Below are 436,105 nucleotides of genomic sequence, written 5' to 3'. Positions count from 1 at the left end.
TTCTCGGCGGTTGGAGGGAAAGACCCTTCTATTTCTCTCGGCGAGAACGATTTCAATATCAGGTGATCGGTTTCGAAAAGGCCTACTGGTAATGATTTTTCAAATCAACTGCAAAAGTGTTACATAACGTTGGCTATGGTTTCAAAGAAATGAATAAAAATAGACATTATAAGACTGAGGATCATCTCAAAAGTGCAGTGTAGCTTCAAAATTGTTACTTCAGTCGTAGTATACAAAGAAGATTATAATTGCATTGTATTGGAAATGTCAATAAGATCATATCGGTGGTGCACCACCATACTGACATTGCATTTTTTTTTAAAGAAACTTTCTTTCACTCGGTGTTTGGCACTAATAGTTTGTAACATTACTACTGAGGATGCCCCGTGGAGGGATGAAACACCTGTTGAGTAATTTAACGGTGGTAGTTGTGTAATTCGTATTGTTTGCTGCATGCGCATTTATCAGCGGGCTGCCGGGCGGTGCACTTTATTGCACGACTACTGCTACATAGCAAAAGTAGCTATATATTAGCCCTTTTCTTACTTTGGATGGACTGCCGCAAAGTAACGCTTGAATCTATTAGTTATGGAAAACTTCCTTTGTTAATATTCTTAATTTTTTAATAGCGATACGACAAATGAAGACTGACTTTGTGTAATATATTTTATGGATATAAACTCATAAAAAAGGTTTTTAACCTTTTTTCTGATTCATAACTATAATTTTATTACAAAATTAGATAAATTTAGATTCTTAAAGAGAAATAAAGGATGAAATATATGGCCACTAAAATAAAACACCTTTCAAAATGTAATACTAATATAATAATAACTAATACTAAAATAAAAGTACTGACCAAAGGAACGTTATACTTAATTTATTTCATATATTTAGTCATAAATATTAAATAAAACTTTTTGTACAACAAAAAAATTAAATGGAAAGTCCTGAGAACAAATGGAGAAAAAACAACTGCTGTCAACTCTGTTCATAATACAGTTTACGTTTATATAAGCGCTGGTTTATAATAAATTGTTCACTAATAATCATTAGGCGAGTAAGAAGCAAAGAAATTAATCAACGTTGGGCGTATTTTCTTAAATAAAATAAGGACCAACCCTATAGATGTAAAGCCACAACATCTATGCTGTGCATGTAAAAATATCAACATCACGATCATTATACCAGCTATTAGACGCTCATCGCAAGGCCTTCCCTAAATGTTGTCATGATAACCGGTCTAGCACAGCTCGCATCCAGCGACTACAGTCGCAGGTATTCCTTCTTCTGTATAGATATTCTTCTACATTATTGATCCTTCTCAGGAGGGCTTACCCTCACTGCGTATACCGGCTCGTGATCGACACTTCTGATCCTTTCGGTCCCAAAGGACGTCAGTTGCACGAGCGATGTGCTTCGCCAACTACAACTTATGAAGAGCAATTCTTAGAACTACGTCGTTGAAGTTGTTTCTTCTGTAGATCTAGTTTCTGATCCGATCTCGCTTAGAAGCTCCGATTATAGCTCTCTCCATTGATCTCTGGGTGAGCTCGAGTCTTCTTATAAAGCCCATTCTAAGCAACCACGTTTTGAATGTGTAAATCATCACCGGCAACCCACACTAGTCAAAGATCTATAGGTTTTGCGGATTTTTGGAAGGTAAGATGTAGTAAAACAAACTGGATAAATTTGAAACCTCATTTATTTTATAAAAATAAATGTTTTGACGACAAATAGTTTATAATTTCGGGGTCCTTACGAATTCATCAACTCCCATGTGAGTTCGCATCAGAAATGTTTCAAGACATTGTAAAAAATTTCAGTTTTTACAAAAGTTATTATTTTTTTTTATCTTAAAACATTAACAACATTACACTTTCACATCTACATCTAATAACGGTCGATCACTTTTATCTTTACACAATATAACATGGCGTTTAACAAAATAACCGTTTACGACACAGATTATGATTTCTATACGTCTTTAATAATAGTATCGGAGACTAGGCCCATTTATGACAATATACATATCCGCAACCCATATGGGGTGCGCTGCAAACAAACACGACAATTTGCTTACAACTTTGCAATAGTCGAACGAAAAGCACTAATTTCAAAAATACAAGCAATGTTTATTATCTGGATAAATATTTCTATCATATATAAATCACATACATATACAAAAATAAAAATAAATATCTATAGAAATATATATTCTCAATGAACAAATCAAATAACATTTTTAAAAGGGCAACGAACAGAAAGATTGCAGTACTAAACTTATTACTTTAATAAATATTGAATTTCTATTTATGATATTAATGATTTAATTTTTAAATCCGAGAAAAATTAAATTGAAGGCAGGATTAAAATAAAATGAGAAAATTCTAGTAGGTGCAAGACAGCTCCCATTTCTGATGCCTTTAAGAATATATTTTTTTAAATGAAAACAATTTTAAAGAAAATTAAGATAATCATGATTCAACAAAACAATTGTCTTCCCTCTATATCTTAAAAACTTATACGTGTATAATGTATGTCAGTTACATGTATGTTTATTGTTGTTTTAATAGGTGTCCATTCATCTGTCCGTTGCTAGCGCTATTTATTTATCAAAACTAACCAAGGAAAAGAACGCGTTATGTCTATAACACCAACTTTACTTTAAAAAGAGATTTGGTACATACAAAATCTATACAATTGGAGTGAGTTTAGTCTTTATAATATATTCTATTGTTATGAATACACACAAGTCCGTATACCACGCTAATGACGAAAGCTCGTTCCAACATATTCTACATATTTACGAATATGAAATATACATAAAGTAATATCACGAACTCCATAATTATGCAAATTAAGCCTAAATACCTACGCGTTTCTCACTAAGAATCCTACACGGGCTGTGGTAAAAGATTTTTTGTTTTCATTGTAAATTTAAATATCGGTACAAATTACTCAGAAGCTTTCATGTACTAAAATTAGCTCTGAGCATATTTAACGAGCAGGGAAAGAAAACAATTTGAAACGAAGTTGGAATTTTAACATAATACTAAATTATGTCATTCTCATACATACATGCTGTGAATAGTTGTTCTAGAATTTTCGTCTATGCCTTGTGAGATTAAAATTTCTTGTCAGACTCAAAAATGGAATTATTACATCTATAATTAAAAAATTTTCTCAATCAAAATGGTTGGCTAAACAAAGCTTCGTAAATCATTTTTTAAAGTAAATAAAATATCGAAGGATACCCTGACAACAGCAACAGATAATATTTCAAAATAGGTAGACATTTACTGGCCGTTATTTGTTGGTGTTTGAGAAATATATATTTATTTGTAAACAATGGTATTTACAATTTCAATTTAAGGTTATATATCAGCTGAGGTTTAAAAGAAAATTATGCACTTTTATTACAATTTACAGAAATAATTATTTTCTGTTCTTACTCTGGTCCAGTTACTTGCGTTAATTTTTTTTTTTAGGTTTGAGTAACATAAACATTATTGTTTGTATGGTGACATTATTAGTTTTTTTATGTTGTAACGAAAAGATTTTAACGTATCAAAGAAGAAATTTCAGTAATATTTATAATTGTTCAAAGAAAGAATAGTTTAATTAGGAATATTAAGTCATCTATAGCGCGATGACTGTCGCCGCTTATTAAAAACAACAAATAATTTTAAATTTCAATTTAAATGAATGCATTTTTACTAAAATAAATTTTTGTTTTATGGGTAATAGCTTTACATAATGAACTTATTTTATTAAACGAGAATAATAGTTAGCATGTTAATGAATTAGCAATCAGCTGATATAAAACATTCTAAATTGGACTCTCTAGTTTTCGCTGGTTCGCTATGAGGCGTCTGTTTCGTGCGGGTCGGGCGGCTGCTGAGGAATGTAGTTCCATCTCGCTCGCACCTCCGAGCCTTTAGCGCTTTGCGCGGACGGAGAGGCAGAGTTGGCGGCCAGTCTCGCGCGCACCACCGCTAGATGGCGTTGGATGTAATGCTCGTGAGGTGCGAGGGCTGCGGCTCTTGTGAGGCACTCTTCGGCAACAGCCAACTTCCCCCTCTCGACTGCAACTACACAGAGATTGTGTAACGCCTGCACGTTGTCCGGTTCAAGCTCTAAGATTCGCCGGTAGCACTGAAAATTGTAATGAGAATTTACGTTTAATTATGCCAATATGTATTAAGAGATATGAAAAAAGAAAATTCTTATTATAGTATAGATGCTATTATTAAAGATACGTGAGCCCCAACTGCTAGCCCGCGAGTCCTGACCGACGACACTCACTAAGTGAGATAATCGTTTTTTTGACAGACGATTGACTTCGAGTAATGTTTATAGTGTAATGCAGTGTCAAAGACCAAATAGATTATTCCCACAGTTGTATAAAAAACCATGTAGTTTTGTCAATACAAACCTCCCATAAAAGCATTCAATATGGAATAGCCATGTAGGTTAATTGATGGCTATTTAACAGTCTTTTATTTAAATTAGGATAGGGATCCTTTGTCTCTCCTTCTGAGTTTGAGAAAATGGATGGCATATCGTTGTCATTAAACCAATAAGTTAAGTGAAGCTATCGTGTGCACTCATCCGAAGATTTCAAACTTTTAATACACATAAAAGATATTATTATTAAAATGATTCTATATCAATTTCTTCTGTTCTTTCCTTTATGTATTTTTCCATATATATACATGTAGCATAAAAATGAACTTACACTTTCGGCGGCATCCAAATCTTTTACCGAGTTAATGTAAATGTCTCCTAAGAGCACTAGAGCCTTCACGTGGTCTGGATGATGGCGAACGAGTTGCTTCAAAAACGGCGCTGCTTCTAGCGGCCTTCTGCGATCTGCTAATAGCAACGCTAAGTTAAATAGCGCCGAGCGGAAATCTGGCTTCAGGTGTACAGCGGCTCTGAACCATCGCTCTGCACATTCTGCGTCGCCTTCGTCCATGCAGACCATCCCGAGGTTGAAGTGCACGCGCTCGTTTGTTGCTGAAGATAAATAATAATAAGTATTTATTATGAGTGTACATGGATGAATGTATGTATATTAATGTGTATAATATATATAAATACATATGTTTGTATCTACATGTCAACTACCCGTTACTCGTCATTTAATTTTCTTACTATGGTTGTCTTTAAGCCTTGAATAATAAGACGCCCATTGCATTTTTTTTAGTTTTCATGTATACATTTCTTTATTTAAAAAAAAGTTTTAAGCTATATTCATAACTTCGGAGCAACGGTTTAAATGCAACAGGATTATTGTCGTTATTTTATTCCCAGCAGGTTTATAAATAGCCATATGTCTAAAATAAACATTCCATATTTCATAGCGTTCTGTATGGAAAATGGGATAGTCATTCGGTTTGCTACTTCACACTCCAGATTTGAAATAATAAACTGGAGTGTGAAGTAGTAGTTTAGATTCAGAACCTCTCTCTAGCACCTAAGGTACTCAATACCTAAAAATATTTGCCACAGCATCTCCTCTATAATAAAAAAAATCAGACGAACCTTTACAAAAAAGAAGTTGGAATGCAACCACAAATCAAGAAATATTCTAGCGTAGATTTAAGGTAACTAAGTGGTATTATTAATGCGCGAAAGATTATTGGCCAAATGACTTTATATTCGATTGGTGTCAGGCGATGTATTGTTTTAGTTATTATATTATATTTATTAAGCAGTGTAGAACAATAGCTCTATCTAGTGCAGAATAGATGAACTTAATTTGCGTTGACATCATACATTTTTTTATTTCCCTACCGTCTTTATCAAGTAGCTTAAGTAGGCGCTGCCTGGCGAGGTGCCTGAGATCAGCGGCGCCCAGCTCTTGCAACAAGATGGCGGAGTTAAGCAGCGCTTGTTCGTGTTCCGGTTCCAGCTCCAACGCTTTGTCTAAGTAAGCTAGAGCCTGAGATGCTTTGCCCTGCTCTAGCAAAACAACGCCCAGCTGAAATAAACAAAATTATTATTTTTTTGTTCATACTTTTCGTGAAATAAGTAGCGCTTATTACTACTGGCACAATATATTTTTACATTGTTTATTTTAAATTAATTATTTAAAAATGTAATTCTAGTATGTCGCTGAAACTTATATGAGTTATAAACTGTATTACAGCCGTCAGTGTCCTCTTCCTTAAACATCGATATAATGAATTTACAATTGTAAAGTATGTGATAAAAAAGAAATAACATCACCACTAGTAAAAAAACTGTATTACCACATACTCCACTAATATTTATGTTTTCGTTGTGTTTGTATAATTAAAGACTTATACTAAAGTTTCTGTGTCCAAATTTTAACTTTTTTCTTACATTTTTTTGTGCCAAGTGGGTAAATATTTAATTTGTGTAGCATTCATGCTCTGCATTACTGGCCACTACATTAATAATACTTTTATGTTAAATTATTCTTGGGCGTTCGAATTCAGATTTTAATTCGTACGCCATCACTGATGTGGTCGCTAGAATCGCGTTAAATTTGAAATTGTAAATACTCTTTGTATAAATTAAAGCACATGCAACTTCGATCATCCTAGCTCTTTCGCGCGTTTAAGGGTAAAAATTTATGTGCTCGGGTTGTAACTATCGTCCCCTAGTCGGCGTATATTTGTATTTTTATATATAAAGTAATATTGTCGGCAAGAGAAGTCTTCTGAATGGTTAAAAAATAATTCTTTTACTAGCGGTTAATGGCCGGTGTTTTGTGTTTTCTAAGTATTATAGTATTTAAATTGGTTATAACATTACATACAGGAATTTTCAAGCGCGATTAAAGACTGGCAATACTTACATTGTAATATATGTCAGGGTTGCCGCTGTCGTATAACAGCGCCCTCTCGTACACTTCCTGTGCTTCTTTAGTGCGATTTAACTTGATCAGAATGTCCCCTCTGTTTATGTAGGCTTGCGTATAATCGGCGCGCATGCTTATCGCCTGTCTATACAACATGTCCGCCTCCTCTAGTCTGGTTGCATTCTTGGAAATCAGGTTAGCGAGATTTAAAAAGACGTTGAGATGGTTCGGAGCTATTCTAGCTTGATAGGATTCCCCTGGTTTTGCTTTAGGCAGGAGGGATTTAGCTTTTACGTATGCTTCCTCGGCTTCCTGGTACCGTCCGAGGTGATTGTAAGTTCTTCCAACGTTGATATGGGCTCCAACGTCATCTGGTTGAACATTGACTGCCGTGTTAAAGAATTGTAATGCGTCTGCGTATCGGCCCTCAGCTTCTAGAGCGTGGCCCACGTTGTTGTACAGCTTAGCGTTATTTCGGTTTACCTGGAATTCGTAATTGTGTTTTTAATAATGATTGACAATTTGAAGAAGTGGCGGTGGACAGGCCATATAGCTCGCAGAACAGTTGGTTGAACGATACTGAAGAGACCTATAAAAAGCTGTAGAACACACTAAGAAAAGTCCAATAATTACCTTGAGGCCGGATGCAAAAATTGAGTATTCAGTCTTCCAATCCCAATTCCTCACATAAGTTTTAGCACTGAAAGCTAGGAGAAGAAATATAAGGGCTGCAGCTGCAAGCGTGGCTCTCTTCTTAGCGACCAATCGCCATCCGTGGGCCACCAACAGACACCAGCCCATCGATGGCATGTAAAGAACCCTTTCAGCAACAACGAATCCGACGGGGAAGAATAGATTCGACGCTGGTAGAAATGGTAGGACAAGCAATGCAAGACCCTGAAACAAATGTTCAATCAATATTAGAATCTATAAGATGCAAGTGAATTTAACAATTAACATAGTTGTAATGATTATTTAAGAGCGCCTACTAGGTATGATTTTAATATTTTTAAATTAATGCATTTTTGTGGGTCTAAAGTAAAATAGAACAGCGGCTGCAGGGACGTTAAGGTTCTGGAGTAGAGACCACGGACCGGCAAGCGAAGCGCAGGCCGTCCACCCACAAGGTCGACCGATAACTTTGTTAAGGGTATCAGAAAACGCTGGTTGCAGGTCGTTATCAACCAGTCCTATTGAAAATCTATGGGGAGATGCATACGCCTAGCAGTAGATGTCTTACGGCTGAGATGATGATTAAGATTACTTATTTCGTTCCTCCATAGTTGGCAGATTTACGTCACTGCTATCTTCGGAGTATATCGGAAGAGCGAAACTTGTGAATGTCTTTTCTACATTTTTATCGTTACTAAAATTAGTTTTTTTTTTTAACCAGAGTTTGAATGATAATGAAAAATTGAGATTTGTATATATACCATAGAGAGCGCTGAAGAGCGTGTTCTCAATGCATGTATGGCGCCAGCTATCAGAGTAGCGGCGAGTGCCAAGGTGGCCAGGTTGCGTGGGTCCCGCCAAGAGCGAAGTAAGGCCACGGTGCCCATAGTCCAGTCGCAGCACAGAGCCTCGGGTAATGTAAGGAGCCACGCATTTAGTGCTGGCAGGTAAGCGAATGTTAGTTGTCTGAAACAAGAAAAAAGCAGTGTTAATAATTAAGTTTAAATCTATTACCGCACCTCGTGTATGTCACCTTAGGGCAATGCGAGATGCCCTTGGGGAAAGGAAAGCAATCTATGGGGGAGGTCGTCGAGTAGAGCAGGTTCTACGGCTAAAATGATGATGATGATGATAATTACAAATATATTCAAATTTACATAAAAAACAAACATAGAAATATATATCACATATTTAATTTATGTACACACAATATTCAAGAACTAGTTAGTTAGTAAGAGTCATGTAGATTTTTTTTTAAATAACAGTTATAGTCCTGTTAACTACAACGTCTTCTTACGACCATAACAATGACGTCTGTCCATCATATGGGCGAGCGTTCTATGCTGCGCTTGCCTGTCCATATTTACAATATTTTTTTTATGTATAAACTGGATCAAAGCTCGATTTCAAAACCAATTTGTGTAAACAAATAAAAATCGTAGGTAGTGATAAGTCTTTACCTGGCCGGGGGTAGAGCTGCACTGGCAGGGTTGTCAAATCTCGTGAAGACTGGAAGTTGCGCTCCCATGACGTGTAGCCTTGCCGCTAGAAGTGCTAAGGTGGCACAGCATACAGTGGCAACCCTGCGGGCCGCCTCGCCACACGCGCAACCCCATCCCGATCCCTTGCCCCACGCTTCAAGCCATGACCGTCCACTTACCACTGAGCCGCGTCGCTGAAAGATATTTGGCGATATAAGTTTCTTTTTTATACATTACGAATACACCTGTTTTTAATGTTTTTTTTAAACGACAATTATTAATACCAACAATAGCATCGTGCGTCGCAAAATGCGTTGCTTACGGTAAAATGATACGTAAGATTTAAAAACGATTTAATAAAAAACGATTCAGTAAAATCTTTAATGCGTGAGTGAATGCTTGTTTGCTATCAATTAACGTTTGGTAGAGCTTATATAAAAGTCAACAGTATAGAAATAATTAATAACGTAATGATATTATAAAATAATAAATAAAAGCGTTTTAAAATTTCGAAAAATCAATTATTGTTTACTTTGTAGTGTCGCATTCCAATAAAAGAAATACATTAATTTAATTAATTTCAGAGAAATCACTTTACGCAGTCTAATTGTAAATATGTGCAAAAGCTTTATATGTTTTAGCTGATAAATTAGCTGTGTATTCTATCCTTTAAAATTTTTATGCTCTTTGTAAGTCACTAAACACCTATCATTCTGTATAAGTCAACTGTAAATTTACGTGAGAATATAAAAATGAGCTTCGAAAAAAATATTGGATGCAGATATTGGGGAGAACGGAAAGTAATGACGCTTAAGTTAAATTAATACGACTACATTTTAACTAGTTTCGTTATCTACAACCTTTTGCCATCTAGTTATACAAATTTTCAATGTAAGAGCGGTAAAGATCAATCGATTTTTCTGTAAAATATGTCGTCAGAAACAACATTACTTTCCGGTCCCCCTATGATATGAAGTTTTGCTTCCTTCTAACATTTTTATTGTGAGTTATTTTATAAACTAGAATTGTGAGAGGAGTCAAATAATGAAGAAAATTCTCAACACGTATGCGCTCGGCGTCCATTGTGATGTTTCCATTCCCTTCTAACTTTCATATTACGCTGGATCGGATAAAATTACACGCACAATAGAAAAGGGATGGAGCGTCAAACAAAGCTTTATCTTTGTCATAGCAAACGCCCTTGCCCTGGGCCTTAGGGTCAAAGTGACCAGTTCTATACACCACTTTAATGTTATGCAATTGTATGTATGCCTTTTTAATGAGTGTACGTATTGTAATAAAGTTCCACAAGATATCTTACTTCCTTTTTTTACTTTTGAGTCTACAATAGAAGTACATTAATAAATAAATATTATTTATTAATGTACTTCTATTGTAGAGAAGATTATAGAGAGTTAGTAGTTGATCGAAATGTCTGAAATTTGGTTGTTGACTCATCAGCAGGGTTGATATTACCAACTGTTGATTTTCTGACCGACTCTTCTTAATAGACAAGTATTCTAAGCCGGTGGTAGCTTAGTTACGTCCTGACTACACTGATTTTTTTACAACGATATAAATAATTAACGATTCAAAAGTGTTAAATTTGTATTTAGTTCATTAGTCTATACAATTTCAATTAAGATCAAATAACACAAATAGTTTTTACCTTCTGCGCCACAAAGAGCTCGTAAACGACGCACACAGCAGTCACTGTGATACCTTGTTCCTTGCACAGCATCGCTACTCCCACACAAGCCGTGCAAGCAGCTAGATAACGCCAATCTGGGAAAATATACAAAGGAGCTACATCTTCTTGTTTATAGCTATACAGTGCAATTGGTTAAAGGTATATAAGCGACAAAGGGGTAATCTCTGTCATTAAAAATCACCCTGTATATAGCGTTTGGCAGAACTTCGTTATCCCGGATGGTATTACTGACACGTGGTTTTAACAGAAAGTTGCCACATGTCTCTATCGATACAATGGAATTATTGCATATCAAATAGTAGTAGCCGTAACAGTTCATTTGTAACCGAAGTCGCATTACATAAGCGGAGGATATCGGTTTGACGCCAAGAACACTTCCTAAAACTAACATCTTCAATTTAGGTCGGAGATTATAACGAGTTTGCTGGTTCGAGAGAAATCGTCAGCTATCACACTTAAGTGCATCTGGCGTTACTAAAGATTTCATAACAGTTATTCCTTTTATGTTTAAAACATAAGTGAAACTCAGCTATTGTGTTAAAATATTCAGCCAGAATTCGCTTGCAGGTTTTCAAATATTGGTAATTTTCTATTGGTTTTTAGCAATTATTTTTAATTACAAAATCGCACAGTAATAACATATTGTTAGATTGTAAGTAACTAACACAATAAGAGTTTAATAAACCGTCTTTTTTCGTAAATGACATTTAAATTTTATTAGTTATATAAGGTCGACGAAAGGCGCTGGATGCAGCCCACTTCGTGCCTGTTCCAACGCTTTTTAGAAACCTTTGGAGGAGGTTTACTTACAGCAGTAGAAAGCCTAAAATTTTGAGGTTGATCTGTAAAAATATTCTAATAGACGCTATTTTAAAAATATTTTAAATATTACGATTAAGACTCAATTTAAGAGTTTTTAACACAAGAGGGCAGAGAGTAATTCTCATTATTTCGTTTATTTATGTGTATTTCTACGAATTATTAATTCCACTCAGATATATTATACTTACAAACTATATTATTATGTTAATAACGTACAATTTCAGTGACACGTTTTTCTGTTCTAACGGACCAAAAATCATTTCGACAAAGTCGGAGAGTTTAAAAATATATTTATATTTATTTGTGAATAAAATGACCTAAAACTAACTAACGACAAAAAGGATATCAGTATGTAGTTGTATGTACTATGATTCAAATGTTGACAAAATGAAAACCTCAATGTGTGCAATACAAAGATAAACAGGAAAGTATCATCAAAACACAAGTGTAGAACGATTCGTAGGAATCCCAATTATTTTCAGTTTTCTAAAAGGCCCTTTAATTGAATTCGAACTCTCGACCGCGGATTTTTGAAGCCCATCCTACCCGCGTTCCTTTGAAGGGAAAATACAAGTTAAAAGCAACTGCAAATATCCGAATACACAGGCTTAACAGGATTACGTTCTCGTTACGGGAATAGATGGCGCTTGTGTGCCCGTGTTTGTGCTTCAAGTGGAAAGTTCCGGAAGGTTTTTATGTTTGTGTTCCGAAATTGGACGAAATTAATCTTCGTGGTGGAAGTAATCACCATTTTTTATAAATTTGATAACTTTTTATAGTGCTTAGTGTTTGCTTCCTGCAAAATAGTTTCCTAATAAGAGCGTGCAGATTGTTCAACGAGTTTTCGCAAGAATTAAACCTAGACTTTTTTGATACTGTTGTATCTCACCAAAATAAATTTATTACATTATTTTTAATTCATGGGAGCTTTTTCCAAAATTATAACGTTAAAGTTATATTTCATAGACAAACTAAAAACTCTTTTTGAGTTTATACTACTAACGATAATTTTTCTTTTCCTGCTTATGATAATTAGAAAGTCAGGGTTGATAAATTTTTTGAAAATAACTTAAACTAAATTGTAGATAACAAAAACTGTATTTATATTGACGATACCAATGTATTTTTTTTACATATTTGTGAAACTTTTTAAATGGCCTTCTTATATTTATGTTATTTTATTTATATTTAATATCGCTGTAAATATATGATAAAAAAACACAAAAGTATATATTACCAGTGTATCGTCTCCTGCTTGCGGCACGGGCGTAGCAGAGCAATGCGCCGAGGAAGAAGACAGATGACAGCATTTCCGCCCTGCCGACGACACCGGTTACCTGCCACACAAATTAATCATATAAAATCACTTAGCTCAGCGACATATTGTAGTTAGATTTATCGCCGATTTCCCATTTTCCATTTAAAATAAATTTTATTCGAAGTCTTCTTTTACGTATTGACTAATTAGATCTATAAAGTGTAGGTATTGGGATGAACTATAATAACTTATTTACATTATTTTTATCAAAGGATCATTTATAGAAGAATGATATTAGACTCCAATTTGATAGAAACTTGAACCAGATTTAACTCCCGTATATTGGTATCCTTTATCTTAAAGCTATGAAAGTTTCAAACGTGCCTTGATTTTTTGTGGTCACTTTCAACGTTATTAATACAGTTGTTAAACAAATCATTCCCAAGCTTTATTATCCATTAAAAATCCTGGATTACATTTAATTACCTTCTTAGATTATAAAATAATATAAAGACACAACATGAGGATATATACCGTACACAGTACCCACAAAAGAAGTACTACCTAAATTATTAAATTACGTAAAAAGTTTGTAGAAATTCAAAATCGTTCATAATTTAGAATTTACGATAATTTGAAATGTTTTTTGAAAAAAGTTGCAGTTGCGTGATTTGAAACAAAAAAGCAAAGATATTTGCTTTAAAGAACGGTTTCGGGCACAAATTCGCCAACATAAAGGGTTTTCGATGTAGTGGACTTACACTTTGACAGCATTGGTAAATTATGTAAAATGATTTTGGAGTGGTTTTCAAGAGAATAATTTAAATTTAATAATCGCTTTACGATTTGCTTCTTTTTTGGTGTATATTTTAATTAATATTAATAAGTAATATGTGTTGCTTTACTATCAGTTTTTATCTCTATTTTATTGATGTAGAAATAGAGGCGTGATTGTTGCGCTTATGGAAATATATGTGGTTTAGATTAATTTTTATTAAGCATATCTTTTATTATGGTAACTTTTGGTTGAAGATGACAACACAGTGCAAAAGAGTCTTAGAATAACGTGTGTCTGTGTCTGAGAAAGATAATTTAAATAATATTTGAATGAGATATTTGCTATGACTTTTGTTTTCAAATCACATCCCACATATAAACGTAAACTGTAATAAGGCAGTTGTTGAATTGATATATAAATAAGATCTCTTTTGTACCACAAACTTTAAGAGCTACAAAGAAGGTTTAATTCCACTGAATGGTTAGTTAATGAAATCAATTTGTTAGTGGCTGTGCACGGCAAATCCTGTTTGTTACGGAAAATCGTAGCCATGAAATAGCGAAAGAGACGGTAGAGGTGGCGAATAAAGTCAGCGAAAATATGGGCAACAATTGTCGGCCAACGAGTCTATAATATCGCAAGATTGTTACCCTAGACCGTTCTCTTTTCCTTACGCTTTCTCGGCTCTTCATTACAAAGAGATTTGTTTCTTAAGAAAATATCGTGAGAGAAAATTAACAATCTAAATATGTAAATGGTTTATTTTTCGAAACACTTTGCGGTTTTTTGTCTACTTTTTATTTTATTCATCAAATAGCCGTTATTTTGCTACAAATGTAAAGGTATTTTATTAAAATATTTTTTGCCTGTTTCTGAATCTTTTAAAGAAAACTCATTATCAAAAACCAATGTCAATTTTTAATAACAGAACAACGAGGATTATATACGACAACACAATGAATAAACGAAAGTTTGAAATGATTAAAAATGAGTAATGATTATGAAGATATCGGAAATTTTTTATAGTGATATATCATAATGGATACTATAGTGGATTCTTTGATATAAGTGATTCTTTGATATATATGACGTGATTAGTGTAGAAAGAGCGACCATGACACATTATATCATGTCAAAAAAAATTGTAATTTTTTGAATTGATTGAAATGAAATACGTTTTAGATTTTACATTAGAGAGTCTACATTATGCTTAACCAACAATGTTAAACTACACGTATTGGTTGCAACACGCTGGGAATGTGTCAAAAACAAAACTTTCAAAACGTGTAGCGACGGGTTCAGCGGACGCATGTTAACACAGTAACAAACGACTGTTTCGTTAGCAGTGGAAATTATCTAAGTGAATGGATATTCGACGTATTTAGATAATCTAAACTATTCATACGACATTGGGTTTTTTCTTAGTGGTTAATCATGATAGACTACTCCTAGTCGTATTCCTGACTACTGAGGAACCCCATTTTATTTTGCGTTCCCCCTGTTTGGTGAGGGACTGAGACGTTACAATTTCGAGTAATATGTTTTCCAGGAGCATTTTTTTTACTAACATTTGTTTTCTTTCCTTCTTCATAGTATCTTTCATGGTTTTTGTTTCTATCATTCAACATAAATTTTTTTTCACTCCATAAGCGCTATTGTCATTCGACCATCGCCTTTCTTACATTCTTCTCCGTTACCAAAGTATCACAAATTATCTATCATATTATTTTTTTCCTAGTTTTGTGTCTTGACTTTTGTTTCTTATATTTTATTACATTCGGCACATTTTGTTACGCCATTTGTGCCAGTTTTCGATGACGTGTGTTGCTTCGGCTACTGTGCTGGTATCGCACCTGATCGGACCATCATATTTGGCTGCTGCATTTTGGTCGTCGTTCATCACTGGATAGAAGTGATGAAAAATTTTTTCAAATTGATATTGGACTAGTTTAGGTTATTTTGGTCTCGTAATACTGTCCACATCTTCATTCTTCTATACCTGTCATCTATATTACATCTTTCAATCAACTTACAATTTTTCAAGTGCCTTTGAATATCATTATACCTTGTTTGACCGCGGTTAGAGTATTGTTTATTCTTTCGATATAAATTAATCATTACGTTATTAATGTTCAGATTAACATTACTATATTCATAAAATTAATAGCTGAGTATATTTCAAGAATGTACATTTTACACGGTATGTTATCTTGTAACAAATTTGAGAAGCTTGTAAAAGACCCAATTATAATGTACAGGATTTTAAGGTGTTAATATAGCTTGAGAATACATTTCTTCGCGAATGTATTCTAAAAGTAGTTATAAAAAACCCGTCAGAATTTATTAACCCTAATGGTTAAAACTTAAAGTTGAGAAATGCCATAGGTCAGTCTGAATTTAGTTTCTATCAAATTGGGCTCTTCTAATGACCTACTTAAGTGGTCAATTTAAAATCAGTTTAAAATAGAATCGATTTAAAAATCGCTTTTAAAACTTATAACTGTTAAAGTGTTTTTCATCAAATCGATTTTCATGTCAACAACAAACATGTTCTAAATATTAGTTCCGTCCAATATAAGCGGTTGAAGCTCACTATATTTCCTACCGCTTCTGGAAACCCGTAAAAAAATAACGTACATCGATGTTCCCTAACGGCCTCTCACGACTTCATTAGGTGCAGCTTTGCAAACATGTTATGCTCGACGAGGAAATCTCTGTCGATATTTTTTAAAATATTTTCCTGATTTAAACTGCATCATATTTTCTTTTTAAAAAAATACATTATAATTTTATTCAGATTGTTTTTATTACAATCGTTATGTTTCTTACGTATTGTCTGTTAACAAATGAAATTTTTCTTTAATCACCTGATTAAGTAATATCCAATATAGTTGACGTTATATTGGTGTTTTACCACACAATACAAACTATTTTCCCTTCAATTTTGATAATACTTTCCATGTAGTAAAACCATAAATTAACATTTTTAATACAACACTTTTTGTTTATATCAAAGAAGCCATTTATTTATATAATACTAACTTTCCTACACACGCTTCGTGTAGCTTGCACTGCCTTTTGTGTGTGTAGGTATGTTATGTGCATAATAAATTTTAACATGCCAAACTAAATACCCTGGACAACTTTTATATCCTTGGTTTTAAAATATGTGTTTTTAATGCTCTCCCCCTAGGTGGTGGCATTTTATCTTAACTTCTACTAGGAGAGAAATATTTGTACCAAATTTAAAGCCTAATTAACGATTAAATATAATGATAGCGTCCTATTAAACTCTTTGGGATACTAGAGGAAACATGTAGCAAGCCTTTTTTACTTATATCTCTGCTGAATCAGCACCTCGAGGTTTGTGATATCAGATTCCTGGAGACGACTAGTCCTTTCACAGTAAATAAGCTCGATGACTCCTTCGGGAGATTGAATTCTGTTTGATTTATTTACTCAGATTGAGACTTTTTAGAATACTTAACAATTAGATCAAATTATTGTACTTATTTCTGAGCGTATATTTTAACAGATGTTAATCAGTTTTTACGTAACGTATGTATGTGAACAATTTCTTCTCTTAACAGGGTAATGGCATCTAATACCGAAGTATGTAGTTGCGTATAATTTAGTGTAGCCCGAAGGCTTTGACGGTCAATGAGACATAATGGAATTTCGATTAGATCCTTAGTGAATTAATTAGTTATGGCGATCGGTCAATTAAATATCAAGAAGCTATTATTAGGGAATTAACTGGTTGCGAATGAGATTATAAATTATTGAATAATAAACTTGTAAATTTAGTGTTCTAGGAATAGCCAAAATATAATGTACGGAATCTTAGGGCTTTTTCTTAAGATGCAACAAGGTTCAATATTATAAATAAGCTAGAATAAATTTAAAAAATAAGAAGTTTTTCGCTATAGACACCGCCGCTATGTTGTATATTTTCCTATATTCTATCTACATGTATTTGTGTTATTGTAAAAGTTAATCGGACAATCAATTCATTATTGATGTATTCATTTATGTTACATATATATGCCAGAGATGCAATAGATGTGATATAGTTTTATCAGGATATACATGTAACGTTAAGATTAATTAGTAATGTAAATACTCTAGAAAATATGTTGGTAATAAATGTATGTACGTTAATTACAGCGTGTTAGTATAAGACTATCTGCAAAGGACACGGTGTTAGCCGGCGTTTGGACACTAAGCCGCTGTCACGTTGTTAAGTCTTGAAACAAATAGGACGGCGAGTGGAAGCGGTGTTAGAATTTCGATGTGTATTACCTCGCTAATTGTAAATAAACAGTCTTCTTTGTAATAGTTTTAAAGGATAATTTATAAAGCGTTATAACAGATTTTTAATCATATCGGATCATTACTATTGTTATCGCTACTGATTTGTAGGTGTCTTATGTTAACTGGTTTACAGTTTGCAATATTAATCGAAGAAGTTGCAGAAATGTGAAGATTAAATGCTATAATAATCGATTCATTGCTTTTGTTCTCTCGAGGGTTCTATAATTAGAGAGCTAAATGCGACTCTAGTGATGAAACGGAAGGCCAGTTAATGTTGATACTTCTTGAGGTTAATAAAATGTTAAATATATTTTTTAATCAGTCGAACAGTGAATCGATTCTTTGGTGCTATTATGTGCCGAGCTACTCCATGGAACGTCTCATTATGATCTTGACAGCCTTTCAATCTAGAATAGCATCTAAGTTAGCTACACAATGCTCCTTACGAAGTCCCCGATATTCTTTATCTAGTAGTGAAGAGATCTAGTCGAGTCGTTTTAGTGTACTGTATCCTCATGTATTCAAGCTAAACACAACAGTACGTGATTTTTACTCTAATTTTGCAACAGGTGAGGTTTATACGTCGCAGAGCTTTGTACTATCGCACAGTTTGCTTGGAAACTAATAAATTAGCAGGCACTGAATGCCCGTCGGCATTGAAACGCCTTTCACAAAACACACGCCGTGCCATTGGCAACATAGCCGTCGAACACTATCGGCTCGTTGATCGATCGAAGATAAAATGTGTTTACCGGAAGTGAAGTCGACACGATAGTATTTCAGTGGGAGAATTTACCTTATCGAATTTAATAAATTCCTTCTTTGTGTATTCTCATTTTTTTCCTTCGTTGACATTAATGTAAGGCATTTTGTTGCACTTTTTATGTTTAAATTTAATTCGAAAAATAAAATTTTCGCTTTGATAACTTTATACATGTTGGTTGGAGATAGATATAAAAGTTTAAATGCGTTAAACTTTTTCTAACAAATAAGTTATACATTCAGCTCGTTCAAGCTTTTACACCTATAACATTAGTTACGAAATCACAGATACTGAACGATACGTAAAGCGATGAATAAAGTTTGTAGTAATAATAATGTAGCACACGCGTTTGTTTGAAAGCCTCGGTAGTAGGTAGTGTGAACACAGCCCGTGCCAACCGCACTCGCCCGCGAAATTAAAAGCGTCAACTCCAAACAAATTTGACGCCACATTGACAGCACGTATGATTTGTTGTTTATTACACCGCCTTTTTTTGGAAGTCATTTGCATTTTACACCGGAATATACATTATTTTCATAATTACTTTTGTACTATCTCTACGATAGACTATAGTCTTTTTTACAATACAGCGAATCATCGGTTATTAGGGTGTTTAGGCCGGTAAAATTATTCATTGCATTAAGACTAAAAATTCAAATAACAAATTACCTGTATACACTGGGCGCGTTTGTTGGATTCCACCCCATACATTTTCTGTGTGGACAGGCTCAAGTCCCTATATATAAGTTAATCGAATTATATAGTTACTGATATAGAATAGCGGATTGGCAAATTGAAGTGGCAAAGTATGTGATTTGATGAATGTTTTGTTTTTAACCAACTTAAAACAGGAGATCCGCGGGCTAAGGAATTTACGCTGGGTGGTCACATCCCATTTACATCGAAGACGTACACACGAAGAGGGACTATACCAGTGTATGTGTATAGTGAAGTGTAAGTTGTGCGAAGCGAGGACTACTCGGTGATCGGGAGCAACACGGGCCGACCCTGACCGCCCTCGCTTAAACGCGGGCTAGGCGAACGGGGCCCCTGGTGTCGTAGGTATTTGTATGAATAGTGTTCGGTGCATCGTGCCCAACGATGGGCTCGATGTGTAATGAGTATACTGACGTGGTGATGAAGTGACAATGTGCAGGTCATATAGTATGCGGAAGAGATGACTGCTGGGGCCTTAGGGTTCTGCAGTGGAGACTAAGAAGTGGCAAGCTCAGTGTAAGACATCGACCGGACATTGTTCAGGTGCACAGACCATGTCCAGGTCATCGGAAGACGCTTTTAACCAGTCCTATCGGAAAGTTGTAAATGTTCAGCAAAATAGGTCCTACAAATGAAGTGATGACATTATGAATTGATAATAAAAATTGTATATATATCTTTGATACTTCAGTCGTGTTATCTTTATTGGTGAAGGTAGATTACAATTATATTACTGGTTCGGTTTAAATTATATCATTCCCAGATTTAACGATAATTAGAGACATTATTAGGAATTATGTTTAATCTCAAACTTAGACAGAATGATTTGCTTTGTGAGAATCATTCACTTGGATCTCTCTATCCTCGCTGTTCACACAAATGTTCGGTATTCACGCTTACTTTGAAAGGTATGATATTCTGCGAATATGAATCTTTGAAGTGTTGCGAAGCTCTAAAGAGAGATTTGACAGCTCTGTATCTAATTTGTTGTGTTGAACTACTATTTGTGAAGATCAACGGTATTTCAGTACATTATATTAAATTAAATATTATACTATAAGCTATGTTCCCACGTCATATGCATGTATTCCGGTTATAATCAGTTTTTTTTAAGGGAAGACACTAGATTTAGTATTGAGATACTTACGAAGAATTTTTTTCAGTAAATATTTTTATGAACAGGTATACAACTATTTATATGAAAAAATAGTTGTAATTTTTAATAATGTTGAGATATACACACGCATGGATTATTTAGAATTTCGTGTATAACAGTGAAATAAAAACTTAGCAAAAAGGGACAAATGACACCGAACAGTGCCGGCTGAAAACAATCAAACTGGAAGTAAAACTCTGATTACAAAATGGACCAGTGTAAATGGACGTAGTACGAAAACGGGAGCGCACTCAATGGAGTCCAATAAACACAGTGCCGTGCAAAAGTTTCACAATGCTCCCCAGACTACGAAGTACACTGGTGTTGATAACCTGACCTAATTTCATACCGAGAGCTCTTCACTGAAAGAAAAATGTAAAATTAATTACTGGACGTATGTTACGTTTAATACAAATATATTATACATAAAAATACATTTTCATTATCTATCATCTGAAAATAGGAAAATATTGAAAAAAATATTTTTTATTTTGTTATCCATTTTCTATTATAGTGATTCATTTCAGCCGTAAGACACTCATTGCTAGAGACAGGCTTCGACAATAGATTCTGAAAAGGCTCGATTAGAATCATCCAGCCTCTTTAATCTTAACACAGTCGCCAATCTACCCTGAGGGCAAACAGTTTGTGATCACTCTATTATTTTTTGAATCTCTATTTATGTGTTTTATCCTAATCTATTAACATTTAAACGATTATTTTTTGTATTTTACGTCAAACGCATAATTTTCTGTAAAATATATTTAATATAATTAAAATGAGGTATGTGTATGACAAGGATTACGTTTTAATTAACCTAAAATATAATTATTTAGGAACATCGCCTAATGGCGTTATGATGAAAAAGTTAATTAATTGTTCACGTGATGAGAAAGGCCTTTGTTATTCAATTATTCGCAGGAAGTTAATAAACACTGGCGTAAAATGATTTTTTATATGAAAGAAATAAAAGCAGCGAAATGTTTTTCTTTAAGATAATTGTAAAGAATTAGTAGTATTTGTTGAATGAACAACTAACCCGCTGTGTGTCAAAACAAAAAAAAATGTTTCATGTACATTAAAAAGAATTCCGAAAAGTTTCTTTGATTAAATCGTTACCTTTTTAAATATAATTAGTTTAGATTATTATTTTGCTTGAAATGACTTTGTTTGAAATGATCTACTGTTTCACTAAAATATCAACATAATTTTTTTATTGTTAGTTATGCTATTTTGACGACTAATACTTTAAAAATATGCAGAGATTTTTTTTTAATTTTAATAGCCACGAGACTATAGATTTATTTCATTAATCATATACCTATCTTTTGTACCTTAAACATACTTTTAAGCATGACAACACAGAAAATTAAAGGTAACCCTGTTCATCACACGCATATTCTTGCATATCTTATGTCACACCAGTAATATAATATATCTCTGCGTTCTTAGTATTAATGTACACTTTAATATAGTGCAGTGTTTATTAAATACGACGTAAAACAAATATCCTAGGAATGATTTCTTTATCGACAGTATCGGTTCTCAGTAGTAACTTAATAGCAATATTTAAGTCGACTTAAATTTTAATAAAAATGGATATTCCTGTACCGAACAAATAAGGCTGTAGTTTAAATTCACAGTACTTACTCGTTAGAGGCAACAAAGAATTAGACGTTCATGCGCTCGCGCTAAATATATCCCGTCCACAAAGGAAAGCCCTGGAGATGTAATACCAACCACTGAATGTGGCTTGTTTATTTTTCTCGAGCATAACTGTTTGTAATGAAGCCGTATGTACACGTCCAAGCTGTGGGATTGCTAAGCTTTCTATTCAACAAGCGTTTAATGGAGAAAAACATTTTTATTTACGGAATATGTCCTTAATTAGCAAAAAAAAAATCAAGGAAGGGTTTTTTTTAGTGTACGTTGTTACGAACTGACCAAATTAACAAAAAAATCAAATAAAAACCTTATATGTAAACCATTACAAAACTCGATGGTATTGTAATAAGGTTTAGTTAATTGTTTATACGCACACACGAAAACGTTCTAAGTAATTAAGAGTTATTATGAATAACGAAGTTATGGTCTATAGAAAATATGAATTATTGTATAATAAACATGAACACCATCTTGAATTGCAGACACTACACGATTGACATAAATCTCAACCTTTGCACAAACTACACGCTTCGCTCTTTGTATAAACGACACGTTTTGTATGCACCACACGCTTAGCACAAACCACACGCTGCGCACAAAAAACACGCTTTGCATTAGTAACACGTTTTAAACAAACCAAAACCTTTGCACAAATCACACGTTTCGCCCAAGTAACTAAAATGCTTCAAGCAAACACTAAAAGAAATATTTTGTAATAAAGCATTTGAATCAAAAATGTTAATAAGATGTATATATAGTATATGATGTAATCGATGTGAGCAATATTTTTTTTACTTATACTTTATTTACTGCGGTACAGTTATAAAGTCACTAACCTTATTGGTCATAAAGAAATTAAACTCGACATCTTTAAAAATGTCAAGCAACATATGACTTACTTATTAATTTATCTGTTATTATTTATATGCACTGATGTGCCAATTGCTTCGATTGTTAATAACCGAAGCAAGATTATTAATAACTTTGTGATATTATGAAAGAGGTTTTGTTCTTAAGCAGACGTTGTACACACTCCTTAAACCGACACGTGGCACGTGACCGCTGTCAGTGTGCACTGCACTTTAAACTCGTAATAAGCTTACCGCCGAACACTGACATCGCATTAGGGTACAAACACCCTCCCTGTGTTTTCATCGTCCGATATCTTAAGCCCCTTATAGTTTTGTCAGTTTAGTTAGTACTTCTATAGGAACTAATTATTTATTAATTTGCATCCCTTATCGTCTTATTAAAATTCATACACTTAAATATCAGGGGACCCTTTTATCGCATTTTATGAATACAACGTCGCAGATAAATAAAAACAATTAAAACATAATAACGTTTTATGTTTTCCAATAAACTAATAATATTTGGCATTTATTATATTTTATAGCTCAAATCGTATTTTATCACCTTTTAACAATTTACGTAGAACCTTTCTTAATTCTTACATTGATAATGTTTTAAAAATATTACTTTAATGATGGTTACTAAAATATTGTCTATTTCATAAGTGTATTCTAAAATGTGTTTCTGAGTTTTACATGCCATAATAATAATATTACCCAAAATATTTACGATAACTGATTTTTCTACAAATTTCAATAATGTTTACTTACGTAATTGAAAGCAGAGGTAGAAGTAGCATGCGTGTAGTTCCATAAAACGAATTATAATTAAAACTTTGTCATTTCGTAAACAGTGTTAGACCATTATGAAAATTAATTGTGAAGCGTAATTAATTGTACACGCGCAAAGATAAGACTAGAGGTCGACGTAATTAAGACCGGGGTTACACTCGCGACGTCGTTGGTCTATGAGGAACTAATTTAACTCCGTAAAAAGTTTCGCCAGCTTCGGCTTCTCACTTCATTAACTTATGAATGCCTCAAATAGGTTTCTCTTTTCAAATTACCGTGTTTTCCTGAACTAATTAATAAAATTAAAAGAACGTGTTTTTTTTGGTCCTGATGTTTTTTCCGAGTATTTACTTTGAATAATTAATGCACCAATTTCATCAGGTTCTGTTACAGAAATATCTGTAGCAAATTCAAATAATTTTGTTATAATTTCCATTATTTATCCAAATGTGCTTAAAAACTTTTAAATATTTTACAAATTGTAATTTACTGGTATCTAATGGTTCTAGAGTTGCGACCAAGTACCGGAAAGCGAAGAGTAGGATGTCAGCATACAAGGTGGACTAGGTACAAGCTGCTTCCAACAGGTCCTATTCGACCCAGCATAATGGTCTAGCGGTCGATCTATGGCTGAAATGGTGACAACAACTAAAACTGAAATTGTGCTATTCTTGTTGAATTAAAATACATAATGCTTAAAATCATCGAGTACTATCATTTTTCAGATTAACTCAACTTGATACAAGATATATACACAACGTACTGAGATCCTTTAAGTTTTAAAAAATGTTAAATTTTTGGTAGTAAAAACAATTTTGATATAATTATAGATGCAAAAATGTAGTTTATAAAACGGTTATGATATAAAAAACTTACATTAATATTTTTTCGAAAATAATTAAGTGCAAATTTATTTAAAAAAAAAATAACAACACTTACATGTTAATGTCAGTGTTGTCACTTTTTTATGTTATGCGCCAATAGCTCACAGAATCAATTGCAGTTGCGAGTTGTTTCAAGACGTTAAGCTGCCAGTCGAGTACAAAAATATTATTTGAAATTATAGTGTATTGAAATTGTGATGTATTGAAAGTGGGTTGTAATCAACAAACAAATACTAGTGATGTCGGCAAAGCTGACATTATCCGCACTTTCTACTTTATCAGCAAGGCTAATTGTTCTTTTAAACTTAGTATATGCACATAGAACTATTAAAATGTTTTTAATAAATAAATAATCGCAGACGAAATTAAATAAATAATATTAACGAAACTCTCCTTAAAGTAAAACAGGTGATGGGTTTTTCGAATTAATTTTCACATATGTTACATGTTTTTTTTTTTAAATTAAATACGTAACATACACATGTTGTATTGTATGCGTGATGGTAGTTATGGCAACTGTCAATTTAGACTGACATTAGTGTCTGAAAGAAAAGAATGATGGCTATTCGATATTGCGTCAAAGAAAAATTGTCTGCAGGACTAAAACATGAAGCATTATCGAATTCTGGTGATACAATAGTAAATGTAAAATAAATGAGAAGTACACCTACCGTCCCACATGTAAACTTTTGTTTATTTAGACTCCATTTGCATATAAAATTTAGAAATATATGTATAGTGGTGACACTGAAAGGTGTAAGAAATGGTTAAGTTAGACAATAAGAAGACAATTGTTTTAAAAAATGTAAAATTGCATTTTTGCAAAAAAATATCTCTATAGCTTCGTATATGAATAAGTATTCTTTTTAAATCTCGACCACATAGATAAACTATTATTACATTATGTTCTAATATGTATAAGTTGAAAGTATCTAATGTTAGATAGAGCTATAAGATGGACAAGTCGATCGTCAATACTTGCTAATAATAATTGATTAAAGTAATTACATTTCTTTACTTTGGCTTTACAATAAAGTTATTTCAATAAAATATAACCTGTAAGAGGTTGTGAACGTTTTCGAGATGAAAAGGAACATGAACAGCACTCGCTACATAAATCTCCTTACTGGATTAAGGTTAAGAAGGTTTTAAGTTTTATTAAAAAGATTAGTGACAATAAATTAATCAGAGCCTATTATAAAGATATTTTATTCTTGTGTTTCTGAATGCTAGGAAGCATGTTTCTGGATTATAAAGAGCTTACGAAAGTTTTACTTAAAGTTCGCTGTACTCTTTTAGCCTTGCACTTTGATGTTGAAATATTTTTATAAAGCTTTTAGTATTTGAGATACTTTAAATTTGTTTATTCAAAGGAGTCGTGTTTTTGTCGTGTGAAAAAGTATTAATGTATTAATGAATCATTCCTTTGCTGGGAGAGGTAAAACCTGTTTATAATATAGTTTATTTTAATATATAAATTGCTTTTTTATTTATGCGCTAGTATGATAATTATTTTTAATGTGCCATACATATAGTTGATTAAATTACAAAAAAAGATTCAAATATTCGACTAGTCTTTTTTCTCTTCTGTCTTGATATACGAACATAGACATAAAGTATGTCGACGGAAACGACATTACTTTCTAGTTTCCCTAATATTTACTATATATTAATGTATGCTACATCCTGTCCAGTAAAAAATAGTTTTAGAAATAATCATTAACATAATGATCATATAGTAGGAAAAAGGGTTCGGATTACAATAAATTAAATTTAATTTTTGTTTACTGTTTGTCTCTGCATACTTCACACCGCTAGCAGTTACTTGCCTATCAAATTTCAGTAGACAACATAAATTAATGTAACATATTTCAAATTGATCACTTCATATAGGTTAAAAAAAGAGTAAAGATTTTTGTTGACAAATAACCGATTATCTGTATAATGATCAAGCTAGAAAAACATTTAATATAATAAAAAGTAGAATGTTATACAAGTCACGCGAGGTCTGTTATTAATTACGAGCTCGGACATAGGCGCACACACCGCGATATATAGCTTCTTCCGCCCCCAACAAATACGACTATACCTTGCTTCCGTGATTTAGAATATCTTCAACGGGATAGGGGCCAGCAAGTACCGCATGTTTCTGGTTGTCAGTTTATTTCGCATTGCATCCGGGCGGTATGCAAATCGGTCGACCGTAAGTTTTTGGATTTCATTTACATTGCTTCTTAATATTCTAATGTCGCGTGTCTTCGTTCTTAAGTTTTTAACATTACCTACTGTAATGTATTAGTCGTATGTTTTAATATTTTTTACAATGTTTGAAATACGTAACAAATGGCCTCTGCAGTCATTGTAAAGGTTTCTTACCCTGGCAACGGATGCTTCAGTTTTTTCTAAGCGTAACGTGAGCGTCATTTTATATAAAATATTCATTTAAATAATATGCCATGGTAAAATATGCCGTAGTTATCGAGTAGAAAAGTCTAGAAAAGACGTGATAAAGATTTAACAGAGTGTTTGGTTATAGGTATAAAAGTTTTAAAAAATTGAATTTATAGCTCGTTAATCAGCAATAACATTTGTTGCTTAACCAACCTGTTTAAAGTAATTACTTTGAAACTCTCCACTCTGCAGATAGTAAACCATAATCTATTTTAATATCTAGTAATCTACATTTTGCTTTTTCGTTTTAAATTGTAATTACTTTATTAATTATTTTTGAAATCCTTGATTTTTAGATAGGCTGTGCATTAATTAATGGCAAATGAGTTATATATTTACCCTTTTAAAACTGTTTCATATATTACCAATAAACCTGTAAGTGCTTTCATGATAAAACACTGCAGGTAGACTGTGTCTGAAACCCTTTGTTCGGGAAAATTGAAAATAACTCACTGCTTCGGTGTGTATCGGATGCACGGCGAACAAGATGGCGGCGACGAAACTTGCGAATTCCGGTAGGAACATCGCGCACACCCTGGAACAAGTACAAGTAGGTCATTCGTTGAACAGAAGGCTTTGTCAGGTAGATCTGAATTGTTGAAAGTGCTTTGCTAAGCCACGAAATGTGGTGTGGATTTATTTAAATACCTTTCAACCACATTTATACTTCTTGTGCAGTTGGTTTGTATATTTAAATAAATAAATTAATACACAACAGATAACATTAGACACTTATATTGATTTTAATGTGATCCCATTCGTCAAAAGCAAATTTAGAGTAAATATGTAACAGAGTTTGAATATTTTACGAAAAAAAATTAAGCATTACATGGCGAGTTATAACTTGTTATTTAAAAATAAAAAAGCATCTAGAATTGAATAAAATTTTTTGTCTAAATATTACACAGACTTATTTGTATCTTCGTCTACCATCGAAAACTGTGACATACTAAAACATGTTTTGCGATTTCAAATCTCGTTTGAAACCTAATGAATTCTTTAATCGACTACGATTAAGTTCTAAAGCACTTTCTCAAGTGACTACTTATTGCTTGTATTACAAATTTCAGCGGCGACAACGTGTTATAAACGAAAATTTGATTTAACAAAACTGACGAAGCACATGTGAGGAGATTAAACTCTCCATTGAATTGTTCATATTCGAAACAAATAACTTCGTTTATATATAAACTATCCCTTGTTTCGCGTTTTATCATCATCAAATTAACTCAGCCAAGAGACGTCCATTGTTGGACATATGGCTACCACGTATATTTTTAGTGTGCACGTTGGAAGCGGCTTTCATCCGAGTCTTCCGAGGCTATGCCAGTTACGTTGCGAAAGATACCCCAAACCCACTTTCGACATTGTATGTACATTTTTTGTTAATTATTTAAGTTAAAAAATTTCAAACTAAATATCAAGACGAACTTAAAAAAACTTTTGTCATCTGCCTTACAATCTAGATAAAGGGCCGTGTGACTACTTACATTTTTTTAAATAAAAATCAAGTTCTAGCAGATACAGTTTTCATCGTCAGACTATGTGCTCTTAGCTTTTAAGAGAGCCGTTGAAGAAAGTATCCGTTGTAGACAACATAATGTGCTTCGAAAATAGGTTTCAATGCATGAAACTTTGCATAGACATTAGACTTTCTTATATAAGATTAGATTAAAAAGAACCTTATTCGTAGGGACGCAAATAACTTGTATTGCTTAATAATGGAAATATGGAAAAAAAGCGAATGCGAGGCCTGACCGGTCAGATATCACAGTAGCTGTATATGTCATAATTGGCAGTTCACTTATGTGCAGCAGTATACATATGAACATCTAGCAAGGCAACGTAACCGACGAAAGCTAGTATATATATAGTATAAATATTATGAGCAAGCTTCTGTCATTTTAATGACTTACATTACTTGTCAGCATAATCCTAAATGTAACCGGACTATTCGTCCAACTGAGAATGAAGATCTACAAATCTAGTTAGGCAAAATGCATTTTGAATTCTGTTCGTGTATGTACACAGACCGCCAGCATGTTGCGATGTATGTCATAAAGTTAATTATGACGATGTGATTGTGATTAGAAGGTGTCTTCGCACTACTTTAATGGAATTAACTGCAGTTACTTTCTTACTCATGTGGTAAATTTTTATAGAATTATTATGATTACGGCGCAAAACAATTCGTGGTTCATTATTAGGTGTTATGGATACACATGACTTTTAATAAAACTTTTATCATCATCATCTTCATAATTTTAGCCATAAGACGTTCTCTCGTGGTTGGAAGCGGCCTGTATCCAATGTATTCATGCGATATTAAAAGTAGTTCACCTTGATAGGCGACCTGCGCTGAGCTTTCCGATACCTGTACTCCTCTCCAGAACCTCAAGACGCCATCAGCTGCCCATTCTGCGCATTGTGTGGTCTGCCCACTGCTACTTCAACTTGGCAGTCTATAGGGCTATGTTCATCGTCGATGACAATCGTTCGTCTACGGATCTCCTAATTTCTGATTAGATCTCGTAGAAAAATCCCGAGAATTGCCCTGTCAAGACCCATAATCAACCAAAAAAGAGTCATGTGTTACAGTTACCAGTTGAAGACATTCTTTAGATGACAATGGTTGTGCATAACGAAGTGATTGTCTGCTCGGTGAAGCTACGCCAGGGGACAATTATGATTTATTTAATTACTACCGCAAAGTTACTGTAACAATACAAAAATTATTTACTTATACTGTTATCTATTTGGTCGTCGTTATTTTATATCTAAAAATTGTGAAATCGATATAACAGATAAAAAAAATTATTAAAAAAAACATAGTGGAACTAATTTCATACATGCAAACTTTGCGCATTTACCGAGAGCTCGAGTAACGCGATAGAAACCGCAAGCATTAGTTGTAATAACTGCTCCTAACAACATCATTGGCAATAATAGAGTTCAGAAGTTTCATTATTGAACGCAGAAATGCGCCGTGTCGGTAATTTGTACCGTAGCACGTACCCTGTTGCGGGAATGGGGTGGGTAGAAACTTCTGCGGTGAGCACGTTGCAGGGCGCGCTTGCGTTTTATGTGGACAAACCTTAATGTGCTACTGTTTAGGTGTCGGCAACTGTGTGACCTTATGTGATTCTAAACTCAAATAAAAATGCAACAAAGTTGCTTTTTCATAACATTGTGTTGATAACTAAGAGACTGTGGTTATGCAGTTCGCATGTAACAGCTTAGATGTCCGTTTATTGCTTGTGTATTATTATGAAATGATAATTAAAACATTGATAACAATACTAATTAGTATCTGATTTTTTCGCTCTATGTTGTTAGTTTTCTGGAATTTTGAATTATTTGCACTCATGATCACGGCTAGGACTAATTGGAAGTCTATACGTCATAGTTATGAGAAGATAGTTCGACGAAGAAAGTAAGCGACATGGCCCAGCGGGCTGGCAACTTGAAGCAACAGTCGGCAGGTCACGAAGTTTGCAGAGCTGATGAGGGGACTTTAGATTCTGAGAAGACACCACGGAGCGGCGAGCTCAGCGCGGGACGTCCAAGTGGAGACGACCTAGTTAACGTTCTCGGTCCACCGCTTGTCGGAAAATGCTAGATGCATGGCTTCTATCGACGTACCCTTCCTATTAGATATTTAAAGAGGAGATCTACGTCCAATAGTGAACGTAATATGGCTAAAATGAAGATGTTGATAACTATTCAGAGATGTCTTCAAACTTTTTAACAATCATTGTTGGCCCGTTTCACAGTTCTCCCTTCGACTTGGGAACCCATTGATTCAAAAACCGATCTCAACTTTGCAAGTCCTCCAGATTTCTGCGTGGATCGGTTCTATGCGTAAAATCAAAGAGGTTATTATTGTTATTTACGTACACATTATTATTACAAATTCGATACGTCTTCACAGAAAGACTTAATTTTTTGAACGATTTTTAAAATTTATTCACAATAATTTGAATTTTGGGTGATTCTTAGTTATTAAGGTGACAAATGACGTTATTCAGGTTCTAGTTTATGTATCGATTTGTATAAAAAAATTTCGGAGGAAAGTTTACATAAATCGGTTGTAAAATTTAAAACATGGCTGTTATTTATGGCATATTGTCTCTCTAATCAGCCACGTTCAAAATTAAATAAATAATATTACCTTTTATTTTTCAAAATATCCTTTAATTGTATTCCATTGTAACCCATCTAAATAGCAATAATCGCTCCGTCGGTTTATCAAAAAATCAAAACCGTAAAATTGTCGATAAAATAACTAACCCATGGTGGGTTAAATTTACTATTTTTTTTTTACAATAAGCGATTTCATTATGGAGGAGGTCAATTTGATACTACTTTCAATAGGATCGAGCTCTTGACGCACGCAATATATATTTATAATGAAGTCAAAGTGTAAAAAAGTTAATAATTTTATTTCGAACTCAGTACAACTGATAATGTTATGTATAATGATGAATATAAATTAGCCGTAGAACATTTATTGAACATTATTATTTGTTCAGTTTTTAATTATTCTTTTTTTCGTGAAAAAATGTTTTATCACATTCCACGAAGTATTTAACTTTGATTTATTATAGAGTAAGAGGAACAACAAATGCGCGAGGAGCGTACATAAATCGATAGCGTTGTATATAATTAAAAAAATTGAGATGAAGTCTGAAACAATTTGTGCTGAAACAAAACTGAATGAAAATCATTTCTACCCGCATTTCAACGAAACGTAGTTTCGATTCAGTACGTGTATCACGATATTGGCAATTTGGATTTAAGTACATGGGTTTATCACGAGCAAATCCATAGATTGCTATGGATATGGTCGCTCGAATTTTTGCAATCGAATAAATGTTAACATTACCATTCGCTAGCACACGTTCGAAGTGCTATTATGTACATGATGAGGCAGGGCTGTGTTTAGTTTATAATGACACGCCTTACAAATACAGGTTAAATCCAAAATTTAAGCGTTTACTTAATAACAAGAAAATCTTATGCAAATGTAAAACCATGAAGTGAAATGTACTTTCAAATTTAAAACGAAAATTATAATAAAAATATAATAAATGCTCATTGATCATCTATTATTTTGTTAAAGACGCAAGACGTGAATATTTGTAACGAATGGAACAATTATCAAAGCATTAGGTGTTATTTTATTTGATTTTACGTTAGGTTTACTAATAAAAACATCTTGTTATTCTATATATACAGATAATTAGTTATAGATGTAAAAACTCTAATAGGGTGAAAGAATAGCTAGTAATGAATGATTGGTACACGCTATCTAAAAATTAATGGTTTCAGAATTAATAAATAAAGTAATGATAATATAGTACGAAAAAAAAGTTTAAAATTCGGATATTACACATAAAAATTAATTATTGTTTCCTATCTGTCCTTGAAAACTCTGTAAAGCCAGATGTTATTGGATTGGATTTCCTATCCAGCGACTGTAAACATTAGCAACGGCTGAGCACCAATCGCAGAAAAAGACTAAAGTTAAAAAAAATAAAAAAACCTTAGAGATTTTATTTCTATCCGACTCGTAGATAATTTCGCAAACAGAGTCGGTGCGACCGCGTCGGGAAACCGACCGAACTTTAATTCGGATAAACTTCCTCGTCGGACTCCGCCGCTGTTCTCAATTAATCCGCGCATATCCGTTGCTGAACTTGTTTAATTATTGTCATCCTACAATGACTTTTTACTATACTTATGTTTACTTACTGCTGTCCAGTAGGACAGTTAACCAATAAAGATTACTTATGACGTCTTTGAATTGTGTATTTCAGAGGAAATCCTGAACCGGCTGAACTGAAATCATGACATTATTGTAGCTGTGCCTCAAATATAGAAAAAAAATATACTCCAAGGTAAAATGTATTCAACGTAATTTTTTTATATATTTTCTTTAACATCAATTTTTTTATTTTGATATACTTTTATATTAAAACGTATTATATCTAAAAATAATGATAGTGATGGTCACTGTATAAGATAATTTAGTTTTCGAGAGGGTAAAAAGAAATGTTGGTATATAAGTAACCGGATTAACCGTAATAAAATAAAAATCAAGGTTTGGTTTTTATCAAGAAAGTTGCTAGGATCGAGGAAAAATGATTGCTAATTATTACTTCGTAAAATTTTCAACATAATCCGATACGGTCAGCATATTTTAAGCGAACGGAGGAACTTTCCGCTTGAACTTTTAGTAGCAAATGAAAATTCACGAAGACGAAACTACGTTGTAATAAAATGCAAAATTATTTTGTACAGTTTATCTTAAGTACATAGTAATAAAATTTTCGCTTACTTCAAAGATTGTTTAAATATTAAAAATTAACGTATAAAAGCAAAGCGAATTGAGGCAGAGTGTATCAATAAATTATTGGTATTATCCAGTAATTAATATTCAGATAAAAACTATTACACAACTCCAAACTACTAACTGCAATATATTAATTGATATATCAATAGTCGTAAAGTATTTAAACTAAATTACGTGGAACTACTAAATCAACGATAACACTATGGAGATTGAATAGTTCCACGCTTCATTGAGAAGGTCGATAATCTTCAATGCTTCGATGAATGGCTTTTGATTTGGCGAGATCTGAAACTACCAGCACGTCGCCATGGCAATGCGATATTAAGATAAATGATCGGCGAACTTGAACATTACAAGTTGTTCCGATAAGCTTTGGTATTCCCATCCCACTTGATATCTACGGATAGTTTGACATTAAGAGAATATTAACAAGAAAATTCCTTTGTCAGTTGTACCAATTACTAACGTTTCTTAAACTAAATAGGTTTTGTTAATAAATATATTTGAATGTATATAACATTCCTAATGTAATACTTCTCAATTACCTTCGACAATTTGAAAAAAAATGAGGCGAAATTGATTGGTCCATTTTCGACGTGGTTTTATTAGTACATAACGGAACTTAACCATTACAATTATCACTACGTGGCTTAGGCTGTACTTGATAAACCTGTTTACGATAACTTGATGAGTTTTAGAGCAGAAGACTTTTGCTTACCACATACCATTCTGTTTGCTATTGAATATGGTTGAAACCCAAAACTCCGAAAGTAATTGATCGCATCATAGATGTGGCGACTAAGGTTTAGGTAGAAGAATATTCACCGCAGTCGTATCCAGGTTGGTTATCAAAAATAGATCCGTGTCAAGTAAAAAATAAACTTGTAAACAGTCCCTTTTTTGTTCTACGAGACCCAACTAGGGTGAGAGAGATTTTTATGTGAGTTATAGACCAAGCTGTGTTTAGCGCAGCTGTAAATTGAGTGGTTTTTATTGGTTCTTAACAAACACATCTCTTCATCCACTAACATTTCTGGTTGAAATTATTTGGCTTCAGTCCGACTTGGCTTATTATTCGTTGTCTTAGTTAAGGTAAAAATATATCTACACATTCGTTGAACACTTGTAGTTCTTTTAAGTAAAACGTATTGGACGTTAAACTAATGGTGAGTTTTTTTAGTTAGTTTTACGATGTGAGCAATGATTCCGAGTTATAAACCAAATATAGGCAATCACAGGTAACAATTAGTTTTTCAAACGCACTAGAAACTACATCATCGGTATTTCAACCTTTTGAAATTGTTTTAAATAATAGAAAATGTATGAAGCGACGTTTTCATAGTATTTCAAAGAGATTTTATTACATTTTATTGAACCGTTAAAACATAACAAATCAAATTTATGCACTCTACGCTTCACAAAGGAATTCTAGATTCAGTTTTGAATTGCTTTGAAATATATTATTATTTTGACGTTAATGTACTGTAGTGTGCTGAAGCGTTATGCTTGATGCAATTTCAAAGGATCCTTTGAAGATTGTTTGACTCGACATTCAAACTGCATTCTCTGACAGATCTATGCACACTATCCTTGGTTCCGGCGAATACATCTCCATTGTGACTATATATTATGTACCTATTATGTATGCATATTATATCATATACTAAGCATTCTGTTTTGGTAATACAGAAATTTCGATTTTATGATAATCATTTTTTTTTCGTACATTTGAAATACATTTAGTTTAACTTCACAGAATACCTTTGGAATTATCGTTAGGTGATATGTACGATATATATTGATATATATAGCTAAACTAAGCTATATGTTTTTTAATACGTGGCAAGGACAAATGAAGGAAGCATAATGAATAATAATTGCTCTGCGATTTTCACATTATCTTTATCTAACAAGTTCATGTATTAAAAATATCTATTTGTTTACGGAATTCTAAGTTTTCAGATGTTATTAGAACCATGTTTTTTATTTTACTTTTATTAATATATTATGTACAAGAATTATAAGAAAATAGGAAGACAATTTTAAAAATTTATTTAGTCAATTTAAGCGCCTATGTTATATAAGTAAAGTCACTAATAATATACAATTTTAAACCGTTTAAAACTACTTAAGACCCGCCTGCAGTGCGAAAGTTGCTTTGAAATTTCGCTAGTAGTTGCATCTTGGTAAATTTTAACTAGGTATTAAAAGTTGAAAGGAAACTTACGCCATTCTACTGAAGTCTGACCGAATTCCAATTATTACCTGAGGGTACATTTTGAAATGTTCTTGCTTTAGTTTAAAATATGTTATTAATCGTACAAACATGATTTTGACAGGATTTATTTTGTAGAATATTTGTATGCTTTATCCGTGAATAATTTCAACATGTTTTATACATATTATCAACATCAAACCCTTCAGCTAACGTTTCAACATTGAATTTTTATAGTAACATATATCTTACAGGCTCGAAACCCAAATTTACAACTTAGGCACTTTGTGGAATGAAAAACAACTAAAACGCTTATTGGAAGCCGTATAACGTATATTCAAAATCGATCAGCAAAATTGGTGCTCTGACATAGATATATTCATGTTTACATGATCATTGCACGTGTTATTAAGGTATCTCGGGTATCTAAAACTGTTTACTATTCTTCGTCGATTTTTAACACTGTAATATGTTTCTAGCATGGAAGTTTTGACACGAATTAAATTTACTGGATATATGCAAATAATTATGTTCGTGAACATACACTTCTACGTATTGGATGATTAATGGAGTACTCTTAAATTCATAGACAGAACCGAAGCTAAGCACTTATTATTCACAATGAAAGTAGCTAAAAGTCATTAGGAATCAACTGGATTGAACTATGTTATAAATGTTTTTCGTTAACTTCATAAATTCGGTAAGTTTGGTAGAAGTTGTTAACTAGTAGCCTTAGTTACGCGGAGTTGTACGACGGCCTCCGCTCTTCAATTAGTGTGTCGTCCACGAGTGGGGAGGTAATAGTGGAACGCAGTATTTATAGAGTTTTTATTTATTTACTGACTTTACCGAAGTCTCGTCTTTGTGAAATCTTCACGAAGGAATCCAGTCTATTTTAGCCATTGAAAGTGATTCGTAATTATTTACTCTGTATAGGTGAGCGACGTAGTTATAATGCTACCGAAACGGCGGTACCGTGCCGTAGAAAAGCGCGGCGAGATCAGGGTCGAGAAATAAATGCCGAAAAAATATATACAAACAAGCAGGTCTTTTCTTTTTTGATTATGGTTAATTTAAATAGAGTTATTAATATTACACCAACATTTCATATTCAAATTATAAATTAAATCGACAAGAAAATTCGTATCTTCAACAATATGATACTGCATACAGAAGGAATACATCTTTTATCATTTTGAAATAATATTTCGAACTGTTAACAATCAAATTGATTATTTCTAGTAGTCTCTATCAAATGCATATTTCTTTGTTTAAATTTTAAAATTAGAACAATAATTTTAAGTAAATCTAAAAATACCTTTTAAGAGTTTTTAGTTCATTGAAATGTGTGGTACTTGGTTTGTTGAGTCATTTGTTTGGCTGATATTATAATATATACGTCAAACATTGTAAAATTTAATTGAAAAGAGCAGCTATTGAGTTTATTGCCGGTTCTTCTCAGCAGATTAGAAATCCGAGCCCATGGTAGCTTATTACCTATAATGTTAAATTGATGGACGATTCAGAAATGCATGTAAATGCCTATTTGAAAAAAATAAATCGATTTGAACTTACATCACAAGTTCGTGGAAGAAATATGTTGAGAAACAGCAGCATTTGGAAGGTTCTTTTATATTTGCGTTTGTCAGAGTGATACCTAACCACTAATGCGAAACCCATGTCACAGGGTATTATAGCGCGAGTTTAGCAGACTTAACGGTAGTTCCCCGAGAGGCCCGTGTTCGGAAATGTTACATACTTTAATGTGAGAAACATAACAGCATGTCACGTCACTGTATCAATATACAAACATGTATCACATACAGTTCTTAAGTAGGTCTAAACAGAAGTTTTTATGCTGTTCTATGTTTTTCCTGGCGCTGCATTTTTATTAAAAAAATAACTTACTTTTCAAAATAAATTTCTTGTTGAAACTACTATATTTATTAGCAAGAGTTAATACTGCAAAATGAAACATTCTCTCATTAGAGTATTATTAATATAATTTACCCCGGTAAAGATACGTTTACAAGCATCCGTCGTTACCCTAATGGGCACGCTTTCTTATTTCAATTGTTCCAGTTTACGCAATGAATTGGGAATTAAATTTTTGTATATCATTCTATGAAAATGTTCTCAGGAAAATCGACAGAAAAATGTTTGAAACAGCATTTTCTACCTACAAAATAATATAAATAATAAATTGTTACTTGCGTGTCTTTCTAAAGGAGTGGCGGAATGTAAACTTGAGCAATAAGCGAGGTCTTCGTTTTTAAAATTCGTAATAGACGCGTCCGTACTTTCTGTACAGCTTACTTAAACTGGTCAATTTCAACACGACTTTCTTACTATGACTATTCATATGACTTAATAAATCTACGAAGCGACTAATCTGTATGACGACGTTGCGTCATTATTTTACTAACGCGCAATCTATAGTATTTATATCATCACCATAATTATCATTTCTGCCATGGGCCATCTACCGCTGAACATAGGCCTCCCCCATAGATATTTAATAAGACATCTTGAACGTGGCCTGCATCCGGCATGTTCCGACTTTAACAAGACAACGACGACATTTAATAGAAAACTTTAATAAACCCATTTTCTAGTATTTAAAACGGGTATTATACGCCACTTTTAAATGTTTACAGTTTGAAATTTTGGTAAAATGTTGATATATTTTAGTCATCATCATCATAATACGTTGATAGACGCCTCCTCCAAACATCTCTACAGCCATGCGTTGCTTCATTAAAGCATATCCTCCATGAATAGTTTACCAAAATAATAATATTTAACAATAAAATTAACAAAACGTTAATTCCACTGCGTTTTTCATATAATTAATCCGAGAACAAATTAAGTTTAAATCGGTAATGTGCTTATGTTCACATATTATAGAAAGAGTAAGCTTCGAGTTTGTAGAAGACGATGGACAATCTGATTACTAGTTACATGGAGCGAGTTGATTAAATCGGGCTTATCCGAAGTTATTTGGCGTCCTTGAAGAGATAGAAGAATGTTTCGTCTTTACCGATTTCTGATATTTGGACGTCCAAGTGTATTATTACTTAAATGGTAACTAACCTAAATTAACTTAAACTGTAGCTGATATAAATAAATCACGAATTGGGAGAAGAGTGAAGAACTTCAATACAGAAAAATGGAGGTTTAAGAATACTGCTAAAAGGCAACAGTGATGCAGCTTATGTACTTTCACGATGAGAATAAGTAAAAAAGGTCTTATTTAACTTAATATTTTTTTTTGTTTAGCACATAGTTTAAAGTTATATTAATGTCGTTTTTATTTATATATTTAGTGATTATGAATATTGATTGAAGAGAAAAACTTTTTATATAAAAAATAAGAACTTTCACGTTTCCACTTAAAAAAATAAAATAAGAGAACGATATTGCAAATATCTATTATGCGGGTATGTGGCAATTCTATTCCCTGAAACCAATCAGTAAAAACTGTAGATTTCTAAAGTTTTTTTTTTATTTATTTTTGAATCAACCGATACTTGCAACGGCAACGTAGGATTGCGATTAATGGCCGGTGAAATTGGACATGGGCAATGGACGTGACCTCCCACTCGCTTTATGTGCGTCGACAGGTTTTTTTTTTTAAATATACCACTAACATTTTTTACCGGTGTTTTAACGATGCAATTGAGACATCTAAAATAAACAGGTTATTAGTTAGTAGTCTGAAATATGATCAGATCCCAAAAACAAGATTTTATTTGCCAACAATATAAACAGTGATACACAAAAAGAAAGCAATTAAAAATATAGAACTTGCAATTTATTGACTGGCAATTAAGATATACACTAGGTTAAAAAAAAATTGAAAATAAAAATCACATTGAAAACCTGACACGCATGGTATCATAAATATCAATTATATCAATAACATAATTAAGAGGCAAATAAGTTTCGTGCTCAATTATTTCTATGTAATAGGCAATCTTTTGATAGTGACGTAAAGATGTTTCCTACAAGTTTCGCTCGATGTTTTTGTTTAGGCGTATCTATTATTCTAGTTTCTATAGTGCCATTTCCACACGTCATACTCCAAATACACACAGCCCATCTATGTCAGTATTTCATCGCACGATTGTGCCCTAATGAGAATGTTACTATTGACCTGCCTATATCTTCATTTAGTAAATGTTAATTACATATAAGTGTGTAAAGCATGTTTGCATGATTTCGTTTTGTGAGTTTCAAAGAAATTACTTTATTGTTTACTGATGAAGTTAATGCTGTTATCCCTAAAGGTTTTACACCTTTATCTAACATGAATTCACGGAATAGATGGATCCGTGAACTATAATAAATTTTAATTAAGTCATTGTAGTTCAGATTCTATGATGACGCTCGCACGAAGGTGAGAGAGAAGCGCTCGTGGTGTCAGTGTGTAGTGTAGCTATTATTTTTTATCTATATACGCCACATTCGTTCGTGAGACTATGGTACGATTTAAATAATCCAATTCATTTTGCAACGGGCCCTATGGAAAACTCAAAGTTATAGTCGCTAAACGAGCCATTGAGAGAGCTACGTTCGGGATTTCTTTACGATCGAGTCAGGAATGTGATGATCCGTTAATAAAACTGGTAACCGACACAGTCTAACAGATTAGAAAGTTGAAGTCACAGTGGCCAGGCTCTATAGCAAGCTGGACAGACGGCTGTGGACTATAGATCGACAAAAGCAGCGTAGTTCGTAAAAAGCGTGGGGAGACTGGAAATATATAGCTTCCAACAGGTTCAAGTCTGTTGGCGGACATATACGCAGCAGTGAGAATCATACTGCTGAAAAGACAATACGAAAAAATACTTTTAAATATATGATATAACATAAGTAATATGACTAAAATATCTATATATGTCTGATCGATAGTTAATTATATACCAGTTAGTTACATTGAAACGTAAATTTCATAAAGCGCGCAAGTTTGTCTTGGTGAATATGTATTGAAAAGTATAAAAAAACATACTTGACGTAATACAAACAACGTTGTCACGAAATTTAATTAAAACTTCAGCAAGATATATTCAGACTTAAAATGATAGATAAATTGGATTTTGGATTAGGATTATAACATGTTAAGCGTGGGGGTTAAAATGGGCTCGTGCGAAGACATCGCGTGTTTAAAAGTAATTTCATTATAAGTTGGATGTGGGAAATTGAATGATAAATAACGTTGTTCCAAGTGTATATAGGTTTTGTTAAGACAATATACGATTTTTATCGTATATTGTGTCTTTTCAGACAGTAACCCAATGAAGTGTATTAACCGGAGTTTTAGATATAATATTACATTAACAAATGTATCTATGTTATTTTCTACATTGAACAATTTATAGTGACTACTTGAGTACATCAGAGAGGTGTGCCAGACGAGACCAATTTGATAAAAACTAAATCGTCCTTGAACTTCAAATTCGTCGAGTCGAATAGTGCCAACTAAAAACTCACCCGTTTTTTTTTGTAACCATTCTCATAAAATAAAATAATATAATATAATAAAATAATTTACTTTTCAGAGGTTTTTTAATAGTTCTGTATTGGTATATTAATTAAATTTACAGCATGATGTTTTTGAGGAATTATAATGTAGTTTATAAAGCGCGCACAGAACTCTACTAAGGAGTTATTTATTTAATGGAGTCTAGAGAAAGAATACATAATGAATATTCCCAATCGGTGAATAAAAATTGACAGTCTCTACCTCTAGCTGTTTAAATAAGAGCGTTTCCTAAACTGTAGTGCTCTAACATTTTGTATTTAATGAAGCCCGGTGTTACTGGTAGAATCACAAGCTTATGTTATGCCTAAAGATAACATTGCTACACGAAACGCTGCGCGAGAATTTGTATTTTAAATTTCCCTGAAAAAACAGTTGTAAAAGGCAATAACATAGCTTACTGTAACGTAAACGCCCGAATGTTCTCGCTACTTCGTTAGAAAAAAATATAAAAAAAGGAGTTTCACTTATTTAGATTCCTAAACTTGTAAGTTTAAAGGGTCAAACGGGTGTGGAAAAGGATTTTATATTTCATCGAGCTTTGAGCTAAAGCGTGGTTTTTATTGTTTGTTTTATATATTGTTTTACTATTAACCTCTATTATACATTTGTGGGTAGTACAAATACTTTCACAAGCCTTTCCTTGGAAATTCTCTGTGAGATAGAATTGAATGAGGAGATACTTAGACGAACGAAAGAACCCAAATAGTTTAGCGGATTCTTAAGTTGAAAGAGAGAGAGCCAAAAGCATTTAGAATGAATGGCTGCTGGGGCTTTAAGGTTTTGAAGTGGAGACCATGATCCGGAAAATACAGCGCAGTACATCTATCTACAAGTTAGACAGACGACTGTGTTAAGGTCATGAATGCAAGCCAGTTCCAGCGCTCCTGTTGGAAATATATGATGGTGGTCTAGGTCCGAAAGGAGGCGTCCCGCGGCTGAAACGATTATGATGCTGATGTATTATTAAGAATTGTATAAAAAAATATAAATTGTTATTAGTATAACAACACACCCCGCAAATAATATGCAGCGTATACCGCCAGCGGATTAAGGCGACCGGGCCAGTAATGAGAATTTGAAAATCGTTAATGGCATTAAGCTGGCAAATTGGATATTGAACAAAATCCTTACTAAGTTCACGGTGGACGCAGCAAGTATCCGTAATTAGAAGTAATTGAGGGGATCCGCCAGATGCCGCTCTGATTAAAACTGGATTACCTGAAGTATTTCTTACATCCCACCGGGATGGCGTGGGCGGTGCGGAATGAAATTGTCATTAATATGTTGTTGAATATGGCCCCGGTACCTTTGATTTTGTTATCCTAAAACAATTATTTTTGGAATGACATTATCGTACTAATCTGATAATTCGTGAGGGTAGATTCTGTTTGTCTGTAGATTTTTAAGTTCGAACATTTTTTATTAACGTAACTTATTAAATTAAAGCAATACCTAAATACATAATTTTATTGAGAATGTATTACTACTGCATATTGCAAACAATCTAAATAAAAACGTTGATATCATAGACTTTAATATTACACGCTGTCGAAAGTAAAAACAAATGTGTTTAACATGAGATGATGATGTATTCAGTAAAAGATTTCTATTAAGAAATTGAAGTTAAAAATATGAAAGTGATAAATAATATTAAACTTTATAAAATTATTACACCGGCATAGTCCCTGTGTAACCTTTCCTAATTAAACTAAAATGTCAGCGACCTAACGCACTAATGCCAGAAGGCGCTTAAAGGCCGGGGCGGGAGGAGTATACGAGGGTATAATGAAAGAACTTTATTTATATCAAAGGTTTTCCCCCGAGGAGGGAATCTTTGTCCCTAAACGTAACTCAATTGTAGGTTACGTCGTAATTAGTACGTTTCGTATATTTTGTTCCAAGGATAATTAGTTTTGTTGAACAAACATATGAGAGTTACTTTTTTAATATTTATTGTAGAATATTGGTTGCAAATATTTATTGAAAGAGTATATTTTCTAACATTTCATGTAAGACGGTAACATAAATCTTCTTAAATTATTCATAAAAACATTATAGGGTCCAGAAATTTGTATGTGTTTAGCTTTTTGGGAGACGTTGGAGGTAGGTCTCTTCCAACCGGGTATCAAGAAAGTCTATGTCCAGCATCCACTGCTACTGTTCTATGGCTGAAATGAAGATGATGAAATTGATCATGTATAAGTGATCAACATTTGCGTTAATATTATAAATGCGTTAGTTCTCATGCCTGTGCAGTACTCGTTGAATTGGCTGACTGACTTAATGGCAAAAAACGTTATTAATTAATTTAAAAGTTTTCTGGTAGAGATCGCCTGGATTGACAAGATCGCCTCTTGTAGCTCTTTATGAATTGTTTCTTATTTTTAGTTATTATCTATGGTCTACAAAAAGGTGTAAATAAATAAATCAAAAATATAAAGTTCAAATGTTACTCGTTATTCAGTTCTAAACTCTAATAATGTTGAACCTTGATTAAGATTACAAATTCGTAATATAATTAAGAGAATACTTGCCTTCATTACTCTGGTGAGCAAGAATCATTCACGATATCAATATAAGACTTCTATGAATTAAAACCACAAGTATACGTATGTATGTTTTCCTTTATTGAAATTTGGCGAGTTTGAGGCACCATCAGCTAAAATTCTACCCGCCGAAATGTTATTTGCTTATCGTTAGCTGACTTTTAATAACTTACTTGGAATTCGTACCGATAGCAAACAATTTTATTTCAAACAGCACTCTTGAAGTTAAACAATTAGGTTTGAAATGGGTTTACGTGTGTTACGGAAAACCAATCAGTAACTATATAAAACCGTCTGCGGGTTAATTTTACATAAATATTTTTAAAGTCATATAAAATCACACTATATAGCTACCTATATGATTAATAAAACTATATACCTACTTATATGATTAATAAAACGATACAGTACAAAAATCCTAATAGTTGATATCGACAGAATTTTTATACAGCCATATTTATCTAGTGCATATGAAATTTAAAGGTCTCTTAACCAAATATTTAGAGTAGAAAAAATTATGACAAAATGTATTTGCGATATATGTCAATAGATAACCTTCTTCGAGGGTATAAAAAATTTATGAGAAAAATACAATTATCCATGTACACGAGGTTATATTAGAAATAGATACAAAAAGCTAAGCAAGTTTTAGCTTTTTCTAGGATCCACCGAAATAGTAACTAGTAAAAAACTATGTTTTTCCAATTAGCAATGCTCAGATTTATCATGAAATTAATTTAAGAAGTTCATCAAATATAAACCAGTAAAAAAACTCACTTTCAGAAAAATTGCTTGGAAATTAATTGCTCTAAATAACAACAAAAGTAACAGTATTAGGGATGTACGTGAAAATGTTCACAAAAGAAAAATTCGTACTGAGTTAGTTAGACTGTACTCATATCAAAATATGACTTCCACATTCGTAGTTTAATTTTATTTTGAAGAATATCATTACATGAAAGCACTTATTGATGCCAGTTTTGAACAATTATCTTTTGATCACTATGAATGATGTCTATCCAAAGGGGACCATAATTTGAATAAATTCTTAAATAAAACTGTGATGTAAATTTATTAAAAAAAAAAAAAAATATATATATAAATCTAGCGTCAGGAAATAAAACTAACAAAATAAACCTATACTCTAAATGAAGTTCCTCTTGAACTGTGCGAGATTAAGATAGCAAATAGAAAATTGCGTATAATCCCGGTTGAGATCGCGATGGACACAATGTGTATCCGCAATTAGTAGTAACACAGATACCGCTGACTTTGGATTGATTAAAACAGGATTCAAGCCACGCCTTATCTGTAAGGACTCTTGCATAACATTCACTGTTCGGTATATATGTAACGGTGTAAAAATAACACGTCTATAAATTAGGTAATAGCTGTAATTACTTGAAATAGGAATTGGCAAGTCGCATAGCACGCAGAACAGCTGCGGGGACTACGAACAGTCAAGTGCAGTGCAAGGCGTTTTTTCACAAGGCGGGTAAAGAAACTTGTTAAAGTTGTCGGAAGACGATAAAAGCACACCGCTTCCCCAGGGTCTAAGTTATAAATCTATGAGGAGGCCTATGTCCAGTATTGGACATCCTGCGCCTAAAATGAGATGGTGAATTTGATAATATTGCTCCTAAATGAGAAATGCTTCGGATAGGGAGAATTAAGTGGAATGTGAAAGGTTCTTAATATCATCTCATCTATAACATTATTACGGCAGTTCTATAAAGAACGCGCGATCAAAAATAAACAAGATAAAACTGTACTTGATCGATATGAGAGTTTGGCTTTTAAAAAATATGATTTAACTAATCTTGTTTGATATACTAGTCACGAAAATTTTCACCTAAATCACAATCCAACTGTATTTTTTTTATCGAGAATCAGTAAATTTTTAAATAGGTGACGCAAACATTTAAAGCCCATTAATGACAAGTTTTTAATTTATATACAGTTGTAAATAAGTAATTCAAGTAAAGATAAATGCATATTGATAAAATGCTTTTCATTCTGTACAATGACATTTTAATAACCGGTATTACTGATTAAATTCTTTTCAAAGAAAATTTCATATATGGTAGAAAATTTACCCCGAAACAGTAAGCTTAAATTAAATTAATTGATAAATATTATTTCTTCTAGAAACGAAAGATGAGTACATTATACATTATATAGACAAAGTAAGAGAGATGATGGTAGAAAAATTGATGAAAAATCAAACAAAGCTGTTAAATCGTTAACAGAATGGAGGCCCCGAGTGTTAAAGAGTTTACAACTAGCTGATACGGGCGGTGCATAAAAAGTGTATGAGTTCATTTCGATCGTAAAAAGCAACAGCTTGTAATTGGTAGGCATGTAGGGGTGAATAATTAACCGGACACCGAAATCCATCTATGGAGCGTGCGGGCCATTGAGACGAACCAATCGGAAGGTATTCATTTAACTAACGAAAAAAAAACCAAGTGAATTCTTAGTAATTTAATGGCCCTTGTTTTTACATTTGCATTGTATTAAATAAAATTATTAATTAGGCGAATATAAGAGTCAAAATAAATCTATAAACTTAGTGGATAGACTCATTAGCAAAAATCGATATTTGCTGCTGCCAAAAAGCAGTTGTTGGTATACTACTAATTTATAAGTATATAAAAGGTATCGGTACGATATTTTTGGAACAATGAGTTAGAGATTTGAAATTTAGTAGAAATACTTTTTTGGACGACTAGTGGTTAACAAAGAACAGTTTTTCCCAACAAATTTTTTACCAAAAAGGTGATTGATGAGTGTTCAATAAAAGTTGCATATTTTCAAAGTATAGCTCTTATATGAATAAAACTTGAGTAGAGAGGGAATAATTTTTAGAGGGAGTAATTTTTAGATAAGGTTAAATATTGGAGAGAATGAATTTTATAAAATAAGATGAAAAATATCAGTACGGGCCACGCAAAGGCTTGGCGACAGCTAGTGATATACATATATAACTGTAAATCAGAGGGTCCAAAACTAGATAAATAAGAGAAATACGTACGCCGTACAGGATTTAGTTTATTTATGTATTTTTACAATTTTGGTTGGAATACTTTAATGAGTTGGGTGTATCTTTTACCACCAGATTAACATCTTTTGTATGTTTACATTGTTACATTGTACATTTTGATAAACATCAACTAGTTTTATGTCATAATAAAGTAAAATTTTTGATCTACTTGACCTAAACAAATTATTTTAGCGATAGTTAATTTAAGAACTATATGTTAAAAACCGTACTAAAGACAAAGAAAGTGTCAAAGACCATCGGAAATCAAAGTTTAGTGTTTAATTTTATTGTTGGAAATTTTGTACAATGAAATTGAATTGTTCTCTGTATTGAGTCAAGTCCGAATTAAGATTAATGGAAGTTGAACGAATTTACAGACGTGTGTCGCATTTGGTCTCTTTTGATTCAAATGTTCATTTAGTCAAACGTGGTCTTGTGTTTAGTGTAATAAATAAAATAGTACGTGTAGGTAGAATATGCGAAAATTTAAGGTTTTATATTTCAATCTGAACATAAATTATAAATTGGTCCCAAAGGCTACTTTCGCCAATAATATTATTTTATAAAATGCTAATGCAAAAATCTTTTTGAGGAACATAGATGCATGAAAATTGCTTTTCAAATAAGAATTTCGAAACGTTGAAATTAGGTTTAACGCATGCATGAGGCAGACAGTCGTCAAATTTAAAAGTAACTCCATTATAAGTTAGGAGTTAAATTTTTGGAGCAGCAAATATCAGGCAGCGACGTTGAGTTTCGCTTGATACACAAATGTGATTGCACTGTTCGCTTTGAGTATATTACAACTTTAGACCAGACACACGCAAACTGTTGAAGTATTTTTAATGCAGTTAGATGAGTGCACTATATTTTTAATGAAAAAGTTAAATTTAAAATTATCAATTTTATTGGAACTTATATGTCTTATAAGGTATGTACGCGTTTTATAAATAAAAAAAATACTGCATGTACTCCAAAGCTTTCATCAAAGATTCATGAAATAAAGAATAGCGCTGTAGAATCTCTAAAATGTCTTACTAAACGCTCAATAAGGAGAACGGCTATAACAGTTTGAATATTTTTTCATGTTTTTTGTGATAGAAAGAGCATATATTTTATGGAAAGAAAAAAATGAACTTGCAGGGAAAATAGTAAAAGTAATATTTTTTAACACACAAACCATAGAGTAAATAAACGTCAATCAAAACCCAAAGAATATAAGAAAAGGACCAATATTTAGGCACTTCCGCACATGCAGTGGTAGTCGTGCATCAAAGTGCACCTCCTGCTAGCCCGCTGATAAATGCGTATGCGGCAAACAATGCGAATCACACAACTGTCACCGCCAAATCACTCAACACGTGTTTCACCCATCCACGGGGCTTCTTCAGGAGTTATGTTAAAGCGATTAGTGCCAAACACAGACTGTATAAAGATATTATCTAACAGAAAATATCGTGTACTTTTATAGTATAGCATAACAATAAAATATCATTATAAATTTTATTATACTCTTGGAGGATGCGAAAAGCATTTTTTGTAACTAATCTTTTTGTATTAAGTTAATTGAAATTAGGTTAATTAGGAAAGTGATCGATTTGAAATAAGTGAATTATTTGTAATAAGTGAAGAAACAGACAGGAACAAGAATAAAATATGTAACCAATATGTTACATCCTCCTCCGTCCTTTCAGCCCGTAGACTCCCACTGTGAGGCATAGGCCTTCCCCAAAGATATCTGTAAAGGGATATACCATAATCGCCACGTTTGGCAGGCGGGTTGGCGACCACAGTGTGGTATTATCGTACGCAGAGGATGCTGCTGCCCATCCTCTAGAAATTTGTTTGTGAGGAGTGGCAATCCTATGTAAATAATGCACAAAGTGTATTATATACTTTGTGTCCATGAAGTCGAAGCCGCAACCTATGATCGTAAGTCTTAGTTAGTCTTCCACCGCTAGCTCTGTATGTTATATAATTTTTAATAAACCGTGAATATAATTCTTACGACGAATCAAATTAAGGACACAATTTTAAAAAGAGATTTTCTTATTTTACGCAAGAGAAAATAGTTATAAGCTTTTAATAAATTGCCGGTGGCTAAATGATAAGTTTTGTTTTTAATTGACATTCAATAAGACAGCTTGAGACTAATTTAGACTTGCATTCATCGAAGCCGTATTATAAAAGCGCAAAAATCGTTAATGTGATTAAAGAAGCAAATTGGATATTGAACGAGACTTGGACTAAGTCGGACGCAGCGAGAGTCCGTAATTAGCAGTAAGTGAGGGGATTTGGCGGACGACGGGTTGATTAAAGCTGGCTTAATTCAAGCAGTTTGCTTCCCGCCGCGGCTTGCACTGTCCGGGCAGGTCGACACATACATTGAAAGGTAACCACAGGTAAATAAAGGTAATCTATTTTTATTGAACTGTTTAACTTTTTAATCACTAAATAAAAAGAGTTTTACTGTTTAAGCACAGTAATGTGATTGCGTGGGTTCAATAATCTTATTTTGCTTTTTTAATTAACTATAGCGATATATAATACTAAACAAAACCTATACTGATAGTATTGAATTGAGCTCTTACGGCTGTGTATAAAAGGAGTCACATTAATTCGATATACATACTTGGCACTTGCGTATCAGATAAAGCGTTGTATTAAGAAACAATGAATATTAAAACATATATGTAACACAATCTGTTCGGGTGCACGTCTTTTTTTCTTCTTCTTTTCTTTTTTTTATTATGTTATTGTTAATATAATAGAGATAATTTAGTAGATATGATATACCGCGCCTTTGGTATGCACACGGCAAGACTGTAGGAGTATAGGCGGTTTCGTTCTATCCGCCGTCAACACAAGCGGCGGTCTTTATGCACTTTTTTCCTGGTGTTCCTCCTCGCTGAGCCTTTTTGAGTTTTGTGTACTGCAGTGTCGGCAGCATTGTGAATAAAGAACGCACTGTGAAGATTCTTTGATATTTAAAAGGATTAATATTTAGTTTTTAAAAGGCTAAAAATACAAATAAGTACTTACTTCCTGTACTTGGATTTTTGCCATGATGTGAAAATTTTTTCATCATAGTACAATTTCAATGTTATAGTAAAAACACTAATTATTTGAAACGAGCCATGAAAAATCAGGCAGCGCTTGAGCTTGGGTAGTCACCATAAAGAGGCGATTATGTGGGACATTGTCCTGAATAATTTAGCAGTTGTCTGTGTTTCCTGCTGATTGGATTATAGCGCGTTAGCAATCTAAAGTTCTTGTTTTGGTTGAGCTTTTATAGTTGACTTTGAACGCGATAATGTTTTTATTTCCCAGTAAATTTTTAGTAATAATCGTATTATTTCAAAAACTACCTCTTTTTTCAATGCCTTTGTGTTTATAATGCATTTACTTTTGTATAATACTATTACTTCACTCTAGCCTAAATTAAATACACACTTAAAGTATTGCTGTCTTAATGGAATAACAATATAGCAGCACAGGCCTCATGGCATTCGTTTGTAATCGAAGTGTCCACTACTTTTCTTTTACCTTCGCCTTACTACGTAATTTCAATGATTGGCTTACACTTTCTACTGTCTGATGGACATATTAATATTTTGAACGTCGCTTGGGGTCGTGAAATGATGACAACTGGGATATAACTAAAACAAACGCAGTAAACGCTCACAAAATTGTAGTTAAAAATTCCAAATAAACTTAATATAATTATTTTCGCTAAGTTTGATCGACCTGCAAAGGTTTTCATTTGGTTTTAAAATAAAATTAATTCTTGCACTACCAATTATAAATAATAATTTTGCTACAAACATGCTATCAACAATGTTACGATATAATCAGATTATAATATCCATAATAAAGGATACGCCATGAAAGTCTGGTCACTGACGACCTAAATATTAAAATTTGAATCATTAAAAGTAATAACAGATATAATTTGGATAATCCTTTCTTATTACGTAAATATTATAACAAGTTTCAGCGACTGTTAAAAAAACCTTGATATTTTCGGGCGATGTCAGATTAGAGAAAATAAATTGGAAATTCTTTTTGATCCATCATCTCGTTTATTAAATTTTGAATGTTAAAGAGACGCGCCCGGGTACGGTTAATGCCTACAAGGTGATTTTCTCCTTAAATTAAGATTTCTATCGCTCTTTTAATCCGCTTTCATGTTGTAACTAGATATTGATTTTTTTTAAAAGCGTTGTCACATAAAAGAGCAAAAAATTCTATTAAATAATTTGTTTTGAAAACGAATATTTACACAGTGATTGGTTATAAATGTAAAGGGTGAATGTATAGCTTATTTATTAGCAGAAGGCTTTAGAGCTTTTGCACTTATTTCCACTCAACCTGTATAAAGTGATCACTGTGTAATATTCTTTTTTCTATTCAAATGCCACAGGCTTATAACATCCGCTATTATAAATTGTGCAGGCATTAAAAACAATGACAATTTTACATAAAAACATAATATGTAAAAATATTAATTTTGTTAAAGCTTTTTACTACACTATCATTACGTTTTTTATTGTTTCTGAAACCATTAATTTTTAGATTGACATATATTAATAATAAAATAATTAACAGCAAATGAGTTATACATTCCACCCCTTTAAAGCTTTATGTTTATAACTAATCCTTCTGTAACAGCGTTTCTGAAGTTTCTTAATACACTCAGGAGGATTTTAAATTATATTAAACTATTTTTATTTCACTTTATTATCAAATGTCAAATCAAATATACTTATCAAATGCAAAACAAGCTATAAAACCAATTAGTTTAGTTTATTCTACAAACAGTTAAACATTTAATAATCTTAACAAAAGGGTTCCATGCATATCTAGTTGGTTGGTATGTAAAAGTGTAAAAGAATTATTTATTAAAAAAATATCATTGTGCTAAGTGTAGATAATCAGTGCCAGTAATTACATTTAAGTGACGAAAATATACGAAAGTAACCAACATAACCCAAGGCAAGTATAAGTAGCAGTGAGCAGGCTGCTTAGCGCGCAGAACAGAGGACTACTGGGAACTTAATGTTCTCAAATGGAGATCACAGATAGGCAGTGAAGACATCCTATATGACGGGCAGTTGACCTTGTTAACATCTTCGGGAAACGCTGGACGCTGGCTGCGGTTTTAGTGGAATCCATAGAGGAAGAGTATATCATGCAGTGGACGTCCTAAAACTAAAATGATGGCTATGAAGATATTGACGAAGAAGTTATAATTTAAAAATTAATATATTTCCAATGATTGTTACTATATACATATATCAAATAAGTACGTAAAGTCATGTATAGTAATAGAGTAAGTGCGCGGAATCGTAGGTAAATTTGCGTGTGTACTTTGCGTAAGTTTTAGTATTTTAAAGATAATAAATGGCTAAAACGAGACGCGAGATTCTTCCAACGAAAAATGGGCGAGTGTTTTAAGGAAACCAGAACTTAAAAGTCTAGAATTCACGTCATAAAATGAATATGGTGAGCTTACCTGTAATACAGCAAGGAGACGAGGGCATGCAGTAGTACATTGACGAGGTGGTATCCTGCGGGCTGTAGCCCGTGCACGGCGTAGTTCCATCTAAACGTCAGCACTGTCAACGGACGGTAAGACTTGTGAGATTGTTCCTGAAACAAATGTATTGTGTTACAAATATATATTAGATACATAATCTCAGTAGGGTTTTTCAAAAGAATTGTTTTACTACGATACAGTTTCCTGGGTATATTCTTATACCCGAACTTAAAGCGTAACAATGTCTTATGAGATCCGAATGTACAAGGGGTTCAAGTGACAACACTTGCTTTTTGATTGCAATTGGAATTTCGTTATTTACACCCTCCAACAAGGTTTACAAATATTAATATATTTTCAACAGATTCATTTTTAAAAATCAAGCGCTTTTACAACGTTGTCACCCTCATAAAGATTTCATAAAGTTATTTGAAGATTGTGACAGATAGTAATTATGATATAGATGTAATCGAATACTATAACAGAGTATAGAACATTGAGCCAGTGTTCTAAGATAAAAAGGAAGAGATCATTTGAACGCATCATAATATACGATTTAAGGTTTAAAAAATACGTTATAAGGAAAAAATATATTAGAGATATCTAAACCTTTTAATGTTTTAAAAACATAATTTAATAAAATATTTTCGACATAGATAAAATTACCAACAAGTTTAATGTAGAATAGTTACAAAATTAAACTCACAGAGAGAGACTTTTCGTTTTACATGTTTAGTTAATTAGTCTAAAAATTAAGCACTACATTTAGAGCTTTGGGGATATTTTCGTAATTAAATATAAAGTGACTTTTGCGGTTCCGTTTGACGTCGTTTTTGCATTATATATTATTAGTTACACTAACTACTGCAGTAACCAACTGACCAAAATACTTGCATGTAAGTTTTGCACTTAATAAAGAGAATTTATTACATTTTAAATAAAAGAATTTTCGGAACAGTGTATCTCCGATAATTTACGTTGTAATGGACACCGTAAGAATATTGGAGTTCTTTTTTACCAATTATTAATGCCAGATGTCTAATCAGTTTTTAATGCGGGAATATTTAAAATATTAAAGTAAAAATATCTTTTTGTAAAATAGGAATGGAATAAGCATACAAATAGCGGGTTATTCGTTATGGTTAGAACGGCAAGATACTTACAGCACAGATAAACCTGAACCATTAGCGTTAAAACCGAGCTTTTTAGAACGGGGTTAATAGTCTTTTAAGGCAATACTGTGGTATTTTTGTATTATCTTCGGCTTTCGTGAATAAAATTATCTATAATTTTCAAATAGCACGACCATATATCTATGTATACACGTATAAAAGATAAATTCTCTTGACTATATAGGTATATGCATCAAATTCACAATAATGCGCTGTTCTGAAAACAGAGATTTAATTTAAAAAAAACTTTAATTAGGGTAGGTAGGTAATAACAATGACAAATTTAATATTTTACACCCTTAACCTACCTAAAAACAAAGTAAAGACATTTAAAGTTTATTATTTAACATCTCAAATACCAACTGCTTTACCGACTGGCAACCGCAATGGACTCCCATCATAACTCCATTATTAACAGCGCCATCTATGAAGTCACAAGGTTAAACAGCCACTGCTTTATCGACATTAAATAAGCGTGGCGTGATACAACACAAAATAGAATTATTAAATAAATTAATTTCTTTACATTATATAAAAATTCGCTATAAAGGTTCCCTAGCTAAAATCTTCAGACTGGGTTCACTAATCCCTCCTCACTTTTTTAAATTTTTATTAAGCTCGCACCTTGAGTAAATCAAAAATATTATTTTTCTTCATGCAGGACATTCCTAACCGGTCTTATTGGAAATCTATGCGGGCAGGTCTATGTTCAGCAGACGACGTCCTACAGCTGAAATGATGATGATAAAAATCTTAAAGCTTACAAAAGTGATATTTTATTTTTGTTAGTTAAGACGTTAAGTATTAAGACATTAAATTAATAAATAAAATTATTATTTTGAAATATGTTTTTTTTCTGTTCTACTACCGGCCAATGATAATTGACAGTAAGAAGACTGCTGCAGTAGCCTGTATGTTAATATAATGCAGTTATTAATATATAATTACAATATCATAAGTGCGTGAAACACTACCAGATGCGCTGTGATATAATCAATAAAAAGTGTGATTTATTGCTTTGTCCGTAAACATTAGCGAATATATATTGTATTTGTATTATTTTTAAAGTTATGGCTTGTATTTTGTGAAGGATTAAATTCATCTTTTTAAATTATAACGATGATGATGTTTCGAACATGGACAACAAAATAGCCCTTATTACAATCAACGAAAAGAAACAAACATAATATAGTCTTTGAACTTTTTTAATATTACTTCGAATATTTCGACCAATGCCAAAAGCAAGAAAACAATTTCGTTACCGTCCAAATTTGTAACTTTTTTTTGTTTAAGTAACATTTTACTTTTAATAAATGAAAAAAATGTATATTGGTAAGGAATGACACATAAATAAGGGTATACCTTGTAATAATTAAAAGGCCCAGAGCTAAACAAGCGTCCGTTTACTTTGGTCCCTTTGTTTATTTGTAAATCGTGCAGTAATTACAGAGTTTACAACTTTAATGGAGAACAGATTGACCGTTGCTGGGTCCCGTGTTACCATTAAAAGTAACAAAAGTAAACACTATAGGTTACTTCCATAGTGAAATAAATATTCTTAAATACAACACAAATAATAACGTCAAAAGCCTCACGGTTTAAGCGCCTAAAATAATTAAACATAATTTTACATAGTCTATAAATAAAGAACTTAAAAGCTTTGTATTACACAGCTGAAAGACGTCCACACTAATACAATGAGGTTTTCGTAAACTATCATACAGAATTTTTACTTATTCATTCTGTTTCATATCGGATCATTTGTAGTAACTACTTGTGTACGACATGAAAAGAATGCCAGAGCTCTGTTAGATAAAAACTAGAATCAGATTGAGCTCCCCTGTTATGGCATTGTTTTATTTAAAGATACAAGAGTTCTAGACGCGCCCTGGTTTAAAAAATTCTACAATAACATTTATCGTTTTTTTGTCACTGAACTTCCCATTAGTAGAACAATTTATTATCAATGTAAAAAAGCAGAATCATAAGCATCTAAGTTGTTTCTTACTATTTTGCTTTATCTTTTGCGAGCAGAAACAATAGTAATAGAATAATAATAATAAAATTGATATATTTTATTTCCTAAAAATACAGAATTACAAAACAAGAATTAAAAATCACTCTTCACTAGGCACTACATATATTCTAATCAATTACGGAAAGGTAATATTTAAATGGACGTGCAATATTATTAGGGTTAAACTATGCTAAAAGAAGTATTAGGAAGAATCTTTGTCTCATCGTGACAAAATTGTGGCCAATCATGTATCATTTTCGCTGTTTCTTTCAGGATTTTTACGCTTTTGTAACTGAGGCAGACCAGCGAGTACGTGACCATACTCTACCACTTTAACTTCTACGTTTACCTTGTGGACAACTATGAAGGCATGCTTATGTAGCTGTGTTCAGAAAAACTGTCAGTCCAGAGAATACGTGACTGTTCTTTAGGACTTTTACCTCTTATGTCATTGACAATTATCAACTTCTTCAATTTTTTCAGCTCCTCCATGCAATATTGCTGAAGTAATTGAGGATTCTACGTAAGTAACCTGTGATTAATCGGATACTTATTTTGAGTTCTTTCCAATTGCATTCGTTGTCAAAAACTCATCTTGTATGCATCTATCCTTTGCCTTGTAACTAAAGGATCCAGGATTCGCATGTAAATATAAATATGGAGTAGAAATGAATACATCATGCTCTTGTGGGTCCTCCTGTTCCTTCATACAATCTTTTTTAGCTTTAGCTATTGTTCTACATTCGTTTATTTCGAGACTCAAGGTACAAACTATTAATAACTAATACAGACAATAAATAGCAGTGAGTAAAATGAAAAGGCAATGTACAATGAATACTATAGTTACTTTATATTCGCATAAATTGTACTAGGCTATCATAGTAGTTGTACAAGTCTCAAAATTCAACGTTCATCCTTTGATGATATGCAGATGTTAGCACAATTAGCATTGCAGCTTTCCATTAATTATGGTCAAAGCGAAGAGATTACCGGGCACTAACCGTTTGTGTTTTAAACTGGCCTCTGCGAAGCGGTTAACTGTTCCTTTATGTGTGCAATACGGTTAACTAATTTGTTACGACGCAGTAAGAGCAAAACAAAAATTTTAATGGTACTTTTTTAATATTCTCACGGCAGCGTATTTACAACATAATATATTATCTGGTATGTACACCCATAATAGGCATTTACAATATTTGCCATACCAAGAGTATAGGCAGAATTTTTTGTATCTAAATCAATGTAACGATATCATAAATTTATTATTAATAGGGAAGTATTGCTAAATCTTTGACAAAATATAAACAAAGTATTGAGAAGCCAAAGCGAGAATTTTTTACAATCAGAAATGATATTAAGACTGCAAAGATTGGCTCCGTTTCGGTTTTGAAGAGCGTTGATTTTCTACAGCTATGCTCACATGTCTTTCAATGTATTTAGGGTGGATAATATCATCTATGTATACATATAAAAGATTAATATAACTGACGTGTCAAATCAAACGGACCACATTGTAAAGATTACACCGTTGAATATTCCAGGTACAATGCATCAATTTTAACATTTAAATAAATGGTAAAAGAGCATTTCCTTTGCCTTTAATATAGGATATTGTGTAAAATCTCTTAATTATTCGTATTTCAGTAATACCATTTCCACGTATATATATATGTACGTACACCCTAAACTGCCCTCTCCTTTGTTTTTCTCATCTCTATCCAGAAATTGTCTCGTAGAGATCACCTTGAGTGATAAGACCGCCTCTTGTACCATATGAATTGTTTTTTTTACCTCTATTTATTGACTATGGTGTACAAAAAAGTGTTGATAAACAATTAAATAGACAATGATATTTAAAAAAAAATTAATCATTTTCTTCTAGTTGTACTACGATACGATCTAGTGAAAATTGACCTAAATAATACCGTAAAACTATCAAGGATGTGAATGGTGAATTAAATACCAAAGAAAGAGTTCAGATAGGAAACTATTTGTCATTGAGCCATATTAGAAATAGATTGAATAAAGGTTTTCGTACCCAACCCGTTGTTAATATGACTTACAAAAAGTCTACCACAATCTCGGCCAAAACGACTTTTGATAACGAATTGCTATCTGTGTTAAAGCAACACAAAGTAACGTAAAAGAAATTTTCTACATAGTTGCCCTCTTGTGGCTCGTAGCTACACAATAAGTGAACAAAAACTGTGATTTATACGTAAAAAGAGTAGCTTGCGCTTAATACATTGCCGCTGAGGTTTTCTCTAAAACATTGTGTTTCTACCGCGTCCACTTTTTTGTATACTCTTATCTTTTGCAAAGTAAACGTTGCACACAAAATAATGATAGCATACTTCAGCTCTGTGTTGTTGCTGCGTTTTAATAGTACGTAGTCACTGCAATGTGACAATGTGATATTTAATAAAAACAAAGTCTTCAAAAATGTAATCAAACACCATAACAATAGAACTCTGGAGCACAAACCTAAGAGACATTGAGATTAAAAAATTATTAACAAAACATTGCTGTGAGTCGAAAGCGACACTTATAGACACCCCGTGCAAGGCAAGAGCCTCCATCAAAGATATCTACGCGGGGATGTACCATATTCACCACGGTAGGTAGGCGGGTTGGTGACCGCAGTGTGATATTATGGTACGCAGTCGACGATGCTGCCCATCTTCTGGAAACTTATTTGTAAACAGTGGCAATCCTATATAATTAATGCTCAAAAGTTTTATATATACGACTGCTTTCCCGGAAATCGAACCCGAGATCTGCGATCGCAAGTCTCAATCCTCTACCGCCGGGCTACCACTACTCATGTATGAGTAAAAACTTTTATATAAAATGTACTGCATGGCCAAAGTTAGTTAATGTATAGAATTTTAATAATAGCAGTTTACAGCTAAGTAATTTTATATGTACATCTTTTTATTTTAATTGTATGTATTTTTACAAAATGTTATTACTTATATGTAATGCATCGCACGATCTGCGTTGATTTATAGATTGAGTGCTGTTAGAATATGCGAAAAAAAGATTACAGATACGAGACGTAGAAAAGAGATTTGAACATAAAAAAGATGTATTACAAGAAACAAAAATATGAAAGAAAATCATATTTTCGTCATCGGCCCGCATCCAGCGACTTCCCGTGTACTATTTATAGTCGGAAGTCGCTGAATGCGAGGATCGCAGGACCTGTCATCTAGACGATCTTTGCGGGAGGCCTATGCCTTGTAGGATTTTATCGGTTGTAAAGAAGAAGTAGGCGATGATGTTGAAAAACCCTCGTGGTAAGAGACTTACGAAATCATTACCCATATAAAATTAAATAACTGTTGCAAATATTAGACAACAAAACTTAAGAAATTTCTAAATAGAATGGCGTCATATTATCACGTGAAAGAGAGCGTTATATAAAGTTTTAGAGAGAATATAAAACAAGTGCGTTCTTATATCCACTTATTGTTATAGCGAAAGAACGGTGCAGCAGATTAGGAATATAAATTGCGAGTAGAAAGTGCAGGGAGCAACCATTTCGCGAAGATATTGGACTATGCAATTGTATAACTCGAGTTTTACGATCGACTACGTCCGCTCTCTTACAAAAATCCAAGATATCAAAGGTTCAAGACCTGACACTGCAATCACGGATGCTTTATCTACATATATAAATTAAATATATACTTTAAATGTTTAAAATAAAATTTCTTGTATAATAAAATTCGGCGGAACGTTACGACGAATTTTTTGGAGATAAATCTGTGCATTTAAATCCAAATTCACAATCTCACGAAACGTGTACTGAATTGAATCTACATTTTCATATGAGAAAACAGATGGTTTTTTTGGTTAACATTTAACTTTATTCCCACTATTAGTCTTAAATTAATTTAACTGACTACGCATAATTTATCAATTAAGTATTTAAAATTCAGAAACAAGTTTCGAGAAGATGGGCTGCAGAGCAGCGTGCTTTGCGTATTGTAATACCACACTGCGATCTCCAACCTATTTGCCAAGCGTGGCGATTATAGAATATCCCCCATAGATATCTTTGGGGGCGGTTCTACGCCTAGCTAATACTGTAATATCTAATTACAAATGTATATTAATATATAATAATAAAAATATCTAATTACAAATGTAATAACTAATTACAAAAAAATATAATAAAGCTTTATAACAATTAATAGTGACTAATTTTGAAGTACAGTAAGAGCATATTTCGAATAGTAATGCAATAGTATAATTTAAATAATAAACTCTAGAAACTTCTGGATCGAAAGACACAATTTCGTTTCTATAAATTCAGTAAGTCTTCTTTAAGAGATATTAATTATTATGTATTATAAGACAAGTGTAAATAAGTTTCTCAAGACAATGAGTATATAAATTTCATCGGCCTGGGTTGGTTAACATCGTCGAGGGATGACGGCACATATTAGACTTTATAAGACTTTTATAACGTCTGCAATGTACGTGGTGAATGTTATGAAACGTGCAATGACGCAGCACTTAATAACAATGTAATTCTGACTTAAAGGATACGAGAATTTTGACAGGGATCCCCTTTGTATTATATAATAAAACGCAACCAATATATCACTCTCAATGAAGGCGTTGACGTTTAGGTGACAGGATTTCGGACGTTTATTGAGGAAGTATAGAAAATCAATAGGTTAAACATACTGGAAATTCCTCTTACGGAAAATACTTTCTTGTGTGATTGCTACGTACTCTTGATTTGATTGACTAGTGCAAGGTAGATCTCTGTCTCACTATCCAGGTAGGTATTATAACAGCATATACATCCCCTACCAAGCATGGGGATAGTGAAGTGGTAATAATATGCTTTATAACTCGAATGCAAAATTTACTAAACAATTGAAATGCAATTTGGATATGAGCCAGAGAGATAGAAAACTACCTGTGCGAGTGAGAGAGACGAACTGCTTCTGCTTGTATGTACAAAGATAAATTAATTTAATTATAAAATTATTAATTATAAAATTAAACTCTGGTTATTAATATAATAGTTACACATTGAAGCTATCTCCTGAAAAAATACATCAGAAAAATATGGAGCCGATTATCCGATTCCTAATCTTATTAACTTATAACATATGCAATCCTCATTATCATTCAAACTTGGAATGAAATTTTTATTGATTGGTAACCTAAATACGCGACTTACAATTTTCCGGATAGCAACTGTAAGTTATATAAATGTGATGTCAAAAATTGATTATACGACGTGGCAAACAGGCATGATTAAGATCTAGAATTTTACTTAAAATCCTTAATGTTTATTTTTCATTTAGTTAAAATTTAATCAAATTAGAAAATTTCTCGCCTTTTCGAAGTTTAAAAACTTGCAAGTTTTTATCTTTTTACGACTTCATTAAAGTTAGATCAAAGTGTATAATATCATAAAAGTTTTTCGTGCATTAAAAAAATAACGAAATACCTTTTCAGTAAAAGAACGAATAAATATTATTCTTGTTTCTCATAATCTAGTCTAATTGGACCTTTCTGCATATATGCGAGTAGTCTCGAAACTTTTTATGTCACTCGTTATTAGAAAAGTCTTGTGCAACTTTTATAGTTCAATTTCTTTGTGACACAATATTATAACAGAAATTGTATTCATTTATATAATATCTATCCTCAGATGTTTCAATGTTTTTTTTTTTAATATATGTCTTAGCGTATAGATCTTTCAATGACGCTCGAAATGTAAGACAACGTTTCACTGCCGTAAGTCATCACTGGTAATACACATTGGTTCAAAACTATCTTTGAGCTCTGATTGATATTAGACGAGAATTTGTTTTACCGTTTCCCGAAGGCTGCTCAACCGACTTTCATTCGACGATTAAGCTCTTTTTAAAAAATTGGGATGTTACAGCAGAGTTAAGCAGGTCACACACACATATATATATTTATTTATTACATGAGACAATAATTTTTTGTTTAAATTAATTTGTATCCATACTAATGGCAAGCATTTGCTAAGTACGTAAATATTTAATAAGTGATTCTTAAGCGACTATCTTTCTTTTTTTATGTCCTCCGTTATTGGGGGCTTCTCGTTTCCGCATCTTATTTTTGGTACAAGGATATAAACCTTCTTATTTTCACCCTCTCCCTCTCTCACCCTTCACATATTCCCTCTTTTTTCCTATTTTATCCTTTATATATTCTATCTTTCTCACAGCATTCATTTACATTATATTCACGCATCGACTCTCATCCCTCGCCCCATTTTTTTAAAATTTATTTTCATTTACAATTGGCTATTTTTATGTTTTTTCTACAATTTTTCCATTTTGTGTTATTTTAACTTTGACTTTAAATACGCTTAGTGGCGAACGAATATAGAGAGAAAGGTAGTTCATACTGGGACATAGATAATGACAACTTTTCGTGCATGAATTAAAAATGTCATCTCAACATCAAACAAACATATTTGTAAGACCAATTGTAAAGCATTGAGTGATAGGCGCCAATAAAAATACAAATATAAACATTAGGCTTTTGTATTCGTAAAATTGTATTACAGTTCTCATGTTCCACAGGCCATAAATTTGCACAGAAGCGCTTCTCTAACTGCACTAGGAAGCTTTACGACCGTGCAATTGATTGTGGGGCCTTGCATTTATGTACAACACTGCATATGAAATTGCCATTGGCTTCAACGCGTTGTTGAAATATAAAGTATTTTATTTCGTCTTTATGCCGTCTCTTCCTACTAAATGTCGCTTCGGCTTTTGTCTTTACTGTAAGTATATGGAGTTTTTAATTTGCATCTATTACACTATTTTCATTTAAATTCCATGATGTGCTGTACGATACCATAGAAACAGCTGGCGGTATAACCAAGACGAAAATTACTCCTCGTTTAGATGATCACGTTTCTCGTCATTAAGAAAAATGATGGAATACTCAAAGAACTTTAAAGTTAAAATAGTTTTATTTATAAATGGTAGTGTAATATTATGATACAATGGTACAGGAGACGTACTGTCTCCTGTACCATTGTATCATTTGAAAAGAATTGCAGTAAATAAAAAAAAACACAACAGAAAAAAGACCTCTATAAAGTTCATAATCACATTTATAATTGTTAGTATAAAACAGATGTATGAATAATTTCATGTTAAAGTAAATACTCCACGTAAATATAAACAATCCAATTTAAAATAATGTTGTATAAATTTTTTTTATATTGACTTTAATTATTCTAGGTAAAATTCTGGTACGCAATAAAAGCTTATGCTGAAAACAATAATTTTAAATATTTCCCGTACATTTTACAGTCTGTTAACATTGATGTTTCATTTTAATGTTTGGAACTATAATATATAAAATTTACATGACTTTTTAATCATTAAAATAAATCGATTACTCTGAAATTATGTGACATTAATTAGTATTTTCTTTTAGAAAGCCAAACGCCAATAACATCTGGCAGTATAGATTCTACAGGAACTTATATTATCATTACGTTATTATTTTAGAAATCATTAACTTCTAGATAGGGTGGATCGTATATTTACTGACAGCGAGTGAGCTATACATTTACTCCTTTAAAGCCTTTACATCCATAACTAATCACTCCGTAGAGTACGCAATATAACGTATCCGTAGGAACGATAACTATAGCAGTTAAGTGTTATACTAATGTAAGATTAGTCTCATATAACACCAGTATATTGCAAACGCTGCCGTATTAGGGCACAGCTTAATTTAAATTTGTAAGCGGGACTAATACGACACGGAATTAATTTGCTCGGCGACCGCACCGAAGAGCGAGCTTCCCCGCGTCGGTGCGCTTTACTCCCGACGACGGAGCGTCTCGTAACGTACACGTTATACGGCTCCTCACAGCAATATCTTTGCGATAATATTGTTACCACCTTATACCTTTACTTTAGCTGTGTTAACGTATTATGTCTCTGAACAAATACTAATCATACTAACTTGGTCTTTAGATTCATGAAAATTTTTAAATATATTTTTTTTTGTCATTGACATACCGCATTATCACTATTTCATCCAAAGGATGTTTACAGCTGAATATAGACCTAATGATTTATATTTGAACCAGTAGGAAGTGGCTTACCTTCAGCATCTTCCTTAACAAGTTCGTTTGTACATCTCGCGGGTGGACGTACTATGCTGCACTTGCCGGTCCGTGGCATCATAAATGTCGTTTCAAACACTTTTTGCCCTTTTGTGACAATCGCAATCGGAGACGCTTAGTCTAGACCCTTTTTCAGTCTTAATAAGGTCATCTGTCTACCTCCTACGTTGTGATTGCCTATCCGTGATTTTCACTACAAAACCTTAAACGCACTATGTCGACTTTTCACTTCACCTAGCCGATCCGCGGGGTTATATCTTTTTTTTCTATATCCAATATCCTTAGCTTATATTAAATATTAACTCTGGAGCTTACCATTTTGCAATAAGTTAAAAACATAAATTTAAATACAAGATTTAAGCAATGAGATGAGACAGTAAAAAGAGATAAAATTATAATACATATAAAGTAGAGTAAAAGTAAGTAAAAATTCAAAGAGTCGTATCGTAGTCGTCGCGTGATGTATTAAGTTCTCTTCTAATAGGATCAGGAAAGTTATGGCAAGTGATATTTATTAGCGCCCGCATATTGTTGCTGGTGATAAATACGCCAACGCTATGACACCGCAGCGAAGCCACCTGTCAAGCGGTTATTGAAAGAATTGCGTGTGCCATTCTCTCCTTTATATTAATCTAAAGTTTTTCACACTACAGATGTTCTATGGTAAATTCTTTTGTATTTTTTTAAAAAAGGAAACTGCTTTCAGTAATAATTGTGAAAGCAATTATAAATAATTAATTTTATTTGGTAAACAGTAAGTAGATAATTATCATACTGGACAATTAATTGATTAATCAGTATTACAGCAACTACATACGAAATAAATATTAAAAAAGTGTAGCTTATTAAACCATTTCGTACACTCTTAGTTTATACAATAGTTATCAGTATACAAGGTGAACGGTTGTATAATTTGTTTTACACCCAATTGGTATAGTTTTTTTTTAATAAATGAGCTACACATTCACTCCTATAAAGTGTATGTAAAATAAAACGATATCTTGGGGAAATATTTTACAATAATGTTCTGTTATCATAAAGCAAACCGGTTTACGAATATATTCTTGTAAGAAATGAATATTAAGTAAAAGCTACATATAAATGTAAGTTCTTTACACAAAAATTACTTGTTAAAAATAATGTTATTTCAATGTAGTGGAAAACCTTATTTTCTGGTTCTTTTTCATATAACGTTTTGTTTTCGGTTGACAATAACAATTTACATTGTTATTACAATGTTATTTATTATTAAGTATAAGAAAAGTAAGCGAAAAGGTACTACAAATAATAATTTTATTATCAACTATTTGTCCCGACAGAGCTTTCTAGACTGCTCGAAATTGGCGTGTCGCATTTAATATGAAATAAGTACTTTACTCCCTACATGTACTGTACTGTATTTGCCAAAAAGGGTTAATATCATTATTTTTTAACTTATCGCATTTCTTAGTTAAAAACTAATTTTTTTATATAAGCTTTAATGTTGAATATTCCTATTTGCCTCACGGCTTGCCTCTCGTATTTTAGATTGATTTATTTAATCACATGATTTGACAGAATAGTTTGTACATTAAAAATCGAGCAGTAAAGATATCATGAGAGCATTCAGTGTCATTCAAAAAATATAAGCTATAAAAATAAAAGATGCGTGAATTGTTCATTGCACATGTTTTATAAAAAATGGCAACTTTAAAACTTAAATTGTTTATTCTTTCACTTGCTTACAAAAGCGAATGGTTGAAAAAGCTCTAAATTAACATATTATTAAAATGTATAACAAATAATTGAGTAACAAATGAGTGAGTATATAACTATCATAGGAAAAAAGGTAGCATTATATTTTACATATTAAAAATTAATGTAACATAAAAATAGTCATGATTACCTGATACAATCTTCAACGGACCAAATTTTCATGTTCCTGTATAATTTTAAAAGAATTTTTTCGTGAGGTGTCAAAGTATTAGAAAACTTCAAAAATTATTAATTTATTTTAACCTGGCCATGCCTCACGCTAATAAAGGCGTTTGAATAAATAAAAATTTGAAAGACTGTTGTCTTTCGACCGAACACGACTATTGTAATTTTATGTTTATCACAATACCAACGGATACTTAGAACAAAGTGAAATACAACAGTAGCCTCTTGCTTGATAAAGCTGCAATTACGGCTGATTGCTAAACTTTAGCCAGTGTTTCTAACTTTGATTACATTGAGTATTGTAAAAAGCCGAGAGTTGCTGCTAACTTTCCAGTTTTAATATAAGGACGAGGCGACAGAAATGGAACACGTAGAAATAAAACGTTTTCACAAGCGCCAACGGAATTTTATTTGCTTTGAATAGTAACTGTAGTATTGTTTCTATGACAAAGTTACGTAAAAAGTTTAAGATAACCACTTCACCTTGCCACTCAAACGAAAGTAGTTTAAAACAAGACTCATGGTTTCTGTTTTCTCGCAGGGATGTATTTGATAACCTTTAATATTTTAAATTAAATAACTATCTTCTCTTTTACACATTTCATTTAACACTAGATGAATGTTTGCAGTTTTTTTTTCCATTTGAAAGTACTAGTCTCAAATATTACCCTGTAACCATCAAGTCGTCAAGCATGGATCATAATGAAAGACGTTGCAATTTGTATAATAATTTTTTTACTTGATTTACACGGCTACCCAAGTGTCATATGCAAGTTCTACGGGTTCATGGAGACAGGGCGCAGAGGAAGTTTAGTTTGAAACCTCGTTAATATTGATTATAGTGTCTCAAATTTAGACCTTTCTTATATACTAATAAAAGTAAATTCTTATTTTATTTTCTTACCAATAAATTCAATACACAACTGCAGGACTTTCATAAGATGAATATCTTAAATCTCTCATTGACAAATTAATACGTTGGTCGTCTGTTATTTTGTTAGGGGATACTGTGATGCGAATGTGTTCACATAGTTTTAATATTTTTTTCAAAGAAAACTGTCGGATTTTAGCCAGTAGGGGTTCGGCTTAACCCTTGTCCTTACAACGATAGGGTATCCCATGAAGGAATTTCCCATGAAAAAAAAAAAACAAAAAGATGCTACTGTTATAATATACTAACTCCACAAAGATGACTTTATAAGAAGAACGAAAGAAAGAATAATAAGTAGTAATAAGAGAGATGATACTTTGCTGTAATTGAATACATTTAGTATTTTACTACAAATCTTCAAAGTACAAATTATTGTTATAAGGATGAACATAGGCTATTGTTGGTTTGTGAAACCTAATGCTGTGTTCATTAGGTAACGGGTGCCGTCAGCCTTTCCGGCTTCTGTAGCTATACAGCTATACCAAACCAGAAAGCGTAATCTAAAAATTAATTAATTTCAAATTGAAAACAAAATTAATTTTAATTAAAATTTAATTACAAAAAAACCAACGTTTGATTTCTAAGAAAGTTTGAGTGAGGCATGAACTTTTCCTTTACCACCATCACCTGTGATGATGTGTGTGTTGAAAAAGTACACTCTGACTTGGTGTAAAACATGCATTTAGTTATAACTTTTTAAATTATAAGACTTCAATCATACGGTATTAAGTAATCAGAAGACACTTTGGAGGTATAACCAGGTTTAGAATGCTTGTCGTAAATCATTGACTCCACTGTTTTATATAATATCACTGTAATGAAAGTATAAAATTTTGGCTAGAGTTAATCTAACATACAATAATGTGTAAAGCCAGCATATTTGTGGTAAGGGTTGTATATGCCTACTATAGGCAAATATATTTAATTTTGTTATATGAAAATATTGAGAACTTATACGATATACTGGTGCTGGCCTATTGGTACAGGTATTTGGTATAAATAAATAAAGTAATAAATAACGTTTGTCAAACAAATCAAGTTGTAATGCAATAAAATTAACGTGTCGCGAAGTGTTCAACAACCCTTTAGCGTCGGGAAATTTATGACGGCCGATATTTATTAGCTCTAGCGTATTGTTCGCTGTGATAAATGCGAGGACGTTATAGCACCGGCTTCCTGCCACCTGACATGGAATTTCATTTAAAAGAAGCCCTCTCTACATCACGCTCGTTATTGCTAATTTAGATGGAGTATAAATCACTCGAATGGGAAAACGAAATTTTTATGTGCCTTTAAATTGTACCTTTTTAATTTTGGGATAGCTGGAGAAACTCATTACTTTTCTTATACGTTTTTATTTTAGCACATAACTTTTTTTTATTATAATATGGCCAGTGTCTACCACGTGATGGATGCTTGTGAGTGTAAAAATAAATATTTTTTTGAGGTTATAAATATTGTCAATAAAAATGAGTGATTTACGGTAAATTGACACAACATGGAGCTTATCGTTTAATATAGAGAGAACAATGTATGAATTATATAATAAATTTTCACATATATAATATTTTACATATATAATATTTCACAATATTTTTAAATGTCAACTAACTAAATTACACACCTGGCGATATAATAATGTTTAAGATTTTCGAAGACCAGATGATAAACTATTTAATGCTTAGTTTTAGAAATATGGCATCTGTGGTCCTAAAGTCTTATATATATAGAGTGTGGGAGGGGTTGACGGCTCTATTGCGTTCCGTTTTACAGAGCACTCTGTAAAACGGAACGCATTGAAGTACCTTCCGCTTTTACGCTTTTGTTATACGGAGAGTTCGCTGGGAGTTTAAAGTTTTTTAACTTATTTTCTAACCAAAAAATATTTTAAATGTGATCGTTTTCTTTCTCTACTTGTAGATATCGACGACGATGACCATACAAATTAAATATTAATTTAAGACTCTATGTAGCACCCCAGAAGGAACTTCATCGTAAATTTTAAAATGTAACAATAATGTTAGAGTATAAAAACAGAAGATTCCAGTGAGCTCGTAGGAAGCTTTTGGGATACTCCAAGCAAGTAAGGTAAATGAAAATAAATAAAAAACGAAGAATGCTAACTTAAACACATCCTGCAGAGACAATTCCAGATAATTTTTAGAAAATAACTGTACCAGTGAAGTTAGTTATATCTAAAAACAAATTTATTTTTTTTACTTTTTAAATTTAGAGAAACAGGAACAGGATTTTGACTACATGGGGAGCAATACCATACGATGAGATAAGATGCTCAAAAATATGTCTTGAGAGATCTGAACGCTCCGGTAGTTCAAGCGCAAAATCTCCTTTTACAACAATGCCGGTGAGTAGTTATTTATATAAAGGATGCAGGCGTTACTTTGCGGAAGTCCATTCTAAGTAAGAAAAGGACTAATATATAGTTACTCCCGCTATGTAGCAGTAGTCGTGCAATAAAGTGCACCGCCCGCCAGCCCGCTGATAAATGCGCATGCGGCAAACAATGCGAATTACATAACTACCAACATTAAATCACTCGACACGTGTTTCACCCCTCCATGGGCCATTCTCAAGATTATTGTTACGCCGATTAATGCCAAACACCGAGTCTTACCGACATCGAGTGACTGGCGGTGCACTTTATTGCACGACTACTGATACATAGCGCATGTAACTGTATATAAGTCCTTTTCTTACTGAGTAGTTATTTATATTACGTCGTCTCCACGTAGTCTATGCTAGATAATAAATTTTTAGCAATCAAGCGATTTAACAACTCGTACACACTGACACGAATAAAGAAAAAAATTGCGGCTTTCTTTAAGAGATTATACTCATAAATACAAAGGATATATTTGGAAACTTGAAACACGGTGCCATTTGTCATTAGTAATAATGAAAAAAATAAATACATTTCCGGAAATTTCCAGTTTTGTTGTTTCGTTAAGGAAAAAGTACATCAAAAAGGAAACTTAACACAGAGATTTGAAACGGAAAATCGCCAAGAGCCAAGGCGGCTCTCTGGTAATTCCCGTGCTGAAATTTCTTTCTTTGTTTTTAACGAGGAAACGCAATTGAGTCGTGGATAATGTACTACGCAAGGAAATCCGAAAACATGGCTATAATTATATTTAACATCAGCTTGTTTTGAAAGTTTTTAGGGACGTTGTTTTTCATTACAATAGAGCAAATTTTATTTTCAACTATTACGCTAGAAAACAACCGAAGCTACACTAATCATTACAGGAACGAACAGTTTCAATACATCTGCAAGAGAGATTTATCAAAGACTGCCAATGTTGCATTGTTTATCTTATTTAAGATTTTCGTTCATCTTAAAGCGTGAAAATACAACGGTACAAGTTAATAGCACCAATCATCATCATCTTTATTATTGTTTCGGCCCATCCTGTATGGCTCAAATCCACAGCGGGATATAGACTTTTCCCATAAATTTCCAATAGATCCGTTTAATCTTTTCTGTCTCTTGTTTTTCGACGATCATAAAATGTTTTAAATAATATATAACATAAGTTTTAAATAATTATACGTTAAAAAAAATATGACAAAAAATCAATAGTTTTGGCTTCAGTAAAAAAAACTATGTGTCCTCTTATAACGGTATACCTTTATCCAGAATTCATGCATAGAGAAAATATTTCGTATAAAGAGATGCTGGATTTCTTACGTAATTTTACTATACCGTTTGTGGGTAGTTGTGATTTTACGATGTTTTAAATGTGAAGCACTTATGATCGCAATTTGTTGGCTACCAATGCCGTAAAATGAGTTAAAATATACAAAAAAGTGATTTCTTTTCTTAACCAGAAACAACATTGTAGAAGATGTTTTTACGCAAAGTATTCGAACGTAATTTCATGGAACATGTATAAATAATCGAGAGGATATAGTTCGTGTCGGCGGCCCTCTTTCCATCAAGTCCTAAACCCTGCCTAAGGGTTAATGAGGGACAATTTCAGGGGTGACCGAACTTAATGCAATCTTGGCATCAAAACGCCGTCGTTATAGCTGCCTCTCTTATCACGTGTCATTTGGGGAGGCTGTATGGTGAAATTAATGGTTTATGATTTCTGTTATGGTTATAAGATCATTAAGATCAATTAAAGCTATTGTCTACTTAAATAACTTATAATTTAAGAAATCTGAAATCAGGGAGAAATTAATCTTACCAAAAACTTAAAACATTAAATATATTTACACTTTTTTCGAACGTTTACTTCGATACATATTATATCACCTTTGCTTAAGGCCAGCGAGAGGTATTCGTGTTCCAAATAAAATTTGTAATAGATATCTTTTAACAATATTATTCATAGATTTGTAAGAGAGACTTTATATTGAGAAAGTTTTTTGTATCCTTTTTATAACATGACTTACTGTTTTATAACTTGATCTAATCAAATTTATTTTAAACCCATGATTATAGAAGTAATAATATATAAACCCTGTGTATGTAGCGGTGACATCTTTTTGATTGGACTTATTTCGATCAAGAATTTTGACATTTGGAGTAGTAAAAAAATATACTGTTTCATGGAAAACAAATATATCTAAATACCATACAGCTATGAATACAAAGAAAATATATAAACATAGAGCAGAATAAAAATTGGAGGTAAATCCCCACAAAGCTCTCAAACGCAAATACCGTTACGATATGCATAAGATTTATCTTCCAGTCTAAAGATATGGTAATAAAAGCTAGTTCAAACACATGTTGTTAATATACATTGAAATGGGGAAAAAACCTTTAAACCTTTTTCCAAACTCATAAAGAACTGGGACGGAAAATCGCCTACAGCTTAAGGCTGCCTTTGCGTAATCCGCGGGTCTCTTTGCTTTTACATGAAAAAAAAAAGCAATTTAGCAGATGCAATAACGAGACGAGACATGAACGAGGGAAAATGTATTTTTATTTGTTCAAAATAAAGATTAAAAACTACATGCGACCAGTAATAACATTGATTTCTTTAAATTTTCTTTTATAATTATTTTCTTTAAAAATCGTATACTTGAACGAGGAGTTAGAAATTTATTATTGAGGTAATAAATACATATGTAAGTATACGAAGAAGATAATTTAAATAGAATTTACAGGTGTCTATATAATTTTAATCATAAATGTAATGAAATATATCGCAACGGAATAAGTCGTAAACCCACCTGAAGGCCATGGAGCCAATTTAAATTTATTCGCTTTGTTCTACATATGAATGATTCTAATCTAGAGGTGCTTTGGAACAATTTACGGCGTTAAATTTATGACGTATTAAGCGAGTTTTAAAATGCATTAAGTACAGATGAGACGAATATTTTAAGCGTGCTTTTAGATTTCAGTCTTAACTCAACTAAGTTAACATTTGGCAAGCGCAGCGTAGGAGGTCCACTCACAAGGTTAGATAACGTAGGCTGATTTCAACTAGTACTATTGGAAATGTACAGGGAGCCCTATGTGCATTAGTGGAAATTCTGCTGCTGAAAATATTAAGATGATGAAAGTTTACCAAAATTATTTTTTACCATTTTGTTGATAAATTCCAATATAAAAATTGCAATGTTGACGGTATGGTACCCCTCCTTCAGGTATTTATGGTATCATCTTTATTTATGATTTTCATTCGTTGCAAAAAAATCAAAATTAGTAGTGATTGTATATAAAAAAATTTAAATTTTTTTTATTAGTTTAGTATAAACAAAACAAAAGATTTAGTAAATTGCTTAACATTATAAATGTTTTTAAAGCCATACTTTTTGATTGTAACACTTATAACAACAACAATAGTAATATCAAGTCGAGGCAAGTAGTTACCTTTTGAGTTTCAGTATATACACATATAAATGAAAATCAATTTAAGAAGCATATGCGTTTATTTCAGAATAGTATAGAAGAATATATTTTCAAATTCATAAAATGTTAATATTGTATTATAATTGAATATCGACATTTGTATTCGCAATCTCTCCTACTATCATAAGGCTGCCTTCTCTGTCCGTAGAGGAAGCTTTTACGAATAAAAAATGAATACTCGTGTACCTTGAACTTTAGCGGATTAATATGATTTATGTAACTCTAATTTTCCCGAGCGGAATGTGAACCCATACATGTTTCGGAAATAAAATTATAATCGGAGAGGTGTCAAAGATTCAGTCACGTTGCGATATGCCGGTATCTAAGCACGAATCCGGCGTCGAAAAAATTGGATTATTTCACTGATACCGGGAATAAAATCCGGAAAAAGTGACGTACTCGACGTAACGCTGGCTATTACGATAACTTCGTATTGTGTTATTTTATTCATGTGTCAAGTTACATATATGATATTTGTATGTGACGAAGATAACTGCAATTATAATGATGTCAATAGGACGATTATTGTTTAAAATAATATACATAATCTACTTTTCTTTTACATTTGATTTAGCAGATTGGTAATATCTTTAGTCATGAATATTAATTTTTTAACACATTCAGTTTTCATCACTTTATATACATATCAATTTGTATATGACGTAGTTAAAAGCGATAATTGTAAAAATGTGTAACCATATACGAGCCTTAAGACAAGAAAAGTCTGAGGCATTTTACATACATAGCCAGCCTTTTATTGTTTTGTTGACCCGGAACCAGTACTTAGGAAGTAATTCGTGGTAAAAGATATAGACAGATCAAGGAGCTACAGAAATCTTTCATACAGATGTTTTTAAAATCACTTAGTATTAGTTAATCATTTCTAATGCGTTTATTTGCAATCATTTTTCACGTTACCTTAGATTGATACCCTTAAAGTTATAGTTTAATTTAAAACAAAGAATTAAAGTTTTTAAGGTACATTCTTGTTATATCGACATCAGTTGACATCTGTAGAAGAGATCGTATGTCAACTAATGTCGATATATAACGTATAAATAATTTTTTGTATATAATGACGTATTCAATGTTCTGTGCGCCGTTAAGAAATAAAAACAATCTTTGTTTTAATATAAAGATCTTTAGCATTAAAATCAGTTTGCAGTTCCCATTTGGAAAGATTCCAAAGTCTATTGGCTTAATCTTGGTAATGTTCCTCTTCGGACTGTTCGATTTGAAAACGGAAGATATGTAAGTTTTGCGAAGATTGTTTAAGAATTTGGAATAATTTGACTGTTATGTAAAATTAGTTTTTAGATTTTATTTTTATGCGACACTTAACTGGGTTATTACTTTTCTTTATTAGGTATCAATATATGTCCTAGTTAAATGAGATTTAATGTTAGGTGGAGTTGTTGTCTGTAAATAAAGTTTAAGTTTAATGTGGCAGTGGACATGGCGCGCAGAGGAGGGCGCTTAGAGTTCTGAAGTGGATACAACGGACCGGCGCACGCAGCGAAGCACGTCCACATACAAGACAGGCAATTTATCTTATTAAGATAGTCGGAAAACGAATGCTCCTTTTAGCCGGTTCAATTAGAAATCATAGGAGGATGTTGTACAGCAGGGGGCGTCCTAGGGCTGTAATGATGGTGATGATGATCAGATACCGTAAGTAACGAGTATTTTATGAAACGTTTTGACTGTTTCGATCATTGTTATGGAACGTAAGAGCGGACAATGAAATTAAAAGAAGGCAGCATAAGTTTTAAAAACATTATAATAAAGTTACGGCTTTTAAAAATTGGTAGAGTCTGAAATAATAAATTTGTATATTTTATGAGTGAATTATTTTAGATAATATTAAAAAAAAATTGTAAATTTAATTAGATTTAAATGCGTAATGCATGTCCCTCGAGGGAATAAGAAAACCAATTATAAACTTAAGTAAAAACTATAAAGCCTGTATTAGACGCTGTCTCCCTTCTAAATCGTAAACGTGGCCTAAGGGCTAATGGGGTACAATTTTAAGGGTGGCCGAACATAATGTAATCCTACCATCAAAATGGCTGCGTTATAGCTAGGCCTCTCAATGTATTAGTCATGTGTGAAATAGTGAAGGCGGAAGCGAGACGTAATCGATTCCTTACGCCCATCATTTTTTATAGTAAATATTATGAAATCAAATCATTTATTTATTTAAAAACATATCAAATATGGTGATAACAAAAGAGAATAAATAGTCCAAATTTTTTGTGAGTATGTTTAAAAGAAAGGAAAAAAAGGAAGAAGGTCATTTGTTCAAGTTCAAACTTATATTCACAATAGTCATTATAATAAAATTTAAAATGTCAAAATCGAATTTATTAAATATGTTAATAATAATATTTACAAATTCGTCAAAAGAATCATTATACTGCTTTTCCTGCCAAAATTGTGTGCAAGTACCGCTTCAAATGAGCAGTCGATTAAAACACGTAGAGTGCGTGGCATTTGTTTATATTCCCGCGCAGCACTGCGAATATATTATTTTGGAAAAACGTGATTTTAGATTTCAAGCTACAATAAGTCTAATTCTGATTCGCTGGCCAGAAAGACATTAGTGCAAGTGTATATTGTGTACGTAAGAAAAGGACCAATATTTAGCCACTTCCGCACATGCAGTGGTAGTCGTGCAATAAAATGCACCGCCCGTCAGCCCGCTGATAAATGCGTATGCAGCAAATAATGCGAATCATACAACCGCCACTGCCAAATTATTTGTTTTTATCGAGAATTATTAATTTTTTTATCGAGTAATTTGGCACTTTTCCCTTTCCCTTTTGGTCCTTTTCTTACTTAGGATGGACTTCCGCGAGGTAACGCCTGATTCCATTATATATTGTGTACGTTGCGTTTCGTGTACCCTCGCGAACGCAGCACTCTCGTAGAAGTACAACGATATAAACGTGCTACAGTACAGCTGTCCGATGGTTTCAAATTACTAATTTCTCTGGTACTCCTTTTTTGAGCTATAAATATAATTAATATATGTACTTAAATAATCCATGTCGAGTTAAGTTATATCATTTGCGTGACATACAAATTTAATTTCAAACCTCAAATAAATAAAGAGAAAACTAATAAAACAGAAAGTTATGTAAATAAACAAAAAATGTTTGATTGTGATAAAATGTGAAATTAAATAAGTATGTTATATTAACAATATTGAAATGATTGGGCAATAGAGAAAATAAATACCTATCTGAAATAGTTAAGGAAGGAGGTGATGAAAGTGAGGCGACACATGAAAAGAAAATTGGTACGGTTTGGAATGCTACAATAATTGTAGAACATAAGACGAATAAAGAAATAACATACGATAAATGAGAGATTAGCAAATAAATGAAAGATTATGTGAAAGAATAACTATGTGAAACTAGGAATAGTTTTACCTAGCATGTTCAATGGTGTACTTCGATAACTATTTCACCCGCTTAGAGGTTATTCACAAGCTTCGATATAATATGTATATATGTACTCCTAGGCACAATAATCGTTAAATAGATTACTTACACTAGACTACATCTGTGGAGATACATTGTTAGCGTAATCTAATATATAAAATTTCCTCGTCACAATGTTAGTTACCGTACTCCTCCGAAACGGCTTGACCGATTTTTACCAAATTTTATAAGCGTATTCAGTAGGTCTGAGAATCGGCTACTATCTATTTTCCATACTACTAAGTGATAAGGGTTGTTCACTATTAATTTTTTTTTTTTTGACGAAATTTTTGGTTTTTATTTTTTGGTGATATAGCGTATAAAAATACTTGCAACTATAAATTTTCACTCCTCTATGAGCACCCCTATTTTTAATTTGTTGATAAAAAAATTTAATTTATTTTGCAAAACAACGTTTGTGGGATCAGCTAGTATATTTATAAATGCTCTTGACAATACATCCCATAAAAAATACATATGTTTTTTACCCTTCCCTTTTTTAAAATATTTTTTCTAGATACCTTGGGCTATTAAGGTTAAGTGCTAATATTATTTTGTAATTAAAAAAAATAAAGCCAAGTAAAGGGTTAAGCATTATAAATATAGTAAATAAATGACATATTGAAAACTCTGTAGATGATGTTTTTAATATATAAATTAAATTTCAAAATGATGAGACCAATGATTAATGGTCGTATGAACGGCAATATTTGACGTCGGATATAGGCGTTTTAAAGCTCAATCAATAACCCACGATCGTGTGGTACAGGTCGCCAGTTGGATTAATATGGTACATAAACCTTTCCATAAGATATACTATGTCATGTTGGCTACAGTTTCGCTATGTTCAGCATTGCACTTATACAGGATGATTGGTTATAGGTGTAAAAGCTTTAAAGGCTTTGAGACTTTTATACTTATTTAAAATGACTATGCATAAAGTCTTCAGATCAGCACGATAGCCGGTTTTGCGCTACCCGCTTCCTGCTTAAAGTAATATCACTCCAAATTATGTTAAAACAAATTACATTTTTCATTGGAATGCTACAGGCCAGTCTGGCAGTACAGTCTGCAGGGACACTGAACAAAAATTTATTTTATTACAAAGTAACTTGAATTATTTCTTACTTTATTTATTATTTCTTAATTGTCAGCACAACCATACCATACAGTAGTTGATAGTAAATGAACTATACATTCACCCTTTAAAATCTTTAACACCTATTACTAATTAATCCATATCGCCTCAGTAGTGTATTGTAAACGTGTTATGCTTTGCCAGCATCTCTCACATAATTTAGATGTTTAAAACAAACTTCCAGTACAATATAATTTCAGAGAATCATCTTGTATTCGACTAACAGCGTAACTAGGTTTTGAGAGATGAAAACGCGCCGGCGGTTCTACTGTCAGGGAGGTCTTCTCTTTGTGCTATCAATGCGTTGATATATGAACTAATATTACATAGACCAATAGATGCATTTATTCGTCCAACCTCAATAACTTTTAAACAAAATTTGTGTCTATCTTACAATATTTAATTTTCAGTAATTATGCTATATCAAAACGCGGTCACTCCATATATATGCATAAACTTTTCAATAGTCAAGCTAAAACACGCGACAATAAATAAAAGCGTTTGTAATTTGATAATTTAAATATTTATTTGCTCACGTATACACTCCTTTGAAATCTCTTATGAAGAAATTTAATTATAAATTGTTCTATTTTAAATAACTTTTTATCAAAAACATGCCATATTTTTCAAAACGTTTTATTTATTTTATAATAAAGTAAGCATTACTTTCTAATAGCGTAATACGTTGTGAATGTTTACCTTTGTGAAATGTAGACATTCTTTAGTAAAACGCAATAGCCGTCAAGCAAACAACATAGGATTGCTGAATTCGTTCGAATTTTCATCATGAGTTATGTGTAAATATTAAAAATGAATTATTCGAAACTTTGAACGCTATATAATTCTGTTTAAGAATTAAGTTGGTTGATCAATACGGGAGATGGGACGTCTGTCGCACTGATACCCCGCATCTTTTATAACACAATCGATATCAGACGGGAAGGCGTCGAGGCGTCTGCCTGTGTAACGTAATAATACTCGTAATGAGATTCTGCGCCTAGGCCCAGCTCTGCGCTCTAATGAGTTTTGAGTAAACCGATCTCGTGGAAACCGTTACGGATTGTTGTTTTTAAATAACAATTTAAATATTTACTTACATTGATTGTTTACAGATGAAGTAAACAGAATGTAATCAACATCCGACGGTTTTCTTCGTTTGTTTTTCTATAATTAAGTTTCTCTTTGTATATCAAAACTCAAAAAGAAATAAGACGAATAAATAAAGCTTATTAAGGAAAGATTAGTATAAACACATAACAGGAGTCATAAAAGAAAAATGTTAGTACAGCGTAAATGATTCGAATAAAAATATTTTGAAAGCTTCCTGACATTTTACATACGTTACGTAAACATCCCCTTTAAATACCACAATTTTTCTTACGTTTTGCTAGTGCTTAATGTAATATTAAATTATTCTAATTGTAATATATTATGAGAAGTGGTATAGGACTTAGTCTATACGATTGTAGATCGCAGGTTCGATTCCCAGGATACAATCTTATACATATCTTAAAGATAATCTTATACACCACTTCATATGCACAACGAATTTCCAGAGGATGGGCAGTAGCGTTCATTGTGTACCATAATACCACACTGCCATCGCTAATCCGCCAGCCAAACGTGGCATATTTTTTCATAGATAGGAGGTCATACCTTTGCGTAGTGACGTTAAAATAAAATTGTGATAATATAAAATAAATCCCATATCTTTGAGTCCGGGGCTATTAAGTTCCAATGGCTCGGTGCAGGATACAACCTTAATCATTTTTACTGAAAACGTTTTTTACATTTAAGAGGTACATCATCAACTTTGTTTAAAGCTCTGGAAAACTGTATTTCATTCAAATTGATTTATCAAAAACATTAAATTATATAGAATGGTCAACCACACGTAGATAATATTAGATTTGCCCTTGAACCGCTGGTCCGTGTATGAAGTCTAGACGGCGGTGATTCCAAACGGTCGAATAATGTCAAAGTATATTTGGACGTCAGGTAGAACCAATTTCTATTTAAATCAAAGGCTAATTTTTAAATGTCATTTAATAAGAATTTTAAATTTAAATGTACTTAGTTTAAAAAGATTATAAAAAACCAAAAAGGGGTTGATTATAATGGACAACACGATGTATGCAGTACCCGGCGATAAAAATTGGAAAGACACCTTTTGGAAAGAAACATTCTGAATTAAGTAGTAAAACGCCCATTTCACATCTTACGCCGCCTCCAAAGATCGGCCTTGCGTTGCGTGCATCCAGCTATCTTCCGCGACCCTTATTAAGTCACCGGTCCACCTTGTGAGGGGACCCACTGCACATGTGTGTGTGAGTGGCAGAAGCGATATTAAAGCATTGCATTTTGTTAAATAAATAAATATTAAATTTAAGGGTAATTTTTCTATCAATTAAAAAGGTATAACTTAGTATAATATACACGAACTTGATTAAAATTGAAAAATATTTAACAAATATTTCACAGTAGAAAGCATATTCAAAAAATTACCCGTCATTTTAGTTTATGTATAGCTGCAAATAAAAAGACACGTTGATTACTGAATAACTAAACCGGATACAGAATTAAGGTAAGCTAAAGAAATAATCGCCAAATGTATTGTCATATTTTTCTTTATTTTCACACAAGAAAAGTGTTTGTTACTTTACTAGTTGTTTCATCATGACCAAGAGTCGAGGCCAATCGTGTCTGTCGCTACTATTTTTCTTTAGGATTTTTTGATTTGGAAAGTTTTACGGAGCCTTGCACAATTGTGTTGCAGGCTTTTATAACTACATCAGTCCAGCCTTTGGGTGACCATCGTGAACGCCTAGACACTTCTATATAAATAGTAAAACCATAGAACAATTTAAAATACCACCCAACTGTCAAACTACAAACACGCCAATCGAAGCAAAAAGAAGTGTAAGGATGTAACCAAACAAAAAATAACGTGAATCATAAAACGTCGAAATAAAAACTTGCAGTCTACTATACAATACATAAAGTGATCACTATGAAAAAAAAAAGATTTTTTTTTCCTTTTTTTTCCTGGACGAGCTATAACTTGGGACACTGTAATGCTGCAGCAGCTCATTTGAAATAGATTTGAATTTGGAATTCAAAATTCAAATACTTCGTACTTTAGTTCAAAGTTACCAATGTTGAAAATCATCATAGATAAAGATTTAATATAAATATACGTTTTGACACGTAGATCTATCTACTTATGTAGAATTCACGAGAATCTTTTTGAATTGGTGTAAATAAAAAGCTCAATATTATAAAACGTTAGGCAAGTGGTTACGCAGTGAATTATGTTAGGAATGACAATCGCAAACCTAAATTAACTTATCACGCGTTCACACACGCCGCGCGAGTACTTTAATGTCGCGGTGGATAGATAATTCAAGCAAAACAAGCCGCATTTGGGACGGTTTGAGCCTGCGACGCGCCGGGATAATGCGTCTGCTGTGAAATCATATCATCGTATTACTAGAATTTATTATTATACCTTACTGTAAATAACAATTGAGCTAAATGAAAAGTAATTTCAAATTTTTAATGTATTTAAAGTGCTTAGTCTATAATACGGTATTATCATCATCAGTTCAGCCGTAGAAAGATAGTAGACCTTGTAGATGGATGTCTAACGCTGCGCTTACCGTTACGTGGTCTTTATTCCAGAACCTAAAGGCTTCAGCAGCAACCTCACTGCCACTTCAACTGATCATCCGCTCGGCTACGTGACAACGACAAACCAAAGTAACCGGCTTTGTTAAAGAATATGTTCAATGCTGCTTTGATCTTGTAAAGAAATCCGGAGCGCAGACACACCCACAGTGAGAAACCACGTTTCAATTATTAATAAGCGTTTACAACTTCTATAATTCTATAGATATTTTTAATAACACTTAAAGTAGTGAAACTTTTTGTTCAAACCTTTTTGGTTCATGATAGAGATATTAATATCGTTATTTTCTTAAGGTTTATTTTCTTGTTATTGTTTCAATCACAATTGTAGTACTAATGTTAAATTAATTTTAATGTGCATCACTTTAATTTTGTTAACTCCTTTAAGAAGATAGTGCATTAGAATATGAACATCTGGTAAACCTTGTAGGGACATAATATACATTTTTCGGAGTCAGCGTACTTAGCGACGCGTGTGTGGCGGACGAACTGTGTTGCCAGTTGTTCCCACACTCCCGACGCGTCTATTTGTGTAAGTTATATTATATTTGTGTATTAATTAAATTAAATTTAAACTGTTCCAAAAGCTTTTATTCCATCTTTCATAGCTGTATACCATAGAACACACTGACATACACTAACATATCCTAAAACCTCTTCATTTACATCATCATTTCAGCAGTAGGACTTGCACTGCAGAACTTAGGTCTCCTTCATTGATTTACAATTGGTAAAAAGCCAAATTTATTCAACAAACTAATCTACTGGAAACATTAAAAATAAATAAATTAAAAATGTCAAAAGCGTATTTTGATATATGTGACACTGACTTATATACATATGACATTTTTTTTGAATAATCGTATTCAAATGGTTAGAGACTGTAACTTACGATTCTATAACACATTCCATTCTCTGAAAGTGTATACCTTGTATGTTAAAGAAACTCCCAAACAATAATAAAAAGAATATCCTAATAGTTTGAGACTTATACTAATCCTCTTTCGGATAGGAAGCTTATGCCCCCACAATTTTAATACATCATCACTATTGACAACAAACAAATTTGTCGTCATACATACATAACTTCAGCCTCAAAGCCTCCTTCATATATTACACTAGAAAAAACATACAAAAACTGTAATAAGATTTTATTCGTAACGTACATCTTTTAGAACGATTTCAACATCGGTAATATCATTTTCGTTAGTTATTTTTTCCTTATCAAAGATTCACAATGATTAGGAAGACAAAGGAAAGAAATGATTACATAAATATTTAGCTGCCCTTTGATGTTTTTTTACAAGCAGTAATAATCATGTATGTTTGTTTATGTATATTTCCATAAATATATAAAAGCACATATGTGTGCGTTCGTATTGAGCTTTGCATATGTGTATAAGTGTTTTCAGGATATAAGTTGCTGGATAGCATTTTAAATTACATCTTTGTCAACGTCACAGCCGATAGACGCATACTGCAAGGCACAGGTGACTTCTAAACATCGCCACGAAGACCAGTCTACATTTTTATTTGATGAAAAAAAAATTGCGGTCAACAGTGACCATGTGTTTATTTATATCTATGTATATCTTCTTGTAATGAAAATTTGTAAGAAAAAAATCTAAAAGAAAGGATAATTTTGACCTCTTGATTTATGCAGCGAATAACGCAGTAATAATAAACAGAATTGTTCAAAGGTACGCTATATGATTTTTGTTATGAAAATAATATTTCTAGCACAATAAAAATGATCGCAAAGGAATTCGGGGTCGGGTTGAATTGTTTCAGGAAAATCACTTAATAATGCGGCGGGCGGCGGCCGGCTTCGGTATAGGCAAATATGCGAGCCAAGGGCCGTAGTATTCCATCACGATGTAATTCAGGCCCGGGAGATTGCCGAAGCTTTACGTACTGTTTACGAATGCGACCATCAATAATTCATTCCTTCGCAGCATTTTATAGCTCCATAATAAGAAATGGCTTTAACCTCCTTATATAAACGTATACATTTTTTTTTTTAAAAATATAGTTAATGATGACAATTATTATGTACTGAAAAGTTACAGACTGTTTATGTTTAATGTGAAAATGATACTTGATCAATTATCTGTAAAAAATATGAAGCAAGTATTTTTTTCTTAGTGGCCTTGGTAGATCGCAAGAAAGAATAACGATTCATATATCAAAGTCGCAACATGTATAATGTATTTAAAAAAAAACTTTTTTGAAATCTGGCTTACCTTTTTTGAATCGTTTTTTTATGCTTAGATTATCGTATTCTTTAGATTGTCAAAATACCTAAACAAAATAAATCATAACACAGATAATCTTATAGCAAAAAATCGATTAATACATCTTACGCGTACATATGAAAGCGTACGTAAACAAATTTGCTGCGGAAGGGGTATGATATCCTATCACAATATAATTCAAAAGAACCGTAAGAACGCCCCAGTTTTATGTACTGTTTGTGATTTCGACCGCCAATGTTTTAACCCTTCGTAGGTTTTTAGGACCTATAAAATAAAATGTTATTTCTCATTCCAATCTACTTGTTACCATGGGGTGCGTGGAGGCTAAAATATTTTAGGTTATGTACAAACATTATTTATTTAATTTACTTATTATTTTCGGAATACTTACAGCTAAATTAAATAACAATAATAAGAAACCGTAAGTATTGTGCAAGGCTATTTAAGTTTTCGCAAATACACAAAAAACAAACAAGTTTTGCTATCGGTCCTATATTACTTTAAAAAATTCTAACGCTGACTTGCAAAAAAGTTCATAAATGTAGAGTTGACAAATGATAAAAATAGAAGTAAATGTAGTTAAGACTTAAGAGTATTTGTTTATCTCTGAAATGTATCTACACCAAACCCGCGCAAGGTAATTTTTTTTATTTCAATTTAAACACAAGGGCTTCGTTTGTCAGTCATATAATTACTAGTCCATTGACGGACATACAAAAGTCCCCACAATTTTCTAATAGAATTGCCTCCAGCTTCTTTCCACAACCCTAGCGAGGTCGTCTGTCCGACCACCTTGTGGTTAGTTGTCCTAATGTTAGCTTGCAGGTCCATCGTCTCCATTCCAGAAATTTAAGGCTCTTTTGAATTACTCGCTAAATAATGATGAGTTAAAAAAAAGGGTTAAATAAACACCTATTTCATTTCTGTTGAAGAGATATTGTTCTAAAATTATTTTTTGGTATACGCTGTTTATCATGATGTCAAATTAAAATCATTGTACGATCATTGAATGTAGGAAGGCGTGCATTGTTATCCGTGTTTAATTTAGGTGGATTTTCTTACCAATTTAACAAGGGTTAGCATGACAAAAATCTCATTTGTATTCTATGGCGCGAGCAAGATACAGCGCGCAATAATCCGGGTAACGAGGGATCAACAGCCTTTGCATTTTCGAACAAATGATCGACATGGAAGTTATATTAACGGCGGTCCATTATACGCACGCGCGTCTTGTATTAGTTTCCTGGGTTGACTTTTATTCTAATTTTAGAGGTAAATCAGTTCGTCGCGAGAACTAATTCTTAATTTTCCATCATAACAACCGATAGACGCACAGTGCAAGTTGTAGGCCTCTCTTCCTCTCTTTTCGTAGGATTTCCAAGATGACCGGATTTGCGTTGTCCGCATCTAGCGATTTCTTCCAACATAAACTATGTTATCGGTCTTACTCATGGTTGCACAGACTTACTAAGACTAGGGGCCACCCGGGAAAATCATGAACTGATGGCGGGCCGGCCGCCAGAAGTATAGGTAATTTTTTTTTTTGGTTTTATTCTGGAATAGAACTCAAAATTTTTGAATGTACGAGAGTATAATTTTTGATGTCACCAGTATTCGACTGGCGGGCCGCGGTCTGTGCATCCATGGTCTAACTAGTGAGGTAGTCGTTCTACGTCGTATATATCGGCTTATAGTCGCCACTTGAGAAAGTTTCGGCCTCAACGTCTGTCAGTTTTGCGGGCGATGTGCCCCGCCTAGTGAAACTTCAGATGAGCAATTCTTCGAACTATATCGATGATCTTGGTTCGTTTGCGGGTCTCTTCATTTCTCCTAACCTAGCAGCGAATAATATTTATGCGTTATTTTAATAGTTAGTAACAAACAAGTAAAATATCACCGTTAGTAAAAACCAAGATGATCGAAGTCTGAACGGTACTTGAAAACATAAGTCTTCTATTCGTTTCACTTGAAAGAGAGGATAGCTTGTATGTTAATGAACTTAATCTTTATATGTATGAACATCACTAAATATGCATGAACATAACTGATCAATAATCATTCGTAATCTTACAACTTATCAATATAATAATGAATTAATAGAATGAAAAGCGTACTACATGTATTAATTTTCTTAAAACATGAAATATTGAAGGACGTATGGACAAAGACTGAATGTAAATATTTCCAAACAAACATTTGCATAGCAAGCGTCGGTGGTGTTTTACGTAAATCACTTAATAATGCGGGCGCTCCGGGAAGGGAGCGGGATTTGCAATGGACGCTTCGCGATGGTACCGGCTACCAATCTTTAATAAAAATCGCCCATAGTTTGACGAATTGAATATACATTCTAAATTTATTATTAATTATTTGAATTATAAACTTTTAACACATAATCTACTGCTAAAAATATACAAACATAATCGTATTATATTTCAATCCACTTAACATAAAGTAATATGACCGTTAGTTGTGAAATAACGATCCCGGGTACGGTATATGGGACGACGTGCATGACTAATTTTCCGGCGTTTTTTACTCAATTTAACAAGGGTAACAATGATAAAATTCTCTGTATTTTATAGCCTGGTCTGAAGAATTACTGAGAAATGTCTCCCAGTGTCCTACGGACTCCCGTTTCGTATAAAGGATTGAGTAATTTAGATATTTAGACAAAATTCTATTGTTACCTTAAGTATAATTCGGTTTTTCTTATACGAAATATTTGTGTAAAAAGTTATCACATTTTTTTATTTTCAACGGATTATTTAGAATTGTATATTCATTACTTGAATAAAAATATTTTTCAACGCGAATAATTGTTTGAGTATTAAAAAAATCATATTTTTAGTAATCGAATTCTTTAATACACGGAACCAATGCCGTGATTAATCATAATGAAGTTTAAAATCCGCGACTTAAATATGATAATTTTAAAATACCTATACACACCACTGCAATGATATTTTTTTCTGAAAATAGTATTGATACGGTTTGATATTTCGAAATGAAAGCACAAAATATATTTGTGATCCGTGTGTTATACCTCACCACGGTGGAAATGATAAAGTTAGGGTTGCAAGGTTGCAATTATCGGAAAATTGATTTGTTCTGTTAAATCGACTGGACAAATTTGCTTGCGGGAGGGAGATTTAAAAATTCCATCGCAAATTTCTTTCGGATATTCGAGGATTTGATTTTTATAATTTTTCAAATTATACTCTCATTTTCCTCTGTAAACTGCCATTGGACGTCACCAAAAATCTATTCAGAGTTCCTAGAGCTATTGTATTTTACATTTTTAATTGTATACTATAGAAAAGAAATACATAGACGCTTAATAACTAAAAAAAGAAAATTTTACAGCTAACCAAAGTACATGAAATATATACTAATATCTATATATACTAATCATGTATATATTAAAACAAAAAAATATTAATAAATAAAAACATCAATTGTATGTAATATCAATGTAAAAACTTGTATGAGTTCGTATTTGCTTGAGAGGACAAAGAAAATGAAAAAAAAAACTGACTTAATGGAAAAATAATGAACTGTCAAGAAAATGTTTTTAAGGTATATTAGCTTTTTTGTATTCGCAGATATGTGAGTAAAGCATCCGTGGAAGTTATCTGCTTTGCATAGCACACAATTGTGCGCGAATGTGCGGGCACTATGATAACGCAGGTAACGACGGTGTCCCATACAAAAGAACATTTCGGTATTCACGGGTTTGCAAACGATTCTGCCCGTGTACGCAGTACAAAAAATGCTTTAAGTGAAGGATAATTTTGTTTAGCCATTTTTATGTCAAACCTTAAAGAATGTAAAGGATAATAGGTTATAGATGTGAACGTTTTAGGGGAGTGAATTTATAGCTCATGTCTGTCAATTAATGTACTGTACACTATCTAAAAATCAACAGTTTCAGAAACAATAAATAACATAACGATAATATAGTAAGAGAACGTTTTAAAAATTCGGATTACAATATAATACAAAAAATAAAACAAGTTATATCAAAATGATCACTTTATGCAGGTTGATTGGACATAGTATATGCAAAAGCTTTAAAGTTTTTGTCGTATTCCAATGTCTAATCATCACCTGCTTAGCTGAAAGTTTTATTCAAACTAGATAAATGCCTCAATACACAGCGACCACGTCTGCCCACTTGTGATAGAAAATTGTAAGTCTTGTTAGTTCGTTTCCAATAGTGTTGTTATAACCAGAAGATAATAATACCGAAAAGTATAAAGTGACAGCAGATATATTTAGCATCGTGTTAATTCTTAACAAAACGTGTACACAAATTAATATCTATGCACTGTACTCAATTAAAGTAGATGAAATTTGCTTGGCCAGTTTTAAAGAGACAAGAAAAAAGATCAGTTCTTCCGATACCACCGGCCGATAGCAAACTTTCAGTGGAACAAAGCCGAAAAATTTTTTTAATGAATATTAATTTCACGTCGTAAAATCAAAGTTTACCCGTGAACAAAAGTCTGTAATTACTAAAAACATTTTTTTGGTGATTCTCACTGCCTTGAAAAGTTTTCCTTTTTTAAAACCAAAGGCATTATCATTTTACAGCATCGCCCCTTTCCTTCAGTTTCATCTATAAAATTTCAGTTGTTTGTGGTCAAAATAAAATTTCGATGAAAGGCAATTAGATATGAAATTTAAATCGCACTTGAATGGATTACTTTTATTATTATTCTCATTAGATTGCTCCATTTTATTAATAAACAAATTTGGGGAGTATAAAGTGATATTATATTTCACGGATCATATTTAGCAAATACAACAGGAAGCAAGTATGGAAATAAATGATAATTTTTAAATTCAAAAGACTCTCGAATTATAAAGGAATGAGGTTGTAATAATTAAAAAAAAAACTGAAAAACTTCACTGGCAAGGTAATTGAATGGCGACCACAAGACCGTAGTCCCTGTTATCAAGTTTGAACTACGCTTCATACTTTGTTTTATTGTGATGCGCCACACTTTCCAAAAACGGTCACTGCTCCCAGTAGTGGGAAATACTTGGACAAAGAAAAGGAATACTTAAGAACATATTTTCGCAATGACATGTATTACATTCAAAGCCGTGTGACATATTTTCTTTAGAATTTGGAAAGTCCATTGATGCGCATGGGAACGATGGCGGAAAAAGGATCGTGCAAATTTTCCATGTAAAATGCTCACCCGCATATCTCGAGCCAGATTAAATCAACCTGGGAATATTACGCCACGGAGTGAGGAGTTCCATTGTAACGGAGACAAAAGGACGGCGTCCGTTGAGTCGCAATGAAAGTATATGTACTTCACTTCCCGATATTACTTCTGGTTTTTTACGTCAACTTTCAATATGAAAAAACGGGACTTTCCCATGTCACACAAGTTGAAGCCACGTTTGTCTATATATACGTATATATAAATATCAAATTCATTTTTATTAGAAGACTGAAATTTAGAAATGTTTTCAGGATCCCGAAAGCGTTCATAATTAATCTGAATTACATTGTAGCAAGTTATATGTTAACATGTAACTACAGGACAATTATACAATATATTTAACACTTTTATTTTTTTTATAGGTAAGTTTATAATAAAAATGTAATACAACTACACAATACAATTCGTGTGCATATTTTCGGCGTCGTTTTGTACAAACATCTTTCGCAGAACAAATACTGTCCACAACAACAAATCTAAATTTCATTATATATCAACTTTCATTTAACTTAACATCAAACTGATTGAAATTACAGAACAACGATAAAATGGGCAAATTTTAATTGGGGATTATAATCATAGTTTGTTTGTACTGTAATTCTAGAACAGTGTAACCTTTATAATTGTTGCCTTTATGTCGTAACTTTGAGAACGAAGTCTAAAATTCGGAACAAAATCGTATCAAAGGCTTTGTTTGCTTTAAACCTAGTTCGGTTAATGTTTGAATTTTAATGAGCTCCACTGATAATGTACTAACAATGAATCTATTAAATAGTTATTGGTCCTAGTTTGAAATTTCGTCTTTGGACACATAAAATGATATTTACAGTGGAAATTGTAATTAACTAAAGTATATTTACAATAAAACTTGTTTTCATGCGGTATTTTTTGAGCTTCTTTATTGTACAGCATATGAAAATATCAGTCAAACTAGAACATAATTGTGGAAGTTCTGAATAAAAAAATTATGACTATATTTTGCATTATCCGCTTAATCATGACGGATATCCGAGGCTAACTATTAAAAACTTTAGAGATTAAAACCGTATGCTAATCATGAGTACCATTCCAAGGTTCTTCTCATAGTCTATCTTGTCTGATCGTTTCGAAAAGTCAATGAAAGTAAATATTATATATTTTAGGCAACAATGTATAATAATAACAAAACCTATTACATTAAACCATATGCGTTATACAGATGCTTAGCGAGAAACTACCTATGCACCAATATTTAAATGATAAGAATCCTTGACAGTGATGTCGCCTGATTATTTTGATTTCATATAGGCTATATCTGATAAAGTGTATTTGTATAAATCTGTGTTAAATTTTATTAAAGGATGTATTGTTGTGGAGTTTCTTCCTGATTCTTCTTTATAACACTGCGAAGCAGAGTAGAGTCAAAAATAAAATAGATTAGAAAAATAATTGAATAATCAGTTGAAGATAAATAGGAGTTCATCTTTATCACGTCTTTGTTCCTTCTTCTGTGGCGAGGAAAAATCGAATGTGATCGATATGGTGTATATTTAATATACACAGAGACTATTTACAAATTAAGATTTGCGAACACAATAGCTGCAGCTATCTTTCTGTTTGGCTTCCAAATTCAAATCGGCTATCAATTAGAATACTTCGGAGCAATAATATTTAGTATATGTATATTATATAGTATAAATTAAAAAGTACATCGCAAAATTAAGCTCGAGCTTTTAAGTACTGTGTACTATGATCATTATCAGTGTAATGTTTTTCATTCAAATTGAGAGTCTGAAGTGCTTACACAATAAAATCGAAGGTTAGGATTTATTTAAGCTTGTAAGCAGCCGGTTGCAATAACTGGTGCTCTTGATTATGTGATTGGATATAAAATGTTTTCATTTCGTATACACATGTTTGGTCAGAGTATCCAATTTGAAGCAGTCATAACTATTTACAGGATTAAACTCCCAAAACTCTTGCGACTTAAACTAACAAGTGTTTTGTTACATAACCATTTATTATAACGCCCGTTCATTTGGAGAATGTAAATTGAAAATGCTAAAACTTTACGTACTCTTGTAACGACATTTGCCCGTCTCCTTAGTAAAGAAGAGCCTAACACGGTCTGATTACAAAGTTTTAGCGGAACGACCTCGAGAAAGCTTTTTAATGAATATTAATTCTAATTAAAATATCAAACTGAACCTGAAGGCAAAAAATCAGTCATTACTTAAGAGGTCTTTTTCGCTTTTGTTCAAAAGTTTGTGTAAGAAAAAAGATAACGGTTTTTCATTTACATGCGAAAGTTAATTATTATTACAAAATATTTTTTTAATAATAATTAACTTTCTCAATGAACTTCTCTCAATGTCGTTAAACCTTTTGACTCCGCGATTAGAACTGGCAACAATGTTCCAATTCACTCCTTGCAATAGCATTGCATTATAAGGACGATTAAAATTTTGTCGTTGATTTTTGTAAAACATATAGCCTACCTGAGCACAAAACCAAGTTACTTATAAGCCAAATTTACAATACATGCCAACATGTGTTCTAAATTGCAATTTATTACCGATTGATACACCTAGATAGTGAATTACGCACAATTTAACAGAAGTAATCACTATTTATAGCATGGTTGCACAGACTTATTAAGACTAGGGGCCACTCGGGTAAAGTATGAACTAATAAATAATGTCGGGCCGGCCAGCAGAGGTATAGGTAATTAAATTTTTTTGGTTTTATTCTGGAATAGAATTCAATATTTTTAAAATGTACGAGAGTATAACTTTTGCTGTCAGCGGGCCAGCAGTATTCGACCGGCGGGCCGCGTCTGTGCATCCATGATATATAGGAAATATATTGCATAACTTAGGCAATAAGTATTATAAATAGGCCAAAAATATTAAGTATTGATTTTGTTTTATTCGAACACAACGGGGTGTACACCCCAAAAAAATTATCAGAAAAAGTTCAGTATTTTAAAAATATGTATAATTTTACTTTGGCAGATAAAAAAACAGTAATTTGGTTTTTTCTTCGTGAAGAACTAATTCCGGGAAACATCTTATGAAGCAAGGTCTACTCTCTCAAGTAGTAGGCAGGTCTCCATAGAAGAAAGGTACGCTCCAGCATAGTCAAAGGACATAAATATTTCTAAATATGTGTATATTTCTAAATGTCAAATTCTTTAGATCAGAAAAAAGATAAAAAGACAAAAGTACTATGTAAAACATAAGTGAAGAGACTAAATAGTAACAAGAGTGGGAAAGTAATGGAGAAGAAATGTGACCCAGTAGACAGTTCCAATAACAGAGTGAGACAAATTTTAAAGAAATAATGTATTCAAAGTTGTAGTAATAAATGCTGAAATTATAAACTTCGTTTTACTTCCTAAATATTAATTTTCGGTTTCGTTAAAATAATAGCAATTTAATCTATTTTAATATGAGCAAACAATTACCAAATGTCATCGTACGAGTATACATTATATACGTAAAAAGTTGAAGTATTTAAAGTGCAATTAAAATCTAGATTTTCAGGTGGACTTCTAAATTGCATTCATGGTGCTTCCAAACGTTGCCAAATGTTTTCGAAAAGTGGAACGTCCGAATTTTGCAAGCTTTGGAAATTCCCTGCATATTTCGAGTCTGATTAAAACAACTGCGAGCATTACGCTCCTAGCGAAAAGGTTTCCATTGTGCCGGAGATAAAAGGGTAACGTCGCGTTTGTTCGCTACAATGGAAACAGAACGGTTCCGATATTAGTTATGCTCAAATCACGTAGCTTTGCTGTTTGGTGACAAATTTAATTATTGTATCTGTAATTACGAACCGGGAATTCCTGTAAATTTTGAAATCAGACGATGTTGATTTAGTAGCGTAATATGTTTAACATTATCTGTACAGGGAGATTGGATAATGGTGTAAAAGCTTTCGAAGGGTTATTGTCAGTTCATTTGACAGCAAAAAACTTTAAAGCTTTTACTTCTATTTCCAATTACACTGTAAAAAGTGATAACTCTAATATTTATAATTTCTATTGGAAAGCGTCAGGCAGTACAGTTTGCAGGGATAGATAGTAAACAATAATTAATTCTAATATATATCATCCGAATTTAGAAAACTCTTTTTATTACTATATTACCATAAAATTATTTCTAAAAACATTAATTTTTACTTGCATACATTTAATCCTTTTAAGCTTTTACATCTATAACCCATAAAACTATACAAGAGATAGCTTCAAAAGTGGTAATGGACGCCTATGAATTTTTTATCGCAGTATGAAGTAACTGAACAATACAGTCGTGGTAGAAGTAATTATCAAACACTCAACAGACATTATTTTTCAACATTACTATAACAAATGATAATATAGTATTGACGTTTATAATTGGAAAGAATTTTACAAATATTCACTTGTATACGAAAATATTATCAAAAGATGTTTAGTTAGAAAAAAATTGGAGAAATCACCGAAATGACTCCAGGGGCACGCCACGTTGAGAAGCTTATTCACTGAACTACATAAGTTTGTGCAGTTCGGTAAAAAAGTAAGGCTAAGTTTATTTTCACTGCAATAATTATCCATTATTTAATAAAATATTAAAATTATTGAGTAATAAAAGTAAAAAAGTCAACCAAATTGAGACGACATTTAGGTAATACCGCAAAAATTTACTACACTTAACATTTTTTTCCTGTGTAACAGATGGTTCTACATAATTTTTGCATTAATTTATACATGTCAATACCTTTGTAAGTTACTCACGAAAGACTCCCATAGCAAAGCGTAATATAAAGTAATTACTATTCTGTGTTATTGGTCTTTATAAAATACAGTTTACGTAAGGGAAATTACGATTAGCACTACAAAATACTAAATATATTTATCAAGGCTCATAATGCATGCAATCTGCAAACTGCGAAAATTCGGGTAGCGCTATGTAAATCGGGGTTTTGATTAATTGTTGCTAATTTCGTTTGTTAAAGGACTGTGCAATGTGTTATGAGACAAATGTAAATGTTACAATATAATAGGGAAAAAATTTAAATTACAAAATACATAGTAAATGTATCAAAAAATGGTGATTATTAAAGTTCTGTGTTAAATATTTATAGAGGAAATAGACCCAGCAGCGTTTTTTTATATAAAGTTACATCAACGATTTGGAGCTTTCTTCCCCCTAACTTTCTTCATGTTTCAGAAATTAGGAAATCTTATATTCATATAATTTTATAACCACCAGCAAGAGTAACTTTTATTACTTTTTAACAGTTGAGTGTAAAATATATGACTACCCTACAATAACACCACTAGTGCATCCTAACAAGAGACGTGACCGACGTAGCCCAGTGGACTGTCAATTTGAAGTAGCAGTGGGCAGTACAAACATCGCGCTGAACTGAACAGTGGGGCTGTATGGTTCTAGAGTTGAAATGGTAGACCTGCAAGCGCGACGAAGAGCGTTCATCCAGAAGGAGGACAAGTGATCTTTTTTAGGTCGTCGGAAAACTGCATTCAAAATATTTCCATTCGGTCTTATTAGTAATCTAGGGACGTCTGTATCCAGCATTCTACGACTAAAAGGATGAAGAAACGAAGAATTCAGTGAAAAAGTACAAGTCGATGTCACCTTGAAGCTTTACTGTTAATTGAACTTTGACTACGTTTGGTCAATGCTTCTAGTAAATTTTTTCGAACCAAAAGAAGTAAAAATGACAGCGGTATTAAAAAAAAAAAATTAATTGTGCTAGTTGTCTCAACACAGAGTTAAAAGGAGCTAAAGCAGCTTTCAGTAGTGAGAAAAACAACCAGATATGGAAAATTAATTATTCTTTTGTGTACATTTGCTTATAAAATAAATTATTACCTTGAAGACAGCGTCTCTTTTGAAGATTTCAATTGTACATTTTTTATCTTAATAGTAATTAAGTATACCTGAAACAAAAATAAATAATAATGTAGTAGGCAAATTAATTTTTTAATTAGAAATTTCGGTTTGGCTATGTCACGCTTGATATTGCCATTGGCAACGCCTAGAAATATTTTTACTGACAGAAGAGCTTAAATATATTTAGTATATAAGCCATGGTCAACATAGCAGCTTTCAAGGCAGGCTACCAGATTAAAATTATATAATAAAAAATCTTTTTAATGCATACTTTATGAACCTACTGCTTAATCATGTTTTATATTTATTATTACGTTAACGACATTTCCGAATATTTTGCGAAGTACATGCATCGGCAAAATGAGCTCACAGCGGTTTTCCGATTCCTTAAAAAAAGTTTACAACCTTTGAAAATGTGTTAGACCACACCTGCTTTTTTCGCCTTAATAAACTAAAATTATTGGAAAAAGAATATAGATTCCTAACAAGGATAGATCGAGAAAATATTAAAAAGAAAAAAACACTCAAATATCCAAATTTCAATAGAGAAGACGTCTGGCCACTTCTCTCGAATTAAGAACCCATGATTAATTCCGACTATTTTGCTTAAAAATAAAGGTATATGAGGACCGACGTGTTACCAGTGATAGCTTGCGGTTTTGACACGTGGTATTTCACTCTCATTGGAAAGTTCACAACCACTCAACGAGCCACGGAGACGGCTATGCTCTAGGGATCGGATCAGAAATGAGGAGATTCGTAAACAAATGGAAATAACCGAAATATCCTAGCGAATTGGCAAGTCGAAGTGGTAGTTGGTCACAAAGCGCGCAGAATAGATCACGGGCGGGACCTTAAAGTTTGAAGTGGAAATCACGGACTGGCAAGCGCAGCTTAGTCCTATTGGAAATCCTTGGAAAGGTGTATGTTCAACAATGACTATGTCTATAAAAATTAGTGATGTGTCTAAAACTAAAGATAACAGTGCCAGTCATTAAGATGCTTAAGTTTATTCTGCGTCGAACAAATAATATATGATGTAATGTGAATAATATATAGAGGTCCAACACCTCATTGGTGGCCATATGTGTAAATCACGGGATACAAGGAACATAACAATAAATAACTGTGATAAATGTCAGATTTTAATAAAATCTATTTAACTTCACGAACTACATAAATCTTAGAAGTAACTATTTCTCAATTTAAAGTAAGAAATATTTTCTGTTCACAAACGTTTATTCAAAACTATTTTATTAAAGTTCATAGAATAATTGTTGTGGAAAACGAGATGGTTTTTGCTCGGAACATGCCCCTACTTTGGCCTGCTTCTCCAGCAAACAGAATCAAGCCGTATTTACATTATTGAAAAATTCTCAGTTTACTTTTTAGCTTTGCTCTTTATGAAACCTTTTTAATCAGGCACAAGACCTCGTTTCATGCTTCAGTGATTTCCTAAGGGAAATTTGATCGTGTTTATACTCAAACACCATCGATTTTCCTTTAAACATACAACAACTCGGCAGATTTTAATAGCTTCAAACTTTTCAATGAGTTTTCTATGTTATATTAAAAATTTAATAACTGAAAAGCAGCCCTACGGATTTTTTTCTTTTTTATATTCGTGTTATAGATTGTACTTAATAAACGAAAGAAATTACGTTATGGTGTTATCATTTATTTATTTATATTTTATTCTACTCCAATATAATAATTTTTAATTATTATAAAAATAGATATCAATGTGTATAAAAGAAACTGTAACAAAAAATATAGATAACAACTAAAAATTAAACAATTTAAGCAGAGATGGTTTAAAAGGCGGTCTCATCGCACAAGGCGATCTCTACCAGACAACCTTTGGATGGAGATGGAGGATATGAAAAAAGGGGCAGTTTATGGTGTAATAAAAACAAACTGCACATTTCAGTGTATTATACTCTTATATCATATACATATATATGCAAAAGCTATTGTATAAAAACGAATAAGTAATAAATAGTTGCTGTGTTATGTAATGGTATGTATTCCATTAAAAACTTTATTAAAATGACTCTAAATTAGTACTGTAATTAGAATATTTGTAGTTCGTTCTCATAATAATGACTTGACTTGATCTGTAATCATGTTATTGATATTCTTAAATTCAATTCAATTGACAATTGAGTTTTTTGCCAGGCTATGACTAACATGTCTACCTATGCATTTGCTTTTATCTTTGTTACACTTGCATTGTTTTTTTTTCTTATTAAAACATGTAATTAATTTGTTTACACTGCATTTAATGTAAAATGGTTTATATTAAAAATTGACTTATATATGTACACACTAGTGGTAAACACATTGCCCGCTAATACTGTCATGTATTTTTGAGACCTGTATATATCTTTCAACAAATAAATAAAAAATTATTATTACATTTGAGTATATGAACAAATATGGTCAATCTATATAACCATGAAACTCTGAGGCAGGTGGAAAGAAACTTTAAAATTTTTCATATTAATTTTATTATTTAGTAGTTCAGATTTTTATATTAGAGGGACCGGAAAGTTATGTCACTTTCTTAAGTTAAATTCACACGACTATATATTTTTTTATTTATTATCAACAATATTTTCTCCTTCGTTCTCAACCACCTTTTGCCATCTAGTATACAAAATTTCAAAGCCAGAGCAGTAGAAATCAATCGGTTTTTCTGTAAAAAATGTCGACAGTAACGACATTACTTTCTGGTCCCCCTAATACCAAAAAATCATTTATTTGCCGACTATTTATTATTTTGCGAAACGCATGGGTATGTATCTTCACAATTAAGATATAAATTGTTTTTAAAAATATGTTTTAAGTGTAAATCTGTAAATATTTTTCACGTTATTTTTTTCGAGAAAACATAATAAAATATGCTTAAAGAAAATGTAATATGGGGCATGTATATATAAACATATACTCTGTCAAACAAAATAAGATCTCATTAAAAAATTAGCAAAACTTTCGATTTATAATTATATAATTATATACCACTACCTGAAAATCTTTCCAGGTAAATGAGAGGACAGGGCCCTCTACTTATTATTAAATATACATATGGTTAATTTTGATATAGATAAAATAGGACAGGTTTGTTGTGGTACTTAATTTTATCGTAACAAAATAATTTAATAGTTAAAATTCTAATCACCAATTAATGTTACGGGATCACTTTAACATCACTTCGCCTAAGAGTCTTGCTAGATTAACAAAATAGCATACAATATAACGTAGAAACATTGACAAATGTAAATGCCTAATAAATAAGTTACACTTATTAAAATTGTTAGTTATCAATATTTACATGTTTACCAATTATTGATATGATTTAAATAAAATCATTTTGCGAGTATTTGGTCCGCTGAAAGTTGATGAGTTCGGAGCTTCAATTTCTTGTACGAAACCAAACAATTGCACAGCGTTTAAAAGGTTTAGGGCTTCCAGCTTGTGGATTGCGATAAAGATCGCCAACTCTTCTTCTTTTCTTTGTAATAATTAAATAATTTAATAGTGTTATTATGATCATAAAAACACGTCTATTTTTGTAGCTTTCAATATACTAGATTGACATAAATACATATGTCTAGTCATAATTAACGTTTGTGAGGATGAAGTTTTTTCAATTTTCATTTAGTTTTTCCAGATTTATCTCTTTAATAACAGGTTCATCACAGCCTTATGATTGTGTAGTGAAAAACAGAATTCATTTCATTACATTAACATATGAATTTAGAATTGTAAACATTTCGTAATATTTTTTACACTACAAGCGTTTCAATTTGAAACGACCAAAATAAACGTATTCTAGAATAAAGTATGTTTACTTAACACTATAAAAGAAATAATATAAATGTTTCCACACATTTCGAGACAGATTGCATCAGCGTGGGTGCATTGCACTCAGTGGGATGAATCTCCTATTGTGTCCTGGATGAAAACGCCACATGGCGTCCTTCGCAGTCACAATGGTTCGCAACGCCGCGTAACTGCGAAAACATTGCGAGATTGCATGCCAAATTTTTAGCTCTTAACAAATTATTAACTTGATTATTAATTTTTCCACGAAAAATTCCACAAAAAATCTCTTTCTGATACCTGAAAGATGTATTGGTTGAGCTTGACTTGTATGTCGTGAACATTCTTGAACGGCACATATACCATTAGTACATGTAAAAATACAATTATTTTCATTCATTCTATCTTTTATTATTCAAAGATTACAAAAGATAATCACATTTATACCCAATACGTAGGCCCCTTACTAGGTATACCAATGGCATCATTAAGCTCGGGAGGTGATGAGCGCTGCCAGCGCAAGGCATCATGGCGATTTTTGGAGGAGAACTTTATCTTGCAGTGAGCGTCTTTCGATGTCTTTCGATGACACACATCGTTAACAGTTGACTTGTTAAGGTCGTCAGAAAATGGTGAATTCAGGCCGATTTGAATCCTATAGATAGATATATGTCCAGCAGTGATGTCTTGATGGTAAGAACGCGGAAGTTAATAGATATGCGGTTATTAAGATTTAAATCTATAAATACCCGAAATGTAATTTACCCTTCTTCGTTTAAACGATCAAACTTTGCAAAATAGAATCTGTTAAAAATATATACCTAAACGCGATTAATTCAAACTGTAGGCGTTGCAACCATTCGAATAAGGTTTTTTGTGAACTAAACGAAAGCATGGCCACGGACTCGCTGCGCACAATAATGACGTTCCACAATCATCGCCTTTCAAAACAACGGAAACCAACGATTTCATAGTTATTAAAATCAAATTTTAAAAGAATTATAACGATTTAAATCCGATGAAATTCAAAAATAAATGTTTTTGTGGTTGCGACTTTGTTATAAAAAACGTATTAATAATCTATTATTCGTCTATACTCACAATGTGTTGGTTTACCATCCACACACTCTCCGGATAAATAAGCTATGTGGATAATAATAATAAATATGTGTACAATGAAAACAAAAAAGCTGTTAACAAACACATATACATAACATGAGAAACACATTTATATGACAGTGAAGCAGACAGTAAATCATGTTCATTAGAACGCAGTTTCGATATACAACATATTACGCAGTCATTCGATTGTATAAGGACATACAAGTAATTAGATATAAAAACAAGTACATAATAATTTACAACAAGAAAGTACTCGGTTTAGTAAAAATGAAGAATCTAGGCTTAACAAAGTTAAATAATAAACTAAATAAAGCAACGTATGTTTTGTTAATCTCGTCTGAGATTGAGTGACATCCCAAGCCATAGTACTAGCACGCGGTTTCTCCACAAAGCGCTCTCGCCTAATAGATTAATTTAATAATATTATATTTGATGTGACGACTCGATCCAACGTACTCGAGGGAATTGTTAAGGTAAGTTACAAAAAGAAGGTTTAAGTTAAGCGCTTTCCGTACACTAACCACTCAAACCTGCAGAATCTGAAAATTCTTGTATGAAAATATGAGACCGTTTGTAGATTGAATGAAATCAGGAAGTGTAAAACCTGAAAAAGAGACAGCGAGTGTGGCATATCGCTAGTGCAACAGAAGGCTGTTGGGGCCGAAAGGTTCTCGAGTGACCAAGAACAGGTAGACGCGGCGTGGGTGATAAAAGGCGTCAAAAAACGCCTAGGGATTTCAACCGGTAAAAGTCCAGCATAACCGTTTTAGTATCTAAGTAATAGAAGGATATTTCATATAGGATTTCTCCACGACAAATAATATGTTAACTACATAGAAAAACTAAATTTCGAGTGAAAAGTTCCGAACAAACATATTTACGAACACTCAATGTTTTTTAAACAATGCTCTCAAAAAATCTTCGAACTCGTCTCGTAGTTCATTTATTTGTGATTCAACACCTTTCAGAACGGGCAAATCGACGGAACAAAAATTGGATTCAGACGGTTTTCAACGAAGCATTTCAAAGAGGAAAAGGGTATATTCTACTTGTCCATTGGGTGTTCTGAAACACGCAGACCACCGACCGGAAACTGAAAAAGGCAACGTATTCGACCATTTGCGTTTTAATTTTAAAAACGATTTAAACAGTTTTAAGTAAAATTTTAATTTAAAGGACAACGCAATATGTATCTAGTGTGTTTTGTTAATTGAAAACTTGTTACTTTTATCGTTTTTTTTACCAATTCTTCAAACTTGAGAATTCGTAGTTATAGGCTTCCATTCATGACCTACATATTAATGAATCGAAATAAAGCTAGTTAAAAGCTTTAACGAGCATTTCGCTGACAAATGCACTATGCTTGATGAATATAAATCTTTAAAGCATTTTACACCTATTTATAATCACCCTGTGTAAATTACAATAATTCGCGGAACATTATTCCGTTAAGAATAAAACGTCTTCTCGGTTCTTTTACGGTGAAGTAAAATGTAATATAGCACAACCTAAACCGAAGTTCTGAAAGTTATGCGACATTTAGCAATGCTTGTGATTGCGAACAAACGTTGTTCAATACGGTCTCGTATCAAATCTGTAAGATACAATTAATAACACAATTAAAATTACATGCCTATAATAATTATTTAATATAAATAATATTTAAACTTATAAAACAAGTTTTAATTAAACTCTATCAATATGCAATAAATAAAGAAAAAAAACATAAAAAGAGCGGTATGGTGCTTCATAGGAAAAAAAATACAATTAAAAAATGCTTATTGAAATTACCGGTTGATTTTATTTGATTATCTATAATAATTAGAAATTTGTTAATAGTGCCTAAGTATACGGTAGTCATAGATATAAATTTTGATCGCAATATTGTTTTTAACTGGTTATGTGATGAGATGGCCGATAGTAAAAAAAAAAAATAAAGACTCAAATGTTGATAACCGAATATTTAAAACCCTATTGATTTTTTGCTGTCGGTATAAAACAAAATGATTTAATAACCTTGTCAATTTATGTTATAATTCAAATCAAGAAACGTAATGGAATCAAATGTTAAAACTAATACATAATCTAAGAATATCATTATTGCCGGTGGTAACACTTAGAAATGCCATTTCATGTTATTCCAAGAGTGCTTTATAAAGGCGAGCGCTGCGAGATTAATAATGTAGCTATAAACTCCGTAACCTACTTCGCAATTAAGTTGAATGAATAATACAATTTAGCGTTCGAGGAAGCAATTAATTTTTGAACAACAGCACAGTTTGATGGAGAAAATATGGAAAATACATAGTCTGTTATATACAACGCCGCTTTGAAATACGAGCGTGTATATAATTTAGCGCTAGTGCGACACTTCGTTGGACTGCACCGTGAAGTCAATAAACACTTAATATCCCATAAACTCATATAAAACAGTCGGAAGGGGGAACTTTACAATCGGTATTCTATTGACACACCCGCTGAACTATACGTTGTTAATGGGTTTACGAGGTACATTGCTACTCCATCGTTTAGCATTGCGGCTATCTACCTCACTGAACAATCGGGTTTTAGATTTATGACAAAATGAAATGTTATATGCTACCATAAAATAGTTTTTTTATAACCAATATAAAGCAATAACAATTGTGTTATTTAATTAAAAACCTATTAAAAGGAATAACGGAATGTTATCAACAAACATAATTAAGGATGCTTCGGAAATTAAACCAATATATATATTTATATAAGGGCAAAAAAACAGAACTGATAAAATAAACAATTATGTCTGGGAATTAGAAATCGTTATAAATGTTTACATATTTATTTATTTTTGCATATTCTAATGCACATTTTACATTGTGCAATGGTAGCCCAGTAATAGAGGTCTGAGATTTGCGAGCGTAGGCTGCAATTTCGTTTCCCGGGATACAATCTTATGTAATTCACACTTTGAGCTTTATTTGTATAGTATAGCTACTGATCACGACCAAGTTTCCAGAGCATTGGTAACAACGTCTTCTACATATCATAATATCGTACTGCGATCGCTAACCAGTCTGCCATCGTGATGATAATGGTATATTCCATCATAGATAGCTTTGGGTATACATACGCATTGTAGTAAGAGTCTACGGGCTAAATAGTCGAATGCACACTTTTTATCTAGTTAGCAAGACACATGCAAGCATAAACATAATTGGCACAAAATATTTTTACAACAAAATTAAAACTTCAGTTTTATAATTCGTATTTTTATTTATCTTGCAGTTAATCACAAGCTATCATGTCAGCACTGATTACTTTGATATATGTAAAGATATGGATAATTAGCTAAGTCGTTTACTAGGTATGCGAGTCATAAAATCGTTATATTTAGCGCTATTGTACGGCACTAGGGACTTTGTACGATGATTGATGCTTGTAATAAACAATAATATATTTCATATCTAATTGCCAAGTGCCTGATAAAAAAATTAATAGGGTACACAAAATCCAATATGACTCATATCCTGTAAAAGTATATTGAATTATAATGAGAAGGAAACATTTAAAAATCGCTGTCAAAATTCTGGGAGTTGTCTTATGGCACTATCATACATTATATATCTTCCTTCTCTATATGCTCCCGAACTAGGTTTAGTGCTCGATAGATAAAATAATGTTGTCTAATTTAAGAAAGTTTGTGACTTTGCTGAAATGTTACGCACTGTTTTATTACGCAATAATCCTTCACTATTTATATTCCCTCACATAAAATATCATTTGCTTTAAGATGACTTCTTGATCAATCGTCGTCCAATTATTTACATAATTTTTCGGTGAAATCAAAATGAAAAACGTTGAATAATGAGGAACGTGTTAAATACAGTTTTATCAGTGGAACATCCCGCGACTGGAGGACGTCAGTTACATCGAACAGAGCTTTTGATTAATTGTTCGTACTTTTGTTTGCAGGCAACGACCGTGCGCTGAATCATACTGTCCTGTTACTTTTATTTTCTTGTTCATCTGGATGCGTTCATGCTTGATGCTACATTTTAATGCTTCGTTGAGACTTGTGACTATCAAAGATTTGTAAATTGTGAGTAATGTAATATATTATATTAAAAATATATTTCTTTGCTAGAGTGTATAGATAAATTTTCGAAAAATAAAAATTTAATTATATTGGTAATCGCGCTGGCGAACGAAATAATTTTTTTAAAAGTTTTAGTTAACAAAACTAACTCAATGTATAACGTTTTTAAAGGGAATGTAATTCTTTTGAAGCATTAATCTTACAAACACACGTTTACGTATGATTGATTCCTAATTTTAACGATTGCTCACACTACCTAGCTAAATATCTAATTGCCAGTAGATTCAAATAAAACTAATCGAGGCTGTGACAAAATATCCGTAGATATGACTTTTCGAGTAAATTCAACGTAACACAAACTGTGCCGATTGGAAACCGTATGGATGTCTATTTGGTCGCTTACCTACAAGCGTTTTAAAAAAGAGAAAACGCCTAGCAACGGGTTATAAAAGTTGTACCCGCACGTCGGCCGCTGTGGCGTGAAATGTCGATGAATGGGCCCGCACGTGTGGCGGCGCTTGCGGCCATTTGCATATTCAGATTTATCGTTTGATCCAGAAATAGCTTAGCATCAAAAGAAATGTTATTCATTAAAAATTACCGACCATATTATACCTAACTAAGGAACTACCGGTGTATGTACTTCCTCTTCGTTAGCAAGAAAAGTGAAAGCCAGTTATAATCGATATGTATATTATAAAAACTATTTGCAATCGTCACTTTGACTCAAACACGATGATAGTTATTACCATCTCGTTATCGGCGTACAAATTCAAATAATCGTTCAAATTCAGATTCGAACGAGTTATAATAATTTAACTTCAAAAAGTATTAATGGGAAGTAATAAGAAGCTTTTTCACTTGAACGCTCCAGGTCACTCTGATCGTAATTTATTTTAAATAAAAACTTGAATAGCTTTAAGTTTGCGTCCGTTATTGTTATATAATAAACACACATATTTAAATGAATAAACTCATTTACGGTTTTGTTACACGTTTAAAGAATTGTCTGCATATCGTTTGAAGTTATAAATCGGCACTGAATCTGTGAAAATGAAAGGACGTAATTCAAGAGCATGGTAAAATAAACGTAATTTTTCAAGCTTTGTACTGTTGTTCTTAAACTCGTTGATTATTAAATTTATATAAAAATAGTTTTAAAAATTGGTTTTATTTAGATAATATTATATTTTATATAAGTATCGTCACATTTGTGTTTGTTATATATAAACAAAATGTTTAATTTTTTGGTATAAATTTCAATACGTAATCTACGAATTTTAAACAAAAAAATAAAAGTAAATAATTGTAGAGAGTATTTATCGTAAGAAACATTGCACTCTTGAATACTTAAACATAGAAAATAAAGGTGTTCTACTTCGACTATGCCTTTTGATCTTATTTTCTTTAGGGTCGGGCGTCCTAAGGTTTCAACCGTAGAGCACAGTTGCATAATTGTCGGTAATGTGTTTTCTCATACAGGTCATTGTAAAGACTCGCGAGTTATTTATGTAACAATTTCCGAAACCATTTTAATCATAAGATTTTTTCTCTCTCCGCATGTCATTCTCCTTCTTGCGCAGGCGTAAAGTACGGTCAGAAATAACCACATCTGGTATATATGTAAATCAAGGGTGTCTAATCCTTGAATGTCTCTTCTGAACAAAAACATCGTTACAACGTTAGGCATAGTTTTTGTTGACTCTTGTGTTTTATAATAAATATGTTTATCGTCCGAAGTCCTTTGAAAAACCAATGTTTTGTGTTCTTTTAAACGTCACGAAGGCGAGAGCGCGCTACTAGATTAATATCTCCGCTATTAACTTTGTAACCCAGTTCACAATGAAGTAGGATGAACAATACATTTTATATTATAAAATTAAAATGTATTTTGAAAATAATTGTTGTGTGTAAAATTTTAGTTTTATTTAACGCATGTTTTGCAATTTTAAAAAAAGCTTATGATCAACATTTCTGCGATAAGACCAAAGCCATGCTGAGCATAGGCCAAAGGTTTTGAACTGGATCTATTTGGATGCGGCCTGCATCCAGTGTCTTTCGATGTTCTTTACGACATCATCTGTAAGTGAGAGATTTTAAGCTGCATTTTCCTGTCTATGCTCTTGAACCTTAAGGCCTACGGCCATTAGTTCTGTGCGATGTCACTAACTTGCTAATCCGCTGGGCGATATTGATGAATTTCTAAAAATTTCTATACTATTTCTTAAGAATAAAAAGCACATAATTAACCTTAATTAAAGTATACTTACGACTATGTATTTAGTCCTGAAATAAATTCCGTCACAAACACAAACAATCTTGTTACTTATTTTCGAAATAAAAATGAATACAAAATATAATTAGTATTTTGAATTATATTAAGGTTATTCGAAACATTTCCTTTAATTTCGAATTCAAGCTCTCATCTTTGAAGGGCAGTCGTCAAACGAAGCGCGCAGAAAGTTTATGTTGATATACCAAACAGCTTTAATTAAAGATTGTTTTGTTTGTACAACAGGATTTCGTTTGCAAATGTTCAACAAAATATTTTAATATCCAACAGTAAATACAGTTAGAGCGATGGTTTGACATCGCGTCAATTATTACTGCGTAGCGCAATATCTTGTTGGAATTTGTAGCGAGTCTATTTTCAAAAATTAAATGGAAGGGGTTCCAAATTTTTTTCGACATTAGTCATATTATAGATTTGTACAAAGCGCATACATACATGCTCTATGTACTAAGCTCTAATATATATACATAGTACAATAACGCATGTTTATACACTTTTTGCCTGAAATTTTGTATATAACACTCCTTTTAGATTTTTCGAATACCTTTGTTCGCTTCATTCTTGTCGACATACGTATAATTTTTTGTAGCAATTTTCTTTGATATAAAAATAATTTGGTATGAATATAGTATTTCGTGAAATGATTTTTCGGGGTAGCGCCTTAACAAGGCTTTAACAATTTCTTTAGAGATTCAATGAGAGAGACTTATATTCCGTCTTATTGACGGAATTGACGGCTCCGAATTTAACGTTAGCACATTTTACAAAAAAGCTAACAATTCGCGCTCGCTGGGCTTCGTAACCTCACAAAGCTGATATTTCACAGTTTTTTCTCTTTCATTGCATACATGTGTATTTTTTTATCTGCCTTTATCGATTGCAATTTCGTATTTATTTCTAAATTTTACAAAAGTTTAAAATACACAGACAAATAGAAGAAGCGTTGGTCTACCTTTCCTATTCACTTCAAACCATAAGTTCTATGAAACAAAGAATTTTGAGATCATTTTAGAATGTGTGGTATTTAATATTCGTATGGCACATAAATTACATATTGAAAAATCGAAATTTAAACTAAATATGGCTGTGCTAGACGTTCATTAAATTATAAAAATTACCACATTACATTATAGGTTTGACGTCATTTAAAATAACTTTTAAATGTGCCACAATCTCAATTTGTCAACACTACCCCGGCGAGTTGGACGGGACTTTCTGACTGACTTTAATTTATACACCTGGCCATTAATCTTCACTATTCAATCACTCGGTAGATTTACGACCGAACAAATTGTCATTCGCAAATAGAAAGTTGTCTTCTAAAAACCGATCCACAGCTGCAGTAAAGGACAATCCAATTTATTCGTACCAAATTGGAGAAAATCCAATTTGTTTAACGTCTTGTATCCATTGTGAAAAAGAGAATATTCAATGCATTTGTAATATTAAAACTATTTTAAGATATGAAGCTTAGTATTAAAAATGCCAGTGATGTAGTAAAAAAAAGTTTTCAAGTTAATATAAAAAATAGAAATAACTAAGCAATAACGTCTCTTTTCCTTTTAAACACTATAACACTTACTAAAGTACACCAATCTAGCTATCAAACATTAGATTATAATCAAAGAAAAAGCAGGTTAGGATGTAAAAATAAACAAAAAGTATCCGTGTGTACCATGAAGCATTACAAGTAAAATACAATAGTATTGTTAACTCTCGAAATATGAAAGAAGAAAAAATATTTCTGTAAGTATCGTACAGCTGTTTATTATTAAGGCATTATATCAACAAATAAAATGATTAATCTTAAATACCTTTTATTTTTGTTTATTGAATAGCGACAATAAATTATAGTTATAAGAGATTCGTAATGTTTATTACATATATTTGAAAATTGCCATATATACTCAAGTGGTAATACTATCAATTAGTAGTAAATGGCAATTAAATGTAGAGGTCTTTTTAAACGATTATTAAGACGGACCGCCTGATAACAGTCATGAAAGTGTCTTATTTACGTAGTAACAATAGTAATAGGGTAAAATACTAAAACTACTACATAACGAATGTTACAGCATTCATATCGTCGTTTCAGCGCATAGATGGCCACTGCAAAGCTCTCCCAAAGATATCTATGAGAGATATACCATAATCGCCACACTGGGCAGGCGGGTTGACGATCAAATTGTGGTATTATGGTACGCAGACGAGACTGCTGCCCATTCTCTGGAAACTTGTTTACGAGCAGTTGCGCTCCTGCATAATTAATGTACAAAGTGTGAATTATATAAGATTGTATCCCGAGATCCATAGGCAATTCCTTACGTCTTATGTAAGCGGCAATATGATACTATAGTAGACAAATTTGTCCAGTAACTATTGTTGATAATATTCATAAATCATTGTTGGTTATAATAGCGGTACGAATTTAAGAAAGCTAAAGAATCGTGTCAAAAGTACTAATGAAAAAGTTCTGACTTCAAAAAAAAAAAAACAGAATATATTTAATTTCAACGTGTGAACCTACACGATTGTTTTGAATTTATCAATAAGATTTGGATAATTTCTGCTGGTTTAAATTAAATGAGAATATAATATTACAAGTGTTTTTATTAGTTTAAAAAGACATCCATACTGTTAACACAAATAAGACTTCAAATTTTGCATAAAATCTTCGAATTCGTGTATTAATTAAATACAGATATCCACAACATTTTTATTTAAATAGAAACTAATAAGGAGTTATCCTACTTGAAATATAATAAAAGTAACAAAATGTGAGTTGAAAGTAAGCGACGAAAAGATTTGATTAATTTTATTTACTCTATAAGGAGGTGTCATTTGAATATAAAAAGCAGACACCATGGTAAGCAAAATTAATTAAAAAATAAAGTGTTAAATAAGTCCACGTGTTGTTCGATTTGGTTGTTTGAATAAAAATGTTTGCCAATAAAATTAACCGAATATGCCTAATGAAACGCTACGAAAATCTAACAATGCTCGTTAATTCACGTAATAAAACAGTATGAATAAATACCAGTATATTTGTACGTTGCTCCATCATATGTAAACTTGATTATTGTTTCAATTTACGTTAACGCTGTTACAATAATCATTCAACGGATGTTTGTTAAATAAATTCATTTACATAACATAAAAATACAATTAAAATGCATACAATGAATACAAATAAAATTAATCTAGTGTACATTAAATCGATTGACAAAAGAGAAAAATATTATCAATTACACTAACCTATTTTAACAAAGTAAAAAATCTGAAGAATACTCCTAGCAAAGGTTTTTTATTCTTATTCTACTTTTCAGCCGATTGACGCTGACTGCAAGTCATTAGCGTCCCCAAAAATTGCTATGATGACCGGTCTGCATCTAGCGACTTTCCGCTAAGTCATTGGTCCATTTACTGGGCAATATGCCACGCAAACTGCCACTTAACTGCCACTTAAGCCATGACCTTGGTTATTCTGCGGGTCGCCGCATTTCTGATTCGATTTCGCAGCGAAACTCCCAGCGTAGCTCTGTTCATTGCTTTGTGGGTGACTTCGAGCCTCCTTATAAGGACCACAGATTTATCCTTATAAGGACTACACAACGGTTTATTGTAAATTTTGTACGATATGTATTACGCGTGGTACACAATCAGTAATAACAAAGAAACACAATCTAACAATATAAATTGCGTTGTATTAAATTAGCAAATTTGAACAGATTTTGAGAGTAAACTTAAGATCCAACTTAATCCTTTTCATAAATAATATCTTAACGGCGCACTCGAAAATAATTAATAACAAGGCTTAAACAATTTAACAAGTATTATTATATTAATAACATAATGTTTCACTAAGCACAGGAAATTGAAATTTCATAACAAAATACGATGTAATTTGTTATAAATATAACGGACTTAAGTTCTCACAGTTTATTATTTCATGTCCATATTTTTGGTACAAGCGCGAATATTATAAAGAATCAACTATGATAAGAAATATTTGTTGTGCAATTCTAAACATAGTTATTTATTGAAACTATGAATAGAACACATTTTCATATTTTTTTGGTTAAAAATTAGAACATATATACATTTTCATGTTAATCCTCATCATTATTTCAGCTGCAAGACATCCACTGGACATAGGCCTCACCCATAGCTTTCCAATAAGTAAGAAGCGGTTTGCATCTAGTGTCTTTCAACGAGCTTAATTACAAAATTATGCTCGTTTAAATGTTACATATATTATAGCCTTTGATATTTCATTTCTGTGCTTTTTATACTTTACATTATTTAAATGTATTTTGAAAACTGTAAAAGAAAAAAATAATTTAAATGTAATACGCAAGCTGTATTTACACAAAGTACTTTGCACAATTGAAGTTATTTATTAACAATACGTCTGCTAATTATTTTGTTATTGTACATTACTAGCGAGAATCGAATAAAACATATATAAATCACGTTATAAGCAATTCCTTCGTTCAAAGAAAGCCAAACAACGAAAATGGAATGATCAGAAATAATCCGAGCGTCATTAGTTAGGACGGGAAAATGAGCGTGCGTTTACCCTTTTATATGGCTTGGCTTATCTTTTAAGCATCATAATATATCGAACAATGTCTGAATTACTGGCCATGTTCAAACATCGGCTATTATATCAATGAAAGGAAATAATGGCTTCATTTATTCAGAGGCTATTATGTGAAAATAGAACGAAAGGGATTTAGAAGTATAAGATAAATTGGAAAATAAAATAAACCTAAAAATACAGTAAATCTTTTTAAATTATATTTTTATGCCAAAATAACGATAACATATGCTTCTTTTGTACGTATTTCAATTAATCTGAAATAAAACAAAGAGCTTCCTTGGTAAACCGATAGTGGACCTCCCACGCATAACCACTAGAGCATATGAATTAGCCGTTTTCAATGTTTGAAGCAAAAGTTTTTCTCCCTTAGAATTTCCTTTCGTAACAATGACAATATTATAAGACCAGTTGCATTTTACCAACGAAAGGTACATAACGATTTAACAACTGGTAAGAAAAGTTAAGCTTTACACCAGGGGATGGGCAGCCTACGTCGCGCGAGCCTTGTATGGATTATTTGTGGCTCTCAATATTATTTTAATATTCTAAACAATAATAATTATGTAAACTATTTTATTCCACTATAAAATTCGTGAAATTCAAACACCGATCAGTATTAGAACTAAAATAAATATGCCAAATTTTACGTGTTTTGTACTTCTATTAGTATGTTCTTAATAAATATAATTTCTGTGTAAACATTTAATATACTTTTTGCATATCTTTTAAGTAACATTTAAAAGCGGTTTGTGAAAAATTGCTAACTTTGAAATAATATTGGATTGTCAAGGAATCTGGCCACCCTTTAGACTATCAAAAGAAGAATAAAACATTGCTAACATAACAAAAAATAGAGCAATAAAGAAATAAGTAAAGATAAATATACATCTATTTTGATTATGTTTAAAATATGGAGAATAAATGAAGTTTTACTTTGATACATTTGCGCATCGAAATATGTCAGAGTTCAAACATGATTAATATATCAATTTGCTTATGCTAATATCAAATAATATTGAATCTTCATACGTTATGGATAATCCATTAGTATAATATTCATAACTTATTTAAGTCTATTGAAATTTATTTTTATTAAAATAATTTTAGTATTTAAAATAGAGTTCCATTTCATACCATTTGTTTAAAATAAAGGGGATAAAAGTTGTGAGGCGTTTGCACGATCTAGGCTGCCACATGGTCACATTTTGGCGATTTCCCACGGTTTGCTGGTGTACGTGCGTTTTGCATTTTTTACAAGTTCGCACCGGAATTTTATCTTTTCAAAAATGCAGAACGTTTTGCGCAGAATGTCAAACACTAGCTATACTTTTATAACACTTTAATGGATGCATTCGTAATTTAATTATAATATATACGGTACAAAATAATAAATTTTATTAGTAGATTTTTTATGTCCATTACATATTATCACTATTTATATATAATTTAACTGATACCGAACATTTTTTTTGGAGTAGAGAAACACATAGCCAATAAAATAAAAAGTGTATGAATAAGCCAGCTAAGTATTTATTGATTTAGTCAAGGTGTACAAGCCGCTTCCAACCGTTCCTATTGCAAATTATGAAAAGAGACTCATGTCCAGGAGTAGACATCCGACTTGAATGAAATGTCCTTTTGCTGCTAGCTTGTATCTAACATCTTTCGACGATTAGAACAAGGTCGTCTGTCTACCATGTGGGTGATACACAGAGGACTTACTAATTACATATCCGTGAAAGCGTGGTCTTGGAGACTACCATGGAACGTTTGTTCTAAATAAACGTTATAAAAGAACTTAATTGTCTTGAATTTGTGATCGTGTGATATTCTGTAAAATTTAATTATGTACCGCCTAAGAAGTAGTGAATATTCAAGCAATGTGGCTCGATGATTGAATTTTAATGAACACCTAACTGCCGCCGTACCTTAATGGTTATGCGTCTTAGTTTCTCAAGAGTAAACAAGTATTACTTTCAATAGAATTGAAATATGGTATAAGAAAGATTCAATATTATTTTATATTTTTGGACATACAAGCTCATTGGATACATGCGTAAATTCATGTCATCTCTATATACAAATCTATAGTTTCAGAAATAATATATACCATAACTATGTCTAATAAAAAAACATTAGAATTACAAATTACAGCATATTAAAATTAATTATTGTTTACTATATATCTCTGCATACTTTGTAAGTTAATGCCTTGTGGCGTTGCACTAAAGCTACAGAGTGATCACTATATACAGGCTGAACTGAAATAGGTATAAATGCTTTTACATTCATTCCGAAGCTTTGCTGACAATTGAATAAGTTTTTCTCTCTTGAGATTTGCTTTCGATATATTTACTCTTTCGATGCCTTGACATCTGTAATCAATCGCCCCGTATACAGTAAATATATCTGCTACTGCTATGCAATGTAATGAATCTGATGTTTTATGTCATTACTGCGGTAGATCAGCAACGAGGTAAGGCATATTTATATATATATAGGCTTGTAACTATAGAAATTGTAGGCGAAAGATATGTATTGTATCATGTTTTTAGGTAAAGAGGGCGGATTCCTTGCTTATTTGTACAACAAGACCCTTTAGAACATCACACCGCCAACAACGGAACCCCGCCATTTAATTACAAGTTTTTTTTATGCTACGATTTATTTACCTGCCCAGGGTGTTTTGATCTTATTACAAAGATACTAAAAATGTTTATGAGTATCTTTACACACTGTTTCAAAAGCCAATCAATTTTAAATTAACATTAATCTTAACTTTTACGGTGGTAGAATACTGTGATATCGAGTTGATTTTAGTGTTTAATAGACTATGAATTGAAAACCGAGTCACTTGAAGCGTTGAAATCAATGAGTGGCAAAATCTTTGACTATTTATACGGCTAATATGACGAATTATTAATTAAATTTACATATTTCTTTAAACTATAATTTTATCCAGTAATAAATTCAAGACTTACAAAATATTTGTTGTGATTCGTGTAAATATTAGTATTTGAACATAGAAATATTTCACAATAGCCAATAAAAATAAAAAAACTTGAAATTGTATTTCATATATATTAACGATAATTTTAAGTATCTTTAATATGTTTTACTTTCTTTATAATTATTATTTTGGTTGTAATACATTTTTTCATTACTTTTTTTTTCAACATACGTGATATTGTTCGTAGTAATGAATTTGCATAGGATAATGAATATTATTAAATACAATTTATCTAAATATTCACAGTTTTTGCTTACTATTCCATTTGTTATAAAAGTCATTCAAAGCACATAATATTTAATTTAACTTTTTTAAAAAGAGACACAGAGATATAAATTATTAATGAAACATAGGTTATGTAGTTATTAAAAAAATAATTGTATAACGAACGACCCCAAAGTAAGTTAACTAGAGTTTAACAGGCCATTTTTAACATATTGTATGTGTATATTGACCCGTACGTATATTGAGAAAATATAGTCAATGGTTTTGAAACGTTGCTTGATAACGGTGTTCTTATTTTTATTGTTGTGTGTTCGCAATAAAGTTGTCCGTTGATACGAATCGCCTCTGGGGAGACATTACTCTCATTAAGTGCCTACAACGCCAAACTCCCCAGTTCATGTTATGGAGAACAGTTATATGTTCATCGGATTTATAACATGCCCGATGTTGCAACCATTGAATTTGAATGGAGCTTATAATAATATACGTATACTTTGTTAAAACTTTCAGTATTTCAGTTACTAATACTTTATTGCAAACTGACAAAGTTAGTGTTTAAAATGATCCAGTCATTGTCTGGTACCCGTCTGGCGTCTTATCTGACCGACATTCTTATGAGTTACTTAAATATTTAAGGTATTTTTAGGCCATGCATTGTCAAATTCTAAAGGAGAACCTATTTGAATTTGTGAAGAAAATTTTCATAATATATATGTACACCTGTTTAAGTTATGAAATACTATATAACAAGCAAGAACATTTCCACTATGGACATTTTAATTGCAAATGTTAAGTGGTTGCGGCAACAAAGAATAAATAATTAATAAGATTAAAGTTTCATGGAATCAGAGTCGTTCGTGCACGACGTCGCGGAGTGCCAAGTTCGGTTCCGGTTCGCATTAATTTCATCCCCCCCCCCCCCTCCGTCTGGAGACACGACGTTTGGTACTTTATCTTTCCGTTTTCCTGTTTTTACTCGTGGATGTTTTTGTCTGACATCCCGACTTCTGTTGCTAATGGACGTCTATAAATGTTGCAAACGACCTATTGTTTGTAGTTTTGTGAAAACTTACACAAAAACAAGTTACACAAATTTACTTGATTACCAAATAAATAAATTTAAGCAACTCTACTGCCAGATTGATATATAACACCTTTATTTAAAAACATATATTTGTTTTATTAATTCGGTTGTTATTTGTGTTCCACAAAACGTCTTAGACTTTCCTATTAGATAAATCTCATTACAGATTTCAAAGGAATTTAGTGAATCAAAATAAACTAAGTTTCACCTGTTTATTCGTAGACGCACTTACAAATTTGACTTTATGAAATATACGTCAAGCAATATGAATTTTCATTTAAAAAGAACAACTGTTCAGTTTCTGGCTGGCTTGTGTCCATAACAGCATTTCGAGACAGTGGTAGCTTAATAGTTATAATGTTGAAAAAATTGACGATTCCTTAGTGTGTGTAAATGCTCAATCGAATAAAGATATTGTTAGTTTGGAAAACAACTTTTTCATTTTTATTATGAAATTACTTTTAAAAACACAGGAGAATAATAAATCATATTATCAACAACATTTCGATATAATACATATCTATAACAATAATATATATGATAATATAATCCGTAAACATAAATACAAAAATGAAACAATTACTCGTGTACTTTTATTACAATGGAAAGAGATCTTAACCTGCAAATATCTCTTGCACGCAAGTGCAGTTTTAATTGCGCTATACTCTAAGACAATTACACTCGAGACGGTCTTTCTACGATCCCGTATTAACAAAAGAAGCATATTATTATTTAAAAATAGCCGTCTGAAACCTTTCTTATCTCGGAATAAAACATTTGTTTTGATATTTAAATTTTTCTTTCCTAGTTAATCTTTTAACATCCATTAAACAATTAAAAATTCGTTTTGCATAAAACATTTTTTTCAATCATTTTCGTTTTAATCATTACCGTTAGTAAGTCATTTGTATTATTGTTGTTTATTGTTTCTGAATATGTTAAAGCTGTTAGTCCTAACGCTTTTACAGCTTCATCGGTACTTAGTTTACGGAGCGGAAGGGTCTGCGAACTAGATAGTCTTTTGTTTGTTATATCGGGTTATTTATAATTATTCTCATTTTTTACTTTTAAGTTATAATTTATGTTGTCTCTATTATCACTTCTGCTTATTTACGTGACACTCATTTATATCTGCAACGCTCAAATCGTTGGGTAGAAAATACCTTTGGCATTAAGTTTACTGTTACATATTGTATAAGAAGCGTATAATAAAGTAAATAATAAAAAGTCATGTAAATGACAAAAGCATTTGTGAATACCCCATAGGTAAACGTTGGGTGGGAACTAAAACACTATGAAGCGTGAAGTATTGTCATTTAAATTCACACATAGTAAATAAAAAGCACACAACGTTTGGTTTTGGTGAATTAAAGTATGGAGGGACGGATTGGTCCGACCCCTTAGTATACGAATATACTCCAAGGCGGGTTGAATCCGCCCATGTTATTAAAAGATATAACGGTAGCGGACGTTGGATTTAGTTAAATACTAATAGTATTAAAGGCCTCGCATGTGTGTAACCTGTTAAAAAAAGAACGATTGTGTGCAAAAAGCTTGTAATAGCACAAGCGTTATTCGGTACCTAGACTTCCGAGAATACCTACTAGCTACCTCAAACCCGGAAACAGCATTTATCAATGACAAAAAAATGGTAGTACAAGTTAGTTTTTACTGCCTTGAGAAAAAACATGCAGGAATATTCATCTATTTTTAGACCACTGGAAATATTTAATGAAGCAAGATGTGAAATAAGTGAATTGTACACATATTAAACGTTCCTTTACAAACACCAGAAGTTTTTATGGTTCACTATCATTATTCAAATTCAAAATATCTTTATTCAAGTAGACATTTACATACGGTCTTGAATCATCAATTATTTTAACACTATAAGTAATAAGCTACCACCGACACGGAACGCTGACCTAAGAAGTGCCGGTCAGAAACTCAACAGATGTTATTATAAATAAAATTTAACATTTTTTTATGTGTACATCATAATACCGATGATGTAAATGAGTCTACAAACCAAGTTCAAAACATTTTGATCAACTAATAACTCGTGAACGCTATAATAAGATTTATTTAGTGAAAAACTTCTTAATTTATATTTAAAACTAAGAAACGGGACGTCTACGATATCTCAAGGAAATATATAGGCGTTCACCCACACACATGAAGGATTTGTTAACTTTTTGAAATTTAGGTGTTACGAATTTATTTTTATTTTTTGTATTAATCCTGTGTCTGCGTTTTACACTGATTAGAAGTGGCTTGCATCATGTGTTTTTCGACGGCCCTGATGCGGTCAGCTGATCACCTTATGATTGGACATCTCGGCCTCCGCAGCGGCCTCCTGTTACTATGTAGCTTGATCACTGCAACTTCAACTTGCGAATCCGCTGGGCAGTGTCTGTTATTTTCGTTCCTGTACGAATCTCCTCACCTCTGATTCGGTCTTATAGAGAAACTCTCAGTACAGGCCTTTCGACGTTTTTCGTTAGATTAAAATGTACCAACCGTTACCTTTTCCTATGAAAATAAAATTTAAACGGTACAGTTTTTTTTCGTTTATGAATTTTAATACTACATTACAACGATCAGAATAATATATAAATGGTTTGTTTCTTAATAAGTTTGTATACCATGTTCTTTTAACATTAAAGTTAAAATGTTTAAATTTAAAACATATGAGAACATTAACAACCTACATACGGAGAAAATGAAATAAAAAAACAACGACAGCAAACTGTTTGAAGTTATGCATACGCTTTATCCTCGACTGCATATTTTTTTAATGAAATTCGGATAACTAAACTTTATCCTTTTATTCCGATTACAGTTTTATGGTCTATGCGACTTATTAAAATGCTTCGAAGAGTAAAACTTTGGGTTTCACATAAACACATCATCATCATCATTATGCCAGGCGATTGATGCCTGCTGCAAAGTATAGGACTCCCCAAAGATAGTCCATAGTCGCCGGCATTGAACTGCGTGCATTAAGCGACATCCTAAAGTAGGAGGGACGTAGTAGGCGGCCTGGCTTACCCATGTCAAATCTATAGGCTCATGGTCGCCATCCGAGAACCTCTAGACCACAAAAGCCGTCGACTACACGAGTGGTGTACCCCGTCCACTGCTCCTTAAGATGAGCTTCGAGCTACTTTGGTTACCTGATTAGATTAAGATATTAAATTTAAATAAATAATCACAAAATTTCTCAGTGTTCTGTTGACGGGTACATCTTTATATAAAATATGTATATTATTGAAGTATGTTAATAATTTAGTTTTCTACATTTTTGTTGAAAGGGTTAAAACAAATTTAGTTAACGTGAGGTTAAAATATGCGCTATGTCTACATTTTCAAACGATTTATAAGAGACGTAAAAATCAAATTGGCCCATAATATTTGATAGCAGTTTATATGTGTAGCATGTATCGATTACGCTTTTTGTCGGAGCTCTAACGTCTGGATCTTTCTAGTACATCGCCGATAAACTTGTCCACGAATGTTGTCGCCTCAGGGGAGGCATTAGTCTTGTTAAGTGCCCGATACATTGCTCCGTCTACAAGCAAGCGTCATGTCGCACAAATTGCCTCTACATATTTAACACCGTTGGATCGACGACCGGCCGTAAATTACGTAGCGCCAAGGCTTTAATCGACTGGTTATTGTGATTTATAACTTTGTTAACATGTATTATTGGCATAGCAACGTATTTTAAACTTTATTTTTAATATGTTATATGTAATCTAATTTTTAATATATCTGTAACTCTATTGAAAGAAAATTTGATATTAAAGAATTTTAAAATAACTCTATAATAATAATTTGTAAAATATATCCGACAACTCTGACGAAGAACTAATTTACAACTGAATATTTTATATTTACATTTGCGACGTTTGGAGGTAGAATTGAAGTGTTGGACGTCCATATTTGAAGAATGAGTGAACTGTATCTGAGGTCTTGCGATTTGTTTGGTTTCAGATTCAGTCGTATCATTTACGAGTTCCAAAGGCAATAATAGCCAAAATTTCTAACACCTCTGTCTTTCCTTAATCATAAGTATTGCAAAGTACTTGAAACGCACAGTGCTTAAAAGTAAAACAGAGCGTTATGTAAGCTGTTGAAAATTAGTTCTATTTCCAGGCTGTTTATTGTTTTATCGAAGGATTTGTATTTAACGAAAGTATTTTTACTTAAAGAGTAGATAACATGAAAATAAGTTTAGTAAATAAGTTAGTAATAGTTCATAGTTGAATTGAAGAAACAAAAATATACGAAATGTATGATATTTTTTTTAAATATTTTATAATCTTTTAGAGGTGGTTGCAAACTGCAGCTATGTGACTAAATATAACAACGTGAAGTCATTATAATTGCGAAGTTATTCTTCTGGCAACATTTTCATTCTACCTTGATTTAACTTCACGCACAATAAAAATGTTGGATTCTATTGTTTTAGCGCGCGAGCTGTGGAATATGATTGTGTATGGTAAAGCGGGAATAATCCCTGTTGGGTACGAAGACCGCTAAGCGTCGGTTTTAGCTCGCACACGTTGCTATGTTGATATTATTATCGAAAATTTCATTCTTCTCTTAAGGTTCTTAACTCACCTATTTGCCAATTGCAAATTCAACTAATATACTATGTGGTTCCACAAATATTTTAATTATAAATTTAAATATATCCGTCATTCAATTCGAATATATTCCATCAGGACATGATTTTTGTAAACAACAACCCAGTAGACGAATAAATGTCCAACTCGGAACGTGGTATTGGTCACTACTGCACCCTTCTAACATGCGTCCCTCTATTGAAGGGGTTAAACTTTGCCAATAATGGTCCGTCTGCTTTGAAATAACGTGTTTCATATCAGTAATAGTTTGTTCTAACATGTCTCTGTTTTTTCAATCAAATGAAACGCACCATTGAATGTGGATATGAAAAATTGGAAATTCATATCAATTAAAGTGACTACAATATGCAAAAAATATCAATGTACAATCTGATTATTATTGTATTTATCTGAAACATGAGATTACTATTGGAGTATTTAATTTAGTTTTTATAATAAAATTAGAGTGTTTTTTTTAGTTCTCACACAACACAAATTAGTCGTTTGTATTGGTACTTACATTCATTGCAAGGCAGGTCTTCCCCAAAGATATCTATGGGGAGATATACCATAATCGCTACACTTGGTGCTTGGCAGGCGGATTGGCGATCGTAGTGTATTATGGTACGCAGAAGACGCTGCGGCCTATTCTTCGGAACCTAGTTCGTAATAAGTGGCAATTCTATGTACTTAATGCGCAAAGTGTGACCTATATATGTACTCCAGGAATCGAACTCTATATTGCAATTCGCAGTTCTCTTTTTCAATTCGGGAACAACATGGAATTTAACTTGGTCGTTTTATTACTGTAGATTTTAAATATTACACATTATTATACGTCAAATTTATTTTTGTATATTGTTAATATAATAGGTAGTTTAATGACTTTGATGAATAATTTTTTCAACTATTAAGTAGTAGTAGTATAAAAAGAAGGAAATTTCGTTAAAAATATTTTATAATTGATTTAATATTTTTTTTTGGTTTGAATCAAGTGTAAAATCGATTGTTTGCGTTTCAAGCGATTATAACGTTTAGAGAATGCTGAAATTTATTTGTTAACAATTTTCTATCGTATATTAACGCCGTTGGTACTTTCATCGGGTTTGAGTTGGTAAAGCCCTGAAAGCGCTTAGCCTAAATTTATATAGTTAATTAGCCCGACGGCTTTCCACTGGATTTAAAGGCTGCTAAGTTGCTAAGGACTGAAGGGAAACACGTTTGGTGAACTCCACTGCTGGACATCAGCTTATCCTATAGATTTCCAAAAGGACCAGTTGCAAGTGGATGCAATCGCCGATTCGTGGTCTCCATTCTAGGACCTTAATACCCCAGCAGCCACCCGGTTTACGCGCCATGTGGCCTGCCACTGCCACTTAATCTGCCATTCTGCTGGGGCATTTTGATGACTTTCGGCCATTTATGGATCTCTTCATTTCTGAGTCGAGCTCGCAGAAAAATTTTGAGCATGCTATCTCCATGGTTCTTGGTCTGAAAGTGCCGAACCCCGGCTCGTTCAATTGTTATCATAAAATGATCGGAATAATATAAAATCACGAAACTCAATTTTGTGCGATTCTTTAGTCGATTTTGATCCATTATGTATTAAGTGGTTTATGTATTAATATTTTCTAAATAAACTGAACTGTTAACAATATTTAGATACGCCTGTTTTATTCGTGATGCATGTTCGTATTTGTTATTAAAGTAAAGGAAGCTTGAGTTTCTATGCCGGCATACACCAATTAATAATTTTCAGGCAATAACCAGATATGATCTTAAAGCTGGGGGAATCCCCTTATCACGAAACACCCTCAGTTGGCTTAGTTTTGCATTTCGCGGAATGTTTTGTGTGAATTATGAGCTTTGTATAATAGAGTACGTGTAATATATTTTTAAACGAGGGTAGATAATCTTTACATTTATTACTTTGAAATATCTCAAATCTGAGACATATGATTGCTAAATGCATGGAGTTTAAATATTAATTAAAAACTAGATTAGTACTTTAGTGCTTGAAATATTGCTGTGTTAGTATATAGTCGGCATCTGATTTAGCACATCGCGTAGCATCGGCAGGGTTTGGTTGTGAACAGTATTGTCTTGATTAATATTTTTATATTATTGTTCGAAAGGTATGTTTGACGTGCCAAGTCAAAATCTTGATACGCTTATAAGGACACAAGCGAGTAAGATAAAAAAGTACAAATTACTATTTATATTGAGGGTCCTTTCTTAAGTTATAAACACTCCGTTACATACCGTATTTATATGTTTATTTACTGCTAATATCTTGCTGAAAAACTGTCTTTATTTTTATGGGGACTCAAATGTCACATATTAATAAATAAACACATTGAACACGTTTGGTAAATAATTAGCAGCAAAGATATCTAAATCTTTAGTTTCTTTATAAAGTCAATATACTTTTTATTCAAATGTTTCAAAACCAATTTAACTCTCAAAAAGCGATTTCATAAAACACATGAAACTGAATATGTAATGGAAAAGGATTTCGTCAATGGTATTGTACATAATAAAAGAAGGGTCGAGACAAAAACGGTTAGTTTCGCAAACATAACATAAAGATGAGGAAATCCTCTGATTTTTCTGAATGAAGCCGTGAAGGGACGCCTCGACCCTGCCATTGCGAAATTCCTAATTTCCCGGATCCGGGATGAGCCGAGGCATTATTAAATAATTTTGCTAAAATAAATCTACCCGGCAAGGAATTGCTTTACAAATATTTTCATTGAAATATTTTGCGTCAACATGCTTCCGTAGTGAAAAAAATTCTTGGAAGACTTCGGTCATCCACTAAATTCCACAGATTTTTAAGCAACATCTTGTCACGAAATTTATCCGATTGTAACTTTTTAACGTATCTCTCTAAATATAGCCAGAAATTTTGGCTCTGTATATATAAAACGTTTGTTATATCTGAAGGACTGTTTCAGTAAATATATATATATATATATATATATATATATATATAGATATAAATAAAATAATCGTGATCCATTTTATAAATATTAAGGATATCTTTCTTATCTTGTAACATGTAGAAACAAAAAGATCTTGCTCGAAAGATAGAACACAATCTGTACGCAGTTTGGTTTTCAAACCTTTTCTTTACGTTACCTAAATGGGATTCGTTTTCACCTGCTGTTGAAGTAGTTTCCCCATAATCATACAATTCAAAATAGTTATAATAATATATACAATTACATAACAAAAGCTGTTATAATGATATTTTCATGGTAATGCACTATTGTAGAAATGAAAGGCCGTTGTTAAGTACATGAGTCTACATTTTTCTCTATCATCCCATGCGGAATAATTGTAAAGCTCAAAGAAATTCAGCTTTTGTGCCCGGCGATGGTAAAGTAAGCAGGCACAACGCTTTGTCTCTTTGGATGCTTTCCAACTTCGCCATTGTTGACTCATATTTTAGTTAGAGCATCGGAAATTGGTGTGTGCAAGTAATTCAACCCAAATTTGCCTTAATTATCAATGAAAATATCCATTAAGCCTACAATTTACTATGAAATGATAAACTTATAGACTAATAATATACTAGTAATATATTGGCAACCTCGAAAATGTAAACGTGTTATAATTATACATTAGAATGACAATTTGAAACTGACCTCAATAATTTTGTTATTATCTCTACATAGCGTGTACGACTATTTGTCAGCAAAATGCTTTAAAGATTTTACACCTATTACCGACCACCTTGTGTGTGAACTTGTACTGCTAATAAACATTGTTAGCTGTTTGTCAAATTATGTAAATTCGAACATTATTCGGCTATATAAAATATCCGTTGATGTTATAACGGAACTATAAAAGTGCTACTGTTCCAGATAGCGAAAAGTTGTTCGTATTACGTAAAAAAAGAATCGTATCACGATCGAACTGAATGTTGTTTTGCGGCTAAAATCGCTAAGCTTCTAATTTAAATGCTAATGTAAAGCTGTAACATCGTCCGACGCTTTTGTATCAATGTAGATTTTTCAGCCAAGTTTTAATTGATTTATGCTAGATATTGTGCAAATTTTTATTTAGTGATTTGTTATTGTTCGTGTGTCAGTTTTTATTAATAGTTTTTGAATAGCCAGAGCTTATGTAACATTTGAACTACGTGAAAAGACGTGCAGTTAAAGTTTATTTATAAAAGTGAGCATTTTAAATTTCTGGATATTGATTAATATGCGAATGTAAGTGATTTTCACTTATGCACGGACTCGCAATGATATCTCTGGAACCAGGAGGCTTAGATATCTAAAATTTGATACTAACATTTCTTTTGGCGAGTAGAGGTCAGCTATAAACGAATTTTACAAAATTCCATCCGTAAGTGGGGTTTCTTAGGCGTTCATAAAGAGAATAGGGGACAACTAGTATATAATAAAGTATCGACTATCATAACTTTCGCATTCTTAAGGTATATAAAGATATTTTGTTCTTTAATATATTGTCTTTCATTGCTGAATATCTCAAGGAAGTTCACATGAAAAAAAAATACTTTCTGAACCGAATATTAGTGGAGTTAAACCACTGAGAGCCCCACATCACGTCGGGATATCAGATGTCTCAAATTGTCTCATCAAAAAAAATCTATTTGCAGTGTAAAGAATATCTGAATAAAACATTTCGGAGTTTAGAATTTGAGGCGAGTTTCGAACGTTTAGCGGAATGCGGTAAAAATCCGCAGCGTGTTTTGAACATGTTCGCAATTTGTTTGTGTGGCGAAAATGCCTTTCTAAAGTTTCCAGAATATTTTAAATACCAAAATTTAGTACATTTGAAAGTTTAGAAATTGTTCAATTCATTTCACATGAAAAAAAATGTTCAAATATGAATAAGAAAAAGGAAATTAAAATTTTTTGGTTTAAAAGTAAAAACGCATATGTAGGTATTTTCATTAAAAGAAAAATATTAGAAAAGTAAGGGTAATTGTAAAAAGAACAGTATCGTTATATTGTACTAGTCGAATAGGCTAATAAACACGTAACAAAACAAACATCAAAGGATAAATATTGAACAAACATTTATTTCCATAAAATGCAGGAAAAGCGATATTTGTTTCATTAGGAGGAATATAACTTTATAACAAAAGTAACATTTTCAAGCAATTATCAATCTTTGTGCGTGCTTTGAGAAGATAGTAAAAAAGCAATAACAAATTGTTTTTAGACAAAATTTTCTTTGAGGAATTAAGGAACTTTTTAATTTTGTTATTCATATTAATTAATGTTTATTAACGAAACAAAGAACTTTATCTACTCCTTAACATTGACATAAGAATGAGGTGTACCTAGAAGTTCCTTTGCGCAGTTTTTTTTTATTTATGGACTACCTGTTCTGACATAATTATATTATTATTTAAAATAGTTTTATTAGAAATATATATTTTCATTATGATTGTTAAATAACAAAATTTCGTTTATTTATCTTTACTTCAGTTGTTTTTCATTTCGCTACAATTAATCGCTTCGTTTATAATTAGAATAAAGGGAGAGGTTAATTAAAAGCAGAGTTAAATCACGAAAATTAAAAACAAATGATTCACGTAAAGCGCTCTGCGAAGTAATTAATAACGAAGTCATAAAGTAAATTGCCATCGTTCCGAGAAGTTATGTAAATAAAATTAATTAACAAGATTCGCGTTTAACTTATCGGTAATGAGTAATTACAAAAGCATCATAACTACTGTTTCTATTAAATAATCCAAAATACATTCATGTGGTCAAAACATTTGACCAAAAGGCGATTCATACTTTTTTATATTGGATTTTTGAAGGAGAAACAGAATGTCCCTAAATATCATAAAAAAACTTAAAATTAAAGTACCTGCTGTGTTCCAATCAATTGTTACAAATTAGCTAACGAATACAGTAGTAATATTGATATATTCTGTGGTAATGTACATCTCTTTGGTTGCAATATTCTAAATTGTCAAATGAAACTCTATCCTAACTCTAGTATACCACTGGAAATATTTACAGGGTTTAAAGTAGCCTATGTATATAGTAAACGGTTTATCCTTCTGCCAATATTATATATATATATATATATATATATATATATATATATATATATATATATATATATATATATATATATATATATATATATATATATATATTGTATATGTCATGTTATTTTAATGTATTTGCCTTAATAATGGGTATGATAATATTATAATATAAGGTCGTATTATTATTCCAAAAGAAGTTGTCAACTTTTACTTTACTGTTTAAAATAAATTAATAGATCCGACAGTACGGCGTTTTATACTGTTTCTATATAATATTCTGTGTAATAATACAAGCGGTTCTTATCACAAAATAATTTATTAAATTAGTGCTTACAAAAAAGGTCTCAAAAGTCACCTACATTATTGATGATTCTCTCATTTTGCTTTAGCGCTGTTGCAACATTTGCAATGTATTTCGAATTACGTTTTCAGACTCGTTGTAATATTTACATATGCGGTTTTTAACGGTAGCCCGTATTTAAACTTCTTTGGATATATATTTTATAATTGCATACGTTTTGTGTGAACACATGTATTATTAATACTTGAAATCTCCGGTTTAAACCAGTGTCTGTTTTATTTTAAATCCTACAATTTCACAGCTCAAGAATTTTGCACAGATCAAGAAATTTAACCCACGGTAAACCAATCTATCAAAAACAGCCCACTAATGGTATACCATTCTTTTTAGACAATTTTACATACAACACTTACGTTCTCACAAACAAATCAACCTCGTCATTATGAGTATGAATACTACTAGCATCAAAATAGAAAACTCAAATCAAGGGCTATGGATACTATGGAATCGAGATTACTAAGTTATTTGATGATTATTAAGTTCACGGACTTTTCCGCTCCGTGAACTGAGCTCCGATGAAGCTGTAAAAGCCCTCGGGCTAAAAGCAACAACTTCAACATAGAACAAGTAAGAATCGAGAGTCGATTTGTCCTTATTCGTCAATTGTGACCATAAAGGTTGTGACATCGTCTTTCTCACAATTCTCTGTTATCACTTCTTTTTCGATGTATGTGTGAGATGTACACACCCACACCCACACACACACATATATCAACGGGCTCGGAAAACACCACAATTCGAGCAGCTCTACGACAAATATAAGGAAGCGCGATTAAAATTAAATAAATCCATTAAAGAGAGCAAGAGAAACGCGTGGAAAATATTGTTGGAAGAGGTTGAAAAGAATCCATGGGGCAAGCCGTACCAGGTTGTAGTTAAACAACTGAGACATGAGAATACAACGCCCACTTGTCCTATTCTACTGGGAAGAATTGTCAGAGCTCTGTTCCCCACGCAACCAAAATCCTCCTTTCAACTAGGGATTGTGGATCCGAATGAAATCCCCCCTATTACCGAGAAGGAGCTAATGGTAGCATGCGGTAGGGTTGGAAACAACAAAGCTCCGGGACCGGATGGGATCCCCAACGTAGCTCTTAAGCAAGCTGTTGTAGCAACACCAGGAGTCTTCTTGGAGGCCTACAATAGCTGCTTACTGGAAGGCACCTTTCCTACCGCGTGGAAACGACAGAGACTGGTACTTCTCCCTAAAGGTAAGAAGCCACCAGACGAGCCATCGTCATACCGGCCCCTCTGTATGCTGGATACTGCGGGGAAAATACTAGAACGTATTATCCACAGCAGGATCGAAGCAGCAGTTGAACCCCACCTAGCTAACTCACAGTATGGGTTCAGAAAAGGCCGGTCTACGCTAGACGCTATAGAGCAAGTAGTCAATATAGCAAAACTAGCAGTGTCTGGGAAAAGATGGAAGAGAGGCTCGATAAAATACTGCCTGGTTGCCACCTTGGACATTAAAAACGCCTTTAACTCAGCAAAATGGGAGGTCATCATGGGGGCACTTAGCTCACTGAATGTACCTCTATACCTACGTAAAATAGTCGCTAGTTACTTCTCTGATAGGGTCCTCATATACACTACGGAAATCGGGACGGAGGAGTACAAAGTCACCGGAGGCGTCCCACAGGGGTCAGTACTAGGGCCACTTTTGTGGAACGCTATGTACGATGGACTCCTAAAGAAACATCTACCCAGCGAAACTAAACTCGTCGCATTCGCTGATGATCTAGCAGTCGTTATAGTAGCGAAACACGTGGAGGAAGTGAAGTGGGCATTTGAAAGATCCTTCCAAGTAATCACCCTGTGGATGAGGTCAGTCGGACTAGAACTGGCTGAGCAGAAGACGGAAGCAGTGCTCATTACTGGCAGGAGAGTTGCGGAGACCATCACACTCAATGTCGGCAGCTGTGAAATCGCAACTCAACCAGCTATACGGTACCTAGGAGTAATGATCGACCATAGGCTAAACTTTAAAGATCAGGCTGAGAGAGCAGCAGCGAAGGCGTCTCTGGTGACAGCTAAACTCTGCCGACTCATGCCTAATGTCGGAGGTCCCAAGCAAAACAGAAGGAAGTTATTAGCGTCGGTGACTACGTCAGTGCTTATGTACGGAGTACCCATATGGTCCGACGCACTGAGCAAACAGGAGTCCCGACGGAAAATCGCCTCTGTTTATAGAGTCAGCACTCTACGGGTAGCTAGCGCCTTTCGTACAGTATCGGAGGATGCAGCATGCGTGATAGCAGGTATGGTTCCTGTTGCGCTTCTTGCAGACGAAAGAACTGATCTGTACCGTAGCAAAAAAAGCAAATCAGACCCAACTTCAGCTGAACTTAGAATTCGGGGAAGACTGAAAAGCTTGCAACAGTGGCAATCGTCCTGGGATAAGTCGACGAACGGAAAATGGACGCGTAAGCTTATACCAAACCTAGAGTCATGGGTGAACCGAGATCATGGAGAGTTGAACTACTACCTGACTCAGATGATATCCGGCCATGGCTGTTACCGAGCGTATCTCCATAGGTTCAAATACGAAGATTCCCCTGACTGTCCTAATTGTGTCGGAATGATTGAAGATGCAGAGCATGTCTTTTTCGTCTGCCCCCGATTTAACGAAGCCAGGAGGTCTTGGGAAGAAGGTGTAGGATGCAAAATCTATCCTGAAACTCTGATAGCTACAATGCTATCCTCGCCTTCGGCCTGGGAACTTACGAGCGCGTACTGTACGACGGTGCTAAAGGAGTTGCGTAAAATAGAGCAAGAGCGGAGGAAGTTGGCCTGAACAGCCACTCTATCAGAGAAAGCTGCGGCTAAATCCCCCCCGCGAAGTAATGCCTAACGGCCATGCCGTGGGGACCAGGGATACCGAAGAGAGAGGATTGTTTTTAGTCGGTATTGATCTAGATCGAGTCCGACATACGGGGCACCAACATCAGGCCCTATGATACGTAAAGGTATTTTTAAACCTCTATAAAAAAAAAAAAACACACACATATATGTATATATTGAGACCCTCACAAAAACGAGGTATTTTATTTTGAATAATTAATTAATAATATATATTTAATTCTACGATAAACATATGGAAAATTTTTTTTGGCAAATTTCTGACCCGTGAGCCTAGAATCGTAAACTAATAGGAGTGATTGAAACCAGTGTCAACAGATTTTTCTGATTAGAAAAGGTGGGCACACTCTATTCCACGCGTTAAAGTTTGTTCTCAATTTTTTTGTATTTTGTTTTTAAAAAGTGAATATAATTTTATAAATCAACTGCGTAAGAAAAGTTCAGTTATAAATCTTAGTAAACAATCTGTCATACGATAAAGTAAGATTGCCATAGTCTTTCAAAGTAATGATTTCAATTTGTAAAGGTGCGGAACGGGATTGGGTGTGCTTGATGACAAATAAAGCGTAACAAATGGCGTGTAATACAGCGGCACTTATGTCGCAGACAATTTCTCATCTTATTAAGACAATACTGAAAGCATCCCTTTATGTTCGTACTAAGAAATTTGTCTTATTCAAATAAGATATAAATCACAAGTAGGGTTGTTAACACACGCGCTTTTATTATAAGCTTTTAGGTTATGCCAAGTTTTATAGTTTCGATGTACTGCAACTATAAGATTAAAATACGTAAGTTAAATCACGATTAATCTTAAATGAGGACTTATAATTTATTTATGATCTTTCTATGTCAGATCATCTATGTTACAATTTTTTCAATATGTGTGTATTACGCTTATTTTGTTTTTGCGTTTTTTATTCTTTTTTTGCTATATCTTTCTTATCTCTTATAAACTGAGCCATTATTATTGATACTACTTAAAATATTTAATTTTAAATGCAAACAACGAATCACTTTTTTAAAGATTGCATACTAGTGAAAAATGAAAACTGTTTTCTACTTATACAATTTCGAATTTTATTTCAAATCATTAACTTGTCGCACAGTTTATTAACTATTAGAAAAAATGTAATAAATAAAAGAATAAAATGTCATTATCATTGAAGCCCTAGGACATCCACAGCTGGACATTCACCACAGCCTCCCCTATAGAATAGCTACACTCTCCTTGTAAAAAATGTAAAACCATTCTCGAAAATGAAATAACACCTTTCTTATCATTTTCCGCATGTCTGACCTAAATTCGATATAAAGAAAGACTGTAATGTTTGAAGCAAGAACCCTAAATGAAAAATATTTCAAAGGTAAATAAATTAAGAAGTTAAAATAACACTTTCATACGCCCATAATTTTTAGGAAGAAGTAGCAATTACCTTGTGTCCTAAATAACATTACAGAGAGTTTATTATATTAATAATAAGTTAAAAAATAACATAAACTCGTTACAAAGCACGGTTTCAAACCGTATGTTAACGAAATACATTTTTTGTTATCTGCATTTGTAAAGGCTAAATGTGTTCGCAGCCTTTTGTTGGATCCACGAGGAAATGGATCAAAAAAAGTACACGCGCATTATGATAACACTCTCACTTCAGTTATGGCATTCACTTCCTCTAAGAACCACAAATATATCAACCCTAACATTTTATTCAAAAGCGTAGACATTTTGTATGTCTATAAACGGCCAATAAGCGTAAAAGGTATTACTCGACGTTACCATTGTCAAGGAAAAAAAACTAAGCTGTTTCAGATAAGCTAATACTTATTTCGTATTTACGAAGTTTATTCCAATCCAGCAATATTCTAGTTTGTAGCGGCCCGAGCCGAGGCTACAGGGAGCCCTCGAGCTTCGATACCTTAAAAGAGGTTTTTAGCTAAATGCCTTCTGCGTCCTGCCCCCTCGCACTCGCAGAATTTGCAAATGCCACTTGGGCAGTATTGCATTTGATCAGTATTTAATTTGATCTATGACATAGACCAAATTAAAAAAAAAACAAGTAAGAACGTAGTAGAACGTCTACCCACAACGTGTATAGAAGACTTTTTTAACCCTTAAATGCACGATTTTTACTTCACGTTTAAAAAAAATATATTTGTTAATAGACATGTATTACAGCCTAGGAAAAATGATAAAAAAAATCTAGACATGAATTTACTATACTTTTTTTGCAATAATGTGAATGTTGTTTATAAACTACATTGCGCATTCATTGAGATTTTGCAAGTATGGGTAAAATAAGAGTGGATATTGTTTTTGAAAAGTATTTATTTATGCTTCATTATGATATTTATAAAAACAATTGCTTTTTTTCGTATCACATAAAGATACACGACATTTTTGGCACATTTTGAATGTAAAGCCTGAACATTTTGGGAATTTGCACCTGCTGCTGCTTATCCAGTCAAACTGCCCAATGACATGTCTGATCCAATCTGACGTCTTTCAAAGGAATTGCTTGAGCTGGTTCTCGGAACTTCTTCATTACAAGTTCTCTTTGTATAGTGCTCCCTCTAGGTCGACCACGTTTTGCGCCATTTGCAGTAGTAGATTTGTTTCTGGGCTGCGTATAAGTTACTTTGTTCTACAATTTTCTTTTTTAGATCTGATGTAAAATAAAATGTAAAAAAAACATACGACGTGTTACAAGACTTCAATGGTTCTGTTATCTGAGTTTCTCCCCTAAAAATAAGGCTGTCTTTAGCAGTAACAAGGTTACGTTTTCGCGAAACCAGAGGTCGTCTAGGAATCCCTTTTGATTTACTCTGGGGTGCTGCTTCTTCGGCTTCCAAAATAGGAGGGTCTGGCATATTTTCATCGTTGTCGATTACGAGAAGAGGATCAGCATCCACTTCATCAGGCTGGGCATTCTCACCGTCATCACTATTTTCAAGGTTCCGAAGAACATCTCGAGCGATTTGATAATAGTGACCTTCATCCTCTACTTCGAAGTCTCACTCTTCTAAGCCATCTTCTGAATCTACAAGAGTTTCTAAATACTTTGTAATTTTGCTTTCTAGTAATCGCGGCATGGTGAAAACCAAAAGAAAAATCCGTCACCAAACATGCATTTATTTAGCAGGCAATGCGCATTGTAGTTTTCCTACAACATACCAGATTTCGCCCTAATCGACTGTAGCATCAAGTGATTTTCAATGTTTTACAACGTGACCATGTAATTGAAGATATAATCAAGCAAATAAAAATATATTATATACTTACATAATATTTTATCAAAGTCCAAACACAGCTACAAAACTTAGTTTCGCGCCACTAGAAAAGTTTTCTTCAAATTGACATTTGACATTAACTTATTTTTAATACTTATAAACATTGGATAGTGCTAACATTCAAAAAATGTACAAAATTAGTACAGAAATAAGAACTAGTTGTCAAGTTTAACAAAAAATTGAAAGAAGGTCAATTTTATCTGTGGTTTTTAGTATGTTGTTTAAAAACAACAATATGCATTTAAGGGTTAAGGTAGCCGGAAGACACGTTACCTATCGGTCGTGCTAGACTATACGGGAAGCCTATTTATAGCTGGGGAAAACCTACGGCTGAATTACTATGATGTCGGCGAAAATAACAAGTACAAGTCATTTTTCTTAATTTTACTAGGGGCCAAAATTGCATATTATGAACCTTTATCGATGTCAAATATATCATACATTAAAAACAGAGATTGTTCAAAGGCGGTTTATTTAAACGGTGATTTTTACGGTGAAAGTATAAATTGAGAAATAAAAATATAAATTAAGTACTTTCAACGTCCAACTGTAATTTTGTTGCTATATTTTGTCTTCGAATATAACTTTATATTAAAATATCTTCACAGACAAGTTCTAATACGAAATGCTATTAAGATTCTTTTTGCACGAAGTATTTCTAAAGTCTTATAGAAGATTTAAAGATTCAACTCGAACAAAAACCAAGCAATTACCGATTTTTTCTCTAGAGTGAACTTTGTTTTACTGTAGGGGAATTAATATTCATTAAAAATCTCTCTCGGCGTTTTCTCCTGGAACTTTTTATCAGTCGTTGCCAGGGACTGCGGGGTGGAGCAGAGTCGAGAGACTACTGTCAGCTAATATTAGACGCGTAACTTATTAAATGATAATTTATTATCGAAAAAGTTGATTTTACGAAGAGCTATTCAATTAATTTAAAACGTTGCGCCGTTTAATTAAACTAATTCTATGTAATATATGTCTTCACGTAAAATCTATGTTGGATTTTTTCACTCCTTCATTCCTCAGCTAGAAGACATTCACTTCACGCATAGGCCTCTCCTAAAGGTCGCTACTATAATGAGTGCTCTTACACTGCCCGCATCCGGCAACTTTCCAGGACCTTGATTATATCGCTTAAGTAATAGAGAGGTTTTAGTCTAAGGACTCTCAACGCTTTTTCCTATCGTACCCGTGAAATCCTCAAATGTCTTTTGAGCAGCAGTGTACCTCAAGTCAAAAAAAAAAAATAGTTAGATTTTTCAAAATTTAAAAACTCATATTTTAGCTTCAACTTATTTAGATGATTTTCTGTTTTTAATGATAAACATTTAGTACAAAGCCAAAGTCGCCATTACTTGTCTTACCCCTGATATTTTTGATAGTAAATATTTTACAACGGTCATATTCCATTTATAAAAAAGGGCTTAGAATAGTTACTCCATGACACAGTGTTCAAAAATTCAAATTAAACGATTTTTCCAATTTCCGGTTAAAATGGAGTATTCTCGCTATTGAATTTTTAAATTTCCGTATGGTTCACTTTTTACAACATTTCGAAAATGTTATCAAATAAAAATTTTCAACAATGAGTTTTTTTATATCTTCACGGTTTAATAAAATTGCTGTTCATAAAAATAGAATTTTAATTTGATATATTTTTATTAATAAAAAGCTTTAAAATTTCATCAGGCTGCATAAAGTGATCACTCTAAAATTAGTTGTATAAATTCATTTTTTCCATTAAAACGTGACAGACAAATAACTTATACCAGAAGAAAATTTGTATGGACATAATTTATTTTAACACCTAGTAATCTGTATTTATAAATACGTTTTACCTACTATATTATCATTACGATATTATTTATTAAGTTTTCTGAAAGCATTGGGTGTACCATAAATTCATTTACAGCAAATGAGATGTACATTCACATTTTTTACACCTGTAACCACTATCACTCTTGTATATTCACACAATTACGCAAGGCATTACACGCGATACACATGGTTAGTCACCTGATACAATTGAGTTAGTCGACTCATCATCCCCACTCATAAACTTACTATGTGATCGAATATTTCTCGTTTTTGATTAATTTTATTTCATGGTTTTGATAGAGCCTTTTACTTACTAAATTGTTTTTAAAATTTTCAATAAATAACTTTGTCGTTACATATACGAGTAGGTATATAATTAAAAATAAACGGTTATTATGCTTGTAAATAATTACCAAATATCAATTACGTGTTAAATGAAGTCTCCTATGAATCGGCGAAACTAAGCAATTTACCTCGTTGCTCACGACACCGCAATGTCAAACTAAAATCAAACGCGTGTAGAAGGGACTTAAGATCGGTTATGCGAACTGATAACGGTAATAATGTTTGAAACCTCAGAGAAGCATTATTCCACGCTACCACTCTGGGGAGTGAAACCGAACTTCGGTTTCACGACAAGTTATTTGGAAACGTGACTAGATTTCATAATTATTGATTTTAATATATTAGCAATAATTACATCTTTATATGTAAAGAAATACATTTTGATATTTATGATACAGTAGAGATCTACTTTAAGAATTCATTGTCTTAAGTCGAAGGTCTACGAATGTGTGTTATCAGTGATGATTTCCGGCACTAAATCATAGTCTTCAACTTCAGGCCTCATTGGCATGATAACGGTCGCTCTACGAACCATGGAAAGGGTTACGATACAGATTTCTAATGAGACGAGGATAGAAACCGTCATAGCCCATTGAGTTGGCAAGTTAAAATAGAAGTGGGCAGGCTACATAGCACGCAGAACAGATAAAGCGTCAAAGTTTCTATATACCTTATCAAGGACATTGTACATTCTGTGACGGATATAATTGACGATGATGACGAATTACGAATGTGATAATTCTCAATACTTTACTCTTTCGAACACATATATGGTGTTTTGATTAAGAATTAAAATTTCAAATCCACTTAATACAAATTTCATTCTAAAATTAGTTATTGATTAGTTTATGCATAATTTAATTTTGTTTTATATATAACTATGGAAGAACTAAAACATTCCGTAATTTTTGAATCTATGTTTCACAGTCAAATCAGCGTTGAAAACTGTACGAAGATTATTATGATACGAAATAAAAATAACAATGAAATGTATAACATTTTTATAAGTAATTAAGTAAATAAAATATTATAGTAATTAATTTCAATTAGAAGAAAAGCATTATTAAGTAATTAGCAACGTTATAAAGTGCGAGGAAGAATTAATGGTGTTCCTTGACCGCGTTCGAGCCTAAACCTATCGGTTTATTTCTTCTTCGCTTTGCGCCGCTCACAAATGGAGATTTATAGTATCTGGGGTCTCTTGTACCTTAATTGCATAATATTTTCTTAAGGATTACTTTATTTCAAGATTAGTTTATTGTAAGCTTGATTCAATTATGATGCAAGTACAAAGTTATTTAACCTTATTCGTTTAGATTTAGATTTTCGCTTTATTAAAACTAAAAGAGAGACTCACAAAGTATAAAAAATATTCATCTTAACATAAATAATTGAGGGGAGACAATAAGAGTAAAGTCGATAATTTATTTAAAATAACGGTAACAAAATAAGATATATGAAACCACGCAGGTAAAACACACATACTTATATATATATACACACACACATAACATATATATATAAATCAAGAATACTTGACGTAGCTTTCTCATGCGCGAGACCGCCAAGATACATACGTATTAGACAATGGTGTTGATCAGGATATAGTGTTAAAAAATCTTATGTAGTGCTTCATTGTTATAGTCGAATCAATACTAAGTACTTACAATACTCATTGCTGATAGCACTACATCGACACTTAAAGTATTAGAAGTTGATATTTACTTTGTAGAAAAAAAGTCAAAATTAACTAGCAGAGATATCTGGAAGATAAACCGCAAACATAGGTTTCGTTTTAAGGTATACGAATAAATACAACGTTTGTAATAAATTGTCGTTTCTCTATTTTCAAAATGTACAAAATGACCGATCAGATGAATAATTAAAAATAAATTTGTGGATAAAAAAATATATCAGTTGCGAAATCAACATATAATAATACCGTTGTATTCAGAAAGGACGGATGACTAATTTTGAAAGCTTCTTTTTCAAAAGTTCCGAGTACACAATGTATACAGGTGATTTTCCCGGTGTTTTTTTGTATTATAACATAATAGAAAGCTATATCTATACCATTATTTTTAATTAAAATTGCGCTTTTATGTCAAAATGCATGCTAGACAATGATAAAACGATGAGAATTTACTGGGGCGAAAAAAGCGAAATGCCAACTACGCCATGCCCTACTCGAGCCGACAGCTAGAAATAACCCAACAATTTGTTACTGAGCACCCCGAAATTACGCGATACTGTGTAAGGTTTCCGCTTTTCGTTATTTAATTACTACATTATTATACTCCAGCATTATGTGGGCTCGCTGAAAGCAATTTCGTGTAAGGCGCATAATTAATTTAACTTAATTTAGTACTTATATAGATTCTTCCAATGTCCATACGTATTAGTTTTGTATATACATACAATGTTAATATTAATTTCATTTATATTTCTCACATCCCGGAGTATTTCGTTATGTTTACTTTTGTCCAACAATTTTGATAAATCCTTCGAGTCTATGTTTTAAATGGTTTATTTTCTAGTTGTTAATAGAAAATAAAAAAAAAACTACTTCACGTATATCTAAAACTGGTACCTTGTTGCTCAGGTCGAATTTAGAAATTCGGAAAAGGAAATTCGAAAAGTTTACGTAAAAGGATTGCGATGCATAGCGATTGAAAAAAAATAAAAGTTACTTTCAGATGCAGGCATGTTGTATTAACAACTGTTATTTATATCTCTACTCTCTTCTCTCTAACGTAATGCATTAGTGATATGAATTAATTAAAGATCTTTCTCCGTCGCGAATAATTTACGGAAAAATACCATTTAAATTTTTTAATTTGTGGAATGAATACAGTAAAACGCTGACAGCGGTCTCTGTGGAAATAGCCTAGTACTTCTCTACAAAAAAGGTTTTCAATTGAGATTAATTTAAGCATAAACAAAGAACCTACTCAAAAATACCTTTTCCTTAAACTGAATAGTAACAAGAGGACTTTTATATCCCTGTGAATTTGGAAAGTGAAGAAAACTGTGAAAGTACTTTTCAAACTATTTAAAAGAATTTGTAAAAATTATAATTTTCTATATATTATATGTAACCAAATATCTATCCTAATTTTTATATATATTATATGAAACCGAACAGCTTGTTAACGAGATGGAATCGACTGTAAGAAAGTCGTCGTTTCCGCTCATGGACACCCTCTGCAAAGCATAGGCAAAGATATATACGGAATGATATCAAATCATCGAGCTTGGCGGGCGCGTTGTCGATCGTAATGTAGTATTACAGAAAGCCGAGGACGCTGCTGCACGTCCTCTGGAAACTTGTATGTGAGCTGTAGCAATCCTATACAATTAATGCACAAAGTGTGAATTATATGTAACACTGCGTCTTAGTCTACCGCGAGGGGTCTACTGCTAAAAAGGGTATATATTAAGAATATAAGTTATAATCTTCAGATTTTTTCATTACCTTGGCAATAACTTAATATTTAACTTGAGTACAATAAAAAGCGATAACTTAGACTTAAGCAAACATGCATTTTATGAATATTATAACATGACTTTAATTCCTTTATTACTGACATCGAAAAATATCATTTATTGAAATCGATGTTTACCTAAAACCTAAATAGCACTGCTTGTAATCTAATATATAAAATTCTCGTGTCACGGTGTTCGAACTTGAACTCCTCCGAAACGGCTTGACCGATTTTTACCAAATTTTACATGCGTATTCAGTATGTCTGAGAATCGGCTACTATCTATTTTCCATACCCCTAAGTAATAAGGGTGGTCCACCCCTAAATTTTATTTTTAATTTTTTTAGACAATTTTTTGGTTTTTATTTTATTATGATACAGCATACAAAAATACATACAAACCTAAATTTTCACCCCTCTACGATCAACCCTTATCTTACATTTGGTAATTAAAAACTTTAATTTTTATTTGCAAAACAACGTTTGCGGGATCAGCTATATATAAAATAGTTGACAGCAAAAGGATTATTTCCATAGGTTTTATCGAATCCAGAAACAAAGCGAGACTGTTGTTATCAAAATAATTTACCTAATATTAGTACTATAGAGGCTTTAATAATTTGATGTTTTAAATTATTTTGTCGGTCTTTTACTGAAACTTAACAATATATTTCGAGTGAACTGGACCAAATGTAATACAATTTCCACTGTTAATTTGTTTTACATAAAAATGATTACAGTAAATACGTTTCGGTCTACAACAATATACAATAAAATTATCATATCCGTTTGTTTGTAAAGCAATTTTTTCGTAAAAATGAAAAACAATATTTGTATAATGAGTATATATTTTATTTAATTATATATTGACCAATTTGGCCCTACACATTCAGTAGTAGAATGGTTTGGAATTATGTATGAATTCTGGTAGTAAAACAATTCTATCCACATAAAATTATTGATCTTTCCTGACAAAATACTGATCCAGGTGATTTCTATAAACTAAGGTGTAAAAATAAAATTAGCTCTGTAAAGTGATTTCATTCTAAATAATAACCAATTTTAATGTTTTAAATGTTTCAGTTTCAGCCTTTGTTAGCATAAACGTATCGTATTTAACGAGGTGACACAAATAGTTAATTATCTAGATGTGAAATTTCCCTATTCATTACAAATTACTACGGTTCATCGACCAAAATTTATTTTATTCAAATTAATATCTATTCGTATCTGTGATGCGGCGTTATTCAATAAAATTTATATGAACGCTGGTAATTTTAACACATGTTTTAAAAATGTTTCTGTGCTGAACAGTACTTCTGGCTATTTGTTGTTTGGTTATTTAGTTATCCGAAAACGTAAGAAGCGTGGCGTTCTATAATTTGGTTACATTTTTTGTAATAAACGGTCGACCCATGGAACTATGGACGCAACATGCAATGGAATACAGAAAGTTTTGGTAGAACAGAACAAATTATACGAAAAACACCTTAGATTCTTAATTAATAATTTCAGTTTCCAATACAAGTGAAGCATTATTAACCGTTTTGTTAATAAACTACATGCCAAATAGCAAACAGTTTTTAAAAAAAAAACAATAACAAATGGTAGTCATACTAGACCATTCCACGGTAATAAAAAATACATTTGTTCATTTCTTTTCTATTCTATTGCTTCGAACCAAAAGCATTCTCATCAATCTACTTGAAAGGTAAGGTGAGTAAATAGGTAAATAATAAAAAAGAAAGCGTTATTGATAAATATCAAATTTCGTTTTAACTTTATTAGATTTAAAGATATTTTGTCGTTTTAATGACCAAAGGAAAAATGTTTCAAATTCCACAGCATTATCCAACTTCTTTAGAGGAAAATCTCAACAGTAATTACTACATTTTCGTTCAAGTTCAACTCTTGAGTCTTTTGTAAAACTTTCAAAATCCTTTCCTTGGAAACTTGACTAAATTGAAACAATATCTGGTTCATTATTCATCGCGAACTGCTTTAGCATGGTTTTCCAAATAGTCGGACCTACTTAAACTAATATTATAGATTTAATAAAGTAATGTAGTCCACTTTTAAAGCTATCTTGTATTTCTGCTAGTTAGTGATTTTTGTGTCTTTAAAAGAATGATCCTTAATTTGTAAATGTTACTTAAATTTTCGTTTACAAGTCAATTCACTCTAGGCAAATAGTGAACATGAATTTATTTACTCAGTTTTCCACATTAAATTTCTATATTATGAATGCTTTGAATCTACTTTAATTGTGAACTATTATAAGTTATACATCTCGTAATGGAGTGATGGTTAGGTTAAATTTGCACTCGTCTACGTGAGCTATATGTTAGTTTGCGCTGTGAATATGTAAATAATAAATGAATGAACTGTTACGTAAAATTACAAAATTAAAAATTACCACTGATTAAAAAAGCGAGTAGTAGTGTGGTAAAATTACAAGAAATATACAACGAGGAAATATTAAATGAAATCCTTATATTTTTGTATTTTCAGTTTCATTAAATTTTATGCGTGGCACTGATAAGAATTACACAGCGAGCGAGACAAAAGCGCGCTGTGTTGTCTGTGGCCACAATACGCTCTTTGATGCTTTACAGCGACCAACACTCGCATTTGAATACCACGCCCTCGTTTGTTTATGTTTAAAACAATAACTTTAAATTGTCCCCGATTCCTTTCTTATTTTTGCTGGCGCACCTTCGCGCTTCAAGTCATAAATGTAAGTCTTGACAGCTCCACTGTAAAATAATTATTCATATGAATTTGAATACAAGCGACTGATTGACTTAAGTAAACGTATCATATCAAGTCTTTATTATACGATAGTGATGTAATATCTGAACTCAGTATAGAAATTTGTCTAAGATTTTCGAAATGAATCAGAAATAGATTTGCAGAAGCAACCGTCGATCACGTTTCAACAATATGTCGCCAAACTTGAACGCATTCTGAAGTGAATGGAGAAGTAGTTTCAAAGATTAAACTCCGAGACGTAACAGGAATATAATTGAAGTCCAAAGTTACAACAGGAGCAATTACTTAATGTTTATAGAAATTTACGAGTACATACAACATCTCGTTTAAATTGTAATCGGATACCAAAACTTATTAATAACTGACTAGTTGTAGCTGAATGCACATTTGACGTTGTCTACTTAAATAAATATTAATTTTTCTTTAAATGGTAATACCGTTACTTAAATGAGCGTTTAAAGCCTTTCACACCAACATCCAATACGTGTTATAACAATGAAACATCCTTTTTTTATTTGCCCAATTTTTATTAATAGTTTTGATAGTTGCTTACTATATAAAATCTATTGTATGAAGTATCAATTTAATTTTAATTTATTCGTATGCTATTCTTTCATGCTCTGTTTAAATTATTAAATAAATCATTTAAGTTCATTAAAACTAACGCTACATCATTAGAGAATATGGAATACTCCACACGTTGCCATTTTTTTCAATATTAATTTTTTTGATTTAAAATTAATATTGAAAACAATGAATTTGCGCTAGAAATTTTTTATTTGCTTCTTTTTTTATGATCGAAAAAAGCAAATATTTTAACGCTGTCGTATTAAAAAATAATTTAGATCAGAGTACTATTTTCTAATAACTACTACAATTTTTCTATAATTAAAGGATTGAGAACGAGAAGTTTGATGATCAAGAAGATAAGATTCATTTATTAATTTATCCATTGTAAAGATTTAGTGTAATCACTTTTGTATTGAGATCCCCTACTGTGCATCTTTCAACTTAAAATATTATACATAGCTCTCTGCATAGAGAGCTGTCTACAAACTGGGTCCTTTTTTTTGTATATATTTAATAAAGTTGTTAGAGCGATTCATTCCGAAGCAATATTTAGTAACTAAAAAAATAAATAATTATACCACGTAAGATAATTCAGAAGATAAGTCGTCATACGGGTGTATATTGTAAAAGCATTCACAGTTGTCTACAAAAGTTACCAATCTTATTGATTTTAGAGAAAAGTTTATTAAGCAAGTATTTATTTCTAATGCTTATCTTATGTACGTGGTAATCGTTATGAACAGAATACGCGTAAATGGAATACCTCTAAGGGTAACTAGACAAAAAACAGAGATCGTAAAGCAACCAATAAATAACTATTTGTACTTGTGTATACAACACTAAAAATAAGTGACGGGGTTAGAATTAATGGCGTTCTCCGTTTTTCGTGCTCAAACGCTAATTGATTTCCAGTTGGCTGAGCCGTATTGCGCCGACGTACCCGATATTTATTGCATTCGTGTACGTTTCATTTCATACAACTGTGAATAGATGTAAAAAAATTTTACTTGTAATTATTTTTAATATTTCTATTATTTAATGCAGGTCTTCTATACTGGAACAAACGGGTCTAGCCCTATTTATTAAGCCAACATGCCTTTTTCCACTCCATGCTGTTGTCTTACACAAGCACCTTTTATTATATTTAAACGCTCACTCAATTACACACCTTTAGCTACACACTTTAGCGCATTAAGCGGTTGCACTACGATACCTTTTTACCTTTATATAATTTTCAGTGATATTTTATATTGCATTTATATACACTGTTTTTAAATTGATTTTAATGAAGTCCTTTAATGAAAGCGAAATACTTCAACTCTATATAAGTCAGTACAACCAAGCCGTACTTAGTTTTTCACCAAGGAAAACAACAAGACAACCTAAACATAAGTACCTTATAGCTTATGATTATGTACTTCTTTACATGTGTACATTAAGTTTAGGTGGCATTAAATAAGTTGACATAAGTGAGACAATAGCCTTAAGCACAAATCTGTTATGTCAGTAGATTATTTTGCTAAGCCCATTTTTTTATTATTGACCACCGTTATTGTGGGCGTCTTGTTCTTCCCTTTTTCGTTTAGGGGCAGGGAACTTACAATTTTATTATCACCTTTCGGTCTGCTAGAACACTTCACATAATCTTACATACTCGTCAATTTTTAGTTTCCTCCTTTTCCACACCTTTGATCCTTCACCTCACTTCTCAAATATCACAAGGTTTTTGGGTTTCTTATCTTTTATCACAATTTATTTAGGGCTTACACCACTTTACTAATTAAATTTATAGATATAATCACAGTTGGTATCACATTTCATTTTCTTTATTGTAATGTATTTTTGACAGTTATACTTTCTTTCTATCTTTTACTGTTTACTTACTTTATTATTTTTATATATAGATTGCTTCATTTTGCTAACCCGACCTGATATTTTATATTTAAGTTTTATTTTTATCTATTGCCATTTTTATAAACTCTCTGCTGCTAAGCGCATTCGTAAAAATCAATAGATTTTATACAAACGTGTAATCTAAAATTATAATATCTTAAGAAATATGACTCCGTGTAGGACATTATCGTGTCATCAAAAATAGAACATTTAAAATGTAAAACTTTTATAACTTATTGACTTCAATTTTCAGTTCTTCATTAACAAGCTCTTTTGTGCTTTACATAAAACTATAAAATCAGTGAAATATATAGAAAACGAATACAAAATAGAACTCAATAACTTGTTATTAATGACTTAGTAAGAAAACTTTTGGTTAGAGCTCTTCCTAAAAGTTAAGACCGGCACTACGTAAGGAAAAGGACATAAATAAGTAATTAGTTGCGTAGTTAAGTGTCGGGGAGGATTAATGGCGTCCCTAGACGGCTCTTTGGTGTCCAACTTATTGACTGATTCCCGATAGTGAATGTATGTTACTGCATGTTGTGTGAGTTGACATATAAAAAGACTTTATAACGAATTTAATACACCAAGGAGTTTTTGAATATTTTTTAAAGCAAAATGAAACAAAGAAAAATCAAGATTTAGCAATTATAAAAAATATTAGACAGTACTATCATGATCACGCATGCATGTGACCGTTTTGGTATCAATCATAATTTAACAAAATTGTCGATCCATTTCATCACAATTACGTCACTGAATTTTTGTTTCAAGGCTGCAATCGATTAGATTAGCTAAAGGTTCGGTTGTCGGAAAAATAGATACCTTTCCTAGATTTATGCGATCGGAAAATTTGGTTCAATTCGTTTCGTCGTATATCGTATGTATTTATAATTATAAATTGTCATTGTACAGCACTTTAGACTACAAAGTGTTAGGATTGAATTAAAACATGTTATACCGAAAGGTATATACCGATTTAGCCGAAAGGATTGATACCACGAGTAAGTATACCCAGCTTAGGTAGTTATTCCGCTAGTTGGACTGATGACATTGTCAAGGTTGCGAAAATACGCTGGAGGCAGGCATCGCAGCGCGGGTCACCATTGCGGTCTTTTAAGGAAGCTTATGCCCTGCAGTGGGCGTCTATCGGCTGACTTGATTACTCGTGAATAACACACTTCAAGACAATATCACGATGGGATTAATCTCTTAAATTCAGACTTTGATATATCACTTTGATACGTCCCAAGAAGAATAATGGAGCTTCTTCGAGTTTATACTGGTAGTGGAAACAGTTGATTAAAAAGCGAAAAATTTCTCTCTGTTATCCGTTAAAAAAATACGGAGTGTGTACAGTTCGCACCGCTTCAGAGTTACAGGTTACAGAGTGCCCATGTAAAATTGGAACACGACCAGAATATTGTCCCACAATACGCTTTGAATAATTTAGAAATCTATTATAAAATGAGTAATATTTATAGTACTCATTTTTATAATACATAAAACAAAATACGTCTACTTTGGTTATTCATTTAAATTACAAATTTTTCGTCTAAATATAGCATAAGTAGTTTTAATTTTAATACGGAGATATAAAGAAATTGAATTTGATATTTTTAGTATAAATCTTCGTGCATCAAAGCGCTATTAAATGAACGGTTTCTTTGGCAGACGAAGTTAAAATTATAAAACTTTCAAGTTTGTATGACCTTACTATATATTCTATATTCGGTATTAACCTTTTTATTTTTGAGTAAATTTTCTAAGTTTCTCCAAAATATTTTATCTTTCGCTTCGGCCACATTATCTTAATCGTGCTAAAGGCGGAAATCTGTGATACCTCTTCTTACTTATATTGTCCATTATGTAACTAGCTTAAAGATTGCTTAGTGAGTAAAATAAAATACAATATATGGTAATAAGAAAATGTATTTATAGAAGGTTTGATGTTTCTATCTTTAAATCTAGATAACGTTATTGCTTCCTGTATTTCGCCGTACTTACTCTCGCGAGCGTTTTGAGAATAAACAATTGTGCAGAATCTAGAAACATCGACTCGCGGAATACACACTAAGCGGGTAAAGTTTATACGTACAGAAATTTTCCAGAATGTTCAGAGAAAAGGTTTCTGACAAATCTTTTTTTTAGATACTCTGAGATGATAGAGCTGTGTTGCGTTCTCGAACTAAGTATACCAAATACAGTTAAATAATAATTTGTTCATGCAGCAATCTTTTTGTTAAGCCACATTAGGAGAACTAGAAACGGAGTCTTTTCATTACATGTATTTATAAATATTTCTTTTAAATTACTTCATGTATTTATATTTTTGTAATCGTGTAAAAAAAAATTATGGGAATTAGACATAACATTATTTATTTATTATTATCAATATAAAAAAAATACCTCCGAAATTTCGATGAAAATATTTAAAATTTTTGCGTAATACAGAAGTCAACAGGATGATAAATTTGTTTAAACTTATAATGCCTACAAATTAAAGTCGGTAAAAGAAATCCAGGCTTAATTTACAAAACACAAGAACTGTGAATAGACTTGGGAAGTGGAGGTAAACGGAACTTTTTAAGGGTCTTGTTCTATTGTGTTAGTGTTATTGTATGTTCCATCACTACCATTGTTGTATTCATTGTTGTTATATTCTTATTTTCTTTAAATATAAACGCATCTATGAGCTGATAAAAATGTATATTGATAGCGAAATTTATTTATCTAACAGATTCAGGTGTTACTTTGCGGAAGTCCATCCTAAGTAAGAAAAGGACTAATATATAGCTATGAGTGGTGGAATCGGTGGCAGAAACGGTAGTGTACGTGGAGAAGCAGGGCGGATAGTTGCCGGTGGTAGTGCCGGTGGTGACGGGCAGTCTGATCTCGTTTTTTAACCACGGGTAAAAACATGACTAGTATACAATTAACCAACAAAGAGTTAACATTTCTGGAGAAGAGTATCAAATATAATATAACACCGAATCTAACAGAAAAAGAGAGGGAGGAACTAGCAATAGATTCAGAGATTGCATACGTGATGAATGGTAGAGTTAATACGGTCAGGGCGGTGGTGGCCGAGGAACCAAAAAAACACGATTTAACTAGTAACACGTCTGTGGACGAGATCCGAGTGGCGAAATCATTAAGACGTTAAATTAGGGACAATAATTTAATAGTTACTAAAGCAGATAATAATAGTATACTTATTTTAGATTACAATGATTATGTTGGGAAAGTCAATAATATCATTTGCAGTGGTGATTTCGTTGCTCTGCGCTCGGGCCCAACAACTCGGTCCAACACAGAAGTCAAAAAAGCTATAGATAGTTATAAGTTCACTTTTCTACACGAAAATTCATCAAAACATATTGTTCCAATGAATCCGCAGGCGCCTGTGTTGTACGGGTTATAAAACATAGCGGAAGTAGCTCTATATTAGTCCTTTTTTAACAAAATTTATTTTGCATGTTAACTAATCAGTTGAATATAATTTTCAATTAGACCTTCCATCACTCGTGTAAAAAGTACTAGTACAGTCTATTTGTTTAAGCTTATAGTTATTGAGTGTTTCTTAGATCTTTACAAGACTACCTTCAATAGTTTGTGTTTAATTAAAAGCTGTCTGCGACTGTACCTGAAACAAAATAATGGACATATTTGAAAGAATAGTTATAACCAATATAAAAACACAATTTAGAAATATATCAATAGTTGGAGGTACTAATATTTTAGCACGATTAAAACACCACGTATTATTTGTTATTGTTTAATAATTAACTGATTAATAAAAAGCTTTGGTAACGTTTGTCTGATTTCATTGTCATCATCATGTCCGTTAATAGTCGCCAACTGAAAGGCATAGCCTTTTCCAAAGATGGTCACGATATATAGGCTTGCGCTGCCTACAATCAGCGACTTCCTTCGACCTTGAATATGTCGTTGGTCCACCTAAAGAGGAGTGTACCCACGCCGCGACTACCAGCTGACAATTTTCACAATCCTTTCGGTCCAGGGTTATATTACGAGGTTATTAGAAAAATAATATAATCATTGCTTATATGATGAACAATAATTTTTATGCCGGTTGTTTTAATTTACATAAAATCATATACAATGTAATTTGCTTGAAAAGCAGTGCCTGTTAATTTATTTTAAAAAAATCGCTTTGTATTTGCAAGCGATTTAGAAAACACAAAGAACTTGAACAAAGGATAGAAAAATCATTGCCTCGATAAGAACCATACTTTAGCAGTAATGTTCGTAATGATTAGAGATTGAAGCATTGAATCACAGCAGTTACCTCAGTAAGGCGAGTCGGAACTCGCGAGATTGGGATCCGAATTCAAACTTTACGGACTAACATTGATAGAAAGTGATTTATTTTTTACACAGATGATGGTGATATTTTAAATTAAACAACTTGTTATGAAATTTTTAAAATAATTAGATAATGAATAAATAAATAGTGAATTTTATATCTTAAGTTTATTTTTTTTTTCATTTTCCTACCTACCTACTACCTACTATAGGTACGACTTAAAGTTGAAAATAATCAATAATATATAATCATCACAGAAATAAATATTTTAGTAATGGACGTCTATCGTTATAAATGTTTCTTGTCTAAAAACTTTAGTGGAAAAGTCACAAAGTTGTAAGGATACCTGCCTATATATATATGAAGTGGTTATATGTTAGTATCACACGCAGAAGATAATAGGGGAGATGCAATCTTCCCCGGGATATGTCTGGGTAAGAAATTGATAGACACTGGTGCGTTTCGGAGGAGATACAAAAGCCGTTCTTAAGTATTGATGACCATCGAAATTTTATAGAGGAAATTAAAATTTGGTATACTACCAGATGCTTTCAATAACCCAATTGAGCTGTATGGTAAGCTCTTTGTATCTGCACTCATAAAATTTGAAGGTTTCACTCGTTTCTCTATTATTTTCAAGAAAATAAGCTTTACGTTTATAACTATGTCATAAGAAAAATGTTTAATAACTTCATATATATTACGTGTATACATTCTATACACGAGGTAATAATTACACAGAAACACAAATCAAAGTAATGTTTATAAAACGATTCTATTTAAATCTATTTACCTAATGTTTTAGAAACGCAGTGGTTGAATTCGCTCCATGATAAATTCAGCTCGCCGGCGCGAGAATAACTTGGAACAGCTGCTCTTAAGTGTTGTAATTTGCGATCTCCAACCGAATTCCTTAACTTTTGTTTTCCGGGTATATTACTGATAACATAAAGCTTCGAAAACAACTTTCAGATTCTTGGCAAACATTTTGAAATTCGTATCTAGTTGAATCACTCATGGTGATTGTGGTTGATTTGGGTAAAAACCTGTTTGAAGTTAAAGGAAGCTGTTATTGGAGACCTTAATTCTGTTTAATTTTCAATGTAATGAAAAAAGAAAAAGAAAAGAGCTTATTTAAAATTTTCTTACGTTTACAAATGATTACCATACATGATTCAAAATGGAATGTAATGCAAATAAATGAATAAATACAAACCAGATGATTCTACCCGTTTCAAACTATTGCGACACACTTCAACTGTTTATTACATCTTGTGTGATTTTAATTTTAGTTTAATTTTTTTATAAGTGTGATTTTGCGAGTCATTGTAGTGTGAAATAAATATTTATCTTATCAAACAGAGTTGATAAACTATGTCACTTTCAATTTCAAGTTGATGAACGCAGAAGTTAAGAAAAGCACGATTTTTTATTTCTAAATCCTGTTTACCAACACTTGTATAACAGGTTAACGACACATGATGTCTCCTTGATTTTTAAAAAGATAGCAAAGGGATATTTTAATCATAATATCCTATAAGATATACGTTTAAAAAACATACGTTTAGTTTAATAAAACAAAGTAAAACATAATTATAAATCGACTATTAATGATAAATGAATATAAAAAATTTTACTATTTTATTCAGTTTGTAAGCACAATACAATAGTAAACTTAACACACCATAATAATTTAAGCACAGAAGGTCGTGCGAAAGTTTTAAAACAGAATTAGTAAAATAAATGAAGGTAATTTCAACTTTACGACTAGCAGTACCCAACGCGTGCGAATAAACCGAGTTCAGAGGTCAGCGTGTTTAGGCGGCGGTTAGTGAATTAAGTGCTAAATGACATATACAGAAAATCATTGACATCAATTAGATATCATTGATTTACTATAAAACGGGTTGGAAGCGACCTGCATCTAGAGTCTTGCGTCGACTTTTATAATGTCTTCTGTCCACCTTGTGATTGGACATCCTATACTGTTCCCGCCGGTTAGGTTAATGGTTTCCACTTAAGAACTTTAAGGCTCCAGCGACCATTTGTTCTGTGCGCTATGAGGCCGGTGTATTACAACTTCAGCTAGATAGTACGCTGGGCGTTTTCACAACTGATTCGATCTCGTAGAGATTTTCCGACCATAGCCCTCCTAGGCTCGTTGAGCGACGGTGAGATTGCAAATGAGGTCCAAAGTGAAAGTTAACATTTTATCGACGTAATTCATCACATTGGAAAATTGTTTCGTAGTTTTCCGAACGCCGTCTAACCAAATTGGATTCAGTCACTTCAATACATATTAAAAATACAATCAAACAATTGTAATACCAAACTGTTATTTCAATAGGTAGGTAGGAGGATTCAAAGACAAAGTTTAACGGAATTTTAAGATACGGGCGTCAGTGTATTTTATTTAGATAAATATTTGAAGATGTATTACGCTGTGAGTTCCATACATTTTTTTTTGTTGTAAGTATAAAACAAATGTAAGCCACAAAACTGGAAATAGATGTAATAAAAAAGAAAGTTATTTTGTATATAAACCAACAATAATTCACCGCAGGCAAGTAAAATGTAGCACGGAGGGTCCGTGGGAGTTCGGACGGTGGATTTATGCCTCACAAACGTGTCCAGAAACTAATTGGATTTAGATCGAAGAATAATTTGACGCTTTTGAATTTAACTTAAAACGCCAATTGGTACATTGCATACAAGTTTTAGAAATATTAACAACCTAATAGCGTGTTTACAAAATAGGTACTCTCTAAGGAAAGGTGCAATTGTATTGAAATAAAGTCTTAATTTTATTTTCGTTTATTTATCATTATCAATACAAATTTTGATAGAATATAGTACTAGGAAGGCGGAGTGTGTAGGTGCACCAACGACAAAGTGGCGATCTTCGGGGGAAGACCTATGCCATACAGTGGGTGTCTATCGGCGGACATGAGTGTATGAACTAGCCGCGAAATTTTTCGTAGTTTCTTAAAAGAAATTCATTTTTAATAAGGCTTTGTAAAAAAAGTGACATAAAAAATGAGAAACTAATAAAATATCTTTTTTTACCTATTTATTTCGTAAAATATCTACAGTAACCTCCGGTAGGGGTGTATAAATCATCGCGGTTGCGTATAAGGCTATATAGATGAGGCGGTTTTGCCGGACTCACAGATTTATGTTTCACTAAGATGCCCAAAAAATAATTGAATCGCGATCGAAAAATAAATCTACGGGCACGTTTCGGCCGATCCAGCCGTTAGCTATAACTGCAGCCATTATTTATCAAAGAGACGCATAGCAAATTCTTTATTTTGTATTTCGAGGTTAGGTTTTTGGAGATTGTTAGTATAAAGTTATACAGGCTGATTGCTTATAGGTGTAGAAGTTTTAAAGGAGTCATCAAAAAGGTTTAGAGCTTTTACATCAATTTCAAATAACTGTGAATAAGGCGATCACTGAAGTATGTTATATGAATTTATTGTTTCTATTGGAATACTATTACGAATTTAATTTTATTGCTTAATAACTTAGCTGGCAGCACAAAGTCTGCAAGGACTGATAGTAAACAATGATGAAGTTGAATATACAATACAGAAAACGAGTAAGTGTGCCATACTTTCACCTCTTTAAAAATATACACTCATAATTAATCAGCCTATATACAAAAGGTCCTTAAAAAAATTTATATTAACAACAATCTCACGTACCATTGAATGTTAACTGTGGCGTATACAAAACTACAAAGCGAATGTTGTCATTTAGTGTAGTTAATTAAAAAGCTTTTGTTTGAATAATTAATAAAATAGTATTAAGTTTTGCTTGTTTTTTAATGTTTACTAAAATCTCCATATTGCGCAAGAGACGTCAGCGCGCTAAAGGGACTTATTGCAAGGGGAGCGCATGCAGCGGCAGCGGATATTAATTTTATCAAACTATGCACCAGTGTTAACCATGCACTTTAAGCATCTTATGCGTAGATCAAGGTTTTTTTGCTGCAAAAAAATATGCGAGAGAAATTCAAAAGGATTATACGAAGGCGGTTTTAATCGGATTATTTTGCAGGAAATTTTAATTCGAATTTCATTTAAAAAGCGATAGACAGATAGTTAGGCAAGTAAAGTAACTGACTGAGATTTTTCGGTGTAGGTTATACTGTTTTAGCAACCACGGTGCAAGTAGTATGCGGCTGTACGTCGAGATTATTTAAGGTATTTTCGTTGATTTTTAATATTTAGTCGATGAGTTGATTTGTTTTTACTATTAGTATAGAGTTAATAACTAAATGAATATTCGAGATATATTATGCAGCCATAGTGTTCTAGAAACAACGTTCGTTTAATATTTCTCAGTATTTAAGAAAGTTCTTTTGGGAATTCTCGAATTATCGAGGAGATCCGTGCAAGAACGAAGGGAACAGATTTGCAATTTGAAGTAGCACTAGGCAGGCCATGTAGCGCGCAAAACACATCAGAGCACGGTTCAGAAATCGCAGTATGAGACGCCCACTCACAAGGAGAAAAGATGATCACATGAAGATAGTTGGAAAACGCTGGATGTATGCCGCTTTCCACTGGTGTTATAGGTAATATCAAGTCTAAAGGTGAAGCCAACGTTCGTCAGTGGGTGTACATTTTAAATCATGATAAATTTACACCTGCTCGAATTCAACGAGCAAATTTTAACATTAAAACAGATAAAGCCGCGTTAATATGCTGATAATAAATCGCCCAGTAAAATAGTATTTGATTGAATACAATAATTTTGACTCACACCCCTTAATTGCGTTGTCACTTTTTGAACGATTCCTTTGATTCAACTGTACACGCATTAACATTCAAATAGAGACGGCGTGTCTGAGGGGACGACCCCAACACAATATTATTGCGTAATTTTTTTTTAATCATCGCAACATGTTACTCTTTTTTATAAGTTTATTACATATGTACTTGCAAACGATATTTAGCTATAATTAATTTGACTTAAGCAAATTATTGGCATTAATATGCAGGTCACGTAGCGGCGAGAACATTTGGCTGCTGTGGTCTAAATGTTCTGGAGCAAAGACCACGGTTCAGGAAATGCACCATAAGACCTCCACCCATAGTGTTTAGACAACATTATGGTCGTCAGAAGACGGACGATGGTTGATATAAATTATGATTATGAGAAATCAGAACTGATATTTAGTCGGTACTAGATAGTTTAATTTGTGTAATTAAGTGAAGAGCAAAATGTCTAATATAAGTTAAATAAAAATCAAATCCCATATAATTATATAAACGTATAAAATTGATGTTGAGTGTTGTAAGCCGCAGTGTATAAAGTTTTTTTTAATATTAACAGTTTCATTGCGATCGGGATATTAATTCTAAATATTACTTATATCTACGTGTTATATATGTGTAATGAAATAAGATATTATACATATCAAGGTAGGCAGTTAACTGGGGTTAAATCTTTAACCGATCTACAAGTTTTCCCAGAATGTATCTATTACTCTCCTTCTGGGTAGCTTGTTTCTAGATAGAAAAAAGCAACAAAAAGGCTAATACAAGTTTTGTGGTCACTATAAATAAATAAACGAATTATAGTGGGTTGTTTAGTTGTTATTAATGACTTACCTGACCCCGTTTAGAAATTATAGAATAAAACATATGTGCGCTACATACGATTTTACTATCAGATAAAATATTGGATTAATTGAGTTAGCCCTTGCCAAGAATAGAGAGAGAGTATTCGCAAAAACAAAGGTCAGCTTATAAATATGTCTTTGTTGGATTTCTACATGGGTATGCAATATTTCAGCAGGGCGGCCTATGCGGTATTGGCGGGTGCGCGGACCCACAACTGTGGATTTATGACGCGCGGTGGTGGCTGAAAATAATTGGATTGTCACGACCTCCTGCCTTATTTAAATCTACCAACTGGTACACTTCCGTCGAAAATTATTACTCACTTTGTTATTGTTATATGCCCAATTATTCATTTCTTATGGCTACAGACAGTCAAAGAGAAAAGTATTTAATGAATTTATGATGTAAGTACAATGCCACAAAACTTTATTTTCTCGTAATACTGACCACTGTACACATTGAAGGCCGTCGAGGTCAAAAGGTTTTTGGAGACCACAAAGATGGACGGAGCGATGGCCTAATCAAGTTTGTCTTAGAGGAAATCTAATGGAGACCTATATTCAGCATTATAAGTCCTACTGCTTAAACAATGATGATGATGGTCGCTATTACATCACCATCGTCTTTTACTGTGATAAAATTAAAAATTTTCAAAGACAAACAAATAACTTATGTCATATAAATAAATCTTCAGTTATAAAACAGATTTATACGTCATACTTTGTTGGTTTTATTTTGGTGTTTTACTGTACTATCTAATAATGGCGGTGTGTTTATCAAAAAGTATATTTACCAATAAGTCAAATCATTACAACTCTTATCAAGGGCTTGTAATTATATTTATAAAATGGAAAATGCAAAGCAAATCATGATTGTACCCACCAATCTTGTGACAAGTCTCGTTAGACCTGTGTTTTCACTATCTGTATATTCACAAATGAAAAACGTTATAAGTAAGAATAATGAATAACGAAGATTTAGCGACTGTAAATTTTTAAATCTAACACTTTTTAATATTATTTTGGTATATTTATGAAAGTTAGCGTTGAAATAGTAGATGGTTATGATTTTAGTAATAACAATAAGAATAAGTGAAAGTATATGCATTCATTTCTATGCATACTTTCCGTAAGCATAAATATACATAGGGTGATTGCCATTTTTTGTTTTTTTTTTTCTCTATAGATGTTGCTGCCAGCCGCTTTTACAGCTCCATCTAAACTGAGTTCACGCAGCGAAAGGGTCCGTGACATTGGGGGGTCAATTCTTGCCCATTTGCTGACACTTAATGTTTAGTGTATACTAAAAAAAATCAATAGTTTCGGAAATAATAAACAATGTAATGATAATATAGTAAGATAAAGCTTTTTCATATTACGGATTACTAAGTTTCTAAATTAATTATTGAATGCTATCTGTTCCAACTTTGTATTGCCTGAAGCTATTAATCTGTAGTATTTCAAATGAAAAAATAAATTAATGTAGCATATTTCATCGTTATATTGATCGCTTAATACAGAGTGATCCGAAATTTTTGTAAAAGGTTTAAATATATTTGGTGAATCATCATCAAATGAATTTTTCGCTATAAGGATGTAAATATACTAAAGAAATATTGTACATTACTATATTAATGTTTTATACGCATCGTGTCACATTTTTTTCTGAACATTTCCGACATGTTCCAAATTAAAATTGGAACAAGGAAATCCCGTGTTAAGGATTATCGAATATAACAACGTTTGGATCAAATGAACGCCCCTTTTCAATGCTTCGACGCTTTTTTGATTCCTTTGATCATTACTTTACACGTGCCACCCGGGCATTGATGTAGAATTTCAATGAGGGGGAGCGAACAAGTAATGACAGCCGGCAACGATTCTTTGTTGGTATAGTTTACGAACGAACTAGGTTATTGCTTCCTTTAACACGACCAGTATGTTTTCTTTGTAGGAAAAGAAAGAATGACAGCGAAAGGCATGTGGGGGTTGTCATTACCTCAGGCACGTAATCATTAAATAAAAATCTTCCTTTCCATTATCATTTGTACATACAAATATTACGTGTTTACGTAGTAATTCACCGACAGAATTTAATAACGAAAAAAAATTTATAATATTCTTTTTGTTTTAATAGCTATTTTGTATGTTGTACATATTACCTTGAGGAAAAATATCTTTTCGACGAGTTACAGCTAAAACTAATATACTTTCTGGCATATCTTATTAAGGAACTGTATTAGTATATTAAAAAAAAAGTATTTGGTGAGGCTTGCCGTTGAAAATGCTACTTAAACTTGTAACAATATCGAGTATTTATTACTTAAGAATGTTTATTTTGAAAATTGAATGGTAATTTTAGGGCGTATGTGTTACAATACGTAACAAACAGTATAATTCACGCAACATGTAAATTCTTTTGTGTATTAATAAGATGAATTTAACCTTTAATTACAAATTACGTTTAGTAACAGATATACGTGAGCCTCACGCAGGTTTGCTACCGTATCGCACGTGATAAATCATCCCCTAGACCCATAAGCCGAATCGACATCAACAGAAACACTGTGATAATGATAGTGTTGTCCGATGGCTTTTTAAAATTTTATTTTTAAAATATCTTTTCATACTTAATAGTGTGACTTAGCACCTAATTATAGTAAAAATAAAGTAGTATTATAAAATTGTATTAAATTAGTAATAATATGTTTAGTAAACCGATTCCCCATCATGTCAGCGATAGATGTCGTTTGCAAGACATGTGAAACTTTCAGACTCAATCATGTTATTTTAAACGAGCAATTCTTTGGGGTATCTTCGAAACTTTAGTTCTTCTGCGAAAGGAACTAATGAAGAAATAAAGGTAAATTTGCAACGAAGCTATTAAAAATATATTTGCGCTATACAAACTAAACAGGGATAAGACGAGACCTTTAACATCAGTGTTCAGCAATGTTTCATATTTGGCGCGTTAGGAGCAGAATACCAGTCTCGGTTATTAGACTCACTGATACTCACTGATGAGTAAAGAGAAGTGTCGTCAGTCGCATTTTTGGTGTTGTGAAAAAAGGCTAAAGAAAAAAAGATAAAAAAAAATCAAAAAATGTAAAAAAAGAAAAGTGAAAATAATCGACAAGAGGAATAATAAATAAATTGTTAAAGTGATGATAAAAATAATAAACGTGAAAATTGAAGAACTCTAGACGGAAGGCTACGGAAGTAAGGGGATGTACGGAAGGAAAGTATGGTAAGGAATGAATCTTTCATTCCTTACCATACTTTCCATTTCCATCGTGAAAGAAATTAGAGAAAAAAATGAAAGACATTAAGAACGAAATATGAGTATAAAAACTGTTTGAAAAATAATAACGTAAGCAATGTCCATGTCCTCCCTTGACAGGGGTTGAACAAGACGCCCAAAACACAGAGGCATTAAAAAATTGTTATCATTAACTTTCTTTATTATATACTACAGACTCTTTTCATGTGATAACCATAGTTCAAAACACTACAAACTAACTGTATTTCCTATTTACCATGAATTAACATTTTTCAGCTGTTAAAGTCCGGTGCGACATAATGTCTCCTTGCAAAAGACCGCAGTACATCACGCTGTTTAACATTATTTTACGACCACGGGGCCCATTAGATGTCTTTTTTTATGTAGTTTCCTCCGAAAGACATGTTATGTTTTTATTTGTCGCGGCAACAATAAAAAGTTATCGTCGGGACCGCCGCTCCATAAATATGTCGTTTTCTCATAAAATATCAGACCTTTAACCGACTTTTCCTGGTTATGTATGTAAGACTGAAAAATAAACAAGCTTTGAATTTTCACGAAGTGAAATAATGAATATTTGAAAAATTATTATATCGATGTTTCGCTGTTTCATCTACAGTGAACGCAAAACTCAAAAAATTATGCATCAATTCGGTTAAGGAAAGCTCTTCTTCTAGTTTTTTCAGAAAAATAATTCTTCGAGCTACTTCCGTGACTGGTTCTTCTGCGGAATGTTCTTAAGAAAAACTAATGAAAAACTTGTGACGAAGATAGTAAACATAATGTTGTTCCTACACAAACCGCAGATTTAACTGAAATACCTGACCTTTTATTGCAACACATTTGATTTTAATCAAAACAAAAATATATCGTGTTAGGGTTACCTTTGGTTTATCACGTTATTACCTTGTAATGAAAAAGTAGAAAGCGTGTTATACTAAGTAAACGTTAATTTTTAAGTAATTGTATTAATATATTAATTGACCATTATGAAATAAGTTATATTTATTTAATTTCTCTGTTATACTACGACAGTTTAATAACTTATGACAATGCGATGTAATACATAATAATAAGTAAAAATACTAGGTATATACTTGTATGGTACTGGAAGGTTTCTTATACCCAACGCAACAAATTATATTAGGTTCGGTTCCTGCATAGTACGAAAAAGTAATGCAAACAACCTTCTGCAATTAAAATTAAAAACTATAATCCTTTGACAGGAATTCTTTGTTGTGATAAATTTTAATTTAGAAACCATAAAAATTTTCTTTTCATTAATAATCTTTTTGTTGACTGTACAACATTATTTATTTGTGACTTGTCTCGCTTGAATTTGAATTCAATCACAAAGATGTTTTAATGTCGCCTAATGTAATCAAATAACGCAGTCTTATTCGTTTGCTTCAATATTGCTTACAACGCGTTGGAAATGCTGAATAATTCAAAGCTTTATACAAATTTAGTAAAGCATCATGGTATTTTTCTACATTTTTATTACTTCTAGTAAAGAGATATCGTTCGAATAGTAGAGGCTTGGTTCAATAGTCACATTAAATACTTTTAAACAGAATGTATACATACGGTATAAATTATAAGTTGACGATACATTACGTGCTTTTAGCGAAGATAAATGGATCGGAACATTTACGAAGGTCTTGTTTACTGTTTTCATGGGAAGGTTATAATCAAATTTACGTAACTTATTAGGGGAAGATAAACAATAAAACGTCGACAGTGATGTTCCTTGCTGGCTGATATCGATATTAGATAAATCTTTCATTTCGATTTTTTGCATTATGAATACTTAATATAAATCTTCACCGCATGTTTAATAAACATCTTCAATTAAATATGTAAAACTTGACCTTTTTTTAATGAATATTAGGTTGTAATAAAATTAATGTATTTATAACATTTACAAGTAATGAAACACAAACTTGATTTTGGATATTTAATGGTACGTGGCAACACCACGTGTGATGACTTAGATCTGAAACGTGGTCGTTAACTATGGGCCTTATAGGAAGATTTAAGGTGACCTAGAGAGCAATGGTTAGAACTATGCTCGTAGCTTCGCTGCAAAATCGAATTAGAAATTATGAAATCTGTAGAAGAACCAAAGTCACCGACGGAGCTCGAAGAATTGTTGATCTATAATTGCAGTGGGCGGGACACGTCGCCCATGCAATCGACGCCTGTCGGGGCTGAAAGGTTTTTGTGTGGCGAACACGAGTCGGTAGACGCGGTACAGACTGGCTCTTCACTAAGTGGAAGGACCACATGGTCAGGGTCAGAGATCATCATGACGATGTTTGGGAAAGGCCTATGCTCTGGAGTGACTGCCTATCGGCTGACATGATGATAATAATGACATAATTTATTTGTGTACAATTCTTGTTATATAACGCGAAAGAGAAATAAACCACGTAGATATCGGTGTACAAATAGATATCCTTACTTAAATACTTTTTCACCGCGAGGACAATAACTTATCGCGTTAACGCCGCTCGCATAAATATGTCGTAAAAGAAAACCCCCAGACCGTACTTTAACGCAATAAATCAAATATTTGGCGTAATCTACACTTTTTAAATATAACCATGGGGGAAGATACTAAAGAGGTTTTCGTTTAATGAATTTGATTTGTTTTATTTTATATGTGGTCGTTGTAACAGCAATATATTCCAAGTAAACAAATAGTTATTATTAATAAAAATATTAAGTTAGATCTTATCCGGAGACCTATGCCTTACTTATAGTTATTTTCGTGGTTTTTTTTGAGGATTATTAATTTCATTATATTAATCTATTTTTCCACTTTCAGTTCATAATTCTAAATCATTAATAGAACATGCTCTCTATGCACACATTCCGCACTGTCGTAACACCCTTTCCTCTGTTTTTTTTTTTACGTCGTTATTTAATATTTTGATAATGATGTACTTAGTGTTTGTATTAATATTTGTATTCTAATATGTATGAATTGTCATCAGTGAAGGACTATAGAATAAATAAATAAACATACAATTAACGACGCGTTTAATTATAAAATAGCATTACATATACATACATAGGTGAGAATTTGTTTAATTGTGTAAGTCCGCTCAGCAGTGAATGCTCAGTATTTCTTATCATTAATCCGTTCGCATGCAAAGCGTGCTACCGAGTTTAACTAAGCCGAGTATAACTGGACACGCAAACTTAAGTTACGTCTAATTAAAATTTATGAAAAACGGTATTTATTCTCAACGGAAATATTATTTAATCTTTGTACAAAGTTTATTAAATGCATCATTTTGTATGTAGAAAGGTACAAATCGAGGAGATCAACGACCTTTGTAAATTTCAAATATGCATTGCAAAGTCTGTATTGAGTGATTTGAAGAATAATTACAGGGTGAAATTGTTTAATTTCCTTGTAGTCGCATGTGCAAACGTATAAAATAAATGAACCAGCAAAGTGCCGAACAAATATAGTTTTAAACTCGCCTTTATATAGAATGCTTTACTCAGCAAACTCGTTACGTAAAGATCTGACTTTTTACATGATTCCGTCTCTTCCACGAGAAAATAATAAAATCATTATAGAGGAACTCATTGTGGTCTATGCTCAAATAATTTGAAGTTATCTTAAGAACTGTAGAGGAAAAAAATATTATAATTCATAATAATACGCAAATTGTACCCACATAACTAGATGGCAACAAGTTAAGACGTATCTGCTAACTATTATTTATAATACTTCAGTTTTGTAAATTGAATTGAGTAATAATAAAATAAAAAATCTCTCGCTCAAAGTGAGATGGGAAAACAAGTATACCTAATTGAAATTGTCAAAAATAACGTCTATTTCTCTTTTCCTTTATATAGGTTATCAAATGCCCAGGTGTTAAATCACATAAAATTGCATCTATCTTTTACAAACAAAACAAAATATGACTTTAACAAACATTCATACGAGCTGATAATACATTAGAGCAATTCAAGCTGTTATCACTAAAAAAATCCTTGATACTTTAGTAAGGTTTCATGACAGCTTTTTTTAATGTTTTGTAAATGTTGGACAAGAGGCAGAAATATTCAACGAAAGCTACCTAGACTGCCTCCACCAAAAACGGACGTGTTTGATGTATTAACAACTCTACAGGTACGATAGTAGATACTCTATTGAAACTCCCTTGGTCCCTAGTTCAATTCAGTTTCGCGGGGAATTCATAAACAAACAATTGAAGGACAGAAATACACCCAGACACGGTGCAAATATTGGCAGACCTGACAAACGATACCATTGGGGAATAAAATTGTACCACACGACGCACCGGCAAGCGGCGTCGCTACGATTCAGCTGTTGCGCTGAAATCATCATAAAACATTACCATGACAATTATTTTTTTACTCATAAATAATTAATTTACTTATATAAAGCCACTAACTAAAATAAATTTGAAGGAAAAACATTACGCGCTCAATTCAAATCACCATGAACTGTCACGTCAATATATGAAATTTATTAGAATGACAGAGGCGCCATTGGTTCAAAATTGGTCAAACCAACTAAGATACCTTCGCGAGCGCATAACAGCTTTGTTAAAGATGGTCACATGATCAAATGCATAGTTTACTATTATATAAACGACATTTAGACAAATATTCAATTTTATATATATATATAAATATGTTTTTTGTATTTTAATTTTAAAATCCGAACCAAATTTACGGGTTTAATTTTGCACTAAAATGTAAATTCTACAGTTTCAAAAATTATATTAACACGGAGTAGAATTTCGAGCTAGTATTTTGCTATTTCAAAACGTGACAACTTGTCGCTGCAAATCACAATAGGACAACTCGGTTAGCATCCCTTGACCCTCTTTTAAATCGTCGCATCGAGTGGGTTTATGACCGTGATGGTTAGAATTTCCCGGAAGGACACAGGCGTAATTGTAAATAAATTCCGTTAAACCGCAATGCGGTAGAGCGCTATCCTCTATTATCCTTTATGAAGGACGAAATAGAACTTAATCGGAATATACAACTAAGTCCTTCGTAGTGATATTTGTATGTATCAATTACTTGTATATAAATATGTATGTATACAAATATGATGAACAAATGTTTACCAATATCATAAGGTGATTGTATGATATATTACTACTGGCGATGCATGCCTTAACAATATCATATATACATATCAGCTATTTTACAGCCTCTGCAAGGCCTCTCATGACAATGATCGGTCCTGAGATGCTCGTATGTAAGTTTGAATATAATGAGATGTTTACTTCGATTGTAACTCGCTGATGAATAATATAGCCCGTTCTAAAACATATTTTACAGAGAAAGATTTCAGTAGTTAGTTAAGAATGGTCGTACTCCACGTTTTATCGTTTCCGCTTACACGCAAACCACGCTTAAGTTTCACCTACGTAAGTACATCGTATAAATAAAAACTGCTCGTAGTAGCTAAGCAGAAAAATTATTTTAATTGTTAGTGATGAGAAAAATAAAATAAATGTTACAGTGTAGTATGAGAATTTATATCAAACTTAAGTAAGATAATCTATTTCACTTATGTCTTGGCTATGATCATAATAAATCTATGACAGTTTTCAGAAATAGTATTTTGGCTGTACTACTTTTTGTCTGTTTATGTTGCAAACAGGTATTCACAGCATTGCTCGTTTATGTTTCTAGTAGTTAGTGAATTAAGTACATAAATATGATACGATCTATTATTTGAAATGCATTTTGATGCTAATTTTGTTATTCAAAAATCGAATGAAAGAGAATAAAACTTAACATCAATTAATAACGGATAACGACACCTTGTTATGTATAAAAGAAATAAAATTATACTATAAATAACAAACACATATTGTTTAATCAGTTTTTCTTGAAATAAAAAAAAAGTTGAAAATAAACAACGTATTTTCATTATGAATCAAACAAAGTTATATATAGTTTTAGCTATGGAAAAGCAGAAAAGATATAGAGAGTAAAGAATAATCCATTGACATGTTCCTAAAAGAACTTGGTCAAGATTTTTAAAATATCTCTAGCGCGTCTCACAATCAAAGTTATTTTATACCTTAATTTTTATTGCTATATACTACAAAGTTTCGAAGTGAACTGTACAGATGACATTAAGCAATCGGAATTTGATGCTATTTCCAACATAGCCGATTATATTATTAAATAGCTGGTGTGGTCTTAAATAAATCGTGATGAACTAAAAAGAAGACTGAAAATCAAGTCCTTCAAAAGTGGCTTGGCTTTGAACATTCTATTTATTCGACCTTACCTAGACCGAGAAGAAACCTTCAGAAGTATTTCATTGAAATTTCGCTATTAATGTGATTTTAATCTCTAGGCATTTCCTAATGTTGAACTCCGGCAGCGGAACAAATTCCTAAGTTGATTCGTTTAGAACGAAAGCGGTTTGAAGGCCTCGAGCTGCGAATTGTTCACGAATCACCGGGCCCGCGTTGTGGACCAGTTTTAAAACTAATATAATTATCTTCAGCTGTAACATTGTTTATTAATGGTTGGTTCATAATGGAAGTGGTTTGTACATGAACGCTTCGCCATTGGTAGTACCACGAATTCTTTTTTATTTCAACTGAAAACACATACATCAATGAACTAACCTAAACACTATATCGCTGTTGATGTTTGTACCTTGGTAGTAGCCATTTACATAGCTTTTAGCAAGACATATGGCATATATTGTCCACCTTCATTGCCTTTGAATTATATTACAAAATATTATTTAGTAGAGTATGGTTTTAACTGTTCTTATGTTCATTTTTATATTCATAATGTATGAACAGATTTCAACCAATAGTTAGTCTGGAAAAAACACGTATGCGATACGACCGCCCTCTATAATTTTTTTGATACTGTTGATATACAATAAAAAGAATATTAAAAAATTTACTATTATAAAATATTAAAGATGCTTTTTAAAATAAAAGCAACGTTAGCAGATTGAACTAAATACATTCATCATTGACGGGTTACCCACTTATTCATCCAACATTGTAGGCAACGTTTCGGAACTGCTTGCTATTTTGGTTGACAGTGAAAAGGAAATCCTGTATTTCCGTTCGGTAAAACAAAATGTGTCATATTCACAAAAAACGTTTCGTATAGTATACAACACCTTTTTAATATTTGTTTGAATAGCCAAGAAAGTAATTTACAATCTCTCTAAATATATTTAGGAAATAAACTCAAAAACCGAGTTTATTGTTTGTTCTTTTTCTGTTGAGTAAATAATTAAGAATTTTAGTAGCAAACCTGTCTTTTTATTAGATATGTACCGCAGAGCATATTTGTGTTCATGTAACAATTTTTATAAATTTAGATCTATTATATAGTATTCTATTGTGATTTCTACATAATGTCGAAATTATAAACGGCGTTTTAATTACACACACACACACACACACACAAACAGGCGCGCGCGCGCGCACACACGCACGCACACACACGCATGCACACACGCACGCGCACACACACACACACACACACACATATATATGTTGACAAAGTCAGTTATTTATCGTAGTGTAATTTTAAAAATTTAATTCTTGGTAATTTTCAAATGTGTCAAAGAAATATGCTGAACGAAAATTTTATACTTATAAGATCTATAGTTTGTAAATATGAATTATTTAATGAACGCTTTCTCAACCCCATTGCGAGTAGAATTTCATAAAATCCGTTTTTAGCTCGTCTCTGCTCGACGAAAGTTATATTTTTATAAAATAACAAGTCTCTAAGCCTTATGGATTTAGAGGTATCTTGATGACCTATTACATAGCTGGAAATCTATGTTATTATAATATATATATATATATATATATATATATACATATATATATATATGTAGATTATACACATAAGTTCTATAATAATGAATCATTTCAAACATGTAAAGATAATTATGAAAAAAATGTAAACATCATTTAGCTATAAACAATGAAAACGTATTAAGAAAATCGAAATAACGAACCGACGTCGCTTTATTTAGGCAGAAGTGTACAGTGGTTAATGACCCGAATTCAATTTAGCTAAAAGCAAACACAGACATGAACTAACATGAGTTTCGAAATGATTTTAGTTTCGCATCCATGTTGGATCGTGTACGCTATACGTTATTTGATATAAAACTATTATTTTAACTTACATCATCATTATGGTTTTGTAGATTATACGATACTTCCAATATAACAATTTCAATACAATACAATTACAAAAAAGTTTCATAAATTCGAAGAAGAGCGTAACAACTTCTAGAAACAACTCACAAATAACAAGTGACTTTATGCCGTCACCGTACATGCAACTTTAATATTCGCACCAAGAAACAAGTTATAATATTGTTATTACGTATCTACATTACAGTACTTTTTAAAAACTATAGTTATTTAAACATAATATTTAACTTATATGTAAAATAAATATATGAGCTAATTGTATGACGTATAATTAATATCTTTTATATAACTTAGCGTTATGGTAAGAGAAAAAAATAACAATATCTGGCTATGTTTATATTTAGGAAAATTATACTTAGAGTTAGAAATAGATTATCCAAGGAGGCTTAAAACGAAACATTTGGTACTCCTGTGGAAATAGATAAAGATTTTACTCCATGATTCAATTCAGCTGCAGGACGTCTGTGCATCGGAAGCCTTAATTATCTTTTTAATAAGACCGGTGAAACAGCAGAGGTGCTGAGGACTGGGGCATTGGTCTTTTTATCTCTTCTCATTTAGGGAGTAGAGAATTTATTCTACTTAATCTAATCAAATACATTAAAAAAATTGGAAACCTAACGATTATTAAGATTTTCCACGATCGTCCCTTGTAAATATCAGAAGAATGGTATGTGCTTTTCTGACTCTGAAGACAGGAGAAAGCATTTTCCTTGACTATTTTTATACATAACATGTCTAATGTTATTATTTTTATAGTTAGTAATACGTATTAAAAGTTTATTAGTAAACGAAAATTGTCTTGTAATAAATAAATTGCCATAATGAAGGCTAGCAATACTCTTTGAATTTATATTCACTTTAATATGCATGATGTATTTAAATCAACTGTAGATATATGGCAAAGTGAAGGCAGATAGAAGGGAACCGAGAGCGTTTGGCACACAGTAAATATATTAAGCAGACAGGGGCATTCATTTTAAGGATGGAGTGCGGCCAACCGTTAAGAGATTTATGGGAGGATGCAGACCCCCAGTAGTGCAAACATCGATGAAGTCCCTGCATTTCGCTCTGCTCTGACAGAGAAATGTGAAGCTTAAATACATACGTTTTATATGTTGTACATGTGTCATAGACATCACTAGAGATGATTTTACATCGAGGAAGCAATTTGGGAAAATCTTTTCAAAATAATTGTCGTATTGGATACTCCCAATGAATTTTTTTTAGTGAAACCTGAGCATGCTATACCGAAAGTGTTAATTTTAGTTTCAGTGCTCACAAGTCGTCACGATGATCGGTCTTGCGTTGCTCGCATCCAGCGATTTCTCACTACCTTAGCTAAGGCGTCGGTCTACGTGGGTGGTCTACAGACGCAGTGTTTACCGGCTCGTGGTCGGCACTCGTGAATCTTTCGGCACCGACGGCCATTGGTTGCACCAGCGACGCGCTGTGTCTGTCACTGCCACTTCAAAGATGCAATTCTTGGAGCTACATAGGTAACCTAGATTCTACGTCGGTGATGTTGGTTCTTTTGCGGATCTCTCTCTGTGATCTTTCTCTCTCCGATCCGTAAGTTTTCACCGGCAACGCACTAGTCAAAAACCTTGGTCTCCGAGCATAGCGATAGTTTTGGACAAGCAAAAGTTTCGGAGCTTTGCTAACGCTGCCCGTTATTAATATTATTTAAATTAAATTCAATTAGTGCCACAGAAGTTTAATAATTGAATGTTAAATAAAATCGCTTTTTACTTTTAATCTTTTCTCTTTTAATTTAAAACGTCTTATCGATAACAAAGTTTATACACGCAATAACGGAAAAAAAACATCATAGAAAAAAAGCTGTAATTTTCCATTATTTATTTCTACTGCACATTTTTTTAAAAGGATCTGGGTTAAAGATTTGTTGATACTTAATTGAATAAAAAGTGTAATATAGTCTATTAAGCAACATGTTTATGTATTTCTTTAACTTTTTCATTATATTCTGTTATAATTATTTTAATATTAAACAAAGCAATCGGTCACTCGGGTATCTAAGTATTGCGTGACCACAACTTGATAACATCAGCCCAATGCTACGCCCTTCCAACTTGTTATCACGTGGATTCTTAAGGTAGGAAATAAATGATTGTAGGCGTAAGCGACGACTAGTTAAGTACTGAAATTATCCAATAAGCTTCAAGAAACTACATATAGATAATAACTCTATGAGGAAATGTTTTCTTCGTTTTAAACCAGCATTTATAGATATAAATTTATATGTACATACAGCGGCGGATATTTCTTAAGCTTGTAAAAATTGATTCATATGGCAATTTTTATGAAAGTTGTTTAAAACTTTTATAAAATAATTTAAGTAAATAAAAAAATGAAAGGGTGGAAATATTTTTTTCTGAGTCAATGTTTTAATATTAGATTGCACTAACATATAAATTATGTTAATAATAACATAAAATATTATAGTATGATATAAAAAAGATGACAAGAATAACTCAAAATTAAAAATTCAAACATTTATTAAATGAAGATTATACAATTACGGCAAATATCGATGTCAGAGGATATTGCGAATAAAAGCAAGATATTTAAGGTTTAGTTAGACGAGCTACGAAATTTAGTATTTAATTATTTCAAACATCAGCTCGAAGGAATATCACTCACTAACTGAGGTCACTTTGTGAAAATAATATAACACTGCTAATTTTCCTTATTATTAATGAAAAAAATGGTATAGAAACCAAAATCAATAAAACGAGAGACGATTCATTCATCAATCTATACTAGAGTCCGTATTTGCACCCTTATATTCCTACAGTCGGAATATGGTAACACTAAAACGTCAACGGATAACAAATGAACCGTAATACAACCTTATTTTAAAACGTATATAAAATCATCATATTTTAGAATAATTTACCTAAATAAAAATTAAAAATTTATATAATAATCAAACGCCGCAAAATGAATGCAAAATGAAAACATTTTTCGAAAGCCATGTGGTTTTCATAAAAAGAGCGTTAAGACACTGTGCAATGTTGGCAGGTAACAATTACTGTTGAACGTTTCGACACGCAAGCCCCACTTGAGCAGTCTCTCCTAGTTAAGCTTAAATCGTCACTTTTACTCTCAAGTAATAAAGCTTAAATTCGTTTACTTCTTAATACAAAGTATAAGGAAACACGTATTTAAAATGTTAGCTTCGAAATACAGTAATAATGGGAAATTATTTATGTAACTCATATTGTACATGCAAGGTTATTCGACCATTTCCTTATTAAAAATATTAAAAAGCTATGCTAAACAACAGCGCACTGCAATTTAAATTAAACATGAGGAGGCACATAACGTTAGGGTTGCACGCTACACAACTGTACCAGGATTATTTATAGAAAAATAAATTTTTAGGTCAAGATAATTTCATTTCTTTTTACTAAAACAATGTACATAAAACTAAAAAGACCATGCGCTGATGGTAGCTACCTGGTAACTTGATTTATTAATAATAAAAATATTGCTTTAAAACATTTGTTTATAAAAAAATAACGTATGTATGGTAAAAATGAATATCCATTGTAAGTACTTGTAACCTAAAAATGACTTTTTCATGTTTTTTTAAAAATCTGTAGCTGGATCTAATGAAAAGAAATTTGGGCAGAAACTTGAAATATTTCAAAATAAATGTTATATATATAATCGGACTATTGAATGTTTGCGCTTACGTGTATTTATTCATCAGTTAGCAGCTGTACCGGTGAATAATTTATCGTCAATATTTTTAATATCATAAATTATTTTAAATATATATATATATATATATATTTATATATATATCGATCAGGACATTTATTTATTTTATCTATTGATATGCATGACGCACCAATAAATCATGACAGTACTAAGCCTGTAGGTAGGGGCATTGATCTAGTATGTAATAAGATATTTTGATTTTATTAACATTATGCATATTGGTTTTATTAAAGAGTTGTATGTGTGCAAATTTACGGTGTTTCTTTAAAAGTATGACAGCAAAGATTTAGATATTTCACAAATAATTTTTGTAATATATATCTCGTAGGACATTAAATAAAATGAAGAATTTTTCTCTTTGACGGCGGTCGAAGCGACAATCGATTTCAGTCATGAGTATATAAATAACTGCATTGTTCATTGTCAATAAATATTCTTTTATTATCTCCCACACATATTACACCTACCTTTATTACAAATTATTATACTAAATTTATCTACATATTGTCATATTCACGCAAATAAATCATTAGTTTTTGTCACATACCGCACAGAAAACTCGTAATATTATGTACAAGTTTTTTGCTTGTTACAAATATCTTGCTAAAGATCGACAAGCATGACTTGCTTGAATGTAGTAATTAAGATGATTAAAAGAAATGATGAATGTTTAGCAAGGAATTAATTTATATGTTCTGTGTTGCAAGACATTATATAAATTTTAATTAATTAATAAAGACAAAATGTTAAGTAAACTGTACTTGTTGCAAATGTACGAACGTAAATAGCTATGCCTCGCAAATCGCAGTTACATTAGTTAAATTGCGAGTGTTCATAGTAAATAGATTTCCGTTCCAGTGCGTTTAAAAGGTGAACTAGTCGTTCTACTTCGGTATGACTTTTTTTTAATGTTTTCTTAGCATCTGAGGTATTATATTATTTTACATTTTATTTTAATTTTTGCTTTTTTATAGAAAAAATAAGTAAGGTAAAAGGCATGTTACATATGTATGCAAATATACTAATGACTTACTAATGAAAAAGGTATATAATGGCAACCGCCTACGAGTCTTCGCTTTGAATGCGATTTCAATCTTATACCTAGGAGCAGCGCGTTCCACACAAGAATATGGTTTGCTAGTTTAACAAAGATTTATAAAGAACTTAATGTTTTTTTTTAGAAAAATTATGTGAGAACACTTAAGCAATAAACATTTGTCTAAAGTAAAATAAGTCGACTTATCTGCTTCTACATTGCGTGACTACAGCGCGATGTTATCAGAACACTACTCCCCATCTTTCACTTGTTATCATTGCGACGCCTGGAAGTAGAACATAAATGATTGGGGTTGGTGATAGTTTTAACCTGGAGAGTACAGTAGAGAAATTTACTTTAACTTTTACTGAGTATTTTACCCTATCAAATTTAAATATGTAAGTGTGTATATTAAAATAAAATATGTTCAATTTATCTTTTCAAAATTACCAAGTGAATAATCCCAATATTAGACGAATAATAAAGCAATTCTACGAACTCTCGAGTAATTGTCTATTGAATTCCGATACAAACGGCACGCCAGAGAGCATTTGTAGACTCGTTCAAACTTTTCAATGTTGCGATCTATTAGTTAGCCAATAAACGTAAAGTCCAATGAGATTTGTGTGCTCTTTCCAAACTACACCACTATTTATAATAAAACATAGACATGAAATTTAAAACCCGGACTTCAATAGAATACTAAAAGGTGATTGATATTTAATTATGGATTATATGTCTATCAAAGACATCATCATCGTTTGAGCCGTAAGACGTCAACTGCCTCCCCTAGAGTTTTACAATTCACTTACAAGAAGTCCATCTTGTGGAACAAAGATCGTATAACTAGATTGATTAATACAGAAAAACAAAGTATTATTTATTTAAATATATCATTCTTACTAACCACAAGACGACTACATGTTTACAATACTGAACTATATATCATCGAATCATTTATAAGTTTATAAAGATTATTTAGCAAAAATATTTAGTAATTGCAAGAAAATGTTTAATGGCACTGTTATAAATAAATCCGTGCATACATTCAGTCGTCGTATTTTCTTTACCGCAACAAAACCGCTAGTCCTTGGCGCGCTCACGCCACAAAGAGATTCTTTTAAATGAAGCGTGAATATGATTGTACTTACTGGAATAATACTAACAACGCTTTTGAAGCGTTATAAAAGAATTAAAGAATATACGAAATACAGTCTTTATACGGTTGTTTTATATGTATGAGAGATTATTGTTATAACAACATCTATTATTAAATGTTTGTTTATATACTAGGAAATAATATATATGTTTTACTTGCATTATAAGCATAAATGTTGGTATTTTCTGTATTAGTTTATGGACAATTTATGAAGATAGCGATCCCACGCTTGTTTTGAACATATATTATACAAAAATTGTACTTTTAATTTTGGTGATTGACAAATGATTTTCGTCGGTAAGTATTTCTTGTTTTACTGCGTTTTACGTGGCCTTTGCCACGTAAAACGCAGTAAAACGAAAGGTGCATAGCTTAGACCTCATTTAACTAAGAGACGTGGATTGTGAGGCGCCGGACACAGTGATCGAGAAGTAGGTACGCTACCCCGCGTGAAGGCTGGCTTCTTTACACTTCTATAGACTTACCAAATTTGAAATATACTATTAATACTACTTTTGAAGCTGGTTCCAGAAACGATATTTGTTCTTAACGGAAAGAGAAAGTAAATGTTTCACTAAATTATGGAGATATTTCGCCGTTATACCTCTCGCTACCTTCACTGCAAACTAATACATTACAATTTTATTCTTTAATCTTTCGTTAGTATAAGTCGATGTGTAGATTTAGACACCATAAGTGAAGTTTTACTAGTACTACGCGTTTTATCGTTCTCGGAAATAAGAATATGTTCAGTCTAGAAGACGTCACCGCCATGTCATATGGGATTCTATATTGTATATCATACGTATCCACCATAAATGTCCAATTAGTAAATGCTAGCAGAATAGAAAACGACTTATTGTCTTTTTAACACTTCTTAAAAAAAGAAGTTGAGTCTTTTGTTTAATGTTGATTAACTGGACGTTGTTTTAATTGTTATTAGACAACAACTATACGAAAATACATTTTATGTAATCACGTAATCTACATACACTATCATACACACATACATCTACATACAAATAACCCCTGGTAGTAGGCATTTCTCCTTGTACGTCTTTTCCACAGGTACACATTTATACGTCTTTTGCGGGTGTCGGTAAAAACCACACATGTACATGTTTTTCTTCTTTAGCGAGTAAAATGTAAGTCAGGTGTGGTCGATGCGGTGTACATCACATATTTACAAATTATGACTTAGAACCGAACACAAGAACAGCGAATATCTCAATTCTGGTGTCCAAATTCAAATCGGCATTTGAATTCAAATTAGAACATAATAAAGTGTAAAAAGTAAAGCCGTAGTTACCGGTAACATTGAGCGTATTCGCTATGCATTATTGTATTTCATCAAATGTATTAAACTGGATAAACTAATAATACAGAAAAGAAGCAGAAATAAATAACCTTTGTATTTTTATTGTTGCTTTCAAGAACACTATGAATACATCGCTAACTCTTACATAATACGAAAGATATTTCAAAGTTTTCTTATAACAAAGCCAGGGATAGAATATGTTGATTGATGAGAACGTCAACGTACGGATTTCTCTTTTATATTTCTAGTGAATTAGTTTTCTTTATGATGAACGTCATCAAAATTGTAATCGTGTTTGATTTTGTTACAGTTGTTTATCGTCAAATTTATATACGGATAAGCAAATATATTAAAAACTCGTCACTTTGAGACTAAAATTTTAGGCGAAAAACTGGTAAATGTCAGCTGAATTCAACTACTTACATAAAATTTGCTTCATTAGTATTGTATTAAAATGTATTTACAGAAAAATATTTAAATTTACAGATATACAGAACTAACGTATAATAATATTACGTACAATAAAATACTTAAAGGTTAAAATACTTACAGGTTGATTACGTATTAAGTATATTTAATGTCTCAAAGTCTAATGTCTAAAAGATTTAATGTGGTGAATGTTTAGCTGTTTTGGTAGTAGTTTTAAAAGTCAGAAAGTTTTAAACCTTTTCCATTTATTTCTTTCTAGTCATCAATATAAAACGATCATTCTGAAAAAAACATTTTTTTTTCAATGAAAAAAAAAGCGATAGGGCAATAATTCCTGGCAGTACAAAATCTGCGAGGACCATAATATAATATTAAATAGTAATAATAATTATAATACGTAGTCATTCGAATTTAGAAAACCTCTTTTCTTACTAAATTAACATAACGTTATTTATTATCTATGAAATCATTGATTTTTAGATAGGGTGTGCCGTGCATCAATTCTCAGCAAATGAGCTAAATATTATTCATTCATTTGCAGCTTTTAAACCATTAATCAAACACTCTGAGTTGATATTAGTGTTACTTGTGTAAATAATAGTCTTGGTGTTAATTTATTTGACCAGCAAATAATTTGTAATTTATTTTTAGCAGTAGAGTACAATGTTTACATATTCTTTGATTGTCTACTGTTTGATAACGTATTTTGCATTTATATTTGCGTACAGACCGACGTAACAAACTCCCGGCGCCCCTTGTTCCGAGATTGCAGGGAATAGAGACGGAGTGGAGGTTATTTCATTACATATTTTCAGCGGTGCAGTGAAATTGAATAGTTTGCTGTTTCGCACAGATTTTAGAGTAGCGCTTCGAAATATCTCGGGGCTTGTTATTACGCTGTCGTGGAGAAGCCGGCAACAATGCGGCTATATTTCTACGTTGTTTTATCGCGTTACAATGATCGTTTTAACAAAAGACGAGAAGATGTTCTCTTGCATACAACATGGCTGCAAATGTTTACGCTACTTGGGCACATACTATATGTGAATTCGTTAGCACAATCTTTTACAATGGGAAAAAAGTAAAGTCATTTACGCGCCATTTAAAAGAAACCTATGTAAAGTTCAGCGATTACTTTTATTTACAATTAAACCGGCATTGTTATATGCAGCAATACATAGGTATGAAATAAATTTTTTAAAAGAAATGTATGTTATGAGTTAAAAGCACGTGAAGAAAAATCGAGTCTTAAAAACGATTGTGTCTTAGTTGCGATTATCGTGATTCATCAACTATTTTTATTTTTTATTGATTTTTTAATAATAACTGTGCAGTCGACGGTGGTTGGGGCCGAAAGGTTCTCGAGTAGCCACCATGAGCCGGTAGACGCGACGTAGGTAAGCTCTCCACTTGATGGACCGACGACATAGGTAAGATCGCGGGAAGTCGATAGACGCCGGCAGCATCAGACTGGTCATAGAGGCGATCTTTGGAGGAGACCTATGCTTTGCAGTTAGGGGCGTCTATCGTCAGAAAAGAAGGAGAATAGTGACGCGAAGAAAATAATCTGTTTTCATGGTTCAACGGCTATAATGTTAATTCAGTGTGTATTTTAGTTAATTATTATTTATTTTGAAAGTTACAAAACATGATATAAATATACATTAACAAAATTTGTCGGTGAAAATTAAAATAAGTTGCTAACTTTTAATGTAGTCGTTGTGATAAAATCTCTAGTCTACCACAGCTAAAAAATATAATATTCTTATAATGATACTATGTTACAGAAGATAAACATAATTATTAATAGAAATTCAAAATTACATAATTATTGTTTTAAGTAGCTGTCAATGAACATCCCAGTATTGTTTGATTAAAAGTTCGTGTTACGTATGCATCCGCAAATGGCCGGCATACAATCCAATTTTGCTAAAAGCAATGCTAACTCGCACAAATGGTTCTGTTGTAAAATTATTACGCTTTCATAATATCGTGCATCCACATCTGAGATTCTAAAGTCGGCTGTGCGCTGTTCTATGAGTACAAATTGCTTTGCGCGGATTTCATAAGAGAAATTCGTATGCTTTGTTAATTGCTGTTTTATATCGGAAAAGGCTTGCAAAGTGCTTCAACCTTAAAATTAAAACTAGATCGTAGTCCTTATTCACTACAGTTGTATGGTCAATGGGCGTATTACTTTTCTAGGAAACAACATTTTCTTCAATTTCATTGTATCTGACTGGTTTTGAAACCATTACATAGATAATGTAAATAAAAAAAAACGTTTTTTATATAACAGTTTCTCGTTATTTTAATTCAGTTATTCTGTCCGCCAAATTAAATATTTTATTTTTATATATATTTGAGATCGGTCAGTCTAGAAGATAATTAATCGGTAATTAGCATAGTAATTATACCTGGTTATCTTTAAGCAGAGACCTTAATTACTTAAAAAAATGACAAACAATAAGATTACAATATAAATAAATTTTTAACACAGAAATTCAGTGCAGTTTTTCAAACAGAACACACATTCATTCATTAAGAAGTTTATAAAAATAAATCTCTTGAATAGATGTGTTTTTATATAACAATATAGTATGATACTGTAAAATAGAAATTAACATTTTGAAAAACATATGTAAATTTACATCCGCTTTCGTTGATGTGAATAAATTATAAGGTTGAGTATGAAATGCCGTGAAGGGTGACAGCCACAGAGTGAGAATAAAGTAGGCGCTAATGGTTTTACGTAATTTGCTCAGGTAAGGTCGAATACGTGGGCTTTTTACTGATTTCTGCTACATAAAAGTTTCCAACGACTGTGAGTTATTACGAATCTCAGCATTCCTAATGTAGTGAAGGAGAAAATTATACATCAAAGAAAATGTTAAACTAAAATGTTAAAATAAGGACGTACAGGGAAACGCTTATTTATTCACTTCACGGACTTTTACTTGTGCGTTTTGCAATATTGTATTTAATACAGTTCTAGAGCAGAGACCACGGGTAGCGCTTCCAGGCACAACGTACGTCCATTCACTATGTTGGACAGACCACCTTATTAAGGATATCGGAAGACGCTCGATGCAAGCCGTTTCTTATTGATCTTATAAGAAATTTATGGGGAATACCCATGTCCAGTAGTGATAATGATAATAGCACACAAATGTATTTGAATATAATTTTGTTATGAGAATAAGGATAATATGAGTAAATTCAATTAATCAGAAAGAAATGGATTTCAATTGGACTATGTACTTTGTTGGATTTTTGCCAATCCATTTGGCGCTCTAAGTTATCTGGCTGGCTTTATACTGGATTGCTTTTTTTGATCTTTATTTATATTCTTACTGTTTCTCGGGCGTAATAATATTAACTTATGTTTAAATTACCTAGGTCTAGCCGAGAAAGTTTTTAAGAGAGATTTTATGTCCTACCCGAATTGGAGGTGTATACAAAATCTGTTAGCAAATGTTGTCTATAGCAATGTTTACGCATACTATCGTATTTGTAAAGTACCTAGTAATGTACCTTCTAAGTCAATAGTTTGAAAGAGATAGCTTCTGGATTTACAAGAGAAAAGTCTCTGGGTTATACGGACAATGATCTATTGGTATGTTTAAGCTTAATATTCCCATGTGTGACATTTACCAGATTCAGTATACGCGATGAATTCTGTTAATCTCAGAAATTATTTGATGTGACAGATTCTATAATCTTGGCGTGCGCGCTGAAAGATAAGAATTCGCGAGTGATTTTCAGCATAAGATTATTGTTACTAGCGTTAAATATTTTTCGCATGAGAACAAAATCCCGGAGTGTTCTTTAGCATAAGTTAATCTCGTTATAGATGAAAAGATGAAATAAAGTGACGCAAAAGTCACAGCAGATAGCGCAGCGTCGTTTATTATTGTAAAAATAGCAGTACTTTAGCAGTGTCTATTGAACAATACTAATAATATCGTTTAAAAATTATAATACATTACATTATTAATATTTCATGTAATTGGAAACGAGAGCATATAACCATTCATTACATACTCATTCACTAATTATAAAAAGGAAAATAACATACCAGTTACCATAAAGGGTGCAAATTTTCATGCCGAAACAATGTAGGAAACAAGATGAATACATTAAAGCAAGCCGCCACAAAATAAATCCGCGCATACCGGCCTCAAATACGTCAAGAGCAGTGTAACGAAATCCTCGTAATTGTTATAATATTATTTTATAGAATAACATATGAAAATATTCCGTCGGGTCGCTGTGCAGACTACATTAGGTTTTTAATTGGAATGTATTTCAATTAATTTTAATTTAAAAGTTTAAATGAAATATTTCATGATATTTATTAATAATAAAAATAACAGACTTATTAAGCTTTAAATGTTTATTTAGTAAATAACTAAAAAATAATTATGAACGTGAGTTACGGTGGATTAATACGTATCGACGATGAATATATTACAGAAAAGTAGGGCACTAGACTACGACTCAGATTTTCAAAAGATCTCTTGTTGAATAAGTATGTAGCGTTGAGATATAAAGGAATGTCGGTATGTGTAATCATTAAGTTCATCACTAAACCTAGTAATCACTTTATAAGAGATATCTTAAAAAAACCCGTCTGTTTTGAGTTCTCATCAGTGTGTTTGAAATTCTCGTAGATTTAAGTTGGAGGATGCAATTCCTATGTGAAAAAAAAAATTATTTTGTTTACACGTTCTAGTAACTGTAATATGTAGACTTTAGTATATAACACACGGAAAAATATATTTGTATTCAAAAACTAAACTAACGATGAGACTCGGAGAAAAAAAAATGTTAAGAAAATAAATATCAACACAATAACGGTATAACAATTTAATGGGCAACATAAAGTTGGTTTTAGTGAGGTCTACACTATTAAAAGACTAAATAAAAGGAAAAATATTGCAGTTCCTCTGAATTGTCCTTTGTCAATTTTCATATGATTTACTGATTGATGCAATTTTAACTTCAATAATGATCATATGCTTTCAATGTAAGATATAAAATAGCTTGTGCAAATTTGAAAAAAAAATGTTCATTGGCTTTCGAATATATTACGAACTACATGTGTAACATATATTAATTTTTTGACTAACGAGGGGGAGGTTGTAGCATGTCGATATTACAAATTCTGCTCATACATTAACAGAGGTTTAAAATGAGGCGCGCCTACGTTCAGACTGCGGACCGCAAGCTAATGAGTTACATGAGATGAGCATAATGTAAGCGCTAATGGTTCTGTTATAATACCAGCGGAAGAACGGAAGGCTTTTATGTACCGTTGAATATTAACACACAGGGCCTTTTTGTTGTGTTGTTTTTACTATTATCTAATAGGACATAGTATGTTCTAGCGTTGTAGCCTACAATTCGAAGTCAATTTCTTTACAAATAAATAATATGGGACTTAACACGTCTCGCATTTGTGTTTAATAACCATTGTAGAGACGTTTCTGACATAGGTAAATAAAATAATCTAATTTTTATACACTTTTTACAATTTTAACTATTTAACATAGACATCTAGATCTTAGAAATTTATTCAATAGCTTCGCTGTATCTTTAATAAATAGTATATGTATATTTATATATATACATACACACACACACATACATATATATATATATATATATATACATATATATATACATATATATATATATATATATATGTATATATATAGATGTATAATATACAGGCAGTGATGATGTTTATTCAATACAGTGTGATAAATAAAATTTTAGGGTTGTTTCCAGTAATCGGAAATTCGGTCTTCTTTCTTAAAATACATAACACATTTACAAGGCTACTCTGAAATATTAATAGTAATAGGCTACCCTATAATATTTAAAAATAATCATTGTAAGAAAATAAATAAATAAAAGAATAAAAATAATAATTGTAAATATAAAAAGTAAAAATCTCTAAGAAATGTTGAAGGTAGGGAAGCGATGTGTAAATGAAATATGAATGAATGCTGCGAGAATAAGAGAAAATATGTTGGATGAAAAAAGGAAGAAAGAGAGAATTTGTAAACGGTGAAGTAGGGGCGTGTAAATAAAAATACGAAATTTTAATAAAATAATACTTATGATGGTTTTGAGTAGGATTTCCCATACATGCAAGGACACAAGAAAGTAAAGTAGATTGAGAGAGAGAGAGAGAGAGAGAGAAAGATAGAGGGGTTATGCAGTCGGAACCCTATGGTAAGGACTGAGCTGTCTCGCGGGTTCGATTCCCAGGGTTTAATATTATATAATTAACATTGTGCATTAATTATGTAGCATTGCCTATGATCACAAACAAGTTTCCAGCGAATGGGTAGCAGCGTGCTCCGCGTATCATAATACCACACCACGATTGCCAAACCGCCTGCCAAAACGTGGTGATTTTAGTATATCCCCCATAGATATTTTTGGGGGAGCCTATGCCTTTTCATGGGTGTTCATGAACTAAACGCCGAAAGTAGATCTATTGGACGTACGGCGAATTTTGACAAAAACTTCTAATTCACATAATCGTTATTATAATAAACACAAAACCTTTATTTATCAGGCATCGAATTTGCGGCCTACAACCATGTGTTTAACGAATTTATCTTCTGCTAAAGTACTTAACATGAAATTATATTATAATAAGTTTAGAATTTCTAAACCGGGTCTTTAAATACTTTATAGATAAACAAAATAATGCAAACTGAAAGCATCATTAACTATTAAATTAAATGAATAAGAAGGTATTTGTATTTATCTCTGCTGAAAATTTTAATGGTTTAATGAGGTAAAAAGCATAAAAATACATTAAATAATATTTCTGTATTATGTTGGCTTTTAAGTTAATTAAATTATTTAATTATTAAATTTTTTATCTCATCTCAAAACGTCGCCAGTCAAACATATTAACATGTTCTTCGCATAAGATACTCCAAGTAATGTTCGCCACTTAAACGTTTCTCCAGGAATTTTCCCTCCACTCGTAGATATTATATAGTTCAGGGTAGTATTTTGTAAGTGCTACCACCTGAGACGTTGGTACATTAGCGAGTACGTGAGATACGATAAGATATATGATCTAATAGAGGAGTTAAATTTAAAATTAAGCTGGGTAATGTAAAACTTACTTCGTGCTGATAAATAGGACACTCTGTAAATATATCTACATGTGTCCAGAGTGTACTTTATAAAATTATTTTATGTATAATGAAATGTGTTTACAGTTATTATTACTAAACACATTTATTACTATAATAATCAATTTTAGCTATGAAATTTAAAATAATATTATTTAAGTAGACTTTTAAACTGTGGATTATTTTATCATTATGAGTAGCTACCACCGGCCTGTAACGCCGAACTGTTGAAAAAAGTCGACTGGACACTCAACAGTCACTCCATTAAATAAAATTTAACAATTTTCGATGTCCACGAAGATCCACACCTTTTGATTATTTAAAAACTTGAATGCTTTAAAAAGATTTTAATATACTTTTAATTTTAGATTTATAATTAAGAAAAGTGAAGTCTAAGATATCTCGTGGAACTTTATTACTCTCATAGTGTCTCCACCTTTTGCTTTTATACTTCATAACGAAATTTGAATAAAGAAACCATTGTTTTTTTATGATCTTGCTTCAAACCGTTGCAAAGACTCCGTTTAAGATATGTCGAACATCATTTACTACTTAGAGGTTAATATTAAAAACAAAATGTAATATCATATTTATAGTTATGCAATAAAATTTGACAGTAATTAAAATTGTTATGGACGTCTTCGATCAGCACCTGCGTCTCAGAGGGAAAATTGGATTCAAATATTCACTCGATTCCATTAAAAGTACCCTCTTAAATGTGCAAGTTTACAATAATGTTTTATGCATGAACCTTGCTGGAGCCATAACTCTCATTTACATTTTCCAAGTGATACTAGATGCTGTACATATTCAATTTCTTTAGAATATTAAGGTTATGGAAATTGCGAAAACTTTGCTTCATACTGATAAACAATAAAGTTTATATTATTTCATCCTGGGCTTGTCCAAAGAAACAGTAAAAACTTTAACTTTAAATCGCACTCATTTTTCACAATCATTGTATTTTGTTTAGAGATTTTTATGTTTTACTACTCATTTTTTGCAAAAGATGTTTATCTAGTATAATAAACTTTCATTTAATAAGAATTAGTAATTCAAAAAACGTACGTATATTATTATAATTAATTATACAATTTTTTTTAAATTTTACAATTTTGAGACTACTTATGTTTTAATTAGCTACTGATTCAAAGAGAAGAGCTGACAAATAGGTCACTGTCACAATGACTAACATCGTGACTTGACAAAGATGAAAGCCCTAACATGAGTTAGAAACACGCAGGCCCTCGTTAGCTGGCATTACTGAAGCACTCGCTACCGTAAGAGTTATCAGCGCAAGTGTTAATTAGCTTCTGCAATTGTTTTAGCTGCATGTAGAAACTTGGCTCAGCTAACCAAGTTTCTTGTCACATAAGCTAGCTTTTTGTGTCCTACGCAGAAAGGAATTTTGCTTATCGTTTGACTTACACGCAAGGTTACGGATTAAACCAAAATATAATATGATTATGTTAAATAAAGGTACTGAAATAGAAAAAAATAACTGTTTCATAGAAACATAATAAACAAATGTATAGATATAATTTTATACTTAACAAACATATATCATCGAAAGGACAACCATTAAATTCCAAGTCCCGAGCGAGTGCTTTTGAATTTGCCAATGGTCTCAATGATAGACAGGCAAACGTATCACAATGTTACGTAAGTACATATAAACACAATAGCTCTTACCCAAACCAACCCTCGTCACGGCGACATATATCTGTCGAACTAAATTTTAGAGCGGACTTCCATGGAAAATCTTACAGTGGTTCAAGATTGAAAATTTATGTATATTTTAGACTAAAGATTTGTATTAGATAATGGTAGCAATAAAGCATTCGCTTGACTGTGAGGAATATAATCAGCCTATGCTACATACAGCTTGCATGCTACTATTTGACAGGCTTTATAGATTCCATAGTACCTGATGGTGTATAACGTGAAAGAGAGAGTTGGCTTATCGGAGAGAAAACCTTTGAAACTGCAACTGGAGGTCATTTAACAGTTTTATCTGATTGTATCTACTAAAATTCAATACTTAGCTGCCTAGTACTATGCAGAGGCTCGGTATTTGACATACACCGTAACATTTCAGTATGGTTTCTAGTCTCGCAAGACCTGAGCGAAGGCATTCTAGAGGTTTTTTTAAATTACTATACACAGACGCTTGAGTTTACATTAGTTTCATTTAATTAAAGTACAAAATAAATATTTTTGCCAATTGTACGCGTACGCAACACTCTCCATAATTATGCTATCTTATATTTAAACGAGAGGAATTAAATAAAACAGATAATATTATTAACCGAATCTCTAAACAATAGAAAAACAAGACATGAACGATCAATTACATTATTATCATTATTATTATTATCTATTACACAATTAATTTTAGTCAATGTTGTAAAAACACGGTTCGATGGACGATGAAGGACTCTTAGACGAGTCAGGAAGAAAGTCCTAGTCGGTGTAAATTTTGTTACGTAAACTTTAATAAAAATTCTTTAAGTCATTATTAAACTCTAGCCTCTAAGGTCATTGTCCTCTAATTTTTTTGTATTTATCGAAATAACCAGTATCTAGAAGTGCTGTGCCGTAAAGCCTAAAGTAAAACTGGAAAATTGCACAGAGACGCTATTAACTCGCCCTAACACACTGTAACGACAGTTATATCATATTCCCGACTCGAGTGTGCCCTGCCTGGCTTGTTATGTCATTTCAGAGTCTTTTTACATCGTGTTACTGGAAAACGAATGGCTCTCGTATGGTGCTTTAGAATGTGTTGGCGATAAAAATTTTCCGCACGTTATTAAAAGTGTTTTATTTTTGCTACGCAGCTGTCGTGCTACGAGAAAAAACTTGATGTATTATACTGAGACTGGGTTAGTTCTACCACAACAACAGCGATTACAGAATATATTCACTACACATATGCTTATTTTTGGCTGTCACAGTTATTTAGACATACAAATTATATTAGATTTTTTGAAGTCCTTGTTTTATGAGCTTGAAGTTGAGTTGAAAAAAAATAATTTTTAGTTGCAAGACCTACTAAGAACTTATCATTGTTTACTACAACGATTGCCAGACATTTAAAATTGCATACTGAAAATACATAATTGGTTAGGCACATTCTTTACAACGTATTGCATTGTATTATGCACCCCTTGATTGCTCGGTAGAAGTTTTCGTGTTAAGTAGAACTTGAAAGGGTAAACTCCGTCTGAAGTCGCATGCAAGCGGATTTACGATATAACAAATTAGCCCATGGCGTTGTTAACTGAAGGCTCGCATACAAGACGATTAATCTTTTCTTTATTTAACCTACCTTCACTTCTTTGTTAAGTAGGCAACTGAACTGCTAGCTAATTTTTAAAATATAAATACTTTTTTGTTTTAAATAAGTGTAACAACTTTTAGCCTGATTAAATAATAACAATATTTTTGGAGTAACAACTTAAAATTTTACAGAAAAATTAACATTTGAAAGTTTAAATCGGGTATTCGGATATATGTATTTTTTGTAACGATCATCTTCTAATAAACTAATCCTTTTTTTGTACCACAATAACATAAACGTACAATAAATATAACAACTTAATTTAAATTTAAAAATAATGTCCGTGAATGGGACATGAGTTGTAATTTGGCAAAATAAGATTGAATGAGCGTATTTAGAAAATGGATCAGTATTATTTTTACCAGAGAGAATAATAAGATAAAACAGTCAATATAAAAAACACAGACATATATATGTCGTTTGTTCTGTGCAAGTATCAATGACGTATTTGTTTATACCTAAAAGGGACTTTCACTTCATTTTCATAGTAAAAGAAAGAGTGTAGGCACAAAAATATTTTTATCTACCGACAGTAACTTACGATTTAGAAGGGTTCGTGTAATTCCCCTGCTCCTCAGATTCAATTTACGATTAATACAAAATGAAGGTTTGTTTCGCTCTCCTATTCCCTGGACTATTATCGTGTTAGGATCACTTTAAATAGTCAATCTGAAAGCATTATCGCTTATCAAGAAATATAGACAGATTATTAAATCACTTAACGAAATGAATAGCGTAGGTTAAACGTTCATTTCGTTAATATACGACAGATGAAAATTATTACATAAAAGGTAGTTTCATTAACTCAAAATAATTAGTATATTGCAGTCGGCAAAATGAATACACATTTACTTTTAAGTAGACTTCTAAGAGATGTTTGAAAATAAAAGTCTTTGACCAGTATGTCATTGCCGGTGATTAAATCTGAAATTACAAAGTCTATAAGAACATCTGTCGATACAGACTGCTGAATTTATAGCTATATCGCATCCCAGTTGAGAAAATAAATATTTTATAGTGATAATTTTATACAGGTTGATTGGAAAGGTGTAAAAGTTTTACAGCTTTTTGCTGATAAATGAGCTATAAATTCACTCCTTCAGCTTTTCCACCTATAGGTGAGTAGCACCTACTACAGGTCAGGTATGCGTCATAATATATAAATGCATGGTTGAAAATTGTTTATTTTCGTGTCTCTGTCAATATATTTTTCAATTTTACCGATGGCTACATCTAAATTGCAAGTAAGAAAGAAATGGAATGGGGTAGCAAAATAAATAAACATAATGATTTCATACAAATTCTTTCATCAGAGGCTTCTGAAAATCCAAACGGAAGACGGTAACATGAATGTCTCATACATATTAATGTTTTATCAACATTACTTCGCACGTCACGGCGTAATGTTCGTCGTTTTAATGTGTTTTCGTGAATTCTCCTTTCGTGTGTCGAAGTGACATAGTTACGCTCCACTTTATTACTACGCGGGGCCTTTGGTAAGTGGCGGGGTTATACGTGAGCACATTAACGAGAGTACGTGCGATTCAAGATGTATGTACGTCATTAGCGATGTGCGATTTTTATTTTTCAGAAGCGCCGCCTGCGTGTTATGTCAAAGCTAAGCCGTGGTCGGGAATCGTAATAACCAATATAACTCGTGTAGGCACTTCACTCGACAAAATTACTTGTACTCGATTACTGTATGTCAAACGTATGTTATATTCACAAAAGTATTTATATTATTTTAAATATTTACATAATTATTGAAAGGTTATTTTTGTATAAACTATAGGGTGATATTAGTTATAGATGTAAAAGTTTTAAAGGCGTGAATGTATAGCTCACTTGTCAATAAATGTACATATGGTTGATACCTTTAGTTGGGATCACTACATATATAAATTAATCAATGTTTGATATTTGTCCCGGCACACTTTACACTGTTAAAAGTTGTCGGCCTGTCACATTCCGATAGTTTCAGAGTGATCATTTTATATATAAATTGAAATAATTGTGAAATCGTCAAAGCTTCCTGCTGACAAATGAGCTATACATTCCTATAAATCTGTCCTGACTTTGATCCTTTATTGGATAATTAGGTTTGGCGAAGGGGGGTTTACGGGTTGTATTTTACCAGACGGTCTCAGTGTGGTTTTGAGATTTTTTTCATATTTTAATATTTCGGTTTTTACATATTGTTTTTTTTTTTTCGTTTAAATGAAATGGTACATTATATGATTCGCACAAATCGTGGTACGAATCGTGTTAATTTGACTAACAAAATTAAACTGGGACTACTATGACATAAAAGTGTTAAGATTAAAAATATATGAGCAACCTCACTAGAAATTTTAATTTTTTTAAAAGTTGTCAGCGTCTTTATGTTGAGCAGTCAGAGTAATTTTGGTATGTTTACGTTGAGATCGTAATATTTCTTTCAGATTATTAATAATTGATAAGCTTGTTTACTTACTACTTTCCTTTATCGTTTGCGAGTGGATTTATGTTAATATAACACAGTTTTGAATTCGTTGGTAACACGCATCGTATATAAGGGGACGATCACATGATGCATATATGTATGAAGCGGGGGTAGCTAAGCACAATAGGTCCCGTTCTAAAACGACCCTTGTCACAGCGTCACATCTGTTCAGCTTAATTTTAACACTCCCCCTTCGAACGGAAACATCCTCATGATGTAATGGATCTAGTCGTTATTCGAATCTAAAAAGGGAATTATTTAATGTCTGGGGACAAATTATTTACTGTTTATTGTACGAACACGAACACCTCTTAAACCTTAGTTTGAAATACGATTTATTTTATATAAGCAATATGTGAAAAGTTTTAGCTATATTTAAATATATAATTATGTAAGTTAATAAAAATAAAAATATATATGTGTTGCTAAGAGTAAAACTCTAGAAATATTCGTTCACTTGGGTAAGTTTCTTTCGCATTTTCCTTAAAGAAGGAGGAAAAATATTAACAAGAGTAAATTAAAATGCATACCTTTAGTTGTCAGTTGTTTAATTATTTTTTTTCGGACTGTGTCGTGCCGATAACTTGTGACAGTTTGAGGTCTGTAGGGGAGCTAGTAGCAAATGATATTCTAAGAACAGTTACAATTTGAAATATAAACATTAAAATGAAAATTACGGAAACAAAAGACAATCCTCTTTAAATTATAATACGTACTCCTTGGTACGTATTATCAATAACAATAGGTTTTTAAATCATCTCTCCTAATTTCAAAGAGTTTTTTATATATGTTAGCGTTCAAAGATCTCTCATATAGAAGTTACTTTAAGTATCGATCAAACTGACAAATTCTATACTCCCCAGTCGTCAAATTGTATAAAAAATAAGTTACATTGAATGACGACAATATTAATTATTGTCATTTATATATCCGGATTAACAGTTTAAGCCTTTTCGCTTCAAGACAAAATTTCATTTTACAAAAGGAACCATAAGAAGATTCACTTAATCCTCTTTTAGTATTTTTCTGATAATATTATAACAAAGGAATTTTTTATTATCCCTAATGGTTCGAAATTGTGTAAATTTATTATTGAATCATTTAATCTATTTTGTATTCTAATACGGGTATAATACGTTTAATATCTACAAAGTGAATAAGAAAAAGTTTGTACAGAATTTATTTGATTAAATAAGTGATAGTTCGTCCAATATTTCATTTGGAAGTGGGGAGAGTTCGCAAACGCACTTCCTGTAATAAATCAATTGCAAATTAGTTATATACATTCACAAACAAATATGAACAGTAAATTATATTGCATTGGATGGAAATGCACATCCATATTTGCTTTTAACTAGATTGGATTGATTGGCCGACGTAGACGTATAGTTCGATTTCAGTAAGTTAATGCTATTAATATTTTATTTCATTGATAAATTGTACCTGAATATATCTAGATGCTATTCACGGTTCTCTGCAATGTATATAGTGTAAGTAAATAATGAAAACTGAGTTTATTTATAAAACGCCAAATTTTATGTGAAATGAGTAATTTGAATTGCAAAAATGTATAAATGCATTAATGCCTTTGAATAAAATGAATTGAATAAAAGTGCCAGACACAAACCCAGATGTTATGATATGAAAGTAGGTACATATGAGAAATTTGTATCAAAGTACAAACACAGGTGAAAATCACCATCCGTGACCCTGTTCACGACGTTAGTACCGCACAAAACCAGGTGACTATATTTAGATAAATATTAATGTCCACGTGATCAGATATTAGAGTTAAAGAGCTATTTTAATGTGTTAACATAATTTTATGCCATGTCACGCGTAGATATGTTAATAAAAAAAAAACAAGTTATGTCCGTTAATAATAATTTTTGAGGTCCTCGTATACAAAGCTCGTCATTTTCCACTTACTTGCGTATACACAATTATTCTTCTAGCTCTTTTTATTGCAATTTTTTTTAATACTAAATCTGTTGAAATGTTATTTATAATGTTATGATTTTTTAATAAGTGATAAATTTACAGAAAGAATAATAATCTAACTCATTAAAGTTAATGTAACAAGTTAAAATCGTTGAAATGATTTTGTAATGTATCGCATTTAAAATGTTTCCTGACGGTTAAAATTTTTAAAATAAAATCCAGTTTTTTTTTTAAGGATAGACGCGTTCGATCTTACTATCTACTGTCAGCTTGAGTAAAATCCTAAATTACTTCGACCATATTGCACGAAGGTGCTCGGAAAATCTAGAGAAGCCAGGAGAAAGATGGTAGCAGAAACTGACGTGTTTGGCCACGACCCTCAATCACGAGGAAGCGACAAAGAAGAACCAGCATAAATTATATGAATATATTAAAAGAACAAAACGAATTAAGCTGATTCATTACAGGTGCTTTGATTTATTTATAGCTCGTAACATTTTATACTGGTTTTAAACAGTACGGAACTAATTACAATTATTTCTTTGCTACAAATGTAATTAACGGCTATTCATTGGATTAAGCATGCGTTTGTTTTAATTGAAAACGATATTCTTTACGTTGGTAATGATGACAACAATTTGGAGTAATGTTTTTGCAAAGTGTAATGGGGATTTTTTAATCAGATTCGTTCAGTTAAAAGTGATTTAATGTGAAATACTTATTTACCAGAAAGGATTCTCCATATAAAATACTTTTTTTCTGTAAATAATGTATCTTTTAATTATGTATTAAAAAAGCGAATAGAATTGAAAATCCGTTCCAAATCACACAAAAGAATTAACAATTTAAATAAATAGAAAATACCTGACATTACAGACCGCTATCAGAAGGGTCTGATGCTTTGAAAATTTCCAATAAAGCGGAAAAATTAAATTGCTGAATAATTTTTGTGACGTTACTAAGGAGAGTCGATTTGTCGAGCCGTCTCAATCCGTCTTGCATAATAGAAGCCAATTTATTTGACGAAACTTAACGAAGAGTAGCCTTTAAACATTTTTTATCCAAGTTTAAGTGGGCACGTGATAAATTATTTTTGTTCGTTAGAATTTAATTTTCAATGTTACAATTTTTATATGGTTATTTTCTTTATCATCATCATCATTTCAGCGGTAGGACTTCCACTACCGGATATTATATAGATAGATAGATTTCCTATATGATCGGTTAAAATCGCCTCCATTCTGCCTTACTGCCTTAGCCTTTCTATTACATCAATAGTTTCACCTCATTTCACATAAAATAACATGCATGTCATTTACTATTGAGATAAAAGTAATCATAATATAATTATAATACATTCTAGTATATGATTTCAATAATAAATCAATAATTTTTAAGGCGGTTTTAAAACACAAAATTAATATATTTTATGCCAGAGTGCTCCATTTTAAAGTATGATTACATACTATAACTTCTTCTATTTGTATATATTATTATGTAAACAGTTTTAAATAACTTGTATTATTACTCGAAAGCTTTAGTATCAAAAGTATATATGCACCAATTGATTTTTAAAAAATACAATAGATTGAATCATACGCTTTCCTGTCGGTTTTAATAACAACTAATATTATTCTTTATGAGTATCGTAGATATTTTTTATGAATATAAACTAACTGCAAACTTGAATGGAATAGAACGTTTCGCATATTAAATTACTTTGATATAATGTTTGTATGTTCATAAATACAGATATAGTATTAAAAGGGTACCTCCCGCGCACGTCTGCTTTTAGCTAAATTGGATTTCGTGATTGCTTAAAGTGGGCAAATAATGCTAATATAGTATGCTAAGTATTTGGTTTCCGTTTGGGACGGAGACATATTAAGTTTAGGTTTTTCGAGATTCTTAAAATTGTTTTTACTGCTAGTATCACGAAAAAATATGTATACGGTATTAAGACCGTCAAGTATACGTATAAAATGAGTATTATACATAATTTTAATTCAAATTTAAGTCAAGTTAAAAAATACATTATCGTAAGCAGAGTCGCATAATCAGGATTTAAGTCAAAGTCATTATCACTAACAAACAAAGAAATGTAAAGAACATAAGAGAAAAGTACCAGACCATCGTCGATGTCACTGCCAATTAAATTCTGTATTACCTGAAATAGAAAATAAACACATTTTTAATATCTTTACTAAAAATATCGCGTGCTATTTGTTTTTATAGATAGCCTGGCCGTAAATACTGTTACAAAATGTTTTTGATTATTAATATTACTGCGCTCACATCTATATTTAAATAACACTCATCGGAACAAATATATAACCGTAGCGACAAACCTTTATGCGTAATTAGAATCTTTATATAAAATTGCATATTATACATATTTTATTACGTTGTATTTTATATTTTCAAACCAAACAAACAATTGTTGTTTTTGGTTAAGTAATCCCCCCTAGTTTTAAAGCGTAAAATTAACAGATTGTCGATACAATTTAAAACACATTTTAATTACAAAAGGTTTTTAATACCACAATTGTCATATTCATTTGGGATTAATGTAGAACGCTTAATAAATATAATAAATTCGAAACATGATTTAATTGAACACAAAATTTGTTCACCGCATTGAAATGCATTATACTTATATTCATATGATAGTTAAGCTCCATTTCACATGTCAGATTTAGTAACGGGTATAATTGAATTGTAGAACATGTTCGTGGTGATATAATAAAGATGTTTCGTATTTTGTATGACAAAAGTTTGTAGAAAAACGTTTTAAAATCTGCAGTCAGAAATTTTGTTTCCACTACGCACATTTCTTCAATCGCAACCTTAAATTTAACATTCGTAAACTATTCTAGAAATTGTAGTGACTATTATCCTAATTATCATATAAATACTTATTTTTTTATTTTGTTATTTTACCTCACATTTAGTAGGTTTAGATATTAATTTCAGAGAAGTAGCAATCGACTCCCCAGTGTGTAATGCTCTTTAGAATACTTTTACTATTATAATAAAGAATTCAAAAAGCTGCTAGATTCTTAGATCGTAAACTGTTATGTTACAGAACCAAAAAAAATGTTCTTTGAAAACATTGCAGGCGTTAAGTTTATCAATAATTAACACACATAAACTATATCAGTTAAGAGACTGCATCAATGATTCTAAATTTATAAATACGGGGAAGGAAATAATAGACGTAGTGATGCATTGGAATTATTTATTTCATAAAGAAAATCGCTTGCACAACTTTATGTAAGCCTTTCAAGAAACTCCGTTACACAATATCTACATATCAAGATAATCCTGAAGACAGATTTCTTTAAGCTTTATATTATTATTATAAATACATTAAGCTTTATATATATATATATATATTTCCTACACTAATAAACGAGTTTAGTTTAACCTTAGTTCTACTTTCTCACTACCGAAGACAATATTATAATGTAATGATTTGGCTTATGGGGTAAAGCTGGGTTCGGTTTTGTAGAGCGTTCATTTTATCGCACGGTATTCGGACAGTTTGGTAATTGCGATAAACAAAAGTAATTCTTTTAAATCTGAACCAAGAATATTAAGATCAACGATGTGCCCAATCTAAGGCGGGGTATTTAGTTGACTATAATAATAATAATAATTTTATGGCGAATTTAAATAAAATCACATGCCGTAAATATCGTTCAGGTAAAAGTTCATTGACACAGGCCTTTTCTGAAGGATTCCGACGATGTAAACAAGGTGCTGCTCTGTCCAGCTTGTGAGAAGATGTCTTACGCTGCGCTTGCAGAACTTTAAGGTCTTAGTGACAATCTGGTTACTAAGTGGTCTGTTCACTGCCACTGTTGGTTAATTTCGTCGGTCTACAGATTACTCTACAGTCGTCTTTCAGGATTAGATGGTATTAATTAGTATGAAAATATTAAATAAAGAGGAAAAAGTATAACGAGAATGACAAAGGTTACAAATTATTGACCGACACGGAATATGTAGCATATTGCTTGCGCATGAAATATCAGGGTCGTCGGAACGTATTGTGCGTATCGACTATTTGTCACCCGATTATTTTGCACCGAAACCGTCGATTTATGGGACTCCCGCGTCCTGTAATTAGGCAACAGTTTTTTTTTTGTTAGCAAGCGTGAAAATTAATGGAATAAATTCTCTCCGCGTCAATCGTTAATTATCAACTGTTTGAGAAATTTATTGCGCCAATTTAACCGACAACGTTCGATCGTGAATTTTAATTGATAAAATTTTTGACTTATAATAGGTATCAATTATTTAACTCGGCGAAAGGTAACCAGATAATGCGCAATTATTGCTAATACTTTTAAAAAAAATTATATTCAAACGAATTACATCAAATTCAGAAAAATTTATTAACATTTACATTTCGTTTCTGTGTGTGTGGGCTGATAGACCAAGTAGCTTTTAACACTAGAAATTAAATGTTAAAAAATATTTTTTTTAAATTTTAAAGGAAGAATCACGTTCAGTTTTGACAGCTTTAAAATTTTGAGTACATGATTTGAAAAAAATGCAGTAATATTTTTCAACCTGAATCTGTAGTTTACAAAAGGGTTACTAAAAGTAACACGAAAATCGCAAATTTTATTTACGACACAAAAATCGCGACTGTTATTTATAATGCCGTTTTCGCTTAATGTCACGTAAAAATAAGATTTTTTTTAGTTATGGTCCATGGTGTACAAAAAAAGTGTTAATAAATAAAAATAAAAACAAGTTTGGTCTACCCAACTGACAGTACTGAATTTCCTTTAACAAAATTTAACGATTAAATAGTATATTTAAAAAGCGCAATTACACAGAACAGATGTCAATGAGCTATGTTATACAAAATGTTCCGGAATGATTTAACGACATTGTAACAAATTGGTATCAGAAAACGAAAGGTATACATTAGCTCGACCTATAAAATCGGGTAATTCATTTTAAACAAAGGGAACGTTGTCTAAAGATTTACGAGTGACGGCGACCTCAGTTAAGCACGGTTCATTGCAAAAATAATCACGCAAAAAAACTTTTTTACATTTACCATCTAAACCTTTTATTTTACATTTTAAATACATACAGGTTAACTTTATCTATTTCAAATTAAACGTTACATAGACAAAACGAAAAAAAAATTTCTATGCAATACTTTTTATTTCATCAGTTTTCATTAAAATTGACAAACTTTGAGCATTACTAAAGAGATCACTTAGTAACATTGCAGTTTTAACTCTGTTTCATCTGCAAGCATATGTGGGTAAAGAAATATTTTATTACTGAGCAGTGATAGCCCAGCTGTAGAGAACTGAGACTTGTAATCGTTAGCCGCGGGTTCGATTTCCGGAATACAATCTTGTGTTATTTATACTTTGTACATTTATTATAAGAGATTACCACTGCTCAAAAAAGTTTTTAGAGGTTAGTCAGCTATGTCTTCTGCATACTATAATAACACACTGCGATCGCTAAACCGCCTGCAAAGCATGGCGATTATAGTTAATTCCCCCATAGACATCTTTAGAGGCCTGTTAATATCTGCTTTATTTGAATTTAAGAACATTTACTATTAACAGAATTAGTTAAAACTACAACCAAATAAAAATTGCTTTTAAAATTTTCAAAGTTACTCATTACCTAAATCTAACTATCAATTAGTCTTTAGCCAATTAAATTGTATCAGTTAGGTAGATTCCACGAAATATATGAACTTATTTTTTACAAAGTAAGGTACTTTATTTATTTTTTAACATTATGATTGCTGCAATCGAGTAAATTATATTTGTATACAGCCGCAATACGTCAACTGCTGCAGATTGATCTCCTCCAAGGATTTCTAATGACTGGATACCGCATCCAGCGTCCTCCGATGATCTTAGCAGAGTCCAACTTGCGCCTCTTATGCGCTTGCCGGTTCCCAGTCTTAAATCTAGAAGCTAGAGACCTTCGTCGTCATCTGTTTTGCGTGCTGTATTGCTGGCTATAATTTATCTCTACGAATCTCCCTAATTCGATCTTGTAGAGACATTCCGAGTTATGGAAAGAGCTATCCTTTCCATAGCTCGTTAAGATATGTAAAGGACTATGGACCAATATTAGAAAGAAAACCAACATCATCATGTCCGCCGATAGACACCGACTGCATGGCATAACTCTCTTGCACTTGGAGCTCTGCCTACACCGCTCTAAAAAACTAAAAATATTGATATAAAAAATGATTCTTAATTTAAGGTCAGGTTATATGTTTGTAGTTTCTCAGTTCAATTCACAACGAGCTATAGTTAAGTTTGTGTAGCGTTCTGACAATCGTGCAGTTCTCTACAAACACACTGGAGGCGCGGCGTCAGTGTAAACAGCAGCACCTTGTCCCGGTCAATTAACAAACGCGCCCGCTCGGTGTCAGCGCGTCGCTTTTGTTTGTACACGCTTCCTGTGCGAGTTAAGCTTATAATTAATATAGCTTATAATAGCGCAAGTTTACATATATCTGATATGTATGGTATAAAGAGCTGCTGTTAAATTTAATCGTATTGAACTAATATTGCGTTGACTACATAGAGCATGACAGGACATGGTGGCGGTTTTTGGGGGAGGTCTTGCAATGGACGACTTTCGGCTCACAAGATGATAACATTATGTTGGCATCGGTGCTCTTCAGTAATCTAAAATGAGAATCAAAAATAAAATCAATACGACGCTGGGTCCGCAAAAAAGATAGACGAGAGAATTTCACTTTTAAATTTAGAACGATCAATGTTGTCAAGTCCTTTTTTCTGTCTTAGCTCGTTTGGTAATTTGCAGGTAGTTTACAAACACATGTGACCGGAACATGCAAATCTATACAGCGGCGGGTATCACTTTGAAAATGTAAATTGTGTGGTCGAACTTAGTGAAGATTCATGCATAAAAGATGCCCTGAAAACTTGGACGATCAAAAGGGTACCTCTAGGTTTTAATCTAAGGGACAGCTTAATTTGATTAGGTACCTGAAGTGAAAATTTGTTTCAAGTATACAGAATATTATTTTTTTTGTCTTCTCTGTTATTTATCTACTAAATTTATATAAAAGTTAAAATAAAAAGTTGGCGCGCGTATGGATTGTATAAATGGATTAAATAAATGAAAATTATTGTGGTGGTAATTTTAAGTACGATTTTACAAACCTAGGTAACGGTAAAATAATACATAACAATAGACTGACAAAACATACGAACATGCAGAAATGCATCGCGATACAAACGTCAATGTAAAAGGTTTAAAAAATAATTAGAAAATATAAAGAGGTTTTGAATGACCTATTTAGTCGCTAAGATTAAATAAATTACCGAACAATATTATAAATTTGAAAATTTATCACGATAATTTTCAGATACATATTAAAAAGAATTCATGGTAATAATAACTAGCAAGACAGAACTAAATTATCAATTTAAAAGCGAAAAGAATTTTAATATCAAGAGAATTTCGTTCACGTCTGGCTAGTTCGTGTGACTTTTGAACTATATTCGGCCTCGTTACTACGTTTTTCGATATTAGAAAACTTTTTAGTTCACAAAACATTTTCAATTATGTTATAACTTCTCCTTTAAAAAAAACTTAAAAAATTTACGATTGTTAATTATGCCAAGCAAACAAAATATAAAAAAGAAAACATGCAATGAGCGTTGAGTATGAAATTTAAAAATTTTAAGTGTATTCGGATAATTTATTATTTGGTATAATGGTGTTTGGTATAATGGATAATTTATTATTTGGTATTATTCGGTAATAATAAATTATCCGAAAAAAGCAAACAATAGCTTTCAGTTCATTATTGTTTTTAAAACCGATGACCTCATTCTGTAAAATGTACGTTACAACGTGAATCAATAAATGTTGGAAAGTGTAAATAATTCATCGTGCTGTGATTTATCTTTTTCAAAATCACCTTAACAATGTTTTAAGGCGTTGTTTTAATTCTGTTCGTTTAGCCTTGTGGGTAGTTAGCAAACAAAATACAACACGCCAATCTAAACAGAGCCTCGCCCGGTCAATTAACGATCACGCCCGGGCCGGGACGCGGTGTGGTCACTGTTTAACTATTAGAACGTCTGCCTATTGGACCACCACCATGACGTAAACCAGTAATATTAGCAACTGATTGCCAGTATAAATAGATGTGCGAAAGCAACTCGACACTTTCTTACGATGAATATAAATACAAGAATTAAATACAATTTGAACCACACCAGCCAAACAGCCGACGTAACGATTTCTTTATTTTATTATTGAATGTCATTACTAACTTTTTACAAAAACTGGAATCTTCACGTTTTTTTCTGTCACTCCTGATATATTTTAACATGTCTGTTTACTCAAAAATTGTGTACTAAACAACATATGTCAATCAATATCTTTTTAAACAATTGTAAAGTTGATTTTTGTATTGCAAATTATTAATATTAAAATTGTCATATTATGACTTCCTAGATCTACTCGAATATTAGTTATGAAATAAATGTGATTTTTCAAGAATTATATATTGCGGTGTAATTTATATTTATGTTCTAAAAGAATTCAGTATGTTGCAACACTCGTGGTTTTTACATAGGGGGCTTGGGTTTGATTCCCACTATCGGAATAAACTTTTCACCAGACCGAGACTCTAGAGAGCCACTACTACTACAGAATTAGTTAGATTCCAATGGCTCAAGGTTTTGAACCATGCTTGGCAGGTGTTTATATATAACCTTAACGAAAAAATCAAGAAAAATATAATGGATCAGATTCAGTTGAATTATAAACTGCTTCAAATTGTAACCGTGTCTTAACAGTTAATGAAATAAAAAAACCGTATTATAGCGAATGTAATATACGTAAAGTTAGTTACATAAAAACTAAATAATACACAGGTGACTAGTCAATCAAGTTTTAAAAAGATGAAAAGATTATTTGCCAGCAGAGCTTCAAAGCTTTTACATTTATTTTCAATTACTTTGCACAAAGCTATTACTATGAATTGTGTTACATTTTGTTTTCATCACACTATACAATATATATTTACATACTATACTACAACTTTTTGTACCAAAATAATCAATTATAATATGCAGTAATCTTGATAGGGAAAACACGTTTTTTAACTGTATTATCATTACGTTATATATTTTTTTTTAAACCTTTGATTTTTGAATAGGGTAACTTTGTATATTTTAACCTATATTTACAGTATTTTAACTACAAATTCACACTTGTAAAGCTTTTGTAAAGACAATCATTCACCTTGTATAATACTTAGTATATGATATGTTCTTTAAGAAATGCTTATTTGTCTTATTGATATTTTTATATTAAAATATAGTTTTACGGAATGTTCTTTAAATAACAATAATAGTGTACTCTATACAAATAAAAAGTACTAAACTTCAAATAAGTGTTAGAATAAAAATAGCATTAGACGAGTGATAGCTCGTTCAAATAATGAACAAGTGTACATATATCCCTGCCTTTAAATAATGTATATCATCGGCCCCTAAGGTCTACTTCCACAGACGATTGAATATGAATAGCAAGAGTATCTCCTCTTTATATCACGTAATTACACGATGTCAATAGAATTTGGAGACGCGTTTTTACTCTCGTGGAAATTAAATAAGGGATTTTAAGAGGCTTCTAGTGAAGCAATTGAATAAATGAATGACTTTTTAAATTTTGGACATATTTAATGTCCGAAAGTTCGCAATGCTTTACATGACAAGTAGATCAATCAGATAATTTTATAGTCTAGTAATTTTAAGTCTGTTAATGAAAAATTAATTTTTTTTAAGGCTAATTTATTTGTTCATTAATATATTAAAACTTTTTAAAATTCGTATTGATCCATCTTTGTTTGTATAGTTTCGTTTTATAAATGGTTCAACTATTTTAGATAGAGCTTATATACATAAATGCAGGAACGTTGAACGTTAATAATGTGTCATATGTCACAAATTTTTTATGTCAATGTCATCAAAGAACATCATAAAACTATGCGCGTATTTTTGGAAATTGAAATTTTCTGTATTTATATTTTGGAAAAAAGATTGTTAGAAATAGCATCTAAGGTGGAAGTAGTAGTATCAGAGACCTAGTTTACAGTTAAAAGTTTACAACAAAAAAAGTTGGCCTCCTCATGAAAACAACAAGTGCCATTCTAAACAAATAAAACTGCGCAAAAAGAGATACAACAGAAGCGCTGCTGCGCGTTGAAAAATTGCCACAATACATTAGCCGCGCCACTGATAGAAAAAGTTACCGGGACAAAATACAAGTGCTCTTACACAAACTCATCGCGACTGGTTTCGTTTAGTAACGGATTTATACATACGCTGGTATAGCTAGATTTTGAACTATTTATAAATTCATGCTATGTTATAAAACAAAGCCAAATATTTTAACAATCGAGCGTGCATCGAGTGACACTGAAATGTGCCAAAAATCGAACTAAGAGACAGCTACTGTCGAGGCTATTGTTATATCATTGGTGTTGGTACCGTGCAATCTATTTTGTCTCAACTAAAGTCAGAAGCGGCGAGATTACTTTGCAGATTAGCGTTATTAATTATAAATGAACTATTTATTATAGTTATCGCTACCATTTCAACAGTAGGAAGTGAACTGCTTGATGCCCCCATAGATTTACTATTAGATCTGTTCGGCCTGTTACCAGCGTTTTCCGATAATCTTAACAAGGTCATTTTTCCACCTTGTGAAATTTATAATAGATAATTACTTTGTTATAAAAAAACTTGCCCCCTTTTCTATATAGAAAACATGGCAATCATTCGAAGGTAAATATGGCCCATTCATAACAACGGGATGCTACATAATCATCAAGTACGATTGTTTAAATCGCATGCTCCGTGATTTTTAACCCCCGACGGTCTGTGTTTTTGAATTCGCAATGTAGGTTATTAAAGGAAGAACGCGCTGGTTAAAAACTTTGTTTTTAGACAATGCTTTGATACAGGCGCCCCTTCGCAGGGTGGTTATAGATGTAAAATCTTATATATATGTCATTTGTCACCAAATAATGTATGGTACATCCTATACAAAAATTAATAGTTTCAGAAGTAATAAGCATCTTAATGATATATTCAGGAAAAAGGTAATCAAAACTCGGATTACTGCGTATCATAATTAATTATTTTTTACTATCTTATTCTGTAGAATATGTACTGCCAGAAGTTATTACCCTGTCGCATTCCAAAAGAAAAAAAATATCACACATTATACAGGATAATCCAAAAATAAATGTAAAAACCTTAAATCTTTTTTGCTGTCAAATGAGCTATACATTCACATCTTAAAGCTCTCACACTTATAACCAATTACCCCATATAAACACAGAGAGAAGTATACACCATTATATCTTCTTATCCCCATAACAAAGCATCCGTGATTCATTCGTTGCGGCTGTTGATTGCATTTATCGATTTTAAGACTTTTCAGTGACGCGGTGATAATTCCACTCACCTTTTATAAAGAAAGGCGAGTTGAGTTACAGATCTAAATGATTATGTCATCACGCTATAGACTTTATCACCGTGATAAATATTTCACTATTAGTGTACATCACCAACACGCAGAAAGTTTGTTTCATTAATTTAAGCTAGTGGTACGCTCTTATCGCCGGGATATTAGACATCTCCGCAGTACGGTAGATGACAGCTTTGTGGTTAAGGAACCCGACAGACCCTTTGTAGGTGGAAAGCCGGTCTCTTTCAAAATAGAAAATGTAACGAGAATGTCCTATTCCTGACGTAACAGAATTTCCTTGTTGCTCAGGATGCGCGTTTTAACAAGCTAAAGATAGTGTATTAAAAGTGGCAAAAATTATTTACGGGCTGACTGGGATTTATTTAACACTTTTCAGATAAATTCTAAGGGAACATGACACATTTATATGCAAACATAGTATGTTATTCCCATTTGTTTCCGGGTTTGGTATAAGGGACTGTTAATATGTAAAGAGCAATGTGAGAAAAGAACTATACACAATAAACATTCTTAACAAAAAATACGTTAAATTTTTCCAGCGATTAAACTTTGAGTTTTAATAATATTTAATTATATTCTGAAAAATGTTTTGAGTATAAATCAGAACATAATAATGATTTCTAATTACTAGTTTGAAGAACCGCACCGTGTTAAACAATACTATCTTCAACAAAAAAGACATAACGATACATAACGAATATATTCCATTATTGGTTCTGCAAAATTTTCAAGCTTTTGTTCAATTCGTAACTTTGCACGACGAATTGTTTTGTATTTGTTAATACACAAAGGCTTCATGGTAAAACTGTTCTGAAGTGATAACTTATTTAAAGCCTCGCAAAAACAAGCTGGCGACAAAAAAGTGAATAAATGTAGATTGAATTAAAAAGTTTCATTACCGTCGAAGCTTTTGTTGGAAACGGCATACAGAGACAAGGCTTGATATGGGTCCATTTCACAATTAATTATAATTATTATTCTGTTAGATATTTCATGAAGTAATTAAATTATACACATGGTTAATAACAAGTGTTCAGAAACAGTTGGTTGACATTTTTTAATAATCTGCATAATGTAGCAATTTTTGACATATAACTAGTTACAGTATGTAATTAGAACAAATTATTAGTGTTGTTTGTTTTATTATTAGGAAAATTATTACTCACAAAAAATTACTTATTTTTTTTTGTAATTAACACCATAAGGCCAAAAAATAAGTTCCTTTGCTCTTCTGCTGATAGATGCCCACAGTTGGGCATAAGCCTCTCGCAGAAGATTTTTTATGGCCCCCGATTTTATGGGTTTCTTGTACACCCCTATCTTATTTTGGAAAGAAGACTTTTATGTCTTTTATAATTCATTTCACATTTATCTTTGTTTACTTTTGTTTTCTTTCGTTCTTCACATAATCATACGTTCATTCTTCTAGCATATATCACGTAATCTTACATACACTTCCCACTTCCCACAACCTTAATTATTTAGTCAAAACCCATTGTTGGGCCTACTAACGCCGCGTCTACCGGCTTGTGTTCGACATTCGTGAAACTTTCGGTATCAACGCCCATTTAATAACATACTCTTTAAAAAATGTAATCCGTATTTCTATTCTATCTTTCAATGCTTTTAATAAAACTTTATGTCGAATATAACATTTTTTGTTCAATTATGAAAACATTAATTTGCCACCAGATACCCTGTTTATATATATATATATATATATATATATATATATATATATATATATGGTTTTTATAAATTCACCTACCTCGAGACTGGCAGATTTCCGCTGATTAAATTAATTGGATTAAATTGTATATCCAAACATGCAACGGTATAATACGCAGACACGATTTTTGAAAAAAAAAATGTTTATATAAATAATCCCATTTGAATATACTAGAATTTGAGATTCTTTCTTCGTGCAGACTTGATAGGCGACTAACTCAGAGTTGGGCGTTCACTCATAAGGTGGAAAATATGTTATTGGTGGACGACGACTGGATGCCAGCCGCTTCCAACCTGTCCTCTGGTAAGTGTGTGGGGAATGCTATGCATCCCGCCAGGCCTCCCCCATACATTGTAGGACCGTAGATGTCCCACAGCTGCGATGAACATTGACTCTTCTTTCAACTTGAAACCAACACCGTTGATCGAAAGGACCGTTAAATGTATTGTAAATCGTTGTACTACATTACCTATATCATAATATACACATATAAATTATAATTGCAGATTTTGTAAAGCTTATAATTAATATGTATCTATAAATATTGAACACAATTTTGGTGTACACTTCTAATAATGACAAATACTAAACTGAGAAACAATAAAACGTTGTATGTAACAATACAAACAATTCCAAATAACCTTGCTGTTAATGCTATTGACCTTAAGTAATGGGCAGAGAGGCAAGTAATGTTAACGTTCATGAATGAGAAAGCTTTTCCCAAAAGGGTAGCTAATGGTGATGATAATAGCTGAATAAAATCTAATAGACTCCCTTAAGAGCGTGCATTTCTCATGTGCACGTTAGTTACTCTTTTGTCTTATAGGTAGTGGTACCTTTTCTTACTTTATTACGTTACCTTATTTCACGTCTTTTTTCAAAGTATTTCTGGACCAATTTATATATTTAAGAGAAAAAAATTGGTTATTACTTATAAATCAGAAAGTCAGGTCTATAGTGACATGAGTAGAATTATTGACGAGGCAAGCGCAATGTAGGAAATCCGCCCACAAGGTCGACGACAGACGACCATCTTAAGGTGGTCGGAAGACGGTGGATGGGTACGCAGTAGGGGCCCAGTGTAAGATTTGGATGACACAGCATAAAGGATACTTCTTATCGGTCCCATTGAAGATCTAAAGGTAAGGCCCTATCTTCAGCAGTGGAACGTCCACTATTATTAAAATATTTTAGATTTTGTACACGGATATGAAACGGTTTAAAGTATAATATTCAGTTAAAAGGAATTGCTAAACACTATTTCTAAACATTCCTTATTGGAAAAGACACTAATGACGAATTATTAGCAGTTTACCACTGCTGTTTGATAAAAATAATATAGCCATAAAAATCCATAATACTTTACTTAAAGTAATAACTTTTGAAAATGACGGTCACTATACCATAAGTCCTTTATAGATATATTTTTTTTTAAATATTACAGCTTTGTCTTTAATCATCTCAATATAAGATGAAATAGAATTTTTAAATTATAAATGAAAGGAAAACTACCAAGCACTCAGGCAGTAGAAATTAATTCAAAGGTTTAGGAGGGGGCCGGAGTACATTGTGTCCTTCTAGATCTTTTGACAAATTTTAATGAGGAGAGAGAACGCATTGTTGTCTCTGACCTCGTGGTTTATTGTTTATATTACGCAGAGTCTAGTTATTTTTATAGCCTTTTGAAATGTTAGTTATATTAAAAAACTTTGGTGACATTTTAGAATTTGCACTTTTAAAAAGGCTTCGCCATACCAACTTGAAGTTAAAATATATCAAATGTTACAAATAATAATCATAACTCTTATAGCTTTAAGTTGAATTTACTTTGATTCTTAAATAGGAATAATATTAAGACCAATAATCGAATTGGGCTTTTGAGTTATTCTCTTGACGTACAAAAATTATTACTTTATATTATTTGTAGCGGTAAATACTATGGAAGAATTAACAATTTTTAATTAAATATTTCATTTTCGCGTCACTAGCATGTTTACAGTCAACCAACGAGCTATTCTCGAAATTTTGTTATGAGGTCTAAACAGGAAGGAGCAGATCCGTAGACGAACGAAACAGAGAGCATAGTGGAAAAATAAAGTAGCAGAGGCCACAGAGTGCACGGCACAGATAATCGCTGTGGCTTTAAGCTTTTAGAGTGGACATCACGATCGACAAGCTAAGCATAGAACTTCTACTTAGAAGGTTTAAAGACAATCTTGTTAAGGTTGTCGAAAGGTGTTGGATCCATACAGATTCCAACCAGTCCTATTGGCAATATATAATAAGATGTTTATGTCCATCAGTGGACGTCTTATGGCTCAAATTATGGTAATTAATTAAATATACGTGAAGTTACATGTATAATAGTATTATAAGTTAATGCTTGAAGACACTTCAAAAAAAAATTAAAAAATTGACGTAGGTATTACGAAAATTTTGTTTGTACTCGTAAGTAATTATAGGTAAAGAAAGATAAGAACATACGTTAGAATAGGAACAAAGAATCCTGTATAGCGTCGATAAGTGTAACAGACTAATCAATCATTCGAAGAAGAAAAAGATATCATACGTTGTCAGTTTTCATGTGCTTGAAAAACTATTTACAAATATACTGTATTTATATTCGTTCAATTGGTTTATTTCGATAGGGTAAAAAGAATTTAATAAATAATATAATATAAAACGTTCTTTCGCTAAATAAAAAGGTAATTTGACAGGATTTGTTTTTACAATAAAACGATATGGTTGCTTTGAAAATATGTACTTGTTTATATTCATAGGCAAAATATGAAGCTTTTAGCACTACTTTATCTTAACAATTTTTAAGTCTATAATATGATTCAATATGAAATTTCTTTTAATTATAGCAGTAAATGTATCATAAATATAATTTGTTAATATAAATGATAGACTCCTTGATTTGCAAGTAATCCACAACATAAAGGATGTTATTAGATTAGATGTTATTAGATTTATAGGATGATTAGTTATAGGTGTAAAAACTTTAAACAGGTGAGTATATAGCTTATTCGTCAACAAAAGGTTTTAAATATTTATATTTCTAATTGCCTGTGTAAAGTGATCACTTTGAAATATGTTACATTATTTTATTTTTTTATTGGAATGCGACAGGCATATTATTTAGGACAGTAAAAAGTGTAAACAATAATTAATTTATGTATGCAGTATAATAATCATTTTGAAAACGATTTTTTTACTATGTCATCATCATTACGTTATTATTTCTGTAGCTTTGAATTTTAGAAAAGAATGTACCATATATTAATTTATAGCCAAAGGATAATACATTCACTATTTTAGATAAGATTTTAAACCCATATCCAATCACCTTATAAAACAATAATATGCATGAAATACGGGTTTAATAATAACTCTTGCATCAGACGCCTACAAAGTAATATTTTACAATTATATGCTGTACCCACAAAAAAATAAAATAAGAAACATGCATTATAGCTTTACAAAAAGAGAATGTAAAAAGAAGATTGGCAAAAGTTTTGTAAATCTCAAACGGGTGGATTAAAGTACCACGAAAAACTCAGAACACATTTTTACTGTTTCATTTTAAGTACAAAGCCTTCTACAAATTTATTTGTAAGCATTAAAGTTCACGAAAAACTCCACTAAAAGTGTTTTTACGTTGACAAAATGTAAAACATATTTTTCTTGTCAAAAACTTGTCTACAACAAATTTAATGGAACACTAAGGGTAGCAAAACAGAGCAGTTATATCGAAGAAACAAATAATTCAACAAAGAGAGACGATAGATTATTGTCGATGGAGTACGAGGGCATCTTAATAACGCAGAATTCAAACATCAATCAAATAGTGAGAAAACTGTACTATGGTGAGCTTTGTTGTTACCGAGAGACTATACAATCGAACTTATTGACTTGATGCACAATCAATTAAACAGTGATAACTGGGAATTGGAAGATCTCTTTTAGATTAGAACTTGCAAATCATTTTCAAGGATATTCATTGGCGCATAAGTATTCAATAAAAAGAGAACCAAAATTTTAATTTTTCGTTTACATACTATTAACTAATTTTAATTTTATAAAATTTCTAAAAGCAGATATTTTTTACAAAATTTTGTTTCACACACTAGGAAAATTTCGTAAAAACAATTTCAATAATAAAAGTAGTAAATTGTTTGTGTTTTTAAACTGTTTGCGATTTGTAATAAACTTAAAAACAAATTATCTGTAATTATATACGATAAGATTTGTGTGAAAAATTAAATTTTTAAAAGACTTTTAACAGATCAAGAATTTTCAGTTCATTTCAATTATAAAAAAATAGTTTTTAGCAAATAATACTTTTTTTAATATGATTATTTTCCACATCTTCAATCCTATCCTAATCCCCTTGCGTAAGAAAGACATTAAATAAGATACTAAGAAGCTGCGCATCATAGAGTGATACAGGTATAGTAAAATGATATTTTATTTATAAAAATTGTAGTCTAAAGGAAGCATATTAAAATTAATTAGCGTGATTTTTAAGTTCAAGAAAGTTTCAATATCAGCAAGTCATCAACTATATATAAAAATGAAAAGAAATCAAAAGCAAAAATATTTCAAAAGATGCTAAAGCCATTTAAGTCTCACTCAATTAAGCCAAGTCTAGTTTAACCGCATTGCTTCGAACAACTCTTCTAAAGTTGAAGTAGTTTTAAATCACGTCTTCACGAGGAGGCACTAGAAAATATTGACATTTTGTTAGGGTTCGAGCGAAAAGGCGCTGCCGTCGACTCTCGTTTGTGGACCAAACTTTCTACTTCAATATTTAAAAGGGCTTTCTTACAAACATTACTTTCATCTTGCATTACGGATTGTTACGATCTCATCTCTCTCGGAGAGTACATTAAGTAAAAACTACTTCGAATAAGATATTAGTTAAATTAAAACGACTTTTAAAAAAATTTATTTGTAATGTATCGTTTGTCGAATAATTTCATATATTTTTTTATATATTCCACGTACTGTTAATAGTTTGAGGAGTTTAACATTGGCAAATCATTTATAAAATTGACGTAAGATTGATTCAAATTTGATGATACGATATTTTGGCACTACATTTTATTAGATAATTGCACCCATATTTAAGCTATTTATGTATTGATAAAAATCTAACAGTAGCAACACTGTCATGTTGGCAACACTTTTCACTTTTATTGTATTAATCTTTTACATTTTATTTATTTTTGTATGGAAACGCAATATACAAACTTGCATTATTCAAGTTCGTATTTCCATATTTCAACCACCAAAATACTAACACATTTAAGTGTTTTTGTGTGATCGTGTGATATCGAGTCATAAAGATGTGATTTTGATTTCAATTTATTCTTACATGTATTGAAATTTGTAGAGTTTAACAGGTAATAGTACGTGTGACAGGATTAAAAAAATATTCATGCAAATTTAAATTCACCTATTACAATTTTTTTTTATTTCAATGTGGTACTTGGAAAGAGTATGGTGGATGTTGGTATGTGTAAAATAAAAATTCGAAAACAAAATAGCCCCTTTGTTTCTGAAAATTTGAGGTTAAAGGTAGACAGATAACCTTGTTAATGGCACTGGATGCAGGCTACGTCTAATCGGTACTATTGGAAATTTATCGGCGAGGGTTATATCCAGCAGTAGATTTGATCAGTAGATTGATGCTGAAGTTGATATACAAATTTAGATACATTCGTACAAGTTAGTAGCAAAGTAAATTAAGCTTTATATGAAAATTTCATTCATGTAAATTTATTTTTATTAGTACCAAAGAAAAGCGTAAATAAAAACGGAAACAGGAGGTATGGCACAGATCTTTGCGTTGTAAAAAGTTTCGAAGAGAAAGTTTAATTAGAGAACAACACGTTGCAGACGGTTGTTCAGAATTTTCTAATCCAATCTTCTCAGCAATTTGTATCTGCTTATTTTTTAAGGAGAAAAAAGTTTAAAGCCCTTTTGCCGTAGCAATTTGCTATTAAAGTTGCAACAGACTTTATTTAATTAAGTGTTAATCTTTAAGTTAGAGGTTCACTTTAATTCTATGACATACTAGCTGATCTCCACCTGCTGCGCTTGGACCGCACTGCCTTTTATATGTGTAATTTTATTAAATTGATTCTTGGTAAATGATTATTACTTAAAGATGAAAAAAATATTCTGTCCAAGTGTTATACTTATAAGAGCTATACATTGAAAATATGCATTTTTTAATGAAAGCTTTTCGACTCCTTTAGAGGATGGAAGCAAAATCATAGATCAGCTCTACTTGGCCAAAGGAATATTCCTGACAAAATTTAATCCTCTAAGCCTTATAGTCCCAGAGATATTGTGATTAGTACGTACATAAGTGCAAATATCTTATGTCTTCTTTCTTTATATATATAATATAACATTTTTGAACGCTAAGTATATACATATGCCGTACGTCGAAAACATCGAGCAGCTTACTCTCAACATATACGAGTATAATAGTTGCTAACAAGTAATTGTTTCTAATTCGTATAAATTTAACCTTAATATTTCTTGCAATAAAATGTGACAATATCGTAGATTACAAATATTAACTGTATTTATATGTATACCTTATGTTAAAAAAATGAACTAGTTTTCTAATATATTTTCGTGAAATTTCTTAGATTCACTACCTAAAATTTAATAAGTTTTTATAACGTATTTAACTTTTAAAATAAGATTACATCTATTTCGTCTACGTCCAACCAACAAGGTTGACAAAGACCTTATTAAGATCGTCGGAAGACGCTGTATGCAGGTCGCTTCCAATCGGTTCTGTTGGAGGTTTATGGGAGAGCCTGGGTACAGCAGTGGCTTTCTTACGGCTGAAATGATGAAATCAACTCTGTTATCATATACTGACAAACTTGAATTATTGTTCATTGCGGTTTTATGACTTAATCTTAATCATAAAATATATGGAACACCAATAAATAGCGTTACGGAGCAAGTTGTTTTTTTAATTATTTTCATATGAACATAAAAAGCGAATGCACGTGACATCTTTATAACTAACATAAATTCACATACTCTTAAAGGTTGTCAGTTTGAAGTAGTTTTAAATTGCATATCTGCATGTTGAATTGAATCGTATTGACATATTGTTAGTAGCGATGTATACAGAGTTTTCCAGTTGGATAGTTCAAATGATTACATTCAAAGTGGAATTCTCCTTTTTTCTATGCCTTTATGCTATGAAAATCTAAACGATTTTACGTGTATTCAATTCCGCTATTATGAATTGTCAGATATAATAGTTATACTCGTATATATTATGATAAGACATTTAAGAAGCGTATGAATGCGCTAAAAATATTCCGAAATTGTTATAATATCTGTATAAACTAATATGTGCTACGTAAGCAACCTTGTAGTGGTTTTTAGCATTAAATAAACTTTTATATATTAACAAATTTCACTCTGCAAGCTTTCTACCCATACCAAAGGAATACATAATAAAACCCCATAACACTATTACTCGGCAAAAAAAGTTGGAAGTCAATTTGTGAAATCACTTTCTTTCATGGCGTTTTTATGTTGCAAAGTTAAATGAAAGCGAAGCGTTAGCAAAGTTTGCAGTATCGTCGGTACTTTACGAAATTAAGTTCAAGTCAGTTCCCACCGCACTACTTACATAGACACTTTTAAAAGTTGTCAAACGGAAGTAGTTTTAAATCGTGGATTTGTTAGGGATCGGACGGAGACTCTTTCTTGACTTTGCGTTTGTGCGCGAATCCTTTTACACTAACCTTTTGTCAGTTTTCGCTGCAGAGTCAATTTAATTTTAAAAATTAACGAAGTTTTTTTTACACAAAGTTTATATTAAGCGAACAATTTTCTTTCGAAACGTTATAATAATGTTATATATACAATAACACCTATAAATATGATATGAAACAAGTACACACCTGTTATGTAGAAAACCACAAGTTGAAGTTTATTAGTCGCAACCGGTCAATACTTTCGAAAATTGCTTACCTATGTATACAATAGATTGTTGAAGTTGTTGAAAACTGAATCCATAACAATATATGATTTTCTCCCTCACACGGAGTTATTTCGCTGAATAATTTATTGTCGAAGTTGTTTTATTGTGTAGGAAATTACATTCCGACGTCAGTCCTGGCAAGATGATACTTGGGTTTAAAAAGTTTAATTGGTCCCATAAACGGGGGTTGAATATTTAAAGGGTAAGTACGTCACGGAGCAGCATTCTTTATTATTTTATTACAATCACCATACAGCAATATTTTACTACGGAATCATACAGATATTGTTGTATATTTACTTCTCAGAACAAGGCAATGGTTACAACCAAAGCAGAAGATCAATACCATATTTGTTTAACAATTACAAAATTTATATAACATTTTAACAATTATTTTTAATATTTACTGTGGCCTTGTCGTATAACAATAACAAATATAGCGATTTACAGGAAGAATTGCGCCTGGGGTCGGATTTTAAAACATCCAGTTAATTATGAGTAAATAAATAATATGAAAATAAATTACATCACACAAATAAAGCATTTTAAGGTGAAATCATCGACGTATTCGATATGTAAAATTTGTGTATTAATAAATTATTATTTTACAAATTGCAATGGAAATTTATTAACGATTCAAAAAAATCATATTTGAATTACTCTTCAATGATTTTTACTTGAAAGAATTGTTTTATTATTCATATCGAATATGGTCCTTTCTTATATATAAAACGTTTATGTAACACAAATAAAATTTTTACAACGAGGATGTGTCAATGTGATGATTTATAAAATTATGTGGAACATTTCAAAGGTTTACACCGTAGAAGCTGGCTGTAAATAGACCGTGTAAAATTTACAGCCTAGTCGACGTATATCGACAGACTGAGTGACTTGAACGAGGATATAGTATCTGGTGTCACCTTATAGGAGAGACGTTAGAACAACAGACGCTAGTACAACGCACATCAATCATCCAGCGACAAAAAGGGAAGCGCTGCTGATGATAGGGCGCAACATCTCACTTTATCATGATATCTAAACCTATGTTGACGGATACCGATAATATACATACCACTCACATATAAAATACAAGTATATTTTACCCACAACGAGAGGGAATGTTTATAACTTTTTTGAATATTCAGATTTATCACTTCAAATTATATTTTGTCCATTTTGAGATTTCAGCTTTCCAAGTTGTCTGTCTCAGATTTAAATTTGTAATTATTTAAATTGTATAATAACATTCAATTGCCGTAAAGTATTACGGGTTCATTGATTATTCCCGACTAAGTAAATGTCTGTTGTTAAAAATCGCAATTAACACTAATAGATAGTTAGAGATTTTTTTACAATAAAGAAGGAAAATATGTATATGTATATTAATTCTATTCAGGTTTTCACACACGCCATAAGAAAATCATAAAACCGTTTTTCATTTAGTTCAGTTTTTTGAAACATATATTTACAAACAATCTCAATGAAAGTATTTTATAAAAATTATACCTTAATTAAAAAACTGTTTATTTATATATTAAACTTTAATATATACAATAATATTCAAAACCTGTTAAATGTTTATATTTAATAAACAATGATTAAACAACACCCGGCAACAAAAACGAAAATACGAAGATACGAAGCGTGTCATAAAATCAGACGAACATGTAGACCTTGTTGGACAAAATAATTCCATTAGGATATTTTAAGACTGCGAGGGATTCGAAAGGGGATAAATTGAAATATTCTGAAATGGGGTTGGGAGTGCGATTACACGTCGACAGTTCTTGTTAGCGAGCTTTAATGAGAAAGCGAAGAGTTATCATGGGGTGCATAGTACAAAATACTTCAAATGTAATTACGCTCCCAGCTGCCGGCGTTGGCAATTGTTGCAAATTGCGAGAAAATATGCGTTCCTTGCTATTACTTGTACGGACTGTGCTGTATTTATCTTATACACTAACATTAAAACAACTGTAATTCAAAACTGTGCATTAACCAAGATATATATAGCAATTAAGAAATATCTCTAATTTAGTCTTTACATTTCAATTTTTACTCGATTATGTCTTCGAAATGGTTACATGTGTAAAAGCTTTAACCCTTAGTTCCAATCACCCTGTAAATACAACATAACTATAGAAGCGTTGTTATTATTGGATTGTAAAGAAGATTCTGAAATTAAATACAAGTTATTATTAGTATTCTTTTACGCGTAGCACTCCCGTATCGGGGTTCATCTGGAATGAAGGAGGCTTTACAAAAAAATTGAATAGACACTTTACCAATAATATTTATTCCGAGTCATCCATTATTAACGAAAAGAAACGAATTTCACTTGTCATTAGCAAGAAAACAAAGTCAAAGAAGTGAGAAATTTCAATGGGGCCTTCGTCTTTATTTTGTTAACAAATAGCAGTAGCACAAAAGGGCCGCGAATTTCTTATCGCGTAAGCGCGTAAGATGAATCCCGAAGAAACGAAACAAGAAGTCATCAATCAAATAGTCACACCGACAATAACCTATTTTTTCCTTTCTGAAGAATCTATTTCATAAATGATAAATTTATTGTAAATAATATTATTTTAGAAGACAATAATATATAATAAAAATGCTATTCCGCAAATATTTTTAAAAGGAAATGATTTTATATACCTCTATTTTTTTTAAATAAGCAGTTTTAATAAACAGTGCATTTTTTATAATACTTATTATTAAAAATTGAATAGAGTATTGAATTGTTTGATTCTGGTTTTGACTTAATCACAATTATAAGTTGGTCACATACGCATAGTGTCAAAAATGTGGTTGACATTGTTAATGTAACAAATAGTGCAGATACGAATAAGGCATTCAAATATTCAAAGCTCTTGGACCCTATTAACTTTATATGCCTCTTACGGAAAACAATAAAGGGGCTACCCGAACGCATGGAACCAAACAATTATCTTAACTGGCAACCATTCTTCTAAGTAATGCTATGTCTTTAAGAGTAATGAATAAAGGACGTGAGTGTGAACAACAGTGACCCTAATGAGGGTTCGAGGGTTCTCAGACGCGTTTCATAACATTGACGGTGATGACTAAATAAAACTATACAGACCGTGGATGGTCGTGAAACAAAATTAGCAATTCAACGCAGTCGAATTTGTATCAAACATGTCTAAAACAAGCAACAAACTTATTACACAAAAGGAAACATGAATGTATGTTTAGTGTAATTAAATAAAGTTGATTTATTTACTCCTTCTTATCTAATTACCTATCGACGAAATTCTAATATGGAGAAGCAATCGTTGAATTAGGTTACCGTATTACTAAAGGTTCTCGAAGTACTCTGTAATAATAATCATGTTAAAAATGGATCTGGCGAAATCCCAACAAGGTTATTCGTCAATTACGTCCCACATTGAATCCAATATATCACTAGCCCGCTCCCACGTAATCGAAAATTTTAATACGCCCGACTTTATTTCATTAAAAAAGATAAATGAAATCTGATAAGTCGTTCTTAACTTATTACCATATATTATTGTTTAAGTTATTTTATATAATCGCATTTTGTAAATTACATATAACAATGTTACATACGTCAACCGTCGGACAAATTGCTGCCTCGATCCATCGCTGTCTAATGTGTTTGTTGTGGTCTCAGCAGGAACTCGATCTTTCGTCGTCGCCCGTATACCAAAGCTCTCATGCTCCAGACTCTCGACTGCAATTCTCGCGGACCTATATATTAATTATTGAACTTACAGTTGTATTTTAAAGACGGTGAATATAACAGATTGATATAATTTTTTCTATCATATCTTCTTTCTCTCTTTTTATAGATTTACTAGAGTCAAGAAACTGTTTATTGTTTTGGGCAGCACGACGTCATCCCTCTATCTCTTAATCTTTTCTGGTAGTAGGTGCTTGCATCAAGAATTTTTTTTTGGCAATAGGGCTAGCCATTTTGCCATTCCAAAGATGAAAATTTTCTCTGATGTCTAAGTAATTTGTTTGTATTTCGGTCTTTTAAAGTTAACTTATCAGCTTCTTCTCAATTACCATTTCAATTAAGTTTATTAATGACATGCTATAAGGCAGGAAGAACGCATTGGTGAAATAAATGAGTTTTCTGATAAGCTGACATATACAGCGTACAATATCTTTTTTACTTCTTTTGCTATAAACTTCACGAGAAGACTTCTTAAACGCGATTGATAGTCCACTCACTAAAAATGTTATATAAAATTTATGTACAATAAAAAAACATATGGTGGCGTTACAGGTACCTCTAAATTATTTATGTTTTTGAGTTCACATTTTAAAATTTAGATAAAATGATCGTCTATTCCGCTTACATTTCGAGAACTCGATGTTTGTCTCCCTTTGACGATCCTGTATTTTCCAACTACCCTCTGAGAAATTCAGAGCGGCAACTGGGTCACCCCTCTACTCATAAGCTCGTGGATAAATGTATCGGTGGCGAAAACAAATGGGCCCTCGCTTTCAAGATGATTAAAATGAGCCTTAACTTTTTCATTCTTATGGGAATACATTATTTGTGTTACAGCTTTAAAAATTGATTCAAACGAGAGTGCTACAGTACTTATTTATGCACATCTCATGTCGTTAAAATTATGAAGTAAATTCACATGTTCAACCGATAGTTAAATTGATTTACCGTCGTAACATATAGGCCTAAAATGTTTAAAATGATTTCTTATTATTTATTATCCGAATTATATTCCATATGCATGTTACAACCAGCAATTTGTTAGATTTGATGAGTTTAAAAAGTTTAGATAGGTTTATTTAAATATATTTGCCTAGGATAAAATCAAGAATTTTAATACCAAAATTCGAGCCGAAATAATGTAATATTAGTAACACTTTGTTGAGTTTATACCGAAATCCTTACTGACTTTCCAATTATTGTGTTACAGAAATCGAAACTTTTTACTTTTAACGCAATTGTATTGTTTTTTCGGTTTATTAAAATCTTTGTAGTCGTTTCATTTATTTGTCAATTGCTCTTATAATACAAGTATACGATAAATGAAACAGGTTGATCATCTAACATTATGAAGTATATATTTAACAAGTTTGAAAAACTGAAAAGCTGTTTCCAAAAATAATGTGTACACACAAAATACTGTAACTTATGTTAGCGATCATTACGATTTAATGGTTCAACAAGGGTACTCTTGCAAGCGATTTCTTATATTAAATCTGTACAAATAAATAAAACTAGTATTTGTTTATATGCATATCTATCTTTGTCTGTATTTATGTTTCATCTAATCTCTAAAATAAATGCAACGATTTTTATAAAGCTTATAATGGCAACTAGCAGATGTAATAAGAAATAACCAAGGCTACTATTCTTTTAGGAGAGTTCTTGATGAAAAATAAAAACTATTTTTGTTAAATTCCACGCGGATGAAGTGTCGGGCTCAGCTAGCACTAAATATTTTTTATGCTAAAAGGTCTTTAGAGTCATGTGGGAGTTATGTGACAGTAATTAAATCAGTAGAAAGCTAAATTAAACCAAGAGAAACGTTTCTCATAAAGCGGCTAATGCATTCAACAACGGATCGATGAAAATCCAATAATAAAAGAATTTGCACTATTGTGAGGTTCTCGCCTACCCCGCGAGGTTGTTGACTTCGACTTTTATTTACATCTGCGAAGTTTAAATTTCAAATGTAATGTGGTTAGACAAAATAAAACTGAACAGAAAACGTGAAAATGAAGTTGTCATATCGCTAAAGAAAGGTAAGAAAATATGTTTGCTTTGTATCCACCACTTGAACACCGCCGTTGAGTAGCGAGATAGCCATTTTTTTAGGAATTTTCATTTTTGGGAATGCGCTGCGAAACTTTAAGACTTCATCCCACCATCATATCTTTAATAAGATTAGTAGGAAGTCGGCCCAGTACTACGCTTACACTGTTGAGTATCCTTGTAGGCGTAGCAAGCAAGGCAAGGTCAATGTTTCTGATCCGCACAGTCCGAATATGGAACGACCTGACGGCTTTTTTATTTCCCGAGAATAACCCTGGTTTTTTCACGATCAAAGGAAAAATGTAACCACTGAGTCTGCGTACTTCATCTTCAACTACGTTGTACCTTTCCATCAGGTGAGTTGGTGATCCAATGCGGACAAGAAAGCGTTTAAAAAAATTAAGTTTTCAGTAAAAGGAAAATCTTCTCTTTAAAATTAAAGGTTATAACTAAAAACTATTAAATTGGCGATATCCGTTAATAATGGTTATATTGTTATGTAATTTGTGTTAAATAGTAAATATTGTTATGAAATATCGAGAAAAATCGTTGGTGTTTATTTGATTTCCTTCTCTCGGTTACTCTCGGTAGCTCTAATTTCTCGGTTACTAGTTTTTAAAGTTGAACTTTATGACACTCATGAATTTTATCTCCGGCTCGTTTTAAACAAAGAAGGCGAGAGAGACTAAAAATGCACCGAAATATTTTTCGTATTTTACTTTGTGTTTTGAATTTATTTCAAGAGTGTCCCTCAAAAGTTTTCGAAATATGTTCTAAAATTATTATGTAGACGGGATTTTAAGAGTGAGCTCTTTGTTATAAAGATTTTTTTAAGTTCAAAGCACTGATCTTACACTTCACTGTGCCCCAAAAGCGACGATGTTTCTTTATGAAGTATTATATTTTTACAACTGAATAAGTTGAATGATTTATGCTTTTTATTATCTTTTGAAGCATTTATTTTTAAAAATATTTGGAAAATGCTACTACGTACTTACTACAAATATACACACCTTAAAACTACGATGTTTATCTGCCTGATGGTTAAGATAGAAAATCCTTTATAATCATTTTGTCTAAGTTATTTTGAGTAGCAATTAATTTAAAAAAGTACCACTAGTTTTTTAACTTAATAGTAAATATTTCCTGGAAGTTAATACTGAACATCATGATCATGAATTTTACACACAAATAATAATGACCTTCACAAATACATTTTTAACATTTCATTATAATTCCTAGTAAAAAAATTAATTATTTAAGGTCAAAACATATCCGATTACTTAACAATAAATATTATAAAACATAACTTTATTTTGGTTTTGGGATTTATACACGTGTAATAAAAATTTATAACTATTACAATATATATGTACGAAGTAGAACTTTTTTGCCCGTCACGTCACTGTTTCTTATTTACTTCTGTTATTTTTATTTTTAATTTCATCGTCGAACTCTCGACCAGTTCTAAAGTTGTGGCTAAAATACTTCATACATTTATTTTAATTAGAAAAATGTAATTTTTTTGACTGTGTTGTATTATAAGTACATCATTTGCTTTCTTTTTTTTCCAACCGTACTGGTATACATGAACACATTCCCCAAACAGCTGCGTTATTCTGCAAAAAGGGTGTAAGGTAGATAAACATGGCAATGAGAAACGAGTTGACCCTTCTTTTCTGTTGATTACAATGGGCTTTCGTTTATCTTCCCTTTTTTTGTTCTTGCGTATATCTCAGCTGCGTGTATTTTCGTATAATTTCATGGCTATTTTCTTTAGTTAACATTTTAACACATTAATAACATTACATCAATCACTTGGCGTGTGCTATGAGTATGCCTGTTTAGTTGTTTTTAAAATAGCTATGTATACAACAAAAAAATTGGTTTATCGTTAACGGTGCTAATATTACCTTAAAAAAAATTATTCATAAAATGAATCTTCAGTGAGCTAATATTCTGATTTAAGCAATTTGATATACTTAATATAGAAAGTTGTTTCAAAACACTACTATAACACTAGCTATAACTTTTGCACTTATGCCATGTTTTAAGAACAGCATTTGACTTATCTAAAAGTTTCACCACGTCACATTATAGATAAACTACCTTAATAAGGTTCTATTAAATTTGGATAGAAATGTCAGATTCGCCTATAGTATCTCTCTGTTTAATCTAATTTATTATCTTTACGTGAAATAACTTTGAACATTGAAAATTATTTAATTAAACAGAGTAATATAAAACAACAGAAATGGTACATCGATAAAATTTTATATGGAGATGAAATTTGAAGTCGCTTCCAAAAAAATAAACATGTTTTTCATTTCGTATACACGGCGCGGATCGTTGCTTTAAAGATTTCGCCGCGACAAGTAGGTCACCCCCGTACAGATATAAGTATGTGGGCGAGTAATACAAAATGAGAGACTCGTCTACTCAGAGCTCGCTTAGACACTTTTGATTTTCACTACGAGCGAAGGGAAATATAGGGTAAGGTGTAAAAATATGTGGGCGGATATCATATTGATTTTTTACACAACTTCACGCCATGACTTACTTTAGCAATAAATATATAATCCCAAATGAATCAGGGTTTAATTCTGCTTCGTACTATATTAAAATAGGTAGAGGGCCCCAGCAAACTTAAACATTAAGATACTAAGCCATTATCGTTGCAAATACGGTAATACGAAAGCATTCCTGTATTTTTAACTAAAAACGTCAAAGAAGAGCGTTGGGTTTTAGCTGGTACGAGTCCGGCACGACCCTTTGGCAACCCTTGCGGCGGAAAAGTATCTGATGTTTTTTCACAAGAAACAAAAAAGAAGTGAATCAATGATTGGAATATTATTATTTAAATAACATCAAAGTAAACGGAATGAAGAGATCCGTAGACGAACGAAAGTAGCAAATAGTCCGGCGGATTGGTAGCGGTCAGGACCACGTACCGGCAAGGCCATCATGCCTTTGCCACCCACTCATAAGGTGCACGGACCTGTTTAAAGTCGTCGAAAGGCGCTGAACATTGTATACGCTTCATACCGACCTTTTTTTAAGTCTACGGGGGAGACTTATTAAATGTTCTACGCAGATTATTGTAATACGTTTAATGGTAAGTGGTGGTTTAACTTTTGAATTTATTATTCATAGCAGACAGGACAACATGTCTGTGTCAGTAGTATAAAAATGAATTTACCATAGAATAAATATTTAAATACTTAATAAAAACTTCTTTACAACTGCCTTCGTTCTGCAATAACAATGGTTGAATGGATATAACATAATGGAAAACGTATTTGTGGAGGTTTATATGTTTTAGTTTAACGTTGGATATATGATGCTTCTATAATACAAGAAATAATAATAAAAATAAACGTCAAGTATAACGTATGACATGAATATTTCCTGTTACTGAGCCAGTGGCATCGAGCCGTAAAAAATGTGAGTAATATACGACACCATTATTGTAATTGACCGCTGAACGTCATGTGTTTCATAAAAAATATATTTCTGATGTTAGAACTAATACAGAATGTCGGCGAGTAAACATACATACATTACCATACAAAATTATAATTGATTTTGAATCAATTCATGTGTTTTTTTAATAATCGGTTGTTAGATAAGTGTAACATTTGACGTGAATCGATTACTTTTAATATGAAAAGAAATAGAAGAGTACTTTAGTAATCTATTTCTTTTGTGATAACTTGTGTTTCTTTCCTATTAAATAAGACACGTAACTCTAAAAGGTTCTACTGGGCATCCATGTCAAGAATATCGTGTGCGTTCATGACAATTATAATAATTCATGTCACTCGTATGAAAATTGTTCGCGTTAGCATGTCACGGGGTCGCTTGTTCAAAGTGAATATTATATCAAATAAGTTATATTTATTTCGAGTTAAAGGAGCGATAATCATTAGAAAATTAGAATATATATAGAGACTAATGAATTATATTGTGCGGAGACTTTTAATTCAAATCAGCAAAATAGCAATATGTGGTGTCATAAGAATAATAATAAACTATTAAAAAACATATAGAACTCAACAAAACAAAGCATTATAGTAAGATGAATGTCTTTAATTCTAACAAAAACAATATTATGGGTAGTACGTATAGATATAAGGATATCCCAAAGACTAACCTATATAAAGTAGAAACGTGATCTATGCCCATCAAAATATCTGCTTCGTTGACATTACATTCTAAAGACGGCTTAAATGAATGAGGCATTCTGAGGCTTCAGTGAATAGATTAAGAATTTTCACTCGAGCACACCTCAAAGCAGGTCACGTTGAAGTTCGCTATTGGAATTCAATACAGTCTTGGTATCAATGAATCTCCGTCAGTTTCCGAAGTCATAGTATAATCGATTCATTCGTATGAAGTTACCACGAACTCTGTGGGATTCTATGAATACTGCTTCATGTTTAGTGTTATGGATGTATAATATTGTTATCAATATTTACGTATTACTAAATTGAGAATCGACTATATTATAAAATGGAATTTGACAACAACCAAATAAATTATCTAAATTTACATCAGATTTAACATAACTCGATAAAAGGAATTCCATATTTTTTGCAATTTTTAGTGGCATTATCTAAACATTGGCATATATTTTATGATTAAAAGCTTCGCTCGTGGTTATCAAAAATATTATAGACACACATATTTATACTCTCGGGTACTACAATAATTCGGTGGTTTCTCGCATTAAGTAGTATTGAGGTAATAAATGTGCTCAAAACGAAGTATATTTCAGTGATATAATATACACCGCTCAAGTATATTTTCTTTTCTTTGAAATACACTCAGACGTATAAATTGTACCTCCAGAATTCGTATTTCATAATTAAATAATATCTATAACTGAACGTCTATGACTAAACGGCTTCCTTGGTTAGAAATTAGGTAAATGCCAAATGAGTAGTTAAATTTGCGTTCAATTTTTGAACAGGCTCTATGTAATATTTTTAAGCTATTATTTAAAAGCCTTAAATGACAAAGTTCATCAAATTAGTACAATAAAACGTAACTTACCACTGTTTCTAATGTTAACACTACTTATTCTCATTTAAAGAAAATGATTTACAGATTTTGTCAAAGTACAATAGCGTGTTATGAGTTTATTTACAGTATTTATATTTTAAAAATAATATTTGACATTTTTTAATTAATCAGGACTGAGATATCGTTAATCAACCCCCGTTTTTTACAATACACATTCAAATTCACGCAAACATTTTCATTACTCCTGTACCTTTAGAGCCAATAATCTCGAAGTGCAGAGGCATTACTGAAGGGAGAAATTCACAATTGTGCAGACTCTATTGTTATTCGATTTCATTGATCTGCTCACGAATGCACGCTATTCGCTAGAAAGCGAGTCGCTTTCTCAATTGATTCAATATATATTTCACCGAAAGAAAGTACTATATACCAAGAAAATAATTTATTTAAACTCATTTGTAACTTTAAACGGAATAAAGTTCTTTGCTTGCTGAACGAACGTTGAAAGAACGCTATGAATGCCTTCCTTCCATTCCTGTTTATAGTTTAATTAAAACATATTTCAACTTTATCGGAATAATCATCATCGTATTTCTTTAAAGATTTAACGTTACAACTTTAAAGAAATAACTAAACAGTAGGTGAGTAAAAATTATGCAAAAAATTTTACTCTACAATTTGATTTAGCTTTAAATAGTTAGTTACAACAAGTTACAACTTTTTCAAACACTAAATGCAACACTTCTTGATCGTTTAACCTTTATAATATCTCATCACGTAAAATTTGTTGCAGTGCAATACTTATATGAATGTAAAATTTTAAAACTACAATTAACTATGTGAAATAGGTTGGAGTTATATTCGGAATAGCAATGCGGTAACAAATAATCTAGTAGCAAATGAATAGGTGATATAATAAATAATTCAGGTACACCTAAATAATGTGGGCTCGTCAGAGCGCAGTGGTGTCGGGCGTGTGTGAGGTAGTCCAATCAAGTGAGTTAGGGCAATATCCGACCGGCACTTGAGAATTTATTAAATTGCGCCGGGTCAGGTAACTAGCGGGGACGGACGGCCCGACACCTCGCAGCCCGTAGGTATTCATACCCAAGCTTACCCGCGATAATTTCTTTATTCGCCCATATCATGTAACTAAGACAGATAAGACACAATAGTCAGATTTATTATTCATTAAAAATTACATATGTGAATAAGATACGATTAAATCACAAAACTATACTCGGTTTACCGTGTAAAGTTGACACAATTGCTCTTATATATTAACATAATCTTTAAATTTGTACATTAATATTGTTAAATTAATAGCCTAACGCGTAAACAAGCGTAGCGTACAACACCGATCACAAGGTGGATAGATAATATTATAATCCTCGGAAGAATTGAAGTAGGCCGCTTCCGACCGGTCTTTTTGGAAAATGTATAGCAAATGCTAGAGTCTAGCAGTGAACGTTCTTTGACTGGAATGACATTGATCATGATGTTAATTGATCAGTTGGAAATATGTTTGCAGGAATATTTTCGGCGTATGGCAAACTAACATATAATCAATTGAGATCGCTAAAAAGTAAATAACGTGCATTTGAAATTTTTCATATTTCAGGAGTGACAAAACAAAACATGATAATTTAGCTTTTAGTAAAAAAAGATTTAGCAATAGCATTCCAAATAATACTATAAAATAACCACGCCCGTTAGGCTCTCGTGGTTCAATTCGTGCTTATTCCTGTAGTATATAGCCTCTGAAGTTGAAAGTTTGATGTAAATCATGATATTTCTTTGTTTATAAATAACAAGAAATAAAATTAGTAAAAAAACGGAATCAATAAATACATAATTGGAACAAAATATGATATATCTCATACGTTTCTGGTTCGCAGATTAAAGTTAAACATGATATTTGTAAACAGTTTGGTACAAATGATAATGTTTTCGTCAGATGTGATCGGAACATGATATTTCCACTTTTTACATTACAACAGATACACAATTTGAAATAAAAAATAGTAAAAAAAAACATTTAATAACCTTTTAGCAGTTATCTATTCATTAGAACACATATATTTATTTAATTGCACAAAAGCAAAGTCTTTGCCGTTTTCGTTAGCCTTTCGTAAAGGTTAGACATCATGGAATTATCAAGTTTTGTTCTGTCACTAATAATTAGCTGCGAAATTGAATTTATTCTGTATTTAGATGATACATTAGACGCACATAGCATATACTGGTCCACTATACTATAAACTACAATGTTTTTCTGTATAGGGCTGCGATTTATTTGTGAATAAATATACCTATTTACTACTACCGCAGTACTATTGTTCGCATATATAGAATTGTAAAATTGTATTGTGTTGTGTTTATATTAGTAAGTAAGAAAAAGACCAGTATTTAGCCACTTCCGCACATGCAGAGGTCGTGCAACGAAGTGCACGGCCTGCCAGCCCGCTGATAAATGCGCATGCGGCAAACAATGAAATTAATTACACAACTGCAACCCTTTAATCACTCAACACGTGTTTCACCCCTTCACGGGGCATATTCAGGAGTTATGTTACACCGATTAGTGCCAAACACAGAGTACTTGTTGAGTGATTGTTGCACGACTATCATTGCATGTGCGGAAGTGGCTAAATATTGGTCCTTTTCTTACTTAGGATGGACTTCCGCAAAATAACGCGATTCCATTAAATATTAGTACGTCATTATTTTTGATTACTGAAAATATTTAAATAAATGTCATTAATGTAAAAAATAAATAAAGTAATATTTAAAGTCAGTTTTTCGAATCGTGGTCAAGCAAGCTTTTTTCAAACGGTAAAATTGTTCCGCTATTTTTTATATTAGTCGTTTCACTGCGGAGCTGACCTATATTTGAAATACTGCAATAATAAGGTAAGAAGATTTCTTAATTAAGTCAGTACACAAGGAAGAGCAAAACGAAATTTAAATTTTATTTTTATTTAAAATTAAATGTAAATGAAAATAAATTGTATTTAATAATGTCTGTTCTATTGTATTTACGTAAACAAAGTATACATATAAAATATAGCCATATTACATTTTTATAACTCGTCGACAATGTTTGAGGAGTAAACACTTTCTTTGTTTTACCACGCATGTACCTTATAAAAACAAGAGTAAATCATTGTAGACATAAGTCGACTGAGTTGAGACTATGTCAATGTTCAAATATTTATGAAAAACAAATACTTTATTATAATATATAACGCAGATTTATTTATCTGATGGATCAGAAGTAAACATTATTATAAAGATGAGCATGAATTGTTTTACGAAAATAATCTTGGTTTACGTTTGTTATATAAATCAATAGAAACATTACGAAATATTTTTCATATACACACATCTTGTACTAAAGTAACGTACAAAATCATACATTTTGTATAAGGGTCTCTAACGTTTTTTTGATAAACACAAAGTATTCCAGAATTGCCGAACATATGATTTCTCTAGGCTATTTACTACATTACTTGTATAATATCCTCAATTTTGGAACACAAGTTTGGTTTCAAAAAAGGATAAAGTGCGATCGGGTTGATGTCAAATTTATGTTAACACTAGATCCTTTATATTTACAAACATTACCTAACAAATGCAGGTTAAGTTGTGTATTTGCTTATATTTAAAAATAAATACAAATAGATTGTTATAGCCCCTTTTAATATATTTCTTAGTCTTGAACTGTCTTGTTACCTTTAGGCTTAATTTAAGGCCTGTCATAATCATTAACTACCACTTAGTTGACTCACAGAAATAGTATTACAGTTTTAAGTACATTTTGTGCCTAATATGATAAAAAAATGTGAATATAGTTGTTTATATCTTATATACATATACTTGAAACGCTTATATACAATATTTAATAGAATCAGGCTTTACCTCGCGGAAGTCCATCCTAAGCAAGAAAAGGACCAATATTTAGCCACTTCCGCACATGCAGTTGGTAGTCATGCAATAAAATGAGATACTCATGAGTGATTTGGCGGTGGCGGTTGTGTGATTCGCATTGTTTGCCGCATACGCATCTATTAGCGGGCTGGCGGGCGGTGCATTTTATTGCATGACTACCACTGCATGTGCGGAAGTGGCTAAATATTGGTCTTTTTCTTGCTTATAAACAACACGACAATTTCATATAGAAAACAGCAGGTATAAAGCCACTAAAAAGATGCAAAAAGACGTCGTGTTCAATTAAAAATCGCGTGAGCTTTATCAAAACAATTTGAGTCTGTTTCGGTTGTGTTCGGCAAAGTTCCGCTGCGGGCATTAATCAACCTCGCCCGTAATCCGATTAGGCATCGCCGACGAGTTCTATTTTTATTTATACCGCTTTTTGTTTCCTTTTGTAGTGTCATGTCATACCTAGATGAGTTTTTAAAGCTCACAAGTTCTTATTTATATGTTATATCCCCTTATCATCTTTCACTTAAAAGTGTATTGTTAACCTCACTACTTCATACATTACAATTTCAATATCTCCTCCTAATTCTATATTAATGCCATTGATAATTTTTTTTTAATTCTCTACCTTGACGTGATACAATAAAGGAAAATATGATACCAAATACATTTGTTTATTAAAGTACTTTAATTTATATTATAATAAATTCAATTATTTCATTTCAGTACCCAAATATTTGAATTAAAAAAATTACTACAATAATACAAATTTATAGGTAGAATAACTACGCCATAAGAATAAGCCGATAATTCAAAAGTACATTGAAGTTACTATTGTATCAGAAAATTACTGGTAGATTTCAAGTGAATAATTTATTATCAAAACTACCGAAAAATCAGTATAAAAAGAACAATAATTACAAGCGCTCTAACAAGTAAATGTATAACCATATGTCAAGTGTCACCGCCGCATGTAAGTATTCTGTGACGAGAGCTCGCTCGCGACAATTAATTCTTGTCACGGCCGTCGTGTAAGTAATTTCCGCCGGTATTTGATATGTGATCATTTTTTCTGTAACTTTGAGGACAAGCGATTTTTGGATAGACTTTAATATCCTTTTTCGATGTTACAATAACACTTTGCAACATTTTGTAATAAATTTACATGAATGTGGTTAAATAACATTTAAAGAATTCTCTTTCCTATTCGTTTTTTCAGTCGATAGACGCATACTACAAGGCATGCATAGCCCTTCTCCGAAGATCGCCACGATGACAGGTGCTACGCCACCCGCATCTACGAACTTCTCGCGACTTTGACTCAGTCGTCGTTCAACCTAGTGTGGTTCCTATCAACACGGCCTCTAAAAAACCTTTCGGTCTCAATGGCCATGGATTACACGAGCGATTTGCTTCACACAGTACCACCTCGAACGAGCGATTCTTCGAGCATCGTCGACCTTGGTTTTTCCGCATACCGTTCTGTCATTTCTGTCTTCGAACTATCAGCGATTTTCCAAGCGGGCTATTCTTTGGACTCTTTCTCTTGAGCCTTCTTAAAAGCACCATCGTATAATCGCTTACGATGGGTCTAGACTAAATAGTAAAAATTGAAAAGTAGGCAGTGTAATATAATAAATACGACATATATATCATATAACTATAACTTAATTAATAATAAACAAATACTGAAATGAGAAGATACTTAGTATATACATACTAACGAATACATGTTCTATACAACATGCGATTAGAATGAAATTAGGACGATTCTTCCGCTAATAGGTCACGAAGTTTCATTTTAAACATTTAACGGTTTACTGACTCTTTAATTGCGAGGTAGAGTTTATTCCAAAGTAACGTTTTGGACAATAAAAGAAGAATGAACGAAAAATTATTACCAAAGTATAAAAATGAATAAATATTTCTTATTCAAAATACTGCTGTGTGATGATCGTGAGATACATAACATCTTTTCGATAATATTCAGACTACATCCCTTCTTATCACGGTTTCGAATTTAAAACTGTAAAATTGTTACAAAATAATAAATCTTAACCCGATTTAGCAAAAATTCAACAGATCCTTTACTATCCTATACACTTATAAGGAAGCGTGTTATTCTGTAGAAAGATATAAAATTTGCACAAATCGTGCAGATACTGGTGCAAAATCGGAATATAAATTTTGTGTCATTTTTAACTCCACAATAAATTTTCCAGTAGTGAGAAATTGCATAACTGGTAGTCGCTAGCTCGACTCGTGTTGTGAAAGCTGAGGTCGACGGTAGTTCCTTTTAAAACCTCAACAAACATATTTAGACGGGTACGAAAGGTGGCATCTTGAAGCAGCAATTTGTTGACCGTAAAGGTTAGCTGAGAAAATCTTCTCAAATAGAAAAGTGTGTTAGACAAATTCTATTTTTACTTTAATAGTTAGAGCTTTCTGAAATATAATTTTATAAAGTTGCCTCGTGTGATAAGACCGCCCATTGTAGTTTTTTTCTTTACTATAATTTTCTAGCCTGTATAATAAAGAGTATTAAAACAAGTAATCATTAATTTTAAATATCTTATAAATTTAGTTTTTCTAGTTTTATTTTATTACTGTAATTTGTAAACTAATCATACAAGTGAACGAAATTAAATATTTCTTTTATGTTAAAAATAAGTTACTCCGATAGAATTAGTACTGTTGAAAAGTTGTTAGCGTGTCGCAATAAAATAAAAAAATAAAGAATACGTTTTCGTGAGTAACAATTTTAGTTACTGATTTAGTGTTCTTAATAATCAAAGGTAACTTACAAATCACAATATTTCGTACACTGAACGACTGTAGATAGTGTGATTATACAGGTGATTAGATACATGAAGATGTAAAAGCTTTAGAGGGGAAATGTACAAGCCATAATACAAAAAAAATTATTGTTACCAAAATATAATTAGTAGAAAAAAAAAAGTTATTAATAAAATAATTTGTCGAATACAGTTGTAGTGCAAAGTAGAAGAAAATTAGGGAAGCCTTTTTACGAAGCGATTGGTTATATGTGTAAAATCTTTAAAGGGCGGATGCATAGCTAACTCATTCGTTGCCAATCAATATGTCCAAGAATCAGTGATTTCAGAAATAATAAATAACGTAATGGTAATATAGTAGTGAAAGGCGTATTTAAAATTCTGATTCATCATTCATCATTTATTCTTGTACCTCAAATATGGGGCATAGGGCGTCCACAGTACGTCTCCATCCCGAGCGATCTTGAGCTTCGCGCTTTACTTCGCTCCACGTCATTCCAACTGCCTTGACTTCTGCAGCGATCGTCCGTCGCCAGGTTTGCTTTGTGCGGCCACGTTTTCGCTTTCCTTGAGGGTTCGATTCTTGGGCTTGTCTCGGTATGTGATCAGGGTTCCTTCAGAGCGTGTAGCCTATCCAGTTCCACTCGCGGTATTTGATCTGTTGGTCAATCGACATCTCACCGCAGCAGTGTTTCCAGAGATCTACGTTGGAGACTTTTTCAGGCCAGTATATACCGGGAATACGTTGAAAACAGTTGTTAACGAAGACTTGGTGCCGACGCGAGATAACTTTGGTGACCTTCCACGTCTCGCATCCATATAGCAACACGGTTTTCACATTGGACCGGAATATTTAGATCCTAGTCAGTTTTCGTGTTTGCCGTACAGAATGGAGCTGTGCGAATGCTGCCTTTCCCTTGGCGATTCTCGAAGCGATATCCTCTTCGGTTAGGAGGAACATTCTATACACAATTCCAACACTACGCTACCGAGGTAAGTAAATGTGTGAACTCTCTTCACTCCCTCTAAAATTTTGATTACTATCTATTAACATTATTATTTACTATATGTCCCAGTAGACTTTGTACTGCCAGGAGTTTTTGCATTCGAATTAAAAAATAAATTAAATAACATATTTCAGATTGATTACAGTCTACAGGTTAATTTTTAATATACATAATATGGGCTATTAACATATAATTCACTCTTGTAAAGCTTTTACACGTATAACCAATCATCCTGTATTTAAAGTTAATATTTTATTAGCCGTAAATGTTTTACAGCTAGAGGTAGGTGCTATAAATTATATATGGTTTTTACGCCTCATTTGGACATAGTTAAGTGAAGCTAATAAATTCAATGAAAAATCGTAACCATCCGTAAATAAAATTTGTGTAAAGAATAGTGTCGTCTTTCTCTCCATAAGAACATTTTTGGTATTTAACGACAAAAAAGAGAGAATTATCCGAATTTGTCTTGTTGTTTTCGAGTTTTACGATGAGCGCAACGTTCTTACGTGCACAGATATTTATTTAGCTGTTATTAGCCTGTAATTAAATTTTAAACACGTAATCTAATAAGACTTAAAATATGAAACAAGAATAGTAACAAGTTTGATAGAGGAAGACATTACTTATCGTATTACTTGAACATTCGTCACTGGCGCAACTTGCTATCTTGGATGGAAGTGGCACGAATACACTTGGCATTATGCCATTCGGTTGTACCGTTTTATTGAAAGAGCCAATAGCTGCAAAGTTTAACCTAAAAGGTTCAATAACACTTACATTATACGACCAGATCGAGATCGGTTTTAGTTTTGAAGGGTCAGATCGCTAAGCAAACACCTGAGCTTACTTAATCTCAACGATGACCGTTATTTATATACCTAGCACTCAACTTGTGTCTTTTATTATTTAAATTAAGCTAACACTAGCGGATAATTTGGATGGATATTTTGTGACTTTTTAAATTACAAAAGGTATTATCTTAGATTTTAACCCTTAAATGCATAAATATGAAAAACTGGAACATACTGCTTAAAAGCCATTAGTAGCAGTAAATGCATAGTGTTATATATCTACAACATAAGGTTTATTAAGCAGTAAACGGCAAAATTTCGAAACGATACTGATATACATTATTTATCCAAGGAAATATTGAAATATCGATGCTTGAAGACGGTTAAAGGAGCCGTAATACTTTTTTGGTAAGAGCATCGGTGGACACAAAAGTGTCTTTCACTTCACTTTGCCAAAACTTCTGTATTTAAAATAGTTTTTTTTTCTTAATGACTGTCCAAAAATATTTTAGAGACAAACTATTAACCATCTGATTGTAATAACTTTTCCATAAGCAATTTTATAGTTATTTGACATAAAAAGATTTATGTAACATGTAAGAGCAAAGTGAAATGTATCAGAATTATTATTGTATTAGAATTATTCATCGGGTTACATATGGATTGTTAGGGTAAGCAGGGTACTAAAATTGCAAAGTTAACATTAATGACACGCCAGATATCAGGTCAGTTAGATATAACAGTTAACGATTAGTTAAAATTAAAACGTAATTAATAAAGGTATTAAGAAGAGACTTCAAAAAGTTAATCTGCCGCATGCATGATAATTGAAACAATAAGCATTTAGTCAAGTACAGCGAGATGGAAGATGTTGTTATTGCGAGTTTTTTAAACGATCTTCAGCCAACGATTTATAACGAAAAAGGATCCATTTCACGGTTATAAAACGCGATGGACGTTTTTTGTTCGGTTACCAACTAAATTATTCAGCATATTTTCCCTTCAATCGTAAAGTTCGCCAGCCGAAAATCCAATCGAACTTGATTTGGTACTTTTGAAAATTTTTGAAGCATTGCCGTCTTTCTGAACTTTGTTAGCTTTCGTCGATTATAATCGCTTTAATTTTAAATCTATTGCTTCTTTTTATAAAATACACATAGCTGGGCATTTTAAAAATAATAATAAGTAGACTATCAAACGACCATTAACGATTGTTCTAGCAAGCAGTAACAGTATAATAGTATATTAGCATTTGTTTGCCAGTTGTTTTAGAAAAAGTTCGAGAACAACGACCTCGCAGCAGAGTGCTCCATCTTAAGGACAGCGCGTCAGTACACAGGGACAAACGAACAATTGAGTACTTAACTATTGCAGGAGTGTAATTCTTGGGTAATCCTCTTTAGAGCCTAGAACTTGCATCATACGACTTTTATTTATTCCTAAAAATAGAATAAAAGTACGTGAAAAAAGGATTTTTTGTGAAACGCGTTTTAATGAGAAGTGACTGCATTTCAATACATCATGTTAAAACGCTAAAAGAGGAATAGGCTAACTGCTTCTCACTATTCGATAGATAAACTGTCAAGGGAACTATTTTTAAAAACAACATATATTTGGCAGACACTGATACATTTATTACTGATAGAGAACTTTAATGCATAAATAAATCAAGTATTACAACTTATAGAACAACACTTAAATCGACGGATTTAATCTGAGATTCAAATCATGTTACGGTATAGCTTTAATATGTAGTATTTAACAAAATCATAGTATATATCAGTATGTTTACTAGCATAACAAAACTGGAGAATAAAGAAAACCAAATATTGATTTCGTGAAGTAAAGTATCGTATATGTGTATATCTAGTGTGTTATTGGCACATAGACATGACCCAGTTGCCTCAAAGAATTCTTCGCGGGGCTGCGGTGCGCTATAGTACGAGCGGAGATATTTGATTATATCGGAGCTACAGAATGACCCCGAATTTCATCTTCCTGAAAGGTTGGAACTATGTTCCATTTATTTTAGGACGGTCAATATCCTACTTTTTTACGAAAGTGAATTTGTCTATCGAACGTACTGCATGAATAATTCACTAGGGTTTAAACTTAGCCGCTATAAAAAGGGCAGATTTTCATTAAACATTCAGTGCGAAGTATAAATCGCCTTCCTTGGACAAAATTAATAATTATTGTCAGTTATATTTATTTATTTGAAACTAACGCGTTACAATTAGTCTCACGTGTTAAAAATTAAGCTAATATTATAATAACGATTATTAAAAAATATGTATTTTTTTCACCTTTTCAAACAAAGTTCGAGAACTGTTGGTCAACAAGTCCAGGTCAGGTACACCAATTCGCGTCATGTGTATATGTAATGAGGTGAGAGATGCATTCTGAACAAGGTTCGTTCAGATTTTTCTGGCTATTGATACTAGTATCATAAAATGTGGTGATCATGGGGTACATAAAGTTTTATACATTTGAAGTATATGGACTGTTAATATACCCCGTAAAACAATTTATCTGAATTTTTTTTTATTTAATATGCTCCTAGCATAGAGCTGCTTCAATTTAAAGTAACTTGATTTATCAGTGAAGGATATAACATCTCAGCCGCCTAAGCAAGCGCACGCTAACTTTATGATTTTTTGTCTTAATGTAGTTTTTTGTTTTAGCTTTATTTTTTTAATTGCTTTGTAAGAGTAATTGTGTACGTGTCATTGTAATAAATATTTACATTATATTATCAAGTTAATTTTAATGTTCCAGCTACAGGATCACTGGTCTTATCTCAAACTTATATTTATATTTAGGTTATTAGTTTTGCTTTTACTTTATTGAGTTCATAAACGGTCGTCAGCAGACTAACATACAAACAGCAAAACAAACAGCCAAAACTTTTTAAACTAAAACAGTGAGGGATATTTATTGATTCTGATAGTTATATTGGACGAAAGTTAACTACTGGTTTTTGCCTGTTTTAGGACCTATTTTCTAAAATCACCGGCGTCATTTGATAATTTTCGTTTCAAATGAAGTGAATCCATTGCAAGGACGTTCACTGTTGGTCTATAGCCGCTAGGGCCTAAAGGTTCTAAGAGTGGAGACCTTGTACCAGAAATAGTAGCGTAGGAAGTTAGGTTACTTGGTGAACAGACGATCCATTCAAGTTCGTTGAAAGATGCTGAATTTAGTCTGCATCCAATAGGCCCTATTGATAATATGTAGGAGAACTTTAATAAGAGATATTTTATAAAACACGTATTTAAAACTACAGATGTGGTAAATTGCTGAATGTTGCCGGGACGTGTTTCTTACCATAAGCTTCAGAGTACGTTAGAACATTTGTCACCGGGCTGTTCGCACTATGGAGGGTGCAAGCGACATGAAAACACAATTGGCACGTTGCCAAACTCCGCTTTACCGATTTATTGAAAGAGCCAATAACTGCAAGATTTAGCCCGTTTGTTATGTCCGGCCTAGCGTATAAAGAGAACTAGCGCCTTTATACTCTTCTCCGCAGATTAACTACACGAATTTACTAAAATAAACATAGGGTCCACTACCACTTCTAATACTTCTAACTTACTATTTCAATCCTGCTGTTCTTTTTTGTATGAGTGATGCAAGATGCGGTCTATACCAATGCATATTTCTGGGCATAAATTTTTATTTCAAGGATTGAAATTCGATAATATCAACTAATCAAGAACACTTAACCCATTTTAAATGGAGCACAAGTCACAGACCACGTTCGTGAAAGTGATTTAAGAGCAAGATGGCCTCTTAATCCTGCCTGACCTGCGCTTACGTTCGCTAGGGAACCTATAAGCTTCATCATTTTTATAATTTCAGCAGTATGATGTCCACTGTTGGACATAGGCTTCTTTCGTAGATTGTCTATAGGATCGGTTGAAATCTGCCTGCATTAAATTTGATCATCTCGACTAAGAAAAAATATGAATTTTATATATACGTGTAAAATACAACCAAATATCTATATATTTCCTAAAACCGTTGGTAATGCGTATATCAGTAGTTAGTTATGCGTAAGCATTATTTACTTCTCTTTTCAGAGGGCCCTAATTAAATATCTAATGAGAGATTAGGTCCGACTCATATATCGTGTTATTGTGTAGCAAAAATGTAAAGCACTGCTCTTCTATGAGTTAGCTATGTGTGTTATCAAATTTCTTATACGCAAAAAAAAACATTTTAAATTTTATCAGGCACAATTGGGACGCCTTTTATCCAGGAGTTTAAAAGCGCCGTCTATATCCAGAGTCATCAAAGTCATCGATAAGTTAGATTATCGCAAGAGTAATATTACTTCTTTAGCTTAATATATTCTTTAGCATAATATAGAGAATTCTTTTTGATGCAAATATGTATTGATATGTTAGACACAACAGCTTCACAATTAAATATAACAACTATCATAACCCAGACTGCAGAACGTAGAAGCGTATCTCCCTGTAATACCTGGGCCGTTGGCTGCAGGATGTCGTGAGAGAGATCGCTAGGTTACGCGGCTCCTGCGCTTTGAAATGCCTGACCGTATTGCCAGAATTTTTATAATGTCACCACTATCAGCTACCCTGAGAACTCTGTGTGAACTTTTTTACATTTGTAAACATTGATGATGTTTTATAATTCACAATAGGTTTATACGCATTTCGTAAATAGAAATCTCTTTATGATCGTAAGTATTCACCCCACACTGCCCTGTATTTGTATTTAATTACGATTATAATCACTACAAGTAATTTCTTAAGAACATACATCATTTTGCTAACACGGACCAAACAAAGGAACTCGATCGCAACCAAAAAACGAGCGCATCCGTCCTCTGCCATTTTCATTCTTCTGTTTCCATTTTCAATGTTTTGTCTTTTGTTTCTTCGTGAACAACGCCCGCTTTGTCTAGAACCCAAGCTGTTCATAACACGTATGAGTATTGCCTTGTTTAGATTTTTTGCTTTGATAGTGACTTATTTGTTGGACATACGTGAATGAAGTGTGCACGTCCAATAAAGTTTGCATAGCTTTTGAATCTTCTCTAAATCAAAGAAACTCCTTATAACCTACGATTTATTTTTTAAAATATTCAATAATTTGAAATTTTGATATATTTTTGTATAAACGCAGAATTTTTATTAGTGTGGGTGTCCCTTAATTTTTAACAAGTTATTGTACTTTTGCATTAATAGATGATATGCATAATGGTTTAAAGATATGGCACGATAACGAAGTGTAAGGCATTATGGTAAAGATAGCAGCAATAGTAGTATATACGTATGTTTGTTAGATATATTTATTTATAATCAACTTTGGATCCCTCGGATACAGCGTTAGAAGAATGCCCCTAACGCCTAACTTAATTTCAATGAGAAACAAATTGCTACAACCTTAAAATATCATACTTCAACTTAAGATCTGTATTCTAAACGTTATCTAGTTTGAGAAGAACCTACAATTAAGTCAGAGGGTTTTGTTTTTGGATCATTTTTGTAAATATTTAAAATCCAGTATTTAAGGTAATTCGTGCACAAGTAGGTAGGACATGTTTATACCTATGTGGACCGACGACATAGTTGAGTTTGCGAGAAGTCGTTGGATACGGGCAGCGCGAGGCCGGTCATCATGACGACCTTTGGGGAGGCCTAGAGGGCGTGCTGGTGGAAAGGTATAACAAACCTGTTTGGATTTATAAGGCTAAACAAATAACTACTTTTCTTATATTTATTTATATTTAAACGAATACAAACAAGGTCTACATAAATATTTAATTGTTACTCGAGAGATCGTCAAATTTACTAGATTGCTATTTTAGGCTTTAATATATATTAGTATTCGGATTTCGTTAACAGAGATAGTATTATTACAAATCAAAAAGAAAATTTGTTCATTAAAAATTTACGATTCTATCGACTTCCGATTTGTTAAATGACTGATGGTCTAGACTGGATAGCAATAAAAACCTCGCCGCGGATTATGTCCATCAAATTCGCAGTATTGTACGCAGATTGTGGGAAACGAGGTGGGGGAGTTCTGAATATTTCCAATCGTTAACTCACTCAAACAGTCATTCGTTCGTATTGTTTGATCAACATGTTTGATTGTTGATCAGTGTTCAATCACGTTGCAATGTTAGCTTTTCTGTTCGGATTCGGATCGCTCGTTTATCCTGAAACTATTCCCACTTGTTTAGTTTTATCCGCTTTGGCAGTTTTGGTTAGACGAGATACCGGCAAGCGATTAGCATCGAACAACTTTACATTTGTATAATTTACAATAAAACTCCGTATAATGCTTTAAAATTATCATGCAATAATTTTAAAAGCTTGTTTAACAAAAATTGGTGAAAAAAATTGTAATAGTATATTTAATTTTTCGGTGCGATATTATGTGAAAAATGTTGTAAAATCACGAAAAAAAAAGGAACTAAGTTTGTTGTGGCCACTTCTAACATTAGGGCTCATTTAGAACTCTTATGGCTATGTATAAATCGATGGATGCCATGGTATGCCGGTTTAACTTGATTAAAATTGCAGTTAAGTTGGGTTCTACTGGTTTTCTCTTCACGGCGTTTACAAGTCATATAGTGTTTGTATGTGATACATATTGAATAATAATATGAATAAATATATTTTTATCTAATGAATCAACCATCACACTTATACCTACGACACCGGCGGCAGGGACCGTCTAGCCCCCTGTCAAGCGAGGGTGTTCAGGGTCGGCCCGTGTCGGTCTCGACTGCCGAGTAGTCCTCGCTTACGACTTACACTACACTACAGTCACAAACTTTACACCTACACGAGTATAGTCCCTCTTCTTGGGAACGCCTTCGATGTAACTGGGATACGATTATCCAAAGTAGTTTTTTAGCTGTCGGACCTCCTGTTTCCGCGGGCTCTATATCGATGAAGCTGCACAAAGCCTAAGCCGGCAGCATAACGTAAATCACATTAAATGCAAATTCAAATCTAACGAATACAACGTAACACAAGTGGTTTGTAAGAAATATGATTCTATTATTTGTGATGATTTTTTGAAGAATTGCAGAACATTAGCATGCCCATTAATATATAATTTTATGTCAATATCGCCACTATGAGTCAACGTACTATTATTAGCCAGTGTAGAGGATCGATCGCATTTTCTATGAATTTAAGCTTTCTGACATTCTTCTTATAACATGTAAAATCGATCGCTATCCTAAAACATCCAAATATTAAAATAAATGAATAGATAATAAAGTAAGCAATTTATATTAACAATGGCTTATTGAAAATCTTGATGTAAGGTAATCGTTCCTCGGTCAATAACGCTTTTATTATTACCAGTCGAAGTTCTGCCATATTCGGTATTATTTTGAAATGTAAACTATTGGCACTGTCCCATCTACTGCAGGACCTAATGGATTAGCGAATAGTTCTCGGTGCCTAAATTTTCAGTTACATCACCTTATATTACACGCCAGTGTAAGCGTGGCGGGCGGGGTAATTCATGCATACGTTGGCAAGACTTCAATAAAACGTACGACAGGCAGCGACGAAAGCCAAATCTGTTTCCATGTCGCCTGGTTGCTTGGAGCACCAGTAGAAATAGGTGCTTACTCAATTTTCTGACACGATTAAATAACTACGAACGATATTAATTTCTTTTATTTCTCCTATAAAAACAGATACTCTGTTATAAAAATGTTAGGTTATAATCTGTAATAAAAATTAGGAGCTTTTTAAGGAAAGATATGCCAAACGTATCTCTTAATATGGAAATGCTTCCAGAATTCGGAAATTTTAAAAATTTTAAATAGAATTCCGGATACTAAGTTGTTGCAGTAACGAGTTGTTTTTCAAAATAAAGGCGACCTATTTTTATTAATGCGTCGTTGGCAAAATAGACTTGAAGAGTCCGTCTACTCTTTTATTAAATATAAAATTTAGCGAACAATTAATACTTATACTATATAAAAACCGAAACGCGTCCGCCTATTTCAATCATACGTAAACCAAAATGTTATGTATTGTTGTGTAAAGTATTCTATTTAAATTTTAATGCTATATTATGATAAATCTAAAAAAATAGCCAATTTAACTTTGAAAATAATTTTACGTCACGATGATTTATAGAAATAACATAAAGATATTTTAAAAGAAGTAGAACAAAGTTCTTCAACGAAGCTCGAAGAATTGCTCGTGTGAAGTGGCAATGAGGGGAGTAAATCGCTCATGCAAACGTTGGCCGTTAGGGGGAAAGGTTCTTGAGTGGTGACTGAGAGCCAATAGACGCTGCTCCTCACTAGGTAAACCGATGTTCTCGTCAAGGTCGCGGAAGTCGCTGGAAGCGGGTAGCACATCATCAGTCATCGCAGGACTATGCCCTGCAGTGAACGTCTATCGGCTGATAAGATGATGATAATTAAGAAGCAGTAGTACATATTTGAAGGTCCAAACATTTACATGAATCAACTCATGTAAGTAAAATTTGTTCAGTATTTAAATTATATTCGTGTTGTCGAGTCGAACATCTCCCCATCTTTTTTTTTTAAATCATTCTAAAAACTATTTAAATTAGTACATATAGATGCATGATTGAAGATATTTAATTACTAAATGGTAAAAAGTAGCTATTAAATTACCAATGATTATTTACTATACCGTGAACTGCGCGGAGCTTCAATATTTGTCTGTTAAAATAATTAATAATTACAAACAGCTAATGATGATAACAACGTAAAAAAAATAAGAATTTACGTTTCTTTATTTTATTTTCACTCGAAGATTTGTCAAAAAAGCGAGATTGTCTGATAAAGCTTTGAGACAAAATGAGTTTTGCAATCTTAATGAAGGAAAAAGTGAAAGGGTGGACGAAGACAGGAGAACGAACAAAAACTTTTTACTTCAATCAAGATAAATGCACTCTCAAACTAACAAAGAAACGAAAAAATAAAAAAAATCCTAATTTGTTGAATGTAGTAAACTTTCGGTCGCATTTAAAACCTTTATTTATTCAGTCCGATGTTCTTAAATCTAAATAAATAAATAAATATATATATAAGAATGTGTTTCTTTTTGGTCGGGTTTAATACAAACATACGTTAAAGTTTAACATTGCTTCGAACATTTATCATTTGTACGGGGTCCTGAATGCAGGCGACGCCAAAACACAACTGGCATTACGCCAGTGTGCTATATCGTTTTATTGAAAGAACCAATAACAGCAAGATTTACCCGCACTACATTTAAATTTTAGGCCTATTATATGTTCCATATTTGGTAAATTTAATAAAAAGGACTTAAAACCTTATTAAGGCTGACGGAAGATCGCTTTTTGCCAAACTTATTGAAGAATTATATTTAGCATGAACGGTCTACTGTTCAAATGATGATGATAGTATTAGTATTTATTTTCTATAGGCGCCTCAAAAAACACTTCTTAAATATCCAAATTTTGGTGGAAACAGCTTTCATATACTAGTACATAGTACTTCTTAGCGACGATACTATCTTTGACCAGGCAGGAACAATATCGAAGCTGTAATCAAATAAGTATATTTTTTAATAAACCTCTGTTAGCATATACTTTGGAGTGGGCATCCATCGGTTGATATGACAATGATGATGAATAGCTTACGACCTCATAAGTTTTTTTTTTTTGGTTTCTTCTTTTAGATAAATAGTTGCGCATTTAAAGCGAAGGTTCGAGAGCATTTGCTCGACAAGCTGACAGAAACATCACCATAGCTGGAATTTTTTCGTTTAAGGTATTTAGTATAATTATAAAAGGTTTTTTTATGTGATTTTTAATTTGATTTCACTTTTTTATTTAATTTCTCGTGTTTTATAATATTAACTAATATCATCTGCCTATATCGATTTATTTCTACACCGCCCAAAACCGTTAAATAGCAGAGACTGCCTTCGGTATTAAGTCCACCGTTGTACGAAAATGCATAAAAAGTTTTTAAAGAAATGAATTATTAATATTCTTTATACAAAGAAGTCATCAGATAACTCGTACTCCGAAGAAGACCTTCTTCATTTACTGATGTAATGCAGTAAGATTTTGCCACTACGACCTATTCTGCAAAAGCTGTCGTTTTTAGAAGATTGCGTAGTACTAGTTGTAGAAACCAAAACTAAAACATAAAACTTGTCGGTTCAATGTAGTAAAATATTAATTAAAACCAGACATTGTCTAGATAAGTGTCATCACAGACCCTATTTCTGAGGAAATACTAAAGTGCAAAATTTCAAGATGAACGCAAATGCTTTGATGTTTGCGTATTTCGTATAGACAGCACCGCATAGTAACTGGGGAGGCATGTCATTGACTGACCAACTAATTCACTGATGGTTCGGTCGTGTTTAAGAGTCACGCTTCACTTTATTGGAGATAAACAGTAACAAAAGGCAGTAAGAAAGTACTGACTTAGAAACTTAGAAATATAAAATAAGTTAAAATACGCTGAGGGCAGATGTACTATGGTGCGGCATCTACTCGTATTATGTCAAAATTTTACGAATCACCACAGTATTTTTAAAAGATTATGAATGACATATGTAAAAGTATCAAGTATACACTGTGCTCATCTTTGTAAATTTTATTTTCTTATTACAGTTCCTGGAAAAAAGCAATGACTATTATAAAGAAATGAAATAATATTAACTTATAAAATTATTACAAACGTTATATTCGAGATAGTAACAGACAGTTAAATCGAATGAAGGGTAACGATTGTTTTATAAAAAGGGAGAATCATTTCCATAAGCTACGTTCTGTGATGCTCGAAAAAATACCTTATAAATATTCAAGCAAATTTCGAGGGTTCAAGATTCATCGTTAAGTCTATTTTCGATAAAACGTCAAAGCGCCCTCTTCGAGTTTTAATGGTGAATCCATTTCACCTTCCGTCCGTTATGCCCGATACCATCGGCCATGTTTTTAAATTAAACCTAATCTGCAGATACCATAATACGTTTGCGTTATATGATATTCAAGAGTGATAGGCACAATATATTCTATTTTATGTAGACTGACTTTTAAAATCACACGACTACATTTTTTACAAGTATTTATTTCTTATATTCACCCTTCATATTCACCTTCGTTATCAAAAACCTTTTGCCATCTAGTATACATCACCTTCCATGTACGTAATGAACTACAAAACGACAGTCAAATATCAACATGCGCAGAAACGACATTCTGCCGCCAATAGGTTTAAGCATTTGGTTTTAAAGATATAACGATTTGCTTTAATTTGGAACGTGAGTTTATTCCAGTAGAACTTGTTAGATAAGAAAATAAGAAAAATTCGGATTCGTCTAGTTTGATGTGATTGTGCCTGGATCTGTTTATGGAGAGTTCGCACACGAGCATCGTCTGTTGAGTTTTTTACTCACTTTAAAACTAAATTAGCAGTCGTTACATTTGTCATTTTAAACTGAACTAACTCATTTAACACCATTATTTCGCTACGTTCTCTAATATATTACGAATAGAGATATTCACATACGCCGCTGTATTTGGTAACATTTTCTAATATAAAGCCATAAATAACAATTACAGTGTACAGTTTTAATTGACGCCTCGATGTTATTTAATGCTAGTTGCATGTTACGGCTGAATTTACTTACACTATTAATATTGGAACGGAATTGAATGTTGCGCGCTTACGTTCCTATGAATACATTACGCTCGTTCACCGATTATTTTATAACGTTTTTATTTTGTTTTAAGATAAACGATAACACATTTGAAAGTAAAGCTTTGAATTTGATTTTATTTTAATTGTAATTTATGTGAAAGATAAAAATGAGCAAGATTATATCATGTACAGTGATATATATTAAATAATAATTACTGGATATATAGAAAAACACATTTTTATTTTATTATCAAGCGACACATCTTTCGCTTCCCGACTTGTAACGTTACAGTACATTATTAAAGTTCTTAGGTGAGAATCACAGGCCAGAAAGTGCAACACAGGACCTTATCATCGTCGTTGGAAGACACTACATGCAAGCTGCTTTGCACCGATCGTACTTAAAATCTATGACGCAGGCTTATTTCTAGCAGCGGACATCCCTACGGCCGAAATAATGATAATAATACAACATATAAAGTAATTGCATACGAAATTACTAAATGATGTACTGCTTATTCCAGATCCGCGAGTTTAACGGTTACGCTGTAAAAGGCTTTAAAAGGCTTACATTAAATAAATGACAATATATTTTTAAATAAGATTTTTTCATATAGTAGATTCAAAACATGTTACGACATTAAGGGGATAAAGTTCGATGCGGTAATACACACAGATACGGATGGAGGCTGGATTCGCTGAAACCCGAAGTAGACAACGTATAAACAGATTTGGCGCCACGCCGCGCTCACTTGTACGTTTTATTGTAGCTTTGCCAACAGTCGCTAGACTTACCCCGTCTTACACGGCCACCCTAGCGCGTAATGCGAGGTGACGGAACAGTACGTTAAGACTGCGGAAACAAGTCTATAAGCTAATCTATATTTATTTAAGGATTAACTCAATAGACATTAGAAGTACGATAGGATAGGGAAACAATGGCAGTAAGTTACGCCTGACTCATCGAGATAAAATTTTTAGGATGAAGTAACTCGTACAATACAATAAATAAATAAAGTTATGGATAAATTTAAATTCAAAATCTCTTCATTCTAGCAGGCTTTTACACGCACTTTAGCTAGCTAGTAATCTCTCGGCTCGGAATGCTGATCTGCTGAGAAGAGCCGACCAGAAACTCAACATTTGCTCTTTTTAAGTGAAATTTATGTGTCACCCGTTTAATTTTAATTAAATAACCTCGTCAATTGATATAATAATTAAATTCCTTTATGAATAAATAAATTGAATAAAAATCACTGGAAAGCAAAATGTTTTGTTTCATAAATAGTTTAACTCTAAGCTTTTATTTACATAACAAATTATAAAAAAAACCACCAATTATGTACATTATCCTCGTTGGTAGGAATAGGAACCAACAAATTTCACGTTTTTGTAATAAAATTTGCAACAGTTTTAATTTACGTTTACTGCAATCTCTTAAAACGAAAAATTAAATAGAAATAACAGTGTTCAAAACAAAGTGAATGAAATCACAATTGATCGTGTACGGTAGAGTGACTAAAACAATTGCATGAAATTAATAATATTAATAACTGTTATTAATTAGTATGTTTCCGGAAATACTGGCAATTTCAAACTTGTATGAATCTTAATGGTAATATGCAGTGGTTAGTGCTAAAACAATGATGATAAATGTTAAGTCTGAGATTAAAAATTATTTATATAGTGCTTTAATTAACTGCATGAAGATACTACGTAGTTGGTAACGACCTGATGAATCAAATTGATTCGCAATGTGAACATGTTTTAAAAGGCGCCCATGAAGGAAGGTTCCCGAATCAACAAAGCCATAAGTGGGTCGGCATGACCACCGATGGCTCATATTGGACCAAAAAAACATTAGAACTTCAATAAACAACGCGAAGTTCACACTTCAGGAGTCTAATAATCAGTGATATACAAGGGCGCAAAAGAAAAAGTGTTAAAATAGTATTATATATTATAGTGTACCGCGACGTAGGTAGACGTGCGATAAGACAGGGGAAGGCAGTCCGCTCGGGGCGGCGGCATTCACCCGCTTTTTACCACAGCCTCAACAAAGGAGCGGTACAGCGGTTTCGGTAACTGCACACTGTATAGTGTGTTGGTTCGTTAAAACATATAAAAGTTTTACTATGTAACTATAAAACTAAGTAAGTTATAAAAAAGGTTATAACTTAAAAATATAACAACAAATAACACAAAAAATGAATGTATAATTTTTAACAGCAAGTTAAATAAGATGTCAAAGATCTAATTCGGTTAGCAATCTTTACCTCCGTAATCCGCTTGTGTCAAGCAGAATGTTGCCATCAATAAAGCTCACGCGGTCACCGCAAAGTAAATAGGATCCGTCGGCAACTACTCCATATACGGGATTACAAACCGACACGGACTTTCAAGCACTGTTCACGTTTAGATATGTGATGGTTAACTTGCATAACAAGGTGAAGTAAGTTGATTTAATTTATGCTGAAAAACGATGCTTATATTTGTAAGACTGTAAAAATAGTGTAGCAGTGATAAGATAATTTTAAAACTTTACTTAATCACGATCTTAGTGGTAGCTTTGATTCTTTTATAAAAAACTACGACGTTAGACATTGTATTTCAAAGTTATTGGCATGATCAAAATGAAAAAATAAATAAATACACCGTAGCAACAATGTGAACATGTAACGATTTATAGGACACGATGCGTATTGTTTGATTACTTCCTAACTCTTCTTGTTTCTTAATTTTTATTGTCGTGAAAAATTCAAGTTTTATTTACTTATTGACTTTATTCTGTAAAAGGAAAGCGTTCTTATAAAACAGCAGGATTGTTTGAGCCGTTCTTTAGTTTTGCATTTAGTGTCTCATCGAGCAATCATTTTTTTGTATATGCTGGAACGTTATAAATTCAGAGAGCGCCGATAGATGGCGCTAGTTGTAAATTACCTCGCGCTATTATTTGATGAGGGTAGTTTCGTATAAGGGGACCGCTCGGTTTTGTTAGGATAAATTAACTGTTAAGGATCTAGAGAGGATATAAAATGACAAACTAGACTGCTGAAACAATTTAAAGAAAAGCTTTGTTCTCCTTCCTTTAAAGATTTGGCAAATAATTTTGAAAATTATAGTAACGAATGAGAGATGTTAAAGAAATAATTATTAAAATCTACACATCATTATAATTAGTTAGTTAGCCGACAGATTTCATTTTTAATATTAATGCAGCACATGCAATCATGTCATGGTAATTTTAACTATAGCAATAATTAATTTTATATCAGCCAGTTTCTCTTAGTATGTTATTAGTATATTTAGCTCATATCGTCTATTAGTATATTTTTATTAATAGGTTAATAAAAAATTACTTCACTATCATCGTCATTACATAGTAGGAATTTTGTTATTTTACCATAAAAATGAGCCTAACATTAGTTAATAATAAAAAAATAATTTTGACAAAAATCCACTAGGGTGATGTGACCGTCGACGATATGCACACTGTCCGGACACTAAAACGTGTGAGGTAGTTTAAGTCTTGTCTTTTAGTAACCGATTATCTATGTAGGTATCATGTCTTGCTTATCTCCATTTGAGTCAAGCAAAATGTTGCTATAAATAAAGATTACCCAGTTTCCTTAGATAAATAGGGTGTGCCGCCAAGTGCTTCATCTATAGGATTACAACCCGAAGCGGATTCTTGTGAGCGTTCAGATTTAGATACTAATCTTTGGTTTATTTACCATCGAGCGTAATGTAATATAACAATGATGATATCTATATAGCTTTAATATTTTTTTATTACATGTCATTGTTATTATACACATTTTACAATAAAAACTGTAAAATACAAAATCAGGAGTCAATGGTTGATTTAAAGTAATTATTAAAGCAACCTAAAATTACTGCCACTAATAACTCAATAACTTAGCGGAATAAATAATTTAAAAGAATTATAATACTAAAATTCAATTTATTTTAAATAATATCATCTATTAATAAAATTCAGCTTTATTTTTGTTAATATGTCTTTACATGTATATTAAATGTAAAGAAAAAAAAATATTTATATATATGTGTGTGTGTGTGTGTGTGTATATATATATATATTTATATGTATATAAATCTAAATTTAAAATTAAAGCATATTGCGTAACTATCTTCTTCAAAGGTATACGTTAAATTTTACAAATACCTACTTTACTCACGACTTACATGGTAGAATGGGGAAATAATACAATATTTATATTTAATTGATCTATAAACGAGAATATATGTTACGCGAAGTTGTTAGTTAGTCATTTACAAAAATCATTATAATATAATATGATTACAATGGAAATTTCATAAGTTTTTAATCAAAAATGTAAACTTACAATATCAAAGTAACAAATTTAAAACCCCGGTTTAAAGAAATAAGTGAAATGAAAAGAAACAGTCGTTGCTATAACAGAACGAACGCGGGGACCTGCCTCAGGATCAGCCGTTTTAAATGACGTCTCTCGTCTATTGTGACAGCGGACGCGCCTGATATTGGACACGAAGCGGGGACCAGATAAACCATTTTAATCTTGGGCAAACCGAAGGCAGGAAATATATTAGAGTGAAGGATTTTATCGATGCCTACCTTTCAGACAAATTTATTATATCACTACTTTGCAATTTTCTTTATACTTTAAAATAAGATTTATTTTAACATTAAGGCAATTTTAAACTTTCTGATTAATTACATATATGCAAAAATATCTCATCGAAATAAAACTAATTTTAAAGAACTACGTCGCGGTGGAATGTCAGCTTTGTTAGACGTAGGAATACGCTGGTTGTGGGCCGCTTTAAAAACTCTAGTTTGTACCCACTAGGCGTGCTATGGCTGATGACGATAATGATATCATCACGGCTTATTATTTATTTTTGTTTATTACCGATGCTCACGCGTTGCACGCCCATGCAAATGGGCCACCAGAAAGGAGAAAACTTCAACATCGTAGCTCTCCTACAGAAAGAGCCACGGAAGAAGGACTGCTCCTCCTATCATCACCCGGAGGGACGAGGAAACAGTGTACCTGAGTTACATAGACATGTAACATAACAATCAAGAGGAACCAGAACTAGTACCTTCTATGTAGTATCCCACTGGAGGAATTTTTAATGTTACGCCTGTGACTGTCGTCGCTATAATAGCCCCACAAGCCTAACAGCGCCGACATCTAACAGAAACTAGAAACGGGACATAAGAACGACCGATCTATTGGACCTCCATAGATAATAATTCCAGAAGTACCCTCAAATATGTTAATTTTTGTTTTTGATACGATTTACGCAAAATGTGTTCACATTATATTGAGCTCTTGCAAGGTGTGTTGTGCATATTAATGATGGGTTAACAAATAAACGTGAACATGGAAATATAAATAAATCGCGGTATATTCCTTTAAAATTTTGTTTTATTACAATGAGTAATATTCTCGTAAATCAAAAAGGGAAATCTTAAAAGAGTTTTCAATGAATTACTACTAAATGACATTAAATATTAAGCATTTCTCACAAAAATAATACAACTATTTAACTAAATATATAAAGGAGAATACGTAAGAGGAAAAATAAAAATCAGGAAAAATTCTTAAAATGAAAACGACGAAGAAAACGTAAACGGTTTTTCATAAGTACAGCCGAGAGCCGAGAATTTCTCTTTGAGTTAACAAGTGCGTGCCTCACGGTTCTTTGACCACGTAAGCGATACCGTGTCACTGCCATTTATGCCCTTTTAAATTGTTTTTATATGGAACATATTTATTTTTCGGCTAGAAAACTAGTAGAACAATTGTTTTTCGATAATAATATCAAACACTCAATATAATTCATACATAGGAAGAATATTTTTTCTAGTCGATTTTAATATTTGCCCTCTTCTAACGTTTTGGTAATCAGATACATAACCAACATAACATGGCTCGAACGCCCACTGCCTAGGCCTTCACTATAGATTTCCAATAAGAATGGTTGAAAGCAGCCTGCGTCCAGGGTTTTCCGACGAATTTAACAAATTTATGCTTATGCACCGTCAATCTTATTGTTTATTAAACACAAACACGACTTGTGTACTTAATCTCGCAAACTAAATGTATTAATAGCAGCCAAAAGTTGTGGTGGGAATTTATCCATTTGTTAAAGGAACGAAATTCAAACGACTGCACACGAAAGCAGTTTCATTTCTATTCGACTCACACCAGTATAATAGATATTCTGTTTACAAAATAAATTTAGAGCTGTCGTAGTGTACACTTGTCTAAAAGATATTTTTAAATGGAACAACTTTTGTTAGTAGGAAACAAAACGTACTTCAGAGCAAACATTTCAAATATTAATTATAAAATCTTAGTAATAAATTCGTCACAAGAATAAGTATTACGTTTACTGTAAGAAAACACTGCAATTAAACACATTTTTTGATTTCAATTGACATTTTGAAAGCTGGGGAAAGGTATTTTAATTTGCTATTTGGTTTGTACAGGAAAATAAATGGTTGTTAAAATATTCTTTAGCATGGTTTCTATCTGTTTCAGGAGAATCTTCCCCCGTGCCTCTATTATAATATGAAAAAAATATCTAAAATGAAGCTCTCGACCACATTTGATAATACATAAATAAAATAATTCAAAAACAAATTTAATGGTGATGAAATCATTTTTAGCAAGTAAAATCAAAAAGTGAGAGGATAAGCCTCTATTTGAAGTGGCGGTAAGATTCAAAATTATATGGATTCCTGTCTAACTGTCCTGATAAATAAATATCTATGATGAATAAATATCTAACCAATGATAATGATTAAATATTTAGCAGATTAGACGTTAGTTTGTGTCTAGTGTTGTTTGAAGATAAATCATCTCGCAATTTTAGATAGAAATATATTAACATGATTGCAAGCACTACGTATCATCAATTAAATTTTGACGAAAATAGCACATATTTAAACATTAACCCACAATCAAATCTCGTTTCAGCACTGCAGTCAATGATTATTTTAGCGAGTCAATCGGAAATGTTTAACTTTCTCTCTCTTGTTTACGAATCAAATGAAAATGTTTAGAGTACACACGACACAGGCAGCAGGTTTTTGATAAATCGCTGTTTGTTGATTTGTGGATAATTGATAGACTTTGCGGTGGCTGCGTTAAAATGCGTGTTATCCATCAACAAAACATTCCAATGTTTTGTTGATGGATAACACGCATTTTAAGCAAGGTTATTATAAAAATCTAACAAATTTACATAGTAAATATATCTTATGCAGAAAATTATTACCGAACCTAGATACCACATACGGATCACGTATTCAAAATATTTAAAAAAGATGTTTCTTCCAAGACCACTGTGTAAGAGTGATATATGTTATAATCGTACTTAAATCTATATACATGTGGATAGAACAGTTTTGCGGCAAATTTGACGCCGCAGTGTACTTACGCATACGCAACTTATACAACCTCTTATATAGAAGAAGCCCTTGCAACATAAACAACGACTGTCATTGAAATAATAAAAAAAATATTACGTAATTTTTACATCTAGTGTTGCGAGCCAACAAAACATAATATTCGACGGGCAACAGAATATTAAATTAGTTCGGTATTACGCCGTGCAACAATAAATGCAGCGATAAATGTACCTGTGGGAGAGTAAATCGTTTATCTTTCGGCTGAACTCGCCGCGTACGGCGATTTTAATAACGGAGGGGAATTTCAAACGTACACAAAACGTTCAGTGCCCGCAACGATGTCGTTAAAGCAGTCTGATAAACAATTTTATTTAAGTAGCCAACGATTCATAAGTTCCGTAAATGAACGAAAGTAACCGATATAACCAAGCGGTTTAAATAGCAGTGAGTAGGCTGGGACCTTAAGGTTCAAAAGTGGAGATCTCAAAAGAAATAAATAATAAACCAGTGTAATTAAAGACAATCACATTATCTTCTTGCAATGTACTATTTCTCGTAAGTAATTGTTAATGCAATATTAGAGATAATTACTAGAGATATATAGATATAGAGTGAATATTAAAGATAATAATATATATTGTATGTCGTTTCAACTTATAGATGGCCATTTAAAGGCCTAGGAAACCTTAAAAGATATCTATGGGTGGGTATGTAATAATCGCCACGCTTGGCAAGGAGGTGACAATCGTAGTGTGGTGTTATGCTACGCAGAGGAAACTGCTGCACATCCTCTGAAATTTTTTTAATGAGCAGTAGCAATCCTACATAAATAATGCACAAAATGTCAATTATATAAGATCGTCCGGAGAGACTTCCCGGCATTCGTACCCATGATGTACGATTGAAAGTCTCAATCTATGCCACTGGGCTACCACTGCTTATATTGTGTGTGCTTGGTGATTAATCTTCTACCATTGTAATTTTTTTCAACTTTTAAAAACCTAAATTGAATAATTTGTATAAATATACCATATGTCTTATTTTATAGCGTGTATCCTCAAAAATATATTTGGTTCAAAAATTTAATTATTGTTACGCTTGTACATCAATAAGATTTATAAGGATTTAAGAAAAAGCCCATGACCACAACAAAAGAAAACAAAGCTCGTAATCCCGTATTCGCCTTTGGCTGTCGAATCCCGACTTATTGTATTATTTCTAATGCTACGGTACTAGGAAGGTACAAATATATTGAAATAAGCTAAAAACAAGCTTATGTAAGTATTAACAATAAAATTTGTAATATTATAATGTCTCGAATAACACTTTTATAAATACAGCGACTAATAAACAAACGTATCAAAAAACCTATCAGCTGTGTAAGTTGCAAGCCTATGACGTTTTTGCTTTTACCGCTGAAACTAAAATTACTATTTAAAATATATCTTAATTTTGTTATAACCAGGGCTGGAAAGTAAAATTACTATTTTTATGGATAACATTTTGAAAAAGATAAGTTGAAACGACTTGTAAAGGACGTAGTTCATAAGATATTATCTTTGGATCTTATAGATATTTGCGTTATTGTAATATTTGTACATTGGAGTGAATTAACAGCGGGTATGTACACTTAGCTTTTCAATTTCGTCAGTACTAACAGACGAAACTCTCAGTTCTGTCTGTTTGTATCAATAATTCTAAAACAGGAGTTCTATGCTATAATAATACTAGCGTTCTTTTTATAACAATAAGGTCATCGATCTTCAAACACAGCTGTGACGATATTTATTTATACACTCTAGACATTAATTAGTCAACCCCAGGGGATGTAGAGGTACCAAGAAGACAAGTGTTTATATTGGCACATAGGCTTGCGTGCGTATATATATATATATATATATACATATATATATATATGTATATATATATGTATATATATATATATATGTATATATATATATAAAGTAGAATGTGACCGATAAGGTTTGTGATGCTATAAGGAAAATTCAGCTCGTGTATTAAAAAGAAAAGATGATTTTCAAAAAGTGTTCTATTAACGGCCAAGAAGTTTTCTTCTTAATTAGAAACCTAGTTCGCAGCCGCCCGTCCACAAGATTGAGCCAAACTATTGAACTAAACCGATCCCAATTAAGTTACGGTGAAAATGAGGACGAGATTGACTTAATGGTATTAGCTAACGAGACGTAGGAGCTCGTCGGTACGGAACGAGAGCAAACCATATTTTATTTCCGAAGGTATCCCTGGAAAATACATTGTGGTTTTAGTTAAGTTTATCTAATAGAAAATTTATCTGTGATTTTTAACAAAAAACAGTGCAGAATACTCCATTTTGAAACCTTTAATGTCTTTATAATTCAATATACTAATACATATTCATCATAACCATTTCAGTCGTAGTCGTAAAACGCTTTTTGCTGGTGGACATATGCCGCACCTAGAGCTTTCTAACATCTCTGGTCCTATTTGTAACGTTGGGCTTGCTTTTCATGATCATCATGCAAGCCAAAAGACACCTATTACGAGATACAAGCTTACTCCAAAGATCGTCGAGAAGGCCTTGCGCTTCCTGCTTATAGCGACCTCCTACGACCTTGACTTTGTCGTCGATTCACCAAGTGAGTACGCACGCCGTGACTACCGGTTCTATGTACATCTATTTACTACCACATACATTTTTTTTAAATACCTTTTATGTACTGTATATTAAAATACATGTAAAAAATGCACAAATTTTAAAAATGTGGAAGATACCGGACATATTTAATATTAACGCATAGGTCAGTGACTACGGAACAAAATAATCGGGCCAATTCCCGCTTCGCTCGATCCGCTCCAATGAGCGTTGATATTTCATGCACAAGCAATATGAACCGTGTTCCGTGCTGGTGAATAATTTATACGCAATTGTCACTAGCGTTCGATTGTCTTTATTTGCTCGAAGTGTGAATAAACTAAGAATGGAAATGAGTTTTCGTAACCAACAGCGTATTTTTCGAGCTACTTTTTTACTAAATGTGTAAATCTTTCACGTGAGCTGACGCACGACCTAATTAATGTCATGTACTGTCAAATACATTGATTTTTATAAAATCAAAGTATTATAAGCGATAAAAATATGAAACCGATTCCGATTGAAATCTTTTATCTTGTGTTGTAGGATATTTAATTCCCTCATCCGTCTATTTAAGCATAAATAGCTTTATAAGGAACGAAAAAGTTTGCATTCCATAATGTGATTTATTGTAAAAATTGTGATTCAATCGAGTTCATAAAACAGAGGAATCGCGTAGAGTACTTTTAGCAAAGCAAGAAAGCCAAAAGCATTTTTATTGCGGCTATCGTAAAATGTTATGTGATATTAACCAGATTTATTATTTACGTATAATGAACGATTTAGCCATTTAATTTAAAACATTCATATTATAAATTTAAGTGCAATTTAAGCTAATATAATCAAAGATTACGGTTAAATAAGGACGCTGTTAACATAATTTTAAAATATCTGTTTTTAAAAGTAAGTACAAATATAGAATATTTTAACCGTTGTTAACTTGAGTTTAAAATTAAAAATACACAAAATTTATATCGAATTACGATTTATAGAAACCTCTTAAACGGTACGGTACCTATTCATGCTATTGATAAGTTATTAATTAATCATTGATATAGGGAAAAATTATCTGTTTCATATCAAATTTTTAATTGCCAGCACATTAATATCAAATGTATTTATAAGTTCACAAGTTATAAATTACTTTATATCACTACTGAAATGAAACGCCTAGAGTAAAATCGTACATATGTTTTACCAGTTGCCTCCAAAGGATCTTCGCTCGACACTTCAGCTCCTAGAAGAAACTTTTACTTTTGAAGAGGTAAAAATACAATAAAAAAATATAGTAACAATGTGTATTAAAGTTACTTCATGTTTTTCGTTGAAAGTATGATACGTAACTTTAATAAAGTTGCCTTTTTTATGTACGTCTTCTAAGAAATTAATTTAATTATTGTTTATCAAAGCTCACAAGTTCAAAATGTTACTTCTACGTAAATCACCCTACGAGACAGAAAGTGCCAACAGAGTTATATTAAATCGGTAAGATTTATTGTAACTGAAAAAAATGTATAGAAAAGAAAGAAACTAGGCTAGAGTTATCAGTTTAATTATAAAAAGTACTAAATAATTATTATGCGATATAGTTTCGAGGGTGATTTTAAATCAATTATTGAATAAACCGTATTAATGTGAAATTCTTGTACTCATAGAATATAAATATTTTTGAATATTACAAGATCCACGTGATTTTGTTAAATTATCAGTAAAATAGTAACCCAGTTATAAGTATCGTGTGATGATTTTTTTCTCGTTAACTATTACTCTCTTAAAATGCGCCGGTAAGGCGTAAAGACTACACTGACGCCTGACTGATAGCGGTTTAACCACAAACCCTTCCGAGCCTAATTTGCCAAGGCGGCAGCGACAGGAGATCCCAACGTTTCCTTTAAATATTTGCAGAATTTAATTTATGATCGTGTCGCTGACGGCGGGCAATTTGTGAGGGAAATTCGCGTCAACCGTACGACGAATTGTGAATTGAATGATTAAGAATTATCACCGCTTCGGAACTTTTAACTTATTTTAAAATATTTATTTAAAATGATAAATACAATGTACATACAATATTATAAATTGTACACTTTAATAGTACACTTTAAAAGTATATAATGCGTAATAAATGCTGAGGTAAGGCCTCCATCATTATCATCATCAAGTCAGCTCATAGACGCCCACTGCAAAGCCTCCCCCGAAAATCATTTTAATAATTAAAAATTTCAAAGGTTCACTAAAACCTATCTGAAGTCGCGAGTAATAAGAATAATATAAATAAATCGATTCCGTTCTACACTTTTAGTAATAGGTATAATTCGATTACCCTCGTCAGAGAGAACGCATTTGTTTCTTAGAGAGTTCAACTAGTAATTTATGTCAAAATCATTCACTATGACTACTTATGTATATTATAAGAAGAATGACAGATTAGCCCAATTTGATAGAAGCTAGAATCAGACTCAGTTGACCTATGATAGCATCTATCAACTTAAATCTAATGTGGTCAAAACAAATTCAGACAGTTTTGTTCTTTGGTCACTTTTACAGTTTGCTTAATCCAGTAGTAGCGCAATTCATTTCCTAGTTTTATTACCACTAGAAAATCAATCACAATATTATATTTATACATGTTTTTGGTTAATGAAATTAACTTGAACTTGCAGTTGAACTTTACTTAAATGCTTAACTATATTATATTATTTACAAGTATGACATGGGAGTGTTACAAATATGTTAATAGTTTTATGTATATAAATATATTATATGTAGATTTAGCTTAAAGGTATCAAAGGTAACAGTCTGCTTACGTAATAAAATTAATAATTACTAGAACCACTGCGCATTGGACTTTTATTAAGGAATTTAAAGTAATTATCTCTTGGTTCATATTAATATCCCAAGCAGCTACCTACTGGTTATGAAGTGAACCTAATCACCAGTTTATATGCTCTGCCGCTTATGGTATACGCTGGATTATGTGTGTAATAAACTAAAGCTTTTGAAGCGGGGTTATAAAATTTAATGGCTGAGGCGTGCTAAAATCTAGTTTGAATAAGACTTTAATAAAACGAACATTAACAGACTTACCTACTACTATTATATCGACGCAACGATAATTTAGAAAACCGCTTATGTACAAGCGTCATTATCATCATTTCAGCAGTAAATCATTTACTGCAAGGCATAAGCCTCCTCTATAGATTTCCAATATCACCGAATTGAAGCGGCTAGCATCCAGTGTATTATGAACTTAACAAAATCGTTAATCACTTTCATCATATCAGCTTGTGAATAAAAGAAACTTTCACTATATATGATTTTTAGAATAATTTCTATTATTTTTAAATTATATAGCTAATAAGATATAGTAATACTTTACTGTTAAGAACATGCAGAGAGCAATGGAAAGGGCTATGCTTAGAGTTTCGCTGCGAGATCCAATCAGGAACGAGGAGATCCGCAAAAGCACCAATATCATCGATGTAGCTCGAAGAATTGCGTGTCGGAAGTAGTAGTGGGGCACATCACTCGTATAACCTGGATGGCCGTTGGGCCAAAAGATTCTCGAATGGTGACCACGAGACTGCTGACGCAGCGTGGCCGCCACCCTCGCCTATTGGTCAGTTAAGGTCGGGGGGAGTCGCTGAATGCAAGCAGCTCAGGATCGTGGCCATCTTTGGAATCATCGAACTTAATACACTAATTTTCTTTAATTACAGTTTCGTAGATATAAAAATAACACTTTGTACAATATACGACTGTCCAATGGTTTTAATAACTATTACTTAATTATTGTAAAATGTTAATAAATCCTGCTAATAAAATTTTACAAACAATTTGTTAGCACTAAGTGATTGAAGGGATAAAATACCAAAAATTCTTTGAATTAGGTCAAGAGAAACAATAAAACCCATTCAATTGAATCGCGCTTCCAACAAACTAACAAAACAACTTGGCGAATTGTTACCCAAGTTCTATGAACAAATAAACTTTCTACAATTCAACACAAATTGAACCTCGAAAATTTTAATCAACATCATTTTATTATATTAATACTATTTGATAACAAATTAGATTTTGATATGTTTATAAATATACACAATAAATTAATACATGAAAAACACAAACAAAACAAATATAACAAGATATATATTTATAAATATCTTAGTCTTCGCACAAGCAAATTAGAAACAAATAAAAATGTACGTGATATACTTAAAATAACTGTCGTTACTTCATTTAGATAAGACACGGTAATTTTTCGCACAGGGTAGTGAATATTTTTTATAAATAAAGTGTGTTGTAGGCATGTTAGCAGGAAATGCAGTTTTTTTACAAAAATAACTTGACATTATTAAATGAAATAATTTTAACTTCGAAAAATAAAAAAAATTGAACATGTACTCGTATAATACAAAAACATTTATTTCACTAAAATAAACGCTAGTCACATAATTTGAACTAAGATTTGTAAATTTGAAACTCCCTGATAAAACGAAGATTTGAATTAGGGAAGATTTAGAAGGTAAATTGAATTACGTAATGGGAGACAGCATTTAAAACGCTTAAATATTTCAACTTTCATTATTTGGTAATAAATTTAAGTACATTATTTGATAAAACAGTGGCTTATAGTGCTGTACTATAAGAATTATAGAGCAAGTAGTATACAACAGATAAATACGTTCTTAAATGTATGAAGTAATTATTTGTTGTTTCAGCTCATAGACGCCTATTGCATGGCGTAGGCCTAAATATATTTATAAGTGATATACCATAACAGCCATGCTTGGCAGGCGGGTTGGCGACTATACTGTGGTATTATGTTACACAGAGGACACTGCTGCCCTTTCTTTGAAAACTAGTTTGTGAACAGTGCGATCATATACTTATATAATTAATGTACAAAGTGTGAATAATATAAGATTATATCCCGGGAAACCAACCAGCGATCTAAGTTCGCAAGATCTGATAGGGATTGTTTTATACCGTACAGATAACAGAAGTAGATTTTGATTTGAAATATAATTATGTTAAATTTTGAATTATTTATACAGATTCTGCTTACTTATTCAGTCAACTCAATTTTCAAGGGTATATTTTACATAAAGTACTTACTTTGTATTAAACAATACCTTTCGAGCAAATTTGTGAAGGGAGAAGTTTTTTTAATTGGTAAATACTTTACCTTCTGTTCTGGTTTTATGTTTTCGTTCACGATACTAGAAACGTTTTTGAGAAAATTAGGGAAAATTGCGAAAACAATTTGACAAATATTACTTCTCTTTAAAACAAATAAAAAATTTTGGACGCATGAGGAATACTTCTGGTTTACCTTCAAGTTGTGCAATATCTTTCGAAAGTACAATATCCGTCAGGCAGTTAATAATCAAATAAAAATAATTCACCCATCAGCTTCTACGGCGACAACTGTACGTTTAACGAAGATTGACTTTGTTATTTCTATTTTAAAACGACCTCATAAGATGTCGCACAACTGAATCGATCTAGAAAAGCGTTACATCAATCTCTGTCTTATAGGGCTACAAGTAAAACAGCTTATATATATTTTAGATAAAACTTTTTTTACTGTACTCTGCCTTAAGTTCTATCCTGATTCAGTGTTTTAAAGTTTGACATAGAAAAGCTCCCAAGAAGCTCATACACAAAAATAAAGTAATAATAATGTAATGTTTCTAAATCAAAAATTTATTACAAAGTTAAACAGTAAATAGATTTTATTATTAAAATATAGTACGACAACCCTACAAGAAATAGCTCTTCGATCTGCCATTGCTCGGAGTCGCATAAACGTGTTTGTTGTGGTCTTAGAAGAAACTCGATCTCTCCGCTTTCGCTTCGATTTTCAAAATATAAATTTCGTTTGCAACTCCGAGCTCTTTCTGAAGCCGTTCGTACATTTTTATATTCTGATGTATGCATTCGCGAGTATGCAACATTGTACAGATCGAGTTGTTACGATTTATTTTCGTTATGGGCAAACAGTATTATTGCGTTACGTATGTTAGTGTCAATATTTATAATATATTATTTTATACCTATGAAAGTGCACGACACGATGGAGCTTTCTTATTAAAATTTTTATCAGACAAACATCACATCGCACAAATTCGCTGAGGCCAAGTGATAGCGATTCCTTACCTGATATTTTTACTTCATCAGTGTAACGAATAAATTAGTGATATAAGAATATTTAATTTATGATTTGTACAAAAAGTCAAAGATGTCTTACTGTTCCATAAACAATTACGTAACCTTTTTGATATTACTATATTTATATTTGCTGATATTTCCAATCTTTCTCTACGGAGCTGCTACACGAACGCTGAAGATTCTGGATCGATAGATTTGATATCTTAGAAATGTGGTGCTGGAGCCGGATGCTTAGAATCGGGAGAATGGCGCACTCGACCGACGTTTCGCTCCTTAAAGAACTCGACAAAAAAGGAGTAATCGTCAAAAGAAAGGTTACCGTCAACTGTGCAAATACGTATCCTTAAGTTATTTGAAGGTGTCACTCGTAATGAGAACTTAATGGAACATTTGGTGGTGTAGGGCAAAATGAAGCAAAGGATCTCGTGTACGCTCACCAACAAGATTGACAGATTCTATTAAAACGGCCACTAAAACTCAATGAATGCTCTCACTACGCCAAACAACGCTTCATTACGACACGGCAAAAGCAGCTGGGGCACCAGAACTGACAGGGGCATGACCACGACCACTCAGACTAGACTGCATGTTTGAGAAGATTTTTACTTTATGCCAGACACGATCAGAACAGGAAAAAAAGTCACAGGTGATACCTAAGAATAGGTTCTCTAAATATTTTAACCGTTGACCAATTTAGATTAACTTGGCTAGGTAGACTGATCTATGTTTATGTCTCGACCCCAAAAAATTAAGAGTTGATTTTAAAAAGTGTAATTTATATTTGCATTAGAAATTATGGTTAACAATATAGAAATATAAAATATGTGCGAATATACAGAACAGGAGTGGCCAAGCTCTTTAATAGTGCGATCCGTTTTTGGAAATTTGAAATTTTTTGCGAAACCGCATTTGAATATACATTTAAAACACGCATAAGAATGTTGTTTATTTTTTTTTTTAAAAAAAATTAACATTATTGGAATGATTTAAACAAAAGTACAAATAATGTGTATTGAAGTGACTTATGATGCCGGTCAATTAATTATGATCGGTATTTGGATATCGCTAATTTAATTGTGGAATAATAATAATAATTATTCACACAAGCAATTTGTTTGGATTTCCCAGGAACTGACAAGGGTAATATATATTTAAATATTAAAATAATTCGGTAATCAAACGGAGCAAAAATAGTCGTACAAAGAGCCGCATGTGGCTCGCGAGCCGCAGTTTGGCCGCCCATGGTATAAAATATTAATACATACATAAACACACTCTTACTCTTCTTTAGTAGTGATTCATCCTGTAGTTGTCTTGAGACATCGTTACAAGCGATAAAACTGCCTATTTTTAAATTGTATATATTTATAAGCATTTCATTGTTAAGTCAATTTCTTTTGTTACGTAATGTAAGAATAAATTGTTATCTATCGATCTATAATAACAGGTTGCCTTTGAAACAGTTGAATGTAGTTATTAACGTATTCCCTTTGCAACACAAATACATTAACAGTTATGTTCACGAGCAATAGCAATGCTCTCTTCATTTTGTGCGATACGAATAATTAACTTGGTTATAACAAAAGACGTTCCTTTGGCTGTATCTTTTTCCCCGGCGAACGGACGCCATGCACATTAATCAACCTCGTCCTTAATCCGATCAGAATTCGAATTTCCTTTTGTGTATTTTTTATTTCTTCGTTCGCAAAATACTGTAAAGCCGAAAATTCAATTTATTCGAAAATTGATTTTATATTTTCGTACACACTAAAACGGCTTTGGAAACTGTAGACAATTGAAGCCGAAACGTATATCATCACTTCTTTCTGGTGATCAGCATAATTAATGATGTACTCATATATACGCTAATTATCATGAACTGTTACTACTGTAGTAGCTTTCAAACATAGAAGTTGCATTTATGTGATGAAAACAATGTACCTAATTTGCTTGCTGATTTACTTTTTCATTCAATAAATTCATGTATCATCAGTCATTAGACCCTCTAATTATAATGGCACAATATCTTTGAAACGGAGCAAAACCATACTTTTATACTTGTATTTAGATATAGTAAGACACTTACATGCAAAAAATAATGTAATAATTGTATTATTAAATATAACAAAAATAGAGTAACGTTCATGCTGTATATCGAAGCAACAAGAATAATTAACAAGCCTGAGGTACACAGAATAACTAAGACATATGGACTTCCAACATCTTAAGAAGTACTTATGACCACGGATGTTGCGAAACACTGAAAATGAATGAAACATAAAATTGAAAATAAACCAGAGACATAATTCATTAAAAATAGTTTTATTTCCTGTATAAATCTAATTATACTTCTTATAAATGACAATTAATAATTTGAAATTTTTGTTGTAGTTTGTTTGTCTTTTTGAGTTATTGATTTGGAAAGATGTTTTAAAACAACCGAAATTGACGCAAATATAAAAAAACTATTTATCCATAAGAATATAATTTGGAAGGAAACAGCAAGTAGACGAGTGTAATGTACCAAGTAAGGGTATTGTAATTTTCTACAAACACGAACAGGCATTGCGTGCGATCCTCTTACTTTTAATGAATTTAACATTAGCGCACGGCGCCTAAACAATTTGTTAAAGCATTACAAGCGAAGACATACGCAGATGATTAAATTACCACGCATTGATATAGAGCATTAGCAATACATATTAACGTAACATTAAATATTTTTACAAATAATTAATTTTACTATACACGTCAATTGCCTATAGCTGTAAATGGTGAATGTACCAATGTAACTACATTTGTCATCAAAAAGCTTAATAAGATTCATTTGCAATCATCTTGTATAAAATGAACACTCAGAAATATATTGCGTTTATGTATTTTTTCTATTGCAACGTGAAAGGCAAATAACTCCAGGCACTAAAGTTCTTTTTTTTTCTATGTTTTCTTCTCATTCGTGAACTCTTGTCAGAGTGGTAGTAGTCATGCCCCAGTTGGTGCTGGGTCCCAGCAGCTCTCGCTATGTCACACCTAGTTTTGTGGTGTTTGATGGAGTTAGAGGATTAATTTACTGACTTATTAATGACAGTTTTGATTGTCTGTCCCTCAAAACAATATTAACAATACCTTATTATTTCTAAAACCAATGAATTTTTGATAGTGACAATAATTGACAGCAAATGAGCTGTACATTCAACCCTTAAAAGCTATTCCACATATAACCAATCACACTGTCTATTTTGTAAAATAATTATAAATACATGTACGTCAAGAACTTTAATTTATTTACATTATCTTGATAATAGTATTGCGATTGCCTGTTAGTTTAGAAAAGAAAGCTATCAAAAACATCAAAGAATTATGTGAGCTCATATCAACATTGTGAACAAGTTTAGTTCATTTTCCTGCTGTTAAAAAATGTTAGATATTTAAAAAAAAAAGAATAGGAAACTAATCCTTGTTATATTTTTTGCATTTAAAGAGTGGAAAACAAATATTCAAATTTAAATATTATATGTGTGTTACGTAAAATGTTTTGATTTGGATGTAGTAATTTTTTGGTTCCATAAAAATATTAATAGGAGTGTTATTTGTAACATTAAAAAAGTAAAATTATTTATTTGAAGGACCGCAATAATTAATTTAATAATTCATGTAAATGTTAATATCAGTGGAAGAATTGAAATATGTTTTCTCGTTAGGAACGCATTAGTGCTCGTGTTACAGCAAAAAGCGTCTACAACGAGAATGGTGTTTGTTAAGATGTAAATTTATTCCGGATAACAAAGAGAGACCAGGTCAGCGTTCGCGCAAAAAGTTTGATGGCAGCAGGAGAATGCGCGCCCTTGTTGGATTATCAATGGCATCAAAATCTCGTCAAAGCTGAACCTTCGCCCGTTTACATAATGCGCTGGACACTGCAAAATAAATTTTAAGGAATATTTCTGCATATATATGCGTGCCTACATGGCTATGACATTTATTAACATATAAATGATAGGTTATATATAGGTCTAAAAACTTTATAACCGTGGATGTATAACTCATTTGTCAGCAAAAAGCTTTTAATATTATTTAATTTGATCAATCGGCAACGTGTTACACAACTTCATTTTTTCTATTGAAACGCAACAGAGCAATAAATATAGTAAACAACAATAAATATTAATATTATTTATCTGAATTTTGAAAACTCTTTTTTTAATTAAGTTATTTAATTTTTCTGAATTTATCGATTTTTTTATATCTACTAAATCATACATTAATTGGCAGCGAAAGAACTATACATTCACAACTTTAAAGAATTTATACCTATAGTCAAACAACCTGTGTGTGTTTAAGATCACTCTTTAAATTTGTTATCAAATTATAAAGAATGTTAATTTGTTCTGCATTAATTATATGTTGCTACAAAAAAAAAGTTTGCTTTATTTTTTCTTCTGGTTACGATAATACTTTAATATCAAATTATTTTGTGGTAATAGAAGCGAAAGAAGATAAATGATAGCGGTTTTTGTCAGCGAAACCAAAGTTTCATCCACACCTGTTACTTATTTGTTAATTCAAAAATTATAAACTCAAGACCATTAATCATAACTTGAGGTAATACGAAAAGCTTTAAACAAAACACAGAGATAACGGTAAAATTATTGGAAAACTTTGGTGAAAGGTAAAAGGTAGTTTAAAAATGCACTCAATTCTTAAATGAAGAAAAAAAGAAAAAAAATCTTTAAAATAAAAAATAAAAATTATTAACAATAAAAGATTATGTCGACGTAAGAAGCAAAATAAAAAAAACACCTTTTGTTTCCAAATTTGAAACTCAGAATTAAAATTGCTGTACATAAAGAAATATTTTCCGTGGAATGATTTATTTAATTAAAATACTTTATAATACCAATTTTATCTACAACCTAATAAAATATTTAAATAGTTAATCTTAAGTAGTAAGTAGAGAAACACATTTGGGTGCTCTTCGATTCTTAGTTTAACGTTAAACTAAATATAGCATTTACATCACCAAAAGTTGTTCTGATTAATTTATAGTTTCACAGTATAGTCTGTGGTTCTGTGGTAGTGCAGCTAAATTCAGTTACTAAACTAAAACATGAAACTTTCGTACTTTTCAATAGGATTTCAACATCCACAGCGTGCCTGGACCGAGAGCACTATTGCATCACTACTTGTCAACTAGGGTTGAGATTTTATTTTTGATGTCAATGGTATTAAAAGGATAAATTAAAAAAAAGTTTTTTTATAGCTCGATTTAATTAAATTAAATACAGTTCTATATATATCGAACTGTAAATATATCTGTACAAATAAACATAACATTTACTTGTTATCAATGATGCATTGAAAATACAACTATATATTCATGTAAACTTATGTTATTTTAAATTGATACTTCTTTTAATGGTTCCAAGCAAGTAAAAAGGATAATAATAATTTAGAATTTATTTTTCTCGATTTAATATTATAATTTGTACAAAATCTTAAAATATACAATTACAAGAAATTATTACACGATTTAGAGTGAATAAAGATACTCAAACAAGGAGAGGCCCTTGTTTTAGGAAAAGAAATTGGAGTTACATAAGTTGAAAAGCTTTATATTCCTAATTAAATTTACACTAATACATTAGCGGAAAAATGTAATTACAATAAAATGCAACAGACGCTTCGATTCTCATGAGTCGAGCGATACTTACTTTAAAACGTCAGTATGTTCTTAGTTACTTTAAAATCAACTCTTCTGCATTTTTTGCATACATATACTGGGCTATTTTTTAATTTTACATAATTTAACGGCCTCGAAATTTAAAAATTACGTATTTCTTTCAATTATTTACATGATCAGTAAAATAATCAGAACTACTTCTTTAAAATAAATTTTGAAAATTTAGTGGTTTTTTTCGTTAGATACTAAAAAACGTTATCATTTTTATACATGAAATAAATACCAGTACAATAAAGTTTGAAGAAATCAAGTGTAATTCTGTATGTATGTAACTGTTTTGTATTAGAATATAATAATATGCGACTACCCTGAATTGAACAAATTGCTGCTCCGAGCTGTCGCCGCACGGGGTCGAATAAATGTGTTTGTTGTGGCCTCAGAAGTAACTCGAACTCGTCGCTTTCGCTTCGCTTTTCAAAGCATAAATCGCGTTTACGCACCAAGTTATGCAATTTCTGTAACTTTGTGTGGCTAAATTTCTATACTTTATAGCTCTCTTGTGAATGCAACGAAATTCAAAAGTCGACGAATACTTTGACATAATTTATCAAAATTTTGACATTGTTTATCTTCATATTTTCATCATTATCTGTATTTGGTCTTTTACTTTTAGCATTCAGCGAAATTACAGTCGAGAAATTTTTTTTCAAACTATACTTTTTATATATTTATCATTACATAGAAATGATGAACGATGAATATTTTTTTTGAAACACAAAAAACGTTTAAAGGTTTAAATTTACGCTATTAGAATTGAAATGAAGAAAATCACAAAGATTGTCGCGAGGATTGGTCTCGCACTCTCCGCGTCTAGTGGCTTATTGTGATTAAAAAAACATACATAAAATAATGTTAAATGAAGTTTAAAGGTATGTATTAAAGAACCCCAGCAATAACAATAAAAATAAATGTTAGACGACAAGACACCTGAGTTATCAGATATACCTAATATTCATTAGTCCTAAAAAATAACACAAAATCATGATATAAAGAAACAAGGTCAGATATTAGATCGAAATAATAATTTAATAGGTTTAATTATGTCCTTGTGACAATTATCGAAAAGGTAATTTCCATGAAGTATCAAAGGGACACTGCGTGGCTCGCAATTATGTATAATAACTACTTCGAGCACGCAGTGACGAATAAAGTTATTGGCTTGGCGTCGGCAATAAAAAATAACAAACTTTGACACTAGGAGAATACGCTTACCAATTTATTAAATGCCTGTCTTTTATTAATAATACATTATGAATTCTAGTTTTATGAATTCAGTGCCATAGCCCTCCCTTTCAATATCGTTGAAATACGAAAGGCTTCTCGCATGAGTATTAATGTGATCAAATCAGTATTAATTTATTTATGCTATCATCCAATTTAGATCATTTATAATGGACATCTTTGTACACGATAAAAACAACGCTATAAGAGCATAATTTGATCGAGACTAAAATTTAAAAGCTTCCATGTCAACCTACATAATACCTAAAGTTAAAGGATTTTTTTTTCACTAACGTACACAAGTACCTTGAACTTAGAAACAACGTACTGTACTTAGAAAAATTGCCAAACTGGGTCAGTGTTTCTCATTAAAATTGGATTTTTTAATAGTTTAAATTGGAAAAAGTGTTCTAATTTAATTCATGTTAATTCTGAGGTTCATGTCTGCGTTTATTACAAAAGCAAGTGTCGGTGTGATACTTATGTAAAAAAATAACACTCTCATCTAACTCATATAAATATGTTCTAGTGGAAGACTTCATTTTGGTTCTGACTTGTCTATCTGCGTGTAGTGCATTCTGGCATCGATTCATACGTAAGGAGATCCCTTGTCAAAAGTGAAGAGCCAGTGAACACGTCATATATTGTGCAGAACAAATTGACGCTGAGCCCTTTAGGATTCTGGAGTAAGAACAATGGGCAGGCAAACACAGAGAAGGGTTTCATTTCACAAGATGTATAGACGACCTTGGTGAAGTCGTCGGAAGACGCAGGCCACTTCCAAACATCTGTCCTATAGGAAATCTGTGAGGGAGGCCTATGTCCAGGATTGAATATCCTTCAACTGAAATGATAATTATATTGAGCTATTGTTATCCGCACTATTTATCAGTTGAGTGGTCGTTGCGAAAAAATTGGTACTTACAAAATTTGAATATATTGTTGTGGAATGAAAGTATTATTTCCATAAGATAATTCATTTTTAGCGCCATATTTAATTACAACGTAAAAAAACTATCACAACGAAAAACATTTAACAGTGATCTATTAGATAATTTCTGTTAGAAATAAAAACGAAGTATATTAAAAGTAAAACTTTCATAATACATATAAAAACTGTATAAAAATTAAAAAAGTTACAATGATCAGATCACAAAAATAACCAAATAATAAACACTTTATCGTCATAAACAAATCGATGAGTTTATTAAAACGTTTCTTCAACCTGACTATATATTATTTTTTTAGAAGAAATACCGAACAATTTTAAGATACCCTCGTACCGGACGCAGCGAAATAATTCAAAATTGCATGAATTATGTGTTAATTCTCCTTTATACTTTATACGTCGCCCCCGAAATGAATTTTAGCCGTAATGTGTCCCGAAACAACAATTTGTTACCCTTCACACGAGGCTCTTTCCACAAGGTCGTCATTAATGTTACTTAATTTAAATTTATAGTGAAAGCCATGACGGTATGTTAAGTAACAATGTATATTAGAAAGCAATTGTCTTAAAGTTTTCTTACAAAAATTACAATGCAAATACGAAACAAAAAATTCTGCAAATAATAACGTTTCATATTTTTATATAAAATTATTTTACTTAGTTTTTGTTGTGCTATTTTTTTTTCTATAACTAAACTAGTTATTACCACATATTCTTTATATTTGGGTCCGTGTATAATAATTAATCATCGTTATCATCATTATTTCAGCCACTCCAAATAGTTTTCTAATGGGACCTGCCAGAAGGGTTACATCCGGCGTCCCCAGACGACTTTAGTGTCATCGTGTCCACCTTACGAGTAAGCAGCATATCCTCGAAGGGCCGTGGTGCCGTGGCCGTGGCACATCAACTTGCTAATCCACATTTTGCAATGTCATTGACTTTCGTATGTCTACGAATCTCTTTATTCCGCTCATTTCGATCCTATAATTTAAAAAAAATTATATTTCGGCAAATTCTCAGCAGCTAAATAAATTGAATTTAACAATTTATATAGCTGGTATATGTCACACGATATTATAGAGTATTTGTTACTTAGTGGACGAAATTGACGGCGATTTTATGGATTTGGAGTTTTGACCTTCATTTTGTGTGAAATAAAAGAACAGTCGATAGACCATGCAATAGACAGATTTCAGGGAACCATAAGATATATACAATATTTATGACTATTGTATCGTCGCCGCAGAAGTTCATTGACCTGCGGAAAGCCATTCACGTGTCGTATTAGCGCTTAGGTTTGAATAGCTGATGTAACGAACGTTTCTAGTGCTTCAAATACTATTTGGATCGAGTTTAAGTGCTATTCTGTCGCGTGTCTGTGTGTTTGTGCTTATATTAAACACACTATGTTAATATATTGCCATTAGTTATTTTCATGATGGATATTAGCGTTTTTTACTTGTAAACACACTATTAATTTTTCCCTTACATAATAAACAATAATGAAAAGTTAATAAAAGGCTTCGACGGTACTTCAACAGTAAGTTATCAGCATCTCAGTTGTTGAACATCTAATGCTGGATAAATATTTTCAACAGAACCGTTTGGAACTGACCTGTATCCAGTGTCTTCGGACGACCTTAACAAAGTCTTCTGTCCACTATAAGGGTGAATGTTATGACCTAAGCGGCCATTTGTTCAGAACATTAATAAATAGTAGTATAAAAACAGATGGCACGTTATACTCTGTGTGTTTATTTTACGAAATAAAATAGGAATGAGTACGAAATAATGTTACTATTTCTAAAATACTAGTATTTTTTATATTTAATCCTTGTCAGTATTACATAAAATGCATTATCCTTAAGAAACAAAAAGATTTAAGTAGTAGTAATTGTACAAGTATTTCTACTTGTATTTCGTATATTCATACGAGTTTATATATAAATATGAAAGTCTTTAGCATCACGCATTAAGGACGCATTAGTGCTTGTGTCGGAGCAAAAAGCACCTACCCACAGGCGCGCGTTTGTTAAGATGTAAATTTATTCTGGGTCACAAAGAGAGCCTGCCGAGCAAGCGTTCGCACAAAAACTATAAATAAGGGAGTAACGGCTGGGAGCAGGGCCTCGTTAGATTATCACAAGCATCAACATCTGAGCAGTGTTTTTGAGTGTCTGCCTTATAACACAAATGTTTTCTACATCACACACACCCATCAAATAAATTTAGAATAAAATTTTAATGGAATATGTAAGATGAAAGAAACAACACGCAGTGAAAGTTTTAAGAGAAAAGTATTTAGCGTATTTTCTGTCAATTAATGAATATAAAACGACTTAATTCTAGTGCACTAGAAAAAGCGATTTCAAAACTATTATTAGTTCCTTCTTAGTAATTTGTTAAACTTATGAAACGATAAAGTGATCAATTTGAAATAGGTATTCTATTTAAGATTGATCACTTTATATATAGTTATTAAAAATCATTGTATATGGCCTAAGGATTTTTGTTAACAAATGAGCTACACCCCTTAAAAGTTTTTACACCTATAACAATATGCAATCGGCTGTATATTTTCATTATGTTACATTCACAAACACGGATCACACATATATTCAGATATGTATCCCAGGTGAAAAAGTCCGGAAGTTGAATCGGTAACTATTACCGATTTTTCAAAGAAAGTACTTTTGGGGAGGCCTATGTTCAGAATTCAGTCCAGCCAGTGTTATTGTCCTACGGCTGAAATAATGAAAATGATGAAGTTTTAAAATCTGATTTCCAAAAGTGAGTTGACTATTATAGAATATTGTTTTGAATCTAAAAACAAAACAGAATTAAAATAATATATACATTCGGATCCGATTAAATTATAAATTCTTAAAATTGATTTATATTTACATAAATTATACATCATTATACATATCACTATATTTCATATTTATATATATTTTATACACTTTTTTTACAAGCCACCATAATTAACCAATAGTAACCCAAAAAAGATAATTCAAATATTTCATCTTTATTTATAAAGCGTCCGTTAATAAAAATCGTTAATAATCTTTGTAAGCATATTTTCCTTAAAGCCGGCATTTTTAGTATAAAGAAAAATAACATTAAAGAGAAAAGACGAAAATATACCTTTTAAAGTCACAAGGAGTGACCGTTGTAAAAGCATTCACCGTCATTCATTAACATAATAAGCTTCAAGCAGGGATTAATAAACATGAAGAGGAAACAGCACTCAAGTGCTAATTCTATAATACTGCGTCACTGAATTATGAGTCGGGGTGTTTATAACACAGAATTAAAAGACGTGAGTGATTAAATTCAGTGGTTTTAGGAGTTTTGTAGATTATACCTTTGATATCTTTTAAACTGAAATAAAATGAAAATGTATATGTAAGTCAATAAATTTTTTGATAATGACGATGGCGATATGGTTTCATTTCATACTTTTTTTATTAGGGATGGATGTGTTAAGGTTTTAACACGTCACGTTTTCTCAAAATGAAACAGAAACCCTTGCTGACTACAGTGTACCAATTAGATACAGTCATTAGATTCTTATCACAAGGTCCGTTGTCCACTAATGAGGTGAATAAATGACCATATGAAGATGGTTGGAAGACACTGGATATAGGGTTAAGCCGGTTCATTTGGAAATCTGTGTAGAGGGCATTTGTCAAGCAAAGTAGATCCTACGTCTGAAGTGATGAAATTAGAAAGCTGTGTACACGGCGACCAATTGAAGTCATTTCTTCGGAATGTACGGACGAGTCGTTTGACAAATTTTAAAATGAATAGCTCATTTGAAAGTAAAGGGATGTGTAACTGTGTAACATCGACAAGTCGCTATTTTCTCAACATGAATAAACGTGTCAGTTACTAGTAGTGTATAAATTCATTCACTACCACACTTTTCTTGCGGGGAATCCCTAAATTGGGTACTCTTTCGTTACAGAAGTAACGAAAGGGTGAGGTACTAACTACTAAAACCCCATCATCTTCTTTAAAAGCCTGGTGCAACGTTACCTATTAGAAAGTTATAGCATACCACCGTAGTTTGAATTGCGCTGGAAAAGTAAACTTTGGGAGATGGTGGAGATCCAGACCCTTCTTTAAAAAAGTACACGGAATTAGCTCTCGGGAGGTCTTTTAACATACGTAGCATAGAATCGCCACAAAATCTAATCTAGTACAATATTTTTTTGGTCTTGAAGAAAAATCCTGTATGGGATAACTTCTGTTGTTCTTTGATAAAATTACCTGCGCTTTCGCATACTATAGTTGTTTCAACGGCGCTGGCTTAATGAATCAACGTCTTGGGATAGAGCTGGGGCTCCCTTTCTGATATAACACTATGATAACAATCTGTCCTGATATTAGTGGTCTGTATAACCCTTGAATTATTTTATAATACTTCAGGCATGATTTTATTGAAAGCGTTTTGCTATTAAAACTTTTTTTTACGTATATCGAGGACAGAATACTGAAAAAAAAACTATAGAGACATCTGCCAATTAATGGTACACAGAATGCTCATTATGAGCATCGATGTAACTGTAAATACACCAGTTGAACTGGAGTCAAATAATAAAACAGGAAACAACAAATCGAACGTTCCAGATAACTGTGAAGCACTTTTGTGAACCAAAACAAAATGAATGTGGGTGGCAATAGTGAACAAATTATTCACTAGCATAGAGAGCACTTCGTATTGTTTGTGCATGAAATAACAGAGCTCATTGGAGAGGATCGAATGAAACGAGAGAATTTCGCTGTCGCTGATATGCGATACACGCTTATAATACATATTGTAATAAAAATAATTGGTCTCTCCACAACGTTATGGCAGCAAACTTGAAATATAAAGTATCAATAAAATTTAGTACAAATTTTCTTTTTCGAGTTCTATTAAAACAAAAACTGAAGTCAATATCATAAACAGCAGAATTATTGTCACATTAGGTTTTTACTTGTATCTTTACTAATACACTAATTAATATAGTATTCTACTAATCATTGAAATTCTCAGAATAATTTATTTTGTTTCGTGTTGAATAAACTTGTTTTCTGCGCGAACTTTTACATATTTTACTTATTAATAAAGCGTATAATCATATAGACAGGTTTGAAAACTTATTTTAGCCGATATGATAAGTATCTATCCGTCAATTTCATAATTTATCCAAGATTATAAAAAATTATAATTATATTAAATTAGTTTTTTTTTATATATATGTAAATGGAAAAAAATGACTGGATCGTTTTTTTATTTTCTTGTGTTTAATAAAACTTTTTCAAATGATTTATGCGACAAAGAAAACCTTCCCAACAAGGCAACATCGAATTCAACTCTGTCATGAAAAATATTAGAAAAGTTTCGTCCAAATCCCTTTTAAGTGATATTTACAATATTTCGGAGAATAAAAGTTAGAACAGAACACCCACGGCATTCCGTCAGTCTAAAACTTGACGTACGGAAGAAACTATAGCATAAAAGTTTTCAACCCTTTGGATAGCACTTGTGAATTTTCTATATATAGCTGGGAACCAAATAGCAACCCTTACCAGACATTCTTACAGACATAATGTAATAAAATCATTAAAATTGAATTAAACGTTAAATTATGAAATGTAATACAAGAACCAGATCAAAATTGTTTTAACTTTTAAAATCTAGAATGATCAGAGAAAATCACACAAATCTATACGCAAGACAATAGGAGACTAAATACTAAGTCGGCAATGTTACAAAAGTATAAAAGGAAAAGAAAAACAAAATTGGTAAAAAATCAACTGAATACTACAAAAAAATATGACCTGAAAACATTTTCTTTCTTTATCGATAATTAAACATGTTCATTGACAAAATATATATTTCAGTAAATTAAATTTAGGAGAACTACCAGAAAGGACGCTGTTGAGCGTCTTATAATTCCACAAAGCCAATGTATCTTCTGTCTTCACTTGTCTCAAATTAAAGTGACCCATCCACCGTCCGCATCCAGACTAATATCGGGGACGGACGCTTGCTGCCACAATAGACGGGCGACGTCATTTAAAACGGCTGATCTTGGAACAGGTTTTCAGTTCGTTCACAGATAAGAGCGGTTGCCACTTAAAGCTGCTCTCGCGAACGTAATCCTAAGGCCGATGACCTACTTACGTTTTGCAGTATTAAGTTTTAGTAAGAATATTTTATATGCAGAACCACTGTCGCTGACAGCTGGTAAATCATATTTTTATTAAATCATATTACTGCTTAGCACAGCGGTCTAATTTTAAATATCAGTCGATGAATCGTGGGGATGTTAGCCATAGCGTTTTTTAAGTACTAAAAACTAACATCCAGTAGATTTTCAATGCTTCCTATTTGATATGACAAAATGTCACGTTCCAACAGGAAAATAAATAAATGTAAAATGTTTCAGTTCAGTGATACAGTTTGGTTGGATGTAGGTGTAAAAGCTTTACAGTATTTTGCTAACAAATGAGCTATGCCTTCACTGCCTTTAAAGGTTTTTACTTCTATAACCAATCTATATTAAATCTGTATATACAAAATATTTTTTTATTTATGATTCTACGAGATCGTGAAAGCATTTAACGTTCAGTATAATTGATAAACATCTAGATAAAGCTCCGAGTATTACACGGAGTAATTTTCTCAGATTAAGCCACTGAACTGGGCGATTAGACTAATGATCGGAATCCTAAATCTAAACGCCCCGCAAGAATCCGGAGCGGGTTGTAATCCTAAAGATTGAGTGTCTGGTGGCAGACCCTATAATTCAGTTTCAACCCGGTGAACTCTGCTAATGGCAGAACATTTTAATACGAATTTTACACGATTATATAATGTTAATGAGTGGCAATAAAGAACATTTTTATTTATATTAATACTTATATTAATATTACAACGAAGAAAGGTTAAGGCTCATTCTTCATTTTGATTAATACGCATTTTATGTTTTTTGTTCTATTTTTTTTTTATTTAACGCGGATTCATTTGGGTGTTATTATATGATAAGTCATTGCTATAGTTGATCTGCCGTTATAAAGTATTAAGTACGTACGTAGTACGTTTTAAATATAAACGTAAAACTTAATGCGATCTAAATCTATTTAGACATAAAGTGTCGAAGCCAGAAAATCTTTCATTTACGGATAGGCGCAGCATAATAGTTCAATTTGCACAATACTATTTGGTTAAAAGACGCGGACTTAGATGATATCTTACAAAAAAAAAAGTATAAGATCCAATATAGTATTACCAATGCAAAGCCTTGATAGTAATCATTAGACTTTTATCATTATCATCATCAACATCATGTTAGCCGAAGCCATTATATTATAAAACAAATCGTACCTAAATAATATACGAGTAATCCACTTATGCATTCACTCATCACAAAATCTGCAGAACCATTAAACTAAGAATCTTATAATTTGGTGCCCATATTTTTTTACTTGAGTAGAGACCAGCTAAGAACGGATTTTATGTAATTCCGCCTACGAAAGGGAATTCCCTGAACCCCATTGAAGGGGCGTTCGCGGTTCGAATGGTAAGCGGTAAGCTAGAGAAAATGTAAGTTAAATTTAGATAATTGGAAACATACAGTAAAACTCTCACATGTACATTACGGAAAATAATCCAGATTTGCTAGCGTAAGTCATACATACTTAAATACAAAAAAAGTATCAAAACTGATGAGCACCTTGATAAGATAAAAAACTGGTTTTCGTAAAATAAATTTCCTTCGAGTCATATTCCCGCTTCGAATTAGCGTTAAAGTTTTATTTCTCCTTACTCTTTGGCAGTGTGGTGCCTATACATTAATCAACCTCGTCGGTAATCCGATCAGGATGTCTAATTTTCTTTTTTATAATGTATGCGTTCCTTTTGGGATGGGGGTACAAATTGGACATAGAATTACACATTTTAAAACGAAATAACTTCTAAAGAACCACACTATGTTGTATTTCCTTTATCATACACATTTTGAAACATGGATCAAAAATATGTATACATAAAACATATAAGATGCGATAAAGTTCGATTAAAAATTACCGACTCGACCACAATAACACCAATAACGTCTTTAATATTTATTGTATGTGAAAGTAATTACTGTTCTACGTGAGAATAGGTCAATATGTAGACTTGAATGAAGTACATAGCTCGGGTGGAGCCCTAAACTCCCACTAGCTTCGGCGACTGAGGCGGCTATCACGATGGTTCGACGTGGTCTCGAACCATCGTGATAGCAGATATGAAATAAATCATAAATAGGTGAGACCCCTCACTGTATTTTCCAATGATTTAACTGCAAATCACTAATTCAATCAATTTTCATCTTTCGTTTTTCTTAGTCACATGTTATTGGTCGAGCAATCATGTTTACATGTCTCGTTGTAAGACCGTCACTGTACTGCGTCGCCACTCTGAAGCAATTGGTATTGTTATATAGTTATCTTTCCTTTAATGCACTCTCTTGTCCTTTAAGAATCGATCAGCATATTTAATCCTGTTCACGTTATGTACATCGTTCAATTTTCGATAAATATTTGTTTAATAAAACTATCTCTCAAATATTACAAACTTACTGTGTGCTGTCTGTGTCGTTTCCCAATGTAGATCTCCACAAAGCGAGTGTAATTTGAATTAGTATCTTTGCTCTTAGGTGGGGGGTTAGTAGGAATTTTACATGCCCCTGTCCTCCCCCAGAGGTGGGGCATCTTGAACGTCCGGAAGATCCCACCCCCCGAAACCAAAAAAAAAAAGTACATTGCTCATTCTAATATTACAATACAAAAAGTATGTAAATATCGTAAAACCGGAAATCACACATAAATAATTAATCTTTAAAATGGCTGTCCTGAAAAGTTTGCGATTTCGGTTTGTTAACTTAATCACTCCAGTTACAGATTAAGCAGAAAATGGAAATTTATATAATACATACATAAAATAGTATATTTTCATATTCAGTTCATATTTTATATTTGATACAAGTACATAATAAGAGCAAAATATATTTATATTTACTGCTTTTGCCTTCCCTAAAATAAACAAGTTGTACATAAAATATATTGTGTTTTATCTCTGCAACAAGCGGCAGATACAATCATTATTTGAAAACAACACATAACTCAATTAAGCTCAGATAATAACGGGGTAAATGAATACGCCAACAACATGCAAACAGCATTAAGTGCCAGTCGGGAGCCAATTAAAAACATAAAGTTTAATTGATACCCATGGACTCGTTACGTTGAACATGGGAGTCGTTATGTGGACCGGCAACGTTCGAGCACTCTCGCTTAACCGGCTATACATTCATGTTTGAATGGTATGTTTCAGAAATGCCGATTTTCAGATCTGAGACGAGAGTATACAGGTTGAATGATTATAGGCATAAAAGATTTGAAAGGGTGAATCTATAGCATGTCATTTGCCAGCTTTAAAGCTTTTACATCTATTTCTAATCTGTCTATACAAAGTGAAAATTTTGAGACTCTTTTGGAATGCGACAGACCAATAAGTTCTGGCAGAAAAAAGTCTCCAGGAACAGATAGTTATTTTGTAATTAATTTTAATACACTGTATTACGTTTTTTGGAAAACGTTTTCTCGTCCTATATTATCGTTACGCTATTTCTAAAAACGTTAATTTTTGGACAGCGTGTACTGTACATTAATTGAAAGCAAATGAGTCTTATCTTAAAGCTTTTACACGTATGACAAACCACTGTATATATGCTATTAAATTACATTCGTGTTGAGATGTTTGAGATGCCTTAATCTTTTACTGAAATTTTAGACAGGTAAACAAATAAATTGTAGTCAGTAACCCGATGCCTTAAACATTAATGTCACATTAAAGTAAAATATACTTCTATCGCGTAATCAGTCAATATTCGTTTCTTTGATTTACAACCCACAAAAATGCCCTACGCTCCCCTTGCTGATTCATAGTTGTAAATATAGATGCATTAAAAAAAGTTTTACTCGTATAAAATCATTTAAGCTTTTCAGTCAAACTGCAAGTTTACAACTGTTTCATATCAACGTTACGGAATTAAAAAAAATATGTTGCATGCCGTATGTGAAAGTAGTAATATTACGAACGAGTGCAGTTGCCCCTTTAGCGAGGCGACGCTCCCCTCTTATTCCTACTCAACAAGCCCATTGACCTCCGTGACCTGAACTCTTCGCACAGATATATGCTAACCTAATTATTATTTGCATTTGCAATAGGAAAAACATTCATTATCAAAAAAACAATTTAGTAACACAAGACAAGATTTACTCACATAAAATGATTGTATGTCTTTAGAGAGAAAGAGTAATCATTTATTAATTAATTTACTATGTATTCATATAATTATTCACATAAGATCATTTACAGTGACCACTTGTGTATGTTTTGGGAAGAACGCAAGTGCCCAATTTGATCGCATCATGGGCATAATTATAACTACAGTTTCCAAGGTCTCAAATACACCCCATTTTGAGAAGAACCCACTACAAACTTAGACGATGTCGCACTGAAAACAACAGTTTGGCAGAAATATAAAATAGTTTATACTTAATATGCGCCTGTCAGTTCTTTGAAATTGAAAGCACGACCTCTGATCATTATAACCGCTAGGATTGTATCATCATCATTTTAGCCGTATGACTGGTTAAAAGTGGTTTCTCTCAACGTATTCTGACAACCTTAACAATGTCATATGTCCACCTTGTGGCTTGACATCTTACGCTATCTTTGTCGGCCCGTCTAGAACCTTAACCCGTACTTTGGATTCTACACAACTTATAACGAAACGATAATTATTTCCTAATTATCTTTTTGTTAAGCCGTTAATCATGATATAAGATACATTGCTATACGTAAAAGTGTATTAAGATCATATCACATCAATATTTTTAATGTTGTCTAAAAGTGTAATCGCGATGAAAACAGTGTAATTTGATTTGATTACCAGCTAATTTAAACAAGAAGAATTTATTGGACTTGAAAATAAAAAAATAACTAAATAGCTCAAAATTAAATAATAATTCTGTGTTTAAATATATTTGCGTACATATGTTTTTGAGTATATTTTTCATATTATAAACTATTTCGTACAATCTACAAGTTTACTCGGTTGTCTGAAAGAAGTTGACTCGATTAATAAAAACACAGATTAAATTTGTTTTAATGTTATTATATTTCCGTGTTTTCTAATATTACAAGTACAATGAATAATGTTAAGTTAAAAATTTTCGTGTGCATCCGAAACCTTTTAAGATGGTCGCATTAACGTCGATAAATATCCATTTGCACAGTAAGCATTATTCATCCGTAAGAGAGCCCATTTACAAAATTAATTTTGTGAGTGAAAAAAGAAAAATTCGTGATAAAAATTTTGTCTACTCGCCTTTATCCTGATTACAATGGATTTTCTTCATAAGTTTTTTTTACTGTATGTATAACGGAAAAGCGTTGATGCAATCGTCTATTGTTATCTTAAGCTGTTGCAATTTTAATTTTTAACCACATAGTTTTAAAATGTATTTACCACTCCTTTATAGTCCGTGTTAAAACATGGAAAATATGAGACTCACAGTAACACGTATCACGATAAATTTTATATTACAAGTTTTTGTATTAACTTTGGGATGAAATGCGGGCATTAGCACAATTTTAACTATGTTGCGAAGTGAGCATTGACTGATCAAGATTTGCCATATATTTTTTTTTAATATTCGAATTACAAGTACGAGCAAATATGAAAGACATGTAATCCTATTATGTCGGACGAGCAGACACATTTCTTCAAGAAACAATAAATAATTAATTGATTTAACCTACATTATTTTTTGTCATCTTACTAGCAGAAAAGGAACCGAGACAAATGGAATCACCATTAAACGGCAAGGCACTTTGACGTTTTATTGGAAATAGACTTAACGATGACTTTTGGGGCCTCAAATTGACATGAATATTTATGAGTCGATCTTATTTCTCGCTTTATCGTCGAACCTTGCGTCTCGTTACGCATCACTGATATGTTTTTTCTTGAGTCTCCCATTAGTTCATTACTTCAGGGTTTGTGATCGATGGTGTCTCTGTCTTGTGTCCTGTAAGCCGTGTAATAAACCCGTTAACAAAAACACTCATAGTCAGTAAAAGGCACGAGCCGTAATCCACTATCTGGATTAAATTCAAAAATGGGAATGTCATACTTTACATTTATGGTTCTTTGTATTTGCCGGTTACCATAAGATATTTTGCATCTTTAATAGTAAGCAGTGCCAATATAACTAACAGGTTAACCTATTATATAATATGTAATAGGTTATGGCTATTCATGTTGTGCTACACAAGGCTCTTTCATTGTATTATTAATAATTAAATTTGAAAGCAAGTTCAAATCCGTATTTTAGTAGCTAAATACAACATATTATCATCATCTTTCCAGCTGTAGGACATCGACTGTTGGCAGCGGCCCGGATCCAGCCTCTTCTGACGTTCTTAACAAGGTCGTCTGTCTACCTTATGGGTGAATGACTTATGTGGGCCCCACTCCAGAACACATATGGCTTTCTCTCCACTACTTCAACTAGCCAAACCCCTGGGCAAAATCAGTTGTTTTCAATCATCTATGGATATTTATATTCTCAAATTGATCTCGTAGAGAAATATCGAGCATCACTCCCATTTAGGACAACATATATAACAAATATCGATGTAATAAGACAATTCCCAGATATCAAAAACGTGTTCTTAAAGGTTTCAATAAGAAATTTTTTGTAGATTTCTTTATATGGAATAAATTTTGATCGGCGTACCCGGATTGCCTTTTATTGAGATGTTAATTTAATCTGGAGGAACAAAGAACGTCCGAATCGACGGACGTATTTAAACTACACGAGGGTAGGCGTAATAGCGCCCTTGTCAAGATATCACTACAAAAAAAAAGGATTGCATTTTAAAACTTTTGTCTGAATACATAACAAATCGCTTTCTATACAAAATCAATCTAGTGTTTTATGGCTAATATTAGTATAATTACATTACTTATTGAATCAGATTTTCTACGGAATGATGAATGTACGTACTCGTTATATATAAATGAATGTTACAGGTCGTAAAGATTTTGATTACTACATATTAAAATTAATTATTGTTTACTATATATCCTTGCAGTATTAGTGCTTGTAAATTATTAGCCATTGCCTTATTTCAATATGAAAAATAAGTTAATGTAACATATTTCAGGGTTGTCAATTTTTAGTGATTGAAAATAGGTGCAAAAACTTTAAAGCTTTTATAACTACAGCCAGTCACCCTGTATAACGGACAACACTGAAATATTAATAACAATTTTCAATTTCTATAAATTTCAATATAACCAGTACTCGATATAAAACAGAAGCCATAGATATAAATTAAGCATATATTGACATATTAACTTTAATTAAATATAGCATATTTTATTATTAGTGTAACAAGTTAGTGTACATTTGGTGTAATAACCTAAAAAAAACAATGTCAGTTTTTTATTAGCTTCTTGAAGTGTATCCGAAGATAAAAATAGGTACATTAACAAACATTAACATAATAAGAACTCTCAACGGGAATTAAATAAATGTAAAGAACAAAGAAGCACTCAGGTGCTAATGCCATAATACTGCGTCACTGAATTTTCATCAGGAGTTTCTGAAGTTATACCCGGGGATAAAGTAAGGTTTTAAAGTACCGTCTCGAGGTCTGAGGGTGACAGCGTATAACAATAACCTCCCCGCTCGATTACGAACAATCTTTATCGTTCCACGCCATACCCGTTTTATATTAATACGATTTTGAGATCGATTTATCATAATTGATTAAGTTTGGATTTATAAACGCACGTTCGATGAACAAATTATGCTGATGCTCTAGCGGTAAAACTTTAGAAGGGTCTGTGGTTACTTAAAATCAATTAGGTATAGGTAACTTACTGCGCATGACGCTTGTTTAGCATAAAAAAATATCTTACCACTGAGCAGCCGTCACTGGCTGCAGGGTCATGATTGAAAATCTGTGTTTTGAATACTGGGTGATGCCGGACATTGAATCATGCTGTCAAGCTATTGATATTTAATTAATAATTATTCTTTATTTTATTATTGTGGTATAAAATAAATGTTGATCTACTTTCTATCTATGAAAAAATCGGAAAACATTAGTTTCATGCAAATGAAAACGCTCCGTATTACTAGCCACTACAGCCATCAATACTTTTAAAAGTTAAATTATTAATTCGCATTGGAATTCAAATTTAAAAGCCAATTTGAATTTAGAAACATGATAATAATAGATATAGTTTGGTGTATGTATAATAATCTTTATACATACACGAAAACGATCACACCTGATTAATATTTTCCTCGGCATCAAAGAAAGAACAAATACGTTCGCGGGTGGTGTGTGGTGGCAAACCGCATACATATGTAAACACTTTAAGGAGAAGTAATCTATGCAAAAATAATAAAACAGAAACACGGAGCGGTAATAATAAAACTATGATTAATTATTCAGCCATTTTCGTTCGGAAAATGTATTTGATGAGTGACTTTCGAGTAAAATTAAAGAGTAAAATTTAAAGTTAAATTAAATTTAATACTTTTAACTGTACAAGTAAAAAACCTAACAAAAAAATTACAATGGGCAGTTTTATTACCGTGGTCAAATTATTACATACAACTATAGTAAAGAAATAGAAAGAGTAGCTTGATAATTTAGATATAGTACTTATAAATTACTATTATAAATACATAACTATAATTAAAATTACATTAACTTACTAACATATTCATTTCGCGTTAAATCTAAATAGTGTCAGGATAACATACTGGTGACCAAGTAGGTTCATTGCAGACACAGGTTTTGCCGTTTTCTTAACAAATTTTACCTTTATGAAACGATGTGCAAACTTTTAACAATTATATCTGTACATAACAAAATGCGTGAGTGCAAGTTTACACTTATTTTTTATTAATTACGTATAAATGATAGCGACACCTTACGGTATTATACTCGTTTCTGATAAAAATAGAAGAGGATAACTGTTAAAATAACAAAGATTCATCAAATATGCCACAGGTGGCGCTTTACATACAGCGCATTAAATACTTGAGATTTGTACATTCTTTTTGTGATGCGGAACATGAATAAACTTCCTGGGAGATAATTGAGCATAAAAATCTCAATGAATATATTACACAATTTCACTAGTGATATTATTTTTAGGGCGGAATATTTTAATTAATTTATATATTTTTTTTAAATACCTAAATTGTTTAATCACAACTTTTCAGCTCTATTATAGTGTTACAAAAATTCATACATAGTTAATCAAATATGTATGTTTTCCAAATCATAGTTTGTAACATGACTAACATTATTAAAACTGACGTAATACAACAAATTTCGCACCGTTCTCTATTAATAAGAATTACAATTTTTTTTAAAGACCATACACAATTTTATAAGTTACTTACATATTATTATTTAAGTTGTAAAGGGCATGTGCGCAAGCAACGTTAAGATAAGTAATGTCTATTGTCTAAAAACACCCTTATCATGAAAAATAACGAGCGATGTATAAATGATACAATATTTTAATAACACGTATAAAAATATGATCACGTTTTAGAAGATTGTAAATGGTTCTTACTCACATCGATCACATACAGGGAACAAAACACTCATTTATTTGTTTGGCAAATATTTTCATTTGCTTAGTTTCTTTTTATACTTATGAACGTTTACGTGGTATTACTACAACTTCTTTTACTAAGTATTTCAAAAACAATTATCATTTTTAAAGCAAAACACAAATTCAAATATATGTGTCATGCTTTTCTTAACGACTTTTCTAACTTCTAGTATTACTTATAAACAGAGCAATGTCAATAATTTATGAAGTAATGCAAGAATTATCCTAAAGAAAATTCCCTCCTGTATATTAGAATAATTTTGTAATATTCTAATTTTGACATTTTATTATAATGTAATTTTGTAATAAAAATTCATATCTCATATTGCAGTACAATAGTTCTTTACTTGGATCTTATGGTTTCAACAACATCCAATAAACGTATTGCGTGAGCTGCAAATAATATAATGTTTATGTTTAGCTCGATCTATGAGTTCGATGAATCTCTGAAAGCCGTAAAAATCAATTACTTTCTGATTCCATTGCCTTTGACAAAAGGCAGTAGAATCTAGCACATTGGCCACTAATTCTCTGAATGATTCTCTGTGCCAAGCGAAGTGAAATACCTGCCCAACGAAGATGGATTCTGACAATTCTCTGCTTTTCCTCACCTATGAAATATTAAAGTTTCTGCATATCTTTTATCTTTAACCTTACCTATCAATATACGAGGCAATTTGTACCTGTCGTGAACCCGTAACCAAGATACTCTATCTAGCTTTTTATGATGATGTGTTATAGTTTCCACTCCTACTGAGGCTTTGGACATTTTATTAATAATAACAAAGCGACTGTAAACAGTAAAAACATCGACTACGAGTAATATTTTAATCTTTATGTTAATTCGCGCTACAAAAGGTACTTAGAATGAAATAATTGAAAAAGTACATAAAATAACAAAGTGTATTTATTATAAAAACATTATATAAAGTGAGAAAACTTCGCTTCGTCACAAATGCATCTACTCCCATATTTTGCGAAGGTTAACTTTTCTTTATGTGTGATGTAATATTTAAAATATTTAGTTAAATAATAAAAATGTCTATTGTATCAATGAAGCAAACTTTTACATTGAAATACTTTTTGTTACCCCACAAATTAGTTATTCATACTGGCCGCCTTAGGTCCAGCATTTAAATTTCAATCAATAGTTTAACGACTTCGATTGAATGATCACATAATTACAACTCTATTTTTCTATTTAGCTTAATAACAATTTACAGCTAAACTAAATAGGACAAATTAATTTAAAACTTTTTGTACAGTACAAAAAAAATATGAAAAAAATCATAGAATATGAAAATGGTTAATAAAGGGATTCTGGAGTGGTTTCTAAACTAGAAATAAAATAATTTATTGTAATTGTGAAACAGTGTGATGTACGTATATCTAAATTTAGAGGTAAAGGAAAGTTTATCAATTACTCTGGAAACCTAAATACTAGGAGTATTTCACCAATATTTCCACAAAGAGGTGCGTCTTCTTCGTATTACGGTTGGATATTACATTTTCAATTATTTTCGGAGCTCCAACAAATAAAACATGAAACACCATACAGGTTGATTGGTTCTAAATATAAAAGCTTTAAAGGGTAAATATATAGTCAATGAATGTGTGAAAAACCGTATCCAAAAATAAATGGTTAAATAATAAAGTAACAAAAATCGGATTACTATATATTAAAATAAATTATTGTTTACTACTTGTTTCTGTAGACTTTGTACTTTTTTTTGTTAATTATAATTTGTACCGCTCGTGTTTTTTTTACAATATTTTTCCTTCGCTTTTACTAAACGCAAACAGTTGGGAGAGGGTTGCCGCTATTTGATACGGATCTTTCTTCTCCCATCTGCGAGGCACGACAGCGTTTTATAATTTTTTTACAATTTTTCTTACACAATTTTCTCTTATGGGTAAATACAACTAAAATTTATACATATTAACAATACATTTGGAAGTTTTACTCGATTATATATTAGTTGGTACATTATATTATTTCAAGTCGCTGCCCAAGCGCTTCAGACCGTTAAATGCTTTGAAATTTAGGACAATGTGCCGGGCCAACTCATCAAAAGATTCTGCATTAGATTTTTTCTTGAGAAGGTTCGGTAAGTTGAACGGAGGTATATTAAGGTTTTGACTTAAGGTCACGTGGTTACGTCTTTTGGATTCGAATCGGGAGTAGTGTCTGAATAAGTGATGAAAAGTCTGTACTGTAAAGTCGTCACATGGGCAAGTCTCATTATCGATTATTTTAAAACGGTGCAGGTACTGCTTGCAGTACCCGTGCCCGCTTAGTAGTTGTGTGAGATGGAAAGATGAGTTTTCGCAGTTTGTTAATGTCGGTGAGTTTGGAAAGGAGTCCTATGGTATGTCGACTCTGAGCCGAGCTCTCGTATCTAACCTGCCAAATGCGATTGTGTTCAGCGCGTAGACTTTGTACTACCAGAAGCTATTGACCTATCGCATTTCATAAGAGTTTTAGAGTGATCATTTTACACAAGATAATTTGAAATAGGTCCTAAAGCTAAAAGTAAAATTTTTTGGTGACAAATGAGATATTTTTAAAGCTTTTACATCTTCAAACTCGTGTGTAGAAATTGGCTAACAATTTCCGTTTACGAGTTTGAAGATATTGTATGTCATGTCTGTGAAGTTTCCTACTATTTCACGGAATCTAGAAGCTCCGCGAAGCTTATTTTCCTAAGTTTACTGTATTAGTTGCACAGAGGGTAAGAAAGAAAAACCAGAGGAACTTAATGCAACTTTATCAATGCATTTATCTTGAACATAGAAACAAACTATTTACAAAACTACTCTCCGTATTTGAAAGAATTTATTTCCAATATTGATATTAACGTTAAGTAAGTTCTTGTGAAATAGGCACAACAACAACCCGCTGACTTGATAGGCTTCACTTCAGTTTGCTTAAGATAAAGTTTTCAACTTCGAGGAGAATTTCACAACTGTCGCTATAAAAAGCAATGCAAGTTCTCATTTATAATTTCATAATTTTTTCTTTTCAATTAAACACTGAAATCTTGTTATTTATTTTAAGAAATGATTATGTTGGCGGTTTTATACTATTTATAAGAATCATTATAACGTCACCCGTAGGACATTCATTTGTGAACATAGTACACCCTCGTAGATTCACAATAGGACCGGTTGGAAGTGATCAGCGTCCAGCATCTTCCAATATCCTTAAAGAGGTCGTATGTCTATCTTTTGTGTGGACATCCTACGATACGGTTGCTCGTCCGTGGTCTCCATTCCAGAACCAGAAGGCCCCAGCCTAACGACCATCTGTTCTGCGTGCTGTGTGGCCTGCCCGCTGCTACTTCAACTTGTACATCCGCTTGACCATGCTATTCGTTGAAGTTATTGGAATAGGATTAAAATGATAATTATAATACCAACTGACTTAAAATGAATGTTGGTCGTTTATGGTATATCCCTTCATAGATATCTTTGTGGAAGATCTAAACTATGCAGTGGACGTCTAAACGCTGAAACGTTGACTTTCTTAAGAAGGTCATAGTGATGATGAACGCACATGTAGTGTACAACGTCACACTGCTATGTGTCGACATGACACCTATAATAAAATATATTTGTTTTTCTCCACGCATTAATTTATAAAATGATCGTTACAAATTAATCAATATATTGTAGTCCAGAAAAAAAGACTACATCCAAAAAAATTTTGAACTCGACCTTATAATTTTTACAAAGTAAGTTTACAATTAAATTAATAAAAAGATTTTTTTGTAAATTTTAGTGCGAAAACCAACATCAATTATTGCGTTACAATATGAATTAGAGTAAAATTTTATTACATATTGGGTTGATATCGGAAAGAACTGCAATGTTCATAATTATGTTATAAATTTTCATCGAAGTTTTATATTTTACGTAACAAATCAAGGAATTCATTCGATATTTTACGAACTTGAAAGCAAAGAATGAAAGAAACAATATCATAGCCCTCCGCATTTTATAGTGACCGCCGACGATTTACTTCAACGAATGATTTACAACAAGACCAGTGCCTAAATAAAACTTTATAGCCGGCGAGAAAATAGCCTAAATAATTTATTTGTAATAGTACAAAAAGGGTCGTCACGTTTTATTGCAATGAAATCGACCGGGCTTTCTTTTCAAGCTATCAAGATGGAACCTAGAACTTAGCCAGGTTTTTTTTTCGTCGTAATTTCACTCGTTTTTTTGCAAAGAAAACACTAATGCATTATTAAAACCGGAAAAGTTTTTAGCGGTGTGTCTATATTTTCGTGTTATTTATCTAGCAAATTTCAGAAAACAACAAATAAAAATTTGAATAAATTCCATTACGTTATTTACTCAATTTTCAAATATTAAAACGTCATAATAATAAAGATAAACGGTGAGACATAATATACGTATGGACAATTCTATACACATAATATATATGTAAGTTTAGCATTAGTGGACCGACGACATATTAAAATCTCGAGAAGTCGCTGAATGAGGGCTACATAACACCGGTCATTGTGGCGATCTGTAGATGAGACCTTTGCATTATAGTGAGCGTCTTTCGACTGAAAAGAAGAAGAAACGTTCGTTTCAAAATATTTATAAAATGTTATGTATTTACATGTTTCTAGTCAAATAATATAATAGGTAAGATATCACCATGCGATGTTAGATACCGCCTATAAAAATTTGAATTCAGGGTAGTCACAGATATAGTAAAAGAGCTTTTTAAAAAAGTGCATTAATCATCATGATTAATTTTAATTACTAACATATATGTTAATGTAAAATATATTTACACTATTCATGTTAAGCATGTAGTCATTGGATATAATTTTCAGTTAATTTTTGAACAAAATTTAGATAGTGTATAAAATATGTTTCATTTTATATATTTACGTATTTGTATTAATATACAGACGTGATAATAATAATTTCAGTTTCTTTTGGACTTAGATGTAAACTAAATGAAACTTGAAAATAAGCAAAATTAACTTACTAAAATGTAACGCAACTGCAAATTACAATTTAGAATGGAAACGCCCGTATCCTAATACGAAATGCAAACAAAGTTACTTTAATTTGCTAACAACATGGAAGTTCCACGAAATGTTTCTATTTATAATAATATTATTAATGTACACGCTATATGTTAAAGTTTTCTTACGAAATGGGGCATGTTACGTTCATACCTATAAAGCTCACTTTGTTTAGGACGACCATTTACCTTCATTAGAATATTTAGAGCTATTAAACATAGCTGCTAATAGCTAATAGACAAACTTATATATTTTTAATTAAATTCCTTAAAACAATCGTCAATATCGCAAAGTACACCATCAAATACAATTATTATTTAACTCAAACGACAATGTAAGTTAAAAAACTAAAATTTGTTTTTGAATTTTATTCATGTATTATTTCCATTTTAATTTCAACCTATTATTTATTTACACATATGTAAAACTACCTAGATTACTTAGCTTTTTCGCACCTGTTATCAATGCTTCGCTCTTTATGACAGAACATGGGATTACCTGAAAAAATAATATTAATAATTAATGAACATATTATTAGTATAAACTTAGAACTAGAAATAACTTGGAATAATCAGTAATAACTAAGAAGAAATTAGCAGTAGTCGATTTTTACTAACCCTAAAGCCATATTTATTGAATTCTATATATTGTACACGCTATAACATATACATTTATATGTGTATATATACATATATATATATATATATATATATATATTTATTTATTTATTTATTTATATATATTTATATAGTGCACAATAGGATACATAACGAGTAGTTAACTTGTAACTATAGACAAAACATGCATATATACAAACATACATATATACACCTCTTAAATTTATATATAATATTGTATTTATTATAATACATTATAATAAATACAATATTAAAAAGGAACATTAAACTAATTTCTGATGATCTCAAAGACTTTTCATGTATATCATGAAAAAATGGTATTCTTGTGCTAAATCCATTTAAAATTAAAATAAATCTAAGTGAGTGTTTCATTTGCAATATGCAATATTATAACCCAAAAAGCATCTGGACAGTGAGAACTAATAGAGGTGTAAAATGATAAAACTCTACAAATAAAATATGGGCCGGTGCTGATTAGTAAATTTAAGATATTTATACTAGTTTCCTGAATTAATAACGACTGTTTATCAGATTATTTCAACACTCGAAACAATGTACAGTATAGTAGTAGTATATAGTATAGTATAGTAGTACTGATTGTTTTAGTTAAGCAGCATCGGAAAGAATTACACCAAAAAAGAGGTCACCTAATTCACCAAATTTAAGAGAATTGTCGTCGTAAACAAAAGAAATGTGCTTAACTTAATTTAAAATCGTAACGTATTTTTGACTTTTACATACCTTTGATTAAATTAAATGAGTATTTAATGTGAGAGGTAATAGTGGTAATAGTTTTTAATTTTTAACAATGGCTCAGACTATCAAGGACCTTGGCCACTACTGATATGTACCATTGACTGTGTATTTTTTATTCACAGAAACTCCAAACTTTTGTGTGACTTCGGTGCAACCAAGCAAAAGTTATTCTGATGCATAAACAAAGGCGTTACTTTGTCACTCAAGATAATTTAAAATTATACACTTAAACGGTGACTAATGTTACCGTAAAAATATGATTCTGAAAGTATGCATAAAAGTCGCGAAGTAACGCCGTGTAAATATCATAGAAGTTAAGTATCTGCAGCTATCGCACAACTTTATAACCTTAGTTCGCTTGTTATTAAGTTAGTTTAAAATAATGAAGGAAGTTTCATTAGCGCCGTTGGTGTAAGGTGCGCTATCTCCTGTAAAGACAAAACTTTTTCTATCGCAGCTAAACAAATGCTTTTAACAACCCTATCTGTTCTTTAAGAGCTTCACGGAGATGGACTTTGAAGTTATCCGTGATCGCGAATTTGTTAAATGAGTTTTTTTTTTGTAAGCGACGATTACTGTAGTAACTGTAAGAGTAGTTTAGATTTTGGTAGTTTTTTTAATACTCGTTCGCACCTTCGTTCCAGATCTGATTCGGAGGTTACAGGGTCTTGTTATTGTGTTAAATAATTTTTTCACGTTTCTATTTTTATTTATCTTTCTCTACTTATATTCTTCACAATTTCTTTCATTCGTCATTTAGTTTTTGTCGCCATATCTTACATTCTTCTAGCTTATTTGTCTTCTTATATACACCACCTTCCCTTCTTCTCTTCCACTTCCAAAATACTTCTTTATATTATATTCTTTATATTCACAGTACAGTTCAATTGTATTTTTCCTCCTTTTTATCTATCTTATCTGTTCTATTTAGATACTATTTTCCATTTTTTTCTATGGTTTTCAGTTCTTAAATATAATGTTTACCTTCTAAAATACTAATACAATACAATTTCTTAGAGCCTAACCCGACCCTACCTAATACGTTTTATTTTTTATTTATGATTTTTTAATTACTTCAGCAACGGTGAGGTAGTTATGATGCCACTACTCTATTATCAACAGTAGGATAAGATCTATCCCATGACTACGTGCTTCTGAAACGAATACTGTCGTCGGTGACCAAGTGCAAAGCTACAAAGTTCAGAAGCTATCATACCAATTTCACTGTGGTTATCGATCTTTGTAGTTTTGATACCTCTAATCGTTTATCAACACAATACTCAAATCCGCAATTTGACTAAATGCATCTGTAACAGAGGTTCTCGTCGGTTAGCAAATGTAGTGCTACGAAGGTAGGAACTTACACTTATTAGAGTGCCCGGTGTACTTGGCTTTAATGCTTTAGCTCACAAGGGAGGATGTGAAATTATATGGGGAGACAATGTTAGGTGCAGTAGTGTGCAACCATTGGTGTTCTCTTGTAAAGACCGTCGCTAATGAAATTACAGACCTATTATGTATATCAAGTGTACGAGCGCGAATTCGATGCTAAGGTAATTACAATCAGCCCCAAGCGTTATTCTTGAATTAACTAGTTTAACTATATTAACTCGCTTCAATTTTGATTCGGTGTCGAAACTAAAATTTGTTGTACACATTGTGATTTCAATACTTTAACAACTAGTACAATTTATTACTATGGGTAATAATAAAGTTTCAAACAAAAGGGGTGTGGGGGTTGTCAATACAATATGAGCATATTGGTAAACTCGATTCTCAGATTATATTTAGAAATTCGACAACTGAACCGTTTTATTATATTTATACAAATTAAATACTACATTTATCGTTATAATTAGCACTTAAAGGCATTTACATTTTTTTTTAATTACAAAAGATTCATATAAATTTTCAAATAGCAAAATTTTCTCTACAAACATACGTTATTTAATTTTTCACAGATTTATTTTGAAAACCTAATAATCTAAACTTTGGTAATTTAATTGAAAAAATAAATTCTTTCTCCATTGAAATAAAATTTGAATTATATTAACTTATGTGCAGATTTCCAATATAAACGAGAAACACATTTTTTTACCTTTAGTAATCTAAAATATGACGAACATTTTATACTCAAAGGGGCATTAATTAATATCGCATACTTCATCCATGTACCCTTAATTCAGTTTTCATTCGACAACCTAAAAATGATTTATCTTTTGCCTCCTGGCCCGTTGTCCGCTTCAAATGACTACGATTAAAACATTCATTTGATAAAGGAGATTTATATGAATTATTATTTTTTGCGTCTTCCTAAATTGTGAAAAAATACCACGATTAATTCAAAAAAAAACTTCCTAAATACGCCATTTTCAAATCATATAATTTAATTTCGAAAATACCTGTTAACATTTTAACACATAGTTGTCTCAAAAAATAACTTGGTTAACTGTTATAAAACATGATCAACACACTGTGTTCGCTTCTGTTCAAAACAAAAGAAAGTAGTTATAATGAATGGAACGCGGAAAAACAAATTTTTAACGAAACGATCGTTACGTGGACTCTATTCATCAACCTCGGTAATTAAAAATAACAAATTCAATGGCGTAACTCGGTAAGGACTTCCAAGCAGCCTCATAAATAACCCAGGGACAAATGAATTTCTTGAAAAGGTCATAGAAATTACAAGTTAACAACCGCAATTCGGTCACGCGATCGTCGAAATTTCGTTAATATTTTATTTACCAGGTCAAACTATGTTTTTTTTTCAGTACATAAAATATAATATAATACTTCATACTTTTACCATAAGACATCAAGAGAAACGTGTATCCGATGTACTCTTTTTTTTTAGCATTTAATTTAGTTTAATTTTATGTAAAATCTATATGAATGTAAACAAAATACGTTCATTAAACATGCAGGATTGAAAACAATCGCACAATGTCTTTCTGAAAATATTTTTCTCAAATATTTTCAGATACATGTGTAATTCTTAACTTAATAAGGTAAAAAGACTACACATGAGTTAAATTTAAAAATAATAAATCCCGCAGGCACTTTTTGAACAATACAATTTTTATTGCAATGCAATAAAGTGTCGCGCTGTAAAAAATGCATATTTCATTTATTTCGCCGTATGAAGCTATAACACTTGTTCAGTTTTTATTCGTTTAGAATAAATAAATTAGTATCTCAGTACTGTTGTCGTTTTTAAAGAAATTAGAGACAATCTTACTAAAGCAAACAATTCATTCGCATGTAAAATATGTATTAAAGAATAATATATTTACAATAGTCACCCACATTTTAAACTATCGTCTAATTTATAATAATATTAATTTCAAACTTATACATCCTTTAATAAAAATAATAAAGTTGATTTTTTTTTATTATTTTTTAAGTAAATCGAATAGTACGAGAACACCGGAATTATGTGTGTATTAATTTGATAGTACGATTGCATTTCGTACGAAGTTTTTGTAACACAAATAATAGAACAAATAGAGTCAACATCCCGCATTTCGTGTGGAGGTAAGGCACAAAGGTTCGTCGGCGAAATAAACAGTACACGACCTGCGGACGTTGATTTATATCCGTGTCTGTTTGTCTCGGGGACAGATGGCTGCTGGCGCTCCGATTTCATAGCAACAGGGGACGTTAGTACGAACAAACTATTCACATTTACTTCTATAGTTATAACATACATTCCATATTTACATTTTAGATGTTGTAATAACAAACACAGTTAATGCTTAGTAAAAAATATTTTATGTACCTAACAGGAGATAAGTATGAGATTCGGTACGGTTATGTTGTTCAATTATGTTTTTGTTTTTAATTTTCCAATGGCAGCCAGATTACGACTCTTAATTATAAAACTGCCCAACAAACACAAAGTTTATAAAATTACTTCAAAATATTAAAATCCATATTTTATGTATTTTCGTGTGCTTGTTTTTAATATTTTGAATTATACCTCGAGCGTAGATTAAAATTTCAGTAGTAGATCTAATTAAAGATAATTACCCAAATTTATTCTTTACTCTCATAAGAATGGCTACGAAGAGACGTTGTTAAAACTGAATTACAGAATATCGTAAGTCGATAACAGGTTTCGTTAAATCTGTCTAATTTAACTACTTGCACCATAGGTAGCCCAGCGGTGAAGAACTAAAGCTTTGCGATCGTAGCTTGTGAGTTCGATTCCCAGGATACTATCTTATATAATCAGCACTTTATGCATTAATTATACAGGATGTCCAAAGCTTACGGTCAAGTTCCCAAATAATCGACAGCAGTGTCCTCTGCGTACCATAATAACACACTGCGATCGACAACAAAATAATGGTATATACCCTCATTTATATTTTTAAGCGAGGCCTATCCTTTGCATTGGCCGTCTATTGGCTGTAACGAACACAAGGACTAACTACTTTTGAGTTACATTGTTCAAAATTCATGGGTGATTAATGCTGTATGTTAAAATTATATTGTCTTTGCGCGACAATGAATAACTACTTTTACCTTGTACGAACCTTGAATCATTATGATTATTTTTAATTTTTATGATAAACGTTACGGATATAAACTCTACAAACCTGGGTAAAACTTCATATCCAAAGTTGTCTAAATGATAATTGTTTATTTCGCATTTCAGAATTGTGTTTTTATTTTGATAAAATTGGTTCGTGGTAATTACCCTGACTTTCTTTCGTAGATAGTGCGCGAGGCATATACTACTACTCGGGTCCACTGCAAATATGGGTATGTACCATATCTTTCAAACTTTCGGTTATATGCCGTTTGTAAGTCATTTGTAATATTATTAAATTCACTCAGTGTACGTACTTGTTGGGAATCGAACTCACGACCTTCCATTTTAGCCATTTGGTTTTCCTAATCCCTAATCATGGCTGTAATTTCTCAGGAAAAATTTGGTATTTAGGTAGAATTATAGTGATATGGGTCATAATACAAAAAATAAGTTTGCTTTGCTTATGCTTTATTAAATTACGTCAACATTAAGTTAACTTTAACTGTTCGAAAAGAATCTTAAAGATGCTATTAAAATACCGGCATCAGTGACATATAAACCAATTTTTAAAAAAAATAAAATAATATAAATGTTATGATACAACTTGTGAATGATGAAATATTATTACAAAACGTATTTTAAATATGTCAGTCGTTTTTAATCAAACCGAGATATGAAATAGATCACAGATTAATCCAATCGGAACGCGACCCAGACCTTAAAAATAACTTTTGCTTTTAATTTTAATAAAATACGTCATCGGTGGCGTGATGTGTGCTCAATTTTTATCCAATCCAATATAATATTCAAGTAAACAAGGTTTATTTTTACCTCTTTTTACCTTTTCGCTTTAAATAATTAAATATGCCATATTTGCTTACAAAACGGCAATTTATTTATATGTAAGGATACGCTTTAGTAATTAGGATTGCTTCGATTATGTTGTACGCTATTAATTCGACTTTAATAATAATAGAAAAATTACGTTTAAAAATTGGGTAGTTAGGGAGAGGAATATGGTCGGAGAAGTTGAACGCCAAGGCATTGCAAAGAGCCTCCCTAAAACGACTAGCCAGGTCTCTCCCCGTACAACGAGACGAACACGCTCGGTGAATCCACGGAATGCTAAGTTACGTCACTGAACGATATTTGATTTAGGTAATTGCCCAAGCCGATGTTCCCACACGGGAGCCCGAAAAAAAGAAGTAAACCTTTAATAAAAGAATAAATCGTACAAAACAAAACCGACAAATAGCGATTTCCATATTTGCAAAACGAAAGCGACAGCGTTTTATTTTTATCTATAAAAGTTTTATCAGTAAAAGCACTCTACCGTAATTTTAATTGCGAAGAACGAACTAGCGAGCGAATAAAAAATAACACTATAAAATAAACATTTATTTTAGTGTTATTTTTCACCAACATTTTTAGGTAAAAGCCACCTTTTGGTGTTGAATGTTTCGAAAGTCATTGAATAATTAATAATTCACAATCGATCTACCGAAATCTTACGAAAACCTTAATTTGGATTGAATTCTCATCTTCCAAGATTATACCGAAAATTCAACGATTTTACTTTTCCTTGAATCTTCGGTAATGTTCAAAAAAAAATCAACGAAATCTCCGAAGACACGACGTTTGTGTGACGTCTAATATTCTGGCATTTTTGTATGTATGTGTTGTGTTCTCAAATATAAACAATTTTGATCGTGGATTCTTAATTTTATTTTTATTTCATCAGCATTAGATTACTGAGCAATAACTTTGGTTTTCAGCAGGTTCAAATATCTTAGCAGGAGTTGACAATATTGTAATAGTGCTATAGCCTTCTACTCTGTTTTTAATTTTCACTTAAGTACTAGTTAATTTGCATTACACAGTAAATAGTAGTCCACTGGCATGTTAATTGTGGCTGACATATCGTCATTTCAAAGTCATTATGTTAATTGTTTGACGTAGATCTCTCCCATAGATTGAGAAAGGGCTTGCATAAAACGTCTTGCGACGACTTTAAGAAGGTCGTATATCTTGTGCGTGGAGGTTCTGCACTGTGCTTACCGGTCTCCACCCGAAAACTTTGAGGCCCCAGCGGCTATCTGTTCGGCGCGGTATGAGGCTTTCCTACTGTCACTTCAACTTGCTTATTATGGCTATCCCCATCAATTTGTAACTAACATGTGTGCTATTGGCAATAATTTGAATAAATATGTAAACAAATGTTGAGGATATCTGTAATGTTATATCAGTTCATGTATGTTTATCATACTAAAAAGATATATGGATCATGTTTATTGCAAGACAGATTTGTAATAATTAGGATATTTATTAAATCAAATGAAACTTTTCATTTAGGCCTAACAGATTCTATAAACTAAAGTTAAGCATGCTCCTGAGTGTTAGTTACTCTTTAAACAAGCAGTGAATCGTTAATTGGAGAAGTTACTGTATATTAATTAAATCCTTTGTTTTATTTGATCTGTTTGAGTTCCAATGAAACCGTAAAGTTATACCACATACATATGTCAACTATACTAAAACTATCCCATTTAACAATGCAGGTAGCCAAAGATACTTTATATTTTACTTATACTTCAATTATTTAATTTACCTAATCATTTACGATTATTCAATGCACAAAGTATCGAAGCGTGAGGTGTTTGTAATCATTCACCTGCAGGCAATACGTGTCGCCAATAACAATGAAAAAATTTTTATACCAATATTACTTATGCTCCGAGTCCAGACATAACATTGACGGGCATTTGGCAGACAGACGCTTGACAATTATATTTACAACGTGAAATTTTGACGGAGTCTTGTCTGTAAACAAGAGTCTAATAACAAAAACCAAATAAAGAGTATAATTTATTTTTAATATTGTAAGTAAAACTTGTTCAATAAAATATTCAAATTCATACGTTATGTTATTATTTGTCGTTAAAATATCACGTTGGTCTTGAGTCGAAAAAAGGCCGTCAGGTCAAATTTCATTTTAGTCTGTTTTTGTCTGTGTTTGCCGGCAATGTGTCAGTTGCGTTAATGTCAGATTACCGCACTTCGGGTCACCTTGAAATATAAAACTACGTCATATAATAGTACAAAAGACATCAGGGTCCATTCAAAAAAATGTTCACTCTTTTCAAAGAAAACATGACGAGCTCCGTTAAGATACTTTAATGCCGATTATAAATATTTCATATATTTAAGAAATATTTGGACTCTTTAACAATGAAAAAAAATATTTTATTTCTGATTATTTATTAAAAAATCTAAATATTTCTATGATTATCCATATTTTCAGGGAGGATCTAGTGAAGAGATAAATTTTAAGTTGCGATGAAAATTAAAAACTATAAGCAAAACTACCTGTTGAATAAATATCGGAGCGGCGGTCAACATAAAATTAATGGGCATATTAATTTCCTTGCAGTGGCTGAATAAAGTTAAACACGGACAGATGTAACGTCCCAGGTCTCGGTTTAACCAAAAACAAAAGCTTGCTGTAATTTAATTATTCGTGACTGACATGTATTCATAGCAAAGAGGACAATGGCTAATAGCAAACAAAGAGTCGTTACAAAGCCACTATTATTTCAATACGCTAACTAATTTACGACAAATGTACCGTATGACCACGCAACTCGTAAATAATCCAAACAAGTATATTTCCGGAAAGGACCGTGGCAATTATATATTCACGCAAAGGTTCAATCACGTAACTAGCGAATTAACGTTATTCAATTTTAAAACAATGCGTAGCTACATATATTTTTAGATGATTATTAAATTCATAAAAAGTATCAATCAAGGTTAATGGAAAAAACATAAACAGTTTCAACATAGTTTTTATGTAACATATGACACGAAATATCGAGGCTAGATTCCAATAGTATTCCCGACGTGATTTTGTGACAGCAAACGACATAATTTTTATGTAATGAAATCCGTACAATCCTTTTTACTTTTATTGAAACTAATGTTTGATTAAAGTAATTTTTTTTAAAATTTGATATAGGAATTCTGCCATCGAAAACCCTTTTTTTTAATTCAATGACTAAAACGAAGTCTTCAGCTTACTGTATTAGTTCAAAAGCGTAAAATGAAATTTTATGAGATTTTTAATTGACGCCCATGTCCGCTATATAAGAAAACATTCCGAGATTTAGAGATACAATACATTTACAAAATAATTAAACGTAAATAAACAATTTACTTAATTACCTTTATAATAATCATTATTTCTATTAAAGTTTTAACCAAAAAATAAAATAAATTTATTTTAATTATTTATTTAATACCATACTTTCATTAATTTATACAATTGGTATGTATCTAAATGGTAAATTTAACATAATATACGTCTTCATAAATATATCATTAAAAAGTTTAAACTGAAGAGGCCGTTGATATTATTATGTTTTCACATATGTATAATTCTGCCAGTCCTCTTTTGGTTTGTTTTTTAAATAAATTGCAAGTACTTAATATTTTTTCAGCTTAGCTATCATCGATATAAAACTTATTCTTCCCGAGTACTCATAAAAGTATGTTTTTACCGTCAAATCTACGAAAAATATACGATCAAAATGTACAAAGGAAAGGATCATGTATCCAATAAATCTTACAATACATCATTTATAACCATGAATAAAGAAAAAATTACTAGATATATTTCTCGAGCATCTTAGACCAGAAGGTTTCATTTAAATATTCATCTGTTTTACTATGTAATCTCGTAACCTCGTTTCTTGTGATAGATTTGATACAAGTATTACATTTTATGAAATAAAACTGTCTATAATATTGTATTTGCTATAAAGGTTACAATTTAATTTTAAACGAATTTACCGAGAGTCCCTAAATTAACACAATTGCAGATCATTCACTATTTGTTATTTTTTAGAGATGAAAAAACATTTATTTACGTGTACGCAAGCAACAATACAATTTTTGTATTTGCGAACAGGTACTACCTTTTTTAATTTATGACAAGTAAATGTTTTATTATTTAACATGAAGAGCATTGTGCTGTAATTTTAATCACGAAAATGAACGAACCGGCCATACAAAAGAATGAATGAGATATTTTTTTACGAATAAGCATTTTTTTAATGAAAAAACATTTAATACTTCAATATCGTTCAATACAATTTATCTATAGGAAATTTATGAGTCTTATTTAAAATCTATATATATAAATATGTTTTAGAAAACGTATAACTAATTATAGATATCAGCTTAAACTTGATTTTCACAACCACACCAGTAACTAGTGATAAATTCAGAAAATTGTTGCAACAAATAATTATTATCAACAAAATAAATAAGCGAACACCTACAAGATATATTAAAGAAAACTTTCTTCAGAGAATAGTTTGCTAGTAAATCAATGACTTAAACCGTAAGAAAGACTATATTTTTGCGGCCTATTACTTTATTACCAGTAATAATGAGAACATAGTTTTCGTAAATAAAAGCACAAAATAGCAACAACTATTATAATTATTAATTATCGCACAATAACTAAGGTTCTTATTATATTTCAAATTAACATATAAAGTTTAAAGTGAAGAGAAAAAGTCGTTAAAATCGTAAATAACAAAAACGAAACACACATACATATTTATTGATTTACATTGTAAGTGTAACTTACGATAGTAAATATATTTTTAAAAATAACATAAATCATTTCAGGGACAAGAAATGTTGCACAAAAATATTTCTTCAGTTCAATTTTGGACAGAATTGCTATTGACAGTCGACATGAAAATTGAGTTACAAGTGGTCCGAGCACTGACTTTAAGTTAAACAAAAGTTTATCGCACAAGAAATTGCTTTTTAACATGGAAAATTTTATTTGCTTTTCTCTACAAAGATGTCCTATAGCAAAGAGTAATTTTTCTTGTAATATTCTCTTCATCGGTCTCCTTTTTAATCCCTGTGACCCAGCCAAAATGATAACGTTTTACGCTATGCTACATGAACTGTTCAATGCCACTTCAACTAGCATATTCTAAATTAAACTTAATCGGAAGAAATACCGGACTGTACTCATGTCTGTATTTGCACTGCTTCGCAATGGTTTTAACGTTGCGAAATCAGTAATCTGGTTAAGCTCGTAATCCAATAATCCGTTTATCTAAAATCAAATTATTCATACTACACAGTTTGTCAGCGAAAATAGATGAGAAACCTAGTTGGCTTCCGGTATATCAGTAGTACTAGTAAAATACATACATACAAATATATATTATTAGTCGTATATATACGTATATGTTATATACATATGTATGTATACCGATATGAAGCAGTTTCCGACTCTTTTTCTCATTGACCACATTAAATATATAGCTTGTTCCGGTGGGCCCCCTACAAATACATTTAAACCACGTTCCTACAACTAGACAAAAATGTGAGTCCACTTGGACTACTTTGGTCACTAAGGGTCTAAATATGGTGCCTCCATGCCTCCCTTTTGAGCGACGATGAGTGTCGCCCACTATTTCTAAAGTACTGCAGAAAAACTATAAAGGAGGAAATTAAGAGAAATAAAAATTGGATCATAACTATTAAAATTAATAAAGGTTCGGGTACGACCAAAGACATAAAAAAAAATTTAAGAATAGATGACAAAGTACTAAAGATGAATAGTAATAAATTAGTTTTTAGAAAATAATAACACAATAACACAGAACTATAAAATATTAATGTGATAAATAATCTGTGATACTTCGGGAATGAGGAAGAAACATGAAAGGCGATGGTTGAATCACAATAATGCTTATGGAATGAAAAATTTTAAGATGGATGGAAAAAAAAAAGCATGAAATATACGGTGAAGGGGGAAAGAGGACAAATGTTAATAAGAAGATATATCCGAGGAACTTATTACCCGAAATTATAACGCCCCACAACAAACTGGGGGAATAAAAAAGGGTCTACATGACAACGAAAACTTAGAATCATAATTTACAACAGTAATGTTGTATCACCAATTAACAATCTTCTACAATGAACTCCCCTCACTCCCCCTGTTATTTAGTTCCTGCACACACAGTTTCCAATTATAGCTATGAAGCGCCATCATGATTAGTTCAAGAATTACTGAATTTTTAAAAGCCTACACATTACACGTTGACGAGCTTGCCGGTCACGCGACTCCTGAAACTCGTTGGATACTAATCGTGTGTATAATAATGGCTTTTGTAACGCTCGATTTGTGTCAGTATGTTTACGTTCTCTTGTACGCACATGTTTTGACTAAAAAAGATCATTATCATTTATAATGCATGAATGCATGGTTCACATATATAGATAATTAACTAGGCTATTTTCTTTACTTGCTTTATTTAACTTATCTTTTTTCCTTAGATTTTAGCATGTATATTACATAGCAGGGACATAGGTGGTCATAGGTCTAAAAGCTTTAAAGGGGTGAATGTATAGTTCATTTCCTGTTAATTAATGTAAGGTACACAAAACAATATAGATATTATAATAAAGTAAGAAAAAACGATAATAATAATATGATAATTGCTTACTATACGTCCCTCCAGACTGTATTTTCCAAAAATTATCGGGCTGTTACAACAGAAAAAAATAATGTAACATTTATCAATGCTGTCACTCTATACAGGGATTGAAAATAGATGTAAAAACTTTCAAAATTTTTGCAAACAACGGCATTACAATCATTCCTTCGGAGCTTTTACACTTACAATCAATTACCTTATTTACTACATAACCCGTGGATAACTTTGTGAGTCTCGTATTTGTTTTTTAATATTCATGCCCACTTTTTATAATTTTATACGTGTAATTTCGATGTTTTTTTTTAAAACTAATATCTTCATAAATGAATGCAAGACAAAGACGGTAACTAAATAACAATTTTTAAATACCTACTTTAGATTGATCGATGTTTGAAATGATTCTATGATTCTCACCGCTTCTCCACTACATGTCATTAAAATATATCTGTCTATATCTACAAAACAAATCGGTTACGTAAATTTATAAATGCGTAGAAAATATCACGTATAAGAGGTAAATCAACTTAATCAGAATCCGTTGAGAAGTTTACATGAAGGCGGAAGTTTTTCTAAAGTAGAGAACAAACACATTAAGGCTGCCTCACTTTTCCGAAAGCAAAGCTTAAAACCAAGATAAATCTAGTGCATTCACGTTGATTTATGTCTCCGTTTATTTGTCTCAGAGACAGCCGACTGCCGAGGCTACGTTTATACCGAGATGGGATTGAGATAAGACGTCACTAATTCACGCTGGGAATATCCATAGTGAGCTTGTTGCCGGAAATAACGATCGTTTATTCGCTAGTTAAATGTGAACCGTTAAAAAGTTCATTCTCAACTAACATTTTTTTTCTTTTTGATAAGAAAAGATTACCCTAAAACCTAGTCAAAACGGTTTACGCATATGTCCAGAGACTTCAAATTTCTTCATATTTTTCGTTCTCGATTAGTATTAATAAAAAGGTACATATCTATGTAGCCCTATTTGAAAATCTTTAAAACATTGATGTTATAAATAACACATGAATAGACTGGATTTAACAACAAAATAAACAAGGTGTAAGCGTACTGCCCCCATTATTATGAGATTTATAATTGGTGATACGTTCAGTATTTAGTATTGTGTGCTCTCATAGTCAAAAATATCTGCATTCATCTGAGATTCTCTGTATTTCAATAAACAATAAACCTAATAAGGAACACAACGGTACATAAATAGTATAGTATTCCGCAGAGATATTATGTAATAAAATATGTTTTTCCTAAACAAGTACTAGCGTCTGAATTAAACAATGCAATGTTGCACCGTGCATAACTCTAGTTTTTGTTTATAGTCAAACATTGTTTGAAGAGTTAAAATTTATATCAAGTTATTGATTTGATATTATCCGATACAAATTGACAATTGAGCCCGATACACCTCTAAGTTTTATCTGTAAATACAATGTCTTAAGAATACCCTTTTTATTTAAAAAAAAAATTGTTGGTGTAAATATTGAGTTTTTATATTTCTTTCGCAAAAATAAACCACCCGAGCAATTTACGGCTTAGGGATCCGCAGATATCCCTGTGAAAACGGTTAAAAGAAATCAATATTCTTAATGTAGTCTCACAATATACTTATGAGTATATTTTGTACGATGTCAATTTAAAAAAATAGGGTCGCCCATATTGTATAAACAAGCATCGTAAAAAAACTGACTGTACCTATTTATAGAAACGAATATTATAAAAAGTAAATTGACGGTATGGGACTATTATTCAATAAACGAATTTTTAAATGAATCCTCGGCGATGATGTCGCATGATTACTTTTTGTTGGGCTATATGTAATAGAAAGTTAACGTGCATAAATCCTATGGTATAAAGCATAATAAAGCATATTGTAAAACTTTTTTAAAATATGTATTGTTGTGGGGTTTTTGCCTGCTATTTTTCCACACCAGCGTAAAGCGTCTTTAGTAAAAAAGTTCACCTAACATTGAATCAACTTATATGTTGGTACACACGGTTATAACTGAAAGAGATGAGTTGCATTTTGTGCCAACTTTCACGCAACTTATAAATCACCGCGCAGTTTTAGGTTTCATTACAAAGTTCGCTAGATTTCATGGTTCAACTTTATAAATTATTACGATATGATGTAACTAATTGAGAAGCCTAACCTCCATCATTTTTGATTTAATGACGATGAAAAATATTTTCTTTTTTTTGAAAAAGTAACAGAACGTCTAACGTCCATAAATATATGAAACGTACGTTAAAAATACATTTGAACAATCAATCTCTGTCAAAAGTTATAGCAAGCAGGTGGATCAAATACGGCGACAATTAACAAGTGACACGGAAAAAAAGCCGTCGATTCAATAAATTCCATTTTTATACAGCGAAATGAAAGGCTGCTTACATGACGTGGGCCACTCGCTGAATTGACAGTTTCGGTGCAAAATAATCGAATTGACATATTCTCATATTCTCGAATCGCGCGACCCAATATTTCATGAGGTAAAATGAAATATGCCGCGTACTAGTGAATCATTTATGCTTAATTGTCACCCTGCGTTCCCTTTGGTCTTCGCGTATCAAGTGTTGAATCTGATCGCTTGTTTTACATGCGATTTTAATCACAGTAAATTCACGTCATCGGTATGTTCCTGTAAATAAAACTTTAGTCAAGAAATTCATTTTGGTACCGAATTTATGTAATAAATGTCATTGAAATCTGTAAATGATTTCATGTAGATATTTCTGCATTTGATGTGGTTGAAGTTATACTACTAGCCGATTATGGCTTTGTGCGGCTTCATCTGAATTAAGCTCAAGGAAAGAGGTCTGCGAAGCGAGGACTACACGATGGTCGAGGTAAACACAGGCCTCTCCTGAACACCCTCGCTTGAGCGAGAGCGATGAAGATATTTTTGTCTCTTTTCTTTTAAATGTTACTAACTTTGTAATGAAATATTAATATCTTATCGACTAAAGCCTTTAAAGATAATGTTTTCCTCTTGATGTTCGCTTTAAGTGTTGTAAGCAGTATGAGCTTGAAAGTCTTCCATACTTGAGTATCGAACCCGCAACCTGACTTTCGTAGTACAGCCGTTACGTTAAGTTACCTACGAATTCCCCTTTTTTAGCAGTTTTAAAATTAATTTACGAATTTCTTTGCATACAATTTTGTTTAATTCGTGGTTTTTACAGAAGAGCTGTTAACTTATTTGTCTAAACACAAGATTTCTCATAAATCGACTAAAATGACAGGATAATCTAAAAAAAACGTTCTTTCGGAACATTGTATATAAGTTTTATCTCCGTCAACAATATTATCTATCTTAATTACAGTAATAGATATTGTGAGCCTGAATATTTTGTTACGTCTGTCCTTAATATGCTTAGGCACACCAAAAGCTATACAAATCTAATAACTAGAGCTCGTCTTAGTGCGAAGTGAAAGCTGCAAGAAGCCGAGACTCCAAATCCTCGTGCCGTTCACGCTTTGTCTTGCGAACGTGCTTGGTTTTACTATTTTCCTTGTAAGATGGATATTTCATTTTGGAATATGTTCCGTACACCTCCAGAGAGCAGCGTAAGAAAAGAGGTTTATTAGTTTTTGTTTCACATTGGTCTGTTCAATATACCGCAAAGGAAATAGATCAAGAATTTTATATTTTTGTAAATACCTTACATCGTTAGCTTTTGAAGCAATCTGCAAAGGTGTTTTCTTAATAGTAAAAGATCCGAACTGCCCATAATATTACGCTACGTGGAGTTTTGAAGCACACACTACTGTGAAAACTAAGTACAACCCTGATTGTGCCCGGAACTCAAACCTTTTGATATTATATGTACTTAAAAACTTCTTGTTTAACAAACAACAAACTAACTTTAATAGAAACTACTTCTGACTATTAATGTAACAACACTTGCGTAGCATATATATGTACATATATATGTAGCGAACTTAAAGTAAAAAAAACCATGGCTCAATGTGCGTTATTTTAAAATTTAACCTGAACTAATCTCTAAAGAATTGTACTTACGTTCATTATCATAATTTTAGCCGTAGGACGTTGATTGTAAGACACAGGCTTTCCTAATAGATTTTCAATAGGGCGAGTTGAAAACGGCATGCTTCTAGCATCACCCACGATCAGATTGTCTGCCCACCTTGCGGATGGACTTCATACACCACACTGGGCCATGCAACAATATGGTCGCGCGCTGTATAGCTCGCTCGAAAAAGTTTCAGCTTTCATAAAATAACGAGTCTGTCGCTCAGGCTCCAGCGCTATTAAACTTTAACGAGAAGGTGAAAACTGATACTAACATAAATAAGCTAATAACACAGTTTTTAAAATAGGTTGCAACATTAAATATGGAGATACATATTATCTTTACGTTAAAGGGAGTATGTAATAGGTTTACAAAGTTCTAAATTAAACATATATTTTTTTAATAATAATAATCTTGTAATTGTAAATTTAAATTTAGCGCATATGATGAGCATCATCTATTAAACCACCATCTTTCGATGACCTTAACAAGGTTACATTCAGACGCAAATTGCAATTTCAATAAAAATCTCTTACCGAGATATCAAAGCAAATAGGGAAAATCATTACATAATTTTTGACTCGCATATATATCAAAATAACTAGATTTAAGCAATAGTATATAAAAATATGTAATGATTATGTTACAAATAAGTTCCTACTCAATAAGTTAGGTTAAGTTAGGTTTCTTAATATGTAATTACTATATGCAAAACAGCAAACAATAGAAGAACATTGCCTTTGCCTCGGCGAAGAACGCTTGTTCGCAACTAATGTACGTTAGCGAAAATGAAATCCAGGAACACGGAACACTAAACAAAGCTTACCTGCCGGCATAAACAAAACTATACGGCTGAAATTAAGTTTTAGTAATTTTGAACCTCGGTAACGCTTTATAAAAAACTTACACTTATTTTTTAAATAGGAATAAAGCGCTCGCAAATCAAATTTCAACCGAGGTAAACGTATTTTTTTTTGTTTCTTTCATCCACTAAAGGGAGACTGTTATAACTGTATATTTGCTCCCGCTTCATATTGAAACTAGTAATACTCGCGAAAAATAAAATGTAAATAATATGCACATGATTAAGACCGCAATTTACAGTATAATTACAGCAGTAGAACGTGTACTGTTGGATGTAGCCCTCTCCCAAAGATTTTGTGAAAGGTCTGGTTGAAAGTGGCTTGCATTAAGTCGTAACAAGGTCGTCTCTCCAATTAGTGGGTGGATGCTCTATTTGTAGGTGTGCTGTTTTCACTACAGAACCATAAAACCACAGTGGCCACCTTTTCTTCGCTCTATGTGGCCTGCCTATGGGCAAACTTCATGTTGTCAATCCACTGGTCTATTACATCTCGTAGAGAAATTCTGTGCATGGCCCTTCACGGCTCCTTGATTATACGAACATAAACATTCAACTTCGTATCACTCCAGAACTACAGTAAAAACAGTTGAAACATGTTTACAACGATATCATATTTAGTTTCGTATATATGGTTACGTTTACTTTTGTTAGCGATACAACGTGCGGCTAATAAACAATTTTAATGCCCCATAACCACGTGACGGTAACCACACGCCCTCGTAAATAACTCACGTACAATGAATTTCTTGAAACGTAGTAAGTTCACGCGAGCGTCCAGTCACGACATTACCCAAACATTATTTATTTATTGTACAAAGTTGATGACACACTTTGTTCTTTTTAAAAAAAATCTCGCTGTATTAATTTGGAAATTCGTTAAATTAATTTGGAGAACTATTTGTAACGACAAACTAATTATATTTCAGTGAACAGTTTATAATTGCTAATTAAGCTATTACAGTGCTTTTATTAATTAAGAGTTTTAGATTTTTATTGGCAACAGTAGTTTTTATACCAGGTTTGCGTTGCTGGCGAAAAAAAAAATACAAAAATTGTACGAGGCAAGTAAACTCTGGAAAAAATATTTTTTTTATTTCATGATAAAGATTAAGCACTTGCAAGTTACAGAAACTTGCCAGTGTTACATTTCTTTATATTGTTCAAAAGTCATTACCTGGCCTCAATTCGTAAAAGATATGAATAAGGAATAAACCCATATGAAACTGGAAATAATTTTATGTATTTATGTCACTGATCTCAAATGGCTCATGCCGTACAACAGCCGTGACGACGAGTAAAGAACTTAACGCTCCGGTAACCTAATTCGAATTGTGATGTAACACATAAGGGCGAGAATCCTATGTTATTTATATTTTTATTTTTCAATTAATGTCGGCACAATTTGTTTTCATCCTAATGTGCAGCTAGTTATGTAACCTGTACAATTTACATGTATTTTTTTTTCTTTTGGTTAACCTAAAGCTTAAAAACTTTGATTTTACCGGTTTCGTTCATTTGTTTTTCTTCCTAATTTGCAAGTAATTAAATAAATTTCCAATGCTGCTTGCATTTGTAATGTTGATAAATAAATCACAACGACATCGCAACAATGTTGAAAATTCATATTTTTCACATGGCCATTAGTAAGGCGGGCGCGGTACGGTATTGGAAAAGTATTATCGAAACATTATTTATTTACGCACCAGAATAAAAAAAAATAACAATATTGTGTATTAAAAAGCATTACAATAAGCGCTATATTTTTGACTTAACTTTTTTAAAGATTTGCGATTTGATTATTTATAGCCAAGACAGTCTGTCACTGGTCAGCTAAAATGATTACCATATTTTATTAAACTAACAAAATATTCTTGGTAATAAATAAAAACAAAAACAAAAGATTGCAATACTTACATTACATTACCTTTACTTAATATTTTAATTACATATATGTGCATCTTTATTTCATTATTTATCTTTAGTTTCATGACGCACTTTTGAATCCTTAAGATTACGTGCAATATTCACCTTTATCTTACGAAAGGTTTCTCTTTTTAATATTACAAAGAGATTAGATGAGACATGCTATGAACATGTGATAAAGAAATCGGTTTCATGTTCATAAAGATCTAGGAAAATGTGCACGAAACTATTCAAGAAATAAAGGATTCATCTCGACACAGGAAAGCAGTAAAGCTTGGCACGTGTTCGGCACAACACGAAACTACGGATGGATAAGGGTTTAAATTCTCCGCGGGTTCTTGCTTGTTACGTGTCGAATTCTTCTAAATAGAGCACTGTTTCACTGCTGTGCAAGTCTATAAAAATTCTTCACAGATAATAACTGAAAAAAGGTTTATTTCTCTTTTTTAAATCAAAAAATGTGTAATTTTTGTACATGCCAGCATCGTAAAATCGTCTTTCATAATTTGGGAATATACTTCATTTTTATTTTCACGTTACATTCGGCTCTAAACAAGTGTAAATTTTGCTTTGTTAATATTTTTTTTTTCAGAACGAGTATAATTGCATTAAATTCTCATTCAAAAGAGACATTTTAATTACATTTATACAAGATTCAATTTTTTAAATACAAGATTAAAGTATCACTATTTCATATTATGATTAAATTACTAATACTTTTGCCTGTCGCATGTGAAATAACTACATGCTTGTAATGTCTTTAGCGGTTTCAAGAATTGTCGCAAATAATTTACGAGCCTTTGACCAACGACTCAAACGGTATTATAAATATGACGTATTGGAACATACACTTTAGTATGGATCATCATGGTTATTTAATTTATTAGAAGAATTATAAGCCAAGAAGTTCAGATCTAATTGTGTTGCGGTTACTTTGATTTCGCCTCTACGATTGACCTTTTAAGTGTCCATTGCAAGATTTCCAAAACAGTAATTATTGTTTTTACATTAGTTTTAATGTATTATTATTATTACCATTTTCCATGGACTATATTTTAGTGACTATAATGATTTAATATATATTAATGTTATACTACACATACATATATACATATATATATACATATATATATATACATATATATATACATATATATATATATTATATGTATTCACCTAAAAAGATAAAAAACAGATTGATTTTGAAAAGGTTGACCACTTCTGGAATATGAAATCGCAAAGAATATATCTAAAGTCAAAATAATTCTTTCTTAGCAGTTGAGCGTGCATTGCTGACTCTATGTAATGAAGTCAATCCGCGTGTGACAAGTAAAAAGTCTTATGAATAAATATCGGGCGTTAGTCTGGTATTCCGTATGATTTTGTATTGCAAAATTTTGTGTACCATGTACATTGACGTCTTGCGGATGAAATGATGATGATAATGACTACTATATACTATTCACTGGTGAAACTGAGAGTCGACAGACCAAAAACCCATTGACAAGGAAATCCACGTCTCAAATGACAATGTGTTTGGCATAAGTTGCGGAGATCTAACACCTAACGAAGTAACCTAAACTGACGAACAGCTGGTAAAATAAAGACTTAATGTCCTTATAACATCTATTTTTTGGTACGGGAGGGGATATTATTGGATAGATACAAAATACCGTGCCTTTTAGGGGAAGGACAAAGTTATGTAAGATTCCTACCCACTAGAACCAACACGATGATCATCGTCGGTACCTTGGAGGGGACGCCGGATCTCCTACGGTACCCGCAGTTGCCCCTCAGTACTGAATCAAGGAACATTCCGGGGGCAAGCTGCCCCTTCTCCGTTATCCTAGCTGTACTGCAGCAACAGGAAACCACGCCGCGACGCTGCCCTTGGGGTTTTAGTGAACCTGGGCTAAAGAGTGCCCTTGTATCAATTGGAGGAAATAAGTAAATAAAGAGTTTTCCTTGGCTGGTAAGAGGTGGAGATTACCGGACACTACCGTATCTTTGAGATCTGATGGGTGACTATAGGATTTTATTATCATTGTCACCATTTTCTATAATATGTTTCGCGGGTAGACTGAAATTATTTAAAAAATATTACCCATTCGTTATGGACACTTTTTTGTGTTCATATGTATTTAAACCGAGTTTTATGTTGAATAATACTAGGCCACAAAGGCGTGCAGTAGTTGATTGACTTAAATTATAGTAGTCCATTTTAATTGTACTTCGCCATTTCCAAAGCGATATTTCAAAATATCTTTCCGCAGATCGTGCGAAGACCAATTAGTGCACTTTCAAGCAATTAAAGGCTTTAGAAAAAGTTCGCTCGAATATTACAAAATTTTATTCCAAGCATTTTCTTAAATATGCCTTTACTTTCAGCTGCAAGAAGCTTATTTTATATTGGCGAAGGCTGAAAAAATATTGTTTTAAAGAAAAAAAGCTGTGAACAAACTATATATTTATATCAGCAGTTATTAAAATCCATTAAAATGTCCTACCTATAATAAAAATCGAAATCCGTTTCTATACGTAATATTACCACGCATAGATAATATGATTTCTTACTATTTTATAGAGAATTCATTTAATATCTTAAAGGGTTGAATGTGTAGCTCATTTTTCAGCAAAAAGCTTTTACACCTAAAACCAATCTGCCTGTGAACTACTACGATCTTGGTAATAAAATATGGGAAGTATTAGCAATTTAACTTTATTAATAACTCATGAAACCAGCTTGTCAGCAAAATTTAACCATTGCAGCTTTAAAGACCTTGAATGTAGGGGGCTACACAATTCATTTCCTTGATCCTTCGTAACGAAATAAGGGATGAACAACCTTTTTAAACAAAACAAAAACAAAGGCCAATTTAAATTTAAACTTGTTTTGGCGGGTCACACATATAGTTACACATATTATAATTTACAAAATTTTATTTATAGTATACATTAGAATTTTTTTAATAACGAAGGAAAAAAGTAAGGATTTCAAATTTTTATTCAAAATGTACAAACAAACAAGAAAAAAACGGAAAGACGGAATTACTTTTATTATTTATATAAAATAAATTCAATTTTAGAAATACTTAGCAGGCCGCATAAGCAAGTTTAACGGGTCGGTAAAAATAATGATATAAAAACGTTTATACATAATATATAAATGTATGTCCGTTAATACTTTATTTATATAATTATCGTGTATAAAATAAATAAAAACGGCAGTTGCTTTTAACGTTCGCCAAATCATAATTTTCAATATGTTGCTGTAAAATTTTTTTAATATAAAGAGACCTCGATCATTTATACTATAAGTCTATATGAATATATAGTTTAAAGTGACTAATGTAATATTTCATATATTTATATATGAAAGTGAACAAAACTAAAACTAATTGGATCCGTGCCGTGGAAAGGGTCTAACGTCGTTTAAGCAGCTTAGCGTGCTCTAGTGACCTAATTCATTGCATGCCATACGACTTGGGCATAATATGCTTTGTTAATGAACGCACTGGGATTTTTATGAAAGGGTACTTTTTATGATTACGCGAGACTGTATTCACCTGAAAATCAATGCGTATGGCAATGTGTTATGTTATTTTAGTTAATTATATACAATGTGTTATATATTATGAGTTCATTCACCGGTGTCGGAGCTGTGAGAGGGTCTTATTGATAAATCTCCACCTGAAATAATGTTTTTGGCCGCAGTACGTTCATTGCTGAACATGGGATATGTTGACCCCTATTGAAATCCAATAGGATTATCTGGAACCAGTCTGCATTTCTTCCATTCTTTATGACTTTAACAAGGTCATCTGAACGTCCATGATCGAAGAAATGTGATAAAATAAAACTCAAATGTGATATATAATGTATTACCGAAAATAAGTAAAAATGTAAAATAAAAATGTAAAATGAAAAAATGTAAAAAGAAAAGAGGAAAGAATGATAGATGAACAGAGCAAAAGGGTAAGAAAGTAGAAATGTAGCATGAAAGATAGATAATAGACCGAAAGAGAAAGTAAAATATGAAAGAAGAGAGAGAAAATAAAAAATCATGTGAAAAATTAAATTGCAAATAAAGTCCCTGTCCCACCATAAATAGGGGTACGAGAGGCCCCCAATAGCGGGGGTCATAAAAAAAACGTCCATGATCTTCATTTCAGAACCTAAAGGTCCCTAATAGCAAAGACAAACAATAAATATATTGTGAACTGATGTAATGTTACAAATTGTCTTTGCAAATTTTTTTTTTGCCACCTTAGCTTTGTTATTATTAAGTTTTAGTTACTAAAATGATAAAGCGATATGAATAGTATTATATAGGACAGAGCCGCAAGGCACTATGTTTACTGGGTCAGATTATCGAAATAGACAGAAGCTTGCAGCGTTTGTATTTAGATTATAAAAAAAATACTTGAACACATTTCATTCCATTTTCCCCCTAACCTGCGTCTGAGTAAGTCTATTAATGAAATAAAATTTGCTGTATACGAATACCGAACCGTAAGTAAAATCCATTTCCCAGAACTGTTACAAAGAAAATGTAACAGAAAAACCTTTTGAATTCGGCCATTTCCCGCACCATTGTGACGTGACGATTGTCATTAATGTTTTCGCCGCAAAAAACAATGGACACACTGAAAATTGAAGGCTACAGCGCGGATAAACTTCGCAGAAATAGCACCAGTGTTACGGCGGGCGTACGTTTTCGTTGAACGGAAAACTAAGGTGAAATGTTGCAATTTGCACCGGTGAACTTGTTATTTTAAAATTATTTAAGCAAAAATAACACTCACATAAATTATTCATATCCTTTCGGAATGAATAAAAGAGTCATTCAAACATGTTTCTGTTTGTGTTACGTTCTGACAGCGTTACGGTAAAAGAAATTAAATCTCGTGTAAAAACAAGAGGGTGTATACTCTTGTTTCTTTCCATTACGCTACCTCACGTCCATTGGCTATGAATATTTAAATAATACATACAGGCGTATTCGTTGACGTACTTGCTTTTGATGAATGGGCGTTCATTTATACTGTTTTCAGTTACCGATCAGATATTTTCTTAATGACAATGAAAAAAAATGTTCAGAATGACTGTAATTGTCTAGGTATCAATCAATACAAGCGAACGTTGCACGCTATTCGTTCCCGCCGAATCTATTACATATCGTGAGCAAACAATGTAAGATGTATTCTGTTGCTTTGAATATTATACTGTATTACCGACATGATATTATATTTACCAGATTCTCAGCGAAGAGCAAATATCGCCAGTATATTGTTGCTTGAATAATAATACGGGCTAACAGATCACTCTCAACATATATTAAGTGATTGGTTACTGGGGTCAATATATAAATTATTTGCTGTCAATTGTTGCAAATATAATAAATACCGCCAGAAGTTCTTGTCCTGTATTATTTGAAAATAAAAAAAGCTAATGTAATATATATAGTCCCTTGCGTACCATTATATCACACTGCGATCACTAAAGAGCCTCCCAAGCGTAGCATTTATGTTATATCACCATTTAGATTTTTTGGGGGAGGTCTATGCCTTACAGTAGGGCTAAAACCATCTATGAGCTAAAACGACGTCGACGACATATTTTATAACTTTAAAACATGCAAATAATGGAGTTAAACATTTACTTCGTTTGAAGCTTTTATACCTACAACCAATCATCCTGTATATCGTGTATATAAAAAGCCCTACTATTTTAAAATTACAATATGAATTCTATGATACAACAGAGGCCAACTCTATAAAACAAAGTCAAAGTAATTCTTTCACTATGGCGAAACAGATAATGTATTATCTGTTTTGCCATAATGAAAGAATAAGACGTTAATGATATTGGTAATCTTGATAGACCTGTCGACATAGACAAAAATCTTTATAAATGTACGTATAAAGTTTGCCTTTGTTTATTACTTCTGGGTACTGCAGTGAGAATATAGGAATGACTAGCGCTTTTCGTGTGGCGGACTCGAGGAAATCAGACATCTATATAATAGCCCCTTTGCTGTCATTGTTTATCACGTCTTGACGACTATGCGAAGACATTGTGTTAAAAAATTCAAGTTTTCTCATTTAATTTTATTATTTAAAATAGTTAATTTTAAGGCGGTATATACCTATGTACAAAATATTGTGTTATTTAAATTCCTTATTTACAGAACAACTTAAGAATCAATTAATTTAAAGGCCTAAAAGATAACGGAAGCTTAAAGGGGGTCTAAAAGTTCGCAAACAAAAATCCCTCATTGACGCTTCAGCTGAAACGCAGCGGAAAAAGTTTCGCCGCTGACATTGATGGATGCGAACGACCAACGCTAACTTTACGTAAGCCAAACGTAAACTGCTCACCGACAACGCAAATCGAGTTTCAGACTGGGACTCAAATTTAATAACGGGGAACTTCGTATTCTTCTCGGCGGGAGTGAAGTATTGAACCCGCGACCGGTTTAAGCGCCGCTGCGTCCTGTTTTACCAGAGAACGTGCTCCGGTTTCCTAGTTTCTTTCAGTGCTGATTCTATTTACAAGAACTAACATTGTTTTGGGTAAGTCTGACAACAGATATACCGCTTATCACAATATTCTCTTATACATAGTGTTTTTGGTAATAGGTGTAAACAGTTTAAAGGAATGAACGTATAATTTATTTTGTCGCCCCCTCCGAAAAAACACGTAATCGCAAAAATCTAATTTTATAGGAGAAATAAATAACCGAATTTCTTTAATAATTTACATTATATTCAACCTACAAGGCTAATTTATATACAAAATAAACCTATTTTTTTCTGCATCCATAAAATTTTTGTTTATATATTTAAATCATATATTCTGTAAATAAATTTAAGTTTTTGAAAATAATTTCCATTACGATTTTATTACAACGTACTTTGATATTGACCGTCATCAGTAAGTTTGCAATACGATATTTTTAAGTAAATTTAAATCCTTAAAATTTTTCACAGTTTTTTTCGAGTCACATTTACTTAGTGATGGATTTTTTAAAACAGATTATAGTAATAAAACGTTAGCGTAAATATTTTAATTGAAAGATATAAAAGTAGCCAGCGATACCCATTAATGGATACTTATTGAACATTTTTCTCGCAAATAATATCATGCTCGCTCTTACGATTCTACTTACAAGAATTTCGTTTCCTTCCCAAAAAAATACCCAAGGTGTGATACTACTGTAATACTACCTGTAGATACCGAATTCAACAGAAACGGAATAAGCCCGCCATAGCACAATACCATTTGTCGGCAATTAAAGCAGTTTAAATGGTACCTTTTTCTAACAAGCCTGTATAACACACACTTTGACAGATAAACAATAATTAAATGTAATATGTAGTATGTAATAAGAATCCATAAAATGCTTTTTCTTAATATAGTACATTGTTTATTATTTTTGAAACCATCGCGTTTTGTACAGGTCATGATCAATAGTTAAAAGGATGCGAGCTATACAATCATCCCTTTAAATCTATAAAATCCGTTTCCAATCAGGCTGTATAATTTTCTTCGATACACAATGAATATGTATTTTAAATTATAGATTACTATGGTATTAAAATAAGCAATTTCATTTAAAGGTTTGGTAAATTGAAATTTAAAAAATATATAGAAATTAAGCTTAGAATTAATCTAACTTAAATTAAAATACGTATATAGAAGCGGTTTAAAGTAACTTCCTAAACACGTGCGAACTATAACTCAACCGGTAGTCTGTTCGCAGCGCAGAATAAAACGTTAATCAAAGTTTCCAAACCTTTGTAAATCCGACACGTGAAATGGAGCTAATCACTTATCTAAATACTATGAGCCGTCGACCCGTTCCGTTGTGTACATAGAACGCGTTCAGTTTTTTTCAACCGTTTTTTGCCTATGTTTATGATCATAGCTCGTGCGGGCAGTTACTTAACGTAACTTAAAATAACAACCCGATAACAGAGAAGCAGATTTTCAAGAACAAGTTATTAGATATAATAATTGAAGTACAACCTAATAAAAAGAAGTAAAAGGTCTTTAACTTTTGATTATTTTTAGTAGCCATTATGTATATATCTATATTGTCGGGTAGCGAGCAGTGTAACAATCGAAGGTCGCGTCTCAATTCATATATAACTTTACCATTGTTTAATGGCGGAAAAAATTGTAACAAAAGGAATTCTAGGACGAAAATTTGAATATTTCTAGCTTCTCTCAATACTTTCTGAACCAAAATAGTGGGCCACGGCCTCTAATTTTCTAACTATGGGAAAGGTAATACGTTAATAGATAATCAAAAATATCCGCAAGAATCATCTGAATGATAAAATCTGATGAATTTTAAAAATAAATCGATAATAAATTGATGAACGCACAAGTTATCAGCGAACAAAACCCATACAGAGATCAAAATTGTTTTTCCTAATTTATTTTGCAAATATCTTGAAATTGTAGTGAAGTAAAATATGAATTGTCGTTATTACATAATAAGCATATGTGACGTACAATACGTTACATGTATAGCAGCTTCCCAATATATATTTAATAAATACTACAAATCTATTAAGATGTTAAGCGCAATAACCTCATATCAATCTTTTAAAACGTTTGAGGCTACTTACAATCCCTTCTGATTTTTCGCGAAATTGTCTTTAAGATCTAAATTGATTTCAATGGACAACTTTTTTATTGTTTTTCCATTGCGCTGGCTATTTCGCGACGTCCCTCGGTCGATCCCACGAGGCAAAAGTTCGGATTCAAACACGAAATGAAAAAGAAAAGAAAGAATTGCCTAGAGGCTACGGTAATACATATATTTCAATCTATTATAGTTAAAATCAACTAACAACAATCATTAGTGTTTGTTTTAATTATGACCACGACCAAAGCTTTCATACCAAAAATTATAATTACGTAAGAATAAATAAACTACAAATTGGATCGTCAAAACACTTTAGATTGTATCATTAATTAGCATGTAAGATGAGTCACTGTTAACCATTAAGACCACTTCATCTGAATCATATATAAATCATTTAGCACCGGCATTTTTAGTAACAGTTCAATTACGTGCATAAAAATTAAAACGTATGCCTTGACATTGTGTGGTATAATTTCTACATTTTACATCTTACAGCTTTTTAACATATGAGAATAATAAGAGGACGATTGTACTAGATGTTAATTGATACTGTCAACCCGTAAAAGTTTCGTCCTATAAAATGTCTTCGTGCTATATCCGCCTCGAACACCTGAAGACTTAGATGGTACTTGTCAATCGTGTAAGATCCTAATTTTGTAGTTTTTCTAAAAATTCCTCTTAAACACACATGATTATACAGAACTATATGAGGACAATATACCTGTACATGTAACTCTGAATGATTAGGTTTTTGGTTCCAACTTTTACAACGGGTAACATCACATTTAATTTCAACCAATATATGGTCTAAAAGATTTTTGCTGTTTGTAATTCATATTTGTAGTTTATATGTTCTATAAACAATTGCTACGTCACCATCATTGTAACGATCCTTGCAGAGAACGTCTATCGGTTCACATGATGATGACGTCACAAGCAAAGAAAGGTGCAAATGCTAAACTGTTGTTCGGTGTTCGATAACGGCGCCCGCGTGACTGCCCAAATGATTGACTATTTGCAAAGTGGCTTACAATCAATATGCTTTGATAAATTAAACAAACTTACAAATAGTCGTGTTTTCTTAGGTATTTTAAAGCTTTTAACAAAGCGGCTCATGCTTAGTAAATCTGATTTAAAATCGTAACTTAAACACACGTTACGTCGCCTCACCGAATAAACTCGTAATCGCAAAAATCTAATTTTACAGACGAAACAAAAAACTTTCATTATATTAAACTTACAAGGTTAATTTATATACGACATCAAAGCTATTTTTTTCTGCATCCATGTATTAAATTTCTCTTTATATATTCTGCCAATCATCTGAGTTATTAAGGAAAATAAATTTCACTGAAATAAAATTTAAAGCTTTTGAGAGTAATGTCCTTTACGATGTTATTCGAGCGAAATTTAATTTTGAACTTCATCAGTAAGGTAATATGATTTTATTCATATGTACATATTTGCCAAACCTTCTACTGCAATAGTTTTGTACAATTTCTTTTGGCTTGGTTTGTTATGGGTTCTTTAAAATAGGCTATGGTAATAAGACGTTACCGTAAATATATTCATAAAAAGTGCAAAAGTAGTCACTAGTACCTATTCAGGAAACTTAATAAACATTTTTATCGTGAATAATATCGTACTCATTCCAATGATTTTACTTACGAGAATTTCGTTTACCACATTTTACATCAGAAAAATCCCAAAAAAATCAAAAGTTCTAATACTACCTGTAGATGAATGTAGAAACGGAATAAGCCCACAATAGCATAGCATGTATTTATTCGGTGGGTGTGACAATTTTATTTATTCCCTCTCTTTTGTACATTAACACAGAAAATAAAAATATATTAAATTAAATAGACGACGGAATGCAAAAGGCGGTCTGATCGCAGACGGTTATTTCTTCAGACAACCATTATTAACTGATTATTTGACTATTTCTGCATTGACGTGTATTTTCGTGTTAATTATTACATTAAATAAAAAAAATAACTTAGTTAATAGTTAATAAGGATTTTGGAATATCAAGCCGCAAGTTTATCGTATATTTTTAGACACAGATTACATGGAAAACAAGATTATGACATGATTTTAAACGAATCTAACAAGAACATCCTCAATTCTATGGGGCTAAATCTCTTTAAAGTTCTTGCAAATGAAAAGTTTCACTTGCAAGACGGCAAATTGTACAGAATGCAAATTCTGTCTCAACTTTTCCACAGACATGTTTTTGTCTGTATTGTCAAAATTATTCCTAAAGTTAAGCCAGCATTATTCCTTACTATGACAGAATTGTAATTTAATTTAGCCTTATTAAATTAAACACGACTCACCTAATTAAATAGAAGATTATGAAATCATTAAAGTACTGGTATGTTTAAAAGGTGATTTGTAAGACACCGGCCGTTCAAAACTTTGGAAAAGGCTATCGATAGCCATATAACTAAATTAATTATTATCTTATTTTCAGAGTACTCATAATTTTGTGTCAAATATACGGTCGTTTTGACCGCCCTACTTATATCGCTTTTTAATTTAATTTACTATCTTTGGCGATATTTTATCAGCACATGTAACAATATATATGTATGAAGGAATATCGTAATATAAAATTATGTTTATAGAACTTATTTCAGGATAGTTAGATTAGATAGAACTTATTAACTTTTATCCCTCATATAAAAATGTATTTTTTATTTATGTTTTTAAGAGGCAAATTCACTTCAATGCAAAAGACCACCACGATTAGTATAGTGTATCGCCATTTTTTAGATTATAAGCGACTATCCATTTCAAAGTTTTTACTTGTAGTAATTTCTCTTACGGTATTTTATTGAAAGGGGCAATGTCGCCAAAATCAATTATGTATTTATTTTACAAAAAACAGCAGTGCGAGCTATAGACAACTTAAAAGAATTAAGAGATTCCCTGTAAGATGTTTTTGTACAAATTGGTACTCTAACGGTTGCTTCACAACAGATCTTCATAACATATTATTTAGACGCTAAAATTTAAATTAATATAAAAAATAGTGGTAGACAAATGATAAAAATAATTAATAAAAATAAATTCATACGATCTAAATTTTGTTTCCAACAAGTTAACAAGTCTTTCATGGTTCTATGTATACTTATATATAATAAAGTTCCTGAGATAATCTTTCACCTTCCTTTTTCAATTTTAAATATAAAATTAAAATTATATTATGAAATAAATCTAATTGTAGCATTCAAGAGTTTTTAGATTATCCAAATGGGTGTTAACTGATTTACATGGTTTATATTATAATGTATAAGATATAGCAAAATTTCATATAAAAATAGAAACTGTTGTGTTTTTAGCCGTTCCGAGCTGGTGCAAGCTTACTACTAAGAATCCTAAAACAATCGACATTTCATAAGTACATGTAAATGCTTACTTGAATGAAGATATTTTGAATTTCGAATTTTAGAGAAACGAACATGACGTCTTCAATGTATATACGATTAAGTAGGTGAATTAAAAATTCTGTCATTTTTATAAATAATTTAACAAACCAATTGTGATAAAGACGTGAGTAACTACTAAATTTTAAAATTAAAAAGAAATGAAAAATACTAAAGTCATGATCGCGAGTAGCCGAGACTATTTTTAGATAGCTTTAAACCGGTTGCGAATTGCAACGCCGTATTCTGCTTCTTACTTATACGTTTCAGATTATATCTACTATTAATATTGTTTAAAACATTGTTAATCATCAGGCACGCTATATATTTGTTAGCCACTTTCGAAGTTTTAAACGTACGGTCAAGGTTATACGATTAAAGAAGACAAAATAATAAACAATATTTTTAATTTAGAAAACAAATAATCCACCGATCAAACAATATCAATCACATTAAAAATACGACTTTTTTACTATTATATAACCAGAAATGAAATATTCAAGTAAAGTAAAAATGTTAGGATATTATAAAAACAGTTTAGTAAAGGCAAAAGCTTGTGCGAGTGAAGACAAACTTCACTTGCTTAGAAACATTCAGGGACACTGATCTATCAGTAAACTTCAATCGAAGCTCCATCCACAATTTCTTGGATAAATTTCTTTAAATAAATATGCATCCGATCTTTGTATATCATTCAACATCATACTGCCTCATTTGCAATAAGACCATTTTTAAGGCCCCATTTTTGTACCACTACCACTACCATGTATGAGCATGAATCGTTTTTACAAAAATATATTTTTTTTCACATAATCATTTATTTTCAATCGCAAATTAAACCACTTAGTAGGACCTTGCGGGTGAACATTAAACGCTGAGCGTTCCGGTCCATCATCTTCGCTCTAGAACCTTAAGGCCTCAGCGGCCATTTGTCTTTCAGCTTCTAAGCTAAAGTGACACTGGCAGGCCACATGGCGCCTGCCAGTGTCACTTTAGCTTGCTAATCAGCTGTTGGCTGGTTTCCTTTTTCTACGGATCTCTTTATTCCTGATTCGATTTTTTTACTTGGGATTTCCCCGAGCGTAGTACTCTCCTTGGGTCGTTCTGTAGATCTCTATACATAACCATATTTTTTTCGCTGTTAACTATGAAAAGTATAAAAATATTATGAGGTTATTTTTACATTATTATAGTTACGATTCAAAAAGCATTCCTGTATTCACAGCTTTGTGCTATAGCAAAGTGGAGAATTTCTAGAATTTATTAAATGCTTATACGTCAATTATGTCAAGAACTCTCAAATGAAAATCTTGAAAAATAAGCGGTAAGAAAGAATTATAACAAAATTCAAGATATCGTTTCGTACAAACATGATTTTAGAGTATAATTTATGAAAATACGTTACTTTATCTATTTCAATTGTTAACAATTAAATGCATAATGAAATTAGAGCGTTTTAATTGCTTATTTGTTCCCTAAAAGGGAAAGGTATGAAATCAGTAAATTCTTAATTAGTCGGGGTGATAAAGGGATCTGAATTTGTGGCCTCAATCTCGGGTAGACTCATTTCGATGGATTTGTATATAACGTAGTTATTTGTTTATGACTTTGACAATAAAATCGTTTATTATCTGAATATTCCAAAAAATACTGTTTATTTATTATCTTTAGAATAACGTTTCATTTAAAATTAGTATTAATACTAAGAGAATAATAACTCAGTAAAGTGAAGATTTTAAAGCGTTTACGACTGAAATTTCACAGAAATGGCCACATAAAAAAAAATTTGTAACGGCTGTCAAAAAAAAGTTTCGTCAAAATTATGCTTCTCGAGGACACATACACGGAGATATACTTTGTTATTTTACAATTATATATATTATTATATATATTAAAAATCGGCTTCTCTAATTTTAAGCTATATGTTAGGACGGAAAAAGATTAGTGTCTTGTCCTTTCGTTGAATTTTGGTGTTTTATATCTTTACGAATGCGATACTGTTATAGAACTGTCCTAGACAATGACAAATCGCCGATACTTGCTAGGCTCGGAAATAGCAAATCGAGTTATAGCTGGATAATGCACCGCGTAGAAGCATCGCCGATGATTGCGACCATAAATTTCCTGTTTTACCTGCGGCGTGTAAATGTTTGATTTACTGCGCAGCCCGAAGTTAATGCGTAGCGGAATTTCGTCTCTAAACAGCTATAGCGCGCAGCGACGCGAAGTTATGAATGCACGTAATATTATGTAAATTTAGCTTTTTATAGTAAGCTATTTCGTTGATAGCTGTAATAACGCGCGGAAATGTAGCATACTGGCTGAATAAAAACGTGAATGGTAACATTCCTTAATGTGCAATAATTTTTACTTATTTCTCGTGTACCATCTTGTTATAATTGTTGGGTGCGTTACATTATGTCATAAGCGATATTTTATGTGGTAATACGTATTATGTGTTTTATGGACTAACCATAAGTAACTTAAATATAAAGTTGTATGCTTTGTTGTTTTTACTCATAAATTGTATTAATAATAAATGAGTTTTTTAAATGTAATTTTATTTCATGCAGCAGGTTACAGAATTATACTATTTTATAGTAAATAATTAAAAAATGGAACATTACCATTTTTTAATACCTTTTAAAAGATCGAAGGTCAATTTAATAACAGCGAAGATATCTGTGATTTCATTCAGGTTGTCAAAATGTGTTCGACACAGTGACTCTAATAGAAAAATTCGTAGGTAAAGAATATAACAAATTTACATAAATTTTACATTTTATATAAAAATTACGATTTAATAAAAATAACCCTGGCAACAGTAACTTCGATCAGCATATTAATTAACTTCATAATTCAATTCGTTAAATCTACCAAAACAAGTTTCTACGAGTTCCAAGCAATCGGGACACAAAAAAACGTGTATAGTAATAGATAAGAAAATGAAAAAACATTACTGACATTGTGTTTTACCCAAGATGCTAATTTCGTCTGCTAAAATCGTCAAATTAAATTATTTATTCCAACAGCAAAGATAAACAAAGATATATTATATGTGTAAAAAAAAAAAACTATAGATTTATTTAATTTTAACTTATTATTGCGTCTATATATGTAATTCTTATTTAGATACAATACAGGTTTGGTATCACAAAAATATAATTATATACTTGTCCTGTACGGACAAAAACGTCAAAAAAAAATCGCGAAATTTAGTTGACGACCGCGATGATTTTCGATTAATATTTTTTCGAATTAAGTTAGTGCTGTTAGCCCTGGGAGCTTTTACAGCGTCATCGGAACTTACCTACTTTTGATTATAACTAAGAAAACTCTCTTCTTTATTACGATTAAAATTTATGGAAGACTATTTCGAAATCGTAAACTAAACTACTATTTTGCTTGTAGTAATGACCGGTCATTTATTATTAATTTTGGTTTATTTTCCTTTTATTTATACGAAACGATTCATATCAATAATTTTACTGCAAAGAAAAGCAGTGTAAAATACAGTATTTTACTGTTTTAAAAGTATATCTTGGAGGACGAAATTAGCTCAATATTCGGCATCTTCTAGAACAGAAAAAGTAAATAATTAAGTACTTAATATAAGTACCACAACTTTTAATATATACATGAATTCCAACAAATTAAAATGTGAAGTTGAACAGGTTAAAGAGTCCAAGAAATTTCGTACCTTATGAATAGGAGTTCCCCAGAAGTCATTGAGAAAAATGTTTGAGATAGGTGTCTGTGGTCGCAGGTCTCTGTTCTCCTTTATAGCACTTATATCATCAAAGACGAATCCACAGTAGAGGCTGTTGTGATAGACTAGTATGCAAGCCAAAACAAGAATTGCACCAAGGCCGCGCCGCGGAGTCTCTGGCATTTCTGCAGGCGTTTGACCTGAGCCAGTTAGACGTCGTCTAGTGCGGCCCGTCCGTGTCCTCACCGCCGATACGACTCCTCCGAATCTACACACGCCACTTACGCGGTCCATTGTAAACACTTTAAAAACCTTAATAACACATCACTTTTAAAATACATACCTAACCCTAAATACGGATAAATATCGCGCCATCTCAAACGTTCTAGCAAGCCTCGTAAACACTAACATGAGCCGTGCCTATAAAAATTGCTACACAAAAATCAAACACTAAAAACGGTTAATAATTATTAATACACGCTACTAAACGACATAATACAAGTTTACAGCGTATATTTACGTTAGCGCGAAGCACATGTTATGTTTTTTTTTCCGGCGAAATCGTTTAATTTGACATTTATGTGATTTTCGTCTTACTGTACACAGACGTATTCGTACCAGCGCAGTCCACCGATAACTGCCGAAATGCGCCGAGCGAATGCCGCGTCAAGTCACGTGACCAGTCGTTTTACTGCGGGTCGTTTCGAGATCGCGCATGCGTCCGCATAATATTAGGTGGCGGCAAAATAAATATTCCTCACTATTTTGAGAGTTGAGATTGAAGGATAATTTTTTTTTAATAACAGTCGATAACTATAAATAATTCCCCACACAAGCAAATTGTACCTTTGCCTAATCTAATAACTCAGTAAGTTATGTAATGATGAAAACAAAACAAAAAATGGATGACCTAATTAAAGTATACTTAAAAAGTAATTTTAGGTTAAAATTATTATGACAAGCAATTATAATGGTTTATTATTTAAGCGGCAGAGTATCGCAATTTGATTAAGTCGACCCTACTCTACATCCTGCGAGCGCATGCCCGCGGGTGCGAGGGGCAAAGAAGGGGAGAAATGTTCATGACGACATTTTGGTCTGGTTTGGGGGAACGGAGGCGAGAGTTGAGAGTCGAACTCGAGGCTCGAACGTATCGCGTTCTTCGGCCCTTATTAGTCGTGTTTGTAGTTCGACATAAACTACTCTCGTTTATTTGGTTGAATGGCTCTAGTTGAACTGGATTCACAAATTCACTTAGTCTTATCCGTTCGGATCCATTTCTTCCGCATCAAAAGCCTGAGATGAATGCCGATAAAAGGTTTTTGTTGTCGGAGAGATCTATCGCTTTTTATGTTGAAAGTTATTAGGCATACCTACCTTGAAAGTTATACGTAAATGTTTTTTTTTTTTATATAACGAAAGGAAAGTACTATTTTTTGTTTGTTTGTCTTATTTGTACTAAAACTGAGGAACATAAATTTTGCTTTGCTTTAATTTACCATCACTGTTGAACGCAAAAATAACAATAAAAAAGACTGGATGTTTCAACAGACAGTTCGTAAATATTGATTCTCTTAAAGCTTAGTTATTAGAATTATAGTGACATTTAATGACATAAAATTACTGTCAAATAATTTTCTATAAGGGGAATTTTAAAATAAGAACAAATAATTCATTTATAGACTATATAAATAGATAAATACTTAGCAATAAGCAATTTAGAAAAACAATAAGGAAGTATTAAATAGGTATATAATTAACTACCATTGCCCTTAAATTTTTAAATTGATTTAATCTCCTATTACACATTCAATATTCAAAAAACCGATTCACACTGAAACAACACTGCACATAAGAGCCGGTGTCAATTTTAGTAAATTTAACATTTGCATGTGTCAACTTTATCACCACGATTTAAAAACGGACGATAGGAAACTATTTAAAAGTTAATAAATAAGCAATAATACGATAAAGAACAAAATTTGCTCTTCAAATCCAGTTTAATCTAAAATAAATTAATCTGCTCAAATATCTAGTCTAAACAGGATGTTTCAAAGTTTTTAAGCGAAAAGATCCAGACGATTAATTTATTTATTATACAACAGGTAAAATGGAACAGGCAACGTTATAATACATAGGCAACGACGCGGTTTTTTTTTTAAAATAATTTCATTTTTTTACGTAAATAATCATGTTTATTGCAACCATAACTAATATAAAAATTATTAATAGAAACTACTATACTTTGTAGAATTCGAGTGTGTGTACGTAACACAAATCGATCTACGTTCATACGAGTTTTTTTGACATCGTCTGTCTAGGGACATCACCTGTAAGTCCGGTCCTTCGGGGGCAATGGCTGCGTAAAAACTGGACCTTCCGAGATTGATTGGGCGTCGCTTTCGGGAGTCAAAAAACTAAAACCGTTTGTTAAACTCCATTTTGTTTTGTGTTCGCCTTTCATGGCCCTACCATTTGTTTGATTGCAATAAACACTAATCAATTGTAACTAAAATAAATACGTATTGTAATTAAATCGATTTTGAAATTTTCTACGCAAAGTGATTTGATAGAGGTGTTAAAATTTAAAAAAGCGAAAAATGTATAGGTTATTTTCTGTCAATTAATTTTTGGTTGACCCAGTCCAAAAATTAATAAATTGTGAAATATTAAATAACGTCATTTTAATATACTAGTAAAAACCATTTTCAAAATTCTTAATCAGACTTCATAATCCAAGAAGTTATTGGCCTATCGCATTTTCATAAAAAAATTATGTGACTTATTTCACAGTGATCGCTACATACAATTTGATTGAAAAAGGTGTAATAGATTTTTAAACGTTTTGCTGATAAATGATCTATACATTCAGCCCTTAAAGCTTTTACATCTATTACCAATCGATGCGTATACTATGAGTAATAATAAATTATAAGATAATTTAATGAAAATTGAGATAACAGACGTGCAAAGCATGGCATTTTTCGCCACAACCGTTCTGGCAACAGCCACAGAACAAGAAAAAGAAGATTTAAGAGTACTACCTTAAAACAATAGGATACGTCAATTACGTTAAAACAAACTATATTACTTGGAAGTTCAAAAATGAAATAAGCTTATATAAAAGAGAACTACTGAATACTTACAGTACTGTCATTTAAAAAATAACTACATAAAGCCTATGTAAATTAAAATGTATTTACGGATATTATACAAAAAATAAGAAAATAGACTTCCAATATATATCTAGAAGCGACAGCTCTTAAGATCTTGAAAGGTAGCGATAAAATAAAGTGGAGCCTAGATGTTAAAATCCTCACCTACGCAGGTAGCCTTACGATCGCCGAGTTATTTCTCATAGCAGTGTAGACCCACCGGGTCGATAAATCAGATTCCGTCCAATTTAATAGAGGTCCCCCCCACTCCCCGAAGATCATTGACACATTGGATTCAGGAGAGGAGTCGTACGTATAGTCAGAAGCCATTTTATACTGGTCAGTTATTACGTAGAGACGGAGCAATTTGCTTGTGGGAGTCGGTAATCAGACTTAGCCTTTGGAAATCTAGTACTTACCGGTCACACAATTTACTATCACACGAGCAAAGATTTTATTGCAATGAAGGACTTTCTTTTTAAGTTTTATTCGTATTGATGAAATATTTCATAGTTTTAAAAAGGTTTATTAACCAATTGTTTTAGATTACACGTCAATAGTAGACTTTGCAGGAGCCGGAATCAGGAAGTAAATATTTTTGTTGAAAAAAAAAATATTCCTTACGAATGCAATGAAAATTTTATGTTCAAATAGTGAATGTTATTAATTTTAAATTTATAAAAATGTGATTATTTTTACTGTATTATGCTTCGTAATAGATTGTATTTTAGTGAAAAACAAAATACAGTTTTCCCGTAATGTAACAATCAACCATAAATAAGAATTAAATAAAAATATTTTTAATTTTTTTAACATAACTAATAATTTAATTAATAATCTGCATGTTTATATAGATTTAGTATGAATTGTAAATGTCAAAACTAGCATGGCAAAAAAAAAATTAAAATTAAATTTTTATCTTTAACATCTTCCAACAATCTTCAAAACCATGAAAACGTGTAATTTGATTAAATTCGTTGTGGAAATAGTATCGTCGTTCGAAAGACGGCTATATATCAAAACTTCGCCATTAAAACAACGTGAGACCGCGACACCTCGGGATCAACTATCTCAACTTCATTTCTTCAGCCAACTTTATTGTCTTGAAAGTTTAACGGCTGCAGTCAACCCTTCCTTTGGCACGTAATATAGAGAGAAGTGAGCGCCATTAAACGGTATCGTATACTCGTGCTTTCAACGAATACTCTATGTACTTAAAGATTCATTGATATTTTAATGAAAAAAAAAAATTGATAAAATGTTAAACAAAATCTTTGTTTATTGTATTACCTACTACCTAAAGAAACTAACCTGTCGAAGTTTGACTAGAATCAATGGGACACAACTAAACCATGTTAATTTAAGCGACTTATGAACGTGCTCAGGAAACAAGTGTCTGAAATTGCTTCAAGTTTGATGTATTTGCGCGCGCTCCTCTAGAGATAAATTTGTTCGAAAACTTGCTGAATGTGAAAAGTTTGAAACTCACTTCAATCCATTACACGAGTGAAATATTTCTTTGTTTTCTGGCTCCACTGCGGAAGGTCGCGACCTTACAAATCAAAATTTCGTCATTAATCAAACGTATCGTACATCTTTTTTCACAGTCACGTATTTTCATCAAAACGCGCAAAGGATATAAACTATGCGTCTACATACCTGCCATACTGTTTCACATACATCAATAAAATGACACATAAGTCGAACATTAATTGTGCAAATACATACACGCTATGTCCTAAATCCATCAATCTTGCAATGGGAGACAAAATAAAATGTAATGTTTGAAACGTAATATCCACCGATTTATTCAATATACTGTCCATCAATCATGGCAGACGGTGTGTATCCTGAATACTGGTGACAGATCGCCGTGCAACATGTGATATGAGTCAGCCAAGGCCTCATCTCTTACGTTTTTATTTTCAATCTATCATATCGCTTCTCGACTTAGACAAAGATATTAAAAGCTTGTCACTCTCTGAAAGACGTTTTATGGTTAGCGTATTAAATTTCCTATTTTTCGTAGACTTTTACGAAAGTAAATTTATTTCAGATGAATCAAAATGTTATTATAAGACTTGAAAAAGTTTAAAAAAACAAGCTCGATCTAAAAAAAGGGAACACAGCTTAAGTAGGATTGAAGAAAAACTTCGCCGTCTGCTGAGTGTAGATCTATTTTCAAGTTTGCAGACAGAAGAATGGATATTTTACATCGAATCCAAAATATGTACGAGTAGCACGACTCGAAGTAGATAACAAATAATAGGGCTTTAGCTTGGAGAGGAAATAACAAAGGCGTTCAGCTGTTTCGCTTTTGTTATGCAAGTTATCTACAAATCTTACAACTTGACACATTGTTAGTTTGTAACGTGCTTTTAACTTATCTGAAATGAGATTAATACAAGGAAGCTAATATGTAAGCATTATCTTATTTAGGGCAATGTAAGAAATTTTATTATACATGTCTAAGAGAAATTATATTACCTATTCTATCTTATTACTAAAAATGTACACCTTTAATATTTATTTTTGTAATATTATTTATAGCTTTAATGTAACAATTAAAAATAAATAACAATTATACTATTAGTATGAATTTACTATCGCATCAACCGATAGACGCCAACTCCAAAGCAAAGTTCTTAACTAAGATTATTACGATAACCGGTCTTGCGTTGCCCGCATCCTTCTTCAGCGACTTCCTGTGACCTGAATTATATCATCGGTCTACCTAGTGGGGGCTTTCCCACGCCGTGTCTACCAGCTCATGGTCGCCACCCGAGAACCATTCTTTCCTAACGGTTGTCTATTTTTTAAACGGTTTTATTTAGTTCGACCCGTACGGAATTTATTTGTTTATTTATTTGGGTCAAAATTAGATATTGAAATTTAAGCACCTTTCCGTTGTCAGATTGATCTGAAATTTGGCACACACATTTAATTTAGATGACAATACAATATAATAAAATCAATAACATTATAAATCTAAGATGGCCGCCGATACAAAATGGCGGATTACATATTTTTCCTTAACCCCCTCAATATGGGTATCAAATGAAAGCGCTACGCTAGTAAAACACGATGATTATGTCAAAATTTAAAATTCAAGATGGACGCCGTTCCGATGTGGCAGACTAGGTACATATTTTTCCACAGCCACCACAATATGGGTATCAAATAAAACCGTTTAAAAAACCGTTTAACTTAAAAGTTTTTTTACCGATTTTTATATTAGTACAAATTAACATTTGTTATTACTATTTTGTAATTACACTGTGTGTATTTACGGAAAATTGGAATAACATGCCTTGTTAATCCACAGATCTGTATATAAATAATACATTGAAAAAATATATCAGAATTTAGTCTTACTTTATTTTATTAACATATGCACATTCATAATCAGTACGCAAACGAATTTTGTCCTCTAATGAGGCATCACGACTGACGTATGACATATTTGACACGATCATTAATTGACGCGAACTCATTGCGTGTGACATTATTAATAGACTAAACGACCCGTCAACGACAGGACGCTGATTGCTTTTATAAGAAAACATATAATACATAATTGGGAATATCATGTATAATCGATAGAACAATGGTTTTTTTATACCTTACTTTATCATAAATATTATTTCTTACCTCTGGAAATAATGAATTTGAAAATAGTAAAATTACTTTTTAAAATGTCATGTACAGTGAAGAAACCTTACTGTAATTCCAAAGAGCTTAGATATGTGTCTGAAAGTACAATTAAATCAACATTATTCCGCATAGACAATTCGTAAGGCGGTCCCCGTCCCAAAACGTATTCACTCGAACTGGCCGAGGACCGTATCCGTTACGTGAAAGTTTTGATTTAGTGCTTATAGCTGTCCCAGTCGAGGGAGAGCCCTCTTTAAAGTTTTAGTGATGTAATAGAATAAAACTGTTCGAACAATGCTCTAGCGCCAGCATTCGCAGTGGCTATACCAAGCGTTATAGAAATGTTCCAAGTTATTACTCGTAACGTTTGGCACGTAAAATCTAATGTCAGTCTATAGAATGAATATTCAGAGCCGCTTTGAAATGCTTTACTTGCGATATAACACGTTCAGTGAATTCCCACAAGGGAGCTTTATTCAGCGCTTCTTATTATTCTTTTAGCTGTTTACAATCGCCTATTATAACCAGAGCATTAAATTCTGGGACGTCGTTCAAACTAGCTTTAGCATCTATAAATATATTTAGGACATAAAATACTTCCTTTACGGGATTTATAAAGTCATTATCTTTTTATTGACAGAGATTATGGATTCTCTCTTTTTGTATTGCTGTTTTGCTTTTCCGCTAGTTTAATTTTATATTACATGAATTTATACAGGTGGTGTGTTTGCTTTGTAGATAAATTCCATTCTCCGTAAGTAAACATTTCGTAGTGAACGTTTTGCACAATGGTATAAAGACATTTGTTCTGTGTCGGATTTGATAAAATAAAATCGTTTTGTTTAAGCAAATCTGCCAGGAACGTTAAGTTATGAAGTTGCTTTATTACTTATATTACACATAGAGGATTATTGGTACTTACTGTAAAGGGGCTGATGCTAAGATTTCACTTTTGATAAGCATAGGTGGAGACGACATACTGTCATGATATGATCAACAAAATAGCTTAGCTAACCAAGTGTATCATTTGAAGAACATCTGTTCAAGTTTGTGAAATTGCGTAGATTAGGGTAGGAATATTAAACCTATCCTAATCAAACCCAATCAAAATTAGTGTTGATAAGAGTACCTTTCTTTTCGTAAACAGCGACAACAAGGTGCGTTGGGTTCAGGGGAGTAAACAGTGGGGTTATGTCCATTCAAAACTAACCCTTGAAGGGCAACGCGTGCATCGTGAAGTGACCTCGTGTTGCAGTGGTACAATGAAGATGTTGAAATAGGTTTTGCTTCATTCTTGGCATGGTACTGAGGTGCATTATCGTTTTCCGTACAAGAGAGAGATTTAGTCGATAGGAATGTCCCATAAGCGTGTTACCTCTTTCCTTATTTGTGTATCAAGAAGATTTGCTCCCAAAAAAAAAAACGATGTGAATGTTAATTACACTCCTGTGTAAATTCTGTGTATTACATAACATTATTTAGAAAACGAACCAACGAACGACAGTAAAAGCATATTTAAATACGAAACAAGCAGTCATTCTTGAATTCTTAATAAAGCTGTACTATTATTAAAGTAAACAAAGTAAAGATTAATAAATAAAATGTTTTTTAGGACATTTAACGTCCGTGAAATTTACCTTAGCAACGTAGTATATTGCGCAGAATAAACAGATTAACCGTACGGAAGGTTTTTCCGGGAAACAAGAACAAATAGGATCAGCTTGAAAAATGTTTAACAATAACTAAATGGAGGAACTCGAAGTGACAACGGACCATTAAGCAGGAGAGATTTAGCCTCATTGCGGATTTAGTTAAATCTGTGTAAAACTCAATCGAACAGTCAAAAGTTGAAACACACGGTTGGACGAATTTGTTGCTTACGTAATATTGCAGAATTGGACATAATTCAAATATTATTTAGTACGTGTTATACAGAATGATTAGTTATAGGTCCAAAAGTTTTAAAAATAAACACATAGCTCTTTTGCTGTCAATCAATAAATGGTACAAACAAAAACCAATGGTTTCATAAATAATAAATAAAGTTAGGATTACAAAATAAAAGAAAAAACTGTTTTGATATTTCGAAGTGCTACATGTTAAAATTAAATCAAATATTCGTATCTGTTATTGCAGACTGTACTGCCAGAAGTTATCGGCCTGTCGCATACCGACAGTGTTTAACAGTGATCATTTTGTAAGTGGTGATAGAAAATAAGTGTTAAAAGCTTTAAAACTTTTTGCTGACTATTAACCTATACATTCCACCATTACAGTTTGAACACCTATAAACAATCATCGTGTATATCATAACGTTAATTACAAGAACGGTTTATTTTAACGTTGATTTTAAATTAAAATTTAGTAATTAAAATTATACTTGCATTTTTATACTAGAAAACATTCCACCAACAATGATATTGGGACGGCATTACGGATACCTATACCAATAGTTGATGCTATTTAAGCTCACCTGCCTCTCACATTCTAACAAAAGTGTGGTAGAAAGATCAACATATTAACTATGTCTATAGTATTGATAAAGATACGGCGGTTACAAGCCGTTTAGTAGTAGACATAGGAACAGCGGTTATTCTATGTGCTACCGAAACCGTTCTACCGCAGAAGTTCGTAAGGTTCCTTTAGGTGACTGGCCGAGGAAAAAGTAGTTTTGGTCTCACTTTATACCTATCGCAAGAAAGATCTATCATTAGTATATCCATTATATTATAGCCATAGCCACCACCAAATCACTCAACACGTGTTTCACCCCTCCACGGGGCATCTTCAGGAGTTATGTTACACCGATTAGTGCCAAACACAGAGACTCTGTGATTCGCATTGTTTGCCGCATACGCATTTATCAGCAGGCTGGCGGGCGGTGCATTTCATTGCACGACTACCACTGCATGTGCGGAAGTGGCTAAATATTGGTCCTTATCTTACTTAGGATGGACTTCCGCGAGGTAACGCCTGATTCCATTAAATATAAAGCATAAGTTGTAACTAAGAAAACTTAATTACAAAGGCTTGTAGATTGCAAATTGTTTTATTTAAATTTTGATTCTTTGAAAACGTTTCAAACACCCACACTTCACTTAAATAACACTTGTAATTTTTTTCACTGCTTAATCGGGATTGTTCTGATGAATTAAATGAGAGAATTTATAATTAAAGGTCCTTCACAGAAATTGTCACTTTATTGTTTCTAATTAAAATTTTGTCTATAAAAAAGAGTTTGTCTCTCAAACAACAATAAAAATTGGCAGTTTTGTTTCGTCCGTCTGGGAAGTTCGGACACATCGTAGAAGGCAAGTTTTAACGAGGCGCTATTGACTTGAAGCTTGTCGCAGTACAGCAAACTTGTTAATCTTTACGTTTGAAATATGAAACTTAGGTTTTAACGAGAGGTGTTTTCGCCTAGACCCGAGGATAAGCGCGCTGAAGGCCTTTGAAAAGTTCTATTATAATTATGTTCTACCAAACTATAAAGATAATATGTGCGGATTATGATGTTTACATTATATTATACTTTGGATAGTTTAATTTAAATTGATTTATAATTGGTTCTAAAATCTATACATTCTTTAACAATTTACTATTTTTTATTAGGTAAATATTATTTCCTATGTTATGCCTTCTTTTCAGCCATACATGTCCACTACAACGCATTGGCCTCCTCCAAAGTTATCTTTGATGTACTATACGATAATCGCCTCACTTGTTAGGCTGGTTGGTGATCGTAGTGTGGTATTATGGGTACGCAGAGGACGCTGCTGTTCATTCTAACAAAACTTTTATGAGAGCAATGGCAATTCTATATAAAAATTTATAAATAGTGAATTTTTAAGATTATATTCCGGGAATCGCACTCGCGACCCACGTTCGCACGTCTCACTGTTCGCAAGTTATTACTGATTCATTTAGTTATTGAGAGTTTAAAACAAAGAATACACATAATACACATTCTTTTCAAACTTTGCAGTATTACAGCGTATAAATTGGATAAATTACCGTATATACGAATAGACACAGATGTGTAATCTGAAAATAAAAAAAATAAGCGTTGTGTAAAGGAACCAAGGAAAAGTTACAGTGGTATAAAAACGAAAGATACAAAACAATGGAAGTAAATTTGATGTCTTTAACGATTTTGAACTCGTATAAATTTTTATGACAATATTTAAAATGATCCAGTAATAGAGTATCGAATAAAGACAGTATTACATTGCCGTTATATTTTTGAGAGGCGAAGTATGTCCGAGATTTCCTCTCAAAATTGAATCTATAGCGAAGAAAGAAAAGAGAGTATGTGGCATGGGTAAAAAGTAATTCTATAACATTTGTCTCTCACACATAATTATCCTTTTAAGCAGGTTGCGGTAAAATTTAGTTTTAAATTAAAGTCACAAGCTTTTTTGCTCTCTTTCATTAAAATAATATTTTATTCTGTACATTTAATTTAAAATAATAGTTTAATAACAATTTACATTAATTAAAGTTTAAATGTCTTGTATTAATTTTTTCATTAAAAGTTCAATGTTTTATCGCTAGATGGCGGTACAGAGAACAATCTCCTGGTTGCCGACCTGTACGTCATATTTAACAAAACTCATTTTGACAACAGATGGCAGACACGAAATTTACTTTTCAATTACATTAAATATTCGGTTTCAGGTACATTTAATACATTTTTTTTAAAAGTTCCTCGATACGTTTATGTTTTATTAGTTGTTAAAACGCAGGTTTTAGATATATATTTCAAAAAACGTATTAGAATGTTATATAATTAACAAAGTGTATTTTTTCCAACATATTTATTGTTATTATAATAAATTAAAATGCATATCTAAAAGTAATTGTACGTTGTGTCATATGTTAAAATATTACTTATTTAAATCTTAACATATAATAGTAAAGAAAATGACGCAGTTAAACAATCCGAGACAGATAGTGGGATTAAAAGGAATTCTGTAATTGTTACCTATACATAGCTGGTTATCTATGACCACCAGTTGGGAGATAAAGAATCTTGCGAATCGGAGCGGAAATGTCAAGCGGCAAAGCCGGAGATAACGCTACAAGAGATGTTTCGCCACAGTTAATTCTACTGCTGGTTGTAGACATTTTGTTGCCATTACATCCGATTTTGTGTCTTTTATGTCTCTACAGTTTTAATTTTGTTTTTTGAGACTTATATCGTCATTACCCACTGTAAGTCACAGGGCTCCTCAAAGATCGCTACGATGAACGGTTTCGTGCTGCATGTATCCATCTATTTCCCGCGACCTTTAACATGTTGACGGTCCACCTTAGAGGGGCCTTCCTCACGCCGCATCTATCGGCTCTTAGTCGCTTCCCGACAAGCTTTTGGCCACAATGGCCGTTGGATTCACGAGCGATGTGCTGCGACGACTGCTACTTCAGACTAATAATTCTTCGAGCTACATTGGAGACCTTTGTTCTTTTGCGGATCCTCATTTCTGATTCGTTCTCGCAGTGAACCTCTAACCATATTTCCTATTGCTGTCTGGGAGAACTTTAATCATCTAATAAAGCTATGTAACTTATTTGCTTTCATAGAAATAACAACATAATATATTGTTGCTGGTGTCAGTTAAACATCTACCTGCCTTACGAAAGTTGAGAAAATTTTTAGGTGTCTGCTTCTTGGTGAGTTGCAACATATCGTGGAGTTGACAACTTATAACGAGACGACTCGAACTTTCTCACTCGACAATTTGTTAATCTAGTTACTACAAGATATGCACGAGTTAAAAAAGAAGTATTGTCCCGTACAGGTGTTGTGAGATTTAACAAATATACAAAAATACCTATAAAAATATATAAAAACGCTTTTATTTGAAAATGCTTTTTTATTCAATCTACATTTAAAAACCGTTTTTACTTCGAAATAAAATGTTTTTCCCCCAAAAAAGATAAAATTACATATCAAACCTCTTGAATAGTTCATCTGCTGGCTGTGTAATTTTATGAACGTGTATGTAACAATAAAACGGATAATAGAGTGATATTGAGAAAGACATTTTAACTGTGCAGTCGTAAAGAAAGTATCTGTGGATTTTAGTTTAACATTTAAAGCTATGTATCTAAGTTACTCTTGGTTCGTTTACTATGATTTTGTAATTTAAAGATTAGAAATTAGAACACTGTTATTTTTTTTTGCACATATGAACTTTCGATAATTAATCATTCATTTCTCATTAATTCTGACACCTTTAAAAATAGAGTTTCAATTCTTTACGTTTATTTTATAAGCTTACGAATATTGCCTAGTGTGTCCAGATAAGCGTCAGAACAAGGCTTCCCGCAAAAAAAAATTCTGGCTACAAGTTACAATCAAGGCGCATATCATTCAAAGAAATCATGACAACAAGAATTTTTTTGTCTTTGAATTGTACCATTAATCTAAATCTGCTTTGAATAAATGCTAGGCCTTTTATCACTTTACTTTTTTATTTGCATAAAATCCCAGATTGTATACTAACTTCATAATATTCTTGTAACTGCTGCGGATTTTTAATTTGAAAAAAATGTTTTATCGTCGAAAGTAAATCACATCACTAGCCATTAAACGACTTTCTGGTTTTAACTACGTATTTATAATTATTTACATGTCCTTGCATTAAACGCCTTTCAAAGAACACAAGAAGGTTTCTAGAAGATAGGAAGGCATTTAGAAGTAGTAAGAATGGTTTGGCTTAGTTATTGATATGTAAATTAAAACTCGTATATTTGATAATTTATTTTTGTTTATTACATTGCACTACAAAATAAATTTCAACAAATTAGCTGTAGTAATAAAACATCATAGAATAAATTACATAAAATTCACTTCGTATGTTTCTTCTGAAAGAGTCCATTAAAATCACATCTTTCTCCTATATAACTATGTTAAAACTCGTCGAACAGTTTAATTGTATTGGCCAGTAAAATTATTCAAGCGTTGTATTTAATTAAGCCCGAGCCCTTTTGTTGGACTGCCCGTATTTATGATACCCGAGGAGTTTTATTGCGAATTATAATTTTCAAGGCACATTTAATACCTCTATAGATTTATTTGTTAAATATGTGTACTATATTTACATGATATAAATGTACTGACAATGCTTTTATCATGTTTTAACTGTTTACTTTTGAAATGTATGAAAAGAAAATACTTCTCTTTATTTTAGTGTGGTTTATGTTGAGAAATGTACTTTAGCTAACTAGGAATGTACACGTGTTATCGTACAAATTTTGTGCGTTTTATTCCGTTTTATATATGCAAACAAAAACCGTTTAAAAAAATCTTTGCTAAAAGCTTTTGTACTATGCCTATTTCGGTGTTTTGAAACAGCAATGTAATTAAGCAAATAAAAATATTTAACTATCGCGGTAAAGCTTTTGGTTATAAAAATTGTGTCGGTGGATTTTGCTATTTCATAATAAACCGAGAAGGTAATTATTCCATATATATCAGTTAAATAAAAAAAAAATATTCATTACAAGATTTAAATTGAAAACATTTTAGTAAATAATCATTTATTTCAAAGTACATGGGCTGTATATGATAAAAAATACTGTTTGTTGCCAATAATTTGTTGCCTTTATGTTAGGTGTTGATGATTTAAAAATTATCGATTCCTTACTAATATCGTAATAGGTTTTAACTTAACAAACGTGGTTGTAATTAGTTCAATGCATTGCTGTACAATAAGCTTGCAGAATATATATATATATATATATATATATATATATATATATATATATATATACTCGTATGTAGGTAGCATATGAGTATGTTTCTAATGGGTAACAATATCATCATTTTGACCGTAAGGATTTTACCGCTGGACTTATGCCTCCGCCTAGATTTCTTATAAGACTGTACTTCGAGTAATAAGTTTTACTCGAAAAACAGTCCTTTTATTGTCTGTGAGTAGTCCCTTAAAAATCGTAAAGTACAGGTTATAGGGAAAAGTAAAACATTTAAAAAATAATTAAAAAATGTCTGTGGTAACATCTGGCTTTCGATTTGGTACAGTCAGCTGGGTTCGGTTTTGTAGATGGTTATCTTTATCGCATTAAGCTTTTATAGCTTAATAATTGCTATATACAAAAATACATGTTCGAAAACTGAACTGAACTTTATATCTCACTTTAATTTGCGACGTGCCAAATCAAATGCCAAGTATTACAGTGTAGGTTATTTAGATGATTATAATAATTATTAATATTTTATTTAAAATTCATATTAAATTATTCGCCGTAAATATTATTTACGCATACCCATATCTTATATAACAAACAAAGCAGTGAAAACTGTGAATTAATTAGAAGTAAACTTTGCTAGATTTCCCTCGTGATTTGAAACGCTGGAGTTCGTCGCTTGTAACTATACTTTATGTTTTTTACATAACATGTGTTGGTTAACATTGTTAAAACTATTTATTAGTAAACATTGGGCATGTTTATTAGAAATTTCGCTATGAAATTTCACTACGACTACAATTTTCTCATGTTATTATAACAATAGCAATATAATATGTAAAATAAGGTATGCAGGTCCTTTGGCAAATATTTGTCTTAATTTTCTAATTCGTTTATGAAAATTACGTATACGTTCGACATAAATAAATAAATAAATAGAGAAATACTTTATAGATTTCCAATAGGACCGGTGGCAAGCGGTCAGCAGCCTGCCTTTCCCGACAATCTTGAGGTTCTCTATCCACCTTTTCTTTTGTATCTGCGGTTTCCGATCCGTGGTTCCTACTCCAGAACCTCAAGAACCCAGCGGCCAACTGTATTGCGCCCTGCCATGTGCCAAATCACTCACTTCTACCGATAGAAATACATTTAAAAATTTAAATACTGTTTGGTACTTACGAAAAAAAATATTACAAACAAAAATTGTTTTTTAAATCAAAATTCAGATAAATCCAAGAAGGCGATTACCAGCAGAATTGGTACAAATTAAAAAATGTTAAAACCTTAAATGAGGTCGTAGGCTAGGCTTACTCTCCGCCCTGCCACTTCAAACTCACGGAATCTGCAAATGCCATTTAAGCAGCAGTGAGTGTTTTGCAAAATTAAAAGATTTCTTATAAAAAGTGAATTTTAATACGACCCTTAAGAATAGCCGGAGAAAGTCTATTTTGTCATAGATTTTTATTTAAGTACCAAACAAAAACAAAAGTAAACCGCAAATTAAATAATTCACCGCATCACATTAAGCAGTGAAACATTAAAGCCTCTCTGTATTGGGGTAAATCATAAATAACCTCGTTTAAACTCGTCGAACAATTTAATAACATTGTATTAGCTGATAAAATTGTTCGGGCGTTGTATTTAATTAAGCCTCGAGAGCTTTTGTTGGACCTCCTGTATTTACGGAACCCGGAGTTTTATTATACATTTATGACTTTTATTACAAGTTATAATTTTTGGGTTGGATTGAACAGCTTTTAATTAAATCAAAATGTATTTCTTGATTGCGCATTTCGGCTGCTTCTCTTTGATTGAATCTACTATTACTTGTAATTATTAACTGGTCGGAGTTTTCTCAACAATTATTCCCGTCATCCGAACCAGTGATGACATACGAGTATGACACTGAAACGTGATATTTCACTTCGGGTCTCGTTGGCAAGCTCTGAACGAGCATTGGTGAGGGTTATGCTCGAGATTTCTATACGAAATCGAATCAGGAATGATGATATCCGTTGCCGAATGAAAGTACATGATATAGTACAGTGAATTGGCAAGTTGGAGTAGCAGTGAGAAGACCAAATAGCGCATACTACAAATTATGGCTGGAATCTTAAATGACTCCCACGAACCGAAAAGCGCAGCACAGGACGTCCACCCACAAGGAAGATAGAGTACCTTGATAAAGTTGTCTGAAGACGCTGGATGCAGGCCGATTCCAATCAGTCTTATTGGTAATGGGGACACGGAGGATTTACGCGTTTTACTACTAATTTAATTAGCATGTGGTCTTCGTACGTTTATCGTGTTCTCTGTTTTCAAATTGTTTTACGTGGAATACGTACAAAAGATAAAATTGGAATGTTGGATTTATTTGACTAACGAACCTATAAAGGCAGCCGTAATATAGCAAGTACTACGAATTGCTAAGTAATAAATTTATTTTCACAATTTGCATAAATAATATTTTATTTAAAGTACATAACTCAGTTAACGTTATTACAGACACATCGCATGTTTCAATAAAGTTTTATAAAATAATGTATCAAATATTCTTGAGAGTGAAGTTGCAATTATAATTAAAGATGACAGATTTAAGATATAGTTTAATTATTTTAGTATATTTTTGATATTAGATGATAGTTTAGTAAATTTCAATTACTAGTAACAAAAATTACGAGCACTGACTCATTCGTCTGGAAAGTTGGAGCGCGTTGGCCATGGACAAGTTGTAACTAGCTGCTATTGACTTGAAACATGACCATAAACTGATAGCTTTTACGTTTCATTTATAACATTTTCAGGTAATGTTTTGAATGGCAATATAATATCCTAAAACATTGATTGTACCGAGCTATGACTAATTTAACTGAGATTATAGAGATAAGAATGCAAAACTTGGTATAGATATGTAAATAAAAGATACTTATATCTTACATGTTCTATATGCCTAATGATTTTAGTATAAATGTAAAGAGAAAAGTCGGAATTAAACTTTTTGTATTATCTTCAAGTTCGAGTCAAAAATCGTGTACATTTTATTTTTTTAGATACTACACTAAATAATATATACCCTTGGTAGTAATTGTAACTGTAGTTCTACCAAAATCGCTGAGCAGCGTCTTGGAAAATTGGGACGAGGTGGAGACAGAAGAAGAGAGAGAGAGAGCATGGGCACCGTCGCCGGGAAAGTTGACGGTGGAGCGACGGCGCGGACTTTACTCATATACCCGATAAATTGATTTGAAGAAAATAAATTTAGATTTCTTTGGTTCGAAATTCGTCCCAACAACCTTGAACAGTCGGCTTTTATCGTATGTAATAAATTTTGTCATTATCATTTATGGGCACAAAGACATTTATAAAACCACGCTATCTTTATATAAGAAATATCCCTCTCCATTATAGATTCCGTTGATGTTTAAAGGTTTGTAATAGCGTTCGTTATACATTATTTATTCCTAGGGTAAATACTCTAAAAGGCTGAATTACAAAGCACATATCGAAATTGATATATTTTTTTAACATTCTTTTTTTAAATTTTATTACCGTATTTCAACTGTTCACTATATACTCTAGGTAAACACATGAACCTAAAAAATACCAATCGTAAATATTTAATAACTGCGACAATATAACGATAAATGTCGTGAATATTTACGACTCGCATTTGATTTTACGAAAAAATAATATTTATTTTCATTAAGAACACTGTGCTTAAGTAATAAGGCTATTGGTGAGACTCGTTGTCCAAGTAAAGATCGGCACAAGTGAAAGCTCTCACAAAATTCCCCTTCAATCTAAGCGTGTGAAATTCTTTAGCATTTCTTATGCAACAATATTGAACTAACTACGAAAAAGAAGAATACTACATTATATCTTGTCACGGGTGGAATAACCTTATAATATAACTTTTTAAAAGTTAAATTTTAACTTCTAGCAATATATACGTTTTGCGGGTGGCAGTGAAAAACTAGCCGTGCAAGTTTTTCTTCCTTCGTTGGCGAAGAAAATAAAAGTCAATTGTGATCTATGTGTTGTATATTACATATACCATTTTTCGTGATTGACTAGTACATTTTGGCTGCGAATATCTTACTGTCACCTCGGTCGAATTTAAATTCGAACGCGCATTTGAATTCAAACCTGTACTAGTAATTTAATACTAAAAAGTATTGTTGACTGTAATGGTCCATAATATATAACAGTGCAAATTCATAATAAATCCTATTTTTTATTTTCTTACACGTTATAATTATATAAGTCTGTGCCATTAGAAATGTTTGCATACACATATTGACACAATGAGCTCTGATACGTTGGGTGCCCCGTTGTTTGCTTCGCATACTCGTATAAAACGTTCTAGCTATGAGGCTTTAGAGGTTTGTACAGCCGACGGTTCCCGTTCTGACAAATGTTTTCTTTGTCTCAATCATACGTGACAAACGGTTGCTCTTGTTTGAGGTTATATAAAATGAAATATTGTTTTTACCTACATATTTTTATGATCCTCTTTTTTATTTCTTAAATGAGTATTTAAGCAGATCATTTACCTGTTGGTAAGGAATGCTGCTTGTTATTTTTTATATTATTCGTAGTGTTAAATCAAGCAGTATGTTTTCTTTTACCGGTACATTATTTATAAATAATGTTTACAATTCCTAAATTAATTTATTTATTTACGTACATAGAAAAAGAATGCCAAGAGAGCTCAATTTAATGAAAACTAGGATTGATCTCCGTTATAATAACATTCTTCGATATATGGGTACGGAAGTTTCAAACGCATTTGAAAATATCTATCGCAGTACTTTGTATATTTTTATCTCAAACATCAGTTACGCCTTAGTTCTTAATACAGTAGTTGAAGAAAATCATTCTAAAATTTTATTATCTCTTCAAAATCTTTTACAACGCTACATAATTTGTAATAGTATTTCTACTTGTGCAAATATTCTTAAAAAGTTATTAGAGTTGTAATTCTCAAGATGCAACTTAAAAAAATAATTTACGTTTAAAGCATGTACACTCGTCGCCTTGTCACAAAATGATACAATTAAATAGCCGTAGCGTCCAATTATTTGATTATAAAAATAGATATGATGTGTGATTTATAATCATTCATCATAGCATGAATGACATCCACTTTTGATGTCAAAATGAGTTTACTATCTGCTCGCAAAATAAATGACTCAGACTTAAGCAGAACAGGCGAAAGAAACGCCGAGACTAAATATTATATTACACTCTTTTTTTAGAAAAATTAAAGAGTATGAAATAACATGTTTAATGAACATTGAAATAGACGAGTCGAATAGATCATTTTTAACGCGTGCTATCTTTAATGAAATTATTTTTTGTGTGTGACCCAATAGTATTGTAAATTTTTTTTTAGCTCCAATAGAAAAATATATTTAGTCGAATTTTAAGAATACAAAATTTGTTTTTGCTTCACATTATAGTATCATATCCTGAGAAAATCGCTAATTTATTTATTATTGTGGAAATAATAATACGCATTGTGAAGTTGCAAATTTAGAATACGCCTTTTACAGATTGATGTGTACCTTTAATGTGGTTACTCTTGAAACAGGCAAAAAACATTTTTCACTTGCTGTTTGACAACACAAATTGCGATAAAGAATTAAAACGACACGTGTCTACCGACCAATTTTATAAAACGTCTCGAAAAAAGGAATTGGAGCGGAATATTTCATTAAGTAACAGGCCACTTTATTGCGGTCTCTTTATGCCGAAAACAGAATGATAAAAAATTTCTCATTTTATAGAAGCTCAATATGAAATGTTTTGAAGATAGTTAATGTTTTATTTGTCAACATATTGAAGTGGTTAGGTATTGTAAGTTCAATTTTTGCATTGTGTAAAGTTACGTGAATTTAGTCAAATTACCTTAAGTTCTTTATGCGTTAAAAGATAAAATTCATAAATAATCTTCTGAATAGTGTCTTTAAAATGTTTGTAATAACGAGAACTTAATTATTATTCAGAATGATTTCACAATTACGTAATGAAAGTCGTACGTACTTGTATATATTATTATGCATTTAGCATTTAGCTCAAACTTTATATTTGTCAGATATAATATAACATCGCTAAGTTAACATGCGAATGCGGTTTTGGCAATTAACAAAGCAATATATCCACAGCGCTGTTTGTTGTCTCAATATCGCGCGTTAAAATTACAGCCTCGAGCTTCGTGCCGCTGTGTTTACAAAGTTTATCTATATTTTAAGCTGATGTTCAAATATACCGTCTCGTTTTCATAATGGATTAGTTTGAAATATTAAAAACAACATTATTCTTTAGAGAACATTGATATTAGGTGGAAATTTGTTTTGTTATCGCCCGTTAACGTGCCTATGATTTGAAAACTTTCTCCAAATATTTAGGTTGGGTTATAAATTATAATTTAATAAATGTTATGACTTAGCTACCGATAAAAATTTACTTGAATCTTACAGCGCTTATGTCGTATTTTAGAAGCATCATTATCGTCACCTTTTCAGTCACTGAACTGAATTGAACTGCTGGACATAGGCTTTCTTCATAAATTTCCAATAGGACAGGTTAGAAGCGGCATCCAGTGCCTTACAACGAGCTTAACAAGATCGTCTGCCTACCTTATTTGTTTAAGTTGTTATTTGTTTAGTTAGGTACTAGAGAAAATTTTATGTACATTTTAAATAATTTATAATACTATATTTTTACCTTCCACTTTATTGCAGAGAACTAATTCCATGGTTCGCGACTCGAACATATTATAAGATTTATTTTTAACAATAAATAGAAAAATCTTTGTGCGCGCTTTAGTCAAGACAATTGCTGTATAATACAGTCGCTTTTTAAACTTTGTGACGCTGTCCATTATTTTTATGTGCGATTTAGAGTAGTTGTAAACTATAAAAAGTAAGCTATAAAATATATAAGACTGGAAAATTTTTCTTGTCAGAAACCGAAGAGAATGTTGTGGTACTGCTACGAGATTTGTTGTCAAATTATAGTGCGAATACATATTTTTTTTCGATTCGTAGATGCCGTAGGTTGACTTTATTTGCTAAACAAAGCTTTTTTCCATCCGTATTTATTTAAAAAAGGAAGAGACAAAGACGATTGTAGTAAACGTCAACAATTGTAAAAAAATCTAGAGATTTGTTTAAATATGCTACACGGTGCGCAGGTAGCAATTTTTATATTAATATAATAATGTTTTAATTTTTTTTCATTATCTTCCAGGGCGGCATATTTTGTTAATCTCCTGGTCGACGAAATATGCCTCCCCTACCCCTTTCTTGCTATTTTTTATGAAGAACTTGCCATATCGAAACATTAAATCAAAGATAAAACAGATTAAATACTAATACTAATTAATGTAAGAACGTATCCGCATACGACAGTTGCCGTGAGTCTTATATATTCTGGTGTTAAATACATCCGCACGTTTTAAATTAATGGGTGTATTTTGATTGTTGACTAAAAAATAGCCCACTAAATAAGATTGTATTTATTGGTACCTTTGCCATTTCGCTAACAAGATACGAAAGCTTTCGTTAGACCTCTGTATTTATTAAACCCAAAGAGTTTTATTACAAATTTATAATATTCGGTTTACATTTTATAGTCTTTAACCAAAGTAATTACGGACAATTTCATTGTAGCATCAAATATTTTAAATTGCAAAACCGTTAATAATAGGTTCTTTTATATGAAATTGCCGTTTTGTACCAAAATAATAAATAATACGGAAATGTTGGTAATTACCTATTTTGACGTTTGTTTTTATTTTCATTTATAATAAAATATTAAGTAATTATTTATAAGTTATTAATGATTTGATTATCGTTTAACAGGTTTATATGGAACCGCGACCAAGATTCCAGCTTAGTGCGTATCGTAATCAAGTTGTATTATTATAAACAAACATTTTTTTGGAATTTTGTTTATTAAATAATAAGTAATTGACTATAAGCTATTCATTTAATAGAATTATGCACCAATGTAATCGAATTGTGATGTCATTTTCATTAGCCGGTATAAGCCCACTAGCTGGGCAAGGCATAAGCCTCTACCAAAAATCGAAATGACTGTTCTAACGCTGCCCGTCCAACGTCTTCCCTGGACGTTAACTATGCCGGTGGGTTACCTAGTCGAGGGCCTGCTTACCTCTCGTCTATTGCCTTTTTTAATAGTCCCTGGTTTTTGGACCTTTCGTTCCACTCCCTATTTTGTTGAAAACAGTGATGTACTTTCCTAATTAAATATTTCACATCCTTTTATTATTTTCATACTCCTCTTCCATTTTTGACAATCACTATCATTGTATTGCACTGTTTATCTTATCATTTGTTCTTATTTATAACTGTTTTGGCTACTGTTCTGCAGAAGTTGGGTAAAGTTTTTCTGCCTTCTTTCTCTATCAATATGGAGGCGATAGTGGCCTCCTCTAACCTTTTTCCTATTTAGTTTCCAAGCGAAGCCCTCCAAATGCGGGGCATTCTGCTACCAGGTGGATCACAGTGTGGTCCAAGCCCGGTTCACAGAAGCACGAGGGATCCCCCTGGAGCCCTTGGTCATCACCCGAGAAAGTTTCCCCTAACGGTTACCCTAACGGCCGTCGGTGGCACGAGCGATGTACCCCGATGACTACCAGTTTAGGCGAGCAATTCTTCGAGCTATGTTGGTGACTTAGATTCCACGTCTCGGGTCTGTTGATATTCACCGGCAATACACACCGTTCAAACTGCACGATGATCTTAGTAGAGTCTCGGATAAATGCCTTAAAAAAAATGGACAAGACGAAGTTGAAATCTAATAACTATGCTGTGCCAACTAAAGTAGTTGTCGGAGATGAGTCGTCCAGTTTGATAAGTCCGATTTTGAGAAAGACGAGTGATCGTAGAATCCAGCTCGGATGGAAAGCGTTTAAGAGGCTCCGAAATACGTTCTTTTCCAAAAATACCGCCACAAAAACGAAGGTCTCTATCTATTCTGTAGTAAGGTTATTGATTCTGAAGCTAAAATATTCGTGATGGATTTTATTGAATACTTTGGTAATTTCCTCGCCGCTATAAAGTTTTTTCTAACAATAAATTATTCTGAAGGAACTGATAATCAGTCGAAGAATAAAACATATTGACACTCAAGTCGTGTTAATTGCTGTGCTTCAGTTTACTTATGGGACTTCCACTGTTCGAGTTTTTTTTTTCTAAATAAATTGTTTAATGTCTAAAGGTGTGCCTTGGTTGGTTCTTTGAGAATAATTTCAATATTCATTTTAGTATATATAATCTATATAATATTTTAAATGAATATAAAAGTTTTCAAAAATAATGAACGGCCTGACAGGTTAAGCGTTGGTCCACTCCATTTAAATAAAATTTCATTCAACATGGCTGCGGTATGCGCAATTAGCAAAACCATTTAACGAAAGCGCTGTTTGTATCCTCTAATCCTACCCACCGGTGAACACATGTGGAAGAACATTACGCTATAATTTGCTTTGTTTTTATTTTAATGAAAATACCATATCCGACAGAAATATATTTTAATAGAAGTGTATTAATTTTTAATGAGTAAAGTTTATAATGACGCATACTATTTTCTTGCGAATAATTTCTTAATGTTTTTGTCTTGTCAAAGCTTGCAGAGATTCCTTTGATCATGTCTGTTAGAAATGAAAGTAAAAATCGTAAATTTTATATTGTTATTTATTATACTCAAAGCGTGATATAGCCTACAGTTGTGTACCGGTACTGTTGTATCATATTTAATAATTGTTACGTATTATTATACTTTGTCCGGCTATAGCAACCTTTCGATTTGAACCCTCGGGCATCCTAGGATTGGGTTGCTAAGCGCGTATTGAGTGGCACCCCAACATAATGTAGATGCGTAGGATGCACCACCTAGGAGTAATGCTGTCAGATTACCGGAAATTTTAAATGGCAGTAAGGCAAACGGTGACTTTCGGGCAAGAAATGATATGTTTTACTAAACACTGCGAATAAAAAATAAGTGACAAGTTGTACATTTTTTTCTTTATATGCCAAAAACTAGCTTAAGAATATATAATATTTATTTTTATTTAAATACTTTAGCTTCAGCTACTGTTGTATCGAGCGTGATTTGGACCTGATCGGACTAGCGTGATTCCAGAATATATAAATTAATTGAAAAATTCAAAATAATTCTGAAACATATATTACGTATTCTTTCACTTGACATCGTTGGATGTTTTCTTAGTTTAGCGTTTTAAATTTATAAACTATGGTTACATCCTTGGGTTGTGGCCAAGCGATCTACCTAGATTGCTTACCTGCGGGAAAACGACCGAGTTGTGTCAGCGACGTACGCAAATAAATGTAGAGAAAGAGATGAGGGAGCCAATTTCCAAACTTTAACCATTTGACATACTGTACGTACGCAAACAAAGTTATTCTCATTATCTAATAAAATCGATGGATATTTAAGAATAGAGATATTTAATTCAACTAAAATTCATTAAATTTTTGTGTATCCAAAGTCTTTAAAGTTGTATGTTCACAAATTCTTTAGAAAATCCACTGGCGAAAACAACTATATAATACTTCTAATAACTTTAAATACTTAAATGGCGAAAAATTTCAGATCCTTATTTTTCACATTCAAAGAGAGCATAATTAAGTACATTAGTATTTAATTTAGTATTATTTTATTATTTATTTTAATTATCGTTAAATTAATGAATAAGTTTTGTAGTCACAAATGATTCATAAAAATTCTCCTAAAGAGGTAAATAAATTCGAAACACAGAATAGAAGACATTAAATCGCGAGCTTTTCTAAATTAAATGTTACAATGGAATTGCTTTCCTTTATTGAAATTTATATACTTTTCCATTCATTCAGTCTAATGAAGTTGTATTGCTTGGTACGAAAGTAAACTGCAGATACTTTTACTATGCGACTCTTTTACTTATTTTTACTCTGAGAATATATTTTTTATATAATACAATGACGTACTATCAATGTTGTTAATTGCACTTCTCAGAAGAGGGTATCGATTATAGTAGGTTACTACTGAATTATTGTCGATTAATCGAAACCACTTATTTTCCAAATATTTGATCAAAGATTATGACTATTTAGAAGTTTACATTTAAACGAATGTTAAGAATGTTTTATTATAATTGCAACATGTATCTATGTATCATAGTATTTTCAAGAAAATTCCACTTACGCATTTACTTATCGCATCACTTCTTATTATCACTCAGCTTCACTTTTATTTTTGGAACCATAAGGCTCTGAGACTTGAAATTCAGATACAGTATTTCTGTGGAAAAATAGAAGTAAGCTGGAAACGAGTTTTATAAAATTCTTCCAACAAAGAGGTTAAGGGAGCATTCACAAAAATGCATCTCTTCAATCTATAGCTTTGAACATCTTGGCATGTTTTGCAAAATTCTCAATAATATATTTTTTTAAATTATACTCACAAAAGGTGACCCGCAGTCACATGAAGCGGTCAAGTAACAGCTATCAAATAATAAAATTATGTAATAGAATATTTTTGAGCTTACTCTAAAATCTTTTTCTATGAAAACTCTCGTATAACTTTATTATATCTATTGGTCCTTTTATAAAAATAATTTCAAATGAAGTTATATCTTGTTTATTTAATTACTTATTAAGTATTTTCCATTTCTTATTATTATTATAATAAAAGTCTAGACTTTCCTGTTTTTAACTACATCTGTTTTTTAAATAAAATATGTACACCAACTCTTAAAATGACAGCTTCGAATCGCTAAAATCTTTTCTCGTTTAAACAGTGAAATCTCTTTGACACTGGACATCATAAAATACTTTACTAAACGACTGTCGAACCATAAAAAAACGTTTAAACGGACGATTAAACTGTTGTGAGTTGTATTTTATTAAACCGAATCCCCTTTATTACAACCCCTAGACTACGACCCTTTCGTATGTGCTAACCAAGAGAAGTTTAAACGTTTATGTTTTCCGTTATAATCAATGTACTACTACGGCAATGAGTTTATTTGCACTGAAAAAATGTAATAATAACATTTTTATTTTTTTAGTTTGTTTGTTTAGTGTTTCCATATTTATAAAGAGCACTGTTTTTAAATTTTAAGGGTGTTAGCACTTTCGACAATTTTCGGATGCATCCATTATTTGCCCTTGAGATATTTGCAAGTTTAAGCATGGACACTAACTTAATTATTTATAAAATAAATATTTATAAATGATTCACACAGCCTGTATGTGAAATAGTAGATCGATATTTAGGATGGAAATAGTGAAAACTTTCCAATGTTTCCTCAAATGTTTTGCGGTGATTTAATGATGTTGTATAAGTCAGTCTTGTACTAACTTCGATTCGTTTTTCAATCAAAACGTAATTAATAACATCTTTCACATGCTATTCGAGATATTAAAGTTTAAAAAAAATATTTACCTAATGTTTTAATCTAGGGCTTCTTAAACTATGGATCGCGAGCCTAAATGGTGTCGTGTAGTAAAATTCTGGGGCCGAGAGACTTTAATGTCAAATATTTACATATACCATTTTATAGCATCACTAGAGTTGGCGGAATATAGTGGACATGCAGCGTCTGGACACGCGCATTTATTGAAGGTTTTGAGCTATCTCCACCGACAGCAGTAAACGATCGATGATCGCTATTATTATACTGTGTCCATACATTATTAGTGCGTTTGTCGGTATCATACATGTTGAATAAACCGCGCGCCGCTGACTTTCCACTCTGACCGCCACCTCTAAATATTAGTGCTTGTTCACGTTGACTCGCAGGCGCGGTGGCGAGTGCCTTGATGAAATATCAAACTTACGACGTAATATCCAAATGTTCACGTACAAAACGCACGTGCGGTCTAAGTAGCGGGCAAGCTAGCGGCTGGCGCGTGACCGCGGTATCCACCCGCTAGCAAATCCACTTTTATTTTTGAAACTATAATAAATACAATTTTATAATTTTTTGTGCAATTTTTAATTTTAGATTTTTGTATGTTTCAAAACAATTCTAAAACTATATATTTTCTTATGTATATGTATTGTTACCTAATAAATAAATCATAAAAAATATTAATTTATTTTTCTTTTATATTTGTATGGGGTCGTCAAAAACTAGCAATCATAAATGGGGTCGCGAATGACAAAAGTTTAAGAAGCCCTGTTTTAACCGATACATCAATTAATTTTTAGAAGTACTAGAAGCTAAATGTTAAGTCGAAAGTTTTACTTTTAAGTTTTTTTATTTTTTAATATTAGATTCATGTCAATAAATTCTCTTTATGATATACACTATCAATACACCTAGGATTTTTTTTAGTTATTTAAAAATAAATAAATCTTTATTTTGGAGAAATGTGTCATAGATCATACGACAATTGTCTCTGCTAGTAACCGAGTCACGTTCTTAATACTTCTTTTCTTCTTTTGTCTTACTATTAATTTATTGAGTTGGTGTTTAAAATTCAGCCAGTGTCCTTAGAACATATATTACTTGGTTCCAGATTTTATGGCACAACACGTTATTTGTTATTTATTAAACATGTTAATGTTGACTTATTGTTTTTAGTATAATAATTTTAAATATGCAAATATTTTGAAATGTATAAAACCAAATACTGATTTTTAGTGTGTATATTTATCTAAATGTTTTTACACATCAATAAATGAAAGTAAATAGACTATTTTTTGTTAAAGGGATCTCATTAACATGTCTTCCTATGCTATAATTTTTGTGGATTAAAACGACAATTTTGGTTTCATTTTTTTATTACAACTATTTAAATTTTATAATGTAATAGCCATTTTAATTCTCAATATATTTTTTTTAATACCAATATGATTTGAATTCCCATGTGTGGTATTTTTAAGTCTTCTATTATATTCATTACATCTCATTTGATGATGTTTTACTCTATTGTTTCACAGCATAAAAGAACCTGAAATAGTTGTCTATTTAACAATGAAATAATGAGGCATTGTTGTCTTAATTAACACTCAAAATACGAAACAATGCCATTTCAAATTAACGTAACATAATGTAGTCGTTAGTGTAGCAATAAAACGTAATTTAGAATTCAATGTCTAGATTTACTTTGTTAATAATAAACTAATATTATTTATATATTATACATATATAATATGTTCTTTCTATAGTGTCATTCCTTCAGCCCATAGATGTCTACTGCACGGCATAGACCTCCCTTAAAGATGGATAAGATATAACATAATCGCTACGCTTGGAATGCGAGTTGGCGATCGCAGCGTGGTATTGTTATGAAGAGGACGTCGCTGTCGCTACAAGGTGTTAATTATATAATATTGTATCCCTGGAACAGAACCAGTGAGTAAATATTATTCGGATTGTGGTGCTCGAGCTAGCGAAATTTCAGAATTTGTAAGATATACCAACATCTCAAAGTGTTGCACAAAGTTTTGTGCGCTAAAAATGGACAGTATTTTATTATAATAATAAGCTTATATATTTATTAACATATAATGCTAATAATGAATGTACAGCATGGTTATGTAGCTAAAAGTACACAAGATTCGAACAACACCAAGAAGTATAAAGCGAATCATAGATCCAACATCTCTGTTTACAGATAAAATAATGTTTAAAATTAAAAGAGGTTCTGCTGGGAAAAAAATCAAACAAAATAACTGATACATTTATAAATCGTTTTTAAACTGAATAGCTATGAGCTGGATACGTAAACAAAGACAACCTATCAGTGGGTAATACAAACAATAAAATAGAAGAGAATAGCATAAAAGAGAAAAGTAGGTGAAATGGATAAAATATAGTCTGTCTGAAAATAATAACCTGATAACATTTTAGGCAAGGACCTGCTTATCGAAAAGAGCGAAAGAAAAGCATACATGAAGATGGGCATCCCTGAACTGCAAGACTTTTAACCAAAGAGAAGTTCTCAAAACATCTAGACTACATCTCTCATCTCTACATCATTCTAATATTTTATATTTGTGTTTAGACAAAAATATGTGTTATATATTACTTACCAAACATTGTGCTTTTTTTCTTCATTTTATTATGAAATTCTGGAGCCAATTTACTCTATTGCTTCCAATCAAAACGGTTTAATTTTTGATATGTATATCAATGTAGAATTACTTTGCGTAACGTACACCTAATAATAATAGATAATGAAACATTATTAAATATGCTTTATAAAATTTATTTGAATTGCCATTAATTCTCGTTATTGAAACGAATATGATGTTGAAATATATTTATGTTTAATGAATTGATTAAGGTAATTATAAACATTATTTACATAAACCACCCCGCTTGCCTGTGTAATATACATAAATGTTTGTCCAATAAGTGGATCGATAGTGTTTAAAAATTCTCTTAGGTATATTATTAAAAATTGTTATGGTAAATATTAAAAAGGTACGTGTCAGTATTAATTACTTTAATAGACCCACAATTATATAATCAATTAATAAAATAATGACTTTGTACCGCCTTAATTAATTTAATTAACTAAAGAGACTCGGTCTAATTAATGTCAGACAGGAATTATTCCATATGTCACCGTTAGCAGGTGCATGAAATGAAGAGTTGATTGTAGGAGCGCGAATTAATACATTAATATATCGTAATGTATTAAGTTACATTGGTACAAGGCAGTATTCGCGATAATTATGACATTTTCACTAGTGTGACTGTGTTTGAATTTTCCTTTAGAGAAAATTATAAAATAAAACAATCCTACTACATGTTAAATAATTCACTCTTCGTCTATAATACTAAGTTTGTTATAAATAACTTATTTTTATACGGGCTTGCCATCATGATATACTTGAACACACAAACCGATACTACATAAGTATTTCATGCATTTTTATACAGGATGATTAGTTATACGTGTAAAAGATTTAAAGTGGTGAATGTACAGCTCATTTGCTGTTAATAATGGTTAATTAATAATATAATAAAATTATTGTAAGAAAGAGCGTTTTCAAAATTCGGATTAATACATATTTAAATTAAATATTGTTTACTATCTGTCCCTGCAAACTTTGTATTGCCAGAAGTAATTGCTCTGTCGAGTTACAGTTGATAATATACATATTTTGTAGTAATCATTTTATTCTAGATTACAAAAAGGTGTAAAAGCTTTGAAGCTTTCTGCTGACAAATGAGATGTGTATACATTTTTCCCTTTTACCATATACTCGTATATGTAATCATCCTGTTTATAAATGTTGTTTGAATATATCTCCCGTATTTAAGAAAATTTTTACACTTAATTAAAGAAGAATTAAAGAAGAAAAGTCTAATGTCTACACATTCGCCATCATCACTTCACCGGGGGGTCATTCGCTGCTGAACGTTCACAATAGTGCTTTTACGATAGGAATACATAATACAGCAGTGTGTATATTTTCGCCCGATAAATAATATATCATTATCATTAATTCTTTTCTAATCTTTTATTAGTAACTAGTATATAGTCTTCGCTAAAGATATTTAGTGACAGAAGTGCTGTTGTCCACAATAAGCAGAATATTAAATACTCCTACAGCAGGAGTAAGATCAAAAGAACAAGGTTAATTTGAATTAAAATATGGTTTCTTTTTAAAAGAAATAGTTTGTAGCTATAACAGAGAGGTAAAACCGTGGAAGAAGTTATTTCAATAAGACTTTATGAGGTCGTTACCCAGTTGCTGCAAGTACTCGGGGCTACGTAATAGAAGTCCCACTTCAACCTGTCCTTTGACGAAGTAAAGCAAGAATGTCTAATAAATGTTATATTGGTGTTCACAAAATTGCATCTTGCAAGTACGTACAAAGGGGACAGGTTCTGGGCATGAATATTAAGGAATAATCGGACCATGAATTTGCTGTTATATCGTGAAAGTACTGCGCCGCCCTCATTGCTCAGTCTTATAGTAACGGGCAATACTTTTCAGTTTAAAAATTTATCAAACATTTTATTTTAACAAAAATTTCTCAGTCTCTTTGTCATTACTTATGTTTTAATGTTTGGTTTTTACGATGCAATAGAAATATAAAAGTTATGTATCATAATTCAAGATAATTTTTTGTAATGTACTGTTTGTTAAGTCAATGATTATAAGTCATAAAACGGTAAAAAGTTAAAAGTTATATGAAGTATTTTGCATTTATAATCTTTAGTAATATCGCTTAGGGACAAGTAGGTTATATTTTATCATGTATCACTTTACTATAAATAACAAAATAAATAATATTGTTGCATTTATCTACTCTCATCAGTGCCATCATTTCAGTCACAGGACAATTTCTGCTGCACATAGACTTCTTCTAAATATTTTCAATAAGACCCAGCCGGTCTTATTGAAAATATTTAGAAGTGACAAAAACTGACAGCGTCCATTGTCTCCCGATGTCCTGTATTGGGGGTGTGTCGTGTAGTCTTACGCTGCATGTTTACAAGCATTTCAATACTATGTAAAAAGGTAAATAAGACAGTAAATAATGACGAAATAAGTTTTAGTAAATACTTTTTTCTCAAAATCTTTGATTTCGTTGCTCATATTTCAGATAATTTCAGTCGATCATACACTGAAGATATTTTATATATTTATTGCATTTATGTAAACTGTATTTCTTTCAAAATAATTTTGTTTAATAATTTAATCACGTATGAAAGTAAGTGACTATAAAATCTTAGAGCTAACTACACAACGTGAATTGCTCAATTACGTAAAATGAGAAGCCAATGTATGCAAAGTTACATGAAATTTGAGCGGTTTCGTTTATGTAAGCAAATTGGTTGCTTGTACACAACGAGTCAGTTTAACCCTTAGAAACACAATGCGGTTAAATTAAGAAAGAAAATTAACACAAAACCACTTTTAACCAATCGTTTATAATAATAAATGAAATCTACCTGGAGGATCTGTGTGCTTCTGTACATATGTATTTAAATCGCGCCGAAAAAATATAATTCTTTTATTCTAAGGGTGCTGAACATGGTTATAAATTTGTTTCATGATTCACAGTTGCCATTTTTTTCTTTTAAGCCAAAGGCCGTCCACGGCAAGGCTTTGGCCTCTCTCTAAGATCGCCATGATGACCGATCTTGCTTGCTCACATCCAACGACTTTAAGTTAGTTTCTCATAATAAAATATTCACATTGCTGTTATATGTAAACAAAAAAATCATAGATATATGTTTTTACCACAATAAACATAAAATTTTATAACGATTAGTCTCCTTTAGGCTAGAATAGTCTTTACGCATCAAATTATGATTGTACCTAAACTAACTTTCACAATATATAACATAACTCAGCCATTCACATAATACTGGTCACCCTGAGACATGAAACTGTATGTGTCTTGTGTCCACTACTGAACACAAGCCTCCTCTATAGATTTCCAATAATACCAGTATTGTACCGCACGTACGTCTTAGGATAAATAAATTACGAAATTTTCCAAATATTTGTTCTGTTTTAAACTAAAAACCATTTTAAATCACATGTTGTTTTACTGAACCGTTTTACCTAATATAAAAGTCACAAATTAAATTATTAGTTTAAATACCTCTTATTACTTAAGTGTTATTTATCAATTATAATTTAATAACGTTATAATTACGTTATAATTATTACCATATTGCTCTAAGATAAAATAAATTGCGTGACACGGATGTGGAGAACATAATTGTAACGGATTATGCGTTCTGCGTAAATAAACTATGTAAATAGGCGTAACGAATTAACATAACATAATTATTATGCTAATTAATCTAAAATCAGATTACTTTAGTTGGCTCAGTGTTTTGGGAAAAGCTAATTTTGTAATATGCAAATTATATTATTTTGTATCAAAAGTTTAATAATTACAACATAGCCTGAATATTATTGAAAATATCAGTGATAGCATATATCTACCAAGAAGAAAAAATAATTATAGGAATAGTTACACTAAGATTAGGACAAGAGTCCGATCTTATTTTTATATGGCCGATATAAAAAGAAATACTGCCTATAATGCGACAGGAAAATCTTAACAATACACGATGTCTTATAAATAGCCATCAATTTAAAAAACTGGCTGAACTGAACTTAAAAATATATGTTTTTTTTTTCAGTTCATATCAGTCATTTTCCGTGGTTAGCTATTAACTGCTCTGCAACCAGTTTTTTTTTTCAAATTGAAAAAATTATTTTATAATTTTTTTTTCAATTAAGTCTTTCGTTAAGAGTGTTAAGTGTAAGCGTTAAGGTGTGTAAATAGTTGTACAAATTTAAGAAATTGATGTTTTCATTTAAGATTCTTTTAGGCGTTAGGCATTACGCACTGTTAATCGATTACGGTTTACATAAATACGTAAACACGAAAGATTTTAATGAAAAACAGCGAAAACGTAAACAAACTCGATGGTAAATCTCTCTATTCCTGAGAATATAGATTGACAGCATTGCATCTGTACTCATTACTACGGAACATAGTATGACATTTTTATGCTTTGTAAATTCACTAGTCACAGTATCAGCTTCAGAAATTTAAAATTTCCAAATACATTTTTCAATACGAAAGAAAACAGACGATTTAATTATTACTTTGAGTAGATTTATATGTGTAAAACAAATCTGCCTCTCCATCCATAAAAAATATCATTTCTTGGTTAAGTTTAAACATCATTAAAATGTATGTAGTATTTGACATTCTTTGTTAATATGCGTTAGGTATTACGAGTTTTTATTATAAACATATCTAATCAAAATATATGTTATTATGTACGCTAAAATTACTACACAAAAAGATCTGTAATCAATTTGTTTAACATTATTTACATACGGTTATTTCACCAAGCATTTTTTATTCCACTATCACCAGGAAAATTTATCAAAATATCCACAAATTATCCCATTGGTTAGTCGTAACGATACAAAGTATCAATACTTCTACGTAGTGACGAAAAGTCAGTACAAATTCGGCAAGAAAAAAGATTAGCAGTGTTATTTCAGGGCTGTAACCGTAAATTATTCGAGTGAATTATAATTTGTAATTGCTTATAACCTGTTTCTTAAATAGTTATAATTAGAAATAATAAATAGAAAATACTTATATAATATTAATATTCACTGAAATTAAAAAAATGATAAATAACGATGTTTAATATATGTCCAGTTGGTAAATGATATCAAACATGTTGACGAATGAGTAACCAAAAATTTATACTATGGCTTAATTTCATGGATTTACCGTGCAGGGTGTAAGGTACATTGCATTGTCACGTAAGGAACAATGTACAGTGATTCACGCTGACGACCCGCGTGGCAGGTTTAAGGAAGCCTTGCAATGCATTGGCATTCATCTTCATTGACCAAACTTCTTTCTTTACTTAACCAAATTTTAAATGATACTACCAATACTGTTTTAACCTTTTAAAAATGTGCAGAAGTTCGCTCTTGACAGGTTTAATTCTATTGTAGTTTAAAGAGAGATTTTGCTGTTTTGCAAAAACGCTACTACATGAAATCAAAGACTAAAAATTAAATTATTGATTTTAGAAACTTAAAAACGGGGAGTGAAAAATCGAATACTTCGGATTATTTTAAAAAATGATTTTTTATTAAATAACACGAAGCAATGTGTAAAAGCATCCTAACATAAATTTACAATTGTTACTTTTAAAAATGCTGTTTAAAGAGCACCATATTTACTTTGGCAAATGTAGTACATAAAATCATTGATTAAATATTTACCAAGAACCTCTCTTATCCTCTGATTGTGTACATAGTAAAATCATCGTAAAATTTTAAATTTTATCGATAGCTTATAGTAAATTAGCGAAAAGTAAAAATTAATACAATACAATACTTCGCCGAGCAAGGCTCGCGTACGTGTAACTTATAATCCTTGCACTGTCACCGGCTATTAAGCGTCCCTACAGACGTCATAATTAATGACTAAAGTACTACTGCACCAGCAGTTAGAATAGGACAGAACGTGTATTAAAATTATGTATTATTTGCTTACACTTTAAATGAAAATAATTATCATAATTTATAACGAAATTAGAATGCTCAATAATTAATCATAATTTAATTACATTTAATTTACGCATCTATTCGTTAAGATTTATAGATTGTTCCTTAATTTAGTGTGATAGTTGCTTTTTATCGATTTTACTTAATTAAGTAGGCGTGTGCAGGTCACCTGGCGTGCTGAACAGATGTTTAGGGTCTTGTGGTTCTGGAGTGAAGACCACAGATCGACCGAAAGGCGCAGCGTAGGATGCCTACCCATCAGGTGGAAAAGTAGATCGAAAGAGACTGAATGCAGGACGAAATCAGGATAAAAATGAGTAATTAAAATTTCAACAATACAATTAACATTTATAGACTGGTTTGTAGGACAATGTTAATGCGAATAGCTAATGCTGGTGATTCCTCTAACCTAATAATGTTTATTTTTAATAAATAGTATATGAGCATACAATATTTCGTTGTATTCTTTTCATGAAATAAATCATAAGACGTTACAATACTCTTTATATAATTATGTAAGATACTGTAGCATGCTCACTCGACATTTACTTAATGTTGGTTAATATCGAGAAATATAACAGATTAAATAGTTATTATATTACGTGAATCTTATTTAGTTTCTGCGCAATTGTCTGATATTTTTTCATAAGAAACTTCAATACAGTGTTCATCGATATTACCATTATTGCAGCCGTAAGACAACTGCTGGATATAGTCCTCGTCAGAAATCGTAAAAGTTAATCTCTAGTTATGATATTACCAAGAGAAAAGGGATTTAATTTTTATATTAATATGATTAAGTCATTGTTACATCAAAGTGTTGAATCTATATGTAGATAAATATACAAGTACAAAAGTTGGTGATTTGAATCATACAGTGACGTAGCCGTTAGGTAATAAATCTCGATAGTATTTCCTACTCAGTGTTAGACCACTAGCGTCCGAGAACATTCAATCAATATCAGTCTGGCCTTAGTACGCAAATTGATCGTTTTATTCGCGTCTGATGTTTGACGAGGCTTAGATGTATTAGATACATTTCGAATTAATTCTGTTTTCTGTCTTATTACGGATTATATTAATACTTTTACTAATTTTTTTATTATTGTTAGAGTTTACTTATTACCTTTTAAGTATATTCAGATAAAATTCTAACATAAAAACACATTTTCGTTCCTTCAAGTCTTGATCTTTAGATTATTAATATATTTACTTTTGAAATTATTTTGATAACAATAAATGTTTATTATACTTGTATTAGTAGTTTTATTATTTATATTATTAAGTAGTAAACTATGATTATTACTGGATTTTGTGTAGAAACTGTAAACTTAAATTAAAGATATATTTCGTAGCGGACTTTGTCCCAAAGTGTTAGTGTTGATAAAGGATATCTGTCTACTTTAAATTAATTGTAGCGAATATTTAAACAATATTAAGTACTTTTACAGCCAACATTTACTGTTAAAACTACAGTAAATTCGTAATCGGGTTTGGGGCCGGTGACATAATCACAAGCGACTAAGGATATAATTCCATTAGTTAATTTAACTTGATCGTCCTAAAAGGGCAGACAAATCTTGTCTGATTAATAATTTAAGTTCGGGATAATTTATACATTGCGAATGTAATAATTAAACACGTAAATCTTGATTAATAATTATTGCACATAAAACGAGGTGCGAATCTACTATGCCCGATCGCAATATTAGGTTGTTAATGGCAATAATCTAGGAAACTGGGTTATTCTAATAATATTCCTTAACAATTAACTTGTCATTTTAATGATATCTCATGAGATTTATAGTAGACTTGATTCCCAAAAAATGTATACAGATATAAGAGAAAATTTAAAAAGGTTCTTTGAGGATATTATAGTGAAAAACTACTATTGAAGGAGGTAAAGAAACATTAAAATACAAATACAATATTTTGCAGGGAATTAAATTCATTATCATCACTGATATCATTGCCCAATAAAGAAAAAGAATAAAGAAAGAAAAAAGAAGAATTAGAGTATTCCAAAATTAATCAAATGCACTCCCGTTTTGTCAATTAGGTAATAATGTTTTGATCAAATAAAACAATATCGATGATCAGATTATACAATGGTCTCATATTTTCATCCCAAATTCATAGTCAACAACGAGCACGGAGAGGGCTATGACGAACAAATGTAACCGGCATAGCCTAATGAATTGGCAAATTAGGAGTAGGAGGGCCGCAAAGCGCGCAGAACAGGTGGACACTAGAGGCAAGAGCAGCATTGGACTACAGACGATCTTGTCAGATTTGTCAGATTGTTTAGGATATTCTTATTGATACTCTTTGTCGAACGGTTTGATTCATATCACGTATTTTTGTAATGTTTAGTACTCTATGTTTTTTTATGGATCGTAAGTCAAGCGTTAGTATATAATTCAATAATACTATGCAAAATTCTAACCCGCGAATTTCGAATGCAATTAATAATAGTATTTTCCAGCACGCTTACGCTCAAAACGCTAAATCACCTGATGTTCTCGTGAAACAAAATACGCTAACGTTGAAAGTTAGTTCTAAGTAGTATGACTTTTGAAACATTGTCTGGACACTGAATTAATTTAGCAAACTTGTAACCACTGTTAACTCAAAGGAAATTAGGTCCACATTGCTATTGCGAGCGACTTACAACTAAACTCCGAGAGTAAAACTTCATCGTCTTACTCGGTAAAGCGAGATGGATTAATTTTGGTCGATTAAGGTTTGTTATTAGGTTATTTCATACTCAGCGCTTGGAGGAGTTATTATGGTCACCGGAGCAAACGTGTAAACTGTCTTTGAATGGAATGCTCTAATCATTTGAGCATTTAAATAGGTTTTTTAGCATTTACGAAATCTCAAATGTAATTGAAAATCACTTAACTTTTTCTAAAAGTTTTTAGGAGTAGTATACATCTCACGAGAAATCATATACCGTTTTACCTTAGTGTCTTTCTCTGTCTCTAACCTAGTACGTAAAGATTACATTTCGATTTGAGGATGCCATAGCTAGGTTTTTTTTTAACGTAAAGTCGTTGTTTTATTTATTCGGTCTCCGCGAATTATATTAGTAGTTCGCCCTAAGGACTTCCTCAGGTGCCTCAGTTCTGACTGTTACAGAGGTTTTTACCCTTTGAATCGCGAACCTAATTCTTTAGTGCATGGCCTTATCTCGTATAGGTTTGCAATCGTTCCCTCCAGTATCGGTGGGGTGGAGTTGTCGTACTGAAATTTGAATTTGTTTTTTAATCTCAATATTAAATGTTATTTAATATTTAGATTCAACATATCGCGTTGCATGAGAAAGACTAAAGGTGTAGGGTGGCGTTGGATTTTCGTTACAAATTTATTTGTGCTACCGCACTGTTACAGAAGAATTTCACACATATATGTAGTGCATAAAAAATCGGTTGAAAAACTTGTTTGTCCAGCGACATTCTAGTATTTAAAAATGTTGGTCAAAGATAAAAATATAATGATAATATTATCCGTTAATCTTTCTCATATGTTTACATTTTAAATTCTACGGAGATTAATGTTGAACAAAAACCTTTTATCATTTAAATAATGGTGCGCAAATCGACTTGTCACTGCGATGCAACTTTGTAATAAGAAATTTACATTTCAAGGAAATCTCATTAAGTAATCTTAGGTGGGGCATTAATTCAAGAGTAGATAGTAGTTAAGCATTGTTTCGCAAACAATAAAGTTGTAATTAGTAACAGTTCCGCAAGGTTTAAGACGACATCAGTGCTGCAGGCGTCTAACTAAGTTTCGACTATAAATTCCGATGACTTGATCGTCTCCGTTAATAAAGCAGGATAGATTAATTAAGCGGGACTTATGTTCTGTTCACGTGAGTGGAATTACTTCTCTATTACAGCAAGTATTACACATTGTTAAATGTTACAACTAACTCAAGTCGGCAGCTTAAGACTAAGTGTAATATTTATTTATTCATTATTAATTCGAAAGTGATAAACACCGGATACAATAATAAGGTTGTTATAAATTTCTCTAGGATTTATTAATTTGGTTACTTTTTTTCAAGAGTATGGTATTTTTTTATAAGTGTGGTTATACATAACAGTCTAATATGATGTCTCAGAATTATCATGTAATAAATTAAAAAAATTCTTAAAAATATTGTAAAAAATTTCTATATAATAGTAGTATAAATATCTTTTTCAGTGATAATAAAGCTTGGAAAGCTATTTTAGTTACGTAATTTCGACAAACTTCTGGTTGTATGGAAAGTAAACGGTGAAAGATCACGTGGGCGATCACGCAGCTGCTGGTCTCGTCAAGTCAAATCAATAACTGGACTATATTTACTGTTGCCATAAACGAAACAGAGGATGGTACGGAGAGAGTTAGGCATCGTTGTCGTCAAATATTTTCAAGACGGATGACACCATCAGAAATGAAGACAGAACTTAAAATAAGAAGAAATTTTGACAGTGACGTCATCAGTCTTGACGTACGTACACTTATGATCTTATATGAAAAGTTTAAGCAAATAAATAAAAAAAACTATTTCTGAACTGTATTTATAATTTTTAAGGTATAAAATGTTATTTTTTTTTATCACCAAGATCCAGCGAAAAATGTTCAGTGTACAATATATAATATATACGTATTTCTTGATTATTGCAGTGTTTGTCTAATGTTTCTTACGTTAGGAAAGACGTTGAATAATTTCTGTGTTAGAAAATATTGATGTAACAAATCATTAAGGTGTGTTGCAGAAAGTAACATTAGCTACAAATAGCATCGTGTTATTGAAAGAATTAATGTGCTGCACTCAATTCCGAGGAAACTTTATCGAAATTCCATTAAAGAAATAACACAGTTCCATCTTACGTCTAGTACTTTTCAAGTTTATATTCTAAAGTAAATTAAAAGAAATGATCATAATAATCACGACAAAAAACAGGGTATTCATATTATTATGTGTTTTTAAAAGTTGTTGCCGTTATAGAAAAGTTCAATAATTTTCTAGTTTCTATGAAGTTAGGCTATATTGCAATTCTTCTCATGCGGTATACAAAAGTCAGTGACTAAATTACGCCAATACAAAAATAATATGAAGCATTATAATCAACATTTGCGCCATATGACGTCCAATGCTAGATCTATTTATAATAGAAGCGGTTGGAACGAGCTTGCATCTCGCATTTTCCGACGGCATTAACAAGATCATCGGTAAGCACAGCATATGACTCCTTCATTATGAACTTGCCAATCGGTTATGCTATGTTGATTCTTTCGTTCGTCTTAGTATATTGGTTCTTAAAATTTGGTTATTAAAGGTTGTCTGGTAGAGATTGCCTCGACACATAAGACCGCCTCGTGTACCTCTATATGAAATGATTATTTTCGTTTTTTTTTAGTTATTGTCTATGGTGTCCAAAATACTGCAAATAAATAAATATATTCACATAATTGTAGTGCATTAATAAAATGAATAATTCGAAAAATGAAGTAATAGCAGTTCATAGAAATTAATGCATAGATTCAGAATTATAACAACATGAAAAGTACATATTTAGTATATAGGTGATGATTAGAATATTGGATGAAGATGGGAGTAGTCACTAATTAGACTCGAGAGATAACGCTCTACAATGAGAGAGCACTAAAATAGGCTCTAGAGGTATCGCAACGCAATGTTTTTAATTTTCGATTTAATTTAGATGTAGTTTCTATCTAAAAGCGTAGTCTTGTAATATTATAATTCGATTAAATATCGTCGCTAAAAGCGCAATAACGACTATTTCTTTTGTCACCATGTATTCTTTTTTTTTTAAAGAAGTTTAATCAAATGGAAGGAATTTAATCTAATTTAGTATATAAATATTGACTCCAAATCAGTAAGTCTTGAAAATTTGGTTTCGTGAATTCCTAGCGAACTATTAACACTTATTACATATGCATATTCACGTTAAAATAAAGAGCCTATTCCCTATGGGATCACTGTAAATTAATTAAGCGGGGGAAACTCCACACCTTAAAGAGTACTGCTGTAAGAGACAGTGGAGGCAGGACCTTCCGTAAATAGGTCCATACCTTGGGGCAAGTATACTGTCCCCATCTGTATTACCTAATGTTTGGAAATTTTAGGCACCATTTAATTCTGAAATTTAGGAATAGGCAAAAGAAGAGTTCCTCTCACTCTATTAACACGACTACTGAACTACTGAATCCCCGACACAATATAGGAGAGGGAAAAAAAGAAAGATAAAAAGATTTCTGGAAGATTGACTTCTATTGGTCAATGTGACCACGACTTTCTACATTCTGGCAACAATAAGTCTCTATTTTCTAAACTTGAATATTTTTTTAGCAATTTACGGCTAGTAAGAAATAACGCTTGCTGATAGTACAGACTAAGTAATATTATATTTATTGCATAATATAAGATTTAACACAATACATAACAGGATGCTATACGCAGTTAAGTCATATTACAAAGCGACAAATTGTAGGATATGAAGCTATCGGTTAAACTACAATTACATTTAGTAACTAATGTAATATAGAACGTTTATGACGTTATTGAAGTTAACATATAATAGTGTGTTTTGTTTGGTTTAGCGATGCCATCAAACAGTAGGTAATAAGGAATGCCGTCTTCCGGTTGAGAAGCACTGCAAGTGACGCTCTAATATTCATAGAATTTAATTATAGATTTTGTATTTCATTATTAGAACCCGATTATAAAAGGCAAACATCTGTATATGCGAAAAATATTTACGTAATTTGGAACTGACAAGTTAGTAATAATATGACAAAAGATTCATGCGATAAAAATTTTGAATCATGCTCGTATCTATATAATAAGAAGAAATACTTAGAGATTATATTTATGGCAGATCGGAAACGTTCATGATTTTTGTACTTTATACTATCGATTAAAGGAGTCTGTCTATTAAATGACCCATATCATGATCGTGGTGGGAACATGTCCGGCAAAAATGTATTTATATTTTTAGTTAAACAGATTTATGTGACTATATAACTTGAATATTCTAGCAACGATGATCGCTTGCTGCATCAAACACGTTGTGATAGGCATCGTACGGGGTTAGACCGCTTTCGATCCGTACAGTGGGTACGGTATCCTATCGTATCTTATTGCATATCGTGTTCCTTAACGTGCTCGATATGTTCCTATTACGGTCATAGTTTGGTGTGTTGCAGTATGCAGACCCCTTTACGATTGTTAATATGAATGTATCGGAGCTTCTTCATATTAGATACTTCTGAATAGTTATGACAAAGGAATATAAGACATATTCAATGTTTATTTTCTATGTAAAACATATTTTTGTATAAAATAGGAAATAAAAAAACATATTTAAAATAAAATAAAATAAATTATTACAAAAATAAAGAAACACGTTATATAATGAAAGTATCAATTGATCAAATCGTCAAAGCGGATTTGGAAATTAAAGTGGTAGGGGCGCATAGCCACTGAACAGATGGGTGATTGGCTTAAAGATTACGAAGTGTACACGATGGACTGGCAAGCGACCTTCAACCATCCAGATGACTATGCCAAGGTAAATTGAAGATACTGGAAGCAGGCTGCTTCAATCATACCTGAATGAAAGCTATGGGAGATGTCTATGTCTAAACCTATTGTTAAAATGATGAAAATGATGACGGTATTATAAAACATTTGAGTATTGATTTATAGTATGTACTTATTGCTACGTTGGCCCACAATTACGATCGTTCCTCAGTAAACACTCTATATGTACAGTCTTTTAAACCATAACATAGTAATATTTTTGTACTAACTGGTTCATGGAAAATAATGGATATTGCAATGGTCGCATACGTGACACCGTAAGCGATTTGCCGTAATAAAACCCATATTATATTAAATTCGCTATGTAGGTGCAAATTCATCTGCATATTAAAATACGTAATTATAATTAGTATACTTCACGCAAATATCAGGCGTTAACTATTAGATACTATATTACTTTATAAGATCTATAGAAACATTGCAATTACTACTGACTATTAAGAGTTATCTACGTATTCCAAGTAGATTGATACGCAATCGCAATGCATACCCGCACTAAACGTTGGATCTCTTACAATGCAGATAGCGTGCCTTTATGTGCCGTATTATGAAACCCTATAATGATCACTAGAAATATTAATTGTGTATTTAAATGTATTTAATTCATTCCAAAGTTATCCCTGGATTAAAAAATCTCATCTCTTTTAAACATTTTCGTTAAATTTATTAGTATTTTGTAATTGCTGGACTTTTAATTGTTCTGTTTTTCTCTTTTATATATTACTCAATAGATCTCAAGAGATCATTGAGTATTTACTAAAAAAAGTTACAACTGTTATAAACTAAATTTTTACACAATTGTTACTTATCCCATTTAAAATAAAATCAAGTTATGCTAAAAATAACACCACTAACGTAATTATAACAATTTTTTTTAAAGTAAATGAGGATAAAATTCTTTAAGATGCCAGTATTAAATACTTGGTAAAATGAATAAATTATCTCAATGGAAAGTAATTTTCTACCACTCGGGAGATTGTTCAATATCCCGTTCAATTGATTTTGTATGCGAGTCAATAGGAAGTGCAACGGAACGTTTTGCTTGATTGATACACACGGAGATGGGTCTGTAATGAGACCTTTAATACGGGAAGTTGTAGACTCCTGTTGAATGTGTTAGACTTTATTAATATCTTTGAAGCAAATATTAAATGCAATCATTATGAATGTTTTATGCTATTTGCTACTACGCTCTTGAATATGCGTAAATAAATCTTATCTGCTAATTTTGTTACAGAATCCTTTTTAAATTTTGATTTTGAACAAGTTTGTTTTAGTAGTAATAATTTGTTATGGTAAGAGGTAATTTGGAGAAAGAGATGAGAAAAAATTGCGCATATGTTGCGAACACTCGATTTTTTTCCTTTTTAAATTATAAAAAACTTAGTAGGATAAAATAATTGTCTAGTAATAGACAATCATTTAACAAGATTCCGATCGGTCTTATTAGAAATTTAAGCTAAAGATTCATGTCATGAAGTGGACAGCCTGCAAATGAAATGATGACGAGAACACAATAATACAACAGTATTTTTATTGTACAATTGGTTATTACTATCCAAAATATGATATAATTGATATGATTACATGTCCAATATGAACTACTTACAAAATTGATAAAAAATTTATCACTATTTTTTATCATAGATAGCTAATAGTAACCTAATTGAGTACTAAAAATTTTGATATAAGTTAATATCATATGATTAAAATTAGAAATTATTAATTGAATATGAATTAGTCCCAATAATAATATCAATGAATAACTAAAAATGTTGAGTTATAAAGTCAAACATTAGTTTGTATACGTAACGTCGCTTCTCGCTGCTTACTTACTTTGAGAATTAGTTAAGAACTGTTTGTATACTGACTAGTATAGTTTCCCTACGTCTGAGCAACTAGTAGTAAACTTTCCTAACAAATACGCGTCGTCACTAAGTACACATTGAAACTGTAATAACCACAAAATTTGTGACGTTAGAATGTTCTTGCTTAGTGCAATTATGTTGCAACGGTACGTTAAGACACTTCGTTGTTCCGTTAAAGTAAATAGTCTGTGTAAGTACATGCATAATTTTAGTCATAATAGCTTAGCTAGAAAATTGGGCTTTTAGTTATGCGGTCTTAACTTTTAAGATGTAGATAAGTATTTTATCAATGAGTAACAATCGATTGAATTAATACATGGTGGTTTTCCTGGACACATTAGATTTGTAATGATAAAGGCATTTAGAGCCCATGTACGTGACCGCATATTGTCCACCTAAGTGACCTAAGAGTTCACAACATCACACGAAGTGCAGTGCAAAACACAATGCTTTGGAGGTTGCCCACGATTTTAAGTAATATTAAAATAGTATCCAAAACTGAAACTATAGCAATAATCCATATAGGAATGGAGGGATAAAGTTGCTTTGATAGTAGTTACATTTTGTATCGTTGGAGACAACTATGGCGTATAGTTTCAATTACTTTACTCATTGTATTTATGTATGTAACAGTTAAAAACATTTAGAAGGCAGGTCTAAAGACTGTCTTCTAAAACAATTATTTATCAATTAAAGTTCTCGTCTTTTGTTCTTTCAGAAATTGCTTGTTCGTTTTTTTACTCATTTATAGAGATTACGTGCCATTCACATCGTGTTTTCTTGGTTTTCATGATAATTTTATACGTAAATTTATTGAAGAACAAATTGAATGCGAAATTCCGAGTCAATGAGTTGAAAAATTATGTTCGAGATTCGCAATTACGGATAATTTTTTTTTGAGTTTAACAAGCATGTAAAGTTTCTGATCCTATTCAAATACAAAGTTTTATTCTGATTTTAACGTGAATGGTAAGTTTTCCATCCTAATTGCATTAAAAATTATTTAAATAATATTTTAAACGTATGGATTTCTTGACTTTTTGGTGAAATATGGGATTTTGTATGAATTTTATAAAGGAGTTACGTTTTTCCACATTATATAATTTCAAGAATAAATTTTGGTCTGATATTATGATTTTAACACCAATGAGCTTTTTAAACCAATGACCACCATGACAGTCCAAAGACGTTTCCCAGTCCAGCGGCTTCCTAGGCAGGCTGTCGAAAGCTTTGAAAGTTGCGCGATCTACGCCGAGTCCACCGGCTCGGTGTTGCCAATCGAGAACCTGATTGCAAAAAAGTATTGGATAAAATACGACGTTAAAGCAACATAAATTCAAAAAAAACTTACTTAAAAGTTATTTGCAACGTACGTCTTTTGAATCTCATGAATGTATGTCTACGCGTAAAAATCGCTTTTTGTCTTTATAGAAAGTATAAAAAAAAAAACTTTTTCATAATTTATTCGGGTATCTAAACGTATTTATGTAGTAGATAACTATGAATAATTCTAGTAATTGCTTTTCAAATAAATCGAGTTTCAAGAGCAGAAGCGCTATGTAAATGATGTTGCTTACAAAAGCAATCATGCAATGGAGTGTATGCAATTGCTTAATCTCTTGCATTTAGTGAACTGTCTGTGTTCCTGACTGTATACAGACTAACGCATGCCTGCCAACATTCCCCTTATAATCCAGTAATTAAGAAAAATATTTAGTTTTAATGATGGATATTTAATAAATATCCCATTTTTTAATTTTATTTAATTTAGTAATTGAATGTTGATAGTCTAATAATATTCACGTTCAAAGGTCGCAATTTTTTTTCTAGGGTCCATCATCATTCTTCTTCTATGCACCATTTCATTCCTTCTATTCCTTCCATTCATCACCCTACTATCGTCAGTTTAAATTTTGTTTTGTTTTATTTTTAATTTATATATTTATTTAGCTTTGCGAGTTTGATTCTCAGATGACAGGTATGTAATGTTTAATATATATTGTGAACGATAACATCGGAAAAAAGTCGGTGTTCTTAACTAGAAAAACCGGTGTCCTATTCCTCACCTTGAGATGAAGCTCACATTCAAGCGATTGGTCGCAGGAACGCTAATACAAAGTGAATATTGTATGTGTTAGAATATTTTAAGACTCATGCACTTCTTCATAAATAAATAATAATACTAAGTAAAAACAAGCTATTGGCTCTCCTTTTTCTCAAAATGTTTCAGCTCTAGCATATGCGGGCGCGTGATGAATTTTATTAGGGTTTATTATGCTATTTATATACATGTAGAGAAAATGTAAAATTAATTTATATATATATACATATATATATATATATATATATATAGAGACATAAATATAGATACATATATATATGTATGTATATATATATATATATATATGTGCGCATTCTTTTCATGTATAGTAGACTTCTATAGGGTGGAGGTTAGAGGAAGTATAACATCGAAATATCTATATAACATGCCAAATAATTCAGGCAGGTTTGTCAGTAGCAAACATCAGCTCATTTCTGGAACGGGCGTCCAAAGCAGCATTAGTAGGGTTATTTAAAATATGGTTAGGTAAAGAGAAAAGTTGATTCGCTGAAGGTGAACGCTAATGCATTTCAATCAAATATGCTGTGCGGATCCTCAGTCACGCTCACCGTACTTCCGCTTACAACGCGATGAAACCGGCTTCCGCACGGTGAATGCACGAAGTATTGAGTACTTACGTCCCTGACAACAATTAAACAGAGGCTTATATAATGAATAACTTTATATAGAAATAATATTATGATTTAATTTTAGTACATGTTACGGAAACCAATAAATGTATCGATAAAAAACCACGCCCATGATATAAAAAAATAAATTCAAAACGTGTTCCACGTGAAAACAAGATAATTAAAAATTTGAGGTAAACATTTTTAACCATTCCAAATAATTCATGAATAATTTATCTAATATATCTAATAGATTCAGGCGTTACTTTGCGGAAGTCCATCCTATGTAAGTAAAGGACTAATATGCAGCTACTTCCGCTATGCAGCAATTTATCTTATTTTCATCTATAGATGCTATATTTCTTTTGTAAATAAATATAAACTAATATTTAAAAGATGAAATAAAATAATCCCTCTACAGCCCGTAAAAATCTTTCCATCATATTATTGTCAGTTATATTCTATATTCCTAATATCAATAATAAGTTATACATTTTTCAAGGCTTCATAGAATTTTAAATCTTTTAACAACTGTATATGATATTACAATACATATAATGTTTCTTGATTATCTTGTAATAAGGTAAAGAAGTTCATGATATAAAAACTTGTAACTTAACGTAGATTAAGAGCTTAGGAATGAATTGCTTTAACAACTTAATCAAGATTATTCTAAAGGAGACCGGAAAAAAATGAAAACCGCTCCGAGTTTATTGTGGGCTTTTTTTACGTCGGGTGTGTTCGAAACTCTCATATTTTTTAATTTGAAGAAGGCGTTATGGTGGAGTCCCATCTGATTTTTTTCTTGTTTCTATCACGTTGGGTTCTTATGGTATTACTACTCACGAAGTGTTTGTTAAGTTTAATATAATATAATTAAAATTAATAAGTAAGACATGAAAATAATAACAAAACATAAGCTTATTTTAATACTTAACAGTAAAAATTAATGTTAGACTATAGCAAAAACAATGTGCAATTATTGGTCGATACACATACTTAGAACGATCATCGCGACGATATTTAGGTAAAGCTTATACCTTACAGTAGGCGTCCCTCGGCTGAAAAAAAGAAGATATTTATTTGGTTCTAATAACAACAACTATATCATATAATGTCAATGTGATTATAAAAAATTACTGATTTAGCTCACAGCAACGGTTTTATAACTAAGTTATCGGCTTCAATGGATTTGTTTGATCTAAGTCTTGTTTGTCCAACGTAAACTCGACTCACCGGATATTAACCTTAGTCCGGATGTGCGATAGAATAGATCTAGCTTGGTTGTTGTTACACTCTACGCTGCAGCTATTGGTTTTAAAAATAAACTGGTAAAATGAAATAGATTATTGAGTTTTCTTGTCTATAACTATACATAATACGAGTACTTCAAAAGATATTTACAGATATTTTTTAAATTTTCAGGTGCAGAATGCAGCAAATTATAAAATGTCATAGATCATATTATATATTTTATTAACAGGAAATTGCGTTTGTTTCCATTACAGTTTTCGTAGGTTCAGTTCTCGGAATGCAGTCTTATATAATGCTCATGAACAAGTACAGAGGTTGCAGCAGTGGCCACTGCGTATTATAATACTGCAATGCCATCGTCAACCCTCTTGCGAAACGTGGTGATTATGGTAAATCGCCCTATAGATAGATACCTTTTGTGGAGGCGTATGCCTTGTATGCATCTAACGAATGCAACGGTGACAACGACGGTGACGACGTCATATGGTGTTTTTAATAAAGTAATACCTCCATATATATATATATATATATATATATATATATATATATATATATATATATATATATATATATATATAGGTATTATTTAATAATGTGACTTGGATTGATACTAGGGCATGCGTATCTGGTTATGATCTATGGCATGTCTGGTTAAGTCTTTAATCGTAAAATCAGTAGAAAAATGTAATGTTATTTTTAAACATATGTAAATTTTAATTCAGACATTTTTTAACTAAATTTAAGGAACGTTTACTTATACAATACATACAGTTGCCTGTTGAACTATGTTTAGTTAAATCTGGAATTCGACTATAGCTGCTGCCCACAACTCTCCGGTCGCTAATCCGACTAAAACTTAACTCGCCTAATCGAATTCGCATTAGGAACGATTCCACAAACTTTAACGTTACGATTTCGGCTGAATGTTTATAGTTAAATTAGAAACTATTCTTCATATAACTGAAAGTTTAGTGGTTTCTGTTTTTGTAGCATCAACAATATAAATATTTATAATCGTTTGAATTTGTTATAGGCTATTTTAAGATCATGGTGCGTTCGAAAACCTCATAGCATTGATATGAAAGATGCCATTATTGGGGAGGTTGCTGATTCTGATTCTAGTTTTTATCAAAATTGGCTCTTCTAGCATTATTTTCATAACGTATACAAGTTATTTCTGTAAATGACCTTATATGGATAATAAATAGATTAGTACATTAATACTATGAAATTGCTCTACAAGTATGACGATAATTTGCGGGTATCTTATACGACCATGAACCATCGCACCAAGTTTTGCACAATTTTACACGATACCACTATTCATAATTTTGTCTCAGGTGATGAGATGAATAGACCAAATTAAATAATACTCTCAAAAAGGACGCGCTCTTGTTCAATTGCGTAGGAACTGTATCACTTAGCCGTTTCTCCATATTTTCTGTTAGCTTTTAAAGCCCATAGAAGTCCTACAGCAACTGCATCATGCATGCCATGTAGGCTTCCTAAGCTTAACTAATTTAGGGTGATTAAGCCGAGGCAAAACAAATTTCAGTTCTAGTCACCGATACTCTGGCATGTACTATTGATATTGATAACACTTTTGTTGGCGATAGATTCTGGCGCGGTTATGTGACCTACTTAAGTATTTTTAAGTGTGACCTTTGTAATATAGGAATACAATGGTACAGAAACTACTGTACTTCGTCTTAGGAAAACGCGGCGAGGTGGGAGCAGAGGAAAAAAGAGCATGAGCGAAGTCGTAGAGCGTTGGTGGACGACTGACAGAACAAAGCGACCGTTCTCCCCTCCCTGTTACGCCGTGCGTATACCTAAGGCGCGGTACAGCGGTTTTGGTAGCATTAAAATTTATTAATCGCAAGCCAAGCAAAAAAATATTTTGAAGTATATCTGGAGGTACAATTATGTTATACCTTTAATATGCCTTAATCGATGTTCTTGAAAAGTATGACTTGAATTCATATTTCGATTCCGTTCATCAACATGCCTATACAGCATTGGTAAACAGGATGCCTGTCATAGCGATAGCAAATTTGTTTCACAGGTACACATAATCAAGTTGAGTACATATGGAAACAGTAATTACAAACACCAAGTTATCAGAACACTGGAACATTGGATTAAATATTCTTTGTACATGTTATGTACTGTCAATAATCTAGCGATTTAGCATTTACGCAAAATTTATACTAATTTCACAAACTCTTTATTACAGTTTGGTTCGGTTATAAAAGGATCTCTTATTTAACACGAAAGTGTACATAAATAAATTATTTCAATTATTGACTAAATCATTATTATTTATTAAAAATGCACACATTTTTGTTCAATCTTTGATGTGTGATAATACGTGACTACGACGATCCCAAATGCGTCATGATCTTCGAATAGCCCTCAACAAATGCAGTCTGAATTTTTATGATTATTTTTATTAAAATCGTCAATATGGTAGTTAGAGAAATTTATTTACGAGCTGTATTAGAATATTTAAATAAATATTCTTTGAGTAGAAGTAGGATATTTAACTATTCTTGATAAATATTCACTTATGCAAGGTATGCATATTCGGTAGTAATTATAATATTTGCGCGCTAAATATTATTTTAAAATATTCATACTTATGGCACACGCCAAAATTTACCAATCGACATCCTATGCCCTAATAAAGATCTTGAAGTAATGTAGTATCCATGCACGTCAAACCGTCGTTTCAGCTTTTAAGCGTCAACTACAATGCATATGCTGCTCCCACAAATATTTATGGCGAGATATACCATAATCGTCATACTTGGTAGGTGAATTGACGATTGCAGTGTGATTTTATGATAAGCAGAGGACGGTTCTACCCAACTTCTGAAACTTTTTTTGTGAGCAGTGGCAATGCTATATAATTAATCCGAATTATATAATATTGTATCCCGGGAATCGGACCCATGACCTTGCTTACACCCACATATCGAATTTCAAATAACAATACGATAATTAAGAAAGTTTGAGGTTTTAAAATGTTTAATACCACAATTTAACACAGTTTACCATATTTTTATACTTATTGCTGAATTAATCTTTAGTCAATATTCTTTAAGATTAAAATTAAACATTACAGATGTTCTTACAAACAAATATTTCACCTTTAAAAAAGTAAAGCAGACAGTTTGTGATGTTAAAGTTTACGACGTCGTAAAAGCTCGCAGTGCGCTCGTGTCGCGACTCCTGTTAAGGACAAATGTGACGATACAATGTAGATACGTGAATATTTTCCTCGTTAAATTTTATAACACAACGTATATTATGGATTTTTAAAAATATTCCACTCGTCTATCGGAGTTTGTCTAGACGTTTTTCTAAGCGCGTTTATATTTTGTCAATTACGTCGATCAAATTATTTCTTTCATTATTAACATTTCAATTGTAAGGCCTCCTTTACTAGAAAATAGGCCCCTCTCATTGATTTCCAACAGGATTTTTCTCCATGAGGTTGAAGTCCACTCTCTCCTGCTATCGTTGCCGTAAGAGTAGACTAAAATAAAAAATATTTACGGAGGATTGGCATTAGCATCTCCGGAACAGATATGCCATCAGGATCCGGAACAGGTACATCCCCTTTACGAGTATGACTGACAAAAGGACCTCCAAGCAAAACCGCTACTCCTGGCAGTGGTAACAGCCTTGGTAGCGGCAGATTTGGAGGTGCTAAGAACCTCCAACAGACACTCTGCTTTCATTATTACTTTTACTAGTAACAAACAGCGAAGAGTTTTACGACATTATAATCCGTTTAGTCCGCCCTATAAAACTAACAAACTTGCAAAGGTAAGGCGGCCATTTGACTACGGCGAAACCGTGCTGACAAATGTTTGCGGTAATTCAACGAAAGGGAATTGTTAAATCCGCCATTTCTATAAATTAGTTAAATTTTAGCTTTAACAAGAAATCCTACGAACATTAATTTGATTATCTCTTAAATATGATGATGGTACTTTTTAAGAACAGAAATTTAACAAATTAGTTTAACATATAATTGAACACACATATTTATGGGGAAGGCCTATTACAGTAGACCCCTGACTCCTGAAATAACAATAATGAAAATTGTCACTGGATAATATAGATAAATAGTTTTGTACAAGTATTTTATAAAATTTAAATAACACGTTGGCGATAAAGTTCAAAACTATGAATAAATTTCGAGGTGTATTTATTCAAAGTTTATTTACATTTAATAATAGAATGTAGGTGCTGATAAAAAGATTTTAATATAAATATAAACCTACTACTTGCGTACTTTTTCCCTAACTTCAAATGTTTAAAATTTCATATGCAATGTAAGCATTAATTTTTGTGAAATTTCTCTAAGCTTGTGTTTTCTTAAAGTTTTTACTGTTGCTTTTAAACTTTACGATAGAACTGTTGATATAAGTTGTATCTATGTTGTAAGAAATATATTTTCTCTTTTAGAGGTGAACAAACCACTCTTTTTGTGATGTTAAAAATTTACGATATCGTAAAAAGTCGGAGTACGCTCATCTGCTATGCCGCTGTGTCGCTTTAGTACGAATGTGATGCTACAATAAGAATAACTATGTGAATATATCGCTCATTAATAAATAACTTTGTTTATATTAAAATTTCGTTCCAAAAGCGCCTTACGATACGATTTAATAAGCATAAGTATTAATATAGATATATATTACAAGGCTTAGAGCTCCATGAGCTTATTTTCTTAGTTAAAAACTTACAATGTGATACATCAAAGAACGTATATAACTACTATATAATATATAACAATAAGCTGGTCTGACCCTGCTGGATCGATCGAGTGCAGTGTTACATTTTTCTTTTTAAACATTAAACAAACATTTATTCAGATATCTGTTCTTCGCGTACATATTTGTTTTCAGCGCTATCGTTTAAGCAATCATCCTGTGAACATCCGATAAACAATGAATAAAACAATTCTTCTTATAAATTTAAGGTTCTCTGTTAATTTGAATAATTAGAAAACGAGGCAATATTGGCGGTTTTTGGGGCTGAAAGCTTCTGAGTGAGATCTGAGTGGCAATCACAAGTCATCGTGGCGATCTTTTGGGGAAAGGATCTTTTTGGCTATGCAGGAGGCGTCTATCAGTTCATATAATGGTGAAGATGATGATGACGCATTACAAATGCTTGTTATTTTGTCATTGTTATATTTAATTAAATCAGTCCAGTAATCATTTTACTTAAAATTCAAGTTCCTTGCACCATCACACTAATATTTGCAAAAAAACTTTTTAGAAAGAAAATAAGTTTTTTCAAATATTTCGAGGTTTTAAAGGTAAATCTAATAATGAAAGTTAATAAGTAACATTACTTGACTATGTCTTATTTTTAAAAAGGGCTATCGAAAAAATGTCATGTAAATATTTTTTTTACATTTTCATTTCTGCATCCGTTTAATATAAGACGAAGGAAATTTAATTTCGCATAGATTGCAATCGTGTGAGTAAGAATGACTTCTTTATGCGTTGTGACTAAGCTTCAGCACCTTAGGGGGAAAATTGCGGATAAATAAATTTCGTAAATGGCATGAGAACTCCAAAGTCAGCGCATAAACTGAAATTTGGAAGCGCCCTGTGCTGTTCTATATTTGATCGTTTATCATGGATATTAAAAGCAAAATGCAATTTAATAAACAACGACTTTATATCTTCTGTCAGAACGTTAACAATTCTTGTAATACAAACATAGTTCTTTTATTTTAATTACTTACATTTTTATTACAAAATTAAAATAACTCTAATCCATAAAACGCAAGTAGAAACTCAATAAATTTTTCCATGCACCATAATGTCATCCGTAATTGTTGTTGTGAATACAGGGTGATTGGGTTATAGGTTAAAAAGCTTTAAAGAGAATATAAGCTGATTGGCTGCTATTTGATGTTTGTTACATCCTATTAAAAAAAATAATTGGTTCAGAAATCATAAATAAGACAAACAATCATAAGAAACAGCGTTTTCAAAATCAGGATAGCCACATATTAAAATAAATTCTTATTTACTGTTACTTTCTGCAGACTTTGTGCTGTAAGAAGTTATTGGCAGTACAACAGGTATGTCATTAGAAAAAAAAATTATTACGAAGTAATGTATAAAAATGCTAGTATAAAAATGCAGTGTAGAATCGAACAAGCTATGTAAACATAAACGGTGATTCGAAATGATGTACATACGTTATAAGTTTTTTTTTAATATGTAACTTTAGTATTAAAGCTATTCAATCATCATGTATGTATATTTAAAATTTATACAAATTTACTAGCTTATTCAATTTGGAATAAGGTGTAATGAATAAAAATAAAGCACCATGTTAGGTAATATATCTAATAATTTCATTTTAACAAGATCTTTTTTAAAAATATACGCGACATCTTGGTGTACATATTAGTACACGGTGCAATATAAAGATTTTGTACAGCAAAACCTATTTGCTTTTTCTTTAAAGAGTATAATTAGTGCTGCCGCTAACATAATGTAATTATTTTTTGATATTTTCTATTTATTTCGTGGAAATATACCTTTGTATCAATTCATAATTAATATCGTATTTGATCGTAATATAAGATAATTAATTAAGGTACTCACGGTAGAATAAAATTATTATCAAAATTATATTTTCCTATATCTGTTGTTTTGAAACGTATCAATTCTAAATTTACATAGGAGTACACTACCTTAATGAACCGCAGCGCTCAGACATATCTGAAATCTGTTTCTTTTAAGGAAACAAAGCGAGAAAAGATCTTAGCCGAACGCGTCATTATACTTTGTCTACAAAGCCTTTGTCGAGACAATAACTCAGTTCGCAATCCATTACGGTCTGGCCAAATGACGCAGAAAGTTGACTTATGGTCTGTACGGCTTGCTTCATAAAAGAACATCGGATAATGCGCAGATCGCTTCGCAGACTGGCTTATGCTCTGATAAATACATATAAAGAGGGATTAATTTTTTTATTTAATAAAAACTATTAAAGTATTGCTTTCTAACAGAGAACGTCACCTATCACCATGAAGTTCTTCAATTCCGTACTAGATGGCGCTCATTGTATTCTACATCGCGCTATTGTATGTTCGTCTGTTTGAACCTACTAGTATAAAATATGCCAGTCTCCTAATAATTTTGACTGATAATTGCGGGGTCTTCTTAAAGAAAATTAAATATGACTCTGCAAATACCTTAATCGCTCTCATAATGGTTATGAAATGAATGAAAATGATGTAATGAAAAGCTCCATTTTTTTTATTTTTAGCGCTACCTATGCCTTGCGTTCGGAAAGTTCCGAAATATCTTTTCGTCCAAAACATCGTAATGTCCAAGCTGAAGGTCCTTAACACATATTGTGTTGTAAATGCTGACATACGGTTCCGAGACATGGTGGTTATGCTCGGAGTTTCGCTGCGAGTTCTAATCGGAAATGAGGAGATTCCCAGGACTAATATCACCAATTAATCTCAAAGAATTGCTCATCTGTGGTCAGTGGCAGTGGGCGGGGCACATTGCTAATCATCACATTATGATCGACGGCCATTAGGGCCGAAAGTTTCTCGAGTGACGATCAGGATCCGGTAGATACGGCGTGGTCAGGCACTCCACTAGTTGGACCTACGACATACTTAAGGTCGCGGGATAACGTATTATCATACATTGATTGTGATATAAAATATAAAAGTTTAATTTTTATATTTAGTACTTATGTATGTAAATTGAAACCCTTGAAATCAACGTACAAAAATGTTTTAAGTGTATGTAGTTTTATTTAATGGAATCAGGCGTTACCTCGCGGAAGTCCATCCTAAGTAAAAAAAGGACCAATATCTAGCCACTTCCGCACATGCAGTGGTAGTCGTGCAACAAAATGCACCGCCCACCAGCCCCCTGATAAATGCGTATGTGGCAAACAATACGAATCACACAACCGCCACCGCCAAATTACTCAACACGTGTTTCACCCCTCCACGGGGCATCTTCAGGAGTTATTAATAATAATAATATAACTCCTGAAGATGCCCCGTGGTCCTTTTCTTACGTATTTAGTTTTGTTAGGCAATCTAAGTATCATTTTCGTAATGCTAAATATTACCGAGCAATTGATATTACATTTCGCATCGATACTTCGAGGCTCCGCTAAGCGATCTGGGAACTCGGCGGCTTCCTGATCCAGTAAATTATAGTACGTAGCCTGAGCGGAGCTCTCTTGACCTTCGATACCATAAAAGAGGTTTCTTGGAGTACTTAGGAGTTTCTAGGAGTAGTTTCTAGGAGTAAGTCTTTAAGTTGTATTATATTTTAAAGATCTTACTCATATTAATAACTGCACTATATTGAATTTAAGTTATCATTTTGTTAAGTCATAATAAATAGTCCACGTAATGAAAAGCTTTTTTTAGTTAACTGTAGAAACTAAGTAGTTCCTTTTGAATCTCTGTGTCCTGGATAAGTTTAATGGAAAGTTAGAATAAACTAGTCTATGTTATGTATTCTGTGTAAAAAATATTACATGTATCATTACTGTTGTGGAAAATAACTGAGACAACGTGTAATTTGTTTGGATAAATTTTCTCTATTATTCACAAAGCACGAGAAATATTTTTGTTTGAGATTTATTATTTTTCTTTAAACTCCTTTGTGTTTTCTAAAGAAGCGTGTTGTATAAGTAATCATTTGACAAAACATTGCGAAGTGCTTATTATGCTTACTCTGTATAATCGGCTCAGAGCGTAATTAGAGCAAGGCTTCGAGCTTTACATATATTTCGTTAACATTATTTTATTTAACACTGCTTTCATATGTCTTAGACGAATAGTATTTATTAATTTTTAAAGTTATGTAATTTATTTTTATGTAAAAATGCGGAAATTTCTTGAGAAATATTGATTTATTTATTGTAGCACATGTGAGTTAATTATTTATTATTATAGTCGTAAGGTGAGTCGTGTCGTGAGGAAGAAAGCTACAGTGTTTTCTGACTACACGTTAGTCTGTCTACCTTTGGCTGGACGCCGTACATAGCGCTTGTTGGTCCATGGTTTCCACTCTAGAACCATAAGGCCTCGGCTATCCGTTTGGTACGGTTTGTGGCCTGCGGGTCATATCGGTTACTTTTCTTCGTTTAATTTAATTTCATATATATACCATTGGATAGCTGCAAGGAGATTTTCTCGATAATAAACTCTGTTCGCATCAAATAATTCATGTATATATATACATACACGTATAAAAATTATACGCCAGGGGTGGACAAGCTCTTTGATATTGCGAGCAATTTATAAAAATTTGAAATTTTTGGCGAGCCGTAATTGAGTAAGTATAAATAACGCAAAAGAATGTTTTTTTTTTTAAATTTCTTGAAATAAAAAACAAAAGTAAAAAATATGTTTAATGAAGTTAAATAGCACATGTCTATGACTGCACCCCTAATAATACTTAAGATGCCGCTTAGTTAATTATGATCTGTACTTGGATTTAGATAATTTTATGGCGGAATAATAATAATTATTATTCACACCAATAATTTATTTCGATTTCCCAGGAGCTGACAGGTAATATATATTTAAATATTGAAATAATTGACAGTCAATCGGATCCAAAAAATAATCGTTCAAAGAGACGCATGTGGCTCGCGAGCCACAGTTTGGGTACTCTTGCTATAATGTATATGTTTAAAATTAATCCTACTTAATTTTGACAGTATTTTTAAGTTACAATGTCCCCCGCTACGGGAAACCCTCGTACCCCTATCTATTGGGGGCAGGGACTTTGTTTTATTTAATAATTTTTTCATAAAATATTTTTATTTGCGCGCTCTTTTATCGTTCCTCCTATGATCTTTTATTCCTTTATTTCCTTTATGGTCCTCCTTGACCTTAAACCGGTGGAGGTATTCAGAGAACCACCCGTGCCCTGTGCATAGCTGGACCAAGACCGCGTCCATCTCAATACTGCGGAGCACGCATTAGGCTGATACGGCGTCCAAAATGACAGTATTATAAAACTTATTAATACATAAGACTTTGTAAATAAATATAATCGCATTTTGAATTGTCGCAGCTTTAAATTAAATGATGCCGTAATATGGAAACTAAATCGGTTTCTATCGAGTTTGACTCTTCTCATGACGAATACACGTAGTCCCTGTGAAAGGTACTAAGTGTACATTAAAACACCGCTTAGTGTGAAGCATGCATAACCTCAGTTTATATTTTATTAGACGCGAATAGACTGTGCACAGGATTATAATTAAAAAAGTATAAGCAAGCGTTCTTTATTGAATACCGACTTATAATGTCGACTTGCGATCAATAAGAATCTTTTAAGTTATGCGTCGATCATTTCTACCTATAAATATTACATAGAAACAAAGAGTTCCAGGTAGTGTAGAATTTTCGGAAATATGATAAGCTCTTAATTATTTTAAATAGTTCTCATACAATTACTGCGAGTTTTTAGTCATAACTTTAAAAAGAATCATATTAATAAAACGTGAAGTCAAACATATATCGTCATCAGTATATCATTTCAAAAGTTATATAGAAGAAAGAATGCTTAAGTTGGCATGAACATAGTATGAACAATAAGATAGTTTTGTTTATTCTAAGTCGTTGTATACAAGCTACAAACATTCCACACCGGATATTAGCCATTGTCCGGATGTGTATGGACGCAAATAAAATAGATCTGCCTTTATTAGCAACTGGAAGTCTTCGTACAATTGTGTATTAGCGATAAATATATTATTCGGGAAAACATTGACTTAGGATAATGTAAATATTTAGGTTTCTATATTAAAATCCAATTTTTAACTAAAAAAATAAAAACTGAATATAAATGAAGGTTACAAGAATGAAATTTTATCTTGAATAAATTAAACTCGAGCTCGTTCTTTGATGTAGTACCAACAAGCCGTCTACTGCTAGACAAGTCTCCCCCGTAGATTTGAAATCGGGCCAGTTAGAAGCGGCTCGCACCTTTTCCCGACGAGCTCAACAAAGTCAATCCATGTTGCACCATCTGTACTCCAAAACCTTTAGGCCCTAGTTATATAATTCTCTCCCAATCATATAGTAGACAGTTCTGCGCGCTGTATGGCCCGTCCAATTCAATTTGCTAAAAACTTTAGCCTCCAGCGACCATCGGTTCAACAAAACCCATCAGTAGTTTTGGTACCGTTGGCCACTGAGACCGAAAGATTCTCAGACTTCCGCTAGGTGGACCAATGACTTAGTTAAGGACGTGGGTAGACGAGTCATCCTAGCGATCTTTGAGGGAGATCTTTGTCCTGCAGTGAGCTCCTATCAGCTAATATGATAATGATAATAAGTTATGGAGTTAACGTTTGAAATAATCTTAATTTTTTTAACTTCACGAAAGCGTAGTCACAATGTGCCGACACTTTAATAGTTAGCTTCCGCTTTGCTTTCGTAACAGACGTCAGTTTCGGTCCCGGCTATATTTCCTCGGAGACACCTGCGAAGCCAGAATAATAAAGAGCCTTACAACGTCTCAAAATGGCACTTTTTCTCGCAATTCAACCGCAATGTGCACTTAAGGGATTTGAATAACTTATATGGTAGATTTTATCTATTCTACGCAACTCCCAAACCATACCCGAAACGAATTTTAGCACGTAGATTTAAAACTGTTAACGTATGAATTTGAAGAACTGTTTTAGGTGGTTTATACACGTTATATATTCTGTCTGATATGAATTTATCAATATTTTAAAATGATGAAAGTTTATACAAGCTACGAAAATCAATTGTAATTAGACTTAATTTAAAAGAAGACTTTAAGATACAATGCATTTATATCTTTTAAGTTGATAATTTATGTTTGAAATATCTAATAAGTAATAATTAAATAAAATTATTCATATTGGATAAAATAAGAATACGCCTCACCCTTCGTGATTACGGATTCGTCGCCGCTTGAACATTTTATCGTTTTCTTTGTGTTTCATTTCGACGAATCTTAACTTCTTATTCTCGAATTCACGTAATACCTGCATAAACGCGGCTCCGGATCGCGCCATTCGTCTTGGCTTAAATCCAAAAGTCAATTACCGAAAACCGACTTTTAGATAACTTCTACAATTATTTTGCACCTAACGAGTATTCTGGGAAGATTTTAACGACTTGACATAGTTCGGCCATTAAGCGTCGTTTAGAATAACCAGTTGTTAGTCAGCTCGGCGGTGTGATGAATTTTTCCAACGGTACTTGGTAAATATTTATTTATACATTGTTTTGCTATTCGGAACGTTTCTATAAATAAAAGAACGTTGAATTGATTCACATAAATTGTTACAGACATCAACGACCGGGCAGGATGGATAGAACCATTAAAATATGTACGTCATAAATATTCAATAGACATTTTGTTTATATAGCTAAAAATCACATGCAAATATGAAATATGTAAAGAATAATATGCTTCTTAATATAAATAGTAAAAATCAGAAAAAATGGCCGCTGGCAAGAACGTCCAACGGTGAACAAACCTTGTTGAGATCATCGGAAGACGCTAAGCATTTCATGTTACAGCTGAAATGATGACGATAGTGATAATATAAAATAATTGAAGTTTAAATGCGCAAATAATATTTTTTTCATTCGTCATAAATATTCATAACAAGCTATTTCTTAGATCTTTGTTAAGCCATCTACTACGTGCTATAACTGAAATGGAAAATATAGTACACGGCATTTGATTTGGCACATCGAGCTTCGCGATTGCGATAAAAAGTTAGTATTACTTTTTAACTTCTCTAAAACTAACCGAATATTTCAATGTTGCACCTTTTAAAATTTCGGGTACTATACTATCCAAAATATTGTTGTCGTATACAGCATAATTTTTAACAAAAACAAATCGTAAAATGCTTATCAATATTCCTAATTGAAAATATTGCCAATAGACAGACGTGCTTGATGAGGTGTTATGAAGATATTGCATGCAGGCAACTTCCTACAAGTCCTTTTAAAAATCATTGGGTAAGTTCTTTGTTTAGCATAGGACTGCGGTAGATGTGGTAGATATTGCTAAAATCATCATGATTGATGGAGATTTCTCCAAAAAGAGCGTATCGCATAATTATAGTTTAACAAACAAATTTGCTACGTTACGGATTTTGTTATCAAATTAATATATTCACGTAACATAAGTTGTTAATAATTAGGTGGGCAGTTGATGATCACGACATTGTTTAATTTTACTAATTCAACGGGCATAATAACCAAGCCGACCCGCAAGTTACGAGCCACAACTCCTGAATTTACTGTCGACGCCGCGTGTCGCTAATGTCCTCAACTCTTAGCTAAGTTTGCTAACTTAGAATAACCATAACTGTAATAAATCTAAAGATAACGTTGTTAAGGTAATCTGTACAGTTTCATCATGTCTCCTTTACCTTGTTTGTAATTGTTTACATTTGTTTGTGGTTTTATTTTTTTCATCATAATAATTGCCACCATCATATCATCTGTAAAACACCGCTAGACATCGATCTCTCCCACAAGTTTCTAGTTGGAAGCGGTCTGCTTCCAACACATCTCAACGACCTGGGCCAGTTCATCTATCTATTGTATAGGTAGAGGTCCACCGCTGCGATTGTCTTCGCCCCAGAAACTAATGGCTACAGTGGCCACCGTTTACAGTGGCACTTTCGAACCGTGAATCGTAGAGAAACCCCCACCATAGCCCGCTCCATGCCTTATTAAGCGACTGTAAGCTCGAGAGACCACGTTTTTGTGAAAAGTTTTTTTTATTCTTTTTTGTATGCTCTTGTAGTAGCAATTCGAATATTAAATAGTTAACATTACTTTAGTTCGGTACGGGGTAAAGAATTTAATCGAAAATGTTGTAATAAAACTTTCTTATAAATTTACGATGAATGTTTTTTACACAAAAAATAGCATTATTTTAGACGTTTTTTATTTATTACTAAAACAATAAAGTAGGTTATAATATTAACTTAATTTTACTCGAAATATAAAATATGACAAAAAAAAAAACTAACAACCTAATTGTGTTCAACTTGGAAAATATAAATGTATAAGCGGTGGAACGAATCTTTTAAACGTACTTAATATTAATACAGTAATTCAAATGTGTTATACAAAGAAATCTTAAAACAAAAATAACCGTTTTTGTCGTTAAAATCAAGTACTCGATAAAGGTCGGAACATTTCAATAGAATTTAAAGAAAGTCGATGGAAACTCTCACACATGTAACCACAATTATATGTAAACATAATATTCATTCATATTCACACAATTCTCAAGAATCATTTGTATAACTGGTTAAATTATAAATTAGTGTTTTAATGTTACATTTTTAACAATTAATATAACACTATGTAAATGGAATTAGTTCTTATAAACTATTGCCTCATCTTCTTCTTTCTTTACTGCTTGTATCAGAACCATTGACATGACTGCGTTCACCACCTTTAAGAAATATATAATGACATTTTAAATTATTCATAAGGCAGATACATATAATAATATTTTGTATTATTAAATAATACCGAGTGAATAGCTATAGATGTAGAACTATCACTGTTGATTTAGTTAGTAAATATATTATCTATTATATAATCTGAGCTGGGAGAGCAGGAGTGATATTTTTCAATAAATTTACAAATAAAAACACTTACACATATCATACAAGAGGCCAAAACGATGCCAGCTAGCCAGCCTGTCTTTCCTTCCAAATACCAGGTCAGTTCATCAACGCAACCATGAAAGTAAGCATTGCCGGTTACTGAGTCACGGCATTCCGAGGGCAAAGGTTTATTTAAATTTAAGAAATCCATTGGTCCATCTGCACCACAACATCCAATCTGCAACCAACAGTGAAAATTATTAAACAGGTTCATTTGGTGGTAAAAGCTTAAAAGGAGTAAATGTACAGCACATTTGCTGTCAATTAATGTACTGTACACTCTATCTAAAAATCAATGATAACTACATATTAAAATTTATTATTGTTTACTATAGAACGCTTCAGGCTGTAATTGTCGAAGTTAGTGGCCTGTTGCAATCATTAATGTATTTCATAGGGATCAGTTTATGCACCGTGATTAAAAATAGGTTTACAACTTTTAAAGCAATTTGCTGACAAATGAATTATACATTCATCCCCACCTCTTTAAACCTTGTACATCTATAACCAGCCACCCTATATAAACAAAATAATATGCAAAGTCTCGATATTTATAGGGGTCATTTAACTGATGGAATTTATGTTTTTACAGTGACTTATTTTATTTTATTTATTAAGGTTGCCTATAAAATTTACAATATGAAATACAAACATAAAACAGTCGAAAAATAAACCAAATTAATTGCGATTTGTATAACAGCATTTTATCACCACAACGTGCGCCATATTTAAAAAGAAAATAGTTAAATTCGCATTTTGTCTAATGATCTGAATTTTTGTATTATATAATAGATAATAAATAGTTTATGGTTTTGTTATTAAATATCTGTTAGTACATAACGGAAAGTAAACGCAACCGAATTTGTTTTTAATAAAGAAAAACAATGTTGGCCTTTGAACGCTGTAATTGAAGCATTTTTGTTGTTTTATTTACAAAATACCTACCTCAATTATCAAACATTGGCGCCCATTGTTTACATTTACGGAAAGGACAAACACCTTGCGATAAATGATGGTTGTAAAGTATTTTTCACTGTCTATACTGTTATTGTTTTTAGGTACACTGTAATGACGTATTTTTTATCATACAGATTGAGGAACAGAAAATAAACAGAATGAAGGATAAAAAAATAAATGTACATGATTTTTTTTAAAATGTACCAAAACATTTTCTCAATTAAATTAAAAATTTTGTCGGCATAATAAGTAGTTGGCTATTATATCACACCAATTGTTGCATTGAAGTAATAAAAATGGATCACCCTTCGCTGTTTGATAGTCGGTAACCACAGATAAACTAAATACAAATAGTTAACTCGGAAGCTCAGCGGTAGAGGCATGAGACTCGCCATCGTAGGTCGCGGGTTCGTTTCCTGATATGTAATCCTAATCATTTCACACCGTGTCTATACAAGATTGCCACTGTTCACATTATTCCAGAGGATAGGCAGTAGTGTCTTCTGAGTACCATAATACCAAACTGCGATTGCCAACTCGCTTGCCAAGCATGGTGTTTATAGTATATCACCCATAGATATCTTTGGAGGAGGTCTATGCCTTGTAGTGGGCGCCTACCCGCTTTAAAGAGAAAGACAGAAAATACATTTTAACGTAACTTAGTATCTATATACTCACATCAACCTATTACCTGGAAATTAAATGTGTTTATTTTCTCTATAAAATAGTCTATTTTTATAGTTTACACTATAGTAATGTAAGACACTCACCCCTTCCTGCACCATTCTCAAAATTTCGCGACTTCCTTCATGTTGTGGATTGTTCATGAGCCTCATAATAACATCTTTGATAAGTGGTTGCACGCTGGAGTCGTATGTAGAGAAATCCAAGACCACGCAAGCACCAATCAGTCCAAAGACGAACAGGGCGATTTGTGTTGCTATAAACTAAATTTTGTGTCGTTAAAATACTGAACGACTAATTAAAAAATTGTTGTTGGAGAAGTTACGTCTTTTTTAATATTTTTTATGGTAAATGCGCTACGTGTTATAGAAATATTACCGTTTTTTTAATAACCAACGTATGTTAACTGTCCTCAATCAAATTTAAAGATTTTCAATCTTTAAGTAATAAATAAATTGTAAGAAGTATGTAATACTTAGTTTTGTTAACTTTTTGTTTATTATTTAATTACACGACTAAAAGCTGTCGAATTGAATAAGTCATTCAAGGTTGTTCATGCTACGAAAAACAATTGAAATAAAAAAAATATTATTATTGTTAGCTTACCAGCTAATAAGTCATTTAAATCAACACTCCAACACTTACGTACTGCTGATGGATTCCTTTAAAGTTACCAACAGGGAATAGACGCCGTATGATAGTTTCATTTCTAAGTGTTATTATATATTATTTATATGTATATACATATATTTAATAGACATGTATTACAACATTTAACATGGTTACGCTAAACACAAAAGGGTACAAAGTTTTAAAGGACGCATTTACGCTTCTATTAATTTTATTACTTTTTTAAATCAACGGTATTATAGATATTCAAATATTATTTAGTCATGGAAAAATGCCCGTAACACATTGTCGCTTACATCTCTAGATTTAAGCGTTGGAGCACTGAAGATGTTTTCATAGACTGTTTTACGGTTAAGTTCGGGGGCTCCTACGGGAACTTCGGCCCGACCCATTACGTAATAGCATTGATTACCATCAATATAATGCGGGATTTTGGTATTTACATATTCAACAAGTATTATTATGCGAATGTTGGTATTAAGGTAATCTCGTTCTCATAATATTTTTCTTAAAATTTTTATAGAATGGTGATGGTAGGAGTTTCACACAGAAAGCTTTATATCAGGGATCGAACCCGCGATCTATAGTCATAAGCCATAATTCTTAACCACGCAACCACTGTTAAAGTTACTTAATATAATATAAAATAATGAACTCACTCCGTAAAGTAGAACGACGTTTTCCATAAGAGCAGAACCGCAACCAAGGAATGCTACAACCATTATCCCTAACGAGGCAATAAGAATGATATAGATCCCAATGAAGTACTTTTGAAGTTCCAAAATTCTCATCCATTCGTTGAAGCCCGGCTCGATGCAAATCCATAGACACAGCGCAAATATAGACACGCCGAATAACTGAAAACATAAATACAAGAATTTAAAAATATTAACAAAACTAGTTTCACATGATTTTTAGAGTTTTGTTACCATCGTCTGCCATAAGGCGTTCACAGTTAGACAAAGGACTTATCCCATAAATATCCTGTTGAAAGCTGGACTTTAAGATCCTGAATATCACGGAATGACGTAGCATAAGACGTTCACCCACAAAGCAGGCAGACGACATTACTAAGGTCGTTGAAACACTGTATAGATTTTAATGATTTTAAATGATTTTGTTATGTGTAATAACAAATTAATAACCGCAATTTTTGCACAGTGGAATTACGACAAAACATCTCACTTTCAATACTTTGGTTTTGTTTATAATTTCTCAAGGAAAGAAGCAGTATTATTTTTATCGCCGTTATCTTTCCTAACATCAATAATCTACATACAAAAAATTATAGTCATATTTAGAACACTATATTCTATTCATAATATATTATGGTAAAAGTACTTGGTTGGTTCAGTCCATAGACGCCCACTGCAAGGTATAGGCCTCCCCAAAAATATCTTTGGGGGATATGCTTAATAGCTACGCTTGGCAGGAAGGTCGGCGATCGTAGTGTGGTATTACGCTACTGCTCACTCTCTGAAAACTTTTTTGTGAGCTGTGGCAATCTCATGTAATTAATGTAGTGTTAATAATAAGATTGTATGTCAGGAAACGAACGCGCGACACACGATCTTAAGTCTCAGTCCTCTACCGCTGAGCTACCATTACTACCAAGTAAAACTACTTATTTGTGTCCAAATCCAATACGATTTAAAGGATTAGAAGATGTATCGAAATGCACATACCTTTTAGATTTTGAGCTTTAAAAACTTAGATGAATTTGCTTCATATATGTATTTCTCGCACTGTACACATATTACTAGCATAAAAACCTTAAATTGCTTAGCCTTTAATGAAAAATTAAAAAGCACTGTTACGTATTTTATCGGTTAAGCAAAGTGTAATCGGAACATCTTTGAAGGGTTTTAACATTATTTTAAATATTCTGCTATTAAGATCCAACTTCTACGTAAAACATTTTATCGTTGAAGCATAACGTTTACTGGAATGCAGAATGGTGTTTAAAAAAGTTTTATTGCGAGTCTCTTAGAACAAATTTTCCCTCCTTCACTAACCGTTTTACTTATTTTTACGTTTTATTTATTCATACAATAGGTATTTCTCTGTCTAGCCCCCGACAACGCCGGATACACAAATCTTAAACATGTTTCTACGTAATTAGAGCAATGTGTAATTTATAGAGCAGTGTTAGCTAAGCGGTAGATGACTGAGACTTCGAACGTTGGTCGCTGGTTCTACTCTCGGGAGATTCCAGTCATGTATATTATTCATACTTAGTGCTTTAACTATATAGGATTGCCTCTGTTCACAAACAAGTTTTCAGAGGAATATATATAGATATTTGCCCGGAATCAATGACACGAAAATTTAATCGTTTCTTTTTTCATTACGAATAATTCGGGTGGTTAATATACAATAAATTTTAAATTTACTATTGATACTTTCAAAATTCTACAAGAAGTAAAAAAAATATGAAACCGTGCCTTTTGTGGTATATATAAAAAAATATTAAAACTCTTATTATTGCTATCAACTATAACAATGTAACTGTACATGTCACAAATATTTCCAGCTTGGATATTTTGAATTTATTTACTTATTAAGATTGTTTTTAGTCATATTTGGTACAGTGATTGAGTTTGAATCGTATTCTTATTCGTTTACATATCGTGTTGTCAAACTGTAAATTGCCCAGCGGATTGTCAAGTTAAAGTAGCAGTGGGCAAGACATGCGTACAGAAGCGATGGCCACTGGGGTATTTAGTTTCTGGAGTGGGAACCACAGAACGGCGAGTACAGCGTACACAACGTACGATGTCCACTCACAAAGTGAATGAATGACTTTGTTAAGGCCGTCAAAAGATGTCAGTTAGCCGCTTTCAACCGGTCCTTTTTCTAATAGGGAAACCAAAAGTACTCCGATGTTCACCAAGGTACTCATGCGGCTAGAATGATGATGAAGATAGTGACCACGTGTATATGTATATGTTAAGATAAGAATGTTAGAGAGTCCAATTTGATGGATATTGAAATCAATTGTGTTACTTTATGAAAAAAATGGTTAAATCTGACGATCGATGAGCATTATAATGAAATTGCTAAGAAAAATAGTTGTAAAATAAATAAATATGTAATGAAATGTATGTTATAAAGTTTTAATCTAGATTTCTAATGTCCACGCATGCTCGGTGCTGTTGAATTTTCTTAATTAAGCAAGCTTAATAACCATCGCTTCGACGCGCAAATTGTGAGCAACAACTCCTAGATTTACTACCAACACCACGTGTGGCTGAATACCCCTTCTAGCTAAGTACCTAATAAGAGCAGTGTATACTTTATGCGCATCTGCAATTTGTATTTTTAACGGTACTGTATAAAATAACGTAACGTTATATTATTCTTCAGTGAAGGGCTTCATTATTTATATACATTTATTTTTGTTGTTACATTTCAAATAAAGAAAAATACCTGTAATAAATCTTTTTATAAAGAAACGTAAATTAATTATCAAAACATTATTTTCAAAGAATAAAGAGGTTTGCACAACGCAAAAAACACTATAATCTAGTAGTCGTATAAAAAATTGATTCATATGTTTTTTGTGCATTGTTTTATTTTGATTTTTTCGAACTTCGAGTAAAAATGGTATTAATTTGATTACTGTTTAACAGGTTTGTAAAGATACGCGAGACATTTTAAACTTAGAATGCGTCTAACAGTTTTCCTATAAGATCGATTGGAAGCGATCTGCTCCCTGTGATTTCTGGCAAACTTAAAACGGTCGTCTGGCTGCTTGGAACGTCCTAGAATGCGATTGCTTTTATTAAAATTAAATGTTACTATTTGCGTAAAAAAGACAATATAAAACAGCCTTAGGAACCAGTAATCAGTAATTTTTTTTTAGTTTTATATATTTATTGATAATTTGAGGACTACGACGCTATGGAAAGCCTCATCATCCGAGGTACAATAAATGCTAAAAGATTCAGTGGTCATCTAGTTAAGCGATGGACTGATAAGACGAGGGCCTCCACGGAATCACCCTTGAATCTTTATGCGAGAAGTACGTTAAGGGTAAGACGGTGGGAGACTGTGACAAGGACTGTGACAGTGATCCCAATAATCGCACTTAATTTGCCAAAAGCATGCGATTATTTAATATAATCTCCTTTAACTTTAGAGAAACTTAAAGGTTCAATTGGGAGTCTCGGCTCAAATCGCCACATTCTATTGTACTACCTGATTGGGAGGCTGGCGAGCTCTAGATCGCTTTGATGGACGCTCCAAGATGTGACTATGCTCAACTCCCTCCTAAGTCACATACCTCACTTCCTAGGAGGCTAGTTTTTGAGTAGCTAAGATGATTGAAATGAAATATAACTAAGATCAAGTTGCTCTAAGATTTTAGGTAAAGAAAATATTTAAAGCAATCCACAATTGTTAAAATATTAACCAATAAAAACTATTCGTGAGAAAATACTTTATCACATTGTACATAAAACGAAATTCGTTCTACGTAATTATAGTTTTTCTAGGTGATTCATACTATGACACCGTATTATACTCGGAAAACGGGCCACGATGTTTATCAGTTGCTGATAATACACGCTTCATATGTCCTCTTTATTTTGGTGTCTATAGAATATTTCATTGTTGCAATATGTTAACCAAGATGCTTTATATTATGAAACTTGTTAAATCAATGTGAATACGTTTACTGAGTTTACGCTATTTTGTTTTCTAGCGTTTTTTTCTGTCAGTTACACGCACTGCACGATTTAATTGCCGATTTAAATTTTTATTTATTTAAAAACTTATTTAAAGATAAATTTAAAATATTGCTCCTAATGTAAATTTAATTTATAACATCGAATTCGGGCATCAGAAATTTTACAAATATACAATGACGATGTTTTTAACACTTTATTATGTACTTTATTTTGGAAGTGTGCGGGCGATGTAATCGTTTAAATGCTATAACATGAGATTTTCTGCGCAGTATCTACGTTCTGAGTATAACATATTGTAACATATATAAAAAGTTTCGTCCAGTAAAAATATCCCGAGGAGGGAGACATTTAAAGGTTAATAAATGAGTGTACCCACCCACAGCACGACGTTGAAACAGAATAAACTGTACTTGATGCAATAAATCTGCGATTCAAGTTTCCCCACAGCGGGCCCTTGCCCGTCGCCTCTCCCAGCGCCGGCCATGACACTTTAATATTTCACTTAACACTTAAACAATTTGCCGTTTGAACTTAAAGTTTGTCCTCGCACCGACTCTACCGAAATGGGACTGCTTTGTTATCTGAAAGATAAACGCGTTACACATAGCTAGGTTATCGATGTTTGCTGCGATATAACTAGATGATAAGGTACTGGTATGAATCGCCGCACCTGTATTTTAAATTTGTAATATCCCTTTGTTCAGTTATATTTTATATAAAATAAAAGTCGCGTAATTTAAACAACCGATCGTAACGTGATAAATATATTTCTCGGAAGATCGTTTCTTCACAAAATTTATTGATATTAGTTATTTTTTTTTTGTAATTTATTCAGAAGATAGTCGTTAATTGATTTTACCAGGCCATTGTCTGACAAAACCAGGACCTCCAATTTTAAAATATTTTATTTCAATAAAATAAAATAAAAAAAAAACACAAATAAACGCATCGCAAAACAAACTCATCGAGGAACGTTCATAGCTGGACTTACACCTCTTCTATAGATTTCCAATACGACAGCAGCTTGCATTCAGCTTTCTTCTATGCCTATGATAAGGATGAACTTATGTAATGGGCACTGAAGGTGCAAGAACAATTAATAAATATCACAAAATGTAACTAAAATTTTGAGAGAAAAAGTTCATATAGTTCTATTTTTAACTTTAAGAATCCAGTTGTGGCGCGAGATGAGCAGATCATTGACTCGTCTGGTCAGAAAGTGATTTGCTTATTTAATTATTTCGTCTGGTCAGTGAATTTCTTACAATTTTTGAACAGTTAAAAACCATCTTATACATAATTAAACATTATACAGCAATTAAAAATAAGATGTCATTGTTAAATGCTTACGAACCACATATGGTAAATGTGTTTTGGTAAATATTAAACTTAATGAAATAAATTTTTATAATAAATTTTAATTTTAATAAAAATGAAATAGATTTTTAATATGTACTCTGTTTTCCTTATTTTGTAATAATTTTACTTCAATGCATAGAATATGGGATTCCAGGCAGATCGTTGACGATATTCCTTGGAGATGGAAATGATATGACAGTGGATCCTTATCGAGTGAGATTAAACGATAACACATTCAAATCGTCTCCCTTACCTTACATAACGTAATTGACTTTTATTCCTCCGTTAACAGACACGCATCACATGCTGTTGGAAAAAATCCAATCTCGAGTTTTTGATTTTTATTTTGAGCTTATAATTTCCCTAAGGAGATTAGAATGTTCATCGAATTCATGAATTTCGTTTGATACGTATTGGAAATCTAATAAATGTAATAAAATTATAGTTTGGTTAGGTCTTCACCCAGGAAATAACTCCGATTGGTATAAACTGTAAACATAAATAACGAAGACGTACGGCATTCTAGAAAATTCAAATGCTCGGAGAAATCTAATATAAATCTTGTATTGGAAGGACTGTAAATCTTAGGATCTCTACTCTTAATTTGGTTTTTAAAATTAAATTTTAACGTTTTCTGAGAAAAAGGGTAGAGAAAAATCTTTAAACTAACTTAACTTTAAACAAGTGACTTCTTTATTCATTTTTAAAAGATTTATGTTCCACTAAACCACTATATATTATGTCACTTAGTATTATTATAAACTTAATCTTACCAATGGTATCGTTTTGGAATAAGCTCCGCTAGTATACTAAAAGGAACGTACAAATTTACTTTATTTATATATACCTAATTATTACTTCCTAAACATAACATTATAATTTTGTAGATTCTATGCCATTTTTTATTGCAAATTGCTGGATTGGCAAGTAAAGTAGCAGTGACCATGTTTAACTAAACTAGCCTGTAGAACAGATGGCCACCGGGGCATTGAGGCTCTAGAGTAAGACGCCCACCACCAAGGTCGACGACTTTGTTAAGGTTTTCGGAAGAAATATATCTTTGGGCCTATGTCCTATGGCAGAAATAATGAGGTTGATTATTTCTACGTTTGACAACAAGAATTTTTATTCAAGTCTCTTGGATGTAGATCTTGTGAAATTACTGAGCTAATACAAATTTATTTGTAGACGATAGAGACCAATGCCTTGTTACACATGTATTTATGAAGCTTTTCATACCGACAATAAGGAATATGAAAAAAAGTAATTTTATACGCTGTCGCATATTAAAAAAAATATTAATATATTTACGAATATTGAAAACAATTACTTAATACTGTGCATAATAATAATAAATTTATACGGATATTGGGAACGAATTCAAAAAGCCTGAAAAGAAATATTGATAGTTATTTTATTTTATAACGATTGCATCTTCGGATACGTTTGCCGAAATTTGTGTCCTATTCATTTTCTATTGAAAACCAAGAGGCGAAATGAGGCTTCAAAAAGATTCTTTTCATGCCCCTAATAGCTATTAGAGAAGAGTGGAGCCCTTTCATAAAGAAAATTTTAGCTTCAACATTTTCTTAAAAATATTTCTGGGGTATGGATGTAAGGAAATAATGGAGAGAAACATAATTGATGGATACTTATATATGTTACATTTCTTTGAATATATTACGTATTATAGGTGCAAATATATCGTAATAATTTTATATAGTGTTTGCAGAGCAGTCAGTTTAGGTAATGTGCTTAGCATCGGAAGTTCTTTTTATTTTTTTATGATTAGGATTTTAAAATTAGTTCTGACTTCATTTATGATTTTCGCGAACATTACTTTCCGATGAATTTATTTTATAAAATTATTTACGGATCATATTGAAGTTTCTTTTATCTTTATTATTCCAAACGTTTCGAATATTTTACAGCGTATTCGCTGATATTAATTGCGGAATTAGTTTTTTTTAATAAGTTTCTCTTATTAACCTAGTATTTTCGCTACATATTAAATATGATATTTGTCATTGAGACAATGTATTTCAATGGCTTACACCTTACTAGATTTCACATATCTATAAGATGTTTAAAATAATGTTTATCTTAAAATATATTTTAGTTAAAGTGGCCATGAGTAAGCTACAAAGCGCAAAGAAGCGGTGACCGTTGGTCCCTTAGGATTTTACAATGGAGATCACAGATGTGTAAGCGCACATTTGGGCATCCACTCTCAAAGTGAAAAGACAATCTTGCATATATCGTCGGCGGTCAGCTGAATTCAAGCCGCTACCTAATGCTAGAAGCTAGCTAGCTTAGAAGTCTAAGCAGGAGACCTCTGTCTAACAGCGGACGTCTTATGCCTGAATGATTATATTATAGAATATATCGTCCATAACATTTGTTGGTTTCTCCACCACGGTTTTCTTTAACGCTAATGATCGTTCGATTTGTGATAATTTTGAAATTAAAATAACATATGCTCGGAATTAAATACTCAAATTATTATCACAAATCGATCCTCAAACTACGTGACTATCATGACTCTTTATTGTACTGCTGCATGAAAACTGCGTGTGAAGGAAAACATCCAAAAATTCCATTCAACAATTCACACTGGGCCTTATTGGCAAATTAAAACTAATATCTTTTATTTGAACTTGAAGTTTGCTCTTGTATAAAGTTTACGCTAATAAATCGTTATCTCTGAGGTCGTAATGGCTCGGCATCTTGAAATTTGCCTACACAAATTTTACTGTTCGATTATAAAGACGCGAAAGAAAATGATAATTAATAATTAAAATTATTTGAGAAGAATATTCCGAAACTGTTTTAAAAATTTATATAAACTTTGGTATTAATTAAAAATATTATTACGTGAAACTGAAAAAAAACGTTGACGACGTTTTTGAATAGTTTTTGTTTTTGAAAATTGCAGCTTTTGTGTGAATACCTTACCTGATAGGTAATTGTTTTTGCAATTTATCATTTGTGAATATTAAGTATTTTTTTAAATCATGTTTTCAGTTATAAAGATGGGAATGAACGTAAGAATAAGATAATATATTCTTTATTTTGGTAGCGTATTTCTATCATTCATCAATCACATTATGTAATAATTAAAAATTGTCAAACTGAATCATCGTCATAATTATTACGTTGCGCTTGCCGGTCAGTGGTTTCCACTTTTTAAAGCCTTAGCGGCTATCTGTTCTGTCAGCTATAACTGATCAATCCGCAGAGCTAGAGAAAGCTTGTCAGTGAGGCTAAAAGTGAGAGACTACGGTTTCCAGTCGAAGGTCACATATTGGTCGTACACCTACCTTTACTTTAAATAAATCAGAGTGAATACTATTTTTTAAACGTTTAACTTATGCGCTTTCCGCCATAATGACCCCCAGTGCTCCCTCACTTGAAATTAATCTACAAGAAGCCATTGCGGTGACTATTTACAGAGCGTCCACGAAGCATGTTCCCCTTGGCTCTTCATTATGCTTACAAAAGTAACTAGGGTTGTCGTTTTTTGAACAATAACTCGAGGGAGAAAGTACAAAATAAATTCAAAAATTAATTTGTCTAAAGAATTGATATTACATGGTATGGTACTAAAAATGTAATAAATTTAGTGTATTTGCGTAGCGAATTTGTTTCTTTTTTAAAATGTCGGATTAGATATCCGACATTTTAAAAAAGAAACAAATTCTCAAGAATTTTATATTCCTTATAGTATTGCTATAACATGAAGCTAGAGATCTGTGAATAAAGAAGTAAATGGATTGGTGACAATTGCTAATACAACATAAAGTAAATTTCTTATTGTCAACTTCCTAACGCTTGCATTTTTCTACGTAATAGAAAGTAATTTTTTTTTAAATAATGCTACACCGAATTTGAATTAACATATGTTTAATCTTGGCCATAATAATGTTTTTTTTTAATTATTAAGAATAAATAATCAAAAACGTTCGTGACGTTCCAAGAGTGTAACTTCTGCATATTTAGAACATTAAGAGAAGCAAACATTTTTTAAGAAAAACAAACACAATAAAAAATAACTATTTCAAGCAAAAAAACCTCGTTCCTGGTAATATAAGAAAATAGGGTTGCAAATTTATTTTATTTAAATGTCAAATTATTTTGACAACCCTAGCGAAATTTCCGACAAGGCCTGCAGACATGGGTAAATAATTTTCCTGATTACCGTGCTGCGCCTTCATCGTTCAAAGCTACGAGCGAGTTGTACCGACCCCGACAAAAATATTAAAAAGCGGAACGCTTGCGCGTCTTCCCTGCTGCCTACAAGTTGTCGCAATTGAAAACGCCTAGATCTTACACAGCGAGTAAATTGATTTCTCGCTACGTATCTTGAGATGTAGTTTCGTTAAATTGAGGTGTGTGAACATAAAGCTTTCAGACGTCACCGGCAGCGTTCTGATTTTAAAATGAAAATGTATTTTATATTACTGAGTTTTAAATAGGTGGAAAGACATGTTTTGGTTCATTAAGTACAGTCGTTGTACTATTCAAATTATTATTTCTTGACTCCGTTACAGTACTTTATAGAAATGTCATACGTACTTCAAAATGACTTTCTATAGTAATGTTACACAAAAAATATTTTATATAAATCCAGCACGCAAAAGTATTTTTAGTTTTAAAATGTAATATAAATAATATTTTGCCAAATATTGTGTAGCAGTCTTTTTATATAATTTAATAATTGTTTACTGAGTAAACAAAATTACAAAGAAAATAATAAAACAATCATAAAAGTAAACTATATCGCTTTGCAGAAACATTTTTGTATGATAATCGTTGCACAAACGTTTTAATTATTCTATAATTTAATTTAACAAAGACATGACTGCAAGAAATTCACTACGTACGTGGATAACTGAGAATTTGAGCACAGGCAAAGAGAGAGCAATTATATTGTGCAGGTAGAAACTTTGCCGGAGGAAATGTAATAAACGAGTCTCCTCCGACCAAATATTTAGAGAGTAGGGTGTGACCATGAAACGAGCGTGTAAACAAAGACTGACTTATCTTAATAGAAATTTGAATTTATGTTCATTTACTATGCAAAATTCATAGTGAGATCGATTTGTTGGCACGTACTTTATTTTATTTTTCCATTCTCTAAATTTCGTTAAAAAAATTCTCTTTAAATAATTATAATATAGAATAAGTTCATATATATAAAAATGCAAGATGGCTAACTAAGACAAATATAGAAATTTAAATCTACTTGTGCAATGATGCTTTTTATATGTTAATTTGTTTGTTTGTCACGGGAACGACGTTTTACAACATATATGTTTTAAATAAGGGTAATGGACTTTAAAGAGGTTACTGGTGCCCAAAATAAAAGTAAAGTAAATAACACTAGAGAACACTATGCTTTATTGCTGAAATTGAAAACTATTTTGTTGTCCGTTTCACACGATTTAACGCTTCAGTAATGTTAAAAGATTATGTAATATAACAAGTAACATCGATATAGTAGTTAAACATAGAAATAAATAAATTTCGACCATATGCATAGAATTGGCGATACTTGGCTTTACGGGAATCATAAAATCGTTCGACGATAGTCCGGCTCTTTTTTATAAATTTAGGAAAATAATTTTCAGCTTTTATTTGTGACAATTTTGTTTTATATGGAGTAAAATTGAGTCGTCAACATTTCAGCGCAAAGTCGCCCACTGCAGGCCATCAGCCTCCCCCAAAGATATCTCTTGGAGGATTTACTATAATCGACATGCTTGGCAAGATGGCTGGCTATCGATCTATGGTATTATGGTGCGCGGAATACGTTGCTGCTCATCCTCTGGAAACTAGTTTATGAGCAATGGCACAAAGTGTGAATTGTATAAGATTGTATCCCGGGAAACGAACCCGCCACGGGCATACGATCACAAGTCCTAATCCTTCACCACTGGACTACCACTGCTCGTCCATTGAGTACAGCTTAAACAAATTTAAATAATTTTAAATATGAACGAAAAGGAAGATTTAAATAAAATTAAATTAAAATAAAAAAAAACTATTGTTTAATGGCGCTATAAAACAATTGCATATACATACTACGTTATAAAAATTGTAGATTCCGTAGAGATTTATTTGATATTTATTTAGTCTTGTCAATCAGAATTTAACATATATTGAAACAAAATTTTAGTGTTTTTTATTAGATACTTAACTAATAACTTACATTAATTCACGAAACCAGAATAAAATAGTTGTAATAGTATACCGGGTATAATTTTACTCTTTGTGTATTAGATAATATTGGAAGAAACGCAATAAACTATCCAAGAATGTATTTGATATTGTAAATAAGTTCAGTCATAAATAATTTAAGATAAGTAAAAATCGTTAACTTCGTGGCCGTAATTCATGCGTGGTTGACCACGGGACAGTAAACGTATTCGTTCCCCACTTCCCTCCCTTGATTCTATTAACGCAGCAATTCCCCCAATCCCGTGCAGCTGTCTTATCACAAGTCTTACATAATTCAGGAGAAAAGAAAATTAATATATATGTACGGATATGTAAAGCATCTATGATGAAATATTTATTTATTTAGAAAACAACATTTTTGATTTTATTTTGTATCAAAGATACGATAAATTTTTGTTCTGATTTGAATATCAAGGTGTGTTTAGTTTTTTTTTAACGCCATGTCAATGCTTTTTTAGACCAGTTGCAGACTCGATTCTCAAAGGTTTATACTTGTACATGTACGTGGTGTAAACACGCCAATTATGTACTTTATATTCGATTGGTGTTGGGCGTCGTTAGCCTTTCTACCTTTTACAGCATCTTCTAAGAAGAAACAGGAGAAATCCGAAGTTAATTCAGAAGAGTGTCTAGTAGAAGTTGAAGAACTGCACCAGAGTCAGTATGCGAACTTCAGAGAGTAAGCTAAGGTAATCAGCCGCTAATGTCGTAATGAAAAGCAATAGCCAAGCAATGTTTCTCGTACAAAACTTTCTCAGTAAATCCATTTGAATAATATCTGTATATTTCTCCTTGATAATATAAGCAATCACGAGCTTCGGTATCTCTCTGTTCCGTGCTATGGTTTTGTAAAGCGAACGAAGCCACGGCACGTGATCGGAATATACAAAGGTGAGATAATATAACATTACATTTCAGAATTAAACATGTATGAAATATTAATTGCAATTTACATTAAACACTAAAATTATTTTTTAAGTATATATAAAGTTTAAATTATCATACGTATACAATTTCAGAGTCAATATATATAATGGCAAGTTTTTCATGAATTTTCTATTTCAACTACTGCAAAAGGTTAAAGTAAGAAACGCTATTTATAAAAGCAGAATATTGTGCAATATCGGTTGGTCAGGCATACCATGCCATTTGTTGAGATCTACCGAAGGGTGTATTGATAAACGAGCTCACGAAGCATACGACACGCATACAAATATATTGCGGGACATATATCATGTTCAACGTCTTGGCTCCGCCTCTCCAAACCGTAATAAATTGCTGTTAAAAATGTTTGACAATATGAAATAGTGCCGTGCGGGATAACTAACAAAATCATACATAGAAATGTAAAATAAATATGTGAATTTGTATAAGTCAAATATTTTTATTGTTGAGATAAACCAACTTTAACCTTAAATTTATAAAAGAAACGTTAAGTACATATAAGATTTTTACGTTTCAAATAACAAAAACATATCTTAACTATAAATATATACGTATATAGGTTATATATATATATATATATATATATATATATACGTATATATATATATAAATATATATAAATTAATATACACATATATATATATATTAAAAACACACACACACATATATATACATATATATAGGATCAAAAGGTTTCCCCGTTCCAGTTTTAAAAACAATTGCCTTTTGATAAAAACATATTTGTCTTTCTAGATTTTTAAATAAGATTATATAAAAGATAATTGACGCTTGGGCCTTAAGGATCTGAAGTAAAGATCAGGGGTGGACAAGTGTAGCGTATCGGAAGTTAACACATAAGGAGAACCGCCTTATTAAAGTCTTTAGAAGGCACTTGATGCGGGCTGCTTCACACCGGTCCTTCTGCCTATTTCTAGAATAATTCTGTGTCTAGCTTCAGACATCTTATCGATAACATGATTATGATGAATAAATTAAAAATAGGTTTTCTACGCATAGTTATAAATATACTAATTCACGTCATATCACGTAGTGCCTGAAACAGACAAGAACCAGGTTATAATTATTATTCAGTACAGCTTCTAATCAAATTCTAAATCTTACCGTGTAATATTTAGTTATTCAACACAAGCGTAGTTAATTGAAAACTATAATAGGTACTATTATATACGACGGAGTTATTCCTTTGAATATGAATAAAATGCTATATTCCGACAAACATTAACTTGGTTAAGTTGCAAAAAAAAAAATAATTGAGACAAATCATAGTTTTCAAAAGTAAATGGTGTTTCATGAAAACTTAATTTTACAGGAAACATAAATATTACTGAGATACCGTTTTAACAGAATGATACGCGTCTCACAACTTATACAGCAATATTTAATAAAAACGAATTTTCTGTTCGTCTCATTTCGCGTAATATAACTGCTAACTAGTCGTTTTGATTATGCGATCAAACCTTTGCAACTTATGGATTATTATTCTAGACCAACGTTAAAGAGAGTTTAAAAATCAAAGTTCTCCATGGAAAGCAGTCTACGGGTTTTTAAAATTTTAGATTATTATTACAAGTTATTGTTTCATATTATATAGTAACTCTAAATAGCCTAAAAATTGCAGTTTTCAGTTTTGCTTAAAAGATTGCAGTTGCAGAAATAAGTATACTTTCATTCTGATTTACAATACACAGAAAACATGGTTAATTTTTGATAACATATGGCATAAGGTAAAGGTACTTAGTACAGTCACCATTATTGTTTTTGCAACCCGCTGCAAGTGGGTAGGCTTTGCCAAAGATATCTATGGAAGGAAATATCAAATTCGCTACGCTAGGCAGACGGGGTGATCTCAGTGTGGTACTATGATACGCAGAGGATGCTACCGCCCAGTCTCTGGAAAGTCTTGTTTGTGAGCAGTGGCAATGTCATATAATTAATGCACACAGTGTAAATTATATAAGATTTTATTCCGGGAATCAAACCCACGACCTACGTTCGCAAGTCTCAGTCAAGCTGGGCTACAAGTAAGGTTATCCGACGAGAACTAATAATCTCGTCTCGTCTTTTAAAATAAAAATCTCGAGTAAGATCTATGACTTAAGATCTATCATTAGGTTGGGTTAATAATACCTAAAATCAATAACCCTAGCTAAATTAGTAGGCTGTTTGCAATATTTATGTGAAGAAGAAATGGGCTTAGACAGCCTCCTGTGAAAAGATATTGACTAATATTCACATAAAAAAAAAGTTTAACACGTAAGCAAATAATTTTGTCCATATGTATGTCTTGCGGCATTAGTAGTATTAGTATTATAACAAAATAATAAGTAAAAAAATATGCGATTGCCGTGGAAGTTTCTAGCGTTTCTTTAACTATTAAATTAATAACTATGTCGCTATTTTTGTACTTCTCTCTATCTCGTGAGTATCGATTAGTATGCGCCATTGTGGAGATTATTTCTGTCGTTTTGCACATCAAACTTCCCGATGTTTAAAATATATATATATATATATATATATATATATATATACATATACAATCGGAATGTTTGATGTACATATATAATAATCACATCAGACCCGTCTAAATGTGATTATTAGAAAATAATGATGTCTTGTTGTACTATATTTCATAATGTTAGTTTTTAAAAATTAAGAAACGCCTTATTATATATCACTATATTTACTATTTACTAGATTTATAGTGTGTGTCTAAAAACATTATTTTATTCATTTATGAAAACTTAAGTAACATCTAGTGCATTTCTTATGTACATTATAAGTTACACTGAGTAAATTTCTATAATAATACTTGTAAAGAACCCACTGATCCCTTATTGTACAAGTGTATCGATGGCCAGGTAGTTTCTATTATAATATGTTCTTACACATTAGGTCCATGTTATTCCAAGCTTGACTTTTTAGTAAAACTTTTCTTCTATATTAGATTCCATTAAACAATAATTATAAAGTATTTACAGTTAAAGCGAAAAACTCTCAAAACGCGATTTATAAAGTAATAAATAACTGTGATCATATAGTTTACTATTTTTATATACCAGTAGTAATCCTTGTAGTAAATCAACAATCGGTAACACACAAATTTATGTATATATTTTATTAATATTTGTAATAGTAGTAAAATTTTTTGCGTATTTTTAATTCGTTTTTTTATTTACGTACTTTAGTAACATACAGAAATTGCTTACAATATTGAAAAAACTTTGATTTAATTCTGTCTACTAGAGCTAATAATTTTGATTTTAATAGTGGTGGATTCAAACGAATAAAGGTATTTTGCTACCCTTTTTGGGCAATTCCACTTCAGTAACATTTTCCTTCCTGTAATGGTTAATGTAACATTGAGACACGGGTCGTATTTCCGCCTTTCAATTTACTGGACTCAGAACACTTTGTGTAATAGAAAAAATATCACCAGAAAAATTCTATGACTACTTTGCTGATTGGAATAAATTATTTTTTGTTAAATAGCTAACAACATAAATGTTAACAAATCTTTTTGTAGGTTTATTTCAATGCAATGAGTTTTTTATCTATAATATTTTTAATTAAGCATATCGTTGTTTTCATTATTTCAGCTGTAAGATGTCTACACCTGTGTACCACACTGATTTCCATAACAACCTTAACAAAGTCGTCTGTCCACCTGTTGTTTCTCTTGGTAAATTTTTTTCATATTTTTCTCTTCCCGAAAAAAAAAAGATGTATGTTATATTTGCACTTATTACAATCTTTGCAATGATCTAGCGTGCAACGGTAGACGTGTTGTGTTTTTGTACTAAGAGATGACCATACCAGCCCTAATAAGGCTTGTGGATAGACACTTATCAGAAGAAATAAGACAAAACCTGAACGGAAAGATAGACCGCAATAAGCAGTTCCACTGAATACTTAGTACGTTATTAATGACCAATGTACAATATTAGCTGTCCCCCGCTCGCGACCATAACTTATTGAAAGCACCTCAACCTCCAATTTCTCGAAATCTCCGAATTTCGTAAAATAGGTCAGTGGACTCGAAAGAAATATTTCTAGCGAATTTCATGTCTCAAAGAGAGTAGTTTCAGTGATATTGTAATGGGCTTGTGCTTAAGTTTAGTTATGTATTTTAAATAGATTTCGATATATTATTATAAGCTATATGTATATGAAACCAGAAACATTCGCATAATTTTTTTTCGAGATTGGGTTAATCTTTTTTAAGTCATAACTAATTAGTAACCGTTTGCGTTTTCGAATTTTTAGGAATTAATCCTTCGTTGCGAATAGTACTAACCTGCTAATATCCTTATAATTTGTCAAATTAATTAATTGGCTTATATTTGAAGAGATATGCTGGCGTAGACAGTGTCATATTATTCTTCCTGCTAGTTTGTGTTAGATGTCGGCGCTGTTAACCTTGTGGCGCTGTTACAAATTGGTCAGTCCGATCAGATCCTCAAAAATGAAATCGATCATATATTAATTGTACGCATTTAAAACGAATAAAATGCTTCATTCGTGTAAAGAAAATTCACGCAGTACATCGAAAGGAATCAGTAATCAAAAGCAATAAAATATAAAATAGGTTTGAAAACTACTTTCACTTTTAAATTTAAGCTGTTTGTTGTTAAATTAAAATATTATTAGTTAAAAAATGAAAAAAAATATGTTGTTCGAACGAGACGAATCTTTTACTGATGGTTTCATCCCAGTAGATCGTTTTATTTAAAAAAAATGCGCGCTTGTTGCTAGTAACGTAGTAATTGTATTTTTTATTACTGTAAATATAGAGTGCTACTTAGCAACATTACACTGAGATTAATTGTCGTTTATGGAAGCTTAACACCGACATGTGAGATTAGTTAAAGGCTTTCTTGATGTACGACCATCCAGGTGACATAATGTAAACACATTCAACAGATGTCACTCCATCTCATATTAAGTGGAAAATTAAGTAATTATGTTATTTCTATGTACAATTTAAATATACAGGATGATGAGTTATAGTTGTAAAAGCATTATAGTAGTAAACGTATTGCTATTTTGTCAGTAGAAAAATTTAAAATTATTACACCCATTTTCAATCAACCGGTTTATAGTGATCGCTTTAAAAAATGTTAAAATATATTTTTTTTAATTGGAATGCAACAGGCTGAACACTTTCGTCATTGTAAAGCCAGCAGGGACAGATAAAACAATTATTAGTTTTATTTTCCGTCCGCAATTATAAAAAACTATTTACATACTGTATTATCATTGCGTTTGTTATTTATTTTTTCTGAAATCATTGATTTCTTGGTTGGGTCATGCTATACATTGATTCACACCATTAAAAGCTTTTACACTTTTAACCAATCAACCTGTATAAATTGTGTATAAATATAATGTATTCACTTTAACTAATATTTTTCTGTAAGCCATGTTTTACAGTTAATAAAAAAAGATATTTCAGATAAGAAAAAGTGTTAGTCTAATTAAATAGATAAGATGTAAGCTTATAGTATTTTCATCAGATAGTTTATTTCTAATTAAGTGAAGTAGGAAGTAAGATAAATCCGATTCATTGGCTTTCGGGAAGAGAGTAATTAATTAAAAATCCTTATTGCGTAGCAATATCTGTGCAAATATATATTTTTTTAACTAGCACTAATTAATGAACTTGGTTGGTTAGGTGATAAACGGATTGAATAATTTATTAAAATATACGAAGTATTTAATACATTTATTTATATTGTTATAGAAACATAATTAACATTAACCATGTGAGGAATGCCAGAAACGAAACACTTTAGTTAAGGTCGATTCAATTAAAGTTGAAATGTCAAACACGTGGTATGTTTAAAGGTCTTTTTAATTTTTTTAAGTTTTTTTAATTAAGGAATAATAATAAATAAATAGAATATGTATATAAATATTTAGTGGCAAAAGCCTTGATAATTTATGTCTAATAAGTTAGAATTTTTTTGCTTGAAATATGCCTTCGCGAAACTTCGAGAACAATATTAGGGTATCCAATTTTATTGGAATTTAAATCAGTATAAGCTCCTCTATACTGTTATCCTACGATTTATAGTTTCAATGTTTCGCGCCTGATTTGAGATAAATCCGCAACCAACTCGGTTGAGATTTTTTTCTCGTCATTTTAATAATATCTTTAATGTAGGGGTGGAATAATTCATACCTAGAATGCCCCAGAATGCTTTACTATCACTGACAAAATCCTTCAATATGAACTTCTTAAATTTATTATGTATTGTAGAACCGTTTAAAGTCGCCAACAAAATATGCAAGTAAAAAGGCTAATTTAATGAAACCTGGAGGAAGGAATAACAAATAAGGAAAAAAAAATAGAAATAATAAGTAGTAAATTTTCACTTGTACACTTGTAGAGAGACACATTTTCTAAATATTCATCACCGTTCATACTCTTGTTATTCAAACTAGACGTTTCTCCATAATTTTATAAATGTGTACCATGTGCCTTTATGTATATGTCACACATCACAAAATTCTATTACAACTTGTTTAATTTTATTTCAATGACAATGTAATTTCACAGTCCATGTATATATTATTATTTTTTTGAAGTATGTGGATGCTTATGCACGATTTATAGGGCAATAAATACCTTGAATTAATCAAAAAATAAATAAAAACGTGTGAAATTCCCATATCTTTCGAGAGATTAATCGTAATACCTTCATCCAAAAACTCCAGAGTGAGACGTTTGTTAGACATATTTAGGGGCGAAAGTTGTGTCAATTATCCGGGACTTTTTTCTCGAAAGAGATTCCGGGCAATGGCCATCATTTACCCGGGCAGGCTAAACGCCGGGCGCTAGCCTTGTCTGCCACATTCCGCTTGTCATTAGTTACATATGCGTCTTATTAAGGAGAACCATTCTGGTTATACCGCTTTTAATGTCGCGATTAGAAGACAGATGTTACTCAGACCCGAGTGAAATTATTTTTTTTATACATTTGATACAAATAAAAAAAATATTACTTCATCTGGTCCTTCTGATTTGTTACTTTTTTTATAAGAGTAGAGTTGTGTCAAAAATAAAATAGATTGAAAAAATATTAGATATTAGTTTCACGATCAATAATAGTTCTTTCCAATTTTGAATAAATAAATTTTATGTCTTTATTTTAACAGGAACAGAAATAATACTAATTCTGATGGATTACATTTTAGGTAATTTTCAACATTAAGTTTAACTTATATTTATGCCAATTAGCGATGTCTTTGTATTTCATTTAGTATTGAATCTTGTATTTCAGAAAACACTCTACAAATTCAGAATTTTTCAAAAAAATAATATGACAATTACTTAATTGTGTTCAAAAAGAGTTAGGTTTGTTTTATCATCGTGGAGATTTTTGGTAGAAGCGCTTTTCCTTTCAGAGGGCGTCTATCAGCTAATGCTATGATGAATGGTTTGACAATTACAAAAATGCCACTCTAATGAATTGATCACAAAAGTAAACCCGACTGAGTTTGCTGTCGGCTCGATTCTAACCATGTATCATATTCTATCATTTTAATCTTCGTTACTATCAAATTGCGCTCTTCGGACATAGTTACCATGATTACCATAAATGATAAAATTTGAATATAATGTAAATAAATGATCACGTTATAAAATATTTAGTCGACGCAACGACTAAGTAAAATTAACAAATTTATTAATTATTTAAAAAAAAGTAAGAGTATTTCGAGGTATACTACTCATTAAAATATTAATTTGTAATATTTTTTTTGTATTAATTATTTGTAAATATAATAATAATGCTTTTTTTTTATACAGAGTAAAATTATTAAACTCAGTACGCGGCCGTCATAAATACGGATATTTTCGAATAGTATTTGATAGTTTTTGGCTGTCGATATACAATCAAAGCTGAAATTGAAAAACAGACTATCTGTTTATTTATTCATTGTAATAGCAACAACAATTTTAAAGTTAATATTAAGTAATGAAACAAAACAATAACCAGAACGGATTTATAAAGAAAAATGTTTACCCGCAGAATGAATTTATACATAAATAAACCATTCTTCACAAACTAAGAACTTTCACATAAAATAGCGAAAATAAAGGGCATTCCAAGCAGCTGATATTTCATCCACATCCATGATTTACGATTACGGTATACGTGGTTTCAGTGTATATACCATGATTTATGGTGGGATACTAGACTATTTGATTTTAAAAAGGTCTTTTTAGGACATATGTACAATGTTGCCAGTATATTGACATGATTGTATTAAGACAGCCGAAGCATAAATATGTTATTATAATATAAATACACCCCTCTCTACTCATCGTCTACTGCCATTAAATAATGGCAGTAGACGAATATTCTATGAAAATTAAAATTTCGCATACCGAAACCCATAAAACCCAAATCAACATTCCCTAATAACAAAAGGCCATGTAAACACTTACACATAAATTATCCTAAAATTTTCTAAAAAACGTTTTATTAATTTTATACATACTCTAATGTATACAATACTCAAAAAGTTTAGTAAAGAATCTTGATTCTAATAGTTGTTGGCGTTTAGCACACAAAATAGTCAGCGATCTGTTTTGAATATCATTGTTGTCCATCCTCTGAAAATTTGTTTATAAGCTGTGGCAAACCTATGTACTTAATGCACAAAATGTGAATAACATAAAATTTTATCCCGGGTATTAAACCTGCAATCTACGATCGTAAATCTATGTCCTCTACCGCTGGGCAACTAAATGCTAAAAAAATATAATTATTTTTATTTGTAAATTTAAAAATATAGTCGTGTTACAAAGTGTCAAGGTAATATGTATCCTCTATTTCGTATAGGACCCTATACTGTACTATTCATGTTTAGAAATAAAATTTTTTTTTGCGAAAAACTTGTTTCAAACGTTATTTAAAATAAAAATGGTACACATATCGCACTAATAAAATTATTTCATATTGAATTTCTAATATTCTAATAATAAATAATAATAAAATTCTAATATATACCGTACTTGAGTACCTTTGGCTTTTTAAATGTGACCTTTTTGCCCTAAATTTAGTACTTAAATTCAAAATAACTTACTTTAATACAACACGAAATGGCAATAAATAACTCCAATAAGTAAGTTTGACGAGATTTTAATGTAAATTTATAATAAAATATGTTTAAAATAAATGGAATAAAAACAACGGAAAAAAATTAACTACTTGCATTTTCATGCCTGTGTTGCCATAAAAATCGTATATTTTAGTAGTAAAAAACATCGTTAAATATTTATCTCGTTGTATTTATCGATGTCATTTTAAGATTAAGGGAGTAGTTAAATTTTCATACTACGGTACTTTTGTGTTGGCATAAAAATCTCTGGTCAATAAGTTATCGAAGAAAATAAATATTTTTAGATGAACAGGTAAAGGAACATGGCCAAGTAGATGATTTAAAAAAATTCAAGAACGGTCATTATCTTTTATAGTCATGTACAAATTCTTACCAAATGTTCATCTTAATAGTTTTTTTTTTAAAGTGATCATATTTTTTATAGTTAAAAAATACTGAATATAATATAAAGTTATATTTCTTGAATAATTAATGTCTTAAGAAGTTAAAAATCAATGGTAGTCCAGACGTTTAGGAATATGTCATAAGATGTTACGTTGATTTCGAACAGGCACTTAGCTTGAAATCTAAGTTATTGTTATAAAAAGAAAGCTTTATCAGTTATATTCTTAATAAAAAAATACTGGGTCGCCGTGTAAAGGTTTAATGTCATCAGTATCATTTCGACCATCGAAACTCCAATGCTGAAGGCACGCCTTCTTTAAAGATTTTCAACAAAAGCGATATATCGCCAAAAAGAACCGTTAACATTTTAAGTTATCTTTTTTATTTTGACTTTATTTATTTGTTTTATATAATACAGTGACAATTTATGGGATTTGAATATTTTTTTTCTCTAATACCTTTTATCTATATTAGGACCTGAGTTAAAACTTGCGATAAGTAATATTTATTGTTATACGTTTAACCGCGAACCTAAAATCTGTGAAAGATGAGTCGCCCAAAACTACGACGTCGATTTTCTAGAGAAATGTTAATATAAAATATATGTTAAAAAATAATATGAAATAAAATTTTGTTATCTCTTGAATAAATAGGTGGAAAGCATTTAGTTAAATATCAATTGCAAATATTAGCGTTATATCTTCTATAAGGCTTATATTAACGGTCGTGTAATAAAGTGTAATGAAAGTTAACATAATTTCACCGTATTACGATTTTAGCTTGAATTTCATAGATTTTATGACTTTTATAAATATTGTAATGTACTTTTGAAGCTTTTTGCTTATACTTTCCTATTTATATAAAGCAATAGATTTTTGTGTTTTACTAAATGTGTTGTACTAAATGAACGCTCAACGAATTGAATTATCCTCACAATATTTTCATTCATGGTTAATGATTTTTACATAAATAATGGTGGAGGTAAGAACGATAGGCGTTACTGCGAAATTTATTTTTAACCTGTTCAAGAATTTAGGTCTATCCAGAGCTCACTTATAGATCGGAATTCTAAAGCAGCATTGGTAGAAACATTTAAAATTTGATTAACTAAGGAGAGGAGTCTGGTTGGCGATGGTAATTTTAATTCCCCCCGCAGCAGGTGCAAGAATTTTACCTTTTTAAACCTTTTTGATTACACTCCTTGCCCTATAAGAACTATTAAAAACACGTCATTCAAGATGAACTTTAGTTCGTTGTGAAGTTGAATGCCAATGAGTTGTGAAGAGGCTCCCTAAAAATCTTTAGGCGGATAGGCAGCTCCGTGTGCTGTACCTGACCTTTCTCCCTACAGCGAAAAAGACTCGGCACCTGCACGATGAATCCGTGGAATACTGAGAAGTTACTTCTCCAATAATTTACACAAAATCGCATGTCGTGAATTTAAAGCAGGGATGTAAAATCTTAAACTACTTTCCCTAACCACTAAAATATCGCGTAGTGTTTATGTTTATTTGTATAAAACTGTAATTCTAACGTAGTTAATTTCATATTTAAGCTATGATTCAAGATATACTTAATGGCGAACCAAGTGTTTATTATGTTAATAAAATAAACTATAATGTAATTCTTAGCACCAAAAAAGACTGCAAAGCAATATGATCTACTTCTATTACGCATTTTATCCGCAGATTTGTATAGGTGCTTCAAAAAGATTAGAGAAAGTATTAACGTGAATAAAATTTTCCATGTTAAAAAAGTTAATTTCGAAGAGAAAATTTGAACTGAAATAACATCAGTAATAAAAGCAATTCAATTTGTTTTGGCTTATTTGTTAACTAATCCTTTGCCTTATTCGGGCTTTACTAGGTCCAGCCGCCAGCAAATTTTGTTTTTGTTGTTTGAATATAGTATTAGGGACGGCAAAAATTATAAAAAACCTTTGGCTGTATTCGTGCCTTTGATATTTGTATGTTACTTTAATGTTATGTCATTTTTGTAAATTTATATATTAAATATGTAAGAGCGAAAACAAAAATTAGGAAGAAAAGCTTAATTTAAACATAGTGCGTTTAGAATCTTCGTAGGTTTAGGTTGAACGATGCCATCATAGGGGAGTTCATACGATTATAGCTTGTATCAAATTTGGGTGTTTAACCGCTATTACGAGTATCATAGCGTACACAAGTTCAAATTGAAGAAGACAATAATGTGAATAAATGAAATAAATTAATATTAATTTCAGGTAAACATCTTAAAAGTGAAAAATATTACGTACTTTTACTGTTTTTGTTAATAACTTAATTAAGATCAAAAACCAAGGTCACCAATGTAGCTTGAAGAATTATTCTTTTTTTTCTTTGAAGTGACAGTGGCCGCGCACATTTGCACTAGCAACCGTCGGGAGTTGGTGCTGTTCTTGAGTAACGACCACCAGCCTGTGGACACAGTGCTCACTCGGTTGACCAAAAACATAGTAATGATTACGAGAAGGTACAGGATGCGGGGACAAAGACCAGTCATCGTGGCGATCTTTGTGGGAGGAAGGAAGTAGAGTATACCTCTCAGTGGGCTTCTGTCAGCTGCAATAACAAAGAATTATCTACTAATTTTTAAGAACTTTTGATTATGTTACGATTCTAATTCTCACGTCACCTTTTGAATCTTTGATAACTTATTTACGTTGCCTATTCTAACTTCATAACTGGTAACTAGCTTGAAACAATCTTAAATGAAAAGCTTAATGAAGATTTTATTGCTCTTAAAACCCGTTCATATAACCAGAACACGGAAATGCGTTTACGATCGTACAGTAGAAAAATTCATTTTATGAGTATTATAGAAATATTAATATGTGTTTCAGTAATACACTTATTTTGGTTAATATAATAATGATTTGCCAACAATTGTCTATACTTACTAGAGAGTCGGTAACATAAACAAATGATATACATTTATGTAAGCATAAAGGTTCATTACAAGTCCACAGCCACAAATGAAAAAATACTATTATTACTTAATTAAAAATAATAGAACATGGTATAAATTTGAAACCATTTCATTATCTTTATACTAATTAAAAAAGAAATGTAAGATCTAAAATCGAACCTTCTCAATACTAAATCTATACAGTTTTCCATGTTGAGCTGTGTTTGGCAGCTCAAAATCTTTATATTTAATTTCTCAATATCGTGAAAGTGCAAGTTCATCACATCAGCAACATTGTGTGCATGATGCGATAGAGTTCCCGTTCTTCGAAAGGGAGAACAATGAGGTTTGATGTATATTGATAATAGCGATAATAGCGGAAAGGAGCAAAAAAAAAACATGTCTAATTGTTAATTACACTAATTTAAAACAAGTAAGGTATCAATCTGAATTTTTTAAAACTATTTTTATTAGAATGGTTGTTGTGACGAGTTATTTCAAGGCACTTTTCTCCTTAAATGTTTAGGATAAGCTTCTTCAGGGTTCTGTTTCAAATCTTGTGAAATTGTGAATGTCGACGAGCAAACATACAAAAACAATTTAAGAAAATGCTAAAGAAATTTGAATCATAAAAGGTTTTACTAGCAGTAGGAAAACTAGTACGATGTCCGCTCGTAAAATTAAAGGCCCGCGCGACTTGAGCCACCTAGGCTCAATACCCTCTCAAGAAGTATTATTCGCATTATGAGGGGTCACAAAGCGGGGACGGCGATATTGGCAGCCCTTACCGAGCTACGTAAGAAGGTGAGGATATTTCACATAAAACCTAAGGAGGCAGGTGCATTCCATTTGCCCGGTACCGAAATGTGCGCGTATTTCACGCTTCACGCGTCATTACCGCTCCTCACAGCGAACACACCCGCGTGGCCCGTTCCGGTGAAAAGGGAAAGAATAACAATAAAAATCTTACGTCAGTGAGGTGAATAAAGTAAAAGCTCGTGTTTTGCACTAACGGCTACGGCTTTTTTAGTGTTACGGCCTCGTGGAATGCCTGGAAATTTGGAGATTGATTCTTTTATTTCTACAACAACGTGTGCTGAGCCGTACATTCTGTTTATTTTTTTGTTTGTATAAACGTTCCAGTTTCTCGTGTTTATAACTTTAAATTAGATTATTCAATCTGACTAATGATAGTAAAACTTTAAAAAAATAATTAACGTTATTTTAATGTTTTTTTTTTTCAATAAGTAATGGTGTAAATAAGTGATTAATAGTCCAATTTGTATATGTGCAAGGAATGCAGAAATGTTTATAAATTAGTTTAGTTTTGATAATTTTCTGTTTTTTACTTATTTTTCATAAGGTGCATAAATTAAATGCGTACTCGACGATCATACGCTTCTACGAGATAACTTCTTCTTTTGTTTAGTGTATTAAATTTATTCATAATCTTAATAAAATGACTTATATAACACAATTATTTTTTATGAAGCTATAACTTTAACTAATAGTAATTTTATGGCATTATATGCCATAAAGTCATAACGATAATGCGTTTTAATTCAGGGGTATTGCTGGATAAACAATTTGTTATTAAATTAAATTTGATTGCAGTACATAATGCTTAGTATAAGAATGATAACGCCATGGTAAGAACTATGCAAGGGATATCTGTACGAGATCGCATCAGGGAGGAGGAAATCCGTAGCCAAACCAAAGTAGCTGATATAGCCCAGCAGGTTGCCAAGTTGAAGTGACAATATGCTGGAAAGATACCTCGCAGAATAGATTGCCGTGGGGCCACTAAGGATTTAGAGTGGGGACTACCTATTGGCCAGCGCGATCGGCGAAGTACGAATTTCATAAAAAGTTGACAAATGACACTGTTAAGGTCGTCGGAAAGCACTGAATATATTGTGATTAAAAAGTAAGGCGAAGTTGTCATTTAAAACTCCCAGGCATTGATAGTGCAGATATTTTTTTCCTTAAGTTAGTATTACTGCCTACAACATTTGCCAAGCGTCTATTCTGTCGTTTTATCTAAAGGTTGAATTATCTCTAAGTAAAAAATGTTCTCGTCAAAAGTTTCAATTTTGTCAAAAGCGTCAAGTCACGATTCGTGCAAAATATGCTCATTTTTTGAAAAAAAAAAAGCGTCAAAACCTCGACTCACATATTTCCGCAAAAACTGTATTCGCTTGATTTAGCTCCGTGCGACTTCTGGATATTCAACATACTCAAAAGGCTAATGCGGGGAGGCTGTTTTGACACGATTTGAATCGAAGAATGTTTTGGGGGCTATACCGGAAAAAGACTATTCCGACTGTTTAGAGGACTGGGAAAAGCTTTGGAAAAGCGGTGTTTTATTGAAAGGGGATTACTTTGAAGGAGATGAAATTAATTTGGAAGAGTAAATTAAGGATTTACGTTTTATTAACAAATTTACCTTAATTTATATCACAGTAGGCGCTACCGACAACTTATTGGGAATCTATGAGGCAGGCCTTTGTTAACCAGTAAGCGTCTTATGGCTGAAATCACGATGAAGAAATGAATTCTATGATAAAACTGGGGGAGTGTTGAGAGATATTAGACTCGGAAAAATATCATCTGAAGCAGCATATAGCTTCGTTTCATCTCCTGGAGAACGAGCTTCAATAGTTTTGCACTACGACCACCGTTTAATTAACCGTGTCGTTGCAGATGCACTCTTCTATTGCGCTAGTTCTCAACAAACTTTGTTAGAGAGCCTGTTTGCTTACCGATCGATGTCAAGCTTTAGTTTATGTTTTGAAAATTTGTCGAATAAGTTATTAGTTCAATATATATTCACGTTTGATAAATTTTACATACGGCCACCTATTCAACCTATTCAACATCTATAATTAAATATTCGTTGCTTCTTCATAACTGAGGGTTGTGGCCAAGCTTTAGTGTAAGCCACTCTCTTTTTCAGACTGTTCTATTTTATGACCGTTTTAAGGAGCCGTGTACTTGTGTTGCGCACTTTTAAAATAGCTTCAGTCCAGAAAGTAGGTATGATTGATGATCGGTGGTTATTATAAATTGGTTGTTTCAGTTTAGCAAGTATCAACATTTTATTATAATTAATTTTGTAACGATATTAATTTTTACTATCGACAAAGTAAATTCAATTTTAGAAATGCTTGGCGGGCCACATAAACATGTGTAGCGGGCCCCGTATTTCACATCCCTGTTACTCCTACACAGTTCTCAACGTGCTGTCTAGTCTTTTTTATAAAATGAAACTTCATTTTGTCCAAAGCCTTCATGTATTAGATTTTAATTTTAATTTAATATTTAAAAATATTCTGAAACGCTTTTATAATTTATTACTTTATAACGTATATGGATCTGACATGAAGTTTCAAAAGGACGATGTCCCCTGACGTTTGCAGTATATACAAGCAAAACGCAATTTATAAAAAGTGAAAAGGCTTTTGGATATAAATATTTATATAAGAGGGCAATTTAATACCGTCGTCGTTATATTGTATTTAAGTCGCCTAAATGAAGAACCTTCTCGAAATTCGGAGAAACCTATTGTAAAAAACTCTTGGTGTATCACACCACTTCTTTATAGCACCTTTTAAGAAAATGACGAACACTTAAAAAATCCTGTTTTGTTGTGAATTTAATAAATGGTAGCAGTTGTTAAAAACCTTTCCAATCTAAACCCGTAAAAATGAAGTAAAAATAAATAGTACTGTGGAAGAAGGGCAAACTTTTCGTATTATTTAGAACCTCTCAAATGTTTATTGCATGAGATACGATTTATTTGTTATGCAAAATAAAAAGGCTTTTTAGCCGTTTTTTCGTAGTGGTACTTACAATTTTATTTAATTAACAATAAAATGGCATGGAGTAAATTATTAAAATATATTTGATTTTTATTGACTTACTAGCTATCTCAGTATACTTTAAACTGCAAAAGTTATTGGTCAATTCTAATAGAAAAATAAATTATTTTTGTGACCGATTTGTACTGACTGATGAATGATGAATCTTTCAGCGTCTAAGGGCTTGAATTCATGTCCAAGAAAATGTACCGTTGAGGTCCGCAGACACGAAATCATGTTTAACAAACACATCTGTTGTTTACTATAACGTAATGGTTGAGGGCATTAGACGGTACCATAATTTTTTCTCCGGGTCAAGGTCAAGGGACGTACAAACGTATGAACTTTAAAAAACTTTTTTTCGTTTCAGCTGATAGATATCACCGCAAGGCGCAGGCGGCCCCGAAATTCTCTATAAGTATTTAAATATTTTTGTGATATATTATTGAGATTTTCATATGGAATTGCGAGACAGTTTTTATTATATCCATTGAACAAAACTTAAGACGGAATAATAAAAAATACTTGAACGATCTGTCTGAGCAGTGGTAGGTCGAGGGTTCCATTCCCGGGATACATAATTCACACTTTGTGCGTTAATAATATACGATTGCCACTGCTCGCAAACAAGTTGATGGACAGAAGCGTCCTGAGCAAACCACATTACCACACAGTGATCGCTAACCCGCTCGCCAAGTGTGGCGATGATAGTATATTCCCCAGAGATATCTTTGGGGGAGGCCAACGGCCTGCAGAGGGCGTCTAGGGGTTTTAAACGACGAATTTTAATATCCCGTTTACGAAATACAGCGTAAAAGTGCGCCTGCTACAATATTCATAACTCGAAAGTATTAAAAAACATAAAAAAGTAAATATTTTTGGTGGCGTAACATCTGTTTTATAATTGAGACATTAAGCGTTCAGGCGTAATCGTTTAAGGGAGGTTTACTAACTCACATTAAACTGAAAAAATGGGCGACTGCAAATTTGCTCTCCAGTTATGTCTTTACAGCGGCAAAGTAAAAGCCTTACATACAATAATATATTTTCTTTTTTGCTACTGTAGTATGTGGTTTGTTATTTAATATTTTATAACTAATTTTTATTTTGAAAACTAAATGAAATTTAACAGATGCTTAATGAAAGGAACCATAAATAGAAATTAATGCCTTGAAAAACTATGGTATAAATATAGTTTTATTTTTAGATAATAAAATTAAAGCACGGAAGACGCATAGCGTAAACCACATTTACGTAACTTGCCTTGTCTTTCTGTGGATCCTCGGCCCGGGTCGTTATAGGTATGTGCAATAATAACAAACATTGATTTTATGCCTAGTACAGTTATTTTATAAGGCCTTCTAGATAAGTGTAACAATCGTCTAGAAACAGCATATTAAGCTTCAACAAAAGATGATTGTATGTCTATAATTCACCGATGTATTAATAAACGATAAATATTTATTTTAAACTAAAACTTTCCGGAATTTTAATTTTAAAACCTTTTATAACCTTTTATATATGTCATGACTCTTAAAAATCATATTTTGTTCAATATGGACCATGCCTCCCTTATTTCAAAATGGGTTCTGGACTCTGTTGGAACTCCTTATTAGGTTACAGTTGACCGTTATTCTTGATTTTGTTTATAATTCAGTAGCAACCTGTTTATATGTTGGCCGATTTAATCCAGTGCATACTTCTTATGTATAGTTGTTCTGTTTTGAAAATGTATTTAGCATAGTTTCGATGAATGCATGTATATTGAATGAATGCTGAATGATAGAAATTATGAAGGATAAAAGAAGAAAATTGTGGTGTATGTCCCTGTCCCGAAAGCAAGGTGGGGAAAGAGTACTTTTAGATTTAAAAAAACATAGTTACAATAAATAATATAAAAAACTGGAAATAATGTAATGAATTTAAAATCTTGCTGTGAAGAAATGTGCAACGACTTTAAAATAAGGAAATAAACAGCATAATAAAAATATAAAGCCCTGTGTACGAGAGAAAAAAAAAACATAGTCACGACTCGCTTATAAATCGTTTCACTTATGCTGATGAAGTGACAGTCAAAGAGAAAGTAAAGTAAATAGGATTTTTTATATTTATTTTCGGTTTGATCGTGCGTATTCATGTAATTAGCTTAGCGATGAAATTATCTGAAATAACTCCACCGTATATCACTGGTCAAACGTCTATAGCAATAAAATGCAATGAAATAAACAAATCGTATAACTTATCACAAGGAATTACTTGCTTGCCTTGTCAAACAGTTGATTAAAATAATGATCTCTATGTCTTCTATATCTTATTTTCCTTTCTCTATCTAACTGCTTAAGACTTCCTGTAAGTTCAATTCATGTCAGGTATAGGTTACAAAGTAATTTTATACCATTTAGGTATTAATTTCCTCTCTCTAATAATCGATCCATTAAAAGAGTCATAATTGTAGGCGCCTGTGGTTTACTTCGCTCGTGTTTATGTCGGTTTACGTCAAAATTGCGTGCGAAGAAAACACGCAATTGCTTGCGTGAATCGATTTATTAAATTTGAAGCATTCAATTTGAGAATTACTTTAAAGTGTTTGGTTAACTATTAGAACCTTAGTATGAATAAATTTAAAATAAGACTGGAATAACGATATTCCATTTTATATTGCCCCTTGCCTTGCCTTCAAAAAAGTGTCTTCTAACGTCTTTTTTACGGTTGTTCTTCTTTTATTACCACACTTTTGTTCTTAAACAGGAATTCCGTTAGAACGGAGACGCAGCTTCTACTCTAAATCCTACTTACACTTTGCGTCGTAAAAGTTGCTGATTGAAAACTGTTTGTTTCAATGGAAATGTACGAATTTTACCAAAGATATTTGACTATATAAAGAATTGTAATCATAACTCTTTTAGTAATTTTTAAATAAAATAGAGCTAAAATTTAAAAATATCTATTTTTGTATATCTTGTCAACGAGGAAAAGGTTTAAAAGATTCTTTTAAAAAAAAAGTACTTCGTGTTTAGCTAAAATGTTTATTTTGTACGTTTGTACTCACGACGACGCAAGAAACAAGATTTTATTTCGACTCTCTGTGATTTTGAATAGGCTCAGTCGACTTTGATAGAGAATCTTTTGTTTCGCCTTACTAGGCTCCAGACCGACAAGCCTCCGTTGATTCAACTAAACAAAAGAGCAACCCTCACGTCTACACAATGCTCCGATAGTATACAGCGCGTACAATAAGAGTACAGTTAACAATAAAAACAAAAAGAAAGATAATTACATTTGCGTTGTTGATAAATATTTGTGCTTTGGCTTGGATATGAAGTAATCATGAATACTTTGTATTTCGAGACGCCTTTTGTTACCGAAGTCGCTTAATGGATGGACCATTCAAATTTTTCTAATTTATAAATATATATCTTAATAATTTACTTGTAACAATTTAGGTTAGACATTACTGAAGTACAGAAAAAAATTAAAAGTGATTTCTTCAAGGAATTGTCCTGTTCGTATCCAGAAGCTTAAAATAAATCTTAATAGGTCTAACATTAACATTTTTTTTTGGAAGCAACGTCTTGTTTTTTTTTTCAATACTTCTATGTCTATAAAAAAGAACAACGATGTGCTCCGAATTTATTGCAGTAAGCGCGGCCCAGATGGTTATCCTCATAAAATACTTTGAGTGGCTCTGTTGGTAGCAGCGCAATACTTACTGATAATCACAATTTACGGGACTCTTTACGGAGAATTTGGCGAAGTCCTTTTAGTACAGCGTGTTATTTACACCCTTCATTGGCTAATTCTTTATCACAACTCCAACTCTTGTATTGCGATACATTATTTGATAAAAAGTGTACTATCATACTATCCTAAACACCAATTCACTTTTCTCTTTATAGAAAGAAGATTCAATATTAAAATGGACATAAACCGATCCGGGAAGAAGTTTCAATCCTGTGCGAGGTTTTGTGAGGGCAAAACGAATCACTTCGTTCCGATGTGAAGCAACGCAAGCTTGGAATTTCGCTGTACGTTCGAAATACAATTTTAAAAGAAGAAAGTAACAAGACTACGTAGCTCTACAGTATGCTTTCAAAAATATATCCTTTGGTAGTTATATTCTAATAATAGGAAATGCATGGACTAAACTGAGTCTTTATGCGCCAACCTTGGTTCGGAATGCTTTATGTCTTTTAACGCCTATAAGGTTGCGTCGACCTAAGCGATCTTAACTTGGTAGTTTTTGTAACCAATAAAATAAATATTATATATATTACAAAAAATAATAAATAATGCCGAGAATTCTCTGCGAGATCGAATGAAAAATGAAATGATCCGTATATAAACGGAATTAGCCACATTGGCAAGATGAAGTGACAGTGGATAGGCCATATAGAACAGACGGCTATTGGAGCTTTAATATTCTTTAGTCGAAATCAACCAGCAAGTGCAGCGTAAGACGTCGAGCTATAAGGTGACAGACGTTTGCATCTGGAGTTTACCGATGGACTCTGGATGCGGACCGCTTCCAAGTAGTATTGGATATCTATGGGGGAGGCCTTTATATGGTAGCGGATATTCTACTGCTGAAATAATGATAATGATGATGAAATTGTTGATGAGTTAATTTTTCGTAAAGAGGTCTAGTTTAAGCGCGATTAGCGCTCTGTCACTTTACTCGACGATGTAAATACCAACGCGCAAAAAGCATTTGTTTTCGCTAAAAAAATATACGGTGGTAGTTCGATTACTAAAAGCAAATAAAAACAAATCTACTTTGGTTAAAACAGTGCTTTAACCAAAGTAGATTTGTTTTGGATGTCTCTGTATCATGAACAAGACTTTTCATATTTACACATTAATAGTATCTATTTATTTACACATTATCATTACATACAAGAATATATAAATACAATAACAATAGTAGAGAAGAATTAATGGGTAAATGACAAGTTTAGTTTGAAAACTGGGTTTTATAAATCAATATTACGAATTAATATATAATAAATAAAACATATACACTACCCAATTCAAAGAAAGAATAATTAATAATCTTGTTAATTCTCGGAATACTTGTGCAATAAAATATTATATAACCTTACTGAACGTTGTAGACACTGGTAATATTTTAGTGCCCGTTTAGCAGAAGATTTTTTAATACTACTATGGCCGATGTATAAAATAAAATAACGTAGCAAAAAATAAAAGCAAATTTTAGAAAAAAGAAATGCGAAACCGTATATGGTTACACCACAACATTTACCTTATGTTATTAAAACAAAGAGATGCGACTTCATGCAAGGAATCAGAATTTTTAAGGATTTTACGTAACAGAGTTATTGCTAGTTTATATCATTTCCACTAGATGAACATTTTGTTGGCCACGTAGTCTTTGTTCATAATAAATTTTAGCAATGTTTAACAATGAAAAACAAAATACACTGGATAGTGTGAAACAGCTACCGGCTGAATACGATTATACAAAGCAAATTGTTTTCAAAATTATAATAAACGTGTTCCATCCAGAAATATAACAAATAATTGTAAATGTTAAAGAATTCTAAAGAGTTTCCACAAAACGGACGAGTTTAGGTGGCAATGTAAGGTATAATTAATTTGATATTAGGGATAATTGCGTGCGTTGCGTGTTTCGGTGCCTTTTATTTGTAAGTGCCATAATCTGAAATTAGAAGTTTTGAGGACAAAATGAATACTCCTTTGTTATTTCAACTTCTCTTTTATTAGTGTTACGCGTTACTATTTACATCTGTATATTTAAATTGGAATATGAATTTTTCTGGGAATTTAAAATACTTTTGATTATAATATATTATATTATTATAAAATCAATATTTACAGAATCATAATGTAATCAATAATTAGCAATTTCAAAATTTTAAATCAATTCGCAGTTAAAGAATAACATGTACTAGAAAAAGAAACCTTTTATTTTTTAACTGTCCCTGACTTGTGTGTGCTAAAAGATATTGGCCAGTAGCATTTCAATTAAAAAAAAATAAAGTATCGTTTTTCAAAGTGGTCACTTTGTAAGTTAAGCATTTTGCTGACAAATAAACGATACGGCCACCCATTTAAAGCTTTTAAATGGATGAATGTTATAGGTCATAAACACCTATCACCAATCAATCTGTGTACATTTTACAAATTCAATTTGTACATTTGTATTTATATAAGTATAAATATTTAGGAAAGCATAGCAAAAGCTATGCGTTACAATATTGCCCAATTCAGAATCCTAGGTAACAATGTATTTTATTGGCACAGATTTCGCTATTAATATTAATAAAAATTATCTAATATCGCTAATTATAAACGCTATTAATATTAAATAAAATTAATAAATTAAAGCGAAGTGTAATGAAGAGAAGTGTATGAAATCGCGATTAAAAAATCTTTTCTAATATCTGTTTTTAACAATAACAAAAACAGATATGGACTTATTTTTTAAAACCTTGAAGAATTTGTATAAAATGTAATAATAGCTCATTTTTTTCTCTATATGTTTTAAGAAAAACATCGAAATTTCTCGAATAAATGTCAATATATGAACCGTCAACTTGAACACCCTAAGCGTATAAAAGCAGAGGTATATATTATTATTTATTATTTTAAGCCATCACTTGAAGCAAAATTGCACAAATAATAATATGTATAACATAATCAATAATTGTCGCAGACATGTCGGCACCATGTACACTCGACGAACAATATAGCGGTACACACAATAGACTTCATGCTGACAACTGTACGTCGTAAATTGTCGTCGCTAATTAGTGGTCGACCGTATCACTTGCATGGATCTTATGGTAGACTTGCTTACGCCGGCGACTCAGACACAAATAGTATGTTATTTCCTAATAAGAAAATGACAGTGTCCATTTGTCAAAATGTCACTTTCAGATAGCATGCAGAGCAGGTGGTACAGTCGTAAATCATGAGTTATAATATGTTTTTGCATAAAATGTTTAATTTGCATCTGCTACATTGGAGGTTACATATCTATCTCACAACAGGATTTCACTTAGGATAGAGAATCCTATAGTGGTTTCATAAAGTTACGTAAGAACTGTGGAGTAAAAAGAATGTATTGCTTGCCATCTTGTCGGTGAAAACTTCCGATCAACGTCTGGTTTCTTAAATTATTGTAAGACATTACAGGTAATGCGAGAAGTACTTAAAATAACATTAATACAGAAACTTGACGATAAATGCCATTAAGTATGACCGTTTCTGTCTTAATGTCCCTTGTTTTATATACAGAGCGATTTAATAAGGACTTTTTCTTCAAGAATTTAAAATTATTTACAATTCTTCTCCGATAGTTTCATTGATATCATAATTGTGTCAGATTTACATAAAACCCGAGTGACATTATTTCTTTATCAAGATATGTTACTTAAGAGTTGCAAAGTTATTTCAACCACCACCATAACAATTATCACTACGAATATCATTATGCTACAATTGTAAATAAACTGTTGAGAGGTAAATAGAATAAAAAATAAATTAAAACGCTTAAAAATCCCGTCCGTGTGATGGCAGGAGATATTCAGTTATGATTAAATATAAATAAAAAAGATATAACACTTAGCCTTGTAATATTTAAAAAGTTTTTTTTTTATTTATAATCATTTCTTACGATTTCTGGCACCCTTTTTAATAAAGACATTAATTATATGTATATCAAAATGCTGAAGTTAAACTAAAACAAATATTCATATGGTATCGTAACATTATAATTTTAGATCGATTTCAATATACCAGAAACAATACTGGTTAATTGAATAGTCGGTGAACTCGATTGCACTAGTAATACGATACTGAATTTAGAACATTTGCGGAATAATGTGAAAGTTAGAGAAATTTTAAAAATATTTTATAGCTAACAAAGGACTTTTCAATGAACAGAACATTTTTAAATTATAAAATCATTCCAGAAACGTCGAAAACTATTACACAAATAGATTCTTAGATTTATAAGAATATTACTTTTGAGAATAATGGGTTATATTATTATTATTTTAGACTTTGGTTATAATTATATTAAAACATATAGTACTTTAATTTTGCACTGAGCTAAATTAAATAGTAATAAGTTTACATTGAGTTTGTATGCGACGGAGTTACTCATGGGAACAAGAGGCTTCTCCCTACAACCTGCTGCTGATAAGGACTTTCAAACCTATATCGGTAGGATCACTAGAGATTTACTTAGGCAAGTAAATCTGATCGGTGAATATGAATGCCAAAGCATTTTCAGCCCCGAGAACCTCACCCAGTCCCTCTCACTACAATGCGAAGGATCCGGTACCCGCTTGGTAAATTCGAGAATGCTTAGAAGTTATGTTTCGTTCTATTTAATTGCCATGTTTATATTCTTCATCAACATTACAGCAGTACGTCGTCTACTTGTAAATATAGTCCTACTCCATAGATTTCTAATAAGACCATTTGAAACCTAGATCCCACGTCTTCCGACAACATTAACATGATAGCCAGTCTACCCTGTTCTACATCCTCATACCTCAAAATTGCTTAACAATTGTTAATTTTTTTTAAATATATTTTATAATAAACTCATACCTGTATCTATAAGCCACTTATGTAAACAAATTGAGTAATTAGTACCATAATTTAAAAAGACTATTATTTATAGTACTTTCAATTACCTTTTGAATTTAAACATTTCCCCGCAACAATGACCGCTTAGAGTCTTTTTATGAAGCAGACCTTTGTTGGGAACGTGTCTGGGCGATTTAGAAAAATGCTTTGTTTTTCTATACTACACCGACGTCCCCACATTGATTCCAGTGTACAAAGGCCTTACGTCTATACAATTCCTTGATTGCTTAGATAACGCTCACAGGAAAGTCCACCAAACAATGGAAGTATACAGAGCATTCATTTATTTATTTCTAGTTCAACGTAGTGATATAATTGAACTATTAACATCGCATTAAATTATTGTAGTTATTCGTCATTAAAATAGTATTATTGATACATTACACTTTGTATTATTATTATATATTTGATGAAGTGGCTAAATATTGGTCCTTTTCTTACTTAGGATGGACTTACGCAAAATAACGCCTGATTCCATTTAATATTATTATCCTCACATGTATATTGAATTTATTTGTGGAGATTTAAAAGTTTTTAGTGATAAACGATAGGTGGTAAAAAAACAGTGGCAAACGTAAAATGGATAAAGGGTTTGTGCTTCACAATATAATTAACGCCTTATTATAATGACCAAATGAATGATGAAATGACCAAAAGAGACTGTGCATAACACATGCACAGTCTTTTTTTAACTAATTCACCATTAGCAAGAAAGCCGCAAATGTATAACTCCTAATGACGTTATTTAAATAAAACTAAGTAATCATAATAAAAAATTAACATTGCTAAGACAGATGTATTATTCTTTATCACTAAATTTTCTTGTAAAAACCATCTTGTTAAATTTACTTACGGTAACCTAGTGCTATCCTAGTCAAATGTTTTGGATTCATGTCATTAATCCTAAGTATGAACACATATATAAGTCAATTATGTTTTTACATGCATTAATTTCGCTTCGGATTTTGGTTTTACATTTTCATTACTATAATATTTTTCTCTTAAAAATTTTTCACACTTACTACTGCGATATTTGTTTTGTAAGATTATTTATTTTTATAATATTTTAATCTTGTCTACGGTACTACTACTGTTTTATTAGCCTTGATATGTGTTTAAGTACTCATAAAATAAATTATCAAATTTAAACGCCGATGGTTTCTGAATGAAATAAAAAAATAGTATACACAGAATAATAGTAATTAAATATGTGACCTATTTAATGTTATAAGTCACTGTTTATGGTATTGTCAAAATAAAAGGAAACTTTATTATGCAAGGGCTTTCCCCAAAATTAAAAATATTCCAGGGTACTGTTATTTAGGATACAACACAACACGATATAATAAGTAAATGTTGCTATTAACTCGATAAATAAATTTCTGGAGGGTGTTGCGTGTAACACGTAAACTTTAAATGTCGTGTTAACGGTGTAAGTTATTTGACAAGTACAACGACCTGACGTGTTGTCAAAATGTAAGTAAAATAAACACAAGTAATACCTTATTAAATCTTAAAAGTTTATCATAAGGTAAGTTTTTTAATTTGCTTTGTTGCTTGCGTGTATATAATTGTGACATTATGTCGTCTAGATATTTTGACAAGGTTTACTTGAAACCGCCGGTAGCGATAAGACCTCTCTTTTTACTTAATTTTTTGACAATCAATTTCATTATTATTTTAGCTGTAAAACATTTGTCCACTGTTGGTCAAAGCTTCTTATATTAATGAGAAAAAAAGGCTTAAAAATAATTTAATGCCACATATATTAATAACCAATACTAGATAATTTTTAAAGAAACAAAAAAAATAGCAGAACAAAGTGACGCGACGACAATAAGACGTGACTTACTTATACTGCACACTGTCATCGTCGTAATTCGACATCCAATCGATTTCGTTAGACACAAGACCCGATCGTACTAGTATATCAAAGGGGATATTGACCCCCGTTCATATCAGATACAAGCGTCGCTGGATTTTCTTCGGCCACTTCCTTTCCCAATGCTTACGCTTTTCGACGAGGCAGCAGTGTTATTACTCAGGCAATAGTAACTGACCAAGTGAAGATTCAGCTCTTTTGGACCGATGTGTCAGAATGCTAAGCGAATATTATCGACGAGTGACGAGTTGAGATGACGAGGGGACTCGTTGGAAGCTTGCGCCAGTCGAGGCGATCTAAGGGCTCGGGAACCTCTCAATTTAGTGAAATAGTAGTACTATTTCACTAAATTGGGAGGTCGGAGAAGCGGTCCAAGAACAGGCTACTTTGGAAGAGTCTTAGGCTAAGTGCTTTCTACGCTCTGTCTACATGAATCCGTGGAATCTGCGAATGCAGAAGAGAGTATCTTGTCAAAAATTACACGGAACAAAGTATACAAATATATCTATCTACTTATAACAAATAAAAGACGTTCTTTTCACATCTATATCAGCTTTGTGACTTGTTATAATGTAATAATAACAATCGATCGCTATTAGTCTTTTTTGAAGGCCCCCTAATTGTAATTCCTAACGTGACAGCCCCAGCTGAGGTCTGATCATTATGGAGCGTCCGCTTACGCAATCTAAGAGCTGTGCGGCCTTCCAATTCGGTGATGAAATAAATAATGTTACGGTCTCTCTCCGTCTCTTCATGGGAAAGATATAAACTAAACGTCTGAAACATTCAGCCTCCTCGAACTAGCTAAACATCAAAAAGAAAATAACATAAGCATAAGTTGCATATGTAAAAGTAGTTTACCATAAAAGATCTATAACTGTTAATAAAAAACATTCTATTTCTTATTATTATGTCAGAGGCATAAATCACGCGAGTTTTTAAACTTAGTTGCGTCACTTTGACTGCTGAACTTATACGGAATACTACAAAGTTTTCAATGCGGAATAGTCATGTAAAAGTAAACATGTGTATATCGTGTCACAAGTTTAGTTTATGCAACACAATTGTTATGTATAGTTTTTGCTACTTTACTTTACCACTTTAGTAAAAACCTGATGTAATTAACTCTGCTCTTAAGGTTTTCAATAATACATAATTGTATCTAACTAAAAAAAAATGTCAATCGTCGAATCGAACTCGGCTAGACAGCCTTCGGAAAACTATGTTACATTTTGTGTGTAGTGTGTTGCCTTAAGACGGAAGTTTACAATCTGGTAATAGGCATTGTTATGGATGATTGAACTGTTTCGTGGAATTCTGTTCTAGACCATATTGGCAAACTGACAGTCACCGTCTGAGCCAAATGCAGGGCTTAGGATTTCTCTACGAGATCGAATTAGGAAGGAAGATATACCTATACGAAAGAAAGTAACTAATACGGCCTAGAGTATAGACAAGTTAAAGTGGCTGTAAGGTCTTGAAATTATGAAGAAGAGACCTCTGAACAGCAAGCACAGCGTAGAAGTCAACCCACAAATTGAACAAATGACTTTATTAAGTTTGTCGGACACGCAGGCTGTAGGCCGGTTCCAATCAGACGTATTAAAAAAGATTGGAGGAGTTCTATCTCCAACGGTGGGCATCATGCGGATGGAATTATGATAATCATATTAGATTCTTTAACAGATAATAAAATATATATTAGATAGTTATGTATTATAAAAAAAATAATTGTAACAATTCCGTAGTTTTTTAATAACAACGAGAAAGTTTTAATATCCCGTTAAAGCAATTACAAATAATGACGGTACCTGATATCTGCTACCTGGATTTCAGGATCCTTTATAATCTAGTGCAAACATAAAATGTGACAGAGAGTTTCACGAGTCATTTAGTTTTACGACTGAGTTAACCAAACTGTTCTGGGCTGAGTTAATGTTATCATCAGTCCCTCATAAAATTCAACGGACTCTTCAGAAACACTCGAAAAATAATTTTCGTATAGTACCTTACGTAAATTGAGTGCGAAGAATATAACCGATAGTTAAAAGTAGAATGTTTTAATTATTTACAATTTAACGTACCCATACTGCCACCCACAGCTTCAGTGGTTTGAATTGTTTATATATATATATATATATATATATATATATATATATATATATATATATATATATATATATATATATATGTATATATATATATAATAGAATTGTTTTTGTATCAAAATATATTTGTTTACATCATAATTTCTTTCTATAAGTTAAGAAGCACTATTTTCATTTTTTTCGAGTTACAAAGAGAGAGAACGGTGGGTAACAAAACTTAAAAACAGGCATATGTGTACCAGGCAGGAGGATAAACACTGCTTTAGTAGTAATTTACTCCTACAATACATTCATATCGTAGTAAATTATATAGCGAATTACCCACTATTAAGAACATTTAATACGAAGGACAAGCGAAGGCTTTGAAAAAAAATTCCTACAAGTGAAGTAGCTGTAAGACATTTTTAACCTATAAAAATACGAAGAAGTCATGGGGTTCCAAATTATAGATGTAAGGCGGATGATTATAAAATTTTGCTAGTGTGGTTTTCCTATACAGAATTCTTTTTTTTTTTAATCGCAAAGTGTTCGGGTACGTTGTCGTGATGAAGATTACGGAGTAAGATAATCCTCCTTACAAGGTATGCTCGTTTAGAAAACCATGAACATGCCGGTCTTCCGACTCTGCTGATATTCCCACTTTTTTAATCCAACTTTCAATTGTCATTTCCCTACAAAAGTCAAAAAAGCCAATTTATTTTTTCGTCCTCAAAATTTAAGCAAACGCTATTAAACGTAAATGTATAAAATACCAGTTGTTCGTAGTTTCAGAATGTGCCTTATCAAATAAAGACCAATTAGAATAGAAAATGATTAAATGGATCAACAATTTATAACTTGAATTTGTATTCATAAAAAAAATATTGCACCGTTGCAGATTAATTTTACTAGGACACATACATTTAAATTACAATTTTAAAAATATTAGTAAAAGTTTAGTTATGAATTCCTAACATGATTTTTTGGGCTTTATTAGTGGCCATATACCGTAGGTGCAGTAAAATTTTTTTACCGTTTTCGTGTCTACAGAATGATTGATAGGGGAAAACATTTAAAGGGGTGAATGTAAAGCTCATTCATGTTCAATTAATTTATGATACTCAAAAATAATGGCTTCAGAAATAATAAACGATGTAAAGGTTACATAGCTGGAAAAAGAGTTTTAAAAAAAGTTAGGATTAGCACATATTAATATTTTTATGTTATTTCCTATCTGCTTCTTCAGACTTTAAACGGCCCGAATTATTTGGGCGGTTGCATTCCAATTGAAAAAATAAATTATTTTTACATGTTTCAGAGTCAATACTTTATTATCACTTCCGATATAAATTGTGGTTACTATTAAATGTTATTTTACAGTTATAACAGAGCAATAGTTATAACAGATATTTCCCATAAGCCACTCACGATAGGTCGACGTTATTGCACTACAAAATGAAACAGTGCACAGAATTGACACTTCAATTAAACGACTGTACCTTTGGACGTGCCATTCTTTTTCCTATTACTGTGCGTCAGTTTTGTAAAAATTGCCACCTCGCAAAGGAGTTGTTTGATTCGATTTTGAAATGACTGCCTGCAAATTCTGTGTAGTGTTTTACGTGCTATTTTTTACACATTCATAAATCGACTATTTTTTTTTTTATTTTTTTTTTCATTATAACTAATACAGTTGCCATCTACGCACTTTATTATTTGACTACTCGCTTTAAATAAATAAGTAAATAAATTATCAGTTACATGTAATTGAGACTGAGATGACCATAGCTGATAAATTACCAAAGGCATTCTAACATAGTACAATCGCTAGGTTTTTTCATATTCTCAAAACCTTCGAATTTTATGTATAACGGCGAACTTAATGCCGAAGGCTTTAGTTACCATTTAACCGTTTGGGCGGTGCAGAGATAAATTAATAAAGGTAAATGAAACGTTAATTGAAAGTTAACATCGTAAACCACGAAAAATAAATCAAAAAGTTAATCAAATTTTAAATACTAACAAAAACATAAAACGGAAGCTCGAGGCCATTTATTGAGAGCCACTTAGAACCCTCCAAAGAGCCGCATGTGGCTAGCGAGCAGCAGGTTATAGGAAAACTCAAAGTAATTCTAGTTCGTATCAAATTGTGCTTTTTTGGCATTCTTGTGCATGATAACGCAAGTGATCACTACAAACCATCTTAAATAGTTAATTATATGAATGTAGGAATGTCGTCGGACGACGCCGGATGTAGGCCGCTTCCAAACGAACCTATGTGGAATCTATTGGGTAGGTATGTTCATTTTATATTAACAAAGGGTAATGTTGCTTTGTTTAATTGATCGATGTAACTTATAAACAGATGCCATCGTTGTTCTTTCCGTTGGTTAACTTATATTTACTTTGCTACACTTGTCCTCGAGACACTAGAACCCAATAATCTAATAATAAAGTAATAACTCAAACAGAAGAAAGCGTAGTGAATTTACAATTTCACGTCTCTACATTTTCTAATTTAATGAGTAATCCATGGGAGGTATTGAGTTTTCCTTACATAAAAGGCACTTCAAGCGAATGGGTGCTAATTATTAAAAGCTATGAGGTTTCGCGCTGTGCAGTACAGTTATGCTAATCTTATTAGTCAGTTCACTTCGCCTCGTGTAGCATTAATATTTCTGCACCAACTTTGTATGCAACGCTCTACAGCTTCATCCAGTTTCCCTGGTATTTAATTAATGTGGTTTCTCCGTCTTATGTTTGTAATTGAATAGTTTATTCATTTTAATAACACGACCCGGCATTTCATTGAATGTATTTTTCACATTGAAATGTAACTAGCAGATGTAAAGTTACAGAAACGTTTTTCGTTTCATCCTATTAATGACTATGTTAATTACGGAGAAATCTTTATTAAGAGAATTAACGATGTTTACAATTTTTCGTTTGCACCTTTTTTTCAGTACAGTCAGTTACAATGCAAAGATATAGATTAATTAAATTGAAACAGATTTTTTATAGAAGTTTAAAAGCTATAATTCGGTGTAATTTCTGTGTAAATTCTGGAGTGGATATCAAGGACTGGTAAGCGTAGTAGAGGACGTCCACTTACAAGGTTGAGAACCTTAACGCCAACATATAGCTGTGGACAATTTTAATAAGATCATTTTAAATAACATTTAAAAAACTATACAATTTAGACTTTTCATACATTTGGATATGATGATAATAACACGTACACACGAAATAGAAATATGTCTACAGTCGCTTTTATAATTTGAATTGGGCCGTAATCCAAGAAATCAAAGAAAATCTCAGCCGAATGTGAATGTACGCGGATTTCCTGTGGGCTTCAACTCAATAATTAATTTGCTTTGATTTTATCTTGGCAGCGTTTTCTTTGTTTGTTTTTGTTTCAACTATTTTCACCGATGGCTTTTAAACTATCCATATTTTAATTATTTTTAATCAGATATAAATAACGATGAGTCAAGTAATTTTGGAGAAAGAGTTTGAGCACGTGGTAGTCAAAACCAGAGTTATGTGTATGGAAGGACGGTGGGATATTCAAACAGTGTTCTCAAAAATCTCGTGTGCGTTTTGTCTTTCTCCCCGTCTCACCGCTTATTCAGGCGGTGAACAGCCAGTGAGATTGTTCGTTTTTCTTCTTCTGCTTGTAAGTAACATAAGTGATTTCCACACATAATCTCGAGCATGACGATGATGTGTGATAAGGAATGACCATAATAATGCTACTGTTATGGGCGCTCCTTATTGAATGTAATTGCTATGAAATATCACCTGGACTGGCGAACGTTGTTGGAACGTCGTCATAACTCTAGTACTTGAACTGTGGTACCCTTAAAAGAATAGTCATTTATATATATATATATATATATATATATGTATACACAGTATTTTTGGGTTGTTTGACTGTTAAGTATTATTAGTTCTAGTTGTACTAATCAAATTTTCATCTTTCAAAATTGAACCTCTCTTAATGGTTAACATAAGTTGCCTGCAGTAATATGCATTTAAAGTACGTTGTTTTAATTTACAAATATTCGAAACTTAATGACAGACTCCTAATTTGTTTTTTATTTCCAGCTACGTAGGGTGGTTTAAAAAATTATGCTGCTCATGATATAATCTTTCATAAATATACGTCATCAAGCATCAATATGTTTAGTGACAGAAATTTTCGTAAAACTGCGCTAACTGCAAAATTTTATCAGACTTGATCTTTTCAATTTCCTGTATAAATTCTCGGGAAACTGACAGATGGCGCATTGTCGGCTTTGTCACCGGACATCGCTCGCATCGTCGTGACAAATGAAATGAGAGGATTGTCCTGACGTCGAGCCGAGTGCTTTTTAAAATCATACGCTTCCGGCGAAATACGACCTTCGCATGTAAATAGTTTTTCTGACTACGGACCTGCAATTTATCCAACTTTTTTAAATTGTCGGGTAATATTGTATGGGTAACTATGTTCGTCGGTATTTATAGTATAACCTTTTTAAAGTAAAAAAAAAACAATTACTAAAGTAATCATTATTTTAGCCGCAGAAGGTCTACGTTCACAGCTACACATAAGCCATCCCAATAGATTGCCTAGTGAAATTTCTAATGAATAGGTTGAAAGCGGTCTGAGATATTTTCGTTGAGAGACTATAAGCTTACAAAAGAAACCAAAAGGAAGAAACCACTTTTTTGGACTGTAACTGCACTGGTAACGCACCTCACTCGTCGACTGTTGTCATTAGGTGCTAAGCGATATTGGTCGGAAGATGTTTCTTAGATTTCCAAACTTAGCCGAGTTGAAATTAATGATTAACCTCTTTCTTGAAGTTAGATGCAATCTTTTATCACCATATGTATGTCATATAAATGAAAGAATTTATGTGTAACATCGCACTGTCATGGGTAGATGTGGTAATCACCATTTGATTGTTATCTTAATTTGTTCGTCTTGGTCTACTAATATAAAAATATGCTCTCTTAATATGTCTTAATTAAAAAAGGTAAAATCAAAAGTATATCATATATCAATAATCAAAAGTAAAAAAGTAAAACGACTCTATAATATGAAAACATGATACAATGATAGTTGATATTAAATTAACCGTCATCAGTTATAAATAAACAATATAAGTAAGTAAAAATAAGTACAAGTATTCTATTACTTACTTTCATACCCTTTTTAACGATGATAAATCGCAGTGTAAGTCAAACTATACTGTCATTAAAGTTTTTGATGTTACAGATACTGTCGCTTCAGTTGTACATTCTGCTGACTCCATAAAATGTCGTAGCCCTCTCGTTTCTGGAATAACGTATCATAACATATACGTAACTTAGTTTTATAGTATCAATTAATGAAGTCTCCCGGCAGTATTATTTTATGTTATATTTAACCACCTACCACGTATGGTATTGTTAAAAATATATATTCAATGCGTAATATTGCTACCAGTTTTAAAATGAACTACTAATATGAAATAAAGCACACAGTTAAAGCGAAAATATCTATAACATGACATATGTTGTAAGTTAAATAAAATTAGTAAATATAAATTGTTATGTTGGTAATTTCGTAAAGAAACCACAAAAATATTAGCAGCAAACAAAAGAGTATCAGCGCTTTAAAAAATCTTTGAGCAAGTTGTTTGTTTTTCGACTCGAGTAGAATATAAAATCTATGGACTGACATAGTTTAAGCCATTGCTTGAATAAAATTTAACCACCCTGCATCGATTTGGCATTAAAGATAAAACATTTAAAAAAACAAAACGATTAGGAATACTTAAGATATTTTATTAATATGATTTATATACGAAAACAACGCTTAGTTTCAATTTGTATTCTCAGTCCGCGCAAGAGGTGAAATTAAAAATATTCAATACTGCTCTTACGTAAAACAACACAGGATTGTTATTTTGTATTTCTATATTTAATATTTTGTTATTTAAGTTCAATAAGTTAGACTGGTATCTAATAAAAATGTGAATTATTAACTTCGTTTCGATTATCTACATGGTGATTGGTTATAGATATAAAAGGCTCAAAGAGGTTAATATATAGCTAATTTGCTATTCGCTAGTGTATATATATATATATATATATATATATATATATATATATATATATATATAACTAAAAATGGTTTCGAATATAAACAATGCAATGATAATAAAGCAATAAAAAGCGTTCAAAATTCGGATTCCTACTTATTAAATTTACTTTTTTTTCATAGCTCTCCCTGCAAACTTTGAGTTAGATCTAAAGTTAGAAAATATAAATTCAAGTAAGAGATATCACAATGGTTACTTTGCACCGGGTGATTGGAAAGTAAGTGTTTAAAGCGTTGTTCTGCTACTAAATGAGCTATGCGTTTACCTCTTTAATGCTTTTACCCCTAAAACTAATCCATTACATAAAAATAATTTAGAATAATATGTAAACAGGATACATATTATTATAAACTAACAATTAGTCTGTAATTTATACATTATTACAAGTGTTGGACCAGCGGCAGATGAATGAGACCTATGATCGCGACTTCGGTTCTCGAAATACGTTCTTATGTAATTCATACTTTGTGCATTAATTATAAAGGATTGCCTCTGCTCCATAAAAAGTTTCCAGAGGATGGGCAGCAGCTTCCTCTGTGTACCGTAATAACATACTGCGATCGCCAAATCGCCCGTCAAGCGTGGCGATTACAGTATATCCTCCCCCCCCCATACATATCTTTGGGCAAGGCTTTGCCTTGCAGAAACGATGACATTGACGTATACATTATGATACTGCAGAGCGGCAATTCTAGTATATCTAACGATGTCTACATACATGTTAATTTTTACTGTTATTAATAATTTTAAATTCCTGCGACACGTGGTACTTTTTGTGCAATCAACACTTATTGAATATAAGTGTAATATTCGGTATATGGTGTAATGTAATATAAGAACACTCACCGTTACACTGTTTGGCACTAATCGGTGTAACATAACTCCTGAAGATGCCCCGTGGAGGGGTGAAACACGTGTTGAGTAATTTGGTGGTGGCGGTTGTGTGATTCGCATTGTTTGCCGCATACGCATGTATCAGCGGGCTGGCGGACGGTGCATTTCATTGCACGACTACCACTGTATGTGCGGAGGTGGCTGAATATTGGTCCTTTTCTTACTAAGGATGGACTTCCGCGAGGTAACGCCTGATTCCATTAAATAATATAAGAACAATACATTACTATTATTATTATCATTCGTATTATCTTTAGGTATAGTTTTAGTAAATAATATTTTTGAGGTTTAACATAAAAAACTTCTGCGTCAAAATTCGTTCTTAGGGCGATATTAGATTTAAAAATCTTGTATCAAAGCTGTTATGGTGTAAGTAAAATGCAAATAACGTTTAACTGCAATTGACACTTCAATTAAATAGGACGCCGGTGTTGTGAAAATTGCCATTTTGCAAACGTTAATGGAAGTTCCTGACAGTTCCTTGATTAGTTTTTGCATGTCTAAGGTAAAAAGAAGATGAAATTGTGCTGTCCGCAATAAATCTTCACTCATTTTCATTATAATTCCTCATTGTCTTTTTTTCAACCTAAATCAGAATAAATGTAATGAAGCTATATTTACTTCAAGCAAATAATTTATACCATCTTAAATTTCAAACATACAGAATGATTGGTTATAAGTGTAAAATATTTATTTGTGTTAATCTATAGCCTATCTGATGTTAGTTCATATAAGGTACACTGTATTTAAAGTAAATGGTTTCAGAAATAATAAATAACGTAACGATATCATAGTAAAAAATCGTTATATAAATTCAGTTTATTAAATATTAAAGTCAATTATTGTTTACTATGTCTCTCCAGACTAAATGTAGAGACGAATCTAC

The 436,105-nt window shown here is 31.9% G+C and overlaps 2 protein-coding genes across 2 annotated transcripts; both read right to left on the bottom strand.

Moving 5' to 3' along the window:
• Positions 1-1,716: 1,716 nt before the first annotated feature.
• Positions 1,717-320,576, bottom strand: Tmtc3 (Transmembrane O-mannosyltransferase targeting cadherins 3). The gene is made up of 12 exons (XM_068771763.1): positions 319,955-320,576; positions 52,370-52,506; positions 27,604-27,685; positions 12,759-12,858; positions 10,658-10,773; positions 8,968-9,182; positions 8,269-8,473; positions 7,469-7,732; positions 6,833-7,318; positions 5,803-5,989; positions 4,742-5,022; positions 1,717-4,158 (listed from the first exon to the last, which is right to left on the bottom strand). The coding sequence occupies exons 1-12, from the start codon at positions 320,255-320,257 to the stop codon at positions 3,865-3,867; spliced, it is 2,670 nt and encodes an 889-aa protein (XP_068627864.1). The 5' UTR covers positions 320,258-320,576; the 3' UTR covers positions 1,717-3,864.
• A 62,579-nt stretch (positions 320,577-383,155) lies between these two features.
• Tsp2A (tetraspanin 2A) lies at positions 383,156-391,277 on the bottom strand. The gene is made up of 5 exons (XM_068771852.1): positions 391,096-391,277; positions 386,688-386,885; positions 385,485-385,661; positions 383,750-383,935; positions 383,156-383,540 (listed from the first exon to the last, which is right to left on the bottom strand). Exons 1-5 carry the CDS (start codon positions 391,201-391,203, stop codon positions 383,460-383,462), a joined length of 750 nt encoding a protein of 249 aa, XP_068627953.1. The 5' UTR covers positions 391,204-391,277; the 3' UTR covers positions 383,156-383,459.
• Between the last annotated feature and the right edge of the window lie 44,828 nt (positions 391,278-436,105).

This window comes from Battus philenor, unplaced genomic scaffold, assembly GCF_028537555.1.
Source record: "Battus philenor isolate CCGP_79_NKW_IND1 unplaced genomic scaffold, ilBatPhil1.0.hap1 SCAF_4, whole genome shotgun sequence".
NCBI lineage: Eukaryota > Metazoa > Arthropoda > Insecta > Lepidoptera > Papilionidae > Battus > Battus philenor.
This window is presented reverse-complemented; position numbering and strand designations above follow the sequence as displayed.

Excerpts from the sequence above, each read along its gene's own strand:
- Tmtc3 (XM_068771763.1), bottom strand. The coding sequence starts at position 320,257 with ATGGACCGCGTAAGTGGCGTGTGTAGATTCGGAGGAGTCGTATCGGCG. Across the intron at positions 12,859-27,603 it reads ATCCGATACACACCGAAGCA|GTAACCGGTGTCGTCGGCAG; the intron begins GTGAGTTATTTT and ends TTTGTGTGGCAG. Across the intron at positions 4,159-4,741 it reads ATTTGGATGCCGCCGAAAGT|TGCTACCGGCGAATCTTAGA; the intron begins GTAAGTTCATTT and ends TACAATTTTCAG.
- Tsp2A (XM_068771852.1), bottom strand. The coding sequence starts at position 391,203 with ATGGCCGGCGCTGGGAGAGGCGACGGGCAAGGGCCCGCTGTGGGGAAA. Across the intron at positions 386,886-391,095 it reads GTTTCAACGTCGTGCTGTGG|TTATTCGGCGTGTCTATATT; the intron begins GTGGGTACACTC and ends TTATGTTTTCAG. Across the intron at positions 383,936-385,484 it reads TGAGAATGGTGCAGGAAGGG|ATTGGATGTTGTGGTGCAGA; the intron begins GTGAGTGTCTTA and ends TGTTGGTTGCAG.